The sequence below is a fragment of the Nelumbo lutea genome, chromosome 4 (assembly GCF_056320005.1).
Source record: "Nelumbo lutea isolate HS-2025 chromosome 4, American lotus-T2T, whole genome shotgun sequence".
In the NCBI taxonomy this organism is placed as follows: domain Eukaryota; kingdom Viridiplantae; phylum Streptophyta; class Magnoliopsida; order Proteales; family Nelumbonaceae; genus Nelumbo; species Nelumbo lutea.
Genome location: NC_142687.1, coordinates 42863073 through 43383299, shown reverse-complemented (window position 1 = coordinate 43383299; position 520227 = coordinate 42863073). Strand labels below are relative to the sequence as shown.

Here is a 520227-nt window from a genome sequence, read left to right as displayed (position 1 = left end):
TCAATGCCATAAGTCTGAATATACTCCTTAGCAACCAACCGAACTTTGTTTCTTTCAACAGAGCCATTTGTGTTATGCTTCATAGTGAACAACTATATGCACCCAACTAATTTCTTCCCTTATGTCTTGTTAATTCTCAGGTCTTTATTTTTAATGAGAACACCCACTCTTCCTCCATTGCATTCTTTCACTCGTATACCGCAAGAGCTTCTTGAGTAGACCTAGGAATAGTTATAACAGAGATAGATGCCAAGTAGGACCTATAGGATAGTGAAAGATGATCATAGGTGATAAACTGGGATATGCAATGGGTAGTAGATGAAATGCACTGACGCTTTACCTTACAGACTGCAACGGGAAGGTCAAGATCATCTAGAGGGGGTATGAGACCAGAAGGTGAGAGTGATGCATCAATAGGCAAGGAGGGAGAAGTACTTGAATCTAGAACTATAGGGGAGAGAGGAAATGGCCTAGACTAATTATGAACACCAAAATCAACATATCTCCACCTCCTATGGTAAACTCTTAACTCCCTACACCTTTGACGAGCACCCTCATTACACAGCTCTCCTTCAAGAATAGGAATTGGTAGAGGAACTTCAGGACAAGGACTATCCTTTTCATTATTCTCACCCTGAGAAGAAACACCTGTGTAAAAAGGGACATCTTAAAAAAAGGTAATATCCATGGACACAAACCAAGAGTTGGAATTAGGATTATAACAGCAATATCCCTTTTTATTCTATGTACAACCAAGGAGTATACATTTAGTAGATTTAGGATCAAACTTAGAACAATGGGGTCTAAGAATTTGAACAAAACAAGTGCACCCAAAAACTTTAAGAGGGACGGCATACAAATCGTTCTCATGATGTAATAATGAAAAATGAGCTTTCATATCTAGAACATGGTAAGGGATTCGGTTAATGAGATACATACCTATATTAATAACATCCCCTAGAACGAATGAGAACATTAGAATTCAGCATAATACTTTTGCACTTTCTAAGATATGCCTATTTTTTCTCTCAGCGACCCCATTTTGTTAAGGTGTATGGGGACAAGTACTCTGATGAACAACCCCATACTCAAGAAAATATGAATTTAAGTGTTTGGTGAAATATTCTTTAGCATTATCATATCTAAAATTTTGATTATAGCATCAAATTGAGTGAGTACCATTTGATGAAAAGCATGGGCTAAAGTAGGAACCTCATCTCGAGAACGCATAAGATAAATCCATGAGAAACGGGAGTAATTATCAACAAACAATAAGAAATACTTATACCCATTCTCCATAATAAGAATTTGTATGGTCCCCATACATCAATATGCACAATTTCTAAAGGAGTATTGCTTCTTTTGTTACTAAAAAAATAGGAGGATCTACAATGTTTTGCAAACTCACAACTCCCACACTTCAAAAAAGATATTTGAACTAACTTAAACAAAGTAGGAAACAAGTTTTTTAAAGACCCAAAAGATAAATGACCCAAACAATTATGCCAAAGCATAATCTATCTCATAGATTGAGAAACAAAAATACTTCACAACTCCTTTATCACTTCTAGGTGGGTGCTCGAACAAGTAGATTCCAATCATCTCATGGCCAGTCTTAATCACATTCCTTGTCACAAAATACTAGAAAATACAATGGTCAAGAAAGAAGGTTATTGAGCAATTCTAGCTTTTTGTAAGACTACTGACTGAAAGTAAATTAGTGCTAAGTTTAACTACATGTAAGGTTGAGGATATGGTAATGGTATCAAAGACTCTGATGTTTCCCTTGCTAGAAATTGGAACAAGGGAGCCATCAGCTATGGATACTTTATCTCTGCCTGAAGACAAATTGTATGAAGTGAATAATGAAGAAAAGCTTGTCATGTGGTCTGATGCACCAGAGTCTATAATTTAAGTAGGGTTAGTGTTACCTAGAGTAGAGGCAGGAAAAGCAGTGACTCTTGTACCTAAGTGGGCAAAGGCTTCTGTGGAGGAAGGAGGCACAGTAGTAGCAGTGAAAGGCTGAGATGATCCTACAAGCCCAGCTTCATTCTCCAACTGAGTCAAAGCTGCCTTAGCTATAGCTAAGGCCTCCAAAGAAGTAGACCGAGGTCCCTGAAGGGAAGAACCATTTGATGTAATAGTTGCATTTGCATTTTCCTTTTTATTCTTGAGTTTTTTTTGTATAAGATTGGGATGAAGCTTCCAACAAATGTCCTTTGTGTGCCTAGGTTTTTTGCAATATTTACAAAACACACATTTCTTTCCTTCATTCTTTTTTTCTTCCTCCTACTCTCTTCACTATGTACTAGGGAGTAGGTTTGAGACAATGTAACATTTTCCCTAGTGAGAAGCTATTGTTCTAACAATGTCAAAATTAGAATTCAGACCCACAAGAAACTCAAACACTATATTTCTCTTAACCAACATATTATAAATTGTTGCATCCTTATTAATCTCCCACTCAATTGTTTCAAGGTGATCTATCTTGTGCCATAAGGATTTTAGGGTAGAGAAATAAATTGATAGGAGTCTCTCCCCCCTGCTTCAAATTGCATACTTCAGTTTTCAACTCATAAGCCCCAGCCACATGAAGTGGTTGTGAATAAGTCCCTTTCATATTATCCCAAATATCCTTGGTTGACTTTGCCCAAAAGTAATTTTTACTAATATGGGGCTACATCAAGTTGCACAACCATGTCATCATAAGATAATTTTCTTGAGTCCATTTTGCATAGGAAGGGTCATTCTTAGCTAGTTCCTTGGTGTCTCTAGTCACATAACCTAACTTTCCCTTTCCTCAAATTGACATCATGGTAGATTGAGCCAACTCTAAACAATTAGAGGCATCAAACCTGATTGTGGAAACCTGAAAAGGATTGTTCTCAATCCAAAAATCTAAACCTCTAGCCCTCTTAAAATCTCATGTAGCAGGTTGGAAAGAGCTCACATGAGATTCATGAGCAGTATTATTTGTATGTTTAACATAACATTAGGTAAAATGACAAAACTACCCTTCTACTTATAATAGTACAAGAAAGCACGTGTAAAGCCAAAAAATAAACAACAAAAGACTGAACTTATGGGACCACACATAAATATATCAGGTCTAGTCCACTGTATCACTACACAAGAGTCAAGATGAATTAGCATTTGTAGCTTCCATGAGGTGTCCAAGGGACTAATAACGATCCATATAAGGAAAAATGGGATCCACCAGATCATGGAGGGAAAGAAAAGGAACTTGACAATAAGCTGATAAGAAACCTAATATATCCCCGTGAAGATGGTTGTTGGTTGTTGCTGGTTGGAGAGGGAGAGAGTGAGAGTGAAAAGGGTGGGTTTGATTTGGCGTGGTGAGAAAGTGAGAGTGAGAGTGAGAGGAGTTTGGCAAGAGAGGAGAGGAGCATGAATGAGGAACTCACTAATGGCGTTTAATCAACTCGCACGTTTCAAGTGCGCACGTGTTTCAAGGATGCGTGGTGCACCCTCATGCTTCACGAATGGTATGCATATGAACTCTACCTTGATAGAAGCCGGACTAAAAGCATACTATCATGTTCACCCTTGATTGGGTTATGTATCCCGTTGTACACGCTTGGGTCCCTATGGAGTTGGGGAATTCACATATGTGCCCACAAAAGGCATACCACAAGCACCCCACAGCATATCCTAACCGTGTATTGGGAACATCTCCCACTGAGAACCTCAGGAGATGTTCCCAATGCAGGCTGAAATGTGCATGGGGGGCGTATGTGGCCCTATGTGGGGCACAAATGTGATCTTGAGTGGGGATGGCCTCTACTTGTGAAGTGTTCCCATTTTGGAGGGCATTCACCCATCAGCTTCGCCTTTAAATGCACTCTGGTATATTATGATGCTATTCACAAATTGTTTCCACATCTCTACCCACGAAGCATCACCACTATGTCAAGGAGTCCAGATATGCTTGTCACTCCAACTTCACAGCATGTATTAGCTGCACATGGAGAATGTCTCTCATATTTGTATGTTATTATTCATAGGAGATTTTTCAATACACACTAGGATATGGCTGTAAGGTCGGTGCGAGGAGTGGTTTGTGAAAAGCATATCGCAATTCCCATGTCAAGTGATGTCATTGGTAGAAGTTTTAAACCTCTCTTGAATTTTCTTATAAATAGTGAAACCTCTCCTATCTTTCAAATTGGACCAAGACCTCCTTTGTCAAGTGATGTCTTGAAACAAAGGCCTCCTCTCTATGAGAAATCTGCCAAATAAGAATGACAATAAGGTAGAGTTGGGCCAGGTTTTGTATGTCTTATATCCAACCCCAAACTCAATACCCTACTCCTTCCCCGCCCCAAATCCCATCAGGGCTTGAAATCCCAACCCCATCCCCATCCAAGCAGGGAATGAGGATCACTGAATTTGCCCTGCCTCACCTTGGTAATTCTTACTTGCAAATTTATTTATTTATTTATAATTTATATAGTATAATATAATATATATTAACAATTATATATATAATTGGGGTGGATTCAAGGCCAGGGCCGGGGTGGGGTGGATCGATACCATCCCTGCCTCATCCTTAGTCTCCAGAATTTTGGGTTTCCCGAAAACCTGCCTTTAGTCCTAATCAGTGGTCAAAAACCTACTTCGACTAGGGCAAACAGGGCGGAACCCATAAGGACAGATCAAATTGCCATCTTTATGCCAAGATCCATTTGTTGTGTTAAATTCTTTTAAATCCAATTTTACCCTTTTATAGTCCCTTTGCCATCAATTCATTCTCTTTAACTTATTTAGACGAAAATCTCACCTTTAATAGAGATTTCATTGGCATCCTGTTCATTGTTGCTATTGGAGTTGCAATAATTGTTATTGTTATAAAGGATTAATCTAGGCAGAAGCAAGATGAGAAATTTGTCTGAACATTTGAAGGAACTATTGTTGCTGTGGAAAAAACACTAACTGATCTGAATATTACGTACAGTTCCATTTTGACTGGCCCCATATTCCTTAAAGTCTAGATTTGTTGTTGTAATTCTAAATTCACCACCCGATAGGAGTTGTCATGGGAATACCCACGGAGTCAAAAGAGATACATAATTTGTTTCATTTAATTTATTGGGTCATTGAAAGTTGAACCAGAGGGGGAAGGATGGGGCTGGTGACGAATTTGATTTAGGGGGTGTTATATAGCATGAATATTTTTTTTTTGTTTTCATTCGTTTTTGAATCGCCACATCAGAAAAAAAAATTAAAAACATGTTTTGGAAATTTGTTTTTGTTTTCAAAGAAAAAAGAAATTGATTTTATTTTAAAAAATAATACATGTTTTTAGAACCAACAAAATATTAACTTTTAAAACAAAAACATTTTTTTTAATATAAAAATTATATGATTTATGGAATATGATGTTGAATAGTCACATGAAAACATGTTTTTGAAACCAAATTCAAAACACATTTTTGTTTCAGTTTTGAAAACATAAAACACATACACAACCAAGAACATGTTTTCTTATATTTTTGTTTTAAGAAACTACATATTTTCAAACAATATGACTTTGATTTGTTTTTCGCATTAGAAACGAAAAAAAACAATAGATTTTTGGTGCTAACAACCCCTAAACTTTGCGAAAAGGCTAATTTTGACCCTAAAGAATTTAGGGCCATTTTAAACTTCAAACTAAGTTGAAAAGGCTGGTATTAGCCCAAAAAACACATATTGTGTTAGTGATGTCATTCACAAATCTATTAAATAATGAATAAAATAATATGAAATGTTGACATAATACTATTCAAATAAGAAAATTAAAGTTACAAGTGGGTCCTACTGAATAAAATAAAACTATTTAATGTATAAATTAATAAATGTTGAAAATAAAATATAAGTGGGTGACAATTGAAATCTCCTCTTTTAAGAGAAAAATAATAGGTGAGTCCCACTTGAAATTTTATCCTTTAAGAGAAAAATAATCAATGAGTCCCATGTGAAATTTTATCTTTTAAGAAAAAATAATCAATGAGCCCTACTTAAAATTTCATCTTTTAATAGGTGGGTCTCTCTCTCTCTCTCCCCTTCTCTTTCTCTGGAATTGGTTGTCTCCCCCCTCCTTTCCACTAACCACTACCGTTGCAACTCTCAATAGTGGTGATTAATACACTTTCCTCTAGTCCCTTTCTCTGTCACACATTGATCTCTATAACGAGAGTGCCTAAGGTGCATCATCTGATAATCGCCTCTGCCAAACCATTTGCAATTGTGACCATCTTAAACTTCGGCCTTGGCATTGGTTTCCTCAGGTGTACCATTGTTAGACTTGACAACATCAACTTGCGGGTTGACTTATATGTTTTCCCTGGCAAAATTTCAATCTCCAACATCCATGGCATTAGAACCAGTCTTAAGAAGCTCAACAAACCCCCCCCCCCTTTGGAACCGTGCCGGAATCACTGCCATCTCTGTAATGAAAAGGCTTGAAATTTGATCCATCAATCTCTCGCTTGAAAAATGACTACCCCTAGGAAGCGGCATGGGATTGAGTGCAAGGGGGGTTAAAGGTGTTGTAAGGGAAATGGGATCTGCTCTTCACAAATGGGTGTCATAGGCACATCCACCGTGCGTTGGGAACATCTCCTGTGAATAATAACTAGTAAGCATGGGAGATGTTCTCAATACATGGTAGGATGTGTGTGTAAGGAACCAGGTGTGAGGAGCGGATTCAGTCTCGTTGTAGGGTGGTGGCATCGGTGTTGTAGGGGCTTTGGTGTTATGAGTGTTGCAGGGGCACTGGTGGTGTCAATGTTGTAGGGGACTTGAAAGGATTGAGCTTGGCATAGTTGTCAAACAAGATCATGGAGCCAAAGTGGGTGCCACTGATTCATGGAATGGAGGTGGCAAAGAGGACAACAGTGGAGCTTGGGGTGTTTGGATGCACAATTAATGGGGCCAGGCCTATTGCAGTTGCAGTTATAGAGGATGAAGAAAGGAGGAGGGAGATTGGGCATCGGATGGGAACCACATATTAATTTCTTTTAAAGGGGAAATTTAAAGTTGGACTCACCTATTATTTCTCTTAAAAGATAAAATTTCAAGTGGGACTCATCTATTGTTTTTCCCTTAAAAGAGAAACAATTAGTGGGCCAGGCCTATTAAGGTGGCAATGATAGATGATGAAGAAAGGGGGAGGGAGATTGAGCAACGGATGGGACCCACATACTCATTTTCTTTTAAAATAGGAAATTTTTAGTGGGACCCACTATATATCATATTCAAATTTTATTAATTTATACATTAAATAGTTTTTATTTTATTCAATGGGATCTACTTGTAATTTTTTTTAAAATTTTTGAGTTGAATAGTATCATGTATTATTTTTTATTATTTTACTCATTATTTAATAGATTTGTGAGCGGCATCACTAACACCATGTGCTTTTTGGTTAATGGGGATATTTTCAACTTATTTTGAGGTTTAAAATGACCTTTTAAATTCTTTAGGCTCAGTTTGGAAAAAGTATAAACACAAATTTGTAGAGTATAAATATAAATTTGTATTTCTTCCAAAAGCTCGGTTTTGAAGGAATACAAATACAAATATGTAGAGTGTAAAACTTTATATTTTGTATTATTTTGTATATATTTACATTGTACATATTTATATTTGTATCACTTCCGATCTTAGCTTAAGGTTAAATTTGGCCTTACCAAAACTCAAGAATTTTCAGAACCAAAAATACAAAAAACAATTCATCGTATAGAACACCCATTAGTTATTTTATATCTTTAGGGCCATCGTCGATCTATTGCTTCAACCATTTGTCTTTTTGGTTTTCCAACTTTTTATATTCTCTATATTTTTCAATCAAATCACTTGCGACATTTTCGAGGTTTCCTTTCAACCTTAATTTCTATCTCAAAAAGTTGGATCTTGGTGGTTTGCATCTTCCAATCAAATCACTTGCGACATTTTCGAGGTTTCCTTTCAACCTTAATTTCTATCTCAAGAAGTTGGATTTTGGTGGTTTGCATCTTCCATTCTTGGGTAAAGCGGTGGCCACTTTTGATGAACGTAAGAACTACATAATTTAACAAAAAGAATCACACAGAACAGCTTCGAATTAGGAATTCAACATAAACATCGAATGCGTCTTTTTTTCTCAATTTATTTCATTATTTTTCCATTGAACACTTAATTTAATAATAATATTTGGCTAATAATTGCAAGGTTTAGGATGAAAAAAAAAAAAATCTCCAATCAACTATTGGTCCACATCACACACTTCAGTCTAAATCCATATGTACAATTTTTATCCCTAATCAATCATTTTGACCTCAATCTACCGCCTGGTCTGTTAACAATATTATTCCTCTAGGTTTCGCATTTTCCATTAAGATAAGGCTCTAGTAGACTCAAACTTAAGGCTTAATTTCTACTATGCGTAACCAGCAATTAGCCAGTTACTAACTTACAGCAATTATATATTTCAGCAATTAAGAACGGCATCCATTCAAGTGGTTACGATTTATGAGAGTGCGACAACGTTGGCTGCTCAACTCTTCTCTTCATCACCATTATTGTCATTATTTTACTCGTAACTTACTAACTCCTTAAAAGTGGAGTCCAGATCTGTGCCTGACACACCAATTTCCTAACATGTATTAACAGCACATTTAGAACGTCTCTTATATTTATATTTATTATTTATTGGAGATGTTCATCTATTTCGTCAAATTTCATGGTGTTCCATTAGAAGAAGGGAGGTGTAAGTCCTATGATCCTATCATCCTATGAGAAAATAGAGGGGAAGTACAAATATTTATGCCAAGAGAGGCCAAGAAACTATTCCGTAAATAACACCTGTCTATTTAAAACGTAATAGTCACGCGTCAATCATTCAAAAGTAAAAAACTTCGTCAGCGGGGCCGTTAAAGAGTGAACCGATCATTAGTTTGGCAGATACCGAAAATAAAATGCAAAAGATATGAAAAGTTTTAATTGGAATTTTCCGAAATCAGTTCAAAATGACTTTTTCGCGTTTCTTTTTTACGCTTCGATTATTTATAGATAGATTTTTCGTGAATCGAACAGGAGGAATAGACCAAAATTACTCTACCCAACCATTAGACTGTAACCCGAGCTATTTATACGGGACCCTTTTAAAAACCACGTCGCACTGAAATTGTAGGAAAATGATAGGTTGTCGGATCTCGGAACCAAAACGGTAGTTGTTCATCGTTCTGTGTTATGTTAGTCTAATCAGCTATCCGAATGTTTGAATCATTAAGATCAAAAGACTTAAAACATCCCTCATAAATACTGAAACCTCCCTTGTTCTAATGGAACACCGTGAAATTTGACGAAATAGATGAACAGAACTTTTTACCCTTTATCATTTTCCAAATTTTCAAAGGGAACCAATCAAAAGCTGTACTCTTTCTGAGGACAAGGTAAGGCTTGTTCAAATTAACCACGGAGTGAAGAGAGAATACAATTCCTTGGCCATATTGTTTTCAACAGTGTAGTCACAGAGTCAGTTTAGAGAGAGAGAGACAAATAAGGAGGAAGAAGTTGAGAGAGAGAGACAAGGTGGAGGAGAACCCTCTATCGTTCTGCGTAAAGAAAAAAGCTAAAGCAAATGAACTTTTGTTCCATCTATTATTTTATGGACAAATATAATCGGATAACTTCTGTTGTTTCACCGATCTCAAAGCACTTGTGGGATTTCAAAATATCCAGAAGATAATGCGTCTGGGTAGAAACACGCTATCGCCTATGCATTAAAAGACTTGTTTTCTTTACTCTATAGAAGTATTTAGCAGGAATTGCGATTTCGTCCAGTCAGAATTTACAAGTCCAAAGTATTATTGAGTCAATTTGGAATTAATTGATGTCACTTTATTGGTAGGTATAGATGATTGTTGATATTTTGAATGTCGAGGGATATGTGAGAGAGAAACCTCGAGAAATTCATGAGAGAGAAGTGACAAATTAATACCACAAAGGGGCAAAGTTGGGTTTTTAGAAAAATTTCACCCACCCTATTTTCAACTGGATCTTGATGGATTGCTAACAGAGGGGCGATATTTGCCCACTAATATCACAAAACAATGGAGGCCTTAGTCCATTTTAAAATAAGAAGGGAGGCCTTAGTGTATTTTAAAATAAGAAGGGAGGTTTAGTATTTACAAGAAACTGTAAGGGAGGTTTAAGTCTTTTACCCTTTATTTGTTGCAAAGAAGTGATAAAGAAATTGGGAGTGGTGCTAATGACCAATGTGTGGCCCAGGCGATCAATTAACATAATTTTGACAATACGTTATCTATATCTATATTTATCTATTAAAACAAAATGACCTTATGATTAAATTTTGATAATGTGAAAAATAGAATATCATGGTAACCTCTATAAGGATTAAAGTATTATTATTGGACAAATCAAATACGGATATAGATACACATACATTTTGGAGACACATGGATATGAACAAAAATATGAAAATGCTTGAATACATAAGGAAAATGCATATAAATCACATAAACATGTTAATAATACTAAATCTAAAGTTGAATTACTTATGAACGAGATACAAATACATGAGAATTATGAACACTTTAATAGGTTATATGAATAGAAATATTACAATCAACAATATTGGGACTATAGAAGGATGTACATATCACACAATAATTATCACTCTATTTCAATTTTTATTAACTTTTGGAAAAAAAATTTTATTTTGTATTTTTTATATAAATGATCTTTATTTTTTAAAATAATAAATATATTTTTATTTTTAACATACAATTGTTTAATTTACATATAACTTTAAAATAAAAATATAAATCATTTAAGGTAGATAAAATAAATTATTTTTATAATTTTTAGTTTTTATTAAAATTTACAATTTTTATTAATTTTTTGGGAAATCTATTTATTTAGTATCTTTATATAAATAATAATTTTAATTTTTTGAATAATAAATATATTTTCATTTTAATATATCATTTATATGTAAAATAAAATATACAATTAATTTAAGATAAATAAAATAAATTAATTTCTTATTAAATTTTTGAAAAAATTAAATCTGAAATTAAGGTTTGAATATATTGCCAAAGTAGGATCCAATAATGTATCGATGAGTATTGGGTCATATACACAGATTCAATGGCATATTGTGCCAATACTTATGGCTGGTAGTATATGGATAGGGTTATAACCTATCCTGTGTCGGAGAGCAAGGATATGAATACTATACACCCTGGATCAGGTGTATTGTAGCGATACCTTAATGTAAAATTGCCAATTATCTTTATTCTTCATCATCGTGTCATTACTTGATCAAATGATGCTTTATTGTCTTCGCTCCACCCCCGTCTTCTCGTTCTCAATTTATTCTCTCTCTCTCGTGTGATGTTGCTGGATTCTGGGCTGGCTGGTGGTCCTTTCTATCCACTATGGATGTTTAGCCCTAATCCAATCAGGATGTAATTGGTACAATTAGGCTCAATTTGGAAGGAGTAATAATATAAATATGTAGAGTGTAAAGCCTTATATTTTGTATTATTTTGTATGTATTTAATAGTATATATTTGTATTTGTATTCCTTCCAAATTGAGCTTTAGTAAAAAAAAAAAAGAAGTAAATAAGCATAAGTAAAAAATAGGATACCAAGAAGAAAAGATGGGGATTTAGGGCTTTTCTTTGTCTTATTTTTCCTTCAATAAAATTCTTTTAAAATATCCTTACATTAACTATTTTCTTCTATAAAAGGTTTGTAAAGGTTTCCCTACCTTTCCCTTCCTTTCCTTGCATTTTCCTTCAAACCAAATATAGCCTTAAACTATCATTAGATTTTTATAAAATCTCTTGAAAAAAGAGCACAAATATCTGTTTTACCCCTTTGTTATCAAATTTTTAGAACATGACCATAGTGCCCCTCAAACACGGTCTTCTCTAGGGATGCAAATGGACTAGATCATATTTGAATTAGGGTATAACCCGAATCTGATCCAACAACACAAACAACAAATCCTGAAGATTCGATCGGATCTCATAAACAAAGATTCAAATTCAAATCCATTAATAATGGTCGATATTCAAATATGATCAGATCCAGTTTAATTTCTAAAAAAAAATACAACAACTTATATAAAGAAAAAACAAAAAAATACAAGCATTTTCTTCAACTATTTTCATCATATATACATATATTTTTATAAAAAATAATATAAAAATTACTAAAATACAATATAAAACATTTATAAATAAATAAACAACACATACACACGCACACACATAAACACACACACACACACACACACACACACACACACACACACACACACACACACATATATATCGGATCAAGGGGCTGATTCGAATCCAATCCAATTCCTATTATTCGATCCAAAAATCCAATAGAGTATATCCAAATCCTATAAAATAGAATTGGATTTCGGATTGGACTGATCGGTATTTGCACCCCTAGTCTTCTCTAAGAAAAGGCCACAAATTGACTTCTACTTCCCCTATAATATTTTGCACATCAGAGGCATATTTGATCCATTGGGACAAGGTAGACGAAGATGCATCTGTATAATAAGGCTATGTTTGGTTTGAAGGAAAATATAGAAAAACAAAGGAAAAGGTAGGGAAATCTTTACAACCCTTGTATTGGTTACCATGTCTTTCCCTTCCTTTCCCTACTTTTTTCCTTTAAAGCAAACATAGCCAAGCTTAAGTCTTGCTCGTCTTGGTGCTCCTAGCAATAGGAAACCTTTCTGTCGATGGCTATGCTTAAATCCATTAGGAACTTTCTATCTGTAGTAGCATACCATGACTACGAGATTTGACAAATGGATGTCAAAACTGTGTTTCTGAATGAAGATCTTACTGAAGATATCTATATGCAGCAACCGTAAGGTTTCATAGCTACGAGTCAGGAACACATGGTATGTAAATTAAATAGATCCATATATGGACTTAAGCAAGATTCTAGGAGTTGGAACATCCGGTTTGACTCTACTGTCAAAAAGTTTGACTTTGAGCAAAACCCGAATGAGCCCTTTGTTTGTAGGAAATCCAGTGGTGATAAGATTATGTTTCTGGTTCTGTATGTAGACGACATTCTACTCATTGTGAATGATGTATGAATATTCACTATGGTGAAAGTATGGCTTTCATGACAATTCTCCATAAAAGATCTTAGAGAAGCCTCCCATATACTAGGTCTTCGACTCTATAGAAATAGATCGAAGAGAATAATAGGATTATCCCAATTTGCTTATATTGACAAGATAGTCAAAAGATACAGTATGGAGAACACTAAGAAAGGAAATGTTCTTTTCAGGCATGGAGTCACTCTCTCCAAGGGCATGTCTGCCAAGACTCCCGATGAGAATGAGGGCATGAAGGACGTTCCCTATGCTTCAGCTGTAGGGAGCATCATGTATACCATGTTGTGCACTCGTCCTAACATTGCTCAAGCAATGAGTGTGGTAAGCAGATTCCAGGCCAACCCAGGGCAAGAGCACTGAACTGCTGTGAAAAACATACTTAAGTACCTTTGAAGGACAAAAGAGCTTTGTTTGGTATTCAATGGTAGCTCACTACAGATCTAGGGGTATACTGATGCCGACTTCTGGTCAGATCCAGATGATATAAAGTCTACATCTAGGTATGTTTTCACGATAGGATCGTGTGCTGCTTGTTGGAAAAACAATAAATAGGGGTCCACGGTGGGTTCTACAACCGAAGTTGAATATATTGCCACAAGTGAAGCTGCCAAAGAAGTCGTATGGATGAAAAAGTTCATTCACGAATTGTGAGTAGTTTCATCTAGCACATCACCCATTCCACTGTTGTGTGACAACACTGGAGCTATCACTTAGGCTAAGGAGCCATGAGCCAACTCGAAGTTGAAGCACATCGAGAGGAAGTACCATGTACTACGGGAGATTGTTGGAAGAGGGGACGTCCTGATTCAGAAGGTAGCATCAGTGGAAAATCTAGCAGGCCCATTGACTAAGCCACTCACACCGAAAGTGTTTGAGAAACACGTGGAAAGTATGGGACTCCAGCTTATACCAAATTGGACCTAAGTGCAAGTGGGAGCTATTAGACGGTGTATGCCCTTAGCTCCAATTCGAATGATGTACCTTATGACATTTAATGTAAATGAATAAAGCACATATTTGATTCTTGTTAATTGTGGTGTGTTTCTGTGTAATACCCTTAAACTGGACACATATGAGACTCGTGTTAGTTTAAAATCTTCACAGTCGTTGGATAGATCTAGGGAGATTTATCCTGCCAAGGCTGGCACATATGTTCCGCCAAGTTGGTTGGGGTGGCTTGTCTCAACTGCTAGGCTGAGACCTAAGGTACATGCAGTGTGGGTTTTCTTAAAACCCTGAACCGGACCAGAATTCCAGTATTGCCCTGGACCTTGGAGATTGATGGGCAAAATTGGAATGCTACACCTAACCCCTAGACTTGATTATGATACTGCACTAGGTGTCGGATTGGGTTGTCTTTGATATGCCAATCAATGAGATCCTTAGATGGGGTCAAAACCTAGGTATGTTGGGATAGTTCGAGAGTTCATCTAAGTGGGTGATCATAGTGACAGGATCAGCCCCTCCATCGAATTCTTGCTGAATAGTTCAGTTCTTGCTGAAGAACCACCCACTCATTCTGCTCCACCCTACGTTGTGTCATCTTTAGTAGAAGTTGTCTTTGGTGTTTTCCTTGGGCCTGAACACTTTCGTTGGGAGTTACTGTTACTCCGTATTGTGTATATCCCTCTCCTATCTTTTGGTTTTAGATCTGGTCCAGTTTAGGTTCAAGATTGATCTTTGAAAATGCAGTTTTCTAAAACAGGGAATATGATTCCCAGATGGGAGAGAGAGAATTTTTTTGAAATTTTGCCCTACCTACCTGTAGGGTTTGGCTATCTATATGATGAATCTCTCATCCCTTCACTCCCAAATTCAGTCTCAACAACAGGCAAGAGCTCTTTAGCCCCAAGAAGAGGGCCATCCTGAATCCCCCCATTACAGAGTGAGCGTGCTTTTATTTATTTTATATTAACTTTTGCCAATTTTTTTTTTTAATTCTCCCAATAAGAATAAGGATTTTTTATGTCCGAATCTGATAAGCATTCAATATGCTAAATATGTTAATTGGTAAGCATTCAATTCATTTGATTGAAAAGGCAACACTAGATATTAGGCAACATTGAAATCGATAGTGGATTTTTAGCTTGTTTAATCTAAGTCTCTGCTAGCTTTTCGATAAGTTACTTACTTAGGTAAATGCAGTTACTTGGGTGAGCTTTTCCTTGGAAACGCTTACTTGGGTAAGTGCATTTACCCATATTCTTTTACTTCTCATGTAAATAAGGCAATGACCATTTTAACCATAAAAATCCATTATTAAAAAGGGATACAAATACAAATATATACTACACCAAATCTTTTGGTTTTGATTGGCTTAAACAATTTGACTTTTGAATTTCAAAATTTAATTTTAAACGTTTTCTTTTTTTGTTTTGTGTCTCTTGTTCTTTGTGTACACAACATAGATTTATCTCTCTATCGAGTGTTGATTTTCTAAGCATCATTTTTGGTGGTTCGCGAAGGTCTGATAAGCGAGTGCATGCCTACCAATGACCTATGGGTTGTTTTATCTTGGCTACCGATTTACAATCACCCGACTACACCATAGGGGGGGCAAATGCAGTTTTAAGGAAAGTGATCAAGTGGCACAACTCAGCCCTCATTCTCTTTGTAATTCCTTAGTTTCACAGTTCTACAATACTACATTTCTACAAGTTCTCAGTTTGGAAAGCGATTACCGATAAATTCCGTTATGCCTTCTTTACTATTTTCCAACATCTTGTTTGGCTAGTTCACAATTGTTGGGAATACATGACTACCAACAAATAGGTGTATTATCAGTTCCTTTGGTTATTATTAGCACTTGATTTTTGTTTGGTCTTTTGCTTAAGCCTCCAATTCACCCCAAACACCCGATCAGACCCATCCTACCTCTTTGAAACACCAAAAAACCTAGAAAACCCAAATTTTGCCGCAAGAGCCCTTAGATCTACCGTTAAACCTGCCCGATACCTAATCGATAGCCCTGATCCACCCGCACTCACACCTCAAACATTAGATCAGGCACAACCATCAGACCCAGGATCTCTCAAAACACATGCCAATAAAATTTCAACTCAAGTTTCCCCTATTTACCTCTTCTTCAAATGAAGATTCCATTTTGACCTCTCTCATCAACCTAAACACCTAGAGCCTAAATTACCTTGATCTTGACACATCTGAACTGATCAGACCACACCTTTAGACTCTGGACACACCAAAACACCTTCCTATGATGTTTCAACCCTAGATTCCCTCGTTTATCCCTCCATCAAACCAAATTTTCATTTTAAAACATCCTATTGACCCAAACTCCTACGATGTTGGCCCTTAAAGACTGATCAGACCCCATCATCAGATCCCAAACCCCTCCAAGTACCCACCTGTGAAATTTTAGCCCCCAAAACCTTCATTTATACTCGATCACACAAAGATTTCATTTTGAAACTCCAGATTGACCGAATTCCAAATCTCCCCAATCTGGGCTCAATTGGTCAATATGACCCCACCAATCGACCCAGAATGTCCAAAAACCCCATTGTCTCCACCCTGTGAAATTTCATTCAAAACTATCCCCATCTGTCGCTTCATTTAAAAAGATTCTGTTTCGACCAATCTTACTAGCCCTCATACAGAGAACCCCCATCTATAGTCATACCCATCTCAACCCTCCATACCCAAAATCCCCACCATTGAACAAAAAACCCGGCCTAACTCCTTTGACCCGATTTGACCAAACTTTTTCAAAATTACCAAAATACCATCTAAATTACCAAAAACTATGAAAATGCCCCCTGTCTCCATATAAATGCAACATACCTTTTCATTCGCCCTAATCACGATTCACCTTCTTCCCCTGTTTGAACGCAAAGGCGAAGCAGTGGCGCCAAACTACCCCATCTCCGGTGTCCATCTCGCGCAGCTCTCGCCCTCTCTTGTTCTTCTTCTCCTTTTTTCCTCTGCTTCTTCTTCTCTCACCTTTGCCCTCTCTCTGATTTTCTCATCGATACCGCTGGAACGAATTGTAGTGGCGGCAGTTCGTTTTCCTTCCTCCAACCACCACCGGATCTCTTTCTTCTTCTTCTTCTTTTCCTCCTCCTCTATCATCACCGAATCCCTCCTCTTTCTTCGTTGTAGTGGCGGCAGTTCGTTTTCCTTCCTCCATTTTCTACCCAAAATCCCCACCATTGAACAAAAAACCCGGCCTAACTCCTTTGACCCGATTTGACCAAACTTTTTCAAAATTACCAAAATACCATCTAAATTACCAAAAACTATGAAAATGCCCCCTGTCTCCATATAAATGCAACATACCTTTTCATTCGCCCTAATCACGATTCACCTTCTTCCCCTGTTTGAACGCAAAGGCGAAGCAGTGGCGCCAAACTACCCCATCTCCGGTGTCCATCTCGCGCAGCTCTCGCCCTCTCTTGTTCTTCTTCTCCTTTTTTCCTCTGCTTCTTCTTCTCTCACCTTTGCCCTCTCTCTGATTTTCTCATCGATACCGCTGGTAGTGGCGGCAGTTCGTTTTCCTTCCTCCAACCACCACCGGATCTCTTTCTTCTTCTTCTTCTTTTCCTCCTCCTCTATCATCACCGAATCCCTCCTCTTTCTTCGTTGTAGTAGCGCAAGACCGGCAGCGGCTTTGCATCTGTCAAGAGAAGAGCACCCAAAGTTGAAATGGGCTGAATCTCCCCTGTTTTCTTCCCTGTTCTCTACATCAGAAGACAACGAAGAGGGATCAAGCTCGGCCACCGTCACCTGGACCAGAGTCACTCTGTCGTCGTCGCCTAAGCTCTCTGCTGCCTTAATTTTTTTGCTATTCTCAGCATTCTGTCTGAAGTTTCACATCTATCTCTGTGTTCCCTCTACAATTAGTAATCGGCTATGCATACTTCTGTGAACCCAGCTTTCGTGCTTCTATTAGGGAAGATTAGAGGTGGGAGACAAATCAATGGAGTAGGTCCCATCAGATCCACCCCGGTAGATCTGCTTTTCGACCCAATCTGGCCTGAAGTTACTATATGCTCTTGTGCTCGTTTGGATAATCCTTTTTTTCTGTCTTTTGTTTTGAGATTTAATAGGGATAATGGTCTGATGATGTTAGTTCTATTCAATTTCAGTTTTGATTCTTGTATGGATATGGGTGTACTTCAAGTTGACGTGTTTTTGTTTTCTTCTTTCCTTCTTGGGTTATTTTCTGAGGCATGATGGAGTTTTTGTTGGTGTTTGCATTGATACTTGGGATTAATTGGTTTTAACAAGGATTTCAGCCGAATCTACCTATTCAATTAAGGGGATTAGCTTCTAATTCCCTTAATGAGCTTCTACTTAGCTAGCTTAATCTTCTTTTTTATGTAATGAGCCTCCTTTTATTAGTTAGTTATCTTTTATTTAAGTTATATTGCTGGTTATTTTTGTTTCGTATAACGTATCTAATATTTCTATGTGGGCCCCACCTATTGGTTTTGGGAGAGGGGTGCTTAATCCCTTCCTCTCCTATCCGAGACCTACCAATCCTTTGTGCATTAGTCACTACAAAAAAAAAAAACAAAATACTTTCAAAATTATTCCCAAAGGTCCCATCCCCTCTAGTTCCTAAGCTGATGGGTGGCGAAACCAATATCAGCCAAGTGGCAAAGTGAGCTGATTTTTTTCGACGCTCACAGTTGTTAATTGAAGTAATTCCTTTCTAAGAGAGAGATGCCGAATGAAATCTATTAGGTTATCTAAAAGAAAAGTAAAATAAATAATAATAATAAGTAAATAAATAAAAAAATAGGAAATAAAAGAAATGCATGATACTACCAGATGAATATACCGTCAGTTCTCTCATAAAGAAATAACTACATACATGAAATGATTTCAAAACAAGTATGAAACATAAAAGAAAGAATACTATTATGAATCAAGTAGTGGTTTGAATTAAAATAGAAGAAAATAATAGAAAGAAAGATGATGAGAAAAATAAGATTTTCAAAATTAATTTAGTTGAGGAAATGACTACAAAATTAAAAAAGAAAGACGTTGGTATCGAAAGAAAAAAGACTATGGGAAACCAAAGGTCAATTTGACTAATGATGTTATTGCAGTCATGGTAACTGAGGCAAACTCGGTTAATAAACTGAAGGAATGGGTATTGGGCATTAGTTCTACTAAGTGTATATGTGGGGACCGCTAATACTTCTATGAATACACAACTTAATCTGAGGGAGAGAGTCTTCATAGGAAACTACCCACAAACTTTGAAAATCATCACAAAGGAAATGTGCTCTTAAAACTGACTTCAGGAAAAATCTTAATGATGAATGATGTGATGCATGTGCCAGAGATTAGGCGAAATTTGGTGTTAGAAGCACTCCTCAACAAAGTAGAATTAAAGCTCACATTTGAAGTAAACAAGACTATGTTGACTAAAAATAATGTATTTATTAGAAAAGAATACAATGTTGGTAGACTATTTATACTAAACATTTATGATATTATTATGAATAAGAATGCTTCTTATTCTTATATTATAGAATCATTTGATATTTGGTATGTTAGATTTGGACATCATAATACTCATTATTTAAAACAGTTATGTAAATTATGAGTTTTGAATGTTCCTATTGATTTTTCAAACAAAAAATGCCAAATATGCATAGAATCAAAATTTATTAAGAAACCTCATAAAAGTGTAGGAAACCTTAAGTATCATGAAGTTGAGGAGGAAAGTTTTGTATATGACTTTTGTAGATAAACGAATAGTCTTACTTAGACCAAAAGATGAGGTTGAACAAGTTTTTATAACTTACACGACTGAAGTAGAAAATTAGTTAGGAAAGAAAATAAAAAGACTTAGAATAGATAGAGGGATGGAATGTGATGGAGAAACCATAAAAAAATTCTTTGAAGAAAACAAAATCATACATTAAACCACAATCCCTTATCAACCTGAATCTAATGGAGTTGCAAAAGACTTAACAAAACATTAAAAGAAATGATGAATGTTATGCTTATTAATTTAGGTGCACCTTTAAACTTGTGGGGGGAAACAATTTTAATGGTTTGTCACTTATATAATAGAATACCACCCAAGAAGAAATGACAAATACCTTTTGAACTATGGCATAACAAGAAAACCTAATTTGAATTATCTAATAATTAGGGGTTACATAGCAAAGGTTGGAATATCTGAACTTAAAGAAAGAAATTAGGACCGAAAACTTGTGACTATGTATTCATTGGATATTGTACAAAATAGTGTGACTTATTGGTTCATTGTAATTAAAACAATTGATAATGTTTTATAGACAACATAATAATTGAGTCTTGAGATGCAAAATTCTTTGAGCACATTTTTCCATAGAGAAAACAAACAATAAATAGGGAACCTTAACAAATCCATAACAAAAACAAAAAACAATTGAATGCTCAAGGAATTAGTACTTCATTTAGTCAAGAAAACACAAATTCTAGGAATGAAGAACTAGACTTAAAGAGGAGTAAAAGACAAAGGAAACAAACAAACTTGGGTGTCAGAATGCACATATTCCTAGTGGACAAGGACCTAGTAACCTATCAGGAAGTCATAACCTCACTTGATGCAGTATTTTAGAAAAAACCATAAAAAGTGAAATAGATTCTTTAATCACTTATCACACTTGGGAACTTGTAGATTTCATTCATGGAACTAAAGGATTGGATTATAATGGATTTTTAAGATAAAAATTAAAACTAGATGGTATAATAAATAAATTCAAAGCCATATTAGTTGCTAAAGGGTTCAGACAAAAGAAAGATGTAGATTTTTTTTTACACTTATTATTCGGTTACAAGGTTAAATACAATTAGAGTCTTGCTTGCTATAGCATCCATTTGCAAAGTAGTAGTTCATCAAATGGATGTAAGAACTTTTTTGAATGAGGAATTAGAGGAAGAAATATACATTAAGCAACCTGAAGACTTTATAATGCCAGGATAAGAAAATAAAGTATGGAAGCTAATTAAGTCTCTGTATAGCTAGGGGTGTCAATGGACTGGTCAATCCAGTTAATTGGATTGGATTTGGTCCAATCCAGACCAATCCAATGTGAGTCCATTACAAATGGACCTGGCCCAACCCAGTCCAATGAATATTTTGGACCAGTCCAGAGACTATCCAATATGTTCAAATTCCTATTAATCTAGATTAGTTTTAAATCAAACCTGGTCCATTGACACCTTTGTTCTTATCTCTTATTGATGGATCAAATATTGGCTTAGTCCAATATAAATTCATTATGATGGACCAGGTCAAATCCAATATGTCATATTGGTCCATCTAGTCTGTCCAAATTCAATATGTCTTATTGGTTCATCCAATCCGTCCAAATGGATTTTGATTTGGATGGAGTCCAACCCAAAACCAATCTATTGACACCCCTATGTATAGCTTAAAACAAGCTCATAGACAATGTCATGAAAAATTTGATAATGTATTAGTAACAAATGGATATAATAAAAATGATTCTGATAGATGCGTTTATAACAAGTTTGTAAATGATAAAGGAGTCATGATCTATTTACATGTTGAAGATATACTAATAATGAGAACAAGTCTATAGGTAGTAAAAGAAACAAAACAATTTCTAATGTCCAAATCTGATGTAATCTTGGGGATTAAAATCCATAAACAACAAGGAAATTTTATTCTCTCTCAATCACACTATGTAGAGAATATTCTTAGAAAATTTGGATTCTAGGACTTTAAACCTATTAAAACACCTATTGACTGTAGTATTTACTTAAGGAAACATGTAGGAGAATCTATTTCACAAAATTATTATGCAAGTATAATTGGATTTGTGTCTTATTTAATGAATTGCATAAGATCAGATATAGATATAGTTGTTGGAAAATTAAATCAACATACTCATAATCCCATAAATGAACATTGGGAAGCTGTAGTAAGGTTATTAAAATATTTAAAATGAACTATAAATTTTGGTTTATACTACTCAAGTTTTCCTTCTGTTTTAAATGGCTTTACTAATGCGAATTGGATTTTAGATTCAAATAGAACTTCTACCATTGGATATGTTTTTACCCTAGGTGGAGGAGCAGTATCATGGAAATCGATAAAGTAATCATTTAATAGTAGCTCAAAATGAAGGTTGAATTCATTGCATTAGAATTGGATGGTTTTGAGGCAAAGTGACTAAGAAACTATGACAGATATACCACCTTGACCACGGCCGGTTCCGTCTATATCTCTTCATTGTGATAACCAAGCAGCAATAGTCAAAGCCAAGAACAAAACTTACAATTGTAAAAGAAGTCGTATCCGCTTAAGGCATAACTTGGTAAGGCAATACCTTAACAAAGGTACAACTGCTTTGGATTTTGTGAGGTCTGTAAAAGAACCTTGTAGATTCGTTACCAAACTATAGATTTCTAAAGTGGTTTATGATGCATTGGTAGGAATGAGGCTGAAACCTATTACCTAAGTCATTAGTGATGGACACCCAACATATGTGAAAGAAGATCTCTATAATTAGGTTGAATGGATCAAAATGAGCTGCTAGATGATTTGGGAAAGTACTATCATTTTGTGTGACATTTTAGATATCGAAGTAAGATAGTGTTCACTGCAATTTGAGGATGTTGAGTGTAATGCTCTTAATCAGTTAAGAATAGTTTATGTAATGCATGCTAAATAATTGACCTAAGTGAGTGTGAAGTATGGCTACTTTTAAGAGAGATTTAAGGGTGGATTGTCTAAAACACTCATAATTCTAAGAGGGGAACAAGGCCAAAATCTTTCAAAAATAAAGAACCACCAAATAGCTGGTGAGTTGAGTTGGTTGGCATGTTAGTTAGTTATGACAAAGAGGAAAGGTTGAAGGAGTCTGACTCCACTCATACTCTATATCATAGCCTGTCATACCTATGTGTCCAAAAGACATCACCGTGAATACCTTTCTCACCGCGATGCTCAAATTTTTCAATCTTTTTTTAATTTTGAAACTTGTGGGGATTGTTGGAGGGAGATTCAAAATTTCAAGAATCTCTCCTCCCTCCCTTGTACTCTTTGAGTTTTATCTTTTCCTCTTCCCTCATTTGAATCCATGAGAAGACTCCTTGTCCCACATTGCTTGGGAAGAGAGTTGAGTTTGAGTATATCTATAGGAGGAAAGCACTATAAATGCTTGAAGGGGTGAGAGATTCATCCTATGGACGCCCAAATCTTGCAAAATAAAGGGTAGAATTTCAAAAAATTTTCTCTCCCTTCAACTAGGAATCGCATTCCCTATTTAGAAAATCATATTTTTAATGATCAATCTTGAACCATAAACTGAACCAGATCTGAATCAAAAGGAGTATGAGAGGGTTATACTTGATACGGAGAAACAATATCTCCCAACGAAGGTGTTTACGCCCAAGGAAGAATCCAAAGACTACTCCCACTGAAGATGGCGTAGTGCAGGATGGTGCAGAATCAACAGTATTCTTTCCCAAGAATTCTATCATTCGCAAGAAACAACAGGATGGCATGTGAGCACAGCTTCCTATCAATTCTTTCTCAAAGAACTGATGTCAAGATCGAATCTTGACTTCTCCCACCACTGGAGATCGAACTGGATGTTTGGCAGTTGTAGGATGGAGGCAGCAAGAAAGATCTTTGTAGGGACTGTAGAAATCTTTCTTTGTGATTTCAGCTCTGAAGAGGATGTGAGTATCTCTTCTCTAAAGGCTGCCACCCCCTCTTTATTTGTAACCCCAAAGGATCAGCTCCTAATCCAATTAGGAGTTGCTGATCCAAATCTTATTTGGATGAAAACATCTCTTTAGGTGATAAGGATAAACCCTTATTTTATCTGCAGATTGGATCAACATTCTCCTAATCTTATTAGGAGGTTTCCAGATCCAAATGACATTTAGATCTGTACTCTCTGAGTGGATAGGGTTAAGGTCCTATCCTATCTGCTTGATCCATCTCAGAATTCGCCCATATTTAACTTATTAAATAAGTATAGTTTGAAATGGGCTTTAGGCCCATTAAGCTTATGTCCTCATTTAACCTTTTTAACTACTGCCCAGTTGGGGTTCCTTGTATAGTGTGGGACCCAAGCATTGATCTACACATCAGCCACATGGGTTCAGCCCAACCTTTGTCACAAGGCCTAGCAGAATACACTGTTATGGACAGTGCACCCCCTAAAACCCATCAAATGGGTTCTATGGGCCCAACACTTAGCCTAAGTGGTCCCTGGGCCAAGCCACCTTGTAACACCCAGGGACTGTGGGCAAATGCAAGATTAGCCCATTAGGTATTATCCTCAATGGTCTTACACTTAACCTCTCATCCCATAATGATCAAACACTGCCCGACAAGAGAGGACCTCTTCCTCGGCTGCAAGGAACAGTGTTGCACTCTCTACTTATATGGATCCTAGGAATTAAAACCTTTTGCAAACATTTTAGAGACCATAATACAAATACTTTCATATCTCATATAAAATAATTTTGCAAAACAAATCTCAACATTTGAAATTGGCTGTCAGCAGTCTTGGTTTCCATCAGTAAGAGTGCATCATCGATCAATATATTTGTCCGACAAAGGGGCTAATCCTGTCACTATAATCACCCACTCAGATGAATTCTCAAACTGTCCCAACATACCCAGGTTTTGACCCCCGCTAAGGATATCACTGACTGGTACATCAAAGACAACCCAATCCGACACCTAGTGTAGTATCATAATCGAGTTTAGGGGTCGGGTGTAACTTTTCAGTTTTGCCCATCAATCTCTAAGGTCTAGGGCAATACTAGAAATCTGGTCCAATTCATAGATTCAATTAATCCTACACTGTATGTGCCTAGGGTCTCACCCTGGCAGTTGAGACAGGCCACCCCAACTGATTTGGTGGCACTACAGAGTTAGCCTTATTAGGATAGGTCTCCCTAGACCGACCCTGTAACTGTGAACATTCTAAACTAACACGAGTCTCATTAAGTGTCCAGTTTAAGGGTTTTACACAGAAACATACCAAGGGAACATGAATCAAATATGAACTTTTATTCATTTACAATAAACTTATAAAGTACATCATTCTGATTGAAGCTAAGGGCATACAAAACTGTCTAACAACTCCCACTTGCATTTAGGTCCAATCAGGCTGACACTAATAAAGAGGAATAAGGAAATGCTCCTTACCGTGGCCCCCCATTTTATCCTTTCAGCCACGTCGACTGCACGTCACACGGATGAGCACAACTACTGATAAAAGAGGAGTAAGGAAGATGACTTCGCTACGGAATGGGACTCTATACTGAATACTTCGGCTAACCTCATCTCGACAACCTCAAAAGCCCAATCCGACCAGGACACAGATCTTTAGCTATAAAAGAGTACTCTATGCTCAATGTAATGTATCCCAACTTTTGACACCCATACTGTTATTCTGCTCGGACCAGCATCCCTATAGCTCGGCCTGACCATCCATCACCTCCTACTGACTTGAGCGTTGGAGTATCTACTCGAGGATAACTCTTCAGGCCTATGACTTCTCCTTTCTTGATCACAGGTCTTGAAGTACGGCCTCGTCCTTGTAGCTCGGCCCTGCCCTGCTAGCAAGGACTATCTGGTTGCTCTCCTCATTTCGTGCACCACCTTTGATTAAGCAGCATCAGATCTACCCGGTGATAACTCATCGAGCCTCTAACTTCTTCTTTCTTGATCATAGCTCTTAAAGCACAGCCTCATCTTTATAACTTGGCCCTACCCTACCAGCAAGGAATATCTGGTTGCTCTCTTTAGTTTGTGCACCACCTCGGATTGAGTAGCATCAGATTAGCGTCATCTGTGGAAACGACACAAAAAGCCTTTCTTGAAAATCCTTCCTTCCTCACTGTGTAATCAATAAAGCGACCAAGATGCCCAATAACTAGCCCAAGCGATCAATAGGTCGATCCCCATCTCGAGAGTCTTAGCATCACAACCCTCTGCATCAAGAAATTCCATAGCCTCCAGTCGTGGTTAATCCTATGCAGTTCCGAGAAATGCATGAAAAGGTCGACAAGATCTTTGAAATGATGCGAAACCTAGGATCTGTGGCACCTCCCAACAAGACCGCCCCCCCTTATGCCCTAATGCATATAAGGATGATCCTTGCCTCGATGACCTAAACGCACGTCGGGTGGACAAAGGTGTAGCACAGTTTGACCAAGAAAAGCAAGACACAACTAGAAGGTCGGCCCCCTCTGCCCGTTCTCACAGTAGGACGCACCAAACCACACGAATTCCCACTAAGGAAATGCTCGATAGACGAACGCCACCTCACGTGGTCTTCATTGTCAAGTATAGCTCCATGAAAGATCGCATCTCGTACCCCAAGAAGGAAAGGGCAATGCACACCACGGTCCTAGACCATAGGGATAACGAGATTCGGGAACTTCAACAATGCTTGGAAGAGCTAGATTGCATTTAAGGCCAGAGAGGCATGATGCCGATTGTAGATCAGCCCGTGCAACCAGTTGCGCCCACTTCCAAGGAACCACCTTTCACCCAAGAGATTGTGGACGAGGTACCTCCCATAGGATGGTGGGCACCTCAGCTTGACAAGTATGACAGAAACAATGATACCGCTGACCACATCGAGGCACTAAAGGCTCAGTTAATGTTGCACTGATCTTCTGAGGGCTTGATGTGCAAAGCCCTAGTGGCCGCTCTCACAAGTCCAGCCCTAACCTTGTATTCCTCTCTGCCTCCATCCTCAATAGTGTCATGGGAGTAGCTAGAAACTCAGTTCTGTGCACAATTCACAGCAAGTCAAAAGCATTAGAAGACTTTGGCTAGCCTCATGCAGGTAAGACAAAGGAAAAACGAATCTCTCAAGGACTACTTGGCGAGATTCAACAAAGTGGCACTACAGGTTAGGAACTTGAACCAGTCTATGGCCGTCACTACTATTCAACACGACCTCCGCCCCTCGCCATTCAACTTCTCCATCTCCAAGAACCCTCTGCAAACCCTGGCTATGCTGATGAGCCATGCGTAGAAGTACATCAATGCAGAAGAAGGGAAATACAACTTAGGGACGAGGAAGAGATGCCCGACAAGAAGAGGAGAGACATTGAGGAGCGAAAGTTAGAAAGATCAGATCGGGACCATAATAGGCAAGACCGCCGACTCGATCTTAGACCACAGACAACCCCAAACTCAATATGCTGTAGTCTAAAGTCTTGATGCAAATTTGTGAATGCAATTATGTTCATTTGCTTGAGAATATGAAAACACAAAGCAACAAAAGGAACCGTAGTTAGACAATGTATGCTCTTAGCTCCAATCAGAATGATGTACCTTATGACATTTAATATAAATGAATAAAGTACATATTTGATTCATGTTATTATGTTATGTTTCAGTGTAATACCCTTAAAATGGACACATATGAGACTCGTGTTAGTTTAGAATGTTCACAGTAGTTGGATAGATCTGGGGAGATTTATTTTGCCAAGGCTGTCACTTATGTGTCGTCAAGTTGGTTGGGGTGGTTTATCTCAACTACAAGGGTGAGACCTGAGGTACATACAGTGTGGGTTTTCTTGAAACTTGAACCAGACCAGATTTTCAATACTGCCCTAGACCTTGGAGATTGATGGGCAAACTAGAATGCTAAACCTGACCCCTAGACTCAATTATGATACTGCACTATGTGTCGAATTGGGCTGTCTTTGATATGCCAATCAGTTAGATCCTTAGAGGGGGTCAAAACCTGGGTATGTTGGGATAGTCTGAGAATTCATCTGAGTGGGTGATCATAGTGACAGGATCAGCCCCTTTGTCGGACAAAGTGAATGATCGGGGATGCACTCTCTCTGATGGAAACCAAAACTACCGACAGTTGATTTCAATCATTGAAATTTGTTTTGCAAAATATATTTATATAGAGATATACATATATATTATGATTTAAAAATATTTACAAAATGTTTTAATTCACAGGATCCATGTGAGTAGAGAGTGCAACATTGTTCCTTGCAGTCGAGGGATAGATCCTCTCTTGTTGGGCAGTGTTTGATCTTTATGGGCTGAGAGGTTAAGTGTAAGACCATTTAGGGTAATACCTGATGGGCTAATCTTGCATCTGCTCGTAGTTCTTGGGTTTTTGTAAGGTGGTTTGACCCAAGGACCACTTAGTGTAAGTGTTGGGTCCATTAAGAGCCCATGGTGATGGGATCAGGGGTTCATTGTCTTTTACAGTGAATTCGGCCAGGCCTTGTAACAGAGGCTAGGCTGAACCCATGTGGCTGATGTGTAGATCAATGTTTGTGTCTCATGCCATATAGGGATACCCAATTGGGCAGCAGTTTGGAGGCTAAATGAGCACATGGACTTAATGGGCCTAAATCTCTATTCAAACTGGTTTGATATAATTAATTAAAGAGGGGCAGTTCTAGGATTTAGATCAGTAGATAGAATAAGGGATTGTCCCTATCCACTCAGAGAGTCCAAATCCAAATAAAGATTTGGATTAAGGAAACTTCTAATAAGATTTGGAGGGCTGGTCTTTATCTGCAGATAAGATAAGGGTTTATCCCTATCTCTTAAAGAGAGTCCAGATCCAAATACAAGATTTGGATTAGAAAACTCCTAATGGGATTAGGAGAACCTCTCTTTAAGGTTATAAATAGAGGAGGGTGAACCCCAATTCCCCCAAGCTGATTATAGACACAAGAGAGAAGACAACTCTAGTAAGACTGACGCCATCTTCTGCTATTGCTGCCACCATTGCCAGTTCGTTCTCCACCTATAGGAGCAATCAAGAAAGGTTCTTGATATCAGTTTTTGGTGAAAAACTGATATAAAGTCGTGCTCACTCACCCTCCATCAAATTCTTGCTAAAGAGTTCGATTCTTACTAAAGAACCACCTGTTGATTCTACTCCACCCTACGCTGTGTCATTTTCAGTGGGAGTAGTCTTTGACATTTTCCTTGGGCGTGAACACCTTCGTTGGGAGTTACTATTACTCCATATCAGGTATATTCCTATCCTACCTTTTGGTTTCAGATCTGGTCCGGTTTAGGTTCAAGATTGATCATTGAAAATGCAGTTTTATAAAACAGGGAATGTGATTCCCACATTGGAGAGAGAGAAATTTTTGAAATTTTGCCCTACCTACCTACAGGGTTCGGCTATCCATATGATGTATTTCTCATCCTTTCAATCGTGACAAGTATTGTGAGTTCTATAGAGATCATGACAATGACACACAAAACTACTTTGACCTGTACAACCACATTGAAGACCTAATCAGGCCCGGATACATTAGCGGTTTCGTCGAAAAGAGTGAGAAGCTAACACTAGAGGAATAACACGCGTAGAATGCTCGATCTCCTACTCGAGCCCCCTTGCTTGTGTGGTCCATGTCATATTAGGAGGAATCGTCGTAGGAGGGGAGAGTAGCTCAAGGCGCAAGAAGTATGCATGACTGCACGAGATCTACAACCAGGGGTGTAAGAAGAAGCATGGCCAATCTATCACATTCACCGATGATCACCTCCGAGGTGTTCAGACCCCGCATGATGATGCCTTGGTAATCACAATCGAGGTTGCCAGCATTGAGATACGACAGATTCTGGTTAATATAGGTAGCTCCGCCGATGCACTTTTCGAGGTCGCATTTGAGAAGCTCGACAATGACAAAGAGCGCCTCACCCCCGTCAACACTCCCCTGATGGGCTTCTCTTGGGAGTCCCTCTTGCCCACTGGAAGAATAACCCTTCCCTTACTGATTGGAGACGGTGACATTACTGCGACAACCATGGTGGACTTCCTTGTGGTTTGTTGCCCCTCTTTGTACAACGCCATCCTCGATAGGCCGACCTTTAAAGCTCTACAGGCTACGGTCTCAACATTCCACCTCGCCATGAAGTTCCCCACCGAATATGGCATAGGGGTAGTATGTGGGGACCAATGAACTGCGTGGCAGTGCTATTTGCTTTCCTACTGAGGACCTTGCCCGACCGCAAAAACATTAATGAAAGAAGCTTATGATTTAAGGGACGAGGAGAGCACAGCATGGCCAACCTGATGAAGACCTCATCCATGTGCCGCTCAACGAAGAAGACCCTGAGAGGACAATCCAAGTCGGCTTTCTCCTAGATGATTGCCTCTGGGAAGAGATTGTGCAGCTGTCGAGGGACCACACCAACGTATTCGCTTGGTCGGTGGCAAATATTCCGGGGATTGAACCCAAAGTCATCACGCATCGCTTGAACGCCAACCCCTGCTACCGACCTAACAAGCAGAAGGAGAAGAGTTTCGCAACAGAATGGTGGCAAGTTATCGCAGATGAAGTGCAAAAGTTGAACAACGCCAACTTCATTTGGGAAGTCAAATAACTCGACTAGTTGGCCAATGTGGTAATGGTGAAGAAAGCTAGTGGGAAGTGGAGGATATGCATCAACTTCACCGACTTAAACAAAGTCTGCCCCAAAGACAGTTTTCCTCTACCAAGGATCGACCAACTCATTGACGCAACGGCAGGCCATGAACTCCTGAGCTTTATAGATGCCTTCTCGGGGTACAATGTGATCCAAATGCACCCCGATGACTAGGAGAAAACAGCTTTCATCACTGACCATGACTTATATTTCTACAAGGAGATGCCCTTTGGCCTCAAGAACGTTGACACCACTTACCAATAGCTGGTGAATGAGGTGTTCAAGAATCAGCTCAGCCAGAACGTGGAAGCATACGTCAACGACATGCTAGTTAAGAGAGAAAAGGCCAAGCACCACCTTGCCAACCTAAAAGAAGTCTTCGGTACCCTTAGTAAGTATAAGATGGAGCTTAACCCCACCAAATGCACTTTTGGGGTTGGCTCGGGTAAATTCTTGGGGTTCAATGTGACACAAAGGGGGATTGAGGCAAATCTAGAGAAAATACAAGCCATCCTCGACATGTAATCGCACCAAATTCACAAAGATGTGCAACGACTCACCCGTAAAGTAGTCGCCCTTAAAAGATTCATGTCCAAATCCGTGGACCAGTGTTTGCCCTTCTTCAAAGCCCTTAAGCAACCAAAGGACTTCCAATGGACCGAGAAATGCAAATAGTCCTTTCATGAACTGAAGCGGTACCTGATCTCCTTGCCTCTCCTCACCAAGACGAGCCCAGGGGATGAGTTATTGCTCTACCTCTCAGTTGGGGATGAGGTCGTCAACTCGGTGCTGCTTAAGGAGGAAGACTAGGTATAGAGGCCGATCTACTAAACTAGCAAAGACCTTAGTGGCGAGGAAACTTGGTACTCCAACTTGGAAAAAATGTCTCTCGCTCTGGTCACCTCAGCCAAAAAGCTCAGGCCATACTTTCAGGCCCACAGTATTCGAGTGCTCATCGACCAACCACTCAAACAAGTTCTCCAAAGGCTAGAAGCATCTAGCCACTTGATCAAATGGAGCATAAAGTTAAGTGAGTTCGACCTCGAATACACACCCCAGTCTGCGATTAAAGCTCAGTCCCTGGCCGACCTCATTGCCGAGTGCACATTCACTACCGAGGATCCTGCCCCGTTGCCACAAGTATGGACCCTGCATGTGAATGGCTCATCAAATCAGAAAGGCAGCGGAGCCGGCCTCATTCTCCTCGGTCTAGATGACATAGTGTTAGAGCATGTTTTTAGGTTCTAGTTTAAAGCATCCAACAACGAGGTTGAGTATGAGGCCTTGATCACCGGATTACAACTCACCCTAGACTTGGGAGCTCAAATAATAGAAGCTTTTAATGATTCTTAGTTGGTAGTCAACCAGATCCATAGACAATTTGAGTCATGAATGCCCACAATGGCAAGCTATCTACAGAAGGTGCAAGATCTCATCCATCGACTTGAGTACTTCAACATCTAGTAGATTCCTCGAGTCGAGAACATATGAGCTGATGCGCTATCCAAGTTAGCTAGCTCTCTAAAATTTGACCTCGGTAAGGCAGCATAGTTGGACAAACTGGCCCAGCCGAGAATCGCATCGAAAGCTCTCCTCATCCTCTCGGTAGAGCATGGTCCATCCTGGATGGATTCCATCACATAGTACCTTCGAGAAGGTACACTTCCAGAAGATCGGGTAGAAGCGAAGAGACTCCAGCTCGGTACTGCCACCGCTCACACACTCTCCCCTACCTGAAATGCCTCTCCCCATCCAAGGTAGACTACATCCTCAGGGAGATCCACGAAGGTACTGCACGCACCCTGGTACACAAGGCACTCCGACAAGGTTATTTCTGATTGACGATGAAGCAAGACACAACCCAATTAGTTTGGAAATGCGACAGTTGTCAATGACACTCCAATCTCCATCATCAGCCTATAGTCCCTCTGAAGCTGATCACCAGCCCATGGCCATTTGCATAGTGGGGGATCGACATCCTCAGCTTCTTGTCCACTGTGGTTGCTTAGAAAAAGTTCCTCCTGGTGGTAGTGGATTACTTCACCAAATGGGTGGAAGCCGAAGCTCTAGCATGCATTACTGCATACAATGCCTGGAACTTTTTCTGGAAAAGTATTGTCTGACGATTCGGTATTCCACGCGTCCTCATCACAGACAATGGGACACATTTCAGCGACCAAAAGTTCGAGGCCCTCTCCATTAACCTAAAGGTCAATCATCAGGCCACCGCCGTACATCGACCCTAGAGCAATGGGCAGACCGAGCTAACCAATCAAACCTTATTGCATAGCCTAGAGACTCGATTAGGCCAGGCCAAGGGGAGGTGGGCTGAGGAATTGCCGAGCATACTCTGGGCATACAGGACTACTCCGCGGACAGCCACCAGAGAGACACCCTTCAGGTTGACCTATAGAGCCAAAGCTATGGTACCTGTAGAGATTGGTTCTCCAACCCTTTGGACCGAGCTCTTCGATGAGGATCAGAACAATGAGGACCTCCATGCTGAGTCAGACTTGATCGAGGAATCTCGGGACCGAGTACACGTCAAGATGGTAGCACAACAGTAGAGGATGGTGAAATACTATCACACCTAGTCAAAAGATGCGAGTCCAAGACAGGTGACCTAGTCCTTTACAAAGTCAGTGCCCGTGCCTAGGGAAGGCAAGCTCGGACCAAATTGGGAAGGGCCATATAGAATCACCAAGGTTCTTGGCCCGGGCACCTATGGGCTCAAAGACCTTGATGGCTGACCAATATTGAGAAGTTGGAACATAGGAAGCATTTGGATGTACTATCAATGATTCGATGATAATAAAGAGCACCTTGTTCAAGCAAAGTGTTGATTTCCTGACACACCATATGCACGTACACCACACAACACACACCATTGCACAAGCACCTCGCTACACAACTGAGCTACACAACCAATCTACACGACTGAGTTAGAAAACCAAGCTACACGGCTGCGCTACAAAACCGAGCTACATGACCACGCTAGACGATCGCACAACACATGTGTAGCTCGGTACAACTCATTGACTCGGATGACCTCCGAACGGCTCGAGCCCACAACACATAGCTCGGTAGCGTATTGCCAACCAACTTGAATCGGCTGCCCACGGCATGAGCCTAAAGTGGAGAAGAATGCCCCCTCCCATCAAGGCCTAAGGACAGTCATTAAACTTGACTCACCTACAACTAATAGTCGGTCAAAGCTAAGCAAGCAACAGCTAGCCCTCGAAGGGCCCCAAACGCTCCCGAGACCAGAAACTGAGCATCCCAAAGATGAGAGCTCGAAATACACTCCTACTACACCAGTTAGAGGTTGAAGATTTTGTCCAACTCAAACCTCAGCCAAGGCAAGGCCAAGGAACCCCCCAAAAAAAAAGAAAAAGATGATTGCACACAAGTTTAGAACCAATTTTTTTCATTAAGTTAAATAGCCAGTACAACATATGAAAGCTTGGCATATCGAGCCATTACAAGAGCAAAAAAAAGAGAGAAAGGAACCCACAATAGTTCAATCTGTGGAAGGGAAATTAGTGGCCTCGTCCGCACCATCCTCATCATCAATGCCACCTCTGCCCTCCTCATCAATGAGTTCATCCGTTTTGACACAGGCTTAGCCTTGCCTACACTTGGTGGGCTTACATTAAGGGACACCACCGTCATTTTTGCCTGTAAGATTTTTGGGAGAATTGATGTTATCTTCAGGCAGACCTCCAAAAGTTTAATGTACTCTATGAGGGGTGGTCGACTTCCATGGGTGCCTAACCTTAGCACTCCTATACCAACTTCCCTTGCGGGGCAGCCCTGGTTAATGGTTAGCATGGCTACCAGGGTGCCTAACCTTGGCCTAGACGCCACACGGGTTTCTTCCATTGTAGAACTACCCCCATGACAGTTGGTATCAGAGTGACCTAGCCAACTACTACCATAGTTGGTATCAAAGCAGATTAGCACAGAGCCAGTTGAAGTGGTCATCTCGACAAGCAGCACATTGTGAGGTGCGGTCCCTAGGCACTTCCACCTGGGTTCGAGCAAGCAGCGCAGATCAGGCCTGGCAAGAGGCCATTCATTCGTGTCCCCATTCCAATGACTCCTAAATAGCGCCCTTGCGGGGGTAGACGCATTGGTTACTGTGCTCATACGGGGGCAAACACATGAGCCATTTCGTGGAAGGCATATTGTGGTGGTTTGAGTGGGGGGCACCATGCTTCCTCATGAACATCAGTTGTTGTTCATTTTGGTAAGGTGTTGGGTGGTGTGCCTACATCTTGAGTAATCCACATACGACGAGGTGAAGTCTGTAGGCCAACATGGTTAAAGGGTACCCGGGACACATCGCCAACAGCAGGAGTAGACCTATCGTATCATGTTTGGTAGCACCACCGAGAAGCTACCAAGAAGACGGTCGAGCCTTTAGGTAAAGATGACACATGGGGAGGACCTCCGCAAAGCACACACATTCAATTTCTTCGAGAGCCCTTCTCTCACAGTTCAATGGCATAGCCATCGCGCAGTTTGAGTAACCTCAACATAGGTGGTGAAGTCCAGGTAGGCTGGCATGGTGAAGTGGTTCCATCCCCATAAATGGACACCAACATAAGCGAGACCCGGGTTGGATAGGTTAGCCTAGGAACTGGCAGACAAGTGGATGGTGTGGGACACAAATGCCCATTCACAAGAAGAGCCATTGTCGAGGACGACAATGGATTGAGTCGGGGAGCTTGTCACGGTCTGACACAGGCTTAGCCTTGCCAACGCTTGGCGGGCTTGCATTAAGGGACACCACCGTCATTTTTTCCTGCAAGATTTTTGGGAGAATTGATGTTATCTTCAGGCAGACCTCCAAAAGCTTAAGGTACTCTTTGAAGAGGGGTGGTCGAACTCCTTGGGTGCCTTACGTTGGCTACCAGGGTTCTTCATGGGTGCGCACATGCTCTTGGGGATAGTGCATGGACCGACACTGCACTGTTGACACTCAAGGTAGGCTTGGCATGCGGGCCTAGCTTAAGCATGACCCTTCACCATGCTAGCCCCTTGCCCAAGCTGAATGAGCTACCCCATTGTGTTAGATAGTCTTTGTATGCCCTTAGCTTCAATCAGAATGATGTACTTTTGACATTTATTGTAAATGAATACAATGCATATTTGATTCATGTTCTTGTGGTTTGTTTATTTGTTATACCCTTAAACTGGACACTTAATGAGACTCGTGTTAGTTTAGAATTTTCACAGCCGGTGGGTTGATCTGGGGAGACCTATCTTGACAAGGCTGACACTGATGTGCCACCAAGTCGGTTGGGGTGGACTGTCTCAGCTGTCAGGGTGAGATCCAAGGCACATGCAGTGTAGGATTAATTAAATCTTTGAATTGGGCCAAATTTCTAGTATTGCCCTGGACCTTGGAGATTAATGGGCAAAATTGGAAAGTTACACTTGACTCCTAAACTTGATTATGATATTGCACTAGGTGTCGGATTGGGCTGTCTTTGATATGCCAATCAGTGAGATCCTTAGCGGGGGTCAAAACCTTGGTATGTTGGGACAGTCTGAGAAGTCATCTGAGTAGGTGATCGTAGTGACAGGATCAGCCCCTTTGTCGGACAAAGGTAATGATTGGGGATGCACTCTCTGATGGAAACCAAGACTGTCGGTAGCCGATTTCAATCGTTGAGATTTTTTTTGCAAAATATATTTTTATGAGATATAAAAGTATATATATTATGGTTTCTAAAATGTTTGCAAAAGGTTTTAATTCCCGAAATCCACATAAGTAGAGAGTGCAACACTGTTCGTTGCAGCCGAGGGAGAGGTCCTCTCTTGTCGGGCAGTGTTTGATCATTATGGGCTAAGAGGTTAAGTGTAAGGCCACTGAGGGTAATACCTGATGGGCTAATCTTGCATCTTCCCACAATCCCTGGGTTTTTATAAGGTGGTCTGGCCAGGGACCACTTAATGTAAGTGTTGGACCCAATAGAGGCCCATGTGATGGGTTTCAGGGAATGCACTGCACACAATAGTGTATTTGGCTAGGCCATGTAACAAAGGTTGGGCCGAACCCATGTGACTAATGTGTAGATCAATGCTTGGGTCCCACACCATACAAAGAAGCCCAACTGGGCAGCAGTTTGAGCACATAGACTTATTGGGCTTAAAGCCCACTTCGAACTGGCCTGTTTTAATTAGTTAAATAGAGGGGGCAGATCTAGGATCAAATCAGCTGATAGGATAGAGTCCCACTCTATCCACTCAGAGAGACCAGATCTGAATTCAGATCTGGAAACTTCCTGATAAGATTAGGAGAAGGCTGATCTAATCTGCAGATAAGATAAGGGTCTTATCCTTATCACTTAAAGAGAGTCCAAATTCAGATAATGATCTAAATTAGGAAACTTCTGATAGGATCAGGAGATGATCTCTTTAACCTTGTAAAGACTGGAGGGGGTGAACCACCCACATCATCCAAGCATCTAGAGATCAAATCTCAGACAACCATGAGAGAAGATATCTGCGCCATCTCCTACTCTTGCGTTCTCCTCAAGAAGTGTTCTTGATATCAGTCTTTGGAGAAAGGCTGATAGGAAGTTGTGCTCACTACCTCCATTGGATTCTTCCTGGAGAGTTTGGTTCATGGGACAGACCCTGCTGATTCTGCTCCTCCATCCATTGTGTCATCTTCAGTGAGAGCAGTATTTGGTGATCTTCTTTGGGTGTGAACACCTCCATTGAGACAATTCGTAGTCTCCATCACTGAGATGGGAGGAAAATCTCAGAGATGAATAAATGGGAATGGAACGTATATCTATGTAATGAACATGAATCAAATTAGGTTGTGGATTAATGTTTGATTATTATCATAAAATGGCAAACGGACAATTTGCAAAGCTTTTTGATGACAATAAGCTAAAGGGCCCAAACTATGCCGACTAGTATAAGAACCTTATGTTGGTCCTAATTTCTGAGAAGTTAGGCAAAGTGGCTAAAAATCCTGTCCCGGAGCATTCGGGTGATAGGGCTTCTGAGGCCCGAAGGAGAGACTATTAGGACTGGGAGGAGAAAAACTCGCTTGCATAGTGCTACATCATTGCCTCATTAGACAATCCGATACAGAGGTAGTTCGATCAGTTCGAGCTTGCCAAGGACATATTGGATAGTTTGAGAACGATGTATGAAGAGCAGAATCATTCTACTCGCCAAAAGGTCTTGAAACAGTTCATGACCACTCAAATGTCCAAAGGGCAACAAGTTCATGACCATTGTGATGGGCTACATCAATGAGCTTGAATCCGTTCATCATGAATTATAACATGAATAAGTTGATTGTCAACCTACAAGAGCTCAGCAATATGTTGCAACGAGCGGAAGAACTGATTAAAAAGGATGAGCCTATAGCTATGCTTGTTGAAGCTTGCAAGACAGGCATGAGAAAGAGGAAGGCAAAGAAGCCTCGGCTAGTTGTGCCTTCACCTGCAAGTACTTGAAATGCTCCTTCTCGTACCATTGTCGCAACTTACGAAAGTGATTAACCATGGCAATGATTGAGCATGCATTTTGTGAACATAAGAGGCATTGTTAGTATGAGGAAACATGCTTAAAACAACGAAGGCAAGTATGAACTTACCTGAGCTGCAACTCGAATGAATGAGGACTCTGAGTGTTGTTCCCGGTATTTCCAACCTCTTCGGTGATGTGGGCCATCACCATCCCATGGAGCAACTGCTCGGGAACCCTAGGGGTCTCTAGCCCATCCCGGCTACAGGCCATCCAGCATGGCACATGAATATTGAAGCTACTACTCCCCACCTTAACTTGTTAAGGGAAGGCTGCTTGGCGAGCTTCCTTGGCATCCACAACCACAACGTCCTCATCGTCATTCCAACAAACTCTTTTTTTGGCAACGAGGCGCCCTCTTGGAGGACCTCGGAGGAGGAACTACCTCAGAACGGACCTTCGGTGGCGTGCCAGCCCGGTTCTGCCTCTAACGATTCTCCTTTTCCGATGTTCAATTTCCTTCTCACTTTCCATTTCTACAACTGCACCACAGAAGTACGACAAGAAGTACAAGATCAAAGAAGCAAAGAAAGTATGAGCAAACAAAGCAACGAAAAGGACGGACCAGCCACCCTACGCATCAGCCCGCCGAGCATCAACATCTCCGAGCACGTATACGTAGCTACGTCTATCTTGTGAATCATGCTTAGAGCTGACCTTTCCTCCAAAGTAAGTGCAGACCATTGAGGTTGGGGCACTCTCATTCTCGACTTTTGTAGCGTGGCAGGGAAGGGGAGGTCCCCGGGATAATGCACAAAGAAGAAAGTTTCCTTCTAGTGCTTTACAGAAGAGGGAGCTCCGACCAACGCTCTGATGTTCTTCCTAGTCAAGAAGTAGTAATAGCGCTGCTGGTGATGTTTGATTTGAAGATGGAAGCTCACCATACCCAAGGTCAACTCGATATCACGAATGGTGCAGTAGGACAAAAGGTCGACCAAAAAATCTAAAGGAGTTCGACATTGGCATCCTCGAAATTCTTCGGGGATGTCGTACATAGATCGAATCCGATCCATGTCCTTGAGGGTCAACACACAGGGTGTGGTCCCAAACTAGTGACTAGCCCGTAAGGGAAGTTCGTCTTCCACCCTAGAGGGACAAACCTTTGAAGGGTTGAGAGATCCATCACATGGACGCCCAAAGATTGCGGAATAAGGGGCGAATTTCAAAAATTTTTCTCTCCCTTCAACTGGGAATCGCATTCCCTATTTAGAAAATCACATTTTCAAGGATAAATCTTGAACCTTAAACTGAACCAGATCTGAACCAAAAGGAATGGGAGAGAATGATACCTGATACGGAGAAGCAATATCTCCCAACGAAGGTGTTCACGCCCAAGGAAGGATCCAAAGACTGCTCCCACTGAAGATGGCGCAGTGCAGGATGGAGCAGAATCATCAGTGTTCTTCCCCAAGAACTCTGTCCTTCGCAAGAAACAGCAGGATGGAACGTGAGCACTGATTCCTTTTCAATCATTTCTCAAAGAACTGATGTCAAGATCCAATCTTGACTTCTCCCATAGCTGGAGATCGAACTGGGAAACAGGGCGGCAAGAGCAGGGAGGCGGCAAGAGAGTATTCGCAGGGTGCAGAATTCTCTCTTCTTGATTTCAGCACTAAAGAGGATCTGATAAGTTTCTTGTTCTCTCTCAAGGCTGCCGCCCCCTCCTTCCTTTTGTTAACTTGAAAAGATCAGCTCCTAATCCCATTAGGAGGTGCTTATCCAAATCATATTTGGATCAACCTTCTCTTCTAGTGATAAGGATAAACCCTTATCTTATCTGCAGATTAGATTAGCTTTATTCTAATCTTATTAGGAGGTTTCTAGATCTAAATCACATTCAGATCTGGACTCTCTGAGTGGATAGGATGAAAACCCTATCCTAACTGCTAATCCATCTCAGAATTCGCCCCTTTAATTAACTAAATTAATAGCCCAGTTCGAAATGGGCTTTAGGCCCATTAAGCTTATATGCTCATTTAACCTTCCTAACTGCTAGCCAGTTGGGATTCCGGCGTGGGACCCAAGCATTGATCTACACATCAGCCACATGGGTTCGGCCCAGCCTTTGTTACAAGGCCTAGTCGAATACACTGTTAAGACAGTGCACCCCGTGAAACCCATCGAATGGGCTCTATGGGCCCAACACTTACCCTAAGTGGTCCCTGGGCCAAGCCACCTTGTAACACCCAGGGACTGTGGGCAGATGCAAAATTAGCCCATTAGGTATTACCCTCAATGGTCTTACACTTAACCTCTCAGCCCATAATGATCAAACACTGCTTGACAAGAGAGGACCTCTTCCTCGGCTGCAAGGAACAGTATTGCACTCTCTACTCACATGGATATCGGGAATTAAAACCTTTTGCAAACGTTTGGAAACCATATTATATATAGTTTTATATCTCATATAAAATATATTTTGCAAAACAAATCTCAACGATTGAAATCGGCTACCGGCAGTCTTGGTTTACATCAAAGAGAGTGCATCCCTGATCATTACCTTTGTCCGACAAAGGGGTTGATCCTGTCACTATGATCACCCACTCAGATGAATTCTCATATTGTCCCAACATACTCAGGTTTTGACCCCCGCTAAGGATCTCACTGATTGGCATTTCAAAGACAGCCCAATCTGGCACCTAGTGCAGTATCATAATCGAGTGTAGGGGTCAGGTGTGAAGGGATGAGAGATCCATCACATGGACGCCCAAAGATTGCGGAATAAGGGGCGAATTTCAAAAATTTTTCTTATCCCTTCAACTGGAAATCAAATTCCCTATTTAGAAAATCATATTTTCAAGGATAAATCTTGAACCTTAAACTGAACCAAATCTGAACCAAAAGGAATGGGAGAGAATAATACCTGATACGGAGAAGTAATATCGCCCAATGAAGGTGTTCACGCCCAAGGAAGGATCCAAAGACTGCTCCCACTGAAGATGGCGCAGTGCAGGATGGAGCAGAATCAGCACTGTTCTTCCCCAAGAACTCTGTCCTTCGCAAGAAACAGCAGGATGGAACGTGAGCACAGCTTCCTTTTCAATCCTTTCTCAAAGAACTGATGTCAAGATCCAATCTTGACTTCTCCCACAGCTGGAGATCGAACTGGGAAACAGGGCGGCAAGAGCAGGGAGGCGGCAAGAGAGTATTCGCAGGGTGCAGAATTCTCTCTTCTTGATTTCAGCACTAAAGAGGATCTGATGTGTTTCTTGGTCTCTCTCAAGGCTGCCGCCCCCTCCTTTTTGTTACTTTGAAAAAAAATCAGCTCCTAATCCCATTAGGAGGTGCTTATCCAAATCATATTTGGATCAGCCTTCTCTTCTAGTGATAAGGATAAACCCTTATCTTATTTGCAAATTAGATTAGCTTTATCCTATTCCCATTAGGAAGTTTCTACATCTGAATCACATTCAGATCTGGACTCTCTGAGTGGATAGGGTTAAGACCCTATCCTATCTGCTAATCTATCTCAGAATTCGCCCATTTAATTAACTAAATAAATAGCCCAGTTCGAAATGGGCTTTAGGCCCATTAAGCTTATGTGCTCACTCAACCTTCCTAACTGCTGCCCAGTTGGGCTTCCTTGTATGGCGTGGGACCCAAGCATTGATCTACACATCAGCCACATGGGTTCGGCCCAGCCTTTGTTACAACGCCTGGTCGAATACACTGTTAAAGACAGTGCACCCCCTGAAACCCATCGAATGGGCTCTATGGGCCCAACACTTACCCTAAGTGGTCCCTGGGCCAAGCCACCTTGTAACACCCAGGGACTGTGGGCAGATGCAAGATTAGCCCATCAGGTATTATCCTCAATGGTCTTACACTTAACCTCTCAGCCCTTAATGATCATACACTGCCCGACAAGAGAGGACCTCTCCCTCGGCTGCAAGGAACAGTGTTGCACTCTCCACTTATATGGATCCCGGGAATTAAAACCCTTTTGCAAACATTTTAGAAACCATAACATATATACTTTTATATCTCATATAAAATATATTTTGCAAAACAAATCTCAACGGTTGAAATCGGCTGCCGGCAGTCTTGGTTTCCAACAGTGAGAGTGCATCCCCGATCATTACCTTTGTCCGACAAAGGGGCTGATCCTGTCACTATAATCACCCACTCAGATGAATTCTCGGATTGTCCCAACATACCCAGGTTTTGACCCCCGTTAAGGATCTCATTGATTGGTACATCAAAGACAGCCCGATCCGACACCTAGTGCAGTATCATAATTGAGTCTTGGGGTCGGGTGTAACTTTCCAGTTTTGCCCATCAATCTCCAAGGTCCAGGGCAATACTGGAAATCTGGTCCAGTTCAAAGATTCAATTAATCCCACACTGTATGTGCCTAGGGTCTCACCCCGGTAGCTGAGACAAGCCACCCCAACCGACTTGGTGGCACCACAGTGTCAGCCTTGGCAGGATAGGTCTCCCTAGACCGACCCACTGGCTGTGAACGTTCTAAACTAACATGAGTCTCAATAAGTGTCCAGTTTAAGGGTATTACACAGAAACATACCAAGGGAACATGAATCAAATATGAACTTTTATTCATTTACAATAAACTCATAAAGTACATCAACTTTGATTGAAGCTAAGGGCATACAAAACTGTCTAACAACCTTGGCATCCTCAAAAGCCCTAACCTCAGACTCACTAGAACTAGAAGAACTAGAAGCGGAAGAAAAATGGGAAGATGAAGAAGACATCTTATCGATCTTGAAGTTGAGGAGTAAAAACAAAATGTCGAGCAACGCTGGCAACACCTTGCTGAGCTGTCCAAGAAACTCATCTCACAAATGGCAAAGGGAAAATGCCCGTCCACCCCTTCTTATAACCCACAGGAACGCACATCGATGCCATATCTATGGTGAGGATCAAATGCTGCCCTGACAAAGCTCGGGAAGACCAATCAATGCAACTGTTTCTGTATGCACAAGGCCTTAATAACCGAAGTGACAACCTTGGCAAGCAATGGCCAGGGCATTAATTGCCCTGGTTCACCCTGTAGTAGCAATCCAACCAACAACGTAGATGCTTGAGGTTCACCTAGGCCCACTGGGTCAACCAGTTCTTTTGGGTTCTTCGGGATGCCCAACAGCAAATACCGACCAATGGAGGCCTCATTGTGTCGTAGCTGAGCTCCCCACTCTTCAACTTCAGAATTTGGGGAGTGGTGCTCGGGTTTCAAAATTTCAAGTATTAGTTTCTTAGTCGAAGAGTAGAGACCCTGACTTCATAGCTCAACGCACCACAACTAAGCATCACAATAGCTCGGCACCTCCAAGGCCCCTAACTTCGAAGCTCGGCATACCATAGCCGAGCATCATAATAGCTCAACACATTCGAGGCCCCCAACTTCGAAGCTCGGCATACCATAGCTGAGCATCACAATAACTCAACACCTCCAAGGGCCCCAACTTTGAAGCTTGGCATACCATAGCTGGGCATCACAATAGCTTGGCACCTACGAGGCTCCCAACTTCGAAGTTCAACATACCATGGCCGAGCATCACAATTTCTTCAGCTCCTTAGATCGGCATCTCTAAGGTCCCCAACTTTGTAGCTCGACGCATCGTGGCCAAACATCACAATGACCTCAACTCCAAAGCTCGGCCTCCCATCGGTAGCAAAAAGCCCTTCCTTGACACTCGGCCGAGCTAAGCCCCAACTTCGGAGCTCAACACATCATGGCCAAGCATCAGAGTAACCTCAACATTGGAGCTCAACTTCCACTAGGAATCAGAGAGCCATTCTTCTACCCCACTAGGAAGATGGATCTCGAAGCTCAATTAGACACCTCGGCACTTTGCCGAGCTACACGACCATGCAACACTTTGGACTGAGCAATCCCCCTCGTCTCTAGAACTGGGGGAGTGGTGTTCAGATTCCAAAGTAAGAGCTCTTGGAGTTCTGCAGCTGACGGTGGAAAGATTCCTCTACCACATTCCATATTGCCAGGATCCCAAGATTACAAAAGGCACCGAGGAACACCAAAGGGACTAGATGCTCAACCAGAAATCAACTTGGAAGTTCTTTAGCCGAAGAACGAATTAAGACTACTTCAAAACTAGGGAAGTGGTGTTCGGGTCATGGTTCAGCTGGTCCTGAGAGACATGTGGCTGCCCAATCATCACTCAGCCATGTCGGCCTAGCTCGGCCACATCAGCATAACTCAGCCGAGCTACACTATTATTGTGGCCCCCATCTTATCCTTTCAACTACGTCAGCTACACGTCACACGGATGAACACAACTGTGGATAAAGAGGACTAAGGAAGACTATTCCACTGGGAAATGTGACTCTATCTCGAATACCTCGGTGGCTAACCTCATCCCGACAACCCTGGATCTTCGGCTATAAAAAGATATTCTATGCTCAAGGTAAGGGATCCCAATTTCTGACACCCATACTGCTATTCTACTTGGACCAACATCCCTGTAGTTTGGCCCGACCATCCATCACCTCCTACTGACTTGAGCATCGGAGTATCTACCTAGGGATAATTCCTCGAGCCTCTGACTTCTTCTTTCTTGATCACAGGTCTTAAAGCGCGGCCTCATCCTTGTAACTCGGCTCCTCCCTACCAGTAAGGACTATTTGGTTGCTCTCCTTAGTTTGTGTTCCACTTCGGATTGAGCAGCATCAATATTACTGCCAACAAAAAGGTATATCCATATCAATTACTTTGGTTGTTGATTGAAGTAATTTCTTGCTAAGAGAGATGCCGAATTAGATCTATTAGGTTATCTGAAAGAAAATTAAAATAAATAATTATAAGTAAATAAATAAAAATAGGAAATATAATCAAAATCGTGTAACATTTCCTTGTTTCCACAGGGCCTAGATATGAGACCCTCGTTTAGAATTAAAACTTCTGCCTAAAAACAAGATAATAAATGTATACCCACCCAGATGAAATAACGCAAAAATGGTGGGTAGTGGAATTGATCTTTTTGCGTGTGAATTAGCATTGGGAGGAGGGGGGGCATATATTAATAAAAAATGAAAAAAAAACAAAGAAAAACCGAAAAAAAGAGAGAATAAAAACATAAAAATAGAATGAAAAGTCAATAAAATACAAAAGGATAAAAATAATAATAATAAATAGTTAGAGCTCCATAGGAAAATAACAAAAATGACCATAATAATTAATAAATTAGAAAAAGAGAAAATAAATAAATTATATACAAAAAAATAAAATGAAAATAAAAATAATATAAGAGTAAAAATGGCATGTAAGAATTGATAGGGTAGATTCTCCTGTGTGTTGGGTTGTTCTTGGTATGCTTTTATGTTTTTGTGATTGGACTCAAATCTTAAGTAGATCAGAATGGGTCAATTACATATCCAATCGGTTTATTAAATGGATGCAAGTTTCAGAATTAGGCTTTTGGAAAGGGCTAAGAGATGAGTTGCTCGACTTCGAGAATTTCGACTACATTGGGCTCGGGGTAGGGTTCGAACCCATTGAAATTTTGACTAATTCCTAACCCAACTATTGGACTCCATTAACAACTCTAATCATGCCACATAAGCTGTTATTAGCAAGATCCATAGAAGCAAACATATGTCCAGCCTGTTCTGGTTCGAGTCATTTTATTAAACCAAAGACACTAAAAAATAATTAGGTTAACCGACCTCGTTCAATGTCCTATTTAAAATAATTGTTTTGAATTTGCAATTGAACCAACTAGTTGGATTTGTCAACTTGTAAACCAGCCAAAATATTAGGATTGGTTTACCCTCAATGCGCTTAAATTGATAGCTCAGTCAATGATTTGGTGACTTGATTGAATTGCTAAACCGTTTGAACCAATTAGCTGGTCATAGCCTCTCAAAAGCCAAATGATAATTCTCTTTTTCTGTCTTTTATTTTTATATTTTCCGCCATTTTTCATCATTAATAACAAAACTCATATTATATATATATATATATATATATATATTAATTTTGTTTAATATAATAAATATAAAATATTAGAGAGATGCCCATTTTTTTTGTAAATTTTTCATTTTTATATTTTTTATTATTTAATTTAGGATAGATTACAGGCTGCAACCTTGTACATTGAGGGTAGTGACACTTTGATACTTAACTCAAGACCCACCCCAAACTTTCATATTCTAGCATTTTGCCCATGCCATTAACATTGCTTCGGTTAACTGCAGAAAAGATTTATATAACTGTTATGTGGATTTTTAAGAATTTCTAAAACCCCAAACTATTATTATATCGTTTTATGAGCAAATTGTGCCCTTTCTTGAGAACAAGCTAAGTGGTTCAACAAGGTCTTCACAACAAAAGTAAGTAGTGTAATTTACCAATTGCTTGAGCGGCTCAGCCATCAACACATACTTATCTTTGACCCTTTGATCTCAAAAGAAGTATTTAGTTTCTTTAAATTTTGGTTCTTTTTTTTTTTTATGTTTGTAAAATATGGACATCATTATGAAAATTTGGTATATTTATGCACATATCCATATCTATATCCATCTATCTTCTCTCCAGCTCATTGAAGTTTGAATGGACATTTTAATAATTTTACCTTTACCTTAAAGTTTTATTAACATAGTGGGGACAAAGTGTTGGAATCTAAAAAGTTAGGGTGGGTATTTGTGGAAAATGAAAGTTACGCCAAAAGAATAGGATGGCAGTATGTAATTTAGCCTTACCATCATGGGCTGAATCATTTGTTCGTGATTAATTATTGAAATTAAATTGTACATGATTAATCTACTTAATTAATTTCGACTGAAGTATTCTTTAATTCATTTTGTTGGTGCGGTCGTATGGTGACGGAGGTTGGTCAAAGTCTCTGAAGGTTTGGAGAGGACAACAGGAAATCAAGAATGTGAAGACGAATACTAGTTGCAGAGGACGGTTGGAGAAGAGCAGAGAAGGGATGATAAGAGAAAGATGTCCCCTAAGAAACTCTAGGGTTACAGTTATTCCCTCTTTTTATAGAGAGGACCCCAAGGCTATAAGAAGAATGATCTAAAAGGTGACGTTTCCTATTAGGAAATTAGATCTTTATCTTTATATCGACTATTAAGATAGTACTATTGGGATTTTGCTATGTGTCCAACGAGATCATTTAAGGACAAAGTTTCCCTTCTAAGGATTTTTGGATGGTGTATATAGGCTACGTCCCCTTACAAGTTTCCCTGTAGACACGTGTCAAGGGTAAGACTTGGATCTGACTGGTGCGCTCGGGTGTCATCGGCCTTGGGGTCTATCCTCCATTCATTGTAGTAGGAGCTGCCATTTCATGCTCATTGCAAGGTGTTGATAGTTCATTGGGCTTTTGCGATATCATTTTATGCTCATCGCAAGACTCAGGTGATGCTTATTGTTTATTGCAGGTCTAGGGAGGTGTTTTATGTTCATCGTAGGTTTCGGATAGCGCTTTATGCTCATCGTAAGTGTAGGATGGCTTTCTATACTCATCGCAAGTGTGTGGGCCTTACATTACTTTGATAAAATGTCATTGTGCCATTTAGAGGTGTCCCGGTCGGGATTTCTCTGTTTTTCTCTTAACATCTCTACCATAGTCCCAATGATAGTGAAGTACATGTACTTACATTAGTCTACCATGCTTATTGATAAGAGTATTTGCTTTGATTGTCTAGTGTTATGTAATTATGATTAGATGATTAAGAATGGGGGAGATGATTGATTTGATATAAATTGCAGCTTAATGGGTGTCACGAAAGGAGAGGAATTTGGTGATTTTATACTATTTTGGAATGAGGGGCATGGTTAGGCCTACTTATTGGATTTCTCTTTGTTGGTGGTGCTGCATTGAATCATACTTGTTTTTTGGATTGTTTGAGTCATGTACAAAATGTTGAAGGTGTAAGTGATGGTGAAAATATAAGATCATTTTGTAAGGTATAGCTCAATATTTCCTCTACTTTAGCCCCCTATTTCTTGATGGAAGGCCTCCTGTTAAGAAACATGTCTGCTTTGACTTGTTGTTTTAAGTTTATAGCCCCACAATTTGTTGGGTGTGCTATTTTTGTTGTCCCCCTATGAGTGGGAGGGTATTGAGTCATCATGGGTGCTTAGCGGGCAAAGTACCTAGCCCCCTATGTTTTGACAGAATAAGGCATTATATCAAGTAGAGCGTCAAGTAGAGCATCTTGGTGGAAGACATTCTATCAAAAACATTTGAGATAGGGATGGTCCAGTCAATTTTGCAACCTACATTTAAATTCTTTAGGGGTCGCGTTAACCATATTTTGTTGAGAGGTGTATGTAGGAGCTCAGGCGCATGGATATGTGCCAAAAGTTGTTGGAACACCCAGATGATTGCATAGCATTGTCAATAAGTATATGATGCAAGATTTGATGTGTTGTTGGTAGAGTTGTTGGCGTGTTTCCAACATTGGAAGATGTTCAAATATAGTTTTAAAGTATTAGGCAAAGATAAGGTAAATCACTAGTGTCTGGAACCAGTTAGCCAGAACTTCATAAATAATGTGCAATGCTTAGGGCTGCTAGGGCTTTGTGAGATCGCGCCTAGGGTTTCCAGGGAATGTGACATCATGCGTGGGGTTTCCAAGGCCTTCCTGGGCTTGCCAGGGTATGTAAGATCGTGCTTGGGGTTGCTAGGGTATGTAAGATTGCGCCTAGGGTTACTAGTGCCTTCTTGGAGTTGCTAGGGTATGTAAGATCGTGCCTGGGGTTTCTAGGGCCTTCCTGGGGTTGCTAGGGTATATAAGATCATGCTTGGTGTTGTCATGGCCTTCCTAGGTTTGCCAAGGTATGTAAGATCACACCTAGGGTTGCTAGGGTCTTCCTAGGGTTGCCAGGGTATGTAAAATCATGTCTGGGGTTGTCAAGGCCTTACTAGGGTTACTAGGGTATGTAAGGTTGTGCCTAGTAGGGTTGTTCATAAGAAGACCCAACCCGACCAAACCGACCCAACCCGAGTCAGTCGGGTTTTCTTCAGCATCGTCGGTTTCGGGTTGTAAAAATTCATAAATCGATGGTTCGGGTCGGTTTTGGTTTTCATGTGAAAACCGAAACCGACCCAAACCGAACCGACTTAGTAGTTAGTTCCTAGTTAGTAGTTACAACCTACTTAATTCCTACTTAACTAAATTGTCTCTATCCTAGTTACAACCTAACTTAATTTCTAGTCTTCTAGTTAGGAATGACATTAATGGCAAGTATTGTAAGACAACTAGACAAGGAATTTTTTTGGAAAAGTTTAAAGAAAAGAATCAAAGGGTCCTAGTTTCTATGGTCTTTTACACCAAATAGGCAACCAATTACAATTAGAATTAGGTGTCATTTTTTACTTAGATTAGAAGGTTTCTTGAAATATACAAATTTAAGTCTTCTTTCTCTAATACTGTTTGACTTTCTATTTTCTTGATAACTTCTATTCTTTTTGCTGTCTTCACTTCTAGCAAGAACAAATTCTCAAACTGACAACCCAAACTTGCACCACACAGACACATGGGGGGTAGACTTGTTCATGGGCCAGGTAGCCCGATGGCCTAGCCCGGCCCGGCTCACACCTCGGTCGGGCTTGGTCATGTAATTAGGCCTACGGGCTTGACCTCGGGCCTAACAGTAAGCCCGATTGTGTTACGGGCCAGTCTCGGGATTTGTCAAAAAAGCCCAGCCAGACCCGACTCAGCATTATATATTTTATAAAATACATAATATGTATTTTATACATTATATAAAATATACAAATAATATAATATTTATTGAAATATATATATTTTAATAATTTAATATATATATATATATATATACATTTTTTCTTTTTTCTTTATAATTTCTCTTTCACTCTCTCTCTCTCTCTATTTAGCCGCTTCAACAGTAGTAACAACATGTGCTAAATTTTGGGCTCGGGCCCAGGGCCGGGCTTCGGGCTTTTTATTTTTATTTTTTTAATTTTATTATACTAATTTATTTAATTATTATATATATAAGCAATTGTATACACAAAATTCATATAAAATTAAAATTTTAAGTTTTTTGACAACTTTCTTAAATAAATAACTTTGGCCTTAATGCATGGCTCGACCTGGCCCAAGGCTTGGCCCACGGGCCTGAGCCGTGCCGGACTTACCCCCAAAATTTTCACCAGGGAGGGTGGCACGACCCATAATGGCCCGAAGACCAGCATAGTTTGCGTAGGCTACTCATGGGCCGTGCCGGCCCGACACGGCCCACTTTACACCTCTAATTGCACCTGGGATTGCTAGGGTATGGAAGGTCGTGCCTGGGGTTGCCAGGGTATGTAAGATCACATCTAAGACTTGCACACAAGAAAAACTTAGGCTGTTTCTCTAATATTTTGAGAACTTTTTCCTCAATTTTCTGTTTCTCTTTTATTTTCCCATAAAACCAAACATAACATTAAGATAAAGTGTGGGGAATTCAAGCTCTTTTAAGTGAACACAAGTTTTGACCTCGTTCTTTAGTTAACTTATTAGCACCAGTATGTCTTACGTTGCCATTGTTACCATAAATGGTTCTTTCCTTGACGTGATAGTGAAGGATTGGATTTGTCTTGTTATTGGCAACAACTGGTCATGGAAAAAAAGAAAAATATCACTTCAACTAAGCTGCTTGATGATACACTGGTGGAAGACCCTAAAATTATTCAGTAAGTGATAAACTTTGAACAACAAAAATCTTCTCTTTGGGTGTATTATTTCATTGGTGGGGGATTAAGAAAGCAATTTCCTTGTTTTAAAGGAATCAAAACCAAATGAAGAGGAAGTTGTTCAGGCAGTAAAAAGCATTACTATCAATAACCTCTTACCGGAAGGTCATCAAGGAGGATAATGATGAAAACTATTTTCCTTTTCCTAGAGGTATTATTGCATCTCTTATTATTCCAATACCTAAAATTAAGAACCAAGTTAATATTCGCAACTTCAGACCAAGTATCCTGTTTTAGGATTGTTAACCTTACCATGAAATTCAAGATCTGATCTGAGTTCCAATCTGTTTACTTTTGATTTGGATATCCGTATACATAAACAAATTGAACTTGGATAAGGGAAATCGAATCCATTTAATATTTGGATTGAATATCAGTTATACCATTATTCTTTCTGGTTAAGATCAGGTCCAATTATGATTTACATGTTCACATGTATAATGTTTAAATTATACTTTCTAAAAGACAAATTGAAATTTATGGGCAGTGATTCTTATATGCATCTTTTCTTGAACCATCAGGGAAGAAGTGAAGAAGATACATTAAAGGCACAATATCTCTTCAATTGACTGAACAACAAATGCAGATTGGCTACATATCATACAAATATCAACTAATATGTCATGACAATATAAACTTCATTACCTCATCTAGGACACAGGTTTGAGGTAGTCACTCGGTTTAAACGTTTCTTCCTGTATCTCCATGCCACTTGAATACGGGTAGCTGCAAGTGCTCTCCAATAGGGTGATTCATACCTGTTACAAAGAGAATGTGAAATTATCATACTGGGCATGTGGTTTCTTAAACAATCTAATTAACTGTTTCCATCGTTTTCTCTTGAAACAAGAATCTCTATGACACAAGACTATTGTTCTACAAGTACTCCCAAGCATAATTGTCAAGGGTACGCCTAGGTGGGCACCTAGGCTACAAGGCACCCTTGAAGGGTCACCTTGCTTAATTGTCAAGCTAATTAATTTGTAAATGGTGCTACAAAATGCTTTTATGTTTTTATTTTTTTGAGGTTATAATCATACAAAAGACATTATTAAACTAAAACATCCATTTTGTGTTTATCTACTAGTTTTCTTTTTTATTTGTTGATTGAGACCATTGTAAGTAGTTTGTACCGTCCAACTTAATTGCAGTGGTGGTCCCTGCCCTGAAAGGGTCACTAGCACCTCTTCCACCTAGTCCCTTTTGACTTATGGATTTGTTTCAACTCCATTACCCTCCATAATTCCCAGAAAATCTTAGAAAATCAACTGAAGATGAAAGAAGAAAAGGTTTATCCCCTTTAGAGGCCTCAACACCCTCTTGGTACTCAAAAAGCTCCTCCCATCAAGATTCTCTTCTTCGTGGGAGCAGGTAGAAGGAAGAGAAGAGGCTGCCACTCCCTCTAGAAAGCTCCAAAAAACCTGGAATTTGAACTACCCTCTTCAGAAAACACCAAGACTTCCCCCCCCCCCTCCAAAAAAAAAAAAATAATAGTGTGCTTCTTCCTAGGTCAAAATTGAAGAGTCCTACTGCAATCATGATTCTTCCATCCCCTTTCTCCAGTTCTTCCTGATGTTGGTGATGAATCCTAGACCTGATACAAGGAATTGTAGATCCCCCAAAAGAATCCAAAAAGAAGCCCTCAATCAGCTCTTTAACTCATCTTGCAGTCGGCTGATCTAGGGCTGCATGATGGAACTACTCAAAAAGTCTTTAAAATGCTCTGATTCCAAGTAGAAACTGCAAAACTCCAATCTGATTTGAAACCTATGGTAGAAAAGTAAGAAGAAAGAAGATTCTGTAGAGAAGAGAAGAAGAGAGAAATTGAAAAGAATGGGAAAAAGCCCAAAAAATCAAGATCTGTCTGCCTCTTTCATTATCTTATATACTCATAAAAAATTGAATATAATGACAAGTATACCCTTAGTATGTCGGCTACTACTAAAAGAACATAAAAACACTCTTAACAAAACATAAACTAATGGGCCTTGGGCCCAATAACTTTAACTAAACATTATGAACAAAAACAAGTGTTATCAGGCCATTCTCAACAATGTTGTTTTTTTGGATAGTTGAAAACAGCCCTCTTGAAGTATAGAACTGCTTGAGATTAGATGCAAACCAGAAAACAAACAAGAGAAGATTAAGAAGATGAGAGAGAGAGAGAGAGCTGGCGGCAATGAGAGTTAGAGAGTGAGAGGTTCGAACTAAACCTCCCTCTAACACTCTAAAACATTTTATTAAGTTAATCTTTGAATTATTACAGAGAGGCCCTTGGGTGGGCAAGAAATTACAAAAACAGAATATATAAGAGTATGGGTCCAGAATAAGGCCCATTACAGAGGAAAACATAAACATAACATAGAATGACAGCCTATGGGCCATTCGGCTCATCTCCTCTACACTCCCCCTCAAGCTGAGCATAGATGTTAACCATGCCCAGCTTGCCAGTGTCATGTTGAAGCTTTGCCTTGGAAATACCTTTGGTGAGGAAATCTATCAATTGTCCTTCAGAAGTAATGAATCGAAGACATACTTCACCGGAAGAGACTCTTTCTCGAATAAAGTGTCTATCAACCTCAATATGTTTGGTTCTATCATGTTGTATTGGGTTGTGAGCAATGTTGATGGCAGCCTGATTATCACAGTACAACATCATGGGTTTGTCATGATCAATCCCAAGTTCTTCTATTATGGACCTTATGAAAGAATGGTAGGATCCATCTAATGGACGCCAAAAAGGGTGCGGAATGGAGGGCGAATTTCAAAAAATTTTCCTACCTTCTTCCAACTGGGAATCATATTCCCTAAATTTAAAATACATTATTCAAGGATCCTACTTGAACCATAAACAAACCAGATCTGAACCAAAAGGAAACAAGAAGGATTATACCTGATCCGAAGAAATAATATCTCCCCAAGTTGGTGTTCACGCCCAAAGAAGTAACCAAGATCCGCTCCTGCTGAAGATGGAACGGAACCAGCAGGGTGCGTCCTACACACTGGATTCTTCACAAGAACCCTCTGGGAACCTTGAACACCGAATCCTTTTATCTTTCTTGCAAGACTATTGTCAAGAACTGATTTCTTGACTTCCTATTGCTGCAAAGATCCAATCTTCCAACAGGGAGTGGCGGGGCCTGGAGGAGGAGAAGTCCAGGGACGAAGAGGGCAAAACTGTCTCTTCTCTCTGGAGTCTGTGAGAGATCTGATCTCAGATTGCAGGATGTGTTTCTTGCTTCCTCAAACCCCTTAGTTCGAAATCTGATATTTCTGCTAGGGTTTTCTCCTCTTTCTTCTTGATTAAGAAACCCCCCAATATTTTGGGAGTTATCCCAATCCAAATCAGTATTTGGATAGGGCTTAATCATAATCCTATCTGCAGATTAAGTTAGTTAACTCCCGATCTTATCAGGAGGTTACCAGATTCAAATCTAATTTGAATTTGGTCTCTTGGAGTGGATAAGGTCAAAGACCCAATCCTTTTACTAACATTATCTCAGATTCGCCCCATGAACTGGTGACCATATCAACCCAGTTTGAAATGGGCTTTTGGCCCATTAAGTGTTCAGTGTTTAACCAGTTTCCAATCTGCTGCCCAGTTGGGCTTCTTTGTATGGCATGGGACCCAAGCATTGATCTACACACCAACCACATGGGTTCAGCCCAGCCTTTGTTACAAGGCTCAGCCGAATTCATTGAAAGACTCAATGACCCCGTTGAGCCCATCACATGGACCCTATGGGCCCAACACTTACATTAAGTGGTCCCTGGGCCAAGCCATCTTTTAAAAACCCAGGGACTGTGGGCAGGTGCAAGATTAGCCTATCAAGTATTATACTAAATGGTCTTACACTTAACCTCTCAGCCCTTAATGATCAAGCATTGCCCGACAAGAGAAGACCTCTCTCTCGACTGCAAGGAACAGTGCTGCACTCTCTACTCACATGGACCCCAGGAATTAAAACCTTTTGCAAATCTTTTGAAACCGTACATATACATATATATATATATATATATATATATATATATATATATATATCTTATTATTGCAAAACAAAATTCCAACGTTTGAAATCAACTGCCGGCAGTTTGGTTTCCATCAGAGAGAGTGCATTCCCGATCATTACCATTGTCCGACAAAGGGGCTGATCCTGTCACTATGACCACTCACTCAGATGAATTCTCAGACTGCCCCAACATGTCCAGGTTTTGACCCCCACTAAGGATCTCACTGATTGACACATCAAAGACAGCCCAATCCGACACCTAGTGATGTGTCATAATCGAGTCTAGGGGCCAGGTGTAACTTTCCAGTTTTGCCCATCTGTCTCAAAGGTCTAGGGCAATACTGGAAATCTGGTCCGGTTCAAGGGTTCAAGCAATCCCATACTGCATGTGCCTTGAGTCTTACCCTGATGGCCGAAACAAGCCATCCCAACACTTGGTGGCACATCAGTATCAGCCTTGGCAGGATAAATCTCCCTAGACTTATCCAATGGCTGTGAACATTTAAAACTAACACAAGTTTCTATAAGTGTCTATTTTTAGGGTCTTACACAGAATTATACCAAACAACATGAATCAAACATGCACTTTAATTTATTTCCACTAAATAACAAAAGTACATCAAATCCGATTGAAGCTAAGGGCATACAAGACTGTCTAACACCTTAGCCACAACAATTCAGAGACTCCATGTGCCATGACTCTATACTCTGCTTCAGCGGAGGATCGGGCCACAACTGATTGTTTCTTACTCCTCCAAGAGACAACATTACCAGCCATTAGACTGCAATACCCTGAAGTAGATCTTCTATCATCAATATTTCCAGCCCAATCAGCATCAGTATAGGCTTCAAGTTTCAGATGACCATGCTTGGTAAATAGAATTCCTTTTCCTGGAGAGCCTTTCAAATAACACAATTCGTTCTGCTGCTGCCATATGAGTATCTTTAGGAGCATGCATGAACTGGCTAATACAACTGACAGCATACGCAATATCTGGCCGAGTCATGCACAAGTACATGAGCTTCCCAAGAAGTCTCTGAAAGACCCCTTTGTCTTCCAATAATGTTCCATCCGAAGCTGAAAGTTTGTGACTCATATCAATGGGAGTTATAGCTGGTCTAGCACCCATTTTTTCAGTTTCAGATAGCAAATTAAGGGCATATTTCCTCTGGGAAATAAGAATCCCATCCTTGGATCTAGCAACTTCTATGCCAAGGAAGTATCTCAACTCCCCCAGATCCTTAATCTCAAATTCTGTACAGAGGAAAGACTTAAGGGCCCGAATGCCTGAGGCATTATCACCAGTCACTATAATGTCATCAACATACACAATGAGATACATTGCTAGAGAACCACTTTTCTTCACAAAGAGAGTATGATCTAACTGTGTCTAAACATAGCCGAATTTAACAAGTGCAGCTCTAAATTTCTCAAATCAGGCTCTAGGAGAATGTTTGAGGCCATAAAGTGATTTATTCAATTTGCATACCTTTCCTTGCATATCTTTCCCATACATTCCTGGAGGGAGACACATGTAGACCTCCTCATGTAAGTCACCATTCAGAAATTCATTCTTTACATCCAACTGATAAAGAGGCCAATAAAAGTGAGCTGCTAGAGATAAGAGAACCTTCACAGATGTCATCTTGGCAACAAGGGCAAAGGTCTCCAGGTAGTGAATCCCATATGCCTGTGTGTAGCCTTTTGCAACAACAATAATAACCCTTTTGTGTGGGTGAGTAACCAAGAAGATGCATTTGTGGGATTTTGGTTCAAACTTATGTCTCTGGGCACTTGGAATGTGAACATAACAGGTACAGTCAAACACACGAAGAGGAATCGAGAAGAGATCCTTGTCTGGATGAAGAAGACTGAAGGGGGATTTAAACCCTAAAACCCTGGATGGAATACGGTTTATGAGATAGGTAGCAGTAAGAACAACATCACCCCAAAATCATGCGGGAACATGTGAGGCAAACAAAAGGCTCCTTGCAGCTTCAACAATATGTCTATTTTTCCTTTCAGCAACTCCATTTTGTTCAGGGGTTCTAACACAAGAGCTTTGGTGAATAATCCCCATGTCAGAGAGATACAAGGATAAGCTCTTCTCAAAATACTCTTTTGCATCGCCAGATCTGAAAACCTTAATTTTGGTATCAAATTGAGTTAAAACAAGATTATGAAATTGCCTCACAAGTCTTGGGACTTCATCATGGGATTACATTAGTTATATCCAAGTGAATCTAGAAAAGTCATCAATAAACGAGATAAAATATCTATAGCCCCCCATAGAAGATAAGTGGTAAGGCCCCCACACATCAGACTGCACAATATGAAAAGGAAAAGAAGATCTTTTATTGCTCACAAGGTAATTGTTTCTACAATGCTTTGACAACTAACATGACTCACAATTGAGACTGGACACACTGACTCCCTTAAACAATTCGGGAAGTAAATGACTTAAAGTAGAAAAAGGTAAATGACCCAATCGACAATGACTCAACATAATTCGACTAACAGACTCTGAAGAGTAGAACCAAAGGCAACACTCTTAGGATGATCAAAGCATTGGCCAGGAGTGTCGAGCAAGTATATTCCATTCGCTTCATGGCCACTCCCAATCACCTTCCGAGACTCCAGGTCCTGAAACCCACAGTGAGAAGGGAAAAAGGTTACACAACAATTCAATGACTTGGTCAAGCTACTTACAGATAATAAATTGGTATTTAATTTACGTACATGAAGAGTGGAAGATAAGAGTAAGGAGTTTGTAGCCTTGACAGTTCCCTTGCCAAAAATAGTGGCAAGAGAACCATCAGCTAAGGTGATTTTGTCTCGACCAGGAAGCAAATCATACGAAACAAATAGAGTGGAAAGGTTGGTCATGTGATTAGAAGCACCTGAGTCTATGATCCAAGGGGTCTTAGGATTACCTGAGGTGGATGCATGGTTAGTAGAAGCTCTTATACCTGAGTGAGCAAATGCGGTGGTGGCTGAATTTCCAAAAGGGTTGGATGATGAAGTTACACCTTCAAGATGGTTGATCATCTTTCCAAACTTCTCATACTCAGCTTTCATGGCTGCCAACTATGCACAGGCAGACTCAACTTTTGTATCTGTACCCATGGCTGCATTTGCACTCCCTGTCTTTCTACTACCATTTTTCTTCTGGAACCGAACAGGGACAAGACTGGGATGCAATTTCCAGCACTTGTCCTTGGTGTGTTTCGGCCTTTTGCAATATTCACAAACCACCTCCTTTTCTGTGCCCTTGGGAACCCCTATAACCCCTTTGGGTTTAACCCCCATATTTGTAAAATGATCATTGATGCCAACTCCTTGAACCTATACTTGTCTTCTACTCTCTTCACTACTGACCAAAGCATATGCTTGCGACAATGAAACACTTTCCTTGGACAAAATGTTATGCTTTGTGATATCATTCATATTCAGGATTCAGCCCAGTTAGGAACTCAAAGGCCTTGTTCCTTTCAACTAATTTCCTGTATGTTTCAGCATCATTGGGGGTATTTCATGTTACAACCTCTATCAGATCAATCTCTTGACATAAAGATTTTAGGGTTGAGAAGTATGCTGCAAGGGATTTCTCCCCCTGTCTTAGATTCTTCACATCACTCCTCAGTTTATAGGCTCTGGCAACATTCAATTTCTGGGAGTAGGTTTCTGCAACACTATCCCAGGTTTCCTTAGCCGAGTTCATCCAAAGAGAGTGTTGACTAATCTGTCGCTGCATTGAATTCACAAGCCACCCAATCATTGTGTAGTTCTCTTGCATCCATCTCTTATAAGATGGATCGTCCTCTGGGGGAGCTTTCTTGCTCCCAGAAACAATCCCCCATTTTCCTCTGCTACAAATATGGATTTTCACTGATTGTGATCATGACAAGTATTTGGTCCCATCAAGTTTAATTGTAGTTACAACCAACATAGAATCAGATGGGGTTCTCAAAGTCTGTCCATATTCAGCAGCACTCTTGCTTTCAAGGTCTGAGAAGTCCATCATGAAAATGCTCCAATTAGGGTTTTAATAAGTTTCTCAAAGTGCAGGGATTCTTGATGAACTTGGTTTGAGCTGAATCAGTAGCACCGCACAGCTCACAAAATCAGTTTAGTCTTGACAACCGTGACAGCCAAGCTCGGTGGCAGATCTTTCTAGAAGAAGAAATACTATTTCAGCCTTCAAGGGGCAACCGACAGACCTCCAAACACAAAGTATTTCAGGTCCCCAACAACCGTTGTCCCAAAGAGAAGAAATAACAGTACACAGTCCTTAAGAGGCCTTTTAACAAACACTCTGTATGCAGTAGTTAACACCCTACTGATAACTAGTAGAAACCACTTCAATAGTATTTCGTATAGGTCCAAGAAAAGGCTGGGCTGAATTAGAGACTAATACCATTGAGTCCAAACTAGTTTCAGCAACTTGACAGTCCAACAACAGCCGAACTACTCCCCAAAATAACCCAGAAATTTCTGAGTTGAATCAGTCCAGCAATAGCCGAACAGTAGGGCAGCTCTAACAGCCCTCCCAAGCAAAGAAAATAACCCAGCAATAACTGCGGTAACTTACAGTATGTGAATCTCTTATTTGAGCTTCGAATAAGGCCAAACACCTTTCTCTCTGATTCTTCCTGGTCACCGAACTATTCTCCAAGTGGGTAGAGACTTGGGCACCCTCCAATGACCTCCAAGAACCAGGCGAATGACTTTAAACTTCTAGCCCTAGAGCATCCTCATGCAGTCGGCTGGACTAGAACCACATGAGGGTCACCGCCAAGCTCTGGCCTGCTCTGATACCAAGTTGAAACAGCCCTCTTGAAGTATAGAATTGCTTGAGATTAGATGCAAACCAGAAAACAAACCAGAGAAGATAAAGAAGATGAGAGAGAGAGAGAGAGAGCTGGCGGCAATGAGAGTTAGAGAGTGAGAGGTTTGAACTAAACCTCCCTCTAACACTTTAAAACATTTTATTAAGTTAATCTTTGAATTATTACAGAGAGGCCCTTGGGTGGGCAAGAAATTAAAAAAACAGAGTATATAAGAGTATGGGCCCAGAATAAGGCCCATTACAAAGGAAAACATAAACATAACATAGAATGGCAGCCTATGGGCCATTCGGCCCATCTCCTCTACATGGATCTGTTTTTATGTTGTGAACAGTACCTGTCCTATTAAGGGCATATTAATCTTTGTAATCGATCTCTTCTACGAGTATATAAGATAATGAGTGCGGGGCCAAACTCTCACTAAGAACTCTTTTCTTCTTTTTTCTTTTCCACTGTTATCAAAACAGATTCTTGTTTTTTCTTTTTCTACTGTTGCCTAGGCAACAAGGAAGATTAACCCTCACTTGGGTGTAAAATTTATTCTATAGCTTGAGTGCATTGCCAAAACTTATTAGGACCTGAAATGGATGGCTAGCAAAGTCACCTGGCAGTTGCATGCAAATGCGTCTTTTCACTCTTTGGTGTCCAATTTGATTATTATTTTCACATTCCCATTTCTGTTTATTTTCTTTTTCTTTCTTTTTTGTTATTTCTTGTGCTGTTCCACATACAAGTAGATGTAAAAAAGGTGTACCAAAGCCTACTCTATAGTGAATACTGAAGAAGGGGTTAAAATGGATAACCTTATGGCTCCTTGAACACGTGAGTTCCGCAAAAATCTTGCAAAGAGATTGGTGACTTCTTCTAGATCTGCAGCACAGAGTGAAAATGCTTCTACATTACTTAAACATTTCACTGTCCTGTTAGCAAGTAACCGGTTTCCCGTGATCTTAATTTTCTGTCCATCTGTAATAAAAACAAAAGAAAATGACAAATCAGTATCACTCACAATCAACCTAAAAATTGTATAGAAATTAAATGTTAATTAGTTAATAGATCTATCTATCTATTATCTAGATATATAAGTCAATACCAAGGGGTGCGAGAACCAAGAAAAATTCTGAACCCCTATTTTTGCTCTCTTTTCTTCTTCCTGTTATTTTTCTTCTCAAGTTCCTTCCTAGTTTGATCTCAAAGAAAACTGCAACTAGGTCTATAAGCTTATACTATGACAAGAAGGCTGTAATTAGTATTCTTATAACTCAGTCCAGAATGATCATACTAAACATGTATGGGTAGATTATCATTTAACACGAGCTTCTTAAGAGAAAATTTACACTCCTCACATTACTACTTGATTACAAGTTGATATTCTCGCGCAAGGAGTTGCAAAAATCCTTTTGTAGGAGATTAATAGTAAGTTGAGTTGAGGGGGAATTGTTGAATTATGGTGGCACCATTGGGGATAAGACAGATCAAACATTAGTTATATTATACAAGGGAATTAAGAAGAAGAAGAATGGAAGATGGGGAATGACAACAAAGAGAACTTCATCCTTGCAACCAAGTAGAAGAGACGCTGAACATAGAGGCAAAATGGTTCATGGTTGAGGAATCTAGTGAGATTGGCATAAAGGATTTTTAGAATGTGCTACTCATATTGTTCGCAGTATAGAATGGAAGAATTCCACAGAAAATTATATGTTGCAGAAAGGAGAAGAAATCAAAAAGACTGGCTTATGAGTGATTTTTTTTGCTTCCAAGAAGAAGCAGATGATTTGTATACCTGCTGGTGATTATTAGAAGGATGCAATACTTTTGCGAAGGATGGGGAAAGAGAAAGAGATTACAAAAACCATTGGAAAGAGGGCAGCAATGAAAAAAGGGTTAAATTGAGCTACTTATGGTGAAGAACACAGGGAAAGAGTAAATCTAGTTGAATGGTGGTAAAGACAAGTGGGAATAGACGATGATGGCAATCTTGACAACAAAGAAAATAAGGAACTGGAATGAGGTGGGGGAATCCATTCAAAATTACTTACAGATACAGGGTACAATGATTATAACTCCTTATGGAAAAAAAGAAGAAGGAAATATTGGATTTAATAGATGACAAAGTGGAGTTTGCAGCATGCAGGTGGAGATGAATGAAGGAGTGGTAATAGTATAAAGGTAGTTTCTGTTTGCTAACATGAACAAACTGGATATTGAGGAAATAATAGATATTCAAATCTTTTGTCTTCCTTTCCACCTGTTGACAAAGGATGTTTTTTGGGCAAAATTACATTACTGCGTGGGTTCCTAAAGACAATTGATATTGAAGACCATCACTTGACATCGATGAAAATGTGCGGCTAAGCCAAAGCAAATACATCACATGATTCAATTCCATTTGTTTGGATTCATGTCTGAGTGGATGGTTTCCCACATTAGAAAGGGAAAAGAGAGGTGACGGTCTTAAATACAAGGTTGGCCCACAACCTTATATCTTAAGCTTTTGGGTGAGGGGTGGTATCCAACTCTTGTGTGCAAGTCTTGTGTGAGTATATGAAATTCCAGATTTTGGCAACTCCCCTCGGTTCCCCTAATAAGTGGTATCAGAGTTAATAGTTCAGTCTGGTGCACGTTTTGACAAATACACGCAGTGACTAGTAGCTCTTTGAGTTCCCCATGGTCAAATGGTTGGAAAAAGAAATTTGCAAGAGCAGTTGATGATTCCCATAGCTTCCCCACCCTCCATGGTTGAGTGTGCTCAGATAGGTGAGCAATTGGTGATGTTGTAGCTGGCAACTGTCAAACTTGGTGATGTGTTAATGGTTCCCTTTTGGGGGAGGTGGTTGATGTAGATGACAAGGGACATGGGGGAGAGATTGTTAGAATTCACGTTGAATGAAAGGTGTCCTACATTGCAAAGGGAAAATAGAGGTAAGGGGCTCATATACAAGGTTGGCCCATAACCTAATAGCTTAAGCTTTTGGGTGAGAGATGGCATCCAACTCTTTCTGTAAGTCCTACACAAGCTCCTGGATTTTGGTGACTCCTCCCAGTTTCCCCAACACCATTTGAGGGAACGAAGTTTGGAATATGGATTGCTTTGTTTGTTGAAGCATGATTGTGGAAGAAGGGGCAAGAGGAAGAAGGTAATGACAGGGAGGGTATCAATAGAAAGGTGAGTGGAGTTTCAAGGAAAAGGTGGACAAAGGGCAAGATAAGGAAGGAGATAATGGAATGGAATATCAGAGATCATGTGGAAAATAGGGAGGGTATCAATAGAAAGGCAAGTAGAGCTTCAAAGAACAGGTAGACAAAGGGCCAGATAAAGGTAAAGGTTTGGCTCAAGAATCTATGAGGAAGAATATATCTAAGCCGTGGAAGGGAGATCAAGTGGCTCATTTAAACCATTTTCTCATGTCACTGTCTATTAGGCTTACAACAACCACCCCGAATTCCAAACTAACCCTCTCCCAACATTGGATTCCACGGATGATGCACTTGCCAAGGAGTGAGTCCTGTGTCTGAGACAAAGAAGTTTGTTTCAGGTGACCATCCAACATGGGTAGTGTTGTTCAAGTGAGACAATAGAGAAGTGAGATGGTGATTGAGATGAAGAAATTTGTTTTAGGAGAATGTAAAAGTCGAATCCAGTTGGTTTTGAAGTTCAAGGAAGAAGGAAGAGCCACTATTTACCTAATAAGAGCCACTATTGAAGTTCAATAGCACTTGTCTTTGCTAAAATATCTTTATTTTATTATTTTGTTTTTACTTTGTTATTATTATTATTTTTAATAATAATACATTACTTTTTTGATAAGTAATAAAGTGATTTATTAAGAATGGTTAATATGAACCAACAAAAATTACATAATAGAGATCCCACAGAGAGGCGCGAGATGCTGCCTCAAAAAACACAGCAAAATTATGACTGAGCCCAGAATAATTGATCCCTATGCACCCCTTGCTTGGCAAGAAAATCTGCCATCCCATTATTTGATCTCCTTTCCCACTGAACTCTAACTGTTAAATTGGATGTTAGCCACTTAAATGTTCTCATCAACCCCTATATGACCATGCTACAGTCCCTGACTCTTTCAGCCACCCAATTACAAGTTTAGAGTCTCCTTCAATGATCAATTTCGTGAAGTTTAAATCTTTTGCTAGATGTGCTCATTGTACGACTGCTTGGACCACTGCACTAACTGTATCCCTCACTCCTATTGGGCCAGAAAACATGGCAACAACCTGACCCTCTGCATTCCTAAACACACCTCCAATACCGGAAGGCCCTGGGATTGCTAAGACTGCTACCGTCAAAGTTTAGCTTGACAAGGCCTTCTTCAATGGCCCTACAAGCAACAACTGGTTTGTTCTTAACAGAATAGGATTTTGCAATTACTTCCCAGTTTCTCCACAAGTCAGCTAGAAAGAATTGTGTAAAGAGTTCTGATGCTTTGGCCCAATTAATGGCCCTGTTTAGCAAGCAATACCAAACAGAATCTTCATCCCTCTCTTTATAATTGAAGATTCTATTATTTCTTTCCTTCCAAACTGGCCAAACCAAAGCAGCCATAACGCATCTCCATTAAACTCTCCCTCTTCTCTTAGGTCACCAAAAGATTGTAGGGTCAAAGAGTCCCCCAATTTGCAAGGGCATCGTCCACCTGCAACCATAGAGACCAAAAATCCTCTCCCAAAGTTTCATAGTAAAAGGGCAAGAAATTAGGAGGTGGTGGCAGCTTTCTCCATTAGCTTTACAAAGGATACACTAACTTGGGTAAATACTAAGGTTGGGTCTTTTCTTTTGTAGGATGTCCAGAGTGTTTATTTTCCCAAGAGAAACTTCCCAACAAAGAGAACCAACCTTGAGGGGGGGATGGGTTTCAGACCAAATTTCTTTACAAAAGAAAGATTGAAGGTAAGAGAGGTACACAATTGGGAGAAGGAAGCACACGAAAAGATGCCCAAAGAGCTGGGAGTCCAAATTCTAGCATCTGGTTTGGAATGGTCTAATCAAACCATGTCAAGGGTTTTAAGAAGCAGAGTGGCTTAGTCTAGCTTAGAGTCTCTCAGATTCCTTCTAAAGCCCAGGTTCCAACTTAATCCAAAAGACAGAGAGAAGGACACAAACCTCTGAATGGGTTCATGAAGAGGGAGAGAGAATACAAAAAGGGAAAAAAGGTCCTTAAGGGTGGAGTTCCCAATCTAGGTGTCTTCCCAAAAAAGAATCTTATCTCCAGTACTGGCGTCATACCTGATAAGGCTCAAGAAGAGGGGAAGAATGCCATTAATAACCTTCCACGGATAGTTCAAAGTAGCTTGCCAAGATACTCCAGCATCCCAACCATTCTCTGTGTGCTCATGAATACTTCCTATAACCTTATGCCATAGCCTTTCCCTCTCTAATGGCCACCTCTACAACCATTTAGCATTTCCCTAAATTACCTGTGCCTAAACCCCCTTGTTTCTTACTCTTATAGACTATCTCCCATTTCACCAAGTGATATTTTCTTCTTTCTCCTGGCTCCCATAAGAAATCCCTCATTATCTTTTCCACTTTCAGCACCTCCCTTTGTGGCATCTTAAAGATTGAAAGGTAATAAACTGGTGGGTTTGATAAAGTAGACTTTATCAAGGTAATACGACCCCCCAACGAAACATAGTTCCTCTTCAAAGCTGACAATTTCCTAGTGCAACTTTCAAGAATTGGTTTCAAAAGTTTCCTTTCCTTGGGTTGGCTCCTAAGGGCAAGTCTAGGTATTTTAGTGGCCATCTGGTGGTAGAGCAACCTAAAGTCTTGGCAACCCTTGACACCTCCTCCTCCCCCAAGTTCATCCCCACCACACAGCTCTTTTCAAAATTAATCTTCAACTTAGATATAAATTCAAACAATTTTAGCACCTGCTTCAAGTTCCTTGCCTTCTCAGGGTCTGCACCTTCACAAATAATTATTGTATTGCCAGCAAACTGCAAATGTGTAACCACTGTACTTTCTCCCCCCACCCTCCAACCTCTAAAAAGACCCAACAAATCTGCTTTTGAGATAAGTTTACTAAAAACCTCAGCCACCAAGCTAAACAAGAATGGAGAAAGAGGATCCCCTTGCCTCAATCCTCTGATTGCAGGGAAGAAGTCTCTAACCACCCCATTAACTAAGACTGAGTAATGACAAGTTTTCAAGCAGCCTTCAATCCAACCACACCTCTTTTCTCCAAACCCAATATTTTGCAGGGTGTCCTAAAGAAAAGATCAATCAACCATGTTATAGGCTTTCTCCAAGTCTAATTTACACACAAAGCCTTTCTCTCCCCTTTTCTTCAAACCCTCTACACACTCATTAGCTATCAAAATCTGGTCAGTGACCTGTCTTCCCTGAACGAACACGCCTTGGGAGTGGTTGATTAAGTCGGGGAGGACCAACTTTAATCATAAGGACAAGACTTTGGCCAGGATTTTGTAGATGCTATTCACTAGGCTAATGGGTCTGAAATCTCTCATGGGAATTAATGATAAAAAGGTGGAGTTAATCCCTGGGCTTATGAAATGTTCATTAGCAAGTTCCTCAAAAACTGCCCAAAGATCCAACTTAATTATCTCCCAGCAATCTTGATAAAAAACTATCATGAATCCATCCAGTCCTAGTGCTTTTGACCTATCCATTGAGAAGACTGCCCCTTTTATCTTTTCTAGATCAAAATATCTCTCCAATATTCTTGCCGACTCCTGGTTCAGCTTCAGCCTAGGTCATTCCAGTCCATCCACAGAGGTTCCCACATTACCTTGTTGTTTAAACACAGGTTTAAAATGATTGACAAAATAGTTGGCAATCTCTTCTTGATCAGTCAATGTTTCTCCATTCACTTCTAATTTCTCCACAAAATTTTTCCTCCTACCATTAGCAAGTGCATGGATGAACTTAGTATAGACATCCCCCTCTTTAATTCATTGGTGCATTGGTTTCTGCCTCCAACATATCTCTTCCCTTAGTAAAATTTCTTCTAATCGTTTTTTCAAGGACCATCTCAAGACCCAGCCTTCCTCTCTTATCAAACCTTGGCTCTCCTTATCATTCAGCTGCTCTATTTGAGAGTGTTAGAGTGAGCCGAATAAGGGTAATTTAGTAACCTTATGTCAGTTAAGTACTTTGCTTATGTGGCTGTTTTATTAGAGTACTCTGCCCCACACTTAAGTGAGGGCAGTTTAGTCTTTGTAAGTGTAATTAGAACCTAATAAACACAAGGGGGTCGACTGAATGTAAGATTAATCAGTTCGACTAAACCCTCCTGTTCTCTCTTTCTCTTGTCATCTTCCTCATCTTCTTCTTCCTTCTTCACTGGTTCGGACTACTGTAGCTGCTCCAAAACATGGTATCAGAGCAAGGTTTCTGACCTGCTTCCGCTTGCAAAGCATCTCAGCTGTGTTCGTGACACCCTCCTCTTCGTTTCTAGTTGGTTAATGGAGAGAGCTGGTTCGCCCTAGGTCTGAGACATCACAGTTCGTTGCTCTCTGCTGCGCACAGTTTTCTTCATCAAGGAAGGTGATTTCAGCAGTGAATGGTTGGCTGATACTCTCAAAGGAAGATTGGTTATTTAGTCCTCTTGTGTTGCTGGTATTTCTGGGTAGGAACCCTTCAAGAATCAGTTAGTACTGATTAGAACCTAGAGAACTAGGTTCATTGTTGCCCTAAAAAGGGCTGTGTGTGCAGTAGCCGAATGGTGTAGGGCTGCTGTGAGTTGTTGAGTGGTGTTAGGGCTGCTGTAGGTGGCCGAGTGGTGTAAGGTGGAATGCAGTGACCTTGCCAAGCTCCTTGTGGTCGTGTAATGCCCTCTTAAGTGTGTTAAACAAATCTGAACTGGGTGTAGCAGTTTGACTGTGTTGTGGTGCTTGTGATGCGCAATTTTTTTTTTTATTGAGTGGTTGTAAGAGGGCCTACTGTTGTGTTGTGGTGCTTGTGATGCTTATGTGGGTCGTAGGTGTGTGAAGTCAGCAGTAGTGTAAAGAAGAACAAGTGTGTGCTCCCACTGTTGTATTTAGGGGCTGCAATAGGTGCTGAAGTATCAAACTGTGAACAACATCAATCAGCTTGTAGCTGAGAAGTAAGGTTAGAGGCAACTGTGAAAGAGTACAATGGCAGCAATAGGAGATGGCTACAATGATTAGAAACCTAATGTGGTAATTTCCTCCGACTACCTAGGGGTACAAATGACCTCAATTAAGCTGAATGGGGAGAACTATGTTCCATGGGCCAAATCAGTGGAACTGTTTCTCAAGGCAAAGAAGAAAGTAAAGCATGTAAGAGATGAAAAGCCATCGGAGGACTCTCCAGGGTTTGATGATTGGGAGCAAGAAGATGCTCAAATCATGACTTGGCTGTGGAATAGTATGGAACCTAAAATTAGTGCCAACTTCATGTTTCTTGATACGGCTAAGGATATATGGGAGCATGCTAAGAAGCTATATTCTGGACAAGATAACACAACAAGAGTGTATCAGCTTTATCAGGAGTATTTTGATTTACAACAAGGAACCAAAACACTAGAAGAGTACTATGCCAACATGAAGAATATAAGGAATGAACTCAATGTCTATCACCCCCTTACTCCAGATATTAAAGTTCAGCAACAGCAAAGGGAGCAACTAGATGTTACAAGATTTTTAGTGGGGCTGAAGTCGGAATATGAACCAGTTAGAGCCCAAATATTGGGGGGCTCTACTCTTCCTACACTTGAGGAAGTATTCTCAAGGCTTCGTAGAATCTCTTTGGGACAGACAGAGAACTCCACACAGTCTGATAGATCAGCACTTGTGACAGCTCGAGGGGTTGGATATAATACAAGAGGGGGAGGTCATGCTCCCCGAGGAGGCCGTGACAGTTCCATGATTAGTCGGGGTGGTCGTGACTCAGGGGGAGGTCGTGGCAGAGGGAAGAATAACTCTACAAGGAAATGCACTCATTGTGGTAGAGAGGGACACACAGTGAATTTCTGTTATGATCTACATGGCCCTCCCTCTAAATGGGCTAATCATGCTGTAGCGGGTGAGGTTGATATCAGTGACAGTAAACCGGCAGACCGAACTCATCCCACATCTACATCTACCTCTGGGAGGGAAATGGTGAGCGTACCGCGTGATGAGTATGAACGGTTCCTTCAAACTACTTCACAGCATACCACTGCCACACTTGCCCAATCAGGTATTGCTTGCATGTCATCTAAAACCTCTCCCTGGATTATTGACTCTGGAGCCTCAGATCATATGACCAGGACTCCAGGTGTGTTCTCTTCTCTCTCTGAAACCTCCACATCACAAACTGTTACACTTGCCAATGGGTCCTCATCTCCCATATGTGGTGTTGGTAATATTGACATGGCTCCTGTGCCCTTATCATCTGTTTTATATGTCCCTAAGTTTCCATTCAATCTTATGTCTGTTAGTAAAATAACCAAAGCTCTTAACTGTTCCGTTACCTTCTTTCCTTCCACCTGTGTTTTTCAGGATCTCAAGACGGGGAAGAAGATTGGTGGGGGGCATGAAGCTGGTGGACTGTACTATCTTGACGGTGGTGGATCTTCAATTGCTCTTCAGACTTCGCTTACTCCTCTACAATGGCATTGCCGACTGGGACATCCATCTCTCAAGGCTCTCAAGATTTTGGTCCCGTCATTGAGTCATTTGTCAGTTTTGCAATGTGAGTCATGTCAGTTTGAGAAACATCGTCGTGTGTCCTTCAGTCCAAGAGTTGAGAGTCGTATGTTGAGTCCTTTTTCTTTGGTTCATTCAGATGTTTGGGGTCCAATCAAAATAGAGTCTTATAATGGGTACAAGTATTTTGTCTCCTTTATTGATGATTGTTCAAGAATGACATGGATTTACTTAATGAAAGAAAGAAGTGAATTGTTTTCTATTTTTCAAAAATTCCATGCTGAAATACGCACACAATTTGGTGTTCCAATCAAAATTCTCCGTTCAGATAATGGTCGTGAATACTTTCTTACTTCATTTCAATAGTATTTAGAACAGCATGGCATTATTCATCAGACATCATGTGCATACACCCCTCAACAAAATGGGGTAGCTGAACGGAAGAACCGTCAGCTTCTTGAAACTGCTCGGTCTATTCTTCACCACATGAATGTTCCTAAACGTTTTTGGAGTGATGCTGTACTCACTGCATGTTTTCTCATTAATCGGATGCCCTCCTTCATTCTTCATGGTCGATCCCCCTTCTCTATCTTGTTTCCCACTTTATCTCCATTCCCATTAATTCCTCGTGTCTTTGGTTGTGTATGCTTTGTCCACAATCTGAGCCCTGGAATAGACAAGCTAGATGCACGCTCAATTAAATGTGTCTTCCTTGGCTACTCACGGACTCAAAAAGGGTACAAGTGTTATAATCCCATTACCCGGAAGTGCTATGTCTGTCCTGATGTCACCTTTTTTGAGTCAGTCCCCTTCTTCTCAAGTCCTGAAGCACCCTCATCTCCACCCGCACTTCCTCTTCCTCTCCCTGTCAGTGATCCAGTTCCAGATGTTGTTGTTGGAGTAGACTCATCACCTCATCCCATGCAGATCACCACCGAACGTCCACCAATCCGGCAAGTGTATACACGTCGAACGGCACCGGCCCCTCCTCCAGCTTCTACCTCATCTGCGGATCCTCTCATGGCTCCTATTGTTGAACCCTCAAACCTTGATCTACCCATTGCCTTACGGAAAGGTAAACGCAGTTCTACCCTCCATCCCATTTCCAATTTCGTTTCATTATCTCGTATTTCTACATCACATCGCCAGTTTGTTTCCCTTTTATCCTCTATTTCCATACCTAACAATGTCCAAGAAGCTCTCAGTTCACCTGATTGGCGGCAGGCAATGGAGGAGGAACTTTCTGCTCTTCAACATACTCAAACGTGGGAACTTACTACTCTCCCACCTGGTAAGCATGCTGTGGGATGTAAATGGGTGTATACTGTGAAATACTTGCCAGATGGTAGTGTAGAGCGTCTGAAGGCCAGACTTGTTGCTAAAGGTTACTCCCAGTTGTATGGAGTAGACTACATGGAGACATTCTCTCCGGTGGCTAAGATTGGTTTTGTTCGTGTACTAATTTCCCTGGCAGTTATGTATGATTGGCCTCTGTTTCAGCTTGATATCAAGAATGCCTTTCTCCATGGTGATCTTGTGGAGGAGGTATATATGGAGCAACCACCTGGGTTTGTTGCTCAGGGGGAGGATGGTAAGGTATGCAAATTGAAAAAGGCAATTTATGGGTTGAAACAATCGCCACGTGCTTGGTTTGGGAAGTTCAGTGAAGTGGTGAAGAGTTTTGGAATGAAGCAGTGCCAGGTAGATCACTCAATGTTCAGCTATGACTCAGAAGCTGGGAAGATTCTATTAGTGGTCTATGTGGATGATATTGTCATTACTGGCAGTGATAAATTGGGGATTGGCAAATTAAAGGTATTTTTGCAAAACCATTTCCAAACAAAAGATCTTGGAACATTGAAATATTTCTTGGGAATAGAGGTTGCCAGGTCAAAACAAGGTGTAAATCTGTGCCAAAGAAAATATGTTCTTGATCTATTGGAAGAAACAGGACTGTTAGGTGCAAAACCGGCTGAGACCCCTATGGAACCAAATGTTAAGTTGAGCAGTGATACAGGAGAAGTATTTGAAGATCCTGGAAGGTATAGACGACTAGTGGGGAAGCTGAACTATCTAACTATCACGAGACCCGACATATCCTTTGCAGTCAGTGTGGTGAGCCAATTCATGCAGGACCCTCGTATACCTCACTGGGATGCAATTCTTAGAATTGTGAGGTATCTGAAAGGAGCTCCAGGCCGTGGACTATTGTATAAACCAGGAGGAAAACTTGAAGTAGTGGGGTATACAGATGCAGACTGGGCAAGCTCAGTGAATGATAGAAGATCTACTACGGGCTATTGCACATTTCTTGGAGGAAATCTTGTGACGTGGAAGAGTAAAAAGCAGACGGTTGTGGCCAGAAGTAGTGCTGAAGCTGAGTATAGGGCCATGGCACATACTACCTGTGAGTTAGTGTGGTTGAGGAATCTTCTACAAGAAATTGGGTTTCACATGGATAAACCTATGAGACTGTATTGTGACAACCAAGCTGCACTCCATATCTCATCCAATCCTGTATTTCATGAGAGAACAAAGCACATAGAGGTTGATTGCCACTTTGTGAGGGAGAAGGTCCTTGCTAGAGAGATAAACACAGAACATGTGGGCTCGAATGATCAATGGGCAGATTTGTTTACAAAAGCTCTAAACTCAGGGAAAGTGAATCATCTATGTAACAAGCTGGGATTATATGACATATATTCTCCAGCTTGAGGGGGAGTGTTAGAGTGAGCCGAATAAGGGTAATTTAGTAATCTTATGTCAGTTAAGTACTTTGCTTATGTGGCTGTTTTATTAGTGTACTCTGCCCCACACTTAAGTGAGGGCAGTTTAGTCTTTGTAAGTGTAATTAGAACCTAATAAACACAAGGGGGTCGACTGAATGTAAGATTAATCAGTTCGACTAAACCCTCCTGTTCTCTCTTTCTCTTGTCTTCTTCCTCATCTTCTTCTTCCTTCTTCACTGGTTCGGACTACTGTAGCTGCTCCAAAACAGAGAGGTTACTAGTAATTTCTTTTCCCCAATTCTTCCAAAATGTCCTCTTCTCCACTCTTTGATTTCACTTTTAAGCCTTTGTAATTTTCTGTGAAATTTAATCCCTTTCCAAAACACTACCCTCACTTTTGTTCCCCACTAGTCATCCGCCTTGTGGATGAAATCCAGGTGTGTCAACCACATGTTTTCATACCTGAAAGATTTGGGAGTACTTAAGAAATCTTTAGTTCCAATACTAATTGGGCAATGATCATAGGTAACTCATGGTAAAGCTCTTGCCGAGAGACCTATCCAATGTTCTTCCCATTCAATATTAAATAAAAACCTATCCAATTTTGAGCAGCTGGGGGGCACTTGTAAGTTAGACCAAGTGAACACACTTTGTTGAATAGGTTTTCCTTAATCTCACAAAACTCAATGAACTCATTAAATTTCATCATACTCGTAGAGACTAGCTGATTGGGGTTGTTTGTCTCACTAGAAAACCTGACCACATTGAAATCTCCAACCTAGGCACCAAGGCCCATTCCATAATCCTCTAATGTTACAAAGCTCCTCCCAAAATTCGCTTCTATCTCTATATCTATTGGGACCATAATCATACGTCAACACCCAAGTAAAGCCATCACCCATGTTCTTGAGCTTTAACACATTACTATTTTATAATATTATTTTTCAAAAATATTTCATTATTATTTTGAAATATTATTTTAATCATATTGTATGACTACTAATGTATTAAATCATAATATTTTAATAGAATAAACAATATTTTCATATTTTAATATTTTTCATATTTTAAAATTTTATTTTTTTAGTTTAGTTAGTATTTTATATTTTAATTATTATTTTATTAGTTTATATTATTTTATATAAATATTAATAGTTTTATTGATATTTTATAATTAATAATGTTAATTATCATTAACACAAATATCCATTCTCATAATCAACTATTGGGGAAAAAGGGTGAAGTAACCATTTTCAAAATTTAACATTCAAATTTTAGAACAATATTCTCTACATTTAGATATTAGATAATGTAGAGATGTGGGCCCCACAGCTGTGGTCCCACTCTGTCCGTAGGGTAGAATGTATCTAGTCATAGCTAATGGTCAATCTGTTATTCTGTTATTCTAGTTGTTATTTACTTTTCAGTTTTATATTGTTATGTGCTATGATGTAAACACCAAGGGCAGATGTGCCCTTTCATGTAACTAGCATAACATATAAATATTAAATTGAAGTGGCGGCAGCAGAACATTGAGATTCTGTCCTTCCTTTCAAAGTTTGTGTTCTACGGCTCTCTCACTACTCTTTCTCCTCTTTCTCCTCTTTCTCCTCTTTCCTCTATACTTTCTCTTCTTTTTGAACCTAAAATTTAGTAGTGCTCAAGACTGATAGCGGTTTTGAACATCTACATGGTATCAGAGCCAAGTTAGGGTTTCTCATGTGAGTCTAGTACCAGCCGACCACATGAGAATCTCCTAGGACTGGAAGCTGAAAAGGTGGAGTTCGCAGACTGATTCTTGGAGATCGCTAGAAGGGCTAGCAGCTGTTGAAAACTTGTCATGGTTGCAGAGTGTTGGTGGTCAGGAAGAATCAGAGAAGACTAGGGTTCGGGTAACCTTGGAAGGCAGCGAACAATTTTTCCTTGTAAGTTATCTATTCTCTAAGAGAAGTACTATCAGAGAAGATAGGTTGGATCTATCTTGAAAGGACGGCCAAACCATTCTAGGGTTTTCTCCCTTCTATTCTCTAGGGTTTTACTGAAAACCCTACTGCTGGGCCGAATTGTTTCAGGGTCTGAAAGTGATCTGCAAACCCTACTGCTGGGTCGAATTGTTTCTGGGTCTGAAAGTGATCTGCAAACCCTACTGTTGGGCCGAACTGTTTTAGGGTCTGAAAGTGACCTTGCGGCAAACCCTAATAAGCTTGCGGCAAGCCCTAATGTTAGGCTGAACCTTGCGGTTTACCTGGAGCTGTCCTCAAAGTTTGTTTTTTTTTCAGAATTGATCAGCTTTTGGGGTTTCCTATTAATCCTACTGCAAGTCTATCTGTACGGTACTGATTGGAATGTGCAACTGAAATGTTTTCCTTGGGACTGATTAAAAACCCTAATTCTCCCAAGCATATCAGACCTGCTTCTAAGCTGATCTTCAGATTCTTTTGGGGTTTTCGAACTCTCTTAAGGGGTGAGAACTGTACGGCTTGCTGCTGTTGTGTTGCTAGTTGGTTTCAGATCATCAGTTATACCTGTTTCATGCACATATACCGTGAATACAAATTGGTTCTATACTGATTTTTGGTTGTGATTGATAGTCCAAGTGCTGTTCTTTGGCTGTAGTAACCCTAATTTTGAGACTATTGGTTCTTGACCGAAATGGAGTTTAAAAATCAGGCCGGAGGCAGTTTTGGGAGCAGCAGTTATGTGGTATGTGGGCATTGTAAGAAACCCAAACACACAAAAGAAACATGTAGGAAGCTACATCCTCATTTGGTCCCGGCAAAGTTAAGAAGCAAGAAGGGTAACGTTCATGTGGCAGTGAATACTAATTCAACATCCTCGTCTGGCACAAGAGGCACATTCTTAGAGACCATAGACGCAGTTCGGGCTACTCTTATACAGCTGGAAGGGGAAGTTGGGAACTCAACTCAGCCACCGTAGTCACCATTAGCCCCTGCCACATTTGCTTTCGCACATTCAGGTACTCGAGCCTCAGCCTACCATGCCTCATCTCCAGGTACCACTGAACCCTGTTGGGTAATAGATTCAGGTGCATCCGACCATATGACTAGCTTGCCTTCATTGTTTACCACTTATCATTTATCTTTTGGTAGGGATAAAGTATCTATTGCTGATGGCTCTCTTGTCTCCATTTCTAGCAAGGGTGACATCAAGCTATCGGATACCATCTCCTTGTCTTCTGTCTTACATGTCCCTAAGTTTGATACTAACCTTCTTTCAGTCAGTAGTATTACCAAACACATGAACTGCTCAGTAACCTTCTCCCTGACCAGTGTGTTTTTCAGGACCTGAAGAAGAAGAAGGTGATTGGGACTGGACGTGACACAAATGGGATCTATCTGCTTGGGGAGAGTTCTCGTCGGAAAGAGTCAGTGGATAAGAAGTCACTTGTTTCCCAGAGTGTGAGTTCGGTTATGCTTTGGCATAACCGATTGGGTCATTTATCTTTTCGGCCCTTAAAGAGTCTGTTTCCTAATTTGTTTGAGTCTGTTGAGTTGTCCCAGTTGCAATGTGAAAGCTGTGAGTTTGCTAAACATTGTAGACACTCTTACTTATTGAGCAATAAAAGGAGCAATCGTCCTTTTGATCTTGTGCATACGGATGTTTGGGGGCCACATCACATTCCTTCCATGGGTGGGTACAGATATTTTCTGTTATTTGTTGATGACCATACCCTGTTTTCTTGGGTTTATCTTATGCGTTCACGAGATGAGGTTCCCGCCCTGACCCAAAACTTTCACCAAATGATCCTAACCCATTTTGATGCAAGATCAAAGTTCTTAGATTTGATAATGCAAAGGAATACTTTGCTAAACCATTGGCATCTTACCTTCTTAATCATGGAGTTATTCACCAGAGCACTTGCCCTCATACACCTCAGTAGAATGGGGTTGCCGAAAGGAAGAATAGGCACATCTTGGAGGTGGCTAGAAGCATTATGTTTACCTCCAATGTCCCTATTCGCTTCTAGGGTGATGCTATCCTCACGGCGGTATATCTTATTAATCGGGTTCCTTCCCGGGTTCTTGATATGTCATCTCATTTTTCCCTTCTATACCCAGATCAGGAGTTGTTCACGGTTACCCTTAAAACATTTGGTTGTACCTGTTTTGTTCAGCTTCTCAGACCCCATCACTCCAAGTTCGAACCAAAAGCCTCCAGATGCATTTTCCTTGGTTATGCACAAACTCAAAAGGGTTATTGCTGCTATGATCCTGTCTCAGGGAAAAGATTTGTTTCCATGGATGTCACTTTCTTTGAGGAGACACCCTATTATCCTTGGGTTTCTCCTCAGGGGGAGAGCAGTGAGAATGGGGGTTTGAGTCCTTTTCTTCAGGGGAAGAGCAGTGAGAGTGGGGGTTTGAGTCCTTGCCTTCAGAGGGAGAGCAGTGACAGTGGGGTAGTTCCTTTACCTATTCCATTGGGTGATGAGAGCTGCAATGGTGAGGGTGGTTAGAGGGATTAGGAGTTGAGGGTCTATCACAGGCGGTGCAGGCAGGTTGATCCCGATCATCAGTAGTCCAGGCCAGCTCCAATCTCTTCTGCGGCTCCAAGTCCAGGTATTACAGTCCCAGGGCCCATAGAGACATCTTCCATTGTTCCCACTTCACCCCCTGCAGACGACCTTGACCTTCCCATTGCCATCCGTAAAGGAAAATGGCATTGCACCACATCTACAACCCACTACATTTCCCACTTTTTAGCCTATGATCGCCTATCTCTCTCCTACAGATCCTATCTTACTTCCGTTGCTAATGTCCCTATTCCAAGAATAGTGCAAGAAGCCCTATCAGTCCCAGAGTGGAGAGGTGCAATGCAAGTTGAAATGGATGCCCTGTTGAAAAATAATACCTGGGAGCTAGTTAATTTGCCCAAAGGAAAGAAACCAATTGGGTGCAGATGGGTATTTACTGTGAAGCACAATGCGGATGGCTCCATTGAGAGGTACAAAGCTCAGCTAGTTGCAAAAGGGTTCACCCAGACTTATATTATAGATTACTTGAAGACATTTGCCCTGGTAGCCAAGATGACCAACATTTGAGTTCTATTATCTCTTGCAGCAAGCCACAATTGGCTTTTGTACCAAATGGACGTTAAAAATGCTTTTCTGAATGGAGACCTGCAGGAAGAGGTTTACATGCAGTTGCCTCCTGGATTCTATTATACAGAGACAGGTAAGAAGGTCTGCCGGCTCAATAAGGCATTGTATGGTTTGAAGCAGTCACCTAGAACTTGGTTTGATAGATTTAGACTAGCCCTTGGGAAGTTCGGTTATGTGCAAGCCCAGTCAGATCACACATTGTTCATCAAGAGGGTGAAGTCCTCTCTGACACTACTTGCAGTGTTGATGATATTGTGGAGACAGGAAATGACAGCCATGAAATTGAGTTCCTCAAACAGCTCCTTCATCAAGAGTTTGAGGTGAAAGATCTTGGTGCACTTCGGTATTTCTTGGGTATTGAGGTTGCTAGATCCAAACAAGTGATCTTTATCTCGCAGATGAAGTATGTCCTAGATCTGCTGGCAGAAACTGGAAAGTTAGGTGTCAAGCCTGCGGATACACCCATTGAATAGAACCACAAGATTAGTGCAGGGAGTGGGGAGCCTCTTGAAGACAAGGTTATGTTCCAGCGATTGGTAGGGAAGCTTCTACATCTCTGCCTCACTCGGCCAGATATTACTTATGCTGTTAATGTTGTCAGCCAGTACACGCATTCTCCTCGAACCACACATCTTCTTATGGCAGTAAGAATATTAGCATACTTGAAGAGATGTTCGGGTAGGGGTATACTGTTCAAGAACACTAACCACATGAAGGTGGAGGTCTATACGGATGCCGACTGGGCTGGGAGTGTTGATGACAGAAGGTCTACCTCCGGATATTGTGCTCTTGTGGGAGGTAATCTTGTCTCTTGGAGAAGTAAGAAACAAAGTGTTGTCTCCCGATCCAGTGCTGAAGCAGAATACAGGTCGATGGCTAATGGAGTGGTTGAAATCCTATGGCTGAGATCTCTACTTGAGGAGTTGGGTATAGAGTATGAGAAGCCCTTGATGCTGTATTGTGATAATCAAGCAGCTATTAATATAGCACATAATCCAGTGCAGCATGACAGGACCAAACACATTGAAGTTGACCGCCATTTTGTACGAGAGAGGGTCTCATCTCAAGAAGTATGCCTCCCTTACATCACATCCAGTATGCAACTAGTAGACATCCTCACTAAAGCCGTATCAAGAAAGAAGCTAGAAGCGGATCTATCCAAGTTGGGAATGATGAACATTTGCTCCCAACTTGAGGGGGAGTGTAGAGATGTGGGCTCCACAGCTGTCGTCCCACTCTGCCCGTAGGGTAGAATGTATCTAGTCATAACTGATGGTCAATCTGTTATTCTGTTATTCTAGTTGTTATTTACTTTTCAGTTTTATATTGTTATGTGTTATGATGTAAACACCAAGGGCAGATGTGTCCTTTCATGTAACTAGCATAACATATAAATATTAAATTGAAGTGGCGGCGGCAGAACATTGAGATTCTGTCCTTCCTTTCAAAGTTTGTGTTCTACTGCTCTCTCACTACTCTTTCTCCTCTTTCCTCTATACTTTCTCTTCTTTTCGAACCTAAAATTTAGTAGTGCTCAAGACTGATAGCAGTCTTGAACATCTACAGATAAAACAAAAGTAACCAATTTTCAAAGTACTTTCTTTCAGAGCCTTGTTGCTTTTCAAGCATCAGACTTTAGAGCAACAAAACAAACCTAAAACAAGTTGTTTTAGAGATGAGAGAGCTCAAGTAATTGATCTATCCAGAGGCCTTCAAGCCTAGATCAACACTCGATCTCAGAAAAGGAACCAAAGCAAGCCAAGTGTCACAACAAATCTAAGTGCCCCAACCTGAAGCAACTTGTTTTTCTCACCTTCCTAGACTTCTGAGCACCTATCCAAGACAACTACTTTGGCAGAAACCTTCAGTTCTCCAGGAAATTTCCAAAACCAAGTTAAAACTATTAACTACTCCTGTTCTCCCTCTATCTCATCCAGTTAGCTGGACTTAAACTATGAAAATTGATATGTCGGCTGAAACTTGGATCTGATACCAAAATGCTGATCAGTCCAGAGAAAAAATAAAATACTCTAATTTAATTAACTACTATACTAATGTTTAACTAAGAAAGTGAGAATAGAAGAAAAAGACAAGAAAAGAAGAGAGTTAAAGTTCAGATCATGGGGCTCAATATAAGACCCCATTGTCTTATATAGCTTAACAAATGTGAAATCAAATTACAACTCTGCTCCCACTTAGGTTGCAGCACTAATAATGAATATAGAAAATCTAAGGCTCAAGGCCCATAACTATACGCCCCCGTAACTAAAGTAAAAATATAAATAGCAGCACTAACAATAAAACTGACCCATGAATCAATATTTTCTAAAAAAAACATTGAATTATAAACCTACTTTATACCAATTTATGGTATTTAATGTTTTCTATATCAAAAAACTAAGTGCCCTTAATATGACGATTGTCAAGATTTGGGCAGAAGAAAGCATCAGATCTCTATTAATCTATGCATTAGTCAAAGGGAAACTGCAAATCAAGAATATGAACTCAACCTTTGCTCACTGAAGAATTCTCAAGACACCAACGAAGAATAAAACTTGCCCCTGAATCACTCTTTTCTACAAAAACATTAAATTTCTGGTATTTAATGTTTTCTCATTCAAAAAACTGAGTTTCCTTAATATGACCAGTCAAGATTTTGGCATAAGAAAGCATCAGATCTCTATTAATCTATGTATTAGTCAAAGGGAAACTGAAAATAAAGAATATGAATTCTACCTTTGCTCACTGAAGAATTCACAAGACACCATCTAAGAAGCTCTTCCCCACAAACATCTCCCTCTGATAAGGGGATTATACTCCGATCTTCTCCAGTGCTCTCCATTCGACCCCGTACAATGAATACCATTTTTTCAACTGGCAAACCAGCAGTTAAAATGTTGCTTCCTTCTATATATATCTTCTGTCTTAGTCTCTCACGGATAGCATCTAAGATAGGTTCCTCCATGAGGGAAAAAATCCGAACCTGACGATTAATTAAGTACATATTCTTAAAACAAGCATGAGAATATAATATGAAGATTCAAAAATCATAAAACAATATTTTTGAGAGTTCGGTTTATACAGCAATGATTTACTGCTGTGATACTTCTATTTTAGTATTTTTAAGTTGCTGTTTATGGTATAAACATATTCATTTTTTTAGTATAAATAGATGAGAGAGGGGCTCAATTATCCTTGTTTTTTGACCTGCTTTTGGAGGATTATTGGAGGTCTGATTTTCTGCACAAGGAGAAATTTTGGAGTGTTACCTAAAATTCACAAAAAAACAGAGAAAAGGGGATGGGTTTCAATTATAATCCTTATAACTCATCTAGGAAGAGGTGCTCAATTATTTTTAGATTTATTTCAACACTATACAGTGGATGCTCAATTCTTATAACTCCTTATAATCCTTCTCGGGAACTGATTTACTGGTAAATTGAAATATGAAATTTCAGGATTTTTCTTGCATTGAACCGGACCAAATTTGAAACCAAAGAGAAGGGAGATTATACTTGATACAGAGACCACAAATCGCAGTTCACAAGGTGGTAATTCACACCCAATATCAGTCCCAAAATCGTTCTCCAATTGAAGATGGTGCGGTGTACAGAGAACCGATTTAGCAACACTTGTTTTCAGCATATCTGCTATCCAACTTGTTTGGATCGAGTGGGGTAATTGAGCCTGAAATTCTACTGAGTTTTTCTTGCAAAAAAAAAAAAAAAGAAGGCTGATAAAAGTCAGTTCTTGAAAACCTAAGTCATTCAAGGGTTTCTTGGGAGACGAAAGAGAATAAGAAAGAACAAGAGAGAGAGGTGTCCAAGTCTAGTTTGCCCTCTTCTTCTTTTATCTCTTAATGGAGCATTCTCCTAATTTAATTAGGAGATTATCCAAATCTAAATTAGATCTGGACTCTTTTAACAATTAAACGTTATCGTCTTAAGAGGATAAGTTTTCCATACCCAACATCAAACCTACACTGGACCTAGAGCAAGTTGTCATGTGACAACATTATTAATCTTAGTAATTATGGGCCTTTGGCCCATTTTCTTCAAAGGCTCATGACCCTAGGTGTTGCATGGCCACTTTAGGCCTAATATTGTATGGCGTGGGACCCCACAAAGGTTTCTCTCAAGTTCATAAGGGTCCGGTCTAACCTCTTTTAGAGGTGGGCTCAGCCTGGGCCCAACATTTACACCTAAATGATCCTTGAATTCAGCCACCCTATTAAGATCCAAGGATAATGGACTTAAGTGAGATAAATCCCATCAAGTAAGTAGAAATCACTAATTGCAGATTTAGTTGAGTTTCTTGTGAAAGGAAAGAGGGGGAAGATGAAGATTTCAGTAGTAGAGAAGAAAGGAGAAGAAGAAAAGAGTAGGAATTCAACCAGGATTGTAAAATTAACCCTAGCCGCCTACCTCTCATTATATTTATACTTAACTTAAAGGATGAGATATTACAAGGATGCCCTTAGTAGGGCGGCTACTAATATAGCTGAACAGTCACAACTTAAAAGAACATAAACTAATGGGCCTAAAGCCCAACAACTTCCTAACTAAATAAAAAGCAACTCGGACCAACTCAACACTCCCCCTCAAGTTGGGAGTAAATGTCACACATTCCCAACTTGCGTAGGTCATGCTCCAGCTTGTTCTTTGCAACACCTTTTGTGAGAACATCAACGAGCTGCAGATCAGAAGCAATGTATGGAAGACAAACTTCTCTGGAAATTACCCTTTCTCTGATAAAATGTCTATCCACTTCAATGTGCTTAGTTCGGTCATGTTGGACTAGGTTATGGGCAATGTTAATTGCTGCTTGGTTATCACAGTATAGCATCATAGGTTCTTCTGCTTGTACACCGATTTCTTCTAACAGGGAACGGATCCAGAGAAGTTCTAAAACTCCATGCGCCATGGCCCTGTATTCGGCTTCAACACTTGATCATGCCACCACTGTTTGTTTCTTACTCTTCCATGAGACAAGGTTACCCCCAACAAGTGTGCACACTCCTGAAGTTGATCTCCTGTCATCAAGGTATCCTACCCAATCTGCATCTGTATAAGCCTCTAGTTTCAACTGTCCATGATCAGTAAACAATATGCCTTTGCCCGGGTGTCCCTTTAGATAAGCAAGAATTCTGTCAACTACCTCCCAATACTGGACTCGTGGAGCATGCATGTATTGACTTACTACACTTACTGCATAGGAAATGTTTGGTCTTATCATACACAAGTATAGCAGCTGACCCACAAGTCTCTGATATCTCCTAATGTCCTTTACTGGTTCACCTTCTGATGCATTGATTTTATGGTTCTGATCAATAGAGGTGCTGATTGCCTTTGTTCCAAGCTTCCTTGTCTCTTGAAGAAGATCCAAGACATACTTCCTTTGAGAGATAAAAATTCCATGTTTTGATCTTGCAACTTCAATGCCTAAGAAGTATCTCAGTTCTCCAAGATCCTTAATTTCAAATTCTTGATGTAGGTTCCTTTTCAGACCATCAATCTCACTCAGATCATTCCCGGTGACAACAATATCATCCACAAACAATTAGGATTGACACCAAAGATTCCCTTCGCTTCACAAACAAGGTGTGATCGGATTGAGTCTGAGTGTAGCCAAAAGCAATCAAGGCCTTTCTGAATCTGTCAAACCATGCTCTGGGAGATTATTTCAAGCCATAAAGTGACTTCTTAAGCCTGCACACTTTTCCCTTTTCAGTATCATTGTAAAAGCCAGCAGGAAGATCCATATACACATCTTCTTGCAGATCCCCATTTAGGAAAGCATTCTTCACATCAAGTTGAAACAAGGGCCAAGAGTATGAGGCAGCAAGAGAAAGAAGTATCTGGACAGAGGTCATCTTTGCAACTGGTGCAAAGGTCTCTAAGTAATCAATACCATAGGTCTGTGTGTACCCTTTTGCAACAAGTCTTGCCTTGTACCTTTCTATACTTTCATCTACCTTATATTTTACTGTGTAAACCCATCTGCATCCAACTGTCTCCTTGCCTTCTGGTAGATCCACAATGTCTCATGTGTTAGACAGCGTATGCCCTTACCTCCAATCAGAACGATGTACATTATGACATTTAATGTAAACGAATAAAGTACATATTTGGTTCATGTTATTATGGTGTGTTTCTGTGTAATACCCTTAAACTGGACACATATGAGACTCGTGTTAGTTTAGAATCTTCACAGCCGTTGGATAGATCTGGGGAGATTTATCTTGCCAAGGCTGACACTGATGTGCCGCCAAGTTGGTTGGGGTGGCTTGTCTCAACTGCCAGGGTGAGAACTGAGGTACAGGCAGTGTGGGTTTTCTTGAAACCCTGAACTGGACCAGAATTCTAGTATTGCCCTAGACCTTGGAGATAGATGGGCAAAACTGGAATGTTACACCTGACCCCTAGACTTGATTGTGATACTACACTAGGTGTCGGATTGGGCTATCTTTGATATGCCAATCAGTGAGATCCTTAGAGGGGGTCAAAACCTGGGTATGTTGGGACAGTCTGAGAATTCATCTGAGTGGGTGATCATAGCGACAAGATCAGCCCCTTTGTCGGACAAAGTGAATGGTTGCGGATACACTCTCTTTGATGGAATCGTAAACTGCCGTCAGTTGATTTTGTAGAGAAGATGGGCCGAATGGCCCATAGACTGTCATTTCATGTTATGTTATGTTTCTCTCTGTTGTGGGCCTTATTCTGGGCCCATACTCTGTAATATTCTGTTTTTTGTATTTTCCTGCTCACTCAAGGGCCTCTCTGTAATTTGTCAAAGATTAACTTATTAATAAGATGTTTAGAGTGTTAGAGAGGGGTTATGTTCGAACCTCTTACTCTCTAACACTCATTGCCGCCAGCTCTCTCTTCTCTTCCTCTCTTGTTTGTTCATTTTTTGGTTTGCATCTAATCTCAAACAGTTCCATACATCAAGTGGGCTGTTTTTCAACTTGGTATCAGAGCAGGCCATTGCTTGGCGTGTCCCTCATGTGGTTCTAGTTCAGCCAACTACATGAGGAGGTTCTAGGGCTAAAAGTTTACAGTCATCCGCCTGGTTCTTGGAGGTCATTGGAGGGTGCCCAAGTTTCTATACACTTGGAGAAGGGTTCGGTGACCAGGAAGAATCAGAGAGCAAGTTGTTTGGCCTGATTTGAAATCAGAGAAAAGGACTTTTGAAGTTATCTCAGAGAACAAGTGTTCGTCTGGTTTATAGTTCAAACCAGAGACTCTCTTGCTGTAAGTCTATTCTCAGTCCTTTGCTGAGTTATTTTTTGTTGTTTGGGAGAACTATTAAAGCATTCAAAGCCCACATACATTCGGCCCACTGTTGCTGGACTGTTTTTCTGGGTTGTTTTGGAAGTGCTATTCGGCTGATTATTGGACTGCCGAGCTGCTGAAACTGATCTAAAACTAAGTGGCACTAGTCTCATCTTCATCCCAGCCTCTTCTTGGACCTATACTGAACACCTTGAAGTGGTTTCTTCTAGTTAACAGTAGGCTGTTAACTACTGCACACTGAGTGTTCGACGAAAGGTCTCTTAAGGACTGTGGCCCTGTTTTCTTCTCTTTGGGACAACGGCTGTTGAGAACCTAAAATACCTTGTGATTGGAGGTTTGTTGGGTGTCCTTTAAAGGGTGAAACAGTAAAGAAAAACTACCACCGAACTGGACTGTCACAGTTATCAAGTCTGAACTGATTCTGTGAGCTAGTTGTTGTTGCCTATTCAGCTCAAACTAAACTCATCAAGACCCCAGTACCTTGAGAAACCTATTAAAAATCCTAATTGGAGCCTTTACATGATGGATTTCTCAAGCTTTGAAAACAAGAATGCTGCTGAATATGGACAGATTTTGGGAACCCCAACTGATTCTATGCTGGCTGTAACTACAGTTAAGCTTGATGGGACCAACTACTTGGCTTGGTCACAATCAGTGAAAATCCACATTTGTAGCAAAGGAAAATGGGGTTTTATTTCTGGGAGCAAGAAAGCTCCTCCAGAGGATGATCCATCTTATGAGAGATGGGTACAAGAAAACTACACAGTGATTGGGTGGCTTGTGAACTCAATGCAGCCACGGATTAGTCAGCATTATCTGTGGATGAACTCGGCTAAAGAAATCTGGGATAGTGTTGCAGAAACTTACTCCCAGAAGTTGAATGTTGCCAGAGCTTACAAGCTGAGAAGTGATGTGAAGAATCTAAGACAGGGGGAGAAGTCACTTGCAGCATACTTCTCAGCCCTAAAATCTATATGGCAAGAGATTGATTTGATAGAGGCCGTGACATGGGATACCCCTAAGGATGCTGAAACATATAGGAAATTGGTTGAAAGGAATAGGGTCTTTGAGTTCTTGACAGGGCTGAATTCTGAATATGACATTACAAAGCAAAACATCTTGTCCAAGGAAGATGTTTCATTGTCTCAAGCATATGCTTTTGTCAGCAGTGAAGAAAGCAGGAGGCAAGTGCAGGTTCAAGGGGTCAGTATCAATGATCATTTTGCAAATATGGGAATCAAACCCAAAGGGGTTACAGAAGCCCCCAGTGGCACAAGAAGGAAGGAGGTGGTGTGTGAATATTGCAAGAAGCCGAAACACACTAAGGACAAGTGCTGGAAATTGCATCCCAGTCTTGTCCCTATCCGATTCCAGAAGAAGAATGATAGTAGAAAGACAGGAAGTGCACATACAGCCACAAGTACAGATACAGAGTTTGAGTCTGCAAGTGCACAATTGGCAGCCATGAAAGCTGATTATGAGAAGTTTGGAAAGATGATCAGCCAGCTTGAAGGTGTAACTTCATCATCCAACCCTTCTGGAAGTCCAGCCACCTCTGCATTTGCTCACTCAGGTATAAGGGCTTCTGCTAACCATGCATCTACCTCAGGTAATCCCAAGACCCCTTGGATCATTGACTCAGGTGCTTCTGATCACATGACCAACCTTTCCACTTTGTTTGTGTCATATGATTTGCTTCCTGGTCGTGACAAAATCACCTTAGCTGATGGTTCTCTTGCCCCCATTTCTGGCAAGGGAACTGTCAAGCCTACAAACTCTTTACTTTTATCTTCCACTCTTCATGTACCTAAGTTAAATACCAACTTGTTATCTGTAAGTAGGTTGACCAAGTCATTGAATTTTTGTGTAACCTTTTTCCCTTCTCACTGTGTGTTTCAGGACCTGAAGTCTCGGAAGGTGATTGGGAGTGGCCATGAAGCGAATGGAATATACTTGCTCGACACCCCTGGCCAATGCTTTGATCATCCCAAGAATGTTGCTTTTGGTTCTACTTCTTCAGAGTCAGTCAGTCAAATTATGTTGAGTCATTGTCGGTTGGGTCATTTACCTTTTTCTGCTTTAAGTCATTTGCTTCCCAAACTATTTAAGGGAGTCAGTGTGTCCAGTCTCAATTGTGAGTCATGTCAGTTGTCAAAGCATTGTAGAAAAAATTACCCTGTGAGCAATAAAAGATCCTCTTTTCTTTTTCATATTGTACACTCTGATGTGTGGGGGCCTTACCACTTATCCTCTATGGGGGGCTACAAATACTTTATCCTGTTCATTGATGACTTTTCTAGATTCACTTGGATATACTTAATGAAATCCCGAGACTTGTGAGGCAATTTCATGAGCTTGTTTTGACTCAATTTGGTGCTAGAATTAAGGTTTTCAGATTTGACAATGCAAAAGAGTATTTTGAGAAGAGCTTATCCTTGTATCTCTCTGACATGGGGGTTATTCACCAAAGCTCCTGTGTTAGAACCCCTGAACAAAATGGAGTTGCTGAGAGAAAAAATAGACATATTGTTGAAGTTGCAAGGAGCCTTTTATTTGCCTCACATGTTCCCACAAGATTTTGGGGTGATGTTGTACTTATTGCTACTTATCTCATAAATCGTATGCCATCCAGGGTTTTAGGGTTTAAATCCCCCTTCAGTCTTCTTCATCCAGATAAGGATCTCTTCCCAATTCCTCTTCGTGTGTTTGGTTGTACCTGTTATGTTCACATTCCAAGTGTGCAGAGACACAAGTTTGAACCAAAAGCCCACAAATGCATCTTCCTCGGTTACTCCCCCACACAAAAGGGTTATTGTTGTTTTGATCCAAAGACTGGCACCAGACATGTCTCTATGGATGTTACCTTTGATGAACTTTCTCCTTTTTATGGTTCCTCTTAGGAAGGACATTGTCAACAGGGGGAGAGTCTGTCACAAGTTTTTGCTCTTCCCCTTCCTGTCCCAGTTCAGTCTCTTGACAAATTTGTATCCTCACAAAATGAATCAAAGGAGGATCAGCCACTTCATTCCTCTTGTCCTAGTGCTCCTATTTCTTTACCTCCTCGTCCTACCCATAATCCCAAAGTGTATCAAAGGCAGAGATCCAGGAATAAGCAAGTGGTTTCCCTTACAACAGATGAGGCTCATACCCTCCCAATCACAGATGAGATAACAGGTATTGCTTCAGCTCCCTTGGAATCCCCCTTCCCAGATCTTGATGTCCCCATTGCTGTTAGGAAAGGAAAGCGGAACTGTACTACACACTGCATTTCCAAACACCTTTCTTATGACCTACTTTCCCCTTCATATTGTGCCTACCTCTCTTCCGTTGCTTCTAACCCCATTCCTAGGTCTGTATCAGAAGCTCTTGGGATTCCAGAATGGAGAGATGCCATGCAGGCTGAAATGGATGCTCTACATGAAAATGGTACTTGGGAGGTGGTGGATTTGCCTGAAGGGAAGGATCCAGTTGGATGCAAGTGGATTTTTACCATTAAATACAGGGCAGATGGGACTATTGAGAGGTACAAGGCCAGACTTGTTGCAAAGGGCTACACACAGACATATGGGATTGACTATCTGGAGACTTTTGCCCCTGTTGCTAAGATGACATCTGTGAGGGTTCTTTTATCTCTGGCAGCTCACTTTGATTGGCCTCTCTATCAGTTAGATGTAAAGAATGCATTTCTGAATGGTGACTTACGTGAGGAGGTCTACATGTGTCTTCCTCCAGGAATGTATGGGAAAGATATGCAAGGAAAGGTATGTAAACTGAAGAAATCTCTTTATGGCCTCAAACAATCTCCTAGAGCCTGGTTTGAGAGATTTAGAGCTGCACTTGTTAAATTCGGCTATGTTCAGACACAGTCAGATCATACTCTTTTTGTGAAGAAAAGTGGGTCTCTAGCAGTGTATCTCATTGTGTATGTTGATGACATTATAGTCACTGGTGATGATGCCTCAGGCATTCTGGGCCTTAAGTCTTTCCTCCGTATAGAATTTGAGATTAAGGATCTGGGGGAGTTGAGATATTTCCTTGGCATAGAAGTTGCCAGATCCAGGGATGGGATTCTTATTTCCCAGAGGAAATATGTCCTTGATTTGTTGTCTGAAACTGGAAAATTGGGTGCAAGACCAGCTGCAACTCCTATTGATATGAGTCACAAACTTTCAGCTTCGGATGGAACTTTGTTGGAAGACAAAGGGGTCTTTCAGAGACTTCTTGGGAAGCTTTTGTACCTGTGCATGACTAGGCCAAATATCGCGTATGCTGTCAGTTGCATTAGCCAGTTCATGCATGCTCCTAGAGATACCCATATGGCAGCAGCAGAACGGATTTTGTGCTATCTGAAAGGCTCTCCAGGAAAAGGAATTCTATTTGCCAAACATGGTCATCTGAAACTTGAAGCCTATACTGATGCTGATTGGGCTGGAAATATTGATGATAGAAGATCTACTTCAGGGTATTGCAGTCTGGTGGCTGGTAATGTTGTCTCTTGGAGGAGTAAGAAACAAACAGTTGTGGCTCGATCCTCCGCAGAAGCAGAATATAGAGCCATGGCACATGGAGTTTCGGAATTATTGTGGCTAAGGTCCTTAATGGAAGAACTTGGGGTAGATCATGACAAAACCATGATGTTGTACTGTGATAATCAGGCTGCCATCAACATTGCTCACAACCCGGTACAACATGATAGAACCAAACATATTGAGGTTGATAGACACTTTATTCGTGAAAGAGTCTCCTCCGGTGAAGTGTGTCTTCCATTCATTACTTCTGAAGGACAACTGGCAGATTTTCTCACCAAGGGCATTTCCAAGGCAAGGCTTCAACATGACACTGGCAAGCTGGGCATGATTAACATCTATGCTCAGCTTGAGGGGGAGTGTAGAGAAGATGGGCCGAATGGCCCATAGACTGTCATTTCATGTTATGTTATGTTTCTCTCTGTTGTGGGCCTTATTCTGGGCCCATACTCTGTAATATTCTGTTTTTTGTATTTTCCTGCTCACTCAAGGGCCTCTCTGTAATTTGTCAAAGATTAACTTATTAATAAGATGTTTAGAGTGTTAGAGAGGGGTTATGTTCGAACCTCTTACTCTCTAACACTCATTGCCGCCAGCTCTCTCTTCTCTTCCTCTCTTGTTTGTTCATTTTCTGGTTTGCATCTAATCTCAAACAGTTCCATACATCAAGTGGGCTGTTTTTCAACTGATTTCAACCGTTGAAATTTGTTTTGCAAAATATATTTATATAGAGATATACATATATATATATATATTATGGTTTCAAAATGTTTGCAAAAGGTTTTAATTGCCAGGATCCATGTGAGTAGAGGGTGCATAACTGTACCTTGCATCTGAGGGAGAGGTCCTCTCTTGACGGACAGTGTTTGATCTTTATGGGCTGAGAGGTTAAGTGCAAGACCATTAAAGGTAATACTTGATGGGCTAATCTTGCATCTGCCTATAGTCATTGGGATTTTATAAGGTGGCTTGACCCAAGGACCATTTAGTGTAAATGTTGGGCCCATTAAGAGCCCATAGTGATGGACTCAGGGGTTCATTGTCTCCTACAGTGAATTCGGCTAGGCCTTGTAACAAAGGCTGGGCTGAACCCATGTGGCTGATGTGTAGATCAATGTTTGGGTCCCATGCCATACAAGGATAACCAACTGGGCAGCAGTTTGGAGGCTAAGTGAGCAGATAGACCTAATGGGCCTAAAGCCCAAATCGAACTGGCTTAATGAGATTAATTAAAAAGGGGCAGTTTTGGGATTTAGATCAGTAGATAGGATAAGGGATTGTCCCTATCCACTCAGAGAGTCCAGATCCAAATAGAGATTTGGATCAGGAAACTCTTAATTAGATTAGGAGGGCTGATCTTTATCTGCAGATAAGATAAGGGAATATCCTTATCTCTTAAAGAGAGTCCAGATCCAAATACAAGATTTGGATTAGAAACTCCTAATGGGATTAGGAGAACATCTCTTTAAGGCTATAAATAGAAGAGCAGGGCGAACCCTCAGTACACAACAGAAATCTAACAGACTGCTGAATTCTAGAGAGAGACAACACAGTTTGACTACACTGTCTCCTTCTCTCCTGCTCTTGCCGCCATACCAGTTCGATCTCCACCTGTGGGAGTAATCACAAAGAGTTCTTGATATTACCTTTTGGCAGAAAAGGTAGTCTAAAGTCGTGCTCACTATCCCTCCATCGGATTCTTGTTGAAGAATTCAGTTCTTGTTGAAGAACCATCCTGCTGATTCCGCTTCATCCTGCACTGTGTCATCTTTGATGGAAGCAGTCTTTGGATCTTTCCTTGTGCTTGAACACTTTCATTGGAGGTTATTACTACTTCGTATCAGGTTTATCCCTCCACTCCCTTTTGGTTTCAGATCTGGTCTGGTTTAGGTTCAAGATTGATCCTTGAAAATGCAGTGGTATTAGATCTCTCATCCCTTCAGTGGTATTAGATCCAGGTTCAAATCTTGGACCAAAATTAACCAGATTTGGAATTGCGCAAATGGGCAAAAGGCGTTCTACCCGATTTACGCAGATTAGCATTTTCTAGGAAATTTGTTCTCAGATTTTGAGCGATTGATTTGAAATTAAATATTTATAAATCTGAATTATATTTAGATTTGTTCTTCATATTTTTCTTGATTTTTGGGCTGTTCATACGGTGGAGATCAAAATCTTTAATGGCGCAAGAAATCTACGCACCTGTTGTTCTTTTTCATTCTTTGTCTGTAAATATTTTTTTTTATTTTTTAGACGGAATGTATAGGAATTCAATTCTGATGTAATATTAATAGAAATTAGGCTTTCTATTTTATTTCATTCAAAGTTGAAGCAAAAAGCGCAAGGAGGAGAATTTCGCAGATTAGGGTTCGGCCATCTGCGATTTGCAGTTGTGGAAACTGCATGCTGCGATCTAACTTTTGCTTTGCAGGGTAGCAGTCTTGCAAACAGCCTCCTTACTGATTCTTGAATGTCATGTGTCAGTCATTCAATTTCAGATCATGTTCTTGAATTAAATCTTGAATTAAAAATCAAACCCTAGACCCATTCGAACCAGATTTGACCAAGCTGGTTGGACCGAATCTATGGTTCGATGGGGGTTGTTCTCAGCCCTATTTTTCCACTCATGGGTCTAGGAGTTGATGGTTAATTGCAAGATGCAATTCAGCTCACATCTGTAAAATCCATTTTAATACGTTAAAACTGCTTTAGCCCATTTTAGCATAAAAGCTATATGGGCCGAATTGCAAGATAATATTAATTAGTAATATTATGGGCTTTAATTACGGGTTTTACAGTTATTAATTGATTGGATCAATTATGTTTCTCCTGCATGTAATGTGTGGATGTGTGATGTGCAACACTCATTGGCCATAAGTACTTGGCCCATGTTGATACGATAGTGGCTCTTGCGCACACCATGGCTGAATGCACATCATTGCCATGGTGTCCTTAAGATCAGTGGATGATCTCCCTTCGTGGTGGGCCCCACTCCAGCTTCCTCCCCAAGAGGAACCGTGTGGAACCCTATCCGTTTAGGGCCCATCTAAATCTGGCTTTATGAAAGCCAGTGGGAGCCAATTTGGTTTGACCTAAATTAAACTAGGGCGTAATATTTTGTTCCCTCCACTGAAATATGAGTGCATGTGATAGGGAGATTCATATGATGAACTCTCTAAAGGCCTTCCATCATTAACATGAAGATGGGCCCTTCAGTAATGAGGAAATGCACCATAAAATATCCATTTGCTGCTAGATCTGTTGGATTGTTTCATAAGATGATAGGGGCGTCATAGACCGATGTGGGAGGGGCCTATCCTAAAATAGAACTCTCTCTCACGGTACCTTGGCGTTCACGAATATGATGGGTAAGCACTCACTGGATAGAAAGGTTTAACCTAAAATGGCAATGAACCTTGTTTGATAGAGGCCAAAGGGAAAGCTCATAAGATGAGTGGATATGATCCTACACAGAAAGGTGGTGGGGTTATGCAGCTGAAACAGTTGGCTCCATGCACCCTATGTGATTTTCCACATTTCCAGAGACATAATTCACAGTCTCCGTCACTAAGATGTGAGGGAAATCTCAGAGATGAAAAAATGGAAATGGAACATAGATTAAAAGCCAATCTATGTAGATAACATGAATCAAATAAGGTTGTGGACTAATATTTGCTTTGCCATTTATCAGAAATGGCAAACGGACAATTTGCTAAATTGTTGGACGACAACAAGCTTAAGAGCCCTAATTACGTTGACTGGTACCGTAACCTTATGCTGGTCCTGACGTCCGAAAAATTGGACGAGGTAGCTAAAAACCCTGTCCCGGAACGTCCGGGTGATAGGGTTTCTCAGTCTCGTAGGAGGGACTATCAAGAATGAGAAGAGAAAAATTCCTTTGCCCAGTGCTACATCATAGCCTCCTTAGATAATCCGATACAGTGACAGTTCGATCAGATCGAATTGTCCAATGATATCTTGGACAGTCTGAGGACGATGTATGAGGAGCAGAATTGTTCTACTCGTCAGGAGGTCTTGAAACAGTTAATGACCACGCAAATGTCCAAGAACCAGCAAGTTCATGACCATTGTCTTAAGATGATGGGATACATCAATGAACTTGAGGCTCTTGGATCCGGGCTTGATCATGTTACCAAGGTTGATGCCATCCGAAATTCTTTGCCTCCTTCCTTCAATTAGTTCATCATGAACTACAACATGAATAAGCTAAATGTTAGCATCCAGGAACTCAACAATATGTTGTAGAGGGCCGAGGAACTGATAAAGAAGGATGAGCCCATTGCAAGCAGACCGACCACTGGAAGAGGAACTGTCCTCAGTACCTGGAGACCAAGAAACAAGGTAATTTCGAATCCTTTGTCATAGAAACCAGCTATAGCCATAGGAACTGTAGTATTAGTTTTCAGAGAAGGAATTATTGTATTGAAAGATTGTCTTTATGTACCCACTTTGAGAAGAAATTTGATTTCTGTTTCAAAACTGTGTGCGGATGGATATTCTGTTCTCTTTAGTAATATGATTACTATCAAAAGAAATAACAGATTCCTCGCATACGAAGAACTTGAGAATGGTCTCTATGTTCTCCATCCTTCTCTGGAAACAAACATAACCGAAGCTACGTCGGATGATATCCCCAAGAAAAGAACCCGTGATACAGTCAATCTCACGTGCCTACGGCATTACCGACTTGGCCATATTAACATAGATTGTATCACAAGGTTGGTAAAGGATGGTCCTTTGGATTTTCTAACTGTAGAAGATCTTCCAACCTGTGAACCTTTCCCTCAGGGTAAGATGACGAAACAACCATTTAACGGTAAGCCTGAAAGATCGACAGGCACATTTGACCTTATACATTCTGATGTTTGTGGTCCCATGAATGTTAGGACACGTAACCAACACGTTTACTTCATAGCATTTACGAATGATTACTCACGGTATGATTACGTTACCTAATGAGACACAAGTCTGAATCCTTTGAAAAGTTCAAAGAGTTCAGACAAGAGGTCAAGAAACAGTTAGGGAGAGAAATTAAGACCCTTTGATCAGATCGAGGTGGCGAGTATCTCTCTGACGAATTTAGGGACTACTTAAAGGTCAATGGGATAGTATCACAACTAGCTCCTCCTACTACACCACAACTAAACGGTGTGTTAGCAGGGAGGAACCGGACTTTATTGGATATGGTCCGATCACTTCTCGTACACTCAAAATTACCCACATCCTTTTGGGGTTATGCATTAGAGACTGCGATATATGTGTTGAACCGAGTTCCAACCAAATCAGTTCCGAAGACTCCCTATGAGCTTTGGACCGGTAAGAAACCAAGTGTAAGATAGTTGAAGATTTGGGGTTGTCAGGAACATGTTAAAAGAACGAGTGCGGATAAATTGGAATCCAAGACCAGCCGTTGCCTATTCATAGGCTACCCCAAAGGCTCTATGGGTTACTTATTCTATGACCCAGGAGAACAGAAGGTGTTCTATAGTCGAAATGCTCATTTCTTGGAAGATGATTACATCCTGAACAATCATTGTCAAGAAGTTGTTCTTGATGATGAGAGCTCAGGGGTAGTGGGAGATGTCCCACAAGCTCCAGTTAATGACCAACATAGTGAAGGGATGAGAGAACCATCATATGGATGGCTGAACCCTGCAGGAAGGTAGGGCGAAATTTCAAAAAATTCTCTCTCCCATGTGGGAATCACATTCCCTATTTTAGAAAACTGCATTTTCAAGGACCAATCTTGAACCTAAACTAGACCAAATATGAAACCAAAAGGTAGGAGAGGGATATACTTGATATGGAGTAGTAGTAACCCCGAACGAAGGTGTTCACGCCCAAGGAGATTACCAAAGACTGCTCCCACTGAAGATGACACAGCGTAGGGTGGAGCAGAATCGGTAGGATGGCTCTTTAGCAAGAACTTGAATCTTCACCAAGAATATGATGGAGGGCGAGTGAGCACGACTTCAGATCACCTTTTTTGCCAAAAGGTGATATCAAAAATCCTTTCTTGACCGCTCCTACAGGTGGAGATCGAACTGGTAATGGCGGCAATAGCAAGAGAAGGTAAGAGCAGAAGATGGCGTCAGTCCAAGTGTATGTTGTCTTCTCTCTTGAATCAGTAAGACTAAAAGATGATTTGGGGTTTGCCCTTCTCCTCTATTTATAGCCCTAAAGAGAGGTTCTCCTAATCCAAATCTTGTATTTGGATTTGGACTCTCTTTAAGAGATAAGGATAATCCCTTATCTTATCTGTAGATAAAGATCAACCCTCCTAATCCAATTAGGAGTTTCCTGATCCAAATATTTATTTGGATCTGGACTCTCTGAGTGGATAGGGACAATCTCTTATCCTATCTGCTGATCTAAATCCCAGAACCGCCCCTCTTTAATTAATCTAATTAAGCCAGTTCGAATTGGGCTTTAGGCCCATTAAGTCCATGTGCTCACTTATCCTCCAAACTGTTGCCCAGTTGGATATCCTTGTATGGCGTGAGACCCAAACATTGATCTACACATCAGCCACATGGGTTCAGCCCAGCCTCTGTTACAAGGCCTGGCCGAATTCACTATAGGAGACAGTGAACCCCTTAGTCCATCACCATGGGCTCTTAATGGGCCCAACATTTACACTAAATGGTCATTGGGTCAAGCCACCTTATAAAAACCGAAGGACTGTGAGCAGATGCAAGATTAGCCCATCAGGTATTACCCTCAATGGTCTTACACTTAACCTCTCAGCCCATAATGATCAAACACTGCCCGACAAGAGAGGACCTCTCCCTCGGCTGCAAGGTACAATGCTGCACTCTCTACTCACATGGATCCCGGGAATTAAAACCTTTTGCAAACATGTATATATATATATATACATATATATATATATATATGTGTATATCTCTATATAAATATACTTTGCAAAACAAATTTCAATGGTTGAAATCGACTGCTGGCCGATTTGGTTTCCATCAGATAGAGTTAATCCCTGATCATTCACTTTATCCGACAAAAGGGCTGATCCTGTCACTATGATCACCCACTCAAATGAATTTTCGGACTGTCCTAACATACCCAGGTTTTGACCCCCTCTAAGGATCTCACTGATTGGCATATCAAAGACAATTCAATCCAACACCTAGTGTAGTATCATAATCGAGTGTAGGGGTCAGGTGTAACATTCCAATTTTGCCAACACTATCATCCGGAAAGTATTTAATAGTATACACCCATTTACAACCCATAACATGCTTACCGGGAGGAAGAGTAGTAAACTCCCACATTTAAGTATGCTGAAGGGAAGAGAGTGCCTCTTCCATTGCCTACCGCCACCTAGGTGAGGTAAGAGCCTCCTAGACATTCTTAGGTATAGAAATAGACGACAATAGTAAAACAAACTGGCGATGTGAAGTGGAAAGGCAAGAGACCAAAACAAAATTGGAAATGAGATGGAGGGTACAACTACGTTTACCTTTCCATAAAGCAATGGGAAGATCAAGTCCTGAAGGTTCTGGGACAGGAGCAACAACAGGACCCGTAGACAAGGTAGAAGCTGGAGGATGAGACAGTGTCTGTCGATGAGTATACACATGCCAGACCGGTGGTCATTCAGTAGGAATCTACACTGGAGGAGGTGAAGGGTCAGCCCCAACTGGAACAACCAGAACGGGATCATAGACTAGAAGAGGAAGACGAAGCAAAGGAGGAGATACCGATACTTCAGGTCCTGATAAGAAGGGAACAGACTCTCCAATTCCACCACATTCTTGTTTAACTCCAACATTCATAATTGACTCTTTCTTCTTAACACACATGTAACAGTTGTCCCCATTACCATAATTTTATCCACATACACAACCAAAATGGTAACAACCCTGTTTACCCATTTAAAGACATGTGATCTACTTGAGACGAATGGTATCCCATATCTAGAATGGCATCTCTGAACCTTCAAACTGTGCCCTAGGATATTGTTTCAAATCATAAACATCATTTCTCAATTTATATATCTTTCCACGACTACCGCCAATAGTCTTAAATGTGCTATCACCAAAAGAAGAGAAGATAGAGAAGAAGAAAAAGAATAGGAGGATGGCATTGCGGTATACAAATACTATAGTGTAGTTAAAGAAATCATATGATCACAATGATATAACATAGTGTAGTTTGAAGAAATAAATAAAAAGGATCAAACTCAATCAATCATATCAACGATAAAATAGAAAAATCTGCTAATTCTTTTATTGAATTGCAGTATATAAACCACACATTTTCAAGAAACTTAAAGAGATGACGGCGTATATCTCTCTGGAGATCCTCCGGCAAATTCTCCAGCACCATTTCTTCTTTCACACCTTGTGTTGCAGCCCAATTAAAACGTTCAGATTGTCGTACTTGCCTACATTATATAAAAACTATATGAGTAAGATCAAATGAATTAGATTGTTCCATTTAAAATAAAAAATTCATAAACACAAAACTTGGCATATCCAATCCGGTGTAGTGTATCATCTGAGAGTGTAGATCAGATTACTACTTGGCATATTCAATTGGGGCATGCCTCTTTTATTTCTCCAAGGCCTTTGTTTCTTGAATTGTTTAAGTCAATCAGTATATCTAATCTATAGTGTGAGGGAGTCAATTTGTGAAGCATTGTAGAAACTCTTATTTTTCAAGTAATAAAAGAAGCAATTTTCCTTTTGATATTGTGCATACTGATGTGCGGGGACCATTTCATATTCCTTCATCAGTTAGTCGATGCCTTTGCTAATTTGGCTTGTGATTTGCAGACTTCAACGGTTTATGACTCTATTTTGTCCATTCCCTCTCATGTTCATAGAATTTTTATGGATGATTATCATGGACTCCCTTACATTTGAGCTTTTTGATTTCCTCGTTTCCGGTATAGGTTTTGTTTTTGATGTATATATTTATAAGCCGGAAACTTGGTGTATAGATTTCCTAGAGGGGTAAGGTTTTTAGGTCCCCCCCCCCTCATAGGTTTTTCCTTATGATTATTTTAATAAAATTTTTGGTGGCCAACCCTTTACCTGGAGTAAATTTTGGGGTTAAAAATCTCTTGGGTTTATCTTATGTGGTCTCAAGATGAGGTTTCCATTTTCATTAAACAATTTTATTAAGTGGTTTTTACACAGTTCTCTATGAATTAAAGTATTCCAAAATAATGCCAAGGAATACTTTGGAATCTTGCTGCCTATTTGTTGAACAATGGAGTTATTCATCAAAGTAACTATGTCTATACACTATACACCTCAATACAATGGAGTGGCAAAGAGGAAGAACTAGCATATACAAAAGGTGTCTCGGACTATCATGTTGAACTCTCATGTTCCTATTTGTCATTGAGGGGATGTAGTCCATACAACTATGTTTCTCATAAACAGAGTCCCTTTCTCAGGTTTTGGGGTTTAAAACTCCCTTCCGTCTTTTGTATCCTTGTAATGATCTCTTTTCTCTTTATTGTTCATTTACATGTTTTTGGGTGCACATGTTTTCTCTATGTATTCTTGGTCCCCTAATGTCCCCCCAAGGTCGAAAATGATCCCAAGGCTGTGAAATACATTTTCTTGGGATATGAAAAATCAAAAAGGATATTGCTGCTATGACACAGTAACGAGGAACAGATATGCCACTTTCTTTGAGTCTACTCATTATTCCCAAGGGAAGAGAGAAATTGAGATCAACCTTAAGAACCGTGATATCCCTCGTCCTATTTCCATTATTGAAGCCATTCTAGAGAAGCCACTATGGATGTATGAGAGGAAAAGGAGGAGAGGTGTTTACTCCCATCACACATCCCACTGCAGCCACTTCAGATCTCCTATAAGAATGAAGGTTTTGGTGATACAGCAGCTACATTATCATCTCCTCAGGCTAGTCCAAATGTTGATGATCCAAGTACCAATGTGTCAACAGAGTACAAGGAACATAGAACAACAGAGAAAGAAACAGAATTATAAGGTTGGTTCTCGTGATGACCACACATAGACAATTCTGTCCTTACAAGAATAAGAGAAAAACAACAATGTAAAAAATACAAAAAACAGAGAAGTGCAAAAAGGATAAAATTACAAATATTAACTGCCATTATCTCAACATTTCTCCCACAAAATAAATAGTTTGTATGGAGATGCATAAAGAAATGCATTACCTTCCTGTGATCAAAATGTTTCTTCATAGCCTTTAGACAACACTCAATAGAGAAGTCTCCCGGGTGAACTAGGTCATATTCTGAGCAAAGGTTACCAAATCCAGAATAGTATTCCTGGATTTTCTTCTCTCCCCAAGTGTATGAGAATATGTCCATCTCAATCTGATATTGTCTAGACGTGTTGGACTGCTAATAGACCTTCTCAAGGAATTCATACATGTCATAAGCAATCTTCAGACCTTGTGTAGGTATAGCCACATCAATCGTAATGGAACCGAATATTCATGAAACAATTTGAGCACTATTGATTTTCCACTCCTTCAGTCCCTTAATATCATCGGGTTTGGGTGTAGACCTACCCAGATAACCCCACAATCCTTTTCCTTCAACCAAAAACTGGAAATGAAACTTAGACAATGCATAGTTTGTTCCATCAAACTTTACAGAAAACTTTACCCTTCTAAAATCCCATATTTAGTGAAAACAGATGAATCAGTAGAAATTCACAACACAAATCACCAGAAAACATGTAATAGTGCTTATACAAAGGAAGGAAAATCCCCTGATAACCCAGAAAAACAGGAACCTGAAGTCCAAAGATGTTGCAGTCCAAAAAAAAAAGGAAATTGTAACCTACTACTACCCAAGGAAGAAGATTAGAACTCCTTCAAAACCTTCACCAAATCAGATGCTATTTGTAGGGTAAATAGGTCAGGTCTAGGCGACACTAGATCTGAAGTTTGGCCTTGATCTGAATCTCCCAAGAGAGATCTTTTAAAATCTCTCCAATTGGTTGCATAAAACAAACTGGACAGTAGTTAGGGTTGAGCAAAACAGCCCTAATCCCTTTAACTGAACGGAGAAGGAAGTAAATCCTAATAGAATGATAGGATTACTTTTTTCAACAAGGATTAGAAGATGAAAGAAAAGAAGTATCAAAGAGCAGCCTGCTATGATACCATGTCAGTTCTAGTCTTTGTACATCTCTGAATTCAGCACCCACAAATTGCATAAGTGAGAGATATGAGCGTTAGCTCTTCCAAGGTTCTAGCTTTGTTGTTAAAATGCGGTTGTTTCATTCTTCCCAAACACCCCACATGATTGCTTGGGCCACTGTGTTCCAGTAGAGTTTGCCCCTTGTGAGTATTAAAAGGTTTAGCTCTTAATTTTCATGTCTTTTAACACATCTAAGATATAATTTTACTAAGATAAATATCAGCGTTTTGGATCAAGCTACAATGATTCCTAAGAAATACATCAAGCCACTAAGATCCTTGATTTCAAATTTAACAGCCAAAAGAACTTCAATTTGGCTATTTTGAAGGGTTATTACCTAGAACAATAATGTCACCAATATATAAATAATGAGATGAGTAATTAAACCTCGTCCATATACCAGACCACTGCTACCACTACGACTAGACTGAATTCCCCGAGCTCCACCTCTAACACCACAGTCCCTCGATATTACAAAGGCTGATCTATCGGAAACATTAGAGTTCTCAGTAGATCCAATGGAAATTCTCTGAAGTCGAGCAAACACCTCTTCTAAGGAAGGGAGAGCTGACCCTCATAGTATCTAAGCCCACACTGGTTCATACTCAGATTTCAGCCCTACTAAAAATCGAGTCACATCAAGTTGTTCTCTTTGTTGTTGTTGACTTTTGACATTAGAAGTGAGGGGGTGGTAAACATTCAACTCATTACGAATGTTTCTCATACTAGCATAGTACTCCTCAAGACTCTGATTGCCCTGTTGCAAATTAAAGTATTCCTGATACAGTTGATATACTCTGGTTGTATTGTCTTAACCAGAATACAACTTCTTAGCATGGTCCCACACATCTTTGGCAGTGTCAAGAAACATGAAATTTACACTAATTTTGGGTTCATACTATTCCATAACCATGTGGTAATCTGTGCATCCTCTTGTTCCAAGTCATCATACCCATGAGAATCAATGGAGGGTTTTTCCTCCCTTATGTGTTTTAGTTTCTTCTTTGCCTTCAAAAAAACTTCTACAGATTTAGCCCAAGGTACATAATTCTCTCCATTCAATTTAATGGAGGTCATTTGAACATTTAGGTAGTCAATAGGTATCATCACATTAGATTTGCTATCACTGCTATCTCCCATTGCTGAATTCTGTTATTGCTGAATTCGGCACACTGCACACTAGACCACACCACACACTGATCACACTGGTTTCAGCACTTGTTATTGCTGAAGATTGCACACTTAACACCACAAACCCTATCCCACGACTACCTGAAATCTCACCACACTATATGAGGACCACTCCTCCTTCAAATCACACAGAAAACAGCATAAACCCTAGCACACTACAGTCTGAAATCTCACCATATGATCTGAAACATAATTCTTATTTGATTCATAACAAAAAAAAAAAATGCATAGAAATCTCTTACCTCATCACCCGAAATTTAAACAACACAAGACACCCATTTCACCACACGAATCAGCCCTCTTTTCTTCATCAATTAGGGGAGGGTTTCTTAGAAACCACAACAACCGACCACGAACAGCACAACTGGAGGCATAGAGACTTCCAAGGGAAGAGAACGATCACTCCTTTTCAGCCCTTTTCCTTATCTCCAACCAATGGCAAAGAAACCAAGAGAAAACCCTAGACTGGGTGCGCAGAAAACAGAAATCTGGGAATATCCGAGTTGCTTAGTTGAGCTTTGATACCATATTATGATTCAGCCTGCCCTTGAGTTCTGTTAGTTTGATAACAGCCAAGAAGAGAGAAGAAAGAAGAAAGAAAGAGAGAGAGAAAGGACGAGAAAAGGAGAGAAGAAAAGTTTGGTTCGAATGAGAGAAAAAAATTACCTCTCCCATTCAGCTAGATATGTTTTATAATACTAACATAATGGAAAAGACACATGTGCCCCTACTTAAGTGAGGGACACTAGTTCTAACATAATATTACACATCAGCAACCTCAACATAAGTATAAAGACAGAAATACCCCTACATACTCAATACTAACAAAGGAACTTTACCAATGCTTTCCTAATCTTACTAAAACTAACTTAATGTGAATACACCAGAAATTACTAAAATAGTAAGTTGAGATTTTATTATTGATAGTAATTTTGGATATTACTATAACTAGTAAGTCCAAAAGTTACCATAAATACTAATTTAAAAATAATAATAAATTTCCGTAAAACTTAAAACCCTATTCTTAAGATAACCTACAAATTCAATAAGATGGTTGCATGTTTAGTAGTCCCCAGCCCACTTGTATTTCTCGTTACTTCTCCCGTGAAATTCCTTCATGAAAATAAGGCCTAAAGACCTTTTCAGGTTGTTTCTTCCTACTTTTCAGATTGTTAGATTCTCATTGGACTTCCAAAAAGATTCAAATTGATTCTAGGAATGCTGATGCTTCAAGCTTCCTCTTCTGCAATCATGGACAACTAACAATTGTAGCATTTATAAATACAGATTGAGTTGGTTTTGTAATGGTAGGAAATCTACCTTGGGTTGTACCTTTGTTAGTGAGACCTTAGTGGTTGGGATAAAAAAAAAGTACCAAGAGGTGCAAAAAACAGTAAGTCATTGCTCAATCAAGTGCTTCAGCAGAGTATCATCCCATATCAGATGGAGTTGCTTAATTTCATTTGTTGAAGATCCTTTTATTGAGAACATGGAATAACTGTTGGAGAGCCTTTTCTTTTCTGACAACATGGCAGTAACCAATATCCAAATAAACCAGTTGATCATGATAGGACCAAATATATAGAAGTTGAAAACCATTTCATTTGTGAGAAGATTTCCACTAAAAAGATCCTAACTTTCTTAGGACTGGTAATCATCTAGAATTATAATGAAAGGATTGATGCTCTCATCTAGGAGGATGGAGGAGAGACAAAGGAGAATGCATGACTTCAATGAAAATCTCATATAAATCCAGACAAAATCAATAAAAGCAAACCAGTGTAAAACAAATGTTAAACTTTAGATACTAAAGTTCAAAAGGAGAAGTAAATGACTAAACATCAACAAAACAAGTAGATATTTTTGAGGAAGAAGAAATAATAATTAGTAGGAAGGTATCAAATCAGGAATACCTTCTTAACTTTATAGGCAAACGCCTATGACTCATCCACTGCTCAACATCACGACGCCTTAGCTGCATTTCTAGTTGCCTTCACAAACATAAATGAAGATAATGTCAATTAGGTATTGGGTTAAATTACAAAAATCCAAATGAAAGAGAAACCTTTTAAGTTAAAGCAGAACTCAGAAAGCATTATATTTTCTCTTACATTCGTTTTTCTAGGTAATAAGCTTATAGATTCATGAGAAAACAAGCACAATAATGGATTGATAAAATCCAGAGATCCTGTTGGTAATATTATATCTCCAGAAAACTAGCTATATCTATCAGTAGAAGGAAAAAAAAGTCATTTTAAAATTGGTGAATAATGGAAATGTAATGTAGGAACAAGGATAAATCACTCAATATTGGCTATGAGAAATGCATAAGCAAGAAGATAATGTTTTGTAATGGATGTTTGTATGATGACAAGATAAATACAACAATGCAATGTAGGAACAGTGTTTTGCAGAATTTAAAGATTTCCTCTTGAGAAACCATTATTATATGCCCTACCATAAGTCCACCTTCAACACTTCAAACCCTAAACTATAAAGAGAATATACCATTACTTTCTATCTCCTTACAGACCACCTTAGGAATACAAAGTATAGCATCCCTCTGAATAATCCTTCTGTTGGAATCACTTCCCAACCATAGCATCCCTCCTTACAGACCACCCTAAAATATTTAGTAAGGCTGCATTTGGGATTGCTGCTTCTACAGGCTTATTGTGCTTTTTCCAGTTGGAGAAGCCAAAAGATAGTCAAAACCATTTGGAAAAAAAAAGCTCGAAGCAGGTTTTTTGCATAAAAAAACCCCATTAAAAAAAAGCAGAAAATTTTTCATTTAGCTTTTTACATTTGCAAGAAGCTAATTTGAACAAAAAAGCTGGTGAGCAACCAAACACTAAAAAAGTGCTCTTTGAAAATGATCATCTCAAAAAGTGGCTTTTCCAGAAGTGTGTATAGGCCAAAAAGCATTCCCAAACATGGCCTGAGATATTTATCTTATTTCCTCACACAACATTTCTGACTTGTTCATGTCTAGCAGAATTTCTAAGTCCCCTACGTTTAAAAATATAATCTTTACTATTAATCTCAGCTCAAGGTAATGATTTTTTTATTGGTATTATGATGATTTTTTTCCACAGTCACCAACCCCAAATTCACCCACATTGATTTCTGAAGAGAAGAAATACGGAACTAGAAGTTCTAGGGAATTACTATTATTTGTAATGGAAAACTGAACAGTAAAAAATATTTGTCTCATAGTAGATACCTAAGAACAGAAAATTATAAAAAATTATAAACACCTACTAAGTTCTTTGTACAGATCTCTAGGGGTGTAAACGGATCAAATTCAAATCGGATCAAGCAATATCCGAATTTGAATCTGATTAGAAAATTCGATATCTGAATTCGATTTGATATCCGACGGATTTTCAAAATTAATATCCGAATTTGAATCCAACTAAATATTTGAATATTTGATTTGATTTGATTCGATTCAAATTCGATTAATTAATTATTTTAGATAATTAATAAATATATAAAATAAATATTTTATTTATATAAAGTATATAAGTATATAAATTATTCATATAATTTATTTATTATAAAAATAAATTATATTAGAAATTTAAATATTTTATATATTATATATAAGAATTAAATAATCGGTCGAATTCGGATATTTATCAAATCGAATCAGGTCGTATCCGAATTCAAATCCAATTAGCTATTTGGTATGAATAGGATATCCAAATTCGACCGATTAGATAATCGAATTATCTGAATCCAATTCAATTATGTTGAATCTCGAATTCGAAATCGGATTTTCGAATACCGTTGACACCACTACAGATCTCCTACTTTTCTCATTTCTCTATATAATAAATCTTTGCTATTTGTTCACTGTTACATATTCGTTACTGCTAGGAGGTCATACCGAAATTCTACTTCTGGACCAATGTTCATCAATATACCAGTAAATAAACATATTGTAATTGAATCCTTTCATATACACCTATTGTTTTGCCCTAAGGAACTAATCAATCAGATACCACATCTTGTGTGCCCATAAGACTGAAACCTAATTCAATTTTTTTGTACCATTATAATAGATTTGCAGTACCGTAATTCTTATCAAATTCCTACTTTTTGTACTCGGGATTTTGGCTAAACTTTATGCATAACCTGGTAAAAGATCTATCATTGTTCAACCAACAACTAAGATCCCTTAACATGAATCCTAAAGCACTCCAATTACATTGCCCTAGTCACCTAGTACTTGTTCCCTTCAATCTTAACCCTAAAGAAGCAAAATTTGATGGTTACAGGTGTTTTTCCTGTCCAAAACTTCAATAACATAATTAATTAAGAATAGTTTATCAAGACTTCAATGAAACATCAACAATATAATTCAACATTGTTGAGGATTTACTATTATTTGTTGTCTTGTTATTTAGTTAATATTATTGGGCCCAAGTCCCATTAGTTTAGTTTTTTTTAAGCTAGGTTTAAGTATGTGGACAGTAGCCACCCTATTGAGGGCATATTTGACATTGTATGTTGTTTCGACTGCTGCTACAGTAGTCCGAACCAGTAAGGAGAAGAAGAAGAAGAGAAGAAGAAGAAGATGAAAGAGCTGTCGAACCTAATAGACTAAACCCTATCAGTCGACCTCTTAATAGTGATTAGGCTCTAATTAATTGTATAAAGGCTAAATTGCCCCCACTTAAGTATGGGACAGAGAGTCTCTAATAAGACTGCCACATAAGCACATAACTTAACAAAGGTGAGTTGACTAATCTACCCTTATTCGGCTAACTCTAACACTCCCCCTCAAGTTGGAGAATATGTCATATAATCCCAGCTTGTTACATATATAGTTCACTCTCCCTGAGCTTAAGGCTTTTGTAAATAAATCTGCCCACTGATCACCTGAGCCTACATGTTCTGTGGTTCTCTCTCCAATAAGAACCTTCTCCCTCACAAAGTGGAAATCAATCTCTATGTGCTTTGTTCTCTCATGAAAAACAGGGTTGGATGAGATATGTAGCACAACTTGATTGTCACAGTACAATTTCATAGGTTTATCCATGTGGAACCCGATTTCTTGTAGGAGATTCCTCAACCATACTAATTCACATGTAGTGTGTGCCATGGCTCTGTACTCGACTTCAGCACTGTTTCTAGCCACAACTGTTTGCTTTTTACTCTTCCACGTCACAAGATTTCCTCCATGAAATGTGCAGTAACCTGTAGTAGATCTTCTATCAAACACAGAACTTGCCCAATCTGCATCTGTGTACTCAACTACTTCAAGTTTTCCTCCTGGTTTACACAATAGCCCATGGCCCGGAGCTCCCTTCAAATATCTTACAATTCTAAGAACTGCATCCCAGTGAGATATACGAGGGTTCTACATAAATTGGCTCACCACACTAACTGCAAAGGAGATGTCTAGTCTCGTGATAGTCAAATAGTTCAGCTTCCCCACTAATCGTCTATACCTTCCAGGATCATCAAATATTTCCCTTGTATCACTGCTCAACTTAACATTTGGTTCCATAGGAGTCTCAACCGGTTTTGCACCTAACAGTCCTGTTTCGTCCAGAAGATTGAGAACATATTTTCTTTGGCACAGGTTTACACATTGTCTTGATCTAGCAACTTCTATACCCAAGAAATACTTCAATGTCCCAAGGTATTTTGTTTGCAAATGATTTTGTAGAAAGACCTTTAGTTTGTCCATCCCCAATTTGTCACTGCCAGTTATGACAATATCATCCACATAGACCACTAATAAAATCTTTCCGGCTTCTAAGTCATAGCTGAACACGGAGTGATCAACCTGGCATTGTTTCATTCCAAAATTCTTCACCACTTCATTAAACTTCCGGAACCAAGCATGAGGCGATTGTTTCAACCCATAAATTGCCTTTTTCAGTTTGCACACCTTACCATCCTCCCCCTGAGCAACAAACCCAGGTAGTTGCTCCATATATACCTCCTCCATAAGGTTGTTAGACAGTTTTTGTATGCCCTTAGCTTCAATCTGATTTGATGTGCTTTTGTTATTTAGTGGAAATAAATAAAGTGCATGTTTGATTCATGTTGTTTGGTTTAATTCTGTGTAAAACCCTAAAACTGGACATTTATAGAGACTCATGTTAGTTTTAAATGTTCACAGCCGTTGGATAAGTCTGGGGAGATTTATCCTGCCAAGGCTGATACTGGTGTGCCACCAAGTGTTGGGATGGCCTGTCTCAGCCACCAGGGTAAGACCCGAGGCACATGCAGTATGGGATTACTTGAATCCTTGAACTGGACCAGATTTCCAGTATTGCCCTGGACCTTGGAGATAGATGGGCAAAACTGGAAAGTTACACCTGACCACTAGACTCGATTATGACACTTCACTAGGTGTTGGATCAGGCTGCCTTTGATATGCCAATCAGTGAGATCCTTAACAGGGATCAAAACCTGGGTATGTTGGGGCAGTTTGAGACTTCATCTGAGTGGGTGATCATAGTGACAGAATCAGCCACTTTGTCGGACAAAGGGTAATGATCGGGAATGCACTCTCTCTGATGGAAACCAAATTGCCGGCAGTTGATTTCAATCGTTGGAATTTTGTTTTGCAAAATTAATATATTTATATATATATATGTACGGTTTCAAATTGTTTGCAAATGGTTTTAATTCCCGGGATCCATGTGAGAGGAGAGTGCGACACTGTTCCTTGCAGCCGAGGGAGAGGTCCTCTCTTGTCGGGCAATGCTTGATCATTAAGGGCTGAGAGGTTAAGTGTAAGACCATTGAGGATAATACCTGATGGGCTAATCTTGCACCTGCCCACAGTCCTTGGGTTTTTATAAGATGGCTTGGCCCAGGGACCACTTAATGTAAGTGTTGGGCCCATAGGGTCCATATGATGGACTCAAGGGTTTCATTGAGTTTTTCAATGAATTCGGCTGGGCCTTGTATTAAAGGCTGGGCCGAACCCATGTGGCTGGTGTGTAGATCAATGCTTGGGTCCCACGCCATACAAAGAAGCCCAACTGGGCAGCAGATTGGAAAGTAATTAGACACTGAACACTTAATGGGCCAGAAGCCCATTTCGAGATGGGCTGATATGATCACCCATCCTTGGGGCGAATCTGAGATTAATGTTAGTAAAAGGATTGGGCCTTTAGCCTTATCCACTCTTGGAGACCAAATTCAAATTAGATTTGAATCTGGTAACCTCCTGATAAGATCAGGAGTAAGCTAACTTTATCTGCAGATAGGATTAAGATTATCCCCTATCCAAATACTGATTTGGATTGAGATAACTCCTAATTAGGAGGTTTCTTAATCAAGAAGAAAGGAGGAGAAACCCTAACCAAAAAGGAGAGAAATACAACAGATTTCGAATCAAGAAAAATCGCAAGAAAGGTTCCTGCGAATTGAGATCAGATCTCATACTCCAAAAAAGGAAAAAAAAAAAGGCAGTTCAGCCTTTTCGCCTTTAGAGTTCTCCTCCTGCCGCCGCCATCTCCTTTGCAAGATTAGATCTTTGCAGAAAAGAAAGTCAAGAAATCTGTTCTTGACATCAGTCTTGCAAGAAAGACTGAAATAGATTCAGTGTTTAGTGCTTCCAGAGAATACTTGCAAAGGATCCAGTGTGTATGACACACCCTGATGGTTCTGTTCCATCCACAGCTGTGTCATCTTCAGCAGGAACGGATCTTGGAGCATTCTTTGGGCGTGAACACCAACTTTGGGAGATAGTGCTTCTCCGGATCAGGTATATTCCTCCCATTTGTCTTTTGGTACAGATCTGGTTTGATTATGGTTCAAGTAGGATCCTTGAATATTGTATTCTAAATTTAGGGAATATGATTCCCAGTTGGGAGAAGGTAGGAAATTTTTGAAATTCGCCCACCCATTCCGCAACCTTTATGGCGTCCATTAGATGGATCCTACCATTCTTTCAGTGGTATCAGAGCCACAGGTTTGAATCTTGAACCAAAAGAAAATCAGAGCTGACCCTGCGCAGATGGATAGCAGGTGTTCTTTCAAGATTTGCGCAGATTGTTTTTTTTATTTCAAGAAACTGTTTCTTGTTAAGGGCGATTGATCTGAAATTAATTTTTATTAAATCCAAAATTTATTTAGAATTGTTCTTTATTTATTTTGATTTAATGGACTGTTCGAACCTGGAGATCGCAGTGCAGATTTGGCACAGATAGTCTGCGCACCCTTTTTCTTTCTATTTATTTAATTCGGTTTGTAAATATTTTTTTTATTTTTAGACTGAATGTATAGGATTTGATCAAGAATGTAATTAATAGAAATAGGATTTCTGTTATTTTTCTTGATTAAAGAAGAAGGAAGAAGAAGGTGGCGCTGGAGATTTGCAGTTGGAGAAATCGCTCTCTGCGATTTGCAGTTTGTGAAACTGCAACCTTTGTGATTAACCTCTGTTTTGCAGGTGGTGCGAACAGTCCATAGTTTGATTTGTGATTGTTTGAAATCAAAATTATTAATTTCAGATCTTTCATGAATTAATTCTTGAATTGAAAATCAGCTTTGGATCCTCTCGGACTAGATTGGACCAAAACTGTTTGGACCGAATCTGGGGTTCGATAGGGACTGTTTTTCAGTTTGTATTTCTCACACTTGCTGTTCCAAATCTGATGTTCAATTACAGGGATTAATTCGGCCCACCTGTAAAGCCCAGTTTTAAATGGTTAAAACTGCAAAAGGCCCATTACTGTGAGATAAGCTGTATGGGCCGAACTGCTATCTGCGATTCAGCCCATACACCTAGTAGTCATTAATTGTTAATGACTTAGATTTTAAATGGGCTATTCAATGGGCTTTACAGCAGTTAATTGATTGGATCAATTTCTCCTTTACATGTGATGTTTGGATGTTTGATGTACTGCGACCATGGGCCATAAGTACTTGGCCCATGAAGACTTGTTAGTGGCTCTTGCGCACACCATGGCTGAATGCACATCATTGCCATGGTGTCCTTCAAGGTCATTGGATGACCCCTCTTTGCTTGGTGGGCCCCACAACCCTGAAAAGGGATGCGTACGGAACCCCTAGCCGATTAAGGCCCACCAGAAATCTGACTTTATGAAAGTCAGTGGGAGCCACTCTGGTTTGACCTAAATTAAAACTAGGGCATATTTTTTGTTCCCTCAATGCATGTGATAGGGAGACCCATATGATGGACTCTCTAAAGGCCTTCCGTCATTAGCACAATGATGGGTCCTTCAGTAATGAGGAAACACACCATAAAATTGGGCTATCCATTTGCTGTTGGATCTATTAGAGTGTTTCATAAGATGATAGGGGCGTCATAGACCGATGTGGGAGGGGCTTCACCAGAAAATGGGAACTCTCTCACGGTACCTTGGCGTAACCTGAATATGATGGGTAAGCACTCACTGGACAGAAAGGTTTACCTGAAAACGGCTCTGAACCTTGTCTGACAGAGGCCAAAGGGAAACTCATTTGATGAGTGGATATGATCCGTCACAGAAAGGTGGTGAGGTTATGCAGCTGAAACAGTTGGCTTCACGCACCCCATGTGATTTCCCACATTTCCAGAGACATTTCGTCGTCTTCGTCACTGAGATAGGAGGGAAATCTCAGAGATGAACAAATGGGAATGGAACATAGATTAAAAGCCATATCTATGAAGGTAACATGAATCAAACTAAGGTTGTGGACTAATGATTTTGCTATTTTATCAGAAAATGGCAAACGATCAATTTGCAAAGCTTCTAGACGATAACAAGCTTAAGGGCCCAAACTATGCCGACTGGTACAGAAATCTTATGCTGGTCCTAACTTCCGAAAAGTTAGACAAGGTGGTGAAAAATCCTGCCCCAGAACGTCCGGGTGATAGGGCTTCTGAGGCTCGTAGGAGGGACTACCAAGAGTGGGAGGATAAGAACTCCCTAGCCCGCTGCTTTGTCATTGCCTCATTAGACAACTCAATACAGAGGCAGTTCGATCAGATCGAACTAGCCAAGGACATATTGGACAGTCTAAGAACAATGTATGAAGAGCAGAACCGTTCTACTCGACAGAAGGTCCTGAAATTGTTCATGACCGCGCAGATGACCAAAGGGCAGAAAGTTCATGACCATTGTCTTCGGATGATGGGATACATTAACGAACTTGAAGCTCTTGGATCCGGGCTAGATCTTGGCACGCAAGTGGATGCCATCCTCAATTCTTTGCCCTCTTCCTTCAATGCGTTCACAATGAACTACAATATGAATAAGCTGAATGTCAGCGTCTAGGAACTCAGCAATATGTTGCAGAGAGCAGAGGATCTACTCATGAAGGATGAGCCTGTGGTTATGCTTGCTGAAACTAACAAATCGGGCAAGAAAAAGAGAAAGGCAAAGAAGCCTCAGAAGAAGGCTGCCAAACCTAAGAAGCAGAAGAAGAACAAAGCATCTGATGTCTATCACTTCTGCGAGCAGACCGACCACTGGAAGAGGAATTGTCCTGCCTACCTGGAATCTAAGAAAGGTAACATTGAAACTTGTGTCATAGAAACTAACATGTTAGTTACTTCTGTGTCCTGGTGTGTTGACTCCGGGGCTTCAACTCATGCGTGTAACTCACTGCAGGGGTTCAAAGTTAGCAGAAGGTTGAGTGAAGGTGAAGTGACACTATTCTTGGGAACAACTGCAAGTGTTGCAGCGGCGGCAATAGGAACCGTAGAATTAGTTTTTAAAGAAGGAATACTTGTACTTAAAGATTGTCTTTATGTACAGAACTTGAGAAGAAATTTAATTTCTGTTTCAAAACTGTGTGCTGATGAATATACGGTTTATTTTAGTAATTACTGTTAAACGGAATAATAAATTCATCGCATGCGGGGAACTAGAGAACGGTTTCTATGTTCTACATCCTTCTCTGGAAACTAACTTAACCGAAACTACGTCGGTCGAAAATCCCAAGAAAAGGAATCGTGATACAGTAAGTCCCACGTGGCTCTGGCATTACCGACTTGGCCATATCGGTATTGACCGAATCACAAGGCTGGTAAAGGATGGTCCTTTGGATTTTCTAACCGTAGAAAATCTTCCCACTTGTGAACCTTGCCTTCAAGGTAAGATGTCTATGCGGCCATTTGACGGTAAGCCTGAAAGATCTGAAGGCACACTTGACCTGATACATACTGATGTATGTGGTCCCCTGAGTGTTAGGACACGGAATCAACACGTGTACTACATCACCTTTTCAGATGATTTTTCACGATATGGTTACGTGTACCTAATGAGACATAAGTCTAAATCATTTGAAAAGTTCAAAGAGTTCAGACAGGAAGTCGAGAAACAGTTAGGGAGAGAAATTAAGGCCCTTCGATCAGATCGAGGTGGTGAGTATCTCTCTGATGAATTCAGGGACTACTTAAAGGCCAATGGGATAGTGTCACAATTAGCTCCTCATGCTACACCTCAACTCAACGGTGTTTCAGAGAGGAGGAAAAGGACCTTGTTGGACATGGTCCGGTCGCTTCTCGTACGCTCACAATTACCCACATCCTTTTGGGGATACGCATTAGAGACTGCTATCTACGTGCTGAATCGGGTTCCAACCAAATCAGTTCCGAAAACTCCATATGAACTTTGGACCGAAAGGAAGCCAAGTGTAAGACACTTGAAGATTTGGGGTTATCCTGCACACGTTAAAAGAACAAGTGCGGACAAGTTGGAATCTAAAACCAGTCGTTGCTTGTTTATAGGCTACCCAAAGGATTCGGTGGGTTATCTATTCTATGACCCGGGTGAGCAGAAAGTGTTCTGCAATCGAAACACCCAATTCTTAGAATCCGATTACATCCTGGACACCCATCGTTAGGAAATAGTTCTTGATGAGGAGAGCTCAGGAGCAGTGGGAGATGTCCCACAAATTCCAGGTAATGACCAATCTAGAAGAACCACCCGGGTATCCAGACCACTAGTCCAATATGGTTATGACCAGGATAGTTACCTGGTGGAAACCTTGACTAGTGAAGAGGATCCCGTGACTTACGCGGAAGCTATGTTAGACATAGACTCCCAGAAGTGGGTGGAGGCCATGAGAACTGAAATGGACTCAATGGAGACCAATGGAGTCTGGACTCTAGTGGATCCGCCCTCCGGGGTAAAAGCAATTGGTTGCAAATGGATCTACAAGAGAAAGAAGGGCCCCGATGGCAGGATTGAGACCTTTAAAGCTCGTTTGGTGGCGAAAGGGTATAATCAGAAAGAAGGCATCAACTATGAGGAAACCTTTTCACCTGTGGCCATGCTTAAATCCATTAGGATCCTGCTAGCTGTAGCAGCGTACCATGACTACGAGATTTGGCAAATGGATGTCAAAACCGCGTTCCTGAATGGAGATCTTAGTGAAGATATCTACATGCAGCAGCCGCAAGGCTTCATTGCTGCTGGTTAGGAACACATGGTATGTAAACTTAATAGATCCATATATGGACTTAAGCAGGCTTCTAGGAATTGGAACATCCGTTTTGATTCTGCAGTCAAAACGTTTGACTTTGAGCAGAATCCGGATGAGCCCTGTGTTTACAGGAAGTCCAGTGGGGATAAGATCACCTTTTTGGTGTTGTACGTGGACGATATCCTACTCATTGGGAATGATGTGGGAATGTTGACTTCGGTCAAGGTATGGCTATCACAGCAGTTCTCCATGAAAGATCTTGGAGAAGCTTCATACATACTGGGTCTTCGACTCTATAGAGATAGATCGAAGCGGATAATAGGATTATCCCAGGCTGCTTATATTGACAAACTTGTCAAGAGGTACAGCATGGAGAACTCCAAGAAAGGAAACGTTCCTTTCAGGCACGGAGTCACTCTCTCCAAGAAGATGTCTCCCAAGACTTCTGAGGAGATTGAGAGCATGAGAGACGTTCCCTATGCCTCAGCCGTAGGGAGCATCATGTATGCCATTCTGTGCACTCGCCCTGACATTGCTCAGGCGGTGAGTGTGGTAAGAAGATTCCAGGCAAACCCAGGGCAGGAGCATTGGACTGCTGTGAAGAACATACTCAAATACCTTCGAAGGACAAAAGAGTTTTGTCTGGTATTCGATGGTAGTTCACTGCAAGTTCTAGGGTATACCGATGCCGATTTCCAGTCGAATCCAGATGATAGAAAGTCTACATCTGGGTATGTTTTCACGATAGGATCGTGTGCTGTTTGCTGGAAAAGCAGCAAACAGGGGTCCACTGCAGACTCCACAACCGAGGCCGAGTACATTGCCGCAAGTGAAGCTGCCAAGGAAGCCGTGTGGATGAAGAAGTTCATAAACGAATTGGGAGCGATTCCATACAGCACATCTCCCATCCCGTTGTTGTGTGACAACAATGGAGCGATCGCCCAGGCTAAAGAGCCTCGGGCTCACTCGAAGTCAAAGCACATCGAGAGAAAGTACCATGTACTGCGGGAGATCGTTGGTAGAGGGGACGTCCTGATTCAGAAGGTAGCATCAGCGGATAATGTGGCAAACCCATTGACTAAGCCACTGACACAGAAGGTGTTTGAGAAACACGTGGAAAGTATGGGACTCCGGCTTGTACTAGATTGGACCTAAGTGCAAGTGGGAGCTGTTAGACAGTTTTTGTATGCTCTTAGCTTCAATCTGATTTGATGTACTTTTGTTATTTAGTGGAAATAAATAAAGTGCATGTTTGATTCATGTTGTTTGGTTTAATTCTGTGTAAAACCCTAAAACTGGACATTTATAGAGACTCGTGTTAGTTTTAAATGTTCACAGTCGTTGGATAAGTCTGGGGAGATTTATCCTGCCAAGGCTGATACTGGTGTGCCACCAAGTGTTGGGATGGCCTGTCTCAACCACCAGGGTAAGACCCGAGGCACATGCAGTATGGGATTACTTGAATCTTTGAACCGGACCAGATTTCCAGTATTGCCCTGGACCTTGGAGATAGATTGGCAAAACTGAAAAGTTACACCTGACCCCTAGACTCGATTATGACACTTCACTAGGTGTTGGATCAGGCTGCCTTTGATATGCCAATCAGTGAGATCCTTAGCGGGGATCAAAACCGGGGTATGTTGGGGTAGTTTGAGAATTCATCTGAGTGGGTGATCATAGTGACAGAATCAGCCACTTTGTCGGACAAAGGGTAATGATCGGGAATGCACTCTCTCTGATGGAAACCAAACTGCCGGCAGTTGATTTCAATCGTTGGAATTTTGTTTTGCAAAATTAATATATTTATATATATATGTACGGTTTCAAATTGTTTGCAAATGGTTTTAATTCCCGGGATCCATGTGAGAGGAGAGTGCGGCACTGTTCCTTGCAGCCGAGGGAGAGGTCCTCTCTTGTCGAGCAGTGCTTGATCATTAAGGGCTGAGAGGTTAAGTGTAAGACCATTGAGGATAATTCCTGATGGGCTAATCTTGCACCTGCCCACAGTCCCTGGGTTTTTATAAGATGGCTTGGCCCAGGGACCACTTAAAGTAAGTGTTGGGCCCATAGGGTCCATATGATGGACTCAAGGGGTTCATTGAGTTTTTCAGTGAATTCGGCTGGGCCTTGTATTAAAGGCTGGGCCGAACCCATGTGGCTGGTGTGTAGATCAATGCTTGGGTCCCACGCCATACAAAGAAGCCCAACTGGGCAGCAGATTGGAAAGTAATTAGACACTGAACACTTAATGGGCCAGAAGCCCATTTCGAGATGGGCTGATATGATCACCCATCCTTGGGGCGAATCTGAGATTAATGTTAGTAAAAGGATTGGGCCTTTAGCCTTATCCACTCTTGGAGACCAAATTCAAATTAGATTTGAATCTGGTAACCTCCTAATAAGATCAGGAGTAAGCTAACTTTATCTGCAGATAGGATTAAGATTATCCCCTATCCAAATACTGATTTGGATTGGGATAACTCCTAATTAGGAGGTTTCTTAATCAAGAAGAAAGGAGGAGAAACCCTAACCAAAAAGGAGAGAAATACAACAGATTTCGAATCAAGAAAAATCGCAAGAAAGGTTCCTGCGAATTGAGATCAGATCTCATACTCCAGAAAAGGAAAAAAAAGGCAGTTCAGCCTTTTCGCCTTTAGAGTTCTCCTCCTACCGCCGCCATCTCCTTTGCAAGATTAGATCTTTGCAGAAAAGAAAGTCAAGAAATCTGTTCTTGACATCAGTCTTGCAAGAAAGACTGAAATAGATTCAGTGTTTAGTGCTTCCAGAGGATACTTGTGAAGGATCCAGTGTGTAGGACGCACCCTGCTGGTTCTGTTCCATCCACAGCTATGTCATCTTCAGCAGGAACGGATCTTGGAGCATTCTTTGGGCGTTAACACCAACTTTGGGAGATAGTGCTTCTCCGGATCAGGTATATTCCTCCCATTTGTCTTTTGGTACAGATCTGGTTTGATTATGGTTCAAGTAGGATCCTTGAATATTGTATTCTAAATTTAGGGAATATGATTCCCAGTTGGGAGAAGGTAGGAAATTTTTGAAATTCGCCCACCCATTCCGCAACTTTTATGGCGTCCATTAGATGGATCCTACCATTCTTTCAAAGGTCACCATGAAGGAAGGCATTTTTTATGTCAAGTTGAAATAGGGGCCAATCATACATAACTGCCAGGGAAATTAACACATGGACAGATCCAATCTTAGCCATTGGAGAGAAGCTCTCCATATAGTCCACTCCATACAACTATGAATAACCTTTAGCAACAAGTCTGACCTTCAGACGCTCCACACTACCATCTGGCAAGTATTTAACAGTATACACCCATTTACAACCCACAACATGCTTACCAGGTGGAAGAGTAGTGAGCTCCCATGTGTGAGTATGCTGAAGAGCAGAGAGTTCCTCCTCCATTACCTACCTCCACCTAGGTGAACTAAGAGCCTCTTGAACATTGTTAGGTATGGAAATAGATGAAAATAGTGAAACAAATTAGCGATGTGAGGCGGAAAGGCGAGATACTAAAACAAAATTGGAAATCAGATGGAGAGTAGAACTACGTTTACCTTTCCGTAAGGCAATGGGTAGATCAAATCCCAAGGGTTCAGCAACAGGAGCAACGACAGGATCCGCGGACAAGGTAGAAGCTGGAGGGCACGGTGTCGTTCGACGTGTATACACTTGCCGAATCGGTGGTCGTTCAGTAGGGATCTGCACTGGATGAGGTGATGAGTCAACTCCAATAGGAACACCCGGAATGGGATCACTGACTGGAAGAGGAAGAGGAAGTAAAGGTGGAGACGAAGATGCTTCAGTTCCTGAGAAGAAGGGGACAAACTCAAAAAAGGTGACATCAAGACAGACAAAGCACTTCCGAGTAATGGGATTATAACACTTGTACCCTTTTTGAGTCCGAGAGTAGCCAAGAAAGACACATTTAATGGAGCGCGCATCTAGCTTGTCTATTCCAGGACTCAGATTGTGAACAAAGCACACACAACGAAAGATACGAGGCGTTAATGGAAATTGAGACAAATTAGGGAACAAGATAGAGAAGGGAGACCGACCATGAAGAATGAAGGAGGGCGTTCGATTAATGAGGAAGCATGCCGTAAGTACAACATCACTCCAAAACCGTTTAGGAACACTCATATGATGAAGAATGGACCGAGCAGTTTCAAGGAGCTGACGGTTCTTTCATTCAGCCACCCCATTTTGTTGAGGAGTGGATGCACATGAGGTTTGATGAATGATGCCATATTGTTCTAAATACTGTTGAAACAAAGTAAGAAAGTATTCCCGACCATTATCTGAACGAAGAACTTTGATTGGAACATCAAATCGTGTACGTATTTCAGCATGGAATTTCTGAAAAATGGAAAATAATTCACTTCTTTCTTTCATTAAGTAAATCCATGTCATCCTTGAACAATCATCAATAAAAATGAAAAAATACTTGTAACTATTATAAGACTCTATTTTGATCGGGTCCCAAACATCTGAATGAACCAAAGCAAAATGACTCAACATACGACTTTCAACTCTAGGACTGAAGGAAACACGACGATATTTCCCAAACTGACACGACTTACACTGTAACACCAACAAATGACTCAAAGATGGAACTAGTATCTTGAGTGCCTAGAGGAAATGATGTCCCAGTCGACAATGCCACTAAAGAGGAGTGACTGAAGTCTGAAGTGCAATTGACGATCCACCACCGTCAAGATAATACAATTCACCAACTTCATGCCCCCCACTAATCTTCTTCCTCGTCTTGAGATCCTGAAAAACACAAGAGGAAGGGAAAAAAGTGACAGAACAGTTAAGAGTCTTGGTTAATTTACTAACAAACATAAGATTGAATGGAAACTTAGGGACATAGAACAAATGATAAAGAAAGAGAAGCCATGTCAACATTGCCAACACCACAGATGGGAGAGGAGGAACCATTGGCAAGAGTAACAGTTGGAGATGTGAAAGTTTCAGAGAGAGAAGAGAACACACCTGGAGTCCCGGTCATGTGATCAGAGGCTCCAGAGTCAATAATCCAGGGAGATTTTTTAGATGACAGGCAAGCTATACTTGAGTGGGCAAGAGTAGCAGTAGTGTCCTGTGAAGTAGACTGAAGGAACCACTCATACTCATCACGCGGTACACTCACCATCTCCCTCTCGGAAATAGATGTAGATGCGGAAGGAGTTAGGTCTGCCTATTGATTATCACTGACGTCAACCCTGCCAGCTACAGCATGATTGGCCCATGTAGAGGGAGGGCCATGGAGATCATAACAGAAATTTACCGAATGTCCTTCCTTGCTACAGTGGGTACACTTCCTTGTAGAGTTGCGGTTTCCTTTACCACGGCCTCCCCCTGAGTCACGACCACCACCACGGCCAAATAAGGAACCACCACGACCTCCTCGGGAGGCGTGTCCTCCCCCTTTCGTACCACGTCCACCTCCTCTAGCTGTCACAAAAGCTGATCTATCAGACTGTGTGGGATTCTCTGTCTGTCCCAAAGAAATCCTGCGAAGCCGAGCAAACACTTCCTCAAGTGTAGGAAGGGTAGAGCTCCCCAGTATTTGGGCCCTAACTGGTTCATACTCTGATTTCAACCCCACTAAGAACCTTGTGACATCTAGTTGTTCCCTCTGTTGTTGCTGAACCTTAACATCTGGAGTGAGAGGATGATAGACATTGAGTTCATTTCTGAGGTTCTTCATACTGGCATAGTACTCTTCTTGGGTTTTATTTCCTTGTTGCAGACCAAAGTACTCCTGATAGAGCTAATATACCCTTGTAGTATTATCTTGCCCAGAATACAACTTCTTGGCATGTTCCCATATGTCCTTAGCTGTATCTAAGAACATGAAGTTGGCACTTATTTTGGGTTCCATACTGTTCCATAGCCATGTCACGATTTGAGCATCCTCCTGTTCCCAATCATCAAACCCTGGAGAGTCAGCCGGTGGTATATTTTCTTTCACATGCTTCACTTTTCTCTTTGCCTTGAGAAAAACTTCCACCGACTTGGCCCATGGAACATAGTTCTCACCTTTCAGTTTAATTGAGGTCATCTGTACACCTAGATAGTCAGAGGAAACCACCACACTAGGTTTCTGATCACTACAGCCATCTCCCATTGCTGCCATTATACTCTTTCAATGCTGCCTCTAATCTGAATTCCCAATCACCAACTAAGTGCTGCTGTCAAGAGTTTGATGTTCCAGAACCTACAGCAGTCCCTAAACACAATGATAGATACACACACCTTTGTTCTTATCCACACCACTACTGATTTCACAAAAAAAAACAGACTACACCGACATTAATTCAGCACTTACTAACCACATGCAAGCTCTCTTACAACTACTCAACAGAGATTGTGCATCACAAGCACCACCACACAGCCATAGCTGTCACACACGGTACAGACCTGTCTAACACTTTTAAGAGGGCACTACAAGACCAAAGAGAACTCAACTAGTGCCACTGCATTACACCTTGCACCATTCGGCCACCTACAGTAGCCCCTACACCATTCGGCCACCTGCAGCAGCCCTTACACCATTCTGTCACTGTAAACACAGCCTGTTCTTGGAATTTTTTCCAAGAACCAGGGCAACAACCAACCTAGTTCTCTAGGTTTTTATCAGCCCTCGCAGGTTCTTGAAGATTTTCAACGCAGAAATACCAACGGCACAAATAGAAGAGATAACCAACCTTCTTTTGAGAGCTTCATCCAACCATTCACTGCTGAAGTCGTTTTCTTAAGGAAGGAGGTTCTGCGCACCAGAGAGAAAGAAGAGCTAAGATGTTTCAGGCCTAGGACAAACCAGTTTTCTCCACTGACAGCCCAGAAAAGAAAAGGAGAGAACTGAAGCACGAACTGAAGCAGGTCATGAACCCCACTCTGATACCATGTTTCGACTGCTGCTACAGTAGTCCGAACCAGTAAGGAGAAGAAGAAGAAGAGAAGAAGAAGAAGAAGAAGAAGATGAAAGAACTGTCGAACCTGATAGACTAAACCCTATTGGTCGACCTCTTAATAGTGATTAGGCTCTAATTAATTGTACAAAGAATAAACTGCCCCCACTTAAGTATGGGACAGAGAGTCTCTAATAAGACTGCCACATAAGCACATAACTTAACAAAGGTGAGTTGACTAATCTACCCTTATTCGGCTAACTCTAACATATGTATTTTATTCTTTAAGTATAAAAGTTATGGGAGAGGTGACCAGATCATTATTGGCTTTCTCTTCCCTCTTCTCTCAGCTTTTTCTCCTTCTTCTCTTTTCAAGAGACCTTCTTTTCCTGGGACAATGTAACTCCCTTTCAGGCATATGCCTTTGTATTTGGAGAAGAGCGTAGTAGGAATGTTATGATAAGAAACCATGGCATTCGAAAATATGGGCAATATGTGAATCAAAGACATTTAGTTAGCTTCAGCTCTTCACTGAGTGGATAGAAGGGCAAAAACAGTTCAGGTGATGGTCATACCACTTCTTTTGCTCGTACATGTAGTAAATATGCTAAGGAAGAACTTCCCTAGATTATAGACTCAAGATCCTTTAAGCATATGACCAATATATCTGCTTAATTTACTTCATATTAGCTGTATTCTAGTAGAGATAGAGTCTCTACAACAGATACTTCCCATGTCCCTAATGCTGGATGGGGCCGTTTCGAGTGACTGACATCATTGCTGTCCCTTTTGTTCTACATGTTCCTAGACCGCATACTAATATTTCATTTGTTAGTAGATTAACTAAAAGTTTGAACTGTTTAGTGATTTTTCTTCCTAGTCATTATGTTTTTCAAGATCTAGAGTCGAGGATGATTGAGAGTGATCGTGAGGCTAATGGAGTCTACCTTCTCGATGCACTTCTAAGTTACCATAGTCATCATGTTAGTGGTAGGAGTAATGGCTCAAAGTCAGTAAGTTAGATAATCCTTTGGCATAATCGATTAGGGAATTATCCTTTGGTTCCTTATGTTTTTGTTTCCAAAGTTATTTAAGTCTACCAAGTTGTTGTAGAGAAGATGAACCGAATGGCCCATAGGTTGTTTATTCTTTTTTATTATTTATGTTTTTCTGTAATGGGCTTTATTCTGGGCCCATCCTGTCTAATATTAAGTTCTTTGTAAATTCTTTCCCAACTAAGGGCCTCCTTGTAATTATTCAAATATATCTTAATAAAATAGTGTTAGGGTGCTGAGAGAGAGAAGGTTCGAAACTCTCATTCTCAGACCCTCATTGCCGAACTCTCAGCTCTCTCTCTTCAGTTCTCTTCATGGTATCAGAGCATACCTGAACTTCAATATTCTAGGGCTGGAAGCTTAGGCTTGTATTGCCTGATTCTTGGAGGTCATTGGAAGTGCCCAAGACTAGAATCTCTTGGAGAAGTGGTTCGGTGGCTAGGAAGAATCAGAGAAAAAAAAGGAAGGGGAACAACTCGGTTTTGTTTTGAAGCTCGAACTGTAAGTTGTGCTCAGTTTTCTGGTTGTTCTGTATTACTTTCGACTGTGTTTGGACTGTTGAAGTGTCCGAAAATCTCTGGTTGTTCTGTATTACTCTCGGCTGTGTTTGGACTGTTGAAGTGTCCGAAAACTCTGGTTGTTCTGTACTACCTTCGGCTGCCATTGATTCTGGTTTAACCCAGAAATTTCTGGGCTGTTTTTTCACTCCTTCTTGGACTGTCAAAACTGCCGAAACATCCTTGTAACAAGGCTGTGGATTGTTACTTATATTTGGCTGTTTTGGGGGGCTGTACGAACTATTCTTGAGGCCTTTTTTCTTTTTTGACAGTGGGGTTGCCTCTATTGCCCACACTGTGTTTGTAAAAAGGGCTATTTCAGCAATACCAAGTGGTATTTAACTTGAGATCCAGATTTGAAAAGGTACTTCGGCTGAGTGCCTAGAAGTTTCTGTTTACTTCTTGAAGGCTGAACTCAGTGTGTTGCCTTCTTGTGGTTGGCTGAACTCAGTGTGTTGCCTTCTTGTGGTCGGCTGAACTCTGTTATTGTTTGTCCTTATTCAGTATACTTGTAGAAGTCATCTGAAATCATATTTGGAGTGTTTACATGATGTACTCCTCATAGTTTGAAAACAATAATGGTGCTGAATATGGACTGGTTCAGGGGACTCCAAGTGGTTCCTTATTGATTGTGACCACAGTTAAACTAGATGGAACTAATTATCTGGCATGGTCACAATCAGTAAAGATTCATGTATGTAGTAGAGGAATGTGGGGGTTCATTTCTGGGAGTAAGAAGGCTCCCCTAGAAGATGATCCATCCTACGAGAAGTGGATGCAAGAAAATTACAGTCATTGGGTGGCTTGTGAACTCAATGCAGCCACAAATCAGCCAATACTACTTATGGATGAATTCAGCATAAGAAATTTGGGACAGTGTTGCAGAAACCTATTCCCAAAAACTCAATGTGGCCCAGGCATATAAATTGAGAAGTGATGTAAAGAATTTAAGGCAAGGGGAGAAACCTCTTGCTGTATATTTCTCAACCCTGAAGTCCCTATGGCAAGAGATTGACCTAATAGAAGTTGTAACTTGGGACACCACCAATGATGCAGAGATCTACAGAAAATTGGTTGAAAGGAACAGGGTATTTGAGTTCTTAAGTGGACTAAATCAAGAATATGATATCACAAAACAGAATATTCTTTCCAAGGAGTGTGTCTCTTTGTCACAAGCTTATGCATTGGTGAGTAGTGAAGAGAGCAGAAGGGTTGTCCAGGTTCAAGGGGCTGATATTAATGATCACTTTGCCAAAGGAAGGGTTGTCACAAGCTTCTGCCATATGTATCATTTGGCTTACTGCTAGCTGATGTCTTCACCAAAGGAATTGCAAAAAAGCAAGCTTGAACATGATCAACATAGGTTGGGAATGTGTGACATTTAACCCCAATTTTAGTTAATGTTATTGGGCCCAATGTCCAATAGTTTAATGCTTCACCAATCTGTGTTTATGTAGACAATAACCGCCCTATTGAGGGCATATTTGACATTTTATGTTTTTTATTCTTTAAGTATAAGGACTTAAGGGGAAAGGTGGCCAGATCTTCCTGGCTTTCTCTTCCCTCTTCTCTCAGCTTCTTTTCCTTCTTTTTTCAAGAGACCTTCTTCCTCCTTTTTCCTTTATTTATTAAATATTTTTTGTTTCTTTTAATTTCTAGTAAAATTAAAAACTTCTGAAACTACTTTCTCATATATTCTCTTTTCAAGAGACCTTCTTTCTTTTTCCTTTATTTCTTAAATCTTTTTTGTTTCTTTTAATTTCTAGTAACATTAAAAAAACTTCTGAAACTGCTTTCTCATATCCATAAATTATGAAAATGTCCCTTGACTACAAAACCTGCATTTCAATTTTAAAAAAAATGAAAAATTACTTCTGTATATACAGTGGCAGTTTTTGTTATAAATCCAATAAAAACAGTACATACCTCCTACCAAGGGATTGCAAAAAATTCTGCATATTTCCAATCAGTAATGCAAAAAGTAAGAGGCCAAGTCCGGTAACTGCCATGGTAAAAAGAACTTCCCATACAAAATCACTAGGAACTTGGTTTCCAGCAAGTGTGCTGATTTGCTATGTATTACCACCAGAAAAGAAACATAGTTCCAATTAGTGCCATGTCCAATCAATTATCAAATGTAAACTACCAAAATTCCAGTAAAGTTATAATAGAAACACAAATTGACTCATTCAACTAAAATTTGAAACGACTCAATATTCAAAGTATCTCTGTAAAATTTAAAATTGACTTTTCTGCATATACATACACAGACAAATGTATATATGTATATAATCCCAATCAAGAAAATTGCATGACAAGGTATTACTCAAAGATTCCAAAGGTTAATTCTCTTTCTACTCTTTCAATAACAAACTAATAAGAGTTGCAAAATATATCAACAATACAAAGGAGTAAGGACAAACTGATGAAACCAAGGGTACATGTAGCTTAAGGATGCAGACTTTGTTGATCCCATGGAGAAATGGTTGTCATATTATGCCCCTGAATCTCAAAGGGCTGAACAGAAAATCGAAGTGTGGAACGAGTGTTCAAAGTGTCACCCTATCTAGGGTTAGTTGAAGAAAAGCAATTGAAGGGTGTATTTGAATGAATGCCCCCACCTCCAAGGAGCACTACTTTATTAAGGTGGGCATAGATAATGTAAATTACATAAATACCCTTTATAACAGGGCAAGCCAAACAAAAGAGAGAATGAGTGTCTGAGAACTATTTTTGTTGGCCTATAAATGTAGAGAATAAGTTCTAGTTCTTCTTATTGGTATTTTAAATGACTATTTGAAGGAACAAGTGTTTCTTTTGGAGTGTTGATTTGTTCTCGAGGTTTTTTTTTTTGATAAATAACATCAATTCCATTAAAATAATGAATAGAGACAAGAAGATCCCCTTAGAGGTGCGAGGAGCAGCCTCTCCAAACAGAAAATACACAAACTACAACAGAGAAAACATGAATGTTGAAATTAAAACAATAGTTACAATTGTGCCCAGATCAATGTTTCCCTATTTATCCCTTGTTTTGCCAAGACATCAGCAAAAGCCTTAGCTGATCTCCCAACCCATTGTACTGTTATAGACATATTTCTTGTCAGCCATTTGAATTTCTTTAACTCAATTTTGTAGCCCCAAGTGACATTTTTGTTCTCAAGGTTTTTGACTAGACTGAAAGTGAAACTTCAGTTTTGAAGATTAATGGATAGGGGGAGTAAATTTTGGATATGAGCAGCAAGCATTTGTCCAAGAATCATTTGTTCGAGCATATATATGTCAGACGCACAGTTGGTGGATAGGCCTGGGCCTGGACCACACCCTAGGCCTAGATTGCAAGCCCAAGCTCAGCCCTACGTGGGCCCAGGACAGGCTTAGGGTTTTGGGGGTCTAACAAGTAATGACTTTGGGCCCATGAGATCATATCATAAAATTTAACTATTTAAATTTTTATTTAAATGATATGTAAATGTAATACATAAAAAAAAATTACACAAGCCAAAGTTAAATTGGGATTGGCTAGACTTTAGGCCTATGGTACAAAGAACAAGGCATGAGCTTCGTTTAATTGTTAAACTTGATTTTGCTTGGGTTACCTATCCTTTTATAGATCAAGGCAAGCCCTTCATTCCCATTCTTGAGCAATGTGAGACTTTGAACAACACTAAATAGTTAGTGCAATTCTATAAATATAGGGCCTTGCTTAGGAGGACAATTCTCATACTTGAATTGACTCAAGTGTTGACATGTGTTAATATGTTTCAATTCATAAATTTAAGTTAAAATAAAACTTAAGACTTTTATATTTAATATAAATAATATATTGTGGGTCGGGCTAGGCCTAGGTTGGGCTTGAAGTATTAGGCCCAAGCTCAGACCTGAATTTTTCGGACTTGATGCGGGCTTTGGCCTAGGTTGGGCTGTACATGAAAATATGGGCCCAAGCCTGAAGATTTACGGGCTAGGCCAGGCTGGGTCAAGAATCATCACCCTACTTATGCATGAAATAACCAGACATGTCTTATATCATGTTAGAGTCGATTAGAGAGGGGTATGATTTACATGGCCCACCATCCACATGGGCTAATCATGCAGCTGTTGGTGGTAGTGAAGTCAGTGATACTCAACCAGTTGATCCAGCATCTTCTACAGTCACTACTACTTTTGGGAGGGAGATGATGAGTATTCCTAGAGAGGAGTATGAGAGATTTCTTCAGGTCACTTCACATCAAAACACTGCCACCCTTGCTCATTTAAGTATAACTTGCCTAGCATCCAAACCTTCACCCTAGATAATTGACTCTGGAGCCTCTGGTCACATGATTGGGACTCTAGATGTGCTTTCCTCCCTTTCTCCAACATCTACATCAAATAATGTTACCCTTGCTAACGGAACTACTTCCCCCATCCATGGTGTTGGTAATGTTACCACTGCATCTTTTTGTCTTCCGTCTTATATGTTCAGTTGAAAAACATCCCACTTGATGTATGGAACTGTTTGAGATTAGATACAAACCAGAACAAAACAAACAAGAAAGGAAGAGAAGAGAGAGTTGGCGGCAATGAGTGTTAGAGAGTAAGAGGTTCGAACATAACCCCTCTCTAACACTCTAAACATCTTATTAATAAGTTAATCTTTGACAAATTACATAGAGGCCCTTGAGTGGGCAGGAAAATACAAAAAGCAGAACATTAGAGAGTATGGGCCTAGAATAAGGCCCACAACAGAGAGAAACATAACATAACATGAAATGACAGTCTAGGGGCCATTCGGCCCATCTTCTCTACACTCCCCCTCAAGCTAAGCATAGATGTTATTCATGCCCAGCTTGCCAGTGTCATGTTGAAGCCTTTCCCTGGAAATGCCCTTGGTGAGGAAATCTGCCAATTGTCCTTCAGAAATAATGAATGGAAGACACACTTCACCGGAGGAGACTCTTTCACGAATAAAGTGTCTATCAACCTCAATATATTTGGTTCTATCATGTTGTACCGAGTTGTGAGCAATGTTGATGGCAGCCTGATTATCACAGTACAACATCATGGGTTTGTCATGATCAATCCCAAGTTCTTCCATTAAGGACCTTAGCCACAACAATTCCGAGACTCTATGTGCCATAGCTTTATATTCTGCTTCTGCGGAGGATCGAGCCACAACTATTTGTTTCTTACTCCTCCAAGAGACAATATTACCAGCCACCAGACTGCAATACCCTGAAGTAGATCTTCTATCATCAATATTTCCAGCCCAATCAGCATCAGTATAGGCTTCAAGTTTCAGATGACCATGTTTGGCAAATAGAATTCCTTTTCCTAGAGAGCCTTTCAGATAGCACAAAATCCGTTCTGCTGCTGCCATATGGGTATCTCTAGGAGCATGCATGAACTAGCTCATGCAACTGACAGCATACGCAATATTTGGCCTAGTCATGCACAGTACAGAAGCTTCCCAAGAAGTCTCTGAAAGACCCCTTTGTCTTCCAACATTGTTCCATTCGAAGCTGAAAGTTTGTGACTCATATCAATAGGAGTTGTAGCTGGTCTTGCACCCAATTTTTCAGTTTCAGACAACAAATCGAGGACATATTTCCTTTGGGAAATAAGAATCCCATCCCTGGATCTGGCAACTTCTATGCCAAGGAAGTATCTCAACTCCCCCAGATCCTTAATCTCAAATTCTGTACGGAGGAAAGACTTAAGGGCCAGAATGCCTGAGGCATCATCACCAATGACTATAATGTCATCAACATACACAATGAGATACACTGCTAGAGATCCACTTTTCTTCACAAAGAGAGTATGATTTGACTGTGTCTGAACATAGCCGAATTTAACAAGTGCAGCTCTAAATCTCTCAAACTAGGCTCATGTAAGTCACCATTCAGAAATGCATTCTTTACATCTAACTGATAGAGGCCAATCAAGGTGAGCTGCCAGAGATAAAAGAACCCTCACAGATGTCATCTTAGCAACAGGGGCAAAAGTCTCCAGATAGTTAATCCCATATGTCTGTGTGTAGCCTTTTGCAATAAGTCTGGCCTTGTACCTCTCAATAGTCCCATCTGCCCTGTATTTAATGGTAAAAACCCACTTGCACCCAACTGGATCCTTCCCTTCAAGCAAATCCACCACCTCCCAAGTACCATTTTCATGTAGAGCATCCATTTCAATCTGCATGGCATCTCTCCATTTTGGAATCCCAAGAGCTTTTGATACAGACCTAGGAATAGGGTTAGAAGCAACTGAAGAGAGACAGGCACAATATGAGGGGGAAAGTAGGTCATAAGAAAGGTGTTTGCAAATGCAGTGTGCAGTACACTTCTGCTTTCCTTTCCTAACAGCAATGGGGACATCAAGATCTGGGAAGGATGATTCCAAGGGAGCTGAAGTAGTACCTGTTCTCTCATCTGTGATTGAGAGTGTATGAGCCTCATCTGTTGTAAGGGAAACCACTTGCTCATTCCTGGATCTCTGCCTTTGATACACTTTCGGATTATGGGTAGGACAAGGAGGTAAAGAAATAGGAGCACTAGGACAAGAGGAATGAAGTGGTTGATCCTCATTTGATTGAATTGGTGAGGATACAGATTTGTCAAGAGACTCAACTGGGACAGGAAGGGGAAGAGCAAAAACTTGTGACAGACTCTCCCCCTATTGACAATGTCCTTCCTGAGAGGAACCATAAAAAGGAGAAAGTTCATCAAAGGTAACATCCATAGAGACATGTCGGGTGCCAGTCTTTGGATCAAAACAACAATAACCCTTTTGTGTGGGGGAGTAACCAAGGAAGATGCATCTGTGGGCTTTTGGTTCAAACTTGTGTCTCTGCACACTTGGAATGTGAACATAACGGGTATAGCCAAACACACGAAGAGGAATTGGGAAGAGATCCTTGTCTGGATGAAGAAGACTGAAGGGGGATTTAAACCCTAAAACCCTGGATGGCATAAGGTTTATGAGATAGGTAGCAATAAGTACAGCATCACCCCAAAATCTTGTGGGAACATGTGAGGCAAATAAAAGGCTCCTTGCAACTTCAACAATATGTCTAATTTTCCTCTCAGCAACTCCATTTTGTTCAGGGGTTCTAACACAGGAGCTTTGGTGAATAACCCCCATGTCAGAGAGATACAAGGATAAACTCTTCTCAAAATACTCTTTTGCATTGTCAGACCTGAAAACCTTAATTATGCTATCAAATTGAGTAAAAACAAACTCATGAAATTGCCTCACAAGTCTCGAGACTTCATCTCGGGATTTCATTAAGTATATCCAAGTGAATCTAGAAAAGTCATCAATAAACAGGATAAAGTATCTGTAACCCCCCATAGAGGATTAGTGGTAAGGCCCCCACACATCAGAGTGTACAATATGAAAAAGAAAAGAAGATCTTTTATTGCTCACAGGGTAATTTTTTCTACAATGCTTTGACAACTGACATGACTCACAATTGAGACTGGACACACTGACTCCCTTAAACAATTTGGGAAGCAAATGACTTAAAGCAGAAAAAGGTAAATGACCCAACCGACAATGATTCAACATAATTTGACTAACAGACTCTGAAGAAGTAGAACCAAAAGCAACATTCTTGGGATGATCAAAGCATTGGCCAGGGGTGTCGAGCAAGTATATTCCATTCGCTTCATGGTCACTCCCAATCACCTTTCGACACTTCAGGTCCTGAAACACACAGTGAGAAGGGAAAAAAGTTACACAACAATTCAATGACTTGGTCAACCTACTTACAGATAACAAGTTGGTATTTAACTTAGGTACATGAAGAGTGGAAGATAAGAGTAAAGAGTCTGTAGGCTTGACAGTTCCCTTGCCAAAAATAGGGGCAAGAGAACCATCAGCTAAGGTGATTTTGTCACGACCAGGAAGCAAATCATATGACACAAACAAAGTGGAAAGGTTGGTCATGTGATCAAAAGCACCTGAGTCAATGATTCAAGGGGTCTTGGGATTACCTGAGGTGGATGCATGGTTAGCAGAAGCCCTTATACCTGAGTGAGCAAATGCAGTGGTGGCTAGACTTCCAGAAGGGTTGGATGATGAAGTTACACCTTCAAGCTGGCTGATCATCTTTCCAAACTTCTCATATTCAGCTTTTATGGCTGCCAATTGTGCACTGGCAGACTCAACCTCTGTATCTATACTTGTGGCTGCATGTGCCCTTCCTGTCTTTCTACTATCATTCTTCTTCTGCAATCGGATAGGGACAAGACTGGGATGCAATTTCCAGCACTTGTCCTTGGTGTGTTTCGGCTTCTTGCAATATTCACACACCACCTCCTTCTTTCCTGTGCCACTGGGAGCTCCTGTAACCCCTTTGGGTTTAATTCCCATATTTGCAAAATGATCATTGGTACTGATTCCTTGAACCTGCACTTGCCTCCTACTTTCTTCACTACTGACCAAAGCATATGCTTGAGACAATAAAACATCTTCCTTGGACAAGATGTTTTGCTTTGTAATGTCATATTCAGAATTCAGCCCTGTCAAGACTCAAAGACCCTATTCCTTTCAACCAATTTCCTATATGTTTCAGCATCCTTAGGGGTATCCCATGTCATAGCCTCTATCAAATCAATCTCTTGCCATATAGATTTTAGGGCTGAGAAGTATGCTGCAAATGACTTCTCCCCCTGTCTTAGATTCTTCACATCACTTCTCAGTTTGTAAGCTCTGGCAACATTCAACTGCTGGGAGTAAGTTTCTGCAATACTATCCCAGATTTCTTTAGCCGAGTTCATCCACAGATAATGTTGACTAATCTGTGGCTGCATTGAGTTCACAAGCCACCCAATCACTGTGTAGTTTTCTTGCACCCATCTCTCATAAGATGGATCATCCTCTAGAGGAGCTTTCTTGCTCCCAGAAATAAAACCCCATTTTCCTTTGCTACAAATATGGATTTTCACTAATTGTGACCAAGCCAAGTAGTTGGTCCCATCAAGCTTAACTGTAGTTACAGCTAGCATAGAATCGGTTGGGGTTCCCAAAATCTGTCCATATTCAGCAGCATTCTTGTTTTCAAGGCTTGAGAAATCCATCATGTAAAAGCTTCAATTAGGATTTTCAATAGGTTTCCCAAGGTACTGGGGTCTTGATGAGTTTAGTTTGAGCTGAATAGGCAACAACAACTAACTCACAGAATCAGTTCAATCTTGATAACTGTGATGGTCCAGTTCGATGGTAGTTCCTTCTTTACTGTTTCAGCCTTCAAAGGACACCCAGCAAACCTCCAATCACAAGGTATTTCAGGTTCCCAACAGCCGTTGTCCCAAAGAGAAGAAAAAAGGGTCACAGTCCTTAAGAGACCTTTTGTCGAACACTCAGTGTGCAGTACTTAACAGCCTACTGTTAACTAGAAGAAACCACTTCAAAGTGTTCAATATAGGTCCAAGAAGAGGCTGGGATGAAGATGAGACTAGTACCACTTAGTTTTAGATCAGTTTCAGCAGCTTGGCAGTCCAATAATAAGCCGAATAGCACTTCCAAAACAACCCAGAAATTTCTGAGTAGAATCAATCCAGCAACAGTGGGCCGAATGGAGGTGGGCTTTAAATGCTTTAACAGTCCTCCCAAACAACAAAAAATAACCTAGCAAAGGATTGAGAAAAGACTCACAGTAAGAGAGTCTCTAGTTTGAACTATAAACCAGGCCGAACACTTGTTCTCTGAGATAACTTCGAAATTCCTTTTCTCTGATTTCAAATCAGGCCAAACAACTTGCTCTCTGATTCTTCCTGGTCACCGAACCCTTCTCAAGTGTATAGAAACTTGGGCACCCTCCAATGACCTCCAAGAACCAGGCGGATGACTATAAACTTTCAGCCCTAGAACCTCCTCATGTAGTTGGCTGAACTAGAACCACATGAGGGGCACGCCAAGCAATGCCCGCTCTGATACCAAGTTGAAAAACAGCCCACTTGATGTATGGAACTGTTTGAGATTAGATGCAAACCAGAACAAAACAAACAAGAAAGGAAGAGAAGAGAGAGCTGGCGGCAATGAGTGTTAGAGAGTAAAAGGTTCGAACATAACCCCTCTCTAACACTCTAAACATCTTATTAATAAGTTAATCTTTGACAAATTACAGAGAGGCCCTTGAGTGGGTAGGAAAATACAAAAAACAGAACATTACAGAGTATGGGCCCAGAATAAGGCCCATAACAGAGAGAAACATAACATGAAATGACAGTCTATGGGCCATTCGGCCCATCTTCTCTACAGTTCCCAAGTTTCCTTTTAATCTTATGTCTATTAGCAAATTGACCAAATCCCTCAATTGTTCTATCACATTTTACCCTTCCTCTTGTATTTTTCAAGATCTAACAACAGGGAAGAAAATTGGTGGAGGGCATGAAGATGGTAGATTGTGTTATCTTGATGGCAGAGGCTCTACAGTTGCGCTTCAAACCTCCTTGACTCCTCTTCAGTGGCATTGTAGACTCGACGATCCATCTCTTAAAGCTCTCAAGCTTCTTATTCCATCATTGAGTCGTCTGTCATCTTTGCAGTGTGAGTCATATTAGTATGGGAAACACCATCGGGTTTCCTTCAGTTGTATGTTGAGTCCTTTTGATTTAGTTCATTCAGATGTTTGGGGTTCGATTAGAATTGAGTCGTACAATGGTTATAGGTATTTTGTTACTTTTGTTGATGATTGTTCTAGAATGATGATTTATTTAATGAAAGAAAGAAGTCAATTATTTTCCATTTTCCAAAAATTTCATTCTGAAGTGCGTATACAATTTGGTGTTTCACTTAAAATTCTTCATTCTGACAATGGTAGAGAATATTTTCTGTCTTCCTTTAAGCAATATCTGGAACAACATGGTATAATTCATCAGACCTCTTGTGCCCACACTCCTGATCAAAATGGGGTGGCTGAGAGAAAGAACAAACATCTACTTAAAACAGCTCGGTCTCTTCTTCATCATATGGATGTTCCTAAACAATTCTGGAGTGATGCAACCCCTACTGCTTGTTTTCTCATTAATCACATGCTCACATTCATTCTTGATGGTCGTTCTTCATTCTCTATCTTGTTTCCTACTCTATCTCCATATCCCCCGACACCTAGGATCTTTGGGTGTATGTACTTTGTTCAAAATCTTGGTCTTGGTTTAAACAAGTTGGATGCTCGCTCCATTAAATGTATCTTCCTAGGCTACTCTAGGACCCATAAAGGGTATAAATGCCACAATCCTATTACCCAGAAATCCTTTGTTTGCCCTGATGTTACATTTTTTGAATCAGTGCCATACTTCTCTGTTCTGATATCTATCCTTTGCCTACAGAGGTTCCTCTTCCTCTTCTGGTTAGTGATTCCATTCTGGTGGTTCCCCTTGTGTCTGGGTCTTCCCCAGCCCTGTTACAGGAGCATCCTAAACGACCACCAATTCATCAAGTGTATACTCATCGACAAAGACCAGCACCTCCACCACCAATTCATTGGCTTTTGATCTTGACCTTCCTATTGTATTGTGGAAAGGTAAACGTAGTTGAACACTTCAACCCATATCCAATTATGTTTTTGTTATCTCACCTTTCTGCTACCCATCGCCAGTTTATTACCCTATTGTCCTTTATATCCATTCCTAAGGATGTTCAGGAGGCTCTTACATCGCCAGGGTGGCGAAAAGCTACGAAAGAGGAACTCTTTGCTCTTCATCACAATCAGACATGGGAGCTCACCACTCTTCCCCTAGGTAAGCATGTTGTTGGTTGTAAATGGGTGTGTGCTATTAAGTATCTACCAGATGGGAGTGTGGAATGCCTAAAAGCCCATTTAGTTGCAAAAGGGTATTCTCAACTTTATGGTGTAGATTATGTCGAAACCTTTTCTCCAGTTGCAAAGATTGTCTCCATACGTGTGTTAATTTCTTAGTTGTTATGCATGATTGGCCTCTATTTCAGCTTGATATTAAAAATGCATTTCTCCACGGGGATCTTCTAGAGGAGGTGTACAAGGAGCAACCACCGAGGTTTGCTGTTCAGGGGGAGGATGGTAAGGTGTGTAAGCTCAAGAAGGCAATTTATGGGCTCAAACAGTCTCCCTGTGTTTGGTTTGGAAAATTTAGTGAGGTGATGAAGGAGTTTGGAAAGAGACAATGTCAAGTTGATAATTTAGTATTTATCTATGACTCTGTGGCCGGGAAGATCTTGCTGGTAGTTTATGTGGATGACATAGTCATAACTGGCAATGATAAAGTTGGGATTGACAGATTGAATACCTTCCTATAAGATCACTTTCAGACAAAAGATCTTGGGAAGTTGAAGCATTTCCTGGGTATAGAAGTTTCTAGATCAAAGTAAGGAATAAACCTCTGTCAGCGGAAATATGTACTTGATCTGTTGGAAGAAACAGGGTTACTAGGTGCTAAACCAGCTGAAACCCCCATGGACTGAATGTGAAGTTGGGAAGTGACACAGGTGAGTTGTTTGATAATCCTGGAAGGTATAAAAGGCTAGTGGGAAAACTGAATTATCTAACTATCACTAGGCCTAATATCATATTTGCTGTCAGTATGGTAAGTCAATTTATGCAGAGTCCTCGGGTACCTCACTGGGATGCAGTTCTTAGGATTGTGCGGTATTTGAAAGGAGCTCCAGGTCGTGGGATACTATACAAGCCAGGGGGTAATCTTGAAATAGTTGGATACACCGACGCAGATTGGGCTAGATCTGTATCAAATAGAAGACCCACTATAGGTTATTGCACCCTTTTCGAAGGAAATCTTGTGACTTGGAAGAGCAAGAAGCAGACTGTGGTAGCAAGGAGCAGTGCAAAAGCAGAATACAGTGCCATGGCACACACTGCATGTGAACTACTGTGGTTGAAGAATCTGTTGTAGGAAATCGGGTTCTCAATAAGCAAACCCATGAATCTATAATGTGACAATCAGGCTGCAATTCACATCTCATCCAACCTAGCTTTCCCTGAGAAAACTAAATATATAGAGGTAGATTGTCATTTTGTAAGGGAAAAGGTCATCAATTGTGTGATAAGGACAGAGCATGTGAGAACAGGTGACCAATGGGCAGATCTATTCACAAAAGAGTTGAATTCAGGGAGAGTGAGTTACATATGTAACAAGGTGGGATTATATGATATATATTCTCCAGCTTGAGGAGTGTTAGAGTAGGGGAATTTTGGTCTTTTCCCTTTATATAAAGTGTTGGTTGTATGTCTCCTCATATGCAGGGGCATTTCAGTCTTTTTAATATTATTGTTTCAAGATTAAGTATATGGTCAACTGGGTTATGCAAATGGTTTTCTCAGTTTGACACTTTCTCTCCCCTTCTTTCTTCTTCTTCTCTCTTTTCTTTATCTCTCTTCTCTGTTCGGCTGAACACTTACATATCATTAGTCTCATCAGTCAATTTATGCATGATCCTAGAGATGTTCATTTAGCAACTTCTAAAAGGATCTTATGTTATTTGAAGGGTCATCCTAGTAAAGGGATCCTATTTGATAATCTTGGACACATGAGAGTTGAAACTTATGCTGGTTGTGTTGATAATAGGAGACCCACTTCTAGGTATTATACCCCTGTTGGGAGTAATATGGTTTCATGGAGGAGCAAGAAACAGTCAATGGTTTCTTGTTTTAGTGTAGAAGTAGAATATAGAACCATGGCCCATGATGTGCCAAAAATTCTATGAATTTTGTCTCTTCTTTGTGAGCTAGGGATTAATTATGATGATAAGCCCATGAAGTTGTACTATGATAATCGAGTTACTACTAATATTGCTCATAGCCCAACCCAACATGACATAATGAAGTACATTGAAGTTGACATACATTTTATAAGAGAAAGAGTAGCCTCTAGAGGAGTTTGTCTTCCATTTGTTGCTTCAGAAGAGTGGCTAGTAGACAATATCAAAAAAGGAGTTCCTACGTCAAAGTTGCAGCACCGTATAAGCAAGTTAGGCATGATTAACATCTATGCTTGGGGGGGAGTGTTGAGCAATTTATTTTACTTAGTTTTGTATTGACATGCCAACCTTTATATTTTTGTTCTTTAATTTGTAAATTTACATATACTAGTAGCTGGCAAGGCATTTTTGTCTTTTAGTACAAATCATATAGTTGAAAACAACCCTCTTGTAGTATAGAACTGCTTGAGATTAGATGCAAAACTAGAAAACAAACAAGAGAAGTTTAAGAAGATGAGAAAGAGAGAGAGCTAGTGGCAATGAGAGTTAGAGAGTGAGAGGTTCGAACTTAACCTCCCTCTAATACTCTAAAACATTTTATTAAGTTAATCTTTGAATTATTACAGAGAGGCCCTTGGGTGGGCAAGAAATTACAAAAACAGAGAATATAAGAGTATGGACCCAGAATAAGGCCCATTACAGAGGAAAACATAAACATAACATAGAATGACAGCCTATGGGCCATTCGGCCCATCTCCTCTACACTCCCCCTCAAGCTGAGCATAGATGTTAATCATGCCTAGCTTGCTAGTGTCATGTTGAAGCCTTGCCTTGGAAATACCTTTGGCGAGGAAATCTGCCAGTTGTCCTTCAGAAGTAATGAATGGAAGACACACTTCACTAGAAGAGACTCTTTCTCGAATAAAGTGTCTATCAACCTCAATATGTTTGGTTCTATCATGTGGTACTGGGTTGTGAGCAATGTTGATGGCAGCCAGATTATCACAGTACACATCATGGGTTTGTCATGATCAATCCCAAGTTCTTCTATTAAGGACCTTAGCCACAACAATTCAGAGGCTCCATGTGCCATGGCTCTATACTCTGCTTCAGCGGAGGATCGGGCCACAACTGATTGTTTCTTACTCCTCAAAGAGACAACATTACCAGCCACCAGACTGCAATACCCTGAAGTAGACCTTCTATCATCAATATTTCCAACCCAATCAGCATCAATATAGGCTTCAAGTTTCAAATGACCATGCTTGGTAAATAGAATTCCTTTACATGGAGAGCCTTTCAGATAGCACAAAATTCGTTCTGCTACTGCCATATGAGTCTCTAGGAGCATGCATGAACTGGCTAATACAACTGACAGCATACGCAATATCTGGCCGAGTCATGCACAGGTACAGAAGCTTCCCAAGAAGTCTCTGAAAGACCCCTTTGTCTTCCAACAATGTTCCATCCGAAGCTAAAAGTTTGTGACATATCAATGGGAGTTGCAGCTGGTCTAGCACCCATTTTTCCAGTTTTAGACAACAAATCAAGCACATATTTCTTCTAGGAAATAAGAATCCCATCCTTGGATCTAGAAACTTCTATGCCAAGGAAGTATCTCAACTCCCCCAGATCCTTAATCTCAAATTTTGTACGGAGGAAAGACTCAAGGGCCCGAATGCCTGAGGCATCATCACCAGTTACTATAAAGTCATTGTTTGTAAGCCCTAACAGATTCTAGGTTGAAGTATAGAAGAAGAAAGAAAAGAGAAAGAAGAAGAAGAAGAAGAAGAAGAAGAAGAAAGAAAGAAAGGTACGGCCAAACTAGAAGAGAGTCTTCAAATCACTCTCCCCTGGCTGACCCACTTATATTTATTCAAAAACATAGAGTTATAGGAAAAACCATTTTGTCCCTCATAGAAGATGGGACACATAACTTAAACTCAGATACAATAGACCTTTCACTCTCAAGTAGATAATCCATAATGACCAAAATACCCCTGACTCGAGCATTCTAACACTCCCCCTCAAGCTGGAGAGTATATATCATATAGTCCCAGCTTGTTACAAATGTAATCTATTCTTTCCCGAGACAATCCCTTTTTGAGAAGATCTGCCCACTGATTTCCTGAGCTCACATGAGATGTGGTTATCACCCCACTTATCACTTTATCTCTTACAAAGTGACGATCAACCTCAATATGCTTAGTTCTCTCATGAAAGACGGGATTGGAAGAGATGTGAACAGCAGCTTGATTATCACAGTATAGTTTCATGGGTTTGTCAATTGAGAATCCCATCTCTTGAAGCAAGTTCTTCAGCCATACTAGCTCACATGTGGTATGGGCCATAGCCCTGTACTATGCTTCTGCACTACTTCTTGCCACCACTGTTTGCTTCTTGCTCTTCCAAGTTACAAGATTGCCACCGAGGAAGGTACAATACCCTGTAGTTGATCTCCTATCTGATATAGAACCAGCCCAGTCAGCATCTGTGTACCCTACTATCTCAAGAGTTCCTCTACATTGGTATAACAAACCACTACATGGAGCACCTTTTAGGTACCTAACAATTCTCAGAACAGCTTCCCAGTGAGGAACCCAAGGATGTTGCATAAACTGGCTCACCACACTCACAGCAAATGATATATCTAGTCGGGTAATGGTCAGGTAGTTCAATTTTCCCACCAACCTTTTGTATCTTCCAGGATCATCAAACTCTTCACCCGCATCAACACTCAGCTTGGCATTGAGTTCCATAGGAGTCTCTGCTGGTTTAGCACATAACAACCTTGTTTCTTCAAGTAGATCAAGAACATATTTTCTCTAACATAGGTTAATCCCATGTTTTGACCTTGCAACGTCTATTCCCAGGAAATATTTCAGCTTCCCCAGATCTTTCGTATTGAAGTGATCCTGTAAGAATTTCTTCAACCTGTTGATTCCATTGCTATCACTCCCAGTTATGACAATATCATCCACGTACACGACTAGCAAGATTTTCCCATCCTTTGAGTTATAGTTGAACACAGAATGATCAACCTGACATTGTTTCATCCCAAAGGCTTTCATCACTTCACTGAACCTGCCAAACCAAGCACTATTAGACAGTTTTGTATGCCCTTAGCTTCAATCAAAATGATGCACTTTATGAGTTTATTGTAAATGAATAAAAGTGCATATTTGATTCATGCTCCCTTGGTATGTTTCTGTGTAATACCCTTAAATTGGACACTTAATGAGACTCGTATTAGTTTAGAATGTTCACAGCCAGTGCGTCAGTCTGGGGAGACCTATCCTGACAAGGCTGACACTGTGGCGCCACCAAGTCGGTTGGGGTGGCTTGTCTCAGCTACCGGGGTGAGACCCTAGGCACTTACAGTGTAGGATTAATTGAATCTCTGAACTGGACCAGATTTCCAATATTGCCCTGGACCTTGGAGATTGATGGGCAAAACTAGAAAGTTACACCCGACCCCTAGACTCGATTATGATACTGCACTAGGTGTCGGATTAGGCTGTCTTTGATGTACCAATCAGTGAGATTCTTAGCGGGGGTCAAAACCTGGGTATGTTGGGACAGTCTGAGAATTCATCTGAGTGGGTGATCATAGTAACAGGATCAGCCCCTTTGTCAAACAAAGGTAATGATCGGGGATGCACTCTCACTGATGGAAACCAAGACTACCGGCAGCCGATTTCCATCGTTGAGATTTGTTTTGCAAAATATATTTTATATGAGATATAAAAGTATATATAAATTATGGTTTCGAAATGATTTGCAAAAGGTTTTAATTCCCAGGATCCATATAAGAGAGAGTGCAACACTGTTCCTTGCAGCCGAGGGAGAGGTCCTCTCTTGTCAGGCAGTGTATGATCATTATGGGCTGAGAGGTTAAGTGTAAGACCATTGAGGATAATACCTGATGGACTAATCTTGCATCTGCCCACAATCCTTGGGTGTTACAAGGTGGCTTGGCCCAGGGACCACTTAGGGTAAGTGTTGGGCCCATAGAGCCCATCTGATGGGTTTTAGGGGGTGCACTGTCCATAACAGTGTATTCGGCCAGGCCTTGTAACAAAGGCTGGGCTGAACCCATGTGGCTGATGTGTAGATCAATGTTTGGGTCCCACGCCATACAAGGAAGCCCAACTGGGCAGCAGTTTGGAAGGCTAAATGAATACATAACCTTAAATGGGCTTTAAGCCCATTTCGAACTGGGCTAATTTGATTAGTCACTTAAGGGGCGAATTCTAAGATGGATCAGCTGATAGGATTGGGCCCAGACCCTATCCACTTAGAGAGTCCAAGATCTAAATAAGATTTAGATCTGGAAACTTCCTAATTAGATTAGGAGATGGCTGATCTAATCTACCGATAAGATAAGGGTTATCCCTTATCTTAAAGGGACTTCTAATCCATATATGATTTGGGTTAGCAACTCCTAATGGGATTAGGAGCTGATCCCTTTAAGTCTATAAAAGGAAGAGGGGGCGGCAGCCTTTAGACATCCATCACAAGCAAGCAACAGATAGTCTTGTCTTCAGAGCTGAAATCACAGAAGAGAGAATTCTGCACCCTGAAAATACTCTCTTGCCGCCTCCTTCCTGCAGCCGCCACCTACAGCAGTTCGATCTCCAGTTCTTGGGAGAAATCAAGATTGGATCTTGATTCCAATCTTTTGGAGAAAAGATTGGTGGGAGTTGTATTCACAAGCCGTCCAGGTGATTCTTGAGAAGGATCGAGTTCTTTCGGAAGAACAATGCTGATTCTGCTCCACCCTACACTACGCCATCTTCAGTGGGAGCAGATTTTGGATCCTTCCTTGGGCGTAAACACCTCCATTGAGAGATATTATTTCTCTGTATCAGGTATTATCTCTCCCTACTCCTTTTGGTTCAGATCTGGTTCAATTTATGGTTCAAGAATGATCCTTGAAAATATGATTTTCTAAATTGGGAATTTGATTCCCAGTTGAAGGGAGAAAAAAATTTTGAAATTCGCCCCCCTTATTCCGCAATCTTTGGGCGTCCATGTGATGGATTTCCTATCCCTTCAAGCACGTGGAGATTGTTTCAGTCCATAAATTGCCTTTTTGAGCCTACACACTTTGCCAGACTCCCCCTGAGCAATAAACCCTGGTGGTTGCTCCATATACACCTCCTCAACTAGATCACCATGCAGGAAGGCATTTTTTATGTCAAGTTGTACAAGAGGCCAATCATACATAGCAGCTAATGAAATCAGCACCCGAACTGAACCAATCTTAGCCACAGGAGAAAATGTCTCCATATAGTCCACACTATACATCTGAGAATAACCCTTGGCCACCAACCTCGCTTTCAATCGCTCCACACTGCCATCAGGAAGATACTTCACTGTGTAGACCCATTTACACCCAACTGTGTGCTTACCGGAAGGAAGAGCGGTGAGTTCCCATGTGTGATTATGTTGTAGAGCAGAGAGTTCTTCTTCCATGGCTTGCCACCACCCTGGGGAGGCAAGAGCTTCCTGGACAGTGTTGGGAATGGGAACAGATGAGAGTAATGATATAAATTTGCAATGAGAAGCAGAAAGGTGAGCAGTAGAGACATAGTGTGAAATGGGGTGAGAAGTACAAGTACATTTACCTTTTCGCAGAGCAATAGGAAGATCAGGATCTGAAGGAGGAGCAGTAGCAGGATTTGTCGACAGGGGCTGAAGTGGAGGAGGGCCCGATGCACTTCTGCGGGTTACACTTGAGTGATTGGTGGCTTCTCAGTAGTAACAGGCATAGGATGTGCATCTGCAGTAGAAACAGGAGCTACTGGAAGGATGTCCACAACAGGTATAGGAAGGGGAACCACAGAGGGAGAGGAAGAGACCCCAACATCTGAGAAGAATGGAACTGACTCAAAGAAGGTGAATACAAACGATTTATAGGATTTTGGGTTATAACACTTATACCCTTTCTGAGTCCTTGAGTAGCCAAGAAAGATACACTTAGTAGCTCGAGCATCTGGCTTGTCTAACCCAGGCCCCAAGTGTTGAACAAAATAAACACAACCAAAGATTCTTGGGGTAAGAGGAAATGGAGATAAAGTGGGAAACAACACGGAGAAAGGGGATTGACTTCCAAGGATTGACATGGGCATCCGATTGATCAGAAAACAGGATGTGAGAACAGCATCACTCCAAAAATGTTTAGGGACATTCATATTAATCATCAAGGATCGAGTAGTTTCAAGGAGATGTCGATTTTTTCGTTCAGCTACACCGTTCTGTTGTGGGGTGTAGGCACAAGAAGTTTGATGAATGATCCCATGCTGTTCTAGGTATTGCTGAAATGGTGAAGAGTTGTATTCTTTGGCATTATCGGAGCGAAGAATTTTGAGAGACATCTTGCCTCATATCTGTTGGAGTATGGTGTTGTCCATCAGAGTAGCTGCTCCTACAGTCCACAGCAGAATGGTGTTGCAGAGAGAAAGAACGAACACATTGTTGAGACAGCAAGAAGCATGATGATCACAGCGACAATTCCGGTTCAGTTTTGGGGTGATGTTGTTCTCATGGCAGTATATCTGATTAACAGGATGCCTTCTCGTATACTTGAATTCAGCACTCCATTCAGCCTTCTTTTTCCTCAGGGGGAGATGTTTCATATTCCCCTAAGGGTGTTTGGGTGTGTCTTCTTTGTGCATATTCTTGGTCCTTACAGTTCGAAGCTTGATCCCAAGGAAAAGAAATGTGTCTTCCTTGAATATGCAGAGAATCAAAAAGGGTATCGCTGCTATGATCCAGTCTCTGGAAACCGGTTTGTTACTATGGACATCACCTTTTTTGAATTTACATACTTCTTCTCAAGGAATCCTTCTCAGGGGGAGTGTTTTGGGGAAGTAAGTCAGCAGTCTATCCCTCTCCCAGTTCCAGTTCCTGTGTCTACTACTGTGCTTGACAACCATCTGATGTCACCTACCTTGCCACCCCCTTTGCGTTCTGTCTCACAGTATTACTCACGGCAGAGACTTCATAAGGAGGTTGATTCCACTACGGCAGAACTCACACCACTTCCTGTCGATCCCTTGGAGACTCTAGATTCGGCTGATACAGATCCAGGTATTCCTCTTGATCCCTCTACTATTTCAGTTCCCATTGGTCCCACTAACACTGTTACAGATAACCTTGATCTCCCTATTGCTCTTAGAAAAGGGAAGAGGAAGTGCACTACTCATTGCATATCACAATACTTATCCTACAATGGGCTTTCTTCTTCCTACCATGCTTTTCTCTCTTCTCTTGATTCCGTGTCTATACCCAAGGGTGTTAGTGAGGCTCTCTCCAAACCTGAGTGGAAGGCAGCTATGCAAGAAGAGATGGAAACTTTGATTAAGAATCAGACATGGGAGATTGTGAACCTACCAGAAGGCAAGGAGGCAGTTGGATGCAGATGGGTTTACACAGTAAAGTATAAGGCAGATGGAAGCATAGAGAAGTACAAGGCAAGACTTGTTGCAAAAGGATACACACAGACCTATGGCATTGATTATCTAGAGACCTTTGCACCAGTTGCAAAGATGACCTCTGTTCAGATACTCCTTTCTCTTGCTGCCTCATACTCTTGGCCCTTGTTTCAACTGGATGTGAAGAATGCTTTCCTAAATGGGGATCTACAAGAAGAGGTGTATATGGATCTTCAAACTAGTTTTTATGATAATGCTAAAGAGGGAAAGGTATGCAAGCTGAAGAAGTCACTATATGGCTTGAAACAATCCCCAAGAGCATGGTTCGACAGATTCAGAAAGGCCCTGATTGTTTTTGGCTACACTCAAACTCAATCTGATCACACCTTGTTTGTGAAGCGCAGGGGATCCTTGGTGTCAATCCTAATTGTTTATGTGGATGATTTTGTTGTCACTGGGAATGATCTGAGTGAGATTGATAGTCTGAAGAGGGACCTGCATAAGGAATTTGAGATTAAGGACCTTGGAGAACTGAGATACTTCTTAGGCATTGAAGTTGCAAGATCGAAACATGGAATTTTTATCTCTCAAAGGAAGTATGTGTTGGACCTTCTCCAAGAAACAGGGAAACTTGGAACAAAGGCAGCTAGCACCCCCATTGATCAGAACCAGAGAATCAGTGCATCAGAAGGTGAACCAGTAAAGGACCTTGGGAGGTACCAAAGACTTGTGGGTCGGCTACTATACTTGTGCATGACAAGACTGGACATCTCCTATGCAGTAAGTGTAGTGAGCCAATACATGCATGCTCCACGAGACCAGCACTGGAAGGCAGTTGACAGGATCCTTGCTTATTTGAAGGGACATCTAGGTAGAGGCATATTGTTTACTAATCATGGACAGCTCAAGCTAGAGACCTATACAGATGCGGACTGGGCAGGATGCCTCGATGACAGAAGATCAACTTCAGGAGTGTGCACCCTAGTTGGGGGTAACCTAGTCTCATGGAAGAGTAGAAAACAAATAGTTGTGGCAAGATCAAGTGCAGAAGCCGAATATAGGGCCATGGCACATGGAGTTTCAGAACTTCTCTGGATCCATTCTCTATTTGAAGAAATCGGTGTTCAGGTAGAAGAACCTATGATGCTATACTGCGATAACTAGGCAGCAATTAATATTGCTCATTATCCAGTCCAGCATGACCGAACTAAGCACATTGAAGTAGATAGACATTTTATCAGAGAAAGGGTAACTTCTGGAGAAGTTTGTCTTCCATACATTTCTTCTGATCTGCAGCTTGCTGATGTCCTCACAAAAGGCGTTGCAAAGAATAAGCTGGAGCATGATCTACGCAAGTTGGGGATGTATGACATCTACTCCCAACTTGAGGGGGAGTGTTGAGTGGGCCGACTTGTGTTTAGTTTATTTTTTTTAAATTAAGATGTTATTGGGCCTTGGGCCCATTAGTTTTTATTTTTTAAAGAGTTGTAGTTACTTAGTTTGAGTTGCCGCCCTACTAAGGGCATCCTTGTAATATCTCATACTTAAGTTAATTATAAATAGAATGAGGGGCTGGCGGCTAGGGTTAAGTCAATCTATCCTAGTCGACCTTCTTCTCTTTTTCTCCCCTTTCCTCTCTTGCTGAAATCCCCAACTTCCTACTCTTCCTTTCACAAGAAGCTTGGCTGAAATCAGCACATAAGGTTTTCTACTGATTTCAAGGTTGAGAAGTATACCGCAAGGGATTTCTCCCCCTGTCTTAAATTCTTCACATCACTCCTCAGTTTATAGGCTCTGGCTACATTTAATTTCTGTGAGTAGGTTTCTGCAACACTATCCCAGATTTCCTTAGCTAAGTTCATCCATAGATAATGTTGACTAATTTGTGGCTGCATTGAATTCACGAGCCACCCAATAACGGTGTAATTCTCTTGCATCCATTTCTCATAAGAGGGATCATCCTCTGGGAGAGCCTTCTTTTTCCTGGAGATAAACCCCCACTTTCCTATACTACAAATATAAATTTTCACAGATTGTGACTATGCCAGATAGTTGGTTCCATCCAGTTTAACCGTGGTCACAGTCAACAAAGAATCAGCTGGGGTTGCCAAAGCATGTCCATATTCAGCAACATTCTTACTCTCAATATCTGACGAGTCCATCATGTAAAAACTTCAATTAGGGTTTCGGTCAACTTCTACTAGTGTACTGATTGTTGATGAACTCAGATTGGGTTAAATTGGCAACAAAACACAGCAACTCACAAGGCCAGTTCAGACCTGACAGCCATGAGAACCAAGCTCGGTGGCAGCTCTTTCAAGAAGAAGGCATGATTCAGCCTTCAAGAGATAACCAACAGACCTCCAAACACTGTGTACCCGATTGGAGTAGCTTCCTAGTTAGGGATTCCAGGTTCCCAACAATAGGTGCCCTAAAGAGAGCAAAACACAATCCACAGTAATTAAAGGGGCCTTTTAACGAACACTATGTATGCAGTAGTGAACACCCCACTGTCACCAAGTAAGAACCACTTCAGGAGCAGTCCGTATAGGTCCAAGAAGCAACTGAACTGAAGTAGGAACTCTCGCCACTGAGTCCAAAAAGGTTTTGGCCACTTGACAGTCCAACAAGATGAGAAACCAACCCAGAAATCTGAGTTAAATCAGGCTGACCACAGCTGAACAGCTGAACAGATTTAGAGGGGTTTCGAACATCCTAACAGTCCCCCCAAATCAGAAATATAACCCAGAAATAACTGAAGCAACTTACAGTTTTATCAATCTCTTATTCGAGCTCCAAATCAAGTCGAACAATCCTTCTCTCTGATTCTTCCTGGTCACCGAACTATTCTCCAAGGGCTTAGAGTCTTGGGCACCCTCCAATGACCTCCAAGAATCAGGTGAATGAGTCTAAACTTCCAGCCCTAGAACACCCTCATGCAGTCGGCTGGACTATACCCACATGAGAGCCACGCCAAGCTCAGAACTGCTCTGATACCAAGTTGAAAAACAGCCCTTCAAAGTATGGGATTGTGTAAGATTAGATGAAAAACCAGAAAAGCCAAACAGCTGAAAAGATTGGTGAAGATGGAGAGAGAGAGCTGGCGGCAAGGAGATTAGAGGATGAGAGGTTCGAACTAATCTCTCTCTCTAACATTCTAATACAATTTTATTAAGTTAATTCTTGAATAATTACAAGAGAGGCCTGTAGAGAAGATGAGCCGAATGGCCCATAGGCTGTTATTGTATGTTATCTCTATGTTCTTCTCTGTAATGGGCCTTATTCTGGGCCCATACTCTTTTATGTTCCTCTTTTTGTAATTTCTTGTCCAACTAAGGACCTCTCTTGTAATTACTAAAAGATTAACTTAATAAAAGTGTATTAGAGAGTTAGAGGGTGGTTAAGTTCGAAACTCTCATCCTCTAACTCTCCTTGCCGCAACTCTCTCTTCTTCTCTAATCTCTCTTGCTAGTCTCCTTTGTTTCAAACACAGTCCCTACTTCTAAGACTGTTTTCAACTTGGTATCAGAGCAGGCCACTGCTTGGCGTGTCCCTCATGTGGTTCTAGTCCAGCCAACTACATGAGGAGGTTCTAGGGCTGAGAGTTTACGGTCATCCGCCTGATTCTTGGAGGTCATTGGAGGGTTCCCAAGCTTCTACACACTTGGAGAAGGGTTCGGTGGCCAGGAAGAATCAGAGAACAAGTTGCTTTGCCTAATTTAAAATCAGAGAAAAGGGTTTTTCGAAGTCATCCTAGAGGACAAGTGTTCGGCCTGGTTTATTGTACAAACCAGAGACTCTCTTACTGTAAGTCTTTGCTAAGTTGTTTCTAGGTTAATTTTTCACTATTCAGGTCTGTTAAAAGGGCCGAAGTTTCCTTGAAAACAGTGCTACTATTCGGCTATCCTCTGGTCTGACTTAATCCAGAGATTTCTGGGTTGTTTTTTATCTCTTTTCTGAACTGTCAAGTAGCCAAAATACCCCTAGAATCATTGCTACTGAGACTGCATCATTCGGCCACTGTTGCTGGACTGCTCCTACCCAGAAATTTCTGGGTTGTTTTTGGAGGTCCTATTCGGCTGATTATTGGGTTGGGAAGTTGCTGAGACTATTAAAACTAAGAGGTACTAGTCTCATCTTCATTCCAGCCCCTTCTTGAAGGCTGAAACAGTAAACAATACCCTATACTTTGAAGGATGAAACAGTAAACAGTGGGTTGTTAAGTATTGCACACTGAGTGTTCGACAGAAGGTCTCTCAAGGACTGTATTTCTTTTGCCTTCCTCTTGGGACATCGACTGTTAGAATCAGAAATATCTTGTGTTTGGAGGTTGCTGGGTGTCTTTTGGAGGCTGAAACAGAAAAGAAAAGAATTATCACCGAACTTTGCATGATGGATTTCTCAAACTTTGAAAACAAGAATACTGCTGAATATGGGCAGATGTTGGGAACCCCAACCGATTCTATGCTAGCTGTAACTATAGTCAAGCTTGATGGGACCAATTACTTAGCTTGGTCACAATCAGTGAAAATCCATATTTGTAGCAAGGGAAAATGGGGTTTTATTTCTGGGAGCAAGAAAGCTCCTCCAGAGGATGATCCATCTTATGAGAGATGGGTACAAGAAAACCACACTGTGATTGGGTGGCTTGTGAACTCAATGAAGCCACAGATCAATCAACATTATCTGTGGATGAATTCGGCTAAAGAGATATGGGATAGTGTTGCAGAGACTTATTCCCAGAAGTTGAATGTTGCTAGATCTTACAAACTGAGAAGTGATGTGAAAAATCTAAGACAGGGGGAGAAGTCACTTGCAGCATACTTCTCAATCTTAAAATCTATATGGCAAGAGATTGATTTGATAGAGGCCGTGACTTGGGATACCCCTAAGGATGCTGAAACATACAGGAAATTGGTTGAACGGAATAGGGGGTTTGAGTTCTTGACAGGGCTGAATTCCGAATATGATATTACAAAGCAAAACATCTTGTCTAAGGAAGATGTTTCATTGTCACAAGCATATACTCTGGCCAGCAGTGAAGAAAGTAGAAGGCAAGTGCTGGTTCAAGGAGTTGGTATTAATGATCATTTTGCAAATATGGGAATTAAACCCAAAGGGGTTACAGAAGCTCACAGTGGCTCAGGAAGGAAAGAAGTGGTGTGTGAATATTGTAAGAAACCAAAACATTCAAAGGACAAGTGCTGGAAGTTGCATCCCAATCTTGTACCTATCAGATTCCAGAAGAAGAATGATAGTAGAAAGACAGGAAGTGCACATGCAGCCACAGGCACAGATACAGAGGTTGAATCTACCGGTGCACAGTTGGCAGCCATGAAAGCTGAATATGAGAAGTTTGGAAAGATGATCAGTCAGCTTGAAGGTGCATCTTCATCATCCATCCCTTCTGGAAGTCTAGCCACCATTGCCTTTGCTCACTCAGGTATAAGGGCTTCTGATCACATGACCCCTTGGATCATAGACTCAGGTGCTTCTGATCACATGACCAACCTTTCCACTTTATTTGTTTCATGACTTACTTCCTGGCCAGGACAAAATCACCTTAGCTGATGGTTCTCTTGCCCCTATTTCCGGCCAGGGAACTGTCAAGGCTACAAACTCCTTACTCTTACCTTCCACTCTTCAGGTGCCTAAATTAAATACAAATTTGTTATCTGTAAGTAGCCTGACCAAATCATTGAATTGTTGTGTAACCTTTTTTCCCTTCTCACTGTGTGTTTCAGGACCCGAAGTCTCAGAAGGTGATTGGGAGTGGCCATGAAGCGAATGGAATATACTTGCTTGACACCCCTAGCCAATGCTGTGATCATCCCAAGAATGTTGCTTTTGGTTCTACCTTTCCAGAGTCTATTAGTCAAATTATGTTGAGTCATTGTCGGTTGGGTCATTTACCTTTTTCTGCTTTAAGCCATTTGTTTCCAAAACTATTTAAGGAAGTCAGTGTGTCCAGTCCCAATTGTGAGTCCTGTCAGTTGTCAAAGCATTGTAGAAAAAATTACCCTATGAGAAATAAAAGATCCTCTTTTCTTTTTCATATTGTGCACTCTGATGTGGGGGGTCCATACCATTTATCCTCTATGGGGGGTTACAGATATTTTATCTTGTTCATTGATGACTTCTCTAGATTCACCTAGATATACTTAATGAAATCCCGGGATGAAGTCCCAAGACTTGCGAGGCAATTTCATGAGCTTGTTCTAACTCAATTTGGTACCAGAATTAAGGTTTTCAGATCTGACAATGCAAAAGAGTACTTTGAGAAGAGTTTATCCTTGTATCTTTCGGACATGGGGGTTATTCATCAAAGCTCCTGTGTTAGAACCCCTGAACAAAATGGAATTGCTGAGAGGAAAAATAGACATATTGTTGAAGTTGCAAGGAGCCTTTTGTTTGCCTCACATGTTCCCACAAGATTTTGGGGTGATGATGTACTTATTGCTACCTATCTCATAAACCGTATGCCTTCCAGGGTTCTAGGGTTTAAATCCCCCATCAATCTTCTTCATCCAGACAAGGATCTCTTCCCAATTCCTCTTCGTGTGTTTGGCTGTACCTGCTATGTTCACATTCCAAGTGTGCAAAGACACAAGTTTGAACCGAAAGCCCACAAATGTATCTTCCTTGGTTACTCCCCCACACAAAAGGGTTATTGCTGTTTTGATCCAAAGACTGGCACCCGACATGTCTCTATGGATGTTACCTTTAATGAACTTTTTCCTTTTTATAGTTCCTCTCAGGATGGACTTTGTCCACAGGGGGAGAGTCTGTCACAAGTTTTTGCTCTTCCTCTTCCTATCCCAGTTGAGTCTCTTGACAAACCTGTATCCTCACCAAATGAGTCAAAGGAGGATCAATCACTTCATACCTCTTGTCCAAGGGACCCTATTTCTTTACCCCCTCGCCCTATCCATAATCCCAAAGTGTATCAAAGGCAGAGATCCAAGAATGAGCAAGTGGTTTCCCTTACAACAGATGAAGCTCATACATTCCCAATCACAAATGAGATAACAGGTACTGCTTCAACTCCTTTAGAATCATCTTTTCCAGACCTTGATGTCCCCATTGCTGTTAGGAAAGGGAAGCGGAAATGTACTGCACACTGCATTTCCAAACACCTTTCTTATGACCTGCTTTCTCCTTCATACTTTGCCTATCTCTCTTCTGTTGCTTCTAACCCCATTCCTAGGTCTGTCTCATAAGCTCTTGGGATTCCAGAATGGAGAGATGCCATGGAAACCGATATGGATGCTCTACATGCAAATGGTACTTGGGAGGTGGTGGATTTGCCTGAAGGGAAGGATCCGGTTGGGTGCAAGTGGGTTTTCACCATTAAATACAGGGCTGATGGAACTATTGAGAGGTACAAGGCTAGGCTTGTTGCAAAAGGGTATACATAGACATATGGGATTGACTACCTGGAGACTTTTGCCCCTATTGCCAAGATGACATCTGTGAGGGTCCTTTTATCTCTGGCAGCTCACTTTGATTGGCCTCTCTATCAGTTGGATGTAAAAAATGCATTCCTGAATGGTGACTTACATGAGGAAGTCTACATGCGCCTTCCCCAGGGATGTATGGGAAAGATATGCAAGGAAAGGTATGCAGATTGAAGAAATCTCTTTATGGTCTCAAACAATCTCCTAGAGCCTAGTTTGACAGATTTAGCGCTGCACTTGTTAAATTCGGCTATGTTCAGACACAGTCGGATCATACTCTGTTTGTGAAGAGAAGTAGATCCTTGGCAGTGTATCTCATTGTGTATGTTGATGACATTATAGTGATTGGTGATGATGCCTCAGGCATTCTGGCTCTTAAGTCTTTCCTCCGTACAGAATTTGAGATTAAGGATCTGGGGGAGTTGAGATACTTCCTTGGCATAGAAGTTGCCAGATCCAAGGATGGGATCCTTATTTCCCAAAGGAAATATGTTGATTTATTGTCTGAAACTGGAAAACTGGGTGCAAGACCAACTGCAACTCCCAATGATATGAGTCACAAACTTTTAGCTACATATGGAACTCTGTTGGAAGACAAAGGGGTTTTTCAGAGACTTCTTGTTAAGCTCCTGTACCTGTGTATGACTATACCAGACATTGCGTATGCTGTCAGTTGCATTAGCCAATTCATGCATGCTCCTAGAGATACTCATATGGCAGCAGCAGAACGGATTTTGTGCTATCTGAAAGGCTCTCCAGGGAAAGGAATCCTATTTACCAAGCATGACCACTTGAAACTTGAAGCCTATACTGATGCTGATTGGGCTGGAAATATGGATGACAGAAGATCTACTTCAAGATATTGTAGTCTGGTGACTGGTAACGTTGTCTCTTGGAGGAGTAAGAAACAATCTGTTGTGGCTAGATCTTCTGCAGAAGCAGAGTATAGGGCCATGGCACATGGGGTCTCGGAATTGTTGTGGCTAAGGTCCTTAATGGAAGAACTTGGGATTGATCATGACAGACCCATGATGTTGTATTGTGATAATCAGGCTGCCATCAACATTGCTCACAACCCGGTACAACATGATCGAACCAAACATATTGAAGTTGATAGACATTTTATCCGAGAAAGAGTCTCCTCCGGAGAAGTGTGCCTTCCATTCGTTACCTCTGAAGGCCAATTGGCAGACTTTCTCACCAAAGGCATCTCCAAGGCAAGACTTCATCATGACACTGGCAAGCTGGGCATGATTGACATCTATGCTCAGCTTGAGGGGGAGTGTAGAGAAGATGGGCCGAATGGCCCATATGTTGTTACTATATGTTATCTCTATGTTCTCTGTAATGGGCCTTATTTTGGGCCCATACACTTTTATGTTCCTCTTTTTGTAATTTCTTGTCCAACTAAGGACCTCTCTTGTAATTACTAAAAGATTAACTTAATAAAAGTGTATTAGAGAGTTAGAGGGTGGTTAAGTTCGAAACTCTCATCCTCTAACTCTCCTTGCCGCAACTCTCTCTTCTTCTCTAATCTCTCTTGCTAGTCTCCTTTGTTTCAAACACAGTCCCTACTTCTAGGACTGTTTTCAACTAGGCCCTTGGTTGGGCAAGAAGTTACAAAAACACAGCATAAAAGAGGATGGGCCCAGAATAAGGCCCATTATAGAAAAGAACATAAATATAACATAGAATAACAGCCTATGGGCCATTCGGCCCATCTTCTCTACACACTCTATAGCCTGATAATGATCCAATTCTTTCCATATGGAAGTAAGGGCTGAATAATAGGAAGACAAACTACGATTTCCCTATTTACAAGTTGAGGATTCAACTTGCAACTGGTAAACCTTGGCCTAATGCCTTTGCTCAGAATAGGTAGTTTTGGCCTGTTTCCATATCTCACTAGTGGTGTCAGCCCACATAAAGTTCTTCTTCACATCAGGTTCCATGGCTGCAAGGAGCCAAGACATCACCATACTGTTTTCTTGGTCCCACCTATCATGTTCAGCTGTCTCACTCTTGGGTTCTTTCACCCTTCCATTTATGTAACCAGCTTTTCCCCTTGCCGTTACATAAAGTTTTACACTTTTAGCCCACTCCAAGTAGTTTAAACCATTTAAAGGGGTAATGGGCATGGGAAACACCATGCTTTCACCTCCCATACCAGCTGTGTTTGCCATAGAGTACTGCTGAAATCAGACCAAATCTCACACAACTACACAACAACCACAAACAGAATACCAACCCTCAAGAAATTTACTACTGGGATGTGGAAAAGAAAACAAAAAACTGCTGAAATCAACTCTATGATGGTTCGGTCATTAAACCAGCCCGGTAATCAGTCTAACACCAGCCAAGGCAGACATTAGAACAGTAACTATCAGTCCGACTACAGCCTATACAGTCTAACAATCCAGCATCCAAACAAACGTATAGAACCAAGGAATAAGGCCTTTACACCATTGGCCAAAAAACAAAAAAAACAAGAACACATACCCTGTCCAGCACCTGTATGAAGGTGCCAACCAGAAACTGACTTCACAGCATCGAACAGAGAAGAAAGGGAGTCTCTTTCTGCATCGCCCTTCTTCAACTAGGGTTTCCTTGATATTACGACCAAGGAAGAACCCAAAGGAAGAGCCGCAAGTAGTCTGCTAGGGTTTCTCTATCTTCCAAGTCCAAGAAATCAAAGAAGGAAAAGAGGATGAAGCAGGTTCAAATAGGAGAGACCGAAATTCTTTTATAGCCCAGAACGTTGCTCTGATACCATGTAATCATTCATGGAGAGAAAGACGAGAGAGAAAAAGAAGTAGAGGAAGATATGATTGAGAGAAAAAGAAAAAACCACCTCTGGCTGCCGTCAGTTCATTATTTATATTAACCTAATATAAAAAGAATAGAAATTACAAATATGCCCCTGGCGGCACTCCCTAGAAACAAACTAATAAGAAAGAAAGAAAATAACTAAATGACAGCATCTTAAACCCACTAACAGCAACTATAAAATAACAATCAAATAATCCTCACAACAAGAGTTAGCCAAGGAGGATATTTTTGTACTTTTACCTCTTGCTGTATTTTATTTTATCTTGTACACTATTTCTTCTCTTCTACACTAAGGACAATTTGGTCCTTTTACAGTCTAATATAAATATCTTTATTAGGGTGTTGATCTCTCCAAGGGACACACCGACAAATCTGTTGTTGTCTCTCCTTTTTCCTGGGTTTACAGACTTAGATCAGTGGCAAATCTTTCTATATAGCCCTCTGTACAACATCTCAATGTACTCAGCTGGATGTATGTCTTGAAAGTATATTTCAATACAATACAACACCTTTATCAAAAAAACAAAAAGTATAGATTGGTGGCACCAATCCTTATTTTATTAGACTGAAAATAATGTACGATGAAATGACTAAATTACCCCTGCATCACTAAAATTATAGATTACCACATCAACAAAGGGCTTTCTCCTTGTCTGAACAAAGAATATGACCAAATTAGAGTTCATATCCTAGGCAATAGCTCTACCAATTTTATTTGCAATTTAGAATCCCTAAAACATTCCTGTTCAGTTATCTCAAGGCTATCATTTTCTTGCCAAAATGATTTCTAGGTAGAGAAATAAAGATGCAATGATTTCTCCTCTAGTAACTTACAAGTCCAGAAAAACCAAGAATATAGTACCTTACAAGTCCAGGAATATGGTACCTTACAAGTCGAAAAAAACCAAGAATGCTCTCCCCAAAGAAACCCTAGGTAACACCAATAAAGGGCAGCACTAGAATCAAGGGGAGAAGAGGTTGGTACTTGCTCCCTGCTTCACAGAAGATCACAAACAAATTCCTCAAGCCAAACAGTCACAGAAAAGGTCTTCCATTCTGAAAATGCTCTCAACACTCAGCTATCCCACCAAGGACTATTTGAGAAAGAGTCTAAATAAATAGTGTGCTAGCACTATTGAACTATATTTTGGAGTGTTTTCCCAAATCCAGTGCCAAGGATGATACTGCCCTGAAGACTGGCAAATCAAATACTAATGATCAGGCAAATCCAGTGATATCTATATGACATCTTCCTAGGCATCAAACAACCCATATGGGTTGTTGATCCTTGATCCACATGAGATTTACCTAAAATAAATAAGAAAACTCAACAAGAAATTTGCTCTGATTCGAAGGTGTATTTTCTAGATTTAATTTATAGAGAAACAACAGAGAAGAAATAAAAGAGGAAAGAAGAGAGAGAAGGGGAGAATACACCAACTTTTAGAGAAAAAAGGTTGAGAAATCAGCCCTTTCTATTGTTATTTGTACCACATAATATAGAAAACAAATTACAAAAATATTCATGTGTAATCAAGGATAAAACAAGACATAAATACCCCAATATAATCAATATGTCAAAACTGTTGATTGGTAGTGATTAGGCTAAATAACAAATCCTGAGATCAAACAAAGCAAAAATAATATGCCTTCTCTGTTGCAAATTTTATTAGGTGAAAAGAATCATAAGATTTATATCTTTCACAAAACATAATAAAAATGAGCAACATCTATAGATTGACTTAAAGATATAAGAAGCACCTGAAAACCCCAAAACAAGGAATATATATATCTTGTAATGATACTGGATTTCCTTGAAATATTAACAGCTTGTTTGTAGATTCCATAATCAAAAGTACTATCTTTGGAAAAACAACTGCTTGCATTAATATTTTTTTTCCATTTGTCCCATTCTTGTATTGGCTCCTTTTTTGGATCACCACGCCCACAGTCTATGAATTCCCTACAATAACCAACTCGAGAAGGATTCCCCGTTCCATAAGCATCACAGGCATCTCGAAGGCATTGATTAACCCGCTGACAAAAAAATATTAAGGTCTTAAATCAATATACCAATTTATGCACATGTTCATAATAATTAAAATAAGTTATTGTCAATCATCTATGAATCAAAACAAAGTATAGAAATAACATGCAAACAAATAGCACATGGAAAATTGGAAATGGAACAAATATAGAGCTATACATTTCAAACGCATTAGGGTTTCATGGTAAGATCTAAAAGAGAATGCAATGGATGAGAACAACATACTGTATTTTCCGTATGTACAGCTTGGTCCATGTATTCTGTTGAAACATTCAAATTTGTAGGTGTTAAGGGGAATAGATTTCTTGTATTTGGGGAAGTAGGATAGCTTAGTATTTCCTTTCTTTTATTAAGGGTACTCCTGTCCAAAATTTATCATAAACAGGTATTTTTGTAAACACATTCTATTTACACTAGTTGGTGTGTATTTTTGGGTGACTCTTTCATTTCTTGAAAGTGTAAAAAGCAGTCTACAGTTTCTAAATCCTCTATTGAAGCTAAATATAAGGCTATTTCCTATGTTTGCAGTGGCAATGTTTGCTTCAAGGCTTTTTGGTCATCTTAATCTCCCATCTCCAGTTCCTCTCTTTGCTAACAATCTCGGTGTCATCAAGGTTGCTTCTAATCAGTGTTCCATGAGCACAGAAAGCATCCCAAAGTTGATTGTCACATTATTAGAGATCTCCTCCTTGTGGGTATAAATCAATCTAGGGTTTGTTTGTAGAGAGAAGAAAAAAAGAAGAGAGGAGAGGAGAGAGATTGCCAAATGAGAGGTGTGTTACTGTTCACACCCTCAAAACTGATATTTCTATTTTGAGGGAAAATTACAAGAAAGCCCTCACTTGGGCACCCAAATACAAATAAATAATGAAAAGACCAAGAAAAACCCTCCCGAGCATTCTCAAGACACCCCCTCAAGCTGAGCATATATGTCAATCATGCCCATCAAGCTGAGCATATATGTCAATCATGCCCAGCTTGACAAGGTTCTTGACAAACTTTGGATGATGAACAACATTAGCAAGGAAATCAGCAAGTTGGTCTTCCAACCTTACAAAAGGAAGGCAAATTCTCTATTAGTAATCCTTTCTTTGATAAAGTGTTTGTCTTCCAACTTTACAATAGGATTGTGAGCAATGTTTTACAGCTACTTGATTGTCACAATATAATCTCATTGGAGTATCAGCCTGTATACCTATCTCAGTCAATAAGGTCTTCAACTAGAGTAGTTCAGACACCCTATGAGCCATTGTCTTGTATTCAGCCTCAGCACTAGAATGAGCAACAACTAATTGTTTCTTACTTTTCCATGAAACCACCTTTCCTCTAACTAAGACACAGAAACCAGATGTAGATCTTTTATCATCAATGGACCAACCCCAATCTGCATTTGTGCAAGCCTCAATCTTTAGGTGACCATGATTGGAGTATAACATTCCTTTACTAGGACACCCTTTCAAATAAGCTAAAATTCTATTAACTATTTGTATGTGAGATGTTCTAGGTTCATGCATATGTTGGCTAACCACTCTAACAACATAAGATATGTCAAGACTAATTAAACAAAGATACATGAGACAACCTACCAATATCTAATGTATCTCTCTATCTAGAAGAACTTCTTCAACAACACACAACTTGTGGTTAGGATCAATTGGTGTTTCAACAAGCTTGCACCCCAATTTTGCAAGTTCATGGAGCAAGCCAAGAACACACTACCTTTGTGAAAGAAAGATTCCCTTCTTAGCTCTTGTAACTTTAATGTAAGAAATCATTTGAGATAACCAAGATCTTTAGTCTCAAATTCAAGCAAGGAAGGATTTTAACTAAGAGATACATGTAATGTCATCACCCGTCACAACAATGTCATCAACAATGTATTTCTACCAATAACTCTTCTTATAAACAAGGTATAGTTTACCTAAGATTAAGAGAACACGATCTCTAATATAGCATTTCTAAATTTGTCAAACCAAGCTCCGGCTTATACCAGATTGGACCTAAGTGCAAGTGGGAGCTGTTAGACAATGTATGCCCTTAGCTCCAATTAGATTTATGTACATTATGACATTTATTGTAAATAAATAAAGTACATATTTGATTCATGTTATTGTGATGTGTTTCTATGCAATACCCTTAAACTGGACACTTATGAGACTCGTGTTAGTTTAGAATGTTCACAGTCGTTGGATAAGTCTGGGGAGATTTATCCTGCTAAGGCTGACACTGATGTGCCGCCAAGTGTTGGGGTGGCCTATCTTAGCTGCCAGGGTGAGACCCGAGGTACATGCAGTGTAGGTTTACTTGAAACCCTGAACCGGACCAGAATTCCAGTATTACCCTGGACCTTGGTGATTAGTGGGCAAAACTGGAAAGTTACACCTGACCCCTAGACTCGATTATGATACTGCACTAGGTGTCAGAATGGGCTGTCTTTGATATGCCAATCAGTGAGATCCTTAAAGGGGGTCAAAACCTGGGTATGTTGGGACAATCCGAGAATTCATCTGAGTGGGTGATCATAGTAACAAGATCAGCCCCTTTGTCGGACAAAGGTAATGATCGGGGATGCACTCTCTTTGATGGAAACCAAGACTGCTGGCAGCCGATTTCAATCGTTGAAATTTGTTTTGCAAAATATATTTGTATACAGATATACATATATATATATATTACGGTTTCAAAATGTTTGCAAAAGGTTTTAATTCCCGGGATCCATGTGAGCAGAGAGTGCAACTCTGTTCCTTGCAACCGAGGGAGAGGTCTTCTCTTGTCGGGCAGTGTTTGATCATTATGGGCTGAGAGGTTAAGTGTAAGACCATTGAGGGTAATACCTGATAGGCTAATCTTGCATCTACCCACAGTCCCTGGGTTTTTGTAAGGTGGCTTGTCCCAGGGACCACTTAGTGTAAGTGTTGGGCCCATTAGGAGTCCATGTGATGGGCTTCAGGGGGTTCACTTTTCAGTGAATTCGGCCAAGCCTTGTAATAGAGGTTGGGCTGACCCATGTAGCTGATGTGTAGATCAATGTTTGGGTCCCACGCCATACAAAGAAGCCCAACTGTGCAGTAGTTTGGAAGGTTAATGAGCAGATAGACTTATTGGGCCTAAAGCCCATTTTGAACTGGTTTAGTTGGACTAATTAAATAGGGGCGGATTTGGGATTGGATCAGCAGATAGGATAGGGTCTTACCCTATCCACTCAGAGAGTCCAGATCTGAATTTGGATTCGGAAACCTACTCCAGTTGCCACCTACTGCCAGTTCGATCTCCAGTTTTGTAGGAGCGATCAAGAATAGTTCTTGATATCAGTCTTTGGAGAAAGGCTGATCTGAAGTCATGCTCACCGCCTCCATCGAATTCTTGTTGAAGGATTCGGTTCTTGGGAAGAACACTGTTGATTCTACTCCACCCTACAATGTGTCATCTTCAATAGGAGCAGTCTTTGGAGACTTCTTTGGGTGTGAACACCTTCGTTGGAGGATATTGTTTCTTTGTATCAGGTATATCCCTCTCCTATTGTTTTGGTTCAGATCTGGTTCGGTTCTTGGTTCAAGATTGATCCTTGAAAAATGCAGTTTTTCTAAAATAGGGAATGTGATTCCCAGATAGGAGAGAGAGAAATTTTTGTAATTTCGCCCTACCTTCCTGTAGGGTTCGGCTATCCATATGATGGATCTCTCACTCCTTCATTCTACACATCCATTTGATATAAAGGCCAAGAGTAGTGGGTAGCAAGAGACATGATCATCCAAATAAAGTCCATTTTAGCAACTGGAGCAAAGGTTTTCAAATAATCAATAACAAAGGTCTGAATGTATCCTTTGGCCACAAGTTGAACCTCGTACCCCTCAATTGAACCATCTGCCTTATGCTTTGTTGGTTCAATTGGTTTAATGTTTATGTTAGTCTTATTTATGTTTTAAGTTCTTAGTTATTGGGCCTTAGTTATTGGCCTAAACTTGTTTTATTCTTTTTTTGTGTCTAGGTGTCCCATCACTAATTAGGGGCATTCTAGTCCATTCTTGTTCCATTACTTTGTAAACATCTATATAAGATTATAGGGCCGACCGAAGTGAGATGGCCGCCATTCTCAAATCTCCTTCTTTTCTTCTTCTTATTCTTCTTCTTCGGCTGCTGTTCTCTAGCAAACATGGTATCAAAGCACTGATCGGTCTGATTGGTTACAGCCGCCTCTTTTCTCCACTTCTCTATTCCTTCTTTTTCTATATCTCTCTCCTATCTCGGCCACTGTGAAGAAAACCTAGGGCTGACCGTAGAACACAGCAAGGTCTGTATCTAGGGTTTCCCTTGGTTGTAGGGCCCAAGGGGAGTTTGTTCCAAAAGTTGATGCCCTACTAGAAATCCTGCAGCAGGTAGTAGCCATTCGGCTGCTAAGAGAGATCTGTGTGGAACAGATCTAGGTGGAAGGACTGAGTTAGACAGTCCTAGTACAGATCGTAAGGGTGGTAACAATCTACGACAGCAGAAGACAAAGCCCAGACCAGTCCAGAAGTGTTCAGCACAGTGCAGGGGTGCATTGTTCTTGGTTTCAGACCTGTTATTAGGGGTTCTCAGACTTGTAACAGCTTCGGTAAGTCAGAAATTGTGTTCTTTGTACTGAGTTTTCAATTGTGATCACTGTAAAAGGAAGGAGATGTCTTCAATATCGGGAGAAGTGTCTTCTAGGGATAATAGAACTGGTGGGAGGTCTTCTAATCTGGGAAACCCAAATCTGCACAGCTTGTAGATCACCAGTGTATTGTTGGATGAATATAACTTCAGAGAATGGTCTATTTCAGCCATGCTCTTCATTACTTCCCGGGAACTTACGGGTTATTTAGATGGACAGAAGCAGGAACCTGAAGTGGGTAGTGTGGAGTACGCAATATGGCCTAAGGAAAATGCCACTGTTATGTCCTGGCTGCTTGCTTCGATGACTCCAAGAATGGCCAGGTCTGTTCAACACTTTCCCACTACTGCTAAGATTTGGGAGAAAGTGTCTAAAACTTATGGATAGAGAAAGAACAATGCAAGAATCTATAGGCTAAACCAAGACATTGCTGCATTGAGACAAGGAGATGTGACAATTGCAACTTATTTTGCAACCCTAGAAGGACTATGGGAAGAACCTGATCATCATCTTATTCTAGGTTGCGAGAATGTAAGAGACAAGGAGAGGCATGATAAACAAATTGAAGAAGGTAGAGCCTTCAAGTTCTCGGCTGGCTTAGACCCAATGTATGAGAGCATAAGGTCTCAAATTTTGAGAAGGGATGAAATGCCAGATTTACACCATGTCTACTATCGAGTAAGGAATGAAGAGGTTAGGAGGAAAGAGATGCAACTTGACACTCAAATACAGCCTGTTGAACATTCAGCCTTGATTTCTTCATACCAAAAGGGGAGCAAGCATTCGGACAAGAGGCATCTTAAGTGCACTCATTATGGAGGTGAAAGGCATGTAAAAGAGACTTGTTGGGTTCTTTATCCTCATCTGAAACCAGCTGCGTTAAGGAAAGACAATAAGCCTCAGAGGAATCAAACAACAAGTGGGAACCTTGCTACTAGTCATAGTGGTGAGAGCTCGAAGAACACATCTACAGTTACACATCCTCCCATGGGACAAACTACTAATTCCCACACATCTGGGTCCTTGGATTTCACTGCTGATGAAATAGAGGTCCTTAGCCGGGCCTTAACCCGTCTAAGGACTAATTCCCTTGCTTCCACTTCTCTTGCCAGATCAGGTATTGTCTCTGCTTATAGTGCAATAGAGTCTACTTCTTGGATTATTGATTCCGGTGCAACTGATTACATGGCACACATGTCCTCTTTATTTTCTTCTTATCATTTGATGTCTGACCAAGATAAGATGAGAGTTGCTGATGGTTCTCTCTCCACCATCTCTAGGAAGAGGGGGTTGACCTAAGCAAGGACCTCTCTCTTAAATCTGTTCTACATGTTCCCAATCTTATTTCCAATCTCTCTTATCTGTTTCAAAGCTTACCAAGAATTTAAACTGTAGCATAACTTTCTTTCCTACTCATTGTGTCTTTCAAGACAGACTGACGAAGAGAATGATTGGGAGCGATCATGAGTGTGGAGGTCTCTACTATATTAATGCAGACATCAGTTCGGCCTTACAATCATCTGCTACCAATAGTCAGAATAATGAGGAGCCAATAGCTAGGTTACACTTGTGGCATGCTAGGCTAGGTCATTTACCTTTTTCGTCATTGCAAGGGTTGTTTCCTGAATTATTCAAGGGTATTTCAAGTCAATGTTTAGTTTGTGAAGTGTGTCAGTGGTCAAAACAATGTAGAACTCTTTATCCAATTTCTAGTAATGAATTTCAAGCTCCTTTTGATTTGGTCCATTCTGATGTTTGGGGCCCTTCACCTCTTGTTTTTGTAGATGGCTTTCGTTACTTTATCAGTTTTATTGATCACTATTCATGATGCACATGGATCTACTTGTTAAAAGGACGTGATGAAGTGCCACGGATAACCATGGCATTTTGTAAAATGATTGAAACTCAATTCGACAAGAAGATTAAGCAATTCCGTTCAGATAATGCTGCTAAATATTTTGAAAGATCCTTGAACCTGTTCATGGAGGATGCAGGCATGCTACACCAGTCATCATGTGCTAGTACACCTCAACAGAATGGGGTTGTTGAGTGCAAAAATAGGCACTTATTGGAGACCGCTCGAGCTTTACTATTTCAGCACAAGGTTCCCAAGCACTATTGGTCTCAAGCAGTCCTTACCGCATCATATATGATAAATCGGATGCCATCCAAGGTGTTGAGTATGAGAACTCCTTTTTCTGTCCTTTGCCCTAATCTTTCGAACTTTTCTCTTCCACCTAGAGTCTTTGGTTGTGTATGTTTTATTCATGTAAAGGATCCAAAGAAGACCAAGTTGGATTCTAGGGCTACGAAAGGAATCTTCCAAGGGTACTTTCCTACACGGAAGGGTTACAAGTGTAATGATCCCGTTACCAAGAAGAAATACGTCACAAAAGATGTGGTATTTTTTGAGTCTCAATCCTATTTTCATTCTTCCCAGAATCCTCTTCAGGGGGAGACTAGTGGGATGCAAGAGGATTCTTCTTCTCCCTCTTTTTTTGTGCCTCTTTCAGCCTCGGGCCTTCCATCTTCTCCTCCTGATCCTCCTAGTTGTAGCATCCCAGGTGAATCTAGTGAGGCTCCCATTGAACCTGTTACCACTCTTGATGCTGCAGATGTAACTGAGGACACTAGTAGGCAACAAAAATATATAAGAATCACCTACAACAAAAGGAAAAAAGACCCTCCAACTCATGGCAGCAACCAATCGGACTCAGATCAATCTGTCTCAACAACTCCAAGTAATCTTATCACTCGTACTTCTGATTTGAATCTCCCTATTGCTCTTCCTAAGTCTACCCGTTCTTGTACTATCCAACACCCCATTGCTGAATATGTTTTTTACTCAAGTTTATCTCCTCGTTATTATTCCTTTGTGCATGCTATCTCTTCCGTGCATGTCCCTACTAGGTACTCAGAGGCAGTGTCTGATCCAAGATGGAGAGAGGCTATGAATGAAGAAATGAAAGCCTTAATGAAAGCCGGGACTTGGGAATTAGTGGACCTACCAGAAGGGAAGAACACTGTGGGATGCAAGTGGGTGTTCATTGTGAAGCATAGGGAGGACGGGTCCATTGAAAGATACAAAGCCAAGCTAGTGGCAAAGGGGTTTACTCAAAAGGAAGGGATTGACTACAAGCATAGGGAGGACGGGTCCATTGAAGCATGACTGACATCCATGCTTAGCTTGAGGGGGAGTGTTGGTTCAATTGGTTTAATGTTTATGTTAGTCTTATTTATGTTTTAAGTTCTTAGTTATTGGGCCTAAACTTGATTTATTCTTTTTTTATGTCTAGGTGTCCCATCACTAATCAGGGGCATTATAGTCCATTCTTGTAACATTACTTTGTAAACATCTATATAAGATTATAGGGCCGGCTGAAGTGAGATAGCCACCATTCTCGAATCTTCTTCTTCTTCTTCTTCTTCTTCGGTTGCTGTCCTCCAGCAAACATGCTTAATAGTGTACACCCACTTGAACCCAACAAGAATCTTATCCATGGGACATGGAACAATCTCCCAAGTCTAGTTCTTTATTTGGGCCTCCATCTCTTGGTAAATACCTTCCTTCTAGTGAACAAACTACACTGCTTCTATAACATAGCAAAGGATGGACACATAAGAAATGGCAAAACTATAGGCACAATAAAAAGGTGAGAGAACATTATAAGACACACAGTAATAGGATGCTTTTTATAAGTCATATTTCCTTTATGCATGGCATTAAGAAAATCAATGTTAGGATCAATAATAGAGGGTTTGTTTGGCAAGTCTTTTTCAAAAGATCTTCCAGAAGATCTGACAGTCAAAAGACAGTGTAAGCTTTTACATAATGATCTTGGTAGTCCACAGACTGTTTGGTTGGAAGTGTGTCTTTCCACGTGAAAGCGAGAATTGAGCAGGCAAAGAAAGGCGAAAAGCTTCATTTCTTGCTTCTGAAATAAGCTTGAATCGAGCTTCTCGTGTCTTTTCGAGGTGTGGTCTTTCGGTGGAAAGATCTTCCTCCAACCAAAATGGAGGAAGACTGAAATGCGGGCTGCTAGGCTTCTAAAAAGCCAACAAGCCGCATAGAAAGACATGCCAAATGGGGCCATAATTATTAGGGGATTCAAGATTACCTAATTCTAGTATATCAGATTGTGATGGGAATTCAGCTTCAGGAGACACCCTCTTATTGCACTTGATGAAGAACTATTGCTAGGACCGAGGACAACACACAAGAGGAGGACGAAGAGAAGGAATATCATCACTATAAAGATAAGGAGGAGGTACAAGGCTAGGAATAGGAAGACAAAATGGAGTCTAATCTTCACTTGAATTCTCACCCTAAAGAGAAGGACGAGATGATTGGAAAAAGGGGGGGATCCATAAAAGTAACATCCTTAGAAACATCTCTCTTTCCAAAGAGAAGATCAAAACATTTATAGCCACTATTGGCATACATTGATAGACAAATGTATGCCTTTAGCTCCAATCAGATTGATGTACAAATACATTTATTGTAAATAAATAAAAGTACATTATTTTTTCATGTTGCCATTGGTATGTTTCTATGAAATTATCCCTTAAATTGGACACTTATGAGACTCATGTTAGTTTAGAATGTTCTCATCCATTGGATAGACTTGGGGAGTTTATCCTACCAAGGCTGACACTAATGTGCTGCCAAAGAAGTTGGGGCAAGTTGTCTAAGTTGCTAGGGTTAGACCTGAAGCACATGTAGTGTGTGTTTGGTTGAAACACTAAACCTGGACCATTTTCCAGTTAAGCCCTGGACCTTGGATATTGATGAGAAAAACTAGAAAGTTACACATAACCCCTAGACTTGATTATGGTACTGCACTAGGTATTAGATTGGACTATCTTCGATATGCCAATCAATGAGATCCTTTGTGGGTCAAAACCTGGGTATGTTGAGGCAGTTTGAGAATTCACTTAAGTGGGTGATCATAGTAATAGGATCGGCCCCTTTGTCAAACAAAATGAATGATCAGGACTTCACTCTCTCTGATGGAAACCTAAACTGACGAAAGTGGATTTCAACCGTGTTTGAGATTTGATTTGCAAAGTATATTATATGATATATATATATATATATATATATATATATTATGTTTTAAGAAAAGTGTTTGCAAAAGGTTTTAATTCCCGAGATCCATCAAAGTAGAGAGTGTAACACTGCACCTTACAGTTAGAGGAGAGGTCCTTCCCTGTCGGGTAGTGTTTGATCATTGTGGGCTGAGAGGTTAAGTGTAAGAGACCATTAAGGGCTGATTACCTGATGGGCTATATCTTACTTAAGTCCATTATCCTTGGGTCTTCATAGGATGGCTGGATTCAAGGATCATTTAATTGTAAATGTTGGGCCCATTTTGAGCCCATAGTGATGAGCTCAAGGGTTCACTATGTTTAGCAATGAATTTGGCCAGGCCTTTTTACCGAGGCTAGGGCAAACCCATATGAGCTTATGTGAGATCACTGTGGGGTCCCATGCCATACAAATCAAACCTAAACAATCCAGCAACACTCTTGGGTCGTGAGTCACTTAGCTAAGCCCATGATTAATATGATTAATCAAGATGTCACATGACTACTTAAGTTGTCATGTGACATGGGAAAATATGGGTTTGGATATGGGTATGGAGCAACCATTCTCTTAAAAGGATAAGACCTATCTCTTGATAGTGTCCAGATCCAAATAAAGATTTGAATAAACCTCCTAATTCCATTAGGATAGGTGCTCCATAAAGGATAAAAGAAGAAGAGATCAAACTGCTTCAGATAACTCTGCAATTCAGCTTTCCCTCTTCTCCTCTTGCCACCCAAGAAACCCTAGCTCTATCTCAGTATTTGGGACTGATGTTGATCAGTTCTCTCTCTAATTTTTGCAAGAAAAATACAAAGAAAAATCGTGCTCACCTCCCCAGTTCAACCCAAGGAGTTGGATTGCAGTTTTGCTGAAAACTGCATTGCTGAACCGGCTTCAACTTCAAGCTACACCATCTTCAGTGGAAGCTGGTTTTGGGATTTGGTTTGGGCATGAACTACCACCTTGGGAGCTACATTTGTGGAATCTGTATCAGGTATACATCTACCTCTTGTTTGATTTCAAATCTGGTCTGGTTTTAGTGCAAGATCGATCCTAGAAAAAAGCAGTTTTTCTAAAATAGGGAATGCAATTCCCAAAAGGTTAAAGAAATTTATTTTGAAATTTCGTCCAGCCATCTAGAATGGTTCGGCCATCCATATGATGGATTCTCACCTTCCTTCATAAATATTTATTTGATTTATGATCAAATTTAACAACAAAACAAGCAATCTATGGTAGCCAAATCTAGTGTTGAGGTAGAATATCATGCCATGACCCATTGTGTGGTCAAGGTGCAAAGGATTAAGAACTTACTGGATGAACATGGTTTTGATGTGGATGGTTCTATGTCTCTCTATTGTGACAATAAGGTAGCAAGCAACATAGCTACAAACCCCATGTTGTATAATAGAATGAAGCATATCAAGGTTGATAAGCATTTCATAAGAGAAAAGATTGAAAAGAGAGAAGAGTGTGTACTCCTTAATCCTATACTCTAAGACTGGTGATGTATTTACTAAGGGTGTCAGAGCCCACATTTGGGACCAGATACAATTCTTGGTTCATAAACGTCACTCTTGGGAGAAAATATTTTCTCTCCCATTTAACAGCTAGGTTTCTTCTTCTCTACTTGTCAGTTATCTCTTATATTCTGCACAAGTTTCTTTGATAGCAGGTCTGTATTTGACAGTCATCATATTCATGATAATAGTTCCTATTCAGTGTTCAATTATCTCTTTCTCTTACAAATGAGTGACAGAGTTCTCCAATGCAAAGATGGTAACCTCCTTGAATCTGGGGAAGGATAATGGAATTTGATATTTGGTACATGGGTTTTACTTAAGAGGTGTTACAAGATATGGTAATGAACTTTAACAAAGTTAAATTTGTAGGCTATTTAGAAAGTGTTAAACTTTAGGTCATTGTGTCAATGTAATGCTAAAGAATTGAAAACAATTTGATTTTCGTACATAACTCCCTCTCCTTTTCCTTTTCTCAGTCTCAGTTTCCTCTTTCTTCTTTCATTAACAATCACTAAGTAAGCATATATGGGGCTTAACTGTCAAAACAGGTTTACTAGCTTGAACACTCAAACTGAATTATCACAGAAGTATGCATTGGACTTAATTGTTGCAAGGTCAAAATGTGGAATTACGCAAAAAAATTAGAATACAAAAATCTTCTGAAAATAGCTACATTTGATCATATCATAACATAAAGAACAACAATATGATAGTTGAAAAGAAGAATTATGAAAAAAGCCAATTGCGAAATGCATAACCATCCAAGCATCTCATGGGAATAGCTTCGTGAATTCAATATTTGAATGTGTAGCAAGATATAGAAACAACATGCATTCAACAATTCCAGCTATTCGTATTCAAAGTAGCCCAACCCACCTGTAGCCCAAAGAGGTACCAACATGACCCTACGACATGCCCAGCCAGTATAAAAATGAGAAGATTGATAACGAAGTTAGCCCATGCTGATTCAAATATGAAGCCATTTGACGATTGACCAGCAAGCAAAGGCCAACATCTGTAAAATCTTGGTATGTATTGTAGAAAAATTGATGCCCGCAATAGATTTTTTGCATAATTTGCTGACCCAACATACTTAGGCAACACGAGCAAAATCAGGATCTGCAACAATAAACACAAAATTAAAATAGGAATACAGAAAAATATACCAGCAAAAGGAACAAATAAAAAGAATGTTGAGAGTTAATATTGTAAGGGCTTTTAGTATATGTTAATTGAGAGTGTTAGAATGTTAGAATGAAGTCTCTTTGTATGAGTGTTCGGCTGATAAGAGTTCTTATTAGCCCATACTTAAGTTTAAGTTATCCTGTAACTGGGCCTTTGTGAATGGGCCTAAGCCTATTTAATGTTTTTAAGTTCTGGGTGTCCCATCACTAATCAGGGGCATTCCAGTAATTTCTTGTATCATTGTACTCATTCAAATATAAATAATAGCATGGTCGACTGGCTAGTACAGTTCGACATTCACAGCATATCAGTGGTGTTCTTCTCCACTCCTCTACTTCGAGTACAGCTCTCAAGCTCACATGGTATCAGAGCACTAGCTTCTCTTTGGTTTCAGCAGGCGCACTAGCTTCTACTCTCTCTTCTCTTGTTGTTCTTTCCATCTTCTTCCTTCTTCTTTTCTGGGTTGCTGAAAAAGCTAGGGTTGTAAGAGAAAAAAGCAGATTCGAACCTAGGGTTTCCCTTGGTTGTAGGGCTCAAGGGAGGTAAGGCCCAGAAGTGGATGTCCTACTAGGTTCTTTTTTCAGCAAATAGTAGCTATTTGGCTACTAAGAGGTCTGTATAGGACACACCTAGTTGAGGACTGATTTCAGCAGTCCTAGCCCTAGCCAAAAGGGGGAGAGCTTCTCCACAACTGCAGCTTCGAAACCCCAGCAAAATCAGCATAGCACAGTGGTAAACAGCTCCAAATTCAGGTTGGTTATCAGTGTGGAACCTCTCACCACTGCTGTACCCGAACTGCTTCAGCTCAAGTGAAGATTACCTAGGGAGCTGCCTGCTCCAGATTGTCCAGCACTGTACCCGAACTACTCTAAGACTGAAGTCAGCATGTCCTCACTCTCCGGAGAAGTTTCCTCCAGAGATAACAGACCTGCCGCAAGGTTCTCTAACCTGGAAAACCCTAATCTGCACAGTTTACAGATTACAAACGTGTTGCTGGATGAATATAACTTCAGAGAGTGGTCCGTCTCAGCAAGGCTGTTCATTACTTCTCGTGATCTCACCGGCTGTCTGGATGGAGACAAGAAAGAACCTGAAGTTGGCAGTCCTGAGCATGTCGTATGGCGCAAGGAGAATGCCATAGTCATGTCTTGGTTGCTGGCCTCCATGACTCCTCAGGTGGCTAGAATTGTTCATCATTTCCCCACAGCCACGAAGATTTGGGAGAAAGTATCCAAGACCTACGGCCAGAAAAAAGAACAATGCTAGAATCTACAGATTGAACCAAGATATTGCGACTCTAAGGCAAGGAGACATGTTTGTGGCAACATATTTTGCAACCCTGGAAGGCCTTAGGGAAGAGCTGGATCATCACTTGATATTGGATTGGGAAAATGACAAGGACATGGAGAGACATGATAAGCAAATTGAAGAGAGCAGAGCCTTCAAGTTTCTGGCTGGCCTAGACCCAGGATATGAGGGTATAAGGTCACAAATTCTAGGGAGAGATGAATTACCGGAGCTTCACCATGTCTATTACCTGGTGAGGAATGAAGAAGTCAGGAGAAGGGAGATGCAAGTTGACTCCCAGACACAATCAACTGGACTATCTGGAGAACATTCAGCCCTAGTCTCCACTAAGGGAAATAGTTATCCAGACAAGAAGTCCCTCAAGTGTACCCATTGTGGTGTTGAGAAACACACTGTGAATAAACCCTAGTTGATTCTAGGTCAAAGTAGAGAAGAAGAAAGAAGAAAGAAAAGAGAAAGAAGAAGAAGAAGGAGAGAAGAAGAGTGTTCGGCCAAACTAGGAGAATGTGAAAAATCACACTCCTAGCCGACCCACTTGAGTTTTATTCATAAAACTTAGAGTTACAAGAAAGACAATTTTGTCTCTCATAGGAGATGGGACACATAACTTAAACTCAAATACAATAGACCTTTCACTTTCAAGAAGATACACCAGAATGACCAAAATACCCCTGACTCGAGCATTCTAACACTCCCCCCTCAAGCTGGAGAGTATATATCATATAGTCCCAGCTTGTTACAAATGTAATCTATTCTTCTCCAAGACAATCCTTTTGTGAAGAGATCTGCCCACTGATTTCCTGAGCTCACATGAGATGTAGTTATTACCCCACTTATCACTTTCTCTCTCACAAAGTGACAATTCACCTCAATATGTTTAGTTCTTTCATGGAAGACGGAATTGGATGAGATGTGAACAACAGCTTGGTTATCACAGTATAGTTTCATGGGTTTGTCAATTGAGAAACCCATCTCCTGTAGTAAGTTCTTCAGCCATACTATGTGGTATGGGCCATAGCCTTGTACTATGCTTCTGCACTACTTCTTGCCACCACTGTTTGCTTCTTGCTCTTCCAACTTACAAGATTGCCACCCGGGAAGGTACAATACCTTGTGGTTGACCTCCTGTCTGATATAGAGCCAGCCCAATCAGCATCTGTGTACCCTACTATCTCAAGAGTTCCTCCCTTTTGGTATAACAAACCATGACCTGGAGCACCCTTTAGGTACCTAACAATTCTCATAACAACTTCCCAATGAGGAAACCAGGGATGTTGCATAAACTGATTCACCACACTCATAGCAAATGATATATCTGGTCGGGTAATGGTCAGGTAGTTCAACTTTCCCACCAACCTTCTGTATCTTCCAGGATCATCAAACTCTTCACCTGCATCCACACTTAACTTGGCATTGAGTTCCATAGGAGTCTCTGCTAGTTTAGCACCTAACAACCATGTTTCTTCAAGTAGATCAAGAACATATTTTCTCTGACATAGGTTGATCCCCTGTTTTGACATCGCAACCTCTATTCCTAGGAAATACTTTAGCTTCCCCAGATCTTTCATACTGAAGTGGTTCTGTAAGAATTTTTTCAGCCTGTCAATTCCATTGCTGTCACTTCCAGTTATGACAATATCATCCACATACACAACTAGCAAGATTTTCCCATCCTTTGATTTATATTTGAAAACAGAATGATCAACCTGACACTGTTTCATCCCAAAGGCCTTCACCACTTCACTGAACCTGCCAAACCATGCACGTGGAGATTGTTTCAGTCCATAGATTGCCTTTTTGAGCCTGCACACCTTACCAGCCTCCCCCTAAGCAACAAACCCTGGTGGTTGCTCCATATACACCTCCTCAACAAGACCACCATGTAGGAAGGCATTTTTTATGTCAAGTTGTACGAGAGGCCAATCATACATAGCAGCTAATGAGATCAACAACCGAACTGAACCAATTTCAGCCACAAGAGAGAATGTCTCCATATAGTCCACACCATATAATTGAAAATAGCCCTTGGCCACTAACCGTGCCTTCAATCGTTCCACACTGCCATCAGGAAGATGCTTCACTATATAGACCCATTTACACCCAATAGTGTGCTTACCAGGAGGAAGGGTGGTGAATTCCCACGTGTGATTATGTTGTAGAGCAGAGAGTTCTTCAAAAATAGAGAAGAAGAAAACACGAGACCTTATTGCTCTGATACCATGTGAATAAACCCTAGTTGAATCTAGGTCAAAGTAGAGAAGAAGAAAGAAGAAAGAAAAGAGAAAGAAGAAGAAGAAGAAGGAGAGAAGAAAAGTGTTCGGCCAGACTAGAAGAGAGAATGTGAAAAACCACTCTCCTAGCCGACCCACTTGAATTTTATTCATAAAACTTAGAGTTACAAGAAAGACAATTTTGTCCCTCATAGAAGATGGGACACATAACTTAAACTCAGATACAATAGACCTTTCACTTTCAAGAAGATACACCATAATGACCAAAATACACCTGACTCGAGCATTCTAACACGCACAAAGGAGAAATGTTGGGTCTTGTATCCTCATCTGAAGCCAACTGCTTTGAGAAAGGACAAAAGGCAACATAAGGGTCACACAACAAGTGGGAATCTTGCCACCAACAACTATAGTGACAACTCACAAAGTACTTCGACAGTGTCCTCTTCCTCCACAGGGTAGGCAGCCGACTCCTTTGGACCAAGTACTTTGGGCTTCACAGCTAGTGAGGTAGAGGTTCTCAGTCAGGCATTCGCCCGTCTGAAGAACAATTCTTTAGTTTCCACCTCTCTTGCCAAATCAGGTACAGTGTTTGCATTTAGTGCAACTAGTTCCATTAATTCTACTTCTTATGGCTCAGAACTCTTCTTAATGAGCTTGGTATTAAGGCTGAGGGTCCTCTCAGGCTATATTGTGATAATAAAGCTGCTATCAACATTGCCAACAATCCCGTGCAGCATGACAGGACAAAACATATTGAAATTGATCGACACTTTGTTAGAGAGAGAATTGTCTCAGGAGAACTCTGTATGCCTTATACTTCAACAGAGATGCAAATTGTAGATGTACTGACTAAAGGGCTGACAGCAACACAAGTTCAGGGACATACTTGGCAAGCTAAACATGATTGATATCCATGCTTAGCTTGAGAGGGAGTGTTAGAATGTTAGAATGAAGTCTCTTTGTATGAGTGTTCGGCTAATAAGAGTTCTTATTAGCCCATACTTAAGTTTAAGTTATCTTGTAACTGGGCCTGTGTTAATGGGCCTAAACCTGTTTAATGTTTTAAGTTATCTGGGTGTCCCATCACTAATCAAGGGCATTCCAGTAATCTCTTGTATCATTGTACTCATTCAAATATAAATAATAGCATGGTCGATTGGCTAGTACAGTTCGACATTCACAGCATATCAGTGGTGTTCTTCTCCTCTTCTCTACTTCGAGTACAACTCTCAAGCTCATAGAGAGTTATATTGTAATTTACTCATATTATTATTGAACATTAATTTGAGGAGTTATGATGTTTTAGTAACAAATCAATGATATTAGAAAGGTGGGTTAAGCTACTTTCTCGCTTCTAGCCACTTCATTAGGTTCTCTACGAATAACAAACATATGTGCAATTACATAATAACTCCTCATTAGTAAAAGATTGAATAGATAAAACCTCCCTTAAACTTGCACCTCCAACACACCCCTTCAAGCTAAGCATAAATATTATACATGAGAAGCTTGCAAAATTTTCTTCCATCTTAAGATGTACCCTTTGTTAAATGATCAACAAGTTGTTCATTTGACTTCACAAAAGGTAGACAAATTTCTCCACTTGCAACTCTCTCATCATCTTCATCATTGTAGTAAGAATGGGCCAAATGGGCCTTAGTATCTTTATTCTTTTAAGTTTATGCTCTTTTAGCTATGGGCCTCTTTTGTTTTGTTTTATTATTTCTTTAGCGTTGGCACCCCATTAGCGGGCATCCAGGAAATTGTACTCAATTTAGAATTAAGAAAATAAAAGGCATCTTGGGGGGGGGGGGGGGGGGGCGTGGGGGTAGAGAGAAAGCATCAAACTCTTCTCTTATCTCTTCCCTTCTCTTCTTCTTCCACAAACATCTTATGAAACCTTTCTTTCTTCTTCCTTCTCTTTTCTTTTTCTATATTTTCCGAATTATTGCATATGTGTTTCACAACTTGGTATCAGAGCAGGTTCTTAGTTCTCACCTTCAACATCTTTCTCCTTTCATTCCCCATACACAATGTGTATAGAGGACTGATTGGTTGATCAAGCAACAACTAATGTAGCCTGGTTAGGAGGGTTTTTGGAGAGTTTTTGTGGATTTTTACATCCTTAATTGAAGACCAAGGCAGATTCTTGGAGATTTTTCCCGAAAACCCTAGATAATTGGAGAAATCTTATTATAAATCCTAGAGACACTTTGAAGCAAGCACTTGGGGATCAAAGGGGAGCTCTTTGATTTCTATTAAGGGTGGTTTGGGTTGGATTGAGTTCTGGAACCCCTAGTAAGAGTGGTTGAAGTTTCTCTCCTTCTCCAATCCTGTCGAGTCTTGTGAAACCCTAGTTTTGGGTGGTTGAAGACTTGTTCTTTGCTTGGAATAGAAAATATAGCTTAGTAAAACCCTAATTGGATTTTTGTTTGCATTTGTTCACTCAATGGATCAAATTGGAGGAGAAACCAAATATGCCATAGATTTTAGGTTTGGACATGGGGGCTAGTGGAGACTCTGTTGGGGACAGTAACCATTGTGAAGTTGGATGGTGTAGATGGTGTGGTGAGGATACGTACGAGGATCTCCTTGAAGGAAAAAGGAAGACCGAATGCAGGAGGGAGGCTAAAGGCTAGGGCGAATGTGAGTGATAAGAAACCCCTATTTATAGGGAGAGATCCTGAGGTCCAGAAAGGAAGGAACCAAAGGCATTTGATTCCCACTAGGAAAGGGAATATTGGATTCGTCGTCAATTGTCAGGGAGCACTGCTAAGGTTTCACCATGTGTCTTAGGAGATCATCTCCAAGGTGAACTTTCCTTTTGTTCGAAGATTCTCATAATCCGCGTGTACTACTTCCTTTTGTGACCCATTTAACCAACATGGCGTAAGTGACATCATCATTTAGCGAGCACGCCTTTATTAGGACAATAGGGTACCTTGTCACACGTGTAAATTAAAGATAAATGTATAACTAATATTTATTTCCGATCTACAGTGATTTTGTGGTTCCACAATGGCTTTGAACTTATCGCAACTCCACATGTGTCTAAAACTCATCGCAAATCTGTGTGTATCATCGCAGATTTGCGCATGTCTAAAGTTCATCGCAGATTTGTGCGTGTCTAAACTTTATTGCAAATTTACATTAGACAAGGTTCATCGCAAACTGTTTTGAGTACGGGATTGTCACAATCATGCAATGAGTTTATAGTTATAAACTCATCACAGACGTCCGATGAGTTACGAACTCATTGCAAGTGTCCATGTGGTATTAATTCGGTATCCTTTGCATTCTGAAGATCTAAGCGATCACTATGTACCTACAGATGGAACTAATTATTTAGTTTGGTCTCAGTAAATTAAAATACATGTGTGTAGTAGAGGGAAATGGGGTTACATTTTCGGGAGCAAGAAGAAACCAACGAAGGCTGACCTTACCTATGAAAGGTGGATGCAGGAAAACTACATAGTAGTGGGTTGGTTAGTGAATTCTATGCAGCCACATATTAATCAACACTATCTGTGGATGAAAACTGCAAAAAAGTATGGGATAGTGTAATGGATACCTATTCCCAAAAGTTGAATGTTGCCCAAGCCTACAAATTGAAGAATGATGTGAATAGTCTATGACAGGGGGAGAACCCTTAGCCGTTCACTTCTCCATGCTGAAATCTCTTTGATAGGAGATTGATTTGATGGAGACTGTTGTTTGGGGTTGTATAAAGGATGCAGAAACACATAAAAAGTTGGTGGAGATAAATAGGGTCTTTGAATTCCTCACCAGACTCAACCTAGAGTATGACATTGTGAGGTAGAATGTGTTTGAAAAGGATGAGGTGACTTTGTCTCAGGCTTATGTTATGGTGAGTAGTGAGGAAAGCAAAAGTTAGGTTTAGCTTGTAGAGACGCAGGTTGATCACTATACTTTGAAAATGAGAAAAAAGAATAGAAGAGAGAAGAAAGGAAGGAGAAACTAGATGTGATCAATCAGGCCGATTGATGCTCTAGTACCATGTTTGCTAGAACGGTGAAATAGAAGAGCAAGAAGAGAAGAGAGCAATGTATGGGGAGAAATTTCTCATCTAGCCCTGGAAACTAATATATATATTGACATTAAGATATTACAATAAAAAAGACTAGAATGCCCCTGATTAGTGATGGATTACCTAACCAGTGTAAAAAACAAAACAGTTTAGGCCCAATAACTAAAGGCTCATAACAAAAAATAAAACTAAAACATAGAATGTTAAATAATCCCACCAACACCTAATCACTCAACCTAATAAGAACATCCTTATTCAATTGTCTCTAAGTAATCAATCTCATGCCACAATGAATTTAATATGGAGAAGTACATGAACAAAAGCTTATATTCCTTCTTGAGGTTATTAAAATCAAATCTATGCTTGTACAGCCTAGCAACATTTAGGGCATGGAAATGACTCACTAACCTAGATTTCCTTTGTTGTTCCCATCCACAAATAACTTCTACTAGAGTGTGGTTGCATAGGATTCATCAACCAAGACATCACAAATAATTCTCCTACATCCACTTCCTAAAATTTGGATCTTGGGTGTCAAGTTCAACTTCTTCCCTTGTTAGATAAGCAAGTTTTCCATGCCCTCCTATAGACTTACAAGAAAATTGAGCCCATTCCAAACTGTTTCCATCCAAATTTCTTCTAATGATTTGGGTATTCAGCTCATCCCTAAAGTTTCTTACAACAATATTGGAGTTCAATCCCTACTTGTAATTACCTCCTGCTAACACCATCTGATGACAACCTTACAAGGATATTCCAACAAGTCCAGTTATATGCTCAATAAGAGTCCTTACGGTTGAACTACTTCATATTAGGAAAAAAAAAAAAAACTAATCTATCTTGTAACCCTAGATCTCTGTTTTTCTAACTGTTTTGATTTAAGAAAATAAAATATACCATGTTCTTGATATGGTACTCAACCTATGCATAAAATTAGATCTGGAAAATATTCTAGTACACATGATCCAAGAGACCAACCAATCTCCTCTAGTGAAAATAGAATAGCTCCCTTCATCTAATGTAGTTAATCCATGCAAAGAATGTCAATTGGGAACCTTTTATGCTAGTTCGGTGTGCTCTCTAAGGCAGATCGACTTGCTAGTTCATATATCATAGACATCTAGGAGGGTGTAAGATCCATTATGGTTTCCATCTCTCAAGGATTAAGGTTCTTAGTAAAGAGATATCCTAGCTCTTTGCTCATAGAACAAATCTACATTACATTCTTCTTAGACAGTTTATGCCCTTAACTCCAATCAGATTGATGTAAATAAACATTTATTTGTAAATGAATAAAGTGCATTTATTGTTTCATGTTAATGATGGTATGTAAAGACTGCTGGAACAGACCAACAAAAAACAGTTAATCAGTTTTACAAGAGGAGGCCACGTCAGGAGAACTAATCATCCACTTGCAACAGCTGTAACAGAAAGGCATCAAGATTGTAAAACAGTATAAGTAAAGCACAAGAGAAATAAAGGCATTGATTCTTTCAGCATTAATCTCTCTCTAGCTCTCTCTCCCTCTCTCTCTCTCTCTCTCTCCTTCCAAGAATTCAGGAGGTTGGCCCCTGGAAGAGCCCTGAGTTAGGCAGGTTCCTAACAAGTTGGTATCAGAGCCAGCATGACCAACACAAGAAACACGTCAGTAGACACCCGAGTGGATCAGATGGAAGTAGAGATCCATCGAATGCCTTTAGATCTCAAAGAAATGAAGGAAGGTTTTACTGCTCTCCTCATTCGACTGGAGCAAGGGGCAACGAACAACGACAAAGGAAGCCAAGAAGAGCACAGCAATGAAAACAACTGCAGAACAGGGACGGCAACGAGAGTAGCCAAGATCGATTTCCCCATCTTCTCAGGCAGCGACCCAACTTCCTGGATTCTCAGAGCCAAACGGTATTTCGATTACCATGAGACACCTGGACAAGACAGGGTAGCTCTGGCTTCTGCACATCTTCAAGGGGAAGCTATCCTCTGGTTTCAATTGTACCGACGGGGGCACCCTCGTCAAACTTGGGCAGACTTCACGGACGCCATGACTATCCATTTTGGATTGTCTGGGTTCGAAGATCATGATGAAAGTTTGGCAAAGCTGCGACAGGTGGGATCAGTAAAAGATTACCCAATGGAGTTCGAAAGGCTGGCCATGATAGTCCAAGGGTGGACGGAGAAGGCGCTGGTGGGAAGCTTCGTCGGCAGCCTGAGAACTGCGACTGGAGGTAAAGGCGATGCAGCCCACTTCGGTCATCGATGCAGCCCACTTCGGTCATCAATGCAGCACCACTAGCAAGATTGTATGAGGATAAGTTCGTTGGAGCAAGAAAGGTGCAACGGCCATGGGGTCCAGGAACCAGGACGACAACACCAAACAAGGAGGAAGGAATACTGGGCCCAGGCCCACTGGTTCCTTTCAAACGGCTGACCTGGGCAGAGATGCAAGCCCGCAGAGACAAAGGTCTCTGTTACAACTGCGAAGAGAAATTTGGGCCGGGCCATCGTTGCAAGAAACAACAAGCACTTCTCCTCCAAATAGATGCCGAAGAGGAAGGCGACCTCACCAGCAGCAGAGAATCTAACCCAGGGTGGGAAATACAATCCAATGGCACACCTGAAATATCTCTACAAGCCCTTACTGGACTTGCGTCACCTCAAACAATGAGAGTTGCTGGGCTAATCCAAGGACGCCAAGTGTCAATTCTCATAGACAGTGGCAGCTCCCTTAACTTCATAACTCAAGTCTTGGTGGATAAAATGGGACTCCCGGTTCAACCAACAACGGCTTTACAGTTCATGTGGCCAACGGTAATAGCCTATCCTACAATAGCATTTGCATGGGCCTACCACTAGAGGTTCAGGGTAAATAGTTTGCGGTGGACCTATATTCTCTTCATCTCAGTGGAGCGGACATGGTGCTAGGCATTCAATGGTTAAGACAGCTAGGACCTGTGATCTGTGACTGGGCCCGTCGCACCATGGACTTCACATCAAGGAACTCTACAGTCCATCTACAAGGGCAAACATGCAAGGGTCCAAGGCCCATCAGTCTTGCAACATTAACAAAGCAAATAGGAGATCTGGATCAGCCCATATTCATGCACATGGACTCAAATTGGACCTGTTGGTCCGGCTGATTTAGTGTTTACGTTAGTTATATTTGTGTCTTAAGTATTTAGTTATTGGGCCTAAACTTGTTTAATGTTTTATTTGTCTAGGTGTCCCATCACTAATCAGGGGCATTCTAGTCCATTCATGTAACATTATTTTGTAAACATCTATATAAGATTGTAGGGCCGGCTGAAGTAGATGAGCCGCCATTCTCAAATCTTCTTCTTCTTCTTCTTCTTCTTCTTCTTCTTCTTCTTCGGCTGTTGTGTTCCAGCAAACATGGTACAGAGCACTAATCCTTCTGTCTAGTTACAGCCGCCACTTTTCTGCTCTTCTCTATTCCTTTTTTTTCCTCTCTCTCTCTCTCTCCTATCTTGGCCGCTGTGAAGAAACGCTAGGGTTGACCGTAGAACACAGCAAGGTCTGTATCTAGGGTTTCCCTTGGTTGTAGGGCCCAAGGGGAGTTTGTTCCAGAGATCGATGCCCTACTAGACACTGTTAGTGAAGGGGTATTTCGGTCTTTATACCTGTTGAGAATGCTGATGTGTACTATTATGTTAGTTCGAGTGCCTCTTACCTAAATAAGGGCACTTATGTCTTTTCCAATTATATTAATAATATAATAACAGGTCTGGCCGAAACTAGGGTTGACTTTTTCCTAATTCGAACCAGACCTTTTCTCTTCTTCTTCCTCTTTCTTCCTTCTTTCCTCTCTTCCTTCTTGCTGTTTACTTTACTTTTCAGCTAACAAACAAAACAGACTTCTAGAGCAGGCCGAACTTCAACATGGTATCAGAGCCACATTAAACAAATCAGACTTGCTAGAATTCTATTTTTTGCGCATTCGAACTAGGGTTTCTCTTGGATTTCTCAGCCATTAGTTGGAGACTGGGAAAAGGGCTGAAAAGGAGTGATCGCCCTCTTCCCTTGGAGGTTTCTATGCCTCTGGTGGTGTCGTTGGTGATTGGTTGCTGTGGTTTCTAAGCCCTCCCCTAATTAATGTAGGGCTGGTGTGTGTGGTGCAGTGGTGTTCCATTCCTTTGTGTGGTTGGCCTTCAGGCGATGAGGTAAGGAGTTTTTTTTTTATGCATAATTTTTGTTATGGAACACATGAGAGGTGTGATACAGATCGTATGATGGGTTTTCAGATTGAAGTATGCTAGGGTTTATGCTAGGGTTTATGCTGGTTTGTGTGTGATAAGAAGGGAAGTAGGGTTTACTTAATGGTGAAACTTCCAGTAGCTGTAGAGTAGGGTTTGTGGTGTTACAAGTACGACTTTCAGCCTTTATTATTGCTGAAATCAGTGTGCAGATTTCGGTGAAGCGTCTATGTGCAGTGTGCAATGTGTAGTCCTCAGGATTCAGTGATAAGGGAATTCGGCAATGGCAGATAACAGTGATAGTAAACCTAGTGCGATGATATCTACTGACTACCCGAATGTCCAAATGACCTCCATTAAGCTAAATGGAGAGAACTATGTCCCTTGGGCCAAGTCTGTAGAGGTTTTTCTGAAGGCGAAGAAGAAAGTAAGCACATAAGAGAGGAGAAACCCCCCACTAATTCTCAGGAGTACAAAGACTGTGAACAGGAAGATGCACAGATCATCACATGGTTGTGGAACAGTATGGAACCCAGAATCAGTGTGACTTCATGTTTCTTGACACAGCCAACGAGGTGTGGGATCATGCTAAGAAATTGTATTCTGGTCAGGATAATACAACTAGGATATATCAACTGTATCAGGAATACTTCAATCTGCAACAGGGAAATCAGAGCCTAGAGGAGTACTATGCCAGTATGAGAAATATCCGTAATGTTTTAAATGTCTATCATCCTCTCACTTCTGATGTCAAGGTTCAACAACAATAGAGAGAGCAGCTTGATGTGACTCGGTTTCTGGTGGGGCTGAAATCTGAGTATGAACCAGTACGAGCCCAGATACTAGGAGGATCTGCCCTTCCATCTTTAGAGGAGGTGTTTGCTCGTCTTCGGAGGACTTCCATTGGATCTATGGAAAACTCTAATATCTCAGATAAATCAACATTTGAAGTGTCGAGAGGTCGAGGAGGTAGAAATGGGGCACGAGGAGCCCAACCTGGCCGTGGTGGCAGTAGTGGTCCAGTGTATGGCTGGAGTGGTAGTGGTGGATCTACACATATCCATGGTGATGGTTGTACTAGAGGCAGAGATTCAGGGGGAGCTCGTGGTAGAGGACGTGGCTCGGGTCCACGAAGGTGTACTCATTGTGGTTTGGATGGACATACTATTAACTACTACTATGACTTACATGGTCCACCCTCGACGTGGGCCAACCATGCCATGACTAGTGACACCAGTTCCAGCTTTAGATAGGAGAACCGGTAAGCTGAACAGATGCCTTCTGTTAGATAGTTTTGTATGCCCTTAGCTTCAATCAAGATGATGTACTTTATGAGTTTATTGTAAATGAATAAATGTGCATATTTGATTCATGTTCCCTTGGTATGTTTGTGTAATACCCTTAAACTAGACACTTAATGAGACTCGTGTTAGTTTAGAATGTTCACAGCCAATGGGTTCGTCTGGGGAGACCTATCCTGACAAGGCTGACACTGTGGTGCCACCAAGTCGGTTGGGGTGGCCTGTCTCAGCTGCCAGGGTGAGACCCTAGGCACATACAGTATAGGATTAATTGAATCTTTGAACTGGACCAGATTTCCAGTATTGCCCTGGACCTTGGATATTGATGGGCAAAACTGGAAAGTTACACCCGACCCATAGACTCGATTATGATACTGCACTAGGTGTCGGATTGGGCTGTATTTGATATACCATTCAATGAGATCCTTAGCGGGGGTCAAAACCTGGGTATGTTGGGACAGTCTGAGAATTCACCTGAGCGGGTGATCAGAGTGACAGGATCAGCCCCTTTGTTGGACAAAGGTAATGATCAGGGATGCACTCTCACTAGTGGAAACCAACACTGCCGGCAGCCGATTTCAATCGTTGAGATTTGTTTTGCAAAATATATTTTATATGAGTTATAAATGTATATATATTATGGTTTCTAAAAGGTTTGCAAAAGATTTTAATTCCCGGGATCCATATAAGCAGAGAGTGCAACACTATTCCTTGCAACCAAGGGAGAGGTCCTCTCTTGTCGGGCAGTGTAAGATTATTATGGGCTGAGAGGTTAAGTGTAAGACCATTGAGGATAATACCTGATGGGCTAATCTTGCATCTGCCCACAGTCCCTGGGTGTTACAAGGTGGCTTGGCCTAGGGACCACTTAGGGTAAGTCTTGGGCCCATAGAGACCATGAGATGGTTTCAGTGGGTGCACTGTCCATAACAATGTATTCGGCCAGGCCTTCTAACAAAGGCTGGACCAAACCCATGTGGCTGATGTGTAGATCAATGTTAGGGTCCCATGCCATACACGCCATACAAGGAAGCCCAACTGGGCAACAGTTTGGAAGGCTAAGTGAATACATAACCTTAAATGGGCCTGAAGCCCATTTCGACCTGGGCTAATTTGATTAGTCATTTAAAGGGGCGAATTCTGAGATGGATCAGCTGATAGGATTGGGCCCAGACCCTATCCACATAGAGAGTCCAAGATCTAAATAAGATTTAGATCTGGAAGCCTCCTAATTAGATTAGGTGATGGCTGATCTAATCTGTAGATATGATAGGGGTTATCCCTTATCACTTAAAGGGACTTCTAATCCAAATATGATTTGGATCTCCAACCCCTAATGGGATTAGGAGCTGATCCCTTTGAGATTATAAAAGGAGGAGGGGGCGGCAGCCTTTAGACATGCAACCAACACACTCTTGTCTTCAGAGCTGAAATCACAAGAAGAGAGAATTCTGCACCCTACGAATACTCTCTTGCCGCCTCCTTGCAACCGCCGCCTCCAGCAGTTCGATCTCCAGTTCTTGGGAAAAATCAAGATTTGATCTTGATACCAATTGGAGCTGTATTCACAAGCCATCCAGTTGATTCTTGCGAAGAGTCAAGTTCTTTTGGAAGAACACTGCTGATTTTACTCCACCCCGCACTACGCCATCTTCAGTGGGAGCAATTTTTGGATCCTTCCTTGGGCGTGAACACCTCCATTGGGAGATACTGTTTCTCCGGATCAGGTATAATCCCTCCCTACTCCTTTTGGTTCAGATCTGGTTCAGTTTATGGTTCAAGAATGATCCTTGAAAATATGATTTTCTAAATAGGGAATTTGATACCCAGTTGAAGGGAGAGAAAAATTTTTGAAATTCGCCCCCTTATTCCGCAATCTTTGGGCGTCCATGTGATGGATAACCTATCCCTTCAGCTTTAGACAGGAGAACTGGTCAGCTGAACAGATGCCTTCTACCTCTTCAGATGGTCCAAGCAAGGAGTTGGCGAGTGTTCCTCGTGATGAGTATGAAAGGTTTGTTCAATCCACGTCGCAGCAGAACACAGCTACCTTTGCACACTCAGGTATGGCTTGTTTGGCATCCACACCCAACCCTTGGATTATTGACTCTGGAGCCTCCGATTACATGACGGGAACTCCAGGTGTGTTTTCATCTCGCACTCATTGCTCAACATCACAATCTGTTACCCTTGCTAATGGCTCCACATCATCTATTCGTGGTGTTGGTAATGTTGACCTAGACCCTGTATCCCTATCCTCTGTTTTATATGTACCTAAGCTTCCATTTAATCTTATGTCTGTTACCCTTGTTACTTGTCATTTGTGTGTTTCGGCTTCTTACAATATTCACACACCACCTCTTTCCTTCCTGTGCCACTATGAGCTCCTATAACCCCTTTGGGTTTAATTCCCATATTTGCAAAATGATCATTGATACCGACTCCTTGAACCTGCACTTGCCTCCTACTTTCTTCACTGCTGACCAAAGTATATGCTTGTGACAATGAAACATCTTCCTTGGACAAGATGTTTTGCTTTGTAATGTCGTATTCAGAGTTCAGCCTCGTCAAGAACTCAAAGACCCTATTCCTTTCAACCAATTTCCTGTATGTTTCAGCGTCCTTGGGGGTATCCCATGTCACAACCTCTATCAAATCAATCTCTTGCCATAGAGATTTCAGGGTTAAGAAGTATGCTACAAGTGACTTCTCCCCCTTCCTTAGATTCTTCACATCACTTCTCAGTTTGTTGGCTCTGGCAACATTCAACTTCTGAGAGTAAGTTTCTGCAACACTATCCCAGATTTCTTTAGTCGAGTTCATTCACAGGTAATCTTGGCTAATCTGTGGCTGCATTGAGTTCACAAGCCACCCAATCATTGTGTAATTCTTCTGCACCCATTTCTCATAGGAGGGATCCTCCTCTAGGGGAGCTTTCTTGCTCCCAGAGATAAACCCCCACTTTCCTCTACTGCAAATATGAATTTTTACGGATTGTGACCAGGCCAAATAATTGGTTCCATCCAATTTAACTGTAGTTACAGCCAACAAGGAATCAGTTGTAGTTCCCGAATTATGTCAATATTCAGCAGTGCTCTTGTTCTCAATTTCTGAGTAGTCCATTATGTACCAACTTCAATTAGGGTTTCGGCAAGCCTTTAAAAGTGATCTGACTTCAAAGAACTCAGATTGAGTTGAAATAATAGCAAACACAGCAACACACAAACTCAGCTCAGAACTGACAGCCGTGAGAACCAAGTTCGGTGGTAGCACTTTCAAAGAGAAGAAACCCTAGTTCAGCCTTCAAGGAACAATCAGCAAGCCTCCAAACAATACGTATTCTTGGTTCCCAACAATAATTTCCCAAGGAGAACAAAGAAAACAATCCACAGTACCTAAGAGGACCTTTTACAAACACTATATATGCAACAGTCAACACTTCACTGTTAACAAGCAGAAATCACTTCAAGAACACTATGTCTAGGTCCAATAAGCAGCTGAACAAAAGTAGAGGCTAGTACCACTTAATTTAAATCAGTTTTCAGCAGTTTGCAAGCCCAATAACAGCCAAACAACACTTCCAGAATAACCCAGAAATTAGTCCAGCAACAGTGGGCCGAATGGAGGCGTGCTTTGAATGCTTTAACAGTCCTCCCAAATAACAAAAATAACTCAGCAAAGAACTGAGAAAACAACTTACAGTATCTCTGGTTTGAACTTCAAACCAGGCCGAACTCTTTGCTCTCTGAGCTAGCTTCGAAATCCCTTTTCTCTGATTTCAAATCAGGCTGAAAAAACTTGCTCTCTGATTCCTCCTGGTCACCAAACCATACTCCAAGTGTATAGAAACTTGGGCACCCTCCAATGACCTCCAAGAACCAGGCGAATGACTGTAAACATTCAGCCCTAGAGCCTCCTCATGTAGTTGGCTGAACTAGAACCACATGAGAGACACGCCAAGTAACGACCCGCTTTGATACCAAGTTGAAAAACAGTCCTAGAAGTATGGGATTGTGCTAGAAAACCAGAAAAACTAACAAGAGAAGATTAGAGAAGAAGAGAGAGAGAGAGAACTGCAGCAAGGAGAGTTAGAGGATGAGGAGTTCGAACTTAACCTCCCTCTAACACTCTAATACTCTTTTATTAAGTTAATCTTTGATAAATTACAGAGAGGCCCTTGAGTGGGTAGAAAAATAAAAAAAACAGAACACTACAGAGTATGGGCCCAGAATAAGGCCCATAACAGAGAGAAACATAACATAACATGAAGTGACAGTCTATGGGCCATTCGGCCCATCTCCTCTACAGGGTTCAAGGTAAATAGAAGGCTGAGTGAAAGAGAAGTCACACTCTACTCGGGGACTACTGCAACTGTTGCAGCCACGGCCATAGGAACCGTGGAATTACTTTTTAGAGAATGAACTATTGTATTGAAAGATTGTCTTTATGTACAAAATTTAAGAAGAAATTTGATATCTGTCTCAAAACTGTGTGTAGATGGTTATTCTGTTTTCTTTAGTAATACGATTACTATTAAAAAAAATAACAGATTCATCGCATATGGGGAACTGGAGAACGGTCTCTATGTTCTACATCCTTCTCCAGAAACTAACATAACCGAAACTACGTTGGCTCAAAACTGCTTTCCTGAATGGAGATCTTACTGAAGATATCTATATGCAGCAGCCGCAAGGCTTCATTGTTGCGGGTCAGAAAAACATGGTATGTAAACTCAATAAATCCATTTATGGACTTAAGAAAGCTTCTAGAAGTTGGAACATCCATTTTGACTCTGCAGTCAAATCGTTTGACTTCGAGCAGAATCCGGATGAACCCCATGTCTACAGAAAGTTCAGTGGAGATAAGGTTACATTCTTGGTTCTGTATTTAGATGACATTCTACTCATTGGGAATGATGTAGGAATGTTGACTACAGTGAAAGTATGGCTTTCACAGCAATTCTCCATGAAAGATCTTGGAGAAGCATCCTATATACTGGGTCTTCAACTCTATAGAGATAGATCGAAGCAGATAATAGGATTATCCCAATCTGCCTACATTGACAAAATAGTCAAAAGATACAGCATGGAAAACTCCAAGAAAGGAAATGTTCCTTTCAGGCACGGAGTCACTCTCTCCAAAAAGATGTCTCCCAAGACTTCTGAGGAGATTGATGGCATGAAAGACGTTCCCTATGCCTCTGCCATAGGGAGCATCATGTATGCCATGTTGTGCACTCGTCCTGACATTGCTCAGGCAATGAGTGTAGTAAGCAAATTTTAGGCCAACCCAGGGCAGATGCACTAAACTGCTGTGAAAAACATACTTAAGTACCTTCGAAGGACAAAAGAGTTTTGTCCAGTATTCGATAGTAGCTCATTACAGATCCAAGGGTATACAGATGTCGATTTCCAGTCGAATCCAGATGATAAAAAGTTTACATCTGGATATGTTTTCACGATAGGATCATGTGTTGTTTGCTGGAAAAGCAGCAAACAGGGGTCCACTGTAGACTCCATGACCGAGGCCGAGTACATTGCCGCAAGTGAAGCTGCCAAAGAAGCCCGTGTGGATGAAGAAGTTCGTTCACGAGTTACAAGGTGGCTTGGCTCAGGGACCACTTAGGGTAAGTGTTGGGCCCATAGAGACCATGAAATGGTTTCAGGAGGTGCACTATCCATAACAGTGTATTCGGCCAGGCCTTGTAACAAAGGCTGGGCCGAACCCATGTGGCTGATGTGTAGATCAATGTTACGGTCCCATGCCATACAAGGAAGCCCAACTGGGCAGCAGTTTGGAAGGCCAAGTGAATACATAACCTTAAATGGGCATGAAGCCCATTTCGAACTGGGCTAATTTGATTAGTCATTTAAAGGGGCGAATTTTGAGATGGATCAGCTGATAGGATTGGGCCCAGACCCTATCCACTTAGAGAGTCCAAGATCTAAATAAGATTTAGACCTGGAAGCCTCCTAATTAGATTAGGTGATGGCTGATCTAATCTGCAGATAAGATAGGGTTATCCCTTATCACTTAAAGGGACTTCTAATCCCAATATGGTTTGGATCTCCAACTCCTAATGGGATTAGGAGTTGATCCCTTTCAGATTATAAAAGGAGGGGGCGGCAGCCTTTAGACATGCAACCAACGCACTTTTGTCTTTAGAGCTGAAATCACAAAAAGAGAGAATTATGCACCCTGCGAATACTCTCTTGCCGCCTCCTTCCTGCAGCCGCCGCCTCCAACAGTTCGATCTCCAGTTCTTGGGAAAAATCAAGATTTGATCTTGATACCAATCTTTTGGAGAAAAGATTGGTTGGAGCTGTATTCACAAGCCATCCAGTTGATTCTTGCGAAGGGTCAAGTTCTTTTGGAAGAGCACAGCTGATTTTGCTCCACCCAGCACTACGCCATCTTCAGTGGGAGCAGTTTTTGGATCTTTCCTTGGGCGTGAACACCTCCATTGGGAGATGCTGTTTCGCTGGATCAAGTATAATCCTTTCCTACTCCTTTTGGTTCAAATCTGGTTCAGTTTATGGTTCAAGAATGATCCTTGAAAATATGATTTTCGAAATAGGTTATTCGATTCCCAGTTGAAGGGAGAGAAATTTTTGAAATTCGCCCCCTTATTCCGCAATCTTTGGGCGTCCATGTGATGGATAACCTATCCCTTCAGCTTTAGACAGGAAAACCGGTCAGCTGAACAAATGCCTTCTACCTCTTCAGATGGTCCAGGCAAGGAGATGGTGAGTGTTCCTCGTGATGAGTATGAACGGTTTGTTCAATCCACGTCGCAGCAGAACACATCTACCTTTGCACACTCAGGTATGGCTTGTTTGGCATTCACACCCAACCCTTGGATTATTGACTCTGGAGCCTTCGATCACATGACGGGAACTTCAGGTGTGTTTTCATCTCGCACTCATTGCTCAACATCACAATCTGTTACCCTTGCTAATGGCTCCACATCATCTATTCGTGGTGTTGGTAATATTGACCTAGACCCTGTATCCCTATCCTTTGTTTTATATCTAAGATTCCATTTAATCTTATGTCTGTTAGTAAGCTGACCAAGTCGCTTAATTGCTCCATTACATTTTACCCCTCTATGTGTGTTTTTCAGGATCTCAAGACAGGGATGAGGATTGGTGGAGGGCGCGAAGCCGGTGGACTGTATTATCTTGATGGTGGTGGAAGAACGTCAATGACCCTTCAATCATCTATTTCTCCACTCCAGTGGCTTTGTAGATTTGGTCATCCTTCGCTGAAAGTGTTGAAATCCTTGGTCCCCTCATTGAGTCAACTTTCTATTCTAGATTGTGAGTCGTGTCAATTTGGGAAACACCATCATGTTCCCTTTAGTTCTAGGGTTGATAACCGTGTGTCGAGTCCTTTTTCTTTAATTCATTCAGATGTTTGGGATCCTTATAAAGTGATGCCATATAATGGATACAAATATTTTGTTATTTTTGTTGATGACTTTTCAAGAATGATGTGGCTCTATTTAATGAAAGAAATAATTGAATTATTTGCCATCTTCCAGAAATTTTATGCTGAGATCCACAATCAATTTGGTGTTCACATCAAAATTTTCCGTTCTAATAATAGCTGTGAATACTTGTCTTCATCTTTTCAAGAATACTTGGACCAACATGGCATTATACACCAAACTTCATGTACCTACACTCTACAACAAAATGGGGTTGCTGAGAGAAAAAACCGACATCTTGTAGAAACGGCATGCTCACTCATGCACCACATGAATGTTCCCAAACCCTTTTGGAGTGATGCAATGCTCACCTCTTGTTTCTTAATTAATCGGATGCCCACGTCTATTCTTGATGGTCGTTCTCCTTTTAGTGTCTTGTTCCCCAACATGTCTCCGTTTCCACTTCCTCCTCGAGTATTTGGGTGTGTCTGCTTCATCCATAATCTAGGTCCCGGGACTAACAAGTTAGATGCACGATCCCTTAAGTGTATCTTCCTTGGCTATTCCCGGACTCAGAAAGGGTACAAGTGTTACCACCCCAGTTCTCGTCATTCCTTGGTATGTGCTGATGTTACTTTCTTCGAGTCTACTCTGTTCTTTGTGGGGTCCGGTGATGCTGCTTCCTCCACATCACCTCCTCTTCCCCTTCCTGTGGCTGATCCTCCTCCTCTGGTTCCAATCGTGCCTACGTCCTTGCCTCCGGTGCCACTGTTCGTTGACCGTCCACCTATCCGTCACGTGTATACACTTCACCCACGTGTACCGGCTGCGACTCCTCCGGCTTCATCACAGTCGACAGATCCAGCTCTAGATCCGACACCAGCCTCCGACTTTGATCTTCCTATTGCCTTACGGAAAGGCAAACGCATTTGCACCCTTCACCCTATTTCCAATTTTGTTTCCTTTACTCACATCTCCACCTCCCATCGCCAGTTCATCTCTTTGTTATCCTCAGTGGCTGTTCCTAAGGATGTCCAGGAAGCCCTTACCTCTCCAGAGTGGTGTCGTGCTATGGAAGAAGATCTCCCTGCCCTCCATCATAATCACACTTGGGACCTCACCGCTCTTCCTCCTGGGAAGCAGGTTGTCGGTTGTAAGTGGGTGTATACCGTCAAGTACTTGCTAGATGGTCGTGTTGAGCGCCTGAAGGCGCGATTGGTTGCAAAAGGGTACTCCCAAACCTATGGCATTGACTACATAGAGACATTCTCCCCGGTTGCTAAGATAGGGTCAGCTCGTGTTGTCATCTCCCTTGCAACATGGTGATTTGCTCGAGGAGGTCTACATGGAGCAACCACCGGGGTTTGTTGCTCAGGGGGAGGATGGTAAGGTATGCAGACTTAAGAAGGCTATATATGGACTTAAACAGTCCCCTCGAGCATGGTTTGGTAGGTTCAGTGAGGTGGTCAAGAAGTTTGGTATGAAACAGTGCCAAGTTGATCACTCTGTCTTCAGTCATGACTCTCCGACATGCAAAATACTACTGGTGGTGTATGTAGATGATATTGCTGTGACTGGGAATGATAAAATGGGCATTGACAGATTGAAGGCATTCCTACAAGAACACTTTCAGACAAGGGACCTTGGCAAATTGAAATACTTTTTGGGCATAGAGGTAGCAAGATCTAAGCATGGCATTAATTTGTGTCAAAGGAAATATGTGCTTGATTTACTGGAAGAAACAAGTTTGTTGGGTACTAAACCGACTGAGACACCTATGGAAACAAATAAGAGGCTGAGCAGTGATATAGGTGAAGTATTTGAAGACCCTATCGACGACTTGTAGGCAAACTAAATTACCTAACCATTACTCGGCCAGATATTTCATTTGCGGTTAGTGTGGTGAGTCAGTTCATGCAGAAACCTTTGGTCCCACATTGGAATTCAGTGCTAAGGATTGTGAGGTACTTGAAAGGAGCTCCTAATCGTGGTTTGCTGTACAAAAGTGGCGAAAAGTTGGGAGTAGAAGGATACACCGATGCTGATTGGGCAGGTTCTATGTCTGATAGACGGTCTACCACAGGCTATTGCACCTTTCTGGGGGGTAACCTGGTAACATGGAAAAATAAGAAGCAAACAGTTGTGGCAAGAAGCAGAATATAGGGCCATGGCACATACTGCTTGTGAATTGGTGTGGCTAAGGAACCTTCTACAGGAGATAGGATATGACATCAGTATTCCAATGAAGCTCTATTGTGACAATTAGGAAGCAGTTCATATCTATTCCAATCCGGTGTTTCATGAAAGAACCAAGCACATCGAAGTTGACTGTCATTTTGTGAGAGAGAAGGTGCAGAATGGAGTGATAGAGACTGCATGTTAATACGGGAAACCAGTGGGTAGACTTGTTTACAAAAGGTTTGAGTCGGGGGAGAGTGGACTACATATGTGACAAGCTGGGATTATATGATATATACTCACCAGCTTGAGGGGGAGTGTTAGTGAAGGGGTATTTCGGTCTTTGTACCTGTTGAGAATGCTGATGTGTATTGTTATGTTAGTTCGAGTGCCTCTTACTTAAATAAGGGCACTTATGTTTTTTCCAATTATACTAATAATATAATAACAGGTTTGGCCGAAACTAGGGTTGACTTTTTCCTAATTCGAACCAGACCTTTTCTCTTTCTTCTTCCTCTTTCTTCCTTCTTCTTTCCTCTTTTCCTTCTTGCTGTTTACTTTACTTTTCAGCTAACAAACAAAACAGACTTCTAGGGCAGGCCGAACTTCAACAGCCACCTTGCAGCAGGTAGTAGCCATTCGGCTGCTAAGAGAGATCTATGTGGAACAGATCTAAGTGGAAGGACTGACATCGACAGTCCTAGTACAGATCGTAAGGGTGATCACAGACTACAACAACAGAAATCAAAGCCCAGCCTAGTCCCGAAGTGTTTAGCACAGTACAGAGGTGGATTGTTCTTGGTTCCAGACCTGTTACGAGGGGTTCTCAGGCTTGTAACAGCTTTGGTAAGTCAGAAATTGTGTTCTTTGTACTAAGTTTTCAATTGTGATCATTGTAAGAGGAAGGAGATGTCTTCAATATCGGGAGAAGTGTCTTCTAGGGATAATAGAACTGGTGGGAGGTCTCCTAATCTGGAAAATCCAAATCTGCATAGCTTGCAGATCACCAGTGTATTGTTGGATGAATACAACTTCAGAGAATGGTCTGTTTCAGCCATGCTCTTCATTACTTCCCGGGAACTCACGGGTTATTTAGATGGACAGAAGAAGGAACCTGACGTGGGTAGTGTGGAGTACGTAGTATGGCGTAAGGAAAATGCTACTGTTATGTCCTGGCTGCTTGCTTCGATGACTCCAAGAGTAGCCAGGACTGTTCAACACTTTCCCACTGCTGCTAAGATTTGAGAGAAAGTTTCTAAAACTTATGGACAGAGAAAGAACAATGCCAGAATTTATAGGCTAAACCAAGACATTGCTGCATTGAGACAAGGAGATATGACAGTTGCCACGTATTTTGCAACTCTAGAAGGACGATGGGAAGAACTGGATCATCATCTTATTCTTGATTGGGAGAATACAAAAGACAAAGAGGGTCGAGCCTTTTAAGTTCTTGGCTGGTTTAGACCCAATGTATGAGAGCATAAGGTCTCAAATTTTGGGAAGGGATGAAATGCCAGATTTACATCATGTCTATTATCTAGTAAGGAATGAAGATGTTAGGAGAAAAGAAATGCAAGTGGACACTCAAATATAGCCAGTTGAACAGCTTGTTGAACATTCAGCCCTGATTTCTTCAAACTAAAAGGGGAACAAGCATTCAGACAAGAGACATCTTAAGTGCACTCATTGTGTAGGTGAAAGGCATGTAAAAGAGACTTGTTGGGTTCTTTATCCTCATTTAAAACCAGTTGTGTTAAGGAAAGACAAGAAGCACCATAAGAATCAAACAGCAAGTGGGAACCTTGTTACTAGTCACAATGGTGATAGCTCGAAGAACACATCTATAGTTGCATCTTCTCCCATGGGACAGACTGCTAATTCCTCCGCATCCGGGTCCTTGGGTTTCACTGCTGATGAGGTAGAGGTCCTTAGTCGGGCCATAACACGTCTAAGGACTAATTCCCTTGCTTCCACCTCCCTTGCCAGATCAGGTATTGTCTCTGCTTATACTGCAACTAGTTCTATTGACTCTACTTCTTGGATTATTGATTCCGGTGCAACTGACCACATGACACACATGTCCTCTTTATTTTCTTCTTATCAATTGATGTCTTGCCAAGATAAGATGAGAGTCGTTGACGGTTCTCTCTCCACCATCTCTGGGAAAGGGGGGGGGGGTTTGACCTAACCAAGGACCTCTCTCTTAAATTTGTTCTACATGTTCCCAATCTTACTTTCAATCTCTTATCTGTATCAAAGCTTACCAAGAATTTAAACTGTACCACAACTTTCTTTCCTACTCATTGTGCTTTTCAAGACAAATTGACAAAGAGAACGATTGGGAGTGGTCATGAGTGTGGAGGTCTCTACTATTTGGATGCAGACGTCAGTTCGACCTTACAAACATCTGTTGCCAGTAGTCAGAATAATGAGGAGTCAATAGCTAGGTTACACTTGTGGCATGCTAGGCTAGGTCATTTACCTTTTTCATCATTGCAAGGGTTGTTTCCTGAATTATTCAAGGATATTTCAAGTCAAAGTTTAGTTTGTGAAGTGTGTCAGTGGTCAAAACAATGTAGAACTCTATATCCAATTTCTAGTAATGAAATTCAAGCTCCTTTTGATTTGGTCCATTCTGATGTTTGGGGCCCTTCACCTCTTGTTTCTGTAGATGACTTTCATTACTTTATCAATTTTATTGATCACTACTCACGATGCACATGGATCTACTTGTTAAAAGGATGTGATGAAGTGCCACGAATAACCCTAGCATTTTGTAAAATGAATGAAACTCAATTTGACAAGAAGATTAAACAATTCCGTTCATACAATGATATTGAATATTTTGAAAGATCCATGAACCTGCTCATGGAGGATGCTGGCATGCTACATCAGTCATCTTGTGCAAGTACCCCTCAACAGACTGGGGTTGCTGAGCGCAAAAATAGATACTTATTGGAGACCACTCGAGCTTTACTATTTCAGCACAAGGTTCCCAAGCACTATTGGTCTCAAGCAGTCCTTACCGCATCATATCTGATAAATCAGATGCCATCCAAGGTGTTGGGTATGAAAACTCCTTTCTCTGTCCTTTGTCCTAATCTTCCAGACTTTCCTCTTCCACCTAGAGTCTTTGGTTGTGTATGTTTTATACATGTAAAGGATCCAAAGAAGACCAAGTTGGATCCTAGGGCTACGAAAGGAATCTTTCTAGGGTACTTTCCTACACAGAAGGGTTACAAGTGTTATGATCCCGTCACCAAGAAGAAATACGTCACAAAAGATGTGGTATTTTTTGAGCCTCAATCCTATTTTCATTCTTCCCAGAATCCACTTTGGGGGGAGACTAGTGGGATGTGTTACGAAATTATAGGCTGTAAATATGTAGTATTAGCCCAATTAGGAATAGCTTGATTATAGGAATTATTCTTTCTTTGATTTTCTTCCTATTTTTGTATCTACAAGGCTGTATGATTTTCTTCCTTTTTTGTATATGCAAGGTGGTATGATTTTTTTCCTTTTTTGTATCTGCAAGGCTGTATGATTTTCTTCCTTTTTAGTATCTACAAGGCTGTATATATATGTATTATTTTCTCAATTGAAAGACACCAATTTCTTCCAATTCTTGTTCTATCACATGGTACCAGAGTTGGAGACACAGAGTTGGAGACACCAATTCTAGTTTGAAACTAATTTCTGGTTTTCTTCCCTCTGCTGCCCAAGTGAGCAGCTTTGAATTCTTTACGTTGCCCAAGTGAGCAGCAGCTGCGATCTCTAGGTCACCCATTCCGAGTGACATCTGCATCTCACCACCCTTACCAGTGGAAGCGGAATCCCAGATCTGCCTACCCACCTTCACCGGTCTCTTTTCTAACGATCGCCTCAACCTCGTTGTTACTCCTGTGGTGTTTGTTTGCCCATCGGGAAAGTCTTTCTTCTCTGTTCTTTTTATACAGTTGATATTTTGGTGTTGCCAGTTGTGGTTTCTTGCTGTTTGGGTGTTGCATCTGCTGCTGATTCTGTTTAAGTGTGTTTTATTGGCTCTGTTGGCTGTTAAAAGTTTATTTTCCTATGTTTATGATGGCGGTTGAACAAAAGAACTTGGCTATGCCTAGTGTTATCCCCATTCTGTCTAAAATCACTGAACAAAAACTAAACAAAACTAATTATTTAGACTGGAGTAAGACTGTTCGTTTGTATTTACAGAGTATCTCTAAGGACAACCATCTGACTAAGGACCCTCCTACTAATGAGACCCGCACTGAATGGCTAAGGATTGATGCTCAATTGTTTTTGCAAATCCGCAATTCTATTGAGAATGAGTACGTCGGTCATGTCTCTCATTGTGAGTTTGTAAAAGAACTAATGGAATACTTGGCTTTTCTGTTCTCTGGTAAAGAAAATATTTCCCGTATTTTTTATGTTTGCAAGACATTTTATCGGGCTGAACAACAGGATCAGTCTCTTCAGACCTATTTCATCAATTTCAAACACACTTATGAGGAATTGAATGCCTTGTTACCTTTCAGTACTGATATCAAAGTTCAGTAGACTCAACGTGAACAGATGGCTATTATGAGTTTTCTGGCTGGCCTTAATCCTCAATTTGATGGTGCTAAGTCACATATTCCGTCTAATCCTGAGATTACCTCTTTAAAAGAGGTCTTTACTAGGGTCCTTCGTACAGATACTGGTTCCCATACCTCACCTGTACAACAACCTAGTGCACTTGTCAGTCAGAATAGTGGATCAGCTAGCCGGTCTCGTTCTCAGAATAGTAGCAGAGGTGGCAGTAAGAGTGGTCGGAAAGCTGGAACGTAGGCCATAGGGGGAGTAGTTTGCTACTATTGTCATGAACCAGGACACACTAAAAGGACTTGCCAGAAATTGCTAAAGAAAAACCAGAAGTCTTCTGGGTCTCAGTCAACTCATGTTGTAACTACGAGTGATGCTCCTCATCCATCGTCAGATCAGACCATTACAATTTCTGCAGATGAGTGTGCGAAATTTACCTAGTATCAAGAGGCATTAAAGAACTCCTCTCGGTCCATCACTGCCCTTGTTGAGTCAGGTAAAACCAATACATGTCTTCTTTCTTCTTTCTCTCAGTGGGTCATGCAACAGATCATATGACAGGTAATCCTAGTCTCTTTCCACTTTCCAATCACACACTTTTCCTTCTTCAGTCACCTTATATGGTCTTAAGCAGTCTCCTCAAGCTTGGTTTGAGAAACTCTGTGAGGCCATGAAGAGAGTGGGGTACAATCAAAGTGATGCAGATCATACCTTGTTCATAAGGAAACAGGATAGCAGACTTACGACACTCATCGTCTATGTGGATGATATGGTGATTATAGGGAATGATCTAGAAGAGATAAAAAGATTGAAGGAGTTCTTGGCATCTGAGTTTGAGATCAAAGACTTGGGCCATCTGAGATACTTCCTTGAAATTGAAGTTGCTAGGTCACAAGAGGGCATCTATATATGTCAACGGAAGTATGTCCTTGATCTTCTAGAGGAGACAGGTATGATGGGGTGTAGACCGGCAGATACTCCAATAGAATAGAACTATGGTCTACAGGAATCAGTAGGAGAGGACTACCTTGATAAAGAGAGATACCAAAAACTGGTAGGGAAGTTGATATATCTGTCTCACTCGACCAGATATTGCTTATGTTTTGGGGTATACCGATGCCGATTTCCAGTCGGCTCCAGATGATAGAAAGTCTACATCTGGGTATGTTTTCACGATAGGATCGTGTGCTGTTTGCTGGAAAAGCAGCAAACAGGGGTCCACTGCAGACACCACAACCGATGCCGAGTACATTGACGCAAGTGAAGCTGCCAAGGAAGCCGTGTGGATGAAGAAATTCATACACGAATTGGGAGTGATTCCACCCAACACATCACCCATCCCGTTGTTGTGTGACAACAATGGAGCGATCGCCCAGGGTAAAGAGCCTCAGGCCCACTCGAAGTCAAAGCACATCGAGAGGAAGTACCAGTACTACGGGAGATCGTTGGTAGAGGGGACGTCCTAATTCTGAAAGTAGCATCAGCGGATAATGTGGCAAACCCATTGACTAAGCCACTGACACAAAAGGTGTTTGAGAAACACGTGGAAAGTACGGGACTCCAACTTATACCAAATTGGACCTAAGTGCAAGTGGGAGCTGTTAGACAGTCTTGTATGCCCTTAGCTTCAATCGGATTTGATGTACTTTTGTTATTTAGTGGAAATAAATTAAAGTGGATGTTTGATTCATGTTGTTTGGTATAATTCTGTGTAAGACCCTAAAACTGGACACTTATAGAAACTTGTGTTAGTTTTAAATGTTCACAGCCATTGGATAAGTCTGGGGAGATTTATCCTGCCAAGGCTGATATTGATGTGCCACCAAGTGTTGGGATGGCTTGTTTCGACCATCAGGGTAAGACCCAAGGCACATGCAGTATGGGATTGCTTGAACCCTTGAACCGGACCAGATTTCCAGTATTTCCCTAGACCTTAGAGACAGATGGGCAAAACTGGAAAGTTACACCTGACCCCTAGACTCGATTATGACACATCACTAGGTGTCAGATCAGGCAATCTTTGATGTGTCAATCAATGAGATCCTTAGTGGGGGTCAAAACCTGGACATGTTGGGGCAGTCTGAGAATTCATCTGAGTGAGTGGCCATAGTGACAGGATCAGCCCCATTGTCGGACAATGGTAATAATCGGGAATGCACTATCTCTGATGGAAACCAAACTGCCGGCAGTTGATTTCAAATGTTGGAATTTTGTATTGCAAAAATAAGATATATATATATATATATATATGTATATGTACGGTTTCAAAATTTGCAAAAGGTTTTAATTCCCGGGATCCATGTGAGTAGAGAATGCGGCACTGTTCCTTGCAGCCGAGAGAGAGGTCTTCTCTTGTCGGGCAGTGCTTGATCATTAAGGTCTGAGAGGTTAAGTGTAAGACCATTTAGGATAATACCCGATGGGCTAATCTTGCACCTGCCCACAGTCCCTGGGTTTTTATAAGATGGCTTGGCCCAGGGACCACTTAATGTAAGTGTTGGGCCCATAGGGTCCATGTGATGGACTCAAGGGGGTCACTAAGTCTTTCAGTGAATTCGGCTGGGCCTTGTAATAAAGGTTGGGCCGAATCCATGTGGTTGGTGTGTAGATCAATGCTTAGGTCCCACGCCATACAAAGAAGCCCAACTGGGCAGAAGTTGGAAACTAGTTAAACACTGATCACTTAATGGGCCAAAAGTCCATTTCGAACTGGGCTGATATGATCACCAGTTCATAGTGCAAATCTGATATTAGTGTTAGTAAAAGGATTGGGCCTTTGACCTTATCCACTCCAAGAGACCAAATTCAAATTAGATTTGAACCTGGTAACCTCCTGATAAGATCAGGAGTTAATTAACTTAATCTGCAGATAGGATTAAGATTAACCTCTATCCAAATACTGATTTGGATTGGGATAACTCCCAAAATATTGGGAGGTTTCTTAATCAAGAAGAAAGAGGAGAAAACCCTAGCAGAAATATCAGATTTCGAACTAGGGGTTTTGACTAAGCAAGAAACACATCCTGCAATCTGAGATTTGATCTCTCACAGACTCTAGAGAGAAGAGACAGTTCTGCCCTCTTCGTCCCTGGACTTCTCCTCCTTCAGCCGCCGCCACTACCTGTTGGAAGATTGGATCTTTGCAGCAACAGGAAGTCCAGAAAGCAGTTCTTGACAATAGTCTTGCAAGAAAGACAAAAGGATTAGGTGTTCAAGGTTTCCAGAGGGTTCTTGTGAAGAATCCAGTGTGTAAGACGCACCCTGCTGGTTCCGTTCCATCCACAACTGTGTCATCTTCAGCAGGAGCGGATCTTGGTTACTTCTTTGGGCGTGAACACCAACTTTGGGAGATATTATTTCTCCGGATCAGGTATAATCCTTCATGTTTCCTTTTGGTTCAGATCTGGTTTGTTTATGGTTCAAGTAGGATCCTTGAATAATGTATTCTAAATTTAGGGAATATGATTCCCAGTTGGAAGAAGGTAGGAAATTTTTTTTGAAATTCGCCCTCCATTTCGCACCCTTCTTGGCGTCCATTAGATGGTCCTACCATTCTTTCACCACCTGCATCATGCCCTCCACCAATCTTCATCCCCGTCTTGAGATCCTGAAAGACACATACAAGGATAAAAGGTAATGGAGCAGTTAAGTGATTTGGTCAGCTTACTAACAGACATAAGGTTAAAAGGCAATTTTGAAGGGATGAGAGATCCATCCCATGGACGCCCAAAGATTGCGGAATAAGGGGCGAATTTCAAAAATTTTTCTCTCCCTTCAACTTGGAATCACATTCCCTATTTAGAAAATCATATTTTCAAGGATCATTCTTGAACCTTAAACTGAACCAGATCTGAACCAAAAGGAATAGGAGAGAATTATACCTGATACGGAGAAGTAATATCTCCCAACGAAGGTGTTCACGCCCAAGGAAGGATCCAAAGACTGCTCCCACTGAAGATGGCGCAGTGCAGGATGGAGCAGAATCAGCAGTGTTCTTCCCCAAGAACTCTGTCCTTCACAAGAATCAGTAGAATGGTACGTGAGCACAGCTTCCTTTCAATCCTTTCTCAAAGAACTGATGTCAAGATCCAATCTTGACTTCTCCCACAACTGGAGACCGAACTGGAAAACAGGGCAGCAATAACAGGGAAGCGGCAAGAGAGTATTCGCAGGGTGCAGAATTCTCTCTTCTTGATTTCAGCACTAAAGAGGATCTGATGTATATCTCCTAAAGGCTGCCGCCCCCTCCTTCTTTTTGTTAACTTAAAAGATCAGCTCCTAATCCCATTAGGAGCTGCTTATCCAAATCATATTTGGATCAGCCTTCTATTCTAATGATAAGGATAAACCCTTATCTTATCTGCAGATTAGATTAGCTTTCTCCTAATCCCATTAGGAGGTTTCTAAATCTGAATCACATTCAAATCTGGACTCTCTGATTGGATAGGATTAAGACCCTATCCTATTTGCTAATCCATCTCAGAATTCGCCCCTAAATAAATAACCCAGTTCAAAATGGGCTTTAGGCCCATTAAGCTTATGTGCTCACTTAACCTTCCTAACTGCTGCCCAATTGGGCTTCCTTGTATGGCGTGGGACCCAATCATTGATCTACACATCAGCCACATGGGTTCGGCCCAGCCTTTGTTACAAGGCCTGGCCGAATACACTGTTAAAGACAGTGCACCCCATGAAACCCATCGAATGGGCTCTATGGGCTCAACACTTACCCTAGGTGGTCCCTAGGCCAAGCCACCTTGTAACACCCAGGGATTGTGGGCAAATGCAAGATTAGCCCATCAGGTATTATCCTCAATGGTCTTACACTTAACCTCTTAGCCCATAATGATCATACACTGCCCGACAAGAGAGGACCTCTCCCTCAACTGCAAGGAACAGTGTTGCACTCTCTCAAGTATGGATCCCGGGAATTAAAACCTTTTGCAAATCATTTCGAAACCATAATTTATATACTTTTATATCTCATATAAAATATATTTTGCAAAACAAATTTCAACGATTGAAATCGGCTGCTAGCGGTCTTGGTTTCCATCAGTGAGAGTGCATCCCCGATCATTACCTTTGTCCGACAAAGGGGCTGATCCTGTCACTATGATCACCCACTCAGATGAATTCTCGGATTGTCCCAACATACCCAGGTTTTGACCCCCGCTAAGGATCTCACTGATTGGTACATCAAAGACAGCCCAATCCGACACCTAGTGCAGTATCATAATCGAGTCTAGGGGTGGGGTGTAACTTTCCAGTTTTGCCCATCAATCTCCAAGGTCCAGGGCAATACTGAAAATCTGGTCCAGTTCAAAGATTCAATTAGTCCCACACTGTATGTGCCTAGGGTCTCACCCCGGTAGCTGAGACAAGCCACCCCAACCGACTTGGTGGCACCACAGTGTTAGCCTTGTCAGGATAGGTCTCCCCAGACCGACCCACTGGCTGTGAACATTCTAAACTAACATGAGTCTCATTAAGTGTCCAGTTTAAGGGTATTACACAGAAATATACCAAGGGAACATGAATCAAATATGCACTTTTATTCATTTACAATAAACTCATAAAGTACATCAATTTTGATTGAAGCTAAGGGCATACAAAACTGTCTAACAAATTTATGAACATACAGAACTGATGAGAGGGATACAGGATCTAGTTCAACATTACCAACACCACAAATTGAGGATGTGGAACCATTAGCAAGGGTGACAGATTGTGATGTTGAGCAATGAGATAAGGAGGAAAACACACCTGGAGTTCTAGTCACGTGATCGGAGGCTCCAGAGTCAAGGATCCAGGGATTGGGTGTAGATGCCAGACAAGCCATACCTGAGTGAGCAAAAGTTGCCGTGTTCTGTTGTGATTGGATAAACCTCTCATATTCATCACGGGGAACACTCACCATCTCCTTCATGGGGCCATCTGTGGATGTAGGAGGCAACTGGTCAGATGAATGATTCTTTTGTCTAAAGCTGGAACTTGAGTCACCGGTCGCGGCATGATTGGCCCAGGTTGAGGGAGGACCATGTAGATCATAACAATAGTTGATGGTATGTCCATCCATACCACAATGAGTGCACTTCCTCGGGCCTGAACTACATCCTCTACCACGGGCTCCCCTTGAATCTCTGCTCCCAATACGACCACCACCACGATTATGAGTAGACCCACCATTGCCACTTCGGCCATATGCAGAACCACTACCACCACCACGGTCAGACTGAGCTCCCCGAGCTCCACCTCTACCACCACGGCCTCTCGATGCAGCAAAGGCAGATCTATCTGAGATATTAGAGTTCTCAGTAGATCCGATAGAAATCCTCCGAAGTCGAGCAAATACCTCTTCTAGGGATGGAAGAGCTGATCCCCCTAATATCTGAGCCCGTACTGGTTCATATTCAAATTTTAGTCCCACAAAAAATCTAGTCACATCAAGCTGCTCTCTATGTTGTTGCTGAATCTTGACATCAGAAGTGAGAGGATGATAGACATTCAACTCATTATGTATGTTCCTCATGTTGGCATAGTACTCCTCAAGACTCTGATTGCCCTGTTGCAGATTAAAGTACTCTTGATAAAGCTGATAAACTCTGGTTGTATTGTCCTGCCCCGAATACAATTTCTTCGCATGGTCCCACACATCTTTGGCAGTATCAAGGAACATGAAGTTCACACTAATCCTGGGTTCCATACTGTTCCACAACCATGTGATGATCTGAGCGTCCTCTTGCTCCCAGTCCTCATACTCGTGAGAGTCAGATGAGGGTTTCTCCTCTCTGATGTGTTTTACCTTCTTCTTCGCCTTCAGAAAGACTTCAACGGATTTAGCCCAAGGCACATAATTCTCTCCATTTAACTTAATGGAGGTCATCTGAACATTCAGGTAGTCTATAGGCACCATCACACTAGGTTTATAATCATTATTGTCTCCCATTATGTTATCACCATTTCTGCACACTTGCTGAATTCTATTATCACTGAGATCTGCACACTACACACCACTAGGTCACACCTGTCACACTGATTGCAGCACTAATTGTTGCTGGAATGTGTGCCCTTTACACCACAAACCCTAGATCACACCTGTCACACTGATTTCAGCACTTGTTGTTGCTGAAAAGTGTGCTCGCACCACAAACCCTACTCCTACAACTACCTGAAATCTCACCACTATATGATCATATCTCTTCCTTCAAAATGCACAAAGAAACCAACATAAACCCTAGCACTTACTGGTCGAAACCCTAGCAAATGGTTTGAAACACACCTCCTATTTAATCCATAACAGATATCATGCACTGAAATCTCTTACCTTATCGCTAAAGTAACACCCATGCGAGCAAGAGAGCAGTCCACACACAACAGCTGCTTCACACACAACAGCCACACACAACAGCCACTGCCCACACAGTTCGGCCCTCTATTCTTCCTCTACTAGGAAAGGGCAATCTCAGAAATCACAGCAACCGACCACATACGACCTGACTGGAGGCATAGAGACCCCCAAGGGAAGAGGGCGATCACTCCTTTTCGGCCCTTTCCCTTATCTCCAATCGAACACAAAAAAAAAGAGGAAAACCCTAGATAGGGTGTGCAGAGAATGAACCCTAGGCAAGCAGAAATCTAGGCAGATTTAACTTAGCTCTGATACCATGTTATATTCAGGTCTGCCTTAGAGTTTGGCCTGACTGAGTTCAGTTATGTAGAAGAAGAAAAAGTGATAAAGAAAGAGAGAAAGAGAGAAAGAGAGAAGAGAGAATTCTGGTTCGAACTGAAAGAGTCAACGTGACTTCTCCCAGTCGGCCAGTAAGTATTTATATTATTATTAAAACATGACTGAAAAGACCTATGTGCCCTTACTTAAGTTAAGAGCACATGTTTCAACATAACATTACAGATCAGCAACATCAATCAAGGCTGGGCGGAACCCATGTGGCTGCTGTGTAGATCAATGCTTGGGTCCCATACCATACAAAGAAGCCCAACTGGGCAGCAGATTGGAAACCAATTGAGCACTGGTTACTTAGTGGGCCAAAAGCCCATTTCGGACTAGGCTGATATGATCACCCACTTATGGGGCGGATCTGAGATTAAGGTTAGCAAAAGGATTGGGCCTTTAACCTAATCCACTCCAGGAGACCAAAATCGAATCAGATTTGAATACGGTAATCTCCTGATAAGATCAGGAGTAAGCTAACCTAATATGCATATAGGATTAAGATCATCCCCTATCCAGATGCTGATTTGGATTGAGATAACTCCTAATAGAATTAGGAGATTTCTTAATCAAGACGAAAGAGGAGAAATCCTAAGAGGATTAACAGAATTCGAACCTAGGATTTTGAGCAAGAAAACTTACTATGAATTGAGATAGGATCTCATACACTCCAGAGAGAAGAGAAGCAATCTTCGCCATCTTCATCTCAGAAGTTCTCCTCCAGCCGCCGCCATTCTCTGAAAATATTCGATCTTTGAAGAAAAGAAATCAAGAAATCGGTTCTTGATATCAGTTTTGCAGAAGGAACTGAAAAGATTCAATGCTCAGTGTTTCCAAAGAATTCTTGTGAAGGATTCAGTGTGTAGGACGCACTCTGCTGGTTCCGTTCCACTGATTGTTGTGTCATCTTCAGCAGGAGTGGATTTTGGTGTCCTCTTTGGGTGTGAACACCAACTTTGGGAGATACTGCTTCTCTAGATCAGGTATAATTCCTCCCTTGTCTTTTGGTTCAGATCTGGTTCGATTATGGTTCAAGTAGTATCTTTGAATATTATATTCTAAATTTAGGGAATATGATTCCCAGTTGGAAGAAGGTAGGAAAATTTTTTAAATTCGCCCACCCATTCCACAACCTTTTTGGCGTCCATACGATGGATCCTACCATTCTTTCATTAACATCACGAAAGTGGGCCAAATCAGTTTATGAACGAGAATTAATAGCAATGGTATTAGCAGTCCAACGTTGGTGATCCTACTTGCTCGGTAGACGGTTCATAATTTGGACCGACCATCATAGTTTGAAGTTCTTATTGGATTAACCAGTTCTATCCCCGGAACAACAATGATGAATATCTAAGCTACTGGGGTACGACTACATAATTGAGTACAAAGCAGAGGCTGCTAACCGGGTGGCTGACGCCCTCTCACGGCACCCACAATCATTTCAGTTACTAGTATCTTCTCCAACTTCTCCACTCCTGGATCTACTGCGAAAAGAAGCCCAATCCCATAGGGAGTTACAGCAGTTGAAAACCCAAGTATTGGCAAATCCCTCACTGCACCCCGGGTACACCATTAAGAATGATCTACTCTTATTCAAAGGATGCCTGGAAATTCCGGCAGATTCTGCAAATCTCAGGAAGCTCCTGGAATTATTCCATGCCTCACCCACAGGTAGCCACTCCGGAATCCTACGGACACAAAAGCGCATCGCCACACAAATCCATTGGAAAGGCATGCATACATCTATCCAGAACTTCATAGCCGGGTGTGCAGTATGCCAACAAAACAAGTCGGCCACTACAACACCAGCAGGCCTCTTGCAACCACTCCCAATACCAACCCAAGTCTGGGATGATATATCAATGGATTTCATCATGGGATTGCCCGTTTCAGCCGGCAAAACAATTATCTTTGTGGTAGTGGATAGATTGGCAAAATACAATCAGTTCATACCTCTATCACACCCAATTACAGCAGTCACAGTTGCTGAATTGTTCCTCTGGGAAATTGTGTGCCTACACGGGCTCCCCAGCTCAATTGTATCGGACAGGGACCCTATTTTTATGAGTCGTTTCTGGGCTGAGCTTTTCCGCTTGCACGGGGTTAAACTGTTCAAGTCAACTAGCTACCACCCCCAATCTGATGGACAAATAGAGGCGGTTAACAAGAGTCTCGAAACATATCTGAGATGCTTAACGGGAGATCGACCAAGACAATGGGTGAAGTGGATCCACTGGGCCGAATGGTGGTACAACCCCACCTTCCATAGCGCCGCTGGAATGACACCCTTCAAAGCTTTATATGGTCAGGACCCTCCCCCTCTACTTATGAAAAAGGGACCACCACAGTAGCGGTCGTAGAAGAACAGCTAACACAACGAGATGAGGTGTTAAGGGAACTAAGACATCATCTCTTACAGGCACAGCAATGGATGAAGAACACCTATGATAAACACCACAAGAATGTCCAATATGAAGTAGGTGATTGGGTGTTTCTCAAATTACAACCTTTCAAACAGATTTCAGTTGTAAGTCAATAGTGAAACAAACTCAGCCCGCGCTATTTTGGACCATTTAAAATCCTGGAGAGAATAGGATCGGTAGCCTACAAGCTGGACCTTCCGGTAACATCAAAACTGCACCCTGTATTCCATATCTCCTTATTGAAGAAAGGGCCGGAGTCAGGAGTCATTACAAGTGCGACCCTTCCCACATTTTCAGAAGAAGGACAAGTGCAGACTGAGCCAGCCCACATCATTGACTTCAAATGGGTGCGTCGGGGTGGCAGAGTCATACCAAAAGCATTAGTTATTTGGTATAACCTCCCAGAAGAGGATGCAACCTGGGAATCCTACTTAGATCTGCAATCAAATTTTCCCACATTAGACCTTGAGGGCAAGGTTGCTCTAAAGGAAGGGGGATTGTAAAGAATGCTAGAACAGACCAATAAAAAACAGTTAATTAGTTTTACAAGAGGAGGCCACGTCAGCACAACTAATCATCCACTTGTAATAGCTATAACAAAAAGGAATCAAGATTGTAAAACAGTATAAGTAGTAAAGCACAAGAGAATCTCTCTCTCTCTCTCTCTCTCTCTCTCTCCTTCCAAGAATTCAGGAGGTTGGCTCCTCAAAGAGCCCTAAGTTAGGCAGGTTCCTAACATGGTATGTTTTTTTGTAAATTACCCCTTAAACTGGGCACTTATGAGACTCGTGTTAGCTTAGAATGTTCTAAGCAATTGGATAGACTTGGGGAGTATATCCTGACAAGGCAGACACTATTGTGTTGCCAAATAGTTGGGCAGCTTCAACTTCTAGGGTTAGACCCCAAGCACGGAAAGTGGGCTTTTGGAAGAAACATTGAACCTAGACCAATTTCTAGTTATGCTCATGGACTTGGAGATAGATGGGCAAAACTGGAAAGTTACACATAACCCCAGACTTGATTATGATACTACACTAAGTAGTGGACCAAGCAACCTTTGATGTGCCAACCAGTGAGATCCATCACAGGTCAAAATATCTGGGCATGTCAAGGCAATTTTGGAAATTACTTGAGTGGGTGATCATAGTGATAGGATCGACCCCTTTGTCAGACAGTGAATATCAGATTTTGGACTTTCTCTAATGGAAACCTAAACTACCAGCAGTGGATTTCATCTACGTTTAAAATCTGGTTGTGCAAAATTATATTTATATATTATTACATTACTATTTTATGAAAAAAAAGGTTTGAAAAAGGTTTAAATCCCAGGATCCATCCAAGAAGAGAGTGTAACACTATATCTTGTAGTCATGGGAGAGGTCCTTACCTATGGGCGTTGTTCTGATGATTATGGGACAAGAGAATAAGTGTAAGAGACCATTATAGGGCTGATTACCTAATGGGCTTTATCTCACATGAGTCTGTTATCCTTGGTCTTCATAGGGTGGATAAATCAAGAATTATTTAGGTGTAAATGTTGGGCCCAAACTGAGCCCATATTAATTGTTTCCAGGCATTCACTGCCTTGAGCAGTGAATTTGGCCTAACCTCTTTCAGATGTGGGGTCGGACCCTCATGGACTTATGTAAGACCTTTGTAGGGTCCCACTCTATACAAAATCAGGCTCAAAGTGGCCATGCAACACCTAGGTACGTGAGCCTTTGAAGCAAATGGACCAAAGACCCATTAATGAGATTAGTTTGGTTGTCACATGACAACTTAAGTTGTCAAGTGATCCGGGTCGAAACTAGGCATGGTTCTGAGCATGGAGCACCTATCCTCTTAAGAGGATAATGCTTATCTCTTAAAAGAGTCCAGATCCAAATCATATTTGGATAATCTCCTAATTAGATTTGGACAATGCTCCATAAAAGGGAGTTAGGAGGAAGATGACAAACAGAACTTCTTCTCTTCATTCTCTTGCTCATTCCTCTTCTCTCTTCTCTCCCAGAAACCCTATCACGACCTAGCCATTGAAAGAACTAATTGTTATCAATCTTTGCATTGTGTTTTTTCAAGAAAAACATTGGGGAAATCAAGCTCACAAATCCCAGTCAATCCAAGGCAGTTGGATAGCAGTTTTGCAGAAAACAGTGTTTATGAATCGGCTTCTCATTTACTATGCCATCTTCAGTTGGAGGCCTATTTTTTAGACTAATTTCAGGCGTGAACTACCACTCTAGGAGCTGCAATTTGTGGACTCCGCATCAGGTACAATTAGTTTTAATTTTGGTTTCAAATCCGGCCTGGTTCAGCCAGCCATTAAATCTGGTTTGGCCATCCATAATTTGGATTCTAATCCTTCCAACAATTCTCTTATCAGTGGTAGGGATTAGAAAGACTTCCAAGAATTGCAAAGAGGTTTAATAATTTGTTTACAACTATATCCTTAAGCCCATGAAAATTATCACTTAGGCCTTTTCATGAGTAAATTGTCAATTATATCCTTCCACCCTATAGTTTCAAAATCTGTTTGGGATACCACAAAATATCAATTTCTAAACCAACCACCATCACATAGGATTTAGACGAGAATTCCATAACCACTAGGACACCTCCAAGAAATTGTTTTTCAAAACATTTTCCAAAAATAAATATTATTGCACAATAATAAGCATGCTTTAGAACACTTATAAAGCAAAACACTAAAAATGTCTAATTGGATGTAATGAGAATCCCAGTCTAATCAAGGTACATCCAGACAAGCCCTATGAAACTTTTCCAAGAATTCTAGTGTAACAAAGACTCATCCCATGTTCTCTTCAATGTCACTAGAAGATAAAATACCAGTTGTAGTGCAACTAGGACTCCTCATCAAGAGTCTTGGTTCAACTAGGAGTCTTCCAATACTCATCCCAATGTTACCCAAAACTTTGTATAGGAGTCATAGTCTAACTAGAACTCCTCAGCTAGAGTTCTACTCCAACTAGAACTCCTAGAAAGTATCCTAAATCAGTAAAGAGTCTTAAAAGTGACACCCTCCTCTTGTCAAAGGTATAGATTCCCTATTAAACATTCCCAAAGTCCTAAAGTCATTCCTAGGGGCCCCACACTCCTACCTATGGTATATCAAAGAAACTAATCATGATCCTACAACCCTTTGAACTCCTCAAGTCCAAGGACAAAAGTAGCCTTTGCACTTAAGCGACTCATGCCACTGATAGTGAAACAAATCCTTTAATGATCAACATAACTGGATCATATCAGTGTGTATCCCAAAGCACACCAACATGGTAGTTTAGAGTCTCTCTCAAATGGATAAATATCACCACACCATCTTATGGTACATCCAACTTGTTTTTCTTGTAAATCATATTTAATATTTAGTGAGCCAAATAGGAGAAGAAATAAGTAAGGAAGAATAGAAGAGAAGAGCAGAACAAATTTGATAAAGCCAAAATGTGCAAGATATCAGCCTTCATTCCATACATTTATCAACCATAAGAAAGTGACCAGAATACCGTGGTCATACAGAATAAAAACCAACAGAAATATTAATAAAATAAGTGATGAATGGCAAGGGGTTAACAGAAATCATGCTTCTGGCCCCAATTGTAATACAATGATTCTTTAACGTAATTGGGGAGAGATTGTAGTGGTTATGTTCTCATGGACTCTTTTTGTATCTAACTGTAGAGAGCTTTCTATACTTGCATATTGCTGTTTATATCTTTTCTGTAAGATTTTCTGTTTCTTGTCAAAAAAAAAACTAATAAACTAAGTGATGAATGACGGTAAATATAAGACATAAATGAGCTTCTCAACATCTATAATTACATATGCAAGGTGCCAACTGGCTCAGTTGGTAAGGTCTCGGGCTGGTTGTAGCAGAGGCTTGGAATTGAACCTCACCTGCACAAAGGGTGGGGGTTATTGGCCCCCCCCTGGCCGCATAGCCCCATGGATCAAAAAAACAAAAACAAGTATAATTTATGTATAATTGTTAAACACTCCCTGGTGAGGGGAAAAAGAATAGAAGAAAAGAAATTTGCATATATGAACACATGACACCTTGTAAAGCAAACTACATCAAAACTGTACAACCAATTTCTCCGTCATGATTTCTTCAAAACAGACAATGAATTATTGTACTAGTAAGGATCGACTTACTGCAAATAGAAGGATCTAAAAGAGCAAGGGCAAGACCATAAAAATTGTGGGAAGAAGTGGTAAAGAATGATCTAATGACTTAATTTAACAGAAAACATGTATCTCCATAGATCACAACAGAAAAACTAGTGGATCCAGCCCCAAATAGTTTGGACTATTGATAGAGTTGAGTTGACTTTCTGCTAATAAGGGAGGTTTATGTTCAACCACAACTTGGTCATTGTTGTTCACTTGATGAGGTGAACAATGAAACCCACTTAAATAAAGTGAATGACTTTCACCAGGTTTCACTAGATGAATACATAATTAATGTGTTAAAACATGCAAAAGAAGGCAACAATATTTGCTATTAACTCACTGATGTAGTGTAATAAAATTTGAGACTTCAAAAGTTCTTAGTACGTGGAGTTTCTATTCTTTAAAAAAATCATGATAGAACCTTACCTGAGGAAGTGGCAGTACCACAATTACATCAATTAAAAAGTAACCTTTAAGGTAATGAAGAGCAATTGTCTTGGGATTGTCAACTAATTTACCACGACCCACAACTGTAGATTCAGGAGCAACATAAGCCAACCTGAACTGAAAAATACAAAAGCACAATGTATTAGATCTGAATTGTGGTCTACAAGAGATCCCATAGCAGCTAATGAATTGAAGATATTTCATCATTACAATTTCATTGATACAGAATGAGTACTTCAAGAATTAATTAATTTTTTTAAATGTAGAAAAGAGTAGAGTGATGTGGGCCTAGAGGGCCTGTACTATTGGGATTTTATTTCTTTTGTTTTCATTCTGACACCCTATGAGGGGCAGATATGTATTTTCCGCTTAAGTATAAAAGAAGTGAGCTTTCCATCAACACTACAATCAGTTCTCCCAATCTCTTCTTTCTTTCTTCGATATTCTCTCTTCTTCCCTCACTTCTCTTCCTTCTTTCACAGAAGGACCTGGTAATGCATAATATGCATATAGTTTTCCTAATCTGAAAGTAGTTTAGATCAACAACTGAAAGAAAGGACAATTCTCTTTGGAAAAGGACAAAGGTGTTGAGGCATATACCAGGAAGGCAATTTTATGTTTTGTAGAGTTTTTTTTTTTTTCTGCATCAGCCACCCTATGAGGGCATATCAGTCATTGTAAACTGTTCTTTTTAAGTATAAATAGTAATGCACGAGAGTGGCCAGATTAGATTGCTTCATCTTCCTTTCTTCATTCTTCTTCTTCTTCTCTCTTCTCACAAAAACTCCTTTTCTTCCTCTTTTTCATATAGATTTTATTTCAACAGACTTCTACTCATGGTTGTGTGGGCATGATTCTGAAAAAGGGTAATATAGTTGAAGAAAACCATTTTTTCTCCCATTCACTGATTTTGCTATTATTTTCAAAACGTAACTGAAATTGTCAAATGATCAAACTTGGTCATTTTTTGTGCAAAAATCCCTATTAATTATTTTAATTATATTATTCATTTAACTACTACTACTACTACTACGACTACTACTACTACTATCTAATATTAATTTTATTCTAAAAATTACAAGTAATATCAATTTATTAATGTTAATTAATAAATTAACATTAAATTCTTTTTGCTGTTAGGGTGCTGTCAGCGTGTTCTTTTCTTGTTTTAACTATTTTATTATTAGGATGTGCCGCCAGGGGTATGTTTGTAATTTTATGTTCTTTTAATTATTTCTTGTTATTATAAATACGAAGCTGGGTGCCACCAGAGAGAACTTTTGACTCAAACAGATTTCTTTCTCTTTTCTTCTCTTCTCTTCCCTCTTCTCCCTCTCCTCTCTCTTCCCTTTTCTCCCTGAATGATCTGGAGGCGCACTTGACCTAATGCATACTGATGTATGTGGTCCCCTGAGTGTTAGGACACGGAATCAACACGTGTATTTCATCACCTTTACAGATGATTTTTCACAATATGGTTACGTGTACCTAATGAGACACAAGTCTGAATCCTTTGAAAAGTTCAAAGAGTTCAGACAGGAAGTCGAGAAACAGTTAGGGAGAGAAGTTAAGGCCTTTCGATCAGATCGAGGTAGCGAGTATCTCTGTGACGAATTTAGGGACTACTTAAAGGACAATGGGATAGTCTCACAACTAACTCCTCCTGCTACACCACAACTCAACGGTGTTTCAGAGAGGAGGAATAGGACCTTGTTGGACATGGTCCGGTCACTTCTCGTACGCTCGGAATTACCCACATCCTTTTAGGGATATGCATTAGAGACTGCTATCTACGTGCTGAATCGGGTTCCAACCAAATCAGTTCCGAAAACTCCATATGAACTATGGACCGGAAGGAAGCCAAGTGTAAGACACATGAAGATTTGGGGTTGTCCTGCACAAGTTAGAAGACCCTATCATTGATCTCTTTGTAAAACACTTTAAGCTTTCAGGCTCACTTCCCTTTAATGTTGGCTAGCTTGGATCTCTTTGTATGGCATGGGACCCTATCATTGATCTACACATCTGTTAGACAGTCTTGTATGCCCTTAGCTTCAATCGGATTTGATGTACTTTTGTTATTTAGTGGAAATAAATTAAAGTGCATGTTTGATTCATGTTGTTTGGTATAATTCTGTGTAAGACCCTAAAACTGGACACTTATAGAAACTTGTGTTAGTTTTAAATGTTCACAGCCATTGGATAAGTCTAGGGAGATTTATCCTGCCAAGGCTGATACTGATGTGCCACCAAGTGTTGGGATGGCTTGTTTCGGCCATCAGGGTAAGACCCAAGGCACATGCAGTATGGGATTGCTTGAACCCTTGAACCAGACCAGATTTGCAGTATTGCCCTAGACCTTGGAGACAGATGGGCAAAACTGGAAAGTTACACCTGACCCCTAGACTCGATTATGACACATCACTAGGTGTCGAATCGGGCTGTCTTTGATGTGTCAATCAGTGAGATCCTTAGTGGGGGTGTGTAGATCAATGCTTGGGTCCCACGCCATACAAAGAAGCCCAACTGGGCAGCAGATCGGAAACTGGTTAAACACTGATCACTTAATGGGCCAAAAGTCCATTTCGAACTGGGCTGATATAATCACCAGTTCATGGGGCGAATCTGAGATTAATGTTAGTAAAAGGATTGGGTCTTTGACCTTATCCACTCCAAGAGACCAAATTCAAATTAGATTTGAATCTGGTAACCTCCTGATAAGATCAGGAGTTAACTAACTTAATTTGCAGATAGGATTAAGATTAAGCCCTATCCAAATACTGATTTGGATTGGGATAACTCCCAAAATATTGGGAGGTTTCTTAATCAAGAAGAAAGAGGAGAAAACCCTAGCAGAAATATTAGATTTCGAACTAGGGGGGTTTGAGTAAGCAAGAAACACATCCTGCAATCTGAGATCAGATCTCTCACAGACTCCAGAGAGAAGAGACAGTTCTGTCCTCTTCGTCCCTGGACTTCTCCTCCTCCAGCCGCCGCCACTCCCTGTTGGAAGATTGGATCTTTGCAGCAACAGGAAGTCAAGAAATCAGTTCTTGACAATAGTCTTGCAAGAAAGACAAAAGGATTCGGTGTTCAAGGTTTCCAGAGGGTTCTTGTGAAGAATCCAGTGTGTAGGATGCACCCTGCTGGTTCCGTTCCACCCACAACTGTGTCATCTTCAGCAGGAGCGGATCTTGGTTACTTCTTTGGGCGTGAACACCAACTTTGGGAGATATTATTTCTCCGGATCAGGTATAATCCTTCTTGTTTCCTTTTGGTTTAGATTTGGTTTGTTTATGGTTCAAGTAGGATCCTTGAATAATATATTCTAAATTTAGGGAATATGATTCCCAGTTGGAAGAAGGTAGGATATTTATTTTTTAAATTCACCCTCCATTCCGCACCCTTCTTGGCGTCTATTAGATGGATCCTACCATTCTTTCAACATCAACCACATGGGTTTAGCCTAGCCTCTGTTACAAGGTCTGGCCGAATTCACTGCTAAATACAGTGAACCCCTGAGTCCATCACCATGGGCTCTTAATGGGCCCAACATTTACACTAAATGGTCCATGGGTCTACCCTTCTTATGAAGGCCCAAGGACTGTGGGCAGATGCAAGATTAGCCCATTAGGTATAACCCTCAATGGTCTTACACTTAACCTCTCAGCCCTTAATGATAAAACATTGCCCGTCGAGAGAGGACCTCTCCCTCAACTGCAAGGTACAATGTTGCACTCTCTACTCACATGGACCATAGGAATTAAAACATTTTTGCAAACAATTAGAAACCATAATATATAAGTATATCTCTATATAAATATATTTTGCAAAACCAAATTTCAAACATATTTGAAATCCACTGCCGAAAATTTAGGTTTCCATTAAAGAGAGTGCATTTCCCAATCATTCACTTTGTCCGACAAAAGGGCTAATTCTGTCACTATAATCACCCACTCAGATGAATTCTCAAATTGTCCCAACATACCCAGGTTTTGACCCCCTCTAAGGATCTCACTGATTGGCATATCAAATACACCCCAATCCGACACCTAGTGCAGTATCACAATTGAGTCTAAGGGTCAGGTGTAACATTTCATTTTTTCCCATTTGTCTCCAAGGTCCAAGGCAATACTGAAATTTGGTCCAGTTTAGGGTTTCAAGAAAAACCCACACTACATGTACCTCAGGTCTCACCCTGGCATCTAAGACAAGCCACTCCAACCAACTTGGTTGCACATTAGTGTCAGCCTTGGCAGGATAAATCTCCCTAGATCTATCCAACAGCTGTGAAGATTCTAAACTAACACGAGTCTCATATATGTCCAGTTTAAGGTTATTACACAGAAACACACCACAATAACATGAATCAAATATGTACTTTATTCATTTACATTAAATGTCATAATGTACATCAATCTAATTGGAGCTAAGGGCATACACTGTCTAACATAGGCCACACCATTTTCAGTCTTATAGCCTTTTGTTAGGAAGGGATAAGATAAGACTTTTAGATGGATCATTCTCTTCCATTACAAGCCAAGGATCAATATCCCTTCCTCATGGACTTAACCTAAATAATGGTTTTGCATGTCCCTCAACTTCCCACCAATCTACTTTCCATTAGTAGTATCAAAAACTCTTTAAACTACAGTGTAACCTTTTTTCCTAGTTCATGTGTTTTTCAGGATCTAACTTATGGAGGACGATTGGTAGAGGAAGCTAAGTGGATGATCTCTACACTCTTGATAACAGGGCTGGTTTCTCGGTGTCATCCTCAGAGTCGCATAGTCAGTCAAATAGGAGTCAATATTTTTGTGGCATAATTGGTTGGGCCATGTGTCTTTTGAAATAATGAAGTCTATGTTTTCTTATTTAAGTCATGTTCAATGCCAGACTTTCAGTGTCAAACTGTCAGTTGAGCAAGCGATGTAGAACAACATTTCATTTAAGTAATAAAAAGATCAAGTTTCCCTTTCCATATTGTGTATTTTGATGTGTGGGGGCCTACTACTATAACTTCAGAGGGCGAGTATAAGTACCTTACCACGTTAATTGATGATTCCTCCTGCTATATGTGGGTATTTCCCATGCATAGCAAAGACAAAGTTCCAAAGATTGTAAGAGATTTCCAGAGGATGGTGTTTACACAATTTCATGTTGAAATTCAGATTTTTCAATCAGATAATGCAAAGGAATATTTCCATGGTGAGTTCCATGAGTTCTTTGCTTCTCATGGATCCACTCATAAGAGCTCATGTGCAAGAACACCACAACAAAATGGTGTTGTAGAATGAAATAACAGACACCTCCATGGTGAGTTCCATGAGGAGAAGCAGGTCTAGGTCTGTCAAGTCTCTCTTCCTTCTATTCCAAATCCTACTCCTTTTCGTGTCTTTCAGCGTACATGTCGTAGAGATCAGCAATGTAGCAAAAATGTGTAACCACCAAACACTGAGCAACCAACACCTTCAAACTCCCAAGAAGTAAGTCCAAATGAACTAGGCACTATTGCACCTGTTGATACCCGACTCCCACTTTGGTTGTGGATGACCTTGACATTCCTACTGCTCAAAGAAAGGGAGTCAGGTCATACACTACCAAACACCCCATTACCCAATATATCTCCTATGATCACATTTCCCCCTCTTACCATGCCTTCCTATCTACAGTTGATAGCATCCCCATACCCAGAAATGTTGCAAAGGCTTTAAAATACCCTAAATAGATAGATGCTATGAAGGAGGAGATCAATGCCCTCCATAAGAATAAAACTTGGGAGTTGGTGGATCTTCCAAGAGGGAAAAACCCAATGGGGTGTAAGTGGGTGTTTACAGTGAAACACAAGGCGGACAGGACAGCTGAATGGTACAAAGCAAGGCTGGTAGCAAAAGGGTACACTCAAGTCTATGGTGTTAAATATGATGACATGTTTGCTCCAATAACTAAGATGAACTCAACTCCGGTTTTTCTATCATTGGCTATAAACCTTGACTGGGAATTGCATCAACTAGATATAAAGAATGTTTTTTTAAATGGTGACCTGGAGGAGGAAGTGTACATGGTTCGGCCCCCAGGTTTTTGTGCCAAAAGAAGTGAAAATTAGGTGTGTAATCTAAGAAAGTCCCTCTATGGTTTAAAGCAATCTCCTAGAGCATGGTTCAGTAAGTTTCATATGGCGGTCCAGCAAGTAGGATTCAAACAGTGTTAGTCTAATCATACCCTCTCTGTGAAGAGATGTCAGGAGCAGGTTGTGGTGTTGATAACATGTGTGGATGATATCATCATTATAAGAAACTAGACCTCAGAAATCCAAAAGTTGAAGATGTTCCTCGCCTCTCAATTCGAAGTGAAAGATCCAAGTCCACTAAAGTACTTTCTTGGAATTGAAGTTGCCCGCTCAAAAGGGGCATCTTCATTTCTCAGAGGAAGTACATCCTTGATCTATTACAAGACACAGGCAAGTTAGGTGCAAAGCCAACAGATACTCCCATGGATATTGACCATAAACTAGGTGATTGTGATGGTGGACCTTTGAAAGATGGGAAACAGTTTCAAAGGTTAGTGGGAATGTTGCTTTATTTGTCCATGACATGTCCAAACACTGCTTATTCAATTAGAGTTCTGAGCCAATTCATGCATTCCCCTAAGAGACCAAACATGGAGGCAGCAGAGAGGATTCTTAGGTATTTGAAGAAGCATCTAGGAACAGGTTTTCTATTCAGTAAACATAATCATTTGAAGGTGGAAGTCTATATAGATGCTGATTAGGAAGGTGTTGTGGATGATAGAAAGTCCACGAGTGGGTACTGCACATTTGTGGGAGGAAATCTAGTGACATAGAGAAGTAAAAAACAAAGCATATTTGCGAGGTCAAGTGTTGAAGCGGAGTATAGGTCTATGGAACATGGGGTGGCCAAAGTACCTTGGCTGAAGAATCTTCTAAGGGAGTTTGGGGTTACTGTTCACAATCCTATGTCCTTTAATTGTGATAACAAGGCAACTACAAACACTGCTAGCAACCCTATCCTACACAATAGGACCAAGCACATTGAAGTGGACAAACACTTCATAAGGGAAAAATTGGAAAAGGGAGAAATTTGTATTCCTTATGTCAACTCCAAGGAGCAAAGAGTTGTGTGACAAGTTGGGCATGATAGATATATTCAGCTCAACTTGAGGGGGGAGTGTTGTTAGAATTTCTCTTTGTTTCTGCTGTTAGGGTGATATCGGTCTAGGGTGCTGTCAGTTTGTTCTTTTCTTGTTTTAATTATTTTATTATTAGGGTGTGCTTCCAGGGGCATGTTTGTATTTTTTTTCTTTTAATTACTTCTTGTTATTATAAATAAGAAGCTGGGTGCCGCCAACAAGAACTATTGACTCTCAAACAGATTTCTCTCTTTTCTTCTCTTCTCTTCCCTCTTCTCCCTCTCCTCCCTCTTCTCTCTCTCTCTCTCCCAGAAAGAAAACATAACATTCAATTATGGGGGCAAAATTGTAAAGTAACCATATTCAGCATTCAACATTCAAGTTCCAGCTTTAACATTCTCTGTGTTCAGATATCAAATAAAGCAAAAAACAATTTCCAAAGTACTTTTTGAGAGCGTTTTTTTGCTTTTCAGACATCAGAATTCAGACCAAAATAACAACACCTTAGTCTACCCTTGGTAATGTCATTAACAATATAGTGGTTTTCTGTTTCTTTCTTCTTTTGAGTTTGTTTCATAAAGTTGGGTAACTGAAAACTCTTTACTCCATTATTCAATTTTTTCTTTTATTAACTATAAAAGAATATAATTATAATAAAGTACCAAAATTAAAACCGCAAAGCATAGATCTAGGAGAGTAGCTTACTTGAAGTAACATGTGAAGAAAGTAAACAAAATCAGTCAAACTTCTTAGAACCACAAGTGTTTTTGTCATGGGCCAATTAAGAACTATGCACTTATACTCCTGGAAAAAATAGAATTAAAATTAACATAAAAAAGGAGAAAATATAATGTAATGCAAATATATAGCATGGAACAAAATTAAGGTACAATCTTTTGGTTTTATGGGAAAATGATCCTTCATAAAATACAAAATTTTGTAGGAAACTTTGAAATGGCATTGTCAATTTGATGGAAGTGTTTTAATATTTCAGTCATTGTGTTGCAGCTGTAGGTTATAGAGAGAAGAGAGTAGAAGAAGAGAGGAAGAAAAATAATGATCTGAACTAGAGAGAATGAATTCTCTCCCAACCAACTTCAAGATTATATAAATTCACTCCACCAAGGACTTTCTCTCTTATGAAATGACAATCAACCTCTATGTGCTTTGTCCTCTCATGACAAACTAGGTCAGATGAAATATGAATGGTAGCTTGAATATCACAATACAATTTCATAGGGATGTTTACTAAGAGTCCAATCTCCTGTAGGAGATTTCTCAACCACATTGACTCACATGTTATGTGTGCCATGGCCCTGTAATCATCTTCAGCACTGCTTCTTGCCACAACTACCTATTTCTTACTCTTCCATGTAACCAAATATCCTCCAAAGGAGGTACAATACCCTGTGGTTGACCTTCTATCAAATACTAAGCCAGCCCAATCTGCGTTGGTGTCACCTTCTATTTCAAGTTTTCCTCCTAACCTGTACAATAACCCATGACCTGGAGTGAAGGTTTCCATATATTCCATCTCATAACATTTTGAGTAACCTAACGGTGCACAATCTAGTAGCTCTCAATTGGCAGATGACTCAGATGCCGAGCTGGAGGTTTTCCTTGCCAGAAGTCAAGCTAGGCTTGGCCGAGCTGAATAGTTCTGCAAAAGATCAATGCTAGAGTGCCGGGTTGTTCTACCTGGGGAGGGCACTCTGATGCTTAAATTAGCGAGTAGTTTCTTGGAGAATTAGAGAATATTGGAATGCTTTGAGATTTAGAGAGTGCAAAAGCTGAATCGCGCGTACCTTGTCTTAGGGGGATGGCACCGTTATATGGGTGTGAGGAATTAGAGACCTCCTATAACGGGTCCTAGGTTCCCAGAGAGCCATTTCTGCTAAATCGGGGAAGAATATCTCCATCGGTTATGTAATCTGTTAGATAGTTTTGTATGCCCTTAACTTCAATCAAAATGATGTACTTTATGAGTTTATTGTAAATGAATAAAAGTGCACATTTGATTCATGTTCCCGTTGTATGTTTCTGTGTAATACCCTTAAACTGGACACTTAATGAGACTCGTGTTAGTTTAGAATGTTCACAGCCAGTGGGTCGGTCTGGGGAGACCTATCCTGACAAGGTTGACACTGTGGTGCCACCAAGTCGGTTGGGGTGGCTTGTCTCAGCTACCGGGGTGAGACCCTAGGCACATACAGTGTAGGATTAATTGAATCTTTGAACTGGACCATATTTCCAGTATTGCCCTGGACCTTGGAGATTGATGGGCAAAACTGGAAAATTACACCCGACCCCTAGACTCGATTATGATACTACACTAGGTGTCGGATTGGGCTGTCTTTGATGTACCAATCAGTGAGATTCTTAGTGGGGGTCAAAACCTGGGTATGTTGGGACAGTCTGAGAATTCATCTGAGTGGGTGATCATAGTGACAGGATCAGCCCCTTTGTCGGACAAAGGTAATGATCGGGGATGCACTCTCACTGATGGAAACCAAGACTACCGGCAGCCGGTTTCAATCGTTGAAATTTGTTTTGCAAAATATATTTTATATGAGATATAAAAGTATATAAATTATGGTTTCGAAATGATTTGCAAAAGGTTTTAATTCCCGGGATCCATACTTGAGAGAATGCAACACTGTTCCTTGCAGCCGAGGGAGAGGTCCTCTCTTGTCGGGCAGTGTATGATCATTATGGGCTGAGAGGTTAAGTGTAAGACCATTGAGGATAATACCCGATGGGCTAATCTTGTATCTGCCCACAGTCCCTGGGTGTTACAAGGTGGCTTGGCCCAGGGACCACTTAGAGTAAGTGTTGGGCCCATAGAGCCCATCTGATGGGTTTCAAGGGGTGCACTGTCCATAATAGTGTATTCGGCCAGGCCTTGTAACAAAGGCTGGGCTGAACCCATGTGGCTGATGTGTAGATCAATGATTGGGTCCTACGCCATACAAAGAAGCCCAACTAGGCAGCAGTTTGGAAGGCTTAATGAATACATAACCCTAAATGGGCCTTAAGCCCATTTCGAACTGGGCTAATTTGATTAGTCTTTAAGGGGCGAATTCTGAGATAAGATCAACTGATAGGATTGGGCCCACACCCTATCCACTTAGAGAGTCCAAGATCTAAATGAGATTTAGATTTGGAAACTTCCTAATTAGATTAGGAGCTGGCTGATCTAATCCACAGATAAGATAAGAATTATCCCTTATCTTAAAGGGACTTCTAATCCAGATATGATTTGGGTTAGCATCTCCTAATGAGATTAGGAGCTGGTCCCTTTAAGTCTATAAAAGGAAGAGGGGGCGGCAGCCTTTAGACATTAAACACAACAGACAACCAGCAGTCTTGTCTTCAGAGCCAAGATCACAGAAGAGAGAATTCTGCACCCTGCAAATTCTCTTTAGGCGCCTCCTTCCTGCAGTCGTCGCCTATAGCAATTCAATCTCCATTGCTTGGGAGAAATCAAGATTGGATCTTGATTCCAATATTTTGGAGAAAAGATTGGTAGGAGTTGTATTCACAAGCCGTCCAGGTGATTCTTGGGAAGAATCAAATTCTTGGGAAGAACACTGTTGATTCTGCTCCACCCTGCACTGCGCCATCTTCAGTGGGAGCAGATTTTGGTTTCTACCTTGGGCGTGAACACCTCCATTGAGAGATATTATTTCTCTGTATCAGGTATTATCTCTCTCTCCTCCTTTTGGTTCAGATCTGGTTCAATTTATAGTTCAAGAATGATCCTTGAAAATATGATTTTCTAAATAGGGAATTCGATTCCCAGTTGAAGGGAGAGAAAAATTTTTGAAATTCGCTCCCTTTATTCGGCAATCTTGGGCGTCCATGTGATGGATTTCCTATCCCTTCAATCTGCACAGAGAGCTGAGGTCCGTCTAGTCGACTCTTATGCGAATGATGCGGGTAGGTCGGCTTAACGGTCAGGCGAACTCGGTCTTGGTAACGGATCTATGTCATAGGTTGGTGAGCACGCCTTGTAAGTCACCCCTATTCCCTGCCCTACTTAGCTTGGCCAGTCCCCAAAAGAGGTCGCTCCTTACTTGGAGGTCCCTTTTAGGTCGGCCAAGTTGAGCTACTTTAGGTCGGCCTTAGGCGAGATGCTACTAGCCACCCTGCTAGGGTGATCTATTTACTCAGTGTCGAGGTGTCATCTAGATTCCATGTGTCGCAATGTTACTCGGTGGACCAAATTACCCCTCATCATAACCCTTTGCAACTAACCGGGCTTTCAATCTTTCTACCTTGCCACCTGGTAAATATTTGATAGTATGCACCCACTTACAACCAACAACATGATTACCAAGAGGAAGAGTAGTGAGTTTCCACATGTGATCGTGTGCAAGAGTAAAGAGTTCCTCTTGCATTACCTGACAACATCATAGTGCGGTAGAAGCTTCCTAGACAACCTTAGGAATAGATATAGAGAACAAAAGAGAAATATACTGGCGATGGGAATTAGAAAGGTTAGAAATAGAAACATAATTGGATATCAAGTGAAGATTACAACTACGCTTACCTCTAATCAAAGCAATGAGAAGGTCCAGGTTAGAAGTAGAAGACAACACTAGGGCAGGATCTATCAATAGAGTAGGTTTAAGAGGAGCCAGTGTCTATCAATGAGTATACATTCGCTTGATTGGTGGCTATTCAATGTGTTCACACTAGAGGAGATGAAGGTTCAGCCACAACTAGAACAGTAGGGATGGCATCATCAAGTGGAATTAGAAGAGAAACCATTAGAGAAGAGGGAAAAACATCAACACTACTGAAAAGTGGAACAGACTCAAAAAGGGTAACATCAAGACAAATAACTGATCACTGAGTGAGAGGATCATAACACTTATAACCTTTCTGGGTCCTAAAATAGCCAAGGAAGATACAATATAGAGAGATTGGGTTGAATAGGCCTTTATTTTTCCTTTTATTTAAGAAGCTTTGTATATGTTGTAGTGGGCCTTCTTTATGGGCCTAATTCTTATTTCTTGTTTATGTTTTAAATCAACTGCCTGTTGAGCAAGAGTAGAGAGGAGGAAGAAAGGAAGAGAGAAGAGAAGAGAGAATAGGCGAGAGGACTGAATGCCTCAAAAGAATACTTTAAGTGAGTGAAGCAGTTGTTATTAATACTATACTGGTCGTACAACATCTGTCAACACTCCCCCTCAAGTTGGGGCATAGATATCAATCATGCCCAACTTGTCACAGAGATCATGATGTCTGGAATAGTTTAGCACTTTTGTGAAGATCTCTGCCAATTGCTTTTCAGAGCTGACGTAGGGAGTACATACTTCGCCTGTGATGATTTCTCTCTGATAAAATGCTTGTCAACTTCGATATGCTTTGTTATGTCATGTAATACTAGGTTAGCAGCAATACTTATAGCTGCTTTGTTATCACATAATAGAGTTATGGGTTTGTCCACTGGGAAACCCAACTCACTCAACAGATTCTTTATCCACATACCTTCAGCTACTCCGTGGGCCACTGCACGGTATTCAGCTTCAACACTGGATCTAGCCACCACAGTTTGCTTTTTACTCCTCCAAGTAACAGAGTTCCCTCCTACAAAGGTGCAGTAGCCACTAGTAGACTTTCTGTCACTTTGAGATCCAGCTCAATTTGCATCTGTATAAACTTCAACTCTCAAATGCTCGTGCCTTTGAAATAACAAGCCAGCACCAGGAAACTTCTTAAGATATCGTAGTATCCTCTCTGCTACTTCAAGATGAGTAGACCTAGGTGCATGCATGAACTGACTGAAGACACCAACAACATATGAGGTGTCTGGACGGGTCATTGAGAGATATAACAATCTCCCTACAAGCCTCTGAAATTGTTTCACATCTTTAAGAGGTTCACCCTAGCTGTCACTTAATTTATGGTTGGGGTCAATGGGAGAGTCAGTTGGCTTAACCCCCATCTTTCCAGTGTCCTGAAGAAAATCTAGGACATATTTCCTTTGGGAGATAAAGATACCTTTTTTTTGATCGAGCAGCTTCAATTCCAATGAAGTATTTGGCAGGTCCTAGATCCTTCACTTCAAATTGAGTGGCAAGGAAACCCTTCAACCTTTGAATTTCATCCTTCCAATCACCAGTAACAATTATTTCATCCACATAAACTATTAAGGCAGCCATTTTACTTTCTCCCCTTTTCACAAACAGTGGATGATCTGATTGACATTGCTTGTATCCCTTTTGCTGAACCAAGCTCTTGGTGATTGCTTTAGCCCATACAAAGACTTCTTTAACTTGCACACTTTATGTTCATTTCCTTGAGCCAGAAAACCGGGGGGTTCAACCATAAAAACTTCCTCTTCAAGGTCACCATTCAATAAAGCATTCTTGATGTCAAACTGATGTAGATCCCAATTCAGATTAGCAGCAAGAGAGAAAAGAACCCTAATAGAGTTCATCTTGGAAACAGGGGAAAAAGTTTATGCATAATCAAGTCCATATACTTGAGTAAACCCCTTTGCCACTAAACGAGCTTTATACCTCTCCATGGTTACATCAGCCCCATACTTGACCGTGAACACCCATTTACATCCAACTGGATCCTTTCCCTTAGGAAGATCAACAAATTCCCATGTGCCATTTTTATGAAGGGCATTAATTTCTTCCTTCATGGCATTTGTCCATTCTGGTACTGAAAGAGCTTCTGCCACATTCTTGGGAATAGGGACACTATCAATGGAGGTAAGGAAGGCACGAAATGAGGGTGAAATGTTCTCATAGCAAACAAAGTTGGAAATGGGATGTTTAGTGGTGCACAACCTAACAACTTTCCTGTGGGCAATAGGAAGGTCAAGATCATTAGCAACAGAGGAGTCAGGAACATCATTGAGAGTCACGTTACCTGAGTGGGTATGATCTTCCCCCGAGGAGTTTGATGGCACTTGAGGTACAGCTTCTGGTTTCTCCACAGCTCTTGAATTTGGTTGGCCTTTGCGACGACGAAAAAAGACATGGAAAGGTGGAGGATCGGGAAGAGAAGGCAGCTGAACCAATGGCGAAGGATCAGAAAGTGAAGGAAACTGAACTAGTTTCTCCTCATGCCTACACTCCCTCTGAGGAGAAACAGGAAAAAATGCTCATTTTCAAAGAAAGTAACATCCATGGAGACAGAATTTCCGAGAAACAGGATCAAAGCAACGATACCCCTTTTGAATGAAAAAGTAACCAAGAAATATGCACGGGATAGCACGACAATCCAATTTCCCATGGGTGGGAGACAGATTTTGGACAAAGCACCGACAACCAAATACATGAGGAGGGATAGAAAGAAGAGGGGCCTTAGGGAAGAGAAGCTGATGCGGGACTTTGTACTCTAACCAACGAGAGGGCATTCGGTTAATGAGGTATGTAGAACAAAGGACAACCTCAAACCAAAAACGTTTGGGGACATTCATATTAAGTAGTAAACCCCGAGCCACTTCAAGGAGGTGTCGGTTCTTCCGTTCAGCCACACCATTTTGTTGTGGTGTGTGGGCACAAAAGCTACGATGAAATGAGCCATGTGAAGCAAAAAACTCCGTGAGATCACTATGAAAAAACTCTTTTGCATTATCTGACTGGAAAATTTGTATCTCAGTCTGAAATTGCGTGAAGACCATCTGCTGAAAGTCTTGGATAATTTTTGGTACTTCCTCCCGGGCTCGCATTGGACATACCCAAGTATATCTAGAATAATCATCAATGAAGGTAATGAAGTACTTATAGCCACTATCAGAAGGTAAAGTAACAGGGTCGCATACATCAAAATGAACAATGTGAAAAGGAAACTCATATTTACTATTTTTCTGAAGAAAATGAGTTCTAAAATGCTTGCTTAACTGATATGTTTGACAAGAGAAATCAGAAACAGACACTGACTTACACAGTTCTGGGAATACAACTTTCAAGGACTCAAAAGACAAATGACCAAGACGACAATGCCATAAATACACTTTACTCTTTCTAAACTGACTCATAGACTCTGTAACATGAAGACCAGCCGTATTCTCCAACATGTAGAGTCCATCAACCATACCTCCCCTACCAATCATCCTCCCCGAGGCCAGATCCTGAATCACACAATAAGGGAAAAAGGTCACAGAACAGTTTAAGCAATTAGTAACACTACTAACTGAGAACAAATTCATGGGAAATTTTGGAACATGAAGAACATCAGGAAGTGTAAGACCAAGAGGAAGAGAGAGAGTTCCTTGACTAGCTATGGAAGTATACGATCCATCAGCTAGTCTCACCTTGTCTCTTCCAGAAAGAGGGTGGTAGGTTTGAAAGTAAGGGGACATAACAGTCATGTGTTTTGACGCTCCAGAATCAATGACCCATGGAGAGTCAAGGTTGTGAGAAGCAACATGGAAAGTTGTGGCAGGGTTACCTGACATTGATGCAAATGAGGTTGTGGAAGGAGCATCCATCTGACAAATTGCGCTACCATAGAGATCTAGATGGTCATGGAAGGAGTTTACAATACCTTCCCTTGGGTCAGATCCAGAGAGATGTGTTTGAGTCACAGTAGGAATGGGGGCTGATTCTCCCGAGTAACCATGTTGGCCATGTGGTGCTTTTTTGTACCTTGCCACCTGGACCTTTTATTCACATCTGAGCCTTGCTTCTTAGTCAGATCTTGAGCCAATTTTGGTTTCCCATGGAGATCCCAATAGGTATTTTTGGTGTGTCGGGGTTTCTGACAATTAGATGATACTGCCTACATTAGATAGATCTTGGCATCCTCATCACACTTCCAATCAACATTCTGGTAATGGTCCAATTCCTTCCAAACAGATGTCAAGTCAAAGTAATATATTGATAAACTTCTCTCCCCCTGTCGACAAGTAGATGATGCTGCCTGCAGTTGATAGATCTTGGCATAGTGTCGTAGTTCTGAATATGTGGATTTTGCATGTTCCCAGATCTTGAAGGGATAGGAAATCCATCACATGGATGCCCAAAGATTGTAGAATAAGGGGGCGAATTTCAAAAATTTTTCTCTCCCTTCAATTGGGAATCGAATTCCCCTTTTAGAAAATCATATTTTCAAATATCATTCTTGAACCATAAACTGAACCAGATTTGAACCAAAAGGAGTAGGGAGAGATAATACCTGATACAGAGAAGCAGTATCTCCCAATGGAGGTGTTCACGCCCAAGGAATGATCCAAAATCTGCTCCCACTAAAGATGGCGCAGTGCAGGGTGGAGCAAAATCAGCAGTGTTCTTCCAAAAGAACTTGACCCTTTGCATAAATCAACTGGACGGCTTGTGAATACAACTTCCACCAATCTTTTCTCCAAAAGATTGGTATCAAGATCAAATCTTGATTTCTCCCAAGAACTAGAGATCGAACTGCTGTAAGGGGCAGCTGCAGGAAGGAGGCGGCAAGAGAGTATTTGCAGGGTGCAAAATTCTCTCTTCTTGCATATCTAAAGGCTGCCGCCCCCTCTTCCTTTTATATACTTAAAGGGATCAGCTCATAATCTCATTAGGAGTTGCTAACCCAAATCATATTTGGATTAGAAGTCCCTTTAAGTGATAAGGGATAACCCTTATCTTATCTGCAGATTACATCAGCCATTTCCTAATCTAATTAGGAGGTTTCCAGATCTAAATCTCATTTAGATCTTAGACTCTCTAAGTGGATAGGGTGTGGGCCCAATCCTATCAGCTGATCTATCTCAGAATTCGCCCCTTAAGTGACTAATCAAATTAACCCAGTTCGAAATGGGCTTAAGGCCCATTTTAAGGTTATGTATTCATTTCGCCTTCCAAACTGTTGCCCAGTTGGGCTTCCTTGTATGGCGTGGGACCCAAACATTGATCTACACATCAGCCACATGGGTTCAGCCCAGCCTTTGTTACAACGCCTGGCCGAATACACTGTTATGGACAGTGCACCCCCTGAAACCCATCAGATGGGCTCTATGGGCCCAACACTTACCCTAAGTGGTCCCTGGGCCAAACCACCTTGTAACACCCAAGGACTGTGGGCAGATGCAAGATTAGCCCATCAGGTATTATCCTCAATGGTCTTACACTTAACCTCTCAGCCCATAATGATCATACATTGCCCGACAAGAGAGGACCTCTCCCTCGGCTGCAAGGAACAGTGTTGCATTCTCTCAAGTATGGATCTCGGGAATTAAAACCTTTTGCAAATCATTTCGAAACCATAATATATATACTTTTATATCTCATAAAATATATTTTGCAAAACAAATTTCAACGATTGAAATCGGCTGCCGGCAGTCTTGGCTTCCATCAGTGAGAGTGCATCCCCGATCATTACCTTTGTTCGACAAAGGGGCTGATCCTGTCACTATGATCACCCACTCAGATGAATTCTCAGACTGTCCCAACGTGCCCAGGTTTTGACCCCCGCTAAGAATCTCACTGATTGGTACATCAAAGACAGCCCAATCCGACACCTAGTGTAGTATCATAATCGAGTCTAGGGGTCGGGTGTAATTTTCCAGTTTTGCCCATCAATCTCCAAGGTCCAGGGCAATACTGAAAATCTGGTCCAGTTCAAAGATTCAATTAATCCAACATTGTATGTGCCTAGGGTCTCACCCCGGTAGCTGAGACAAGCCACCCCAACCGACTTGGTGGCACCACAGTGTCAACCTTGTCAGGATAGGTCTCCCCAGACCGACCCACTGACTGTGAACATTCTAAACTAACACGAGTCTCATTAAGTATCCAGTTTAAGGGTATTACACAGAAACATACCAAGGGAACATGAATCAAATATGCACTTTTATTCATTTACAATAAACTCATAAAGTATATAATTTTGATTGAAGCTAAGGGCATACAAAACTGTCTAACAGATCTCATTTGCAGTTTCAGCCCACATGAAGTTCTTTCTTATTTGTAGTTGCATGGAGACCAAGAGCCAAGACATTACTATACTGTTCTCCAAATCCCATCTATCATATTCAGCATTCCCAGATGGTAGTTCTTTGATTCTTCCATTAATATAGCCTATTTTCCCCCTTGCAGTATAACTTGATCCCTCTTGACCATTCTAGGTAATTTAATCCATCAAGAGGAACAACGGCCATAGGGAAGGATAGGTCACCACCCCCACTCATTCCATTCAGCATTGTGGAGATTCCAGATGTGGCTGAATCTTCACTATTCGTGATTTCAGGTTTAAGAACACACAACACCCAAGGTACACTGCCTCACAGAGCTGCTTCAGAAAAGGGACCTTATGTCCTTCAGTCCACAAAAGAAGAAGCACTTGCTATTTCAGCATACAACTAGGTACTTCTGACCTACAGTTTCACAGAGAGCCAAGAACAGACACTGTTGCTGTAGCACTTGGACTAGTCTGTATGACCTACAATTTTTGTAGGAATCCAAAGAACAAACATACAAACACTGAAATGCAGTACATAACTAGGTCTGTATGACCTACGGTTTTACAGTTTTCATAGAACTCCTTAGTAGAGTGAAAGACACAAGGTGATAGTTCACCACACACCTAATCGGCTGACACCAACTTCAGGGTAGTTGAACAGTCACTGAGATCAACAATGTAGCTGAACAGCAAGAACAGTCAAGGAAAAAAAACTTCAGTCCATCAACAATGTAGCCGAATAGTAGTGATACTCAAGAGGAGAACACCACATTCGGATTTTTAGGGCATCAACAGTTCATCGAAGGGTGCAAGAAGAAAAACAACAAAAAATAGCTTCGGTTGAATACCGGGGCACCCGAACAGCAGATGGACAGTACCTTCTTGAACGCCAGCCTCTCTGCAAACCAGAACCTCCTCTTCATATATCAGGTGACAGCCTCTCTACAGCCGAGCAAACAAGGAAAACAGCATCTGGGCTGGAATATGAAAAGACTCTGTACCAGAACTCTTTTCTGCACTAGGAAGCTGAACAGTCAGGCCGGCACCTTCTTCCTTCTTGAAGTCAAGCATCAGGGATACAGCTTCTAGGAGATGAAGAGGCAACCTACTCGGCATTGGAGAATGACCTCAACTAATTTGTTTTCAGGCCTGGACGAACTTGTTCTGATACCATGTTGAGCAAGAGAATAGAGGAGGAAGAGAGGAAGAGGGAAGAGAAGAGAGGATAGGCAAGAGGACTGAATACCTCAAAAGAATACTTCAGGCGAGTGAAGCAGTTGTTATTTATACTATACTGGTCGTACAACATAAAGTATGGAAAAATTACAGAAATACCCCAGTGGTACTAAACCTGTGTACAACAACATCTGTCAACACTGCCCAACTAAGGGCACTCTTTTAACTTTACATATGTTTTATTTCAGCATAGATAAATTAAATCAGAGAGACAAAGAGGAGATTGAACAACTCTCTTTCTCTTTCTCTCTCTTTCTCTTCTCTTCTCTTCCATTTTATCATCTTCTTCCTAAGATTTTTTTGAACCTCTTCTTCTCCCTCTTCTATTTCTACCTTTATTCTATTTTTCAGATTTATTACAGGTGTGTTATGCAACTTGGTATTAGAGAAAATTCCCACCTTGAACAACTTCTTCCTTTTCTAGCACATACATAGTGTGCATGGAGAAATGATCGGCTGATTGATGAGCAGCTTATGTAGCCTAGTTTGAGAGGGTTTTTGGAGAGGTTTTTATCCTTAGTTGAAGCCCAAGGAAAGTTCTTGGAGATTTTTCCCATAAAACCCAAGATATCTGGAGAAACTAAGTTATTGGTTCTAGATACACTTTGAAGTTGGCGCTTGGGGTTGAAAAGGAAGATTTTTTATTTTCTTTGAGATCAATCCAGGTTGGACAATGTTCTAGAATCCATAGTAAGAGCAGCTGCACTTTCTCTCCTCCTGTGTTGACAGGTCCTGTGAAAACCCTAGATTTGGATGGTTGAAGAGTAGTTTTTGCTTCAAGTCAGTAATTCTTGATTAGTAAAGCCCTAATTTGATTTCTGTTTGCTTTTGTTCAGTCAATGGAGCAAACTATAGGAGAAACCAAATATCCAACAATTTTCGGGTTTGGGCATGGAGGGTTTGTACAGAGTAAAGAAAACTCTATTAGGGGATGATAGACATTGAGTTAGAAGAAGTTCAAGACTGTTATCAGTCTTGAACCCTAATGGATTTCAGGATCGAAGATAAGAAGAAAGGTAAGAGGAAAGAAGAGGAAGAGGGAGGAGAAGCAGTAGAACACAAGGGTTGAAAGGAGGAGCAGAAGCTTAATGTTCTGTCGCCGCCACTTTAATTAATATTTATAGGTTATGCTCATTACATGGAAAGGACAGATCTGCCCTTAGTCTTTACATAACAAATAGAGCAAAAAATAAGACTGAAATAAATAACAACTTAAACAACTAAATGACCAATAACTAACCCTAAGTAGACTAGAACATCTTCTACCCTACGAACACAGTGGGACCGTAGCTGTGGGGCCCACATCAGTGTTCTCTACACTCCCCCTCAAGTTGGGAATAAATGTTTATCATTCCCAACTTGGATAGATCTGCCTCTAGCTTCTTCCGTGGTACAACTTTGGTGAGGATATCTGCCAGTTGCATATTGGAGGTGATGTATGGGAGACACACTTCTTGTGATGAGACCCTCTCTCGTACAAAGTGTCGATCAATTTTAATATGTTTAGTCCTGTCATGCTGCACTGGGTTGTGTGCTATATTAATAGCCGCTAGATTATCACAATACAGCATCAAGGGCTTCTCATACTCAATACCCAACTCCTCAAATAGTGATCTCAGCCAAAGAATTTCAGCCACTCTATTAGCCATTGACCTGTACTCGGCTTCAGCACTGGATCGGGAGACAACACTCTGTTTCTTACTCCTCCAAGAAACCAGGTTCCCCCCCCCCCCGACAAGAGCACAATATCCAGAGGTAGACCTTGTGTCATCAACACTCCCAGCCCAATCGGCATCCGTATAGACTTCCACCTTCATGTGGTCATTGTTCTTGAACAGTTTACCTCTACCCGGGCATCTCTTCAAGTATGCCAGTATTCTTTCTGCTGCTAGAAGGTGCGTGGTTCTAGGAGAATGCATGTACTGACTGATAGCACTAACGGCATAACTGATGTCTGGTCGGGTAAGGCATAGATATAGAAGCTTTCCCACTAACCGCTAGAACATAACTTTGTCTTCAAGCAACTCCCCACTCTCTGCACTAATCCTGTGGTTCTGTTCAATGGGTGTATCTGCAGGTTTGACACCTAGTTTTCCAGTTTTAGCCAAAGGATCTAAAACATATTTCCTCTGAGAAACAAAGATCCCCTATTTAGATCTAGCAACCTCAATACCCAAAAAATACCGTAGTGTACCCAGATCTTTCACCTCAAACTCTTGATGAAGGAGCTGTTTGAGGGACTCAATCTCATGGTTGTCATTTCCTGTCCCCACAATATCATCAACATAAACTACAAGTGGTGTCAATGACGACTCCACCCTCTTGATGAACAGTGAATGATTTGACTGGGCCTGTATATAACCGAACTTCCCAAGGGCTAGTCTGAATCTGTCGAAAAGCTCTAGGTGACTGTTTCAAACCATACAATGCCTTATTGATCCGGCAGACCTTCTTACCTGCCTCTGTATCATAGAATCCAGTCCTGTAAGTCCCCATTCAAAAAGGCATTCTTAACATCCATTTGGTACAAAGGCCAAGTGTAGCTTGCTGCAAGAGATAATAGAACCCAAATGGTGGTCATCTTGGCTACCGGAGCAAATGTCTCCAAGTAATCTATACCATAAGTCTGAGTGAACCCTTTTGCAACTAGCCGAGCTTTGTACCTCTCAATGGAACCATCCGCATTGTGCTTCACAGTAAATACCCACCTGCATCCAACTGGGTTCTTTCCTTTGGGCAAGTCAACTAGCTCCCAGGTATTATTTTTCAACAAGGCATCCATTTCAACTTGCATTGCACCTTTCCACTCCGGGACTGATAGGGCTTCTTGCACTGTTCTCGGAATAGGGACATCAGCAACGGAGGTGAGATAGGACCTGTAGGAGGGAGATAGGCGATCATAGGACAAAAACTGGGAGATGCAGTGGGCTGTAGATGTGGTGCAATGTCGTTTTCCTTTACGAAGGGCAATGGGAAGGTCAAGGTCATCTGCAAAGGGTGAGGTAGCAACAATGGAAGGAGTCTCTGTGGGCCCTAGGACTGTAATATCTGGACTTGGAGCCGCAGAAGAGATTGGAGCTGGCTGGGACTGCTGATCACCAGGATAAACCTACCTGCATCGCCTGTGATAGACTCTCAACTCCCGATCCCTTTGACCACCCTCGCTACTACAGCCCTCATCAGCAACTGGAATAGGTAAGGGAACAGCCCCAAAGGTATTAACCTTGTCCTCACTGCACTCCCCCTGAAGAAAAGGACCCAAATCTCCACGCTCACTACTCTCCCCCCAAGGAGAGACCCGAGAATAGTAGGGTGTCTCCTCAAAAAAAGTGACATACATGGATACAAACTTCTTCCCTGAGACATGATCATAACAACAATAACCCTTTTGAGTTTGCGAATAACCAAGAAAGATGCATTTGGAGGCCTTGGGTTCAAACTTGGAGTGATGGGCACCGAGAAGCTAAACAAAACAGGTACAACCAAATGTCTTGAGGGGAATAGTGAACAACTCCTCATTGAGGTATAAAAGGGAAAAAGGAGGTTTCATATCAAGAACCCAAGAAGGAATCCGATTAATAAGATATACCGCCGTAAGGATAGCATCACTCCAGAAGCGAATAGGGACATTGGAGGTAAACATAATACTTCTAGCCATCTCCAAGATGTGCCTATTCTTCCTCTCTGCAACCCCATTCTGCTGAGGTGTATGAGGGCAAGTGCTCTGGTGGATAACCCCATGATTAAGGAGGTATGATGCCAATGGCTTACCAAGTATTCCTTTGCATTATCAGATCTAAGCACTTTTATCCTGGCATCAAACTGGGTTAGGATCATTTGGTGGAAGTTTTGGGTCAGGGCAGGCACCTCATCTCGTGATCGCATAAGATAAACCCAAGAAAACAGGGTGTGGTCATCAACAAATAACAAAAAATACCTGTACCCACCTATAGAAGGAATGTGATATGACCCCCAAACATCAGTATGCACAATATCAAAAGAACTATTACTCCTTTTATTACACAATGAATAAGAGTTTCTACAATGTTTAGCAAACTCACAACTTTCACACTTCAACTGAAATGACTCAACAGACTCAAACAAAGTAGGAAACAAATTCTTCAAGGACCGAAAAGATAAATGACCCAATCGGTTATGCCAAAGCATACGGACTCACAACCTGAGAAACAAGTAACTTCTTATCCACTGACTCTTCCCGACGAGAACTCTCCCCGAGCAGATAGATCCCATTTGTCTCACAGCCAGTCCCAATCACCTTCTTCGTCTCCAGGTCTTGAAAAACACATCAGTCAGGAAAGAAAGTTACTGAGTAGTTCCAATGTTTGGTAATACTACTAACGGAAAGGAGGTTAGTATCCAGTTTAGGACCATGCAAAACAGAGGACAAGGATATAGTATCCGACAGTTTGATGTCACCCTTGCCAGAAATAGGGACAAGAGAGCCATCAGCTATAGATACTTTATCCCTACCAGAAGATAAGTGATAAGTAGTAAACAAAGAGGGCAAGCTAGTCATATGGTCGGATGCACCTGAATCTATTACCCAACATGGTTCAGTAGTACCTGGAGCGGAGGCATGGTAGGCTGAGGCTCGAGTACCTGAGTGTGCAAAGGCCGATGTGGCCGGAGCTGATGATGACTGCGGTAACTGAGCTGAACTGCCAACTTCCTTCTCCAATTGTATTAGAGCAGCCCGAACTACAGCTAAGGTCTCTAATGGTGTGCCTCTCGTGCCAGATGAGGATGCTGAATCAGTAGTCATAGCCACATGAGCATTACCCCTTTTGTTTCTCAACTTTGCAGGGAACAAATGTGGATGCAGCATCCAACATGTTTCTTTTGTGTGTTTAGGTTTCTTGCAATGCTCACACACCACATCCCTTTTATCTTCCTTCTTCCTGTCCCTCTCTGAATCACTCTCTGTTTTGGGTTTGACAGCTACCAAGGCAGGTGTAAGCGGTTGAGGTTGCATCATGACTTTCCTCCTGGTCTCTTCACTGTGCACTAAGGAGTATGCCTGAGAGAGGGTCACACTATCTCTGGTTAAAATATGTTGCCTCACAATATCATATTCTGAATTCAGTCCTGCCAGGAACTCAAACACTCTATTTGTCTCTATGTGCTTTCTATGTATCTGAGCATCTTTGGGACTCTCCCACTCAAGAGTCTCTAAGTGATCAATCTCATGCCACGGGGACTTCAAGGTAGAGAAGTAGACCGACACCGGTTTCTCCCCTTGTTTAAGGGAATTCACCTCACATTTCAACTCATATGCTCTAGCAACATTAAGGGGTTGGGAGTAAGTCTCTTTCATCACATTCCATATCTCCTTGGCTGTCTTCGCCCATAAGTAATTTCGGATGATATGGGGCTGCATAGAATTACAGAGCCATGTCATAACCAAGTAGTTTTCTTGAACCCACTTGGTATACATAGGGTCTCCCTTGGAAGGTTCTGCCACATCTCCCAAGAGATACCCTACTTTGCCCCTTCCCTCAATAGCTATCATGGCTGATTGGGCCCATTCCAAATAGTTTGATCCATCAAACTTTACGGTTGTAATCTGAAAACCTGTCTCAGAACCACCACCATAAACAGAAGAAGACTAAACTACCCCTATTCAGCACATCTTAACAAAACCTATGGAGGATGACCCCACCTATGAGAGGTGGATGCAATAGAATTACACAATAGCGGGATCGTTAGTAAACTCCATGCAACCACATATCAGCACTACCTATGGATGGAGACTATGAAGGAAGTGTGAGATAGTGTCATGGAGACCTATTACCAAAAGTGAATGTTTCCCAAGCCTACAAATTGAAGGATGATGTGAACAATCTAAGACAGGGGGAGAAGCCCTTAGCTGTATACTTCTCCATGTTGAAATCTCTTTGGTAGGAGATTAACTTGATGGAAACTATTGTATGGGGCTACACAAAAGATGCTAAGAGACATAGGAATTTGGTGGAGAGAAATCATGTTTTTGAGTTCCTCACCAGACATAATGATGCAGGAGCTGAAGAGTCAAAATGGAATTCTATGATATTTAATGCATTTCTGTATTTTTTGACAGTAGAGGTATTTTTGTCATTTTTGTAATTTTTTGGGGGCTCCAATGATGGAATTTAAATTGTATAGTTACAGTTTGTTTATGTTTAAAATTTTAGAGTCATTGCATAAGTAGGATTAGAGTTATTGAGTCTTCTTTGAATTGAAATAGGATATGACAGCTTAGTTTGAACCCTGCCCCTGAGCAACAAACCCAGGTGGTTGCTCCATATATACCTCCTCCACTAGATCACCATGGAGGAAGGCATTCTTTATGTCAAGTTGAAGGAGAGGCCAATCATACATACCTGCCAAGGAAATTAGGACACGAACGGAACCAATTTTAGCCACCGGAGAGAATGTCTCCATATATCCACACCATACACCTATGAGTAACCTTTAGCAACAAGTCTGGCCTTCAGACGCTCAACACTACCATCTGGCAAGTATTTCACAGTATACACCCATTTACAGCCCACAGCATGCTTCCCAGGTGGAAGAGTAGTAAGTTCCCACGTTTGAGTATGTTGAAGAGCAGAAAGTTCCTCCTCCATTGCCCGCCGCCATCCAAATGAACTAAGAGCTTCTTGAACATTGTTAGGTAGGGAAATAGAAGACAAAAGTGAAACAAACTGGCAATGTGAGGCAGAAAGACAAGATAATGAAACAAAATTGGAAATGGGATGGAGTGTGGAACTACATTTACCTTTCCGTAAAGCAATGGGTAGGTCAAGATCTAAAGGTTCAGCAATAGGAGCAATGAGAGGATCCGCAGATGAGGGAGAAGCAGGAGGAGGGGCCGGTGTCGCTCGACGTGTATACACTTGTCGGATCGGTGGACGTTCAATGGTGACCTGCACTGGATGAGGAGATGAGTCTACTCCAACAACAACCTCTAGAACTGAATCACTGACGGGAAGAGGAATATTGCACCCTTTTAAGATTATAAAAGGAGGGGGCGGCAACCTTTAGACATGCAACCAACATACTCTTATCTTCAGAGCTGAAATCACAAGAAGAGAGAATATTGCACCCTGCAAATACTCTCTTGCCGCCTCCTTCCTGTAGCCGCCACCTCCAGTAGTTTGATCTCCAGTTCTTGGGAGAAATCAAGATCTGATCTTGATATCAATCTTTTGGGAAAAGATTGATTGGAGTTGTACTCACAAGCCATCTAGTTGATTCTTGCGAAGGGTCAAGTTCTTTTGAAGAACATTGTTGATTCTGCTCCATTCTGCACTACGCCATCTTCAGTGGGAGCAGATTTTGGATCCTTCCTTGGGCGTGAACAGCTTCATTGGGAGATACTGTTTCTCTGTATCAGGTACATCCTCCCTCTTATTCCTTTTGGTTCAGATCTGGTTTGGTTCATGGTTCAAGATTGATCCTTGAAAAATATGTTTTTCTAAAATAGGGAATTCGATTCCCTGCAAAGATAAGGAGAAATTTTTTAAATTCGCCCAGTCCATTCCGCAAGATTTGGGCGTCCATGTGATGGATATCCTATCCCTTCATAACAACCATCAAGAATGAATGAGGGAATGTGATGAGAAAATAAACAGTTTGTACTGCATCACTCCAAAAATGTTTAGAAACATTCATATGATGAAGAAGAGACCAAGCAGTTTCAAGTAGATGTAGGTTCTTCCTCTCAGCCACCCCATTTTGTTGAGGGGTGTGGCCACAGGATGTCTGATGAATAATGCCATGTTATTCCAAGTACCGCTGAAATGAAGAAAGAAAATGCTCTCTACCATTGTCAGAACAAAGAATTTTAATTGAAACACCAAATTGTGTACACACTTCAGCATGAAACTTTTGAAAAATGGAAAATAACTCGCTTCTTTCTTTCATTAAATAAAGCCATGTCATTCTTGAACAGTCATCAACAAAAAATAACAAAATATTTGTAACCATTACAAGACTCAATTCTAATTGGACCCCAAACATCTGAATGAACCAAATCAAAAGAACTCAACATACGACTATCAATTCTAGGACTGAAGGAAACCCAATAGTGTTTCCCATACTGACACGATGCACACTGCAAAGAAGACAAACGATTCAATGATGGAACAAGGAGCTTGAGATCTTTAAGAGATGGATGGCCAAGTCTACAATGCCATTGAAGAGGAGTCAAAGAGGTTTGAAGTGCAACTGTAGAACCACCACCGTCAAGGTAATACAATCCGCTAGCTTCATGTCCTCCACCAATCTTCTTCCTCGTCGTTAAATCCTGAGAAACACAAAAGAAATGGTAAAATGTGATAGAACAATTGAGGGATTTGGTTAGTTTACTAACGGACATAAGATTAAAAGAAAACTTGGGGACATATAAAACAGAAGACAAAGAAAGAGATGTTGTGTTAACATTACCAACACCGTAAATGGGGGAAGTAGATCCATTAGCAAGGGTAACATTATGTGATGTGGAGGTTGGAGAAAGGGAGGAAAACACACCTGGAGTCTTGGTCATGTGATCAGAGGCTCCAAAGTCAATTATCCAAGGTGAAGGTTTGGATGCTAGGCAAGTCATACCTGAATGAGCAAGGGCGGCAGTATTCTAATGTGAAGTGGCCTGAAGGAATCAGTGTTTTAAAAAGCATGGGAGGCGTACGCCTGGAGGCGAGGTGCTCCCAAAATGCCCTAAGGCATATACCAGAGGCGTTGACACCTCTAAGGCGTACACCTCAGGTATAGGAGGTATACAGGTGTACGCCTCATGCGCCTTATGCACTTCTTATATAAAAAGAAATGAAAAAATGAAAAAAGAAAAAAAGGAAAGGAAAGGAAAGGAAAAGAAAGGAAAAGAAAGGGAAGGGAAGGAAAATGAAAGAGAAGATAAAGAGAGAGGGAAAGAAAAGAAAAGGAAAGGGAAGGGAAGGGAAGAAAAGATAAGGGGAAAGAAAATGGTTTTCCCCTGCCTCTTAGGCTGGGGGGCTTCACCCCCTAGACCCCCACCCCCTTTTCGATGTAGCCCAATTTGTTTTTTTGAGTTAGGGTCTTTCTCCGCTCTGACAAGCTCACTCGCCTCTGCTTGGACAAGACCCCCCCTATCAACTTATGTTACGCATCTTTATTCTTCTTAATATAAAAGATTTTTATTAAAACTAAAGAAAAAATGAGATCACCTCCTCTTCTTGTGTCCAGGAAGCTTACGCCTCTTGCGTTCTGAACTACGCCTCACGCTTCTAGGTAGTGGAACGCCTCTCGTCACACCTCCGCGTTTTAAAACATTGGAAGGAATCTCTCATACTCCTCTCTTGGAATACTCATCATCTCCTTCCCAGAAGTAGTTGTGACTGTAGAAGATGTTGGATCAACTGATTGAGTATCATTGACTTCACTTGTGAAAGAAGTCCAGTCAAACAGAGATAGAAAAGAGAGAAAAGAGATAAGAAGAAGAAGAAGAAGAAGAAGAAGAAGACTAAAGGTCTCACCTAGTCGACCATCTATTTATATTTATAAAAACAGTGTACAAAGTCAAAAATGCCCCTACATATGTATGGGACATATAATTAACATATTAATTAAATGGAAAAGACTAGAATACCACTCTTTAGCCGACTGTAACAGTGACTTTACCTTTCAAGTTCAGCTAAAACTAATTCAAGAATTACAACCTAACATAGCATAAGTTCCACCAACGTCAACAATGGAAGGAATCCTAGAGTTTGTTGAAGAACCAAGGATAACATAACACATAGAGATAGTGATTCCTAACCTAGAGGTCAAAGGAAAGGTTCTAAATGTTGCAGTTAAGAGTTTGGATAAGCGAGGGGAAGATTCATCACACTGGTTGGTTGATGAATTAAGTGTTCATAAAACTAATGTTATTGATGATTTAACAAAGATGGTTAGGGAAGGCAGTATTTCAGAAATACGTCTCTTTCAAGATCCTTCTGTAGTTTTGTGTGTGGCCTCTACTCTACAGTCCAAGCATGTAGTTGTACGAAGTCCTACTCCTTTTTTCATTGGGGCATATCAACTTTTCATCCTCAAGTTCTTCAAAAATCGAGGACAAGTTTTTTTCAACCAGGGGAGAATGATGTAGGAGCTGAAGAGTCAAAATTGGAATTTTATGATATTTTATGTATTTCTATATTTTTGGACAGTAGGGGTATTTTGTCATTTTTGCAATTTTTGTGGGGTCTAATGATAGGGTTTAAATTCTCTAGTTTTAGTTTGTTTATGTTTAAAATTTCAGTGTCACTTCATAAGTAGGATTAGAGTTATTAAGTCTTCTTTGAATTGAAATAGGATATGACAGGTTAGTTTAAGTCCTACTAGGATTATTAAGTCTAACTGTTTGACTCCTAAGACTGTTATGAGTCTAACAGTTTGACTCCTAGGATTATTATAAGTTTAGATTTTATAAATATGTATGGACGTTTTACACAAAGGCAATGAAATATATTGAGTTTTCTTCAGCTTATGATGAGTGATTCCAGGTATTTTCTCTCTTCTTTCTCTCCCTATTTTCTCTCTTATTCCTTCAAGAAGCCATTACAACCATCAACAACCAAACTCTGATCAAGAAGACCATTCAACATTCTCTAAGGACTAGAATTGAGCTGGTCATGCATCACATAGCCTGGGTCCCGGAGTATGATATTGTGAGGTAGAATGTTTTAGCAAAGTATGAGGTGACCTTGTATCAAGCCTATGCTATGGTGAGTAGTGAGGAGTGCAGGAGACAGATCTAGTCTATAGAGCCTCAAGTTGATCACTATGCTAATGCCAAGATAAAGTCGAAGGACAATACTGGGAAGAAAGATATTGTATGTGATTCTTGAAAGAAGCCGAAACATACTAAGGACACATGTTGGAAGCTGCATTCGAAGGTCAAGCTCAATTGAGGGCTTGAAACTGCTTAATTGAGGGCTCAGATTACCACACAAATCACCACTCAATCACTAGTGCTGTCACTCATAGTGACAGCAGTCCACAGATTGCTGGAATAGGGTTGTCAGCTTGTCGCAGCCTCCTACAGACCCTTATCTCACTCTGAAACCAAAAAAAAAAAGAGAAGAGAACAGAAAGAAGTTATCCCAATCCCCCAGGAAGTGAAATCACAGCCTTGTTTTCTCTCTTTAATACTCTGATACCATGCTTTAATATTTCAGTCTATGTGTTGCAGTTGTAGGTTACAGAGAGAAGAAAGAAAGAAAGAGGGAGAGAAAGAGAAGAAGAGAGGAGAAAAATAATAATATAAACTAGAGTCCCAGCCGACCTCAAGTTTGTATAGATATGCTAAGATTACAGAGACTACAATGCCCCTTTTTTAAGTGTGGAGAGATGTAACTTAAAGTAAGACAAAAGTGACAAAGTATAACTTATTAAAGAGATAAAAGACTAAATTAACCCTGTTTAGTTGACTCTAACAGGAAGCATTAAGGAAACAGGGTTTTTTATGGAGCTTAAACCAAAAAACTTTAGTAAAGGATGTTGTAAGTGGAGGCAGGTTTTGGTTGTCATGTAGAGCAGTGTCCTACATGAAAACTCATAGCTTAGGAGAAAGATGTAACAACCTTTTTTGGAGTCCAATGAATGAGTGAGGAGTAGGGAGAGAGAGATAGTTGACACTCTCAGTTTCCTTTTGGGTGATGCTGATATTGGATGTCCAGCTAAAGAAAACCTGCAATGAAGGAACCAATGTGCAGTTACACGTATCTATACTTGCCCTGGAGAGGAATCAGTATAGCCCTCACCCCTCTCTTCTTCTCCAATGTGTGGTTGATAATGTTAGACAGTCTTGTATGCCCTTAGCTTCAATCGGATTTGATGTACTTTTGTTATTTAGTGGAAATAAATTAAAGTGCATATTTGATTCATGTTGTTTGGTATAATTCTGTGTAAGACCCTAAAACTGGACACTTACAGAAACTTGTGTTAATTTTAAATGTTCACAGCCATTGGATAAGTCTGGGGAGATTTATCCTGCCAAGGCTGATACTGGTGTGCCACCAAGTGTTGGGATGGCTTGTTTCGGCCATCAAGGTAAGACCCAAGGCACATGCAGTATGGGATTGCTTGAACCCTTGAACTGGACCAGATTTCCAGTATTGCCCTAGACCTTGGAGACAGATGGGCAAAACCGGAAAATTACACCTGACCCCTAGACTCGATTATGACACATCACTAGGTGTCGGATCGGGCTGTCTTTGATGTGTCAATCAGTGAGATCCTTAGTGGGGGTCAAAACCTGGACATGTTGGGGCAGTCTGAGAATTCATCTGAGTGAGTGGACATAGTAACAGGATCAGCCCCTTTGTCGGACAATGGTAATGATCAGTAATGCACTCTCTCAGATGGAAACCAAACTGCCAGCAGTTGATTTCAATCGTTGGAATTTTGTTTTGCAAAATAAGATATATATATATATATATATATATATATATATATATATATATATATATATATATATATATATATATATATATATGTATATGTAAGGTTTCAAAAGATTTGCAAAAGGTTTTAATTCCCGGGATCCATGTGAGTAGAGAATGCGGCACTGTTCCTTGCAGCCGAGAGAGAGGTCTTCTCTTGTCGGGCAGTGCTTGATCATTAAGGGCTGAGAGGTTAACTGTAAGACCATTTAGGATAATACCTGATGGGCTAATCTTGCACCTGCCCACAGTCCCTGGGTTTTTATAAGATGGCTTGGCCCAGGGACCACTTAATGTAAGCGTTGGGCCCATAGGGTCCATGTGATGGGCTCAAGGGGGTCATTGAGTCTTTCAGTGAATTCGGCTGGGCCTTGTAATAAAAGCTGGGCCGAACCCATGTGGCTGGTGTGTAGATCAATGCTTGGGTCCCACGCCATACAAAGAAGCCCAACTGGGCAGTAGGTTGGAAACTAGTTAAACACTGAACACTTAATGGGCCAAAAGCCCATTTCAAACTGGGCTGATATGATCACCAGTTCATAGGGCGAATCTGAGATTAATTTTAGTAAAAGGATTGGGTCTTTGACCTTATCCACTCTAACAGACCAAATTCAAATTAGATTTGAATCTGGTAACCTCCTGATAAGATCAGGAGTTAACTAACTTAATCTGCAGATAGGATTAAGATTAACCTCTATCCAAATACTGATTTGGATTGGGATAACTCCCAAAATATTGGGAGGTTTCTTAATCAAGAAGAAAGAGGAGAAAAACCCTAGCAGAAATATCAGATTTCGAAATAGGGGGTTTGAGTAAGCAAGAAACACATCCTGCAATCTGAGATTTGATCTCTCACAGACTCCAGAGAGAAGAGACAATTCTGCCCTCTTCGTCCCTGGACTTCTCCTCCTTCAGCCGCCGCCACTACCTATTGGAAGATTGGATCTTTGCAGCAACAGGACGTCAAGAAAGCAGTTATTGACAATAGTCTTGCAAGAAAGACACTAGGATTCGGTGTTCAAGGTTTCCAGAGGGTTCTTGTGAAGAATCCAGTGTGTGGGACGCACCCTGCTGGTTCCGTTCCATCCACAGCTGTGTCATCTTCAGCAGCAGCGGATCTTGGTTACTTCTTTGGGCGTGAACACCAACTTTGGGAGATATTATTTCTCCGGATCAGGTATAATCCTTCCTGTTTCCTTTTGGTTCAGATCTGGTTTGTTTATGGTTCAAGTAGGATCCTTGAATAATGTATTCTAAATTTAGGGAATATGATTCCCAGTTGGAAGAAGGTAGGAAATTTTTTTGAAATTCGCCCCATTCCGCACCTTTCTTGGCGTCCATTAGATGGATCCTACCATTCCTTTCAGATAACCTAGGGGTGTGCCAGAAAATTCATCCAACAGTTCAACTCGTGGAGATGGTGGAAGCTGAGAATCCCTGAGGGAAACCTCAAAAGATAGCCAGCCATCTCACCTGAAAGAAGTCATAGATTGTAGGTTGTCTGGAACTCCAGATACAACGAAGAACGGAAGTGGATAGGGTGAATGATACATTCATGGAGGAGATGAATGCATAAAAACCATTTATGCAATACATGGTTTGAGAACACTGACAAAAACTTCTGTCTTGAAGTCCTAACATGTTCCCAAGGTTTACAGAAGGTTTCTATTGAAATCCTAATAACAGTACTACTGGGAGCATATTATAATGTTATTATAAAGAAAACATGTCCATTTGTGCACATTGCTAAGATATTTGGCCATTTAAAAGGACATATCAAGTATTGAACCCATGATCAATAACATTCTATTGTGTTGAAAAATGATGCTTTTAGAACCAAAATAAACAAGGTCATACCTCCTTTGCAGAAAGCAGGAAGAAAAACAAGGGGTCTACAAAAATCGCCACTAAGCAAGAAATGACAAAAAATTGATTCCATTGTTGAACAACTTTAGTATGGGGATTCATGACACCAGGTATATATGACTGTAAGAGAGTACAAAGCCTCCTAGCCCAACTTTTAGCATCGCCATAGAAAGCATTATGGAACTGCAAATTACCACAAGGCAAATTTCATAACTCTAAATTACCTCAATACCATAAATATAGATGTGAATCAATTGGGCAGTAAAAAGAGAACTATTTACAATTTAAAAGAATGAAAATGAAAACAACATGCAGCCTTTAACCTCTAGTAAACCATTACAGGAACAAATAGTTGGATCACATAAAGACTAAAAAATTAGAAACAATATATGCATTACAATGAATTAATACAATCAGTAATCACTTTTCAAGTGAATAGATAAGAAGAAAAATATGGAGAATTTCCAGTTTTTGCTTACAAGTTACAACAAAGGATTGGACCAAAAGCTTTGCAAAAATTTTGTTCAGATGGGACCTTATATCCACTGCCTACTAGGTCCTTTTTTGTATCCGACAACTTTTAAACATCCAATGGACTTCTCTATTGATGACTATTATATTTTTTGTAGTTAAAGAAAGATATTTTTTTTCACAAAAATGGGTATTTGAAATTAAAGAACCTGGATTTATCTTATTAAATCAAGTTCAGTGTGAAGAATAAGAAAAGTAAGATATCATGAGAGAAGAAGAGATGAAAAGAAAGTTTGAAGAAAGGCCAAAAGTATGGGGCTATTGTCCCTCTTATTTACTCATATCTTTCAACAAATAATACAAGAAAATGATAAATATACCCCTAACCATCAAAAAAATAAAATATAATAAGAAAGCAGCACCCAATGAAAAATAAACTGAAATAAACCACTCAAGACACCCTCTCAAGCAGGGAAAAGATGTCAAACATATTCAACTTGTCCAAATCAGCTTCTACTTTTAACTCTGCAAACTCCTTTATAAACACATCAGCCAAGTATACCTTAAAAGTAACAAAAGGAAGACATACTTCTCTTATAAATACCTCTCACAAATGAAGTGTCCGCCCACTTCAATATACTTTGTCATATCATGATGTATGCAATTTTGAGCAATACTGATGGCACCTTGATTATCATAGCATACCACCAATGGTACTCAAAAGTTAACTCCAAGCCCTCCTAAGAGAGAGTGCAGCCATAAAACCTCAGAAACACCAAGAGTCGTGGCCCTATATTCAGCCACTAACTGGAATGACCTACAACTATCTACTTCTTGCACTTTCAAGATACTAGATTACAACCAATTAAAGCACAGTACTAATTAGTACATCATGTATCATCATCGATTAAACCAGTGATAAAACTCAGACAAGATGTTGTATAAGTTCAGATCAAAAGAAAGAGCAGAAGAAAAGAGAGAGGAAGGATAAGAAGGAGAAAAGGTCACAGCCGAACTAGAGAGAAAAATTCAAATCCCTCTAGTCGGCCCTTCTATTATTTATACTCTTCTAAGATATACAAGAACTATCATTGTGCCCTCACTTAAGTGAGAGCCACATCAGTTGAACAATACATATATAATTAAACATAAAAGGACTATACTACCCTTGTACAGCCAGCTCTAGCACTCCCCCTCAAGCGGGTGAGTATATGTCATATGGTCCCAACTTGTTATATATGTAGTCCACTCTTCCCCGATTCAACCCTTTGTTAAAAAGATCTGCCCATTGATTTTTTTGTTCACATATGCTGTACTTACCACTCCACTAAGCACCTCCTCACGTACAAAGTGGCAATCCACTTCTATATGCTTCGTCCTTTCATGAAACACTAGATTAGAGGAGATATGAACTGCAGCTTGATTATCACAGTATAGCTTCATAGGAGTATCAATCGAGTATCCCATCTCCTCTAGGAGATGCTTCAACCACACTAGTTCGTGTGTTGTGTGTGCCATAGCCCTATGTTCAACCTCTGCACTGCTTCTTGCTACCACTGTTCGCTTCTTACTCTTCCATGTCACTAAGTTCCCACCAAGAAAAGTGCAATACCTGTTGGACAGTTATGCCCTTAGCTCCAATCAGATTGATGTATCTTTTAACATTTATTGTAAATGAATAAAGTACATAATTGATTCATGTCATTGTGGTGTGTTTCTGTGTAATACCCTTAAACTGGACACTTAATGAGACACGTGTTAGCTTAGAATCTTTATAGCCATTGGATAGATCTGGGGAGATTTATCCTACCAAGGCTGACACTGATGTACCATCAAGTTGGTTGGGGTGGCTTGTTTCAACTACCAGGGTGAGACCTGAGGTACATGCAATGTGGGTTTTTCTTGAAACCTTGAACCGGACCGAAATTCTAGTATTGCCCTAGACCTTGGAGATAAATGGGCAAAACTGGAATGTTACACCTGATCCCTAGTGAGATCCTTAGAGGGGGTCAAAACCTGGGTATGTTGGGACAGTCCGAGAATTCATCTGAGTGGGTGATCATAGTGATAGGATCAGCCCCTTTGTCGGACAAAGTGAATGGTCGGGGATGCACTCTCTCTAATTGAAACCTAAACTGCCGGCGGTTGATTTCAACCGTTGAAATTTGTTTTGCAAAACATATTTATATAAAGATATACATACATATATATATATATATGTATTATATATATATATATATTATGGTTTCAAAATGTTTGCAAAATGTTTTAATTACCGGAATCCATGTGAGTAGAGAGTGCAGCACTATTCCTTGCAACCGAGGGAGAGGTCCTCTCTTGTAGGGCAGTGTTTGATCATTACGGGCTGAAAGGTTAATTGTAAGACCATTGAGAGTAATATCTGATGGGCTAATCTTGCATCTGCCCACAATCCTTGGGTTTTCATAAGGTGGCCGGACCCAAGGACCATTTAGTGTAAATGTTGGGCCCATTAAGAGCCCATGGTGATGGACTCAGGGGTTCACTATCTCCTACAATGAATTCGGCCAGGCCTTGTAACAAAGGTTGGGTTGAACCCATGTGGCTGATGTGTAGATCAATGTTTGGGTCCCACGCCATACAAGGAGAGTCAACTGGGCAACAGGTTAAGTGAGCACATAAACTTAATGGGCCTAAAGCCCAATTCAAACTAGGTTAATTAGATTAATTAAATAGGGGCAAATTTGGGTTTCAATCAACAGATAAGGATAAAAGGATAAGTCTTATCCACTTAAAGAGTACAAATCCAGATAAAGGTTTGGATCAGGAAACTCCTAATTTGATTAGGATTAAGCTGATCTTAAACTACAGATAAGATAAGGGATTAACCTTATCACTTAAAAAGTCCAGATCCAAATAAAGATTTGGGTCAGGAAACTCCTACTCATATTAGGAGGTTGTCTCTTTAAGGCTATAAATAAGAGAAAAGGGCAGACATGCAAAAGACACCAGACAAGACACAGAAAAGTGCAGAGCTCTTCCCTGTTCTTTTCGCCCCTACCCAATTCGATATCCACATGCGGGAGTGATCAAGAATTGTTCTTGATATTGCTTCTTGGCAGAAGAAGCAATCTGAAGTCATGCTCACCAACCCTCTACCCCAATCTTGCTAAAGAATTTGGTTCTTGTTGAAGAATCGTCCTGTTGATTCTACTTCACCTCACACTGTGTCATCTTCGGTGGGAGCAATTTTTTGTTTTCTCCTTGGGCATAACACCTTCATTGTGAATTACTGCTACTGCTACTCCATATCAGGTATATCCCTCTCCTCCCTTTTGGTTTCAGATTTGGTCTAATTTGGTTCAAGATTGATCCTTGAAAATGCAGTTTTTTAAAATAGGGAATGTGATTCCCAGATGGGAGAGAGAAATTTTTGAAATTTCGCCCTTCCTCTGGCACAGATTAATACCACTCTTGGACCTCGCAACCTCTATCCCTAGGAAGTATCTTAATTTTCCAAGATCCTTTGTCTGGAAGTGATCATGCAAGTAAGTCTTCAACCTGTCAATCCCTGGTCTATCATTGCCTGTGATAACAATGTCATCTACATATACCACCAAGAGAATCTTCCCAACATTTGATTCATAGCTGAACACGGAATTGTCAACCTGACACTGTTTCATTCCAAACTTCTTCAGCACTTCACTAAATCTCCCAAACCATGCACGGGGAGATTTTTAAGTCCATAAATATCCTTCTTGATTCTACATACCTTCTCGCCCTCCCCCTGAGCAACAAACCCTGGTGATTGCTCCATGTACACCTCCTCAAGAAGATTACCATGTAAAAAAAGCATTCTTGATGTCAAGCTGAAACAAGGGCCAATCAAACATGCAGCAAGAGAAATTAGAACACGAACTGATCCAATTTTGGCAACCGGAGAGAAGGTATCTATGTAATCAATACCATACTGCTGTGAATAACCTTTGGCAACTAACTGAGCTCTCAACCATTCAACACTCCCATCAGGTAAGTATTTAACCATGTACACCCACTTACAGCCGACAACATGCTTACCAAGTGGAAGAGTGGTGAGGTTCCACGTATGAGTAGTGGATCAATATGGGTCAAGTCGCCCATTTGGATAATAGAAAAGGGGTCAGGGTGGTTTAGGTCAAGGGTACCAATAAGGTCAGATGCCTCTAACTCATTGTCATTTACAGATATTCTTCTCCTCAACTCCACCAAATTGCAGTTGCAAAGAAGAGAGAAAAGCTGGTGCTATTTCTGTAGTGACCATCGATGTCAATCTCGGTACGTCTTTCTGCTTTTCCTTCTCCTTCTCCCTCTACATATTCTCCTCATCACCAGAAAAGAGATTCATGGAGGTAAGGCAAGACTTAGGGATTAAGGGTTTGAAAGCGGAGGAAATGATTATTTATCATAAATAAATAAAAGCGGAGGAAATGGTTCAGAATGTGGTCATCACAGCAGTGGAAGTGGGACAGATTTCAATTTGAGCTGGAGAAGAAAGCATCATGGCTTGAACAGTTACTTCAAGAAATGACACACATTTGGTTTTCTCTTGACGAAAATGCATAGAAAACAATCAATCAATGCATCATCTCTTATATTTTTGTAACATTTGATTTTTGCATTCATAAAATTATGCATCACCTATCAAAAGAAACTACAAAACCAGTAGTATTATCACAGAACACCATAGCTATATGACCTGATTTTTTTTACTCCATCTAATTGGTGTCTGGACATCATTTAAGAATACCATATGCCTAAATTATAAATATGGATGCACATAGATTTTCTAGATGCAAGTATGAAAGTATAAATATAGAGCTGAACTTAAGGGATGAGAAGCACCTTTGAATCAAATAGACCTGAAGCTCTTGAGTTCTTTTGTCGAAATTCACTGGAATTATAATATGTTGGACATGTTGTACAGTAAGGATCATTGCATACTCCTAATGGCCCGGATCTCAATAAAAGTTCATTCTTGTCAGCATAACTTTCAACTATCCATTCTTTTTGATCCATACCATTCTGCGAAGGATAATGTTCTTCCATAAGCACTGATTTTTTTCGATCAATTAACCCATGCATTGGATTATTAAGGTTCTCAGGTTTCCGCGTAATATATAAAGGACCACTCATCTGCACAAATGGAGTACTTCTCTCACTCCGTAAAGGACCAGTATAACCTACAAATTTACTTTCACTTTCATCTAACTCCATAGGTTTCATTGCTATAGACATGGATATGCTCCTGTTCCTTGATGAAAATCTTGGGAATTCAACATCCAGGCACTCATCCAATGACTGAGAATGAGTGTTTGATAACATGGGTACTTCATCCTTCTCATCACTAGTCATTTCTCAGGGACTAAACCTGTATTAATAAGTTGAAGAAAATAAATAAGCAGAAACCCAAATTCCTATTTTATATTCATTCAAGATTTGAAGAAGCTATACATTTAAAGTATCAAGTGCCAAAATTTAGAGAATGTCATAATAGGGCAACAGAAAAGGGAGATATTGGTCAATCAGTGTCTTGTATGCATACCTGGCAAGAGGTATTGGTCAGTACATACAATGGCGTACATTTTATAATTACAAACACGCATCATTAATGTTGTAAGTAGGTGATCTATAAAATTATTTTTTTGTTGTAAAGAAAAAAATCATTAACAGGTTAACAAATGCATTGGAAAATTCCTTAGCCAAGCAAGGGGTGACTAGGGAGAAACTTTTCCAGGCTAACATGTACTCAACAGATTAATGTGTGTTTGGCTTTAGCTGTGAGCCCTGTAATACTCCTAAAGTTCTAAGTTAATTCAAGTATTTGATTACCAATAACTAATATAAAGAAAAGGATACAATCTCGGGTAACCCCCCCAATCATCTTACATGCCAAACCACTATAACTTCCATCCACCTCTCCAAGACTAACTTTATAATCTACTCAAAAAATAAAATAAAAGATAATCCATTTTAAACCATAAACTCCCACCAAATTAATTCCAAAGTTCCCCCTTCAGTATCAACTTAACATTTCAAACAGAAAACCGTTAGATACTCCACCTACCACCCTCCCCCCCCCCCCAAAAAAAAAAAAAAAAACATCACAAGTAAATTAATTTTGAACTACATAATGGAATTTGTATGTGCAATTTTGGAATTTTTACTTGTTTTACTCTGATTTAATTTCAAGAACACTTTTCTAGCATATTCTTCTCCTCCTGAAAAGAAGAAGCTCAATTTTTTCCAACCTCAACTTCTTTTTCAATCACAATGTTTAAATATATTATCTTGTTAACCCTGAAAACTTCATCAGCTTAAACATCATCATCTCCAGTCTCATCCTCTGCTACTTCATCTTCTAAACAGATATTGTTGAGAGATTTATAGTTATTCTAGTTATTTCTATCTTCTTTTTTTAATTTCTTTGAGTTGGGCACAAAGGAGCATGATTGTCATATTACATATAATTTGGTCATGATATAAATACAATGAAGGGACACACGCCCCTACTTTTTGACTCTTCACATGCCCCTACTCTTCATCTATCTGCAGATTATAATAGAAGAGGAGTGTCAATTACAAGGAGCAAAACAGATCTGAAAAAAAAAAGGATATAACCATGTAAGAAAAGAAAGAAAATGGAAAAAATAAGAGTATTTAATAATGGGTTTGATAAATCTGGGTGGGTAGTTTGATAGATAGGATATATTTGTAGAATGGGGAGTAAAAGGGGAAAATTTTTAATATTTTGAGAAAAGGGTATTGTATTAAAAGAAGCAAAAAGATTTACAAATTCCTATTTCTCCTCTCGTTATTTCTTTACTTCCCTTATTCTTCCTTCTCTCACTCTCAATCACATAATGACATAAAGTAAGAGTCAAGCAAATAAATTTAGACTAAGGAAAAAACAAGATGGTATCAGATCAATCCAAAAAAAGTTATCAGGTAAAGCACTGAAGCCCATGCAATTTTAGGATCAACGAACTGCACGGAGAATTAGAGTTGATCATCCGTTGTGAGTTTCCTAGTTTCAGATGATTTGTAGAGAAAGCCACAACATAAGGATAACCAACCACTGTGAATATCATCTTCGAGTCTAGCCAGTGTCACCCCTGGGCCAGAAGCCTTAGGAGAGATCGTTAGGGACTCATCTGGTAAATTTCAAGTAGTAGCAGTAAACATCCTCAGAGTTGCCCATTGGCTCCACTACTCACACATAATCATTGAAGGTGATACAAACTAAAGGTGGACCTTATAAGAAATCAGCATAAACCCATACCATGTGACATGAAGCTCTACACCTTGAATGCCAGGCAACTCCTCTCCAACTTCCAAGCGGCCATCATCTAGTTGAGAGCCCAATACGTATGCTAATAACTTTGCCAACTTTGCAGCTGATGCAGAGATTGGATTCTACTAGGACAATATCCCTCTTCCTTTACCAGTTCGCATAACATAACAAAGCCCCATTCAAATATTAAATAAAACAGAATCAAGAGCAAGAGATATTCATATTGTATGAAGAAAAAAAGACATAGTAGATAAAAAGTACCAAAGAGAAGACTGCGCAATTTTCAACTGCAAACAAGCCTGTCTGTAATTTAAGTTCCGCAAGAGCTTATCAATTTCGTTCACACTTCACAGACACTGTGCTCTCCTCATTAGTTACTGACTTACTTCAGAAGATGCAAAGGAAGAGAGAGAAAGAGAGAAAAAGAGGGGTTTTGGTATTTCAGGAAGACTGGAGGATGAGAAAAACAGTATACGCTAAGGAAAACCGCTTCGTTGACTGGTTTCTCAGCTCCTTCTTGGAAGTAAACGGGAGAACCTCTCTCTCTCCCTCTCTCTCTCTCTCTCTCTCTTTTCATAATTCATAAATGTTGACTTGACTTGGACCTGCACTCCTCAGAATCTCGGATCACTCTTTTCTACGGGCGATTGATCGGACTAGTTCCATTGGTCATCTATCATAATCTTGTCTCCAGCAAGCAGGTTCACCATCGTTCCGAACTTCCGATACAGCACCATATCGGCGTATCATATAATGTCACCGGATACATACCGATACGGAAACGTATCGACTTCGGTTTCAACAACCGAGCATAAGGATGGCATGACTTGAACCCAGATTGGTCAATGCCCTCGCGCATAAGGCCCACCTTCAACCATAAAGCCACTTCTCATTTCACGTCAAATAAGTATAACAAACTGATATTTTTATTAAAATTAATATCTACTTGCAAATAAGAAAAAAAAAACATACATTTATTTTCAACAACTCCAACCGAAAATTAAAAAGAACAATACTCGAAATAAGTATTTTAAAAATCAATGAAATAAATAATGATAAAATGATATATATATATATCAAAAAATGAATCTTAATTTTAAAAATTAATACAAATAAAATATTAATAATAGAATAATTAATTTTGGAGAGTAATAATAGAATTATTATTTTAATACTCAAAATTGAACATTTTGCATATGATATATATCTTAATTTTTTTATAAATTAATAATTAATATATTATTTTAAATTGAATAATAATGTATTTATTATTTACAAAAATAAAAATATTGTTTACAAAGTATTTGAAAATATAATATAAATTGAATCTATCAAGTCCATTAATCTGCATTTTATTCAACAAATATTTTTTAATTTAGAAATGATTTAGAAATAAACTATCAATAATGGAATAGTTATTATAGTAATTAAAACTTATGAAATTTCATATGAATCTATGCTTACTTCTCTTTATGTCTGTTTTACTTTCATTTTTGGTGCCACACGAATCTTTCAACAGCTTCATGACTTTTTATACAGGGCTTACATTCCAATGCTAGAAGCCATGAAAAAGCCCTACCAAACGAGCACTAAGACAACCTCAATTTCAATCCATGTTTTTTCAGATTTTTTTTTCCAAACATGGCTTCAAGGCTTTCCTTGTTTTTCAACTCATGTAATATTTAAAGTTTCCACATGAAAGCCCTCCCAAATGGACACCAATTAAGTTAACTTACCTATATATCTTAAATGAAATAAACTTAATAAAATTAATATAACTATATAGATAAAGAAAATTTTCATTAATGGAGTTAGTAAAAAATATAAATTAATAAAATATTAATTTAAAATTATTTGAAATAAATTATAAATAGTAAACATTAATAAAATTTAATTTTATAAAAATAAAAAATTATAAATTTAAAATCAATATAAGTTGCATTTAAAATAAAAAATCAAAAAGATTAATGAAAACAATATGAATTTATTTAACAATAATAAAAATAAACAAAATTGGTTTTATTTATAAAATTAACTATCATTTTGGTACCTTGTTTCAGTAATTCATAATAAGGGTAAGGACGATGTCACCCAAAGAATTAGAACAAGTTGGAAATAATGGAGGTAGGGGTGTTCATTCAGTCGGTTCGGTTTGGTTCGAAAATATAACCTAACTGACATTTCAGTTAGGTCATTTTAATGAATCAAACCAAACTAAAGTGAATTTAAATTATTTTAGTTTGGTTTTAATTCGGTTAGATAAGATATAAATGTATTTTATATTTATCTTAATAACTATTATTAAAATATATCAACATTTATAATTAAAATGCATATTGTATATTATAATTAGTATAAATAGTGTTAATATATATTAACGTTAATATTAATATGAATATTTATAATGGAAATATGTATTTATTTTGGTTAATTCTGTTTTCGATTCAATTCAGTTGATTTCTTTTCTCAAACCATAATATAAAATTGAAATAACCAAACCAAATTAGCTTATTCAATTCGTTTTTCAGTTTGGCAACAAAATTTAAACAACCCTAAATCGAGGGGTGCATTTGGACTATTGTGTGAAGGTGAATATCACTTTGATTAAAAGGAAAATTCTATAAAAAGTTGTAAGATAAGCTATGTTATATGGAGTAGAGTGTTGGGTGGTCAAGAAACAACATGCATAGAAGACCATTTTTGCCTATTGGTCATGGGTCATTGGTTTGTATGTGTGTGTGTGTGTGTGTGTGTGTGTGTGTGCTTAGGCTTTCTGACCAATGCAATGGTTTTTTGACCTTCTCCGAGTTTTACTCAAACTGGACCCAGAATCTTGACCGGGTGACAATTTGAGTAGTTTAATCAATTGGGTCAATGGTGGGTTAAAAGCATTGAAAAAAAAAAGTGATTTGTTACAAGTGGAAGGGACTAAAAGAGCTAGAGGTAGACTTAAAAGGACATGGATAGAAGTAGTAAGAAATGATTTAAACACTAATAATATAACAATCGATAGGGCTTTAAACAGAACGAATTGGAAAAAATAGGATTCATGTAGCCAACCCCTTATGGTTGAGATAAGGCATGGATGGCGATGACAATGATGAACAAAATTAACAATCACTAAAATATTATTAGTTATACAATTATTTTTTAATTTAAACTCTATAAAAAATTAATATAATTTAATAAATGTTAATAAAATTTAACATGGAAGTGCAACTTAAATTGTAGTTAGACTAGCCAGACATAAACTAGAAAATAATGTATGAGTTGGAATTGGATTGGATCAGCTTAATTGGAAATGTCATTATGTTCATCAACTTCAATTTTTTAGGAAAAAAACCCGATTAGTACCCTATACTTTGGGTCTAGTGCCACTTTGGTCTCCAAACTTTAAAATGTGACAATTCAATACCCAAACTTTCAAAACATGTCAACTTAGTGCTTGTCGTTAATTAGCCGTTAAGTAGCATGTGAAAAGACACAAATACCCTTTAGATGTCATCTGATTTTCTTTATCAACCACCCAAATGCCCAATCTCTCAAAAAAAAATTATCTTTAGCTAGATCCCTAAAAAGTTGGGGACATGTTGGTGCCTTACCAAAGTAAGGTTGGGTCAAAATTACTTGAATGATAGCATTCCCAATGGCTTCCTTTACTTACATGAGAATGTAGATTGTGAGAGTACTTCTAGACGGTGGCCACAACTTTATTTGTATGAGAAGGATAACTTGTTCTCTCAGTTCCTTATTTACGGGATATTCCCTAAAAGCCAAAGAGTGACCTCTGATCATGGCATGACACAAATTTAAGCCAAGTGAACTGAATGGAGTCCACAAATCGGGTCACCTATCAAGGCACCAACAGCTAGGGCTTGAACAAGTAAACATAACTGGGATAACCTAATTATCCAGATTACACGACTCATGGTTCAACCCACCTAAAGAAATAACACAATGAAGATTGAAGAATGGTTTGATAGGTTAGGTGATCGAACCCATACGTATTTATAGTGATCAATTAAGCATAGTTTGATTACAACAAAAACACTTAGGTGTTAAACTTGGGTTACAACACTGATAACTATAAGTTAGGAGATAAGGTAAAGTAGAGATAAGAGAGAGTGAAGTGAGATCCATATCTGTTAAGGACTTTATTTGAAACATACTCTAATATGCCCCTTAAGTGAAATGTCCAGGAGGGACATGAATGCTGGACTGGAGATAAACAAAATGAGTACCACTAACCAATTTGGTCAGAAGATCCACGACCTCTAATCACCGAAGGATATGAATTGAACTAAGAGAGAACGTTTGAACATAAGATCCCTCAAGAAATGGAAGTCGATCTCCATGTGTCCCGTACGAACATAGAAGAAAGGATTGGCTACAAGATAGATAGCACTAATATTATCACACCAAATAATTGGTTCTTAGAGCTCCAAGCAACCAAGTTTCATCCTAAATAGATGACATAACCACAAGTAGAATGTCGATCATTGGGGAAACCAGCCTAATTAGCATAAAAAAAGCCTAAAGAGTGAGAGTAGCTAAAGTCGAGTAGAAATGGACTCCATGATCAATTGTGTGCTTAAGGTACAGTAAGATCTATTTCAAAACAGCATAGTATTCCATCATCAGAAAGTGAAGAAACTAACAAACTTTGTTGGCAGAGAATGAGATATCTGGCCATGTAATAGTAAAATACTGGATCACACCAACGATACTCTAATACTTTGAGGTATCCAAGAGAGAGTCACCACTAAACTTGGAAAGTTTAGAATTCATAGCCATAGGGGAAGTGAGAGGTTTGGCCTCAGCCATGTTAGCATGCTTCAGGAGATCCAAGATGTACCACCGTTGAGTTAGAGTAATGCTAATGAGGTTGAGCCATTATCTCCATGCCAGGGAAATAGTGTGTTGTACCAAGATCTTTTAAGGAGAAGGTCCAGCCCAAAGAATAAACAAGAGCATCAAGTGTAGACTATGAGGAGCTAGTAAGGAATATGTCATCAACATAGATGAGCATGTACATGGTGACCGAGCCCTTTTTATAGATAAACAAGGAGGGATTGGATGTTGGCATGTGAAACCCCAATAGGAGGAGATGAGAGCTGACATGAGAATACCATGCTCGAGGAGCCTGACAGAGGCTGTACAATGCTTTATAGAGTTTACAAACATGGTGAGGGTTAGTGGAGTCCTCAAAACCTATTGTTGATGAAAATAAATGTCCCCAAAGACATAACCATTGAGAAAAGCATTATCAAATCTTGTACAAGCTGAGTGCCACATAGAGGAGGAGAGGGAACATCACCAAAAATAGCACTATTTGTATATGAAGACGGAGTAGCCAAACAAGAAGTCAAGGAAGAAGATAGGGCCGGTTTAGCACATTGTGGAGAAGGCATGGTTGGCATCGAACAAGGAGCTAGAGAAGTCTAGCATTATAGAAATAGTAACCCCTATGTGATTATCTAAAGATAGAGAAGAAGTTGCAAGAATACCCATAAAGTAACTCTCATCAAAGATGGCATGTCAACCAATATAAAGCCGACCAAAGAAAGGGTGAAAACATTTATATTCTTTGTGGAAGTTGCTATAGCTGGCGAAGATGCAATGAAGCAACCGGAAGGAGAACTAATTGCAATTATGCAGCCAAAGTAGGGGATAGAAGGCACAACCAAAAGTGCGAAGCATTGTATAATTAGGTGCGGTGTCGAATAGTGTTTCAAAGGGAGACTGATTGTATAACACCTTGGTAGGAACCTAATTAATCAAAGAAATAGATTTAGAGGTTGCATCGTCCTAGTAAGCGAAGGGGAGAGTTTAGGACACCAGTAGAAACAGGGTAGGGTTGATGATGTGGCGATGTTTTCCTTCAGTGGCACCATTTTATTCATGAGTGTGTGGGAAGGTAAGGCTATGAGTGATAATGTGTTTAGCCAGAAACTATGGCACCCATTTGTATTCTCCTCCCCAGTCAAACTATAAACACTTAACCTTTTTCTCAAACAATGCTTTTATATGCCTCTTAAATTTAAGAAAAATATCAAATACATCATACTTATTTTGCATCCAGAATAACTAGGAAAACTTACTATAACCATCAAGAAAAATTACATAATATATGTAACCATTATTGGACGCAATAGGGGTTGGACCCCAAACATTTGAGAAAATTAAATCTAGAGGAGCACTAGGCAAACTACCAAAAGAGGATAAATGAAACCTATGACTCTTCCCTAATTGACAACATTCACACACAGATAGAACATCCTTGGGATAAGAAGGGAGCCTAAACTTAGAGATCACTTGCCATACCACTTGAAGAGTTGGATGTCCTACTTGTTGATGCCAACCATGAATGAAAGTATGTTCATCTACAAAAGCATATGAAGAATCATTCTTGATGCCAAGACAAACCAGGAAATAATAAAGCACATATCTACTAGCTAGGTCCTTACAGTATTTGTCTCCCCTTTTAATCCTTCAAAACAAAATAGTCATGATGGAATTAAAAGAATAGATCATTATCACGAGCAAATTTGCTAACAAATAATAAATTCTTGGATATGTGAAACACATGCATCAAACCATTCAACTTAAAAATTTGAGAATCATGAGATACCAAAGAATAACCAGTATGAGAGATCTGCAAACCTGCCCTATCACCAACCTTAACTAAATCAACCCATCATAATTAGAACTATTTTGCGAATTATCAACATCTGGTGTCATATAATGTTTGGATCCAGAATTAGGATACCATGTGTGATCAAAATTGGAGGAGACTCCTCCATGAAAATCTGTTGGTTTGGATTCCTCTATTTGCAAATTATTAAAATTAAGATTATATTATCACCTACATTTTAGTGCACCATGGTCAAAATTGTTGCACACCTGATAGATGATGGTAGAACAGCCACGATCCCAGCCTCCATTAGATCAACCATCAAACCCACCATGACAACAATTGTTATGACAAGAGCCATTCTAGGGATGCCATTGAGAGGACTGAGTTTTGACTTTGAAAGAACTGAGGTTGGTCGATGGCCAATTATCCATGGGCTGAGGATGATGTAGATCTAACCATGCTTCATGGCTAAGAAGGATATTCAAGATATCATCAATGTTGAGCTGGTCTATATCAGATCGGTTGATGATAGTAGTGACCATCGATTCATACTTTAGACCTAGACCAGCTAAGACAAATAATATGAGATCCATAGAACTAATGGGATCGACAACAATAGATAAGTTATCAGAGAGAGACTTAGCTTTATTAATATATTCAGTGATAGAGAGAATTGCTTTTTTTAAACTTTGTAACTTTCTACACATCATAAGAACTTGGGACTGAGAATGAGCAAAAAAAGATTATGCAAGAATAGCCCATACCTCATGAGATGATTGAAGGCCAACCACTTGAGAAAATATCCTTTCGATAAGAGTAGAAATAATCCGGTTAAGGGTCAATTGGTCCTGCTGAAACCATTTAATATAAATAGGGTTTGGCACCTTGCTACTGGGATCACTGAGATCCATGACTTCCTTTGGAGGAGCCTTGGTACCATCGACAATTCCCATGACATTGTGAGTGTAAAAGACTAAGAGTAGTTGCACCTTCTAGAGTAAGTAACTATCTCCACTCAGTTTGATGCAGAGATAGTGAGAGGAGGTAGAGATTGAAGAGGAAATCACATCACTGATCAAGGACATTTTGGACTAAGAACTCTAAGAGTTTCGGACTGAAGTGGACACAAAATCACCCATTGGAGGCCAAGGTATTAGACTCTGATACCAAGTTAAATAAATAACTCATTGAAGATTGAAGAATGGTTCAATAGGTTAGGTGATCAAACCCTTATGTATTTATAGTGTTCAATTGAGCATAGTTTGATTACAACACAAGCACTTAGGTTGTGTTTGCTTTGAAGGAAAATGTAGGGAAATGAAGGGAAAGGTAGGGAAACCTTTACAAATCTTGTATAGGGTTCCCTACCTTTCCCTTCCTTTCCTTACCTTTTCCTTCAAACCAAACATAGCCTTAGGTGTTACAATAATGATAACTGTAAGTTAGGAGATAAAGTACAATATAGATTAGAGAGAGTGAAATGAGATCCATATCTATTACGGACTCTATTTAAAACATGTTTTAACAAACCCAAATTAACAGTGATCCAAACAAGTTGATGAATATAACAAATAGTTTCAACATCAAGCGTATACAAGAAAAGACATGCGGAAAATCATCTTCCAAGTTCATTTGCACAAAAGAAAGTGTCTAATCGTCTCTTAGAAAAATTAAACCTAATTTAATCATCTTCCCGTGTTCATTAGCCTTGAACTTGGTGTTTCAAGTAGCTATCCATGGATACCTATGATCCATGTGACCCTCTAAGTTGAAATCCAATTTTGAGTTTGAAATCACTCGAGCAAAAATAAAACTACCTTTCAACAAACCTGCTACATGTTCAAGTTGTGTGAACTTAAGGAAAGACTTGCCAACATACATTTATTAGTTACATAAATATTGTTTGAGGCTCAACTCTAATGATAGGCCTCAAAATTCTTTTTGTGTTAGATGATGATCCCACCCATAGACACTCCATTTTTGCAATTTTCAATCTTTTTGCATCACTTTGAGATTCAAGAATGCTTCAATTAACCTCTCAGCCAACCTAGGGGTATTTTTGGAATTTTATAAAAGTTGGGGCCTCAAGAATCAAAGACCATAGGTATGTGGATCCCAAAAAATCAGACTCAACAACACCAAGATCACCCAAATCCCACACCATTTACCCATTTCTCTTTAGACCCAAAATCGGAACTGATTTCAATCGTTCGATTGGAATCATGTTGACACTAAAACACATTACACACCAAATCATAAATCCAAAACCATAGGTACATATATCCCAAAAATCCAAATCCAATGACACCAAGATCACCCAAATCCAACACCGTTTACCCCTTCATCTTAACACTTGAAGTTGGAATCAATTTCGATCATCCGATCAAGATCATTTTGATCCTGAAACTCATTTCACATAAAACCAGAAATCCTAAACTATAGATGCATAAAGTCCAAAAATCCAAATCAAAGGACATTAAGATCACCCAAATCCAACACTATTTACCCCTTCATCATAAGACCCGAAGCCAAAACCGACTTCAATTGTCTAGTCGGAGTCATTTTGATCCTAAACCGCATTTCACATCAAATCATTAATCTGATACCATAAGTACGTAGAGCCCAAAAATCCAAATCCAACGACACCAACATCACCCAAATCTAACACCATTTACCCTTTAAACCCAAAGTTCGAACCAATTTCGAACGTCTAAGCGAAGCCATTTTGACCCTAAACCTCATTTCACACCAAATTACATATCCAAACCCACAAGTACGAAAAGCCCAAAAAGACAAATCCAACTACACCAAGATCACCCAAATTCGACATCGTTTACCCCTTCATCTTTAGACCCCAATCCAGAACTATTTTTGATCATCCAATGAGAGTCATTTTGACCACGAACCTCATTTCACATCAAATCAGAAGTTTGAGACCATAGGTACGTAGAGCTAAAAAGTCCAAATCCAAGGACATTAAGATCACCCTAATTCGACATCGTTTACCCCTTCAGACCTAAAGTTAGAACCAATTTCAATCTTTTGATTAAAGTCATTTTGACCCTGAACCACATTTCACATCAAATCAGAAATCTGAGATCATAGGTACATAAAGACCAAAAATCCAAATCCAATGACACCAAGATCACTTAAGTCCAACACTACCCCTTCAACTTAACACCCATAGTTGAAATTGATTGGGAAATTAAATAATTAAAATTTCTAAAAGAACAAGAAAGCAATAGCAATACCAAACAAGAGAAATCAGTCTTACCGAATTTTGATTCAAGGGTTCGGAGGTCATCGATCATAGGTAAACTTCGACAGTCTTGCAATTCAAGCATTTAACCTTAGATTTGTTAGGATAGCCATAATAAACCTTGTGTTTTCCTAAATTAGTTGATGATGAGTTAATTAATAACAATATTTATTAACTTTTGGTAATTTACTAATTGTACTAAAAAAATATTTAATTTTTAATAATTTACTAACCATATTTATTAACTTTTGGTAATAATACTATTTGATACCCACTGAATATGGGTTGGATTAAATGTTAACCATATTTAACTATTTATTAATTAATATGAATATTTAAAATGAGTGAGAATGGATATCGATTAGGGGGTAGATTTTAGGAATTGATTGGGGAATGGGGTAACATGATACGTTCCTAATGACTTAGAGGAGATACCTTAGTAGAGAGATTCTAGGAATATTTTTAGGTAGTTGGGTTGGGAAAGGTGACATGGCTTAATGGGACTGGTGGGACGGGGAGAGGAGAGAAAGTCAAGGAGAATGAGGGTGAGGGTAATGGAGGAAGGAGAGGCATGGTGTGTGGCATACATACTATAATACCACCATCACAAAAGAAAAAAAAAACATATAATGCTATGAAGAATTGTGGTGTAGGCTAAAGATAACCATGACAAGAGATATTTGATTTTAAATCATGGATACAATAACCTATGAAGGCATCCTTATTACTACAACAATCATATATTTGAAGCATTCAAAATTTGCTTGGACATGCTTAAATAACAAGTGCATGAATTTTGTATCATATTTCAATGAAATTAAAAGGAATGGAAGATGATTTTTCTTGTTATACTTGTTACAAATTCAAAAAAGAAAAGGGAAACCCATGTAAAATTGGGTTAAGTTTGTGCCATTGGGGGGCTCCACCCTAACACCCCAAAAGGAGGTCAATGATAGGCTTTAGGTTAGGCCCTATACATCCACCATGAACCCTGATGAAAATTCCCCAAGTTCTTCCTCACAAACATTGGGCTGGATCAAGGGACAAATCGCATAAAAGACTTCAAGGTACCACTCAACAATTATATAGATGAAGTAGTTAGGTTTGCGCTTGTGTTGTTGATACTAAAATTAGCACAAATTTGGGGGGCATTTGTAGACATTGAAATTTTCATGGGCTTCTAAATGGGCCCTATCCCATAAACTTAAATGCACTCGTGGGCCTTAGTATGGGTCCTTCTATTTGGACCATACCCCATGCTCTCAAATATGTGCGTGGGCTTTAACATTGTAAATGCATTAGCATAAAGGAATGGTTTATGTTGGATCCACTATGAAGTCAAGTTCAAATTCAACTGTCAATTACAAATCCTATTGGTTTATAGAAATAATTCAACTAGGACCGATCTCAAGTCCTAAAGATGAAAATCTAATCAATAATTAAAGAGAGAATAATTGATTAAAAATCATTTTCTCTATAAATGGTAAATTATCAACCCTTTTCTTTATGAAAGGTAACTAGTGCCAATCAAATCTCTAGTCAATTAAAGCATATCTTTCCAAAAATGAAAACTATTCAATGATTGAAGAGGAAATAATGGCTGATAAATTATTCTCTCAAAGAATGGCAATAATTACAACCTTTCACTCTATAAAAAGGGTAAGAAGAGCAAATAAAATCCTTAATCAATGGAATTAAGAGATGAGATCAAGAAATCTATAAATAGGGGTTTCCATGAAGAGAGAGGGGGCTTTTGGTAAAGGAAAAAAACTAAGGGAAAGTAAAAAAGGCTCTTGGGAAGAAGGAAACACATACACCATCTTCTTAAGAGCAAAGCTACAACACACTTGAAGTCTTGCAGAATCCTTCTTTTGATCAAGCTGTCTAAGCTCAACTGATGGAAACAATCTCCATTATAGTTCGAAGCATGGGAGCGCAATATCCAATCCTCGGCTTCAACTCAAATTCAAATCCTCAAGTTACGAGAATCACTATCAAGAGAGAATCAGAGGTTCTATCTCTTTTGTAAGAGACATCTAAGTATAAAGAGTTTGAATTTATACATGAAATTTGTATTGACAATATCCACCATCCAAGGAAAATGGATGAAGATCCATAGTAGGAACTATGAAAATAAAGTTGAGAATAACTAGTAGGTCTTGGGTTTTTTATGGTTTTTATGAGTTTTAACTGGTTAAGAATATTGTTATTGTTAAATTGCGAAATGGCCAAAATCCCATCACTCCTTCAACTTCTCAGCTCCATGACCGGTTTAGTAGAACAAAAAACGTTAAAGCTCCAACATTATGCAAGTTGTAGACCCACTTAAGAAATGTTGAAAGTGGTTTTCCCCCTCTCATTCCATTAAGCTTTGCCATGGTGCAATTTGCAAACCTATGTCAAAGACTATTGTGGCTCTCTCTCTCTCTCTCTCTCTCTCTCTCTCTCTCTCTCTCTCTCTCTCTCTCTCTGTTGTCTTTCTCCAACAACCTTTCATATCTGATTTGGGTCATGGAGCACCATTTTAATATCAAGGTAGAAGGTAAAAGATGATGAACAATTGTCTTTTTGAAGGACAATTTTGACACTTCAAAAGTTTTAAACTACACATGTCATCACGTAATACAGATAACCGATAAACTACTAATGGTAGTTACTAAATTGGAACATTTTGAAAGTTTGGGTATGGGAATGGAATGTTTTAAAGTTCAGGGACCAAAGTGACACTAGGCCCAAATTATGGGTCCCAACTAATAAAAAAGTCACCCTTTCACTCTCCCCAATTCTCAATTCATTCCAGTAGTCTTCGGTGTTGGAGAGAATGACTTGGACATAGGAAACCCCCTTGTTGCAACATTCGACCTCCAATTATAAACAATTCATGTGAGCCCCTTTCTAGTAGGAAATCTCCTCTCATTTTCCCATTCATGTCTATATGTCCCAAGGGCATGACTTACCATTACAGAGACCAAAGGGCTAGGTGCACTAGAGAGACCAAAGGGCATGACCAACCATTCATATAAGCCATCCTTGGTTGAATGTTGCCTTTTGGTGTGCCGGAAGACAACCATTTAACCTCCCTCTAAAATTCTTCTAACTATGAGTTGTCATAGTGTTGATCCTTGCTCTAATACCAAATTGATGTTGGATCTTTATGATTCAGCATGATACTTCAACCCACTTAGGTCTAGATGTATAACACAACAAAAACTAAAAGAGAAAGAAGAGAGATGGATATAAGATGGAAACCCTAGGCTACCACACCTGAAACATTCCCCCCCCCCCCCCAAGATAGCTTGAATAACAAGCCACTTAGAAAAAGAAGCTAGACTAGACTAAACCTGCCCCAAACAATTACACACATAAATTCAATCTCAACAAAGGGAAATTACTAGACTAAGGCATGTTCCCAAACATACCCCCCTAAATATGCAAAATTACAAAAATATCTTTACTATCTAGAAATGTAAGAAATCCAAATAAGTCCTATCCAGCAACAAACTCATCCATAGAAAGATCATTAAGGTGGATTGAAGACTCTAGAGCGTTCCCAAGTTGATCCACTATTAACCCAGCTTTCATGTGGACCCCATGTATTCATAGTGATGCTAAATGAGCATAGGAGCAACTTTGGTTCCCTTTTGATATGCCTTAAGTTGATCCCCTTCATCCTACTGGTGATTATAGAGGATTTTAGTAGAAGCCTTGTAGTGATACTAATTGCTGATATAGAGAAGGTTTTGAAGGAGTTAGACACTTTTTACCAGGTTGGGTGCAGCATGGAGTTAAAACAAAATATAGTATTTTCGATCCACTTGGTGAACTAGTCAATTGTGAAGATGATGTATTTTCTGTTCCTAGTGGCTTGAGAAAAGGGGTCGAGGAGATCCATTCCCCACTTGGCGAAAAAACATGGATTGTTGAGAGCCAAGAAGGTTGTGGCTGGCCGATGGGAGAGGTTGAAATGTCTTTAACATCGGCCACACTTCTACACTAACTCGGCTGCATCCTTCTATATGGTTAGCCAAAAGTACCATTGCCTTAGTGCTTTTTGTGCCAAGGCTCTACCTCTGAGGTGGTTGCCACATATGCCTTCGTGGATCTTTTGAAGAACGTATCACCCTTATCCTGATGGAGGCATCAAAGGTAAGGTAAGGTAAAGGACCTTCTATAGAGTTTTCCTTTAAGTAGAGTGTAGTGGGCTGCCTGCCGTTGGACTCGCCTCACTTCATTCCTATCAGAAGGGAGTTGCTCATCCTATAGATAGGTGAGGATGGGGTCCATAGAACAGGACCCAGCTTGCATTGGGAGAACTTGTACTTCTTCAATGTTGGGTCATGCTAGCTTCTCGACGCAGACAGTGTGGCCGGGGGCTAGACCCAAGGTACTTGCCAACTTAGATAGGACATCAACCCTCATGTTCTCGGCCTGTGGAACCTGCTTCAAGGCGAGTTGCTGAAAGTAGTGGGCTAGATCTTGTACTTTGGTGAAATACTTATCCATGTTTGGTTCTCTGGCATTGCATTCCCCATTTACTTGATTCACCACCAATTGAGAGTCGTTGAAGATTTCAATGTTCTGGGCTCCGAGATCTTTGGCAAGTTGTTGTCCGACGAGCAGGGCCTCATACTCGACTTTGTTGTTAGAGGTTGAGAAGCCGAATCTCAGTGCATATTCCACCTCGTTGCCATCTGGGGTGAGGAGTACGAGGCTTTCTACACTTTCTTTAGCATTGGAGGATCCATCTACAATTAATCTCCAAGTCAACCAAGGATCCTCATCTTCAACAAGAGCTTGATCGAGGGCTTTGTTGAAGGTGCACTCCACCAAGAAATCCGCCAAGCCTTGCACTTTGATAGCAGGCCTTGGTTGGTACTGTAGGTCAAACTCGATAATTCAATGATCCATTTGGTAAGCTGATTGGAGGTCTCGGGTTTTGAGAGTACCGACTTGAGGGGTTGGTTGGTTAACATTGTGATGTTGTGGGCTTGGAACGGGTTGTATGGTCAACACTCTCCAAACTCGAGACCACCAATGCGAAGGCCAGCTTCTCCACTTCGGGGTACTAGGTCTCGATGTCACAAAGGACTTTGTTGACATAGTAGATTGGTCATTGCATACCTTCGTCCTCTTTCACCAGGACAGAATTAACAGCCTCGTCCCCAACCAAGAGGTATAGGAATAGTTTTTCTCCTGGAAGGGGCCGCATCAACAATGGGGGCAAAAGATCCACCAATAGGAGCCTGGGCTTCGTCCTTGTCCTCTCTGACACAGAACAGGTTGACTCGATTCTTGGAGTTTTTCAATGCTGGTATGTCCTGGTTCCTTTGGACTCAATGATCATTGGGGAGATCATGGAGATCCAATACTGGTGAGGGAGAGGCGTGGCATTGGCCTCTAGCCCCCGGAGGAGGAATGTAGTGTCCAGAGCGCTCGCCTTCATGACGATGATTCTCTACATGATGGTAACATCCATGGTCCTGGTGGTTGTCACGAGACCCAGTTGGTTCTTCTCCCCTTTGACTAGGGAGACAAGAAGTCTTTGACAGCTTGCTTGCACATTGGCTACTATTGTTGGACACCGAGGGGTCGGCTTTCCTAGGACTAAGGGGGCACTGGACCAATGGAGCTTGAGTAGAGTGTCCATTGTACTACCCCTGGCTCTCAACTGAGCGGCTACCTTGTGGGTGACCTCCTGTTGGGCGCCCCACCTCATCCAGTCTGTGTTATGTTGTCTAGCCTATCAAGGACCATCTTGAATTGGTCCATGGTGACCAAGTTTTGAGAATTTGGATTGTTATCTTGTTTATTAGCCATTGTTGGTAGCTTACTTGTTTTCTGAATTAATTGTTGACTTAAGGGAAGTCTTAGCAACTTTCCCACAGACGATGCTAATTGTTGCTACCAAGGATGGGTCAAGGGCAACAAGGTAAGTATGCTTCCTGAGCTGAGGGCTGACGTGTCCAAGGGCTGATATGTCCGACCTAAGGATGAGAGAACAAGTCAGGGGCCATGGGTGTTATCCTAGGGGCAGAGCCTCCGACGGTCAAGTTAATCAAGTATGCAAAGGGGGTCAAATGAGGCCTGAGAAGAGAGCTTAGACGAGGCCACTCAAGAGCAAGAGAGTTGGAGAACATGAATGAGCCAAGTGATCTTACCAGAGAGGAACGCCTAGGGGTGATCATTTCAGCCCAGCCCGCACAAGCCTAGCCTGAAAATTTCAGGCTTGGGCCTGGGTTTTGTGTTCAGACCCAGCCCGAGCCCACATCAGGCCCACAAATTTTAGGGCTGGGCTAGAATTGTAATAATAGGCCCACACAAATTTTAGGGTTGGGCTAGTATAAGTGAAATTAGTTATTTACAATATTATTTTGTTATTTAAATAATATTAATATTTAAATTTTAAAATATTAATTATTTATCAAAATTAATAATTCATAAAACTATAATTTATACTGTCATTACATAATTTCATTATTAATTTATAAAATATTAAATTATTATTAATTTGAATATTATGTTATACTTATTTTTCTAATTTTAAGAAATTATTTAAATTTATTACATGATTTTGTTATTCTAACTATATAAAATCTAATTATGTTAAATATTTTGTTATTTAAAATGTTTTGTTATTTAAATATTTAAATAATATATAAAATATATAAAATTTTTGGCTATTTCAATTTTATTTACTTTAAAGTTATAACATAATATTAAATGTTTTGTTATATAATTATGCAGCTATTTTTAATATTCGGTTATTTAAGATATTTAGTTATTGAAAAACATTTAAATTGAATAATTTAGAAAATCATAATTTGTATTGTTATTACATAATTTTGTGATGAATTTTGTGAAAATATAAATTTATTAGTAAATATGAACATTATTAAATAAATTGTAATGATTTTTTTGTATTTTTAATAAATATTTTAAAGTTATTGTATGATTTTATTAAAATATTTAAATCATTCTTAAATTTTTCTATTCAAAATTTCTTTAGATGGATATATAGATAAAAAGTGGGGTAGAGGATAAATAGGAATTTGAGATAATTTAGGAGATAAATAGGAATTAGAGATAATTTAGGAGAAAGTGAGGGAGGTAGTTTAAGAAAAAATTTAGGAGAGGATATTATTTAGGGTATGAGAACATGTGTTTGTGCCTATTGGTTGTTTCAAAAATAACATGGAATAAAAAATAAAAAATTTAAAAAAGGAGAAAATTTCTAGATTATTGTGTTTTAATATATATACTAGTGATGGCTTGTGCAATGCATGGGAAAATATGAAAGATTGAATCATTTTATTTACTATTAATTAATTATTTTGTTGTTAATTAACTAAAAAATTCAAATTTATTATAAATATTTAAATTTTTAAAAATTGTATTTTTCATTTTATGTTGATTTATAGAAAATAATTATTATTCTCATTATTTTTTAGTAAAATTTTGATTAACTTTAAATAAATAAAAATAACTATAAAAGCTAACATTTTTATTAATTTCACTAATAATTAACAATTATATAGGAGTGGCAACGGGGCAGGTTCGAGGCAGGCACCTTATCCTTGTCTCTGCCCCGTAGTCAAGGCACTACTCTATCACATCCTCGCCCCATCCCCAATGTTAAGCAAGTTTAGGGCAAGACACCCACTTCCAATTAGGGATAGGGAATCTTCGAATTTCCTTGCCTCGGCCTCAATGTCAAGCGAGTTCAAGAGAAGGCACCCACTCATCACCAAGGATGGGGAATCCTTGAATTTTCCCTGCCCCATTTCTAGTGTCGAGCAGGTTCAAGGCAAGGTACCCACTCCCCATCAACACAATATTCAATTTGTTGACAAAAATAACAAAAGGATATATTGAATATGGACCACATGGTAAATTTCTAAAAGTACACTAAATTATTGTATTTAATTTTCAAAAATGCAATTTCATGAAAATTTGGAAATTTTATTACATCTATGTAATTTTGAAAATTTATTCAAATTTATTTTTAAATTATTAAATAATTTATTTTTTTAAATGGTGTACTTTAAGAATTACACCGATTTATCTTTTTCTAATATAAACTAATCAGTAGTCTTTTTTTTAATTAAGTGAGTTAGATAAAATGGTAAAATAATTAATTTTTTTAATGGAACTACTTTAATTTTTAGTTTTAATATAATATTTAGTTAATGGAAAAATTACAAAAAATAATTTCATGTAATTATAATACTTAATAATTTTATGCTATTTTCAACTAAGAATTCATTAATTTATAATTGAATAAATTTCAAATTTTGTTGAAAATTACTGAAATATTAACAAACAATAACTAATTAGTGAACAATAATCGGGAAATCAAATTTAAAAAAGTTGATAACCATGAAGTAAAACCAGAAAACATGCGATAACCCAAACCGAATACCCAATACAAACCAACCCGAAACCCATATTAGGTCTCCTTCTTGACCCGATCTAAGTTAAAGCCTTTCGCTCAACAGAGCGACAGCAGTAACATAGCAGGGCTCTCGGGTGGATCATATGGGTTGGTTTTCTCCCAAAAATCAATATTTTTCCAGCTTCTTGCAGTCGTTCGCTCCAGTTATTTGATGGCACATCCAATTAACCATAACATTAGTGACCGTTTGATTCAAAATGTTGAATCTACATTCTATTATACGTGCTAATTAAACTCCAGTTCTCGGCACTCTATTTCACCACAAAGCTGGATCATTCAGCCTTGACTGAATCTATATATCAAATCAGATTCATTTCTGTTGTAGTGACTACTCGATGGTCATATAATTTACTTTGTGTGTCCGTGAAGTTTATGTTTCTCAACCACTTTTGCAGGCTGTCGTTGAAAACTCAGCTAGGGTTTCCAGCCAGCCAGGTTGCTATCCACCAGCCAATAGTACCTGTCCCAAATATCCAATGATAACCTGACTTGGTAACCCATCTTGGGTCTCCTTCTTGACCCTATATACATTAAGTTGTTCGCTCGACAGAGCAGTGATAGTGACGTACAGTAGGGCCTCTCAGGTGGCTCGGATGGGTCGGTTTTCTTCTCAAAATCAATATTTTCCAACTCTGTCGTTAGAAAAGTATTAAAAATAATAACACTTGAATTAATCTGGTTCACTGCCACAGCTGGTGAGACGCGTTGAGCAGTGGGTAGCATTTCATCTCTCTCCAAAAGCTTGAAAAAAAAGCATAAAAACTCTATGAACCACTCACTGATGCATTATTTAAACCATGCTCGACCAATCAATGTGTTGAGAGATTTATGAGAACGAACAAAGAAATTCTTTAAGCAACTAAGCAAGTTTCCTGGATTAGTTTGAAGAAAAGGTAAAAAACGATAAAGAGATTTGCCCTATTTTCCTACTCTCTGGGCCAGGCATGCTGAGATATATATCGTTATGAGAGAGGGAGAAAGTTTTCTGAATTATTTATGTTTTCATACTACTTTTAGTATTTTTTTACAATATAAAATAATAATGATTAATTTTAACTAAATAAATAGTCTAATATTTAATAAATAATAATAGATTTTTTGGTATTTAAAAATATGCGCCACACTAATAACTCTCTCCTCAAAGTCCGTGGTTGCAAGAATTGAATCTGCCATCTATGCTTGGACGCACCAGCAAACCTACCAATCGAGCCATGCACCCCTTAGTTGGCTAATAAATAACAATAGTTTAATCTCCAATAGTTATTGAAAATTTATAACCAAAATATATAATTATTGAAAAATATATTTTTAATAAAAATATAATAAATATTAAAAATATATTTTTAATCAAAATATAATATATATTAAATTAATCAATAATAGTTTAATCTCTAATAAATATTAATCAACAAATAACAAAAATACACAATTACTAAAAATAAATTTATAACAAAAATCCAATAAATCCGATAACTACAATAATTTAAATTTCAGAATGTTAAATAACAAAACAAAAATATATTTATAAATAATTATTGAAAATATATATTAAAATAAATTCAATAAATAATTACTAAGAATACAATAATATTAATTTTAATGTATATAAATATATAATGATATAGATAAAGCTTATAAACTATTATTAATAAATATTAACTTTTCTGAAAATTACTATCTAGAATTATTATTTGATATAAGTGAAATAATATTTTTATTACTATTACAACAATAATTGTCATTATTATTCTATTTTTAATATCCATTAAAAAATATTTTTCGAAAATTATTACATATTTTTTATTTGGAATCTTCATTACCAATAAATTATTTAGTCTATTTTATTTAATTTTTTAAAATTATTTAAGTTTTATATTTTATTATTAAATATTATTAAATCTATTATAATTTTTCAGTCTTAATAAAATTTCAAAGTTATTACATAAATTTTCTATTTAATATATTTGTTGATTATTTAAATAATATTTAAAATATATGATTTATTTATTAAATTATTAATTTGAATATTATGAAATCTATTATAATTATTTTTCTATTTTAAGTAGTTTTTAAAATTTATTACATGATTTCATTATTTTAAATATTTAAAATTTAGTTATGTTATATATTTTTGTTATTTAAAATTGTTAGTTATTTAAATATAGGGGAGGTTTGTGTAGTGCATTTAAATAAAGTATTTAATTTATGATTTAATTAGAAAAATTAATAGTAAATTAATTAAATTGCTGTTAAATTATACATTTTGTTAAGCAACCTATTAAAAATTTAAATAAATGAAGCAAGTTAACTACTAACAATTAAGTTTAAGTACGTGAAAATCATTTTAGATTTTATTAAGCAACCTAATAAATTAATTTTTAACATAGAGGGGTGGTTTAAATAATTTGCTGTTAAAATTTTATTTAGTTAAGCAACCCGTTTTGTGACTTAATTCTCTATGGATAATTATAAAGAAAATAAATTATCAACAAAATGGTTTTGTTTTCTGATTACATTAATCCTTAGCTAGACTATTTCTTTTACTCAATAACTAGTGGGGACTCATGCGGTGCACGGGAAAATCTGAAAGATTTAATAACTTTATTTACTTTTAATTAATATTAAATTTAAAATAAAAATGTGTTGTTAATTGACTAAAAGTATTAAATTAAAAATTGGATTGTGTTATAGAAAGAGGCAGTTTATACGCTCTACCAACGTATCGGCCTGTGTCGATACTTTGAACCTTATGATTTTCTAATTAATTGTTGGTAATTTAAAGCTATCAATTAATATTTTTTATTAGCATTTATTAAGGTCTCAACTCATAAGTTATCTAATAATATTATTAAAACTATCAAATAATATTTTTATATTTAAATTTCTTATTTTTATTAGCATTTATTAAGTTAGATTTTTAAGTGGAATTGAAACACATTTTTAATATTTACTAAGTTTTGTTAACATTTATTTTTATGAAAGTTTAGTGTATTTTTAAATTAATATTTTTTTGATTGTTTAACCTTAACCTATTTATATTATTTGATTTATATCATGGTTTCCAAAATCAGACCTGAAAAAACCGGAACCAGTCAGGTGATAGTTCCATTTTACCCTAGAACCATTATTTTGCCAAAAACCGTTGATTTGGTCAGTAGTTTAATATCTAGTTGATACCCATGCAATGCACGGGAATTTTTTAAACCGAATTACAAATTAGAGTTAATGGGCTTTTAAAGGGACCTAGATACCTATAAACACCTAACCATAAATTTTATCATAGATATCCTCCATTTAACCCTTGATCTGGGCTATCTCATTAGCCAATATATTCATTTCTTAAATGCCAATGATCATACCATTTATAGACCAATCAAACCCCACCAAATGATCCAATAGATAAATACCTTTAGAAACCTCATTGTCAACACCTAATTTTTGCTTAGTCGTCGCTAAAATTTCCCAAACACCCAATTAGACCATTATGATCCCTCTGAAGCGCCTAAAAACCCCAAACCCTACCATCAGGCCTACGACCTCCTAAAACACCTATCCATGAAATTCCAACCTAAGATTCATTCACTTACTCTTTAATCAAATCAATATTCCCTTTCAAACCCTCTTGTTGCCCTGAAGCATCCCAGGATCTCCTTGATCCTAAAATTTTGGCCCTCTAAAACCAATTAGATGTTTCCATGAGATCCTGGACACCCTAAAAACCCTACTCATAGAAATTTAGCCCACAATCCTTTGTTTGCCTCTTCATTGCACTAAGATTTTGTTTCAAAGCTTCGGATTAACCAAATCAAGCCCTTTTTTGGATCTACCCGAAGCAAGCAAGGTTGGGCCAATCTGACTTTACCAATCAATCTAGAATGCTTTAGATTGATTGAATCACTACCCTTACGATCTGCCTAATTTGGGCCTATTTGGGCCAATTTGAACACACCAATCGAATTCAAAACGCTTAGAAACCCGACCTTATAAAATTTTAACAAAAATACTCTCATTTAAACCTCCATATAAAAAATATTCTATTTTAGTCAATCTCATTGGCCTACACATACAAAACCACTATGTATACTCAAACCAATATACCCACATTTTTTACCCAAAATACCCACCATTATATTAGAATTTTAGTTTTGACCTCCTTAGACCCATATTGACCAAAATATCCCTTGAGCTTAAAGAAATTACTAAATACCCCTTAAAATTACAAACTACCCTTACCCCCATTATAAAAGCCAAACATAATAATAGAAAATACTATTAACTAAATAAATACCTTAATTAAAATAATGAATTAAACATTGTATTTTATTAAACATTGTAATTAATAAAAAATTCCACTAACAATATATTGCTAATTAAAATATTGTATTTAATAAATGCATTATTTATATGTAATAAAATTTGTATTTTTATTTAATAAATATTGTATTTTGATTTAGTAGATATTGTATCTTTATTTAATAAAAAATGTATTTTTATGTATAATAACTTTTATGTAAAAACCATATTTTATTTAATAAATACAACATTTTTATGCAATGTATTTTGATTTAGTAAATATAGTACTTTTATGTAATGAAAACTGTAAAAATGTATGTTGATTTAATAAATACTATAATTAAATAAAAACTCTATTAAATCGGGAATGAACCAGAAATGGATTGTTATCTAATTAGAACCCGATCCATTTAATAAAGCTGCCATGTCACATTAGTTAAATGGACCGGGTTGACATAGTCAAACCTGACCCGTAGAGTTTGAAGGCTTTCTTCTTCGCCTAACGTTCGCTTGAAAGAGCGAACATAGAAGCAAACTGCCATGTAGTTTTCGACCAATCTTTGCATGAAACTAAGGAAAAGTTTCCATCATCCAATCTTTGCATGAAAATTGGCCAAGAAAAACTAGATTTGGTCGTAGTCCGGTCTTTAAGCTTTGAACTTTCATATGGAAAAGTGATAAATGCTTTTGTGTCAAACAAAGAGGGTTGGAATACATACCTTTCAGAACAATCCAAGAGGAAGAACCTACCGCCCCTGCTTTGTGGTTTTTGATCGAACCAATTAGAGAAACAACCCTGCTATTCACCCAAAACAGAAAAAATATAAGTTGGGTTTTGAACGTGAAGAATAGAGAGAGATAAGAAAGAAGAATTGGTTAACCTTTCCCCCTTATATGTCTTCCTATACTGGTTCTCATCTAAAACCTGGGTTATGATAAAAGTGGGTTATTTGAAATTGCCACATATTTATTATTGTTATATTTTTAAAATAAAATAAAATAAGAAAAAAAAGCAAAAAATGGAGAAAATAGATAAATATTTTCCCTCAAAGGAGAAGGCTGCTGACATGGACAAACCAATTTTAATATATATATATATATATATATATATATAATATATATATATATATATATATATAGAGAGAGAGAGAGAGAGAGAGAGAGAGAGAGAGAGAGAGAGATTATTTAAATGGTTATTAAAAATTATAATTTAAACTTTTTTAGGTAGGTATAATTTAGAAGAGAATGTCTTTCTTAAATTATAAGTAATTTAGGAGATAAATAGAAATTGGAAATAATTGGAGATAATTTAGGAGAAAATAGGGAATAGTGGTGCCATTGACTAGATTGAACATGTAAGATAAATTAAGAGGTGTTTTAGGAGGAACTTTAGTTAGGAGAGATAATTTATGAGAAATTTTAGGAGAAAGTTGACTGAGTGATTGGGAACATGGGAGAGAGGATGTTGGAATGTGACTCTAGTGAAGAGGAGAAGTCTACCACGTGGCTACATAGAAGGGCTGGGACGGGGTAAGGGAGATAGGAGAGAGATTCAAGGAGGAAGTAGCAAAAGAGGAATGAAATAAGGAAAAGGCATTTGATGCGACCTATATTGTTATATAATATAGTATAGATAGATTATACATTATTTAATTTAGAATTTTATAAATAATTAAAATTTTATTTAGATGCCATAGGCACAAATTCTGGCCTCATGGCTTGGGTTTGGCATGAATCAGTCCATGATCACCCCTAAAAGGGTGATATTAGAATATTTGATGGTCTCATTCTTTCATCAGTTTTACATGTTCCTACATTGAACACAAAAAATGTTGTCTATTAGTAGTCTTACTAAAAGATCTGCTTAATTGTTCATCAACCATTTTTTGTCATGATCATTGTGTTTTTTTGGACTTGAATTCAAGAAAGATAATCAAAAGTGACAATGAGAAAAATGAGAGAATTTAGGTTAGGTCCACAATTCAATTGCTTGAGTCTATGGGTCTCTGACCAATTCTATAGTTTTTGAAGGATTTATGAGTTTAAAAAAGTCAAATTTGAAAATGGGTTCGAGTGTTCGGACGATTTGTTCAAGTTGATGACCAACTGAAAACAACCCTATATTTTGGTTGGTTTGATATGGTCGTGTAGGTCTTCCTGACCCATAGACATCCTTGTTTGGTTTGTTCAAAGGTCAGATCTGAATATTTACCTCGGCCCAACATTTTTGTAGAGAGAAATCATTAGGCTGAGTTTGAAAGAAGTACAAATGCAAATATGTAGAGTGCAAAACCTTATATTTTATATTATTTTGTATGTTTTTACACTGTACATATTTGCATTTGTACTGCTTCCAGATTGAGCCTTAGTTTTCAAATTTGGAGCAAGGATTAAAGTATTGATATGATACTCCCGATACAGAGTATATCATATCTATATGCCATGATTGTGTATGTATCTCACAAGTTGTGTGTATCGACACAATACGCCTCCTTATCGAACCGTATTGCATTACGTTGATGGATATAGTCTAGTATGCATGGATACAAAAGTGTATCTATGCCTAGTTTGACAAAATTGTATATTAACGCTTTTGGATTGTTTTTCATCCTTAATAAAAATAAAAATATAATTATAAAAACAATATATTTCATCTACCTTAAATGATTTATATGTTTTATTTTACAAATAATTATATGTTAAAAATTGAAACATAATTATTATTGAAAAAATAAATATTATATAAAATGCTAAATAAATGAATTTTTCCAAGAAAATTATAATTATAAAAATTGAAATGAATAATCAAAGATTTAATTTCCCCAAAAAATTTAATAAAAAATGATATAAATAATTTATTTTATCTACTTCAAAAGATTTATATGTTGTATTTTATAATTATATGTAAAACAAAAAAATATATGTTAAAAATGAAAACATATTTATTATTTAAAAAGACTTATTATTTATATAAAAATATTAATTAATAAATATTCCCAAAAATTTAATAAAATTAAAAAATTATAATTATAGAAATTGAAATAAAGTATTAATTATTGTATGATGTTTGAATTTTCTACAATTCGTATTATTGATTGCAATGTTTCTTTTTATATAACCTATTATATAATCTATTGAAGTATACATTTTTCATGTTTTTATGGATTATTTATACATAATTCAGTTTTTGATTTAGTATTATTAATACATTTATATGATTTATATGTATTTTATTTCTATATATTTCGTTGATATCCGTACATTTTCGAATCATATCCGTATTCTGTATTCGTATACTTGGTTTGGACTACCGGAGAGTATCTAACAGAGGCAACGACAACGTCAGGCGTCAGCTGCCGTTTCCTAATGTTGGGCACTTGTTTACTGCATTTCCGCTCTCCAGCAGTCAGCGTCCCCGTCACTAACCGCCGTCGACGAATCCATAGCTCTCAAGGGAGGAAGCTCGTTTTTTCTCTAATGGAAGGCGGAGGACTAAACGAGAACTTCGGCTTTCTGTCAAGGAAACCTTACGTCCCTCCTGAATGGGCCTCCCATCTCAGCCCTATCCCTTCTCACGTCTTCTCCCTCGGACATGTAAGTCTGCCCCATTTTCTATTGCTCGTAGAAGAATATAAAGAAACGCTGATTGATCTTGAATTTCGTCGTTCTATTTTGGGACCGGTTGAACCATTTCTCATTGTTTTCTTTATTATTGTAGTTCCGATACTTCGTTAGTTTCATTCGAATGTGATTATTCTTAATAAAATCAGATCAAATTCTTAATAAGTGTCAGCATAAAGAGAATTTGAAGCTTAATTTGTTAAAAATGTACAAAATGGACTTTTGGATTTTTTCATTGATAAGTGGACTCCGTAGGGTTTTTCTTAGTTTAAAATCACAATACATCGAGAAGAATCAAAGGTCATACCAATGGCTTAAAAGCTTGTCCGATCGTATTGGTATTTGGTGCTAGAATTTGGATTGCATGATTTAGTCAGCCATTAATAATTGAAATTCTATGCTGTTTCAGCAGAAACTCTAGGAGATTTTGAATTTGTTGTTAGGAAATGGGGTCACGAGAGGAGAAGCTCTGAGGCACGTATAAAGACACTATTTTTAGAACGTTATTTGCCCCCACTTAGTTACACTGAGTTTGTTGTTGAGTTATAGGCAAATTCATTCGCAGGATACAACAGAGCGTTAGGCGAGAATCTGTAAGTAGCAAAGTTGAAGAGTCTTCGAAAAAACCTTTGTAGTAGACCGGAGAGAGAGAGAGAGAGAGAGAGAGAGAGTGAATTTCGAAATTGTTGTGTGAAAAGTCTGATTCATGCTCCTTAAATAGTTTTTGAAGAGTTATGAAGAAAAAGTAGGTGCTAGTTTAGAGAAAGACACTTTAAACAGTCACAATTTCAAATACTGTGATTGTTTAAAAGGTAGTTAATAGTTAATGATTGTTAACTTTGAAGGTTTCTTCGAAGTGAGCACAGTGTGCCTCTAAAGCGTCTCATTGCATCGCACAAACGCGCGTACACGTGTGCACGCGCGTTGCATGGTAGCAAACCTCCATACTCTTCTTTACTATTTCTAAGGAGTGTAAATCAGCTCCTATTAAAAAACTCAAAACAAAACTTGTAATTTTCCAATGTGGGACATGTTTAAAATTGGTTTTAATAAGAGAAAAACTGTTTTCTAAAGCAAGTGTGCATGTGTGATTTCTCATGTAATTGACCAATCAAACCCATTGGGTTTAATCTCTAATGAGATTAAAATCCAACATTTGTACTATATGTTATTCATTCTTAGCACATAAGGGTTGAATTATATGAAATTATCTTTCGTGTTTCCATGTTAAGTGGACTGTTTTGCCTTCACTTCCAACTTCTCTCTCTCTTCTCTCTCTCTCTCTCTCTCCTCATTTCATTGTAGTGCTTTTTTGTTTGATAACAATACACTTAATTTAGGAAAAGTGTGTTATGTGCAGCATAATAGTTTGTTAGGCTGGTATACCACCACCTAACCCCTTATTCATTGTTGTATCAGTTTCCTACACCTGTCCACAAATGGAATCTGCCCAACCTGCCAAAGAATACAGAGGTGTGGCTGAAGGTGAATTGAGAGCTTATTTACTTTTCAATATTTTGTTCCCTTTTCTATTGATGTTCATCCTTTAGTAATGATATATTACTAAATAAAGGTATCCAAGGCATCTGTCATGTTAACAAGGACAATTTATTAGTGGCTTTCTGTAGGAATAGATTTCCTACTAGATAGTTGCAAACATCCATTGTTCATATGAAATAAATCCATCTATTCCCATCATTCAGTAAGTCAATCCTGTAATTTTTGAATAAGGTTCAAGAGTTGTTCCAAATGGGCCTATATAGTGGTTGGTTCCACATGCTTGCATGCCTTTTAGTTGTCCTCTGTTCTACCTGAAAGGTGGCTTGGACTCTTTCTCTTGTTTATGATTCTTTTGTTTTACACTGACAGAATAATCTGGAATTTTCTAGCGTGATGACCTTACAGGAATGCAATTGAGTGGAAACAAGGTCAGAAAACTAGAATTTTTGATGGCAGATGCCATACAACATGGTGCAGATTGTATTATAACAATAGGAGGCATCCAAAGCAACCACTGCCGAGCAACAGCTGTAGCAGCAAAGTACTTGAATCTTGATTGCTATCTTATACTACGTACATCCAAGGTTGTTCTTTATATTTTGGTTTCATTTGCTTTGTTTTCTTTTTTCTTTTTTGAATATACCCTGTCTTTTATTGGTATTCTGAATTAGTTGGTTACTTAAATCTGTCAGTGCATTTATTTTTCAGACTCTAGTGGACAAAGATCCTGGATTGACAGGAAATCTTCTGGTAGAGCGTTTAGTGGGAGCACATGTTGAACTTGTCTCAAAAGAAGAATATTCTAAAACTGGGAGTGTGGTTTGTTCTATCACACTTTATAATTCCTTCTGAATATCCTTTTAATCATTTAAATGAGCAACTAGACAGTCAGTCTAAACTATTCATTAAATTGGATCTTTGAAGTCAACATAACAGTATCATATGTTGCTCCTGTCAAAGTCAAGGCTTGTAGTCCTTTATTCATTCCTGTTAATATTCTATGCAATTAAGCAATATGCCTGCTGTAATCCTGTTATTTAGCACTGTACCTTCCATTGTTAAACCATGTAACAGATGGATGGTTATTCTTCTCTGTTGCCTGAGGATGTCATGTTCAACAGTTCACATCTATATTTAGCCTTGACACATGTTTTCATTTATTGATTTGCTGATAGGTTTTTTAAAACAATGTGGATCTTGGGAAAAAAAGTCATTTCTTGATAACCTATTAAGGCTATGTAGGAGACAAAAGTGTTGTTATTGATCTTCAGTGACAATTGGCAAGAGATGGTGGTGTAGAATTGTTTGAGTCATGTTATAGGATTAAAGGTACAGACTTATTTAAGTGATTGAGAAGTTTCAAATGAATGTTTACTGAAAATTCTTTTTTTTTTATGGGAAAAATTAAATTTCTTTAATAGAAAAAAGAAATACATCCTCACAGGTGATAAGGTATATAGCCACATGCAAGAAAACAGCAGAAAATTTACTAATATAAACATACAAGATTTTCCAAATTACAGAATTGAAACCCTAACAATTCCCCAAGTTTGTCCACAAGATCTTCATTAGTAACTTGTCCAAATTCTGGTAATATCAGCGCCCACTCTGCAACAGATTTGGTAATTGCTGCCACTATCCTGTCCATTGTCCAAGATTTGTCTTAACATATTCTTCTATTTCTTTCCTTCTAGATATTCCAATATATTGCAAAACGGATGCAATTCCAGATTACTTTTGCTTTTTTGCATCCTCTTATCTTCGGCAAGGAAGAAAAAATTTCTGCAGGTGGAATTGGATGAAAATCTCTTACTCAAACATGGTTGTGATTTGTGAACAGTCTCCAAATAAAACCGACAAAATTATAGGAGAAGAACACATGGAAAATGTTTTCCTCTTGCTCTTTACAAAGATAGCACATGTTAACCATATTATCAGGATGATTCAGGTGGTGTGCCTATCCAGAAATTAGTGGAAAGAGAGGTAACAATCAGTAAAAGCTTGGGTTTATTTATTTTGGGTGGTGAGGAATTTGCTAGAAGGGCCTTCTAGGAGTTCGAGAGGAAACGAATAAGAGGAAGGGGCTTTTTAGCTAATCTCCTTTTGTACTACCTCTAAATCTTTAGAATGCCATAGGCAATTGTCAACAGAATTGAGAAATTAATAAGAGGCTTTCTTTTGGATTCTAGAGTGGGTGAGAAGGATAACTTGGTCAAATGGGAGTTAGTGTGTAGAAGGAAAGAGGAAGGGGGTTTGGGAATAGATAATCTGAGTAAGAAAAACTTGATTGTCCTTTTTTTGAAGAAAGGTGAAGTATAGTGTATTAACACAAAAGTATATGGTTCTCTGTACAAGGAGTTTCTGTACAAGTATATGCCAAAATATGATCTTAAAAAAATTAACCTGTGAAAGAGAAACAACCAAGGTATCATCCTTAAAAAGCATTATGAATAGGGAGTCAGTCTTTGAGAAGTTCCACCATCATGTTAATGACTACTGCTTCAGCTGAAACGTTCTGCTCAAAATTCTGCTAGTTCTTCCATACCAAATAGCCCAAAAGATTGCCAGGGGAATGACTGGTCCGGCAACATGCCACTCTTCTAAAAGTGCTTTCATTGATTTGGGAAAGCACCAGTTCAGATCTACTTCCTTCAGAAAATGATTCCACACAGCTCCACTGAAGTTACAGTGCAAGAAAAGATGATTTGAGGTCTCTATCTCCTGATTACAAAGTGAACACAATAGGTCTGCAATGTTGAAACCCTTCTTCCAAAGTGTTAGAATCGACAATTCAAGGGTAGTTTAGTCATTTTCCTATTAAATTAAGGTTGGGTTGTCTATTTCGTCTGGGTTTAAGTTGTGTGTCCCATATTTAATGAGGGACTGATTTGTCTTTTGTAATCTAATACAAAGAGTATAAATATAAGGTGGGTCAGCTGAGAGAGATTGACTTTTCCTCTTCTCAGACCGAACCCTTTGTTCTTTTCCTCTCTTCTTTCTCTTCTTCTTCTTCTTTCCTTCTTACTTATCTCAGACCTAGGACTGAACTAGTGTTAATCGAATCATTAACATGGTATCAGAGCACTAGAAAATCAGTCTAGAACTCAGTTTTTTCTCTCTTCTTCCTTCCTCTTGGGATCGCCATATCAGAACTTCTTTTTGAAATAACTCCCAAACAAATTGGAGGATCGATAAGTGACCAAAAAGGAGTGGTCGTCTTTCCTTCTTGGAGGTAACTATGCCTCCAGTTGCTGTAGTGGTGGTTTGTTAGAAACCCTTTAATCGATGACTCAAAGAGGGTTGGTTGTGGACAGGTGTGAACATAACTCTCTAGTTGGCTGATAGTGTAGTGTGTTCTCTCTCTTTTGGAATGGATTTCATCCATGTGGCAGTGTTGATTGATAGGTACGTATATGGACTGTTTTTCTCTCTGTTTATGTCCGAATATGTGTGGTAACAGTAGGGTTTTCTGGTGCTGAACCTATGGCAGCAGTAGTGTTGTAATAACAATGCTTTATTGTGTGGTGTGTGGTGTAGTGATGAATAATGAAGGGTGACTTTTGTCTCTTGTAGTTGGATTTTTTTTTTTGTTATAATGGCAACAATAGGAGAGGGTAGTGATAATAAGACTGGTGTTATGATTTCCCCTGATTACCTGAATGCTCAAATGACCTCTATCAAATTAAATGGTGAGAACTATGTGCCATGGGCTAAATTAGTGGAATTGTTCTTGAGAGCCAAGAAGGTGAAACATGTGAGGGAGGAGAAATCCTCTTCTGACTCTCTAGGGTTTAGTGAGTGGGAATAGGAGGAAGCACAGGTTATGACTTGGTTGTGGAATAGCATGGAGCTTAAAATTGGTGTGAATTTTATGTTCTTGGATACAAGTAGGGAGATCTGGGACCATGCTAAGAAACTTTATTTGGGCCAAGATAACACTACTAGAGTGCACCAATTTTATTAGGAGTACTTTAACTTGAAGCAGGGAAATCAAAGTTTAGAAGAGTATTATGCAAGCATGAGAAACCTTTGTAATGAGCTTAACATGTATCGCCCTTTGACTTCGGATGTCAAAATTCAGTAGCAACAACGAGAACAACTTGATGCGACAAGGTTTTTAGTGGGTTTAAAATCTGAATATGAACCTGTTCGAGCACAAATATTAGGTGGATTTGCTCTCCCCTCTCTTGAGGAGTGTTTGCTCGACTTTGGAGGATTCCTATTGAACCTACGAAGCCTTCCTCTCTCTTGGACAGGTATGGATTTCCAAGGACCAAAGGTGACGAGAGGGGGAGGTTGTGGATTTCCAAGGACCAAAGGTGGTCGTATGTTCAATCGTATTGGTGGTCGTAGTGGAGGTCGAGATTTAGGGGGAGGTCGTAGTAGAGGACAAGTATTAGTACTAGGAGGTGCACATACTGTGGATTAGAGGGGCATGCTGTTACCTTCTGTTATGACTTACATGGTCCACACAACACTTGGGCCAATCATGTTGTGACTAGTGGTGGTCATATAGTGAGAACTAGCAGGCTGATCAGACATCCTCCACATTTATAGGTGCTTTTGTAAAGGAAATGGTGAGTGTCCCACATGAGGAGTATGATAAGTTTCTTTAGACATCCTTTCAGTAGAACACTCCACTCTTGCACATTCAGGTATGGTTTGCTTGGCATTCAAACCCTCAAACTGGATTATTGACTCTGAAGCATCTGATCATATGACTGGGACTCTAGGTGTGCTTTCTTCACTTTGTCACTCTTCTACATCCCAAACAATTACCCTTGCTAATAGTTCTACTTCTCCCATTTGTGGTGTGGGTGATGTTGACCTCACCTTACTTCTTTATCTTTATCCTCCGTCTTATATGTACCCAAGTTTCCGTTTAACCTTATGTCTATTAGTAGATTAACCAAGTCACTTAATTGTTCTATAACATTTTATCCCTCTTCTTGTGTGTTTCAAGATCTCAAGACGAGGATGAAGATTGGTGGAGGGCATGAGGCAGGTGGATTGTATTACCTCGACGGTGGTGGTTCGAAAGCAACTCTTCAATCATCTCTTACTCCTCTCTAATGGCATGAGGCAGGTGGATTGTGAGTCGTGTTAGCTTGGGAAATACCATAAAGTCTCTTTTAATCCTAAAGTTGATAGTTGTGTTTTGAGTCCTTTTTCTTTATTTCATTAAGATGTTTGGGGTCCAAATAAAGTAGTGTTGTACAATGGCTACAAGTACTTTGTAATTTTTGTTGATGATTATTCGACGGATGGCATGGCTTTATCTTATGAAAGACAAAAGTGAATTGTTCTCTATTTTTCAAAAGTTTCATGCTGAAATTCGTACCCAATTTGGTGTTCATATTAAAATTCTTTGCTTGGACAGTGCAAAAGAGTACACCTCTACACCATTTCAGCAATACTTAGAGCACCATGGGGTAATTCACAAAACTTTCTTGTTCTTATACCCCACAACAGAATGACGTGGCTGAATGGAAGAATCGACACTTACTTGAAACTACTCGGTCTATTATGCTTGATATGAATGTTCCAAAGCATTTTTGGGGTGATGTTGTTCTTACATCATGTTTTCTCATCAATTAGATGACCATGTCTATCCTTGGAAGTCAGTCTCCTTTCTCAGTTTTGTTCCCTACTCTTTCTCCATTCCCTCTTACTCTTAGAGTCTTTGGATGTGTTTGTTTTGTTTAGAATTTAGAGCCTGGGTTGGATATGTTAGATGCACATGCTACAAAATGCATCTTTCTTGGCTACTCCAAAACCCAAAAAGGGTATAAGTGTTACAACCCTAGCTCTCATTGGTATTTTGTGTGTTTTGATCTCATTTTCGTTGAATTTGTTCCATTCTTTTCTAGTTCTGATGTTCTTCTTCTTGCTCCTATGTTTCCTCTCCTCATTCCAGTTGAAGACCCCCTTCCTATGGTTCTTATTGTGTCTTAGTCGTTGTCTTCTCTAGTGCAGGTTAATACTGAAAGGTCATCAATCACACAAGTGTATACTCACAGAAGAGCACCGGTCCCTCCTCCAGTTCAGCCATTGTCGATAGATCCTATAGTTGTACCTCATCTTTTTGACCTTGATCCTCCTATTGCATTGTAGAAAGCTAAACATAGTTGTACATCTCATCTTATTTCCCATTATGTTTCTGTTGCTCACTTTTCTGCTTCCCATCGACAGTTTATATTTTTGTTATCATCTGTTTCCATTCCTAAGAATGCCCATGAAGCCATTACCTCTCCAGGGTGGGGGCAAGCAATGGAAGAGGAATTGTCTACACTAGCACACAATCACATGTGGGAGCTTACCCCTCTCCCTCCTAGTAAGCATGTTGTTGGATGTAAGTGGGTATACACAGTAAGATATCTTCCAGATGGCAGTGTGGAAAGATTGAAAGCCAAGTTAGTGGCTAAAGGCTATTCTTAGTTATTTGGTGTTGACTATATAGAGACATTTTCTCTTGTGGCTAAGATTGGTTCAGTTCGGGTGTTGATTTTTTAGCAGCAACGTATGATTGGCCTCTCTTTCAGCTTGACATAAAAAATGCTTTCTTACATGGTGATCTTGTTGAGGAGGTATATATGGAGCAACCACTAGAGTTTGTTGCTCAGGGGGAGAATGGTAGAGTTTGCAGACTTAAGAAGGTGATTTATTGGTTGAAACAATCTCCATGTGCATGGTTTGGTAAATTCAGTGAAGTAGTGAGGGACTTTGGCATAAAATAGTGGCAAGTAGACCATTCTGTGTTCAATTATGAATTGAAAGTTGGGAAGATTTTGTTAGTGGTGTATGTGGATGATATTGTCATAACTAGTAGTGACAACAATGGGATTGACAGGTTGAAGAACTTTTTATATGAATTGGAAGTTGGGAAGATTTTATATGATCACTTCCATGCAAGGTCAAGGCATGGTATTAACTTGTGCCAAAGAAAGTATGTCATTGATTTACTTGAAGAAACAAGGTCGTTGGGTGCCAAACCAACTGAAACATCCATGGAACCAAATGTCAAGTTGAGTATTGATGCAGGTGAAGAGTTTCATGATCCTGGAAGGTACAGGAGGTTGGTGGGTAAATTAAACTACCTGACTATAACTTGGTTAGATATATCATTTGTAGTAAGTATGGTGAGTTAGTTTATGCAACATCCTCGAGTTCCACATTGGGAGGCTGTTCTAAGAATTGTTAGGTACTTGAAGGGAGCTCCAAGTTGTGGATTGTTATACAAGAGTGGAGGAACTCTTGAGATAAAGGGGTACACAGATGCTGATTGGGCTGGATCTGGATCTGGCAGGAAATCCACTACAAGGTATTATACCTTTCTTGGTGGCAATTTGCTTACTTGGAAGAGCAAGAAGCAAACTGTGATAGCAAAAAGCAGTGTTGAAGCTGAAAACATAGGGCCATGGCTCATACTACCTGTGAACTAGTGTGGCTGTAGGAGATGGAGTTCTCAGTTGACTAACACATGAGGTTGTACTGTGATAACCAATCTGCAGTCCACATTTCTTCTAATGCAGTCTTTCACGAGAGAACAAAGCATATTGAAGCGGACTTCCACTTTGTAATAGAAAGGGTGATAAGTGGAGTGATAAATACAACTCATGTGAGTTCAGGAAACCGGTGGACAGATTTGTTTACAAAAGGATTGAGTCGGGGAGGAGTGGATTACATATGTAACAAGGTGGGACTATATGATATATACTCTCCAGCTTGAGGGGGAGTGTTAGAATCAATAGTACAAGGGTAGTTTAGTCATTTGTCTACTTAATTAAGGTTGAGTTGTCTATTTCGTATGGGTTTAAGTTGTGTCTCCCATACTTAATGAGGGACATATTTGTCTTTTGTAATCTAATACAAAGAGTATAAATATAAGGTGGGTCGGCTGAGAGAGATTGACTTTTCCTCTTCTCAGACCGAAACCTTTCTTCTTCTCCTCTCTTCTTTCCTTTTATCTCAGACCTAGGACTGAACTAGTGTTAATCGAATCATTCACAGAAAGCATGTCTTTAGTGAGGCACTTTTCCAAGGATGTTACCCAAACAAAAAACTTTACTTTGATGGAGCTGCAAACCCCCAATTTGCTTTGCTATGAAAATACTCCTGGGGTTCATCCACTGGGCCCATATAGGACTTGACAGTGAATTCACCTGATTGGTTCCAGCTGCAAACTCTTATTGGGATGCCAGATTTGGATGTTGATTCTGGAGCAAGATCAGCAGATACGAAACCATTTCAAATTCTGTATCACTGAAATTCCTTCTGAAGGAACACTAGAAGAAACTATTGCCATCCACCACAAAGGACTCAGCCACCATGGTGTCTTTATTTTCTTCCAATCTAAAAAGGGCCGGAAACAAGTCTTTTAGTGTTTGTCACCACACCAGGGATCAACCCAGAACCTTAACCTTCTACGAATTTCCAACTTATAACTTGAACCTTTACAGGACCATGTGAAGACTTTGGAAATTTCCCTCCACACCCCACATCCATATGGCAAAATGGAAGGTTCTGCATCCCAACCATTACTTCTAAGTTCTAACCCCACACTTTTCTGCTATGACCTTACTCTAAACACTTTGGGCTTGTCTGAAAACCTCCAACAGCATCTACCCAATAGTGCAGCATTGAAATTTTTAACTTCTTATTCCAAGTCCCCCTGTGATAGAGGCTTACAAACTTGTTCCCAGTTTACCAAGTGGTTGTTTGATGAATCTTTCTACCCGAGCCATAAAAAATCTCTTATATTCTTTTCTGCTACTTTTGTCGGGATAGGGTATATTGACATGAAATATATGGGAAGACTTGCCAAAACACTTTTGATAAGTGTCACTTTGCCCCCTTTTGAAAGTACTTGGCTTTTCCAAGCTGCCAACTTCTTATCCACCCTCTCTAGTATTGGTTCCCAGATGACCTTTGAAGTGCATTTTGTGCCAAGTGGCAGACAATACCTTGAAGGAAGGCTACCAAATTTGCATCCCAATATATCGGCCAGTTCATGAATATTACTAATCTCACCAACTGCCATCATTTTGCTTTTAGAGAGGTTGACTTTCAACCCTGACCTAACCCGGCTTGCACCCCTAGTTTGAGGTGGTGGAAGGGGGGGGGGTCTCATGTTGTTGTTGGACACTGGACCACTTTCTCACATAGACCAAACAGTAAAGCCCTAGCTTCCATAGAGGACACCTAATTCAGGCTTAATCTAAGGTCAGGTACTTGATGGTAGATGGTTTAGCTAGGGGCTACATTAATGGCAGTCGAGTTCATGTGTTGAAATGCTTGGTCGATGAAGATTACGATTTTGTTTCCTTTTCCCTCTGTGTGGATAGGGAGAGTTGCTCTTTTTTTGCCACAATTTTATTATATTTGTAATCCACTCTTTGATCTCGTTAAAGATAAAAAAGGAAAAAGATATCCCCGCTTAAATTGTATATAGTTTAATTTACTCTTGCAATTTTCAATTCCTGATATTACTGGTTTGTTTCCCTTCTCGACACTGTAATTTTACAACTAGAAAATGAACAATTCCACATTTGTATTCAGGTTCTCACTAACTTACTAAAGGAAAAGTTATTAAGTGAAGGGAGAAGGCCATATGTCATTCCTGTTGGTGGATCAAACTCTCTAGGAACTTGGTGAGATAGAGATTGGTGATGTTTTAATCTTTGTCTTTATTTGTGTTTTTAAAAGTATTTTTTGAACTTTCTGTGGCTTGAGCATTATTCATTTCTGCATTATTTGATATAGGTTTCTCATTGTCATAATGTGTGGTCTGTATGTTTCTGTAGCTATGAAGTTATTTGCTTTCAGGTTTCTCTGTTTGTTTGAATCATTTCATTTTAATGAAATATGATCCCATCTCTTGCCAAAAAAACCCTCCCTTCTCCTTTTATTTCCTTTTTCTTTGTAAGAAATGTGTTGGTGTTGTTGAAGTGACAGAATGATGCACTTGGTAGTTAAATTATTTCCTTTTGAAACTGAATCTGTACCACTGTATTTGAAGAACTGTGAACCAAAACTGAACCAAAACCAAGCAGTTAACCCGTTGATTGGTTCTGTTTTTGACCAGTTTGGTTCTTTGGTTTCTCAGTTTTTATATTTACAATATATTATAAATAAATTTGTAAATTTATAATATAATTATTATAAATATATTTATTTTTATAATTAGTATGAATAAATTTATTATAAATATAATATATTTATATTTATGTATTTTATATATTCCAGTTTTCTTTTACCTTAACCAAAACTGAATTGGTACCACCAACTTTTGAAAAACACTGAACTGAAACCAAATTGATCAGTTAGCTTAACTGGATTTCTCGGTTCAGTTTCCTTGGTTCGGTTTGGTTATTTGGTTTTTGTTGAGCACCCTTGTTTTGTTATTGTTCTCAGATAATAATGTCATTTAAATGATGGTATGTCTGCAATATGATGATGGCCTAATAGTTGCCCTCCTGTCCACTTTCTTTTCTTATTTTTTTTTCCTAAAAATTACAGGGGTTACATTGAAGCAGTTAGAGAGATTCAACAACAAATTCAACAGGGACCTGGAATAATTGGGTTTGATGACATTGTTGTAGCATGTGGCAGGTCTTGCTCTTCTCTTCTAATTTGTTCTCTAAATCTTACTTATAATAATAATAATTATTTTTTATTGGAAACTTTATATTCTATTAAATAGCATATAAGTGTAGTTACACTGTTACAGTGCGTATTACAACCCTACAATGTAGTTAATTTAAAAAGAAGGCCCAAAACAGCTTAGCCCTGTTGGTCCCTTGCTTAGTGAGTGCATGAGCCAAGCCATTTTCTATTCTTTTAGCCCATCTGAATCTGACTCCCAATTCTTTTGCTAGGTGCCACACTTCTTGTAATAGCTACTCTGTGATTACAACTAATTTAGAATCACCTTCTACATCAAATTCTCTGAGGTGTAGCTGCTCTGAAATTCTCAACCTTTGTCTTAATGCTAATATATCTGTCCTCAGAGAATCTCCATGACCAAGTGACCTTGAGCATAAAGCCACAATTCTGCCTTAATGGTTTCTGAAAACTCCACCTTTTCTGGATGGTCCAGGGTTTCCACTAGAGCTACTATAAAAATTCAGTTTGATTCTGTTCACTAATAATTATTTATTAAGCTCCTTTTGTATGAACTATCATTTGTAGCCATTATGTCTAATTGATCTGCTTTATATGCAGGGTTTATCACCATTCAATGATTTTTTTTTCTGGGAAAACTGAAAAAAAAGGAAGGCAGAATATCCTCAAGTGTATTCTGGCCTAGTTGGTTTTGGTTTCTCTTTCCACATTGTGTTATCTCTTTGGAGGAGTTTCAGTTAAATGTACTCTAGGATACTCTATAAGTGGAGGTAGGGGTGACTCATGGGTATTAGTATGATGGGCAAGGGATGGACAAGGGATGGGCCATGGTGCTAGTGACAATGAATTCTAAAGGCTATGTCATTAGTGGCCAGAGATGAGCTTTATACCAATCTAGTGAACCATCGGACTTCAACTTGATAGAATAAACCCATCTACTCCTAATAATAGAGGCATCTGAGGGGACTGGAACGAGATCCTAAGTGTCGTTCTCATGCAAAGCTTGAAACTTAGTGTCCATGTCATCTCTTGACTGAGGACGGCTAATGGCCTATTGGAAGAGTGAGAATATTTGTGGAAGATAAGACCACAGGGGAGTTATGGTTTGAAGGAAAACATAGTAGTTAAGTGGTCAAGAAATACGAGTAGAGTGGTTCAAAGGAGTGGAGGAAGCAAATTGATGATTTGGATTGGGAGGAAAGGGGGTCGTAGGCGCAGGTGCTAGACCACAAACTTTCTTGCGAGAGAAGATGAGAAAATCCTTTATAGTAACTGAAGACGGAACATCTTGTGAATCAAAGTCATATAAAATAGAAATAGATGGTGTAGACAGTTTGGCTACTCCAGAGAAGAAAAAAATATACTAAGAAAAAACAATATTTTGAGAAATACAAATACAACGACTAGAAGGATAGTAACAAAGAAATCTTGTGGTTAGGACTATACCCTACAAAGGCGCACATAACAAATTAAGTTAAAAGGTTAAAACGTTCATGAGAAGGAAGATGCACAAAACATAGAGGACAACTAAACAATTTCAGATAAGGAGACATGTTAGCAAGAATAGAAGAAGGGACATGGTTGATTAGAAACACAACTATACTAGTTGTCTCTATCGAAAAGGAAGGTGGAGCATGTGATTCTTGTAGAAAAGTTATCACAACATTGAGAATATGTCCATTCTTACGTTTTTCTATACCATTTGCTGAGGAGTTTCTGGACAACTTCGTTGAACTTGTATTCCATGATTCTTTGAATAGGATAGAAAACCTCCATCATAGTATTTTCCCCTTGAGTTCAAGCAGAGGATCGGTACACTATGTTAGAATACACGAATCAGGGGTATTTTGGTCATTTTGGTTTATCTGTTTGAGAGTGAAAGGTCTATTTTATTTAAGTTAAGTTGTGTCCCATCTTTCATGAGGGACAATATGGTCTTTCTTGTAACTCTATTATTTGAAATAAATACAAGTGGGTCGGCTAGGGAGGACTGATTTTTCTTCTTCCTAATCTGGCCGAACTCTTCTTCTTCCTTTTCTTCTTCTCTACTTTAACCTAGAATCGAATAGGGTTTTCTTACAAGGTATCATAACAGTAAAATGTTGTTCTCCTTTCATTCTTCCTTGCTGCTGTCTTCTTCCTGGGTTTGCCGCCAACTTTTTCAGCCTTCAAATTTCTGCTAGCTTGAGTGGAAGCTCGACAAGGGGCCAGAAAGGAGTCGTCGTTTTGTGGTTTTGGAGGTGAGTATGCCTCTAGTTACTGTGGTGGGTTTGAAGGCTGAGTATGAGCCCGTCCGAACACAAATACTGGGGGGGGTTGCTCTTCCCTCACTTGAAGAAGTTTTTGCCTGTCTTAAGAGGACATCTATTGAGTCTGTAGAGCATTCCTCTCTCTCGGACAGATCTGGTTTCGTGGTGACTAAAGGGGGTGGCCGTGGAAATAGAGGTGGTGGTGGTGGTAGTGGACCTCCAGGTAAGCGTGGTGGTCCCATGTTTAACCGTGCTGGTGGCCGGAGTGGAGGTCGGGACTAAGGGGGAGGTCGTGGTAAAGGAAGAAGTAATGCCCCTAGGAAGTGTACACATTGTGGTTTAGAGGGGCACACGGTTAACTTCTGCTATGATTTACGTGGTCCACTCAGTACTTGGGCTAACCATGTTATGACTAAAGGAAGTGGTACAACTACTGAAAGTCAGCAAACTGACCCAATTCTCTCCACATCTATTAATGCTTCTAGCAAGGAGATGGTGAGTGTACCCCGTGCAGTATATGAGCAGTTCTTTCAGACATCTCAGCAGAACACCGCTACCCTTGCCCATTCAGGTATGGCTTGTTTGGCTTTCAAGCCTCCACACTGGATCATCGACTGCGGAGCCTCAGACCATATGTCTGGGACTCGTAATGTATTTTCTTCTCTTTCTCGGCCTTCTACATCTCAAACAGTTACACTTGTTAATGGTTCTACATCTCCCATCTGTGGGGTTGGTGATGTTGATCTCTCCTCCTTGTCTTTATCATCTATTTTATATGTTCCCAAGTTCCCCTTTAACCTTATGTCTGTTATTAGATTAACCAAATCTCTTAACTGTTCCATAACCTTTTATCCCTCTTCTTGTGTGTTTTAGGATCTCAAGACGGGGATGAAGATTGGTGGAGGGCATGAGGCAGGTGGATTGTATTACCTTGATGGTGGTGGCCCTTCAGTAGCTTTTCAGTTGTCTCTTACTCCTCTTCAATGGCACTGCAGACTTGGTCATCATTCTCTCAAGGCTCTGAAGTTGTTGGTTCCTTCCTTGAGTCATCTTTCATCTTTGGATTGTGAGTCATGTCAGCTTGGGAAACATCATAGAGTCTCTTTTAGTCCAAGAGTTGATAGTTGTGTCTCGAGTCCTTTTTCTTTAGTTCATTCTAATGTTTGGGGTCCAATCAAAGTGATGTCATACAATGGCTATAAGTATTTTGTAATTTTTATTGATGACTTTTCAAGGATGACATGGATTTATCTTATGAAAGATCGCAGTGAATTGTTTTCTATCTTTCAAAAATTTTATGCTGAAATACGCACCCAATTTGGTGTTCATATTAAAATTCTTCACTCCGATAATGCCAAAGAGTACACCTCAACATCATTTCAGCAATACTTAGAGCACCATGGGATAATTCATCAAACTTCTTGTGCCTACACCCCACAACAAAACGATATAGCTGAACGGAAAAATCGACATCTCCTTGAAACTGCTCGGTCCTTGATGCTCAATATGAATGTCCCAAAGCATTTTTGGAGTGATGCCGTCCTCACATCTTGTTTTCTGATCAATCGGATGCCCATGTCCATCATTGGAAGTCAATCCTCCTTCTCGGTGTTGTTTCCCACATTGTTTCCATTTCCTCTCACCCCAAGAGTCTTTGGATGTGTTGTTTTGTTCAACACTTGGGGCCTGGTTTGGACAAGTTAGATGCACAAGCTACTAAGTGTATCTTTCTTGGCTACTCGAGGACTCAGAAAGGGTATAAGTGCTATAACCCTAAATTCCATAAGTCATTTGTGTGCTCTGATGTCACCTTCTTTGAATCAGTTTCCTTTTTCTCAGATGCTGTGGTTTCTTCTCCTTCCTCTGTGGTTCCTCTTCCAGTCCTTGTTGCAGATCCCTTTCCCGTGGCTCCCATTCCTGTTGTAGATTCACATCCTATGCCAGTTACTACTGAGAGGCCACCAATCACACAAGTGTATACCCACAGAAGAGCACCGGCCCCTCCTCCAATTCAGCCATCGTCGGCAGATCCTGCCATTGCTTCTTCTCCCTCAGATCTTGATCTTCCTATTGCCCTGCGGAAAGGTAAATGCACTTGTACTTCTCATCCTATTTCACACTATGTTTTAGCTGCTCACCTGTCTACTTCTCATCGCAACTTTATATCATTGCTATCATCTATTTCCATTCCCAAGACTGTCCAGGAAGCCCTTACCTCCCCAGGGTGGCGGCAAGCCATGGAAGAGGAACTCTCTGCTCTACAACACAATCACACATGGGAACTCACTGCTCTTCCTCCTGGTAAGCATGTTGTTGGGTGTAAGTGGGTCTACACAGTGAAGTATCTTCCAGATGGTAGTGTGGAGCGATTGAAGGCCAGGTTAGTGGCCAAGGGCTATTCTTAGTTGTATGGTGTGGACTATATGGAGACATTTTCTCCTGTGGCTAAGATTGGTTCAGTTCGGGTCTTGATTTCATTAGCTACTATGTATGATTGGCCTCTTGTACAACTTGACATAAAAAATGCTTTTCTACATGGTGATCTCATTGAGTAAGTATATATGGAGCAACCACCAGGGTTTGTTGCTCAGGGGGAGGATGGTAAGGTTTGTAGACTCAAAAAAGCAATTTATGGACTGAAACAATCTCTACGTGCTTGGTTTGGCAGGTTCAGTGAAGTGGTGAAAGACTTCGGGATGAAACAGTGTTAGGTAGACCATTCTGTGTTCAGCCATGACTCAAAAGATGGAAAAATCTTGCTAGTGGTGTATGTGGATGATATTGTCATAACTGGGAGTGACAGTAACAGAATCGACAGGTTGAAGAAATTCCTACAGGACCACTTCAATACGAAAGATTTGGGTAAGCTGAAGTACTTCTTGGGAATAGAGGTTGCAAGGTCAAAACATGGAATTAACTTATGTAAGAGAAAATGTGTTCTTGACCTACTTGAAGAAATGGGGTTGTTAGGTGCTAAACCAGTAGAGACTCCTATGGAACTCAATGCCAAGTTGAGTGTTGATGCAGGTGAAGAGTTTGATGATCTTGGAAGATACAGGAGGTTGGTGGGAAAGTTGAACTACCTGACCATTACCCAACCAGATATATCATTTACTGTGAGTATGGTGAGACAGTTTATGCAACATCCTCGGATTCCTCATTGGGAAGCAGTTCTAAGGATTGTTAGGTACCTGAAGGGTGCTCCAGGTCGTGGTTTGCTATACCGGAGTGGAGGGACCCTTGAGATAGTAGGGTACACAGATGCTGATTGGGCTGGTTCTATATCAGGCAGGAGATCAACTACAGGGTATTGTACCTTCCTTGGAGGCAATCTTGTAACTTGGAAGAGCAAGAAACAAATAGTGGTGGCAAGGAGTAGTGCAAAAGCTGAGTACAGGGCTATGGCTCATACCACATGTGAACTAGTATGGTTGAAGAACTTGCTACAAGAGATGGGGTTCTCAGTTGATAAACCTATGAAACTATACTGTGATAACCAAGTTGCTGTTCACATCTCTTCCAACCCAATCTTCCATGAGAGAACTAAGCATAATGAGGTTGATTGTCACTTCGTAAGAGAGAAAGTGATAAGTGGAGTGATAACCACATCTCATGTGAGCTTAGGAAATCAGTGGGCATATCTCTTTACAAAGGGATTGTCTCGGGGCAGAGTAGATTATATTTGTGACAAGATGGGACTATATGACATATACTCTCCAGCTTGAGGGGGAGTGTTAGAATACACGAATCAGGGGTATTTTGGTCATTTTGGTTTATCTGTTTGAGAGTGAAAGGTCTATTTTATTTAAGTTTAAGTTATGTGTCCCATCTTTCATGAGGGACAATATGGTCTTTCTTGTAACTCTATTATTTGAAATAAATACAAGTGGGTCGGCTAGGGAGGACTGATTTTTCTTCTTCCTAATCTGGCCAAACTCTTTTTCTTTTCTCTTCTTCTTTTTCTTTTTTCTTTTCTTCTTCTCTACTTTAACCTAGAATCGAATAGGGTTTTCTTACACACTAGATTGAAATTATACTCGGACCATAGCATGGGCCAACTGAAAAGTTGGAAAAAGTGAACCTGGTACAATCATCAATGAACAATATAAAACACTTGTATCCCAATTGTGAAACAACTGATAAAGTCTATATATCGCTATGTATAATTTCAAAAGGAGAGGTAGCATGTTCAACTGTGTGAGAAAAGGGAAAAGTACGATTTTTACTTAAACAAGTAACACAAGATGTATCAAAAGTCTGTAAAGAAGGAATTTTATGTCTAATAAAGCTAGAATCAAACAAAAACTTGAGTTTTTTAGAGTTGGGGTGACCCAAACATTTATACAATAAATCCATACATTATTTCTTTGACCCAAAATAGGACTAAATGAATAACAAAAATAAGCAGATGATTCTACCGTGGAGATTTCTCAAACTCCAGTGCAAACAAGCGGCCCAACCTATGCCTCTTCCCTTTCACTTTTCCAATGCACTAGTCTTGAATTAAACTAACATCAAAAGAAAAAGTTAGAATGTGACCTTCATCAACAAGTTGACCAATTGAAACAAGGTTAGTAGTAAGATTGGGAACAAAGAAAGTCTTGGTAAGGGACAAGGAAGTCAAGGGTGAAAGCTTGAGGCATAAATCATTACTCCCAATTCTTTTTCGTTTCTTACCATTTACAGTAACAATGTGTATATGGTGAGTCTCAAAACATTTACTTATAGGTTCAGGGTAGGCTCCGGTCATATGATTGGTAGCCTTAAAATCAATTATCCAAACATGAGAGGGAGAAGTGCAGTAACTAGAGAACTCACCAAATAAGTCAATAACAGAAAAAAAAATGAGATAGTAGAGGATACCAATTGTTGTATCTTTTCCTCATCCATAAAAGCAGAAGATTCAACTTTGGGAGCAAAGGCATCAATAGTCTATGCCTCAGTCACCTAATATGCTTGTGGCTGATTCTTTTTCATGGTACACTTGGATGACCATGTTGTTTTTAATAAGTCTAGACATTCTTTTTCTTGCAATGAGAAGCAATGTGTCCCAACCCTTTACATTCATGATAGTGGGTTTTGGAAAAATCCTTGGTAGTAGAATTTTTACTCCCTTGTGCAATAAAAATTGTATCATCCCTAGAATCAATCAACTTTCCATCTATGTTTGTAATAATCATAAGTCTAGTCTCTTCCCTTGGCAACTCTCCCATCACAAAATCCAAATCTGGAATGGTATCTCTTCCCTTAGCCGAATTGGTTCACCTTTGTCTTCTCAAAGTGCTTATGAAGATATTTAATGCACTCTGAGGAGTCCGAGGGATCAATATGAACCAGTTCATACTTTGCCCACAAGTCAAGAAAGCCTGCATAGTATTCCTGTATCTTTTTATCCCCTTGGCAGTAAGCAAAAATTAGACTCAATTAGTTATTTGTCTTGATAGATTAATGGTAAACCTTCTTCAAGTAGGTATACATCTCATAGGCTGTTTGCATTCTTCTCATGGGTACAACAACGTGAGGTTCAATTGAACTTAGAATCTAGGAAACTATTTTAACAGTGTCTAGCTTCCATTGCAAAAAGGCCTTGGCATCTGTTTCATCAGGTTTAGTAATTGTCCCATTCAAATAACCTCTAGGTCTTTTCCTTCAACAAAGAAATCAGTAGAAGATCAAGACTGTAATCAGTCTTGAATCCTAATAGGTTTTAGGTTTGCAAAATAGAAGAAAAGAGGGAGAAAGGAGAGAGAATAGAAGAGAAGCAAGAGAACACAAGTTGTTGAAAGGAGGGACATATTCTTACTAATCTGCCGCCGCCACTCTCTTAATATTTATAGGTTATGTTTAGTACATAATGAAAAGGACACATCTGAAAGAATAGTAGGATCCATCTAATGGACGCCATAAAGGTTGCGGAATGGGTGGGCGAATTTCAAAAATTTTCCTACCTTCTCCAAACTGGGAATCTTATTCCCTAAATTTAGAATACAATATTCAAGGATCCTACTTGAACCATAATCAAACCAGATCTGTACCAAAAGACAAATGGGAGGAATATACCTGATCCGGAGAAGCACTATCTCCCAAAGTTGGTGTTCACGCCCAAAGAATGCTCCAAGATCTGTTCCTGCTAAAGATGACACAGCTGTGGATGGAACAGAACCAGCAGGGTGCGTCCTACACTGGATCCTTCGCAAGTATCCTCTGGAATCACTAAACACTGAATCTATTTCAGTCTTTCTTGCAAGACTGATGTCAAGAACAGATTTCTTGACTTTCTTTTCTGCAAAGATCTAATCTTGCAAAGGAGATGGCAGCGGCAGGAGGAGAACTCTAAAGGCGAAAAGGCTGAACTGCCTTTTTTTCTTTTCTGGAGTATGAGATCTGATCTCAATTCGCAGGAACCTTTCTTGCGATTTTTCTTGATTCGAAAACTGTTGTATTTCTCTCCTTTTTTTTTGTTAGGGTTTCTCCTCCTTTCTTCTTGATTAAGAAACCTCCTAATTAGGAGTTATCCCAATCCAAATCAGTATTTGGATAGGGGATAATCTTAATCCTATCTGTAGATAAAGTTAGCTTACTCCTGATCTTATCAGGAGGTTACCAGATTCAAATCTAATTTGAATTTGGTCTCCAAGAGTGGATAAGGCTAAAGGCCCAATCCTTTTACTAACATTAATCTCAGATTCGCCCCAAGGATGGGTGATCATATCAGCTCACCTCGAAATGGGCTTCTGGCCCATTAAGTGTTCAGTGTCTAATTACTTTCCAATCTGCTGCCCAGTTGTGCCTCTTTGTATGGCGTGGGACCCAAGCATTGATCTACACACCAGCCACATGGGTTCGGCTCAGCCGAATTCACTGAAAGACTCAATGACCCCCTTGAGTTCATCACATGGACCCTATGGGCCCAACGCTTACATTAAGTGGTCCCTGGGCCAAGCCATCTTATAAAAACCCAGGGACTGTGGGCAAGTGCAAGATTATCCCATCAGGTATTATCCTCAATGGTCTTACACTTAACATCTCAGCCCTTAATGATCAAGCACTGCCCGACAAGAGAGGACCTCTCCCTCGGCTGCAAGGAATAGTGCCGCACTCTCCTCTCACATGGATCCTGGGAATTAAAACCATTTGCAAACAATTTGAAACCGTACATATATATATATAAATATATTAATTTTGCAAAACAAAATTCCAACGATTGAAATCAACTGCCGGCGGTTTGGTTTCCATCAGAGAGAGTGCATTCCCGATCATTACCCTTTGTCCGACAAAGTGGCTGATTCTGTCACTATGATCACCCACTCAGATGAATTCTCAAACTGCCCCAACATACCCAGGTTTTGATCCCCGCTAAGGATCTCTCTGATTGGCATATTAAAGGCAGCCTGATCCAACACCTAGTGAAGTGTCATAATCGAGTCTAGGGGTCAGGTGTAACTTTCCAGTTTTGCCCATCTATCTCCAAGGTCCATGGCAATACTGGAAATCTGGTCCGATTCAAGGATTCAAATAATCCCATACTGCATGTGCCTCGGGTCTTACCCTGGTGGCTGAGACAGGCCATCCCAACACTTGGTGGCACACCAGTATCAGCCTTGGCAGGATAAATCTCCCCAGACTTATCCAACAGCTGTGAACATTTAAAACTAACATGAGTCTCTATAAATGTCCAGTTTTAGGGTTTTACACAGAATTAAACCAAACAACATGAATCAAACATGCACTTTATTTATTTCCACTAAATAACAAAAGTACATCAAATCAGATTGAAGCTAAGGGCATACAAAAACTGTCTAACAACATCTGCCCTTGGTACTTACATAATAAATAAAGTAAATAAAAGCTGAAATAAATAACAACTGAATTAACAAACTAACTCAAACTGACACTACTATAACTGAAACAAATAACTACACTGCTGTCCTACGAACACAGTGGGGACCATTGCAGTGGAGCCCACATCAGTGTTCTCTACACTCCCCCTCAAGTTGGGAGTAGATATCTATCATGCCCAACTTGGATAGGTCAGTCTCTAACTTCTTCCTTGGTACAGCCTTGGTGAGGATATCCGCGAGCTGCATATTAGATGTGATGTACGGAAGACACTTCTTGTGATGTGACCCTTTCTCGCACAAAATGTCGATCAACTTCGATATGTTTAGTTCTGTCATGCTGCACTGGGTTGTGGGCTATATTAATAGTTGCCTGATTATCACAGTACAACATTAAGGGCTTTTCATAGTCAATACCCAACTCTTCAAGTAGTGACCTTAGCCATAAGATTTCAGCCACTCCATTAGCCATTGACCTGTATTCCGCTTCAGCACTGGAGCGGGAAACAACACTCTGCTTCTTACTCCTCCAAGAGACAAGGTTACCTCCCACCAGGGCACAATATCCAGAGGTAGACCTTCTGTCATCAACACTTCCAGCCCAATCGGCATCTGTATAGACTTCCACCCTCATGTGATTATTGTTTTTGAGCAATATACCTCTACCCGGGCATCTCTTCAAGTATGCTAGTATTCTCTTTGCCGCAAGAAGATGAGAAGTTCTAGGGGAGTGCATGTACTGGCTAACAACACTAACTGCATAGCTGGTATCCGACCGAGTGAGGCAGATATATAGAAGCTTTCCAACCAATCGTTGGAACATAATTTTGTCTTCAAGAGGCTCCCCACCCTCTGCACTAATCTTGTGATTTTGTTCGATGGGTGTATCAGCCGGCTTAATACCCAACTTTCCAGTTTCCGCCAACAGATCTAGAACATATTTTCTCTGAGAGATAAAAATCCCTTGCTTGGATCTAGCAACCTCAATACCCAAAAAGTACCGTAGTGCACCAAGATCTTTCACCTCAAACTCTTGATGAAGGAGCTGTTTGAGGGACTCAATTTCATGACTGTCATTTCCTGTCACCACAATATCATCAACATATATTGCTAGTAGTGTCAGAGAGGACTCCACCCTCTTGATGAATAGTGTATGATCTGACTGGGCCTGTACATAACCAAACCTTCCAAGGGCTAATCTGAACCTATCAAACCAGGCTCTAGGTGACTGCTTCAAACCATACAATGCCTTGTTCAGTCGGCAAACCTTCTTACCTGTCTCTGTATCATAGAATCCAGGAGGCAATTGCATGTAAACCTCTTCTTGTAAGTCTCCATTCAGAAAGGCATTTTTAACATCCATTTGAAACAGGGGCCAAGAATGATTTGCTGCAAGGGATAACAAAACTCGGATGGTGGTCATCTTGGCTACTGGGGCAAAGGTCTCCAAGTAGTCTATACCATAAGTCTGAGTGAACCCCTTTGCAACCAGCCGGGCTTTGTACCTTTCAATAGAGCCATCAACATTATGCTTCACAGTGAACACCCATCTGCATCCCACCGGTTTCTTTCCTTTTGGTGGGTCAACCAGTGCCCAAGTATTATTCTTCAACAGGGAATCCATTTTGACTTGCATTGCATCTTTCCATTCTGGAACTGATAAGGCTTGCACTGTTCTTGGAATAGGGACATCGGCAATGGAAGTGAGATAGGACCGGTAAGATCGTGATAGACGATCATAGGATAAGAACTGTGAGATGCTGTGAGCTGTAGAAGTGGTGCAATGTCGTTTCCCTTTGCGAATGGCAATAGGGAGATCAAGGTCATCCACAGGAGGGGAAGTGGCAACAGTGAGAGGTATCTCAGTAGGCTCTGGATCTGGAGCCGCAGAAGGAATTGGAGCTGGCCGGGACTGCCAAAGACTAGGATCAACCTGCCTGCATTGCTTGTGATAGACTCTCAACTCCGGCTCCCTTTGACCACCCTCACCACTACAACCTTCATTATCCAGTGGAATAGGTAAAGGAACAGCCCCACTTCTACCAGCCCCACTTCCACTCTCACTACTCTCCCCCTGAGGAAAGAAACTCAAAACAGCCCCACTCTCACTGCTCTCCCCCTGAGGAGAAACCCTAGGATAATAGGGTGTCTCCTCAAAGAAGGTGACATCCATGGGGACAAACCGTTTCCCTGAAACCGGATCATAGCAGCAATAACCCTTTTGAGTTTGTGCATAACCAAGGAAAATGCATTTGGAGGCCTTAGGTTCAAACGTGGAATGATGAGGCCCGAGAAGCTGAACGAAACAGGTACAACCAAAGGTTTTAAGGGGAACAATGAACAACTCCTCGTCTGGGTATAGAAGGGAAAAGGGGGTTCTCATATCAAGGACCCGGGAAGGAATTTGATTAATGAGATAAACAGCCGTGAGGATAGCATCACCCCAGAAGCGAATAGGTACATTGGAGGTAAACATAATGCTTCTAGCCACCTCCAAGATATGCCTATTCTTCCTTTCGGCAACGCCGTTCTGCTGTGGTGTATAAGGGCAAGTGCTCTGGTGAATAACTCCATGGCTAAGAAAGTAGGAGGTCAATGGCTGAGCAAAGTATTCCTTTGCATTATCAGATCTAAGGACTTTGATTTTGGTCCCAAACTGAGTGAGAACCATCTGATGGAAGTTTTGGGTCAGAGCAGGAACCTCATCCCGAGAACGCATAAGATAGACCCAAGAAAACTAGGTATGGTCATCAACAAACAGTAGAAAATATCTGTACCCACCCATAGAAGAGATATAATATGGCCCCCAAACATCAGTATGCACAATATCAAAAGAGGAATTACTCCTTTTATTACTTAAAGAATAAGAGGTTCTACAATGTTTGGTAAACTCACAACTCTCACACCTCAACTTTGATAACTCAACAGACTCAAATAAAGCAGGAAACAAACTCAAATAAAGCAGGAAACAGACAAATGACCTAATCGGTTATGCCAAAGCATAATCGAACTCACAGACTGGGAAACAAAAGACTTCTTATCCACTGACTCCTCCCGACGAGAACTCTCTCCAAGCATATAGATCTCGTTTGTCTCACGGCCAGTCCCAATCACCTTCATCGTCTCCAAATCCTGAAAACACATCGGTCAGGGAAAAAGGTTACTGAACAGTTCATGTGTTTGGTAATACTACTAACTGAAAGCACGTTAGTATCAAGCTTAGGAACATGCAAGACAGAAGATAAAGAGATAGTATCCGATAGTTTGATGTCCCCCTTGCCCGAAATGGGAACAAGAGAGCCATCAGCAATGGATACTCTATCTCGGCCAGAGGACAAGTGACAAGAAGTGAACAAAGATGGCAAGCTAGTCATATGGTCAGATGCACCTGAATCTATTACCCAGCAGTGATCAATATTACCTGGAGCTGAAGCATGGTAAGCTGAGGCTCGACTACCTGAATATGCAAATGCAGATGTGGCAGGAGCTGATGGTGACTGAGATGGTTGAGCTGAACTCCCAACTTCCTTTTCCAACTGTATGAGGGCAGCCCGAATAGCAGCTAAAGTCTCTAGGGATGTGCCTGATCAGGATGTTGAATCAGTGTTCACTGCCATATGAGCATTACCCTTCTTATTTCTTAGTTTTGCTGGGACCAAGTGAGGATGTAGCTTCCAACAAGTATCTTTTGTGTGCTTGGGTTTCTTGCAATGTTCACATTCCAGATCCCGTTTATCTTCCTTCTTCCGGTCCCTTTCTGAGTCACCCCTTGGCTTGGGTTTAATAGCTGTCAAGGCTGGGAAAGAGGGCTGAGGCTGCATCATGACTTTCCTCCTGGTCTCTTCACTATGCTCCAGGGAGTATGCTTGAGAGAGGGTCACACTATCTCTTGTCAATATCTGTTGTCACACAATGTCATATTTTGAATTCAAACCAGCTAGAAACTCAAATACCCTATTCGTCTCGACTTGCTTTCTGTGAGTCTGTGCATCTTTGGGACTTTCCCACTCAAGGGTCTCTAGATGGTCAATCTCATGCCACAAGGATTTCAAGGTAGAGAAGTAGATAGAAACTAGTTTTCTCTTTGTTTAAGGCTGTTCACCTCACACCAGTTCATAGGCTCTGGCAACATTAAGGGGTTGGGAATAGGTTTCTTTCACAACATCCCATATTTCTTTGCCTGTCTTTGCCCACAAATAATTTCGGCTGATATGTGGCTGCATAGAATTACACAGCGATGCCATAACCAAATAGTTCTCTTGAACCTACTTGGTGTATGTTGGGTCATCCTTGAAAGGTTCTTTCACATCTCCCAAGAGGTAACCCAGTTTTCCCCTTCCTCCAATAGCTCATGGCTGATTGCGCCCACTCCAAATAATTTGACCCATCAAATCTCATAGTTGTAATCTGAAACCCAGTTTCAGATACACTACCATAACTGTAGTTTCCAAAACTACTTTCTCCCTGACCCTTAAACTCCATCTTTGATCAAAGTTCAGTGGCTACAAACTGTTAGAGCAACTATACCAGAAAACAGAGTCAAACATGCATCTGAAATCTGATCCGAAACCAACACAAATATGATATGATCTGATCTGATCTGAAACCAACCCAAATCTGATTTGAAATCAATCGCCTATCACAGTATATGCAAGAAATCAACTCAAATCTGATCTGAAATCAATCGGCATGCACATTACCAGGCAGCCTATCAATCTGAGATGCTATTTTCTGAAATCACTACTGTGGGGCCCACTGCTGCGAGAGCAAAATTAGGGTTTCAACTGTAGGTCTGAAGTAAGTGCTCAGTTGCACTCTCCAAGCAGTCCGCACAAGTGGGACTTGTCGTAGGGCAATATGAAACCCTAAAAACTAATCACCTTTGAAGAGGGGGGTTCGGCCCAACAATCAAACCCTAGAAACAAACTTAAACACAGTTCGGCAAGCCAAACCCTAGAACAAACTTGAACACAGTTCGGCCCCTCCTTCTAGATAGGTCCAACCTATCTCGACTGATTGCAGTCCCTGAAACTCAGTAAAAAAAAACTTACTTATGTACTTCGGTTTACTGTCTTTTAGGGTTACCTAAACCCTAACCTTCGCTGCCTCTTCCTGATTACCAACTCTCTGCAAGCCGCGGCAAGTCTTCAACTGCTGCGAACCTCTCCTGGTAATCTCCAAGATTCAGCCAGCGGAAAACTTCTTCAAAGCTGGACTAGACACACATGAGAAGCCCTAGATAGGCTCTGATACCAAGTAGAAGATCAAGACTGTAATCAGTCTTGAATCCTAATAGGTTTTAGGTTTGCAAAACAGAAGAAAAGAGGGAAAAAGGAGAGAGAATAGAAGAGAAACAAGAGAACACAAGTTGTTGAAAGGAGGGACAGATTCTTAATAATCTGCCGCCGCCACTCTCTTAATATTTATAGGTTATGTTTAGTACATAATGGAAAGGACACATCTGCCCTTGGTACTTACATAATAAATAAAGTAAATAAAAGCTGAAATAAATAACAACTGAATTAACAAACTGACTCAAACTGACACTACTATAACTGAAACAAATAACTACACTGCTGTCCTACGAACACAGTGGGGACCACTGCAATGGGGCCCACATCAGTGTTCTCTACAAAATCAAAATGAAATTTCCACATGCTGTAGTTGGCTCCATCAAATTTCATTGGAATAATATCAACCTTTTCAGGCATTCTGAATAAGAGATACAGTTGAGAGAACAGAGTGACAGCAATGACCATGATTTCTTGAGGTGATAAACCACTCAACTTGATCAAGAAACAGTCCAATTACTAAAGTGAATACCACAACACCCAAACAAGAAGGATTTCTCAAAAGAAAACCTTGACAACAAATCCGAAATAATGATATGGAGAAAATTAGCAGAGAAACCAAGTCCAAGAAGTCAAAGAGGTGTTCCATTGAAATCAAAATCCTCCGAAATATATCAAACCAAACTCCAACAAACTGATACTTAGTGTTAGTGGTCCAAAAAAGGTAAGCTTCAGGACTGTTGAACTTATCAAAAGACCCCTCTCTAGAATCAATCTAAAATCTCACCCAAGTGATTGAGAAGCAAGAAGTCCCTAGGGTGACACCAAGTCTAGAGTCCCAAGAGGAAAGAATCAGCTGATTAAGAGAAAAGGGAGATTCACCAACCTGTTAGGATATTGAAGAAATAAAGAATGTTAGCATGCAACAGGGACTATGGTAATACACTTCACATAGATGATGGTGTGCAGCGGGACTAGCATTTTTATCTCTGAGGCCTTTAGATGTGAAATGTTGTTGAATTTCATTCATTTGTTGAGATGGCTCTAGTTTGTATATGTCTCTTCCCTATTTAATTCATAGAATCTTGCTACTTCTTGATGACTTGGTATGAAATCTATAATAATTTTAAATTTACCTAGCCAAGTCATTTGCAGCATCTTTTCTTGGCAGTCCTTGAAACCGAAATAAGTAGAATCACAATTGGTTTGTAATTTTATAAAGATTATGGTGAGTGCAGAATATAATACTGTCCTCGACTCTTCAGTGCTTATTTTTTTCTTCACAAATTTGTAGTGGAGGGACCATTGCTGGCCTATCCTTGGGATCATGGCTGAGTGATTTGAAGGCAAAAGTATGTTTTCTTCTTATTTGTGTTCATTAGCTCATTTAATTTGAGGTTTTTCTTCTAAGTTCTTGAACATGCAGGTTCATGCATTCTCTGTTTGTGATAGTCCTGATTACTTCTATGATTACGTTCAAGGCCTACTTGATGGACTCCAAGCAGGTGTTAGCTCACGCAATATAGTCAGCATTCAGGATGTAAGCAATTAACTATGGCTACACTGTTTCTTTTTTTTGATCAGTAACAGAATCAATTCATTAATGAGAAAAGATAGGTACACAGCAGGGGAGATAAAATCTTTTAACTCCCCCAAAATTAAAAATAAAAATTACATGTAAGCCCAGAACAATTGATTTCTTCCCACCCCTTGTTTGGCTAGTGCATCTGCAAACGAATTAGCACACCTCTTTACCCATTGAAACCTCACTGTCATGCCTCGGGTCCACCATTTAAAGATTCTCTTCTCATTTAGGTAACTAAAAATTCTGCTTTCCTCTTTTTGCAACCAATCTATTACTAGTTTTGAGTCTCCCTCAATAATTAACCTCCTTATGTTGAGCTCCTTCGCCTTTTTGACATCTTCTAGAACAACTAGAACTTCAGCTTGGAGAGAGTCTCCTTCCCCAATTGGATCTGAGAACATAGCAATAATTTTACCCACCTCATTCCTAAAGACCCCTAGAATGCCTGAAGGGCTGGGGTTTCCTTCGCTGCTGCCATCAAAGTTTAGCTTTATGAACCTAGGAGTTGGAACAGTCCATAATGGATGAAGAACATTCTTGTTGGGAGCTGACCAAGCCACTTCCTTCCAATTATTCAGCAAAGCTGTTGTGTTCAAATAGCTTCAATGATTTTACCCATTGCTGCACCCTTGTGGTGATTAGTTCAATTAGTGCCCCTTTAGTCCTTTCCTTGTTAAAAATTCTGTTATTCTTTCTTCCCAAACTGTTCAATAGATTGCTGCCCTCGCACTTCTCCATAACACCTTTTCCCTCTTCTTTGTCCAACTGCCAACAGCAGAGCCAAAGAGACCTTGAACATCTGGTGGGGGAGCACATCTGCAACCTACAAAGAAAAAAACCATTCCCAAATAGAAGACACAAAGGAACAAGAAAATAATAAGTGACAGCAGGACTCACCATCAGCTTTACAAAGAACACACCAATTAGGAGATAAGCACCAAAAAGGCTTCTTTCTTTGAAGGAGATCACCAATGTTAATCCTTCCCAAAAAAGCTTCCCTATAGAAAGCCCCAATCCAAGGAGGAATTGATTTACCCTAGACTTCCTTAACTGGAAATGTTTGTTCGACATTATTAGAATCTCGAGTTAAAACTTTGAAGGAGGCACAAGAAAAAAGCCTAGAAGGGGAGGGAGTCCAAATACCTGAATCAAAATTTGAAAGGTCCAAGCAAATGCCTTGTAATAAATGAAGAAGAGACAAAAGACTGTTTAGATCTGAGCCCCTGGTTCCCCTTCTAAAACCCAAGGCCCACATAAGTTCAAGATCCTCAACGAGGGATGAGAGGAAGGTGGAAAGTGGTTCACTTTTGTAATCAAAGAAGGCAAAGAGAGAGGGGAAACGATCTTTCAATCGTAAATCCGCACCCAAAAATGTTCCCAAAATTTTACCAAGTTCTCAGAGCAAAGATTATAGACGCAGAGTCGTGACGCGAGGCGTTCCACTACCTAGAGGCATGACACATAATTCAGAACGCAAGAGGTGTAAGCCTCCTGAACACAAGGAGGTGTAAGCCTTCTTAAGAGGAGGGGGGTTAGGAGGAGGATGAAGAGGAAGGAGGGATCTCATTTTTTCTTTATTTTTAATAAAAATCTTTTATATTAAGAAGAATAAAGATGCGTAACAGTAGTTCAAAGGGGGGGTCTTGTCGAAGCGAAGGGGCAGGGGGCAAACCATTTTCTTTCCCCTTGTCTTTTCTTCCCTTCCCTTCCCTTTCCTTTTCTTTTCTTTCCTTTTCTCTTTTTGTTTTCTTCTCTTTCCTTTCATTTTCTTTCCCTTTCCTTTCCTTTCCTTTTTTCCTTTTTTCTTTTTTTTTTCCTATATTTTCATATCAGATGTTTATGAGGCACAAGAGGCGTATGCCTCATGAAAAAAGCGCAAGAGGTGCAAGGGGCATATGCCTCAGAGGTGTCAGCGCCTCTGGCATACGCCTCAGGGCGTTTTGGGAGTGCCTCTAGGCGTATGCCTCCCACGCCTTCTAAAACATTGGATTATACCGGATAAGAGGAGGGAATGATGGCATGTATAGATTTCCACAAAGAGGCACTAGTAGCTCGAGTCAATACTCCCAGTCCTGCATCCCAACTTTCAACCATCAACCCATGTATACTAACAATCACCTTGGCTCACAACCTTTGGTAATCTCCACAATCACTTCCCTAACAAAAGCCACATTTCTTTTTTGAATATTACCGATTCCTAGACCTCTAGATTTCTACTTTTGGTTACAATTTCCCAGTTAATCATGTGATCTTTTCTTTCCTCCCCGGGCCCCGACAAAAAGTCCCTAATTGTTTTTTCTAGGCTTTTGGAAACCCCAATTGGAATTTTGAACATCGATAAGAAGTAAACATGTAAATTGCCAAGGTTATCCTCCCACCCAAGGATAGGTAATTCCTCTTCCACGAAGCTAATCTCTTTGTTACTCTATCCACCACTGGGTTCTAGAAGTTTACATTTCTCGGATTGTTTCCCAATTGGAGGCCCAAGTAACTCATGGGCCAATTTGATATTTCACAACCCAAGATAGTTGCATAGTCTGACATTTTCCTTTCATCCATATTCACTCCAACCACACAACTCTTTTCAAAATTGATTTCTAGGTTTGACATTTGCTCAAAAGTTAAACTGCTAATTTCATATTTCTCACACATCTAAGATCACCTCCACAGAATCAAATTGCGTAATCAGCAAACTTCAAGTGTGTGATATTCACACTGTCCCTTCCCACTCTCCATCCACTTACCAACCCCCTAGAATCTGCTTTTTTGATTAGTCTCCCTAGGACATCAGCTACTAAGGTAAAAAGAAAGGGGGAAAGAGGGTCACCCTGCCTAATCCCTCTCAGCGCTAAAAAGTGATCAACTACAATTCGATTCACTAGGATTGAATAGTGACAAGTCTTCAAACATCCCCTAATCCATTTTCTCCATAGGCCTTCTCCAAATCAAGTTTACAGTCTATACCCTTCTTTCTATTCCTTTTGTAATCCTCAACACTCTCATTCGCTATTAGAATCTGATTGATAATTTGTCTGTCTTTGACAAAAGCTCCTTGATTTGGAGAGATGATAGAAGGAAGCACAAATCTTATCCTTCAAGACAACACCTTAGCGATGATTTTGTACAAACTATTAACCAGGCTAATGGGACCAAAGCAATAAAGGTAGAGTTCAATCCAGGATTTATTATCCCTCTTCTAAAAAATTCATTGAAGACCCTCAATAAATCATCTTTCAGAATGTCCCTACAATCTTGATAGAATGCCATGGTGAAACCATCTGGCTCAGGTGCTTTGTCTCTACCCATTGAGAAAACTGCCTCCTTTATTTCTTCCAAATCAAATTCCTTCTCCAACCATGCCTTGTGTTCTTCCGATAATCTTGGCCACTCTAGCCCCTCCAATCTCACCCTTCCCATTAAAGGTCTTCTAAAGACAGATGATTATGTTTCTCACTATCTCTTGCATGCTAAGATCCATGCTTGTGCCTTTTATAGTTATACCGTATTATTAATTTTCCTTTTTATTTTTTTGATTGTGCAAGTTCAAATATTTTTCACTTAGCTTTGGCATGTATTCTTTTTATGCTCCTAATTATATTTCTCATAAAAGGTGAAAAGTTTTCAATCCAGCTTTAGTGCCATTATCTTTTACTATAGGTAGGTCAGCTTATTGGAGAAAAAACTCAATGGGTTTCAGTGCCTAATGCATTTTCTGGAAGGATGATTGCAATACTCATCCAGCAGTTAGGCTTTGCATCTTAGTGTTACTTTTTTCATACTCAAAACATGAATTTCCCTTTATCTTTTGCAGGCCAAGGGTTTGGGCTATGCCATGAACACCACTGAAGAGCTTAAATTTGTTAAAGAAGTTGCCTCTGCAACAGGGGTTGTTCTTGACCCAGTCTACAGGTCAGACACTACCCTAATCTGGCTTAGCTGATTTCTTGTATATTTTGTTCTGTCATTAATTTTGGTGCTACTGGGTTGTCTTTGGGTTGTTGAAAAGGGTAGAGCACTCTATCAAACTTACAGCTCATATGCAATTTAAACCGTTGGGTTCCACTTCCTGTAAATTCAATCTATTATCATTTGGTAATGATTGAAAGCTTGGCACAATCTGTGATAGTACCCTATTGTGAGATCTGCGAACATATCTCATTGTGTTCTACTCTTATCATATGTTGAAAAGAACTCTGTTTCATCTTCCCCTTGATGAACAAATGAGTCCCTATAAAATATAATCAAACAATAAGTAGATTGGCTGTAATATGAATATCCACAAATCAGTTAAATCAACAGGTGAAGAGCTACCAAAACTGAAAAAAAGGTGTGGAAGAAAAATCAACAACACTGATGATCATTGAGGATAGAAGTATAACATTTATTGGAAGATTGTAAACATTGAGTAATGTTTTGCGTGACTTGAGCTGTGATGAAATTAGGGTGGATGAGACTTGATAGAATTCAGGTATATAGTGTTCTTTTATTTCAAAATAATAAGAGAAACCTGTAGAAACAGTAGAGAGAAGAGAAAACAGGTCCAGTCGAACTAGTGAAAACATCACTCTCTAGTCGGCCAGGTTTTATTTATACCTTTCTAAAAAACATATCAGAATTACTCTTGTGCCCTCACTTAAGTGAGAGCCATATTAGATAACTTAAAACCTACTTGTAATTACATCCAAATATAGCTTAGTGTAAATTGCCTATACTACCCCTCTACACCCGATTCTAACACTTCCCCTCAAGCTGGTGAGAATATGTCACTCTTTCTTGACTCAACCCTTTGGTAAACAAATCTGCCCTTGATTTCCTGTGTTCACATATGTTGTACTTTTCACTCCATTAAGCACCTTCTCTCGTACAAAGTGGCAATCAACTTCTATATGCTTTGTTCTTTCATGAAACACTGGATTAGAGATACGAATTGCAACTTGATTATCACAATATAGCTTCATAGGAGTATTAATCGAGTACCCCATTTCCTTTGGGAGATGCTTCAACCACACTAGTTCATATGTTGTGTGTGCCATGGCTCTATATTCAGCCTTTGCACTGCTTTTTGCTGCCACTGCCTGCTTCTTACTCTTCCATGTGACTAGATTGCCACCAAGAAAAGTGCAAATATTATGTAATGAACCTTCTGTCAGATATGGCACTGGCCTAGTCAGCATCCATGTATCCCTCTATCTCAAGACTTCCTCCACTCTTATATAACAGACTACAACCTGGAGCTCCCTTTAAGTACTACTGTACAATTCTTAGAATCGTCTCCCAATGTGGAATTCGAGGATTCTACGTAAACCGACTCACTACACTAAATGCAACTGAAATATCAAACCGAGTGATGGTTAGGTAATTCAACTTACCTACCAACTTTCTATATCTTTCAGGATATTCAAACTCCTCACCTGCATCACTATTCAACTTGACATTCGGTTCCATGGTGTTTCGGCTGGTTTGGCACTTACCAATCCTATCTCCTCTAATAGATCAAGAACATATTTCCTCTGGCATAAATTAATACCATGCTTGGACCTCGCTATTTCTATCCCTAAGAAGTATTTTAATTTGTCAAGATCCTTTGTCTGGAAGTGATCATGCAAATAAGTCTTCAACCTATCAATCCTTGGTCTATTACTGCCAGTGATAACAATATCATCTACATATACCACCAATAAAATCTTCCCAGCACTGGACTCATAGCTGAATATGGAATGGTCAACCTGACACAGTTTCATGCCAAATTTCTTCACTTTATTGAATCTTCCAAACCATGCACGGGGAGATTGTTTAAGCCCATAAATAGCATTCTTAAGTCTACATACCTTACCACCCTCCCCCTGAGCAACAAACTCTAATGGATGCTCCATGTACACTTCCTCAACGAGATCACCGTGTAAAAAAGCATTCTTGATGTCAAGCTGAAACAAGGGCCAATCATACATAGCAGCAAGGGAGATCAGAACACGAATGGAACCAATCTTGGCAATAGGGGAGACGGTGTCTATGTAATTGATACCATACAATTGTGAATAACTTTTGGCAACCAACTGAGCTTTCAACCGCTCAACACTCCCATCAGGTAAATACTTAACAGTGTACACCCACTTATAACCTACAACATGCTTACCAGGGGGAAGAGTGGAGTTTTTCCTCCATTGCTTGGTGCCATCCTGGAGAAGTAAGAGCTTCTTGGACATCCTTGGGAATAAAGACAAATGATAACATAGAAACAAACTGGCGATGGGAAGCTGAAAGGTGAGATATAGAAACATAATTAGAAATGGGTGAAGAGTGCAACTGCATTTACCTTTCCACAAAGCAATAGGAAGATCGGGGTTAGAAACAGGGGGCGGGGCTGGGATGGGTACAACTGTTGGATCTGTCGACAGTGATGAAGCTAGGGGAGGAGCCAATACTTGATGATGTGTATACACTTCTCGGATGGGTGGTCATTCAATAGGAAGTTGCACTGGAGGCAGAGACTTGGTCACAACTGGAACAAGAGGAATGGGGGTCCTCAACAGGAACTAGAAAAGAAGGAACATCTGACCTAGAGAAAAAAGGAATAGATTCAAAGAACGTAACATCGGGACACACAAAAAAAATGTTGGGACTTGGGGTTATAACACTTATAACCTTTTTGAGTCCTGGAATAGCCAAGGAAGGTACACTTAGTGGATCGAGCATCTAACTTGTCCATTCTAGGCCCGGGATTATGGACAAAACACATACACCCAAAAACCCTAGGAGTAAGAGGAAAAGGAGACAAAGTAAGAAACAAAACCGAGAATGGAGAATGACCTTCAAGGATGGACATGGGCATACGGTTAATAAGGAAGCAAGATGTAAGTACAACATCGCTCCAAAAGTGTTTGGAAACATTCATATAATGTAAGAGGGACTGAGCAGTTTCCAAAAGATGACAATTCTTTCTCTCAACCACCCCATTTTGCTGAGTGGTGTAGGAACACGAGGTTTGATGGATAATGTCATGTTCCAAATATTCTTGAAATAGCGTGTAAAAATACTTGCGGTCATTATTAGTCTTGACAGTGTAGCCGGCCAGAGATAAGTGGAAGAGGAGAGAAGAAAAGAGAAGAGAGGAGAGGAGAGAAGAGAGAAGGTTTGCAATGTAACAGTACTGGTGGTGCCAGTGTTTATTTTACTATATATAGGGCAATAGAAATAACAAGGGAAAAGACCCTTGTGCCCCTGAGTACAATAACAGACATAACAGAAATAAAACGTGAAATAAAAACCACTTTAATTAGCCAAACAGGCCCTAACAACTGCAACTGAGTTATTTTAACATTATTCCAACACTCCCCCTCAAGTTGGAGCATAGATGTCAATCATGCCCAACTTGTCACACAAATCTTTGTGCCACACATGATGAAGATCTTTGGTGAAGATATCTGCAAGTTGCTCTTTCGAGCTGACATATGGTGTGCACACTTCTCCACTTTCAAGTTTCTCTCTGATAAAATGCTTGTCCACTTCAATGTGTTTCGTCCTATCATGCAGAACTGGATTAGCAGCAATATTGATGGCAACTTTATTATCACAGTAGAGTGATGTAGGATTGCTTACTGCGAAACCCAGTTCACCTAACAGATTTCTTATCCACATGATTTCCGCAACCCCATGAGCCATCGCTCTATACTCTGCTTCAGCACTGGATCTAGCCACCACACTTTGTTTTTTGCTTCTCCATGTGAAAAGGTTTCCTCCTACAAAGGCACAATAACCATTGGTAGACTTTCGGTCATTGACTACTCCTGCCCAATCTGCATCAGTATATACTTCCACTTTTAAGTGACTGTGTTTCTGGAACAACAAACCAGCTCCAGGAAACTTCTTGAGACATCTCAAGATCCTCTCTGCAGCGTCAAAGTGAGTTGTCATCGGGCTGTGCATGAATTGACTAAGGACACCCACTGCATAGGCAATATCAGGCCTGGTCATAGACAAATACAGAAGTCTCCCCACGAGTCTCTGGAACATCTTTACATCTTTCAAAAACTCTCCCTGACTGTCTCCCAGATGGTGATTAGGTTCAATAGGTGAATCAGATGGTTTTACCCCCAACTTGCCTGTATCTTCTAGTAGATCAGTACATACTTCTGTTGCGAAATAAAGATGCCCTTGTGAGAGCGGGCAACTTCAATTCCAAGAAAGTATCGTAAGAGGCCTAGATCCTTCACCTCAAATTTAGTGGCTAAGAATTTTTTTAGTCTTTGGATTTCAGCCTCCCAATCTCCTGTGATCACTATGTCATCCACATACACAATAAGAGCTGCAATTTTACCTTCACCCCTTTTTACAAACAGGGTATGATCTGACTGGCATTGTTTGAATCCCATCTGTTGGACTCCTAAATGGAACTTACTAAACCAAGCCCGAGGTGATTGTTTCAACCCATATAGGGACTTTTTCAACCTGCACACCTTTTGTTCATTGCCTTTGGCACAGAACCCTTGGGGTTGGGTCATGTATACCTCCTCTTCCAAGTCACCATTCAAGAAGGCATTCTTGATGTCCAATTGGTGAAGATCCCAGTCAAGATTTGTTGCCAAGGAAAGGAGAATCCGGATGGAATTCATCTTCGCTACTGGAGCAAAAGTCTCTGCATAGTCCACTCCATATACCCGTGTGAAGCCTCTTGCTACCAGTCTAGCCTTGTACCTTTCAACAGTTCCATCAGCTTTGTGTTTCACTGTGAACACCCACTTGCACCCCACTGGTTCCTTCCCCTCAGGAAGATCTACCAACTCCCACGTACCATTTTTGTGTAAGGCATCAATTTCTTCCTGCATTGCATCTGTCCATTCAGGTTTTGACAAAGCTTCTGCCACGGTCTTAGGGATGGGAACACTATCCACAGAGGAGAGAAAGGCACGGTACGAAGGTGAAACATGCTCATAGGACACAAAGTTAGAGATAGGATGATTAGTGGTACAAGATCTAACACCCTTTCTCTTAGCAATAGGAATATTAAGATCATTGGGGACATGTGAATCAACATTTAAAGGAGCAATGGGAGCAAGTGTACCTGGCTGATGAGACGGATCTGCCTCGGGTGAATCCGATGATGTTTGTTGCATAGTGTCCGGCTCCACGGCTCTTGAACTCTGCTGGCTCTTATGGCGACGATGAAAAACCCGAAATGGAGGAGGATCGGGTAAAGGAGGTAGTTGAATTTGAGTCGTCGCCTGTTTCTCCTCAACCCTACTCTCCCCCTGAGGAGAAACCGAGAAGAATGGTTGACTCTCAAAGAATGAGACATCAATGGAAACATAGTATTTGCGGGCAATGGGATCATAGCAACGATACCCCTTTTGAGATGAAGGGTAACCAAGAAAAACACAAGGAATAGCCCGAGGGTCAAGTTTACCACGAGTAGGTGACAGGTTGTGGACAAAACGACACCCAAAAACATGCATCGGAATGGTGGACAACGGGGCTGTAGGGAATAGGAGCTGATGTGAGGCCTTATACTCTAGTAGCCGAGAGGGCATGCGATTGATGATAGGTTTTGGCACATTCATATGAATTAGCAAGCCACGAGCAACTTCGAGAAGGTGACGATTTTTTTGTTCAGCCACACCATTTTGTTGGGGTGTCCTGGCACAAGAGATTCGCTGAAGTGACCCACTCGAAGCAAAGAACTTCGTGAGATCACTATGGAAATATTCCTTTGCATTGTCCGACTAGAAAATATGAATTTCCGTTTGGAACTGAGTGAACGCCATGCGTTGAAAATCTTTCACAATTTGTGGCACTTCATCTCCAGGTCGCATAGGGTAAACCCAACTGTATCGAGAATAATCATCAATCAAAGTAAGAAAATACTTATAGCCAGCCGCAGTAGGTAGAGTAACAGGGCCCCAAACATCAGAATAAACAATATGAAATGGAAATTCAGATCTTTTATTTCTTAAAGGTAAAGAAATTCTACAATGCTTACTCAATTGACAAGTTTGACACTGTAACTGACTCTCTAACAAGACTCAAACAACTTTGGGAACATAACTTTTAACGACTCAAAAGAAAGATGACCTAAACGACTATGCCATAAATAGGCCTGACTCTCACTTGACGAACTTGTGGACTCAGTCGCCACTAGACCAGCATTATTCTCCAACACGTAGAGGCCATCCACCATGCTTCCTCTACCAATCGTCTTCCCCAAGGTCAAATCCTGAAACACACATGAAGACGGAAAAAATGTGATTGAGCAGTTCAAAGAGTGAGTAATACTACTAATGGACAACAAATTAATAGGTAATTTCGGAACATGCAGGACATTAGGAAGAGTAAGGCCAAGTGGGAGAGATATGGTGCCTTAGCCAGCTATGGTAGAAAAAGAACCATCAGCCAGTCTTACCTTATCTCTCCCAGAGAGAAGGTTATATGTCTGGAACAAATTTGACTTACTAGTCATGTGATTTGAGGCTCCGGAGTCAATAATCCAAGGTGAATCAGTAGTATGAGATGACACATAGAAGGCTGTGGCATTACCTGATGTAGGCGCAAATGAGGTAGGAGTAGGCCCAGAATCCACCTGGCGGAGAGTCCTACCATACAATTCCAAATGTTCACGGAAGGAGTTGATAATATCTTCCTTAGGGTCAAAATTGGGATGTCTCTCCTGAGTTACGGAAGGACTAGTCTCTGTCGATGCCATATTAGCTGAGTTATACCTTTTTTGATTTTGCTGGCCTGGTTTCTTGCCCTGATCCGGTGCTGACTTCTTACCCAAATCCTGTGCCCATTTAGGTTTTCCATGGAGATCCTAGCATGTATCTTTAGTGTGTTGCGTCTTCTGGCAGTGAGTGCACCAAAGCTTGCTTTTATCTTCTGATTTTTTCTGAGTGTCACCCCTTTTAAAGCCACCTCCGACATTTGTATCTGAATTTCCCCGGACCGCTAGGGCAACTGACTCCCCTTCTACACCATTCATCACACTTCTTCTGCTTTCTTCTGACTGCACCAAGGCATACACCTCCTGGACTGATGGCAAGTCTTTACTACTCAAGATCTGTACCTTGATGGACTCATATGACGGATTCAGCCCTAGGAGGAAGGGAAACACGCATTACTATGATACAAGTGACTTATAGGCCTTTGCATCTTCATCACACTTCCAATTCACATTCTGATAGTGATCAAGTTCTTCCCATATTGATGTCAAATCAGAATAGTACATCGTGAGACTCCTCTCCCCCTGCTTGCAAGTAGAAGATTCAGCTTGTAGTTGATATATCTTAGCATAGTGTCTCTGTTCTGAATAAGTGGACTTCGCTTGTTCCTATATCTCACAAGCAGTTTCAGCCCACATAAAAGTCTTCTTTACTTGTGGCAGCATTGAAACCAAGAGCCAAAACATCACCATACTGTTCTCTTGGTTCTACCTATCATGCTTAGCACTTCCATACTTCGGTTCCTTTACTCTCCCATTGATGTACCCTATTTGCCCCCTAGCAGTGATGGAGTTTTATCCCCCTAGACCACTCAAGGTAATTCAGACCATCAAAGGGAATGACAGCCATGGGAAAGCTCATATTCATTCCCCCACTCACTCCATTGTGGCTCCCTGAGATCTCTGAAGTAGCAGAATTCTCAATCGACATGGTCAAGCAGTTAATCAGTCCCACACACCGGACTTAGGACCCCTCCTTACTCCACAAAACAATGCTCCACTCAGTTCACACCCACACGCTCGGGTTTACCAACCAGATTGAGCACAAACAGTACCAGATTCTGGACAAAACTGAGGTAATATTCGACAGTTTTAGACCTGTATAGTTTTATCAGTCCCCACCTACCAGAATTCCAGAATGTCTAACAGCCACTAATCAGCAGGAGAGATCCTTCTTACTTATAGTCAACTCAAACCATTGAGAAGACATGTCAGCATTGACCTACAGTTGTCTTAACACATGAACAGGATCACACGATCCAAGAAAACTAGGGTTACACAGGTTCGACAGCATTCAACCGCCCCAGATTCATAGGGTTCTCACTCGGCACATGACCAAGGAGAGTAAAGAAGAGAAAAAAATAGGGAGGACTGTACCAGTCGTAGCTATTCTGTAGTCCAGAATCAGATTTTCTTTCTGCTAGTCTGTTCGATCTGTTCTTTGGGTTGATCAATCTTTTCTTGACAATAGGGTTGATTGATCTGCTCTCTTTTAATCAGCATTCCCGCTCTGATACCATCTTGACAGTGTAGCTGGCTAGAGATAAGTGGAAGAGGAGAGAAGAGAAGAGAAGAGAGGAGAGGAGAGGAGAGAAGGTTTGCAATGTAACAGTACTGGCAGCGCCAGTGTTTATTTTACTATATATAGGGCGACAAAAATAACAAGGGAAAAGACCCTTGTGCCCCTGAGTACAATAACAGACATAACAGAAATAAAACATGAAATAAAAACCACTTTAATTAGCCAAACAGGCCCTAACAACTGCAACTAAGTTATTTTAACATTATTCCAACAATTAGAATGAAGAATTTTAATGTGTACACTAAATTGATTGCGAATCTTAGTATAAAATTTTTGGAAGATAGAAAACAATTCACTCTTTTCTTTTATAAGGTAAAGCCATGCCATCTTTGAATAATTATCAACAAAAATTACAAAGTACTTGTAACCATTATATGACACTACTCTATTTGGGTCCTAGATGTTTGAATGGATTAGAGAAAAAGGACTTGACACACGATTATCAACCCTAGGACTAAAGGGAACACGATGTTTCCTGAGCCGACACAACTCACAATCCAAAGTAGAAAGCTGGCTCAACAATGGAACAAGTAACTTAAATGCTTTGAGGGATGGATGACCGAGTCTACAATGCCACTGAAAAGGAGAAAGAGATGTCTGAAGGGCTCGAAACACCTCCATCAAGATAATACAGTCCACCAGCTTCATGTCCTCCACCAATATTCATTCCCGTCTTGAGATCTTGAAGAACACAAGATGAAGGGTAAAAAGTGATAGGACAATTAATTGACTTAGTCAATTTACTAACAGACATAAGGTTAAAGGGAAACTTGGGAATATACAAAACTGAGGATAGGGATAATGAATCTATGTCAACATACCGACTCCACATTTGGAAGATGTGGAACCATTAGCAAGAGTAATAGAGTGTTATGTGGAGGATTGAGAAAGGGAGGAAAATACACCTGGAGTCCCATTCATATGATTGGAAGCTTCGGAATCGATAATCTAATGGGAAGATTTAGATACTAGACAAGCCATACCTGAGTGTGCAAGGGTAGCCGTGTTCTGCTGAGACGTAGTCTAAGTGAACCACTCATACTCATCACGTGGAACACTCGTCACCTCCTTTGGCCATTACTGCGTCCTTTGCCATGGGCTCCCCTTAAGTCTTGACCTCCAACACAACCACCATGGCGACAACCAGGCTGACCTTCCCGAGCTCCTCCTTTAACTCCATGGCCTCCCCCTCTCATTATTGCAAATGCAGACCTATCTGATATAGTGGAGTTCGTGGGTCCAATTGAGATCCTTCGGAGATCGGAAAACACCTCCTCAAGAAAGGGAAGAGCAGACCCACCTAGTATCTGTGCTCTTACCAGTTCATATTCAGATTTAAACCCTACTAAAAATATGGTCACATCCAACTGCTCTCTCTGTTTTTGCTGAATTTTCACATCAGATGTAAGAGGATGATACACATTTAACTCATTTCACAGATTTCTCATTCTAGCATAATATTCCTCAAGACTTTGATTCCCTTATTGCAGATTGAAATACTCTTGGTATAGTTGGTAAACCCTAGTAGTGTTGTCTTGCCCAGAATAAAGTTTTTTGCATGATCTCAAACCTCCTTGGCTGTATCTAAAAACATGAAATTCATGCTGATTTTGGGTTCCATACTATTTTATAGTCATGTCATAATTTGTGCATCTTCTTGCTCCCACTCATCATATCTTTGAGAATCAGTTGGGGGTTTATCTTCCCTCACATGCTTTACTTTCTTCTAGCTTTCGGAAAAACTTCAACAGATTTAGCCCAAGGCACATAATTCTCACCATTGAGTTTGATAGATGTCATCTGCACATTCAGATAATCAGAAGGGACCATCACACTAGACTTGAATTCACTGCTATTTCCCATGACTGCACAAGGAAAAGGAAAGAAATTCTACCACTATTCTATCACTCCACTAATTAGTCACCAGACTCACCACACTACATACCAACGACTGATTACTACTAGGGTACTTACTATCATAGGTTTCAGCTCAAATTCTACTACTAGTCTGTCACTCCACTACACTAATTAGTCACCACACTACACACCAACTCCAGTTCACTATAACTAATCAGAGAATTTACGAGAAAACCAATGATTGGGAGGCAGCACAAAAAAGACTAAAAAAGCTAAATAAAGCCCATGGTTCAATGACAAAGTAAGTCTGTCAGGAACATAAAATAATGAAAGGAAAACAGCAATAAAATAGGTCAATACCATGCTGTACGTTCTTTGTGTGTGCAGCTATCATCTGATGAATATTTTCTGGGCATAAAAAATTATATTGGATATTCCTTTCTTTGGTTGTTAATTTCAGTGGAAAAGCTGCATATGGCTTGCTAAAGGACATGGTTGAGAATCCAACAAAGTGGGAAGGAAGAAAGGTTCTCTTTGTACACACTGGTGGGCTACTTGGGCTATTTGACAAGGTTGAACAGATGACATCAATGGTAGGCAATTGGCGTCAGCTTGATATCCATGAGTCTGTTCCGAGAAAGGATGGTATTGGAAAAATGTTCTAGAGAAGCGAAACAAGCCAACCAACCTTTGCATGTTTTGACTTTTTTACCAGATAAACTCGTGTGAAAAAGTCTATTTGCACAATAAGGTGTGTCCCGGTCATCCAACCGTATGTATATACTGATCTGTTTATTTCTTTTTTTCAAGTTTAATGTAGTTTTTCTTTCTGACGTCTTCTGTTGAGGGCATTTTGGCAGATATTTGGATGGTCGAGCCAACCTGGCATTTAGGAATTTATACCTTTCACTATGAATCTATGATCTATGTTCTTGAACATAAAGGGTTAAGATTAGCATACATATACTATCCTGGATAATTTATGTGTTGTAATTTTACCCTTTTGGTAAAATGAGCTTATTCAACAGTAACTTAAATGCACAGTCGAACCGCAATAGAGCCTCCCATATGGATTGTAATTTGCTAATAAACTTCACATCTTTATTTAGGATATGCTTTGCCATTTTAAGAAGGTTTCAATCCTTACCCAGAGAAGAACCTGGTTGCTGTAAATGTTGAAGACTTCCAAGTAACAACAATTGTTGCACCTATTGAAGTTCCAGTGTCGTCTTATAACTTGTTTCCTGTGACTGCAGATTGTAGTGACGGCAATATTATTTGGTTGATGGCTTATAAAGTCGCTTCTCTAAACCAGGGCATTGTAGGTGGATTGGGTGTTGAAAACATTTTGAGGGTTATTTACACCAGAAAGAAACAAGGGAAAGAGTTTAATAAGATCATAATGGGTGCTTGTTACATGGCTGTAGGATTATTGGACATTCGAGATGTGAGAGAAATGGTAGGCATTTTTGAAGGTGTTCGTTTAAGTGAGAGTCATATACATGTGGCAAATTAGGAAGCCTAAATCCCAAATTTCCAGCCTGTAAAATTCCACATGCCCAATGTGCAGTTGGATGCCATGCTTTCAGAGTGTGTTCATAGAGTTTTTACTCTACTTTTAGATCTGTCTCAATTTTGTCTCCCTTCTCCTTGACCACCTGCTGATCTTCCGTGCCCCTTTGTTAAATGTGATGGACAATCATGGGTTGAGAGACTAGACTGTCTCATTCATCAATAACACAGTTAACCAAATTAACAAAATAATATTTGACAATGAGGAACGTTATGCCTGAGAAGTCTGGATTTGGTAGGCATAGTCAGTTCATCATGCGACCTCTGTAAATGTGCTTTGAGTCCTTGCTTGTTTGAACATGGAATTCCATTGCATGTTAAAAATGGCCCAAGCAATCTTGGTTCTCATGTTCTCACTGGGGTTTTTCCCTAATAAATTCGGCTTTATTTTGCTTACCCACTTGTAAGGAAGTAACATTAATTTCAGGTCTCCTATGCAAAGCCACCAGGGGGCATTGGTTAAGATTGCAACCTCCTTCCACTTTAACCATTAAGAGTCTCCTCCTTTGATTTGCAAGCTTCACCATACACGAAAGAACGGTTCTACCACCCTCATAACAAGTAATTGATATACTCATTTACTTTAATAACCTCTTAACTTCGCATCTATTTCCCAAACCAATGTAAACTCCACAGCACTCACAATGTTTATAGTATTTCAACTTAGTTTTGCAATTTAATGTTGACGTTTTTGTCTCAATCAAGAAGACAACTCTTGTTCGCCTTTTGGGGTTCAATTTAAGTAACTAATTGTTTTGGGGTCCCCATTCCTTGAAGCGACAGGATTCTCTGTAAGCAAAAACTCTGCACATGGGAATCTAACTGCACATTGAGAACGTCTTCCCATAAATTAATTTAATATACATGTATGGAAGATATTCTCAATGTGCAGTTGGATGCCATATGTGCACAGAGTTTTTGCTTGTAGGAGATATATGTCCTACAACAAAGTATCTTTGTTGGGCCACTAAGAATTGTTACAAGGCAGCCACCTAAACCCACTTATTATTGTCTTCTATTAGGGGTTGTGAGCTTGTAGGAGGGTAAACCTGGTCCACTAAGGTCACCAAATCTAATGTCTTGGACACTGTTTCCATCTTGAGAGGACAATCAATGCCCATTTTGTTTTTTTTTTTTAATACAAATCGATGTCCATTTTGTTGATAGTCAAATTTCCATGCCTTTTCTGCCAACTACCTCTTTTTTCGCCAATGTAAGAGATCTTATGCATTGAAATGACTTGTAAGTATCTAGGGGGTAAACCCTATCCACTAAGGTCAACACCCAAATCCACAGCCTTGGACATTGATTCCATCTTGAGAAGACAATCAATGCCCATTTGATGGTCAATTTTCCATGCCTTTTCTGCTTGCAACTACCTCTTTTTCTTGCTAATGTAAGAGATCTCATGCCTTGAGACGACTGTATGTATATAGAGATTTGATGGAGAACACATTTTCAGGTGAGACATGTTTTGGACACTATTAATACCATGATGGTCATGCAAAAACATACTTTGTTTACCCAGATCTCCTGAAAGCTAATATTCTGAGAACACAGCATGCAGGCAAACATGGGGAATATCTCCAGTCTTTGCTTTCAGGAGATCTCGTTGCATAAAAGCAGGAGTGTAGTTCCAAGTGTGAACCCAACTGTATGACCAATCACGAGTGAGCATGTAAATGTTCTGCACAATGGGCACTACCCCATGTGGGAGCATGTGTATAGAACAGTGGTGTGTTCAATCATGATTGGTCACACAGGTTTGCCTGCCAACATTATCTTCAGATCGACCATGTTATTTTGACCCGATTCAATATTCTCCGTCTTTTGGATTGGATTCATTTGTATTTGGGTCCATATCTCATCATTGTATTGAGACACACCAATTCGTCTTAAGGTCACCACTATCTCTTTTTCACCAGTTTTTTTTTTCGTCTACTCTACTTGCCATCTTAACAGATCCTGGATTATCTATCTTTTTGCACAAAGCCTACTCAGACCTCTCTGTACATGACATCTTCAGGTTCAGATCTGCTGCCCACCATCCTGCGTATAATTTATTTGCTACATAACCAATCACAAGTGTTCCATACACCTGAACAAGGATCACATACACAGAGGTCTGAGCATCCCCTGCATGGACCTGTGTATATGGAATATGGTGAGAGGATCACGTACAGAGGTCTGAGCATGCCTTGCAATATTATATGAAATATTGGTGTGTTTACTTGTGATTGGTAGCATAGTGAGAGGATCATGGATGTTGGTCTTGTGTATATGGAACACTGGTGATTGGGTTATGTACATAGCATGTTGAGAAGCAAGAAGCAGATCCAGGCTCTCCCCATCAGTCCCCACCCTTGCCTATTGTCTTCATCTTTGATCTCCGTATGCATTTACCAGGTGCTTTACTCAAATTGAAAATTGTACGTCATATCACATATGCTGATTGTCACATACATGAAGATCAAATAATCTATTAGCCTCATACAGCCACAATACTTTTACTTTTGAGATGAAAATTATGCTTAGGAATTATTATGATAACTGCTGGAAAGATTTATAACCAATCAGCCAGTATTATGGTCAAAGTTCTTTAATTTGTATCATACCTTCCAGCATCATATATTTACCATTATGTTACAAGTTGTGTGCATACTTCATATGCTCACCTAATATGCTTACCAGGCGGCTGGCCAGAAACTAGGGTGTGATCTGGGTTAAGTAACTCAATGTTGCTAATTAAGAACCATGTAACCATTCTTTTGACTGCCAGCTCTATCCGGTCCAATCCATTCCTAACAATAGTGCTTTTTTCTTTTATATTTTCCTTTATTTTTATTTTCATTTTCTTCTAGCTTATTAATTCTTTAACAAATGTTCATTATCATTTTTCATGGAAGTTTATTAGGAGATAAACCTTAAATAATGTAGTTGATTAGAAGAGATGGCTTAAAATGGGAGTTAGTGAAACTAGATTTAGAGCCCATTTAGGAGGGCTTCTACGTTGGAAGCGAGGTGCTGGATTCACCCGTGGTGGTTGAGTAATCGTGTTCTAGAGAAGTTACTTGGAATATGGTGACCGATGTTTTTGTATGGGTTTCAACTCAGAACGCCAGAAGGCGTATCCCGAAAGCCCTCCAATTAGGAGAATGCAAAAACAAAATTGAATTTAAACAGGCACTTAGTTAGAGAATGTAGAAACAAAATTGAATTTAAATTTCAATGAGAGAGAACCAGAGAATCCACACAAACATGTAGAAAATATTAATGTGTTATTTTATTTTTTAAACCTAGAAAAGCTAAATTTGTTGATAGAGCTAGGATCTCTTGCAACCAAAAACTCTGTGCAAATGGCATCCAACGGCATATTGAGAATATCTTCTACATGTATATTTAATTCATATGGAGCATGGTTTTTAAGACTGACCCGGTGACCGAACTGGTCAGGGGTCCGGTTACTGGGTTGAACGGTCTGACCGTTCAAACCGAATGCTCGGCCTGTTCTGACAAAAAAAATAAAAAACGGTTAAAATCATTTGAACAGTTAACCACCCAGTTCAGCGGTTAACTGACCAAAATCAATGGTTTTAGGGGAAAATTTGGTTTTTGGGGAAAATGGAACCGGTCACTTGACCGGTTCCCGGTTTTTCCAGTCTGATCGTCCGGTCCGGTCCGGTTTTGAAAACCATGATATGGAGACTTTTAAATGTGTAGCTGCATGTGCATGCAGAGTGTGTGTAGTGTTTTTTTTGTTGGAGGAGATTTCATTGTGTATCTATATTGGTAATGCTATGGGATTCCTTACAAGGAAAAACTCTGCACATACCTTGAAAATTGAAATCATGGGAATCCAATCATACATTGGAAGCATCTTTCTATGAATTTAACATACATGAATGGCAGATATTTTCAATGCGTGGCTGGAGGCTATGTGCAACGAGTTTTTGATTGCAAGAATCTGAGCTCATTAGTAATACCACTATCATGGATGAATTCAGATCTCTTACCCATATTTACCCACATGATATTACAGCTGTACATTGGGAACATTTCCCCATGAATGATAACATGCAAACATAGGAAATATTCTTAAAATGTACAACTCTAATGAGGCATGGATAGGTGTGGGTAAGAGATCCAAACTCCTCAAATAAAATTGAATATCAAATATTTTGAATGTTTTGCATTATGTGCAACTTCAAAAGCCTATACCTAAAACCTTTTAAGCTTCCTTTCAGATGCCAAATCTATTGCTTCATGTTGTATACACAATTCACACACACACACACACAGAGTTATATATATATATATATATATATATAGGAAAAATCTATGATGCGGAAAAGATATGGTATGGGAAGAGTTTTGACCAATCAAAACCCATCCATGAATTTTGTTAAATAACACTTGATTGACTACCACATTTATGATTCTAGTTGACTAGTCAGAAGTTTTTCAGATATGATATCTTTTCCATATAGTTGAACTCATATCTATCTATCTATCTATCTATCTATCTATCTATCTATCTATCTATCTATCTATCTATCTATCTATATATATATATATATATATATATATATATATATATATATATATATACATCATGATACTAGTGTGTTTATGACTTTATTCATAATTAGTTGTATAGTCAGGGTTACATAGCGTGGTCAGCAGCAAATCCCGAGTGTTCATAAAAGTAGTCATATTTATTCATAATTTGTTTCTTAGATAGGCTACATTAGGGGTGGATTCGAGCCGAAATGAGTTGAATAGTATGAGTCTCGAGCTCGACTTTCCAAGGTAGTACAAGACTCGAGTTAAAAACTGTTAAGCTCGAGCTCGACTTGACTCGAGCTCAATTTGAGAAATAATGTTTTATAAAAATAAAAAATTATTTTTTATTTGATATTTAAAAAATTAAGAATTATAATATTTTTATTAGTCGAGCCTATAAACTAGGTTTGAGTTCGGCTCAAAGTTTGGTTGAAATCAAGCCGAGCTGAGCTTTTCACAAGTAGATCTCGAGTAGCTCGAGTAGCAACTTGAGTGCGGCTCGTTGCCACCCCTAGGCTACATACAATGTGGTTAGTAGAAAATCCCAAGTGTTGCTAAAAATAGTCATGTCGTACCCATCGTACTCAGTCAAGTGACTTCCCTGCAACTCCAACATTTATCATGTTCTTTTAGCAAAATACCTAAAATTAGACAAAAAAGGGTTTTAGGTGGTTTGGGCAATTTTTTTAATTAGTCAATGATTTGAGCGATTAGACCATTACTTGACTAGGAATGGCAATGGGGCGGGGCACCCCCTCCCCGTCCCTGCCCCGTAGTCAAGATACTTTGCCCCGTCCTCGGTGGCGGGGTAGGTTTAGGGCAGGGCATCCACTCCTCATCGGGGATGAGGAATCCCTGAATTTTCCTCGCTCCAAGGAAACTACTTAAAAATTAACTATTTTATAGACAATTTACACGTAGTATATCAGAATTTGGGGGTATTTTAGGAATTGAATTATAATACTTTAGGGGTAATTCAAAAATAGAATTATGGGATGTTAGGATTTTAAGAACTTGGGGAAAACTTAGAGATATTTTAAATATCAATATTAAACCTAGAGATATTTTACTAATTTACCTTCAGGTTTGGGGCGGGTTCGGGGAATTATATACAAAACCCGTCTCCCACCCATCTCCGATTCGAGAAAAAAATATTTTCCCTGTCCCCACCCCATTTTGGGGTGGAGTGGGGCGAGGCCCTGATTTTATGGGGAAATTGCCATCCTTATACTTGACCCACCATATCCGGTCATTTTTTGTGTCAATGGAAGAAACGACAAGCTACTTTTATATCTGCAACAACAAGCTAGGAAAATGGAAAAAATGACGGCATGTAGAGAAAATGAATTGAGGTCCAGATTAGGGAAAAATACAAAAGATAGGACTTTAAAGTGTTAAGCATAGGATAGAATAATGTCCCTGTAACCTACCATTACTGGAGAAGACGGCGAAGATGAATAGAGTTCTGACCATTGGAGGTGTTAGCCTCTTTTTGGGAGAGAATGAAAATGAGTTCCATAGCTTGACAAAAATGCAAAAGAAGGTATAATGAGAAAGTGAAAGGATGACATACATTCGCCAGAAACGACGATGGAGATGATGGGGTTGTGAGGAGCTCGGTTAAGGCTGAATGATAGCAAGTGAGTTCCATAGCTTGAGGCCTAGTGAATGCCCCTTGTGCAATGAGAACATGGAATCGATTGATCATGTGTTTATGGAATGTAGGTTCTATAAGGAAGTTTGGAATTTATATGATAATCATCCCACACCCACTAGTGCACTAAACTTTTAAGAGTTGGGTTAAAAGTAATCTTGAGACTAGTAATACTCTTAGGGTGACTTATTTTAGCTATTTAAATTGGCTGATTTGGAGGGCCTGAAATAAAAAAAGTATTCAACAATATCGGTTACACTCCCACTTATATTACAAGTCTTGCAAAAAACTATGTTGATAGTTTCCTATGTGCCCAATATACTAATGCTCCTGCCAAGAATCAACCTATTTGTAGAGTATGGAGAGACATCAAATGGGAAGCTCTGAATGATCAATGGATCAAAATCAATATAGATGGAGCTGCGAAGGGCCAGAATGGTGGTGTTGCGGCTGGGGGTCTTCTCTGAGATCAACTTGGGCAATCGAAAGGAGGTTTCACCACTTTCATTAGAAATTCCTCTATTGACTTGGCAGAATTGTGAACTGTCAAATGTGGGATTGTCTTGGTAAGGAAATTAGGCGACCGCAAAATAATTTTGGAGATTCGTGTTCCATCATTCAAAATCTTAAGGGTGGTAGGGATGACCATTGGCGTCATTTTACAATAAGCAAGGAGATCAAAGCTTTTCTGAATAGAGATTGGGAAGTTCGTACTAATCACTGCTACAGGGAGGCCAACAGATGTGCCGATTTTATGGCTAATTTAGCTTTGAGCACTAAGATTCAGTATAGGAAATTCCTTATACCTCCTAGAGAGCTTAACTTTCTTTTGTTTGTTGATGTTCTGGGGGTAGTCACCCCTCATTTAATTTTTAGTTAGAGTCTTGCGGTTTCTGTGCTTTGGCACAAAAAGATAAGTGCCCGTTTAAGAGGAGGCCGGATTTCCTACACTTGTTTGGTATGTGCCGAGGTGCATTTCCAATGAGATTGGAACACGCTGTAGTTTGAAGAAGTCAGAGGACCCCGATTCCCGATTCCCACATCTTGTGGTGAAGAAGTTAGAGGACACATGCCAGGATTTTGTTTGATATTGGATATATTAGAGAAGTATATGTTGAAATGAAGGATTTAGAGATGCTTCTTATCTCTGAATTGGCGACAAATCCATGATGCCATCATGATTTGGGAGTAGACCTAGCAATTGGGATGGGTGGGTTGGGTCAAGAGACTTTGGGTTGAAAAATGCCAAACCATAACCCTAAATGTTTGGGTTAGGGTTAACCCACAGGTCAAATCAGGTCACCTCTAAAATAACTAAAATTTTTGAAAAAATAAAGAACAAATACATGAAAAGTGTCAAAATTAAAGGAATAAACCTAAAAATTCTAAACATAAAATTAAAAACTTGAACATTCAATGATTCAAAGAGTAAATAATAAAGAATAAAGACTAAATAGTAAAGATTAAAGAGTGGAAACTTCTAATAATACATAAATAGCCCCAATTAGACCTGACAATCAGGTCATCGGGTTGATCCCCCAACCCAACCCAACCCAATTTTTCTAGGTTGGGGGTCATTCACAAGACCCTAACCCTATTTTTTGGGTTGGGTTTGGTTCAACTTTTTGCCATGTCTATTTGAGGGTCTTCGTTTTGTAAATTCCCAATGTGTAGAGACTCTGAAATCTGAATATTTTTCACTTATATTTTATAATCTTGAGTTTGAAATATTAACAAATTAAATAACAGTGTGTATCTAGCATACTTCTATTCAATGCCCTGAATGGATCTTCCTACCCCATTACAGCCACCTCCTAGAAAACCAACGATTAGTGATCAGCCTGGCGAGTTTTGCCAGCAATACTACTTGCGTGACTACCAATATCGTAAGTGAAGGCCTCCACCTCAATAGTACCCTTCCTTTCAACATCACTAGCGCAACAACACCATTATTTACCTCAACTGCTTTGACATTTTGTTGCGATCACCAGTGGATTGATTGTCCACAGGACTCTGCCACTCTTACATAAACAATACCATGAGGCAGTGTCGTGTGAGAATGCTCCAATTTGCTATAGTTTTAGGACTGGTGGATCCACCACCTCTTATATGATCAGGGTTTGGGATGTAGAGCTTACATTTTCCTTTTCCACTTTTTTAAATTTCAAAGATTTATGAAAATATAATGGGACAAGTACACCATTTAGTTTTGTCACACAAGTGAACCGGGTCATCCATGCAAACTATGTGTTCTAATCTCTTTGGAAGTGCACCTTGGCACATGCCAAATGAGTGTAGGTAATCCAGTCTCGTTTAAGAGGGCTGAAGCGCAACAGCTTATGGCTTTTTGAGGTAGGCCCCACATCGATAATAAGTATGTTTGGTGAAGAATCTAAAGAGCCTAAGTTGGTTGTCTATCTATTTAGACCATTTGAGAGGATTCCAGAATGGGATCTGCTCCTCACACATGGGCGCCTCACAGACACATCCACCTTGCATTGGGAACATCTCCCATGAATAATAATTTATAAATAGGGGAGATGTTCCCAATGATGATAGGATGTGCGTGTGAGGTTGGTGTGAGGCGCCCTATGTCAGGAGTAGATCCATTCTTGAGGGTTCGTAGGTGATTGAAGTGCATTGACTGAACCGCTTCTAAGAAGCTACGTAGGCAACTTCATTGGAAAAGTCCATTTTCTTGTCTCATATAAACCAATTCTCTACTTTTCGCGTTTCTTGCCAAATAAGGTTTGACAATCTTACCAAACACGATCGTTGCAATCTACTGCAACAAAAAACAAAGAAAAAAGATTGTTGCAATTCATGAAGGTAAAAGAATGTTTAAAAACTTCTTGAACGCAATGAGATATACTTAGAGGTCTTACTGAACAACCTACAATGCTGAAAAGCAAAAAATAGCAGCAATTAAAAATCAATTTATTTTTGATATAACTAGAGGGGGCTATACAAGAGGGGTAGCACGTTTAAGGGGTGAGTATTTGATTTATTTGGTTAAAAACCGAGTTGTATAAATCGAAGTTTAAAAAATTGAACTAAAAAATAAAAATCGAACCAAAACCGAATTATAGAAAAACCAAAACTAAAAGTTTTTGGTTGGTTTTCAGTTATTTTGGTTAAAACCAAATTTTAATAATATATACTCTATTATATATATTAGAACATATAATATATATTATATGTTATAAAATATATATTATGAAATTGAATTTTATATTATTATATATTAATATGTAAATATATAATGTATTATATATAATAATAGAAAACTTAGTTAATTCTATTAATGAAAATTTTAATTTTAAAAACTAAACCGAAAACTGAATTAATCAAATTGATTTAACTAAAAACCAAAAAAAACCGAAACCAAAATTTTCAGTTTGATTTTTTGGTTTTAACTGAATAGTACTCACCCCTACTCCAAGCACCATAAAAGCATATGGAATTAAACTCACCAGGTAAATCATCCAAAGATAAAACACGATATGACACTGAGATATAAGTTAACCAATCTACCGTTTGATTTGTTTTATCATAGATGTGCTAATACCTTACTTCTGGATTCCAAACCTGGACTGTACATGTTGGGCCTGTTAAAGATACACTAAGGGGGCATTCTTTTTTTTTGGGTTTTGAGAAGCAGAAAGTTAGTCAATGAGATTTTGAATCCCATTGACTAAGAATCCCATGTTCATTTTCTAGATTAATGTGGGGACCAGGGAAAGTTTATTTTCCTAGGTATCACATACCCATGCCCATCTCCTAGGCAGGAAAGAGGAAAGTTGGTAACATTTCAATGGGACAAAAATGCCCCTTTTAATAATAGATTTTTATGACTAAAATGATCATTACCTTATTCACTTAAGAAATAAAAGAACATGGGATAATGCACTTACCTGAGTAAATGTTTTCCAGAAAAAACTTACACAGGTAATTGCATTTACCTAGGTAAATAACTTATCTAAAAGCAAACACGGCCTAAAATGATCATTACCTTATTTACTTAAGAAATAAAAGAACATGGGATAATGCACTTACCCGGGTAAATGTTTCCCAAATAAAACTTACCTAGGTAATTGCATTTGCCTAGGTAAATAACTTACCTAAAAGCGAATAGGGCCTAGCATAAAAGCATATTTGATGCTGCTTTTCAAATTATGATTACGACGTTTGGCTCAGAATATGAACTTGTGAAGTAATGTTGAAGCAGAGCCCACATTGAACTTGATTGGGTATTTGGCCATTTTAGATGTTGTAGATTTTTAGTCCTGATTCTGATTCTTCATCTTCTCCACAATTGGGTATCTGGGTATTTGGGTTATTATCCTTTGGTGAGTCACACCCCTTGCTTTTAAAATTCCTTTTGCAGGCAGCATACCCCACTTGATCATAACATATAGTAAGTGGGGGAAGAGTTTGGAGGTCTCTATTGATATCGACCCCTACCTAAAAGAGATAATAGCAGTCTCGAATTTAGAACTCCACCAATTGCTTTTATTCATTGCATAACAATGATCCTTTGGAAATATAATAGTAGTCTGGAATTCAGAACTCTCTAGATAAAGTGCTTTAAGCGATACGATAAAACACAGTCTTGAATTCAAAGCTCCATCAATTGCTTTTTATTATTAGTGATGTTGTGTGATTTGGTACTCTTTGTTGGAATACAGTTCAAGTCAACTGGCTAAGTTATAATAAAAAATTGTTAGAATGCTCGGGGGTGGGCATTTGATGTTTAAATTAGCAAAGAATTGTGAGAGAATTAGAAAGCAAGAGAGCAAAAGAGTTTTAAGAGCAAAGTCGTGCATACCATCTCTGATTGAGGAAGACACCTTTATATAGGTGCAAATAGTTGTGAGTTCCATGTAGCACATCAGAGATCTCTAGGAGGACATGACTTATCTCCCTGTCACACTCGGAAGTAATTTCACACTCGAAGATGGTTTTTGCGTAAAGCGATAGAACTTATCCAATTGCCTCTGAAGTGGGCAGTGTGGGAGATAGCTCCATCGGTGTGAAGTGACGTGACCTCGGAGGACTCGGAGATTATAAGTCACAAGTAGCGAATGTCGGTCGCCACATCACACAAGTCACCAACGGGGCCTCAGTTAGGTTGATTGGAACTTGGCGGGAGGTTGCCCCAGGTCCCTAGCTGATCTTGATGAGGTGTTTACAGGTCAATCTTACCGAGGTGGCACTGAGACTCTCTCAAGGTGTGTAAGGTGTCTGTGGTGCACCTGAAGTAGTTCTGAGGTGAATCCCATCATTTTGGAAAAGGCAAGTCATTGCCTATGTGGCACCGAGGTGTTAAGCAACGATTCGGAAGCACCGCATGGCATGCTGTCACTGAAAGACCGAATTACTCCTCATCAGTTAGGATGATAATGACCCTTTATGTAGTGTTCTACATAATTCAATATCAATAGAATTTTTCTTATGTTTTTGCTTGGTTTTAGAAAGAGAATAAATACAAATGTGTAGAATAAAAAAGATACGATATAGCATACCCTTGTATTTATTTATTTTGTTTATGAAAATTGAAATCATGTTTATGCTAGAGCGAACCAACTGACCCCCTATCATCTAGTAGAACAAACCAATATTGCAGACAGGATACTTTGCACAGAGCAATCAACCGTCAAATCCAAGTAACCCAAGATTTTGTGTTTGATGGGACCAAGGGGGGAGGTTCTGTTTTTGGACTTTGAGAGGGGGAAATCTGGTCAATGGGATTTTGGTTCCGATTGACCAAGAACCCCATGTTATTTTTTTCAAATTAATGTGTGGATCAAGGAAAGTTTTATTTTCCTAGGTATCACTTACTTGGATAAGTGATACCCATATCCTAGGTGGGTAAATAACTTTTCCACTTTGGGGGGGGATTTTCAACACTTGAATATAACAAAAACGCCCTTTTCAATAATGAATTTTTATGGTTAAAATGGTCATTTCCTTTTTTACTTGAAAAATAAAAGAACATGGGTAAATACATTACCTGGGTAAGTGTTTCCTAGGAAAAACTTATCCAGGTAAGTAACTTACCGAAAAGCAAATTGGGCCCAAATGTGGTCATGGTTGGACTAGGCCTAGCCTGATTCCGGGCCTATGCATGTTATATACAAAATATTAAATATATATATGTATTATATGCCATATAAGATATGCATAAAAATTATTTATAAATTATATAATATGTCATACATATTATATTATAATATCTATATATAAACTAAAAAATATAACGTGATATAATATATATATACCGCTTCACCACAGGTTGAAAATGATCGCCCTCCACTACCTTGGATTAGGGTGTGTCAATGGACCGAGTTTGGGTATCAAAATCAACTTGAACAGATTGAATGGTCAATAAGACATATTGAATTGAATCAGTCTAAGTTTAATGGTTCAAACTTCAAAGCATTTATTGGATTGGATTGGACTTGGTCTGTCTGTAATGGATTTTAATGAATCGGATTTGGATTGAGTCCGATCTAAATTAAAATCAATTTGAGCAGATTGGACGGTCTAGCAATTGAATTGGAACAGTCTAAAATGGTTCAAAATATTCATAGAATTGGATTGGACATAGTCCATCTTTAATGGACACGTATTGAGCCAGATCAGGTTGGACCAATATCCGATCCATTGACAGCCCTACCCTAGATTGAACCTAGATGTCAACATAGTATGTGATGAAAACAATCACCCTCCACTACCATGCGCTTCTGTCATACCAAACCTTTTGTTGATCCTATCTAGTATCTATCATTAGGGGTGCTCATGGAAAATCGAAAAACTGAACCGAGAAAACGAAACCAAAAAGTGCAGTTAAACTGAATTGGTCGGTTCGATTTTCTGCTAACCTAGAAAAAAAAAAACCAATGGTTAATTAAATGGGCCGGTATATATATCTATATGTATATTATATTATATATTTAATATATGTCACATATTATCTATATATTATTTATAAATATATAAGTATTATATATATAAATATAGACATATATTATATTAAAAATTATCTATTTATAATAAATAATATACATATTTATAATATTATATATATAATTATTTATAATATATGTTATACATATAAAAAACCAAAGAACTGAACCAATCAAAAACTGAAACCGGTCAATCCATTAACCAGTGGTACCCGTTTGATTTCGGTTCGAAAAAATGCAAAAACCGGTAAGACTAATTTGGTATAAAAAAGTGCCTATGTTTTGACCAAACTAGGGATGCAAGTCGGGTTGAGGTCAACCCTAAGTCCCTAACTCAAATGCCCTAATCTAAGGACTAAGATGGTACATTTGATCAAATAAAAGTTCTTTTGAGACAAAAATACTCTTACCGCAATCTCTTCAAGTCATGAGCTTTATAATCTCTATCATGTTTAACTGTTTATATCTCTCATTGGTTTCTGTTACGAGCCAATCAACTAGGGTGTATATCAATGAGAATGCTCTTGGTTCATTGGATCATTGCTTGTGAGTTGTGACTATAGGGTTTTTTCTATTGGATTGAGGGAAATTCATTTTTAACATTATAATATATTAGTGGGGATTCGTGCAATGCAGGGACTTTGTTAAAAGAAGTTGAGGCAAAAGCACAGGTACAACTTAAGTAGGTTTAATCCGAACTTAATTTCACTTAAAATTTTATATAGGTTGGACCATACATAGAAAAAATGTATATACTATCAATAACATTCCAACTTAATGTCGGTATATTTCAAGTAAAGACAAGAAAATCACAGCTCAAGTTACGAAAAAGAGTGAAGAAGAAAAAAGAAAGGATTTTTGGCTTCCATAGTTCCATATCTAGAGCTGGAAGTTTGTTTGGAACTTAAAAGCCTGAACCCACAATTTAGGTCCCAAATCAAGCATCAAAATTGGCCTCTACCAAAATCTTCTTTTTTTCCTTTTCAAGAGCAATACAGACCTCTGAAACTAAGAACAAAGCTCTCACATCTTGATTTAAGCGATTGAAAATCAATAGGAGTTGAATAAAACTTAATAGGCAAGTTAACTTTAAGGTATGGGCAAACAATTTTCACTTAGCTCAGCTGTGTAAGGTGCGCCCAGTTGAAAGGCATGCCAACTAAAGAATAGAGGCATAAAGGCAGATTTGGTGCTGCATTTTTCAAATTTTGATGTTTGGCTCAAAATAAGTCGTGTGGAAGTGGAGCGAGCCCACCACATATAACCGGATTTCTTGCTAGAATTTCTGATATATTTTGTAGAATTTCAAATCCCTAAGAGGTGTCCATTCTGAATTCCTGATCGTTCACTTAATTTTTACTGTTTTGAAGAAAAATAAAACAGATAAGCCATGTTGCTATTAACAAGGAAGAAATTGTTTACTTCTGATATTTTTTGTATAATTGTTCACTTAATTCCTGATTACAACTACGATTAACAAAGAAAAAAAAAAATAAAACAGAGAAACGGATAAGCCAGTTGCTAAAACCAATAGTATCACTTTGCCAATTGGGAGTTACTAAGAAACCACGTCCTACAGAGTGAATCCTTCAATCCCTAACAACGTGAAAGGTAAGACGATACCCTTAACTACTGGGGCATGATCATTATTAATTATAAATAAAAATCATGTGTGTGATTGGATGTTGTTATCTTAGGGTGTATAGGTCTCTCCAGATTGACCCACTGGCTGTGAACATTCTAAACTAATACGAGTCTCAATAAGTGTCAAATTTAAGGATATTACATAGAAACATACAAAGGGAACATAAATCAAATATGTACTTTTATTCATTTACAATAAACTCATAAAGTACATCAATTTTGATTGAAGCTAAGGGCATACAAAACTGTCTAACAGCTCCCACTTGCACTTAGGTCCAATCAAGTACTAGCCGGAGTCCCATGCTTTCCACGTGTTTCTCAAACACTTTTTGTGTCAGTGGCTTAGTCAATGTCTTAACATGCTCACAGCACAGCATCTAATCACTCGGGGAGCCATGTTTTTTATAAAATGCATTTTTTTTAAACTAAAATAAATCATTAAGCAAACAAAAATTATAAACTAATTGGAGGCCGCCGGTCCCCACCAGAAAACATCTCCATGAAAAGTTTTGGCCCATTGGGCAATGGAATGGGCAGCCACAGTACAAACTAAAAAGTCTAATTTTATTTTTAGGGATACCTTGTATTTTGGGCCTAATCAAATTGGTCCTCAAACTTTAAAATGTGACAATTTAGTATCCAAATTTTAAAAACATGACAATCTACTACCTACTGTTAATTACTTGTTAATAGACATTTGAAAAAGACATAAATGCCATTCAAGTGTTATTTAATTTTCTTTATCAATCATCTAATCGTTGACAAAAATTAACAATCCCAAGTCTTTGCCTTTTCCATTCAAGAAAACTGGGTCATGTTTGATTGGGCATTCTGGTGATCCAAATTTCTTGAATAGAAGAAGCAAAGATTTGAGACTATTACTTTTTTGTCAATGTTCGGATAGTTGATAAAAAAAATTAGATGACACTCAAACGGCATTTAATGTCTTTTCCAAATGCCACTTAATGACTGATTAACAGCTAATTAACAGCAGGTGCTTAGATTATCATATTTTGAAAGCTTGGATACTGAATTGTCGCATTAAAAAATTTGGGGACCAATGTGACACTAGTCCCAAATTATAAGTACTAATCAAGAATTTTTCCTTATTTTTATATAATAAGTCCAAAATATAATGAGAAGTCCAGCAGTCCATTCATTGCAAACTCCAATAACAGATTTGGAGTCTGATAGGACAATTATCTTCTTCCAGCCCTTTCCCAAAACAATCGTCGGCATTGTAAGGATCGCCCCGATCTCAGCATCAGTTTTCGCCTTTCAGGGGATTTTCACCTATGCTTCCTCCTGCCGCTACTACAAAAGAATCTTTATTATTTATAGCACATATATATATATATATATATATATATATATATACCACTGAAAACTAAAATTCCATTCAAAATACCTCTATCACATTGAATCATAGTGATATTCTTAATAGGATAATGTCATAATTGAGTTGGTTTTCGCTCAAGCCTTTAGACATAATTAAATTGTTAAAGGTCAATTCGAACCCTCTCAAATTGCACTAATACCTCTCAGCGTATTATTACTTTTTCGGTAGCATATTCGCTTTGTCATCATGCTAACCTCATATCCCATTTACAGTGATCATACCCACAAATAGTAAGTGGGGTAGCAGGCATCTATTGATATCAACCCCTACGGTAAGATACTGGTAGCACACCTAGAATTGAGAGTTCCATCAATTTTTTATGTTCATTGCTAGGATGATAATGACCCTTTAAAGCAAGGTTTTAAACCAATTCGTAAGTGGAGCTGTTTTGGTCACTTGTTGCTAGTTCAGTGGTTCGATTATTTGGCAACTGGTTCAGATGTTTCAACAGTAGATTTCATCCTATCTTTTGGATTGGAATATTAAGGTAGGATGAATATAAATCTGTACCCTTTATAAAAATGAGATAGTAACAACTTTTAATCAAAAAGCCTGATTTTATTTTCCCTTTTTACCTTCTATAATTTTTGTTTTTCCAATATTACCATTTATAAAAATGAGATGTAACAACGTTTAGTCAAAAAGCCTGATTTTAGTTTTCCTTTTTACCCTCTATAAGTTTTGTTTTTCCAGTATTTAATTTAACTATCATGATTCATGAGGTTGTCCATCAAACTTTTTCCAATGCTCAATAATTTTTGTTTTCCAATATTCTATTTTGATCGTTCAAGTATTTGATCTTATCATAAATGGCCACATAATTTACTTTTCAACTTTACCCTCAACTTTCTATTTTTTCCCATTGAATATATTGTCATTGCAAAATAATTATGAAAAACATAAAATAGAAAAAATAATATAAATTGCAAAAAAATAAAGAAATACATAGAAAATTTACAAAAAAAAATATAGAAATTCATAGAAATTTCTATATACCATACTAAAAAATGGCAATTGGTTTGCTCAACTTATATTACTTTCTAACTTTACCCTAAATTTTCTATTTTTTTTTCTGATTGTATATATTGTCATTGCAAAATAATTGTGAAAAAACACAAAAAATGAAGAAAATAATATAAGTTACAAAAAAATAAAGAAACATATAGAAAGTTTACAAAAAAATATAGGAAATCCTAAAAATTGAAGAAAACACCAGAAATTACAAAAACAATTAACAAAAAATCATAGAATAAAATAAAAATTTATATCTATTACCATATATAAAAAATGAGAATCGTTCAGTTAGTGTGGTCAAAAGACCCTGATTAATTTTTCATCCCAATTCTACCCCTTAGTTTTTTGGTTTTTCCAACATATCCCAATTCTAAATGAGGGTGCATGATAGTTGTTGGCGAAAAAAAAAAGTCTTTTCTAAAGAGCCATTGGGGGGCACCTGACCCATCAACCTGTTAATGACCCATTCTGGGTTCAACCCAAACCCACCATAACCTAACCCGTTAATTTTTCACATAATACCTAAATTCTCGAGAGATATAACTATAAAAAATACATAATATACAAATAAAGATAAAAAGTGTATAAAATAACATAAATTAGATAACAAATAAAAATTTCAAAGTAATTATGAAAAATATAGAAAATTAAGAAAATAATATAAATTAGAAAAAAACAAAGAAATACACAGAAAATTTACAAAAAATGTAGAAAACCATAAAAATTGATGAAAAATAAAAAATATTACAACAAACAAAAAAATCCATAAATTACAAAAAAATGAATAGAAATTGTAGAATAAAACAAGAATTTATAGAAATATACAAAAATATGAAAAAGTATAAAAAACTACATAAAAAATAGAAATTTCATTCCATTGGCCCTACACATGTTTGTTAGTTGGGCCCATGTCTTATAAGGGAATTTGGCACTAGGATTGTATGTTATCATGTGTGTAGTTGTTAAATAGGGCCTACAACTCATGTCCTTAGTTATATGCAACACTATGACACATTATGAATCATTCAATTGTTTTATTCTTGTACAAATGTGCAGAGGTACTCAACATGCCTAGAAGGTGTTTGCATACATGTTACTCTAGCAGTTGGTTGATAAATTTTGCTTCCAACTAATTTCTTTATCTCCTCTTGGTCAAAAAGTATGAAGAAAATGTTTATAGGCTTAAATGTAAGTTTTTAATAGTCATCTTAGATAATGACTTCCGCTATTCATTAGCTAATTGAGTAAATTAACATAATAGATTAATTTGCTTCTAACCATTAATAGTAATTATTTTCATAAGTTTTAGGTTATCCCAAAACAAGAGATCAGTTAAGAGTAGCATCTCCAGTTCTCCAAAAATTTTGTGTTTCATTGGAATGAACTATATCTGTATATAATGTCATTGAATGTAATTTTGTCATTGATTTGGTGCATTAATGTTTCAACCTAATGCATTTTCAACCAACATTTTATAATTATAAAACTCAGATCTTGGCATTTTGTGAGGATAGTCTTTTTTTTTTTATGTATTATATAATTGTCTTAGGACTTAAATGGTATATGGACTTTCATCTATGCCTGAGATGTAAAAGCATAATCAAACATAAGCATTTAAAAAAATACCCCGTGCATCACACGGGCCATTCCAGTTTTATAAAAAAAATCAAAATTATAGTGACTAAAAATAAGCATTTAAAATATAAGCCAAAATTAAGTGGCGCTTTTTAAGTACTTATTTATTTTTTGGGGGACAAGTCCGTTCCTAAGGTTTTGTTTACTTTTCAAGGACTACCCCCAATCTTCAAAAGATCACTATTCACTTTCTTCTCCTCCAGTAGAGATTCAAACCAGTGGCAGTGATCGACCACCCTTCAACAAAATCACTGACCCTGCCCCCTCCTCCTCTTCTCTCTCTTATTCCTTTCTCCACCATTGTAACTGTCTTCAAACCAACCACCACCGCCCCTCTCTTTTTATTTATTTATCTTCTTATTCTTTTTCTCCTCCCTCTCTCTCTCTCTCTCCTTTCTTTCTTTTTTTCTTTCTTTCCCTCTTCTTGTCCTCACACTGCTACTGCAATAAACATGGAAATAGGTTTAGTTAGGAGATATGTATTTATTTATTTTTATTTGTCTATATTTATCTAATATGTGGCCATGTTAAGTTGGGGCTATAATTATTATTTCCACAAATATAAGTACATATGGGATAAGTGATTCACTAAACAGTGCAAGTCAAATAATTACTTAAAATAAGTATAAGTGATTTGAGAAAAGACCTCCCAAAGACTAATAAGTACTTAAAAGTAATCCCTAAGTAGTGTTGACTATTGAGTATGGCTGCAACTTGGCTGGGCTGTGGATTAGGTTATGTGTCAATTCTAGTGTTATGAAAAAAGGGAATAAGAATGAGAGTGAGAGGAGGGTCTGTTGGCTTAGAGAAGGGGCAAAAAAAACAGAAGGTTGAGAGAGAGAGAATGGAAGAAAAAGAAGAAGAAGAAAGGAGGAAGCAGAGGTGCGCACTATGGGTAACCTAAAGTGGTAACGACCACAAGGGTCTGCAGTGGTGACAGTGATGGCAATTTGTAGTAGGAATGGGGGCAGACCTCTAAGATCGACCTGTTAGAGCATCAGATCTCTCTTGTAGATCTGTATAATCTGAGATTTCTTACAGATCTCACCTTTGAACATAGATCTCTCTCTCAGATCTTAGATCTGGGATGACCTTCTTTCTCTATGTTTTTTGTTATTTTATTTTATTTTTAAATTTTAAATAGTATATTGGACCACAAATTGTTGCTCGGGTCAAATGATTCAGTAATCAGACCATTTGGGTCAACAGTTTATTGACCAATTCAATGTTTTTTTAGTAAAATAATGGTTCAGCACTAAAACGGAATCCATACTTCAACCAGTTTTTGGGTCAAATGGTCTGACCGTCTTGATCAACAATGGTTTTAAAACCATGCTTTAAAGAGCTTTATACAAATCGATAGAGACCAATTGGAACAAAAAATTTGGTTAATTATGGTCTCAAAATTTGTTTTTCTTTATTTAAAATTCTCTGAATTATTTAAAAACTACGCACTAATCAAAAGGTACAAATTACTTACTGAAAGAAAGCAATTAACTGAAATTTGTTGTATTTTTTTTCCATTTAGGTGGGATGTGGAAAACAATCCAATGATGATTCTTCATATAGGTGGAATCAATCTAATGATGACTCATTAAAACAAATCTAAAGGTAACTCTTCATCTTCTATTCATCCAAAACATGGCAACTTACGAGGCCCCACCCTCCAACCCCAAATGGTCCCTTTAGGGTGCGCCATGTCCTTTTGTTTATTTGTCACTAATAAGAATAAAGGTGAATTTTTCAGATTTCCCCACCTTATAAATTCTTATCTTTTTGTACAGAGAAATGGCAATGAATTGGGTTTGGTGTGGGCCTCCCCATCCCAGATCCTAATTCCTATAGGGGATAAAATTTAACTTCCATTCCTTATCCCCAACGGAGACCTGTTTTCCATCAAGGATCCTTTACATTTTTTTTTTTAATTAAAAGCTTTCTTAGGAACAATAATCAATTAAGATAAAGAAAAAATGATTATAAATAAAATTTTAAATATATTTTAATATATAGTATGAATAATATTAGGGAAAATTTCTTAAACTACTCTTATTGTTTAGCTAATTGACAAATTGTACCCTTACTATTTAACTATTATTTTAAACCATCCCTACTACTTGTGACAATTGCCATGACTGTTAAATCGTAATAGAATGGACGAAATGTCCCCTTTTCCTTTACATTGTCTTCTGAATCTCCCTCTATCCCATTTTCCTCCCCCCTCATTCTCTCTTTAACCCTTCTCTTGCATTATCACCACAATGGAAGATCTAGATCCGATGGAAACCAATGGCAGCTGATTTGAGCACACCAACCCTTTCACAGTTGTAGGCAAGGAGGACGAGGCACTAGCGGTGATCCCACTCGCTTGCCAGTTGTATATTTCTTCCTTTTTACAGTTGCAACAACACACTATCAATCGACGAACTACAAATCTTGGACAAGAGATCATTCCCAAAGGTTTTGTAAGAAGGAACTCCATCACTCTTTCTTAGCATCACCTCTGATGATCGTGAAGAACTAGAAATCTTGAACCAGAGATTATTCCAATAAGCATCTCAAATAGATCTCTGTTTAGGTGTCATTAGATCTCAAACTATAGATTATTCCCAATTGGCAAACCCTACTTAGCATCAACCAACTACAAATTTACGAGCATCATTAGATCATCACCGCTTTTCTTCCCTTGCTTTCTTATTGTTCATAATTTCTGGTGGTGGTGGCATCATTGGCAGCCCTCTTTTGTCTAAAACCTCTCCGGACTCCGGCTATCCTTCTTCAAGCTTCACCGACAGATTTGTGCCTTGATCCTCTAATCCTACCGAAACTTGATTGTTGGTTTTGACACAGCCTAGTCTTTTTTTCTTGCATGCTCTTGTTCTTATGTGTTCACTCCTTGAATCCAAGATAGGTCTAGGGTTTTGAGAGGACAGAGAAAGCATCCACCTAATGACAGCCATGGAAAATGTTCAATGCTTTGGGCACAAAAAGATTATTATTGCAGTCACTTACTACAAGCGAGGTAGGAGCCTCATCAAGATCAATGGTTGCTAGATTGAACTTGTTGAACTAGAGATTCTCCCCTACAAGAACTACGAGCCAATTCTCCTTCTAGGTCATAAGAGATTTGTAGGTGCCAACATGAATGGAGCTTGTTGTCACGAGGTGATAAGATTGACTCGACCCTACTATGGAGGGGTTGATGGAAGAGGTTTCAGGAATACTCTAGAAGCTTTTAAAATCCGTAAGGCACTTCAAGAAGGTTCAAGGAGATTCTAGAAGCATTTTAGAAGTCTCATGAATACCCTTGAACTTTGTACATACTTCTAGAACTATTCTAGAGCATTCATGTATCTAAGGGAACTAAGATAAGTTTAGAATGAGGAGTCTAAAAGCAAGTCTAGAACATTCATGTTCTAGAGAAATCCCATAAGGAGGTGGATGTGCCTAAAAAAAGGGACCCCTTCCCTCATCTGCACCAAACAACCAAGCAATCAAGTGCTATATTCCTCTTTTGAGCAATACAAGAAGTTCCTTTGAGTTCTTTATCTCTCTTTCCTTGTGTGCATTGTGCTTTTATTGCCTAAGTGTGTAACTCAGTGTGAGGGACGAGTTAGTAAGTTATTTGGTCTCAGGAGCCAGGATAGTGCTCTAAGTGGGGAATGCTAACTTGTGGAATGATGAACTACTACCTAAGTGCCACACGAGATGCTAGAGGAGTCTAGGTCCGCGGCATTGTGCTCACTCCCAAAATTCATATCGTTGAGTGGAGAAAGAAGAAGAACAAGGAGGAAAAGACAAAATGGATAGGTGTTACTTATTGTTTCAATTTTTATTTTTCATTATTTTTTAGTTGTTGCTCATTGGAACTTTGGAAGTTGTATACAAATTTGAAACTCACTTTGTTTTTTTCCCTGTTGTCAAAGAAAAAGAGAAGAGATTGTTTGAAGTTTGACGAGGGGAAGGAGAGGAAGAAGAGAGAAAGAGGAGGAGGAAGAGAGAGAGAGAGAGAGAGAGAGAGAGAGAGAGAGAGAGAGAGAGAGATGGGGTATCAGAGCAAGGCTCACCATCGGCTCTATTCAGTGTCGTGAGGTTGAAAAAGGTGAAGGTGGAAGAAGAAGAAGAAGGAGGAGAAGGAGAAAAGAAAGAAAGAGAAATATAGAGGAGAGAGAGAGAGAGAGAGAGAGAGAGAGAGAGAGAGAGAGAGAGAGGTTGAAGGAGGAAGGGATGCCATTCTATTATTGTGTTGAAAGGAAGGGGATGATAGTAATATTGGGTTTTAAAAAAATTTAAACATCATGTGGTGTCACATGTGTATGGATTTTGATAGAATACTAATGGATGTTAACGATAGGGATAGAGCTAGTCAATTGTTAGAAATAGTAGGGGCGGTTTAAGACATTAGTTAAACAGTAAGGGTACAAGTTGTCAATTAGCTAAATAGTAGGGGTGGTTTAAAAAATTTGCACATAATATTATATATATTTATTATGTAATATAAATATATATTTTATATATATAATTATGGTTAGGGTGGAGCAGGGGCTTTACTCCCCATCCCTATCCTCAATCAGGTATCCCTATTAATCTCCATCCCCATCAGGTTGGGTCCAAGTGTAGCCAAGAAATTTATGACTTGATGTGGGTCCATGCCTCAACACAAAACCTAGGCCCAATCCAAGTATTTCCGGGGCAGGTCTGGTTGAGAACAATCACCCATTTTGGTGTTCTATGCACTAACCTGTCCTATTGTACCATGCTTTTCTACCACCTAGTTGTGAATGGTATCCAATTATGCGAATTTGAACTCGAATTCAATCCTATTAAGGCTGATTCAAATTCAATCTGTTTATAATTGGATTGAATATGCATCCACCCCTATTTAATCCATTTTGATTCAATTTAAATATATATGTTCATATATACTTAAAATTCATATTATATTTATCAGTAAAGTTGGTTTGAATGTTGCCTTTCCAATAAATTGTCATAGGTTGGAGTTTCATACAAGTCATTTTCAATGTTGTATTTTCAATAAATTCATATTATATATACTACTTTTGTCATTTGTGTTCTAATTTATTTATACTAATTAATATGTTATTATAATCCAAATTCGATTTGGATCCACTAGAATTCCAATGGATATGATTCAATTCAATTTATTTGTAGCCCTAACTTCATTCTCCAACCATCTACAAGGATGCAATACACATAATAAAATTGAATGAGTGTCGAGTCCAAATAAGGAGAGTACCACATGCCATGATCCAAATGGCTAATGCAAACCAGGCTAGGTTCTTATTCTTTACTTAACAATTTTTGTAGGAACTTTGAACCTGTGGGTAGGGGTGTAAACCGATTGAATTCAAATCGGATCAGGCAATATCCAATTTTGAATCCGATTAGAAAATCCGATATCCAAATTCAATTCGATATCTGACAGATATTGAAAATTAACATTCAAATTCATATCCGGTTAAATATTCAAATATCCGATTCGATTTGAATTCGATTAATTAATTATTTTAGATAATTAATAAATATATAAAGTAAATATTTTATTGATATAAAGTATATAAATATATAAATTATTTATATAACTTAATTATTATATATAAATTATATAAAATATTTTATATATTATATAGAAGAATTAAATAATCAGTCGAATTCGAATATTTATCAAATCGAATCAGGTCATATCCGAATTTGAATTCAATTAACTATTCATTATGAATAGAATATTCAAATTTAACCGATTAAATATTTAAATTATCCGAATTCGATTCAATTATATCAAATATCGAATTCGAAATTAAATTTTTGAATACCATTTACAACCCTACTTGTGGAGGGTTTGGGAGACAAACTTAAGGGAGAATGGGCTTTTCAGGGGAGAGATGAGAAGCAGGGTTCTCTTTTCCTTGTTCTTGATTGGGTAGAGGGTGGATTGCTCTCAATGAGGATAGTAAGAGGAGTATTTATAACCTCTTCTTGGTAACCCCCACTATCCAATAAACATCACTCTACCCACAAAGTTTATCATGACAGATCTTTAACGCTGATTTAGGATTCACCATTATGGAGTGCCATCATTTTGGAGAGCTCCATGTAGCATCCATCGGATAGATCCCTTGCCCCTTGATGCACCGCATTAAATGTTCATTAATTGATACAACTCAACTCTACTTAAGATCATTAATTTCTTCATCAGCGGGCGACCTTAATGATATAGTTTCCCAAGATGAGAAAGATGGAGGTTGCTTACCTGTCCAACAGTAAAACAATAGTTTGAATGAGTTTATTCAATTGCATCATTTACACGATTTTGGATTCCAAGAATCCATATTTACATGATAAAAAAAGAGAAAGAATGGACTTGTTCGGGAATGATTTGATCACTCTTTATGTGCACAAAAGCTGGATGGATTTCTTTCGTAATGTTTGGATTCGTCATCTCTCGGTAATTGGTAGTAATGACCATGGTCTCATTATTCTTTCTACCACCAAAACACGGTTGAAGAGGCGGAGGCTTAATCGTTTTGAGGCAACGTGGACAAAGGAAGTCGGCTTTATCCAAGAAGTACAGTCCAAATGGGCTTCTTTCCAAGGTTCCTTCACCTTGCAAGTACTCTATCAGTGAATGCAGAAAACACAAACAAGGTGGTTTTAGAGCAAAGAGAAGTCTGACTAAGGAAATTACAGACTTACAAAGCCGGCAAACTTCAGAAAATGATCTTCAACAGGAGAGAACCTTGCTGCAAAAACTAAATAAATGTCTAGAACCTGAAGTGGTGTATTGGTACCAGTTCGGGTCATGGTCGAGTTGGCTTAGGACGCCATATGGCTGCTCAATTACCTCGGCCATGTCAGTGCTATGTCGCCTCTGTGGCATAGCTTGACTTTGTGGCTACATCAATGCCAGCCCGCCTTTGTGGTCCCACCTTTTCCTCTCAGCCATGACAATCCCATGACATGTGGATAAGCATGACCAAGACAGGAGATAGGATGGGGACAACTCCGCTGGGGATTATGTCTTATCCCAAAGACCTCGACGACTAATCTCATATCGACAATCCTAGAAGTCTCATCTGACCAGGACACAGATCTTCAACTATAAAAATGTATCTCCTATTCAAGGTAAGGGATCCAATTCTCAACTTCCACATAGCTACTATTGCTCGGACTACCATTGTTCTCTAACTGCTCGGCCCAACTGCCCACTAACTTCTATTGACTTGAGCGTTGGAGTATCTACCCAGGGATAACTCCCCGAGCCTTTGACTGACTTTGTGTTCGCAAATCTTGGAGCGCAGTTCCATCCTTCCACCTTGGCTCCGCCCAGCTGGCAAGGATCATCTAACCGTGCCCTCGATTCTTGCACTACCTAGTATCGAGTAGCATCATATTGGTGCCGTCTGTGGGGAACGCACAAAAAACCTTTCCTAAATCTCTTTCACTACGCCATCAAGATTTGACCAAGATGCCAAGAAACAACTCTAGAAGATCAATAGCCCGATCCCCATATCGGGGATCCCAATCTCACCACTGCCCTTCGCGCCGTGAATCCCAGCAACTCTAGTAGCCAGCAACAGTCAACCCCACCCAATTTCAAGCGATGCAAGAAAATGTCAACCAAATCTTGGCGTGATGCAGTCGTTAGGATCCGTGCTGTCGATGCCCACTTGGACAGTCCCCTCTCTGGCCTCGATGCATACGAAGGCTGATCCTCCCCATGAAGACCCTAGAACACGTCAGTCGAACATGGATAGGGCATGAACCAAACTCAGCTGCCCTATCTCGAGAGTGCAACAACTAGAGCAGAACTCATCAGATTGCTCAGATCCCAACCAAGGAAAGGCTCAACAAATGGATGCCACCCCAGGTGGTCTCCATTTCCAGATCTAGCTCAGAAAAAGACTGCCCAACACGACCCAAGAAGGAAAAAGCCACACATACCGTGGCTCCAGTCATCAGGGATTGGAGATTCGAGAACTCCAACAACGCTTGACTGAGTTGGAGCGCAACCAAGCCCAGAGGAGTGCAACACCATCCATAGACCAGCCCGTGCAACCCAGCGGTCATCCCACCAAGGAGCCACCCTTCGTTAAAGATATTGTAGACGAGCTCCCCCTACAGGATGGCGGGCACTACAGTTTGAGATGTATGATAAGAAAACTGACCCCGATGACCACATCGAGGCATTTAAGGCCTAGATGATGTTGCACGGTTCGTACGAAGGCCAGGTGTGCAAGGCTTTTGTAGCCTTCAAGGCTCGACCCTAACATGGTATTCGTCCCTTCCCCCGCGCTCCATAGCAACATGGGAGTAGCTGGAGAACCAGTTTTTGGCACAATTCATAGCAAGCCAAAAGCATTGGAAGACTTCAGCCAGCCTCTTACAGGTGCGGTAGAGGAAGGGCGAGTCCCTTAGAGATTACTTAGCCAGGTTCAGCGCTGAGGCACTCCAAGTATGCAACCTAAACCAATCAGTAGCTGTCACTGCCATTCAACATGGTCTGCGACCCTCTCCGTTCAACTTCAGCATCTCCAAGTACCCTCCTCAAACCATTGCTGCGCTGATAAGTCACATCCAGAAGTATATCAATGCAGAAGAATCACATGCGCAATTGAGAGACGAGCAAGAAAAACCTGACAAGAGGAGGGATACTGAGGACCACAGAACCAAGGGATAGGGATCATAAGAGGCAAGATCGTTGGTCTGATTGCAAATCGAGGACTCCCCCACCCACCTATAGGAATTTCACGCTATTCATCGCACCATGGTCTAAAATTCTAATGCAAATCCATGATCACGGCTATGTCCGATGGCCCGAGAAGATGAAGGCCTAGATCAACAAAAGAATCTGAGATAAGTACTGCGACTTTCATGTAGGGCATGGCCATGAGATCGAAAACTGTTATGACTTGAAGCACCACCTTGAGGACCTAATCAGGTGCGACAACCTTGTGGGATTCATTGACATAAAAGAAGAAAACCCCCAAGGTAGAGTTGCGCCCTAGGCCTCCTGGTCGAGCTCTGCTAGCTGGGGTCATTGTAGTAATATCAGAAGGAATGGCTTCTAGAGGGGAGAGCAATTCAAGTTGAAAGAGATATGTGCGACTATTGGAGATCGACAATAGAGAGCGGAGGAGAAGACTAGGATCTGGTTACATTCACCGAGGACAACCTCAGGGGGTTCAAACCCCACATGACGATGCCCTAGTGATAGGGAATGGTGAGATAACCTCCACGACAATGGTGGACTTCACCGTTGTTCGTTGTCTTTCTTCTTACAACACCATCCTCGGCCGACCGACCTTGAACGCATTGTAGGCCTCTGTTTCCACCTTCCACCTCACCATAAAATTCTCAACCCCATTTGGAGTGGGGGTGGCACGGAAATGCTCCCTGGCATCCTGCTGAGGAAAACAACAAGTCACAAAGACAATGGCCACAGAAGAGTGAAGTGTAGAACTCAACTTGAAGGAAGCATTTGACTGGGCACGTAGATGCACTCCATGTACACTAGGAATCCTTGAATGTACTACCAATAATTATACATTAATAAAGATATTGTTCACCCTACAAAGTGGATCGTCCCATGCACACAACGCGCACACTGCATGACATACTACACAACATACCACACAACATGCGACAGTCTGCTGAACTCTCGATGACTGGAACTTCCATGCACTAACTCGGATGATCTATAATGGCTAGAGCTTACAACGCATAGCCATTGGCTAGCTCGTTAGCGCATAGCCGACCACCCTAGTTGACTTAGCTGATTGACAGTTAGAGCCAAAAATGGAGAAGATCACTCCCGCCTCCTAAAGGTCAGAGGGCGGTCATTGAATTTTGTACACTGCTAACGAAAGTGTCAGATCAGAGCTAGCTGAGGAATAGCTAGCCTGCGGAGAGCCAAAATCACCCAACACTGGCAACTGAGCATCCCCTAGAGATGAGAGCTTGGATAACAATTCGGTCAAAAACCAGAGACCTAAGATCTCGACTACGAAAGACCTCGATTAGCATAAGATCTAAGCCATGAAGACAAAGACCTCAGTTAGCATAAAATCGAGGCCACGAAGATAGAGACCTTGGCTATGAAAAATCCCGGTCAGCATAAGATTGGGGCCATGAAGATAGAGACCTTGGCTATGAGAGACCTCGGTCAGCATAAGATCGAGGCCACGAAGATAGAGACCTCGGCTATGAAAGACCTCGAGTAGCATAAGATCGAGGCCACGAAGACAAAGACCTTGGCTATGAAGGACCTCGGTCAGCATAAGATCGAGGCCAAAGTAGAGACCTCGGTCAACAAGAAGAAAAGACCTCGATCAACATAAGATCGAGGCCACAAAAGTCAGAGACCAAGACCTCGATCACAACCGACCTTGATCATGATAAGATCGAGGCCTACAACATTGCAAAAAAAAGGGGCGAATGTGAGCGACACAAGTACACAAACTCAGAACTAGAAACATCTACTTCCATTAAGTTAAATTTTGTATAATATTCTAAGCTCAACATACCGAGCTGTTCACATTAGCAAAAGAAAAGAGAAAAAGAGACAACTATAGGCAGAACAAAAACTTAAGCAAACAACAAGCAAACAGTTCAATCCTCGGTAGGGGGTCCGTAGCCTCCTTGTTCTCCTTGACCCCTACATTTTATTTAGGCACGACCACAGCGGTATCATCCATGGCAGGCGAAGTAGCATCGTCGTAAGGACCCCAGGTCTGCGCAACCTTAGCAATGTCAAGGTAATGTCGTAGTGCCCTTCTTCGAAAAAGGTTAGACCTTGCTTCGAAGGAGCTCATGACGAAGTCGTCCATCTCGTGCTGGTACACCTCTGAGCTCTTAAACTGAGAAACCGCCTGAACCTCCCTATCGGCAACTTTCTTCTTCATCCGCTCTCGCTCGGCCTTCAGCTCCACGATGCGCTTCTTCAGATTGTGGATGGTGTCCTCCCGCTCACCGATCACACACTTAAGCTTGGCTATCTCTCCTTCCAATGCGTCCGTTCATTCACTAGCTATGTCGAACTCAGCTACCCAAGCTCTCAGACCCACAAGCTCAGTGTGCTCCTTGTCGTAGAGATGTCGTAGCTCTTGGAGGCAGTTGACCACTACAACCTCCGAACAAGTGTTCTGCAAAAGAAACCACTGAACAAGCGTTAGCACGGTCAACTTCAAGCAGGCAAGGAACCAAGAGTAAGCCCGGACTTACTGAAGCAGCTTGAAGGAGAGAGCACTCTAAGGTACCACTTGTCGATTGCAGGCCCTCTCGCTGAATGGCCATCATCATAAATCTATGGAGAAGCTGCTCAGGCACTCCCTTCATCTCGAGCCCGTCCTTAGGAAGAATGACCCACTGTTGCACGTGAAAGGCCGAGTTGCTGCTCCCAGGTATGTCCATCCACAGAGAAGGGGGAATAACAGACTGGTAACCCTCATCTGGGTCAACTACCACGACCTCCTCATCATCGCCCCACTGCCTAGCTCTCTTCTACTATTGGGATGCCCTCTCGACAAACCTCAGTGGAATTGTTTCAGAACAGGGTTGGGCCCTTGAACCACCTCAGTTACGCCTCTGTTGCTCGGCCATCATCCTACGAACAACTTCCTCTTCGCTTGCCATATTGATACCTGCACCGAAAAGTGAGAAATTAGTCAAGACAAGTTACCAGTCGGGAAAGAGAATCAACAGACGAATTAAAGCTCCAAAATGGATCGGCCTCCCCACACATTAGCCCAACAGGGACCAACATCGAGAAGGACATGTACAACATCATGCTGATCTCCTCAATCACATTTACGACCGCCCTCTCCTCTTTGGTAAGCCGCTCCAACTTGGGCTGCGACACCTTTGTCCTTGGCTCTTGAAGCATGACTAGAAGAGGCGAGCCCCTGGGACAATGCACAAAGAAGAATCTCTCCTTCCAGTGCTTCATCAAGGACAAGGCCCCGACCAGTACCTTTATGCACTGCCTAGCTGAGAAATAGTAGTAGCTCTGTTAGTAGTGCTTCAGTTGAAGGGAATAACTCACCATCTCCAAGGTAAGCTCAAGATCATGGACACAACAATACAACATGAGACCAATCAGAAATCTAAAAGAGTTCGACATTAGCTGCACCAGTAGCACCGGTAGCACGCGAACACCCCGACTACTCCCTCGTTCAAAGGGAACCTTAGCTAGGCCTCCAAACTTTTCATACACACAGAGCTCGCCCGATCGAGCATCTGTGGGCCTCTCACCTGGTTGTGGACACCTCAACTCATGATCCTCGGGAATGCAATACAGAGCTCGGATCTGAGCCATATCCTCAGGATTCAAACAACAAGGGGTGGTCCCAAATTGGTGGCCAACCCACGTAGGAAGCTCTATCTCCATGCTCGACGACCTAGCCTCAGCCTCCTCAAAATCCTCGGCTATGGTTCCTTGACATCAGCCTCGGTGATAGACCCCGACTCAGACTCATAGTGGGAAGCACTAAAACTAGAGGAATCAGAAGAAAAGGAAGAGGAAGAGTGGAAGGACGAGGAAGACATCATACCTAAGTCTTGGAAGCTAGGACCACAGAACTGAAGCAAACACCGAGCATTGCAAACTACTCCTCATCGATCTCTCTAAGCAACTTCTTTTGCAAATGACAAAGGGGGAATGCTCTTCTCCCCTATTTATAGAAACTCAAGCAACCTAGATCAAAGCAAGATCGATGGTAGAGATCAAAACGCTGCTCTGACAAGCCTGGAAGCCCAATTGACATGACTGCTCTCCGCATGCGTGAAACCTTGCGAATGGAGTGACACCTCTAACAAACCGTTTCGGAGATGGTGCAACCATCGACCCTGTTGATTCATCATAGAGATCTGGTCCAACCAAGTTCTCCGACCCCAGCGACATGCCTAACTAGAATCGACTTCAAACTCCTCAGTTGACAACCGAAGGGTTCTGCCACACCCCATTACGGCCGAGCACTTCACTCTGACTTTGGAACTGGGGGAGTGGTGTTCAGGTTCCGAATTTTGACTTCAAGTTCCTCAGCCAAAGACTGAAAAGCCCTCCCGCAACGTGCCACAGACAAGCATTAGAGGGCGGTGTTTGGGTTTCGAATTTTGATAAGTTCCACGCAAGCTCAATCAGACTTCAACTTTGAGTTACTTAGCCAAGGACTAAAGCTCTCTTCTGTGCTACACCTCGACTGAGCACTTTACCCCTCGACTTCAGAACTAGGGGAGTGGTGTTTGGGTCATGGTCGATCTTGCTTTGGATGCCACGTGGCTGCCCAATCACCTCGGCCACATCACTGCTATGCCGCCTCCACGACATAGCTTGACTCCCCGGCCACATCAGTACCAACCCACCTCTGTGGGCCCACCTTATCTCCTCAGCCACGATGATCCCACGACATGTGGATAAGCACAACAAAGATAGGACATAGGATGGGGACAACTTCACTAGGGATTAGGTCTTATCTTGAAGACCTCGACGGCTAACCTCATCTTGACAACCCTGGAAGCCTCATCTGATCAGGACATGGATCTTCAACTATTAAAATGTATCTCCTGTTCAAGGTATGGGATCCAATTCTCAACTTCCACACAACTACTATTGCTCGGACCAACATCATTCTCTAATTGCTTGGCCCGATCGCCCACTACCTTCTACTGACTTGAGAATCGGAGTATCTACCCGGGGATAACTCCTCCAGCCTCTAACTAACTTTGTGTTCGTAGATCTTGGTGCACAATTCCGTCCTTCCACCTCGGCTCCGCCCAGCTGGCAAGGATCATCTGATTGTAACTTCGATTCTTACACTACCTAGGATCGAGCAACATCAATACCAAAGATCTTGATGCAATTAGTTATTGAGTGAAGACCATAATACTGGATTTTTCACCCATTTTCTTCAAATCAAGAAAAGAAAATTTCAATTGACTGGCTTCAGAATCAGGGGGTTTGGATTGCTGACCCGTGCCTGTCAAGGGCGCTAGCGCATACCCCGAGGTGATCATCACCACCTGCACCTCACATCTCGGCACAGTGGAACGTGTAACCCGCCTGCTGTCCCATTCAACTACATTTATTCCTGTAATCCATAGCCTAATAGAATGCAGCAGCGAGGGACAACCTGCCCATACAGCCAGCGGGGAGGATGGCACTGGCAAAGACCGTCTGGCGAAAACGCCATAGGCGCGAAGCATGGTAGGCCTACGCCAGGGGAGCATAACGCAGGGAGGAAAGGGAGCCCGGACGGTGGAAGAGCCAGGGGAGGCCGGGTAATTTGACGGAAATGGAAGGCTTTTTTCGAGCGGCTCATGAATTCTTAGAAAAAGAGGGAACACCCTAACCTAATAGGGGCGCGCTAGTAACAAGCAACGGATTGAGCGATAGGGCGGCGTGGTAGCACAGCCGAGCAAGTTGAAAGCAGCGTGGAAAACCCGTAACGGCGGTTGGGCGCTCCTGCGCCCAAGTTGAAATTGAAGGTACCATAAGACATTATTATTTGGATTTGTTTACTTCTGCTAAGCCTCAATTTGAATATTTAGACAATAATTTTGTTCCCCATGATATTACTGATGTGGATCGAAAATATCTGAAGCTCTCTTTGATATTGAGCAGCTAAAGGATCTAGGGTCAGATGGCATACTTGCACTTTTTTACAAAAAAAAATGTTGGACAACAATTTTTCCGAGGACTTCATTAATTAGATCAATGGAACTCATGTAGCTCTTATACCTAAAAAAAAGTGGGCGTGGAAACAACTGATTTTCGCCCTATTGGTTTTTGCAATGTCACGTATAAAGTTGTCGCAACCAGGCTTCGAACTATTCTGCCAAGACTAATTACTGCGACTCAAAATGCCTTCGTATTGGGCCGCCATATCACTGATAATAAAATGATTGTTATAGAACCGGCACGGTGCATTTTTACTTGAAATAAATCTCTCAAAAACGTATACCGAATGGAATGAGATTTTCTCTTGCATGTCTTACCAATTTCATGGATTTGATGCTTATTTCTATAAGTTTATTTCTTGCTGCCTCTCGACTGTGTCCCTCTCTTTCATTATTAATGGTACTCCTAATTTCATTCTACCACAAGGAGAGATTTGTCTAAGGGTGCCCTCTATCACCATATTTGTTCATTCTCGGATTGGATGTTCTTTCTCATATGTTGTTACACTCCTTGGAAACAGTCACTCCATGGTCTTTCTTTTTGGTCACAGGATTTGCAAATTGAACCATTTAATGTTAATTTGGACGATGTCATAATATTTGGAAGGGATTCCTCAAATGAAGCATGCAAAATTAAGGACATTCTACATTTATTTGGGAGTTGGTTTAGACAACAAGTGAATCATTCCAAATCTTCTCTTCTATTTAGTCCAAACACCCATCGACAAACTCAATATGCTATTTTAGGCTCTTGGGGTGTTAAGTACGAAGGATGAATGGATGATGAAAAATGTCTGGGATGCTTTCTCATAAATCAGCATAAAACTTTTGGTGATGCTCAACTGGTTCTTGAGAAAATCAAATCCGGACTTAATTGGATAGAAAACATGGTCTCTCTCTCATGCTACAAGGACTGTTTTGCTTAAGAGTAATGTAGCTGCCATCCCCTTATGGGAAAAACACTATTTTCAAAAAATGTTTGTTCTACACTTAACTCTCTACAGGGGGATTTTTGGTGGGCTATGCTGATGATAAAAAACATTTCTACGGAGAATCATGTGATTTCCTAAGGACCAAGGAGGGCTAGGGGTGAAGAATATAAATAACTATAAAAAACAGAGCTTTGGTGATGTAGTTATGTTGGAGGTTGCTAACTATTGATGGTTTGTGGGTTCAAATACTAAAAGCAAAATAGTGATACTTAATGAATTCACACACCTTTTGGTCTATCCCAGCTACAACGGGAGGGTCAACTATTTGGTGTAGTACGCTGAAATGCCGACATGATCTTTGACGTAATGTCCTAATAGTGATTGGCAATGGTTGGGACAAAAATGGCCTATTTGACCCATGGATACCATGGTTTACCCAAGCCCTACTAACCTCGATGACTCACAATTACTATCCTCATCGAAAAGTGGCTGAATTCATAAATTTTGATCTAACACGATTGGAATATTTCTGCAGAGACGAGAACGAGAGATGGGGGAGGGACTGAAATGAGATCATTGAGATGAGAGAGAGAGAGAAACTGAGAGATCTAAGATCATATCTACGGTTGCCATTGCTGTTTGTGTACGTCGCTACTGTCGCTGCCGTCATCACTGGTGAACCACCTTCTTCTTCTTCTTCTTCATTCTTTCCTTCCTTCTTTTTTTTTCTTTTATTTCTCTCTTTTCCTTTTCTTCTTTTCTTTCCATTCACAGCAAACAACCACCTACTTCTCTGTTCTTATAATATATATGAGTTAGACTATGATATGGAAAATATATGATATCTGAAAAATATCTGACCAATATATAATGTTTACCCTAATAGGTCGAATAGATTAAATCACCTGAACTGTTTGTTCCATATGGTTGAACCACTAACCTGGAAACCAATGGCCAAAGCGCTTCTGTTTTTGGCTCAATTTTTAAAACTTTGGTTTTCATTTATGGGCAGAGATGCTCCTAATGCATGGCTGCAATTGTCATGAGGTGGGTGTGAGAATGAAACCTTGAGGAGGAAATCCAAATTTTGTTTAAGATTGTATTATGTAAACTACATTTCCTTAGTAGTAAAAAGGGGTAAAGGGACTTAAATATACCTTGAATTTTCATAAATTGACTTAAACGCACAATTAGTTTTGCAATTACACTTAAGTATACTTTTCCACCGTTATCTTTGACAATATTACCCTTCATTAAGATGTGAAAGTTGAAATCCTATCTTTATAAAGAAACTCTATTGCCCCTTCTCCAATCCCAGCAATCCTTGGAAAGGTGCACCTTAATAAAAAAATTGAGACAAGAAATGAACACATTCCTTCTCTATTTATCAAAGACTAGAAATTTACAATGAAAATAGTGAGCCCATTACCCAAGCTTCACCATGCAGTGCCAAATCAATAATTGAAGAAATAAAATGAAAATTAATGACCTATGTATGTACCTCATTAAGCCCAAAAGTCGGACCAATCTAAAGTTCCCTACCATTTACTTTATGTTTTGTTCATTTTCTCTCAACACCTCCCACTCCTTGAGGATTCTAAACAACGTTTTAAAAAAACAACCGAGAACTAGAAATGCTTTGGCCATTATTTTTAGGTAAGTGGTTCGACTCCTCTAATTGATTTTGTGAGATGAGCAGGAAATATCTAGAATATTTTAGAATTTTCTTGTGGAATGTCATGGAATAATAGATTTCGATTTTTGGGATGTAATATATCACTCGAGGAAACTTGTTTAAAGAAAAACGAAAACATGTGATATTTGGTGGAAAACACTGTCCTTGCATTTGGTTGGCTTCTCTCTCATTGACCCCTCGTGGAACCCACCACCTTCGCGTCCACTTCCATCTATGCATTTCCTATCTAATTATAACCATCGGACATGACGGGGACGGTGTTACCGACTGAGGCCCCACCATACATTTATCAGATTCCATGTGTCAATCGTAGCTCTGATTTGTTACTAATAAATACCGCGCCTTTTCCATTTGTCGACAAGGTTTGGTGACATATCGTCTCCATGTTGGTCCTCTTTTATGAGTTTATCTGTTTAAATATCGGGGCCCATTTAAAGGCGATCTGCCCATATTTTACAAGCGTCCCTCAATTTCAATTCTACGGTGACTCTTCCAAAAAGAAAAAGGAAAAGAGGCTTGTCTCCTGATGCTACCAAGCAATCACTGAAGCTCAAATCCTCCTCTAATTCTACCGGTAAAGACTATCATCTCGCCAATCTCCTCGCAGAGAAGAAAAAAAAATGGTGGTATCATCGACGGCTACCGACTCCAGCGAGAATGTGCACTCGACATTCGCGTCCAGATATGTGCGCACATCGCTTCCCAGGCGAGTTCTTGAACCTACTGAACTTTTCGTTTCTCTGTGTTTCTTCTTTCGCTTTTTTGGATTTGGATTCTGATGAGGTTGGTGACTGCAGGTTCAAGATGCCGGAGCAGTCGATCCCAAAGGAAGCGGCATATCAGATCATCAGCGACGAGCTGATGCTGGACGGGAACCCGAGGCTGAACCTGGCCTCCTTTGTGACCACATGGATGGAGCCGGAGTGCGATAAGCTCATCATGGATGCCATCAACAAGAACTACGTCGACATGGACGAGTATCCCGTCACCACGGAGCTTCAGGCAAGTTGCGATTTCTCACCCTCTTGATCTGGAATTCTCTCCTCTATCTGTAATTCTGTATTGTTTAGGGGAAACCATTTATTCCGTCAACGTTCGACAGCCCAGGCTGTCAACAGAGCTCCCCCTGCATGACACGTTAGTTCACTGAGAAATGCATCCAGGGAATAACACTCTCTATCCGCCACACATCTCTCAAATCAATTTATAATAGAGATGTGTTGCTGCAATTCACGGCGGATAGAGAGTGAATAGAAAAAGTAAGTAATCCAGGATGGGCTGTTGAGACACTTGAGTGCGTTTTTGGATCGGACACGTTTACCAATTCACGCCCATCTCTATCCTTTTAGAGAAAGATAAGTGGCCTGGGTGGCAACTATTCGGCAGCGGGGAGCGGAGATGAGTAGGAAACAAAAGAGAGGGTTGTGGAGATGAAAAAGTAATTGCTTATAAAAATATAACATTTTTTTTATTTTCTTATTGAAACTGTTGTAACACCGTCAATAAAAAATGTTAATTGGGAGAATTCACTTGTCTGTGCAAGCCGGTGTCTATACCTGTCGAAAAGCCTCTTACAACTTTGCATATTGGGAATCGCACATAAGTATAGAGATATTACCAAGGTTATAACATTCCACTGTTCAAAGCTGAACTCTAATTCAGAGTGTCCCGGCCACGTGTTGCATGAAAAAGAAAAGTGGGCAGCGAAAATTTCCCATGATTTTCTAATTCAAAGGATCTGTATGTTTTCCATGTGGAGGAACCATGAGGTGACACGTGGGAATGACATGTTGTCAATTCGAAGCTGAACTCTGGATGAGTGATGTCTACTCCTAAGCTTTGTTGTAGTGTAATTTTACTTGCACTGATGCAATGCTATGATAGTGCATATGATTTGAGTGTGAATTTTGAATTTTTGATTTATTTTTGTTTCAAATTTTATCTATTTTGTCTGATTATTGTGTAAATGAAGTAAAATAAGACCTAAAGTAAAATAAAGTAAACCTCAAAACAAAATTAAACCAGAATTTGTATTGTTTTCATTTGCTCTCTTATGCATTTGTATTAGTATAAATAAAACTGCAACCAAACACAGCCTAACAGCCGTTTTGGATTATTGTCTATCTACCTTTCCACTGGCTTAACAAAAATTTACTATTCTGCTGATTTCATAAGAAGGGCAAATTACAAAGATCCCCCTTTTACCATGCGATTAGTGACAAGTACCCTTAAACTTTACAAAGATCCCTTGAAATTTTACTTTGCCACAAATATTCCTAACTGTTAAGTCAGATGATGAAATGTTTTAAATTACTAAAATGCCAACTTGAACTTTTCTTTTGTAAATTCTATTTGACCAAAAATACCTCCATTTTCTCCAATGAAACCAATTAAATTAACAAGAACCATTTCATTGGCATAGATTTTTTTTTTTTAATTCTCTATTCATTTTAATGACATGAAATGTCTCTCTTCATCTTAAAATTATCTATTCCTTTCTCCAAAAAATCAAGAAAAACCATAAATTTGTATCTATAAGAAAGAAACCTCTAGCATTTCATTTGAATATTGAATCCAATAAAAAATCTACAAGGATCTATTGGAGCAACATAGTCTACCTAGAGGATTTTAATGTTATACTTAGAAAATTAATCGAATTATAAATCATTTAAATAAATAAGACAAGGGTAATTTGGGGATTCAAAAAATTTTAAATAGCTGAATAAGAATATTTTTGATGTTAATTGACAGAAATCTAATGAAAAATGGGTATTTGTTACAAAGTGAAAGTTCAAGAGGTTTTTGTCACAAATGAAAGTTTAGGGGGAATTTGTCATTGATCTCATAGCGTGGGGGGTCTTCGTAATTTACCAAATATATATTTTATTTATGTATGACCAAATAATAGGGGTTGCAGGTTTGGCCTAGTTAGGTTGGGTTGAAGTTAACCCTAACCAGCCTGAGTTGTTGAACCCACAACTCTAACCCGAGTATGGATCTGGTCCTAATACAGTGTCCCAACAACCATTGCAGTTGTGCATTGGAAACATCTCCCTTGTCATGGCAAGATGTTCCCATGTATAGTCGCATGGCGAGATGATCCCATGTACATCTGCAATTGCTGTTCAAACCAGTTTCAAGGGAGATGTTCGCAATGCGCAGCTGCAATGGCTGTTGGGACCAGATCTGAACTCAACTCTAACCCAATGCAAAGTTGAGATCGGTTGGGTTCTGGCCATAGTTTTTACTCATGTTCTTATTGTCCTAGCTAGCCTCAAGGGTTGAGGTCAACTCATTTTTAGCAATATTATATACGGAAGGATATATTTATCATGGTTTAGCAAATTTTTTCTTTGAAATTATTTCCATTCATAATGCATATGTATCATATATATACATAAATATAAATATACAATGGAGAGATGCATTCATACATACACACACATCACACAGGTATTACATAATTTTTTTTCAAGGGGATACTTACAACACATGCCTACTTACATGTATACATACATTAGTACAGATATAAATTGAAGTTAGGCCAAACCCAACCCAGCCTCTTGAACATGAAGCCAGGTTCATACTTTTCGACCTGAACTTCAACCCAACCTGACTTTTTTTGGGCTGGGTTTGAGCTAACCTGACCCATTGCATCCCTACCAACAGTAGTCCTAGAAGCAGTAGCTGGTACATTTGGTGAAATAAGAGATTTTTGGAGACCAAAATACCCTTATTACAATCTCTTCAAGTCATGAGCGTGCTCTCTGTTTCGTGGGCTGTATATCAATGAGCGTGCTCTCTGTTCATCTGGTTGCTCATGATTGTGGGTGCAAGTTGGGTACAAGGAGAGTGACTAGTAGACCTGTTTCATGGGCTGGGTAGCCCGATGACCTGATCCGCACCCCAGTCGGGCTTGGGCATGTAGTTAGGCCTGCGGGCCCAACCTTGGGCCCAAAACACCAAGCCCGATTTTGTTTTGGTCCGGGCTTGGAATTTGTCAAAAAAGCTTGGCCTGAGCCCAACCTGGCCTGACTAATTTATATAATATAAAATATATAATATTTATTATAATATATATTAATAATTTAATATATACATTTTTAATTTTTTTCTTTATAATTTCTCTCTCTCTCTCTCTCTCTTTGTTCAATGATAGCAGCGACAACAAGTTGAGCTTTAGACTTTGGGCTCAGGCTTCAGGGTTTTTCTTATGAGGGCTGGGCTTGGGCCCAAGTTGTAGGTCCAATGGTCAGGCCAGGCTCAGGGTCGGGCCTTAAAAAAATCTGTTAATGAAGAGTGAAAGCCCAGCTCGGCCCGGCCCATGAGCAAGTCTAGTGACTGTAACTCCCAAAAAGACCCTATATGAAAAAAATCCCAATAAAACGGACCACAGAAGCCCAATAACCCAATTATCTAGCTAAAACAAGACTTGCCACATTAGCGAAATCCATAAAACAAATCAACCAAAAGGACCAAAAACAAGCTGAACACAGCCATATTTCAACCCAAGAACCAGACTCAACCCCACCCACTTAGAGTCGGTGCTGCACTGGTGAAAACAGAACACCCTCCAAATCTATTACTTCTTTGATGCTCTTTTAATATAATCTTGTTTGGTCCAATACCAAAGAAACTCCCTTTTGGTATAGCACATACATTTGAAACCAAATATCTTGATGCTTTCTCTGTTTTCTGTCTTTTAACTGCTAAAGTATCCTTCCCAAGCTTCAATGAACATTGATCCTCCCCAGTTTCAAAACAGAGGTTTTCTAAAAAAACTGAGCACCATCCACCTCTGCAATTTTTCAATATCATCTTCTTCAGTTCTATCTGATCTCAAAATGTTGTGGCCGTCATCCGACAATGAGGGACTTTCTTGTATATCCCCAACAACCTCCTACACAGGCAATGGATAATTGTTTTCTAATTCTATTAACACCCTTCTAGACTCTTCTCCCCTCCAATACAAGAATACCCAATGCTTTATTTACTATCACTCCTGCATTTACTATCTTTTCCATATCAACCAATTTTTCAATAACCTGGGTTTTCATCTATTGTAATTTCTTCTTCTAAATCAGAAACCTTTTCTTCCTTCCTTTCATTTCTTTCTCCCTTCTCCTTTTCAAAGACAGCCTCATCCTCCTTCTGTAGTGGTCTTGTTCTATTTTCTCCTCTTGATGACCTTTGGAAAAGGTCTTGCTAAATCTTTCTCATTTTCTCCAACCATTCTTTCCATGCTCCTCTCCAAATCTAGGTGCTGATCAAGGAATGTTGGGTGGCAAAGGGAATGTTGGGCCACCATAATAGCATAAGATTCTTACCTGTTACATATTCAGAATCAGGACCCACCAGATTAATAACCGAGTCTGACTATATATATTTGCCTATTTGGTAGAAAGTAGAAAGAACATTTCATTGAGAGCAGCAAAATGGAAGCAGAACAGCACCACCAAACAGAATCAGAGACTCAAAAGAAAGAAACAAAACAAAAACAGAGCAGAAAACACCTGAAACCATGGTTTTTAAAACTGACCCGGTGACTGAACCGGTCAGGGGTCCAGTTACTGGGTTGAATGGTCCAACTGTTCGAACCGAATGCTTGGTTCGTTCTGACAAAAAAAATGGTTAAAACCGTTCGAACGGTTAACCGCCCGGTTCAGTGGTTCACTGACCAAAATCAACAGTTTTTTTTTGGGGGCTGGAATCCAGTTTTTGGGGAAACGGAAACCCGGTTTTTCCGGTCCAAGCATCCGGTCCGGTCCGGTTTTGAAAACCATGCCTGAAACAGATAGAAGAAAGGAACAGAACAAAAAAAAAAAAAACAGAAATTGACTACAACAACTAGAGCACTTGACTGTTTAGGTCGAAACACATTTGGCATTGCAACCTAACTATTTTCCATAGGAAAATTGAAACGAGTAAAGCAAAAAGCATGTGAGTGAGATTAGAGTATGGCATCTAGTCATACATGGGGAGCATCTCCCCTGATGTGCAGCTGTATGCATTATGCAATGCTCTCATGTTATCATGCCTTTGCTTTCAGCAGATCTGGGCTCAAGAAAAATCTGTCTATTTTACTTTTGTTTTGTTTGGATGGTGCAAAACATCTATTAATGATTTGAAAGACAAAATGCTAAAAATGGGCAGCCAGAAATCTTGATTTTTGGTTGGGATCTCTTTTTAACTGGGGCTTATTGGAGGGATTTTTGAACTATGGACAAGTACAGTGTTATGGATGGATGGTTGCTTACGCTGCCCAATCATCAGATTTCTGCCTTTCCTGGGGCATGATATATCAATAATAAAAATGATAAAAAAGTTTTTGGGGTTTGATCTTGATATTACATGCAGGTTAGGTTACCTGAGCTTGGTGTGGCTCGGGCCCATATGGTCCCAAATATAATGAGCCCATGATGTTGATCCTATATGCAAACATCTCACTGCACCTATGGTTTTAGCTTTGGATTATAACCGTGAATCACCACTTGCCTGGTGACTGGATGGACTGGAGACAAAACCATGCAGTGGTGTGCGCAACCTGTCATGAGTGAACACGTCAGTGTTCTGTACACGTGAGGCATGCATGGACCAACATCTTATGGGTACAAGATACTGGTGTCTTCAATCATGATTGGTTGCCAAATCCATTGTTTATTAGTCTGCACCATCATAACCGTCTATAAATGGGATTTAGATAGGGAAATGATCCAACAAACCTTTTAACAAGTCTATTGTTGTTAATGTGGCATTTCTATTTCCCATTTGTCTAAATGGTTATGAACTTGTGATCATCTTTACAAGCTCAATTTTCGCTTCCTTCAGTCAATCGTTGTTTCAATATTTGTATATGGTTTCATATATAGAATCTCACATTCACATTATAACCTCTTGATCAAGGGGTTTAGAATGAATTTTGAGGTTATCTTATAAAATTCTCACATTCAAATTATAACCAATTGAGAAATGAACTAAAATCATGAAGTGTTGCTTAGTAAAGTATGCATTTATCTTATTGCATTGTGTTGCCATGTTTCAAAACCTTTATGCTGCATTTCCTATTAGTTTCTGATCATAATTAATTGGTCTTGACAGAATCGATGTGTAAATATGATAGCCCACCTCTTCCATGCCCCAATAGGAGAGGAAGAAATAGCCATTGGAGTGGGAACAATAGGGTCCTCAGAGGCAATAATGCTGGCAGGACTAGCCTTCAAGAGGAAGTGGCAGAACAAGAGGAAAGCTGAGGGAAAACCCTATGATAAGCCAAACATTGTTACTGGTGCTAATGTGCAGGTATGATTTATTGTTTCATATGAAACATCTAAACTAGCTCTTAAGGCATAGTATGAATCTTGAGCACTGGAATTTTATGTTGCATTAATAGGAGTATGGATTTTCAAATTCCAAACAGTTGTACACACCACAAACATTCATATATAGGAACATTTTTTCTAGAGGAGTCAGCGAGACAAAAGTCTAAACTCTAAAGAACTAGAATTCTTCCAGTACCCTTTAAGCACGGTATGAGGCTCAAGAAAACCCATTTCATTGCCTCCTGTTTAAGTTAAACTCCAATCCTTGGGCACTTAGAATCAAACTGAATCTTTTGATAGCTCGTATCTTGAAGGGAACTCCAATGAAACAGATAACCCTAAAAACAGGTGTTATTTATCTCTGTTGGAGTCATGTTTATTGGCTTTTCAGTGTTGCATTTGTTTGTTTGTTTTAGAGAATAAAAAAGTACCAAGAGACCTCACCTAACAGCTTAAGCTTTTAGGTTGAACAGCTCCTTGATATTGTATCAGAGCTTGTTTGACCAAGTTGTCTAGTTTGTGATCCACACTGCCCTTATTATAATTAAATTTCAGCACAAGGTATGGATGGGACTGTGCTTGTCCATGCTTCAAGCCTAATAGGCTTTTGCATGAGGGGGCATAAGTAAAAACTTATTTAGGGACCTCACTTAACAGATTAAGTATGATTTGCACTTTTATGATCTGATACAAAATTTGTATATTTTCTTTTGTTTCATTTGCATTTACTGGCACTTCACATTTTCGTATCCCAATTTTAAAATTGATGCAAAATTTGCACCACCTTCCTCCTACCACAATTCTCTTTCATGTCAAGTGAGGACTAAATTTTTCTCCTACCTCACTCCTAAACAAATTTAGTCCTCACTTGACATGCTAAATTTTTCTCCTACCTCACTGATTTCTGAAACTGTACTAGCAAATTGTCTATTTTACCCAAGAGATATGTCAAGTGGGGATTGCCTTAAATGATGACTAGTTTCCCCTACTTGTATCTACATTTACTATTGCCCATCAGATCAAAAGTATTGTCATACTTTTGTAATTATTTGAATAAAAGTCCATGATCCTGAAATGATCCAAATATTGAAATGTCTACTTGCCTATAGATTGGTTTCCTTAACCTAAGAGATATCCTAGATGGGGAAACCACAAATGGTGACTTCTGCTGCCCTCATTTACATCTCTTGTTTAGTTTATAACTACTTAATTAAATCTCCCTTTCTCAGTGATCCAATTATTCCTTATGCAGGTTTGCTGGGAGAAATTTGCAAGGTACTTTGAGGTGGAACTGAAAGAGGTGAAGCTAAGGGAAGGCTTCTATGTGATGGACCCAGTGAAAGCAGTAGAGATGGTTGATGAGAATACCATATGTGTGGCAGCAATATTGGGCTCGACACTTACAGGGGAGTTTGAAGATGTCAAACTTTTGAATGATCTCCTTACTAAGAAGAATAAGGAAACTGGTTGGGATACTCCGGTCCATGTTGATGCTGCTAGTGGTGGATTCATAGCTCCATTCTTATACCCGGAACTTGAGTGGGATTTCAGACTGCCACTGGTTAAGAGTATCAATGTCAGTGGGCACAAGTATGGCCTTGTCTATGCTGGTGTGGGATGGGTTGTTTGGAGGACTAAAGATGATTTGCCAGAAGAGCTTATCTTCCACATAAATTATCTTGGGGCTGATCAACCCACTTTTACTCTCAACTTCTCGAAAGGTAATTTATTTGTTTATTGCAAGGTTTTGGTGATATTAGGGTCCATTACTTGGTTTAATGGTAAAATCTTGGGCTGTCATGCGTGAAAGCAGGTTTGAGTCTAAGGGTGAAAACTTAATGCAAAAATATGCCAAAGGTTAGGACTGTACCCAGTCTGCCCTTCCCAAGACCACAAATAACATGGACCACCATTGGATACCAAACATGTTCTGTTCCATAGTTTTTTACTTTGTGTTTCCTAAAGGATAGGTAATAAATGATTTTAGCACATAATGTTTGGCTATTTATACAATTTACATGTGATGAACCTCTGAGTTGAAGGGGCAAACTGTACTTTATATGAGGCCAAGTAGGTATGAAGTTGAAATGTTGAGTGGGCCATACACAGTTTGGCGTTTAGCATTAGGATTGTCTGCTGATCATTCATTTAGTGCAAGGGCCAAGGTGTTTATGCTCATTACCACCCTTTAATCATAAATATTCACGTGCTGGATGACTAAAAGTATTTGATCAGTCAACTGGTTTTGGTTTATCAATTTCGATTATCCCAATACAAGAAAAAAAAAATTCTGGTATCCCAAGTACAAACATATTATTTATATTGCATTTATATTGGATTATCTTCTTGAAGTACTAATCCCCAGCTTTAGTGGCAATTTAATAGCTTAGAGAAGTATTAATTGTAGTCTTGTTCTTGACAGGCTCCAGTCAAATAATTGCTCAATATTATCAGTTAATCCGTTTGGGGTTTGAGGTAATTTTTGTTAACTTTACTTTTTATCTCAATGTAAGAAGAGATTCCAATTTTTCTAACATGAAGGGGATTGTGTCTCCACTAAGGGGAATTGTTTGGTGTTTTTTTTACAGCACAATATACCAAGTGTCTCTGTGCTTTCAATACATAGATAGATAGATAAATAGATAGATAGAGTGTGTACTCTAAAAGGATTTGAAAGAATTAGTAAAGGATATTTTATCCATACTAGTAAATGAAGGCTTTAAGGTAAGGCAACAATGAATTACATATTGATCATGATCAACTTTGATTCAAGGATTGATAAACCGGTTCACACCTAAGTGAATAAGGAAGATGGAATATCTCCATATATTCAAGTACAAAGTTCTCCTCTTGTATAGCATAGGCTCTTTTTGTTCCTAGTGAAGATGCAGCTATATGAAGAAGAGGACAAAATGGAATGGAGACTTGGCTCTAAAATACTGATTTTAAGAGAAACAGTTTTCTAAAATAGAAACAAAATCTAGGGTAAAACCATAACTTAGTCATAACTTAAATTCACAACTTCTAAAAATTCTAAAAACACATCCTAATTTGGAATGATCCCTATTTCAGTATAGTCTTACTTTCTTTAGGTGTTTAGTCATAATTTGGAATTGTCACAATTGGATTTATAGAGAACCCCACTAGTTGAACCAATAGGTTCGAATACACGAGAGGTGCGTTTTACTAGTTTACTTTGTTGGTTGAACAAATATGGTAGGGATGCAATTTGAGTGAGTTGGGTTGGGTTTAGGGTCAGCCCAAGCCCAACCTTAAGTCTTTGGTCTATGGCCTGAGAGTGGACCAAATTCAAGGTCAGGCCTGATATGCCCAACCCAAGCCCAGCTTGAACTGAGATTTGACACAGTCAGGTTGGGCTTGGACCTGGGCAAAGCTTTGGCCAATCAGGCTCAAGTCGGCATATTAGGCCTTATGCACTAAAAATTCCCATAAACCTATTTAACGTCAGAAATTTAAATCATTAAATAAGAATATTGCATATTTTTTTTATATATGTGCATGCATGTATTTGTAGTTTGGCTGGTTTCTGGTTCTGCTGAATCAAGCTATTACCTTAGCACTAGCCCGAGCCCAACTTGAAAAAAACCGGGGTTTTCTGCCCAGCCCTAGCCCAAGGACTAAAAATCCAAGCCTAGTCTATTTAAAATTTCAGCCTGGGCTGTTCTGAGCTTGGGTTAGACATGCCTAAATTGTGTGCCTACCTACCTGGAAGACTAGCTAGAGCAAAAATCAACCTGGTTGAACGACAGTAATATTCACTTTTGTGGGATTATTTGGGAGTTTATTGTTCATTTTTATCAATGTTTTTCTGTCTCACTTGGATCGATCAGGTTTGTGATGTTTATTTCTTTGTCAAGACCTAACAAGCAGCTGGACCTACTATGCCAGTCCCTTAACTGAGAATTTTATGCTAATCCATTATCTTATTTTCCTTTTCAATGGGAAAGAATATTATTAATACATATTTGCCAATTTTGTGAAGGGTTACAAGAACGCTATGGAAAATTGCATGGAGAATGCGAAGGTGTTGAGGGAAGGGATAGAGAAGATGGGTCGGTTTGATGTGGTCTCCAAGGATGTGGGTGTACCACTAGTTGCCTTTGCTCTTAAAGATTGCAGCAAGCACACAGTCTTTGAAATATCAGATAGTTTGAGAAGGTTTGGATGGATCGTCCCAGCATACACAATGCCTCCTGATGCACAACACATTGCTGTCCTCCGAGTGGTGATTAGAGAGGATTTCAGTAGAAGCCTTGCGGTGCGGCTAATTGCTGATATAGAGAAGGTTTTGAAGGAGTTAGACTCTTTGCCAAGCAGGGTGCAGCCTCGAGTTGAAACAAAAGATGGCAATGGAGGTGGACATGCAAATAAAAAGAGTGAGAGAGAGATTCAAGAGGAGATAACGACTTATTGGAGGAATCTGGTGGCTGGCAAAAAGACCAACGGAGTTTGCTAAACATGTCTCTTTCATCTAAAACAGACCAGGAGTTTGTCTTGTACTCCCCATATGGTTTAAATAATTTGTATTATGTGAAGTTGTAAGTATAATTGCTAAATATTATTACTTGGGCTTGGAGAATTTTACTTGCTTTTGACAGATTATCTTTTGCACCGGATATGGTCCATATAAGAAATACCTCAAAAACCTTATAGTTTATAATGTATTTGGGGCTTTTTGAATCTGGGTTTTATGTTTTAACCAGCTTTGTCTATTCCATACTTAAAGAGTGACTACAATGCTCTGTTGAGAAAATGTTCATCATTAATTGAACCTGGTTGAGATGTAATCATTCATTTTTTTTGGATCGGAGATGAATAACGAGTTGTATGGAATGATGGAAAACGCAATTTTGGAGATGATTCACCAACAACACTACAGTGTGCATGCTAATTCAGGATTTTCCTTCTAATGTTGTGGTAGAGCGTGCCCTTTTGAAATTTCAAGTTGGGTTTGTTTATGTTGATTTGGATCTTTTTATCCATGAATATTCAGCCACAATTTCTGCAATTTACCAATCCATTAGGCCTTCTCCAGTGAATTTATAAAATTCTAACACATCAGCATGTCAATTTTCAGACTTGGTTCAGGACTACGAGAAAATGAGATAAGAAAACATATATGCAACGTAGCCAAATACCTCAACTCCTCTGATTCTTTTACCTTTTTTTTTGTAGGAAGAACGGATAAATAAAAATAAATCAAAGAAATAAAGTACATCATCAGGAGACATCAAAACAGAAAAATACCTCTAACTGCTTGATGAGGGTCGATTTGGTCCGTTGAATGAGATGATATTACTTGGAGCGACGTAATGACTAAGTGACATCTCAGCATCCTCAGTCACCTTAGCACTCCAAGTCACCTCGGGTCACTAAGTATCGGGCCCGAGCAGCTCGTCACACTCATCGACCTGCTGAGATACCACATAGCCTTCTTCTCAAGTGAGCTAGCAGTCTTCGATGTCTTTGGGATCACACCACATTTCAACGGACCTTATCTCTATCCCACCCGAATTGGACGGATTTAGATAAGCTTTATCATCTTACATGAAGTCCATCTTCAGGTGTGGAACGGATTCTAGGTTAGGCGGGCTGGTGATCTCGGACATGCTTCGTGAGGCTCATGCCAGATCGCCTATATAAAGGCATCACCTCTAGTCTCACAAGGTACGCATAATTTAGCTCTCACAGTGTATTATTCTAAGCTATCAACTCTCACGAATCTCTAACGCTAACTTAAGCATCAGAGTGCCCACACCGGGTAAAGTACCCTATGACCTCTGATCTCTCTTCTTTGTAGTTTGATCAGACCACATATTAGTTTGAAGTCCGAATTTCCTTCTAGTAGGGAGCGACTAGATCAAGCTACATCAATTGATGTTGTTTGTAGGAACCACAACAAAAAGTCATAATCCCACCATCTTTATTTCTTACTCCTCATTGACCTAATGGCATCTTCAAGCAACAACCAGCTCGACAACATCAACAACCAGGTCACAAGGGGGGCAGGAGCAGCCTGCAGCACACCCCAAAGTCCCATATGTGATCATCGAGCAGTTTACAATGCCATTAACCCTGCCCGGTGAGCCTACAATGCCAAACCCGACCGTCCCTCTACACCAGGTGAACGCGCCTCTCTCTCCAGTAGAGCCATTAGTGATTTCCATAGGGATCGATGTATGCTAATTTCATGACTTGGTGCAGTATGTCCGCGATATGAACTTCCAGATGCGGACATGGGAGGAGAGGTTTGCTGCCTTCATGTAGCAACCGCATTAGTCATAGTAGCCGCAACAGCCAAACTTGAACTAGTAGCATAACCAACAGATCCAGAACTAGCGCCAGCAGCCAGGCGACCAACAGCTCGGCATTAGAAACTAGGAACGGATCCACCTCGTCACCCTAACAACTGGAACCGGGTCTCAATTAAGGAGCACAATATAGCAATGACACCTATTGGTACAAAAGGTAACACCACCACCGAGGTGTCGAGGAGAAGATGTCGTCGACGTGCACGTTGCCATTCAAGGAGAAGCCACCTTGCTCTCAATAATAACAAGGAGGCAGAGAAGAAAGGCGATGTCAGTCAAGTCGTCATACAACTAGCAGCACCATAGGTGACCCAACCTCCCTGTTAGCAATAGAGATCCTTACGGCCCCACAACCTAAGGACTTCAAAGCCCTGAACCTAGAGTCGTATGATGGTACATCAGATCTAGTTGACCACATCGAAATATTCTAGGCCATGATGCAGCTTCACGAGGTGAACGATACAAGCCTCTGCATGGCCTTCTCGATGACTTTTTGAAGTACAACTTAGATGTGGTACTCGGGACTAGCCGCAATCTCAATTAAGAATTGGAACCAGCTCGCGGACCTGTTTACCATGCACTCCACCACCAGCAAGAGGTGCCTTAATTCCATGACCTACTTACTGAATGTGGTCCAACAACCTAATGAGACACTCTAGGATTACATAAAAAGGTTCAACTTGGAGTTTCTCTAGATCCCTAACCTTGACCCCACAGTAGCTCACCATAGAAGTAAACAGCGTCCGCCAAGTCGACAAGTTCACAAAGGCGGAGGAGGTGTTGGAATCTCGATTTGAGCTATCCAAGAAGAGAAAGAGAGTAGAAGAAGTAGGGAGCAACAAGCACCGATGAAAGAGAAAGTCACTGAAAAGAAGCCGGTCACCCCACAATAGGCAAAGCATATCACCAAGAAGAAAGAATGGGTCTCCACATCGGAGTTCCAGATTGGTCCTATGATCTAGAACTCCCCCAATCCAAAGCTAGACCTACACTGCCGTGAATGAAAAGAGGGGTGAGATCTTGGTGCAGATGAAGACAACCGACTTAGTATGTAAGACAACCGAGGATGAGAGGGGACCCCAATAACCACAACCCCAACAAGTATTGTCACTTTCATCGTGACATAGGCCATGACACTAAAATTTGGAATCTAAAAGACAAGATCGAGGAGCTGATCAATTGTGGCTACCTGGAGTAGTTCATCAAACCCGGCGATAGAAGTTGACCTACCGACCAGCACAAGGAAGCACTAGAGTCGAGTAGGCAACAAGATCATGATCAGCACCTCGGGATCCACCACCATTGAAGAGGCCTATCCGTGGGGTGATCAACATGGTCACTGGTGGGGGGGGTCCATAGTGGTAGGTTGCAGCACAACGGGGAAGAACTCTGTCTGGAAGCTAGATCATGAGGATGAAAACTCGCCAAAGCATCCTCGTGTGGAGGAGGTTATCTATTACAATGAGGATGATGCTCGTGAGATCCAGTATCCACATGATGATGCCCTCATAGTCAAGTTGGTGATTAACGACTTTGAGGTGAAGCGGATTCTGGTAGACTTTGAGAGCTCAACTGACATACTTTTTTTGGAGGCCTTTGAGAAGATGTAGCTAGAGCAGAAGGATTTATAGCTAGCAGATGTTCCAATCGTCGGCTTCAGTAGAGACGTGGAGAGGCCCCTAAGCTGGATTAAAGTACTAGTTGTAGCGAGATTAGAGCCCAACATATTCCAATTTGAGCAAACTTTCTTGGTGGTTGCCACCCCATCCCCCTACAATGCAATCCTAGGTTGGCCCATCTTGCATGCACTTCACACAGTGGTGTCGACCTACTACCTCTCGATAAAATTCCCAATGAGGTACGGAGTAGGGGTAGTATGGGGTGATCAGCTATGTAGGATGTGTAAGACTGGGGTGAGGAATGGTTTCTTTGAAAGATAGAGGAAGGCCTGCAAGAAAGGAAGGACAAAGTTCTTAGGTCAGGGTTGCATGATAGGAGAGTTAGGGCATACTCGGGAGTACTGTATGGTAAAAATGCTTAGGATCCGATGAGTTCTAATGTGAGGAGGTGAGGATATTCGCTCTATATCAGGGAAGAGAATATTTGATTTGCTGTTAATTATTAAATGTGCTACTAGGGTATCGCCATGTGTCTCATGAGGATCTTCTCAAGGATTGGCTTTCCTTATCCTTGAGTTCCCTCATTACTTATGTGTGCTACTACCTTTTTGCATGTCATGACTACTCCTATGTGACAACAGTGATGTCACCTTTTGATGGTCAATACTTCGTCAATTCCTCATGGCGGTTCGCAAAGTCCTTTGCTGTCATGAGCCCATGTATGTCTAGGCACATGCGGGCCTCATCGAGGGCTCGACCTACTGTCCTTTCTAGCCAGTCATCCAGAGAGGGCTCATAGGTTGTGAGTTCATCACACGTCATAGCGGGTGTGGCTTCATCGCACACTCAAGTGTGCTTGGGTCTTCTTGGACAAGTCTTTCTGGGGTTTGTTTATGTTTGGGCGTTTTCTAGACCTGGTGGGCTACAGGTTTATCGTGGTTTTGCTTAATGTGTTGCGAGTTCATCGCAAAAGTAATGATGTACCACAAGTTTGTTGCAACTTAGGAATTAATTGCAAGCTGCTTGTAAGTGCTTCTATGGTGTTACTTTTGGTGTTTGAGTGTTTTTTGAGGGTCCGAGTGAGTTGTACATACCTACAAGTTGGAGTCGTGAAAGTGCTACGTCGTGGCATTAAAGTGCAAAAGGAAGCTAGTAGATGAGACCGAGGTGGAGCCAGCCCCCGAGAACATAGATAAGCAAGCCTGACCAATGGAGGACACTGTCCTAATCCCGTTTTTTGATACTAAGCCTGAGAAGATGGTCCAAATCGGAGCTTGTCTCACAAAGCCACTTCTGTTGCAATTGGTAAGTTTTTTACTTCAAAAATTTTGATGTTTTTGCATGGTCAGGAACAGAAATGCCCGACATAGACCCATTGGTAATAACTCATAAGCTTAAAGTGAACCCTTTAGTCAGGCCAGTTAGGCAAAGAAAAATGAACATCACCCTAGAGAGGTGGATGATAGTAGACGAGGAGATTGGGAAGCTCCTTGTAGTAGATTTCGTTAGAGAGATCTAGTACTTGAGCTACGTGGCCAACCCCGTGCTCACAAAAAAAGCCATGGCAAGTGGTGCATGTGCATCGACTACACTTACCTCAACAGAGCTTGCCCAAAAGATAGTTTCCCACTCCCCAGAATAGAATTCCTAGTAGACGCGACCTCTGGGTGCGAGTTGCTGAGCTTAATGGATGCTTACTTTGGCTATAACCAAATCTGGATAGATTTAGAAGACCAAGGAAAGACAACTTTTATAACTGAGCTAGGGCTATACTGTTATAAAGTAATGCCCTTTGGACTGAAAAAATGATAGAGCAACTTTCCAACAACTTGTAAACAAAGTATTTTCCCCTTTAATTGGCAATAAAATTGAATATTATGTTGATGACATGGTCGTGACAACCTATTTTGCAAATTCCTGAAGATTTAAATGTTGTTTTTCAAAATTTAAGAAAGTTGAACATGAAGCTCAACACGAACAAGTGTGTCTTTGGGGTCATATCAACCAAATTTCTTGGCTACATAGTGTATTGACGTGGCATCAAAGCCAACCCAAATAAAATCCAAGCAAACCTAGACATGAGACCACCTAGGTTAATAAAAGAAGTATAAAAGCTAACAGGCTGGATCACTGCCTTGAACCAATTTATGTCTATGTTGACTGGGCGGTGCCTACCATTTTTTAAGGCAATTAAAAAGAATGAAGTCTTTGAGTAGACCGAGGAGTGCTAGCTTGCGTTCAACGAGATCAAAAGGTACCTCAATTTGCCTTTATGGTTAACTTGACCTGAACTCGAAGACAACTGAAACTCTACCTCTCTACGAGTGACGAGGTAGTAAGGTCGGTACTAATCAGTGAATTAGATAGGTTGCAACAACTTGTCTACTACATAAGTAAAGTATCACATGAAACTGAGACCAGGTAGCTCGACATCGAGAAGTTGGCCTTTGCCTTAGTCTTGGCAGCTTAGGAACTACATCTCTACTTCCAAGACCATACTATCATAATCCTAATTGATTGACCTTTGAGGCATGTTTCCCAAAAGTCAAATTCTTGGGAAGGTTGATGAAGTGGGAAATCAAGCTGAGTGAGTACAACATCTAATTCAAGCCGCCCCCATCAATTAAACTATAGGTCCTGGTAGATTTTGTCATCGAGTGCATGTTCAACATGCCAACCCCTAGGGTGATTGAGCCAATTAACACACTGGAGGCATCAACAAGTGCGATAGCCATTCCGGCTTGGTACAAGGAGCCTTGGATCCTCTATGTCGATGGCTCATCTAATCAGTGAGGAAGTGGAGATGGGTGATACTTTATGGGCCTAGCGAGGTGAAGTTAGAGTACGCTCTTCGATTTGCATTCAAGGCATCAAACAATGAAGCAGAGTACAAGGTGTTAATAGCTGGGATGACTTTGGCAAAGGAGATTGGTATAAAGCACGTCATGGTGTTTAGTGACTCTCAGTTGGTTGTAAACTAGGTAAATATGCAGTACGAGGCTCGAGAGCTTGCCATGTCAGCCTATTTTGTCAAGGTGAGAGAGCTCTTGCCCGACTTCCACTCCTAGTACATTCAACAAATACCAAGGACCAAGAACATGGAGGCTGATGCACTATCCAAGCTGGCTAGTGCAACTGATGTGATGAGAAGAACGACATACATTAAAGATCTTCAACGACCTAGCATCGAAAGGGTGGCAATAGAGGTTGTCCTTGTATTGGCAGCAAAATCGAGTTGGATGGATCTGCTTGTTGACTATTTGCTCCATAGGACCCAACTAGCAACCACAATGCAACTCAGAGGGTAGAGTTGTAGTTAGCGTGCTACATCCTTTTTGGCGAGAAGTTGTACAGGAGATCTTTCACGCTCCCTACCTCCATTGCTTACACTCTTCAAAGGCAAGACATGTGCTACACGAGATCAAGGAGTGAATATGTGGAGGAAACCTGGGGGTAGGGCACCTACCTCAATGGCACTAAAGCAAGGCTATTACTGGCCTATGATGAAGGCGAACACACTTGAGCTCATCTAAAGGCGTGACAACTACCAGAGGCATGCCAACATAACCTAACAGCCCGTTGCCGACCTCAAGTATTTGACCAACCCATGGCATTTTGCCTAGTAGGAAATAGACATCCTTGGTCCCTTCCCACCGGTGACCATGCAGAGAAGGTTCTTGGTCGTGGCGGTTAACTATTTCATGAAGTGGGCAGAGGCTAAGCCATTGGTGACAATCATATTTGAAACGTCCAGAATTTCTTTTTGAAGAACATAGTATGTAGAGTTGGACTCTCGAAGGTGTTCATATCCGACAACAGGAAGTAGTTTGAGGACATAATGTTCCAAAATTAGTGTACCGAGATGGGGATCTAATAAAACTTCACTTTGGTGGCTCATCCACAAGTAAATAGATAGGCTGAAGTGATGAACAAGGCAATCCTCCGCAGACTCAAAGATCAGCTTTCTTGAGCTAAGGGTTTGTGGGTAGACAAGCTACCCAACGTCCTTTGAGCCTATCAAACTATGATTAAAACTATGATCGGAGAGATCCCATTCAACTGACATATGGAACGAAGGCCGTCATCCCAGCCGAAATTGAAATTTCGACCTTGTGATTAAAGGCATACGATGAGGAGGCCAACAACGATGAATTGTGGACCAGCCTTGTCCTGGTGAAAGAAATGCAAGAGTTTGCCAATATTCGGACCGTGGCCTACTAACAACGAGTATCTCGGTACTATAATGCTCGAGTCAAGAGATGCCACTTTCGAGTTGATGACCTTGTACTTTGGAAAGTTATGGTGCCTGAGTCCAGTGTAGGTAAGATAGGCCCAAACTGGGAAGGCCCCCTATAAAATACTATGGGTGATCGTGAAGAGACATATGAGATCAAGACATTGGAGGGGAGGCAGGTGCTCCGTGCTTGGAATATGGACAACCTAAGGAGGTACTACCTATGAACTCGAGAGTCCAGTGTCCGCGACCTCAACTAAGTATTTCAAAATTTCACTAAGTATAGAAGACCATCCGCCTTGGTGACTTGGTCGAGCTGCCCAGCATAAAGCACACGATGGCTAAGTTACACCTTGAAGGGGACACCAAGTCGCTTTAAGCCTAAAAGGTCCCCTATGAAAACCTAGTAATGACCTCGACAATATGATAAAGCCTAGTCACTTCGGCATATAGGCAGTCCGAGTATATCTTATATTATGCCTAGTTGGCACATAGGCAGTTTGGGTTATATCCCATACTATGCCTAGTTGTCTCGACCTACAACAATCTTAAGTTAATCCCATACTATGCCTAGTCACTTTGGAAACTAAGGCACCTCAGGATAATCCTACACTTAGTCTATTTTTTGAAGTCTTAGGTTCAAGAGAAATAAAGAATATGAACACAAGGTGATAAAAATAAACTTTCATTTATTGCAACTATAGGAATTATCACATCAATGTCCTAAAAAAAAAAGACAAAAAGAAGACAAGTTCTTTAGACCAAGCTCGGAGGCTCGACATGGTACATATGTGCAGGGGGTCCATGAAAAGAGGCAACAAGTATTAGACATTTTGGGGCTCCTCGTCCCCATTACCATCTCCACCAGCAGTGTCCTCCTTGGCAATGTCTCCCTTAGCAGCAACCTCTCCAATAGCAAGCTCTTCGGCTTCCTCCTCAACAGCTTCCTCGTCGGCCTCATCCTCCTCAGAATTTGGCCTCAGATAGACTGGGTTGAACATTTTGTTGGTGCAGACTAAGGATTTGATTGACATGAGGCTGCGCTCGGGGTACACCGACTACACTAGCATTCGATAGAGTTTGAAGCCTTGATGAAAGGCCACAGTACCAAAGTCCTACTTCTCCTATAACCAACTTGGCAAGACCTTGAATTCCTCGATGACTTGAGTCTTGGTAGCCTGGACCTCGTGCTTAGCGAAGTGTAACTCCTTCTCTTGAAGCTCTTTTTGAAGCTTTGTGATGTTGACCTCCAGCTCCTTGACGTGGTTTCCCTCACTCATTAGCTCATTCTTTAGCTGGCCAGTGAGGTTGACAGCTCTCTCCACCTGGGATTGATACTCGTTAGCTGCCACCTTGACATTGTCGGCCTTCACCAAGTGAAGTTCAGATTGCTTCACCAGAGAGTGGACTATGGAGTTCGTTTGCAAGAAAAGAAAAGGAAATGTGCTAAGTACAAAGAAGTAGCTCGTGAACAACACAATGAAGAGTTTGGAAGCTTACTATCATGAGACATCACATTCTTTGGTGTCGAGTTTAGCACACTGCATGTCAAACATATGAGAGACCTTCTCAAGGAAGATGGCCTCCTTGCTCTTGATCAAGGCAATCCTATAGTCCATGATGGACACCTCTCCTTAGGAGCCTCCTCAGTTGTTGGAGCCCTAGGTTGCAGAGGGCATGCCTTGAACGTTTGGGCCACCTTGTTCTCTTGTGCAGGCCCTTCTGCCTAGTCTTCCTCAACTAGGTTGACTATTAGGACCTCATCTTCTACGGTTGGTACAATGGGCTCAGGATTGGATGCTCGACGTGCGTCCTTATGACACACCCTCCTCTTCTTCTTCCTCATGTCCTAAAGGAACCTTGAAGTTGCAACACTTGGCATGTCACCCACACAAGAAGACATAGAGTTCGTAAAATCAACATGAAGCAAAGAATATGAACACTTGAACCTGAGGCAATGACCTACCCAGAGGACTCAGCCCGACCCGAATAAGCTTCTTCTTAATCAAGTAGTCGCTCAGCTTCAGCTTGCGCTTTGCCAGGTTTTTCATCTTGGCCTGCATCTGCTAGCTCAACTCTTCCTTGACATCCTTTACCCCTCTGTCCAATGCATCGGGAAAGGCCACCACCACTAGCTAGGGTGATGAAGAAATACTTGCTTTTCTAGGCCAAGACCTTAGAGAGGAAGTCGTGAAGAAGCTTGTACCTAGGCCGATAAGACAAGTAGTAACTGAACTTGTCTAGGGTGTTGGTAGGGTTTTGCTTGATTTGGTAGAGGGCAGTGAAGGTTTTGATGTCAAGAGAAGGACTTAGGTTAAAGAAAAGGGAAATCTTACCAAATAGGGTACGGATAGAGTTTTGGTGTAGTTGACTAAGGCATATGTCATAGAAGTTTAAGACTTTGGGGATGAAGGGGTGAAGAGGGAAGCGAAGACCAGTCTCCAAGATTTTATACTGAGCTGCCAAATAAATATCATCGGCGATCAATTAGGTGGAACCGAAGTAGTCTAGTAGTCTAGGCCTAGGTACCCAATGGGATGATGAGGCTCTTTTGTGGGAGCCACATTGGTCTTGGATTGAGGTTCCCTCCTCGGCCTGACTAGATTGAACCCTCTCCCCACTAGACTCGCTACTTGATTGGATAGAATGCAAGTAAAGGAAATGAAAAGAGAGCTCAAATGCACGAGAGAAAGACCGACCTGACAACACCAAAGACACCAACGACACCGATGACAGCACACTCTGCGACCTCTAAATGCACAAGAGCTCAAAAATGGGACGAAGAAAATGGATCTCCAGAGGCCCTATTTATAGCCTCCTTAATCGACCATGGACAATCAAGATTGAGATGATCCAATGGCTCCCAAGGGTGCGATGGTTCGTATTTATAGGTTGAATTTAGTTGAATGCATTTTTCATGTCCGTGTAGCTTAATGTCTATGTTACGTACATGCCTGCTCGGGACGTGACCTTGCCTCCTTAGGTTGAAATAGTTGTCTCACTCAGGTCAAACCAGTGGTCTAAATCAGGATGAATTGAAGATCGGGCCAAACCCCTTTTTCTACTCACAAATTACTTCCGCCCCAAGTTTGCTATGTCAGGCATAGGAGTGGGGGCAATTGATGAGGATCAATTTGGCTCATTGAATGATAGGATGACACATGGAGCGACATAATGACTAGGCAACATCTCAACATCCTTGGATACCTCAAGCACCTTGGGCACCTTGGGTTATTCAGCCAGTACCAGGGCTTGATCAGCTCGCCACACTCACCAACTTGCTGAGGTAACACATACCCTTCTAGAAGCGAGCCAGTAGTCTCCGATATCCTTGGGATCACGCTACATGCCAACGGACCCTATCTCTATTCCGCCCAAATAGGATGGATCTGATAAGCCTTATCAGCTTACACGGAGTCCATCTTTGGGTGTGGAATGGATTCCCTGTTAGGCAAGCCGGTGATCTCGGACACACTTTGTGAGGCCCACATCAACTCGCCTATATAAAGGCATCACCTCCAGCTTCACAAGGTATGCATGATTTTGCTCTTGCAATTTACTATTCTAAGCTATTAGCTCTCTCACAAATCTCCCATGCTAACTTAAGAATCAAAGTATCCACACTGAATAAAGTACCCCGGGACCTGTAATCCCTCTTCTTTGCAGTTTGACCCAGCCACGCAACAATCTGAAATCTGCACTACCTTCCAACATGAAGCAATTTTATCCACATCACTGCTCTGATTCTTGTCCTCTGCTTTATAACAAAATTCATGTTTGTGTTCATCAGGTGTGAGGTACATAAGATAGAACTTGTCGATTAACATTGAGATCTTTGTAAGAGATGATCCCTAGACTCGAAAGTAATAATACTGGATTGAAAGCTTGCCCAATTGATGTACAATTAGCAATGCCCTTTTTGGTCTATCCCCTTCCACCTTGTAACAAGGTTGTTGTTGATGGATGGACTTTTCCCATATTAGTCTATTTTTGCTCCTTTTATAACCTATTTGTAAGAATGAGTTCATTTTTTATCCTATATATATTTTTTTTTATTTTTTTTTTCTACTTGTAACTTGTAAGACAATGGGGATACAAAAGCATACTGATTTGGCTGGATCGGTCTGAATCCAAGTTAGACCAAACCACCTTTAAACCATTAATCGAGAGACATTTTCATTTAAAAAGGTGGAATGTTCTAAAACTAAAGTTTAGAGCATTCCAAATTAACAATTAAAGGTATGTGCATTAATTAAGCATTAGAACATTCCAAAATAATTAAGGGTAAAATGGGAAAGATAAAATTATAAAAATATATAATAAAAGACTATAAATATATATAAAATATTATATTTTAAAGTATAAATAATATATCATATATTAAAAAAATTATATTTATATATATATAATGCATATTTATTAATTTATAATATATAAAAAATAAAAAATATATTGTATACATAAATATATATAAAAATATATGTATATCGGTCGGTTGGTTAACCGCCGATTTTCTATATTAGTTAACCAAAACCGAACTAGTACTTTTGTTTTTTTTTTAAACATCGAACCAACCGATTCGGTTAATTGATTTTTCAGTTCAGTTTCGATCGATTTTTTTCAATCGATTTGATTTTTGGTTTTTTTTACTCACCCCTACTAAAAGATACATAATAAAGAAAACCCCATAACTTAATATAATATGTATAGGTTGGACCCATAGGATCAAAATTGACTGGGTCCCTAGAGGAGATCAGTGGTGGACTTTGGGCCTTCTTTATCCCCTATAAAATTTCTCCAATGAGTTTTCTCCTAAGATGTTGGGATGGGTCATGGAGTAGGCTACAACAAAAATTTAAGGCATAACTGAACACAAACAAATAACCCTCCCCCTATCCCCATTTTCTTTCAAATAACGTGGGAACCATATAATTTTCACTTCCTATGTAATCTCACAAAGACAAAGTCAAATGTGAAGTAAAAGCAAACCTTACATTCGGCCTATTCTTACTCTCATGCATTTATGCTCATGCAGATGTAATTTGCTGTGCAACCGAACTGAGCCTTATAAATGGATCGAGCTGGAATCTCCCTCAATGGAATTTGACTTTAGACAAATGAGTACCCATGAAAGCTTATACAATATGTATTTTTGTCTATAGAAATAATATCTATGTATACATCATTATATAAACCCATAAATAATAACTTTTTTATATTCATATAAATTTGTCATAAACAAGCAAAAGGAGTTATTAATTTTTAGCTTTTCCTTTATTTTAGAGACAGTAAAACAACTTGAATCTGATTCGGACCTTCCGAATAGGACCAGATTCTTCGTAATTAATTGTGTGATGATCATCAGATCGAACTCAATTCTCTCACTTAACCCGAATCTGATCCGGTTACAGCCATATTAGTTTCAACGTACTAAAGTGCTTTCCCTTGTTTTTTCATTTTCGTGAGCTGGTTGCAATTAGTTCACCACTTTATTCTCAACTGATATTTAGGTTACAATAGCTGGAATTCAACATACATGAGGCTTGAGGTTCACTATATATAGTCTATAGGCAGAAGTCCACAAATCTGATCCTGGGTACACCATCCTAGATACTACAATCCAGATGGATGGCACGGATCCGAATTGCTTAGGCATATAGTTTGCCTCAGGAAGCACCCTATCTATTCACCTTCTACTTTGCCTATATTCTGGTTCTTCCATGCAACACACCGACCTCTCAAAGCCTTTGAAAGGAGGATATTGCAACTCTATATATTTACTTCAATCGAAGATTAGAGGAGACACTACAAAAATCCCAGCTCTGATCTCATCAATCTCTCATTTCTTCCCACCTGCTTGATCAATCACCACTCATGGCTGAAGCACTTGTTTCCATTTTGTTGGGGGAAGTGGCCTCCATTATCCAACAAGGGATTCAAGAAGAAATAGGAGGTTTACTTAATGCTAGAAAAGAGGTTGATAAGCTCTCTCATACACTCATGACCATAAAAGCTGTTCTTAACGAGGCTGAGGAGAAGCAAGTACAGGACAACTTAGTGAAGATTTGGCTGGAAAATCTCAAAGACATAGCTTATGAGGCGGACGATGTGTTAGACGAATGGACCACAAAAACTCTCATATTGAAAGAGGTACACACCACCAACTTTGTATCTTGTTGCTTTTGGTTCAAGAAAGTAGGTCTTCATCGTGGCATTCATCGTAGGATAAAGAATATAAATGAAAGATTTGATGAGATGTCAAGAAATAGAGATCAGTTAAACTTCCAAAGTAGTAGCGCTAGCAGCTTAATTTCAAGGGAACCTTCAATAAGTAGACTGCAAACGAGTTCTTTGATTGAGGAGTCCATCACATTCGGTCGTGATAAAGAAAAGGAAGTAATAGTGAGTCAATTATTGAGTGAGAGCAGTCGGCAGGAGAAAAGCCTTATCCCCATCATCTCCATAATTGGAATGGGTGGCTTAGGCAAGACAACACTTGCCCAATCAATCTTCAATGATAAAAGTGTGGTGAACTATTTTGAGAATAGATTGTGGGTGTGTGTATCCGAACCTTTTGATAAGGTAAGGATTGCCAACGAAATCATTAAAGCCATTAACAAGGATGCCAATATTGATAATGATATTTCATGGGAAGCTTTGCATAATAAGTTGAGCAGTTCCCTTGAACAAAGGCTCTATCTACTTGTTTTAGATGACATGTGGACAGAGGAAGTCTCCGATTGGGAACCACTGAAGCTTTCCCTCAATTGTGGTGCACAGGGAAGTAGAATTCTGGTCACCACACGCAATGGGAGGGTTGCAAAAATGCTGGGCACGACTTACCTCCATGATTTGGAGGTATTGTCTGATGAGGATTGTTGGTCATTGATGAGCCACATAGCATTTGCGGAGAGGACAGACGAAGAGCGTGAAATGTTGAAAGGAATTGGCATTGAAATTGCAAAGAAGTGCAAAGGCTTGCCTCTTTCTGCAAAGACCATAGGCAGTCTCTTACGCTTCAAGAAGCCAACAAAACAAGACTGGCAATATGTCTTGGAGAGTAGCATTTGGGAATCAAAGGAAATTAAAACACATGTTTTACCATCTCTGTTGTTGAGTTATTATGATTTGCCCTCAGATTTGAAACAGTGCTTTGTATATTGTACCATCTTTCCCAAAGATCAGTGGATAAACAAGGATAAGTTGATCAAGTTATGGATGTCACAAGGTTTCCTTATTGATAGTAGTAGTTCATCAGAAAAAACAATGGAGATGATAGGTGAAGAGCATTTTGATATTTTGGCCACACGATCATTTTTTCAAGACTTGAGAAAAGATGACGATGGCAATATTGATAAGTGCAAGATGCACGATTTGGTTCATGATTTTGCTCAATTCCTCGCAAATAAGGAGTGTTGCATACTAAATATTAGTGATAATATTGCACAACAGTTGATATATAACAGGGCTCGCCATTTAACTTTGACACGAAATGATGATGATGATTCTGGTGTGGGTGAACGGATCATTCCTCCCCCTGTTTACAGAGCAACAAATTTAAGAACTCTCCAACTGATCCCATGGATGAAATCTGAATTTTCTGATATATTTCACCAGTTAACTTGTTTAAGGGCATTAAATTTGGAAAACACTCATATTGAAGGGCTACCAAGCAAGGTAGAGAAATTGATACATCTAAGATACCTTAACTTGTCTTGGAATACAGACTTAAAAGAGTTGCCTGAAACACTTGGTAATCTGCAAAATTTGCAGTCTTTGGAGCTGAATAGCTGTTGGAAACTTTGCAAACTTCCTGAAGGAATTGTGAAACTCACTAAAATGAGACATCTTGAAATTGAGGATACCGAAGAATTGCAATACCTACCACAAGGCATTGGTAGACTGGACTCCCTTTGCAGATTGCCCAAGTTTATCATAAGTGGCAACAGTGGTGGGAGGGGATGCACAATTAAGGAACTAAAAAATCTCAAGTTCCTCCAGGGAAAGATTGAAATAAGAGGATTAGGAAGACTAAAAGGTGAAAATGAGGCCAATGATGCAGCGCTTAAGAATAAGCAGCATATCCACACGCTTCATTTATATTTTGATGGAGATGATGGACAAGTAGTGGATAGAGTGGAGGAGAAGATGGACAGTATACTTAAGGGTCTCGAACCACACCAAAAGCTCGAGGGGTTGACATTAAATGGTTTCCTTGGAACTAAGTTAGCCAGTTGGATGGTGAGAGATGATGGGTTGCCCAATTTACGCTTATTGAAATTAGGCGGATGTAAAAATTTAACCAAGTTGCCTCCTGCTCTTGGAAAGCTACCATCTCTTCAACGTTTATCCATAAGTGGTATGCATGAGATCAAATACATGTTTTCTGGAATCAATGAGGCCAATGCTTCTCAGAGTACTGATGGTGGGGCTAAGAAAGTATTCCCTGAGTTAATCCATCTTGACATCAATGATATGAAAAATTTGGAAGCTTGGGATCTTGATACGGAAGAAACAAATGAAAGACAAACTACTTCCATTACTTTGATGCCACGTCTTTCTGTGTTGTATGTTCATCGTTGCCCCAAGTTAAAAGTTCTGCCTCGTCGCATCTTCCCTGCTGCTGAAGCATTAAGAATACTGAGTATATGGCATTGTCCTCAATTGACATGGACGTCATCCTCGTCAAGTCTTCTGGGGCAGCTTGAGGAGTTGGAGTTACATGGTGATGCAGGTGCTTTTTCAAGGTCATTACCATCAAGTAACAAAATAAAGACATTGAAGATAAACTTTTCACCATTCGACTTGTTACCGGAAAGTTTAGAAAAATTCACAGCACTCGAAACCTTGTCGATTGGTAATTGCGACTCAATTGTGTCCATTCCAGAAGAGATGCAGCGTGTCACCTCACTACAGAAATTGGAGATCTATGGTTTCCCTCGACTGCAAGAAGGTTGCAAAGGGGAAGTAGGAGAAGACTGGAAGAAGATATGCCACGTCCCCCACATTAAAATCGGCCACAGAAGAATCAAATAAGAGAGAGGGATAAAGCAGCAAACCATACATGGAGATTGGAGCGCAACCAAAACACTACTGGTATTGCAATTACTTCTCTTTGAATTCAATAAATAGAATTTCATTTCAAGAATTAAATCTTGTCTTTTTACAATTCTTTGAACTTTTTATTAAATCCCTCGGTCCATTCCCCTATTGTAGTTGTAATCGTTCTTGATTTCAAGTGTTTTTCAAATCATTGTTATTTGGTAATCAAGCGTTCAATTTTACATTAAACCAAGCAGTATTTATTTATTTTTGTTTGCCTATCAAATAAAACAAACATTGGTTTTCTTATTATGAAATTCATTTTATTAGTTGATATAAAAAATCATTTTTTGAAAATCTTGTTTTGGACATTTTAACTAATTTAATCCAATTTGCTAATTCATCTTTATTTCGTTAAATTATGTTCTTTTGGTCTTCTCTATTTTCAAGGTTATGTAGCTCATAAAATAAAATATGATGGTCATCTATTATTCAGAGCATCAAACTATGAAAAGTTAATCATAGGGTCCATTTATCACAGATTTAGGGCCCTCTATAAAGAAAACGCTTTCTGCAACACAAATGAGCATAAAGGACTGGACGTGCCAGCATGTGCAGAGGTAAGGTCTTTGGACCATGAGGACTGAAACAGCCATCCTTCTTGTTGTAAACACCAAGTGTTGTTTGGCATCGATGCTGTTTTCTCTCACATCAATGTCATGTTTAAAATCCATTTTTTTGGAGAATGCTTGTATTGGAAATCAGAAAAGGTATGGTCTGAGCAAAAATACATTTTTTGATGTTTTCTCATTTTTTCTACTATTACTAGCAATGGTATTCTGATATGGCATTGAAAAATGCCTATGTGGCAACAATAGCATTAGTACCAAATAGAATACCTGAAAAAATATTTGCTGACAATAAAACATGCTTGTGCAGCATCGTTTTCTGAAAAAATGGCTCTCAGCAAAATGCATCGATTCCAAACACTGCCTACATCTAACTTGGTCCAGGCTCATGTTGGCTTAGGCAACTCGAAGCCCATTTGGGAGGGCTGAGCTGAAGGTTCAGTTAGGCTGGTTGAGCCTTTTTGAAGTGTTCCAAGATAAACCATTCAAAGAGTACGAAGCCGATAGCCCTTCAAATGATTGACTGACAGCCAATTTGGGCTCTCCAGATTTTTCACTAAACATAATTTATAATTTTACCTGGGCCTACATTACATCCCTCCCAAACGGGCAATTAGGCTTGGGTGGTTTGGTGGCTTAGTTTGTATGTTAGCCAAGATGCGGGGTCCAATCCCATTGTCTTTAGGTTGGGGGTGTTATGGGCACGGTGATGATCAGCTATGCATAGGGGTTGTATGATTACTTGAGTTATCAACCCAAGCCCAGCAGAGAAATTGTCAAATTGTTGCTAAAGCTCAGTTTGGAAGGAGTACAGGGACAAATTTGTGGAGTACAAAACCTTGAATTTTATATTATTTTGAATGTATTTGCACTGTACATATTTGTATTTGTACTTCTTCCAAAGGCTCAGTTTGGAAAGAATACAAGTGCAAATATGTAGAGTGAAAAACCTTGTATTTTGTATGTAATTGTACCGTACATATTTGTATTTGTACTCTTTCCAAACTGAGCCTAAGGCTGTGTTTGGTTGCAGTGCAATTTTATTTTTACTAGTACAAATGCATGAGAGAATGAAAAAAATGCAAATTTTCATTTAATTTTGTTTTAGGTTTTACTTTATTGTGCTTTATGTCTTAATTTACTTCATTTATAATGTAATCACACAAAATAAGCTAAAATTTAAAACAAAAATTTGTCAGAATTTACACTCAAATCATTTGCACTGCCACAGCTTTGCATTAGTGCAAATTTATTTGCATTGCAACCAAACACAGCCTGATGAGCATAAATCTCCTTGAAACACAAAAGCAAGAGTTGTACATAAACAACCTGAGAATATGACTGGGAATATTTTTCTCATTGGAATATATTCCCCATCTATAGTTGGAAGTCGTGCTGTCAATGTATTTACACAATTTTTGCTTTCACCTTGTCACATGGTAATGAGGTGAGAAATTGGTTTTTGTTGTTTATGTCATATGAACTATCAAAGCAATGCTTATCAAATATGCCTATAAAAGGTCGTGTTTGGTTGCAATGCAAATTTATTTACATTGATTCAAAACAATGGCAGTGCAAATGATTTGGGTGCAAATTTTGATCTATTTTTGTTTCAAATTTTACCTGTTGTTTGATTGCAGTACAAATAAAGTAAAAGAAGACCTAAAGCAAAATAAAAAACCCAAAACAAAAATAAACCAGAATTTGAATTTTTTTTCATTTGCACCCCAATATAGTTGTACTAGTGCAAATACAATTAAACTGTAACAAAATGCAAGCAAGACTCAGTTTAGAAAGATTACAATTACAAATATGTATAATACAAATACAAGGTTTAGAAATATTGCCTACATGTTTGTATTTGCACTACAGGCTACTACACCCAATTGAGAGTCATAACCCGTTTTTCGCTCCTTGTTTGTATTTGCGTTTCTCAATCTCTATGTAAGAGGATAACGGTATGGATGATTTTACAATGCAGATCATTTCAGTTGAAGAGTGGCAGAATGACTAGACTTGCTCACATTACTTCATGTAGTTTAAAAGAAGCGAGAGATGAGAGATGGCTATGTGGAGATAACTAATTAATAAGTTTTGGGAACCTTATGGGTAAAAAGATCAGTTGACTCTGCTATACTTATTATTGATGGATCATTTCGCTATTTCTCTTATAAAGAGATTGGGTTGTAGTAATAATATGTCTCCAATGATATAGAAAAATTAGGAAATTTTTATTTATACATCAAGCACAAAGAGACTTGAGGCAATTAGCTGCTCCTAGTTTCTTTAGAGCTATTTGGTTCACCTATAGTTTTATATTTGGTATTTAAAATCAAATTTCTCCTCAGTAAATAGTACGTCTTCAGACAATTGGACATATGCATTAATTTTTATAGCTATTCAATCATATATTGAAATCCTAAATATCTGAATGGAGAAATCAACAATCTGATGAGTTTGATGAAATGCATGCATGTTGCACCCAGATGGTAAAAACTATCAAATGTTGTGTTTGGTTTGAAGGAAAAAGTAAGGAAAGAAAGAAAAACTTTTACAAACCTTGTATAAGCTTTCCTGCCTTTTCCTTTCTTTCCCTACCTTTTCCCTTCAAACCAAATATAGCCTAAGAGATCATGTAAGCCAATGCATCTACTATCAAGCCAGCCATCAGGCTTTTTCTCTGCATCATGGTATCTGGAATTAGTTTTTGTGCTTGGCTTTATTTAATTTATTTGCAATGCAAATCTGAACCTAGTAGCACCTAATTAAGTTTTTTATACATTATTTTGTAATTATGATATGCACTCTTATCTAAAATAAAATTTATACTTTTTATTTCATTTGCATTTATTGACAAATGCCAAAAGCTAATGCAAAATTTACACCACCATTCTTTCCTTACACTCAAAGTGGGAATAGCATCATCTAGCTTTCTAACTAGCCACAGCCTAAACTGGATTAAGGAGGGGTGGGGGGATAAATATAAATGGGCCTATAAGGGGGCAACCATTTTGTTGGAGAGTGGGGGAGGGGAAAATTTATATGACAAACTATATTACTAGTGGAGGATTTATGAACCATAGGTGGAGGGCGGCATGGCTCCCCTAGCTCCGCCCCTATTGATGCTTGAACTGACATTGTCTGTCCCTAGGGGATAGAAAATTTTCTGTCCGGACCAATCTAATTGGAACACATCGCCTTCACACCCGAATTTGAAACTGACAACAGAAAACCCTCTAATGAAAAAATGGACGCCAAAAGTTATGAAAAACAATTATGTGAAGCAAAAAATCCTCTCCATTGCGAGCTGCTCTCTTTCCCTCCCTCCCCACCACCCCCATCACCCTCACTGATGGAGGGTGATTTGACCTGACCCCTGGAGAAGGTGACACGTGGACATGACTCAACACAAGTAACATCTCAGCACAACAGCCTGGCCGCGACTAAGTAACGAGCTTGCAAGACAGCTCGCTACATTACAGCTCGCCACAGGATGAGCTCGAGAACACTCGATGTACTGAAAGGGTACTCCAAGACAAGTCTATCCCAGCTCGCGAGTTAAAATAACCAGCTCCCTCCAATACTTAGGCAGGAAAACTGCCCCAAAGGCAACCTCAGGAGGAATCACCTCGAAGTACCCCTAGGAGCTCGCTACAAGGCAGCTCGCTACGAGATAGCTAGCAACAAGGTAGCTCATAACGGAATAGCTCGCTACAAGGCAGCTCGCTACTAAGCAACGCGCCGCTTTCAGAAAGCTTCTATCTGACGAGACCATACCCGTCAGACTGCACCACGTCTCCTGACTGATGGCGCAGTCCTTGCCAGCCCGGTAGATTGCACCCACGTCTCACGACAGGTGGTGGCGTGTCTGTCCTTCTGGGACGTGTCACTCATCCGATTGGGTAGTACTCTACAACGGTTACCTATGCAATCCTAGTAGATAACGGCTGCGACAAAGGTCCAGTGGCAGTTATGCCCAATTTGACAAGAACGCCCATATTTAAGAGCCCCGTTGTCGAAGGGGAAAAGGTATCTTGAGTAAATCCTGAGTTAATTTCGAACTTTCATTGATCTAGCGCTACTTGCACTCTTAGCCTTCTTTGCACTCTTTACTACTCTTTTAAGCATTCTAACTTAAGCATCGGAGTATTCCCATCGGGAAAGTCCCCCGGGAATCCTTCACCGTCTTCTTCTCAGGTACTGTCCGTCGCCAGCTAGGAGCCAGTCGACTACCAGTTAGGAGTGCCCAGATTGTGCAACATCATTTGGTGTCGTCTGTGGGAAACGCTTCAAAAAAGTCTTCCTCTAGTTTCTACAATTTCCCTCTAAGAACTTAGCATTCATGGCCTCCTCCACCAATGCCGGACGTGGTGCCGACTAGAATGCTTTTGGAGAGCAACCCCAGCTCCCCACTGTTTGTATTAGACAGTTCACCGTTCCCCTCTCTATGGACGGAATTCCCAGCTTGAATGTGCCCCTCACAGTGGCTCCCATGAACGCTCCACTCCCTTCCACGTTTGGAGTGACCTTCGCCGAACCTTCGGTTGTTCCCCTAGTGACCAACCAAAACCAGTTGGAAGACCTAGTACAGTGTATGCGAGCTATGCAAGCTCAAATGCAGTAGTTCCAATAGTTCCAACTCTACCAGCAGCAAGTGCTGCATAAAGTTTCTCAGTACTAGTACCAACAGCAGTTCCATTCCTTGCCTCAGGCCTAGCAGCCGCTTCCCCCTCAGCACCCGGCCACGAAGCAAGCCAAGACCTTTCGTCAGAGCGAATGACTTCACTGGGGAGAGGCCTCTCAAGCCCAGAATCCTTCCAAAAGCCAAGCCTCGTCCCATGGCAGAAAGGAGAGGCCAGCCACCCCCGCCTCGTAGCCTGTAGGCAGGTCGGGGGCCTCCCAGCCGGTCAAACCCACATCACCCCAACACTCTCAATTTGAGCTCTCGCTCACAGAAAACCAGTTTGAGGTCCTAGCCGGAGACTACAGGCAGGGCCCTTCGGTTCAAAGCTATCATTAGCAGTCTGAGCCCATCAAGCTCGGTAATACTGAGGGAAGCAGCACCAACGCTGAGCCGACGAAGCAGCAGCGGAGGTGCCGACGAGCTCGTCGAACTGCTACTCGCGTCTTGCCTGAGCTCAGGAGTAAGGAGGAGGTAAGCTCAGAAGAAGTAAAAGCTACTCCTCTCCTTTCAGTTTCTTCTCCTCTGTCGCCAGAACTTATTGTTGTCCCCATGCCAAGGCACTTCAAGCTCCCTCCCCTGGATAAGTATGACGGATCCTTCGATCCGAATGATCATGTGGATGTCTTTTAATCCTAGATGCACCTGGCAAGAGCCAGTGAATCCTGTATGTGTGTGGCCTTCTCCACCACCTTCAAAGGGGTAACCTGCACATGGTACCGAAATCTCGCGCCCGGATCGATAAGAAGCTGGGCGCAGTTTGTGCAAGTCTTCCCCCTCCCATTTTGTCACTAGCAAGAGGTGTCCAAGAACTCAAGAAAGCCTCCTCAGCATAGTTCAAAAGGAAGGGGAGTCTATTCGGAGTTACATCAAACAGTTCAACAATGCTTGTTTGCAAATGCCCGATATGGACCCCGCAGTTCATCTCACCGTGGCCAAGGGAGATATTACACATAAAGAATTCAAGTGGCACATGGTTGTCAATCACCCCAGGACTGTGACCGAGTTCCTCAAGCTCGTAGATCGGTTTATAGGGATAGAGGAAGAGATCAACCAGAAGGGCGAGCAGGCCCTCGAGAAAAGGAAGAGGTTAACAAATCCCCTAACTCAGGGCAATAGCAAGAAGAAGAAGGACTAAACTTGGGGGACCATCCACGTAATTGTCGGAGGTTCGATTGTGGCGGGTTGCACCTCAGCTGTAGCTCAGACATTAAATCGCGAGGCTGCTAGGGAAGAACAGAACCCCCCGAAGCAGCCAAGGATGGAAGACTCAATCTTCTTCATAGAGGATGATGCGCACGAGGTCCACTACCCCCATGATGACGCGCTCGTCATAAAGGTGAAGCTCAATGACTTTGATGTCAAGCACGTCCTCAACGACTCAAGCAGCTTAGTAAATATCCTCTTCAATGCAGCCTTCGGCCAACTTCAGCTCCAAGAGAGCGACCTGAAGCCTGCTAACACTCCCCTGCTAGGCTTCAGCGGAGAGGAAGTCAGGCCCCTGGAAAGGATTACAGTACCTGTGGAAGTTGGCACTTGCCCTAGCATAGTGAGGCTCAACCACAACTTCTTAGTTGTCGCAACCCCCTCCCCGTACAATGCCATAGTAGGTCGGCTGATCACCCATGCCTTACGAGCTGTGGTCTCCACTTACTATTTGGCCATGAAGTTCCCCACGGACTTCGGGATCAGGATAGCGTGAGGTGACCAGCTTGAGTCTCACAAATGCTACATCGCTGCCCTCAAAGGGAAAGCAAAGGAGGCCGACGACCCCAAGCTGGAGCGACCTACGGAGCAGTGCAAGGAGTGAGCTACGCCCCCGGAAGAGACCGTCTCCATCCCGGCATTGACGGAGGACCTAGCCCGGACATTTCAGATCGACGCTTCCATCAAGGAGCTTCTTCGATCTAAACCGGTACGCTTCTTACTTGAAAATTTAGATGTTTTTGCATGGTCCACGACAGAAATGCCCGACATAGATCCCTAGAATTATAACTCATAAGCTTAATACTGATCCTGTAGTTAGGCTCGTTAGGCAGAAGAAAAGCAACCTAACCCTAGAGCGATGGAGGATAGTCGACGAGGAGGTCGGGAAGCTCCTCGCAGCCGATTTTATTAGGGAAGTCCAGTACCCGAGTTGGGTGGCCAACCCCGTTTTGGTAAAAAAGGCTAACGGTAAATGGCACATGTGTGTCAATTACATCGACCTGAATCGAGCTTGCCCAAAGGACTGCTTCCCACTCCCCAGTATCAACCGTCTGGTGGACGCGACCTCAGGGTATGAGTTGCTAAGTTTTCTAGACGCCTATTCAGGCTACAACCAGATCAAGATGGACCCGGCTGATGAAGAAAAGACAGCCTTCACAACCAAGCTTTGCATGTACTGCTACAAGGTTATGCCCTTCAGGCTAAAAAATGCCAGGGCAGCCTTTCAACGACTTGTAAATAAATTGTTTGAGCCATTGATTAGCCAAAAAATTGAATATTATGTAGACGACATGGTCGTCAAAACCCAGTTTTCACATGATTTAATACAAGACTTGCATTCAAGTTTTGAAATTCTGCGTAGATTTAACAAGAACTTGAACCCGAATAAGTGTCCAGCGCGACATTGTGGCTAACCCGGATAAAGTAAAGGCCATCCTAGACATGAGACCACCCCGATAAATAAAGGAGGTTCATAGGTTGAATGGCCGAATAGCTGCTCTGAGCCGTTTCATGTCCAAGTCGGCAGACCACTGCCTACCTTTCCTTAAAGCAATTAAAAGCAAAGGGTTTAAATGGATCGAAGATTGCTAACTCGCGTTCGACGAGCTCAAAAAGTACCTCGCTAGCATACCGGTCTTAACCCGGCCCGAGGAGGGCGATGTTTTAGAGTTGTACCTCTCGACAAGTGATGAGGTGGTCAGCTCGGTACTCATAAAAGAGGTAGATCGGGTCCAACGACCTATCTACTATGTTAGTAAGGTGTTGTAGGAAGCAGAGACGAGATATCCGAAGATAGAAAAGTTGGCCTACACACTAGTTATTGCAGCCCGGAAGCTTCGTCCATACTTCCAAGCTCATACTGTCGTTGTCCTCACCAACAAACCTCTGAGGCAAGTTCTACTCAAGCCCGAGGTCTCTAGTCGACTGACAAAGTGGGCCATTGAGCTCAGCGAGTACGACCTCCAATACAAGCTGCGAACTGCTATCAAGGCCCAAGCCTTAGCAAACTTCATCGCGGAATGCACTTTCAACTCCGAAGTCCCCAAGCGATTGAGCACGAGTCCCCTAGCTCGGGCATGCCCAAAGCTCCCAGGCCGGTTGAGCTCGAGCACCGTGAGGTAGCAACCAGTGCGACATCTCTACTAGTTAGGCCAAGTGCAAATTGGGATGAGGAGCCTTAGATCCTTCACGTAGATGGCTCCTCAAACCAGTAGGGCAGCGGAGTCGGAATAGTTTTGTACGGCCCAAGTGGCACAAAGCTGGAGTATGCACTACGTTTCAAGTTCGTGGCATCCAACAATGAAGTGGATTACGAGGTGATAATAGCCAGGCTAGCTCTAGCCAAAGAAGTGAAAGCCAAGCATATCATCATCTGCAGCAATTCCCAGTTCGTGGTCAATCAAGTAACAAGCGAATACGAAGCTTGTGAACCAACTATGATTGCCTACTCAGCCAAAGTAAGAGAGGCTCTACTCAACTCCCAGTCACACTTCATCAGACAAATCTCGAGGTCGAAAGACGCTGAGGCTAACGCCTTGTCCCGATTAGCCAGCACCAGTGATAATACAATGAGAACCGTGTACATAGAGAACCTGCCTCGGCCTAGCATTCTCGGGGGGGGAGGGGGGGTGGCAGAGGAGGTCGCTCCTGTCGTTCAAGCAAAGCTGAGCTGGATTGATCCGCTTGAGAGCTTCCTACTACACGGGACCTTCCTTGCAGACCTTCCGAAGCTGAGCTCGTGCTCAGCGACACTCATGAGGGCCTATGCGGTGGACACTTGGGGTGTAGGGCCCTCGCCCAAAAAGTGCTACGACAAGGGTACTACTGGCTAACAATGAAAACAGATGCTATCGAGCTCGTCAGAAAGTGTGACAAGTGCCAGAAGCATGCCAATATCCACCATCAGCCCACTGTCGACTTCAAGTATCTCACCAGCCCGTGGCCTTTCACACAATGGGGCATCGATATACTCGGACCGTTTCCGTGAGTGACATGCCAGAGGAGGTTCTTAGTGGTAGCAATTCAAGGACATTAAATTCCATAACTGGTGCCAAGACATGGGAATTTGGCATAATTGCACTTCAGTCGCACACCCTCAAGCAAATGGTCAAGAAGAAGTCACAAACAGAGCTATCCTCCATGGACTGAAGGCACTGTTAGAACGAGCTAAAGGACTATGGGCAAACAAGCTACCCAGTGTTCTATGGGCTTATTGAACCACAGTGAAGACCACCACAGGAGAGACCCTCTTCAACCTCACCTATGGCAATAAAGCAGTCATCCCAGCCGAGATCGAGGTTCCCTCGCTACGACTAGAAGCATATGATGATGATAAGGCAAATGAAGACAAGCTACATACCAACCTCAACCTGCTCGATGAAGTAAGGGACATCGCATATATCAGGACTGCAACCTATCAGTAGAGAGTAGCTCGGTACTATAATGCCAGGTTCATGAAGCGGAACCTCCGCGTTGGCGACCTGGTCCTTCGCAAAGTTATGGTACCTGAGCCCAGTATTGCTAAGCTCATGCCAAATTAGGAAAGACCCTACCGAGTAAAGCGGGTGCTCGGGGAAGGAACATACGAGTTCGAAACCCTAGAAGGGAAACAAGTACCTCGAGCATTGAATATTGTCAACTTAAGGCAATATTACTTATGACTACTGAGTAGACCACAAGTCACTCCCAAAGCCTAAGGGCCAAAATGCTGAGCTAACATAGACCTCGATGCGATAAGACCCAGTCGCTTCTATGGCATGGGCGAACTACTGAGTAGACCATGAGTCACTCTCAGAGCTTAAGGGCCAAAATGCCGAGCTCACGAAGACCTCGGCGCGATAGGACCCAGTCGCCTCCATGGCATGGGCGAACTCCAAGAGTGGACTATAAGTTACTCCCTCAGCCTAAGGGCTAAAACACCGAGCTAACTAAGACCTCGGCACTGTGAAAGACCTAACCGTCTCATTGGCAAAGGCTAAGTATTAGTGTCGGAGGCGTAGGCAGCTCGGACATGAACCCTAGGGAGCGTAGCCTGCCTTGGTATACTGGTTGAACCCAATGAGGAACAACCTGTGACCATACAGTTCAGGCATACATGGTAACTACTTTGGGGTATACTATAAAACTACCTCAAGCACCAAGGAACAGCTTGGAGTAACAACTACCAAAAGATCCTACTTCGGGTATGTAGCTCTAATAGCTCGAGTGATAAAATTGCTTCGACAGAAAGTAAAGAGCACACCATACTTAGCAGAAAAAAGATAAAACATTTCATTACTAATTTCTATAAACTGAAAACCGGGCTTAATAGCTTGGGAAGAGTTCAACAGAAAACAAATAAAAAGTAGGGCCCAACCTCCCAAGAGAGTTCATAAAAAAAAAAGAGAGAGAGATATTTAAAACCGGGTTCTAACACATGGGAACCACCAGAATCCATTCAGAAGAAGAAAACAGAAGAGCAGGAACTAGCCTCAGGGATCCACCGCCTCCACATCCTCGTCATCCTCCGGAGAGTCAGGCTCCTCCTCCTCCACTAAGTCCACCGTCTCAGGATCCAGACCCTTCATTGTTATGCCGTCGAGGTTGAGCTCGAAGAACTTCTTCCGGACCAGCCAGCGACAGAGTTTAAATCTAGAGTGGTAGGAGCTCGAGCCATACTCCACCTAGAGGTCATCATACTCCTGGGAGTCCTTGAAGTCCCACACTGCCTTAGCTCACTCAACCTCCACCATGGCGTCGAATTTTCGAGTCCGGTCCTAAAAAATGGACTCCAAGTCTCCGACCTGCTGGCGAAGGAGCTCCCTCTCCACTGCCACCCTTGATGACTCCTCCTGGTAGCGAGCGTTCTCCTCAGATAGCCGGGTGATCTGTGCCTCCTAGACTCGGATGAGCAGTTCCTGGGCCTCGCTCCCCTTTCGAGCTTGAAGGGCTTCACCTCAGGCCTAGTCGAGCTCGCCCTGGAGCTTCTGCATGGCTGACCTCTGAGCGAGAGCATCGCCTGAGTGAGTGTTGGTCTAGAGGGCCATGGCGTGGATGGCGGAGTTCAGCGCACAAAAGACCAAGGTCAAAAAAGAGAAAAGAAGAGAAAAGAAAGAGAATGAACAAAAAGGCCACTTACCACCATGTTATGAGCGGAGGCTAGCGTGGCGAGTTGCTTGGGGTCCATCTCTCCCTAGATGGTGACCTCCTCATGGGAGACCGCCTTTCAGCTCCTTCGCGAAGCCACGATGAAGTCAGTAACACTCTCCCACTTCCCGGTAAGGAATTGCGGGAAGGTGAAGGGATGGGATGGCTCAAATGGAGGCAACTCTCTCGAACGGGACCGGTGGGACCTCAGGCGGTGGAGAAATGAAGGCTGGGTCAGCAGCCTCGAACTCAACGCTCCCAGAAGTGGAAGCTCAGTCAGGCCGCGACCTCTTTGCCTTGCGCTTCTGGTTGTTGAACAGAAGGCGGCGTGCATCTACACCAGATATGATGGCTGCCAAAAATCACAAGGCACTAGTCCAGAAAAAAAAAAAAGAAAAAGTTTCTACAAGGCACTACGCGACCTAAAAGGCAACCTACCAGGGCTTAGGCCGGCCTGTGCGAACTTGTCCTCAATCAAGTAGTCCGACCAACGGAAGCCAACCACTGCCCAGGATTGCACCGTTTCCCGAACTTTGGGATCCAAGTCAACCCCCGAATCCTGGATGGCGGCCCTCCAGTGAGTTGGGAAAGGTCACCCTTCGGGGTTGCAACCTACAAAATAGTCCCACTTCTAGGCTGGGATCCTGTTCGGTAGCTCATGTAAGAGCTTGAAGCTGTGGCAGGGAGAAAAATAGTAGGAATGCCTTTCTGGAGGTGCTCCGGGGGAAGCATTTTTAATGGAAAGAATGGTGGAGAAGATGTCAAGGTTAAGGGGAAGACAATACTCATAAAATAAAGAAATAGTCCCAACTACATTTTGGATCGAGTTGGGGTGAAGCTGGTCAATAGTAACGTTGAAGTGGTTCAAAACCTCTACTATTAGAGGATGTAGAGGAAGACGAAGGACAGCAACAAGCTGTTCCTGGAAGATCACAATCTCGTCAGGACGTGCTCCCAAGGATAGTCACCAGAAGGGAGACTGTAGACAAGGTCTTTGGGAAGGTTAAACTGAAGGACCAAGGCCCTAAATCTCTCCATCAACATGGAGGAAGGACCAAAGTTGTCTGGCTCCCTACCCCGGGAAGTGGAAGCCGTCTTGTTGGAGGCCTCGCGAGCCTCCGGAGCCTGCCCCCAACCTCCCCTTGAGCTCGAGGGGGCGTCATCTTGGTCACCTCCCCGAGGAAAGTTACTGTACATGTACCCAAACATACTGACAAAGTGATAAAACTCACCAGGGAAGAGATGAACCAAAGAGACGGTGTGAACAGAAGAAGAGCTTGGGCAGTTAGATGAAGACACGACCTCAGAATCTGAAAGCTAGGCAAGTTAGCATAAAAGAAATGAGGCTTGGGGCCCTCCTATTTATAGCCACTGTGCTCACAAATCGACGGCTCAGATTAAGATGGATCTGACGGTTCACTGTCAAGCTAATCGCACGTCTTTTGAAACCGAAACGTGATTGGTTGCACGTCTCCCATGATTAAGGTAATGACTGCTGCACGACTTCCAGAATTGAGAGCCGCTTTGACGCATTTTTTGGCATTCAAAAAGTCCAAAAGTCCCCCGACTTTTGTGTGCGTATAAAATGCGATCAGTCAATCAAGTTTGAATTTCGAGTCAAATCCACCCATCACACTCCTTGAACTCCTTGCGCTAGAGTAGAACCCTTAGCTTGAGGAGTGGGGGGCAATTGATGGAGGGTGATGTGACCCGACCCCTTGAAAAGGTGATAGGTGGACATGACTCAACACAAGTAATAGCTCAGTACAAACAGCCTGGCCACGACTAAGTAACGAGCTTGCAGGACAACTCGCTACATTACAGCTCGCCATAGGATGAGCTCGCTATAGCACGAGCTCGAGGACACCCGATGTATTTAAAGGGAATACTCCAAGACAAGTCTATCCGAGCTCGCAAGCTAAAATAACCAGCTCGCTCCAATACTTAGGCAGGAAAACTGCCCCAAAGACAACCTCAAGAGGAATCACCTCGAAGTACCCCTAGGAGCTTGCTATAAGGCAGCTCGTAATGGGATAGCTTGCTACAAGGCAGCTCGCTACTAAGCGATGCGACAATTTCAGGAAGATTCTATCTGACAAGACCATACCCGTCAGATTCCACCACGTCTCCTGACTGATGGCATAGTCCCTACCAGCCCAGCAAACTACACCCACGTCTCTCAACAAGTGGTGGCGTGTCTGTCCTTCCGGGATGTGTCACTCATTCGATTGGGTAGTACTCTGCAACGGTTACCTGCGCAGCTTTGGCAGATAACGGCTGTGATAGAGGTCCAGTGGCGGTTACGCCCGATTTGAGCAGAACGCCCATATTTAAGAGCTCCATGGTTGAAGGGGAAAAGGTATCTTGAACGTATCTTGAGTAAATCTTGAGTTAACCTCAAACTTTCATTGATCTAGCGCTACCTGCACTCAGCCTTCTTTGCACTCTTTACTGCTCTCTCAAGCGTTCCAACTTAAGCATCGGAATATTCCCACCAGGCAAGTCCCCCGGGAATCCTTCACCATCTTCTTCTCAGGTATCGTCCATCACCAGCTAGGAGCTAGTCGATTGCCAGATAGGAGTGCCCGGATTGTGCAACATCACTCACCAACATCAATAGCATGAGAAACCCCTTCACCATAGTCATCTTGCCGTAAAAACCCTGCAACCATCTGTCATCGTGCCGTTGAAACTTGTCAACTGAGTTGGGTCCCGGAGTAAAAGATGACCCTATAACCCGAGCTCCACCGCCACTGCCATCCTGTCGTTGAACCTTGTAAACTGAGATGGGTCTCGGAGCAAAGACGACCCTACAAATCAAGTTCCATCGCCGCTTCCATCTTGCCGTTGAAACTTGTAAACTGAGTCGGGTCCTGGAGTAAAAGACGACCCTGCAAACCGAGCTCCACCGCCGCTGCCATCTTGCTATTGAAACTTGTCAATTGAGCTAGGTCCCGGAGTAAAAGACGACCCTGCAACCCAAGCTCCATCGCCCTTTCCATCTTACCGTTGAAACCCTACAACTGAGCCGCATGCCGTTGTTAAAGACGACTCTACAACCGAGCTCCACCACCGCTTCCATCTTGTTGTTGAGCTGCAACTGAGCCTATTTCCATACTGAAACACGATCCTGAAGCTAGTGGAAGTGTTATATTTTGACTTATATTATCTATCAAAATTAGGTTCCATTATCACTATTTAATAATGATGCCTTAATTGTGCAGGCTTTTTTCCAGAAGAGTGAGCTTTTCCAAATTATTCATCACAGAATGACCGGAGTTTCATATGAACTATTGGTGTGGTGTGGTGCAGTTCAACAAGTTACTTTATTTAGGTTTTGTTTTGGTTTGGTGTATATGGGGTGGACTTAGTTTTGTCTTCGTCCTCTAGAGGTCTTATTCATGTTAATAGTTTATTTAGGTCTTATTTTGATTTGATTACATTGAAACAAGAAACTTGGATAATCAACGAAATCATTTAGTTGAAAACTTGGTTTTGACTTTCATTTGCCCATCATCAAACATGTTGCTTGCAGCACCTGGAGGAATGGACAATGAACATATTACTTGCTACACCTGAAGGAATGGGCAATGAACATGATCTATTGCCTTGAATAATTGGATTGGTCAATTGTCTCAGTATTTGAATACAGTAATTTTGGATTACTTAGAACCCTAAGATGTGGGAAATTTGACAGATAGAAATGTTGGATCATTCAATCGTTCAATCTTACTCAAGTAGTAGTAATTCAGCACATTATATAGTAACAATAACAGAAGAAAGAGATGAAGAGAGGAGTGAGATAGCTCCATCTCATACGTTAAGGTCATATTTGGATGTCCAAAGATCAAGGACTCTAAGCCTTTACGATGTTAAATTTGTTCGGAGAAGCAGTGATGGAGAAACCTCATACAAGGGAATTGTTCAAAGTGAGGATAGTGCTCATGGTTTTTTGCTCTAAATGATGTGCTTCATCATCATCATCATGACCAAGATGCACCAGATAAATTAGAGCTGATGAAATTTGTAAAAGTTTTGAAGGAGTCCAACAGTCTCAGTCATGAAAATAAAGTCAATAGAACATTCACAAAGTCTCAAAAAAGAGTGAAATCCTTTAAAAGAAGAAAACACGGTCTGAACCAATCATAAATCTTTGTAACTGAATTATATAATGATGCGAGAAAAGCATGATTTCCCCAAATTCAAGTAACTGAACCATTAGTAGTTTTCAAGATGATGGTTCAGTTACTTGAATTTTTAGGATTTTGGAACAAACACTATAGCTCATGGCTTCATGTTCCAAATCTTGTAAAAAAAAGTAGCTGCTTTGGTAGGCATTAACAATGGAGCTTTAGTTAGATAGTTTACAAGATGAATCCATTGAGTTTCAAATAGATATACCAATTCAAATTTCAGCTTTAATATATTAGAAATAATGGAGTGCCCTAAATAAGATTAACTGAAATATTCCATAATTAACCGAAATATGTCCATTTCGTCTTTAACTATGGCATGCGGATCAGTTAGAAGGTTTCAATGGAAAAATGGCAACGGCAATGGAGCTTGGTTTGCAGGGTCGTCTTTTATTCCGGGACCTGGCTTAGTTTACAAGTTTCAATGGCAAGATGCTAGCAGCGGTGAAGCTCGATTTGCAGGGTCGTCTTTTACTCCGGGACCCAGCTCAGTTGACAAGTTTCAATGACAAGATAGCAGCGACGGTGGAGCTCAGTTTACAGGGTCGTCTTTTACTTTGGGACCCAGCTCAGTTGACAAGTTTTAGTGGCAAGATGGTAGATGGTTGCAGGGTTTTTACGGCAAGATGGCAGTGGTGAAGGGGTTTCTCAGGCTATTGATGTCGGTGAGGGTGATGGGGGTGGTGGGGAGGGAGGGGAAGTGATGACGGCGGATTTGGCCCTCTAATGAAATTGTGACACCTAGCACCTCATGCCAACTAAGTGCAGCCTCTTGACAACTAGACAGCTCGAACTAGCTACAGGAATCTCAGCATAGCTCGCCACAGGCAGCTCGGCAGAGCTTGCCACTTACAAACAGCTCGGCATAGCTCGCCACAGGCAGTTCACCACTTACAGGCAGCTTGGCATGGCTCGCCACAGGCAGCTGACCACTTACAGGCAACTCACCACAAGCAGCTCGGCATAGCTTGCCACAAGTAGCTCGGCATAGCTTGGCGTATCGCAAGAAGATTTCCTACCAAACAACCATACCTGCCAGATCTGGAGACTGCACCCACGTCTCTAGCCAAGCGGCGTTGTTCCTACCAACTCTAGCAACACCTCATGTCTGGCAGGGCCGTACCCTACAACGGTTACCTACACCCACCAGCTCAGCCCTGGTAAGTAACGGTTGCGGCACAAAGTTAGAGGCAGTTATGCCAGATCTATTAGGACACTGCTATATAAGAGCTCCAACCCCCCAGAGGAGAAGGGGATGGAAAAATGGAGGTAACCCCTGCTCTCTAGCTCTTTCATTTCTCTAATATCATCTTCAAGCTCTCTACAATCAGAGTGCTAACTTAAGCATCGAAGAGTCCTAGTCGGGTAAACACCCCTAGGTCCTATGATTCAGTTCTCGTAGGTTCCTCAGCTCTCGCCGTCTACAAAGAGGAGAAGATCACCTCATGCCGAGGGCAGTCGGGTTGCACTACACTAGGGAGCTCCACCATCCTCTGAGTCATAGGCCACTTGGGAGCAGGTCAAATGATGAGCTCGCCAAGGTAGCTTGCCACCAAGTAGCTCTCCTCCAGGCAGTTCGCCACCAGGGAGCTCCACCATCCTTTGAGTTACAGGTCACCTAGGAGCAGGTCAAATCACGAGGTACTTAGCCAAAAAAATTGATACATCACAAAAAAATTGGTACGTGACCAGGAACGGTTACATCAATTGGCGCCGTCTGTAGGAACATGCGACAAAATGCTAAGTGTCATCCTACAAAAGCTAAGTTCTCATCCTACAAAGGCTAAGTTCTCATCCTACAAAAAGCTAAGTCCTCCCCTCCCAAAAAGCTAAGTCCTCACCTTTCAGAAACTGAAGCTCTTGCTTTATACTTTCTATTTTGTATGAACTCAAAGACTATCCAGGGAGCTAACAGGCTAAGTAGCTCCACCAACTTTACTTTCAATTCAAATAAAACCTCATTAGTCCTCTTCGTGAGGTCCCCCCTACCAAGATGAGCTCTTCGTGGCTTCCGCGGGAGTTGGCGGCCAACAGACTGCACGGACGCCCTTGCCGGTACACTAGGGAGCTCCACCATCCTCTGAGTCACAGGCCACATGGGAGCAGGTCAGATGACGAGCTCACCAAGGTAGTTCACCACCAGGGAGCTCGCCACCAAGTAGCTCTCTCCCAGGCAGTTCGCCACCAGGGTGCTCTACCATCCTCTAAGTCACAAGTCACCTGGGAGCAGGTCAAATGACGAGGTACTTAGCCAAAAAAATTGATACATTACAAAAAAATTGGTATGTGACCAGGAATGGTTACATCAGAAAGAGAGCAGCTCGCAGTGGAGAGGATATTTGGCTTCACATAATTGTTTTTCATTACTTTTGGCATCCATCTTGCCGATAGAGGGTTTTCTTCTGTCAATTTCAAATTCGGGTGGTGAAGGCGACGTTTTCCAATTTGATTGGTCGGGACAAAATTTTCTATCCCTAGGGGATAGACGATGCAAGCTCCTTATGCCAATGAACAATGGAGTTAGAAAACCTTAAGCTCTCACTCTCAAACTTGTTCTATCATCACATGAAAGCTAAAAGATACATAATAAAGAAAATCCCATAACTTAACATATTTAATTAGGTTGGACCCATATAGTTTCAAAATGGATTGAGTCCCTAGAGGAGATCATTGGTGGACTTTGGGCCCTCTTTATCCATCAATGAAATTTCCCTTTCGATTTTTCTCCAAAAATGTTGGGTTAGGACATAGAGTAGGCTGCAACAAGAATTCAAGGCATATGTGGAAAAAATAAAGAACAAGAATTCAAGGCATAACTAAACATAGACAAATAACTCTCCCCCTATCTCCATTTTGTGGGAACCATATCATTTTCACTTTTATTTACCTCTTAAGCTGTGTTTGGATGCAATGCAAATAAATTTGCAATGAAGCAAAACCATGGTAGTGCAAATGATTTGAGTGTAAATTTTGACCTATTTTGTTTCAAATTTTAGCTTATTTTGTTCAATTGCAGACGAAATGAAGTAAATTAAGACACCAAGCAGAATAAAGTAAAATCCAAAAAAAATAAATAAATAAACAAGAATTTGCATTTTCTACATTTGTGATGTTGTTTGATTTGAGGTGTTTCGAACCGAGGACACAGTTAGATAGTCTTGCCTACTGGACAAGGCCCGAGGAGACAACCTGGACAAAGCTATGCACTAAGGTCTGCAACCAGGAGAAAGGCCAGAGGCCCGAGGAGTTGTTCACCAGGTAGTTACTCTAACGCTCAAGTCAGTAGGATCAAGAAGGATGTGGCTGGGCCAAGTAGGTTGAAATGGTGCTGGTCCGAGCCCAAGAGATAATACAAAGAGGTATTCAAAGAGTGAAGTCCCCAAAAAAGGTCCTTTATCTCAAGCAGGGAATACATATTTATAATTGGGTGTCCATGTCCCAGATGGATAGGGCTTTTGGGGTTGTCGATATGAGAGCGTCTACCGAGGTTTTCGGGAGGTTTCCTCTTCCCCGGTGGAGTCTGCTTCCTTGTCTATGTATGACACTCCTTCTTAGTCGTGCTCTTCCATTACACGTGGTGCCGACGTGGCTTGAGAGGGGGGCAACCATAGAGATAGCCATGTTTCATCCTTGGCTAGCTCAACCATCACTCGAACACCACTCCCCCGGTTCCAAAGTTGAGGAGTGTAGTGATCGACTGTAGCTGGACGTGGAAGAGTTCTACGGTCTTCGGCTGAGGAGCTTTAGTTTTTTCGAGTTGGCTGGCCCAGGTAAGACCAGTTCACTAGGTAGACTAGCTAATTCAACACCCATGTCATTTCTGTTATGGGTTTCTAAGTGTTTTGTTTTGTCTTCCCGAGGTCACGCGTGTATGAAGTGCGGCATCAAATTGGGGGAAGAGTCTATGCCTTAGAGTTTGGCTAATGTCCCTTGCTTGATATTTTAGGTGTCTCGAACTTCTTTTTTTCTTCAATAAGATGTCTTCCACTACATCTTTCCTATCTTCCCTTTTCACTAGGTATACTTCACGGAATGAGAGTGAGGGTAGTCTTCGGCATGAGGTGACCGAGGTTAGGGTATTACAGATTGATGTCAATGTCGTCGAGGTTGATGATGAAGGTGATAGTGAGGTATGAGAGATTGGTGCTTGGGTAACTGGTGTTGATGAGGTGGTTGTGGCCGATGTGGAGTCGAAAGATCAAGTCCTCGAGGGGAGATTTGGTGAGGGGTTTGCCTTGGCTCCTTGTAGCCTTTCTCCGGTTGACCTGGCTTGGATCTAGGAAGTGTATCGCATTCCCGAGGAGTACAAACTGAGGTGTCTTGGGATCAGGGAGAGGGCCACTTTGGCCCATCATAGGGAGATTTTTGTGTACGTCCATAGGTTGGTTATTGGACTTACGTTACCTTTAGATCTCGGGGTAGTGGCCATCCTAAGGTGGCATCGGGTCCTACTTGTTCAGTTGATGCCAAACTCATTTTGGTACCTAGTTGGGTTGCTCTGCTACTACACTCTCAAGGATATAGAGATTACTCTGCTGATGTTTAAATACTTTCTTCAACTAAAGAAGCACAAGGAGGGGTACTACTACCTGTCGACCAGGCCAAACACCAAGGTGCTCATTGGGGCTCCCTCTTCCATTAAGCACTAGAAAGAAGGTATCTTCTTTGTGAAGTGACAAGGAGGTTGTCCGTTCTCCCTCACCCTATCCGTTCCAAGGACCAAGGATAAGGGTCCTTCCTAGGGTGAGCTATCAAAGGAGGTAGTAACTACTGTGAGGAGGATAGTCAGGGTGTACATCGGGACATACACATCGTCTCGATTATTGACCTTGGCTGGATTGAGGTGCCCTTTGGACGATTAATCTCAGTCTAATCTGTTAGCTGCATGGTCTCCTTTTTCCTCTTTTTTTTAGTGAGCTCGTTTTCACTTGGTTCTAACTTTGTGGTGAATTGTGTAGATTCAAACATGGTTGGTACTAAGGAGAGAGCTCATTATATGCAAGCCACATCCACGAGGAAAGCATAGGCGGCTAAGGCCTTGGGCACATAGCCTGGAGTCGTGGAGCTCCAACACCGTTTAGTAGAGTGAGTATACGCCTCAACAAGGAAAGAGGTTGATGTTGACGAAAGAACTCATGGTAGTTGACTTTAAGGAGGCCACGACTCATCTCAGATGGTCTTCGTCGTAGAGGGGGGTGGCCGAACAACTTTCCACGACCCTAGAATATGCTTTTGTTGAGGGCTCAACTAGTGTTTATGTGCCATAATGGTTGGTTCGGCCGGAGGACACCCTTGAGATGAAGGGGGTGGCCAAGTAGCTTGTCCGGGTGTGATGATCCCCAGTATTAGGATGGAAGCTAGTAGTCACACCAGTAGCTTCCTGGAGAGTGTGGCTCCCATCAAATCATGGTAGTAAGTTCGACTATACTTGTTCTTCTTTGTTACTCTTCTTTTGTACTAACTATCTGATGCCCTGCAGTCGGTTTATTCGGTTTTTGGCCTTGTCAACCGCCTCCACAGATTGTGACGATTTTATGAGTCGCGAGAGATTGAGAATGCCCAACTGAAGGCAGGATTGGCTGAATTGGAGCACGGCGTCGAGGAGAGAGATGACACCATCTATAAGCTGAAGGGCCGCATCCATGATCTCAAAGAGGGATGGGATATGTTATGGAGGGAGCTCGAGGAGGTCGAGGCGAAGATAGCTTGAGCGAAGGGATTCCTCTCTGTTAGTGGAGGGTGATGCGTCAATTCCCGAAGGTGGCTGGTGTCATTTAAGGATTTGGCCCATTTGATACCAAAGAGCCTGATGGTGGAGATGCTTTCATCGCCAATGCCTAGGAGCGTGATGAGGACCCCCCAATAGAGAGTTGATGTGCTTTCTCCCCCCCCCCCCTTTGTTGTACACAACTTGGTATGCTGAGCTCATAATCATTGTATCGACTTTTCATTAATGGAAGTTTAGTCATATTATCAAGCACATTCTGTGTTGTTTTTCCATTCTTATCTAAGTTATTGGGCTTTGAAATAAGGTTGGTCGATAGGGACCATAGGTCGTGCTTTTGGCTGTGGTCTTTGGTCTCATGTTGGCCAAGGTCTTCAACCTTCGTTGGTCGAGGTCTTCGGCCTTCGTTGGCTCTGGTCTTTGGCTTTGCAACCTCGATCTTATGTTGGCCGAGGTCTTTGGCTCCGATTTTGGCCAACCAAGGTCTTTGGCTTAGTGGCCTAGGTCTTATCCTGGCTTAGGTCTTTAATCTTCGCTTGTTGATGTATTTGATTTTGTGGCCTCGATTTTATGATAGCCGAGGTCTTTGATTGATTTTTGCCGTTTGAGGTCTTTGGCTTAATGGTCTCGGTCTTATGCTAGCCAAGGTGCTTCCAAGCTCTCAAAGTTGTTGGGAAGCTCGGTAGCACCTAGTCTTCAAGAGCTTCATGCTTTTGACTGGGCTAGTTGTGATCCTCAATTAGCTCTACTTTAACTATGAGTCGAGAGGATGCGCAGAGTTCAATGGCTGTCTTCTTGCCATTATGTGGCGGGGACATTGTTACCACAGTGTCCATCAAGGGTTTGTTTTGGCCTTGACCGTTTGTGGTCAGTTGGGTCTTTCGTGAGGTTACCGTCGTGCTGCGACCGTTGGTCAGCGTAGAGTTTGGCTTGACTGTGTGTTGGCATTTGGTCATTTATGTTCTTAAAGAAAATTCTTTATTTACTAAATGTGTACAACCTGATTGTCATTAGTTCTCAGCACTGGTCGTCGTCAGTACATCTTAGTCCTGACACTCCAACTCCTCGGAGTAGGTCTTTAGCGCCTAGTTTCTCCTTTTAAGGGTTTCCTTGCCCAAGCTCAGTGGCACCTAGTCTTCAAGGGCTTCAAGCTTTTGACTGGGCTAGTTGTGATCCTTGGTTAGCTCTACTCTAACTATGAGTCGAGAGGATGCACAGAGCTCAATGGTTGTCTTCTTGCCATTATGTGGCGGGGACATTGTTCCCACAGTGTCCATCGAGGGTTTGTTTTGGCCTTGACCGTTTGTGGTCAGTTGGGTATTTCGTGAGGTTGTCGTCGTGCTGCGACCGTTGGTCAGCGAAGAGTTTGGCTTGAATGTGTGTTGGCATTTGGTAATTTATGTTCTTGAAGAAAATTCTTTATTTACTAAATGTGTACAACCTGATTGCCATTAGTTCTCAGCACTGGTCATCGTCAGTACATCTTAGTGCTGACACTCCAACTCCTCGGAGTAGGTCTTTAGCGCCTAGTTTCTCCTTTTAAGGGTTTCCTTGCCCAAGATGACGGTGATGGCCCCGACTGAGGGAGCTCGAACTGGGGGCTCATTGGTGCGGTTTGGTTCTTCTCTTGGTTTATTTTCTTTGATATTGATGAATCCACGGAGGTATCTGCATCGGACGAGGTCTTCCAGGTGGTGGAGAAGGTCGTGGTCTTGGTGGAAATTGCAATACTTGTCTCGATTTCTCTTGTTGCCTTGAGTTTTCATCTTCTCTGGCCACTTGACGAAGCTGCAGTCACGGGTTTGCATCAGTATGTCGACCCGCGGAGCATTAAGTGGAGTGAAGTTGTGATACATCGGCGGTGGGGCCCTCGGTCTGTAGTCAGGTCGGCAATCTTGCCTCTTGGCATCTCGGTCTGGTCTTTGGCCATCGTAGTCTCAACGCTTCCGGTCATGCTAGTTTTCGTCCTCCCTATGCAGTGCTTGGGCCTCTTCGGCGTTCGTATACTTTTGTGCACGTTTCATGAGTGTGGTTAAGTTAGGCGGGGGGTTCTTTTGCAGCAAGAAGTTGATCATTGAGGAGCGTAGTCCGCTCATGATGGCTATCACAATTACTGACTGGTATAGAGCTCAGCCTTGGAGGGCCTCGACATTGAACTTCACCAAGCATTCCCTCAAGGTCTTTCCTTTCCTTTGTCATACTTACATGAAACTGGCTGATGTCTTCTAGTGACTTTGGCTAGTGGTGAACTGCATCTCCATTTGCTCTCAGGATGATATGAACTGCGGTGGAAGGGAAGCATACTAGGTTCTGGTGACTCTGTGGAGGGTGGCAATGAAGGCCTTGCACATGAGGCCCTCAGAGGAGCCATGTAGCATTATTATCGCCCTGAACCCTTCAATATGGTTATTTGTGTCCGAGGCCCCATCGTTCTTCTTGAATTGAGGAGGTCACCATCTGGCTAGGGGAAGCTTTTCGATGATCTCTTGGACGAAGATGGCATCTTTGGTAGATTATTGCTCGTAACATTGCTATGTTGGTCGGGCCATCGGAGGTGCCACGTTTCTATTCACTTGGTTGCGCTCTAGTTCAACCAACTGCTCTCTCAGTTCTCTAATCTTGGCATCTCTATCAGTTGAAACCACATTTGTGGACTTCCCCTTTCGAGATCATAGGCCGGTCTCAGACCGAGTCAGATTCTACTATCAAGATCGGCAGCTGCAAACATTGGTCGAGTTGTTCTTTTGCTAGCTAGTACTCAAATGGAGTGATGGGATCTATTTGTGGGCATCGTACGTGCGAGGCTGGGCTGAGGAGTCAAATCTTTTGAACAACTGTGGTCGCTCTCGATCGGATTAGGCCCTATGCTTGTATGCGTGGTGCCTTTTGGAGTCCTCGGTGCGAGGATCGGCCGTGGCAGGTGCCTACGCGGTAGGGAGAGTGGATTGGGGGGTGTGTCGGTTGCCCCAACGTCTCCATCATGGTGAGGATACTGTCAACTTTTTGTTTTATGGTGAGGAATTGTGCAGGGCCGGCTGCTGCTTGATGTTGGGGCTCCTGAGGCGAGGAGTTGCGAAGTGAGCGGGATCCTCGAGAAGGGGAACAGGCTCTGGAGTGGCCGGATGTGTTATTAGGCATGATTGCTTTTAGTGCACAAAAAGCGGTTTGGTAAATGACTTTTTATACGTTTTCCACAAACAATGCCAATATGATGTTGTCTGATCTAAGGCGTTCCAAACTAAGGACACAATCAAATAGTCGTTTCAACTGGATGAGGCTGAGGTGAAAGGACAAAGTCGTGCACTAAGGTTTACAACCAGGAGAAAGGTTAGAGGCTTAAAGAGTTGTTCCCTGAATAGATACTCCAACACTCAAGCCAGTTGGATCAAGAAGGATGTGGTTGGGCCGAGTAGGCTGAAAAGATAGTACAAAGAGGTATTCAAAGAGTGCAGTCCCCAAAAAATGTTCCTTACCTCGAACGGTGAATACCTATTTATAGTTGATTGTCTGTGTCCCAGATGGTTAGGGCATTTAGGATTGTCGAGATGAGAGCATCCACCGAGGTCTTTGGGAGGTTTATCCTCTTCCCTGGCGGAGTCCGCTTCCTTGTCCATGCAAGACACTCTTTCATAGTTGTGCTCTTCTGTTACGTATGACGCCAATGTGACATGAGAGAGAGAGGCGACCACAGAAATAACCACTTAACATCCTTAGCCAGTTCAGCCATCACTCGGACAATTTACACTCTCATTTATTTGTACTAGTATAAATAAAATTGCACAACAACCAAACACAGCCTTACAAACAAATACGACAAAGTAAAATCAAACCTTACATTCGACATATTCATGTTCTAATCGATTTATGTTCGTGCAAATATAATTTGCATTAAACCGAACTGAGCCTCAAAATAAATGGGTCAAATTGTAATCTCCCCTTAATGGATTTTGACTTTAGACAAATGGGTACCCGTTTATTGCAGCTTATATATGCAATATGTATTTTTGTTTATATAGAAATAATATTTATATATACATAATTATATAAATACATAAAAAAGAAAAGAAATGTATTTTATATTCCATATAAATTTGTCATATAAATAAGTAAAAGAAATTAACTTCAATATTAATTTTTTCTTCTTTATTTTATAGACGTTAAAACAACTTGAATCTGATTCGAGACCTTACCAATTGGATCAGATTCGTAATTAATTGAGTGATGATCAACAGATCGAACTTAGTTGAGTCTCACTTAACCGAACCTGATCGGGTTACAGCCATACTAGCTTCAACGTACTAAATTTCTTTGCTTTGTATTGTCATTTTCGTGAGTTGGTTCCAATTAGTTTGCCACTTTATTTTCAACTATTAGGACTGATATTTAGGTTATAATAACAGGAATATAACATACATGAGGCTTGGGGTTCACTATAGTCTATAGACTCACAAATTTGATCCTGGGTACAACATTCTAGGCACTACAATCCGAATGGATGGCATGGACCTGAATTGCTTAGGCATCTAGTTTACCTCAGGAAGCACCCTAGTCAGCTTTTACTTTGCCTATATTCTGGTTCTCCCATGCAACACTGACCTCTCAAAGCCTTTGAAAGGAGGATATCACTCTATGTTTATTTAGTCAAGTGTTCTCTTAATTCTTAAATCTCTTTTATTTCTAACGTTTTTATATATTTAAATAGTTGCAGGAATTCAACATCAAAAGAAAAAAACAAAGATTTTACACTGAGGTACAATTGTACAAGTATACAATTTTAAAAAAAAAATTGTTGTTTTTATTTTTTCTTCTTTTCTTCTATTTATGATTACCTTTTTTATTATTTTCTTCTGTACAATCATCCAAATGCGATTGGATGAGAATTGGGGAGAGGGAATTTTCGCAATAGACAAGGGTTTCAGTTTTAGCAAATGGGTTCCGTCTGTTTGACAAAACTTTCAAATGGGACCATGCCCAAATGCATGCCATGCCCTGCCCCACGTGCAAAAGCACTTCCCCCACCTTGCTACCCAGTGCCAATTTTCCCTGGCACTCTGCTAGGGGTGAATATTTTAGCCTGGCTTACACAAGCTTAGTCTCAAAATTTCGAGTTTGGGCCTAGGTTTTGTGTTTAGTTTTAATCTTAACCCTGCATATATTTAAACGTATGGATTTTATATATAGTGTATACATATGCATATTTGTTATTTTATGATAATTTACTAAATTATATATTTTATATAAATATTATAATATAACACTTACAATTAGGGATGACGGTTTTCCTTATCCCCGCCAGGTACCTAGCCTCCTTGATCCATTGGGTTGAGGATGGAGATTGCCTTGGCAGGGCTGGGATGAGGATGGGGAGTGAAATCCCTGCCCCCCGCTTTGACCTCGATTATGTATATTAAGTATTTTTTATATTAAAATTATATTATATTATATATATTATTTATGTTATTATATATATCAAAATATATTTAAATATTTATTTATATTTTAAAATTTTCTTTTATTTTAAGTAAACCTGTTTTCCAAAAGAATAAAATTAATTAAAAAATTTTGGGGATTTGGGTCCCCATGGGGAATGTGTCTATGTCAAGGATGGGGAATATGGTCCCCGCGCTGAATCTACTCCATTGCCATTCCTACTTATATATATATATATATATATATATATATATATATATATATATATTCTATATATATAATTTTTAATATCAAAACAGCATTAAGTGAAAAAATAAATAAAAATATTAGCACTTTTAATATGAAAATTAGGATCCATGTCCAAGTAATCATATATATTAGCCTCCCCTTACCTAAGAAAAAATCCGACTCCTCCTCCCCTTGTCCAAGTAGCAGCAGCTTAAATTCAAGGGAACAACCAATAAGGAGACTGCAAAGTAATTCTTTGATTTAGGACTGAGGAGTCCATCACTTTTCGTCGTAATAAAGAAAAAGAAGAAATAGTGAGCCAATTAGTGAGTGAGAGCAGTCATCTCATAAGGAGAAAAGCCTTATCCCCATCATCTCCATATTTGGAATGGGTAGTCTACGCAAGACAACACTTGCCCAATCAGTCTTCAACCATAAAAAGTGTGATGAACCATTTTTTGAATAGATTATGGCTGTGTTTGGTTTGAAGGAAAAAGTAGAGAAAGGAAGGGAAAGGTAGGGTTTGTATAGGTTTCCCTACCTTTTCCTTCAAACCAAACATAGCCTATGCGTGTGTATCTAGTCCTTTTAATAATGTAAGGATTGCCAAGGAAATCATTAAAGCCATTAATAGGGATGCCAATATTGATAATGATATTTCATGGGAAGCTTTGCATAATAAGTTTAGCAGTTCCCTTCAACAAAAACTCTATCTACTTGTCCTAAATGACATGTGGACTGAGGAAGTCTCCGATTGGGAACCATTGAAGCTTTCCCTTTCAATGGTAGTGCACAAGGAAGTAGAATTCTAGTCACCACATGCAATAGGAGGGTTCCAACGATGATAGGCACAACTTACTTCCATGATTTGGGTATTGTTTAATGAGGATTGTTGGTCAATATTGATGAGTCGCATAGCATTTGCAAATAGGACAAACAAAGGGTGTGAAATATTGAAAGGCATTGACATTGAAATTGCAAAGAAGTGCAAAGGCTTGCCTCTTTCTGCAAACACCATAGACATCTCTTGCGCTTCAACAAACCAACAAAACAAGAGTGGCAATATGTCTTGGAAAATAGCATTTTGGAATCAAAGGAAATTAGAATACATGTTTTACCATCTCTGTTGTTGAGTTATTATTATTTGTCCTCAGATTTGAAACAATGCATTGAACAGTTTGCCATATAAACAATGACAATTTGATCAAATTGTGGAAGGCACGAGATTTCCTTATTAGTAGTAGTTCATCAGAAATAACGAAGGAGATGATAGGCGGAGAGTGCTTTGAGATTTTGGCCATGCAATATTTTTTCATGACTTGAGAAAAGATGATGATACAAGATGCATGGTTTTGCTCAATTCCTCACAAAAAAGCAATGTTGATACTAAATATTAGTGATAATATTGCTCAATAGTTGATATATAATAGGGCTCGCCATTTAACTTTGACACGAAATAATGATGATGATGATGATTCTGGTGTGGGTGAACGGGTCATTCTTCCCCTTGTTTACAAAGCAACAAATTTAAGAACCCTCCATTTGATCCCATGGATAAAATTTGGAAAACACTCATTGAAGAACTACCAAGCAAGGTAGAGTAATTGATACACCTTAGATACCTTAACTTGTCTTGGAATACAGACTTAAAGTGTTGCCTGAAACACTTGGTAATTTTTATAATTTGCAGTCTTTGGAGCTGAATAACTGTTGGAAAGTTTGCAAGCTTCTTGAAAGGAGTTGTGAAATTGACTAAAATGAGACATCTTGAAATTGAGGGTACTGAAGAATTACAATACTTACTACAAAGCATTGGTAGACTCTAATCCCTTTGCAGATTGTCCAAGTTTATCAAGAGTGGCAACAGTGGTGGTAATTTTATTGGGAGAGGATGGACAATTAAGGAACTAAAAGAACTCAAGTTCCTCCAAGGAAAGCTGGAAATAAGAGGATTAGGAAGACTAAAAGGTGAAAATGAGGCCAATGATGCACTCCTTAAGAATAAACAACATATCCACAAACTACATTTATATTTCGATGGAGATGGACAAGTAGTGGATTAAGTGGAGAGAAGGTGGATAGTAGGTAGGCTTGAGAATCTTGAACCACACCAAAAGTTTCCTTGGAACCAAGTTAGTCAATTGCACTACAAGAATATAGGTTTTTAGCTACCCGAAAAACCATAGCTAAAAGTCCAAATTTCATCGTTGAAAGTTTTCAACGAGAGTATATGCCATCACCACTCATCACTAAAGGACTTGCCGCTAAAAACCCAAGCAACGAGTTGAAAATTTCAGTCGCTAAAACTTATTAACAATAAAGATTCCATTTGTCACAATAACTACGAAAATATCTATAACAACTAATGCATACCATCGGTATTGATTTCATTTTTAATCCAAATAACAATAATGACCACTTTATACCATCATCAATTAAGTGAATTCGTTAAGGCAATACATAACTAATGTATTAATAGTTGAAATTCCTTATGTTTCATTGTGATATTAAATAACCATATACTTTACCCAAATAATAAAATTATTTCCCATTAATAATCATAACAAGAAGATTCACTTAATACAAATTTCTATCCTCTCAACAAGTACAATATGTTGTCATAAAATTAACTCGAACCCATAATTCATATGTTATCTAGAAAAAGAAACTTTATTGTGTTCTTCAAAATGGATAAATGGATGAAATAATCTTCTTTGTTTAAACGCTTCATCTCCAATTACCTGCACAAAAGAGAAATAAACAACATACATATTGGAAAGCAATTCTACAAAATGTAAAAAAAAGAAAACAAGGGCATCAAGTGTAATTATTGCCAATTGTTCTGGCCATTAAACTACATGCCTTCATTTCTACTTAGTGTATGTATATGTTCAGAAACAAAAATTAGAATCGATCATATACCTTTAGGTTGTATCAAATCCAACATTTGCTTTAACAAACTAACTCCTCTGATCCCCACATATAGTAGTATCATGTACACAAACTACATGCAAAACAAGAAGAAAATAAGGTTACTAATGAGAAAAAAAGTTCAACACATTCTCTCTCTAAACACTTCAACAAAGCAAACCTAATGATCTTTACACTCGAATAGTGAATTAAACCTAAGGCACCTCAAGTGATTAAAGCCAACTAGCCAGTCAAGTGATCAATAGTACTTATGTGATAAGGAGATAGAAGGGCAGAACTCAGGCACTGAATAAGGCCACCATTAAAGACGAATTTCCAATGCCCATTGTTGATGAGCCGTTAAATGAGCTACAGGGAGCCAAAATCTTCTCAAATCTGGATCTAAGATCAGGATACCGCCAGATCCGAGTGAAGCCCGAAGACACTCCAAAGACTGTATTCCGTACTCACAAAGGGCATTATGAATTCCTCGTCGTGCCCTTTGGTTTGACAAATGCCTCTTCGACATTCCAATCCTTAATGAATCAGATTTTCAAAGAACAACTGAGGTGGTATGTCCTTGTTTTCTTCAATGAAATCCTAGTATACAGTAAGACTAAGGAGGATCATCTTCTACATCTTAAGCTGGTGTTTAATATCCTTCGGAGCAATCAACTCTTTACTAAGAAGAGCAAGTGCCAATTTGTAGTTTAAAAGATTGGATACTTGAGGCATGTGATTTCTGAAGATGGAGTGGAGGTAGACACCTCAAAGATTCAGAGCATCACTCAATGGCCTAGGCCTAAAAATATCAAGGGGCTATCTGGGATTGACTGGATATTATAGAAAATTCATAAATTATTATGGCCAACTAGCCAGACCCTTAACTGAACTGTTAAAGAAAGAATGACGGAGATGGGATCGGGAGATTGAAGAAGCTTTTGAGAATTTAAAGAATGCTATGACAACAGGGGAAGCAGGATAGAAGCAATTCTTTCACAATAGGGGAAACCTCTTGCTTTTTACAGCAAAGCATTACATAATAAACATCCGTCCCTCTCAACTTATGACAAAGAATTATTGGCAGTGGTAGCAGTAGTTCAAAAATGGAGGTCGTACTTTCTTGGATGGAAATTCTGCATTATCACATACCACTGGAGTTCAAGCTATATTCTAGAGCAAAAGATCTCTGCTCCCTTACAATAGAAACTTCTCAATAAGTTGATTGGGTTTGACTGAGGTTTGTTACTTTGTTATTGAAGGGGTTGTGAGAATGCTGCCGCAGATGTCCTTTCCAGAAGAGAAGAAGGAGAGCTTGTTGCCATTTCCACTCCTATTCCTAGCTGGATTGAAGAACTCAAATCTGAAGTAGCCTAGGATCCACAATTACAGAAGCTGATTCAAGGTCTTTCTAAGGGAACAACCAACTCAGCTATTTATTCTTATAGAAATGGGCTATTGTGGAAAAATGACAAGATCATTATTAGTCCAACCTCACAGTTTAGAAGATGCTTGTTTGAAGAGGCTCACTCAACCCCAAATGGTTGTCACTCTAGGCTTCGCAACACTCTACAGAGGCTACGAAGAATTTGCAATTGGAAGGGGTACAGATTAGAGGTGTGAAGATGGATTGGAGAGTGTGATGTCTGCCAATGTCACAACTCACAAGGTAGAAAACATTCCTTGCCCAAGGTTGCTACAGCCCCTCCTAGTCCCAGAACAAGCATGGATGGGTATTTCCATGGATTTCATAGAAGGTCTACCACCCTCCAATCGAAAGACTATGATTTGGGTAGTGGTAGGCAGATCGACAAAAAATTGTTCACTTCACTGCCATGGCTCATCATCCTTATACAACCCAAGGGGTTGTGTAGGTCTTCCCTCAAGAGATTTTTCGCTTTCATGGAATGCCCAAATCCATAGTAAGTGATAGAGATCCAATCTTCACCGTTACATTTTGGAAGGAACTGTTCAACTTACAGGGAATGAAACTCAACATGAGCTCATCATACTGTATGGCTATCCACCACCCACCTTGATGTCTTATATTCGAGGGACCATGAAGGCTGTAGCTGTAGAAAATGAACTCAAGGAATGTGAATTGGCACTGAACAAGTGGGTGCAAACTTCATCCTGTTTTTGATGGGAGATAAAGTCTATCTGAGACATAGCCTTACCGCTAGTCATCTATAGTTGTGTGCCGCTCTAAAAAACTGGCAACCCGATTCTACGAACCATGTGAAATTATAGAGAAGATCGGTCTTGTGGCTCATTGCCTTGACTTGCCAAGTGGGTGCAAACTTCATCCTGTTTTTGATGTTTCATGGCTTAAGTAGAAACTGGGCTCTCAAGCCATTAGCCAACAAACTCTGCCTCCAATGATTGAAGAAGGTACTCTCTATCGAAGACCCCTGGCCATTCTAAACAGAAGAATGATCAAGAAGCACAATCATGCAGTGACAGAAGTCTTGATTCAATGGGAAGGGACTCCAGTTTGCCACTTGGAAAGGTTGGGATGAGCTACAACTGCCTGACGTGGTAGTTGACGATGGAGCTGAGTCAGGCACCTCCTTACTAACTGGCCTTCAGGTGTAAGAAGCGATGGGCGAGGAACTTGCTGCCATGAGAGGATCGTAACAACCTCCCTTGTTAACCAACCAAATATTTTCGGTTATGGGATTGCGATTTGAGAGCCAATAATTGGAAATTATTAGTTTCTAGCTTTTAGCTTTTTGTCTATTTGAAGAAAACGGGCGAAGGATTGGAGTCTATAAATTGTATCGACCTTTTTCTTTAATGGATATCCGAAAATTTTGCCTTTTACTTGATCGATTGACTGCTTGCTGCCTCTGTGAGCCGTGCCTTAGCACTATATCTCGAGGTAGGAGATAGCCCTCTTCTCGACCTCAAGAAGAGAGTGATACCATCGATTAAAAGTAGGAAGCTACCCTAAATAGATTTCTCCATACCGACTACCAAAAAAATTGTTTGGGGTCAATGTTCAACTATTATTATTAGTCATTGTCGAATTCATCTAGGTCTTCATCTCCTCGATATAACTCTGGCAATCATTGTAATCGTAGCTATAGTCCGATCAACTGTCACAAAAGGTCTTGTTATGAACCAGATCGTCGTTATGATCGATTTGAGTCGAATGGTCATCAGAAGACCTAGGTCTGGTAGCTTGTCCTGAGATGGCCGATAATTCGACCGTAGCGACAAGGATCAGGGCACACCATTTTTAGATAGAGGATTTAAGAATGGTATTTTAGGAACAGAGGTCAAAGGGTATTTTAGGAATAGAGGTAAAAGAGGGGATTTTAAAAATTTTTGAAAAATATTTAACGCAAAGAGAGGTTTTAGACAATTATCAAAGTAGAGTAAAGATAGAATTAACCAATTAACTAAACCATAAAGGTTGTTTAAGAAATTTGCCCAGTCCCTTTTCAATTCTCTCCACTTCCCCCTTTCCATCTTTATCATATCGAAGCCGTAATGTGTTTGCCTACCACCCCTTTCTCCATTATCATTTCAAATAATTAGTTAATTTATTTTCGAGAGTGGGTCAGCTAACTCATATATTGAAAATATATTGGTTTTAGTTTGATTTTTATTTTTGATTAAATTTTTAAATGATGTCGTACCAAGTCTATAACAGCCACAATAATATGCATATTTAACTAGGACAATATGAGAAGGGATGCCTTGGGTTATTGGGTCAATTTATGTATACGCATTCTGACATTTTTTATTTTACAAAGAGAGAAGGAGAGAGAAAGGGACTATACAAGTATATATATACAATATGTGTATATGAATTCCGATAGATATGCGTGCCCGTTAATTTCAGATATTTTTTACTTTACAATTTACTTTTCATGCGTTAGTCTTCGATATTCATTACTATTAAATTTTTACTTTTTTCTTATGTGGGAGATAAGACGGAGCCTTCTAATTCGCACGTTATCAGGATTCATTGAATTCATGTTTTTCAACTATTACTGGCATTCAAATTGCTATACTTTTTTTTATCAGTAACAAACAATTAAAATATGTTCAGGAAAATCATTCCCTTTACGAACTGTTCAAATATATAATAATATTACTTGATTGGATTTTGGTTCTTCAACTGATAGTGAGGATTTGATGAGTCTTGGAGTGAACACAGGGCTACCGAAGAGTTGAATCTGGAGGAATGCAAGGGCAGTTACTTGTTACTCTATCGATTTATGACTTTTCAAATTGAGTATTAACACACCATTACAAGCAGTACTACTTATTTGTCAGTAATTAAGGATCTGTTTGGTTTGTAGCTAGTGAGAATAATAATTGGAATCAAATTTTGTTAGAATCGGAATTGGAATAGTCTATTTTTATAATCTGTTTGATTCAGACAGGAATCAAAATTAAAAATAGAATAAATTGGAACGAGATTTAATTCTCAAACAAAAGAGAGGGACTCAAATGGCGGAATATCATTCCAAGAGAAGTACCTTACTGTGCGTGTACCAATTATCAAAAAAAATAGAAGAAAAACATTGACAGACCTGTTTTCATCATGCTAGGGCTTGCTCTTCACTAATCACTATGCGTGAACAAGATAAATCTATTTCTCGTATATACAAAATAGATCTAATATTTCTTATTCTTTTCCATCTCATATGCGAGTCCTGATCTGCTCCTCGTACCGATCTCACAATACCATACATCCCAAACATCTCCCATATTTTATATTGTTAATTATAGAAGATGTTCACAATACACGATGGAATAGGGCTGTGAGGTTGGTGTGAGATTCGCTATGTGAGAAACAAGTCTCGATTCTCTCCCCCTCCCACCTATAATAAATTATTGGAAGCAAGTTGGCAGTTGGGCCAGTTGGCAGATGCAGCCGACATAATCACATAATTGGGTTCACTACTCGCCAAACAATTAGGTAGTGGTTTTACTGGTTTCAATGGTCAAAACCAACATTCAATTGTCCAGCTTGATTTCTTATTAAAAAAAACAAAAAAAAAAGGATTTTCTTTTTTATTTTTATGAACTACTCTTTTACATTATTATTATTAAGCAAATACATGGTAGGTGCATTTTGTCTTTAGCACAAGCAAGAAACAGCACCCCTCTGTTTTCTTGTGACCCTTCATTATAAAAGCATCTGACACTCAAAACAATACCCAGCAAATCTGCCGGCATTTTTTTCCCGTTCATCAATTGCCATCCCTCCAATTTGATCGATCAATTGTTAACTATGGCTGAAGCGATTGCATCCCTTATCTCAGAGAAACTAACCCAGTTTATCCAACAAGAAGTAGAGCTGATTGTTGGAGTTAAAGAAGAGGCTCGAAAACTCTTCAATGCACTTGAGATAATTAAGGCCGTGCTTAAGGATGCAGAGGAGAGGCAAGTAAAAGAAGAGCCAGTGAAAGCTTGGCTACAACGTCTCAAAGATGTAGCTTACGACATTGACGATTTGGTGGACGAATGGAGCACGGAGGTTTCGAAATCAGAAGCACAAGGAGATGATAATGCTTCCATGAGCGTGGTGAAAAAGGTACGTTCAACCATAAGCTTGTACTCTCATTGTTTGTGTTTCAAACAAGCATGTCTCCGGCATAACTTTGGCCATAGAATAAAGGATGTAAACACAAGGGTAGATGAGATTTTAAATGAAAAAGATAGATTTGGGTTCAAAATCCACAACAGCACAAGGGAGGAAGCGATCAGTAGACCAGAAACTAGACAAACCAGTTCTTTGATTGACATATCCAGCACAATAGGTCGGGATTCAGAGAAAGAACTAATAGTGAGCAAACTGCTGAGTGAGGGTAAGGGTAGTCGGGAGGAAATGAGCTTTTCAGTCCCCATCATCTCCATAGTTGGTATGGGAGGCTTAGGCAAGACAACTCTTGCCCAGCTAGTTTTCAACGATGAGAGGATAACTGCCCATTTCAAGAATAAAATTTGGGTATGTGTGTCTGAGCCTTTTGATAAAGTAAGGATTGCCAAGGAGATTGTTAAAGCCATTGACAAGGAGATTCAAATTGATAATGATATTTCATGGGAACCATTACATAATCTGTTGAGCAATTCCCTTGAAAATAGGTTCTACCTACTTGTTCTAGATGACATGTGGACTGAGGATGAGTTCGATTGGGAACCCTTAAAGCTTTCCCTCAACCGTGGTATACAGGGAAGTAGGATTCTAGTCACAACACGCAAGACAAAAGTTGCAGAGATGTTAGGCACAACATACCTCCATAATTTGGAGGTATTGTCTGACCAAGATTGTTGGTCATTGATAAGTAGTATAGCATTAGTGGGAAAAACAAAAGAAGAGTGTGAAATGTTGAAAGGCATTGGCGTGGAAATTGCACAGAAATGTAAAGGCTTGCCTCTCTCAGTGAAGTCCATTGGAGGGCTCTTGCGCTTCAAGAAACCAACTAAACAAGATTGGCAAGATGTGTTGGCTAGCAGCATATGGGAATTAGATAAAATTAGGCAAGATGTTTTGCCAGCTCTTTTGTTGAGCTATTATGATTTGCCATCGCAGTTAAAACAATGTTTTGCATATTGTGCCATATTTCCCAAAGATTACGAGATTGGTAAGGATCAGTTGATCAAGTTATGGATGGCACAAGGTTTTCTTGATAACAGTTCATCACAAAGAACATTGGAAAGGAGAGGTGAAGATTACTTTGATATTTTGGCTGTGCGATCATTTTTCCAAGAATTTCATACAGTTGATGAAAAGACATATTGGTGCAAGATGCATGATTTGGTACACGATTTTGCTCAACTTCTCACGGAAAGGGAATGCTATGTATTAGACATTGGCAACAACATCACGCAAGAGCCGAGGTACAGAGATGCCCGCCACATAACTTTAATAGGAAATGATGATGATGATGATGGTAATGATCTGAGGGAGAAGACCATCCCCTTGTCCATTTACAAGGCAATGAAGCTAAGAACTCTACAACTCCCTCAAAAAGTATGTGGACTCTCCGGTTTAATCGATAAATTAACATGTCTAAGGGCATTAGATTTGGGAGGCACTTGTCTTAAAGAATTACCAAGCAAGATAGAGAAGTTGATACATCTAAGATACCTTAATTTATCTGATACTGAACTGAAAGAATTGCCTGAAACATTGAGTAATCTACATAATTTGCAGATTTTGGAGCTTAATTATTGTTCAAAGCTTTGCAAAATTCCCAAAGCAATTGGAAAATTGACTAAAATGAGACACCTTGAAATTGAGGGTACTGAAAATTTGCACTACTTACCAAGAAGCATTGGTAGATTAAGTTCCCTGTGCACATTATCTAAATTCATCATAGGTGGGGGTGGAGGGGGATGTACAATTAAGGAACTAAATGACCTCAAGTTCCTTCAAGGGGAACTAGAAATAAGTGGGTTGGGAAGAGTAAAAAGTGAAAATGAGGCTAATGTTGCAGACTTAAAGAACAGAGAAAACATCAGCAACCTGGTATTACGCTTTGACGGCAATGATGGTGAAGATGACAACTTGAAAGAGAGGAAGATGGAGAGCGTACTTGAGGGTCTCCAACCACACAAAAACTTGAAGGAGTTGACAATATATGGTTACATGGGTACCAAGCTAGCAAGTTGGATGGTGAGAGATGATAGGTTGCCTAATCTCCGCTTTCTGCGCTTATATGCATGTGAAAACTTATGCAAGTTGCCCCCTTCTCTGGGAAAGCTACCATTTCTTAGACGTCTAGTGATAGGTGGTATGGATAAAATAAAACACATGGACATCCATATGTTTTTCGGAGTCGATTGGGCTGATGTTGCTCAAACCGGTGATGGGGCTAAGAAAGCATTCGCAAATTTAGGCAGCCTTCAAATCGGTGGAATGAAAATTTTGGAAGATTGGGATCTTGGTACGGGAGAATTTGATGGTAGAGAAACTAATTCCATTACTTTCATGCAACATCTTTGTGATTTGATGCTTTCTGATTGCCCTAAGTTAAAAGTGCTGCCCCCTCTCATTTTCTATAATAAAGCAGCACTGCATATAAGAGATTGTCCTCAGTTGACTTGGACACCATCCTCATCTAGACTTCTACAACACCTTCACCGTTTGGACTTAATTGGGAATGCAGAAGCATTTTTAAGGTCATTACCATCAGATAATAAGATCGATGATTTAACAATACGGTTCTCACCTATCAAGTCACTTCACAATGTTTTTGGGAAGTTTCACACACTCGAGGAGTTGTATATCATTCGTTGCGAGTACATTGATTCTATACCTGACGAGTTGCAGCATCTCTCCTTGCTACAAAAACTGTATATCTATAAATGCCCTCTACTAGAAGAGCGTTGCAGAAAGGAAGTAGGAGAGGACTGGAAGAATATATGCCACATCCCCCACATTGAAATCAGTGGAAGAAGAATCCAATGACAGATTCAGCAGCAAAGCAGCATCAATTATGACTAAAGGTAAAGGCATTTTACCTCATGGAATTCCCTTTCCTTTATTTTCATGTCAAAGTCAACAATTAGATTTCTCATAAACTTATTAACAAATCAGGTGGTATTTATGAAAGTACATGGGTGGATTTTGATTGATCAAAGCTCTTTGCGGTATCATGTACACTTTTTGGCATCATAGATCTTCTCAGACATTTTAAAAGAAATGGAATTATATATAATAACCAAATACTGAATTTCAATTATTCTAAAAATTTAACAAGTTCTCTCTTCCCTAGTTTTATTTTTTTTAGTTAAGGAAAATCACCAGAACTTCATACATTATATTATTTATATACAACTAAAAGCTACCAAAATGTCAAACTACTAAGGGGTGTTTTACAATGTGAATTGTTTTTTTTTTTTTTTGTTGTGGTTTAAAAACAAATCAAAACCATTTTATCTGAAAACAGATTGTTTCTTAAAACTAAAATACAAGAAACATGTTCTTGGTTGTTTATGTGTCTTCTGTTTTCAAAACTGAAACAAAAAACATGTTCTTGAATTATTTGATCCAGGCCCAATTAATTTCATCCCCATTCAAATAATTTTTGTCATACTTGTGCAATTGACCTAGATTTCTAGGGTTCGTAAACACCTATAAATGTAACTTTTGTGTCAATAATCTATGATCTATGAGATAAGATTAGTTGAACGCTTTTAACTGTTCAGAAGGCTGTGGAATCAATAATAATGTTCCACACCAGTGATAAAATACATGAGACCCATAACCATTCGATCTCTCAATGTGGGTCTCATGTATTTTATCATTGACATTGAACATTACTATTGGTTTCATAGCCTGCTGAACAGCTGAAGTGTTCAGCTCATCTGAATTTTACCAGAAGTACCGAAAGCTCAACTTTACACAGAACTAAAAGTTAATTACTTCATTGGTAATTTCCTTTCAATAAAATTATTTGGCAAAGTCATCCATACACAAACTTCTTTGGGATATTTTTTATTTGAAAAACTATATAAAAACATTTTTCTTTTATTCCTTCCAAATCCTTCTTACACCATTCATCTATTATTACTAGAGATTGACCTTAAATGTGAGCCTTACATTCTTTGTAGTGTATACTTCTTAGTTTTGAGTGGATATTCTCTATTGGTAATTATGTGTTTAAAATTAGCACTTTTTTTGTGAAAAAAGATAAACACATGTATGAGGAAAATAGTCTTTTTTTGAGAGTGAAGAGTATTCACTTCTTGGATATTATTTTTCAAAAAAAAAAAATAGAATACCATGTGTTTGAATACTCATAATTTAGCCAAATTTACCTGTGACATTTACGCACTTACACTTGGCCTCTTTCACCATCTTTTTTATTACATGTACTGATAGAAAATTCCTTGCAACCAATTAGCCTTCGGACCACTTCAAAAAGATTATATATAGAACACCATCTGACTTGTTGCAGATGCTAGACCTCATTGAGATGATGCAATGCTCCACTTTCGTGGTATACAGTGCATTTATAACGGCTAGAAGAAAACAAATTTTTATATTTGGTATTTCTTGTAGAGGTGCGTTTTTTAGAGGTGCTTATTAAGCTTTGCCATTTTTTTTTCTTTCTTTTCTTTCACCACAGATGCAAGAAAAGACCATGGAAGAATGAAGATAACAATGGTTCAGCATAGATTTCAATCGAAGGTCGGACATGATCTCATTGATTACTGGCGTATAATAAGAATGGAAAACCCCACATTTAGAGGACTATTGCACACGAAGGATTGGATAGAGATGAAAAGAAGATTTTGACTCATGGAACCAAACTTGCCAAATCTGAGTTGGGTAATTAGATTGTTTCTTCCTCCAAGTACTGAAAAGCATGGTCTGAGGTATGTAATTTATCATTTACTTGCAAGATGTGGGTGATAGCTTATAAACAAGTAGTGGACTATGGGATTGGCTTGGGTTAAGTGACACATGATTGTTAATTGCAGTCTGTGATCCTCAAAGCTTAACAAATGGCAGATCTTCACAAGATCAGGACCATCAATGGATGAGTCCCACCTAAGAGAGAACTTACACAAAAAAATACCATAATCAGTTGTCTTCAGACAATTTGCTTTGATTGTACATATTGAGTTGCTGAACCTACTGTTATGTAAGGCTTACTGCGTGTTGGCCTTCTAGCAGTGGGCATTATATGCGTTTCTGGTGCTTTTCTTTTTCTAATTGGTTCAATTGAAAATCAAGACTAATTACTGCAAATGGACTAGAGAAAATTACTGCCATCGATGCTGCATTTTGTAGTCGGTGGACTACAAATTGAGAGTATTCCCCAAGTTATGGTTGTTCGATGTTGTGTCCTTCTCCATATTTGGACTGCAGTTTTGAAAATAGTCAGCATTGTTTGTGACACCATTGTAGTCCCTTCCTAATCGAAAGAAAATGGAGAACAAGGACAATGACAGATCTATTTTTATTCTTTTTGCAAGTTGAAAACCCTTTGGCTGTGTTTGTTTTATTTTTAGTAGTTTAAGATTAGCTCAACTTGTATCTTCACACATTACATATAAGACTCCTCTGTTTTTCATCTTAAGAACTTGCTCATGTGAAGGTGATTCTGTTTTCAGATGCTCTGGTGGTGACTACATCTTCAGCAGCTTGCATAGCCGCCATCAACTCATACTATTCCGAGGTCTGCTCATTTGTCTTTCATTTATGTCCATCTCTGTTTTGGTTTGGATGCCCAACGTATTGTCCATTTCTTGTTGATGAAAAATCTGCAGAAAGAAAAGCAGATAAAGGTTTTTTTAGTTCACTGTATCCCTTATAAGAACAACTTCTATTACTACCTTTGACAAATTTAACAATTTCTTCTCTTCCTTAATCTACCTTGGAGGCTTGGACAGGTGTAAGCCGAGTCACACATAATTCTGACCTTGTGGACTTGAATATTGGTCTCTGAAAAGCACGTAAGAGATTCAACCAAGAATTTTGAGAAGGGCATTTTGTAGTCGTATCCTATTCAGTAATCTCCCACCCTTCTCCTTTTTTTTTTTTTTTTTTTTTTTTTTTTTTTTTTTTTTTTTTTTTTTGATTATCATGAACAACACAATTTTTTTATTCACTAAAACTGACTCAGGCTTATTTATGCAGGAACAAAAATGAAGTGTTGAAATCTAATGGGAAATTTTGGAAGGCTTCGTTATTGGTGAGGAAAGCATTATCGTGACAGCAAACTGGAAAAGCAAATTTCCAAAGCATAATCTGTCTCCAATGGACGTAGTTGCCTGTAAACCTGCCATTTTTTTTTTCTTTTTGATTTAAAATTCAAGACAGAGAAAATGTCGTCCAATCTATTTGTGGGCACTGAGCAGTCATATTTTCAAATCAAACACCAAATATTTGTGGGCATATTTTGCTTTTTCCGAAATTGGGTGGGAGTGTGTCAGATGGACGAACTCGGAAGAGAAACAAGCAGATCTGCTACAGGTTTGACCGTTAATTTGGTTAATTGACACTTGTATAGATGGAACGGAAAACCGAATCTAATATAAACTCATTAAGTCTGGATCGGTCCAATTCAATATTTAACGACCCTCTACATGCTATTCCGTATTCCGTACACTAAAAGCTTCAACAGTAAACAGAGAGGAGCCCTCTCCATACACTATTTTGCTTTGTATAAGAGAATAGCAAAGACATATATTATGCACAGGATTTATCAAGAGAAATAGAACAATAAAAATTGATAACGATTATAAGAAAGGAATGCGATTTTGTTTAAAATGATTCATAGTTATTTTAGTAATTTGTTACAAAGATAATTTAGTAATTTGGGTTAATTATATAACTATGATTTTTTTTATAAATTAAAAATTTTTATTTAATTGTAGTCTATTATAAGAAATATACATATAAAAATTTCTATCTATATTTTAAAATAAAATGTGTTATCTAAATATAAATGTATATAACCCCCTAGGTCAAGTTAACTTGGGCCTTGCCCTCTAGGGATGTCAATGGACTCTGAAAGTTCAATACCTAATCGACTCTAAATCCGATTATCCTAGATTTGGGTGTTAGAACTTGCATCTAATTAAGAATCGGACCAGGTGTAGATTTAACCCCATCTAATCCAACTAAAATTCGAGTCCAATAAAAATTTATTATTTTATGTATATATGTAGTATAATTATGTATACGTATAAACACTATGTATAATTATATAAAGTTTATGTTGATAAATTTAATGTTTTATATTTATATACAATTGTTATACATATATAATTTAAAAATAATTAGATTTTTTATCTTTTTAAAATGTTTGGTCATTTTGTACACAATAAAATGGTTGTGGATTAAATTTGAATCCAATCCAAATCCGACATAATAATTAGATGTAGATGCGGATCTAGAGATTTTGCAATCGAATGTGGATGTGGATGCAATTGGATCTAATCAAAATCTCATCCATCTATAGTCTTACTATCCACATTATGTGTACACTTGGTACAGATTTGAGTTAGATCAAGCTCAGAAGAAAATAGCAGCTTGAGCCTGAAAACTTGTGGGTCTAGCCAGGTTTGGCCTTAGTTCTACAAATGAGCATCCCTAAGTAGGAGCGAGTCATATGACATTTATAATTAGACCATTATTAGTTTTATTATTTTAATTATTTTTTATAATATTTTATGTGGAAGGCAAGTGGTTCATTTTATTACTTTTAATATTTTTACTTTTTATTATTAATTTTAATTATCCTATTAATATTACTTATTATTAAATAGAATTCAAATGTATTTTAATTTTTAATTTATGAATTATTATTTTTTTAGTAATTTTATAATTTTTAGTAGTTACCAACTAAAAACTTGCTAAATTTTCATATTTTTATTAATTTAAGTTCTTTGTTTTGAAAATATAATTTTATGAAAATTAACTAGTACATCTATCAAAAGAAAGTAAAACTTTAAGAATTATTTAAATATTATAATAAAATTATGTTTATTAAAAACGCAAAAAATATCATAGACTTAATAATATTCATATTATTAATAATTTTATACTTTTATGAAATTCATAACAAAATTCTGTAGTAACAATATAAATTATAATTTTATGAATTATTCAATTTAAATATTATTAAAGCTATAGATATTTAAAATTAAAAAATATTATTTAAATTTTTTCAAAAAGTAAATATTATAAATAAAAAAAATATTAAATATAGTACATATCACAATATTTAATATTATGTAATAACTTTTGAGATAAGTAAAATTTAAATAATGAATTTTTTTAAATAACGAAATTATGTAATAAAATTAAAATAACTAAAATTTAAGTAGTTAAAATAACTAAATTTTACATAGTTAAAATAACTAAAGAACTAAATAATGACATTTTAAATAACTAAATTTTAAATAGTTAAAATAACAAAATAATGCAATAAACTTAAAAATTTTATTAAAAGTAGAAAATCATTATAATAGATTTCATGATAGTTGAATTAATAATAAATTTATATATTACAAAATTAATAACAAAGTTATGTAATAATAGTATAACTTATAATTTTATGGATTATAGAATTCAATAAATAAGTAATATTGAAATAACTAAATAGTAGTATTTAGATAAATAATATTGTAAATAATTAGTTGTAAATATTTTACATATTAAAAAATAATAAATAAATCATATTTTAAATATTATTTAAAAAAAATATAAAAGATTAAATAAGAAATATGTAATTTAAAATTTTTTAAATATTTAGAGGTATTGAAGCTTTCAAATAACAAAAATAGATAACAAATTTCAAAAAAAAAGTTTTTAATAGATATTAAAAAATAAAATAATAATTGCAATTATTAACGTACTAATAATAAAAACATTATTTCACTTATATCAATTAATAATTCTAGAAAGTAACTTTCAGAAAATTGATATTTAATAATAATAATTTTAGAATCTCAATAGAAACTTTTGTTGTTTAATAGAAAGTTTTCTATATATAACTACCTTATTCCAACGGAGTACTCTCAAACACTCTTCAATTTAGCCTTTCTTGTTCCCTCATGAAGCCACTTTATCACTCCTTTCTCCCTCTTTCATAGTCAACTCTTTAATTATTTAATTAATTAACAATATTAGCAATACATTATTTCACGATATTTATTAATTTATTATGGTATTTATTTAATTAAATATCATAATTAATAAAAATTATTGTTACAAAATACATATAATATTATTAAATAATTAAATAAATACCATAATTATTAAAAACTATTGTTAGTTAATGAATTACTAATTAAGTATATCAAAATACCGTTAATTAATTAATAGTATTTTCACAAGTACTATTTATTAATTAAACAAATTAAATAATTAAATAAATACCATAATTAATGACAAAAATATCATTAAAAAAATACTGTAATTAATTATGGTATTTACTTATTTTTTTAGGTATTTTGGTAATTTTAGTAAGCATGGGGGTATTTTAGTTAATTAGGGTTTAAGGAGGCCAAAACAAAATTCTAATCTAATGGTGGGTATTTTTAGTTAGAAAAATGAAGGGTGGAGATGGATTTTAGTATATAAAGTGGTTTTGCATGTACTAGTCAATAAGATTGGCCAAATAGGCTTGGATTAGGCAGATCTAGAGGAGTAGTGATTCAATTAATTTATTAACTTTAAAGCAAAATCTTGGTGTGATGGAGGGGGAAATGATGAATTTTTTTGTTGAAATTTGGCAGGCTGGTGTTTTTGAACATTATAGGTTGATTGTTAGGGTCATACTGGCCCAATTATGTTGAGAACGAGAAGATTTAGAAATGAGCTAATTTAGTCAATGTGAAGCTTTCAAATGAAATCATAGTGTAATAGAGGCAAGCATAGGTATTTTGGGCTGAATTATTGTGGGTATGGCTTTTAGGTGTGTAGGATCTTATGGAAGCATCTCATTGATTTTGGAGGGCCAAAATCATGAAAATTTATGGGTAGACGTTTTAGGTGTGTCTAGGTTTCAATTATATGGTCTAATTGATTCAGAGGTGTTAGGATCAATGAGATTTGGGTTGTAGGTGCTTCAGGCTAATGAGGGGGTTCGAAAAGGAATCTTGGTTTGATAAAAGAATAAACTGAGAGGAATCTTGGGTTGTAATTAATTGATGGTGAGTTCATTCATAGAAATTTAGTTTTTTTATGGTATTAGAGCCAGGCTTCTCCATGTCAAACTCCACTTCAATATTTGCTACTACAACCCAGCCAACTAGTACTATTGTGAATCTAAATCTCCATGATAAGTCATTTGGTTTCTATTAAGTTAGATTACACAAACTATTTGTTGCGGCAATCTCAATTTGTTATTGTGCTCAAAGGTTTTAAGGTTATGAGTTATATAGATGAAACCATTACCCCACCCACAAAGACTATTAATGAGAATGGTTGTTCATAAACGTTATCAGACTTTTAGGATTGATGACTACAAAAACAAACAAGAGACTTTTGATGGAAAATGTAAGAAACCAAATCCCTTTCAAGGAGTCAAATGTCAAATATGTCACAAGCTAAACCATACAACCTACAAGTGTAGAGCCAGGTTTAACAGATTTTTGTTCAGAAAAAAACTCCCCTACTACATATACTACTTCTATAGGGTCAGTGATTGACAATAGTTGGTACCAAATTCAGGTGCTAGCCATCATATGTCAGCTGATCTTGCCAATTTGCACTTGCAATCTGAATACTCTAGACTAGAATAAATCAGTATTGGAAAAGGAGAAAGTTTGTCAATTAAACACACTAGATTTGCTATTATTTCTTCACCATCACATTCCTTTGTTCTTAAAGATATTTTTCATGTACCTAAGATTTGCAAAAACTTGTTGTCAGTATCTAAATTTGCTAAAGATAATAGTTGTTACTTTGAGTTTCACTCAGACACATTCTTGTGAAGATCAACAAACAAGAAAAGTCATGTTGTAGGGGTGTAGCAGAGATGGTCCTTATGAGTTACAGGCAGAAGCAAGTAGAGTATCTAATCAAGGCCCTCCTCTCTCAGCATTCTTGTGAGCTCCAGGAAGCTCATGGCTAGCTCAAAAGGGTTTGGAGTCGCCACTCACTTTTTAGAGGAAATGGGCCATCATTTTCAATTATGAAAAAAATTGATTTGAGTATTTGACAGACTCTGTTTTCCATGGGAAAGCCATACAATCAAGAGATTTCGGGTTCCAAGGATCAGGAGAGGGAAGGTATTAGGCACCCGTCTCTCCAAGCTGCGATAGCAGCCCGATACAATGCTCCTTTTAACTTATTGTTTTGTGATGTTTGGGGAGCATCTCCTATAACTTCTATCCATGGATTTAAATACTATATTCTCTTTGTTGAGAAATCAGATGCTATTGACACTTTTGTCAAATTTAAGTTGCAAGTTGAGAATTATTTCAATATCAAGATTAAATCTATTCAAACATATGAAGTAGGAGAGTTTGTCAAATTTAAATCTTTTCTGAATCAATGTGGCATCTTGCATTGTTTTTCTTGTCCTCACACCCAAGAACAAAATGGGCATGATCGTACTAGAAAAATCTGGTGTCCCAAAGAATTGTTGGTGGAAGCATTTCAGACATCTATTTTCATTTCTAATTGACTTCCTACAAAAGTTCTTACTATGAAATCTCCTTGAGAGGTATTATACAATACTATACCTAATTATCGCACGTTGAAAGTGTTTAGTTGCACTTGTTATCCTCTTCTTTGACCTTACAATAGGCATTTCTCTTCATGTCTAATTGTGAAACTCTAGTTGCTTCTAACTCTTCTTCATCTATACAGGTTTGTACCACAACTATTGGATCTCCTCTTATCATTGAAGTTTTACTATGCAATACTATATCATCTTCTTCATCTATTATGAATGACCGTAATTCAGTTGCTTCTCCTATTTCAAGTGATAATGTTTCTCCTTCTCCTGCTGTCATATCATCAAGTTCTACTAATTCTCATTCTGAAGTCACTCCTAAGGTTACTATTGTAAGTGTTGCTCCTACTCCACTACTTGTAACCAATCTACACCCTAAGATTACTCATGGAAAGGCTAGTATTTCTAAATCCAAAGTTTATTTTTCCTCTCATCACCCACTAGAAATCAATGATGGTGAGCCAACTTGTTTTAGTCAAACCAACAAAAGTGTTTAGTGGTGAAATGTTATGTTAGTAGAGGTTGATGCCCTTCAACGAAATGGAACTTGGACTCCTATTGCCCGCATTGGTGATATGGATCTCATTGGGTGTACATGGGTTTTCAAAACCAAGAGAAACCTAGATGGCTCTATCAACCGTTATAAGGCATGACTTATGGCTCAAGGTTACAATCAATGACTTGGGATTGATTTTACTAAAACATGAAGTCTAGTTATAAAGCCAGCTAATATACTCATTGTTCTTACAATTGCTTTGTCCAAGAATTGGACTATAAGGCAATTTGATATTTAAAATGTGTTCATGGTGATCTTGAAGAAAATGTTTACATGAAGCTCCTCGAGCTTGGTTTCAGAAGCTTAGTACATTCTTACTTCAAGTTGGATTTAGGGCATCTATAGTAGATACTCTTTATTTATATTTAAACTTCCTACATGTGTTATGTTTATACGCATCTATGTCTATGATATCATTATCAATGGTTCAGACTCCATTGTTGTATCAAATCTTATTGCTAACATGACCACCTCCTTTATTGTTAAGGACTTGAGTTCTTTACATTTTTTTTCTTGGTTTTGAAGTGGTTTGCAACTCCAATAGCACTATTTTGTCTCGAAAACAATACATAGTGAATCTTCTTTAGAAAGCTCAAATGGATGGTGCAAGACCTTATGGAAATCCCATGGCATCCACTTGTAAACTTCAACAGCACACTGGAGATGTTCTTCTAGCTAATCATTCCTTATATAGGAGTGTCGTTGGTGCTTTGTAGTACTTAACCATAGCCCATCCTGACATAGCCTTTTTTGTCAACAAGGTATGCCAGTACATGCAAGCTCCCACTACTGAGCATTGGAGTGCAGTCAAGTGAATATTTAGATATTTGAAACACACTATTCATTTTCGGATTTGTTTGGTCGTTGCTCCTCTTACCTCTCTTTGCCTTCATGCATTCTCAGATGTTGATTGGGTAGGATGCCTAAATGACAGAAGATCTCATGGTGGTTTTTGTATCTACCTAGGCCCCAATTTGATCTCATGGTCTTCCAAAAAGCAAGCTACCATTTCTCAATCCAACATTGAGTCTGAATACCAAAGCATAGCATGTGTTATTTCAAAATTACTTTGGCTCCAATCCTTACTTCGTGAACTTGTTATTCTTCCCGCTTCTCCTCTTGTCCTCTGGTGTGATAATCTTGGTGTGACGTATTTGACTACAAATCCTATTTTCCATGCTCGTACCAAGAATATAGAGATCGATTTCCACTTTGTTCGAGAGGATGTTACTCATAAGGCCTTGGATGTTCACTTCATTTCTAGTGTAGATCAATGAATCGATAATTTTACTAAACCACTAAGGTCTTCTAGACTTTCTTTCTTAAGAAACAAGTTGACGGTGCATCCTCTCCCTATCCACTTGTGGAGGGCTGATAAGGATAGGAAGAGTTTGAATACAAGTCAGGCAAGTAACTCACAATTGAATAGATAACTACAATTTGAACTGATCTCCTAAACACTCTCACTCCATAAATATTATCTCCTTATTTCACTCTATAATTCTTATCTTGTACAGTTGTTCAACATTATCTATATCTTGTAATATGTACACATTATACAACCTATATATGCATACATGCAACTCACTGTTTATAATTAATTGATAGTGAGTTCATTCATAGAAATTTAGTTTTTGTTTTAGATTTATAGTAATTAATATATGAAGAAAGAACCATTCAAAAAATATGTCAAGAATATTAAAAATTTGAAAAACATTGAGATGATTGCAAAGCAACAACGACGAAGCCTTTATTAATCAAAATGTAAAATAATATTGAAATAATTCATCATAAATTCAAACAAAATGTAAAATAAAATTAACAATAATTAATCATAGCTTTCTTTTTTGAAAAGTGACTAAAATAACATTAAAAATCATGCATGAAAGAGTAATCCTTACAACTCTATCTTTCCCTCACTTTTTATTCATGTGTCGGATCTCTCTCCTCTCTTCTTGATTACCCCCTCCCGCTTTACAATATATGTATATGAATTCTGATAGATATATGTGTCCATTAATATTTAATATTTTTTACTTTATACTTTGCTTTTCATGTTTTAGTTTTGGATATTTCATTACTATTAATTTTTTTTTAAGGGTAAATTACAAAGACCCCCTTGTAATATGGGGTCAATGACAAAGGCCCCCTATACTTTTTTTTTTGCGATAAAGACACCTAAACTTTAGCCAAGAAGACCATGATGGAAAGTGTTAAATTACCAAAATGTCCCACTAAAATTTTTCTTTTTTTTTTTCTTACCCATTTTATCTTAAAACCTATTTAACGTAGGAAATGGATATCTTGTCCTGTAGAGTGATTTTGTTTGTTTTAATTGCCGGTTATCTCCCCTTCCATGATTAAAACCCATTTTATCTTACAACTTGCTGGTTCACCCTGAAGCTTATTTAACTCCTTTCTCGTCTTCTCGACACAAATCCCTTAGCAAAATAACAATTAGAGAAATCATGGAGAATCATTGGCTCAAGAAGGGATTCAGAGTTATTAATTTTAGTGACTATAACGAAAAACCCTAAACTGCAATTTTGGGAAGCCTGACGATGTGCTGGTTTTCATGCTCCAAATGCTCTGCGTCGTGGCCATTAATGGCGGAAATGTTGGTGTCCTCCTTGCTTCTCCTCCAATTCTTTTAAATTTCATGGTCCCCCATGCTTCTTTCCGCGTTCACATGGCAGGTTTTCCTGTTTATCCGAAAAAATATATATAAGACTTCCCTTGTCTTCTAACGTAGTTTGAATTATTATTCAAACATAGATTCCTGATTTCTCAAGCAAAACCAGGTCAGAGAATGTATCAGTTTTCTGTCTTTGTTCATTTCTTTTCTCCATTTTCAAGTTCTAAACTAGAAGTCTTGGTTCTCTGTCTTTGATTTTAAAATTAGTGAACTCTAGTGAACAGAAGTTCTCCTTTGATGAGATCGGGGGAAGACGGTGATGGTTTCATTTTACAGCACTCGATTCTCTAGGAAGCAAGAAGTTCTTCCTCAAGTTCTCGACTCGCCACTCCGGGAGGAGAAAAGAAAAGAAAAAGACAAAAGACAAAAAAGAACCTGATTCGTGATGATGCTCAGTCTTTTTTGACCGGAATTGTCGATTTAAGTGTGTGAGCTCTTAAGGGAAGTTTCTCCGAAACGGCTCGACTTTTAAGTTTTAACAGTGAAAGTCGAAATAGTGAAATATCTAGTTTTGTTTCTACACCATTTTCTTTTCTTCATCTAAAACTCCGTAGATGTGCCGAGAAGAGTGCTACATCTGCCGCCGATATTCACAGGAGGAGCTCGCTTTTTAACGGTGTTCTTAATTAACCATTCAACTTTTAGCTCGTGAGCAAGGAATGGATGCTCGGCTCATTTTCTATTCCATCCTATTCTTCGGCATGGGCCGCGGGTCCAGTAGAAGATAAACAAGCTTTGCTCGATTTCGTCAACAACATACCTCATTCGCGCTATCTCAACTGGAATCAGACCTGTCCCGTCTGTGAATGCTGGACGGGAGTGACCTGTAACTCCGATAAAACTCGAATAATAGCCATTCGTTTGCCCGGAGTTGGATTTTAAGGCCAAATTCCTCTAAACACTCTGGTTAAGTTTTTTAATTCTTCATTTTTCCCATCTTCGTCATAAAAGGGGCCCCCTTTACTCCGTTAATGTTCTTGTTTTTTGTTGTAGTCATTTCACCTAACTTCAATGGATAAGACAATAAAGAATATAAAAAGGGTAGTTTGGATATTTAAGAAACTTTAAACAGTAGGATGAAATTTTTTTTGAACTTTAACAGAAGGGGGTCTTCGTCTAACGGTTAAAGTTCAGGAGGCTCTTTGTTGCAAAAAAAAAAAGTACCGAGTGACTTTGTCACTGATCCCATAAGTCCTTTGTAATTTATCCTTTTTTTATTGTGGAAGAATAAGAGGGAATGCACAAAATGATTAAAAAAAAAACACAGAGACAGCCTTTTAGTGCTAATTAGTGTAGGTGTTATAGACTTGCAGGTTATCAGGCTTTCATTGAAACTATACATGTTTTCCAACTATTATTGACATTCAAATTGTTATACCTTTTTTTATCAGTTGCAAACAATTAAAGTATGTTCACGTAAATCATTTCCTTTACAAACTGTTCAAATATATAATAATAAAACTTGATAGCGAGGATTTGATGAGCCTTGGAGTGAATACAGGGCTACCAAAGAGTTGGCACAAGGCAAACAAGCAGCACTACTTATTCATCACTAGGGATCCATTTGGTTTGCAATAAGAATCGAAATTGAAATCAAAATTTCTTGAATTGAAATTGGAGTGATTTATTCTCATAATCTGTTTAATTCAGACATGAATCAAAATTAGAATTATTACAATAAACTGGAATCAGATTTCATTCTCAAAGAAAGGCCCTCAAATGGCAGCCGGGAATATGATTTCAACAGGAATAAAAATGGGATTCCCATTCCAATCAACCAAATAATTGAAATTGGAATAACCCATTGTGATTCTGATTCCAGACCTCTTTTATTATAATAAATTAATTGGGCCCTAAGTTTATTACAGCTAATTCGCCAAGCAATTAGTGCAAAACCAATTTGTTCACTATGCGTGAACAAAATAAATCTGTCATATTTCATTCCCTTTTACATGTCATATGTACATCTCAGGCAACAAGTTAGGCCCCACCCCTAGTAATAATTGGAAGGAAGTTGGTACTTGTTTATTTCCTTTTTGATAGGCTAGCAGTTATGCAAGTCCCCAGCTGATAATAATTGGAAGCAAGTGGGCATTTGTTTCTTTCCTTTTGATAGGCTAATCTGGCAGTTGGGCCAATTGGCAGCTGCAGCCGATCGACATAATCAAATAATTGGGTTCACTACTGCCAAATAATTGGGCTATTCGGCAGCCCATCAAGATTCTATCCCAATTCTTCCCTACGACCAATAGGAGATCTTACCAATCAGCTGGTTGCAACCCATTCACCAAGATTTTTATTTAATGTGCCTTCCCACCAATCCATTTTTTGGCTTGTTGTATGCAATTCCTTTTAAAATATTTGTGTTAGTAGGTGATGAAGGGTGATTTGGCCCGATCTCATAAATGGGCAACACGTGTATGTGACTTAACATGAGCAGATCGGCACATGGACATGACACAACGTAGAAGATAGCTCAGCAAGTATCAGCTCGCCTCTGAATGAGCTCGGGTACAATGATGTCCCGAGTTGAAGGTACTTCGGGTCGAGGCCATCCCAGTTCGTGGACTAAAACAACCAAGTTCACAACAACAGACCAGGCAAATAAGCCACCTCGGAGACAACTCACCTCGGGTAGAATCACCTCGGCATGCCACTAACAGCTCGACACAAGTAGCTCGCCACAAGGTAGCTCGCTACAGGGTTCGTTATTAAGTAGCCCTGAGTCCCGCGAGAAGCCTCCTATCTGACAACCGTACCTGCCAACCCTAAAAGCTGCACCCACGTCCCTTGCCTGGCGGTGCAACATCTGACAACTCTGAAGACCGCACTCATTGTCTCTCACCTAGTGGCATCGTGCCTGCCAACACCGAAGGTTGTCCCCCGCCTGGCGGGACCGTACCCTACAACAGTCGCATTAGCCCACCTGCTCCCCAATCCTGACGATAACATCCAATCACTCCAGAGCGTTACTTGACAACAGATCACCGTGGCAGAGATTTGGGATCAACCCCTCAGAACCTGCCAGAATGTTAATATATAAAGACACCAACCCCCCAGGGGCCAAGGTATCGCATATTCACCACTCTCTACCTTTCTCATTTTCTTGCTACCTCATTCTCTTCCAGCAACTGAATCCTAACTTAAGCATCAGAGTGTTCTCGTCGGATGAGCAACTCCGGATTCCTTCATCTCTCTTCACGCAGGTATCTCTTGCCCATCACCAGCTAGAAGCACAATCGCTTTCAACTAGGAGTTGCAAGATTGCACATCATTAGTAGGAATGGAGAATGGAGAATTTCCCAACCAATAATGAACTTTATTGCAAAGGCCACCACTCTAGATCCTCGGACCTATGGGCATAAAAACGCCAATTATCTTTCTCCCTAAAATATGAATCCAATATTTTTTTTCTTTGGAACAAAAAACTTAGCTGATCATATTTCTTCTCAGCTTCTGAATCCAATGAATCAAAGAAATGGAATTTTGATGCGCAACCATATTATTTTACAAAATGGTAAATATTTAAATTATCTCTATGTTTTACCAAATGGACTAAAACTTAGCCTATTGTTCGAAAAATCTCTTCAAATGCTCTCAAGTTTTTTTTTTTTTTCAATTGACACCAATATCAATTTTGCCCGCTAGTGTTCTTTAAATTTTTAAAATAAAACTCAAGAGATACAAATTTTCAAAATCTCTACCTGTACATTGTCTCTGATGAAAATACTCGATGTGTTCCCACCATTCATTAACAAAGAGATTCTAGAGCAGCCTCAACAGTTTTCAGTCACGGGATTTTCTTTTAGCAGTGTGGAAAACAAAGTACCCTTTCCACAAAATGAATGATTTGAAAATTAGAAATATTATATTAATCACATGGCATCACATGCGAGCAGATATATCGATCTTATTATAGAAAAGAAACAACAAAATGAAATGAATTCTGGGGATAATATATAGGAACATCAATATGCATGACACAATGAAAACTTGAAAAAGTGAAATCAGGGTCTTTGGACAAAACCAATTGCGGCATTCTCATATTTATTTATAAAAAAAAAAATATGGTAGATAAAAATGTCCTTGTCCCTTTGGCGGAAGGCAGAAGCAATGGCAAAAAAACCAAAGGGTGGTGTCATTCGAGTTTTCAGCATTCTCTCCTCTTGATGAGATTAGTTCGGTCAACATTGTAGTACTAATAATGGACAGGACTGTTGAATGGATGAATCATAACAGGAGCTGGTTTTAAGCTCATGGGTTTCATGTAGTGGTTTTGCTGGTTTCAATGATCAAAATTAACCTTCCATTCTCCAGCGTCATTTCATGTTAAAAAACAAAAAAAATAAAAGATTTTTTCTAATTTTTATGAACTGGTAGTTTATTTACATGGTAGTTGAATACATGGTAGGTGCATTTTGTCTTCAGCACAAACAAGAAACAACACCCATCTGTTTTCTTGTGACCCTTCATTGTAAAAGCATCTTACACTCAAACAATACCCAACAATTCGTCTGGCATTTTGTTTTTCCCTTCATCCCTCCAATTTGATCGATATGGCTGAAGCGATTGCATCCCTTATCTCAGAGAAACTAACCCAGTTTATCCAACAAGTAGTAGAGCTAGTTGTTGGAGTTAAAGAAGAGGCTCGAAAACTCTTCAATGCACTTGAGATAATTAAGGCGGTGCTTAAGGATGCAGAGGAGAGGCAATTAAAAGAAGAGCCAGTGAAAGCTTGGCTACGACGTCTCAAAGATGTAGCTTACGACATTGACGATTTGGTGGACGAATGGAGCACGGAGGTTTCGAAATCAGAAGCACAAGGAGATGATAATGCTTCCATGAGCGTGGTGAGAAAGGTACGTTCAACCATAAGCTTGTACTCTCATTGTTTGTGTTTCAAACAAGCATGTCTCCGGCATAACTTTGGCCATAGAATAAAGGATGTAAACACAAGGGTAGATGAGATTTTAAATGAAAAAGATAGATTTGGGTTCAAAATCCACAACAACACAAGGGAGGAAGCGATCAGTAGACCAGAAACTAGACAAACCAGTTCTTTGATTGACATATCCAGCACAATAGGTCGGGATTCAGAGAAAGAACTAATAGTGAGCAAACTGCTGAGTGAGGGTAAGGGTAGTCGGGAGGAAATGAGCTTTTCAGTCCCCATCATCTCCATAGTTGGTATGGGAGGCTTAGGCAAGACAACTCTTGCCCAGCTAGTTTTCAACGATGAGAGGATAACTGCCCATTTCAAGAATAAAATTTGGGTATGTGTGTCTGAGCCTTTTGATAAAGTAAGGATTGCCAAGGAGATTGTTAAAGCCATTGACAAGGAGATTCAAATTGATAATGATATTTCATGGGAAGCATTACATAATCTGTTGAGCAATTCCCTTGAAAATAGGTTCTACCTACTTGTTCTAGATGACATGTGGACTGAGGATGAGTTCGATTGGGAACCCTTAAAGCTTTCCCTCAACCGTGGTATACAGGGAAGTAGGATTCTAGTCACAACACGCAAGACAAAAGTTGCAGAGATGTTAGGCACAACTTACCTCCATAATTTGAAGGTTTTGTCTGACCAAGACTGTTGGTCATTGATAAGTAGTATAGCATTAGTGGGAAAAACAAAAGAAGAGTGTGAAATGTTGAAAGGCATTGGCATGGAAATTGCACAGAAATGTAAAGGCTTGCCTCTCTCAGTGAAGTCCATTGGAGGGCTTTTGCGCTTCAAGAAACCAACTAAACAAGATTGGCAAGATGTGTTGGCTAGCAGCATTTGGGAATTAGATAAAATTAGGCAAGATGTTTTGCCAGCTCTTTTGTTGAGCTATTATGATTTGCCCTCGCAGTTAAAACAATGTTTTGCATATTGTGCCATATTTCCCAAAGATTACAAGATTGGTAAGGATCAGTTGATCAAGTTATGGATGGCACAAGGTTTTCTTGATAACAGTTCATCACAAAGAACATTGGAAAGGAGAGGTGAAGATTACTTTGATATTTTGGCTGTGCGATCATTTTTCCAAGAATTTCATACAGTTGGTGAAAAGACATATTGGTGCAAGATGCATGATTTGGTACACGATTTTGCTCAATTTCTCACGGAAAGGGAATGCTATGTATTAGACATTGGCAACAACATCACGCAAGAGCCGAGGTACAGAGATGCCCGCCACATAACTTTAATAGGAAATGATGATGATGATGATGGTAATGATCTGAGGGAGAAGACCATCCCCTTGTCCATTTGCAAGGCAATGAAGCTAAGAACTCTACAACTCCCTCAAAAAGTATGTGGACTCTCCGGTTTAATCGATAAATTAACATGTCTAAGGGCATTAGATTTGGGAGGCACTTGTCTTAAAGAATTACCAAGCAAGATAGAGAAGTTGATACATCTAAGATACCTTAATTTATCTGATACTGAACTGAAAGAATTGCCTGAAACATTGAGTAATCTACATAATTTGCAGATTTTGGAGCTTAGTTATTGTTCAAAGCTTTGCAAAATTCCCAAAGCAATTGGAAAATTGACTAAAATGAGACACCTTGAAATTGAGGGTACTGAAAATTTGCACTACTTACCAAGAAGCATTGGTAGATTAAGTTCCCTGTGCACATTATCTAAATTCATCATAGGTGGGGGTGGAGGGGGATGTACAATTAAGGAACTAAATGACCTCAAGTTCCTTCAAGGGGAACTAGAAATAAGTGGGTTGGGAAGAGTAAAAAGTGAAAATGAGGCTAATGTTGCAGACTTAAAGAACAGAGAAAACATCAGCAACCTGGTATTACGCTTTGACGGCAATGATGGTGAAGATGACAACTTGAAAGAGAGGAAGATGGAGAGCGTACTTGAGGGTCTCCAACCACACAAAAACTTGAAGGAGTTGACAATATATGGTTACATGGGTACCAAGCTAGCAAGTTGGATGGTGAGAGATGATAGGTTGCCTAATCTCCGCTTTCTGCGCTTATATGCATGTGAAAACTTATGCAAGTTGCCCCCTTCTCTGGGAAAGCTACCATTTCTTAGACGTCTAGTGATAGGTGGTATGGATAAAATAAAACACATGGACATCCATATGTTTTTTGGAGCCAATCAAACCGGTGATTGGGCTAATAATGTATTCCCTAATTTATTCATCCTTCAAATCGGTGGAATGAAAAATTTGGAAGATTGGGATCTTGGTACGGGAGAATTTTATGGTAGAGAAACTATTTCCATTACTTTCATGCAACATCTTTGTGATTTGAATCTTTCTGATTGCCCTAAGTTAAAAGTGCTGCCCCCTCTCATTTTATATAATAAAGCAGCACTGCATATAAGAGATTGTCCTCAGTTGACTTGGACACCATCCTCATCTGGACTTCTACAACACCTTCACCGTTTGCATTTAATTGGGAATGCAGAAGCTTTTTTAAGGTCATTACCATCAGATAATAAGATCGATGATTTAACAATACGGTTCTTACCTATCAAGTCACTTCACAATGTTTTTGGGAAGTTTCACACACTCGAAGAGTTGTCTATCATTCGTTGCGAGTACATTGATTCTATACCTGATGAGTTGCAGCATCTCTCCTCGCTACAAAAATTGTATATCTTTAAATGCCCTCTACTGGAAGAACGTTGCAGAAAGGAAGTAGGAGAGGACTGGAAGAATATATGCCACATCCCCCACATTGAAATCAGTGGAAGAAGAATCCAATGACAGATTCAGCAGCAAATCAACATCAATTATGACTGAAGGTAAAGGCATTTTACCTCATGGAATTCCCTTTCCTTTATTTTCAAGTCAAAGTCAACAATTAGATTTCTCATAAACTTATTAACAAATCAGATGGTATTTATGAAAGTACATGGGTGGATTTTGATTGATCAAAGCTCTTTGTGGTATCGTGTCTTTTTGGCATCATAGGTTTTCTCAAACATTTCAAAAAGAATTGGAATTATATATAATAACCATATACTGAATTTCAATTATTCTAAAAATTTAACAAGGCATCTCTCTTCCCTAGTTTTTTTTTTTTTTTAGTTAAGGAAAATCACCAGAACTTCATACATTATATTATTTATAAACAACGACTAAAAGTTACCAAAATGTCAAACTACTAAGGAGGGGTTGTATACAGTGAATTGTTTTTAATTTCTTGTTGCAGTTCCAAAGAAAAATCAAAACCATTTTCATTTGAAAACAGATTGTTTCTTAAAACTAAAATACAAAAAACAATTGGTTGTGCATGTGCCTTTTGTTTTCAAAACTGAAACAAAAAACATGCTCTTGAAACTGGTTTCAAAAACATGTTTTCAACTGATTAATCACATAATTTCTATACCAGAAAATTTGTTTTTGTTTAAAAACCAATATTTTTGTTGGTTCCAGAAACATATATTGTTTCTTGAATCAAAACCAATTTGTTTTTCCCTTTGAGGAAAAAAACAGAGTTCAAGAACATGTTTTGTCTTTTTGCTGATGTGGGGATTCCAAAAACAAATGAAAACAAAAACTTTCATATTGTAGAATTCCCCTAAATATATCCTTGGTTGATTTCAAAATAATTGCCATAATAAACGAAAAAGAGATAACTTTGTGGAGACATCTTATTGATTGTGTTCCCAAATTAAAATTAAAACAGGCCCTAAATGAATTCAATCTTAATTTTAAATATAAATTTGATCTTTACTGGATTTGATTTTACAATGGGGGTCTGTAAGCATCTTGGAAATACCATACGGATTAATTTGATACAAGTGGGATCCAAACAAAGTTTGAACTTGGGTTATTTGACCCATACCCGACTAATTTCATCCCCATTCAAATGATTTTTGTCATAGTTGTGGCAATTGACCTAGATTTCAAGGGTTCGTAAAAACCTATAAATGTGATTTTTGCGACAACAATCTGTGGTAGGATGAGTTGAGCGCTTTAACTGTTCAGAAGGCTGTGGAACCAATAAAAATGTTCTACATCAGTCATAAAATATATGGGACCCATAATCATTCAACCTCTCAATGTGGGTCTCATGTATTTTATCACTGGCATGGAACATTATTATTGGTTCCACAGCCTACTGAACAGCTAAAGAGTTCAGCTAATCCAAATTTTACCAGAAGTACCAAATGCTCAACTTTACACAGAAGTAAAAGTTAATTACTTCATTAGTAGTTTCCTTCCAATAAAATTATTTGGCAAAGTCATCCATGCACAAACTTCTTTGGGCTATTTTTGTTTGAACAACTATATAAAAACATTTTTCTTTTAACCCTTCCAAATCCATCTTATACCATTGATCTATTATTACTAGATGATGTGTTAAAGGTTAGTTTTGAGTGGATTTTTCTATTAGTAATTATGTGTTTAATTAAAATTAGCACTTTTTTTCTGAAAATAGATAAACACATGTATGAGGAAAATAGTCTTTTTTTTTTTTTTTTGAGAGTGAAGAGTACTCACTTCTTGGATATTATTCTTCAAAAAAATAGAATGCCATGTGTTTGTAACATTTACACAATTACACTTGGTCTCCTACACCATATACTAATAGAGAATTCCTTGCAATAAATTAGCCTTCGGGCCATATAAAAGATTATAAATAGAATGCCATCTGACTTGCACCTGCAGACGCTAGACCTCATTGAAATGATGCAATGTTCCATTTTTGTGGTATACAGTGCTTTTTATAAGGGCTAGAAGGAAACAAATTTTTATATTTGGTATTTCTTGTATAGGTGCATTTTTTTGAGGTGCTTATTAAGCTTTGAATCGAAGGTTGGATGTGATCTCATTGATTAGTGATGGATAATAAGAATGGAAACCCCACGTTTGGAGGACTATCAACCGACTCAATCAGACTACGACATGTCACTCCACAGCCCATTTACGGCACACAGAGGATTAGATAGAAATGCAAATTTGAAGAAGATTTAGATTCATGGACCCAAACTTGCCAAATCTCTGAGTTGGTTTATTAAATTGTTGCTTCCTCCAAGTACTGAAAAGCATGGTTTGAGGTATGTAATTTATCATTTGCTTGGCTTGGATTAAGTGACACATGATTGTTATTTGCAGTCTGTTATCCTCAAAACTTACCACATGGCAGATTTTCACAAGACCGTGTCCCTAGAGGACTTGCACAGAAAACACCATAATCAGTTGTCTTCACACAATTTGCTTCATTCCTCAAAGAGATCTTGCCTTTTCTCTTTTGGTTCAGAATTTTCAGAGTATTCAAAGAGTTTACATTTATGGGACATAATAACAACATCCACCTCATCTAGGAACAATTTATTCTGACTCTCCACCCCCCTGATTTTTTTTTCTTTATTTTTTCCTTTTTTTGTGGGGGTGGGGGGATAAATATCTCTCCTTGAGTTCCAATTGTTGTAGTTCATTATTTGAACCTAAATAATAGATAATTAGTTCACCATTTCATCCCGAATACTGAACAATTTTAAACCTGATTCATGAAGTCATTTTAGGAATTCTCACATTGTACTGTGGTTTTGGATCTTATGGCTTGCTTGCTTTAGGCATGTTTCTTTGGTTGTACATACTGAGTTGTTGAACCTACTGTAATGAAAAGCTTACTGCGTGCTGGCCTACTGGCAATGGTCATTATATGCCTTTCTGGTGTTTTTTTCTTTTTCTATTGATTGAATTGAAAAGCAAAACTAACTACTGCAAATGGACTAGAGAAAATCACTGCCATCAGTGCTGGTATTTGTGGTCAGCGGACTAAAAATTGAGAGCATTCCCCAAGCTATGGTTGTTCGATGTTGTCGCTTGCTCCATATTTGGACTGCAATCTTGAAAATAGTCAGCGATTGTTGTTTGTGACACCATTGTAGCCCTTCTTCCTAATCGAAAGAAAATGAAGAACAAGGACAATGGCAGATCTATTTTTATTCTTTTTGCAAGTGGAAACCCTTTGGCTGTGTTTGTTTTATTTTTAGTAGTTTAAGATTAGCTCAACTTACACCTTCACACATTACATATAAGATTCCTCTGTTTTTCATCTTAAGAACTTGCTCATGTGAAGGTGATTCTGTTTTCAGATGCTCTGGTGGTGACTCGTCTTCAGCAGCTTGCATAGCCGCCATCAACTCATACTATTCCTAGGTCTGTTCTTTCGTCCTTCCTTTATGCCCATCTCTGTTTTCCTCTGTTTTGGTTCAGGCTTCTTGAATCTGTTTTGGTTTGGATGCCCAACGTATCATTCATTTCATGCTGATGAAAAATCTGCAGAAAGAAAAAGGAGATAAAGGTTTTTCTAATGCACTTTATCCCTTATAAGAACAACTTCTGTTACTACCTTTGACCAATTTAACAGTTTCTTCCCTTCCTTTTATGGCATAATCTACCTTGGAGGCTTGGGCAGGTGTAGGCCGAGTTAGACATAGTTCTGACCTTGTGTATTTGAATATTGGTCTCTGAAATTACAAGATGATTCAATCTCCTACTCTTCAATTTACAGAAATTAATACTTCCGCAAATTAAAATGGTATTATAACCCTAAATCCATAAAACTAACCACCAAAACCTAGTCGTATCCTATTTAGTATTACTGAGTTTCAGTACTCAAAAAGCTGAGGTGAAAAGCAGGTAAGAGATTCAACCAAGAATTTTGAGAAGCAATAAGAAGGGCATTTTGTAGTATTACTGAGTTTCACAATGCATGTTGTAGCATTTCTATTCTTCCCTGGACCCATAACTTAGCCGTGAGTCCGTGAATATCCACAGTCGGGTGTAATGGTCATTTTGTAGTGTTGTTTGCTGCCTTCTCCCTGGAGGTTTAGGGGGGGAAAGTAAAAATATGGCTCAGGATGTTGAAATGTGTAAAAAAAAAAACAAGTGAACAACTAAAAGCAAGCAAAAGTATAAAGTTGAAATCTTGGGTCTTAAGTTACTAGAGTCATGTTGTATCTAGATACTATTAAAGCTAGCATAGTGGTATTCTCTTTTTATTATTATTATTATTATTATTATTATTATCATGAACAACACAATTTTTTATTCACTAAAACTGATTCGGGCTTATTTATGCAGGAACAAAAATGAAGTGTTGAAATCTAATGGGATATTTTGGGAGGCTCCTTATTGGTGGGGAAATCATTATTGTGACAACAAACAGGGAAAGCAAATTTCCAAAGCATAATCTGTCTTCAATGGACGTAGTTGCCTGTAAACCTGCCATCTTTTTTCTTTTTGATTTAAAATTCAACACATAGAAAATGTCGTCCAATCTATTTGTGGGCACTGGGCAGTCATGGGTGAGAGTGTCTAATGGAGGAACGCGGATATTGACCGTTAATCTGGTTCATTGATACCTGTATTTTTATCTACTATCAATTGACCGAATATTGATTTAATCAAACCCAATCCAATTCATTATGAATGGACCAAGTCAAATCCAATTTAATAAATACTTCGGACCACATTAAATTAAGCCTGAACATGTCCAATTCAATGTGGAAGGGCCCTCTCCATGCTATTCCCTATATTCAACAGAGAGGGGCACTCTCCACACACTATTTTGCTTTATATAAAAGAATAGTAAGGACACATGCATGGGATTTTTCAAGGGAAGTAAAAACAACAACAACTGATAAAAGGAATGCAGTGTTGTTTAAAATGATTCATTTTTGTTTTAGTAATTTGTTATAAAAATAATTTAGTAATTTATATTAATTATATTAATAATTTTATTAATATAATTTAAATTAAAAGTTTTTATTTTATTGTAACATACTATAAGAAAAATACATATAAAAATTTCTATCTATATATTAAAATAATTTTTTATCAAAATATAAATGTATATAACCCTCTAGATCAAGCTTAAGGGTTAGCTTGGGCCTTGCTCGTTAGGGATGTCAATGGACTCTAAAAGCTTGATACCTGATTTGACTCTAAATCCTATTATCCTAGATTTGGGTGTTAAAACTTGCATCTGATTAATAATTGGACCAGGTGTGAATTTAACCCCATCTAATGCAACTAAAATTCAACTCCAATAAAAAATTATTATTTTATGTATATATGTAGTATAATTATGTATACATATAGATATTATATATAATTATATAATGTTTATAGTTGATAAATTTAATATTATATATATATATATATATATATATATATATATATATATATATATATTTGATATACATATATACTTTAAAAATGATTATTTTTTAACTTTTTAATTTTTTGGTCATTATCCTAGATTTTCTGCAATTTCTATTATTTTTGTATAATTCTCATTTTATATCTAAATGGACTAAATTGGGTTAAGGTGGGATTCATTTAATTTTATCTAACTGGGTTATTAATGGGTTAGTGGATTAGATGGATTGGAATGAAGCTCAACCCACCCAAACCCGTCCAATTGCCACCCTTATGCTTGACGTGTGGCAGGGATATGTTCAGTTTGTTGATAATGTCCTATATTATTCTGGGTTAACGGTAGAACTTGGTTTGGCTCAGCTTATGGTTTCAGATTTTAACCCCGCAGCTATATGTTGGTTAAGCTGTGCCTTCGGCAGCATTTATTTTTGCAATTTTTGTAAAAAGTTGAAAAAAAAACCTCAAAAGTCTTGAGTTTTGGAGTTTTTTTGGATAGACCTGCACCTAACCCTTAATTAGTCCAAATCTCGCCTGAGTTGGTATTGACAATATCCATACATTTATGTATATATAGACACATTTGCATACATACATACATGCATATATGCATACGCCTTTTGGTAAGCTATACATAAATGCATACATTGCCCAAGTGCATCAAATTTCGAATCCGGGCTGGTCTTGGGCTGGACAGTTTAGATTTAGGTCAGGCTTGGACCCTAGGCCCAGTTCTAAGGGTTGGTTCTAGATGAGCTTAAATCCAGCCCAGCCTACCTAACTTGCACTCCTAGGATAGACTACCAAATTGGTTTGTACAGGCTTCCCAACCCGTATCTGCCCCGAAACCCATAGCAGGCTGGATTTTGAGAATCCAAACTCTCCCCATAAATGAAAATGCAAAACCTTCCCCGCTATTTCCTATCATATATAAACAATAAATAAGTAAAATAACACAAATAAACAATAAAATTTTCAATTATTTGATTAAGACATGTAGAAAATACAAATTATCAATTATCATTCACATAAAATTCAAAATATTATTAAATTCAATACCTAGTACATAAAGTTTATATACTTTCCAACAATACGCAAGTTGGATTTAACCTAATACCTTATCCTACTTGTCCCCATACGAGTTGTATAATTTCAAAATCCATCCCTGCCCCAAAACCTCTCCTTCAAGCAAAAAAAAAAAGCGCACCTCATCGTGGAGGGTAGGGGCGAGCGCCCACCGGGTAGGGTAAAAATTGCCATCCCTACTATTTGTTTGTTGTTTTTCTTTCTTTAAGGGGCAACACAACTGGGGTAGTCCATCCCCCTATGCATAAGTCCATAATCCCTAGTGACAATGGGATCTGATCCCAAGCCTTTAATGTAACTAGTGAGAAAATTTACCAACTAAGCCACCATCAGTTGGTATCTCTATTAACCAAGGTTTTTAAAATCGGGCTGAATAGGAAACTGTTCTTGGGTCCGATTCCTAGGTTGAATGGTCTGACCATTCAATCCTAATAGACAACCTGTTCTAACAAAAAAATTAAAAAATAAAGAAACAGCCAAAAACCATTCTCAGGACGAATGGTTCAACGATTTGACTGCCCAGGTTAGTAGTTCGGTGACTAAAGTAATGATTTTTGCCCAAAAAGTGGCTTTGGGGTAAAACGGACCAATTCTAGGATTTTTGGTCCAACTCAATGTTCAAAGTATCAAAAAATCTAAGTGTATCGGAAAAGAAAATTTAAGAGATGTATCAAAATATGCCTTGTATACGCATGGATATAGACAAAAAATTAAGATATGCATAGAAAAATCTCATAATCAACATAGGACCTAAATGAGCTATATATACATAAATCATGTTCTTGAATGATTTTTATAAAAAGAAAAATATCATAATCAACATACGGAAACATAAGGATAATCTCTAATAAGGTTACAACAACAAAATATAAGCTTTATAATTATTTAATGAAACATTTTCTATAATTGTTTAAACAATTATTTATTTCTTATCCAAACAACTATTTTATTTTAATTACAAAAATTGTAACAAAAATTAAAAAATAAAATGTAACAAAAAATAATTTTATCCATGTGGTAGATCATCCGTAAATTTACAACATGGTAAATATTATGGTTAGATCACACCAAAATTTAGAAAAAATAAATATTACAAGAAAATAAAAAATAAATAATTTACAATAAATTTCAATAAATCTATGAATTAAAAATTAGAAAAAAATTGTTTTAAAATTATAAAAAGTTCAAAAAATAAATATTTTTAGTTTTTCAAAAAAAATAAATATTTTTCATACTGAAATTGAAAAATAAATATTTTTATTCAAAAATTATAAAAAATAAGAAATGAATATTTTAGAAATTTTAATAGATCTATGACAATTATTTGTCATGGGCAAATTACACCAAAAATATGAAATATTATTTTGTTGTTATTTTTTTATTTTTTCTAAACTTTCTTAAAAAAATTAAATACATATATTTAAAGCAAAAAAATATATATAGGATTTTTAACATAAGGATAGTATATGTATATAAAAGCATTTCCAAGCATTAAATAAAAGCACAAAATATTGTAACATACTAAATATTTTGTGCTTTTATTTAATGCTTGGGATGAGAGATGGCGGGAACAGAGTCGGGATTTGTACAGTTTGGGAGAGAAAGAAGGCTTTTGAAGAGAGTTAAAAACATTTTTTTCTCAATAAAATTTTATTTTATTTTTTACATACAGGAAATCGTACTATATCGGCCAATACACCCCAATACAGTCCCAATATCCCGATACACCCTGATACGCCCCAGTAGAGATTTGATACTCCCCCAATACACCCCGGATATGGTCACAATAAGGGATTGGCACGACGAAAACACACGGTACAACAAATGAATTTGCTCAGTGTGTATAGTTTCCTTCATGAAGCACACAAAACATTCAATTCACAGCTTTTCATGTTTTGTTTGTGGATGCTTTATCTTTAGCCAAAACAAGAACGGCCCATTTCTGGTTAATCCATACCAATGCAATAGATATGTGAACACCTGTCATACACTGATAGTTTGTGAAATGGTTTATACAGCAATGCTGAGAAAATTTCAAGCCCCCTTCCAATACTGATTATCAGACCTGGGTGACTAGCTGCCTTGAGAGAGATTTTGCTTTGAGAGATCTTGTGCCGTGTATTCAAAGCAAATGAAGCTATATATAGGGTCAGTAAGTAAATGGAAATGCGTCATGAAATAGGTGAGTGAAAAGGATTAACGAGAGAGAAGAGAGGAAAACAAGGTAAGAAAAAATTGAGAAATATAAAATTTAAATTTCATTGGGAAAAAGTCTTATAAGAGAAGGAATTCACATAAGAGCAGAGAATTTACTAATTGAGCTAATTATTACAACTTATTATGGGCGGATTGGGTGGAGACAAATCCATGCACACCGGACTGGTCTTCTTATCACCATGAGCATTCCGGTATTTGATATAGATGGTCCTATATTTAATACTGATGTCTTCACTCTTGATAGGTTAATCCAGCTGGTGTGTATGATTTTGTCTCCCGTTCATCAAGACTGCTTATCAATAATTGGAATTGATTTTTGTTTTGCGTGGTCGTTTGCTAGCCCTAGTGGTTAAACCAATGTTTAATGCCCACATTGTCTTTTAAATATTGGACTTTTTTCTAATTCAATCTACTGATTGGTTCATAGTCTTTTTTCCTTGTACAATGGTTTATACAGCAACAGCTAGAACAGTCGGACACAAAATATTTGGCCTCACGTATCTTATCAGATTTAGGTTCCTGGGGCCCCGCCCGAAATATTATCTACTTCAATTGAACATCAGAGGAGACACTATACAAATCCCGACTCTGTTCCCGCCATCTCTCAGCCCTTCTCACCTTTGATCGATCACCAACCATGGCCGAAGCACTTGTTTCCTTTTTGTTGGGGGCATCAGCCTCCATTATCCAACAAGAAGTAGGTGGATTGATAAATATCAGAAAAGATGTTGATAAGCTCTCTGGTACACTCACCAATATAAAAGCTGTGCTAAACGATGCAGAGGAGAAGCAAGTACAGGACAACATAGTGAAGCTTTGGCTGGAAAATCTAAAAGATGTAGCCTATGAGGCGGACGATGTGTTGGATGAAAGGACCACCAAAACTATCATATTGAAAGAGGAATGTGCCGATAACTATTTTTTCTTTTGGTTCAAGAAAGCAAGTCTTCATCGCAGGATTCAACGTAGGATAAGAAAAATAAATGCAAAGCTTGATGAAATTTCTAGTGAAAAAGATTAACTTCAAAAGTAATCACAATTCTGGTTCAAGGGAAGAAACAAAGAGACTGCAAACTAGCTCTTTGATTGATGAGTCCATCACTTCTGGTCATGATCAAGACAAAGAAATAATAGTGAGCAAATTAGTGAGTGAGATCAGTGATCAGCAGGAGAAAAGCCCTGTTCCCATCATCTCCATAGTTGGTATGGGAAGCTTAGGCAAGACAACTCTTGCCCAGCTAGTTTTCAATGATGAGAGGATAACTGCCCACTTCAAGAATAAAATTTGGGTGTGTGTATCTGAGCCTTTTGATAAGACAATGATTGCCAAGGAAATAGTCAAAGCAATGGACAAGAATGCTACCATTGATAAGGATATTTCATGGGAAACTCTGCATAATTTGTTGAACAATCTCTTGAGCACAGGCACTATCTACTTGTCCTAGATGACATGGTACACAAGGAAGTAGGATTCTAGTCACAACATGCAAGACAACAGTGGCAACAATGTTGGGCACAACTTACCTCCAAGGTTTGAAGGTATTGTCTGATGAGGATTGTTGGTCATTGATGAGCCGCATAGCATTTGTGGAGAGGACAAAAGAGGAGTGTGAAATGTTGGAAGGCATTGGCATGAAAATTGCAAAGAAGTGTAAAGGCTTGCCTCTTTCTGCAAAGCATTGTTTCAGAAACATGTTTTGCCATCTCTATTGTTGAATTATTATGATTTGCCTCCAGAGTTGAAACAATGCTTTGCATATTGTGTTGTCTTTCCCAAAGATTGTTGGATACGTAAGTATGAATTGATCAAGTTGTGGATGGCACAAGGTTTCCTTAGTAATAACAGTTCATCAGCAAGAACTATAGAGATGGTAGGTGAAGATTATTTTGATATCTTGGCTATGAGGTCATTTTTTCAGGACTTCGAAAGAGATATGAACAACTTGGTTTTTTGGAACAGACGGGGCCGATCCTACTCAGACGACTGGTGGTGAAGTCAAGAAAATGTTCCCTGAATTGCTCATTCTTAGAACCTGTGATATGAACAACTTGGAATAAATAGATAATGGTAGGGAGACCACTTCCATTGCTTTGAGGAATGCCCCAGGTTAAAAGAGCTGCCCCATCTCTTCCCTGCCGAAGTACTAATAACAGAGAACTGTCCTCAGTTGACTTGGACGCCATCTTCGTCAAGCCTTCTTGAACAGCTTGAGGAATTGGTGTTATATGGTGATGTAGGTGCTTTCACTTCAAACCTTGTCGATCCGCTTTTGCGATTCCATTATGTCCATTCCTGAAGAGTCGCAGCGTCTCGCCTCGCTACACGAGTTGGAAATCAGTGGTTGTCGTCTACTAGAAGAACGCTACAAGAAAGAATTCGGAGAAGACCGGATCAAGATATGCCACATCCCCCACATTGAAATCAATTATGGAAGAGAGATTCAGCAGCAAATCAGCATCTCTCATGCAAGATTAAAGGTAAAAACATTTTACCTTAAAATTCCCTTTCATTTCGTGTCAATTATTAGATTCTTCGAAACCATGAAAAATTATGAAAACCAAATCCTCTATTTGACAGATGTTTTCTATAGTTAAGGAAAATACCAGAGGCTCAAGATTATGAATAAATGATTGAAGTTACCGAAATGTCATATATAGCATTAGATGGTTTCAAATAATTTCAATCTTCTTTCTTCATCGTGTCAATACTTTTCTTTAATCAAGCAAAATTAATTATAAATTCTAGACAACTCAACCTCGATTAAACCTATCCCCCCTGTGACTATAGGTTATAGTTCTAGAACCTACCCCCCTGAAAATTGCTCTGTTTTCAATTAACCTAAGGACAGGAATTAATTTGTTGGGTGGAAATTACAAAGAGAAGATTCTTCTGCGCTACCAAATTTAAGTATGTATTCGATCTATACCAGCTAGGAAATAACAAAACGGATTGGGTACAAGTAGGATTTGAGCACACTTCAATATGATCCAGATGTCAAATAATTCCATCCACACACTCAGATGATTTTTGCCATAGTTAGTAGCAATTGGATTAGGATAGATTTAAAGAAAGTGTAAATGCCAGTAAAAGTAATTTATTTTAATCAATGAAACTATCAATTTGAAATTGAACTAAATCGACTTCCTTTCAATGAAATTATATGGAAAAAAACAGACATCCATAAAACTTGTTTGGGCTAGATATTATTCATTTGATGAACACTATAGGTTGTATTTGGTTGCAGTGCAATCTTATTTGCATTAATACAAATGCATGAGAGTGCAAATGAAAAGAATGCAATTTTTTTATGTTTTACTTCATTGAGGTAAAGTTTGAAACAAAAATAAATCTAAATTTGTTTGTCTTTTTTTAACTATTTTTTTCATGTGCACGTAGTGTTGCCTATTAAGCTCTACCATTTTCCCTTTTTTAATTATTTTTTACGTTGCATAGTTCTGAAAGGAAGATGACAAGACAAATTAGTGGAAGATAAGGATTGTTGGCCGTAGATTTCGACCAAGCCGAGTAGTGATCATTTTATTGACTAGTGGTCTGTTTTAAGAATGGAAACCCCATTTTTGAAGAACTGATTATAAGCCCACTCAATCAGACTATGACATGTAATCCCATGGACCATTTATCGCGAAGAAATAGACAGAGAAGCAAAAGAAGAAGATCAATTGCCAAATCTCTGAATTGGGTAATTGGACTGAGGTATGTAATTTATCATTTGCTTGTGAGATATTGGTGATATTGTATAAATGTAGACTATGGGATTGGCTTGGATAATTTGACACAGGATTTCAGGACTCTTAAAACTTATCCCATGGCAGAGTTTACAAGTCCAAGGCCCATCAAAGGATGAGTCCCACCTAATATAGGATTTACACAAATCACCACAATCAAATGCCTTAAAACCATCAGCTTTTCGCAGTAAAACCTATTTTTTCAGGTTCCAGTCAAATAATTGTACATTTTTCATGCTTTCCATGATGGTTTATAGCACTAGTTTAAATATACAGTATTGTACTTGAATGTAGATAAAAGCAGGGGCAGAATAAATGCAGACCACGTCTTCCATGGAAAACTTTATTACCCCCTTTTTATGATAAGTGGCTCCACTCGAATTCCTTTCCTAATTGTTGCAATACACCATTTGAACCTGAATAGATGACCAAATCATCATTTGCACCCTAGTGAATAATTTTAAAAACTTGATTTATAAGCTAATTTTAGAAATTCTCAAGTTTTTGCCATCTTTCCTATGGTTCTGGATCTTATTGGTTTGCATATTAGGCTGAGGAAAAACATTTCTGTTGTCGTAAAATTTGAATTTAATAGTATTCTCTCTCTTGTTTAATTTTGGAAACTTTTAAATATCAAATTATATGATTCAAATTTGAATTTGATATACACTAAATTTGCGTATAAAAATCACAAATGTCCAATCAAAGGAATTCAAACCCTATAAATTTGTTTACAACAACTACAAACCCACCACCACGCCATACTATACCTTCAATGTTTGGCATATTAATAAGTATAATAATTTTTTATTAAACACTCTTATTAGATTATAATATATTCAAAATATATAATTATCTTCTTCTATAACATATATTTTTTATGTTAGTTTCAATTTTTTACAAGACACCTATCTTGAAAAGTTGCTCAGGATAAAAAAATATCACTCCTATCGGATATCTGAGTGAAAAGTTATGGCCTTTAGAAGTTTACATTTTAATGTGCAAAAAGATTCAAAACACCAAATGGTTTTCTAAAACAAGAACCGGTTCATCAACTTTCTAGTTTGATTAGCTGGGTCAGCAGTTTTGGCCTTTTTTTACCCAATTTAATTTTGGGGGGGTATGATTGAATTGGCCAAAAGCTTTGACTCATGGTTCAACAACCAGTCCAACTAGTCAATCCATACCTATTTTCTAAACAATGATAAATATTAATACAAATTATATTGATTCTTTAATAAACAACGATATGTATGTATGTACGCACATATTTTAATCCTTCTATCATTTTTCAATAGTTTCCAGTTATGTTCTGATATTTCGCACTTCGTATAAATCATCGGTATATGGTTTTTTTTATATTTAAATAACTTGTTTATAGTCATATAAAATTCATATTTATTATTATTAATATAGTTTCTTTAGGCTGCATTTGGATGCAATGTAAATCAAGAACCGATGTAAAATTTACATCGGTTCGCTTTTGTATACGTTTGGTAAAATAGCGTAATTATTATCGACGTAAAACTACACTCCGTTTCAGTTTTGTGTGCATTTGGATGGAGTGTAGTTTTACGTCAAGAATAAATGTAAAACCTCATCACGTTTAAAGTTTTACATCGATTTTATCTATGAAAAACTTTACATTTCTTTACATCGATTTTCAAAATGCAACGGTCATTATATATACGGTTCAGTGTATTTTTACACTAATGACATTTTACACCTCTTCCAAATGCAGACTTAAGATTTATATGAGTTTCTCAGTGTATCCATATGTATCTTAATTTTTCATCCATATCGATGCATATCCAAAGCATGTCTCAATACATCTCTTAAAATTGTATTTCCATACTTAGTGGTGGTGCATTTTCTTTGGTTAAAAAACAAGACTAATTTACCTTTGGGTCATTTACTAAAACACCCCCTATATTTTCATGGATTAACCAAAACCTACTTTCTAGTTTACATTTTACTAAAATACCTCCTATAGTTTGCAATCAATTTACTTAATCAACCTTTTATTAGATGATAGTGGAAAATGACCGCTCTGACCCCCAATGTCCATTTGAATAAATTTAATCAAAAGAAAATAAAAATGAAAATACCAATTTTGTCCTCAATAAGATATGAGCAACTGCACTATTTGGTTCTATTTGGCCAATTTTGTTTTTGTACAAAGAAATGTTGGAGGTAATTTTGGAATAAACATTCATGATCCCATGCCCTTGAACATTTTCTATTCAATGGGTGATCATGTTACTATTTTGCAAATGGAGAAACAAACACTTCTTAGTGAAAGGTAAATTGAATAAATAGATTGCAAACTACAGGCATATTTTAGTAAAATGAAAACTAATAAATGCCAATCTCTTCAGATAGGTAGAAGAAATTCACAGAAATGCATGGAATAAAAAAAGGTTATGAGGAAAGAGATGCAAGGATCTATGTCGGTGCTGCACATGGCATTATCTCCTAAAGAGAGAAAGCAACAATCAGATTATTTGAGATGATTCATCCCCATAAATACAACCCTCCATATGTGTTGTTGATAGTGATTAAAGAGTAATATTTCAGTAGGGATCTGGCAAAGCAATTGGTTTTGTACAAAAGAAATGAGGTTTTGAAGGAGCTGGTGCAGGCCAAACCTGCCCATGTCAGTGATGTCACAGTTATTGTGCATAAAACAAAGGACAATGAAGCAACTGAGCCCCTTTAGTTAAAAGGGATGAAAGAGATACATCACTCACTGGAGGTTGGTTGCCCCTTGGAGAGCTTCATTTCTGCTTTCAAAATATAAATATATGCTGATTCTTGATGTATCTCTCTATCACCAGGTTCCAATTTTCACCTGCCCTATGACTTCCAATAGAACTCCTAGATAGTTAAAATGCAATTCCATATTATTTGTATGATTACTACTAAACTTGCAAAACAAACGTTTTGGTTAACTATCCATATTTGTTTGCATCTAATGTAAACAAACCTTATATTTAAATTTAGAGACCATCTTCTAACCAATAATAGAAGTTCCATGTTGTGTGATTATAAGGAGTTTTAATTGTCCAATAGTCCTTTTTTTGTCAAATAAGGAAATGAGAAAACCAGGAAGGGACAGACCTATCCTTGCTTTGTTTAGGCAATTTAAACTTTTATGCCATTTGTAAAATTCCAAGTTGTAATTCGAACGTGCAGTTTGGACTGCCCAATCTAAGCCCAGACCTATCTATCCTACAATTTTACACGAGTTGGGCTTAAATTTTCAGTCTTCAAAGTGGATAGGGGCCCAAAAATTTGGTCTTTTTTATTTTTTTGGTTAGGCCTGGGCCTAGCCTTTAGATAGCACAAACCTGACTTGAGCCCTACCTAACCTTATACCAATCTGAGACTGCCCCAACCATATAAATACATATATGCATTTATAGAAATATATTTTCTTGTATACATGTATGCATGCGTAATTTTTTATTAAACCATAGACAGATGCATTCATATAAATTATACATTTATATCAAATTTTAGTGTAGGCTAATTAACCAATCCGTGCCCAGCCTAGGCCCAAGTAACCCAAGTCCATCAAACTTCATTGCAGACCGGGCCCAGGTTGGACAAATCAGGATTGTCCTCATGCTTTGTCCAGGCTCAGGCCTTAGGCCCAATTCTTAGAGTTGGGCCTAGGTTGAGCCTAAACCTGGCCCAGCCCACCCAACTTGCACCCCCATCAAGCACCATTATAATTAACAATAGAAATTTCCCCTTCTCTCCATTGAATAAAAAGTTCAAGATATTAAAAAAAAAAAAAAAAAGGAGAAAAGCTTCAATCTATAGGAAACATTATTGTTTCTATTTTTCTTGTGAGATTGCATGTGGAGTTACTAATTTACAAAGATAATATAGATGAATTTATGGTTTAAAACTTGGACTTCTTATAATATGACCTTCTATAGAGAGTTCCATACAGGCCCTGATTATTTCTCTTAATTTACAATATGGAGTTGAAAGTTGAAACTCGTGAAGTTCAGAACTTGTAATCAGGATTATGCTCTTTTGTGTTGTGCAAATCTGTGCTCAATCTTGATCATGGTACTCCATTAAGGTCTAATAGAAGGGCTTCTGAGACTTATTTTTCCTAAAAAGTTGTTGCACTTCACATCCATACCTTCATTTTGGTTTCGTCTTCATCTTCTACTTCCCTTTTTAGGCTTCTCTTTTTTCTCTTGCTCTAGACCCAAGATCATGATTTATTTTCTCTCTTCAACTAATTATAGCTATGTTTGGTTTCATGGGCATTTATTAGAAAATCACCACCACATCAGCACCATAGGTGATGTTTATTGTCCATGAAACCTCTGACTTCAACGTTTATCAAATAAACACTAAAAAACAGAAACACTTTAATTTATGTGAATGAGGCGTTGGAAGAAATTTCAAATTCTTGTTTCCCCCAACACTGGAGCATTTATTGAAATGAAATGCCTATGTGGTGCACTTGAAGCTGAGATGGAAAGTAATTTTATGGGTGTTACTTGAAACGCCCATAAAACACCCAACCAAACAACAAAAACTATAAATGTTTAAAGTAAAATTTTTCAAATAAACGTTTATCTAAGAAACACCCTATCAATAAAATGCCCATGAAACCAAACAGATACTATGTTTTGTATGATAAGAACTAACCAAAGATGCTTTGGGTTTTTTTTTTTTTTTTTTTGAAGAGTAAGATGCTTTGGGTTGAAAGTTCAATATCATAAGACTATGTACTTCAGAATAAGCTCAGTTTTTCTGGTAACAAATTTAGCAGCTGAGTTCAGAATTTCTAATAGTTTTTAAAAGTTCGATAAATTTTTGGCTTCTATTCAGAAAGTAGAAGCCCACTTCTATTCAGAATTATTTTATGTTTTAAAGCTTTCTCCAAATGGTGGTGCACAATGAAGCAGAATTCTGCAGAATTCTGGTCACAGAAGACAAAAGAACAATTGCAACAATGTTGGGCACAAGTTAGCTCTACAGTTATATATATTATATTGTGTGGCCAGGGTTATTGGTCATTGATGAGCCCGATAATGGTGTGGGTGGAGTAGGAAATTTTTACTTCTAAATACTTCAATTAAAGGGTTTGACTATGACAACATAAAGACATGATTCCAGAAAATTTTACAGCCAATCGACCAGTATCTTAAAAGAGATGACTTTAGGTGGTATTCATCAATCACAGTGATGCTTTAATTGGTTAAAACACTTGGGTATCATTTATTCCTCCTAAAAGAAGGGTGAGGCAACAGGGGTAGCCCATCTTCCAAATTCACGATCCCTCCCCCTTCCCCCCAACCCTGGTGCAAGGGAATTTGAACCCAAGTCTACACTACAAGCCAGAGGAGGGAGACCTTACCAACTAGCCTACAGCAATAGAATCTGATTCAAATCTATGTTTTACATATCATCAAATATCAGATTGAATTTGGGTCTCTCGAATTCTTATAAATCAGATTTAAATTCAATCCATTCCAGCAATCCCTTTGCAGCCCTACTCAGTTCAAACACTTCAAGTATACTTTAAATAACATTTAGAAATCAAAAAGAAAAAGGCAAAAAATAAAATTTTCATCTATATATATATATATATATATATATATATATTCCTTACCCCAACTAAGAATTCTGAGCCCCTCTTCATTCCAGCCTTCCTTGCGCCCTCATGAAGCCACCTTATCACTCCCTTCTCCCTTTCTCATTTTGACATCTCAGCATGCCTGGTCCATCTCTCTTTCCTCTATGTTTATCGCTTTGGATATTTCCTCCTAAAAGTATTCCTAAAATTTCTCTCTGTCAAAATTTAAATTAGATATCTCATATTATTAATAATTTTATACTTTTATGAAATTCATAACAAAATTGTGTACCAACAATATAAATTATAATTTCACAGATTATTCAATTTAAATATTATTCAAATAATAAAAACTTAAAATTTAAAAAATATCACTTAAAAAATTGAATAACTAAATATTATAAATAACAAAATATTAAAAATATTATATATAAAATCATTTAATATTATGTAATAACTTTAAAATAAATAAAATTTAAATAATGAAATATTTTAAATAACAAAATTATGTAATAAACTTAAAAAATATTATTAAAAGTAGAAAATCATTATAATAGATTTCATAATATTTGAAATAATAATAATTTTATATTTTACAAAGTTATGTAATAATAGTATAACTTATAATTTTATTGATTATGAAATTCAATAAACAAGTAATATTTAAATAACTAAATAGTGATATTATTTAAATAGATGAATAATATTGTAAGTAACTAATTTTAAATATTTTAGATATTAAAAAATAAAAAACTAAATCATATTTTAAATATTATTTAAAAACAAATAAAATAGATAAAATAAAGAAATTATGTAATAACCTTAAAAATTTTATCAAAAACATAAAAATAATTATATTAGATTTAATAATATTTGATAATAAAAATATTAAATATAATGAATTTAAATTTTTTTAAATATTATTGAAATAATGAAAAATATATTAAATATTTTAGAGGTATTCAAAGCTTTCATATAACAAAAATAAATAATAACTTTCAAAAAAAGATTTTAATAAATATTAAAAAATAGAATAATAATTGCAATTATTAATGTACTAATAATAAAAACATTATTTTGGTATGTATTAGGTGTTGAATTTAATAATATTTTAAATTAGATGTAAAGGATAATTGATGGTTTATGTGTTCTTTTACATCTTAATTAAATAATTGAAAATTTTGGTGTTTATTTGTGTTATTTTACTTATTTATTGCTTTTATATAACAAGAAATAATAAGAAATTAGATGTGGGTTTTAAACCCAACCCACCCCTACCCTTGAATACGGGGAGGGTTTTGCGTTTTTATGTGCGAGGAGAGCCTCAAAATCCAACCCGCTAGGCGGATAAAGTCTAAAATTTACAAAACCCTCTCGGAACCCACTCTATTGCCATTCCTGTTTGGGCTAGGCTTGGTCTTGGGCATATTGAACTCTGTAGCTCAAAGGCTTTGTGAAACTCAGCAATTTGTTCTTTTAGTCAAACATCCGCCATTTGATTAGTATAGGGCAAGCCTTGAAACTAGAAATTCACCAGCCGAAATCTGGTCTGATTCTCATTCGAGCCTAATTAGTGCTTGATCAGTTTAACCCGAACGCTGAAGGGAGGACTTATCTGTTTTTCTCTTTGGCTTCAAGAATGTCGTTTTGTATTAACGAGTAACCAGTAGCTCACTGAAGTTGACCATGCAAGTCCCTCAAATCCTATAATTTCAAGGAAAAGAATTTTCCAAAAGAACCAGAAGAATGAGAAAAAAGAAGTAAATATTCTAAAGAAAAAAGCGACCTAGAATGATAGAAATGTATGGGGTGCATCTGCATAAATTTTCCAAAGTGAGCCAAATCGTTGAAATTGGCATCAACATTTTCAAGTACAGACACCGCTTCAGGTTCATGTGTTCCTTGTTTATTTCCTTACTTCTCTCTGGATTTTAAGTCCTTCAATAAACTATGAGATCCAAAAAGGGCTCAATAATGTAAAGAAAGAAAAGACAACAAAAGCATTCTCCCTTTCTCTCTCTATACACAAACAGGTGAAAGAACATCCAAATTTATCGTTAGAGGGAGAGGAATGGTAGTGAGGGTATCAGAGGAGAGAGAAGGGGGTTTCAGGTTAGAAAAAAATAGAAACGATACTACAAATTTATAATTTTGTTTTTAATATTTTGATATTAAAAAAATTACATGATCTGGACATCTTTAATCCGTTTAATATGCTAAACAATTAGTTGATGTGACATACTATGATTGAACGACCGAATTAAGCTACCGGTTTTATTAACAAAACGCCCAAGGCCCAGCCCGGCACTGCCAAGGCTCACGGTATAGCTTGCGGTCTGTTCGGCTCAGGCCCGCAGCACAGCATGAGCCCACACGGGCTTGAGCCATGGGTGGGTCATGCCAGGCTAATCCCCAAATTATCCTGGGGAGGGCAGTATGGCCTATGGTCCGCCCATTTCACACCTTTAAATAAATGTTGAAAAGAAGATATGTCACCTTTTTTCTGTACGGTTTCACGTTGAATGTTAGGGATAAGTAGACTCTATTCTCCCTCCGAAATCTGAAATTACAGTTACCTCCTAGTCTATTAGTGGCCCTCTTATAAACGGCATCCTGCCTATGGATTTAGCATCAATCCACGGGTTGATTGATAAAAATAGAAAAAGAACAAAACAAAATATTTACTTGGTCAATGACCCGGTGTTCTGGATGGTTAAATATAGGCCCCGTTTGTTTTTTGGTAAGTTATTTACTTGGATAAATGTACGTAGTCAGGTAAGTGTTTTCCACATTCTTTTTTTTCATGTAAATAAGACAATGACCATTTTAATCATAAAAATTTGTTATTAAAAGGGCAATTTTGTCCCATTTAAGTGTTAGCAACCTTCCCCTCAAGATGAAAAAGTTATTTATCCATCTATGAGATGGGTATTACTTACATGGTCCCTACATAAATCTGTAAAAAAGAACAAGGATTTTATAGTCAATAAGAATCAAAATCCCATTGATCAACTTTCCCCCTCTCAAAATCCAAAAAAAAACACTCCTATGAACCAATTTGACGTGTCCAGATATGAATCTAATACAGGGTTTCAACAGCCATGACAGTTGTAATTGGGAACATCTGATCTCACTGTAAAGAACAAGGAAGATGTTTCTTATGCACGGTTGTAATGGCAGTTAGGATCGGTTTTTGGGAGTCTTAGTTGGGATTAGATTCTAACATCAATTTAACCTATTTATCGGGTTAATGGGTTTTGTATTATTTTATTATTTTAATTTTCATTATACATGTCATCACTACCTATCTACCCAAATGGTTGGATGAGTGAACCATCCAGCCAGAGCAAAACAAGGTTCGGCCTGTAGGACTGGTTTTAAAACATTGTCCAAAGCTGTCTCAGATTCAATTCTCGCGCGGGTCACAATTCGGCATTGCTTATCCTGGGTTTCAGCCAGTCATCCTACCCAGAGTTTGTTTTTGGGATAAAACCTACCTTATAATTTGTATTTTATTAAAACACTATTATAATTTACAATTGACCTTTTATTATTTAATAGTGGAAAATAAAAGCTTTGAACCTAATGTTTATTTGAATAAATATAATCAAAAGATAATAAAAATAAAAATATCATTTTTGTCTTTAATAAAACATGAGTAATTACTTATTTCACTCTATTTTGTAAATTTTGTTTTTTGTATGAAAAAGTATTAATGGTAATTTTGAAATAAACAATCATGGACCCTTACCCCTAAACATTTTTCATTCAGTTTAGGTGATTATATTAAAACAAACACTTCTTAATTAAAGGTCAATTAAGTAAATAGATTGCAAATTATAGAGGATGTTTTAATAAAAAGATAACTATAAGATAGATTTAAGTAAATCCATAGAATTATAGGAGTATTCTTTTAAATGACCCTATTTAAAAAAAAATAAGTATGCCTGGTTGACCCAAATTTATCATCCATAAAGCTTAATTTTTTTCCAAATTGTGATAAATTCAATGACCTATTACCTAATGCTTTTTTTTTTTAATATCTGTCTGCAAGTAGGTAAATGGATTCCCTCCTAAGCACTACATAGCGTATTGTCCTATGTCTAACCACCAACGTTGACTCCATAACTAGTACAATCAAAAGTAGACTCCGGGTTGCATTCTGATGTCTCTCTTTCTTTCTATAATTGAGTGAATTCAAGTTTCAAAGGATACGGATTACAAATCCTAGTTCCATTCCTTTCGTCTCTACCTCATTCCGGTAAGCTTTATTCCTCAATCACCAACCATGGCTGATGGACTTGTTTCTGTTTTCTTAGGGAAATTGGTTTCCATCATACAACAAGACATTCAGAAAGAGATACGGCTGGTTACTGGTGTCAGAGAAGATGTTGAAAAGCTTTCTAGCACACTGAGGAGTATTCAAGCTGTGCTTAAGGATGCAGAGGAGAAGCAAGTGAAAGATAATCTGGTAAAGGTTTGGCTGGAAAATCTCAAGGATATAGCCTATGACACGGACGATGTGTTGGATGAGTGGAGCACCAAAATTTTCATGTTGAAAGAGGTACGCCCCACTAATAACTTGTTGTCTTGCTGCTTTTGGTTCAAGCAAGTAGGTTTGCACCGTGACATCGGTCTTAAAATAAAGAAGATCAACAAAAGACTAGATGAGATGACAAGCATAAAGGGCAAGTTTAACTTCAAAAGCAGTAGAAATGTCAATAATAATAATACATGGGAGGAACCAATCAATAGACCAGAAATTAGACAAACTAGCTCTTTGATTGATGTATCTGTCACAGTAGGTCGGAATTCAGAGAAAGAACTTATAGTGAGCAAATTGCTTTCTGAGGATAATCGGCAGGGCACGACCTTCTCAGTCCCCATCATCTCCATAAGTGGTATGGGAGGCCTAGGCAAAACGACTCTTGCCCAGCTAGTTTTCAGTGATGACAAGGTAACAGCCCATTTTGAGAAGAAAATCTGGGTATGTGTATGGCAATTGATGATGGAACCATTATTAAAAATGACATTCCATGGGATTCTTTGCATAACTTGTTAAGAAAATCCCTTGAGAATAGGCACTATCTACTTGTTCTAGATGACATGTGGACTGAGAATGTATTCGATTGGGAACCATTGAAGCTTTCCCTCAATGGTGGTGCACAAGGAAGTAGAATTCTAGTCACAACACGCAATAGGAGGGTTGCAACAATGTTGGGCACGGCTTACCTCCATAATTTAGAGCTATTGTCTGATGAGGATTGTTGGTCATTGATGAGGGGCATAGCATTTGCAGAGAGGACCACAGAAGAGCGTCAAATGTTGGAAGGAATCGGCATGGAAATTGCCAAGAAGTGTAAAGGCTTGCCTCTCTCTGCAAAGTCCATTGGAGGTCTTCTGCGATTCAAGAGACCAACAAAACAAGATTGGCAAGATGTGTTGGAGAGCCACATATGGGAAGATGTTCAAGAAAATATCTTACCAGGTATATTGTTGAGTTATAATGATTTGCCATCACATTTGAAACAGTGCTTTGCATATTGTGCCATCTTTCCCAAAGATGAGTTCATATACAAAGATGATTTGGTCAAGTTGTGGATGGCACAAGGTTTTCTTGTTAATAACAGTTCATCAGAAAGAAGGATGGAAATGGTAGGTGAAGAGTATTTTGATATTTTGGTTATGAGGTCATTTTTTCAGGGCATTGGTTTTAGAGATAAAAAGGTACTTAGGTGCAAGATGCATGATTTGGTGCATGACTTTGCTCAGCTTCTCACAGAAAAGGAATGCTATGCATTCGATATTAGCAACGAAATCATGCAAGACTCAAAATATAACAATGCCCGCCACTTAACCTTAACACTAAATGATTATGATGATGGTCTGAGTGAGAAGACCATTCCTAATTTAATTTATGAGGCAAAGAAACTAAAAACTCTACGACTACCTCCAGGAGCATGTGGATTCTCTGGCATATTCCAAAAGTTAACATGTCTAAGGGCATTAAATTTGCAAGAAACTCATCTTGAAGAGGTACCAAGCAAGATAGAGATGTTGATACATCTAAGATTCCTTAATTTATCCTGTACAAAATTGAAAGAATTGCCTGGAACACTGAGTAATCTGCATAATTTGCAGGTTTTGGATCTTAGGTATTGTTCAGAACTTTGTAAGCTTCCTGAAGGAATTGGGAAATTGACTAAAATGAGACATCTTGACATTAAGGACACTCATAAATTGCAATACTTACCACAAGGCATTGGTAGATTAAGTTCCCTATGCACATTATCGAAATTCATCATAGGTGGCGATGGTGCCATTGGCGAAGGGGGGTGTACAATTAAGGAGTTACAAGAGTTGAAGTTCCTTCAAGGAGAACTGGAAATAAGAGGATTAGGAAGATTGAAAAGTGAAAACGAGGCTGATGATGTAGACTTGAAGAATAAAGAAAACATCCACAGCCTAGGCTTATGTTTTGATGGTAGTGATGATGGACAAGAAGACTCGGTAGAGGAAAAGATGGAGAAGGTAATGGAGGGTCTCCAGCCACATCTAGGCCTGAAGAAATTGAAAATAGAGGGTTACCTGGGCACCGAGTTAGCAAGTTGGATGGTGAGAGATGATGGATTACCTTATCTCCACCATTTGGAATTATGTAGATGTAAAAATCTAAACAAGTTACCTCCTCCTGCAGTTGGGAAGCTACCATTTCTTCTATACTTGAGCATAAGTGGAATGGAGGAGATAAAATACATGGACCATAGCTTTTTTGGAATGGATAGCGCTGATGCTGTTCAGAGTGAGGATGAGGCTAAGAAATTGTTCCCTGAGTTAAGATCTCTTCGGATAGCGAACATGGAAAACTTGGAAGAGTGGGATCTGGGCACAAAAGAAATAGATGGTAGAGAAATCACTTCCATCATTTTGATGCCACGTCTCCATTGGTTGTTGCTTGAAAATTGCCCCAAGTTAAAAGTGTTACCTCATCGCATCTTTCCTACCGTAGCACTGACAACATTGATTATACGAGATTGTCCTCAGCTGACTTGGACACCATCTTCTTTATGCTTTCTACGAAACCTTCACTACTTGAACTTAACCAAGGATGCAGGTGTTTTTTCAAAGTCATTACCTTTAAATAACAAGATCGAGATATTGCTGATACAACTCTCACCCTTCAAATCACCGCCCAATGGTTTAGGAAATTTTACGGCACTCAGAGAACTAGATTTGAATATGTGCGAGTTCATTGATTCTATCCCTGATGAGTTGCAACATCTCACCACATTAAAAAGATTGAAGATTTCTTATTGTCCTCTACTAAAAGAACGTTGCAGAAAGCAAGGAGCAGACTGGAACAAGATATGCCACATCCCTCATATTGAAATCAATAGAAGAAGAATCCAATAAGAGCTAAGAGCTTAAAGGTAAGGCATTTTACCTTCTGCTTCCCTTTTATTTTGTGCCAATGGTTAGATTTATATAAGGCTGAAACATTTCTGAAAGATGAAGAATTATAATAATCAATTATTAAATCTCACATGTTCACTCGAAATTATTTATAAATAACTGAAGTGACAAAAATGCCACACACTATTTATCATATAATAGCATCGTTCTGATTTCAAAACAAATTTGATTCGATGTTTGGTGTTTGTACACATCTTGGAAATACCAGACCGATTGATAAGGGCTTAGAAGAAAACAAATTTGTATGATTATTATTTCTCTATTCATTTATATCATTTTCTTTAACATGTTAATCACTTTGTGATTTTCTTTTTCTTTTCATTCTATGTTTTTTTTTTCTTTATTTAGTACAAGATGACAAGAAAATATGGTGGAAGAAATAGTGATGGTTGGTGGAGGATTTCAATCAGGCTTGATCGTGATCATTTCATTGACTAGCGGTGTTTAATAAGATTGGAAATCCATTTCAAGGGAATCGAATGACTATAAACCCACTCAATCAGAATATGACATGTCACGGCACAGTCTATATATTTCGGAGAAGTAGAAAGAGATGCATTGAATAAGCATGGTCCGAGGTACATCATTTATCATTTGCTTGCAAGGTGTTTGTGGTGTTGTGTAAACAACAAAATAGTAAACTATGATGGGATTGGCTTGGGTAAAGCTAAGTGAAACAAGAATCTCTAGCTGCAATATGGGACACTCAAAACTTACCACACTGTAGATGTTCAGAAGACCAGGGACCATCAATGGATGAATCCCACCTAAAAGAGAACTTACCACAAAAATCACTAAAATCAAATGTCTTAAAACAACCTGCTTCATTCATCGAAAAAAAAAAGTTTCTTTTATTTTTTTTTTCTTTTTTTGTTAGCTTTTCAGAGCTTTTAAAGAATATAAATGTAGCATTTGACTATCATCCAAATCCAAATGTTTGCTTTAAAAGCACCAATTTTAGTAAACAGAATAGCCTGATTGTTGGTTCAATTAATCTTCAAACTTTTGGATTCTTCTTTGATTGATCAAGTTAATGCGGGCCTGATGGTTTAGAACCGGATAGAATAGTCTGATTGAATTCTAGTCTGGATAGGATAGCCTGCATTAAGTTTAGTCTGGATAGAATAACCTGATTGTTGGTAAATAGAATAGCCTGATTGAATGCTAGTCTGGATAATGTGGGCCTGATGATTTAGAACCGGAGACCAGTTATGGATCCTTAAGTTTAGTCTCAATGAAGTTGGCTTCTTTTTCTCCTTTTTTTTTTTAAAAAAAAAGCAAATTAAGCATATAGTAGCAGAATGTGCAGGGCAAAAGCTAGGGCCTAAAATCTGGATAATGTGGGCCTGATGGTTTAGAACCGGAGACCAGTTATGGATCCTTAATTTGTTCTTAGGCCCTAGCTTTTGCCCTGCACATTCTGCTACTATACGCTTAATTTGTTTTTTTTTTTTTTTAAGGAGAAAAAGAAGCCAACTTCATTGATTTATACTGTTTAATAAGTTTTGTACATGAATGACATCATCAGGCAACTAATACAAGTCTTTCCCATTTTTACATACATTATATGCTATAATTCATGTGCAAGTATTATGCCACTATGCTCTGCTACCATAAAATGCTATATTGCCACCTTATTTAAGAGGAATTTGTGGTTTTTTCAAGCTTAGAGATTGTTAGAAAGTCCATATATCTTTCTCAAATTACAGACTAAAACATAGAAAAGTTCATCTTAGAGATTAATTATTTGTTTGTTGAAGTAAGTTTCATCATTATTGGTAGTTCAGCAGCTTTAGCACTTGTAAACAGCAAGAAATTAATCAAAATATTATATCCTTTCTTTTTCAGGCTCCAGTCAAATAATTGTTCAACAGTATCAATTAACTCACTTCAGCTCAAGTTAAACTTTGCTAACTTCAATTTGAATTTCAATGTCTACATATTGGGGACAGTTATCAATTTGCTTCAGCATTATCTGCCATCCATTTTTAACAGGTATGTGCATTTATCATCATTTTTTATGCATTTCATAATGTTTTTTTGCAGTAATTAATTTAAACATTACACAATTGTACTTGAATATAGAGAACGACAAGAACACTTTTGGGGCAGAATAACTAAATACAACCCACCTTGTCTAGGAACAACTTTATTTTTCCCTTTTTTATGGGAGCATAAGTGGCTACACTTGAGTTCCTTATTTGTTGCAGTTCAACATTTGAACTTGAATAAATAATTGGTTCATCATTTGAATCCAAGTGAATAATTTTAATCATCTGATTCAAACTCATCATATGAATTATCAAGTTGTTGCCATCTTAGCTATGGTTTTGGATCTTATGGCTTGCATTAGGTTTGAAGTTACATATTTCTTTTGGTTGTACATATTGAATGGTTGTGAACTTACTGTTATGTATAGCTTACTGCTGGTCTTTTGGGGGCAACATTATATGCTTTGGTGGTCTATTTATTTTCATTGATGAAAAAGAAAGACTAATTTACTTTTTCCAATCTGAATGAATTGGTACAAGAGCATTCAACAAACTTCATGTAGATTCAAAATGGTTACAAGGAAAGCAATGGATAGCGATGGAAGTCTGTTTGCAGTTTGCTCTGGTCTCCAAGGGTATGTGCTGGTTCTCCACATAGCATCTCCTATAGAGAGTAACAATCAGACTGTTGGAAATGGCTCGCCTTCATATACACAACATGTCCACTTGTGCAACAGAGAGTGATTTAAAGAATATTTCAGAAGATACCTGGCTGAGCAATTGGTTGCATACAAAAACAAGAAAGATCTGGAGGAGATAATAAACTAATGTAGGACAAACTTATCCATGTCATAGCTGTTGTGCATAAAACAAAGGACAGTGCAAAACAACTGAGCATGTAGTCAAAAGGAACCAGACAGATATCAATAATCATTCGAGGCTGCTTACCTCTTAGAGAGTTGCATTTTTTTTTCTTTCAAATATGCTGGTTCTTGAACCTCTCCACCACCAGGTTCCAGAACTCTCATGTTGTAGGGCTTCCTCTCAATAGAAATCCTAAATACTAAAATTCAGTCTCACACTGTCGTTCTTATGATGGTTGTGATGACTACTACTTAATCAAGCTGTAAAACAGAAAATGTCTATGTATGAATGACACCGTTTTCTCCACCTTTTTGGTTAACCACCCTTATTTATTTTTGTATATTGTGAACAAAGTTTAATGTAGAGACTTCATCTTCAGACGAGCAATAGAAGATTAGAAGTTTCATGTTGTGTGATTATATAGAATTTCAATTGTCCAAAAGTCTTTTTTGGTGCCTGGTCTTATAAGGCACAATGGAATCAATCCCCTAAATTCCTGCATTGTGCAACTGAGATATTTATTAAAATGAAATGAACCTTGGGGCTTTTCAGGAAAAGAAAAAGAAAAATAAAAAGTATGTTCTGTCCTATGAAGTGGGTTATCATTGGGTGAAAAGAAGGAATGCGACCAAAACTAAGGAGAACAGGTTACTCTCTTGTTCTTTTTAGCTTGGCCGAATGTTCCAAAGGCTACCAAACAGACCTTTAGCTGTAATGGATGCAAACATGAATTCCAATAAAGCATATGCTTTTTTTTATCAAAACCCCACTTGAACACACTACAAGAAATAACATTTATAGCGGCAGTTTTTGAAATGGCTAAAAGGCGACTGCCGCTAGAAATATTGATCTTTAACGACAATCAATCAAAACTGCTGCCAAAGACAAAGTGACTGCCGCTACAAAGGATAGGGTTTTCTCCTCCCCGCTCCTCTTCCTCTTTGCATTTCATCTTCTTCCCACCCTCTATCTCTCTCCTATCTCAGTCGTCTCTCTCCTAGTCACCCTCTCTATCTCTCTCCTCTCCCAATCACCTTATTCACCCTGTCCATCTCTCACCTCTCTCAATCACCCTCTCTATCTCTCTCCTCTCAATCACCTTATTCACCCTATTTCACTTCACAATCATTTATTAAGGATGAATATCAGCGTATGTAGGGGTTTGGTGACACATTTTCTCCTTCTTATCTATGTTGGTGTTATGAAATGTGTTGTTCTATGCTATCATTCTCTATTTAGCTGTTTATGTGTGTTGGAACCTTAATGGGATAATTTCTATTTGTTTTTATCAGCTTGGGCTTTGAAGTAAATGGAAGGTCTTTTTCTGCTCAGAGGGCTTTTCTTGCATCAGCTTTGCATTATCAAAAGAAGCTGGTTTAGATAATATCAACTTATTGATTCTTTGCTTGCTTCAATCTGAGCTGTTCTAGAGGAGATGTCGTATATTTTAATTTTTACTATGCTTCAATTACTTCCACTGATCTATAAGTCGTTCTTTGATATTTTTGTTAGAATATATTGTGTTTGTGTCCCTTTACTACTCTTGAGGCTTCTGTTGATGGAAGTTATTTGTACTCTGTGGAATGCTGCCTTTTTGTTTAGTTTGCTGGTTTTTGCTTCAGTTGAATGAGCTGAATTCAGTTATTTATTGAAAAAATAATGTGACTTCGGAAATGTTGTGTTTGGTTTTCTATTTGGTAGAGATTATTATCCAATTAACCAGTGAAGATAAAAGCACCATAGCACTCAGGGTTACCTCTTGGAAAACTATTTCATTACTTGTGTAGCAAATAGAATGCAATGAGCTTGAACTCTATCTTAGGACAACTGTTATATATCAATGATAAGATCATGATACAACCTGCTTACTCAGCCCTTAACTTGTTTCAATGGATAGCATGTGTTAGAGTACACAAAACAGGGGTATTTTGGTCATTTGGGTTTATCTATTTGAGAGTGAAAGGTCTGTTTTATTTAAGTTTAAGTTATGTGTCCCATCATTTTTGAGGGACTAGAGAGAGGACTGATTTTTCTTCTATTGGCCGAACCCTTCTTCTTCTTCTCCTTCTTCTCTAATGTAACCTAGGACTAAATAAGGTCTTCACATGGTATCAAAGCGCATGTAACAAGTTCAGATCTGCTCGTCTTGCTCTTTTATTCTGGTTTACCCAGCTTTTTTTTATCGCCCTCCTCTCTAGGGATTTGCATATTTCTCAAGAACCACTGGGAGATTAAGGGAAAGGTTGAAAAGGAGTGGTCGTTTTTCTCTGTAGGAGGCCTTCGTGCCTCCGGTTTGTGGTGCAGTGGCTGTTTGTGGTGATTGGTAGGAAGCTCTCTATTCGATGGTATGAAGTGAGCAGGTTCGGGTGAACAGTGTTAAGCTGAGTACAAGTTGGTTCTGCAGAGTGCAGTGTAAGTGTTTGGTTTATTGGTCGAGTGATTTCAGCCCTTGTATTTGGTGTGTGAGTGGTTATGCAGTGTGCAATACATTTTTTTATTTAATGACTGAGTGATTTCAGCTTTTGTATTTGATGTGTAATGTGTATTTGAAGAAGTTGGCAGTGTTGAAAGTAAGATAAGTTTTGTGGAAGTGCGTGAGGTTGTGCTGAATATTTGAAGGTGAATAATCTACCTATAGCAGTGATTTCTTTGTGAGGTAAGGTGAATTAGTTAAGATGGCATCGATTGGAGATGGGAATGACAATAAAATAGGCATGATGATTTCTCTAGATTACCTAAATGTTCAAACCACATCTATTAAGTTGAATGGTGAGAATTGTGTCGTGGGCAAAATTTGTGGAGGTGTTTTTAAAAGCCAAGAAAAAAGTAAAACATGTGAGAGAGGAGAAACCCTCCTCTGATTCTCTAGGGTTTAGTGACTGGGAACAAGAAGATGCACAAATAATGACATGGTTGTGGAATAGCATGGAACCAAAAATTAGCGTGAACTTTATGTTCCTAGATACAGCTAAAGAAATCTGGGATCATGCTAAGAAACTGTACTCCGGGCAAGACAATACAACTAGGGTGTATCAATTGTACCAAGAGTACTTTAATCTGAAGCAAGGCAGTCAAAGCTTGGAGGAATACTATGCAAGTCTGAGGAATATCCGAAATGAGCTCAATGTGTATCATCCTTTGACACAGGATGTTCAGATTCAGCAACAACGGCGTGAGCAACTTGATGTGACAAGGTTTCTGGTGGGTTTGAAGGCTGAATATGAGCCTGTCCGAGCACAAATACTGGGGGGGGGCGTCTTCTCTTCCCTCACTTGAAGAAGTTTTTGCCTGTCTTAGGAGGACATCTATTGAGTCTATAGTGCATTCTTCTCTCTTAGATAGATCTGGTTTTGTGGTGACTAGAGGGGGAGGCCGTGGAAATAGAGGTGGTGGTGGTCATCGTGGACTTCCGGGTAACCATGGCGGTTCCAGGGGGAGGTAATGGTAAAGGAAGAAGTAATGCCCCTAGGAAGTGTACATACTATGGATTAAAGGAGCACACGGTTAATTTTTGTTATGATTTACATGGTCCACCCAACACTTGGGATAACCATGCTGTGACTAAGGTAGTGGTACAGCTACTGAAAGTCAGCAAATTGACCCAATCCCCTCCACATCTACTGGTGTTTCTGGGAAGGAGATGGTGAGTGTACCCCGTACAATATATGAGAAGTTCCTTCAAACATCTTCTCAGCAGAACACAGCTACCCTTGCCCATTCAGGTATGGCTTTCTTGGCTTCTAAGCCTTCACACTGGATCATTGACTCCGGAGCCTCGGACCATATGTCTGGGACTCCTAATGTATTTTCTTCTCTTTCTCGGTCCTCCACATCACAAACAGTTACTCTTGCTAATGGTTCTACATCTCCCATCTGTGGTGTTGGTGATGTTGATCTCTCTTCCTTGTCTTTATCATCTGTTTTATATGTCCCCAAGTTCCCCTTTAACCTTATGTTCATTAATAGATTAACCAAGTCACTTAATTGTTCCATAACCTTTTATCCCTCCTCTTGTGTTTTTCAGGATCTCAAGACGGGGATGAAGATTGGTGGAGGGCATGAGGCAGGTGGATTGTATTACCTTGATGGTGGTGGCCCTCCAGTAGCTTTTCAGTCGTCTCTTACTCCTCTTCAATGGCACTGTAGACTTGGTCATCCTTCTCTCAAGGCTCTGAAGTTGCTGGTTCCTTCCTTGAGTCATCTTTCATCTTTGGATTGTGAGTCATGTCAGCTTGGGAAACATCATAGAGTCTCTTTTAGTCCAAAGTGGAGGGACTCTTGAAATAGTAGGGTATATAGATGCTGATTGGGTTGGTTCTATATCAGACAGGAGATCAACTATAGGGTATTGTACCTTCCTTGGTGGCATTCTTGTAACTTGGAAGAGCTAGAAACAAACAGTGGTAGCAAGGATAGTGCAGAAGTTGAGTACAGAGCTATGGCTCATACTACATGTGAACTAGTATGGTTGAAGAACTTGCTACAAGAGATGGGGTTCTCGGTTGACTAACCCATGAGACTATACTGTGATAACCAAGTTGCTATTCACATCTCTTCCAACCCAGCCTTCCATGAGAGAACCAAGCATATTGAGGTCGATTGTCACTTTGTGAGAGAGAAAGTGATAAGTGGAGTGATAACCACATCTCATGTGATCTCAGGAAATCAGTGGGCAGATCTCTTCACAAAGGGATTGTCTCGGGGTAGAGTAGATTATATTTGTGACAAGCCAGGACTATATGACATATACTCTCCAGCTTGAGGGGGAGTGTTAGAGTACACAAAACAGGGGTATTTTGGTCATTTGGGTTTATCTGTTTGAGAGTGAAATGTTTGTTTTATTTAAGTTTAAGTTATGTGTCCCATCACTTATGAGTGACAATATGGTCTTTCTTGTAACTATGTTATTGGAGATAAATACAAGTGGGTCGACTAGAGAGAGGACTGATTTTTCCTCTACTGGCTAAACCCTTCTTCTTCTCCTCTTCTTCTTCTTCTTCTCCTTCTTCTCTACTGTAACCTAGGACTAAATAAGGTCTTCACAGCATGTAACAATTTAATGGCATGTTGAGATAAGGGAACTCCTCATTAACACTAAATGAAGGGCAAAGCAACATCTAGCTAACAAGGAAATTCCACTATAATCAACAAAAGGTGTTTTGTATGAATAACAAAAGGTGAATTTTAGTGTTTTTCTTACTGATAAGAAGTTGATATTTTTTCTTTTGTTACTATAGTGTTGATAGTACACAAGCACAGGTTTGCATGTACTTGTTCATTTTTCTAATAAAATTATCTGGCTTTTTTTCAAAACATGGAAAAGGTACAGAAGCACAAATGTGCTCTCTGTTATCTCCTTTTTTTGGTTTATACTTTCTATTTTAAAACTGGTTATTAAACAACCAACACTTTTCTTTACAATTTTATTATCTGTCTATTTATATGGTGAACATTTGGTATTGTTCAAACCATGTACAGGTGTGGATTTCAAGATCAAAATGCTCACAGTTGGTGGGAAGAGATTGAAGCTAACAATATGGGACACAAGTAATGGATGATGTAATTGTTCTCTTCAGTACTTTAGTACCTTCTTGGTTCTATTGGATTTTCTTGATAGTTGATTTTCATTTTCTTGGTCTTATTGTTTGTTGAATGTAAATGAAAGGTTCGTGAGAGCACTATAAACCATTTTGAAATAGTGATGTCAGTCTGCTGTGTTTGTAACATAATCAAAACTATTACTTGGTACCTGTGCTGTTTTTTGACTTTGGGAAATTTAAGTTGAAAATTTTATGCATGTTGCAGGTTAATCCTCACACTCATCTGCTAAAGATTTGTGATTTTGGAAGTGCAAAAATGTTGGTGAATCCTTGTTTTCCTGGAATTGGAATTTTTTACCATCCCAAGATTTAATTTTTATTTGCTTAATTGCAGGTGCCTGGAGAACCAAATATAGCATACATTTGTTCACAATATTATAGGACTCCAGAACTGATATTTGGAGCTACTGAATACACAACAGCAATTGATATGTGGTCTGCTGGTTGTGTCATGGCTGAGCTTCTCCTAGGACAGGTGTGTGTGCTTTTGTAAGTTACTTCCAGTAATGGTTTTTGTTGAAATTGAGTCATCAAGTGCAATTTTCCCTTGACTTAGCATTTTGGTCTTTTTTTATTAGAAGTAGTTGTTGATAATGTTGTCTTTATGTTATTGTTTGGCACGAATTGCTTTGCAGCATATGGAGCATTTTAAGTTAACCCACTCTTCTCTCTTCACAATTGTCTGGAAATAGTTTAGTTGATCTGCAAAGGATAAAGTTGTTGAAGCATTGTAAATAGCTTCAAATGATAATTGAGCATTGGTGATGTGATTTATGATCCAACTTTAAAATTTCCTTTATAGTCCAAGAGTGGAGTTTGTTCATCTGAGATGCATATTAGGACTTCTCTTAGAAGAAATGGTATTTTTTATCGTTTGGGTTTGCTATGATTTCCCTATTTCATGTTTATCTGAGATGCATACTCTATTTCCTTCTGAATAGTATTTAATATTATTTTTTAGTGAGTAACATAACAAGTTTTATTAATAAAACAAGCAAATATGCAATAGATCAGACATCCTAGAGGTTGAGATGTCCTATCTCAGAAGAAATACGTTAATATGGGAACACCCATCCCCCAAAATAAATTCTCTCTATCCCTTGTTTTGCCACATGCCAACCCATCTGCCATCCAATTTGCAAACTTATAGACCCAATGTACTGTATCACTCTTTCCCTTATAAGTTTTATTTTCTCGGTAAGCATTTCTATTGCCAAGGACATCTTTCTTACATCACTCAGAAGTAGATCTCTGCAGTCTTGTTGTAACTTGCCCTGATAATAATAAGCACATTTATGGTCCTCCAAAATTTATGTACATAATGTAGGTTTTCTATCTACTTTATTATTTCATTCCCTCTTTATATTTTATTATGATCCTTGCCTGACATAGTTCTTTTATCAGAACCCTGAACTCTTGTACAAATCACTTGAAGCAAAGCTTGTTGTTGGCATGCCATTTAAGGTTCTTCTTCTTATCTGTACTTGTCCTTGCTTGTCATTCTAATTCATTGAGGTTCTTTTTCATTTTCATTATATCTTATTAGTGAATTCTACCATGGGTGAGAGGATTTGGCAATAGTTGACACAATCCTTTTGAGGGAGCTTCCTCCAGTAGATGACTATGGTGCTGTAAATACCTTCTAATTTTGCTTCTTTTGAGGCTCACTTGTGTCCCATTCTCTTAATATAGCTTTATCTTTTCTAGCATATAATGCTGGGTTGATCTTGAATCACTAAAAGGGGTTCAATAGTATATTCTTATTAATGCTGACTATGTAGGGGTATTTTTGTCTTTATGCTTATGTTTAAGTTGCTGATGTGTAAGGTTATGTTAGATCTTATGTCCCTCACTTAAGTAGGGGCACATGTGTCATTTCCAGAGTTAGTAATATAAAAACAAATCTGGCCGAATGGGAGAGTGACTTTTTCTCTCTTGTTCGAACCAGATATTTCTCTCCCTTCCTTCTCTTCTCTTCTTCTTTTCTCTCTTTCTCTTTTTCTTTTACTTTGACTGTTGTCAATCTAATAGGACTCAAGGGCAGGCTGAATCCTAATATGGTACCAGAGCTAAACTGAGCAAATCGGATCTGCCCAGAATTCTGTAACTTGCGCACACAGCATAGGGTTTTCTCTTGCTTTCTTCGCCATCAGTTGGAGTTAAGGGAAAGGGCTGAAAAGGAGTGATCGCCCTCTTCCCTTCGAGGTTTCTATGCCTCTAGTTGTGCTGTTTGTGGTTGGTTGCTGTGGTTTGTAAGAAGCCCTCCCCTAATCAATGAAGAGAAGAGGGCTGACTCATGTGTTGTAGTGGGTGTCTTGTGTGGTCTGATTTTCAGGTGATTAAGTAATAGGTTTCTATGCAATTTCTTGTTGTGAATCAAATGATAAGTCTGTTTTAGAATGTATGGTGGGATTTCAGATTGTAGTGTTTTAGGGTTTATGCAAATTTTAGTGTGATTCGAAGGGGGAGTGATCATCAAACAATGTGGTGAGTTTTCAGGTAATCATGGAGTAGGGTTGTGGTGTAAAGAGTGTAGTTTTCAGCAATAATAAGTGTTGAAAACAATGTTTTCAGTGTGTAGTGTGGTTTAGTGTGCAGTGTGTCGAATTCAACAATGGGAGACAGTAGTGACAGAAAGACTAGTGTCATGGTCCCTACTGACTACCTGAATGTTTAAATCACCTCTATTAAACTTAATGGAGAAAATTACGTACCTTGGGCTAAATCTATAGAAGTCTTTCTTAAGGCAAAGAAGAAGGTGAAACACAAGTTCGGCTTCAGCCAGTGCAAGTCCATGCTCACACCATTCGAACAGCCTCTTGCCACCTTGCATTAGGAATATCTCCCCATGAAATAAAGCACATAAGTAACAAGATATTCCCAATGCAAGCCTGTAAAGCCTATTCGAACAGGGCTTGCACTGGCTGAAGCCGAACTCGTGAAACACATAAGGGAAGAAAAACCCTCCACAGATTCTCATGAGTATGATGACTACGAACAAGAAGATGCACAGATTATCACATGGTTATGGAATAGTATGGAACCCAAGATTAGTGTAAATTTCATGTTCCTTGATACTGCCAAGGAAGTGTGGGACCATGCTAAGAAGTTGTACTCGGGTCAAGACAACACAACTAGGGTATATCAGCTGTATCAAGAATACTTTAATCTGCAACTGGGTAATCAGAGTCTTGAGGAGTACTATGCTAGTATGAGAAACATTCCTAATGAGTTGAATGTTTATCACCCCCTCATTTCTGATGTCAAAATTCAGTAGCAGCAAAGAGAACAACTAGATGTGACTCATTTTTTGGTGGGGCTGAAGTCTAAATATGAACCAGTGCGGGCTCAGATACTAGGAGGATCAACTCTCCCTTCCTTAAAAGAGGTGTTTGCTCGACTTAGGAGGATTTCTATTGGATCTACCGAGAACCCTAGTGTTTCTGACAGATCAGCCTTTGTAGTATCAAGGGGCCATAGTGTTAGAGGTGGAGCTCGGGGAGCTTAGTCTGGCCGTAGTGGTAGTAGTGGACCGGTATATGGCCGGAGTGGTGGTGGTGGACCTACATATAACCATGGTAGTGGTCATACTGGAGGTCGAGATTCAAGGGGAGCCCATGGAAGAGGACGTAGTTCGGGTCCGAGCAGGTGTACACACTGTGGTATGGATGGACATACCATTAATTATTGCTATGATTTGCATGGTCCACCTTCATCTTGGGCCAATCATGCCATGACTAGTGACAGTAGCTTCAGACAGGAGAGTCGTTTAGCTGATCAGATGCTTCCTACATCCACATATGTTCCTGGGAAGGAGATGATGAATGTTCCCCGTGATGATTATGAGAGGTTTGTCCAGGCCACATCTCAGCAAAACACAACCACTCTCGCACACTCAGGTATGGCTTGTCTGGCATCCACACCCAATCCCTGGATTGTTGACTCTGGAGCCTCTGATCACATGACTAGAACTCCAAGTGTGTTTTCTTCCCTCTCTCATTGCCCAACATCACAATCTGTTACCCTTGCTAATGGTTCCACATCCTCCATTTGTGGTGTTGGTAATGTTAACATGGACTCCTTACCCTTATCATCAGTTTTGTATGTCCCTAAATTTCCGTTTAACCTTATGTCAGTTTGTAAGTTGACCAAATCTCTTAATTGCTCTATTACTTTTTACCCTTCTCCATGTGTTTTTTAGGATCTCAAGACGAGGATAAAGATTGGTGGAGGGCATGAAGCTGATAGGTTGTATTATCTTGACGGTGGTGGAAGTACGTCAACAGCTCTCCAGTGGCACTGTCGATTTGGTCATCCTTCTCTAAAAGTTTTGAAGTCTTTGGTTCCTTCGTTGAGTCATCTTTCTGTTTTGGATTGTGAGTCGTGTCAGTTGGGGAAACATAGTCGTGTCAGTTTTGAAGTCTTTGGTTCCTTCATTTAGATGTTTAGGGTCCTTATACAATAATGTCATACAATGGATATAAATATTGTCATTTTTGTTGATGATTATTCAAGGATGACGTGGCTTTATTTAATGAAAGAAATGAGTGAATTGATTGTCATTTTCCAAAAATTTTATGCTGAGATCCGTAACCAATTTGGTGTCCACATTAAAATTTTTCATTCCGATAATGGTCGTGAATATTTCTCTATACCATTTCAAGAATACTTGGATCAACGTGGCATTATCCATCAAACTTCGTGTACCTACACCCCACAACAAAATGAGGTGGCTAAGAGAAAGAATTGTCATCTTTTGGAAACAGCTCGATCCCTCATGCACCACCTGAATGTTCCCAAAACTTTTTGGAGTGATGCAGTGCTTACTTCTTGCTTCCTGATTAACCGGATGCCCACATCTATCCTTAATGGTCATTCTCCATTCACCACTTTGTTTCCTACCTTGTCTCCATTTCCTCTTTCTCCTTGGGTTTTTGGGTGTGTCTGCTTTGTTCATAATCTGGGGCTAGGAAATGCACGATCCATTAAGTGCATATTCCTTGGCTATTCCCGAACTCAGAAAGGATATAAGTGTTATCATCCTAGCTCTTGGCGTTCCTTTGTGTATGCTGATATTACTTTCTTTGATTATACTCCATTTTTCTTGGGATTCGGTGATGCTTCTTCTTCCTCATTACCTCCTCCCCTTCCTCTTCCAGTTGCGAATTCTGTTCCTCTTGTTCCAGCTGTGACCAAGTCCTTGCCTCCGGTGCCAACACCTATTGAACGGCTACCTATCCGTCAAGTGTATACACATCGCCAACATGCACCAACTCCTCCTCCAGCTCCATCATTGTCGACAAATTCGGTAGTTATCCCCACACCAGCCCCAACCCCAGTATCTGATCTTGATTTTCCCATTGCCTTGCAGAAAGGTAAACGCAGTTGTACTCTTCATCCTATTTCTAGTTATGTTTCTCACACTCACCTTTCTGCTTCCCATTGCCAACTTATCTCCTTGTTATCCTCTTTTGTTGTCCCTAAGGATGTCCAGGAAGCCCTTGCCTCTCCAGGATGGCGTCGTGCAATGGAAGAACTCTCAGCTCCAACTCATATTCATACATGGGACCTCACCACTCTTCCTCTTGGTAAGCAGGCTATCGGTTGTAAGTGGGTTTATATTGTTAAGTACTTACCTAATGGTAGTGTAGAGCGGCTGAAAGCTAGACTAGTTGCCAAAGGGTATTCCCAAACCTATGGTATTGACTACATAGAGACCTTCTCCCCGGTTGCTAAGATTGGTTCAGTCCATGTTGTGATCTCTCTTGCTGCTATGTACGATTGGCCCCTCTATCAGCTTGATATCAAGAATGCTTTCTTGCACGGTGATCTACTCGAGGAGGTCTATATGGAGCAACCACCGGGGTTTGTTGTTCAGGGGGAGGATGGTAAGGTGTGCCAACTAAAGAAGGCCATTTATGGGTTTAAACAGTCTCCTCGAGCATAGTTTGGTAGGTTCAGTGAGGTGGTAAAGAAGTTTGGTATGAAACAGTGCCAAGTTGACCATTCAGTTTTCAGTCATGACTCTCAGGCAGGAAAGATCCTATTGGTGGTGTATGTAAATGATATTGTTATTACCGGAAATGATAAAGTGGGAATTGATAGGTTGAAAACTTTTCTACAGGAACATTTTCAGATAAAGTACCTTGGTCAACTAAAGTATTTCTTGGGGATAGAAGTAGCAAGGTCTAAGCATGGTATTAACTTGTGTCAAAGGAAATATTTCCTTGACTTGTTGGAAGAAATAGGTTTGTTAGGTGCTAAACAGCTGAAACACCTATAGAAACAAAAACTAAGTTGAGCAGTGATATGGGTGAAGTGTTTGAAGACCCTAGCAGATACCGGCAGCTTGTAGGTAAACTGAACTACCTAACCATTACTCGGCCAGACATTTCATTTGCGGTTAGTGTGGTAAGTCAATTCATGTACAAACCTCTAGTTCCACATTGGGATGCAATTCTAAGGATTGTGAGGAATTTAAAGGGGGCTCCTAGTCATGGTTTGATATACAAAAGTGGTGGAAAACTTGAAATAGAAGGATATATTGATGCTAATTGGGCCGGTTCTATATCTGATAGGAAAGAAACTACAGGCTATTGCACCTTTCTTGGGGGTAATCTAGTGACATGGAAAAGTAAGAAGCAGACAGTTGTGGCAAGAAGCAATGCAGAGGCAGAATAAAGAGCTATGGCACATACTACTTGTGAATTAGTGTGGCTAAGGAACCTTCTACAGGAGATGGGATACACTATTGACACTCCAACGAAGCTATACTGTGACAATCAGGCTGCAGTCCATATTTCCTCTAATCCGATGTTTCATGAGAGAACCAAGCACATAGAGGTTGGTTGTCACTTTGTAAGAGAGAAGGTGCTGAGTGGAGTGATAGATGCTGCATATGTTAACACAGGAAACCAGTGGGCAGACTTGTTTACTAAAGGTTGAGTCGGGGAAGAGTGGACTACATATGTAACAAGCTAGGATTATATGATATATACTCTCCAGCTTGAGGGGGAGTGTTAATGCCAACTATGTAGGGGTATTTTTGTTTTTATGCTTATGTTTAAGTTGTTGATGTGTAAGGTTATGTTAGATCTTATGTCCCTTACGTAAGTAGGGGCATATGTTTCATTTCCAGAGTATTAGTAATATAAAAACAAATCTGGCCGAATGGGAAAGTGACTTTTTTTCTCTTGTTCGAACCAGATCTTTCTCTCCCTTCCTTCTCTTCTCTTCTTCTTTTCTCTCTTTCTCTTTTTCTTTTACTTTGACTGTTATCAGTCTAACAGGATTCAAGGGCAGGCCGAATCCTAATAATTCTTAATTAGTTTCATCATTCATGCTGCAAGAAATATATTTTAAGTTCATCTAAGATAGAAGGGTGATTTGAAATTCTCTTTTGCTTAATGATCAGTGGGCTAGCTTTGAAAAGGCTGATAGATGTGAGTATGGGGGTTTTAACCCCTCTTTTAGAGCAACTAACAAAGTCATTGCCTAATGCCATGGTCCTAGTAAATTTCAAGGAACTATCAACTGGGACTTACAAGCTTTTGCCAGAAGGTGCCAATTTGGATTTTTTCAGAACCTTGTTAATTGAATTATTCACATTTTAATTCTGCAATTCCTATCATTGCTTGTTTCATTTTAAACTCTTATTTCTCAGGAACACGTTTGGCCATTTCTGTCCGTGGGGATGAACCCTATGAGGTGTTGGACATTCTCAAAGATGTTGATGTTACAATACTTCTACATAATCTACCATCTACTGAAGATAGTGTCAGTAGAGTACATACAGCAAGGAGGTAATGTTGTTAGTTTCTCCATGCTTTGGAATGGTAAATATTATGATATAAGTGTGTTAGGTCTAATTAGATTGGGTTAAACGCTTTGTATATCTTGATTCATTTTGAATCTGACCATGATGGGCATATTCAATGGTCTTGAATGCTTGTAGAGTGGAAAATGCACAACTAGGAATATAATTATATATATAGTCAGTTCAGATCTTTATTGGTTTGGAATAATCAAAACTTATCCTGATCCAATTATATACGAGAACATAATGCAGCCCCAAACCCTATATAATTAGGTTGGTTAAGTTTGGGTCTGTCAGGTCTGCCCTACCCATTGACATCCCTAGATCAACACCATCCTTCTGAACCAACAAATGATTTTGATTGCAAAATAATCATCCATTGTATGAAGAGATAGGATCTTCTCATTAACTTGAACTTGCAATACAATGTGCATAACTTGAATCTGGATTTACTCCTTACAGCACTTGCAGCTGCATATTAGAAACATCTCTTGTACTTGGAAATATTCTCAATGCACGGCTGCAACGTGCTGTAAGGTTGGTTCCAAGCCATGCAGGTGAAATCTGTTCATACACACTTTCCATGCATGGGTATTTTGGGTATTATCAATTAGGGTTTCAAGAGGAAAACATTACTACTCACCAGGGACTAGCATGTGGAAGAAACCTTGGATTATCATGCTCATACCAGTTAAGAATATAATGGGATTTTGTGGGCGTTTCATTCATGGAAATAGGCACACATTGCCGAATCACATATACCTTAGTCTTCTCTGCATGTTTCTCTGGTTTTGATTTTTCATCGTGTATTTAGATCCTTATACATGAGCATCTTCAGCACGTGGCAGAGGTAAGAGGCCATTACCCAATGACTAATAGGAAATCTTTCAATAGCCACCTAAGCTGCCTTTTTGGTATATCAGGACCATATGCAATGAATAGAAGTGAAAAGGGTGGCTCTAGTCATTGTTGATGTCTAGAACCTGTTGTAAAGCCTTACTGGGAATCTCCTTACCAACTTAACAAACCAATCGGAGGCATATTTGACAGAGCTATTTTGGTTATGGGATCTTGGAATTGCAAATGCCCTCCCACCCCATGATCTGACTGAAATACCTTTTGCTAGAGTTTTAAAATATCTAGAAGAGGGTGGAATCTGAAATAACTTTGTTTAGGTAATAAAGCTCAGCAAATTATGGATTATTTCAATTAGAATGGTAAAATAAGAAAATATTAGAAGGCCATATGAAAGTTATGATCTGCAGACAGCCCAGAAGAAACAGAATGTCTAATCTGCAAGCTCAAATCATGAAAACTGCAAACAAGGAATAAGAATTACACATCAAAGTAGTAATTATTATAAAGATGCAACCCAAGGAAACAGTTTCATTCTACATAATAAGCTATGAAAAAACAAACAAATGTAGGCAACTTTGTTGATGATGATAATGAAGTGGCAACCGCATATATGCTACAGAAGCCCAGAAGAAGCCAATCATGCATGACTTCTATATACCTCTGGAACCAGGGATATCAATCCACTGCAGCTGAAGTTCCACTTCACCCGCTTTCCACATTTTTCAGTCTCAGATACATATCCTGGACAACCTTGCCATCTTTCCATATGAAACAGCTTTCTTCAGCAAGGCAGTTTTGCCTATTAGGTTGTACACTCTGTATCATGGTACCACTTGGGAGATTCACCAAATGTATCTTTACAGCTTCTAGAAATGGTTTAATGTCAATATCTGCATCTCCCATTTGGTCATATCTAAGGCTGAATTTGTCCTTATCATATACTGTCTGCAACAACAAAAGATGATGACTGTTATGATGACTAGCAAAATTTGTGCAGGATTTTCTGGATGCAAATAAAACTGTCTTTTAGCAGTCAGCACCGAAAATATCTCTTGACATTTCTGTAGAGAAGATGGGCCGAATGGCCCATAGACTGTAATTTCAGGTTATGTTATGTTTCTCTCTGTTGTGGGCCTTATTCTGGGCCCATACTCTGTAATATTCTGTTTTTTTGTATTTTCCTGCTCACTCAAGGGCCTCTCTGTAATTTGTCAAAGATTAACTTATTAATAAGATGTTTAGAGTGTTAGAGAGGAGTTATGTTCGAACCTCTTACTCTCTAACACCCATTGCCGCCAGCTCTCTCTTCTCTTCCTCTCTTGTTTGTTCATTTTCTGGTTTGCATCTAATCTCAAACAGTTCCATACATCAAGTGGGCTGTTTTTCAACTTGGTATCAGAGCGGGCCATTGCTTGGCGTGTCCCTCATGTGGTTCTAGTTCAGCCAACTACATGAGGAGGTTCTAGGGCTGAAAGTTTACAGTCATCCGCCTGGTTCTTGGAGGTCATTGGAGGGTGCCCAAGTTTCTATACACTTGGAGAAGGGTTCGGTGACCAGGAAGAATCAGAGAGCAAGTTGTTTGGCCTGATTTGAAATCAGAGAAAAGGACTTTCGAAATTATCTCAGAGAACAAGTGTTCGGCCTAGTTTATAGTTCAAACCAGAGACTCTCTTGCTGTAAGTCTTTTCTCAGCCCACTGTTGCTGGACTGTTTTTCTGGGTTGTTTTGGAAGTGCTATTTGGCTGATTATTGGACTGCCGAGCTGCTGAAACTGATCTAAAACTAAGTGGCACTAGTCTCATCTTCATCCCAGCCTCTTCTTGGACCTATACTGAACACCTTGAAGTGGTTTCTTCTAGTTAACAGTAGGCTGTTAACTATTGCACTCTGAGTGTTCGACGAAAGGTCTCTTAAGGACTGTGGCCCTGTTTTCTTCTCTTTGGGACAACGGCTGTTGAGAACCTGAAATACCTTGTGATCGGAGGTTTGTTGGGTGTCCTTTAAAGGGTGAAACAGTAAAAAAAAAAACTGCCACCGAACTGGACTGTCACAGTTATCAAGTCTGAACTGATACTGTGACCTAGTTGTTGTTGCCTATTCAGCTCAAACTAAACTCATCAAGACCCCAGTACCTTGAGAAACCTATTAAAAATCCTAATTTGAGCCTTTACATGATGGATTTCTCAAGCCTTGAAAACAAGAATACTGCTGAATATGGACAGATTTTGGGAACCCCACTGATTCTATGCTGGCTGTAACTACAGTTAAGCTTGATGGGACCAACTACTTGGCCTGGTCACAATCAGTGAAAATCCACATTTGTAGCAAAGGAAAATGGGGTTTTATTTCTGGGAGCAAGAAAGCTCCTCCAGAGGATGATCCATCTTATGAGAGATGGGTACAAGAAAACTACACAGTGATTGGGTGGCTTGTGAACTCAATGCAGCCACAGATTAGTCAGCATTATCTGTGGATGAACTCGGCTAAAGAAATCTGGGATAGTGTTGCAGAAACTTACTCCCAGAAGTTGAATGTTGCCAGAGCTTACAAACTGAGAAGTGATGTGAAGAATCTAAGACAGGGGGAGAAGTCACTTGCAGCATACTTCTCATCCCTAAAATCTATATGGCAAGAGATTGATTTGATAGAGGCCGTGACATGGGATACCCCTAAGGATGCTGAAACATATAGGAAATTGGTTGAAAGGAATAGGGTCTTTGAGTTCTTGACAGGGCTGAATTCTAAATATGACATTACAAAGCAAAACATCTTGTCCAAGGAAGATGTTTCATTGTCTCAAGCATATGCTTTGGTCAGCAGTGAAGAAAGCAGGAGGCAAGTGCAGGTTCAAGGGGTTAGTATCAATGATCATTTTGCAAATATGGGAATCAAACCCAAAGGGGTTACAGAAGCCCCCAGTGGCACAGGAAAGAAGGAAGTGGTGTGTGAATATTGCAAGAAGCCGAAACACACTAAGGACAAGTGCTGGAAATTGCATCCCAGTCTTGTCCCTATCCGATTCCAGAAGAAGAATGACAGTAGAAAGACAGGAAGTGCACATACAGCCACAAGTACAGATACAGAGTTTGAGTCTGCAAGTGCACAATTGGCAGCCATGAAAGCTGATTATGAGAAGTTTGGAAGGATGATCAGCCAGCTTGAAGGTGTAACTTCATCATCCAACCCTTCTGGAAGTCCAGCCACCTATGCATTTGCTCACTCAGGTATAAGGGCTTCTGCTAACCATGCATCTACCTCAGGTAATCCCAAGACCCCTTGGATCATTGACTCAGGTGCTTCTGATCACATGACCAACCTTTCCACTTTGTTTGTGTCATATGATTTGCTTCCTGGTCGTGACAAAATCACCTTAGCTGATGGTTCTCTTGCCCCCATTTCTGGCAAGGGAACTGTCAAGCCTACAGACTCTTTACTTTTATCTTCCACTCTTCATGTACCTAAGTTAAATACCAACTTGTTATCTGTAAGTAGCTTGACCAAGTCATTGAATTGTTGTGTAACCTTTTTCCCTTCTCACTGTGTGTTTCAGGACCTGAAGTCTCGGAAGGTGATTGGGAGTGGCCATGAAGCGAATGGAATATACGTGCTCGACACCCCTGGCCAATGCTTTGATCATCCCAAGAATGTTGCTTTTGGTTCGACTTCTTCAGAGTCAGTTAGTCAAATTATGTTGAGTCATTGTCGGTTGGGTCATTTACCTTTTTCTGCTTTAAGTCATTTGCTTCCCAAACTGTTTAAGGGAGTTAGTGTGTCCAGTCTCAATTGTGAGTCATGTCAATTGTCAAAGCATTAAGAAAAAATTATCCTGTGAGCAATAAAAGATCCTCTTTTGTTTTTCATATTGTACACTCTGATGTGTGGGGGCCTTACCACTTATCCTCTATGGGGGGCTACAAATACTTTATCCTGTTCATTGATGACTTTTCTAGATTCACTTGGATATACTTAATGAAATCCCGAGACGAAGTCCCGAGACGAAGTCCCGAGACGAAGTCCCGAGACGAAGTCCCGAGACTTGTGAGGCAATTTCATGAGCTTGTTTTGACTCAATTTGGTACCAGAATTAAGGTTTTCAGATCTGACAATGCAAAAGAGTATTTTGAGAAGACCTTATCCTTGTATCTCTCTGACATGGGGGTTATTCACCAAAGCTCCTGTGTTAGAACCCCTGAACAAAATGGAGTTGCTGAGAGAAAAAATAGACATATTGTTGAAGTTGCAAGGAGCCTTTTATTTGCCTCACATGTTCCCACAAGATTTTGGGGTGATGCTGTACTTACTGCTACCTATCTCATAAACCGTATGCCATCCAGGGTTTTAGGGTTTAAATCCCCCTTCAGTCTTCTTCATCCAGATAAGGATCTCTTCTCAATTCCTCTTCGTGTGTTTGGTTGTACCTGTTATGTTCACATTCCAAGTGTGCAGAGACACAAGTTTGAACCAAAAGCCCACAAATGCATCTTCCTCGGTTACTCCCCCACACAAAAGGGTTATTGTTGTTTTGATCCAAAGACTGGCACCAGACATGTCTCTATGGATGTTACCTTTGATGAACTTTCTCCTTTTTATGGTTCCTCTTCGGAAGGACATTGTCAACAGGGGGAGAGTCTGTCACAAGTTTTTGCTCTTCCCCTTCCTGTCCCAGTTCAGTCTCTTGACAAATCTGTATCCTCACAAAATGAATCAAAGGAGGATCAGCCACCCACTTCATTCCTCTTGTCCTAGTGCTCCTATTTCTTTACCTCCTCGTCCTACCCATAATCCCAAAGTGTATCAAAGGCAGAGATCCAGGAATGAGCAAGTGGTTTCCCTTACAACAGATGAGGCTCATACCCTCCCAATCACAGATGAGATAACAGGTATTGCTTTAGCTCCTTTGGAATCCCCCTTCCCAGATCTTGATGTCCCCATTGCTGTTAGGAAAGGCAAGCGGAAGTGTACTGCACACTGCATTTCCAAACACCTTTCTTATGACCTACTTTCCCCTTCATATTGTGCCTACCTCTCTTCAGTTGCTTCTAACCCCATTCCTAGGTCTGTATCAGAAGCTCTTGGGATTCCAGAATGGAGAGATGCCATGCAGGCTGAAATGGATGTGCTACATGAAAATGGTACTTGGGAGGTGGTGGATTTGCCTGAAGGGAAGGATCCAGTTGGATGCAAGTGGGTTTTTACCATTAAATACAGGGCATATGGGACTATTGAGAGGTACAAGGCCAGACTTGTTGCAAAGGGCTACACATAGACATATGGGATTGACCATCTAGAGACTTTTGCCCCCGTTGCTAAGATGACATCTGTGAGGGTTCTTTTATCTCTGGCAACTCACTTTGATTGGCCTCTCTATCAGTTAGATGTAAAGAATGCATTCTGAATGGTGACTTACATGAGGAGGTCTACATGTGTCTTCCTCCAGGAATGTATGGGAAAGATATGCAAGGAAAGGTATGTAAACTGAAGAAATCTCTTTATGGCCTCAAACAATCTCCTAGAGCCTGGTTTGAGAGATTTAGAGCTGCACTTGTTAAATTCGGCTATGTTCAGACACAGTCAGATCATACTCTTTTTGTGAAGAAAAGTGGGTCTCTAGCAGTGTATCTCATTGTGTATGTTGATGACATTATAGTGACTGGTGATGATGCCTCTGGCATTCTGGGCCTTAAGTCTTTCCTCCGTACAGAATTTGAGATTAAGGATCTTGGGGAGTTGAGATATTTCCTTGGCATAGAAGTTGCCAGATCCAGGGATGGGATTCTTATTTCCCAGAGGAAATATGTCCTTGATTTGTTGTCTGAAACTGGAAAATTGGGTGCAAGACCAGCTGCAACTCCTATTGATATGAGTCACAAACTTTCAGCTTCGGATGGAACTTTGTTGGAAGACAAAGGGGTCTTTCAGAGACTTCTTGGGAAGCTTTTGTACCTGTGCATGACTAGGCCAGATATCGCGTATGCTGTCAGTTGCATTAGCCAGTTCATGCATGCTCCTAGAGATACCCATATGGCAGCAGCAGTACGGATTTTGTGCTATCTGAAAGGCTCTCCAGGAAAAGGAATCCTATTTGCCAAACATGGTCATCTGAAACTTGAAGCCTATACTGATGCTGATTGGGCTGGAAATATTGATGATAGAAGATCTACTTCAGGGTATTGCAGTCTGGTGGGTGGTAATGTTGTCTCTTTGAGGAGTAAGAAACAAACAGTTGTGGCTCGATCCTCCGCAGAAGCAGAATATAGAGCCATGGCACATGGAGTCTCGGAATTATTGTGGCTAAGGTCCTTAATGGAAGAACTTGGGGTAGATCATGACAAACCCATGATGTTGTACTGTGATAATCAGGCTGCCATCAACATTGCTCACAACCCGGTACAACATGATAGAACCAAACATATTGAGGTTGATAGACACTTTATTCGTGAAAGAGTCTCCTCCGGTGAAGTGTGTCTTCCATTCATTACTTCTGAAGGACAACTGGCAGATTTTGTCACCAAGGGCATTTCCAAGGCAAGGCTTCAACATGACACTGGCAAGCTGGGCATGATTAACATCTATGCTCAGCTTGAGGGGGAGTGTAGAGAAGATGGGCCGAATGGCCCATAGACTGTAATTTCAGGTTATGTTATGTTTCTCTCTGTTGTGGGCTTTATTCTGGGCCCATACTCTGTAATATTCTGTTTTTTTGTATTTTCCTGCTCACTCAAGGGCCTCTCTGTAATTTGTCAAAGATTAACTTATTAATAAGATGTTTAGAGTGTTAGAGAGGAGTTATGTTCGAACCTCTTACTCTCTAACACCCATTGCCGCCAGATCTCTCTTCTCTTCCTCTCTTGTTTGTTCATTTTCTGGTTTGCATCTAATCTCAAACAGTTCCATACATCAAGTGGGCTGTTTTTCAACTATTTCCAATAAGAATGAAATTCTGCATTAAAATTTCTCTTGAAATAGCATTCCTTCATGTGTAAAGTTAAGAGAATCCCAATGGCATGAAAAACAACCCATCAGGAGCCAAAATCATCTAAAGTAAAACAGAAAACTGCTCTTGACCCACAATAAAGCAAAGGAGAGGTGATATCCTGTTTTTGACTTTTTGTACAGATTATATATAATAGACTACACAGATAAACAACTATCTACATTATAAGGACTGCACTGTGTTACACAGATACTGCAAGAAGATGGTTAGATGCATTGTTGGATATGAAATTTACATTAAATTGAAGTGTTCAGCATAATATAGCACCTTGGTACAGGTATCCAGGTGTTACAGGCACTGAATAAGTTTAATAGAAAGGTTTAGTTTCATAGCTTTTCTGCTCGTGGAAGATTGCGGACACCTGCAGTTCTATATAACTATATATTCAAAACCTTGACCTCTAATATATCAGCATCGGTTCTTTATTATTTTTTCTATATGCATTTACACCAAAAGGACATCAACCTTAGGTTACATTTAATAATTTGATGTTTATACCACAAATAAATAAATTATATAATGTATGTCCATAAGTGACTATCATCATGTACAAATTAGCTCAACTTCTATTTGGTATAGATAGAATTGTTGTTGTATTTTATGCCCTTATATGTTTCCTCCCATATGGGAGAAGACAAGAATCCAGAAACAGGGAAAAGTAATTATGATCTACCAATCAAAAAAATAAATACTTACAAGCTTGATTGGAATCTCAGGATCTGCCACAGAAAGGGTTAAATCTTCATTCCACTCAGGATTGATATTCTTTTTCATTACACGAGTCTTCAATTTCTGCATTGGATTCATAACTTCAGCATTGACAAATATCACCAATTAAACAATTTAGTTTCAAGTATGAACATGAATCTTAATATCAGATTGTCAGTACAAGCTAACTGCATAGAAACCATGTCAAGATTAAATATTACCACCACTAAGTTTGACGTACCAGTGAAGGATATAAAAATTCAAATCAAGCAGATGTCTTTTAAAATATTAGAAAAGAAAATGAATAAAAAAATCATTAAGTATTGAATGTGGAAAGCAAAAAAATTAAAATACCCTTGATATGGCATGTCCAGAGAGAGAGAAAGAGTAAGAATTAATTCCTTCCATCTTGAACCATATGGCATGTCTTGTGTCTATGCACCCATATGCATGAACTTGTTAAAATGAAAACCTGTGGTTTTTCTCAAATGTTGCTGCAAGTTTATTTTGTTCATGTGGTTCCATTTCACTTTCAGGGTCATTGAATTCCAGTCATTTTGGTGGTCTCATTGGAAAATGCAAACCTGATCTCAACAGGACACCTTTAGAAAATATGGCTAAATCAGGATCTCTCCATGAGAAAGAAGAGCTTAAATATTGCAATGTGAACATTGAGGGACAACCTTCAGTTGTGGACGATCTTCTGAAATTTAGAGATGAATTTGAAACAAAAGGGTCAAGGGGAAAAAGGGTTAATTCAAATAACAAAGATGTATTTGTGGAGGGAACAAGCAGGCAGGATGAGGCTTGATTTAAAAAACTTTCAAAATGGCATTGTGAAGAGAACATTTCTTGTACAAATCAAGAGTTTATCAAATTGAAATTAATATGTATTTGTGATTCAAATGGTTTGAATGGAGAATGGTTTTTTAAATTTCATTTGTAATTGATTTTTTTTATTTTTGTATTTCATTTCAATTTAAATGAATATAGAGAAAACAGGTTATTTGAAACAAATTAGGAAAAATTAAAAAAAGGTATATGAAAAAAATGTATGGTTTTAGTGGCAGTCACTGCCGCTACAAAAAAACATGCATGGACTTATAGCGGCAGTCATGTCAGTATTAGCGGCAGTCGCGACTTCCACTAAAAGTATTTTTAGCGGCAGGTGTATATTTGTACCGGCAGCTGTGAAAATTGCCGCTAAAACATCTAGCAACAGTTCTTTTAGCGGCAGTTTGGTGGCTGCTGGTAAAGTCTCTAGCGGCTAAAACTCATTTTTCTTGTAGTGACAAATTTACTTCTTTTTTATTGATGTACTTTTACATCTTATTATCAATGTAAATATACATTGGTCTGTCATTTGTCAATTCATAAATGTAATATTGCCAAACACAGGCAAAAGTGAACCAGAGTGCAAATTTACCCTGAACCGGGATTTACACTCCATTTGGATCATTTCCAAACGCAGCCAAAAGTGTCGTAGTAGAGACTATCATTGGACATCACTCACATGGTGGGATGTAGGGTTAAACCTGCAGAACAATAAGCTATTTGTTGATTGTGGTGCAAGTGCAACCACACTTTTCTCTGTCCCAAATCCTGTGGACTAAGAAAATGCTTGGCCTAAGTTGATCTTTTTTTCCTCCAAATTTAGAATATATTTGTAACATCCTTTCACAAACAAAAAACAGTAATGATTTTAACATCCAAATGTTTCAAAGACCACTTGTGCAAACAAATTTTCTTGCATTGCGGATTATGGGTCAAAAGAGGTGGAAACAGGGCAGCCAGAGTAAAACGTAGGACCCTTTTGGAGCCAATAGATGATGACCCTGTCGTACAGCCAACCAATATTTATTTATAAGATAAGTTCAATCTCTCTTTAGGCTCAGTTTGGAAACAGATATATAAAGTACAAAACCTTATATTTTGTATGTACTTGTACTGTATATTTATATTTGCACTTCTTCCAAACTGAGCCTTAGGCAATATGGATTTTGAAATGTTGTGAACTTGTTATAAATATAAAGGTTTACATGTTTTGATACTTACAAAATGGTGCACAAATCTTTGCTATTTCATCTCCGATTAATTGGATTTCTTTCTGCTAATGTTTAAATGGCCTTATGATCTCTTCCTTTCTCAGGTCTTGAATTCATCTGGTATTTTTTCTTTTTCTTTTCTTTTTCTTTTTTTTTTTTTTTTGGTATTGCGTAGTATACATTACATGGGAATCAGGGGTGGGGGCAAAGAAGGATGCATTTGAGGCCAACCAACCACAGGAAAATACTTGCCTCCTACCTCGTTGGAGAGCATGTGTTCTAAGCAAGGCCATTTTACACACTACTTTATGGTTTAGTAATATGGGGTTGGATTTAGATTTTAGGGTTAAGAACTGAAAATCAAAAAGGTGGTCGGGCACTTTAATCCCACCATGGTGGGAGCCTTGCCCAGCACAATGAGCCTGCAGTTCCATAAATTTGATCCTTCACCTCCTATTTCCAACTGATGCCAAGTGACATTCTCAACCGTTGGATCATTGGTAGATACAATTGGCACCAGAGATGTTTTGTTACGTGAATCATGTTTTGCCATTTCATTTTTTATGTTAAATTATTTTTCTCTTTATGAAAAAAATAATAATTGCTTTTAAAAATGAAAAAAAAAAAGAAAGTTGAGTTAGAATATTCAAATTTTATTTGTAATTTCGTTTTCTATCAGCATTTCAAGTTTAGAGTTGTTCATTGCTTATTCATCCAGAAAAGGAATTATTCATTACCTTGGCACATTTTCAATTTTTGTTAATCAATTATTGGGACTAATCTTCTACTTACCTACTTACCAATATCGGTGAATGATGCCTTTAAGAGGTATAAGTTTGGGTGTCTTCCTTGATATTGAATTGGATTAACTAACGCTTTAACTGTGTAATAGGTTGTGGAACCAACAATAACACCCTACGCTAATGATAAATACACAGGCCCATACTATGAGGTTGAATGGTTGTTGGACCTATATATTTTATGACTGGTGTGAAGTGTTATTATTAGTTTCAAGGCTTTTAAAACTAACCCAGACAATGAATCGGCCAGGGGTCTGGTTCTCTGGTCAAATAATTCGACTGTTCGAATCAAATGGCTGGCCTGTTCTAACAAAAAAATAAAATAAAATGGTCAAAACCATTAAACGGTTCAAACAGTTCAACCATTTGGGTCAGTGGTGAAGGGAAGGGAGATCCATCATATGGATGGCCGAACCTAGCAGGGAGGTTGGGTGAAATTTCAAAAATTTTCTTTCTCCCTTCCAGGAATCATATTCCCTGATTTAGAAAAATTGCATTTTTCAAAGTTCGTTCTTGAAACAAATCGGACTAGATTTGAAACCAAAATTAAGCAAGTAGGGAAATACCTGATACAGAATAATAATAACTCTCAACGTAGGTGTTCACGCCCAAAGAGTTGACCAAAACCCACCTCCACTGAAGATGACACATCTTATGGTGAGATAGGATCAATAGGATGGTTCTTCAGCAAGAATCGGGCAAGGGATTGATGAGCACGACTTTAAATTGTTTCTTCTAGCAATAAACAATATCAAGAACTATTCTTGATCAGATCCAAGAATGGAGATCGAATTGGGTAGGGGCAGAAAGAATTGGGGAAGAATTCTGTAGATTTCTAAGTGTGTAAAACTAATGAATTCGCCCCCTATTTATAGCCTCATTTGGATCTGCCTCCTAACCCAATTAGGAGAGAGTTTCTTTATCTAAATCTGATATTTGGATCTAGACTCTTAAATGGATAAGAATTACCTTATCCTTTATCTAATATTGATTAGGTTATAAGTCAAATTCGCCCCATTTAATTAAAGCACTTAAGCCCATTTCGAGATGGACTTTAGGCTCATCAAGTCATGTAGCTCACTTTCCCTTTTATATGTTGGATAGCTTGGATCTCTTTGTATGGCATGGGACCCTAGCATTGATCTACACATCAGCTACATGGGTTCAGCCTAACCTCTGTTACAAGGTCTGGCCGAATTCACTACTGAACACAGTAAACCCCTGAGTCCATCAGCATGGGCTCTAAATGGGCCCAACATTTACACTAAATGGTCATTGGGTCCAGCCACATTATGAAGGCCCAAGGACTGTGGGCAGATGTAAGATTAGCCCATCAAGTATTACCCTCAATGGTCTTATACTTAACCTCTCAACCTATAATGATCAAACACTGCCCAACAAGAGAGGACATCTCCCTCGGCTGCAAGGTATAGTGTTGCACTCTCTTTTCACATGGATCCTGAAAATTAAAACATTTTGCAAACAATTAGTGAAACCATAATATATAAGTATATCTCTATATAAATATATTTTGCAAAACAAATTTCAACAAGCTTGAAATCAACTGCCGGTAGTTTAGGTTTCCATCAGAGAGAATTCATTCCCCAATCATTCACTTTGTTCAACAAAGGGGTTGATCATGTCATTATGATCACTCACTTAGGTGAATTCTCGAACTGTCCTAACATACCCAAGTTTTGACCCCCTCTAAGGATCTCACGTATTGGCATATCAAAGACAGTCCAATACAACACCTAGTGCAATACCATAATCGAGTCTAGGGGTCAAGTGTAACATTCCAGTTTTTCCCATCTATCTCCAAGGTCTATGGAAATTCTGGAATTTGGTCCAGTTCAGGGTTTCAAGAAAACCCACATTGCATGTACCTTAAGTCTTACCTTAGCAGCTGAGACAAGTTACCTCAACCAACTTGGTGACACATTAGTGTTAGTCTTAGTAGGATAAATCTCCCCAGATCTATCAAACGGCTGTGAAGATTCTAAACTAACACAAATTTCATAAGTGTTCAATTTAAGGGTATTACATAGAAACACACCAAAATAACACGAATCAGTTATGCACTTTATTCATTTACAATAAATACATCAATCTAATTGGAGCTAAGGGAATACATGGTCTAACAAGCAGTTTACTAACCAAATCAACATTTTTTTTGGCAAAAATCTGGTTTTGGGGAAAAACTGAACCGGTCCTAGTTTTTCTGGTCCAACTATCCAATTTGATCGATTTTGAAAACCATGATTAATTCCATAGCCTGATGAACAATTACTGCATTCAACTAATCCCATCTTAGTATCCCTAAGCACTTACCCAATAATTGGCATAAATGAAATGTATTTTACATTAACATAGTGCAAATGTGCAATAAATTAAAAGAATATCATAGAATATTGGGTTTACATTACTTGTTTAATAAATAGAAAGAAAAGAAGGTTGAATGGGCTACATCTAGAAAATTGAAAGAATACCTCAACTGTATTCTTTAATATGCCTTATTTCTATTTATATATCATAACCCAGCCATGCACCATAACAAATGGTTAACTACCAATCAAGATTGAGAATTGTAGGGGCTATCCGTGATCATGCCTGGGTTGAGATGGGCTTAGGCTAGGCCTGAGTCTAAAATAAGGTGCTTCATGTAAGCCCGGACTAAGAAGTTTACTCACCAGGCTGGGCTTGATAGAAAAACCTTAAGGCTAAAAATTTATAACGTAAATGAGTTGGGTATTTCAAATAGGGGTGGATTCGAGCTGAAACAAATCGAATATTTAGCTAATCGAACTTGGCTCACTCATAAACTATCATGTTTGAGCTCGAATCAAGTCAAAAGCTCTGAAGTTCAAGTTGGGCTACCTCTAATTGGATATCTCTCTTAGCTACTAAAGTGTCGAACCAAGGTCTCCCTAGCAGCCGAGGCCTCCCTCAATTGTCAAGGTGCCAAGAAGATGTCTTCCTCAACTACTGAAGTGCTAAATCGAAGCTTCAATTGCCGAGGTGATAAGTCGAAGTCTCCCTCAATAGTCAAGGTGTCGAGTCGATGTGACACCCTATGTACATGTATACTTGATTAGGCTCATGAACCTTACAAGCCAAACTTGACTTGATTAGCACACGAGCCTATATATTAGGCTCAAGTTTGACTCGAAACTCGATTTAGACCAAATTAAGTTGAGCTTTTCATGAGTCGAACTTGAAAGCTCATGATCAGATCGACTTGTGGCCACCCCTAATTCTAGGCCTAACTAATAATAATCAACCCTACTACCCCCTACTTTTAGGACCCACAGATACAACCAGCCCATATTTATTTATTAGAGAAAGCTCAATAGTTAGGTTACTCCAACATTCATCATCATCATCTCAAGACCCTCCCTGATACCTCCATAATATCGGTTTTCAATGCTTTAGGTAGTTAACTGGCTTGACAAACTGTTACAAGTTTCCAATAAGCAAATTCCCACATAAACCTACCTTATGTACCTATCGAGAAAAGCATTTCATAAATTCAAAGATCATAGGGAAACTAATTAATTAAACTAAGAAAAAAATGAGAGAGCAAAGCATCACAATTGTTTCATCTTAGTAAAAATGAGAGAGCAAAGCATCACTACTAATTGCACCCATTAGTAGTGAAATGGGTGCAATTAACAAATTAAAAAGAAAATCCATCAAGTCAAATTGTGGTGGAATTTCTGTTCTAAATTACTTTTGAAGGATTGACTTCTAATTGTATTTTCATTTTTCTTCTAAAAATTGTTTCAACTTACTAAAACACAAGGGCAGTAAATGTGTAAAAGAAAGAAAAGATTGTGAAGTATACTTCTACCTTTGATCATGTTGTAAACACACGTATAACTATTTAAATACTTAAAAATTTTGCTAAATAAACAAACATAGAACTATAGTAGTTTTATAAATATGTATTAAGTTCAAAATAGTAAATAAATAGCAAAGTTGATGAATAAAGATACATTTTAGCATTGCATTTTATAACTATTGTTTTATTATTGTATTTTTTTTTTTCTAATTTTTAGCTTCCTACCTTTTCAGATAGGGTTTTCGGGTACGTTTTATCAATTTATTTTATTTTTTATTTTGGATAATGGAAAAATGAAATACTATACTTCATACAATAAACGTTTACCTTAATAATATTTTTATTGATATCCTTAACTTTTATATTATATTTGATACCTATGTTCACCTTTGTTCTATTATGTATAGTATATAGTATAAAATGGGGCATAGACGAGGGGATGTATCTGCATGAAAAAAGAGTACAAAGCATCTACATGTGTGGAGCTTATCATTAAAGATTTAATTAATTACACTGATGCCATTGAATAAAACAAAAAATCAATAATAACTTGCCTTTCTCATTTTCCTCTTTCATATTGGGCACTAAATATCTAACTATTTATAATCATGCCACTACTAATTATTTACAATGATGTCATTAAACTTCTACCTCTTTCATATTTGCTAAAAATTGTATTTCTCTCTCATTTTATTTCATTGGGTTTAATTGAACATGGCCTGTTGAATCGCTTGAACCATCACCCATTCAAAATTCTGGCTCTCTCATTTTATTTCATTGACTTGGTCAAAACCATCCAACCCGAATGATTATACCATTGACCAATTCGATCCAATGACTAGGTCACGGGTGGCACACTAAATATGTATGTAAACTTTGAGAGGCCATAACTTTGCACTCTAATGTCCTATTGAGGTGATTATTTTGGTAACTTTTCAAGATCTATGCATCCCAAGGAGCTATAGATGCCATGCCCTATTATTTTTTGTCAAGAAAAACCCTTTTTTGCCTCAAATTGCAATTTTTAATATTTTTTACAAATAAAAAAATTAAAACTGAACTAAAAAATGTTTAGGGTTGTCAATGAGTCGGGCTTGGTTGAATTTGACCAGTTGAACTGCTTGAACCATCACCTAGTCAAGATTTCGAGTCTAGTTTGAGTAACCTGAAGGGAGGTAAAAAACTGTTGAGTTGGTAAAAAATTGTCTAACCCAAATAGTTGGATCGTTGACCCATTCAACCCAATGATCGAGTCACGTGCGGGTTTCACATTAAATGTGTATGCAAACTTCAAATTTTTAATATTTTTTACAAATAAAAAATTTAAAACTGAGCTCAGTTCAACGGGTTAGATTTGGTCCAATCGAATAACCGCTCGAACCATCACCCAGTCAAGATTTTGGGTCCGATTTTAGTAAAACCTAGTGGGAGGTAAAAAAATCGTTGACTTGGTAAAAACCATCCAACCTAGACGGTTGGAGTGTTTTTCCCATTTGACCCAGTGACCATGTCATAGGTTGCACACTAAATGTGTATACAAACTTTGGGAGGCCATAACTTTGCACTCCGATGTTCAATTGAGGTGATCTTTTTATTTTGGGTATTTTTGCCAAAATCCCTTTTATGCCCTCAAATTGTAATCTTTAATATTTTTTACAAATAATAAAACTTAAAACTAAATTAAAAAATATTTAAGGTTTCCAACAAGTTGGATTTGGTTGAACCTAACTAATTGCATTGCTCAAACCATCACCTGGTCAAGATTCTAGGTTTGAGCCAGACAGTTTGACCATTCGACCCAGTGACGGAGTTATGGGTTGCACACTAAATGTGTATGCAAACGTCAAGAGGCCATAACTTTGCACTCCAATGTTCTATTGAGGTTATTTTTTATTTTGGATAAATTTTCAAGACCGATGCGTTCCAAGGAGCCATAGGCACCTTGCCCATCAATTTTCTTAAAAAAACATTTTTTGGCCTCAAATTATAATTTTTAATATTGTTTTTACAAATGAAATTTTTTATATAAAATAATACATATATTACATGTAGAACATAATTATACATTATTTATTGAAAAATGCATATTTATACATACCTATACACATATATACATGCACAACCTAACTCGTTCAACCTAGACATCAAACCAATGACCTGCAATCCAAAAGCAAAAATGGTTCGATTTTTAAAACATTGGCTTGGACCAGTTCCAATAAAGTTAGGCTTGGTGTTTTGGGCCTGATCGATTAACAATGCTAAATTAATTGATTAAATAATTTGAGATAGCCTTTACCAATCTTGTGTTTGAAAATACATAAACTTTTACTTATTTATTTACTTATTTTACTAAATTATTTAATTATTTAATAATTTAATAATTTAATAATCTAACAAATTATTATTGCTAGTAAAGTAAGACCTAGAATCATGTATGTATAATATATATTTACTCTTTCGCTTGATTGTCTATTTCATTTATTTTATTAAAATTATTTATTTATTAAATTAAATTAATTATTATTTAACTATTTACAATTATGCCACTATATAAAGCAAAAGTACAATGACAAAAGTCACCTCTCCCTTTTTCACTCAATTGTTTGATGGCCCTGATTATTTATTTATTGTTTTATTTTATTAAATTAAATATATTATTATCCATAAATTTTTATTTATTTTAAATAGATCTTTTTTAATAAACTTTTAATTAAAATTTTACAATAATTTACCCTTGGCAAGCCACTTACGATCATGTTTTGCCCCTACGTAGGGCCCTCACTAGTATTATTTATTCTAAATCTAAGCTTCACATTTTTCACTTGTCTTTTCCCTATGCCTTGCACCAGCTTTCTGCTTGTATTTGTGTATAAGAGAGAGTTCAGCCTCTTTGTAGAAAATGCAAATTTTGAAATCCACTCCATGAGGCCATGTTTGTTTGGGGGTGGAAAATCTAATTAGGATAAACTTTACATCTTGATCAGGTTTTACATTCGTTTGGAAAGAACATGGTTTTTAAAATTAAACCGTCCCAGTTACTGTTCGACCCGAATGATCGGCTCATTTTGATAAAAAAATAAGAAAATTTAAAAAACGGTTAAAACCATTCGAACGGTTCAAACAGTTAACTAGCTGGGTCAACAATTTACTGACCAAAATCAACGGTTTCGGGAAAAAAAGCGATTCTGAGAGAAAACAGAACCGATCAAGTTCCTAGTTTTTCTGGTCCGACAGTCAGATCCGATCCGGTCTTGAAAACCATCGGTGTAATATTTCATTTTGATTTTTTTCGCCGATAATCAATGTAATATATACGTCGAAATTATCGATGTTAACGTCTCTTTCTTCCTCTCTGTCGCTCTCTCTCTCTCTCTCGCTCTCTTCTCTTTCTCTTCTTATTCTTCCCCCTTTTTTTCTTTCGCTGTTCCGTCACCGCCGCTGCAACCAGTTGCAGTGGCAGATCTGAACCCACCTCCTCTTTCGTTCTTTATCTTTCTCTCTTCTCCTCCTCCTTTTTCTCTCACGATTCTGCTTTCTCTTTGAGAGACTGAAATTTTCTCGAAATCCAGAACCCACCTCTTCTCCTTTCCGCCGTCGAAACATGGCGGCCATGAGTTCTCTGACTCCATGGACTGCAACAATGTCCTCCCCTCTCACCTCTTCACCCTCTTCCTCTCGCTCCAACTTCCCAAAGCACCTTCTATTTCCGCCATCGTCTCCACCTCGCCACATCTCAATCTTCAGTGGTTGTTCTTCGGCAGGAACACAACGTGTCCGGTCCGAAGCAGCCTCTGCCCAAGGGTTCAGACTTGACGCCGAACCGTAACTCCGCCGACTAATCCAGGAATGGTGCATTGCAAATGCATCCAATGGTGTGGATCAGATTCCGACCCCGAAATCTCTCTTTGAAGGACCCAGGTAATTAAGCCCATTCAAGAACTTCGGATTCCTCAGCTGCAACTGCAATCACTGAGGAAATTAGAGGCCATTGCATCCAGGAATGAAAAGAACAGGGGGCCAATGGTAGAGGCTGGTGTAGCCAAGGCCATGGTTTTGCTGATCATGTCACGTTTCAGGGAAGCCCGAACTGATGGACTCAGTGAAGCTTTTAGTGTTTTCCACCTTGTATGCACTCCAACCGAAGAGATGCAGAAACTTGTTTCAGAGAGCTACGATCTTGTCGAGTCGAGATCTCTCTCTCCTCCTTCTCTCTTCTTTTTCTTCCCCCCATTTTTTCTTTCTCTGTTCCGTCACTGCCGCTACTGCCGCTGCAACCTTGCAGCGGCATATCTGAATCCACCTCCGACCTTTCTCTCACCATCTGTCTCTCTTTCGTTCTCTCTCTTTCTCTCTTGTCCTCCTCTTTTTCCTTCTTCTTCTTCCGCTGGTTCCCTCCACTCTAGATCTTCTCCTCTGCACGTAAATCTTTAAAATCAATCGTCCCAATTTCCTTCGACAACTAAATCGATTCACATTTTTCATCGATATAAAACTGAATTTACACCTAAAACAAATGCAGCCTGAATGGTTTTGCATTTGACAACTGAAATTGCACCAAGATGGTTCCTATTCTGTTTATTAAACTCACATTTTTTGGATTAACTTGTACTATTTCTCAACCATGTATTGTTTCCTTTTGATTTTGGGGTACATTTTATATCGTCCTTGTTTTGCATTTCACAACTGAAATTGCACCCAAGATCCGTCCCTGTTATTTGAAATTGCACCCAAGATGGGTCCCTGGGTAGAAACAACATTTCTAAACTTTGCATTTGTACATATTTGTATTTGTATAGTGAGAGAATGCAATTCCAAGACTTTTGGCCAGTCGATTCAAATTTGTATTATTTTGTATGCATTTTACTGTATATAATTGTATTTGTACTCCTTCCAAACTAAACCAATCCATATTCTTCTCAAATTAAGGCTTATCTATTGAGAAAAAACAAAAGAAAATTCTTAATTTCCATTTCTTTTTTTTTTTTCAATTAAGGACTGATCTTCCATCGATGCCCTCGGTCTGCAAGATGTACCAATTGGGGGAGTCATGAGAATGGGTGATGGGTCGGTTTGGTTCAGGTTTTGCTTAAATTTCTTGTTGCATTTGGATAAATTATAAATTGCCACCCTGCATTTTTATTTAGGGCATGTTTGATGCGTCTTTTTGGGAAGATCATCTAATAGATCTATAAGTCAAAAGATGTATTGAGCTTTTGCATGAAGATTTGAGCAGCCTGAAGTACGTTTGGTAGATGCGCGTCTTTCCGTGCAATAATAAAACCCGAAAGATGCAAAAATCTTCATTCGGAACTTCCCGAAATAGCCCAAAATGGGCTTTTCATGTCTTTTCGGCATTCCATCTTTTTGTGGCTAAATCTTCCATGCGCCAAACGAAAATATACCGAAAATTAGTCTTTCCAGTTTATAAACAGCCGAAAGACCGTACGAAAAGATGCACCAAACACAACCTTAGTTTTGTTTTTTTGTAGAATCAGGAGAAACTACAATAAGGTCGGGGGTAGCTGAGCCCCAAGAATCACTAAAACACATGGAATAGAGGAATAACAAAAACTAAGAGGATTGAGATAGCACAAAATAAAATATACTTTTATAGTCTTAAATATAATTATATAAACTTTTATATTAATATCAATAAATATTATAATATAATTGGATTCGATTGAGTCAAATTTGAATATGATCCAATTATATAGACACATTATCCAAATATAAATTAATTGGATTCCGGGGCCAAATTCCATGTAAATCATTTATCTTGATGACCCTGATAAATGATTGCATTGGTTTCCCACAAAAAACACACCCCCACCTACCCCATAGCATGTCTCATCCATGCATTGGGAACATCTCCATGAACATGTATAGGAGATTTCCCCCATGACAATAGGGATGTTTACGGTTCGGTTAACCAAACCGTGGGCCTATTTTTGAAATTGAACCGGTATTATTGGTTTTTCAAAAATCAGTAATTAAAGTCGTTCAATTAATTGGTTGACCAGTTCAGTTCGTTGATTTTTTTTTATTTTTTTATTTACAATATATATCATAAAAATATATAAATATAAAATAAAAACTAGAAATATATATAATATTATATTGTAAATAATAAATAATATATTATATATTATAAATGTATATTTATATATAATGCATATTTATTAATTTATAGGTAAAATTCTTGATTAGTACCCTGTACTTTGGGTCTTGTGTCACTTTGGTCCTCAAACTTTAATGCGACAATTCAGTACCCAAACTTTCAAAACGTGACAATCTAGTACCTAGCGTTAAATAGTTGTTAATCAGCCGTTAAATGACATTTTAAAAAGACACAAATGCCCTTCGAATGTTATCTATTTTTTTTTATCAACTATACAAACATTGACCAAAAAAATTAATAGTCCCAAATGCTTGCTTCTTCCATTCAAGAAAGTTGGGGCCACCAGAATGTCCACTCAAACATAACCCCAACTTTCTAGAATGGAAGAAGCAAGGATTTGGGACTTTTAATTTTTTGTCAATGTTTAGATGGTTGATAAAGAAAATTAAACGACACTCGAAAAGTATTTGTGTCCTTTTCAAATGTCACTTAACAAGGTTAACTGCTGATTAATGGTAGGAACTGGATTATCATGTTTTGAAAGTTCAGGTACTGAGTTGTCGTATTTTAAAGTTTGGGGACCAAAGTGACACTAGGCACAGAATACAGGATACTAATCAGGAATTTTCCCTCATTTATAATATACAGAAAATATAAAATACATATCAGAAATATATGTATATTGTCGGTTCAGTTAATTATTGGTTTTTTATATTGATTATCAAACCGATACCTTCAGCTTTTTTTTAAAATATCAAACCAACGAATTTGATTAATTGGATTTTCAGTTTAGTTTTGGTCAGTTTTTTTGTTCTATTAGATTTTTTTCTTTTCTTGCTCACCTCTAACGCACGGCTAGGATGTGCAATGGGGTGCGCTCTCTTGGGAGCCAATCCAAATTCTAAAAACTAGGGCTATTCATGGGTCGGTTTACTGCGATTTTTCCAACCGACCCGACCTGGTCGGGTTACTTGACATAGAAACCAAAACCAACCCAGTGTTAAGCAAAACCGACCTAGTCGGTTTGAGTCGGTTTCGGTCGGTTTCGGTTCTAAGTTCATCCCTGTGATAAAATCTTGCTAATTTTAAAAACAATCATAAATTGAACATCATTTCAGCCATCTCCTATGATAAAATTTAAATGAAAAGTTAATCACAAAAGTTGTTCATTAATCACTATTCACTAATCCAAAGTTTCTTGCAACCATTCAAAAACTAGGTGGCCTAATGGGCTTTAGAACTTCATGTTTGAACTAAGTCGGTTCGGTTCGGGTTGGTTTCGATTTTCTTGTGTGTAAACTGAAACCGACCCGAATCATCGGTTTAAGAATTTACACAACCCGAAATCAACCCGTGCTTATCAAAACCTAGCCGACTCGGGTTGGGCCGGTCCGGGTTGATCGGTTTGGTCGGGTTGGGCGTTCTTATGAACAACCCTACTAAAAACAGAAAATGGTGTGTATATATATATATACATATATTCATCTAAACAACAGAAATTGTTTATTTTTTTGTAAAAACAAAAAATAATAAAATTTTCCACATACATTTCAGCCAAAAACGGGATTTGCACGAAAATTTTGATAAAATTTTTCAACAGAAATTACATAGTACAACTAAAAAATAGCAAGAAAATATGGAAAATGATAGCAAAAAAATCAACTAGATAAAGCAAAAATTGTAAAAAAAACAAAAATATTTAGATTTTTTTAAAATGTTACTACCATAAAATAACAAATCTGGAGAAAAATACAGTAGAGAATTCTAGCATCAAATTAAAGCATACGTATCTTTCAAAAAAAATTAAAGCATATGTTGACGATGTTGTCGTCGTGGTCATCGCTGAATGTCAAACCGTTGTGATGGGCTCTAGGTGCAACAGCACATCCTTATCCGAGCATTCTTGTTTGTTCTTCTTTCATTGATCTTTCCCCAATCAGCCAACGGGCAATTTGATCATTTGATCACATCCAAACCTTGTAATATATTACATATTCGTCGGCGGCGGCGAATATTGCATTTGCATCTCTCATTCCTGTTTGCTGAATTCTTCAAATCACCAACAATGGCTGATGGACTAGTTTCCATTTTCTTAGGGAAATTAGTTTCTATCATACAAGAAGATATTCAGGAAGAGTTACGACTGGTTACTGGTGTCAGAGAATATGTCAAAAAGCTTTCTCGCACACTCAGGAGTATTCAGGCTGTGCTTAAGGATGTAGAGGAGAGGAAAGTGAAAGATAACCTGGTAAAGGTTTGGCTGGAGAATCTCAAAGATATAGCCTATGACACGGATGATGTGTTGGATGAGTGGAGCACTAAAATTCTCATGTTGAAAGAGGTACGCCCCAATAATAACTTGTTGTCTTGCTGCTTTTGGTTCAAGCAAGTAGGTCTGCACCGTGATATCGGTCTTAAGATAAAGAAGATTAACAAAAGACTAGATGAAATTACAAGTGAAGAAGACAAGTTTAACTTCAAAAGCAGTAGCAACATCAATACAGAGGAGCCAATCAATAGACCACAAATTAGACAAACTAGCTCTTTGATTGATGTATCCATCACAGTAGGTCGGAATTCAGAGAAAGAACTTATAGTGAGCAAATTGCTGACTGAGGGTAGTTGGCAGGAAACGACCTGAGTGCCCATCATCTCCATACTTGGTATGGGGGGCTTAGGCAAGACGACTCTTGCCCAGCTAGTTTTCAATGATAACAGGATAACAGCCCAGTTCGAGAAAAATATTTGGGTATGTGTATTTGAGCCTTTTGATAAGGTAAGGATTGCCAAGGAAATTATTAAAGCCTTTCACAAGGAGATTCTCATTGATAATGATATTTCATGGGAAGCTCTGCATAATCTGTTAACCGATTCCCTTGAGAATAGGCTCTTTCTACTTGTTCTAGATGACATTTGGACTGAGGATGTGTTTGAATGGGAATAGGTTGCTACCCAGGTACCAAGTTAGCAGGTTGGATGGTGAGAGATAATGGGTTGCCCAATCTGCGTTTTCTGAGATTATATGCATGTAAAAATTTAAACATGTTGCCACCTGCCATAGGGAAGCTACCATCTCTTGAAAGGCTGAGTATAAAAGCAATGGATGAGATAAAATACATGGGCCATAGGTTTTTCGGAATCAACAGTGCAGATGCTGCCAAGAATGATTGTGAAGCTAAGAAATTATTCCCAAAGTTAGATTCTTGATATGAAAACTTGGAAGATTGGGTTGTTGACACTGAAGAAATAGAAACCACTTCTGTTTTGATGCCACATCTTTCTTACTTGTATATTCACAATTGCCCCAAGTTAAAAGTGCTTCCCCACCGCATCTTCCCTGCTGCACCACTACAAACACTACTGATATTACAGTGTCCTCAGTTGACCTGGACGCCATCCTCCTCCTCCCTTCTACAACACCTGCAGTTCTTGAACTTATCTGGGGATGTAGGTGATCTTTCGAGGTCATTACCATCAAATAACAAGATCATGGACTTGACGATACAACATTCACCTTTCCAGTCATTGCCCAATGGTTTAGAAAATTTCACAAAGCTAAAAGGCTTGTGTGTTTATGCTTGTAAGTACATTGATTGTATTCCTGATGAGTTACTACATCTCACCTCTTTAAAAAAATTGGAGATCATCAGATGCCCTCTATTGGAAGAATGTTGCAGAAAGGAAGTAGGAAAAGACTGGAAAAAGATATGCCACATCCCCCACATTGAAATCAATGAAAGAAGAATCCAATAACAGATTCAACGGTAAAGCATTGTTGGGCCTGCAAGACTAGAGGTAAAGGCATTTTACATTTCAGAATGATGAAGAATTATACTAAGAAAAATACTGAATTTGAATTTCTCAAATAATAATACATTTTTTTTTATTTGGCAGATTTATCTATGATTAGTGGAAATAACCCCAAAATACAAAATTATTTATAATTAAGGATCCAACAGTTTCCATGAATCCAATTTTGGATTTTTTTAATCAAATTCTCCATCTATTGATGATTTTCTGACTCAGACAAAAGCTACTAGAATCAACCCCAATTGCAAAGTTTCCAACATCACACACAACCTCCATGGAATCTATCTCCCATGTAGCTTCAGACCCTAGTTCCAAAGTTATAATCCACTTCTGCCCACCACATGCTTTCTCTGGATTAAATAGTTACTAGATTCATTTTTGAACCTCCCTGAACATTGGCAGCCTCTTATAAAAGAAAAAAACCGTCTTCTATGTTCCCATATAGACCTTGAATCCATCATTTGTTGATGGGGATGATAAAGAAAAAACTCTGTGGTACTCGACTAGGTGTGTCTGACACTTAACTTGATACACCAAATATCTAATATTATATGTCGGATTGACCTATACTTGAAGACGTTGACCTGCTTCAAATGATGCAATGTTCCACATACATGGCCTATGGTGAATTTGTAAGGGCTAAAAGAAAATGAATCTGTATCTCTAGTATTTCCTCTTTCCATTTTCTTCAACTTATTATGTTTTTCTATTGCTTTTTCATATGCATGGAGTGTGATCTTACTTTTTATTTATTTATTTATGCTTTGTTTGTTCTTACAAGGTGATTATTAATCCATATCATTTTCTTTCTTTTTCATTCTTTTTAAGGTTGCATAATTTTGAAAGGAAGATGGTGGATGATTGGCTATAGATTGAAATCAAGCTTGTTCGTGAGCATTTTATTGACAAGAAGTGTATATAATAAGAATGGAAACCCCATCTTTGCAGAATCATTGTAAGCCCACTCCAATTCCTTCCTGCTTGTTGCTCCTTTTATCTCTCATCCCTGTTCAGGAACTAAGATAACAAATACTAACATGGACATCCAATATACTTTTCATTCTTTGATAACTGAATTTACTCTGAAGAAGTAACAATGAATTACATATTTACTCCATATCTTCACCAAACATCTTATCTATAAAATTCATCTTTAACAATCAAAAAATAACTGCATTTTGTTAGGTGATTGGTGATGAACTGACTACCAAAGATATGCAATTCAATGTCTAACCTGGTTGTATTGGTTCAAGTCAGATGTGTGTTGAAAATTGTCAACCTTAAGTGAATAATTCAATAATCAGGTTACGACATGTCATCCTAGGGTGCATTTATTGTAGAGTATCAGATGGAGATGCATATAATATTCAGACTTGTGGACTTAAGCTTGCCAAAAATTCCAAATTGAATAATAGGATTTTTGCTGCCCAAGTACTGAAGTATGGTTGAAGGTAATTTACAATTTGATTGCAAAGTGTTGGTGATATTGTATACTCTACATGGTAGACTATGAAACTGTCTCAAATCTGGTGATACAGGACCTATGATTGTGGCCTAGGAGCCTTGTAACTTACCACATGGAAGACAACCTGAATACTAGGCCCATCATTAGATAGGCCCCACCTGATAGAGGACTTACACAAAAATCACCATGATTAAATGTCCTTAGACCACTTGATTCATGAGTCATTTTTTAGAGATATCAAAGAGTTTAAATTGAGGTTTTGACTACTATCCAATTTTCTGCTTCAAAATCACATTTTATGTAATATTTTAACATGATTTTTGCTACAGTTAATCTTCAAGCTGGGATCCATTTAATGGTGCTCCTGATCTTCCTAATGTAGAGCAGTTGACAAATTATGTGCCCACAGACCATTTATGGATCCTACATCCTGTATCCCAAAACACTTGTTTTTGCATTTCAGTCATACTGTACTCCGCTACCTTAGAAGACTATACTGGCATTTATCCAAGAGGTGAACCATTACTTCTGAATTTGAATCTTTGGCATGGCCATTCTTCTTGGAGGTGGAGATTGTTAGAAGGTTTGAATATGCATTTCCAGTTACAGACTAAAACATAAAGAAGTGTATATTTGAATATCATTAATTTGTTAATAGTAAATTTCTTCTTTAGTCATAGTTCAGCAGATTCAGTACAATATGACAAGCAGAAGATATAAAACTTGTCCACTTTTTCAGGCTCCAGTCAAATAATTGTTCAACAATATCGATTAATCCACTTCAGATTTGAATCATCTTTTTTATGCTCACTTTGTAATTATCAATATTTACATGTTGTGAACAGTTGTCAATTTGCTTCAGCATCATCTGCAATCCACTTTTTTAATTGGTAACTGCATCTGTCATCCATATTTGTACTTTCAATAATTTTTTAAGGAAGTAACTGCAAGATAAACATTGGAATATAGAGAATAGTACATTAATTAGGGAGAATAACCACAGTCCACCTAATCGAGTTGCTTTTTCTTTCTCTTGAGAAGTGGGGATTGGGGATATATATATGACTCCTTTTGAGTTTCTTCCCTAAATATTGCAGTTCATCATTTTGACCAGATTGGTTAATTTTAACCATCTGATTTGTTAATTCATTTTCATACTACACATGTTTTTGCCATATTTGTCAAAGCTTTGGGCCATATAGCTGTATTAGATTTAAAGGCATGTTTCCTTTAGTGGATGAATATACCATATGTATAGCTAATTGTTGACCTATTGAGGGGCATTTTATGCTTTTCTGGTGTACCTTTTATTTTGGTTGGAAAACAAGAGTTATTTACTTTTTTTTCAATCCCATATGGAAGGGTATGAGATCATTCATAGAACTACATGGAGATTTAGACAATTCTGGGAGAGGAGATGGATTTTCAATTTGTCGTAGTATCCAAGGATGTGGGGGCACTACCCATGGCATTCTCTTTAAAGATAGCAATATCAGTTTGTGCCTAAGTTGCATCATCCCACATAATTGATGTGACTAGATATGTAATTGGTGATGATTAGAGATGATTTGAGTAGGGGGCTGGCAGAGTGATTGAATGTAGACAACAAGAAGGCTTTGAAGGGGATAAGGAGCTGGTGTAATCCAAACTTGCAATTACAACAGTTGAAAATGAAATAAAGGATGGAAAAGCACCTAAGTAGATTATCTTGTAGTTAAAAAAAGGAAGAAAGAGATTTGAGAGGAAGCAACCAAACACTGGAGGTTGTTTTGCCTGCTTCTTAGAGATTTGAGGGAAGAAAGAGATTATCTTGTTAATATATGCTAGTTTTTGTTGTAACTCTCCACCTCCAGGTCCCAAAACTTACTTGCCCTAGGATTTAGAGAAATCATGGTATGTTTAAGTCGATTCGCAAAATACCAGGGTATGTTTAAGTCTTTTACCCTAAATAAATTAAGCTTATGCAAAAATGAACATATTTTCCATTTTGAGCAAAATGCCGAGCTAAATCTCAAGCAGCATTGAAACTAATAACAGAAATGTAATTACAAAAATGAAAATCAACATTAACTAGTTAATGTATTCTTCTCCCCCCTTCCCAAACAGACTTGTGTGTGTGTGTGTACACACTGAGATGTGTGCTTTATTCTATTTTTGGATACTAAAATAAAACAGATTCAAAATGTCGTAGTTGGAGAATGATTTGACCGCAAAACTCTGAAATGAAAACAACAGGAATTAGCTCTCTCTATCTGAGACAACAAAGAACACCATAAAATCTTCATGTAAATGTGTTATTGTCTTTGTTTTCCTTTTGGGATTGCTAGTAGAGTTACAGTTTTAAAGCTAATTGTAGCCTTTCTGTGTACCTTCTATAGAGAGATCAGTTTTGGCCTAGACTATCCCTCTTTCTTTATATTTATGGGGTTGAAACTCGTTATATTCAGAATTTCCTCTCAAGATTCTGTTCTTTTGTGTTGTGCAAATTTATGTTCAATCTTGATCATTGGACTCCATTAAGGCCCTGTAGAAGGGCTTCTAAGGCTCTATTATTGCTTCTAAAAGAGGTTATGCTTCACCATCTATCCCTTCATTTTGATTTCATCACCATCATCTTCTACTACCTTCTTTCTACTTCTCTTTTCACTTTCTCTAGACCCAAGAACATAATTTTTTCCTTATTCCAGTTAATTATTTGAAACCCCAACCTAATTCTTATATTTTGTTCAACCAGACCAACAGCAGATGTTTTCTCTTGAAGACTTCAATGCCCTTGGTTTAAGTATGTACTTCAGAATTTAACAACTATGTGGAGTATCTTTAGTATTATTTTAAAAGATTCAATTTTTGGGTGTTTTCCTTTAAATATATATTTTTTAAAAGTATGTATTCAAGATTTGATGGTTTGGTGCTTCAACCTTGATGAAAATGAAACTTTATACTGTCTAACTGTATGATCTTTTAACAACACCAACTTGCACTACAGATAGGAACTTTGAAGAGATTAATGCAAATAGGATTAAAGCATATGAATTGCTTTACTCACTTCCCAACTGCTAGCCAACAAGGACAACGATAGTTTGAGAATCTTGAAAGCGGATCAAGAAATGCCTTAGAGACTGGGAAAGTAGGTCGATGGGAGATGTAGAAAATGGCCAATTCTGGTGGAAAGCTGGAATGCTAGGGGATTGTAGAGAATTGGCTAAGGAGGAATGCTCCCCACCACCTTGCTTGCTTGCATGTTTATAGAAGCGAGGAAGCAAGCTACGTGCATGGAGAAACAAGTCCTTAGGGGGCATTCCTTTTTTGGATTTTGGTAGGGGGAAGTTGGTCAATGGGATTTTGGTTCCAATTGACCAAGAATCCCATTTTCTTTTTTCAGATTTATGTGGGGACCAGGGAAAGTTTATTTTCTTGGGTATCACTTACCCGGGAAAGTAATACCCATCTCCTAAGTGGGTAAATAACTTTCCTACCAAAGGGAAAGTTGCCAACACTTAAATAGGACAAAAAAATGACCCTTTTAATAATGGATTTTTATGGCTAAAATGGTCATTACCTTACAATGTTTTCAACCTGTTATTGACCCGACCAGTCGAACCATCACCCAGCCAAGATTCCGGGTCCGGTTCAATCAAGACCTGTCAGATGGTCAAAAATGGTTGACTTGGTCAATAACTATTTGACCCAACCAATTCAACTATTGACCTATTCAATCCGGTGACCGGGTCACGGGTTGCACACTCAATGCATGCAAAACTTCGGAGGCCATAACTTTGCACTCCAATGTCCGATTGGGGTATTTTTTTTTATTTTGGGTAACTTTTCGAGATCTATGCATTGCAAGGTGCCATACCTTGCTATTTTTACGAAAAACCCATTTTTGCCTCAAATTGTAATTTTTAATATTTTTTATAAAAAAATTAAAAAACATAAATTAAATATAAAATACTACATATAATATATCTAAAATATATTTATATATTTATACACACACACACACACACACACATATATATATATATATATACATAATAATGGGAAATAAAAGAACATTGATAAATGTACTTGCCTTAATAATTTACCGAAAAGCAAATGGGGCCTTAGTCATAACTACTTTCACTAGGCAGTTGTTTGGCATCATTGTTGTTTCTTGGAGCAATGGCGCCACATCACCACCACGTCGGAAAAATGGTGCTCTAGGAAACGGGCTTTTGTTTGGAGACGTTTTTTGGAAGAAAATGGTGCTCCAAGCCACGCTTCGGAAATCGAGAAACCATGGCTTGGAACAACGCCAAATTTGACACTAGATAATTGGTATCAGTGCAGAAAACGTTTCCTGGAGCATTGGTACCAAACAGAAAAAGTGGTTGTTGCTCCAGAAAATGTCCAACCTGGCAGCAACAGTTCCAAACAAGAAAATATGTCAGAAAACGGTACTCCAAACCACACACCAGCAGAAAATAGTGCTGCAAGCATCGATGCCAAACATATACTATTTTGCCTCACGAGGTCGGTCGGATGCACTCACAAGGTCATATTTTTTAGTCTCTAGGTGTTGAAACTATGGTTTGGCCTCGCAAGGTCAAATATGGTTTCAATATTGTTGAGTTGCTGGCTTTTAAATGTTAAAATTTTGTTTCAGCCTCGTGAGGTTAAGCACCCTTTCGAGGTTGATGAGTCAATCTTGAATTTCATTCACATTGGGCTTGTGAGGTTCTTCCTTGTGAGGCATTTGCTTGTGGCTGGGTAATGATTCCCATTTAGCCTTGCGAGTTGGCCTCACTCTATCATAGAGTATTTTCCTGCACTCATCTTATTCTATCAATATAGTTGCGAGGTCTCAATTTCGCTGTTTGTGATTAGCCTCGTTATGCATTTTTAGTTGTAATTTTACTTTCTAACACTTGAATATATATCCACTGTCTCACACTAACAATGAGGAACGTTGATGCAGAGAGAAAACAAGATAGAAACAGAATTAGTTAAAAGATTTGGTTCTTCTTTCCTCCATCTCCATGATAAAACTAGGGAACCTGGTGAGTAAGGCTAATGAAATATTTGATGATTTGGAGAAAGAACAAGGGGATGACGATGATGATGATAATGTTTTAATGCTACGATTTCTTCTGGGAATTTTCAATACCATCAGGTAAGACATTCCTTGCCAAACAACAATACACTGGTCTCTAGTAGATAAGCCATGAGTTAAAAACTCAAAATCCCTGCTCCTCTCCTTAACAAAACAGAGGTCACCTGTGATAACGTGAAGGAGTCTGCTAAGCAGACCCACATCTAGTTGGATATACAGAAATAGAAACATGTTGCACTGGCATTACTAGTGGCCATAGCCAGTAAACCAGATGTTGAGTTAACATGAACCCTTAGACTCTAGGAAATAAGTATATTTGTCAAAGGAAAATAGAAAAGTTGGGCCAACCGAGACTAACCCAAACCCGACCCTAATCTAACCTAAAGTTTTAAGGTTGGGGGGTTCAACAGCTTAGGTAGGGTTAGGGTTGACCTTAACCCCACCTAACCTCGCCCAACTCGCACCCCTATTACATGCAGCTTACTCTATTCCACTCAATCCGCCAGTTATGTGCTACTCCACTTGACCCCACGGTTGTGTATTATGCAATCTATACTACTATAAAATGTACGAACGTTTTCATAATATTTTTGGAATTTTTGTTGGACAAAAATTATCCTTTTATTTAATATTTTCTGAAGTATAAATAAGAGCAAAACAAGTATTTCATGTGTTTAATAAAATGTATTTAAAGACTGAAATTAAAGACTATAATTGCTCTTTCACATGTTTAATAATCATATTTAAAGACTATAATTGCTCAATCTGTATTGAATATAATTTTGATTGGACAAAAATTACCCTTTTATTAATATTTTCTTAAGTATAAATAAGGACAAAACAAGTATTTCAATGTTTAATAATATGTATTTAAAGATTGAAATTAAAGACTATAATTGCTCTTTACATGTTT

At 39.3% G+C, this 520227-nt stretch overlaps 7 protein-coding genes, 1 long non-coding RNA gene and 2 pseudogenes across 13 annotated transcripts; 9 read left to right on the top strand and 1 right to left on the bottom strand.

The window, feature by feature from the left end:
• Positions 1-51242: 51242 nt before the first annotated feature.
• On the bottom strand, positions 51243-252425 carry LOC148855464 (putative cyclic nucleotide-gated ion channel 20, chloroplastic). 2 transcript variants are annotated; one of them, XM_088981877.1, is made up of 14 exons: positions 251950-252425; positions 251677-251833; positions 249240-249765; positions 243900-244091; positions 218143-218241; positions 210268-210405; positions 167909-168151; positions 155502-155777; positions 124265-124410; positions 103284-103361; positions 97281-97410; positions 79901-80147; positions 60484-60646; positions 51243-51580 (listed from the first exon to the last, which is right to left on the bottom strand). In XM_088981877.1, exons 3-14 carry the CDS (start codon positions 249747-249749, stop codon positions 51469-51471), a joined length of 2334 nt encoding a protein of 777 aa, XP_088838003.1. In that variant the 5' UTR covers positions 249750-249765; positions 251677-251833; positions 251950-252425; the 3' UTR covers positions 51243-51468. The 2 variants fall into 2 exon arrangements, with proteins under 2 accessions (XP_088838003.1, XP_088838004.1); XM_088981878.1 differs by lacking the exon at positions 218143-218241 and having other exon boundaries at positions 251950-252244.
• A 25188-nt stretch (positions 252426-277613) lies between these two features.
• On the top strand, positions 277614-322214 carry D-CDES (D-cysteine desulfhydrase). Its single transcript, XM_088984363.1, has 10 exons — positions 277614-277923; positions 279370-279435; positions 279840-280034; positions 280159-280269; positions 289009-289100; positions 289969-290061; positions 306746-306803; positions 306878-306991; positions 310848-310945; positions 321644-322214. The coding sequence occupies exons 1-10, from the start codon at positions 277696-277698 to the stop codon at positions 321846-321848; spliced, it is 1260 nt and encodes a 419-aa protein (XP_088840489.1). The 5' UTR covers positions 277614-277695; the 3' UTR covers positions 321849-322214.
• A 33540-nt stretch (positions 322215-355754) lies between these two features.
• LOC148855462 (glutamate decarboxylase-like) lies at positions 355755-370990 on the top strand. Its single transcript, XM_088982745.1, has 8 exons — positions 355755-356131; positions 357791-357930; positions 359314-359657; positions 359749-359953; positions 366050-366250; positions 367523-367991; positions 368693-368745; positions 370274-370990. Exons 3-8 carry the CDS (start codon positions 359572-359574, stop codon positions 370745-370747), a joined length of 1488 nt encoding a protein of 495 aa, XP_088838871.1. The 5' UTR covers positions 355755-356131; positions 357791-357930; positions 359314-359571; the 3' UTR covers positions 370748-370990.
• Positions 370991-384008: 13018 nt separating this feature from the next.
• LOC148855461 (putative disease resistance protein RGA1) lies at positions 384009-390354 on the top strand. 3 transcript variants are annotated; one of them, XM_088983118.1, is made up of 3 exons: positions 384009-387551; positions 388039-388117; positions 390108-390354. In XM_088983118.1, the coding sequence occupies exon 1, from the start codon at positions 384330-384332 to the stop codon at positions 387489-387491; it is 3162 nt and encodes a 1053-aa protein (XP_088839244.1). In that variant the 5' UTR covers positions 384009-384329; the 3' UTR covers positions 387492-387551; positions 388039-388117; positions 390108-390354. The 3 variants fall into 3 exon arrangements, with proteins under 3 accessions (XP_088839244.1, XP_088839243.1, XP_088839242.1); XM_088983117.1 differs by having other exon boundaries at positions 388039-388267; XM_088983116.1 differs by lacking the exon at positions 390108-390354 and adding an exon at positions 388437-389180 and having other exon boundaries at positions 388039-388267.
• Positions 390355-422749: 32395 nt separating this feature from the next.
• LOC148855460 (disease resistance protein RGA2-like) lies at positions 422750-429498 on the top strand. 2 transcript variants are annotated; one of them, XM_088981994.1, is made up of 5 exons: positions 422750-426098; positions 427724-427973; positions 428715-428779; positions 428994-429112; positions 429241-429498. In XM_088981994.1, exon 1 carries the CDS (start codon positions 422878-422880, stop codon positions 426058-426060), a length of 3183 nt encoding a protein of 1060 aa, XP_088838120.1. In that variant the 5' UTR covers positions 422750-422877; the 3' UTR covers positions 426061-426098; positions 427724-427973; positions 428715-428779; positions 428994-429112; positions 429241-429498. The 2 variants fall into 2 exon arrangements, with proteins under 2 accessions (XP_088838120.1, XP_088838121.1); XM_088981995.1 differs by having other exon boundaries at positions 428984-429112.
• An 8165-nt stretch (positions 429499-437663) lies between these two features.
• Positions 437664-439094, top strand: LOC148855459 (uncharacterized). The gene is made up of 2 exons (XR_016094802.1): positions 437664-438151; positions 438253-439094. It is a non-coding gene; the product is annotated as an uncharacterized LOC148855459 (long non-coding RNA).
• Positions 439095-442454: 3360 nt separating this feature from the next.
• Positions 442455-450432, top strand: LOC148855458 (disease resistance protein RGA2-like). 2 transcript variants are annotated; one of them, XR_016112498.1, is made up of 5 exons: positions 442455-442904; positions 445632-445807; positions 447788-448069; positions 449114-449177; positions 450105-450432. XR_016112498.1 is itself a non-coding variant. In XM_088982837.1 (4 exons), the coding sequence occupies exon 1, from the start codon at positions 442602-442604 to the stop codon at positions 445767-445769; it is 3168 nt and encodes a 1055-aa protein (XP_088838963.1). In that variant the 5' UTR covers positions 442475-442601; the 3' UTR covers positions 445770-445807; positions 447788-448069; positions 449114-449177; positions 450105-450432. The 2 variants fall into 2 exon arrangements, 1 of the variants encoding a protein (XP_088838963.1); XM_088982837.1 differs by having other exon boundaries at positions 442475-445807.
• A 4562-nt stretch (positions 450433-454994) lies between these two features.
• LOC148855457 (putative disease resistance protein RGA3) lies at positions 454995-456603 on the top strand (annotated as a pseudogene).
• Positions 456604-467909: 11306 nt separating this feature from the next.
• On the top strand, positions 467910-487557 carry LOC148855456 (putative disease resistance protein RGA4). The gene is given in 9 exon segments (XM_088981912.1): positions 467910-468833; positions 468836-471269; positions 471661-471890; positions 473161-473307; positions 479646-479726; positions 479973-480242; positions 481172-481231; positions 487182-487327; positions 487431-487557. Coding segments are annotated over 2 exon segments (3123 nt in total). The 5' UTR covers positions 467910-468127; the 3' UTR covers positions 471253-471269; positions 471661-471890; positions 473161-473307; positions 479646-479726; positions 479973-480242; positions 481172-481231; positions 487182-487327; positions 487431-487557.
• Positions 487558-510883: 23326 nt separating this feature from the next.
• Positions 510884-512700, top strand: LOC148855455 (protein RECOGNITION OF PERONOSPORA PARASITICA 7-like; annotated as a pseudogene).
• Positions 512701-520227: the final 7527 nt, after the last annotated feature.

Coding starts and splice junctions, on each gene's coding strand:
- LOC148855464 (XM_088981877.1), bottom strand. CDS start 249,749: ATGACTAGTGATGAGAAGGATGAAGTACCCATGTTATCAAACACTCAT. Junction 210,406..218,142: donor TTCTTCACATGTTACTTCAA/GTAAGCTACTCT, acceptor TGTATTTTTCAG/TTCAGGTTGGCTTATGTTGC. Junction 80,148..97,280: donor TCTTTAAGTTTCTTGAAAAT/GTGTGGTTTATA, acceptor ATTAATCGTCAG/GTTCGGATTTTTTCCCTCAT.
- D-CDES (XM_088984363.1), top strand. CDS start 277,696: ATGTTGGGCACTTGTTTACTGCATTTCCGCTCTCCAGCAGTCAGCGTC. Junction 277,924..279,369: donor ACGTCTTCTCCCTCGGACAT/GTAAGTCTGCCC, acceptor TTGTTGTATCAG/TTTCCTACACCTGTCCACAA. Junction 280,035..280,158: donor TTATACTACGTACATCCAAG/GTTGTTCTTTAT, acceptor TTTATTTTTCAG/ACTCTAGTGGACAAAGATCC.
- LOC148855462 (XM_088982745.1), top strand. CDS start 359,572: ATGGTGGTATCATCGACGGCTACCGACTCCAGCGAGAATGTGCACTCG. Junction 359,658..359,748: donor GTGCGCACATCGCTTCCCAG/GCGAGTTCTTGA, acceptor TGGTGACTGCAG/GTTCAAGATGCCGGAGCAGT. Junction 367,992..368,692: donor TACTCTCAACTTCTCGAAAG/GTAATTTATTTG, acceptor TGTTCTTGACAG/GCTCCAGTCAAATAATTGCT.
- LOC148855461 (XM_088983118.1), top strand. CDS start 384,330: ATGGCTGAAGCACTTGTTTCCATTTTGTTGGGGGAAGTGGCCTCCATT.
- LOC148855460 (XM_088981994.1), top strand. CDS start 422,878: ATGGCTGAAGCGATTGCATCCCTTATCTCAGAGAAACTAACCCAGTTT.
- LOC148855458 (XM_088982837.1), top strand. CDS start 442,602: ATGGCTGAAGCGATTGCATCCCTTATCTCAGAGAAACTAACCCAGTTT.